General features: G+C 36.4%; 6 protein-coding genes and 1 long non-coding RNA gene across 11 annotated transcripts; 5 read left to right on the top strand and 2 right to left on the bottom strand.

Moving 5' to 3' along the window:
- Positions 1-19575: 19575 nt before the first annotated feature.
- On the top strand, positions 19576-67226 carry LOC113982569 (gamma-aminobutyric acid receptor subunit pi-like). The gene is made up of 10 exons (XM_027710948.2): positions 19576-19649; positions 28289-28377; positions 34292-34395; positions 43877-43944; positions 45181-45398; positions 46043-46125; positions 50557-50694; positions 59861-60013; positions 60888-61081; positions 66581-67226. Exons 2-10 carry the CDS (start codon positions 28322-28324, stop codon positions 66890-66892), a joined length of 1326 nt encoding a protein of 441 aa, XP_027566749.1. The 5' UTR covers positions 19576-19649; positions 28289-28321; the 3' UTR covers positions 66893-67226.
- A 58986-nt stretch (positions 67227-126212) lies between these two features.
- LOC113982579 (adhesion G protein-coupled receptor A3-like) lies at positions 126213-388049 on the top strand. The gene is made up of 19 exons (XM_027710970.2): positions 126213-126433; positions 167062-167133; positions 222546-222617; positions 226239-226310; positions 234640-234711; positions 235494-235657; positions 248311-248524; positions 261592-261756; positions 265109-265307; positions 266612-266761; positions 269577-269738; positions 274477-274692; positions 336663-336870; positions 337807-338015; positions 346877-347004; positions 347899-348022; positions 356441-356586; positions 380808-380903; positions 384029-388049. The coding sequence occupies exons 1-19, from the start codon at positions 126213-126215 to the stop codon at positions 385248-385250; spliced, it is 3912 nt and encodes a 1303-aa protein (XP_027566771.2). The 3' UTR covers positions 385251-388049.
- Positions 388050-438032: 49983 nt separating this feature from the next.
- KNDC1 (kinase non-catalytic C-lobe domain containing 1) lies at positions 438033-499086 on the top strand. Of its 4 annotated transcripts, none has more exons than XM_027710920.2 (30): positions 438033-438230; positions 442813-443011; positions 446365-446423; positions 462376-462522; positions 464545-464662; positions 465021-466042; positions 473502-473616; positions 476658-476723; positions 476832-476893; positions 479014-479172; positions 479526-479603; positions 480240-480336; positions 480509-480671; positions 480767-481608; positions 481716-481860; positions 483434-483525; positions 485529-485932; positions 488391-488484; positions 488596-488693; positions 488986-489197; positions 490475-490588; positions 491001-491148; positions 491372-491551; positions 492663-492854; positions 493173-493255; positions 494530-494680; positions 495105-495227; positions 495330-495389; positions 496019-496176; positions 496413-499086. In XM_027710920.2, the coding sequence occupies exons 1-30, from the start codon at positions 438129-438131 to the stop codon at positions 496642-496644; spliced, it is 5715 nt and encodes a 1904-aa protein (XP_027566721.1). In that variant the 5' UTR covers positions 438033-438128; the 3' UTR covers positions 496645-499086. The 4 variants fall into 4 exon arrangements, with proteins under 4 accessions (XP_027566721.1, XP_027566720.1, XP_039235124.1 ...); XM_027710919.2 differs by having other exon boundaries at positions 476658-476729; XM_027710921.2 differs by lacking the exon at positions 438033-438230 and adding an exon at positions 445644-445831 and having other exon boundaries at positions 442927-443011; positions 476658-476729.
- A 3154-nt stretch (positions 499087-502240) lies between these two features.
- On the top strand, positions 502241-512337 carry LOC113982561 (homeobox protein HMX2-like). Its single transcript, XM_027710924.2, is given in 5 exon segments — positions 502241-505311; positions 505805-511375; positions 511377-511413; positions 511415-511642; positions 511783-512337. Coding segments are annotated over 4 exon segments (927 nt in total). The 5' UTR covers positions 502241-505311; positions 505805-511025; the 3' UTR covers positions 512095-512337.
- Positions 512338-520650: 8313 nt separating this feature from the next.
- On the top strand, positions 520651-522151 carry LOC113982532 (homeobox protein vent1-like). Its single transcript, XM_027710837.2, has 3 exons — positions 520651-520888; positions 521053-521273; positions 521792-522151. Exons 1-3 carry the CDS (start codon positions 520651-520653, stop codon positions 522149-522151), a joined length of 819 nt encoding a protein of 272 aa, XP_027566638.2.
- A 2688-nt stretch (positions 522152-524839) lies between these two features.
- Positions 524840-526248, bottom strand: LOC113982533 (homeobox protein vex1-like). Its single transcript, XM_027710838.2, has 2 exons — positions 525847-526248; positions 524840-525205 (listed from the first exon to the last, which is right to left on the bottom strand). Exons 1-2 carry the CDS (start codon positions 526246-526248, stop codon positions 524840-524842), a joined length of 768 nt encoding a protein of 255 aa, XP_027566639.2.
- Positions 526249-535960: 9712 nt separating this feature from the next.
- On the bottom strand, positions 535961-536850 carry LOC113982586. Of its 2 annotated transcripts, XR_003538813.2 has the most exons (3): positions 536701-536850; positions 536363-536407; positions 535961-536165 (listed from the first exon to the last, which is right to left on the bottom strand). It is a non-coding gene; the product is annotated as an uncharacterized LOC113982586 (long non-coding RNA). The 2 variants fall into 2 exon arrangements; XR_005562779.1 differs by having other exon boundaries at positions 536363-536850.
- Between the last annotated feature and the right edge of the window lie 5507 nt (positions 536851-542357).

The raw sequence follows: 542357 nt of genomic DNA, 5'->3' as shown, positions 1-542357 counted from the left end.
AATGCCAAGGTTGTGTTCTTGATCCTTGCATGGGCCATTCACTTTATAGTTGGACTTGATGATTCTCGTGGTGCCCCTTCCAACTCAGAATATTCTGGGTGATTCCTTTTCTTCCACCTTTTTTTACAGTAATAAATCTCTACCTTCTTTTAGTCATCAATAAACATCAGGATTTCTAAGGAAATTGATTTAAAGTGCAACAGAGAAAGCCATCTAGCTCATCTGTAATTCAGCTACTACTCTGTCATTATTTCTGTTAGCAGTTTTCTTCTCCATTTATGTTAAGATTTCATAGCATTACCCACCTCTGTTTATTATTTTTGTGATATAGGGATCATAGTGCTCTGATGACATCTGCAGAGAATCCTGTTAATTACTTATTTCCTGGGTTTGTATGATCTCTACAAAACTGAATAGCACAGAGGTAATGATGTTCATTGAAACTGGCAGAAGAAGTTCCTGTATGTGTTTGCAGAGGTGAATCAATTTTCTAGTTAATTTGTTGGGTTTGTTTTTCTAAACACTCCCAGCTATTGAAGAAAAATTGTATTTTTACTCAATAAGTGAAACAAGTTAACGCCCTTGTTAAAAATCCACAAAACTTCAGCAAAACATGCAAACAAATTCCCACTCTCAGCCTCAGAATAACAGAAGCAACATGAATGATGGGCATTGACAGTCATTCAAAAGAAGTGGTACTAAAGACCCATTCTCAACCTTAAACTGCCCACCTAATTTACACATTCATTAGAAAATGATCTATTAGGTGTAACTCTATAACATGCTTGCAGTGCCTTATTCCATAGGTTCAACGTACTTTTGATACTAGTGTCTCATAATATCATTAAAGATTCTATCACTAACTTTATTTAACTTTGCAAAGACACATTAACACACTAATAGTAAAAACAATTAGTCTTTATAAGCTCTACAATTTAGTGTAAAAAAAGTATATGCTGAAAAGAAACATGTCATATTGCTCATTCCCCAAGTGCCTGTTAACAAAACACCAGTTGCTCTTTCTGCTGGGGTTATTTCATGCACTGGATACTTTACCCATGTCAGCTGTAAATATGCTGAACCAAATTATACAGAATCTTTAATTTTCTTTGCAATTCTAACAAAAACATCACAGTCCTAATCATAAGCAGAACCCTGCCCTAAAAATCTGCTTCTCAGATGATTAGTCATCGTATTTATACAGCACATCAGTACTTCCCTGCTGGCAACAAAGCTCTTGTTTTTCCTTCCAAGCAACTGCAAACAGAGCTAGGCATAACTATTATTATTGGTTTTTAGAAAATACATGAGTGTAAGTGGTATTTCCAAATCTTTTGGTCTTTTAGTCTTATGGTTTGCATCTTTTAGTATCTTACTATTGTTTTGTCTGACGGGAGAGGCAGACAATTCCTAATAATGGCTCACTAAACCAAAAATTTCCAACTTTCCAATGCTCCCAGAGCAGAAAGCCCTCAGGACCAGCTAACAACCACCTTAACCTCACTTTCAATATTGTGGGGCCATCAATATCTAGAAGAGAAAGGAGCTATATAAAAAGAAATAGGTGAAGTCTATTAAGAGGTATTCCAGTAGGATAAAGAAATAGTGAGGAAAAACAGAGAAAAATATTCTCAAAACTCCAAGAGGATATAACAAGGAAAAAAAAAAGTACCAGAACAATAACTACATCATGAATTAATAAGGGAAGATAGTGAGTACTAGTTGTCCCATCTAACAATGAGAATACCACCCAAACTTAGTAAATGAAAGAAAAAAAATAAGAAAAAGTAAATTAGCAGCATGCACATAGGCCTTGAATAATTGCTACCTTAAGACTGAAGAAAGGAGACCATTTTATTACCAGCCCATCTCTATAGTTTTATGACCAAAGTTAATTTTTGTCTTGCTAAATCTGAATTTATCACGCAACACATTAGTAGCTAAGAAAAAAATAAATATACAAATCACCTCAAAGCATATATTTTAAAAAAAAGAACTGTACATATTTATACCAGATTAAGTCACTCAATTTCGATATTTCTTCGAAAGGATAAAAGTAGACAGAATGTGGAAAACATGCATAAAATGAAAAAGAATAATTTTAAAATAAATGTTTTTTAAATGTCTGAATTCAGCCCGACTACCCACTCACCCTCTGTTAAGTGATTTGGTCTTTAATAAGTGAGCATCTTCAGAGAAAAACCACTGGCAGCACGTTGATGCAATGCCTGTCAGACATCACTCAGTGAATAGCAGAAGAGAATTTGACTGTGTCCATCCAAAGGGACTATTTGAAGACAGCGGTAAAAAGGGAGAAGTCTTAAAACCCCCCAACATCTCCAATTTGCACATGTTTGTTAACCATAGTCATAAATAAACCCATGATAATTCACCCACCTGTTTTCCTGTGTTCTAGAAGCATAAAATATTTCCACTTCTAAGAAAGCCTCAAATGTGAACTTTGCTTTGAGCAATAATTAAACAGCAGTTTGTGTCTGATTATTGACTATCCTTTATCAAAATCTTCACAGTTGTAAAAACGTGCTGCCCTCTCTACATCCCACCTCACTTCACTACGTGCCTGCAATGAGTTTATGCATGTCTATGAGCACCACGAAGAAGCATCATAGGGATGTGAGTCTTGGATATTTTCAGATTTGCTTTTGGATTCTCACTAGGAGATTTTTCTCCCAATGAATTTATGTACATTTTACAAGACTTCAGTTACATGCATTTCAGCGTGGTCATCTTTATCTAGTCGTTGAGAGGTTTCCTGTTCTTTAATTTTGCACTTCAATAGACTGACATAAATGCAGAGGAAAAAGGAGACTTCAAAGAAGTCTTGAATTAGAAAATAATATATTTTAACTTTACTGGTGATTGACATTTATTACTTCCACAGGTTCTAGTACGTTTGCTTTATATAAAGTCTTCTTCATACCATTTCAATTCTCTTTGAATTAGCTGAAAAAAATAAACACCTGTATGTTTAAACCAAGCATTTTTTAAAGTTTTTAGTACTTACATTGATTAATGAGTTTGGGGAAAAAGGGTAAGTTCGATTTGTTCCAGTTATGACAAGCTTCATGCTCAATTCTAAGTTGAGAGACTAACTTAGTTTATGAAATACAGAATTTGTGCATACATTTATAAAGGGGGATTGGTTTGAGCTCCATAGATTGATATATAATGACTAAATGATATAAATGGCTTTCCAATCCTTCTAAATCCCTTAGTGTACTTCTCTTTTTCCACCACTGACTACAAGTTATTAACTTCAACACTGAATTCTACACACAGATCTGCCTCCTTACTAAATATACCTAGATCATTTCAAAGCACGTTTTCTCCGTGAGCTGTTCTATAAACCAAATATATGCTTTAATCATTCAGCATGCAGGAAGCATTCCTTCATCCACTTTTCCCATGAACATGACAGTTAAAACTGGATGCCAAGTTGGAGACATTTTTATTGTCAGTATTTTCCCCATATAATCTCAACAGTGTCTTCACCTACTTAAATGTGTAAGTATATTCTTGTCCAACAGTCTTGGTTCTAGAAATAGCCTTTCTACATCTCTCAGCATCATCAGATGGCTGAGTCTTTTCAAGTTGAAAGAATTTCTTTCTTAAGTTAAATATCTCTGTTTCTCTCATTCTGTTGCTAAATCATTAACTCTTCAAAGCTTCAACCTGACAACACCAATAAAATAAATTCTGTTAACTCAGTTCTCCATTTAATAAGGTATTTTCTACAATTGTTATTTCAGTATTTTTCAGCATTATTTTAGTATGTATGAAATAGTTATGCCAGTATTTCCCCCAAGCATCTTTTGGGAAAAAAGAAGTTAGAAAGGGAACCAAATACTGTGAATAGGCATGCAGAAGGAAAGATTTAGGTGTGAAAAAATATTCCCGACCAAAAAGATTCATGAAGGACCAGACGAATATGCTTGACTGTCTTTTTAAGAAATTCCTTCGCGGAAGTTTCTTTTCCAAGGAAACTGTCACATATCCAAAGATTTTGCGCAACACACTTCCTGGCACAGTGGTTTGGGTTTTTTTTGCCTCACAAATGAGTTACCTTAACTATCTCAGTTAAAAATTAGCAGCCTCTGAAATAAGCTCTCAGTTGTAGACAAACCCCTATTATTTGCATGGGGGTACCCTTCACCCAGGTGTGCTCACCACACTTGGAATAAGAATTAAACCACCCATTCAGATCCTGCTGGTGATATTTCCAGAAGAGATTTCATTCTACAGTAGCAATTGCATTAACGAAGCAAAAAGCAATACACAGCCTTGGGTGACCCTCAGTCAGGAGGGGTGGCAGGGCTGGAGCAGGACCAGACTGGATCAGGAAGGGATTCTGCACCAGAGCTGCCCCGCTCAGCCCTTGCCAGCTCCAGCTCCACTGCACCCAGCAAGGCCCTGCAAGGAATGGATAGCAACTCCCACTTGAAGGCAGTAATTTGTGAGCAGATATTCATTTAAATACTCTGCAGGATGGCTGTCAGACTTTTAGGACAGCAGCTCTGTTGTTTGGTTCATAGGCTTTCAACAGGCCTTCAAGTTACCCAGCCCTTATACACCTAAAATTAAAACACAGTATGCAAAAAAAAAAAAAAAAAAAAAAAAAATTTTTAGCCCTCTGAAATCATCTGAACTAAGAGGCACATCAGTTCCATTCACATTTTTCGTTTTTCAGTCTACTTCTTAAAAGACTTTGGAGCAAGAAAATAGTGTAAAAAAGTAAATCCAGTGAATAATTCCAGTTTCAAACCCATTAGAACATCAAATTTCAATCTTAATTCGGATTTCAAATGTCTTAAGGGTTTACGTGGAGTTTCTTTCTCTAAATTGGTAGCTGGGTCATTAAGCAATATTTTTGGACCAATGCAAAAACCTGCAGAAAGAACAACTGCCTGTAGAAACTACTGATTTCACTTCTACTGTTCTCTCTCATGTTGAACAGACTTCCTGAAACACAGCTGTATCTAGTGGAACAACATTACATCACAGAAAATCTAATAGGCTAAAAATATATCCTGTAGGTATAACCTTAATTATGCTTAGGTTAAAAAGATTTAGTAACCTTGGAGATAGAAAACAGTGCTAGAAATGATTATTTTTAGCATCAAGGAACTTCTCCAAGCAACAATACCACACAGTGTAAAAATATACCAGGTCAGTACACTTTGGAGATTTCAGATGTTTTATCCTCTTATGGTCTAAAATACAATACTTTTAAACTACATTACTCTGGAACAACTTTTTTTTTAAACTCACAAAGCTATACTCCGCATGACCAAAGAAATTACACAGACATGCAAAGAACAGGAACTTTAAGCATATCATCCTTACAAAATGGTGTTTTTTCACTTGCTTTCAAGACAATGTTCACTGCTTAAAATAATTTGTAATATTGAGAGCAGAAGTTCCAAGTGGTAGCCTAAACATGAATTGAAGACAACAGTAATTTCTCTGGGTTTCATGTTTTTTGGTACATTCTTCATAACTTAAAGTCCTCAGGGTGTAGTCACAGGCAGAAGTGCTGTGCAAGAGTGCTATGGCAACAACAATCCACATTCATTATCTGGTCCTGTTAAAATATGTTTGTGTAGTGACAGTTCCCTGATGGTCCTCTCCTGGTTCCTTCTCTTATGAACATGCAAAATGAGTCTGCTGGAGCAAACACAGTAGCATGCCAACCCTCTCCCTCTCCTCACTGGGAAACGAGTGCGAGTGAGTGAGTGACTGTAGGAGGAAATAATTGAAAGTACCATGTGAATAACTATCTGTTAATAGCAGCTTGCTTATATTAATAGCATCATCATTTCTGCTAAATAAAGGAGAAATTCTTCTAATATTGATAGAGAGATGCTCCCTAACTTGACGACCTACCAGGGAAATGCACTGCATAGTGATACTTGCCTGACTTTTGTTAGCTATGTAAAGAATCCACACAAAAATTTCCTAGCTCAAAACAAACGAAAATTTGAGTTTCAACACAGTGATAAAACCTATAGAAAAATGTATATGCTGAAGATTCATTAATAAGATTTACCAGAAGGACATATATGTGTATCAGTCATTAATACTCAACATTTACCAAAATCCTCAGATTTCTAATGGGCTTCTTTCCCTCATGTAACACCAACTCTTACATCATGAACAGGTGGTAAGATTTCCCAGCCATAAAAGGAAGGGTCACACCCTCCTCCACCAAAAATCAATTTAGGCAGGCTGAGAAAAATCAAACAGCCTTGGAAAGTGCAGAGGTCAGCTCCTCCCTGGAGCTGCTGAACACTGCCACAGTAACTGGCACATGCTTCCCCATCGTAAGAAAACAGACTTTAAGACAGCTTGGTTTAAATGCAGGCAAAATTAAATACTTAACATGGGAACAATAGGGTTCTTTGTGGCGGGGAAAGATGTTTTTTCCTCTGAGTGCTGGCAGATTAGCCCCGGTCTATTCTGCTTCTCTTTTGCTCCGAGTGCTTTTCATTACTAATTTTTTTATACGCTGTTTCAAAGAACAGTCTGGAATTCAGGGAAAAGCATTACCTACCGCTGTGACACAGGCCTGCCTAGCAGTATGAAATAGGAAAATGCATTTTCCCAGAGTAACCTTTCACTTGAACTTATCAAGCTCCTAGAATATCGGGAGGGGGTAGGGGGCTGGGTGGGCTACATGAGTATGTACAAACACAAACACTGCCAACCTCAAGCTGTTAGTCTTTTCTTGCATAGTTTCCATTCCCATCCTTCAGCTCTTGCCTCAGCAATATTTTTTTTTTCATTTTTTTAGTGTTTCACTTTCCTTTGCTCCCTTCCCCCATCTGTTGGTTGCTCTTTCTCTTTTAAGTGCTCCCTTCTCTCATTTTCTAGTAGTCGTTTCCTGCTAAAAATATTGCCTTTCATATTTTTACATCAGGCTTTTTTTCACCTGAGGTTTTAATCTGCTTCTTTTCTCTGGAGAGGATTTTGGGCATCTTCCATTTCTTACCATCGGTGTGCTTTTATGCCTAAGAAACTCTGAATGAAATGCTGCTAAACTAGGTTGAAAGTATGAAGACTTGTTTTACTTTAGAAAAACAGTAGTAACATTACTTTAAATTGTTTCCAGATGTTAAAGTTAAATATGACAGTATATACAGTGTACCAGTGTTGCATAATTTATGTAGTAGCCTGTCATCACTGCTGTAAATGACTGTCAATAATTGAGACCTGGCAAACATCCTGCAGGTATTTAATATACTTATTTTTTTAAACATAATGATAACAGCAATGGACAGCTATGCCAAGCTGAAGATCTACTACATGATGCACCCATTTATGAAAAGTGTTGTTTGCCTGGATTTCTTATATAGCAAGACTTATAACAAAAATAATTTAATAGCTGCTTTGATAAAATGATTTATTTGTCACCTGCAGAAAGATGGCATGTACAATCTTTAGTTTTTAGAGTATTTGCTAAGATTCTAATAACTGTAGTCATTTAAGCTACAGAATACTGTTCATATTCTCACTCGTAATTAATTCTTTATTTGCAGGAGACAACTGCAGCTTTTGACTTCTTCCCCCCTTTTTTTTCTCATCCTTTTTTCTCACCCCAAAGTATGAATCCAAAAGTTCTCCAGATTGACCCTATTTTCATCTTACTGCAGTACAGGAATAACAAAATGCAGGAATGCAGTACTTACATTAAAATTATATATTTAGACTCACATCTGTACAAGTTTCCCAATAAGTGATAACTCTACTAGGATTTTTCCAGGTAATTTTCATCTTCTAGTGGAAGTCGGATAATTATGGTCCATCCCTTTAGTCTGATTTAATAAAGACAACTTAACCCTACCATTCATATATAGCCGGGAGGACAAGTCTCCTCACCAGTAATTAGTATCACCTCTCCAGACTCACCCAGTTCTGCTCACTGTTCCTTTTTTTACCTTCTTGATCTCATTTCATCACCCTTTTCCATGTAGTCTTCTGTACCTTTAGCATCTTCATGAATCTATCAGCCAAGCTACTCTCGAATAAACCATCTTCCTTGAGTCCTTTCCTCAATTACCCTTTTAATAAGAAAATCTATAACCCTACACTGTTACATGACTACAAAGAAATAAAGGCAAGGATAAGACAAGCGACGAAAAGTCCTGCAACACCAAATCCTAATGCCAACCAGCTGAACGCCATCCCTCAGGAACTGCTGCCCAAGTCCTGATCTTACACCCTCAACTGCAATTCAAAAAAACTGAGTTCAAGAGGAATTCAGGACTTCAGCCAAAATTCAGCACAAGAGTAAAGTAATACTGGTCATTCAGGGTGCAGTTGGAAACTCAAAACAAATGGCAGCCACTCCGTGAGTGCCACAGCATTAGGATACTGACCACACAAACTGTGCTGCTGCCTGGGCACTGGGGGCTAGGCAGCTGCCCCTGGATTACTGTTGAAACAAGCATCTAAAAACTGTGAGATTCATTATGAGTTCATTTATGTGGAAAAAAAAATAAAATTCCTGCTGTAATATTAAAGATTCTTAAATATAGTAAAAAAAAAATATAAAAATAAGACTCAAACCCAAACAAACTAGGATTAATGGTTTTGTAATTGCCTGTTTCTTTAGTTTACTAGTTCAGGGTATATATAGGTCTTTTAGTTTTTCTGCAGAAAAGATAAATAAATACAAAAAAAGCATTGCTGAAGTGCAGCTGAATGTTGTGAGTTCTTGTGACAAGACCACATGCATCTATTGGGCCTAAAGCCTTTTACAAACTGAGTAGGTGGGATGGTACTTGAGAAGCATCTCCAAAGCATAGTGCTCTTCAGGATTGCCTGCGTCTCCTTCAGTTTTCCACAGATTTTTAAATCCTCACCGTAACAAAAATATTCTTTGTTTTTATCGGAGTAGCATTTTTGCCGTTTCTTGGAAAGAAACAAGTGTCTCATTGGAATTTAAATCACCTAGCAGAGAAACTCAGAGACAGGGGCTTGCAGGGGCTGTACAAATATATATTCTAAAGAGCTGCAATTATGCAATATACTGATATGAGCTGTATTGGTGGGGACAGCAAGGGTTGTATGGCTCATCCACTGCAAGCACTGTGTCCGTCGCTAACAGGCTACTCCAGTCAGACTTCACCTTTGGACAGTGAGCATGGGTGGGTTAATAGACAGATGTAGTTCCCCGTTTTACTGCAGTGTAGGTATAGTCAGTCCCAAACTTGGCATCCCAGAAGCGATCTGGTCCCTGTCCTTGGGCATCTTCATACTGCAAAACTCTCCTAGGCTGAAGGCTGCCCTGCAGGCTGCCCACCACTGGCCAGGCAAGCAGTGCAAATGATCAGAAATGCATGGAGAGATCTATCCAGACATTGTCTGTCTTAGTTTGTGCCATTGCCTGCTTCTGAAAGAACTGTCCCGTATAAATAGCTTCTAGATATTTTGATGTGTAAATACTTTCTGATGGGCTTTTACTTTAAGTCTCGTGGCAAAGCAGCAAGAGTTTCCTCCATGCTGGTCAACACAGCCAGCACCAGCACAGCAGCATCAGTGAGGACATGACACTCTTGCCCCTTAGTATGCATTTCCTGAGTTAAATTTGGGTCTGTAGGAGCTCTGGAAACACTCAGGGTGTGCTGCTGCTTCAGTTTAGTTCACTCCAATAACCTGCACTGAAATACATCACTTAAAGTTATGTAGATTAAAACTGGCCAACCAGACGTGTGATATTGGGCTTAGTGTTTTCAAGTGTGGAAATTACGCAGCAGCACAAAAGAGAATCAAAACACAAACTTGCTTGAACTGCTCAGGTGTACTTGCGGAAAGCAACTTGCATGGATTACACGTGCACTGTTCTGATCACCTTTCAGAGCTGCATTTGATAGTTCCTAAAAGGCCTATTGCTTTTATGTAACAGACTGAGAATTACTTATTTATCCTGTTATCCTCAAGTAGCTCATAAAAATAAAATTGCTTCTTAAGCTCGCTGTCTGACTTGAAAGGAATCCAAGTGATAGATGCTTCCCCACCCTGCTTCTCACAGCAAAGTAAAAAAAGGTAGAGTTGCAGATGCAAGCAAATTAGAAATATTTCAAGAATTTTACTGTTAATATAATCCTATTTTCTTCAAGATGACAGCAAAAGTAAACAAAAAAGCTCTTGCAGATAGATAGGTCAGGAAGCAGTTTCAAACTGAAATATCTGAGATGACTTAAGGCTCCGAGAAGTGGTTAAGCAGAAACTTTTCCAAATAAAGCATTTCTAACTATAGTGAAAGCCAATATTTTGAGATATTTGAAAAACATGGTGGTAGTTGAATGCTGACTTAGCAGTCTGTGTGCTGCAATGTTTAACTCATAATATTCTAAACTTCTTTGATGTGTGCTATGCCAAAATATTAATTCTCTGTGAAAAGAGGAGCTAAAATGAATTATGTGCACTTATATCACCCAGCAGAAACAGGAACATAAGCATTCATAGTTCTCCTTTTTCCATTCTGGAAACTAAAATATGAATATTGCGGGTTGAATACGACAGCATATCTCACAAAGTATGTGAACATCTCTGGATGTTCACATAAGATTGTCAAAACTGAGGCAATGATTTAGAGTGCCATAGTGATACTGGGCATGTCAGATAAAAATAATAACTACTCCACATAAGCTAATTTTTCAGCCATAATTTTTTGTCTTAAAAAATTAAATTATTTCACCAGTGTATTAATTTGAACCATGTAAGGTTTTATCAAAATGTTTGCTCTAGCAAGTAATTTTATAATTACTTGATGTGCTAGGAACCCTCCCACCTCCAGCAGAGAGCTCTCCTAGTATGGTAGCACTGGGCACAACTCTGCCAGTACCGTGATAAGAAGGCTTTGTGATCTTTAGGCTTTTAAGTGCATGTGGTATACTAATAATTCCAGTGTTTAAACACAAACTGGTCAGCATAAACAGGATTGGTGCTTGCAACACTTTGCTTATGTAGTGCACAAATGTAGAAATATTGCTAAAGACTTGGTTTAAAGCTAATGTTATAAACAAATACTAATTATATGCAATTTTTTTTAACCCTAATGTTATTCCCAGCCTGTTCCCTTGGGCTTGTGAAAGTTTTCACTACACAACTTAGAGGGCTTTTTTTTAATGCCAGTATGCCATGCTTACCTTGACCTATAGCAGCAAAGTACTGCATTGGGTTTGACTTCAATTAATATTTGGAATTTTTTTTAATCACAGTAACAAATTTATTCCAGTTTGGGAAAGGTCTTAAAATAAACCATCTATGCAACACAAAGCAAGTATATATCTTAAGTTTAACACTAGTTGTTTAAAAGTCAATATTTGCCAGTATTTGAGCAAATAAATAGCTCCCCTAACTTTCATGTGTAAGTTTCTTTACAGGGGTTAAAGTTCTTGGAGTGTTTCCAGTTCTGTTTCTTTGAAATTTCACTTACACTAAATCACTGAAGATAGTGACCTATACAAATCCCTGAAAACTAAGTGTGTCATATTTTCCCTGTTCATGTTAATTATACTAACTTCCTTATTTCCAATATTAATAATTGTCTCAAATTCTTTTCAAAATAAAACAGCGCCAGTGCACTGTTTCATTCCATATGAACTCTCTTAAGCATATATTAGAAAAGAACCTAATTTTATTACATCACTGATATCATGGAAAGAAATTATTCTCAAATAAAATTAGTTTTGTGTTGGAGCTTCTGTGTTTAGCAGTTTCATTTCACATGACACTCATTAAAATCTAAATGATGGAATTAGTTTTCCTCGTAGCTTAGGCAGTCTTTTCTTAATACAGACAGAAAGAATGAAAAGAAATGAAATTAATCTAAGTCAAAGAAAGTTTTAACAACATGTTAGCTGCTTGCACTGCATAAGTAAGCCAGAGTTTCCTATAGAGTTTACAAAGATAGAAATCCCACTCTGAACTACCCGAACACTCATCAACATTCAAACAAGCAGGATTATTTATGCAATACAGAGGTCTAATTAGATAAGTGGTATCTAAACACATCTACAAGGAAATACTTATAGTCACATAAAGCTCCTCCCTGAAACAAATCACTACACCTGTAACATTGGCTATGGACTGAACTACATTCAATACAGTAGGGGAAGATTCAAATTTTACATTGCTCTGCATATTTTCAACATCAGTCCATAGTTATTAAAACAACTTTGCGCCAGTAGCTTGTCATCTGTCCCACTCCTGCAGGTGAATCAACCATTTTAAACTAAGGCGTGGTGGTGTTTCATATGAGCTGTGCCCATTACCTGAGCTGGTTACATGTGCCAGCACGCTGACCTCCAGCTCCTCATGCCTACCAAGTCAGCAAAACCCTTATACCCACCAGCTCCACAGGAAAGGAATTTTCTTTAAAAACTAACATGGTTAATCTTTTTCTGGGCTTGGAATGACCATCCCTGGCAATGATAATGCTCACACTACCTGCCTTGGCCAATCTTTCATTAAAAACTCATTTTTAATGGTTATTTACAGATATTGCTGTATGCACCTCACCTGGATCAGGCCTTCTTATATGATCTTTCTAAGGACTGTGAGCCCCGATCCCGGACTAGGAGAGCGCAGGATGACGCACGTTTGCCCTCCGAAGTCTGGAGGCTGCTGAAGCAGCAGAGGGTTTCCCGGAGTTTGAGGACGGTACCACACTGCCACCCTCTGCAGGAACGAAGTACCGTCCTTAACAAAAACCTTCTCCTCCTTCCAAAAGGATGAAATGAACTTGAATTACATTTCAGTGAGTAATAAACCCACCTGCCATCCACTCTGTGTGTCACTGCCATGAGCAGGACTTTTTCTTAGGGAATGAAAACATAAAGTACCTGCACCAGTAAAGTTTGCTGTGCTCTGCTCAGGCTCCTCTTGAATGTGGGAAGACAGTAGGTAGTAAGGAACCGATGAGCAACTACAGCAGTAAGTAATCTAAATTACTAAAAACCAGCTTTGATATGTCTTATTCATAGACATACAGTGATTGAAAATAAGCCAGAACTGATTGATTCTTCTTTTCCCATTGTATAATCATATGGAAACACATACATCCAGAAAAACTGCTGATATCTATTAGCTCCCACCTAATTTCTCCGAGGTATTCATTAATTTGCCTCAGATTTGATAATTACTCTCAAATATATTGAATTAGCCAAATTTTCATGCAAATAAACATGGAAATAGAGCATATATTTTAGTGTAGAACAGATGAGCTACCTTTGCCCCAGAAGGAAGGCAAAATCCTGAACCTTCTTTGGCCCTAAAGTATCCAGCTGATAGCTGATGATACCTCCGTCACAGGAAAAAGCATCAGCCCAAGTATCTTTGGGCCAAATACAGGAACTGTGTTCTCACAATCTGGGTCCTAATAACTTAGGCAGTTATTATTACAGGCAGTTCTTATCTTCCAGCTGTTGATTGTCAGCCCAGATCCAAGGGTTGAGCATTTTGCCCACCTACATTGGTTTTCCAGGCTTCTCCTTCAGTAGTACTCCTGTGGTCGGAGAATTAGACTGTAAAATTAACTTAAGTTGTATAAACTTTATTATTCTGTTTGATCACAGAATAACATAAGTCAGGCCAGAAGATTAATAATTACATAACTTCAAGTATTAAAGGATGATTTCCAATCTAAATTGTAGTACTTCAGTATAATACACTTAAAGAACAGAAGAGAAGAACACAGGGCAGCGTCAGTACTATAAGAATAACAAAAAATCACAAAATAAGAAAAGTTAGCATTTGGAATACCCTAAACATACACACACACACTTTAAAAAAGCAGTGGGTTTATGAGGCCCCGAGCCTCAGAACTTAACATCCCAAGGACTGTTCCTTTAGTAGGCCTGTACCAAATTCTTTGCTGACTACATTAAAAGAGACATTGAAGATAATTCATTCCCATCTCATCAATAACTGTATGATTTTGAATCAATGTGGCATTTAAGACCACTGTAGATGTTGACTTGCATTAACTTTTGCTAGGAGATTTTCATGTCATGTATATCTAAAACTCCTTGGACTGCCTTTGGCATTTCTGTTCTCAGAATTATTTTTTCTTCTAGTTTAATAGATCAGAAAGATATTATCTCTTTTGAATTACAGCAAGTCCCCCCGCACTCCTGAGGAAAACAAAAAATGATTTGAGCATTACCACACACTTCTCATATGGTCTTTCTGCAATTTAAAACTCTTTAGCCCCCAGAATAATGTAGATAACAGTTTTTCTGTGAAAAAAAGGGTCTGTTTAGACCTTTAGATTAGAATTTTACTCCTGATTTACATAGGAACATGAGAAAATCCTTTTTCATGACCCAAATTGCAGACATGTTAAGGTATGACAGCTATCTCTCAGCCTCTTGTGAAGTTTTTAGAACATGGATATTTAGGCTTAAGCCTGGAAACCTAGTTCAATAGTCTATTTATTTCATTTTCTTGCAAATTAGCTCTATAATCTGCAATTCCAAAGTCAAAATCACAGGTACTGAGACACATGTTCTCCACCCATTGCACAAGATTCAGCATGAGGAAGGTCAGAGCATGAGGTTATCCATTTCTTTACAGGGACCTGAGATTTTGCCACTGTTGTGTTCCTCTAACCTTGTCTGGACTCCTGCTTAGTGCAAACTGTGGGAGGCATTTAATGCTGAGTGGATTGTTTGTGTCCTCGAAAGGACTGCTGAGGCAGCTGGTGGAAAATGCCCAGATGCTTCCAATTTTCCCCTTGTAATACTCCTAGAAAAGGCCACATAGCTTATATCGAGTGCACAGTTTCTCAAAGTAAAAATTCCTTTTTTTTCCTGTGAATTTTTGCTCCAAATATGACAGTCTTATGAAGAGGTATTCTCAATCAAAAATTAATGTTGTCATCACTTACTTAAAATGAGCTTGTAGAAATTTTAGTTTCACCAGCTAGTGGTTTAAATACTTATGGGTTCATATTTCTACATAATGAGGTTCATACCCAGTATATTCATAAAACCGACAGAAGTGGATATTACATTTTAATTTGATAAATTTAAGAGATCATAATTCAAATGACATAAAAAAGACTATTATGCCTTGCTATTATTCTCCTTGCATAATTTTACAGTAAGTGAAAGCCTGACAAGTGCCTGTTAGAAATACTCTTTCCATGTTAGTACCTAAATTTAAAAGAAATATCGGTGAATCCTTTTTGTGTTTATAAGTAGCTACTAAACCTTAATAAATTGCACATTGAAGCCTACATTTAATATAAGTAGGAGTTAGATTACGGGGTAGTGCAAAGCCAACTACAGAAACAGACTTTGTGTTAATTTCCTCAGCAAACTTTAAAAGCTGCTAAGAGTACATTAACAGCAGAAAACTCTTTTGTGTAAAAAATGTAGCATGTAAAATTAAAGGAAGAATCAAAATAAGTTATTTCTTTAACAAATAAAATAATCGTTTTTGTTTGTTTGTTTTACAAGTTCTTCCCAAGCTTTAGCTCTGTAATATGATGTAGTATACTGGTATATAGTATAGTGGAAGAAATTAAACCATAAATAGATGAAGCCATGCAGTTTATGTTCACAGCACTGTGCAATCCCATTTGGGCTGGAAAGAAACATATTTTCTGTCAAAGCAGATTTTTGGTATTATGTCATCAATTCTTTTAGTCTTGCTCAGATCACACAGCAGGTAGGGCTTAAGAAAAAAACTGTGATATGTTAGTTCTTACCATTTCAGTATATCTGTGAGTTGATGATGAGATCATTACATTCATGAACACTGGTGGCATCTTCACGCAAACTGAACATGGACAGGAAAAAGTGGCACTTTTCCAAGAATCATTTCTTTCATGAGGAAATGTAGGAAAGGTCTAGTCACCCCACTGGCTTCTCTTTGAGGAAGACAAGTCAACCTTTTCCCAGCATTTCAGCTTGATCTCTAGGACTACACAACAGCAACTCAAGTTTGTTGGGATGAACAGTTAAAGTGAGCTTGGTGCCTCACAGCTTTTCCTGGTCCTGCTTAAAACTGGGACATGCTAACCATCGCCAGTGTATTTTTCTTACCCCATGTAATACCCACCTGTGATGTGATCACAGCACATACCATTAATGTCTGTACAGTTCCCTGTGGCAATGGGGATTGTGAAAACTGCTTTTTGATGTCTCAGTAGCACACTTGTTGAAAGCTTTTTTTAATTGATAGCTGAAGAGGTACATGTTGAAAAGTAAGCATTTTAGGCCAGTAAAAAACCAAAACCAAATCCTATCAAACCAAGTCTTCTAAAACAACAGGAGACATCCCAGCTGTAGGCTCACACATTTCCACTGTGCTACTGAAAATAAACTGGAAAATTTTATATGATGCAGGACTAGCACAAGCCTGCCTGTTCTTGACAGACTCAGTTAATCCACCTGGCCTTTCAGACACTGACAGCATCATGCAAAGAAAATCAATTACCCAAGATAATCAAATCCACTGTCTTCATCTCAGCTTTGTCATTCATTTAATCTAGTTCTTGAGTATTGACATTATTCCAGGCATAATGGAAACAAAAGTGCTTCATTAAAGGCAACACTTGGACCTATTCAATAGTGTAGCAAGAGCTAACAAAGCTATGACAAGGGCAGCCATGCTGTTATGAGTCAACTGACAAGTGATACAATCAAAAATATGTGCTTCTCAAAACAACCTTTAAAGAAATAGTGGTTTCAGATGAAGATGCCTTGCTCCCAGGGAGGTTTCATCCTGAAGTGCTTTGTCATTACATGGGAAGAGTAAAGGCTAGCACAGTGCCCAAAAGTATGGTCTGAGCTGAAGATGTTTAGGTGCAAGGTGCAACCTGCAGCTCTCAAGGTAACAGAGCCACAGTGCTCCAAACTGAGAGGTGGTGTAGGAGGCCTCAATTTCATTAAGAATATGCTTTGATTTTGGCATGAGTAATCCTACAAAAGGTCAGATGAACATTAAAATAATTCACTGAGCTTCAGTTACTTCAGTGAAAAAAGCAGCAAGTAGTGATATAAGAAGTTCACTTGGCAAGTAAAGGCTTATCGAGAGGAGAAAAAATTCAACAAAGACATCAAATAATTAATCAAAATGATTATATTTTAAGTGTGACTCTTGCTACAGTTAATTTTCAAAGAATTTGTTGTGTGACTAGGCAACAAGATGCAAAAAGGAAAGATATGAACCTTAAATTTGAGCCATTTTATATGCTTATTATCTTCCACTCAAATAATCTGCAAGGGCTGCTGAGTATGTAGCCCCCAGGTCACTGACTATTATTATAATAATTTAAAATGCAACTATTCACTATTTTTATATACATATATACATGTAGATTTTCATGGACAAACATTCATATTTGAAAGTAGACCGTACCATGTATTAGAATGCTAATTGAGTCACCCTCTGCTTCCCACATAATTTATAGTAATCAGAAAACTTTATTTCCTAAAGGATTCTAGAGATGGAGCATATTTTATTGTGTTATTTTCTTTCTTTTCTTTACATTCAACTGGACCACTGAAAAATGAAATCGAATTGTCTGTAGTAATTTCAAATCAATACTCCCCTATCAGCAGATTTTGAAAGGCCTCAACATTAGTATTACCTGTTACTACATTAAAATTAGAAGATTTAAATCAAAACAATAGATCAGTAGGTATTTTCTCATTCTTTCTTTGCCTTTTGCTTAGATACAAACTGTATTAATTGGTCTAATTTTCAGGTCCTCACTCAATACTACATTTATTCAGTACTCATTTGGTCAGTATTCCAAGCATTTTTGATTACCTTAATATGTCCAAAATACTATCCATTAAGTGTCAATGTAATCAAATTAAAAATGGGGGCATTTTGATTTATGATGTACCCTATTTTAATATAATATGTAAGTGATTACATATTAATATAATATGTAATTAATTATATTAATATGTAATCACTTACATATTAATATAATATATAAGTGATAATGCTAATGTTGGTTGATTTATAAAGGTTATGTGTTATTGGGCAAACAGTTCAAGCACCAAATAATCTCACAGGCAGACTGCTGATCAGAATTTAACATATCTCCAGGTATCTCTGGTTTTTACATTCCTTTAAATTCTCTCACAGATGTAGTAACAAATAAGAGCTTTAAAAATAATTATAGCGGAAAGGCAAACAGCAGTAGCAAAACCTGCTCTGCTTTTTGCCATGGAGAGATGTGTTCTTCCTCTCCTATTTTGGGTCTCAGACCTCATGTTCTGTAGCCTAGGGCCGAGCTTCCAGTGCAGTCACAGCAGGTACATGATGTCAAAATAGCCCCTTAGGACAACATGTCAGTAACTAGTTTTAAAATAAAGTTAAGGAAAAGGACAAACTACAAGGAGGTAGATTCAGACTAGATAAGGAAGAAATTTCTTACAACCAGTGGTGGTGAAACACTGGCACAAGTTTCCCAGAGAGGTGGTGGATGCCCCATCCCTGGAAGTGCTGAAGGCCAGGAAGGATAGGGCTCTGAGTAAGCTGATATGCAGAAGATATCCTTGCCCATGGCAGAGGGGTTGGACTAGATGACTTCTAAAGATCCCTTCCAACCAAAATAGTTTTGTAACTGTGAAGAAGCAAACAACACATGCTTACTCCTGACATAAACTGCAACTAGCATGTTCTAGGAAGTAAAATAGGAGGGTTTTCATTAGAAGATACAGGATTGGTACCTCTCAGACTTTGCCTTCCTCAACAGTTATCAAATCCTTAATCCCCAAAACAGCACCAGGAGTTAAAACTGAAATAGTGGAAATCATCTTTCTTCTCCTTCACACCTTTGACCAGTTATACCATATTTTACTACTGGCAACAGTGTCAGGAAGAGTTTGGTGTGTTCCTGGGTGTCTGTGTGTTGTCCCCCTGCCCCAATACTTTAGTTACAGGCAATGATTTCTGACAGCAGATCATAAATTCTGTCAGAAGTTGCTTTTCCTAACACTGGTAATCACAATCCCCTAAGCGATCTCCTATATCTTGTGTTGTGTGGAATGCTGTTTCCTTAGAGAAACCGGTACTTTCATCTCCCTGCAAACTGCCAACAGCTCCTGAAGTGAGAGGTCAGAAAGGAAGCAACATTTGCAAAACTAACACTTTTCTTCCAGTCACTCCTAAAAAGACTCGAAATATCTTACCTAAAGATGTCCAGAACATTTCCACAACACATAGAGATCAAGGATGGAAGTTTCTACCCTGAGTAGCTGGGATGTGCCAATTGCAAGAAGAAAACCAAGGCAATAAGCAGGAAGTTTCATGCAAGCTCTGCTACAGAGGCATGGCAAACAAAGAAGCCGTGGGAGAGACTTTTATCTGTCAGGGATCCCTCACCACTTCTCTGCCCAGCATCCTTTCCCCCAAACACACCGCAAACTGAAAACGGATGGAAGCGAGATTAAGCAAAGGAGGAGGGGCAGGGAAGGGGCAATGCTGCTTAGAGGCACCTATGGGGGCTTGAGCTACAATGACAGGGGGGCCTTCTCCCTCTGCCGCCCACTCCCGGCCGTGGGCGGGCTCGAACCCGCGTCGCGGCGGCCCCGCAGTGCTCGGCCGGCTGCCAGGCTGCGCGGAGCTCCCGCCGCGGGGCCGCGGCCCCGGCTCAGGTAAGGCGCGCTGGGCTCGGGAACGCGGCACTTCCCGCCGGGAGCCTGTCCCCTGCACCGCTCCTCTCCCGGGGGCACTCCTGCCTTCCCTTCTGATCCCTCCCCCTCCGCTCAGTTGTGTCTGTTTTGGGTTTGTTGTTAGTTTTTTTTTTTTTTTTTAATTTAGTTTTTCCTCTCTGAGGTATGGTTATTTTGCTGGATTAAAATAACTCAGAATAACTCAAATGTCTATTAATGAAATAGGTCAAATCTAAGAAGAGAGTGTCTCCCCAAAAGCCTTCAAAATCTCTTTTTTAAGAACAGTGAATGGCACTTGGAGAAACTTCTCCCAGAAAGATAATGTAAGAGCCAGCTCCCATTTCCCCCCTTCTCCACTTCCCTAGCAAATCTGCACATCTCACCTCAAATGAATATGTGGATGAACAATGTGCTAGTACTTAAAAAGATGTATAATATTTAAATGAAAGTAGATCATGTTGATTAAGCCTGTTGTTGGGCACCAAGTAATGAAGAAAGGGAATACTTGAATTGAACGAGAGCATTTTATTTCTCTAGCAGGCTTTTTTTTTTCTAATTATATAAAAAATCAACTGCCTATATACACAATGTCTATTGAAACTTTATAAATAGGGTTCTTAAAGGTTGTTCTTCATCATGACAACTCCAAGTAATTCTAATGGCCTGTCATAGAATGAAGCTAAAGAAGTTTGTACTTAAAGGAAAGGAAGATCCTGCAACAGTCACACACTTACCACATGGGAAGATTAGTTAAATCTGTATCAGTGGAAAAAATATCAAATACATATTTTATTGGAAAATGCTACTTGCTTTCAAAGCTGCTTGTGTGATTTCCTCTTAGACTGAATTCCTGATGACTTTGAGCTCAGTTCCACATTTCAGTCAGAATAACTCCTCTGACTTCAACTTTAGCGGTACAAAAGTGTGCAGCTGAGCCCAGGATATTTAACTTTGACAACATTCACATTTTTGTGTGGTTGTACAATTAAAAGCATTTTTTTCCTGTGATTATAATTTGCTAAAATATGTGATTCTTCTGAGTAGTTTTAATTATATTCATTTGTAATTTCAAATACAAGAGCTTCCTTGATTGTAAAAACCCTAAACTGCTTTGAAAATGGATTTTCTCCTTTCTAGTCTTTCATCCTGTTGCACTGCTGAGAATGGTTAGTTTGTAAATCTGGTTACAGGACATTTACCAACTCAGTGATGAATTAGACCTTGGACTCAAACTGAGAAGCATTCATTTCAGGACTCAGAAAAATAAAACTTTTTCTAGAAGGTTTCAGACATGCATAACAATAGGAAAACCAGAAAAATCTATGGTTCAAATTCACAACTTGCATGGAAAAAAAAAGGCATCACTGGGGTAGATTCCCTCCTTTCTTCCCCTTTCCCCCCCAAACTAACAAGTCTTTGCAACTGCAAACAAAATTAATTGCAGACCAAGGGACTGATTTTCTGTCGTACATCTCAAAGGCACATTGCAAAATATTCAGTGAGGAGAGAAGATGGATATGATTGAGCCTAATCTGCTACTGCAGGGCTATTATTTTTCCCTCACGGCCTTGAGCATGTGTTCAGTGACATAAATTGACATGACCCTCATTCTCCCATGCCAGAGGCTGCATTGAGGGAAGCTGCAGGCACAATAGTTGGGTCCTGGATAGTTTCTGCAATTTGAGACTGTGAGCTTTGCTTAGGCATTCATCAGGGTCTACGTGGGGAGACTCTCCTCCAGGTTAAGGGTTAGAATATTCTAGATCTGTTAACTTTCATAAGGAACAATAATTTAAGCTGACATCAGAAAGACAGGATTTCATCTGTCTTTTCAAATCAAATTGTTATTTTCTTAATCCCAACCAGCATATTCTGTCCAATCTTCTGGATTTTCAACTATTTATATTAATCATGTCTGTTTTGATAGTGCCCAAACAGAACTGTCTCCATATTTGCTACAGGCTATAAAACCACATTACCCTGGTCTGTGTCAGTAGTGAAGTATGGTGTCAGTGCTGCAGTAGCTCTATTATCTGCTCTCAGCCCACACTTGTGGGGAAGCTTTAGAAACCTAGTGACATTAAGTGCTCACCTAGACAGCTGTGAGGTCTCAGATGGTTGATGGAAGACCACCCAAGCCATCAGTGTGAGCCACAGTGTTTGCACCTCCCTGCACAGTCAAAACCTTTGTAAAGGTGCCTTTGAGGTTTCATTCATCATTTGCAGCCTCTGAAGGTTACCTACCTCTGACTCAACCCAAACCCACTCATCCATTAAACTGCATGAAAACAGCCTCTCTGCTCTATTGAAGCCACATGGGTGGGCTGTGACTTCTGACTGTCAGACTAGTGTGGCAGAAGATAATCCCTGTCTACAGGATTGGGTCTGGGGGTATCTGAAAGTATTGGGATACACCTTAAAAAGGCAGTGAAAGTCTCAGATTTTAGAGACCTGTAGTTTGGTACAAGAAGACCCAAACATTTGCAGAGTTATGTAGAGGTCCAGCTGCCCAGACAACAGAACTGCGATGTACAGAGCAAAAGATTTAAGTAAAAAAGTCTACATACACGTCTAAACAACCATTAAGAACCCCATACACTTATGATTTGTTTGGATAATTACAAACGGCAGTAAACATAAGCCATGACTCAAACACCACTAATCTGCTAAACTTCTGATTGTCAGCTCTCTAATACCATGTTTAGGAACAAAGTGGAGATAGTTCACTGCCTTTTTTAACTGGAAAATAGCCTGTATAACACATTTGCTATAGATTTGTTAATAGATAAAAGCAGAGTTCATAATGAACACTAGCTTTAAGCAGTTATATGAACACATTCGTTTCTTAAAATCTATTCTGTGAATGCTTATTACCACATCTATTTCTGTACATTGTTGAAACCTTTCAGTTCAGTGTTATGCTGGTTGGAAATAGGACATCTGGCACTTGCCTCATGAAGGTAACTCCTAGAATTGTATTGTCATCCTAAACACCCAGTTGTTATGCATCTGAAATTCATTTTCCAGAAAAACCGTGTAACACTAACAGCATCTTTGCCAGTTATTTCCCAGCTAAACCACAATATGTAATCTATTCAAAATGCACAGAGTGAAAACAACAGATAAACATATAAAATAATCCTATTATAGGGTATGCAAGTTACTCTAAGGCTTTGATGTTCATGAAATTGATAGTGCAGGGAACTTGGCAAGAAATACAGAGCTCAATCTAGAGCACCAAATGTCTCTAACAATTAGACAGTACTCATATACTTAATTATGTAAATATTAATGGCTAGTCCTTACTCCTTTTATGGTTAGATGTGCTGATACTAAAAAAAAATTAAAAATGGCTGCAACAAAAGATTTGACTTTGATTCTGACCTTCCAGAAGGTGTATTTTGAGGACAGTGATTTTACATGTTAACTTGTACATTATTTGTGACATTGAAATAAGTGAGTTGTTGCTGATACAGCCTGAAATCTTGCTGTACTATTTTTTTTTAATAAACAAACATATTTGTGATACAGATTTATTTGGGAAAGTTTTAGACTCTCATGAAATGCCTTATACATATATAAATGATTTTTAATTATGGAGTTTCACTTACATCAGAGAAACAGTTTTCATTTCTGGTAAATCTTAAATTCATTCTACTTATTTTAACAGTATGACCTTCTGTTGTTGAACAATATCTTTGACAAAACATCGCAGAGCATAGAACTTGAGAACATGCTTTCAGATTGGAGTAACTTCCCAAGTGTTTCCTTGAGAAAGTGACACTTTCTATTACCTGGCACGTGTGCCAATTGTATTGATCAGAACATTATAGCATAAATAGAATCCAGTATTTCACTTTGAACTATTGCCAGATACAGCACCAGTAGAGACCTAACATCCATCCAATTGCTAACATAACACTGTCATAACAGATGGCTCCTGTACTGCTTGTCTGTAAAGAAAACATGACAAGACAGCTACTTTCCAATCCTACTTTGATTACTTGCCCAAGGAGACCTACATGGTTTATGCCTATGCTAGGCAAGGTCAGATGTGCCTAAGGTTTAGAAACAAGCTAGCTGGTATGCCAAAAGCCAGTTTGTCAGCCAAATAAGAGGGTGCCCCTTGTAATAGGATGCAGACACATGCATTTGTCCACTTTCATCAGTCAATTCTCCAGTTAGACCTGGAGTTTTGCTGCTGCTGTGTTTTATTCCTTCTTTCTAATTTGCCCCATTAAAAAACCTCTCTTGTTACTTTTCACTCAAGCTGCAGACTCTGCAGTATTAATCCTAAAAAGAAAAATTACTTTCATGTGTGAAAATTTTGCGTTTCCTTCTCTTTCATGATCTGTGTATTTCAGGGACACTTAGGAAGTATCACGAAACTACAGCTATTATAAACAGGCATCCAGATTAACAAAGACAGATAGCACAGCACTTTATTCCAGAGAGTGCTTTCTGTTAGTGGCTACTGTCAGTCTGTTGTACGCAGTTGACTTTTCCAAGCCGTGGTGGTTTTGGCTGGGGTAGATTTACTTTTCTTCACAATAGCTGGTATGGGGCTGTGTTTTGAATTTGTGCTGAAAACAGTCCTGATATTACAGGGAAGTTTTAGTTATTGCTGAGCAGAGCTTGCACAGAGCCTTTTGTGCTTTTCACATCACCCCACCAGTGAGGAGGCTGGAGGTGCACAAGAAGTTGGGAGGGAAAACAACTGGGACAGCTGACCCCCAACTGACCCAAGGGATATTCCATGCCATATGGTGTCATGCTCAGAATATAATGTTGGGGGAATAAGGGGTGGGAGATGGGTGGCACTCAGAGTGATGGCATTTGTCTTCTCTAGTCACCATCACACACGATGGAGCCCTGTTTTCCTGGGGATGGCTGAACACCTGCCTGCACCCATGGCTTTTGCTTTACCTGTTAGATTCTCTTTATCTCAACCAATGAGTTTTCTCACTTTTATTCTTCCAGTTCTCTCCCCACAAGGCAGTAGTGAGTGAGAAACTGTGTGGGGCTTAGTTGCCAGCTGAAGGGAAATAAATTATTTTCTGTGTAACTTGGAAATTAAAATAGTAAGGAAGACCGATCAGAACAAGAGAAGCCAATGAAAATGGCAATACAGTGCCAGGTGCCAATTTAATAAAAGCAAGGGTAGGAGTGAAGAATGAGTGAAGAATCTGCAAGTGACAGTGGCATTTTGGGGCCATATCCTGTAGGTGTTTTTCCTTTTTTTTTTGTCTGCCTCTCTACTTTTAATCTTATCTTGTAGCTGCCTTCCATTTCCCCACTACCCTTCTCCCACTGAGTCCTTAGTATTTCCAGCTTTCCATCATTTCCCCTCCAGTTGGTTCGTATTGATCTAACAAACAGAGGATGAAGTAAAGAATATAAAATCTCACTGGTTACATTGCAGTTCTAGTAGGCAGTGCAAGTAGGAGAATCCAGAGCAGGGGAGGTAGTTGTACTTCCCTGGCATTGTGGGTGAATTGCTTCTGACTTTCTAGCTGCTTTTCAGTCAAGCATTTAAAGGCACTATCATTCAACAGTTTGGATCAGGAAGTAAAATGCAACTGCAATGCTAATTCAGCTGATATTCTAAAACCCACCATCTGCTTTTTATTTTAAGATAATTCTACACACGGTTTTAGATGCCTGCAGTAACAGCCATGGGAATTCAGGCATATGGCTACTACCATATGACAAAGTGCATTATCTAATAATTTTTAGTCTTTCCCATGCATCCACTTGCACATAAGATATTTTGGTATAACAGGCATCTCATCCTTTGATTCATTCACACAAAATTCACTTCCAGTGAAATTTTAGGATACTACTACTACCTCTGCCAGCTGTCTGCCTCATCCCATTTCAATCTCAAAGGTTTGTGAAACTTGCATAATTCACTTTTCCTGTCATGCTGAAGATAATAAATACTGAATTCCCAAGAGAAATGCCAAAACATTAGATAGCATTTACAATCCTAATCTGATGTGATTAAAAGTAGAAAAGTGTTGTTGTCTAATCGTATGAGAAACTGGGGCAGATTTTTTACCTTCACCTCAGTTACTTAATGATATGTTTAGAACATGAAGATGTGTCAATATATGCATAATAGCCTGGACATCATGAAGTCTGTCTAGTTAAACCAAATGGCTCAATATTCTTTGCGGAAAACAAGTCGTGTCTTTTTCTAGGCTCTGTGAGAGAGGAAAATATTATGGGTTTTGCTGAACTAGTTTTAAATACCAGTAGTTACATAGGTACACATAAGCAAGAAGTAATCCTGCTGTGAATGTATAGTATTTGACAAAGAAATGCATGACAGGAAAGGTCCAGATGTGCAAACATGCCAAGAGGCAGGCTTTTCAACAGAACAAACCAGCTCAGTAAGCCCCATGAAAAAGGGCAGCAGAGAAAATGTGTGCGCGCATGCAAGCGTGTACACACATGCAGCAGAGATTTATATATCCAGCTTAAGTATTAGCTGTGAAACCTCTTAAGACTTCAATAGCTGCCCAGTTCTCTTCCGTGACTGGCATGAAGTGTCTCTTTGCAGTGATGGGATGCCAGTTGACATGGCAATTAGATCTCTTGATTAGTATTTCTTGTATAGAAATTACAGATGCTGTCCTTCCTGTTATTTCCACGCTCTCTCTTCCTGAGCATACAAAAGTAATCCATGCATTGTAGTATGGATTTGACCTTCCATATGTTAAAGACCAAAATCCTCCACCCCATCCTCCCATAAAATTGCTGTATTAGATGTTGGTAAAGATCTAAAGGTAAACCAGCTGCTTTAGAAAGAAATCAGTAATCAGCCCACTCCTTTTGATCTTCAGTACTGTAAAAGCTAAAATCAAATAAGTACGGAAATATCCATAGGTTCCCTTAATCTGTTTATAAAGGATCTTCAGACATATTAGGAGCTCATAGTAGCAATTCAAAAGCTAAACGTAAAAGCAGCTTTATGAAGTACTTATAAAGTCGGTAAGAGGCTTTTTATTTTTAGCGTATTTTCCTGTGAGATAAACATAATGAATGTAGAAAGCATCCAAGCCCAAAATGAGACACACAAAAGAGATCCCACGATCTGCACCAGGAGTGTTACAGAATCAGCATGTAGAGAGCAATGTTCTGACAACACCATCTGCCCATTTGTGCTGTTTTTTCCTATTACCAGCTCTCTTAACGTCTCATGCGTGATTTTCTGTGGAAGTCAGGAGGAGTATATGATTTATTTTGACATTAATATTTATCAGGCTGGTGTATGCCTAAAGTATCAAAGATGCTGAGAATGTTTACTCGTTTTAAAAGCCATTTAAATGGCTTTCCTTTTTCTTTGGAGACATTAACAACTCATTTTGTCACTTCACTGTTACGTAAAAGTCATGTACCATTCACATGGCATTAATTTAAGTAAATACCACTAGTATTACTCTTACTGGAACTACAGACTGAATGGAAAATTACTTTGGGGTTAAAAAAGTTTGCTAACATTTTGCATTGGTTACTAAAGGATGGTAAAACAAAGCTTCAAGTTGCGAAGCTTCAAATTCTTTACTAGTAGCAATTTATTGGGAAATTAAACTGCAAGATACTCCTGCAAAACTCATTCTGGACGCTGGAAACATTATGTTTGATTGTCCCTTCCTAAAACCTGCAACAGATATTTCATTTTTATTTATTACCATTTAAATATTATTTTGCAGATTCTCGGTAGGTAACATTCCTGTCATGTGGGGTTTTTTAGAGTTTTGAAGCAAGTCTGAAAAATAACATTTCTCTGCTCCGATGAAATATAGCAAAAGTGTGCACAGTCTGTGAATTTCAGATCTGTTGCATGACTGCATTAAACTATGGATTGATACTCTTTTCAAGCAGAAGTGGATTACAGAGCTGACAGATTACTTAAAATAACCATTCTGGATGTGAATCACACTGACAAAAGCAAAGAAATCCCATTCAGAGGAAAACATCTTGCCTCAGCCAAACATTCTCAGAATGTGGATGCTTATATATGATTATTTATACAGGGTCAAAGGATTTTTTTTTTTTAATAGCTAGAGGTAGAAGCATGTAATTTCATTTTTTCTTGTAAACAAAAGGATTAGCAAAGTTACATATCATAGGTATGGATACTACCCATGAACCTGAGATGTTGCTCTTAAACAGCTCTGTGTTCTATGGTGGGGTTATGTGTTTCCATTACAAGGAGTGCACTGATGTGCCAGAGATGCACTCATTTACAAGCATGAATAGGAAAGAAAAAATTCAGTGTTTGCAATTCTCCTGCACATGATTACATTATTTTTTATATATTTATGTATAATATAGATATTTATATTTTTAGCAATTTTCTTAATATTTAAAGGGCAGAGGCAAAAACGAAAGAGCTATAGGTTACTGGAATGCATCTTCTATTGGTAAGTTAAATAAATCCTGATGCCATCTCTTTTTTTGAAGTTTTGAGAGTTTTCTAATTGATGTGGATATTTACCAATACATTTATAGTAGAAGCCATTCAAGATACAAGTGTTGAAAACCTTGGGAAATTAGTGTATTTGAAAAGCAAATATGTTGTAAAACATTACCTCTGCACCTTTTGTTTTTAGGAGCCACAAGAACTTCTGAAACAACTTGTGACAATGTATAGTCTTAAGTGCTGCAGTCTGAGAGCCCTTTTTCTATTGATCCTCTATAGGTAAGAATTATTTGCTAAAAAATATTATTTCTTCAATTTATAATATTATCTGTTATTTCTAATTATAAGTAAATTTATTATAAAAGATATCTGACCAGGTAACAAAGTTAAATCCTCTTGACAGTTGAATGTTGTCTCTTACAAATATTAAAGAACCGGGGTATTAATAACAGAAATACAGGACTGAACTTCATGAATCTCAGCTGCCTAGATTGAGTTACAGATTTTTTTAATTGGAAACATGGATAGGGAAAAAAAGAATGAAATTTAACTTAAACAAATGGTCCTTGAATGGAGGATGACTGGGTAGAGAGTGTGAATAGCATTTCAGATGCTTAACAAATTTAGACGAGCACAAGGTCCTTGCCTGTAGCATAGTACCTTGCCCAAGGACAGAAGCACACCGTCCACCTGGATTTACTACAAGCTTGAGATAGTAAAATCATCATTGTGCACTAAAAGGAGAGTATCTTAGAAAGAATTACCTCTTTAAAATACTGTTTTCTTATTCTCTCTTGATGAAATCATGAAGTCTTGAGGAAATCTGAGTTGTGTTAAGCTGGAAAGTGAAAATGATCCCTTCTGTGTACAAGCAACCCTTCTAAAAGTGTAGTTGCCATGACAAAAAAACTTAAGATAGAAATGGAGCACTTAAAATATATTGCTGATATAAAAATGGGGAAAAATATTCTTTATAAGTAATTCTAATAAGAAAATGTAAGCATGGATGATTAAACATTGTCACCATCAGCTTCAACTGAAGTATTTAAAGCCTGTGAGCCAATTTTCTATCTAGAATTGCCTAACCTACTTCATGTCTCACTAAATTCCTCAATATAAGATTCAGCCTGAGCTTTAGCTCAAGTGGGTGTGCAAACAGACTTTCACTCAGTTGTAGGGGCAGGTGGAACAGTCTGCTGAAAGGGAGTTTAAAGCATCTACTTCCCCCACCTTTTTCAGTACTATAAAGAGGTCTTCGTCCAGAACACACTTGCTCTAATTCCACCTTCCTTCCTCATCAGCTGAGACTCGCCACATTCTGTAATAACTAGATGACTTATGGCTTAGCAATAATAAAACATTGCTAGGAGATTAACAAAATTTCAGAAGCATCTAAGTAATAAGGAGGCAAAATTCCCCCAGAAGCTCAGCCTGTGGTATATAGTTGCCTTCATTATTATCAGACAGACTTTATGAATTTTCTTACAGCTTCATATGGCTCTAAGTATCCAGAAGCACAGAGTTCATTCCTGTGTGGTATCCATGGGAGTCACGTGAATGCACAACACCTTAGCTTAGATACACATGCACTGCACTGAGCTGCTGTCGTCCTGTTGCACCCAAATCCAAACATAGGCCGAGAAGCAGCTCTGTCCCTTGGTTATCTCACAGACAAGATGATGCTTAGGTATACAAATGCATTTTTCCAGTGCAGAGGTGTTTGTGAAAGTGCTGTTTAAAACAAAAATGATCCTGCTTGGCACTAAAACACAGAAATATTTCTGAGCAATATCCAAGGGCTGAGGTGCACCCAAAGCAAGGAACATGATTTCTCCCCAAGCGGTCCCTTAGATAACCCACCTGTATAAGCTCTGGTTAATGTGTGAAGAGAGTTTCCTCTAGTGAGTACTTTATAATCAGTAATGGTGTGGGGTTGTTTTTTTTTCCCTTTCTGTCTCTCCCTTCCCGAATGAGACTTCTTAACTTCACTTTCAGCACTTGACATTAAATTACATTACAATCACATCAAGGGCCTATTTTTAGTATTAAAATCTATATCTGGGGAGTAGCCCAGAAGTATTTTTAATTTTTTTAAAGTAGAAATGAAAAAAATGAGGCAAATTTATCTGAGTAGTCAATAGAACACGCAGTCCAAATCATTATCAGGAATCAGCTTAAGTAAATGTATGCTATGTAGTCCTAAGAAGGGCCCTCATTTGTTTCAGAAAGAGTGTTTTCAAATTAAAGAATATTAGCCTGGGTTTATGGAGCCAGAGAGAGAAAATTCTGTTGCATGTTTACTTCTTTTTTTTTTTTTTGACTGAGTTTAAGAGTACATATGTCACTTCAGTGTTTGTTCCTGTATCTGGTAGTTTGGTAGCATAATACTACAGTTTCAACCTCACCATTTAACAAAAAAATGGTGACAGTACTGTCTGTTTTGCAGAGAATTAATCAGTGATGTAGTAGATTTTGCTACAGTTTATCTATAAAGACCATAAAAAAACCTTATCGTTGAGCACAAGTATGAAACCAGAAGTAACACCTTTATTTACATCTGTAAACCCTTTTCCTGACAGTGAATTGCCTGAAATAAAGCTTTTTTTATTCTTGTTTTCCTGAGGGGAGTGCTTCAAAAGCTTGCTCAGACTGTATCTGGCATTTTGTTTATCTTCCCTCAGTTCTAAGGTGTTTCTGTCTCTTTCATGATACATAACTTCTGACAAAAAATAGCCAGGAAAAATATTCTCCTACACGTGTCTAGACTGTACTTTTGCTTAAAGTGGTGATATATACTATGGTTTACAGCAAATGTTCCCTCTTTCCCCTCCAGTTACCCCATTCTGTTAAGACACTAACTTGAAAGTGTCTTAAATAACAAGCAGTTGTTGTACCTTCCAAGTTGAGCCAAGCCCATAAAAATACTAAGTTTTTGAGCCATAAGAATAACTAGGGAAAATAAATAATTGCAATACAGATTTTATGAAAGCAAGCATAGGTCATTGAAGCTGATGAGTTAAAGCATTTAAAGCACTGACAGCCCAGAACAGATAGATATTCCCAGCTGACAAATATACTCAGTTTGGTTCTGTAAAAGCATGTTCTCTCCTCAGTGGCTGGAACAGCTGTTTCAAGGCAATTCCATACTTAAATGCATGCCAATGTATTTCACATACATTAAGGAAATGAAGGAACTAAAACATCATCTGCATTTAACTATAAAACATATAGTTAAATATAACAACAGAAATACTGGGTAAAAGAGAAGCTTAGATGAATTGATGAGAAGATGCACATGCATAAGTGGAATGAATCTCAGCTTTTACTTTTATCCTTTGTGAATGTTTGGAGCTGTGAGCTCACTCTTGCTTAGCAATGAAGAGAGGATGTGAATCAAAGAGCACTTTAAAGGAAACAGAGCATCACCCCTTAAAACACAGAAAAGCCAAACCCCTTAAGGCACATAACTTCTGTAGATTCCTTGTCTTTCAACACTGACAATCTGCTTCTGAGTATCCCCAAAGTTACCAGGATGGTAACACCAAACACTCACATTTAGGAGGCATCAGGTTCCTCTCACATATTGGCTTATAGGTCTTCTCAAAGGTTGTATGGCCAGATAGCACACAAGGGACAGTGCCTTGTTAATTCAGAGCCTCAATTACTGCACAACAGCTTTCCCGGGCCAACAAGTTCTTACTTAACCTTAACATTCAAAAGACCAGTGATACAAAGGTACACATCATGTTTTAATGAGGAGAATCATGAATTATCTCAAATGATTTAAGGGAAGGACTTTCATAAAAAGTTTTAAAGCTATATTTCAGAAAATAGCTGTTAACGGTAATGAATCAGAGCTCTGTACAATTGCATACTGATCAGCAGAATAATATTATACCCTTGCAGTGGAAAAGAAACAAGTTTTCCTTTATGTTTCACAGTATGTAAGACTTATTCAAGAACAGTCCAGTTCTGCTGTGAAATTAAACTCATGCAGGTCACTAAACACTTTGCTAAAATTTATATGTAAATTACAAAAGCCTAGATATCAATTAGAAGTACAGTATTTAAGAAGTCAATTACATTCAAGTACATTTCCAATTTTAACACCTTTGTGCAACATAAAACAGGTCTTTAGATTCATATTTCAACTCAATTTGAAATTGTTTCTTTAGGACAAAACTTACAGGAGAAACTTCCCTTATTTCAATGCTGGCATTACTCAAGACCACTCTTAAGGCTGAGTAAAGTAATAACATAGTTCTCTAGCAATAAAGAAATAAAAAAAACAGGGACAAAATAAGGAAGAATATAGGACTTCAAATATCTAAACTATATGTATTACAAGGCAGCTAATGAAAAACAGCTACTTCTGTGGGAATAGGGTCTGGTGAGCAGAAAATTACACAGCAATAGCAGCACTTCAGGCCAGTGGACACCACATCTAAAACCACAGTGTGATTTGGCCACGCGCATTCAGTGAGATCATCTTAGCATTTAAGCTTTGCCAGTTTAAGATACCGGATTATTCCTAGTGGATGAAAACCACAGTTTCCTGACAGAACAACTCAAACTTTCTCAGAAACAGAGCAAAATTAAAAACAAAAGATCAAACTTTGGCAAGCTACAGAAGACTGAGAAATATAATGCAGAAGAGCAAGCAGAGTTTTCAGGAGTAGCTCTAAGAAAAGCTGGGAATAAGAAATTCAGTGAGGATTTAGCAGTATTAAGAAAGACCACAAAACACTGGTATCCCCTTACCTATTAGTCTCTTCTCCCCAGAGCCAAACCACCACAGCTACAGCTCTTGATACCTACTGTAGGAGAGCTAAGGGGCAGAGCTAGTCACTTTTAGTGACCACTCAGTTCTCATGCAAGGAAGTAAAAAACAGAGATCCCCTCTCCTGATGAATATATAGGTGGCTGCTCTCCATCAGCACAGACAATGCCTCTGCTTGCTGCCAGCTGAGCCTCAGTGAGTCAAAAGTCTGCTTCTCACCTTCATAATTCATACCCCACTTTTCTCAAATCATTGGCAACAAGTGGTCAGTACCATTTGTGTTTTAATTAATGAAGAGCACAGCCTGAATCTGTGATGGGTGAGCACACCCTGCTCACAGTCTTGGGGTGCTCACCTTAGGGGTTAGGTAGAAATTAAGAGCAAGGTTATAATATTTTTTGCTATGGGACTGCTTCATCATCGGCATCATGTCTAGGCTTTGCGAACGAAGATTTGGGAAGGGCTTTACCCACATTTGCTACAAGTGCGCTGGTGGCTAAAGAGGCCAGTGCGAGATAGACAAGTCTGGTTGCAAAAGGCTGTGGGACTGCTACCTACAGTGTAACAGCCCTTGACGGCCACAACTGTCCCCCCACAGCTGCTAACCATTAAGGCCTATAAAAGGTGAAGAGGGATATATAAAAATGAATCCTGAGGGAGTCTGAGTAAAGAGTTGCAATTTTGGTATATATCCTTCTTAGACTCTTAATTCATCCAATGACTGTCATGTCCTGAACCCCCCATGGGACCATTGCAGGGACCCCAGGGTAAAAATGGGGTTTGTAATTCTTTATATTTACTTCTATGGATTGTATTTTTAGCTTTTTCTGAACAAACAAGGTATTTGAATTCTTACTATGCTTCACTGACTTTGCCCAAAAGGATTATTTCTATAACCTATTTAAAAATTGTGTTGTGAAAACAGAATTTTAAGAGTGTTTTTATGCACTAGTCTCTGACGTTGGTTTCTCTCTCTCTCTGAGAGCTAAATGTAATGTATTTCATTACGTAAAAAGAAGCTTAATTTTAAATACTGAAATAAACAGTCATTATCTCTTCCACATTCCTAGATTATAACAATAATACTCTGTTTACAGATAAAGTATTAAAGAAGATTGTTTCTCAGGTGAAGAGTTAAGAAATAATAAAATTTAAAGAAGCTATAGACTTTAAGCTATGAAAGTGATATTTTTTTCCTATAAGAGACTAATGTAGATTATGAAATCTGATATTTTCTGGAATTTTTTTTTTACAGTGCTGCAAAATGCTAACATGCATCTATTTCATAATATGTTTTCTGATGGACAGTAGTCAACAGTACCCTTGAAACTAATACAGCATTTTCTTGGAATGTCATCTCTGCTATAATTGATAATGTCTTTTTAAAACATCCTCATTTTCAATTGCTTTTAGGTCAATGCAAGTTCCTGAAGCTGAAGGAAAAAGTGAAATTCTACCTCCAACTATACAAAAAATAATAAAAGGATACAACAAATATCTACGTCCATTTTTTGATAGTAAGTAGAAAAGCTCTTTCAATAAGACTGAGCCATAACATAATGTGGTGTCTAAAACTCAGCAGTGAGAGCAAATTTTTTTTTTTCTGTACTTTTTTCTTTCTCTGTGTTTTACAGTGACTGATCTGATTATACATGTTCTATGATACAAGTGTAATAGAAGTGTAATAGCTTTTGTGACTTAAGGTGAAACTTATATATTCCAGGCATTCACAAGCTAAACTTCCAGACCCTGTTAGAAACCTGTCTATCATTCTATGTTTCTTTATGAAATAGCTGTAACATCTTGCCTATTTAAGAGCATAATTTCCTCTGAATTCCTAAACAATAACTATAAAAATCTTTGATTAAAGATTAGAAAGCTTTATATATCAATCTGTTCACAAGAGCAAAGGCAAATCTTGTTGCTATATGAAGTATTACATGCGTCAACTATAAGATTGCAAGAGAATTATTTAATAAATGATTCTTGCCTCAGGTCGTAAAGGTCACTGGACAGATATACTGCAAAACTATGGGGGAAAATGAATCGAAAATGTCAGTTCCCTGCATCAGAAGGCGATGGTCACCAAATTGGAAGACCCACATTGTCCACTGCACCAAGGCTGTTTTTACTGCCCTGCAGTGCAGTCAGCTGGACACCTGAAATCTCAGTGACAAACATCTTCCTTGCTTGAGTCAGGCTGTTGCATACACCAGAAATATTGAAGAGTTGTGAGGTGGCATGAAGATCTCTTTCTGGAGAAACTGCAGAACTCTGAAGAAGAAAATATTCTGAATGTCGAAAAGACGCTCAACAGCATGTGTCTGTCAGAAAATAAACTTGCAGGCTGAATGCTAGGCAATAGTTTTTAAGCTAGATATTCAGAAGTGTTCGAGGTTTCAAATGAAGATTTTTACATCCCTCTATATATTGCTTAAAACAATTGACTAAAGAGTTTCTCAAACCATACTGTTACCTCTTGCTATCTAAATACCTGGTTCCATAAAGGTACTCTACATCATGTGCAATTTCTGAATTTGTTTCATAAAAATATTAAGATACATCTATATTTTAGGATAAATGAAAACTATTTCATCTGTTTGTTTTTATGGTAATTGTCTCAGCTGGGGATACAACTGCTATAAAATATTTAATGCTCTAAGGAGACTTTCAGAAATATAAAAGTAACTCTAATAAATAAACTAACCCTTTCTCACTGGAGATAATTCATAATGTAAAATAACTGTGTTTGGTGGCCATTAATATATTTTATTCATTACTTCATGTTAGTACTAGAAATTCATTGGCACTGCCGTGATTCATGTGCTTCGGTAGACAGCAGAGTTTCATTGAGAAATCCTAGGATAGCAATTAAGACCAACAGCAAAGCACTTTTGAGTTACAAATCTCCCTTTTCTTTCCTCAGGTTTTTTTTTTCCCCTCAGCTGTTTTATTGCAGCAAGGCTGTAGTTCCTTTTTTCTGGCTGGGTGCTTTGTTCAGAGAGATGCTAAGGACACTCTGTTTGCCTGGAAATCCCAGAGGGGCTCAAGCAATGATCAAGTCTTTGTCACACACAGAGCCAGTCTAGCACCTCCAGACAGTGCCAGCATTGCTGCATATGCTCACTGCAGCTCAGGCATGCAAACACTGCCTCAGAAATCTTTGATGGATCTTTATTAGCCCTAGTGCTGAAGGAGTGAGATGACACTGAAAAAATACATTTTATTGATGCCATTTCTAAATGCACGGTTGTTGGTTTTGTGAGAAATAAGTTTGTAGGAATAATTTAGGTTAGGATAAGTCAGGAAATGCTCATCCTAGTTTTTGAACCTGTAGCTTTTTGCAAGATCATTTGGGGTCACTTTCCACGTGATAGAGGCATGTGCTTGGGCTGGGAAGTGTATCTATCCAGCCCTAGCCCCTCTCTATTACTGGCAATGTGGGCTGCACCTCTCATGAGGTTTAGGTCCAGAAGCAGAGCTAGTGAACTACCCAAATCCTCAGTTTAACAAGCCTGCAGATCGTACTTATCTGTGTGACTACAGCTAGGTTCCATGTAATATTTTCCTTCTTTATATGGATATGGTTATTTGCCTGCAGCTGGTGTACCTTGTATCTGTTCTTTGTTAGAAAGATTTCAATAGAACTGTCTTTACTCAGAATTATATCAATGGCTACAGCACAGCTGTCAAAGAGTTGTTGAAGCCAGAATATCAATTTAGTCATTGATATCTCTTCTGTAACTTCCCCCTGTCCTATTCTCCCCAAATCCTTAATTTCTTTGGTATGATATTTGCATGTTAATAGTAAGAGAGTGACCAATTAGAGATGGATCTTAAGATCAAACTGCTGGTTAGACTTGAGTAGGCTAGTGAACAAATACATGGTAAAAACATAGAGTGGGGTATTCTGGTGGAGATCATCAGCTACTGTAGAAGCCTGCACAGTCCTGATATACTCTTAGAAGCAAACTTGTGTTTCTAGAAATATGAACAGAAAAGGATTGATATGCATATTAATCTGGAGATGTGTGTTTGCTGTCTGCAATGCATGAAAGGATTTGTATATATGGGAAACTAATATGTGTATGTTGATATGCAGAAATACCCAAAAACAATATGCTAAAATCAGCCTTCTTAAGACACTTGATTTCCTTTTTTAAAATTTATTTTAGGCCAAGATCCCTTTGCTTTCAAAAATATGCATATTTCTGTTTATTTGTGCGTTAGATACGTGCTCATAAATATGCATGAAGAAATCTGTCATTAAACTAGATGATATTATTTGTTGGCATCTACAGTGCTTTGAGCTTACCATTAGCTAATCACAGTGGAACTATGAAATGTGATTTTTATCAAGTGTGAGAGGGCCAGGGGTTAGCTTGAATTTTAGAATAACATAATTCAAAGTAATTTCAAAGTTATTTGTCCTTGAAAATTTTCTTCAGTCAGGAATTGGGAATTTTAGAATCGATGCTTGCTGCCAAGATACAATCATACTCTTACAAAATCAGTGACACTTAACTCCTTAATATTTAGCAAAATGGGGGTTTAGTCCTGAAAAGAAAGCTTTAGGTATAAACAAATGATCATAAAATGAAAGTTCCTTTCTCCTAAAGCCAGAACAAACATAAATATTTACTAGTCAAGGCAATTTTATGACAGCTCATAAATTCTTAGTTTAATAAACCCTCCGTTTGCCTATTAGTTTGTGTTTGGTCCTTTTGTGCTGAGATTGGCAGATGACTGGAAATTACCCAAGCACATCCAACTCAGCTAGTGTCATTAACAAGGGGACCATGAAGATATGTTTCATTTGAATCCAGTGACTGTGCAAAACAACATAAAAACTGTCTTCTTCTCTCCTTGCATGAATTGAAACTAATGCTTTTCTAGATTTTAAGTCTGGATTAATCTCACCTTATTTTAGTCATCTCCTTCCTTGGCAGTCACCCTTCAGGCTGTTGCTACCCAAGTGTTCCAATTTTTGCATAACACAGACTGTCATTTCCATCTCCAAGCACCTAAATTATGTGCCCAAAGTTGGATTAGTCGAAGCCAGTCTTAGTATGACAGAGGTTTGCAAGTAAAGTTGGCTGAGAGCTTTATGTTTGTCCATGGTGGGTGGCACACACCAGTTGCCAAATCACTGTTTAGTACAGAGGAATCTCAGCTGAACTGGTTATTTAGCTCTGCCATCATCTGAATGTTACTATTAAAAATGTTCTCTTTCCTTATCTATAGCATTTAGTGTCATTCTTAGAGCTGGTTCATCAAGCAAGTCTTCATAAACTGAACACATAGTTCTAATAGTGAAATTTTAAAAAATTACCTATCTAGAATGATTTTAGCCATTCTTTTGACTGGAATGTGAAATACACCTATACTAGATATTGCTCCTCAATATAATATCCATCCTATCCTTTTAGACATATATGTAATGCTTCTATAGAAAAGTTGGTGTAAGGGATTTAAGAATGTGCAGTTATTTCCCTTAAATATGCTACATAACCCTAACATTTTATCTCAGCCATACAAGTTGATTTCAACCTCAGGTTTTCTGCTGAAACCGTGTAGACCAATTTTATAACTTCAGCTGCTGTGCCAAGCCTCTCTGAATTAATGAGTTATTCCTGCTGACTTCAGTGAGCCTTGGATGAGGTTCATAGAGTTGTTAAAGGATGCATAAAATGTTGTAAATAATTTTATACAAATAGATTTTGTTCTGTGATTGAACGTGATAATTTAAGTGTTCTAATTAAAAAGAGAGACTAGGAAAAGGTCACAGCTAAGTACATTTGAATATAGAAGCTGCTTTCAAGTGGTGTAGAAAGGTGTCATGCTTAAATCAGTTATTCTAAATCACATTTAAAAGATTATTTTCCTTAGCTTTGTAATGAGTAATACATTTCATGGTCTTAAGTTTTAAATGAAAGCAAATCAAATCTACGAGTCCAATCTTCTGTGTAAGGTCAGTCATCATGGGGTTTTTTCCTCAGATGCTGTTTATATTAAGTTCTATGAATTTATTTAGATGAAGTCTTCAGAAGTGTACAGTTTACCCCCAAAGAGACCCAGAGATATCACAATGTTAGCTGTGTCTAACACCCTTTGATTTATTGAGGCAAACTGACAGGGTATGTGAGAAAGAAATACCAAAAAAATCATCATTTAAAGATGATTTAAATGATTTAAAGAGCATTTTATGTCCCACTTAGCCAATGTCTAATCCTTCAGAGAAAGGCAAAAAGCCCAGAATATGTAAACTTCAGCATAGATTTTCCTTCCTTTTCCATGGAACTAAGAGACACTATGAGACTCACTGCCACCAAACCCAGCTTCCTGCATACAGAACAGTTTGGATTTTGGTTTGGGATTTTTCCACCCCCCAGCCCCTAAATGCAAAGTTCTAGAGACTCTAACTTTCCAACAGTGATTAAGTTCAGTTAGAAAAAGAATCAATTTATTTGAAGTTTCATGTTGTGTCTAGCTTCCATCAACTGTCATCTTGCTTTGCTTTGCCAAAGAATGTGCACAACTTACTACTAGATCCATTTTGTGACATTGGACAAATCACTTCTCTGGCTTCTCTTTGAGGAGCTGAGTAAATGATGTTCCTTGATTTTTATGTTATATGCTCTGATATTAAGCTTCCAAATTTTTTGTCTTCTGGAATATTTCTTTCTATCACATAAGCTCTGTCTGCTGTTTGCATATTTTTTTTCAAATGTGGAAAACGAATTGTGTCACTGTCATCCCATAACAGTCTTGCCAATACAGAGTAGATTGCAAGATAGCTTAATTTCGTGCGTTACTCCCCATTGCCAAAGCACAAGATGGAAAGAGCATGTTGAAATGATTATCTGTGACAACCTCTAAATCCTTTTCAAAGGCACTGCTTGCCAAGATAGTTTCTTATCCAGTATGTACTGCCTGCATTATTTGTCTCCACATTAATTGCTTGCATTTGGCTATATTGAAATGTGTTTTTTGACGAGTGATTTAACAAGTCTCCACCAATTTTTGTCTTGTCCACAAACTGTACCAGTGAAGCAACATCACTGTCTAAAGATTATTGATGTGAACAAATAGGATTGAAGCTGATTCCTGCTAGAAATGGGTCTGTCTTTTGATGTCTTTATATCAAGAATTACAGTTGAGATCTGTCAGAAGGCCTCTCTTAATCTGTCCAGTTTCTTAATGTAAATATTTGTCAAGAAAAATATCTTGTGGTGGGAATTTTAATGCACTGGAAAAGGTCTAAGCATAATGTATCTCTTTATGTAAGAGTTCCATAATACTCTAAACCAAAGCAAAGCTGGCGATCAGAGAGAAAAAAATCAATTTTTTAGGAACCTATAATGAATTATTCTAGTGATAATTTTCCTTCTAATTCTCTGCTAGAGTTGCAGTATTTTATCCAGTGTTGCTGAAAAGATGAGATGTTCTTACAAAAAGCCACCTCTCTTGAGGTGTTTCTGAATGTCAGAATTGCTTTATGTTTTCTTAAACTGAATGAAAAAGAGCTCACACGAACAGCTCAGCACTGCAAGTTATTGATAGTGCCCATCCATTTCAGTAGTAGGCACACGCATGACACAGTGATGGTTACTTTGTTACTACCAAGTGTAACAGGCTGGGATCTTTGCAGTGCTCCAAACTTAATTTTTAGGTATGCTGTCTGCCACTCTTCTGTCTGCTTTCCCGTATGAGATCACTACGAATATCTATAAAGTGCATAAAGGAACAGTCCCTGTACATAAATTACAGGGAAATTTAAAGTTAAAATGTATGTTGCTTAGATTGCACAGCCATTGCTTAACAAGGCACTCCCTTTGGCAAGCCTTTGCCATGCATTGAAGATTTCCTTCGCTAATGCGGGACAGACTGACTTTAGTTGTTTTCTGAAGGTCAGTAGATTTCTTCTGAAGTTGTCATTGTACGTACAGCTTCTGCCAAACATATGGAAATGTAGGAACTGGCTGCCTCATCTGGTCTCCTGCCCAGTTTTTGACACTGTCAACAGGAGACCATTCAGAGGAAGTTCAGGGAAAACCCTGGTGAATAATTATGGGCAGACTCATTCTGTTATTAATACTTTACAATTTATAGTGCCTTTCTAAAAAAGCATTTAGCCTCACACGCAAAAAAAGAAATCAGCATTTTACTATTAATGTCGTTCTGATTTGACTAACCGTTGTAGCGAATCAGTTCTCAGCAGCTTGTATGCTATTAATAAAGATCCTTTTCATAGTTATTTTCCTGCAGAACTCCTCCCATACAGCATGTTGCTGTATCTTAGGTGATATAATTTTCTGCTGAGTTTTCAGGAGTGCTGGGCTTGACAGACTAGAGCACTCGGCCTGTGCCAGCTGTCAGCTGGGGCTAGTGGAACAGGATGGTTTTGCCCTGACTGCACTACCACTCCTTAGCACTTGAACCTCAAGGCAAGTCTGTGCTAGCACAGTGTTTGAGCTTGAAGTACCTCTTAACCTGAGCTAGAGGTCTTGTGGTGTTTGGGAGTCACCCAACACTCTTTACAACTACCTGAAAGGAGCTTGTAGCCAGGTGGATATTGGTCTCTTCTCCCAGGCAACTAGCAGTAGGACAAGAGGATACAGTCTTAAACTGCACCAGAGGAGGTTTAGGTTGGACATTAGGAAGAAGTTCTTCACAGAAAGAGTGAAGAAGAAGAGCATTGGAATGAGCTGCCCAGGGAGGTGGTGGAGTCACCATCTCTGGAGGTGTTTAAGAAAAGACTGGATGTGGCTCTTAGTGCCATGGTGTAGTTGACAAAGTGGTGTTAGGTCATAGGTTGGACTCCATGATCTCAGAGGTCTTTTCCAACTTAGTTGATTCTGTGATTCTCTAACACTACAATACTGTTGTGTTACTCAGGACTATTTTGAAAAATACTTCAACAGGAAAGAAAGAAGGAAGAGATCTACACGTTCCTGTTTGTGTGATTCCAGAAAAATTAAACCCTACTTAATTTCAGTAATCTGGGAAAATTAGCTTTTCCTCTCATATGTGTAACAATAGCACTGATGATACTGTAATGCTGTTAGTGAACATTTCCCCATATCTGTATTACCTTACTAGGCAAGGATCAGGTGTTGTTCCAGCCAATAAAATAGGATATAATAAAAAGAGTCTGATTATTCCCAGCCATGATTCCCACATAACCATCTGAACAGTGCATTGTCCTCTCATTAGGATGGTTGATCATTAGGCATATGTCTTGCAGGATGAGGTTCCCCCCAAATAATTGTGTGACAGTTGGCAACACTATGCTCTGCTACAGTCATACATGAGAATCTGTAGGAAGACTTGAAAAAAATCAGAAAATGGATTATTTTAAAATTTAATGAATTTTGAGGGTCTGACATATGTTCTGGGGCTGGCAACATGGTACCTGTAATAATGATATAGTACAATGGTAAGCATAAGTATTAATTGTCTCTGTTGCTGTTGCACCCCAGGAAGTTGGGCTGAGTTTCCTGGAGGCTTGAGCTTTTAATCCTAGAGGGAGAAAACATAAATGTATTATTGGAGTATCAAAACCTGAAAAGAATGGAAAGAAACAGAAGAACAAGCTGTCAGTGATCTGAGAGATTTTCAGTTGCTTTCATTCCAGAGTCATCTTCTAATAGATAAACAATTTCTTCTAAATCCTATATAAAATTTTATAGTATATAATAAACACACGGGTTACCATCTGGGCATGCTGCAAACCTACAGTCCTGCTTTAAGCTGGAGCTTTATATTTAAACTTTCAACTGAGTCCAAAACAAAGGATTTATATATTTTTTCAGGAGTGATAGGTGCTTAATGACTTTAACATATGCATTGCAAATAGAAACTATTTTGGAAAAAATAAAAATACTAGTACAGTTATGTGACTTAGAATGATATATTTTTTTCTTAATGTTACTCAGGGCGGGTAGAGTTCAACTCCATCTTCCTCTGAGTGTCATTTGGGGCCATATAGGAGCTTTGCATATAATGCATTGCAAGGAACCATGAGGGGCTTTCAGCAGTGTGTCTGTAATATATGGGCACTATCAGTTTTGTAGACCTTACCTAAAATATTTCTCTGTTTCTCAGTACTATATCCTTTGCTTCTCAATTGCTTGGAAAGATGCATTTATTTAATATTAATTTCCTTGTACAAGTGCTCTGTTAATTATTCTGCACATACGCAACGAGGAATAATGTTTCTGTGAAAGCTCTGCACAAATTCTGCATTTTAAAATGCACAGCTGGTGATCTTCCTTCCAATACTGTGAAATGCATGTTCAGAAGGAAACGAGAATCTGAGCATACTAACATTACAATAACAGCTACTTAGGTAAGGTATTAATCACGCTGAATGAGCCTTCAGTTCATATTAATATTAAAAGGAAAATTAAATTACTAGTTTTCCTTTAGAAATGCAAATATCCCAAGATTACTGCTAGTGGTTGAAAGCAAAATGTTAAAATGCAATGGCACAATATATACAATAATTTCCTAAATGGGCAGTTAATAAAGTCACTCAGCTGTGCCATCTGGATATTAACCATGTGACATGGCCAGGTGAAACTTCTTAGTCTGCTAACATCTGATGGACCAGATGTTGCAACTGGAAGAATTCTTTCCACTGCTCTGCACCTCAGAGTCGAAGAGTGTGATGTATCATGGGGATTTTGCCTTCCACACCTTATTGTGTAACACGTTCCCCAGCACATTTTTTCTGGGGAAAAATCATATAAACTGGGAAGTATTTAAGAAATAAAGCCTGTTTATTAAAACTAAGACACTGTTAGCCTAAAAGTATTACATTTTCATTACAAATATTAGAATTCTTGCATAATTTAAATTTGAGAAATATTTCCTTTCTTAAGAAAGCTTCTAAACATTTAGAAAAAAACCTGGAAGATTTTGTAGCCAGTTCTCCTGAAAACTGAGTATGAAAGAACTATGAGCTACATTCTGACTTCCTCTTTTTTTTTTCAGATGGTCCTGTGTCAGTTGGAATGAGTATGGATATTGCAAGCATTGATACAATATCAGAAATAAATATGGTATTGTAGCTTTTGCAGTCTTTTTTTGTTCTGCTTGATAAGCTAATGTCTTGTGCTTACAGCTGCTGGCAATGTGACTTTGGGCTTGTCTCCTTGTGAAGTCAAAGTGGGTTAGGAGGTGGAATTTTATTTTTTACTACAGATATAGTTTATAGCACTATAATAAATATAAAAATGCAGCTGCAAATTACACCTCTCACAGATACAAACAGAACTTTGCTACTGAGTATTAATCTTAATGAAAGGTATGTGGATCAGTATTTATTTTCCAGATTAAATGTCTAAATCTTTATGCATTTTAGAAAAATGAAAATGTATTCATGAGCCTTTGAAGTCACTGTCTTTCCTTATGATTAGACACAGCTGAACTTAGACTGTTTTTCTCTTCTATTTTTACTGTCACACATTAATTTATTCCAGCTGTGTTTCATGAAATTTGTATCATTTGTTTTTGAACAAACTACGAAATGGAATATATTTTCTAATTAAAGATCTTCCATTTGTACATAAAATAAAAGCCAAAATTCATTAATCACCTATTAAATATTAGTGTATTAGTAATTATTAGTTACTATTTAGAAAGGGGGAAGTAAGGTTAGAACTTCAGATGAATTTATAATATTGATAAAAACACTCCATAAAATCAAAAGTTGATTTAAAACATGTTAGGAAATAGTGTTATTTTAACGTAGGACTGCAAGGCATATCTCAATTGAAGGGGAATTGGCTGAACGTTATATTCAAGGTCTTGATAAATTTGGTACCACTGTTTCCTTTGTGATGCAGAAAGGATAAATTGTGCTAAAAGATGATGATTCTTGTTTCACTAACCTCTTTTGTCTATCGGAATTTATTCAATTTTTTCCAAAGTGTTCTTAAAAAAAAAATCATTATTTATTTAGTAGTTTATGCAAACAAAATTATGTTTGGAACCACTTACATAAATAATTCTAAAATTTAAAGATTTACAGAGCCAGATTATCTGCTTACAAAGTTCCAATGACTTCAGCTGATTTATAGCCCCAGACTCAGGCCATCAGCTTTTACTGTAAGAACAAAATCTACCACCTCACATTGAGTGCTAGTAAATTTGTCAGTATGAGAGTCAGTACAGCTGCTGTTGGACATGGAGAGTCACAGCTTATTTGTGCACAACAGCTGTTTCCTTATATTTCTGTAAAACGGAATACAACACAGGCTTCCTTTTTATGATAATTTTGGTTTTTTCTCTTTCAGGACTACACAGCTACCATATTTCTAAGGCAGCGATGGACTGATGAGAGACTTTGTTTCGATGGTAATAAGAGTTTAAGCTTAGATGGTCGGCTTGTGGAAATGCTTTGGGTACCAGATACATTCATAGTGGATTCAAAAAGGTCTTTTCTTCATGATGTCACTGTTGAGAATCGTCTTATAAGAATATACCCTAATGGAACAGTCTTGTATGCTATACGGTGTGTATATCCATGTGTCAGCCTTTATAATTGGCATCTACTTACATTTTAAACTTTCCAGGTTAGCGTATTTTTTGCTTAAGAAAATGGTTCTATTTGTAAAAGTAGAATATGCATGGCCTTGTAGTTCTATGAATAATAATATTATTGGCCAATATGAATAAATTATTAAATGTAATAATAGATCTTCTCTTCTTCCCTAATTAGACCCTTTTGCTTTCATGTAGACCAAATACAGGAATTGGATGTTGCAATTCCAGTTGTTTGCAATGAAGGGGAAGGCAAGCTGTGATGATTGACTTGCATTATTTATTGTGGATTATTCTTTATAATAGGTTTTGATAAATATAACCAAATCTTAAAATATATTACAAAATAACAAAGGAAAATGTGCACTGTAAGTGAGAAGGCAGCAAACAGTGCCCTTTTTAGACTGCTGCTAAACCCAGATCATCTGGAGTGTTTTCCTGTTTGGGATGCTATTATTCTTGCACATTAGATACCAGTAAATAATAGGGTGTTTTCCCTCACAGTAGGTATTTGCCTGCAAATATTATTTCAAGGAGGATGCATAGCATTTTTTTTGTTTTTACTGGTGAACAACTTTATGCTGTTAATAATTAGCAAACTGGTTTTTTTTCAAGGATCACCACAACCGTATCATGCAGCATGGATCTGACTAAATATCCAATGGATAAACAGACATGTACTTTGCAACTGGAAAGCTGTAAGACCCTTAATCCTTATTCTTTTTATACAACTAGAAAAATATTTGTGTTTTTTTAATGCTAGATAATATCAGGGTGGCTGGAATTTTCGAAGAAGACAATGGACATAATGTGACCAGTGCCTGTTGAATTACAATAGAATCTGTGTGCAAGGATATCTACATGAGACATCACTGAAAATAGCATGGCACTACTGAAATGCTGCAATGCCATTAATGATTAAGCAAAACATCGGGAGATTCTCACAGGCTTGGTTTTGCAGTGCATCCTGCAGTTACTCTGTTGGTCTTCAGAGGGAGTTCTGTGAGCAGGCATTTTCTAGCACAGACGAGGAAATTTTTTTTCTCTTTCAGAGAGCGTGTAATTTTTTCCCCCGAGATACAATTCCTTTAGGAGAGAAAAAAATTAGAATAAGGCTTATTTGTAAGACATATAGTTCATCTTAATAATTTACTGTTTTCATACTGAAAAAATGTAATTGCATGGACAGGTCTGAGATTGATGGAAACAGGTTTATTATGACTTATTTAGTTGCCACTGTACCAGTGCCCTGGGAGACAATGTATCAATTGATGGACCAAGACTAAATATTCTTTCTCATTTTATCAACCGATGTCCTCATATTTTCTTTAAAATATGCTCTCTAATACTTTGTAGACATGGTTACTTTGCAAACACCCAAACACGCATTTTTATAGCTAACTGTTAGCTATTATTCATATGACAAGACTCTACAAAATAATTTTTGCATGGAATAACATAAAATGATAACCAATTCTGTAAGATGAAATATATATATTTAAATATGTACCAATACATACTCAAAATCTTTTGGAAGGCTTTTCAGTACTTGTCAGGTTTTATTCTGTATCTCTTCAGGAGTGTGTGTGTGTGTTCTTTATCTCTTCTTGATAATGACCAATTAGAAAATTGCTGTAAAATTTCATTTTAGACAGAAACACAAGGGAAATGAACCCAAAAACCTTCTTCACACAGGAGTCCCTCTAGATAAGCAGTTTTATAAGATCAGTTTAACAAATAATGATTTGAATTAGAGTTGGAATTTGTCTCTAATTTATTTCCTTTGAAGAGCATATTGGTAAATCAGTGTATATGGATTTAAATCAACAGCAATGCCTAATGAGTCATTTAGTATTTTCTCTAGTTCCATAATGAAATATATGTCCCACAGGAACTTACAATTTATTTGACAGAATTAAAAAAAAAAAAAAAGAGAATTCCCCCTGTAATTAAAACCAAGCATTTTTCAGATTGATTCCATCTGCTTTTTCAACAACACACAAGTGTCTCCTGTCCAAAGGGAAAACACAGTCACGTCCTAACAAATGCTCCGATTGCAATGGAGTTTAGTTTTGAGGAAAATAGCTAGAAGCAATAAATACAAAAAGGAAAGAGTGTGCCTTTGGCTGTGGCCCTTTTTTGTCAGTGCACTACAGTCCTTTCTTTTGGGTAGGCTGGAAATGGGGGCTGTTTCCTCATGAGATAAGCTACGGTAATTTATAGATGAATAATGACGCCATCCTAGAATACTGCTTGCAAAGACCATTACCTGGATTTTAAGAATTGTGAGTGCAAACATACATGCACATCCGTACACATACTGATGTTTATAAAGAAAATAAATAAAATGTAAAATATATTGCAAAAATTTGAGCTGAAACAAAGTGTTAGGCCCTTTATTAAGTGATTATCAGGATATTATGAAGTAATGGCTTTACACAGTAAAGCATCCCTACTGACCTCTACAACATACTATTATGCTATTACTAGTTAATAATTTTAATTGACTTATACTTTCTACATAGCAAAACACATTTTGGCCAAAATGCCTATTTTTTTTTTCCCCTGTTACTGCAACTCTTTAGAAGGTAGTACTGGCGTATGTTAGGAAACAGAAAATTGTCACTCTGAGACTCTGTTGATATGGCTGCTGTGACATTTGGGAAACTGGAGGGCTCCTGTCTTGCTTGGTGCTACCAGAGAGGTTCATGCTCTCTGCCATGTGGCAGGGAAACCCACTATTCATTCATTCTGGGCTGAAGGTTTTTTCTCCATTCCCCCTCACCCCGCCCAGGCCTCCAGTCTGAATACATATTCATGTCTTGGACCCATCTCTGGTATTTTATTTCCTTTTTGAACTTGTCTTTTACCATTTATTCAGTGAAGAGGCATGTGAAGGCACTTAACTTGTGCTTGACAATCAGGGAAAATTAAAATTAGCAACAGAAAGGTAAAGAAACTAATTTGTATTAGGCATTATGAATGTTTAATTCCAAATTTACTATTCCTGTAATTAACCCTGTTGACATTAGCAGCTCATACTGTATCAATGATGTACAGGAAAGAGAATTTTGGGCTTGAGGAACTAGTTAGAATAAAACTCAGGGTCATGCAAAGAGAATAAAGATTACTTGTAAAAGCCAAATAACATGGCTTAAGGATTTTGTCTCTATAAACTTCTAAAACATTTTATAATTAGTAAAATATTAATCCTCTGAATAAAAACCAACTTTGCACAGAGGGAGCACTGTGCTATTTAACTTTACTGTCTATTGGGAAGGCTCTCTTCATGAAAATTTGGAATTATTATTCTCAAAGAATTTTCATTGGAAGCATCACCAAAACCTACTAATTGTTCAGCTAATGAAAATATTTTGGAACAAAAGCAAGACAATCTCCATTTCGAGATATGCTTGTTATTGTCCGTGTGGGCACCAAAAACTTCTCCCATCTCACACAACTTGGAAGACTGAATGTCTTGAAAAACAAAAAGGAATCTACTGTGGTTATCTCTAGTTCTTTGGACTCTATTTAAATGTCTGAAGTTCATTTATACTGAAGGGAAGTAAAATGAATCCATGTCTGGAGTCATGCATAAAAACTTCTTTTATGAACCTCTTAGTTTTGACTAAGGACAATGCAAGCATTTGTTTATAGGTTACTTTTATTTTACATCTCCCAAATCTGGGAATTTTCCCAGCATGTGGTTTTAGGGAATTGAGAACTTAGTTTGGATACACATGCTTTTGACTTAGTCTTTTGGCACAATGCTATTTTGGCTTTAATTGCTACAAATATGATAATGTGAGCAGAGATTCCAGGTCATGATCCCTTTTCATATAAGTGCCAGTGTTAGTAAAACAAAATTTACTTTTAAAGAAGGAGTAGAGAAAGAATTTCCAGGTAAAATTGTCATTTTAATTGGTAACCAGTCCACTGTTTCCTTACAATGAAATTTCTGAACTTGTTTTTTTCCTACATCAAAGGGCTGTAAGAAATCGTTTTTGGTTTGTCACTGCAAGAAATAAAGCCAATAACTTAAAAATATTAGAAGGCGCTTTTTAAAAAAAATTTTAAAACATCATTTTTTTCTGTGATTCTAGAGCTTTGTTCTTTTTGCAGCATATAACCTTGTGTAATGTATTGCCTTATTGTCTCACTGTAATTTACTTACAGTTGACTGATGTCTAAAAATAATCATCTGCTCATGTTTCTGTTCCCTAAGCTTAGCTATTAACTTGCACAATATAAGTCTGTCAAATACAAGAATGATTGATCTAAGTAAGCTGAAGAAAAAGATGTTCAAATGCTCCCTGTTAACATGTAAATTACATTAACATAATCTTGAATTAATCATATACACTAGTCTGTAAAGTGTCTGCCTTTCATATAATGGGGAAAAGCTACAGAGGTATTTTAGCTATGACTGTGCTGCATATTGACAAGTGTGTGCAAAATACAGTTGCCTTCTGATAGATGATTCATCCAGCTCCTAATTACTATTTGAAGGTTAAGAGGAAACCTCCTGGGGCCCCTGAAGCATGCCACGCTGTTGAGCCTGCAGAAACATCAGCTTCTAAGCTGGTGTCCTTGGGAAGTATTCAAGCTCCTAAGCCAAAACATCATCTCAAGTGACGATTCAAGCCCAGGTCAGAGCACAGCACCAGCAATCAGCAGCTCTGCTGCTCTCCTCACCCCTTAATTTCTATGGGAATGAGGACCAAATGCACTGCACCACGAAATAACATCTTGGGATGCAAGAGAAGGCACGTTTCATGTGTAGTGCAAATGCTGGCAGTGCTGTAATTCATAAAAGCTCCATTTCTTTAAAGCTTTTGCCTTTAGAATACCATGTGGTACTAATCTGTTTTATTAGTTTGTCATCTATCCTGAAATAAAAGATACAAAAAGACCACCTCCAAAAATGTCAGCTTTCAGCTTATAAGACTTTGCATGTTATTGGGAGTTTTGTTGTGAACAGGAGTTACAGTCTGCCAAAACTTGTCGTTGTTTATGTCTAACTGTACTTTCAGGCAGACAAATAAGAAACAGCTGAACCATAAGTGTGCTCAACACAAATTAATTATTGCATAAAATAAACACTCTTGTTGGCTTGTGTATCACTACAGGGGGTTATAACATCAATGATGTCATGTTTTACTGGACCAGAGGAAATGATTCAGTTCGAGGTTTGGACACACTCCGGCTGGCACAATACACAGTAGAAGACCACTTTACCTCCGTGTCTGAGGCTGTATATGAGACAGGTAAAAACAACCTTATAGCACTTTCTAGGTACAGTTTGTGATATGGCTCTGGAAACAGGGCAGCATTAAGGAACAGAGCACACTGCTTTCTGTTAGGATGACAGTTTTCGTATTCTAATAATTACATTTTTGAAGCCATACTTTTCCAGATATTACAAGCAGAGATCCAGCTAATGTAAAGACTGAGAGTTTTTGAGCATTTTCTTGGAGGCTACACATTATCTAAAGGATTATAAACAAGTAGTCTACTACTTCTTCCATTTAATGTCAGGGAGAGCTCATGTGAAAGAAGAGTTGTCTGTAAATTGAGCATCTAAATTAGAGACAGACCAGGGACCCTGGGGTACCCAGCTCAGAACAGCCACTCTGGCTTTATTAGGAAAGTCAAAAGTCTCTTCATCTATGGAAGTTCCAAGAATATGCTGGGTGCTTTAACAACTGCAGGAAGCTGAATTTCATGTCTACTGCTTGTAGGAGTTGTTCTTTATCTGTGGCAGCCTCTGCCCAGCCTGGTGGCAGCAGAGTGCAGATTGCTCACCCTGAGGTTCCTCTGCCCAGAGAAGGGCATTTCCACAGATCTGCTCTTCTGCCAGTCTTAGGAAACTGCTCTAGAAAGTTTCCTCTAACTGCAGGACTTAACCTCAGGAAAAAGTGTGTTCTTATTTATTTTCCAGAGATTTTGAAAGGGCTTTTGGAGATTTCAAGACCTGCCAAACCTGCCTTATGTTCTTTGAGTTACTCTTAAGTCCTTCATTGCTGCTCTTCACTGTGTACTCAGTTTCTCTCAAGTCAGCACACACACCAAAAGGGTAATATTTAACTCAAGACACACACATCCTTCAAAACTGCAGTTTCACCAGAAGATATGTTACTAATTCTGAGTCACAGAAATATAGTTTCTCTGTTCTATTATTGGGTATTTCTGCTTTAATAACACAACATGAAGAAACTTGTGGTCTAAATTCAGGCTAATAATCAAAGTTCTCTAAGTGGATAGAAAAGTAGAAATTAAATACCTACTAACAGACTCTAGGATTACAGAGTTTCTTAATACTTACATAAATGACATCTACCTGCCTTCCTCCTTCTTACAGCTTGTGGGTAAGCAGCATCAGGTTCAATCAAAGAAGAATAATCCTTACTGCTGTTCTGCCCAGAAGGTTATTAGAACCTGTTCACCATACAGGAAAGTGGAAGAGAAAACCTGCTTAATTCCTGCCACCTTCTATCACAGAATCAAGACTCTAAAAAAAAATAAATAATTTGGTTTGGTTTGGTTTTGGTTGGTTGTTTTTTTGTTTTCGTTTGTTGTTGGGTTTTTTTGATTGAATAGACTAAGGCCAGTTTCCAATTAGAGTTGACCAGGTGTGATCAGACGAGCTGTACTCTTGTTCCAGTAAATGATGCTGTCTTTCTCTCTTTGTGTTGGCAGGAATCATATGTATCAAGTCAAAAGCCACTTGTTTTAATTATACGTTTTAACACATGCAACTTAATTCGATTTAAATTTCTCACACCTCCTTGTTTCAGTTCTCCTGTTCAAGAAAGCCATGCTATCAAGTGCTAAGTACTACATACTGCATAAATTTAAATCTCCTAATCCTCTTAATTTTCTATTGAGTCATTCTGAATTAGGTGTTGTTTTGTACAGAATTTTTTGGAAAGTGGTGCCTACCGTAGCCCATATTAAAAGAAAAAAGTAACCAAATTATGGAGCTATGTAGTCAATTTTGAAGTGAAAAATTATGCTTTGCATTTCCTTAATGCCATTAATAGATGAGAGTATTTAATAAATAACAATTACATTTTAAATAACAGTTATTTATAACTGCTAAAATTCAAAAGGCTTAAGCTAGTTATGGGAGAAGAGCTGTGTGCAGTATTTCCTAACACAGCAAAAAAAGCAATCAGGATTTGATACTCTGTGAACTTGAACAGACAGTACAGCTGCTGTGCAAGTGAAATATTGTGCAACAGTGCAAAGCCCAAGTTCACATACAGCCACTGACAGAGCCAAATTTAAAATGCAGTCAGCAAAATTCCTGCATAAGTAACTTCAATAAATTTAAGAAAAGGACACTGTGAATTAATCTTGTTGGCAGAACAGCACGTACCACATAATAGTAATCACATTATTGTAATGGCATAATAGTAAGTCACTTTAAATAATGTTAGGTAGATTGCTGGCTAGGTTTTGGTGTTGACTTTGTTTTGATACAGAACAATTTCCTTTTAGACATGGGTAAAGTAATTGTTAGAAACACTTTCTACATGTCTTAACTATAGTCCTCATTCTGCATACACTGATACACTCTTACACTGTGTATCTTCATCAGGGGGTGCTGGGTTTTTGTTTTAGGTGTCCTGCCAACACCACCTGCACTCTCAGAGTAATAAATACTGATATAAAAAGCTTGCTTTTCTTATTGGAAAAACATAAAAGCAATGAAGGACTGTTACAGCCTAGCTTTTTGTCTAAACAATCATAGAAATAAGGCTGGAATACACTTTGAGAATTCATTGAGTCTATTCTCATGTCGCGGGGCAAGGTCATCTATATCTACAGCCTACTTCCTGACAGATGTTTCTAGGAGTAAGTCAGACAAACCTCCAAAGTGCCTGCTTCACAGCCTCCCTAGATGATCTTTTTTTCCTGGTGTTTATTACACGCATATTTTCCTCATGTCTAATCTTGATCTCCCTTGCTGCATTTCAAACCCATTATGTGGATATTGTAGACAAATGCCTTGCTGTTTTTCAGCGGCGCCTTCACTGTTTCAACACAGATACATATTTTTTCAGACCAACAACTCTCCTCTTTTTTAATTTATATAACCAATTTTCTAGATATCCTCTTTTTGCTATTGTTCTCCCATCAGATTTCTCATATCTTTGCTGATACGCAGCAACCAAAACTGGGTATCCTGTTCCCATCAGATGGATGGAGGGGTTTACTTAATGTGTTCCATGAACTCTGTTCCTCTTTATCCATTCTAGGTTGGTATTTGTTTTTGTAAAAAATAATCATGCATTTTTGACCTTGTTCAGCTTGTGATTCCTTCTACTTCTCTGTCTTTCTTATTGCCCTGAGACCACCTATTTCCTGATCTCTGGGAATGAGTAATGCCCATCTGAGTGCAGGACTTTGTACTTGCTTTTTTTGAATTGCATCTTGTTTTACTTGGTTTTTGATAGTTCAGGTATTTTTGAGCTCTAATCCTGTTCTCCAGTGTGTTAACATAACACTCCACTCTCAACAGACACTTGGTATGTCATTCTGTTTGCTAGTGAGCAGTACTGGGCACAGGACAGACCCCATGTGTTCCCACTCAATAAATGCTTCTATTTTCACAGCAAGTGATAGCTAATTAATCTCAATTACCATTTTTAGTTGGAGAAAGAAGCAAAAACATAATTTAAAACTTCAGGCTAATTGGCTGTTGATAGCTTTTTCCCAGCATCTTTCCTTAAGTCTTACTCTCGCTACTGCAACCCTCCTGCTAATTCCTCAGTGGCAGCAGGAATGAAGAGGCTCAGCTTGCTCAGGTCTAGTCTAAAGCTAAGTCTTCAGCCCAGAAGGCAGAGAGAGACGTGTCAGGCAATCAGGGCTCTCATTGCACTTCCTCACTTCAAAAATGTCAAGTCAACAGATTGCCGTATTTAAAAGGTATTATTTTGGCAGAACAGAGGGAAAGAAGAGGCAGAAGCATAAAGTGAGTCTCTGCTCCTTGATGCACATAGACAAGATATTTGCTCTATTAAAAAGAGAGCACAAAGGCAGCTGGCTGCTGTTCTTGTCCACAGTCACTTCCAGGGTTTTGATGTCTATCACAAATCCTGTTTTAGCCTTCTCAGGCTAGAAGCCCATCAGTTCTCATTTGGCTATGCAGTGCAGAAGCTCTGTGGTCCCCTGGCCACCACATTATGAGCTTCTCAGGGGGGAGGTCACAATTAAGCCAGTAACAAGTTGCTGTCACTTATAATTAGTGATCTGAAATCAAAATGGATACAAACTATATATAGACTGCAAAAGTTGTATGAGAGTGTATAAATATAACAGACTCTACAAAGAGTGTATGTTCATCAGTCAGTCTCTTCCTCTCCAAACACAGGCACTACCTTGCTTTGTCCTACAGGCTCATCTTCAGTTTTCTATCCTGAGTTGTTTTTGAGATAATTCTGCAATGTAAAACAATTTAGAAAAAAAAATTGGTAAATGCATTGAAAAAGTTGCAGTAACATAAAAACATATTGAAATGCAATGAATGAAACAGAAGGATATTAGGAGGCATTTTTTGTTAACTTCTGCAAAGTTCCTTGTAGTATATATATACATAGAGATGGACACTTGGAAAACTTCCCGTGGCATAGTTTTTCTGTTTTTTTTACAGGTAAGCTAAATGGATAAATATACCTGCCGACAAACACTACATGAAAGGGTTTGCTTCATTCTTAGGAAATTTGAATTTCAAACTTACTTTTTGTAAAGCATTTTCATGAACATGAAACACATGTTGAGAAGCCTGGCCTGAGCTTTGATTTCTTCTAGTTCACTTCTGAAAAGCAAGTAAGAAAAGAGATAGTTTATAAGATCTAAACTATGAAGAACAAAAAAATGATTTTTGTCTGAGGGGGGACAAAGGAGCTGTAATAGCATATTAACAATATGTATCAACACATTTAGCATCCTGCAGCAGTCAGATAATTGTATTTCAGTTGTACAACTTATTTGTTGTGTAAGAGTGGGGACATAATAATTCCTTAATGCATATGTTCGTTGTAAACAAGCAATAAAAAAATTATATACTGAAAACTACATTTTTAGTGTATAGTTAAGCCAGTAAAATCTATTTAAAGCTTTCCTGTAGCATGCCCTTAAAAGACGCAAGAAGAGAAGAAAACGATGCATTGGTAGAATTCTACTGACGTGCTTGTGCAAGATGTACATCACACATTTTAGCAGACACCCAAGGGGTTAGCATAAATAATTCATGATAGAGAAAAGTATGCTCTTTGTGCCTGACTGCATGCCCCTGTGCAGGATACCAAAGTGCTTCTTACATAAAGAATGATGTGGAGCAGTCTTTTACTGGAGTAGAGTTCAGCAAAAAGTCCACAGAAGTAGCTGTGGGGAAGATGCTCCCATCCCATAACACTTAGAGTGGAAGTTAGGAATTGCTGACAGGATTTATAGAGGATCAGTTCTTCCTTCAGGTGTCTCTGTTGGGACCACCTGCTGGTGAGAGATGCTGCAGAAAAGAGCAGAGATACAGCATTCTGCCATCAGCTGGAAACAGATGCCAAAGAAAAATGGCATTATCAGAAAATGAATGACCTAGCATGACAAGGAAGCCTATTTAGGTTTATATCTATTTTTCAAGCAGTGCAGCAGTAGTCATTGCTGATAGAATCATCAGTGGAGATTCTATACAAAGTGTTAGATAATCAGCACTATATATTAGAATATAATTTTAAAAGACAAAAGCCAATCTTCAAAGCCAAGTTATAAAACAGAATAAACTAGTTTTTACTGCCTTCATAAAAATCTGTCTTAGACCTGGATCTAGACCTGCTCAGCTACTGAGAAAGAGGCTATTTGGGTATAATTTTTATGATGCTGCAACAAAAGTGATCAGCTGGATCAAATGGTACTTTTTTTTGCCACCTTTTTTGTCACCTGTCACCTTTTTGTACTTTTTAGGGTACTTAGCAGAATTTACTTCTGCCCTCTAGTAAATTCTATAAAGCCCCAAAATAACTCAGTTTAATCTTCTTTTGCTGTGAGGTGACCTAAGTAGAATACCCCACCTTCTGGTGTGTTTAGCATATGTATATTGACAGTCATTTAAGTTCAGAGTCATCTGAGAAAGTGTTAAACACAGTAATTCAACACTTTGGTAAGTGCTAATGCTACATCTTTGCTGCAGTTAACTATCTGCATAGAGATTAATTCCATCACATCACATTTAAATCAGAGGAGTCTCACACTGACGTGACACTCATAATGGGTGAGAAACTTGAATGAAAAAAAAATCTTTTCATTTTATTGCAAGTATTTTGTTGTCAATAAGACTCAAGCAAGGGGCAAATTTGCAGTTTTGAGGAGTTAATTTGAGCTGTACTTGAGTTAACTCTAGTAAAGCCAGGACTAGGATTGTATAAATCTGTTTCAATTTTGATTTGGCTGATGGCACTATAGTCTCAGCTGTGCAAGTCAAAGGCAATGAGATACAGCATTACTCTCATATGCAGCTCACACAACTGGAGTAGCAAATCTGTTCTTTTTAGAGATGATAACTTCTGGTACGTGTGTGGTGTAGATGAAAAAAGGACTGTAATATTTCTCTATCTTCATTTTATCCCATTGCTCATTTCTTTAGCATGATAAGTATGCACTGAATACTTTTTCTCAACTACTCCTTCCTTCAGTTTATTACAGGAGGAGCTCTGATGAATTCTATATATAGGTTACTTCAAAATTTCCATTATAAAAGCTCTTCTGAACTCTTTAGAGAAATGCTGACACTATTATTATCATGTCCATGATGTGTCTTTGGATTCTGGCAAGCAGAAAACCTTAAGATTAGAATGCCTCTTCTTTGTTCCCCAAAAAGCCACTCAGCTATAAGCCATTACATCTCTATTCCTCTTGTTCACATTACTTCAGAAATTTCTGGCATCGGGAGAAATAATAACATCGTAATACCCAAAAGGCTTGTCTACACTTGGAAATTGCAGCAAAGTAGCAAACTGTGACTTTCAAATTTGATATTTTGAACTAACTTCCCATGTACACACTTGCCTTTTATACTAAGGTAAATGGAGATACAGTTGTAGGGCACTACCAAGGAGATGGTATTGTTGTATGGTTACATTGGCTGTTTCAGAGTTTTCCTTCTTAAAGACAAGTTCTTCTAAGGCTGAACCACAGGAACTCCCATGTGCCTGTGATACTCTGCAGGAAGTATAGTCCAGTCTCTTCACTCCCCTTTGCTGAGCTTGTGGCAAGACATTCTTCTCTATGGTCAGCACAGAAGCACAAAACAAGTTACTTTTGTGGAGTATCCAGTCCTCTTTCCCACAATATGCTCTATGCTATAGCCTTTTGTTGTCCAGAATCAGTGTTTTTCCATAGCACTAGTGCTCAGTTTAGTGAAAGGATGAGTGCAGACAGAAGCAGTAATGCTGCACAGTAAGTTTTTCCCCTCCTAACTTTTGAGTGCTTGACTTTGGTCTGCTTACACTTAAAATCAGTTTTGGTGAGCAAAATGGCATTTATTGAAACAACTGCAGTGGTAAAAATCACAGCCTTGATAGAGGTACATTGGTTAATGTTCCCTGTTTCACATAAAAATGATAATAATGGCGTAAAACATCTTTGTATTTCTTGCCTCATGGAGATAGTTTAAGTCTAATGTTCATCTTTGTATCCTTTCTTCTATCAGTGAGACACTTGAGGATCTTAATATACTGAACTTACAAAAAAGAACCCTAAATACAGTGCATTTTTACTTTTGAAAGGAGAAAGAACTGACTACTAGAGGACTCTTTAGTTCACTAGAGAAAAGGCAGTCAGCATGGCAGAAAACTGAAATTAGATTAATATTAGAAATTAGACATTAATTTTTAACAGAATTATTTGCTGAGAGAAATGGTGGGTACTGTGTGTCTAGATATCCTTAAACTAAGTCTACATGTCTGTGTGAAAGATGGGCTCTATTCCAACCAAAATGACTGAGTTCAAAGCAGGGGATAATTGGGGAAATTTAATAGCTTGTGATTAGGGTCAGACTACATAATCTAGCAATTCTTTCTGGTTTTAAGAATTCTGTGAATCCTTATTGTTTTCTTGATGCAATATATACAATTCTTTCAAAAATGAAGATTTAACCATTCATTTTTTAGTCTGGGAGCAATAATACATTCCTTGGCATCCATTACTTGCACTTCAAGCTTTTCAGTGTTCTTTGACTTTGCGTCTCACAGTGCACCTGAGGGATGCAAAAATAGCCTGTCTGTGTGTATATTGTTGTTGCTAAAGTGAATTCACTGTTCTGTACTTCTGTCCTGACTTGCAGCACACAGCACTGGAAGCAAACATAGGTCCCAGAGAGCATAATGTTTTGTATTAAAATAGCTGAAACCAAAGCTATCTGACTACAGAGCATTACACTCTCACTGGTATTCTGATTTTCTGTTGTTAAAATAATGTTGTAAAAATTTATTAACAATTTTGAACTTGGAACTTCAGAATAAGAAGTCCTTTGTGCTCTTTTAAATTAGTAAAAAGAAAGATTTTGCCTTCCTGAGATTCATTGAACTGGTAACAATTTCAGATCCTGTGCTTCAACACAGGCAAAATTTTGCTTGGTTATTGAGCTGGATAAAAAATTTGGGCTTTGCTTACAAGTGTACTGTCCCCTCATGAAAACCAATTCTGTATTTGACTCTGTGATCCCAAAAGTTCATCTTCTAGAAATCACTCACATAGAAGCAAACCATTTGTGCCACAATAGTGACACTGCTCAGAGTAACACAAACACTGTAATGCATTAATATAAAGAAAAAATAAGTAGTGAAGATACAAAGATACTGCTTGGGTTTAAGTGGAATATAAGAGGTAGGTAAGCAGTATCAGTAAGTGGAATATAAGAGGTAGGTAAGCAGTACCCTTAATCCAGATCTTGAACAGTAGTAAGTGAAAAGAAAAGCAAAATAAATGAGATATGTGAGATAGGTAAAAGTAAGAACCCATTCTAACTTTGTGAAATTACAATTTTTACCATGTTACTTCATATCATAGCTCATTTATTGTTATGAATAGTGACAGCTAAATACATATGTGACTTAAAATTTCCTTGTGTTATATAATGAAACATCCTTTCCATGCATTGTTGGTTTTATTTTTTCCGTTCCTAATCTCCATTTAATTTCCAGTTCAAGGGACCTTTAATAAAACTCTGAATATGGTGACTGGGTGTTACGTATTTTGATTGTTAATTTTAGAGTATTCATCTTGAATTTTTCAGCGCTGTGTTTAATTTTTTTCAAGCTTGTTTGTTAAGTTTTTACTGCACTGTAGTGCACCAAAATAATACAGATTGTTATTTCAAAGAACTTTTTATGAATTACACCTTCACAATATTTTTCCCTGCTCTTTCCACAGGACGTTACCCAAAACTAGTGTTTCACTTTGAACTCAAGAGAAACATCTTGTACTTCATATTAGAGACATATGTACCATCAATCCTACTGGTTGTGCTCTCCTGGGTATCATTTTGGATAAGCCAGTCATCAGTTCCAGCAAGAATCTGCATAGGTGAGAAGCCAATAAACCAAACCAAACCAAGAGCTGGATCATTAAGATGCTTTTTTTATTACAAGTACATGGCATCCATTTCCCAAACACTTCTGAGTTTTATGGAATAACTTTTTTGGTTTGCCCTACCTAGTATATGTGTGGATCCCCTTGAAGCCTTGCTATTCTTTAGCGAAGAAAAATGTCTTTGGGAGCTACAGGAGACTTAGAGGCAGGGGAGGCTGCTGAAAGCAAAGGAAAAAACTGTCATTTTGGAAATAATTTAAACATATTAAAACACATGGCATGCACAGACAGAATTGCGAGGCTTTTGTGAGGTCTAATGATACATACTAATTAACACATGAATAATAAGAGAATTATAAGAGATTAAATATAATTAATTTCAAATAAAGGATATTCTGAAAGGGAAAGAATGCAAATCAGTTTTGATCAGGCTGCAGGTGGGGTGGGAAAAACACTCCTGCAGAATAGGGTAGAAAGATTTCACATCAAATGAGGCCATTGGGCAACTACACTGAGCAAAATGATATCTGAATATTTAAAAGGAGCTTTTGCATAGATTTGCAATAATAATGTGTTAATCATAAATATACATTCCATGACACCAAAATCTCTCTCATTTTAATTTCTAGTCTTCTCAGCTTTACTAACAGTTTTCATTAGTATTTTTAAACATTTAACTTCAGAATTATAAGTTCATAAAAATTATAAGTTCATTGGAAAGCCTTCTTTCTAAAACATGACCCATTAAATGCTGTGGCATATTTGGAGTTTCAGAGCCGGGAAAAACTCTCTTGTAGTAGGGCCCTTGCAGTGGAGGCCTTCATTTCTATGCATGTTATATTAGAACATATATTTTTGCGTTCCACAGGTGTTACCACAGTCCTTACAATGACAACACTGATGATGGGAGCCAGGACTTCACTCCCAAATGCTAATTGCTTTATTAAGGCAATTGATGTGTACCTCGGTATCTGCTTCAGCTTCATCTTTGGAGCACTGTTAGAGTATGCTGTGACTCATTTCTGCACTCTGCATCAACTCAGTTCAAAGGAACTTCCAATGGTATTTTAATTCTTTGGTTATTGTTCTATAAACTAGAATTAAATTATACCTGGTAAAGAGAATTAATTCCCTTAGCACTAACAGTAAATGTATTTAAGGAACTTTTTTTTTTAGAATTAGGACAGGAAAATAAAATAATCTTGAGAAAAAGAAAAATATTTGTATACCTGGATCTTATTTGGAGGAGACCAACTAAACTGAGGCACCCTTCCATAATGATTCTCTCTTTAGGCATGGACTTTATGGCCATTTATCAAACCATATGCTAGACATACCACAAAAATCATAGACATTTGTTGTCTTCCAGGCAAAAGCATATAGTTACTTACGGTTCAAAAACTCGACTGAGCTTGATGACTTGACCTGATTGCAAAATGGAAAAAAAGAAAAGAGTTTATCACATTGCGTTTATGAAACCTTCATGTGCATGGAACACGAGTCAGTCTCCTAGCAGACAGCTTCACATCCTGGGTCTATCAGATCCCTATTGCCTTCTGTTCACATCTTCTCTTTCAACAGCTGCAGCTGAAGCTCAGACTGGGATTCACTTTCTCTTCTGCATCGTTATTATAACAGCGCTTTTTGCTGCTCTAATGAGTTTCTCACAACTCTGAAATACTGTGAAATATACTTAAAATAGAAATGGATGAAATCAGCATAGGCATTTTTCACTCTGGTGGTTGTTGTCATGCTGAAATAATCAGGACAGGTTCATGAGGTTTTGTCACATCTTCCATCTCCAGTGTATAGCACTGCTTTCATAAGCAATGAAAAAGAAATCACAAGGAAGCTGGAAGATGATTGTCTTGCAGCTTTTAATTATGGAACCGAATCTAATATGCATGAGAGAAAAGAAAATTTTAAGCAGCTTACGAAATTTCTGGATTAACTGAAAAATGTAAAACATGAAAAATGAGAATAACGGGAAAAAAATGCAGAAGGAGGTTTGGTTGAGTGCTGTAGGGTTAAAGGGCCAGAAGAAGAAAGTTTGTCAACTGTTTAAGCCAAACTAGAACAGAGCATCACAAATGCCTAAGCAAAGCCCCTCAATAGACTCAAGGAACAGGATATTGAGTTGAAGAGGAGGAGCTTCAAAGCAGTGAAGATCAGCCAATATGTGGAGTTTTTTATGTCCAGATAGTTCATCAATTAATATGTGATTTTGGGTGTTTGGATGAGAGATAAGTCCTGTAAATATACAGGAATATGTTCAAAGCTGTCATTAGGTCTAGGTATGTGGAGGAACACTGCAAAATGGACACAAAGCTGAACCACCCAGTGGGTTTTATGAGATAACATCTATCAGGGGATTGTCTGCAAATGGGCAAACGCTCATTTTGAATGAGGATTTGAGTGGAAAGCCTGAAAGTAATTTTTCTTGGCAAGGTAACATCAGTGACAATTCCCTCAGAGCATATCCATCTTGTGAAGTAAGTGGCTGTCATTTTGCGCATAGAGCAGGGGAAAAAAGAGAAAGCTTATTGGAGGTTTGGGTAAGAAAGTAAAGTGTTTCAGTGCTTGGATGATTAAGCATCTTTGGATCTATGAAGGGCACTCATGACTGCCCTTGCCTTCACCTGCCCGTGTCAGATTTGCTTTCATCTGGAGCACATACTAGTGCTTGCAAATGGTGTGGACATGGACACTCATAGACTTCAAAGATGTGCATGGAAGTGGAGGTACAGCCTTAAAATGAAGAAGGAAGAAAGACTTATGGTAAAGTTTTGTGATGGACTTAATGACCAAAGGGAATAGTCTTTCACTTTAGGAGTGTTTCCTGCTTCACATCAGAAGTTTTTTTCCAGTTTTTCTGCTGTGCATCAGAAGTGAACAAGCCATCCAAAATCACTTCTTGCCCACACAAAGATAAAAATATAAGGGAAAGGGCAGTTTTTTGATCCTAGATCAAGACTCTGTAGAATAGGGAAAATACCTGTCATGTCCTTTTCCTAATGTAGCCAAGGACAAGCACTGAGCAGGGTGTCATGGAGAGCACACCTGACTTGTATTTCTCATTGTAAAAAACAGAACATCACAAGGACAGAAGTACCAGTTAAAATTTCGTGTCACTGTCTAGGAGGTACTTAGCAATTTATGTGTGAGTATCGTCACTGTAAATGTGTTGTCCTCATTATCGTTAGGTTAATTGGAAATCTCACTTCCTATTTTGTTATTCCCATATGTGAGCTGATAGAAAATTTGCATTCAGAATTATGTAAATAAATGTAGGAGGAGAAGTGAAAATGTCACCCTCTCTCTTGTATAGGAATTAGTTGTACTCGCTTGCTTTCCACTTTGCTCTTTAAAGCAGGTGGGCACTGGCGTATCAAATCCTTCTGAAGCCCTTGGGATCTTCAATTTGGAATATAAACTGGTGAAAGAGCTCATCATATCCATGCTCTTGCAGTGTCTCACACCATGTGAACCAGGACCCACAGAGACAGCTTCAGAGCTAATGGCAAAAGCAGAGGAACCACCTGCTGCAAGGAAGGTCAGGCAGAATGTGCCATTCACATCAGCTCCATAACAACAGGCTGCTTAAATGGAGAGTTTGCCCCTCCCAAGTTTCTTCTGTTTTGTACAAAATTGTGATTTGTGCCCTCTATAAAGAAGAGGATTCCTTCTTGGACTTCCTCTGTCTTTCACTTAAATCTCTACGTTTTAGGCAGAATGGAGAACAGTTTGAAAACTGAAAATAAGGGTACAAGGGTGCTGTTCAGCCTACCTGGCATTTCTGTGCAAGCATCGTCCAGTCTTTATGAGCACTGCATAAACTCCAGGTGTGCAACAGTCTAGGTTGAAATATTTTTAATCTTGAGCAGCTTTTTCATCCACTGGAAGTGACAACTTTCCTCAATTCTGTTGGCTGTTGGATGTCAGCAAACACTTCAGTTAGTATGAACAGGAGCCACAGTAGCAGGTGCCATATACAGTGCTTTTCTGGTGGTAAATAGAGCCTTTCTTAGTGCCAACTGCTATTTCCTCATAGCAGGAATCCAGAAAAAATCCAAGTATTTAAAATTAGAGCCACATTTGGACACTCACAACACTTTTTTTTATGTATACTGTAAACCAGCCTAATCTTTCATGATGCTCAGTTCTCCATAACAATTTGGAAAAGTCCCTCAACAGTCCCACTTTATAAGACTGCAGCTTTTTATGAACTAGCAGGTTTTATGGTTCTCCTCTAGAATAGCTTTCTCCTTTCCAAGCAATGTAATACAGCACTTTTCTGTAAACTCTTCTGTTTTGCGAGAGCCCTGCCTTGTTACACTGCAAATAGAATCCAGTACATGTGCCCTGCATGCAGTATTTTCTGCTTAAGTAAGAACTGCCTCTTGGGGAGTAGAAAGGAACCAAGAACAGCCTAATAATGTATCAGACTCCTGCCAGTTGCTAACATGCGGTTGTGTGAAAGGAAAAATGGCACGTGCGCAATGTCCCATTAATGCTCTGAAGTAAAACTAATTCTGAACAACTTATTGCCAGCCCTACCTAGGAGAAAAATAGACTCTTCCACTGAGCAATGCCCCAAATCCTGCCAGTTTTGAAGTACAGATGTTGTTTTGCTCCCCCCCCCCCCCCTAAAATATGAGAACAGGGGAAAAAAGTCAGGACTCTTCTGTCAGGTTCCTTTATTTTATTAACTTTTGATGTGCTGAGTGCATTCATTAGGCCGTTGCTCTGGTGCCTTGTTTCAAGTGCCAGGCACTGCTGACAAAGGCTCCTCTGCCATCCCCAGCACTCCCCTCAGCTGCCTGAACTTTTTGAAGCAGAAGAGAGGTATTTATAGCAGAGTCAGGCCCCAAGTAAAACTCAAGGTTTGAGTTTTAGTACTACCCTGGGGATTGTTTAAGGTTCAGACTGGAATTTTATGGATTGATCCTCTTAATGCTTTATAGGCAGATTTTTATCCTGGCCTTTGGTTTCAAAATTCACACAAAGGTGCAGAAGGCTGGATGGGGGATGAGCAAGATTTTTTGATCAGCGTATTTTTAGGATGATGTATTGAGCTACATTTATTTCTCACAAATAAAATATACCAGATTTTTTTTTTTGATTGAAAGTGAAAAGCAGTAATAATCCCTTTTTTTGTTCTACTTCACCGATTCCCAGCAGTTTGAGGACAGACTCCACATTAATTTTCAAGGGTGTCACTAATTTTAGATGAAGAAAGACTCAAGGACTGTGCCATCTACATGTACCCTGGGCAGAAGAGCAATTCTGCTTTGGCATGGAGATCACTTATGTGGCTTAATGAGCTTTCTTTGACTTTAATAGCTCGGATATTTCTAAATGAGCTTTTTGTCTGGCTGCACATAAGGCTGTACATTTTAACCTTTACAAAGTTTGTCCTTGTGGAGTCTGTTTCTTCTCATGTTCCAAATGGAGAAAAGCAAATTGGTCAGACTAAAGAGATTCTGCATTCTACATTTCACAAATAAATTTTTTAGACTTTTCTTGCTTTTTTGCCACTCACTGATTTGGAAGACCATACAATTATCAGGAGAAAATTAAAATTATGTGTATGCCTACCTGAATTAAAATGACCCCTTCTCCAAGTATACATAATAAGGTTCAGTTTAGATTCAAAATTGGAGCCCATCTTTGTAGCTTGGATCTGCTGATGTCTCTGCAACGTCCCATACCAAACTAAATACCCCAGGACTTTCAAGGAAGTTTTAGAGCTGAAGCTGCAGCTGATATCTAATCCCATGTCCTCTGAGTCAGTAACAGAAAATTCACTGACATCAAAGGGTGAAGATTTCATACATGAACTTTATGGCTCTTAGCCATTTCTAATCAAAGAAACAAAACCCACCAGAAGGCTTATACAACATTCTCCAAAGACCTGTCTTGATGCAGTGAAGCACAGAAAAATATGTTTAACCCTAGCATAATTTTGAACTTAAAGCATGAGTTTCAGGACTTGAAAGAAAGTAGCACTAACTATTTAGTTTTAAATTAGCTATGGAGCTTGTCCCTCTTTATTTTATTTCATTTTTTAAAAAATAACTTTTATCACAAAGCACTGGAATTGAGTAGCGAATAGCACAGAAGGAGAGTGTCTTTTATCCTGGGGTGCTTGATTTGGGGGGCAACTAGCTTGACTAGCTAGTCTGGAAGCTCCCCAACCTTCTCCATCTCCACACTGGGGCTTTGCTTTATCCACTTTCTAGGCACTAACTTTTGCCAGTATTTGCCCTGAGCAGAAGACAACTTGCTGTCATGCCTTTCATGAGTTTGCTGCTGTCTTAAGTAAAGTTAGTGGGCCATATTTGAATCCAGCTTTTCTTGATGATGTTTAAGTCAGTGTTTTTTCCACAAATGGAGGCTTTGAAAGCTGAAGGGAGCTGTCTGGTGCACGTAGGTGCTCACCCTTGAAGTCAAGGAGTGAGATAGAGGAGGAGCTGAAAGAAAAATGCCATTTGCTGCAGCTCTAAAGTCAATAGGTGATGAAACATGCACTTAAGTACCTACTGTTTGGTTTCCTTTCAGGATGATGATGAAGATGATGAAGAAGGCAAGAACAGAGCCCTGGCAGCAATCACAAACAATTGCAGTACCCCTGACAATACGAATAAGATCAATTCAAACAAGAGCAACCAAACCAGCATCGATAGAAAAAGTGAGAGAAGTAAACACAGTGTGTGTAGTTCACCAATGTCAGTAATGAAAAGACTTTTCTGTATCTTTGATTGCTTCCATGTTAAAAATCCTTACCACATAGACAACTATGCCCGATTTTCTTTCCCATTATCATTCATCATAATTAATGTACTTTACTGGGTATACTATTTGTATTTTTAAATATTCTACGGTGTAAAATTGATTTAAAGTTTAGGAAGTGGATATGGGAGGGGAAGTTGCAAAGAACAGAGAAGTTGTATTTGGATAAAGGGATATGAAAGGACTTCTTTCATGACATCTTTTTAAGGGTGTCTACAAAATTTCTTGTTAACTCACTTTTCTGCTGTTAGATGTCTGTCATCCAAAACTGACTTTCCTATTAGCATGCATGTCACATATTAAACTACTTATCAAAGACCAGTAAGTCCTTTTTTAATATTTAATGGTCAAATCTGTGGGATAAGAGTTATACTTGTTTCTGAACTGCATTGAATAAACGTAAAAATAGAACCAATGAAGTTTTCCTGCTACGCTTTCCATATTCAATTCCTTGTAGATTTGTCAATAATGCATAAATTTTCCATATTACATAAGGAAATTTATAATTGCAAATCAAAGTGGTTTTTCTACACAGCAAGAAACAGTTTTGAAGGCATGGGCTACCAACACAAACCAAACAATCTATTCATCTTTGTAAGGTCACAAAGATGTCTTGAGACTCTTCTACATCTTTAGATGGAATTCCCATGGGCATCAATGGCTTTTCTGAGTAGGTGCAGGGCAGACTACAAAAATGGACTGGGGCCAAAAGGTTTACATCCAGAGAGTTGTATTCCCCTGAGTGAGGACATACGTAGGTGTTCACCAAGCCATCATGGACTATAGCCCTTCATCCTGACACCTGTACTATGCTCAGTCACAACTGCCTGGGTAGCTGTTATGCAGAGGAACAATTTGATGTGCTTAATTTTCAGCTTAGCAAATTCCTCTTGACTCACTTGCCATTAAAAATTTTCACATAAAGGTGAAAAAACTTCTTGAATAGAAAACTCTGGATATACAATAGCTCTTGATGAAATAGGAAAAGTTTTACACAGATGAAATTATGACTCACATGAGAGGATGGCTAGACTTGATGAAAAACCATAACAGTCTTTACAAGTGGTTACTTCACTGATAGATATTACAAAAGTTATTGGTATGGCAGCCTGTTTCTTATACTGCAGTATGTAAGTTTAAAAGCACTTATTTTTATATCTTTCTCCTGACCATACTATATGTGTCAGTTGCATATATATGTATAAACCTGTACATGTGCTTTTATACTCTGTGTATCTTGGCATTTGTGATGATGCACAGAAATGCATTAGAAAGCTCCCCTAACAGTCTTTGATACACCTTTTCACCAGCGTGCTGCCTGTGCAGAACATCATTACATAAGAAGCGAGAAAGTGCAAAATAGCAGTGCAGCTTGGATTTGCCCTTGCTCACATCTAAGTCCATAAAAATGATTGCACACTGGCAGACAATTATTAGGTCACTAAAATTCCCTCAGTGGTTTTATTTTCTAAATGGGTTGACTACTGAAAATTTGTTTCTCTGCTGTTATGAGTAATGCCTTTTGTAAGGCTTATTGATGCAATGCGACTTCAAGAACGGTCTAGTGGCTCTTGGTACCTTGTGGGTCTTCTGACTTTCATATAAAACCAAATACATTCAAGAAATCAAACCAAGACTGCCTGTGTTAATGAGCAGCCAAAAAAGCAATCTATTCTTTTTTTTATTTAACGTTCTGCTGTTACATGTTTATGCTTAAACCCTTTATTCAGGAACAGATTGTATGACATTTTTTCTTGGAAATGAGACGTGAAACTGGACCCTCAGATCTCTTTCCAGTTTTTTCTCCCATAAAATTCACAGAAGGCAAATGGTAAAGCTCTGTACTTAGTTTCTTAAATTAGAAGTTTGCATTATTCCTGAATCTTTTCAAATAGTTATGCACATCTTGCAAGTTACCTGTCGTGTTAACACTAAATTTGAGATTTACATTTACTACAAGCGTAAAGTAAGCATTTAGAGTTTTGTAGCTTCCAATTAATTTGGAGACAATTCACCTTATATATTATTTTAGAAAGCTGTTGAAGCTCTGGGCAGCTTTATTTACAGTGCATTAACTGATAACAGGGCCTGTTTTCCCACCAATGTGCTAATTGTAAGAAGATTTAGATGCTGAAGTCCCCCATGTTTTCATGAATGGACTGCACAGACAGATTATTTATTACTCTGCTTTGCACAATTCTGCATTAATTACTAATTTCAAAAACAAAACTTGTTTTGACATGAATTTGTTGTAAAAGATGTCCCCAACAGATTTTCAATGTGGTGTATGAAGAATGAAGAATAACATTTAAATTATCCTATTCAAACATAGTTTCTGTCCCTAGAAACTAACAAATTCCTTGGAATTAGCTGGAAAGGTTCCTCTAAGTGGAATTCATGAACAATGCACTGAAGGTTACAACTCAGAGGTAAATTAGAGATGAAGTCTCTTTCACTGCTGAGAGCCAGGGCCAAAGTTGAGGCTGAGGCAATGACAATGGCTTTGGCTTCATACCTGATGAAAAGGGGAAAGACTGGACTTTCTGCAACCATTTTTTGGTTGATAGTTGTGTTTCCTACTTTGATTTTAATGTTTTCTAATCAGAGACCTTCTCAGATTAATAATTCAGAAATGTTCTCTCATTTTTTGAGATTACTTGAGGCAGATGTACAATGAATGAGGGACCTGAAGCAGGTGAAGGGGGTTAGCAACAGGAGCTGATGATGCATCTTCATGTAGTTTACTTTGCTGTTAGCAGGAGGTGCCCTGCTTTTGACGTATCTGAAGGCAGCAGCCAGCCCAAGCAATACATTTCCTTCCTCTGTGGAATGCCTGCAAGCCTGGTCTTTTTTTTTTTATTCAACACCTATCTCACAGGTGTTTAAGCATTGTGCAGACTAGAAACACGTCTCTGACCTTAATAAGTTCTTTGATATTATTTTCTTTCTTAATGGAAAAGTGTTATTAAAATAAAACCCTACGCTGAGATATTAATAAAATATAACATTAATTTTTTTGAGATTTTAGACATATGAAGGTATTAATCCTTGTTGTATTTCAATTTCATCAATTATCTGGTGTTTTTCTGGTTCAGTTATGTCATAGGTAAGTATCTCATGCAACCTACTTACTGTTACGCTAGTTGGGATATTTTGAGAGTGTTTGAAATACTCCACCTAAATCAAGAGGATAACACTAAGGAAGATGATATTTTAGAACAGGCATTCATTAACCCTCTCAGAAACTAAGAAGGTATTTTAAATCAGCATTAGATAATTTCCTTTAAAATGTAAACAACTAAATATCCCATCTGAATACGGTAGTCAGCACATATGGCAAGCATAAGATAAGGGCATCCATCTGTTGATCTGAGTACCCATTTTCAGCACAGTGGCCTTGTTTATAACAGTGCTGCAGTAACTTAAACAGCTCCCTTTCCTGCTTTGTCTCTTCGCTTTTTGTGCTAATTATTTTAAGGGGACTGTTATGCCTTTTGGCATGGGAAAACATATTAAAAAAAAAAAAATGTCCCACATTGTCACCCTGCAATTCAAAATGAAATTACCAAAAAGATTAAGATTAAAGAAAACCTACATAACAGTAAAGCTGATGAAGCTGATGACAGAAGAACAGAAGAAGAAGCAGAAAGAGGTGAATCTTCTGCTTTCAACTCTTGCCAGTGCTGTGGTGCAGCAGAGTGCTTGGAACGTCTCTACCAGTGCAACCTGAGGAGGTTCAGGGGAACTGGCTCTGCTGGTACAATTCACTTCATGCAGCGGTAGATGGAGCTCATTAACTGCTCTTCATCATTGCATGAGCAAATGTAAATGGCAAATGCTAGTTAAGGAGGACTCTAGGGAACAGCTATTACAAGCTGACATTCATACTATGGTAACTAGGTCATGTTTGTAGTGACAGATTCATTAAGATCAGGCAAAACCAGCATTGTCAGGTGGACTACTTTTTACACTAAAGTTCAGGCTTCTCAGACCCTGACTGTTGTTTCCAGCATTTTAGCCACTGAAATCATTAACATATTTGGCCAGTTCACAAAGTAACTTCATTACTACAATACCTTGTGTTTTAAGCATAAATTTTCTATCCTTGTGTCAAGGTTTTCTCCTGCAGATTATAATATTTCAAATAAAAGTATTACAGTATCTCAGTATTTCAAGGCAGGCAGAATAGTGGCTGTACCAACAGTTTTCCTATAAATCTTTATGAATCCTAAATAAGTGTTCCCAGCTAATTCACTGGCACACTGCTAACAGTTGTCACAAGGATTAAATTAATTTTAAAAATCAGTTTAAATCATTTGGAAAAGTTTCCCTTGAAAGAGGGTTTGTTGAAATGGTGAGAAACTGAGCTGTGAGAGTTTTCTGGGCTGGTTAGTGCAAGAACAAGCTATCTCAACCCCAGAGCTGAAAACTGGAGTGAATACTGCTCACTGCAGAGAAGTGGGTGCTTGACAGAGCTTAAGCAGATAAGCTCAACATAATTTTGAACTCTGTAATGGATTTGCCATCACTCATTATACAACTTTATAATTAAAACCAGGGGTCCACTTTAATAATATTGCCAAGTTCAGCTTTTCATCACTTTCCATCTGGAGTCGTCTTTCTTACCCAGTCCCATCTGACTGTCAAACTTTCAGTCCTCAGAAAGAGAAGGATAAGGGGGCATTTGGGGGCATTTCAATCTCTTGATGTGAGTTTACTCATATAATTTGAGTTCTGGGTTTCTTTCCAAACTGGAATGGACCCTGTTTTCCAGATAAAACACAGCCAAAACTTCAGAAGACAAAAAACCCAGTAAGATTTTAGCGTCATCGCATGTGCACACGAACCATAACCCTGATTCATTTTGAAACTCTGCTCTGAATTTAAGTTTAACCAAGATTTAATCACTGGATAATTTGGGTAACACTGGACAATCTGTATTAACACACAAGCAGCTGCACCACTGTTGTTTCCCTTGCTATAGCAGGTAACTTTGGAACCTAGACAGTAAAAATATTTGATGACAGGATTATTTGATTTCTCATAAAGTAATTTAATCTTTCTTTAAAGTCAGGTCAGGACTATTCATCCAGAATAGCAGCTCTGGCTCTAGTCGGGGCTTGGTCACTTTAGAAGCAGAACAAGCCGACAAAATTAGAAAAAAATTAACCTGAGGGTATAAAATGTAGTTCAAACCTGAATTACATATTGACATTCTCAGATTGTATGCCCTTGGTCCTCATACTGATGTTAATCATGTTTCTATAAACAACATTCGTTCTATCTCAGAAACAGTAACAAACTTGAGAGATTTGCCACCATGGGCAAAGCTTGCATTGCATACACTCATATATTCCTGGAAGATACAGGAGAAGGGATTGTCTCCTCCTTTTCTATGTCCCAGTTTCGTTAGAAGCCAGTTCATTTTGGTCCGCTTCCAATTTTGGTTTATTGAGCACCTGCTTTGGATGAGTGCCATTACAAGGTGAACAAAAATCACGTAACACTGCATTAACTCTTCTAAATGAACCATCTGTTCAATTATATGCAGTTAAATGCTATTCCATTAGACTCATATGCTGAACTATGTTATGCATGTCACTAATTCAGCCCTAATCAAAGTGCTTTCTATTCACAGCAATACATTTTAGATGATATTCAATATTCTATTGAATAAAACTGTCCTTTTTGGTGGTATTTTCCATCCTTGTAAAGGAAAGAAGGCCTATAGGAAAAGCTTCTACCCTACATTATCAGTGCATGAGTTGACCATAGGGATCTAGTCCAGTCATTGCTGTGGTTTTACAAAGCTTACCTGGATAACCCTTTGGTGCATTTCTGAGAACAGAAGAACTGGCAGTGTTGACCTCAAAATAACAATATAGCAGATTAAGTCTGAAGAAATTTTGTAACTAGATAAATATAAATCAAACCTTGTTCTCCACCTCTTTACCAGAAAGAAAAGAGATTGAGCATCATTCTTTATTATCTCTGTATAAGTGTTGAGCTGAAGAATCATTCTAAATACTTTTTGAGATTCTTTCATAATGAAAGATTCTGAGAGCCTTGTCATTTTTTTTTGTTTTGTTAAAAGCAAAAAACTAAAGTATGATGTGCAAATAACCAAAAACTTTGAAGTCTGAGGCTTCCTATGCCCCAGGATAATTTTAATTCTACTGAACAACCTTTTTATCTAGTGCTGGCCCACATTTTGTGAATACTGATAATAAGAAGTCATAACTCTAGAGATTTTCGTAATTTCCTTAGAAGATCCCTATGCGGCTGACCCTGCACCATTTCAAGCCACACATGCTCACATATGCTAGGGTCTTATTTTGGGTGTAACAAATGACCAGACTCAAAAATGCAAACTCCTCATTCTGTTACTATCCTTTCCAGCACATTCTAGCTGCTGGGTAATGGCAAAGATTTTTTGTGGTTGGTCATTCCTGCTATGGAGCTCCAACCGAGTATTCTATCATTTTTCACGTCGCCTTCATAGAAGCCATTCTGTGATTCTATATGCACCCAGAAGGAAAAAGAGACAATTCTGTTATTTCTACTCTAATAACCTAAAATACCAATTTCTAAATTACCACTTCTGGGCCAATAACTCAGTTGCATTTGCCTTGGGCTGCCACACATTACCTTTTAAGGAGACTTGGACAGTGACTGAACCTTTCTTTCTAAAGTGCAGCTGTAGGTTACCATTTCTGTAAGCAAGTGCACATAATGGCCTGAGCTGCATTTCATTCCTGTTCCACACCTTAAATTATGATAAAGCTCTTTACCAGCAGAATCAAAAGCTGTTCCTGTATGTTTTGCATCTCTGCATATGCTTGTCTTCTGACTCTAGCACCTCCCTTCCCAGAAGGCTCTACACTGTTCTGTGATAATGTCTGGTCTCCAGATGCACTGCCCTGCTGTACTAAAGATGACAGACAGACAAGCCAAAATCATCAATTTTAATGATATTTCAGCATCATCCTGGTCCTGTGTCATTCCTGTGTACACTTCAGCCATCAATCTGTGTTTGTCTAAAATGGTTCATGCCAGAATTTTAAATGTAGAGAAAGCTGAAAAGGCTAATTTATTATATTTTGACAAGGACAAGCCTCATCTGGCAACCCAGTGTGGCTGAGTGCATCTGGTGAATAGTGCATCCACCTTCTTAGATCCAAATTGCTCTGTTAGTTTTCATGACCCTCTTATCACTGTGCTGTCTCTATCCACCCTGCTTTCCTTATCACATAATAGGATTGTGCCTGTATCTTCCAATTTCATTTCTATTGGTTTTCAATGTGTGTGATGCTGAGAGTGCATGCTGGTACATAAGCGTCTCTTGCTGAGAGATGGGATCACTCACCCTGAAATGTCCTGTCTCATCTGCACTGCGGGAGACTTCTGGCCATGGCTGCTGAATCCCTTTGTCTCTCTGGGCTTCATTTCCGATTTGAATCCCTACCTACACCAAGGGGAAACCTCTCCCACACCTCTGCCTATCATGGGCTCTCTAGCAAAAACCTTCAGAGACTTAATTAGATGGAGCGAAGCGTGCATTATATTAGATGTATCAGTATATATCCACCTTTAGTCCATGCTATCTAGTTTTTTGAACCCATTGTTGTATTTTTATGAAATATGATAGAGGAATAGAATTCTCAGAGACAGGACGTTCCTACAAGCTTTATGAAAATAGATGTCCAGGTCAGAGAGATATCTGACTTCTACCCACTGAGAAAAGCTCTACAGTGTGAGCTTGAGTGTTTTTAAGCCCCAGAGAACACATACTGAAGAGAGCACATCTAAGTACCTCAAATGCAGAACAAGGTTCGGTCACAATTTACGTCTTCCAGACATGAGAGTCAATCAACACCGAAACACAAATCAGGAGAAAATCAGGCTTCATTAACTCTAATATTCATGAGTTACTTCTCTTCTCTGGTTCTCGGAGACTGAAAGTGAAGTACAAGGTCAGAGTCACTGCTCTCTTTCCTTTTTTCCTGAATTACAGTGGGAGTCAGAATTTATGTCTTCAGCTTGGTCTGTTTGAGAACACTGTACAAATGATGCTGCTATAGCTATAGAAAAATATTTATGTTCCTAATCTTCCTCTTGTTCTTATTCTCCTGCCATCCTCTGCTCCTTTTTTCATCTTTGTAAATACACTATTTTAGTATTAGACTAGCTTTTTTTTTTCAACTGAATTTAAATGTCCTTCAATGATGTGAACTAAATAAAAAATCAGCCTGTTCCCTGCACCTCTGGCCCAGCGTGGCCTCATGGAAATCAAATTGAAGCATACAAGGGGTTACTGGAAGAAGTGGTTTCATCTTTGAAAAAAAAAAGGAGAACAACTAAAGTAAAAATATTAGTTTGTATCTGAAACAAATTTATTTAATTCATTACTTAGGCAGATTATGTATTTCTGATCCAGATTAAAGAGCAGGTCACTGGAATTTTACTACATACGCAGAAGATATTTTATCTGGAACTTGAAAAGCAAAATAATGATCAGAAGAGGGTGCTATCAGCTCATGTCCTTTTGGTTTTGTTTCGAACATTTTGGTGGAATTCTTAAGAGTTTTCTTCTCTCTTTGTTAGGATTAATAAAAGGTCTTTTTGTAAAATATTTTCTGAGAATTTTTACTAAATAGATTGCTCTTCATACTGCAACATGTAAAATATAGGCTGAAGTTTTTGATTCTAGACTTGTCTATATGCTTCAGAAAGCTTTCTGACAGAAGTCACTTCTCAATGAACTTTCTGCCTGGGCTTACCTTGCTTTTTATGTTATGTTTATATTCTCATGCAGTCACACTGGTGAAATTAATATTTCCAGGAATTGAATTCCTAGCACCCCTGACTGAGTGCTATGGAAAAATTTAAAATTTGAAAGAGCAGCAATGCATTCCAATACCACTTACATTTTTAACCAGGAATGAAAAAGTAGCAGTAACATACAGCTTCAGTGGTCAATTTACAATTATCGAAATATCCCACATACCTAAGTATTCACCAAAAAAAAAAATTGATTAATTAATCTTCAGAGAAGATTTTATTAAAAATTAGTGATGCCAATGAGTTTTTTAGCAATGCATTTGAGCATAGAGTTCACTTCAGGCAGTATGGTACACCAGAAAATACCTCACATTGATAAGTTTTATTAAAGCAGTGTTGATGTCGTGGATAAAAATAAGCCTTTTAAAAGTTAGTTGATATATGTGTGCAGTTTCTCCATTTTTTGGAGGATCAGTCTTTTAAGGTGATGAAATTCTGCTGTGCACACAGCACTAGAACACAGGAATAAGTGATGGCTATAATCCTGGATGTTTGCAGACTCACTTTCCTTGTCTGAAGTGGTGAAGCAGAGGGCAAATTCAGGCAGAAGGAAGGCACCCTCTTTTAGTTGGTGCAATGCAGCATTGAGCTCTGGTCCAGCCTGCTCATCAAAGAAATCTTTCTGACTGATTCCCATTATTTCACTTTTTGTAGCAATACTTACACTTAAATAAAGTACCATGTAGCCATCTTCTATAGGCACATACAAAAACTGCCTGAAGGGGGAGGGTCATGCTTCTTGTATTGAACAGCAGTGATTGGAATGGATTATAAAAGGATTCTCACTCTTTGTGCTTATGTGTATATTTTTATATATGTCTAATGTGCCTGCCATATATCTACGTATGTCTATATATCCGTACAAATGATTCTTGAAAAAGAATGATTTTATCAGTTGATTCCTTCTGCACTTTTAGACACTGCTTTTCAATTATGTGCATCAATGGTCAGGTCAGGTCAAAAATCAAACCAAGTAATAAACAGGGCTCCTGCAGGTCCATGTGCAGAGAAGGCTCCTCGTCAGATTGGCCTTTTGGAAAAGATTTAAGAAAGGAAGCAAAGGAAAATATAACATCCCTACTATATTACAAGTCATTTACATTTGTGGAAAAATGGCTGATGTTTGCCAGGACCCTGATTAAGGAAAAACTGTCTTCCACCATTTTAGATGTAGGTTTACACTTTCATTTTTTTTTACAGAAGAAAGGACAGAAATGAAAGTGAGAAAACACAAAAAACCCCATCGGCTTTCTTATGAAAAGTTTATAGAAAAGCACCATACTACAAGGAGATAACCTGTCACTGCTATTCTAACAACTTCTGAGTTCCTGCTGTTCCTACGCCCCTCAACACAACAGGTAAAAAATGAAGGAACCATGTATCTGGGCAGTACCATCTCAGCTGTCAGGAGAGAAGCTCATTTCTGGTCTCACATGGATTACTGTAAAGTGGGAACTGAAGGCATATGAGAATAAAACGTGAATTATTTGATATCCACTACGTAGTGAAGAAGTGAAGTCAGAGACCATAGGTCATCCTTGTAGATATTTAGGCTGGGAGAGTGTCTGGCTGGTCAGCAATGAGTGTGCACTAAGGAGGTACAGGAAAAAGCAAGATCAGAGCCATTCGGTCAGCAACAAGCTAGCACAGATAGAAAGGCCATACATACCCTCAGTCACACTGGTTGTGAAAGAGACACTAACATGTGGAAAGAAACTGCAGAGGGATGTTCACAAATGGCTGACCTCTCTAGACTTGGACAGGGAGCACAGATATAAATGATCTGCACTGCAGCTAAAACACTGCATTGCAGACAGGAGAACTGAGTTTTGTCCTTAAGATCTAGCAAGTATTACAAATACAAACATGGGTATAGCATGACCTGAGAGCTTGTAACACCCTGCTTCCATTGCTGCCTGGCAAATTCAGTCAGATTTGGCTGAGGGATTATAATGATGCTAGCAACAATCAATCAGTTTCTAAATGCCTGGAAGAAAACTAGCAGAAGTGTAATGAGAGACCCATAGAATGACAGTTTGGAACTTATCAATCTATTTCACCTATTTCTAAGAGAACTTCCTATGCAAAATGGGGCTACTGTAGTAAGGAAGGGGATAGAGAATCCCATCCCAGAACACCACAGTTTCCCTGTCTGATTGCCTTTGCATTTGATGAGGCGTAGGCTGAACAAAAGAAGAATCCGAAGGTTTGATTTTCAATAGATTTTACTTCCGACTGACAAACTAGTATAAGGAACACTGTGGCGTCACAGAGCACTGGCTTGAGATTTTCTGAGACTTTAGTGCTAGTCCCAGCTCTGTTGATGTCCTTTACAGCTGGAACCTCCCCAGTTACTAACATTTTCCATAAAAGTCCTTGGTTTAATAAAGCAAACTGCTATCAGCTGCTATATGCTACTCTTAAAGTAAGAGAACACATTTTTGAGTAGGATTTTGGGCATCCTACTCTTCTGGACTAGAGAAAAGGTAGGAGCGGTGGACTTCAGGGTATCTTTCAGTCTTTCTTTGACTCTGTGAAGACCTTTATTGTCAGGGCAAGTGCAGGCACAAAGACATGTGAAAAATCATATGGTGAAGATAACTGTTTGGACTGAAATATTTCTTAATAGAAAACTGTTAATGAAGAGCAGACTCAGTTTATCCCTATGAGCTCTGAATCACACAGCTCTGTGGATGTGTAAGGCTAACAAACATTAGTATATGCTATGTAAAACAACTTAACTGCAAACAATTTTGCAATAAAAAACTATCTTGTTTTTAAGGCAAATTTAAATACAATGTCCCAAATAACTCTAGTTTCTCTAGTTCTGTAGAAAGAGATAATTGCTTTTCACAAGAAGTCATAGCATTTTCTGGGTCTGACGCCTCAGCCTACAAAGAGTGATCTGAAATATTCCACTACTGAAAATATCAAAGAGCGATGGGTTGGTTTTTATAGGTCACAACAAAGAATTTATATTCAGTATTTCTTCCTTGGTTTGTCTTTAACTCCACCAGCACTTTCAGAGCTAGCAAATGAACTGTGAATAGCAGCTCTTCTGGCCCTAGTATCTGAGGGAGCAGCAAGCTGTAAATTGCCATGGCTGTGCATATTCTTGAATGTTACTTGTATTTTTCTTTTGGGTGTCCCTGAAAACCTGACCTGATTACAAGTACAAGTGTAGATCTTTATTTATTGTGTATTGCTATTCAGCTAATGGTTTTATCTCACATAATTTTTTTGTAGCCTTTATTGTTTACTACTAAATATTTTACCATTCATAAAGATCCCATGTTCTGAAAGCTGGTGCTAAACCAACTTACCTGCATTGATTGGCAATGATTTTACATTTTAATTTAATTTTTTGATCAATTCTTAATCACCCACATTTGATTGACTACCACTTTACTGCAGGGGGGTGGTATCAGCACTGGAGCTAGAATAGCCATCAGAAGGACTTACCAGGGGGATTTTGGACCTCTGAGGAAATACAAGCAAGACAAATATAGAAACCCTTGAATAGACTTCAAAATATAATATATATTAAAAAAAATAATAAAACTGAAGCAAAGGATATCTGATTATACACCCTTTGCACTTCATTGGTAAAGTCTGTGGGAATCCATCTCAGATTTTCTGAATGAGAGAAAATGAAACTTTAAAAACAGAAGCAGTTGGGTTTTTATTTAAAACAGGCATTTATAAAAGTTGACTTTCTTTTCTCCAACAACAACAAAATATACAATGAGTATTTTAAAGTTCATTTAGGTATAGAGAACCACAAAATTATTTCCTCATTGCAATGACTATAATTGTATTGCTTCAGATAACCCACAGACATTTCTATAGGACAGAGAACTATTCAGTACCATATGAATTCAATCCCTTTTAGAATTATCACAGCTGGTGAATAGGGAATAAATGACTGAATGAAGGTTTGCAAAATCCTGCCCTACATCGACACAGTGATTTCAGCTATTCATGTGATTGTTTTGGAAATCTCTTCATCGAGTAAGATATTTTGTCTGTAAAGACTTTTCAACAGTCTTGTGTTTAATAATACATATGTCCCTCTTTTTTCACTTTTGAGATCTGTTTAAGGTCTATTTAAGACTTTCCAAAGACTTAAAAACCTCTGTATGATGCACTCTGGGGAATTTTGTCTAAGTGGAGAATTGAAGGTTGATTCCTGTCCTTAGATGTTTTGTTTGAAGATGAACAGTAACGTGAGTTTAAAATGTACTTGCTGTCCACGTGCAAATATTTCTCCTGAAATCTTGCCAGTGAGAGAACAGAATCTGAGTCTATTGCCAGGTGAAAGAAGTAAAATGCTGCCTTGCTGGTTTAGTTTACTAGTAAAACCAGTACTTAATACTGATAATGCCTCTGGAAGTACAGAGTTAAAATTTTAAGGGTTTAAAAAGAAGCCATTCAGCTGTTATCACTGTTCAAGACAAACAAAATTAAGATGATTGAACCATACTTAATGTTTGCACAAATGGCAAAAAGGTTTTTCCTTACATCCATGGATTGGCTAGCAGTCTTCAGTTCCTTCCTCTCCCTTTCTTCTACCCTGATATATGGGTTGCATGTGAGTTGGAAGCTTCTGAAAATGAACCATTAGAATGAAGGATGATGTTTCTTTAAAATTTTATTTTTATCAAGGGAAATACTCACTGTAATCAGGTGTGAGGCAGGACTTGAAACCTCACAGCTAACATCTGAGAAAAGGCCTGTGGAAAGGTATTGAAGGGATACCTGTGGTCTGTGACTGAACTCTGCACTCCCCTTCTCAAAACTTCACCTAGCTGGATAAAGCAAAGAAGCTTTATCCCCCCAAAGGGGGATAACAAAGAATGAAGAGATTAAGAAATATTGAGCCCATATATACATATACATATATATATATACATATATATATATAATACTTTAAGAATAATACTTTAGAAAGGGGAAAACATATTTGAACTTTTAGATGGAATAATTGTGTTTTATTTATCTGTGTTGCAAACAGTTTATGCTACTTCTCTGGCAGACATCCCGCAACTGTAAGTCTTGGGGAAAGGCTGACAGAAAGATGATGCTGTGGGGATTTCAGTCTTACTGATTTATAATTTTGGTTATGCTGCTTGGTTAGTGGATTATGTGTTATTTTTTCCAAATGACAAGCTGCAGAAGCAGGTCATATTTTTCTCTGAATTTCAGCATTGACTTGGAATTCATGATGGTTTAATATTTTATTGTTGTTAATGATTTAATTGACAGTATTAAAACATTAAAAACCCCCTACCAACAGCAAACAACTAGGGATTGTATGCAATTTATCCCATTTAGTAGGTTCCAGTTTGGAGACGGATGCATGCTAACTAATTAGTCAGGAAAAATACTGCACTAGTCAACTAGCCCAGTCAGCTAGGACAGATATTTCCCAAGAATATTACCTCTGGCCCTTTCTGTGCTGGTGTCCAGATTGCAAACAGTCCTGACCAGGACAAACAGTGGTGGATGGGAATTTATTTTGAGGGTTTCTTACGCTTGAAAGCATAAAGTATATTTTCCTTTTCTCAGGAAATAAAGTAGTGTTGTTTTGCAATTACACCCATGTACTACTTTATCTTCCTTTTCTGGGTATTCTGTTTCTGAAGATGGCATTATAGGCTCAGCTGTCCCTTGCACCTGAGGTCAGATTGGTGCTGCAGAGTGGGTAAGAATTGTTTGGATTGGTGCAGCTGTTTGGTGCCCTTCTCTCAATGAGGGACCTGTGCAGTAGAGATTTGTTGCACTAAATCTCAGATATACATTGGTCTTCCCTCCAGCTCTCCTGTGCCATATGTGGCTCAGGACATGGTTCCAGCAACACTTCATGAATGAAGTTTCCAAATACCAATGTGCTATTAAACATTAGAATTTAATTCTTTTTGTTGTGTTACTGGGTGCAGGAATCATCTGTTTTTTTGGGTGGGGGGCAATGGTAAGGCACCTGGCAGGTTATACAAGGAGTTGAGTAGGAGAAGGGGTGGATTTGCAGCCAAGTCTGCCTAAGGAAGGGTTTAGGCCACTCGTCTATGACACTGTCCTTATTCAGTTGTGTGTATGTATTTGGTGTATCCTGAGATAAGCACTTAAATCTTTGCAACCCCTTGTTGTTAATAAGACCATTTCTATAGGGCGTTCGCTATACTCTACTTAAATAATCTTCTAATGTATGCAATTCAATGTATTTACTGAGCTGGTATAGGTCACACTCTTAATTGAAAACCACTGAGCTCAATAACATTCCAGAAAAATGTCAATAGTATTGCTTATTACATCACAACCTTTTCAAATATTGTTTCTTATAAAGTAATTTTCAAGTTAGTCACAGGACGTGGTAAATAGCAATTTAAAGAAAAATATGACTGATTATGTCTAGATCCATGTTATTTGCAGATCAAGTGCTTGATTGAATTTCAAATGGAGGTAGTGGAAAATCTTTGTTTGCCTTCAATTAAAGTTTTGTCAGACTTTCAAGCCTCCAAGCAAATTAACTGATGTGGAAGGAGTGTGTTAATGTGAATGAGCAAGCTCTTGCTTAAACTTAAGATCTGAAGCATGTCTGCATCAAACTGATGTTACTAAATATTTCTGATGGACTGAATTGGTCAGAATTTACTTATTTCCCAGATAGCTAATAATGATTTGAGAAGATAAGTTTGAACGACCTGCAGTATAAAGGAAGATTTTTTTTCCCACTATTTGTGGTTTGCTTATTGATGGCAACTATTGTTGGAGTGAGAGTAACAGAACATTTTCTTTCTGTATTAAAAAACATTTTCATAGTAACTGAGTTTGTAGAACTAGACTAGATGTGTGAGGAATACTTACTAATAGCATCTAAAACAAGTGAGGAAGATGGGCTTAGCACCCTTTTTGCCCCTGTGCAGAGACTGACATGAGAAGAGCCATACTGTAAAGCATTCTGCATGCCCCGAAGACCTCCATGCATGGCTTGCTCTGAATTTGTTCCCCAAATGCATCACTGAATGTGCAATGTTCTCAACAGAAAGCTTCATAGACCTTGGTTTATCACTTTTTAATTACTGTGCACACAAATGCATTGACATTGAGAGTTAGTGCTACACATTCCCTCGATTCTGAAACTCTTCTCTATCTTTTATGCAATTTTATTAGTAATGGTTGAAATACTACTTACCATTCTTACTGGTGCTCAGGTTCTCTGTCATTCTTTGCCTCTGTGCTAGAATGAATAGCTATTTTTTACCCAAATAGTATGTTCCACTGCTAAATGTCCCTGTTAGTCCTCAAATGATAACTCACTAGTGAACTCACTGAGGAAATAAAACCTGCAAGGCATTTTTTCAATGTTGACAGACTTTGAAAAGTAGCATTTGGGCAACCATGCATGCCTAACTGAATATAAAGCAAAAGCCTTATAATTGACCATCTAGAGGAGATGCATATGCCTGCCTACTTCAGCTTGAAACATATGAAATAATTCCATTTCTTGGATCTGCTCAGGATGGCAGAAATATCATTAAGGCAACATTAATTCCTTGGATTTAGGCTTTGGAACTTCCAAAGGATGAGCAATAATGCAGTGATATTTGCTGATGGACTGGTGCAGGTAGCCTGCACCAAGAGGTGATGGGATATGAGTTAAAGGCATTCCTCCCAGGGGCTGCACATCCATAGGTTTAACACACTTTCTCTTCTGCGATTATGTGTGAGTATCTAATTACAGCATGTTTCATAGATGCATGATCCTCATGAAATAATTCAGAGACTCACAAATTTTGTCTAATTTCTTGTTTTCCTAAATGACCAGTATCTTGATAGTTTTAGGTTGTTTGGATATTAATAATTTTTGTGATGTCATTTAATTTAATAGGAAGTTATCCCATTAGTCTGTGGGTTTTTTCATTCATTATCATTCAACTTTCCTGAGAAGGAGTCTACAATGGGTGCTCTGTGAATAATACAAGATCACTGTTAGGTTACAAAGTGCTTGAAGGAACCTAGCTCAAAGATCAGTCTTCAAACAATTAATTGTTTGTGCATGTAAGAAGGACTTGAGGTGCTATGTCACTTCTTTTCTTCTTTAGCTGGACTACTTCAGACAGAAACAAGCTGCAGACCAAAAATGCTACTGACAGTCTGCTTAAATATCAGCTTACCAGGCATGTGTGATGTTTAAGAGCAGGTACATTTGGTTCACACTGAAAAGTGAGACTTCAACTTGTAATGTTCATGATGAATTTATTACAGAATAATTGCAGACGTTCTTTTCTTTTTGCATTATTAAATCCCTAGCATGTTTGATCAGAAACTTAATTGAGAAATACCAGAATCTTCTATAGGTTTTCCCGTTTTCAAGAAAGGCTATGATATGCTATCACAGGATGTCCTTGGGCTTCAGTGAGTAAGTTCAGAATTCTGAAAATGATTACTTTTATCTCTACTTTAAAAGGCAGAGTAAAAATAAGCTATGAAATTCTTTTTTCTATTTAGGTAAACAGTAGATTATCAGACATAGGAGTACTCATGCCAGTACAGCCTAATGAATTTACAAAACCACTTTGTTTATTTTCAAGTATAGCACTGATACATTTTAAAGATCAGGTTAATATCAAGGACTTGTATAAATTTGTTTTAATGCTGAGATATGACTTGAAATCCATAAGATCTGAAACAAACTTACTCAGCACTTGGTAACCATAATTTTCCACAGATTATCTTACACAGGAGTACAGTTAATGTAGATGGAAAGAAGACCTCTCAGAGTTTCTCTCCTTAAAAAGTTTCACACTATCTCAAATCACCTTGTATTTGTTACTGTGTAAGGTCCTATATCTTGGTAGTCACAGCAGAGCTGCAGAAGTTTATCTGTGCCCTGAAGCCCACAGAAAATGCACGATAAAGTTAAGAATAAAACAAAATTTCTCCATGTTCACCCTCCTATGTTGTTTTTCTTCCTCAATTCCATTCCCCTAACAAAAAAGACAAAGTAGTGATATTTATATGTGATAAATCCATCAAAAATCACTGCCCAAACACAAAACTACCTACAGACAACCCACCCTCCCTGCCCTGTCTGTTAATTCTGTTTGAGGACTGGTTGTCCATATACCTAAAGTTCCAGCTACAGGTGCTTAGTAGAGAAAACAGAACAAATTTTTTACACAGTGAACTTCTTGTACAGCATTAAAGCTTCATGCAATTTCTATTGGCAGGATTAGTTCTGTGGAGCTGTTGTTTCCTCGGTATTGTATTTTCGCATTCTCACTAACTACTCAGATTTATTGTGCTATCCCTCTTTCAAATATAAAACCATAAGTTGCCCTCCATCAGTGGTTTAAAAAAACCCCAATATTAAAACAAGTTAGAGTGGTCAAATACAGGTGTATGTGCTTCAGTATCCTAAGCTGTGGTTTAGGTTACAGAGTGAATTGGCTGGTTTTGGGTAAACTCCATTCCATGATATCTGTATACTCTAGAAATGGAAACAACAGTATCCAAGTCAGTCCCTTATGGTTGGAAATTTCTTAATTGAGAAATTGTGTAGGCTGTGTTTCTGTATATAAAAACTTAACCTTCAATATGGACTTCATAGCCAGTATCAGTTAATATAATTGTACATATATCAGACACATGTCATTCTAATAAAATGGCAATTTTCTTAATTAAAGGAAAATATTTATTATATTTGTGTTTAATTACAACATCCATACAAAAATTTGTAGGAATGGTGTATAAAACATAAGTGGCATAAATATTTTGTCTTGGAACAGCATCATGTCACTTAATACCATTAGTTGTTTGAAATATGTATGCTATTCGGAGGTAGCAAACACATTCAGCCAAGTCCCTGCTCCAAAAATCTTGCAGACCAAAGTCAGAGCCCCTGCACTCCTCCATGGAACAGGACTGCCTGTTATGGCCTGGCATGACCTGTCTGCTCCTCTCTCCCTGCTGTCTGAGCCATGAGCAGCCACAATCATAGCATCAGGGAGATACTCCCTCCTATTTCTATTCTATTTGAATTGAGTTTAGAAGCTGAAAACCAAAAAGCCAGCCCCAGGTGACCAAAACATTTTCAAGAACCTCCAGGAAGGAGCTCTTGGGCCACTGGTAATTCACTGCCATAGCTGAGAATATCTGAGGAAAGGTACTCAGTCATCATTCTGCTTCATTGGTTTGTGTTGCTTGATGGTAGTGTTTTGTCTTGTTATTTTCTTAACTCATGGTATATTTAGTAAAACTTTGTCTTGTAACAGTTCTGAGCCCAAGTATTCTTGCTCTTAGCATCCCCATGCTCAGTGTACATCCCAGAAACAGTCCCTGTTGAGAAATGACTCATGCTCTTTAGTTTAGCCTCAGCAGACTTTACTCTCCTCATTCAGATACAAGCACTTTTTCCCTCTGAATTACTATTATTATTCACACTTTTATAGGCCAAATGCAGACTAGGTGCCTTGCATTATGGGCTGAGGGGTAAGTAGTAAAATTCCATAGCCTAAAACTATCTTTACAGTTAATTAAACTAGGATTTTCACACAAATTCCTATCCGCAAAGAACATAAATACTAATTCTGGTCAGAGTGCAGCAACATGGAAAGTTAATGCAGCTCAAAACTCAAAACAATCAGAGTGGTCTAATTAAGGTATTAATTGTTCATGTGCTCATGTCAGCTATAAAAAATCTTGAAAAACAAGTCTGTTTTGTGCATTTTACTGACAAGGAATGAGACCATCGGGGACGGGAATAAAAGGGTATGTTCTGCATAGATGGAAGGTTTGGGGGGGGAGGAAAAGTCTCTTGCTGGGTTAAGTTTCCAATGGCTAATATTTTTATATCCGGAGCCAGATTATCAAGTGAAATCTCAGTGGGAGAGTTTCTACCCACAAAGCCCACCCACTCACATGAATTACTTAATATGTATAAGTCAGCTGAAATCTCTAACTTGCTGGTATACAAACCAACCTGTAGGTCTTCCTGTCATCTGCGATTTTAATCTTTAATATAACAACAACCATTCAGCTAAATTCGTGCACTTGGAATATCGCTTTGTCTGACACTGCTGTGCTACAGCATGAACAGAAGTTAAAAACGCCTACAGGTTATTTCACTACTTTCTCAATCTAGAAACAACAAATAACTATTTTTTTTTAAGTACAGAAACAGTACCCAGGACTTCTCTTCATATTTACAACAAAATTAGAAATACTTTTCTGGAAAGAACTAGAAAAGAGTTTAATTTTAAGAGATTATAGGACAGCTCTGTTCTTCTTCAAAAGAAGGCAGAATAATAAACAGACATAACTCCTCTTTCACAAACACACTTGCTGACTATCATTTCTAAGCTCTGTTACTGGAGCAATTCCTATTCTATTTCCAGCATCCCAAAGAGCAATGACACACTGCACTCACAACAGTGCTCCTCACATCAGGAATAACAGGAACAAGAGCAAAATAAAAGTTAACATGGACGGTTTTTTCATTACTCCCATTTTGTAAAGTAAATAATTTTTCTCTCTTATGATCTGCCCCTGCACGTAGCTAGTAAATGAATGCTTCCCCTTACTTTAGCTGAACCATCTGTGCTAGTAAGTCTTGCAAGAGAGAGCTCTATTCAGCAACTAAGAACAACTGCTGGCTAAAAAATAGAAGTGGCTTTCACAAACTGTTTTTTCTCAGATTCTCTATGTTCATTATATTCTGGAGCATCACATATTTTACTCCCTAAATTGTAAAAAGTATTTTGACTCTTATCAGCTCTAAAAATTATTGAAGGTAAATAGTCAGGCACCTAGCTTTGAACAAGGAGCTAGACTGTGAACATTTTTGAATTTCCTATACTCTGCAGGGCTTCTGGAAGAATTAGGTAATTTTATGTTAAAATACTAAATATTCTGGTTTGGCCTAGGCACACTATTTTACACTACATGATTTCACTGTATCCAGACTATTTGTTATTCTGTAATGTGTGGGTTTTTTTTGGAATTTAAAACTCCAACGGTAAGCTGATAATTAGATTGTTCCTTTCAGTCACCAAACAGATCTTTGTCTGGCATGCTTTACAGTGAGTCCACTATGTATGATATTGTCTCAGTACAAAACTCGCCCTGTCTTGTCTTCCTGATTAATTAGAAACAGATTGTAGCCAGAGCTTTGACTGGTGGAAAGTGATTGTTACACAGCCAGGGACAAATGATTTTCCCACAGAGCCACTCCAGTATTCTAAAGCCAAGTTTAAAAATATCACAGCATTTTAATATTTACATTCATCATTCAAAAAAATAATGAACACATGGAAGAATCTGGAAGATACATTATTACAACAGTCACTGTTCATTTTATGGCATGGTACAGAAGCTGATCTAATTCTTCAGTTGTTACAGCTGGCAAAAAAACTGGTTTTGGGACCAAATTCTTGAACCATCTGTGTATAACCATTCAGTACAGAATTGGCAGTGAAACGCAGTTTACAGGCAGGAAACTGTTTATCCTCTGTTATTTTCTGTATGGTTTCCTATATCATGTTAGGATCAACTTAAGAAGCTCCTTTCTGAGCCACAATGAGGGGTCGGGAAAAAAATCCAGCATCTCCTCTTCTGTCTTATGTTGTTTGTACGCTCAGTGCTTCCCCAGGGGAAGAAAAGTTTGTAGGGTATTTCATTTTGGTTTTACTTCCTCTTGTTGTTGTTTTCTCTGTTTATGTTTATTTATACTGCAGAAGCAGATGCAAAATGTTCCAACCTACCTCTGCTCTAGAAGCAATCCTTCCTTCTTGGGAGCAGTTATCCAGCAGCCCAGAGGAGTTCCTCTTCTGGCTTTTCTTCCTTGGAGAAGACTAAAGCCTGAACTTCAACGTATTGAGTTGCATGGAGACAGAGGAGTAAATCTTTCCATCACTCCTTTTTTCCTAGATAATACCTAGATATTTCCTTTCAATACTGAAAGGAAGTTTATAAGAAAGATGGGAACAGAGTTTTTAGTAGGGCCTGTAGCAATAGGACAAGACATAACAGTTCTAAAATAAAAGAGGGTAGATTCAGACTGGATATAAGGAAGAAACTTTTTTATGAGAAAAGTAGTGAAACACTGGCACAGGTTGACCAGAGAGCTGGTGGATGCCACATCCCTGGAGACATTTAAGGTCAGACTGGACTGGGCTCTGAAAAACTTGATGTAGTTGCAGGGGGCTTGAACTAGATGACCTTTAAAGGTCTGGGTATAGATCATGAAGGACCAAACTTTATGAAACTTGCCATGCTGACTGTGTAAGCATTATCCTGTTTCCAACCCATGAAACAGATGCGCTCATGTGTCTTTCTGGCTTTGTCCTGCTTGTTAGCAGGGACATACAGCTGCACCTGGACTGCCTTCCTTGCCTGTGCAGGGAAAGCAGGGCATGCAGAGAGCGAAGCACATACTGGGAGTATCATAACACAAAAGCAAGAGACGAACCAACATCCAGAGGCAGAAAGGATCTCTCTCTGGGATCATACAGGTTACACACACCTATAGAGGCCCTTGTTTATTTTTTCTTCACATGTAAAAGGACAGACAGATTTTCCAGTATCTTCCTCAAACTAAACTCAAATAGACGTCCAGGCTCCTGGACACTAACAGGAATAAGCCTATAATATAGAGGTTCAGGGAGAATGTCTCCCTGGTTGCTTAGACCAGAACAACTGTCCTCTATAGCTCAAGTTAGGTACCCTAGTTGCTAATGTATGTTTTATTTAAAATTTAGTTTATATGCTTATTGTGAATAAAATTCAGGATGTAAATCATCTGAGAATTGGCACCATTTTTTACTGCAGCTTCTTACATTGAGTGTTTTTTGAACATCACTTCAGTTGCTACATTTTCAGGACAAAAGCCTGTCACCAGGATTCTGCATTTTATAAGAAATTATGGAACTCCTCAGAGTTCTATAAAAAGATAATTTATTAAATGAATCTATAGTTGTCTCCTTTTTTAACCCATTGATTTTTAACCTATTGTTCAACATGAATTTAGCAGAAAGTTGATGTTACTTTTTAAGGGCTTCTAAAGGTGCCGACACTTTCTCATTTTGTTGTTCAGTAGCACCCAATGCCCCAACATCCATGGATATTAGTGTTTCTAAAAACTATGTAATATTTATATCATCTGTAGATCAGTCACAAACTCGAGAGCATAACACAAACAGAACAGTAATATTTTGGACAGCATAATATGAAAAAGATTTGTACTCTTGAATTTTCTTCTACATGTCTAAAATATCTAGTGAAGTATTTCTGGAGCAGCAGTTTTCTTTTGGTGTTTATTTAGAGTAATGTTTTCCAGTGCAACTGAGAAATTTCTTCCTACATATAAAAATAATTCAAAATATGTGTATTGGGCACTTAAAAGAGGTATGTTTTGTTCTGCGTGTGTTTTAAAACTGCTTTGTTTAAATATGTTACAGTAGTCTGGACTGGATTCTTTTCAGCTAAATTGAAGTTATTTTGTAGCTGGCACTTGTGTGCTGCAGGCAAGCAGCTACAAAGAATACTATATTTGCATCGCAATTGCTTAGAGTATTTGGAGAAGGCTGTACCTTCCTCCATCAGGTAACAAACGTCAAGTGAACGTGGAAAAAGAAAGTCATGAAAGGAAGCTTATAAGGATATATTTCTATGGCTAGCACTTTCATCAGGTTTTGGACCAAATCCTTCAACTGCTCTCGTTGTGAACAGTCGCATCCTGTTATGTGATTTCCAAATCTCGAGTGCAGATGTGCCATTCCTTAGAAACATCACAAGTTATTTGCTCAAAGAGAGAATCAAATCTGTGTGAATTCATTAAGTCAAACACAGGACTGTAAGTATGTATGATGAACCATATGTTTGTCTAAGGAAGTGCTGAATCAAATGAATGAATGTTTACACAAATAAATAGATGTATACACAAGTGACATATCACAGATACCATTAGCAGATATTACACTTCCCTTCTTGAATCCAATCCTTTTTTCTACCCATAAGCTGGGGAACAAACTTAATTAAATCATAATAAGCTACTTTCCTCTGTGAAAATTATTTTCGGATACTTCCTTCTGCTACAGCCACAGGTTTCCACAAAATGAGCACTGAACTGTCACATAACCCTTTGGTCAGGAAAAGTAAATACACATACACACTGAAGCTAAAACAGACTTAGGTTTTTATAAGCTTTTATAGTCTCATGTGAAATACAGAAGCAACAGCTGGAAATTTTAACATACATCCCACTCACAGCACAAGTCTTCCACCCATCTGTAGAACAGCTATAATCATGTTCATTAGCATTTGTGAGATTAAATTCATATTTATGTAACTCTTTGATATACCTAGTTATAAATTTAGAGTAAGGTAACAGGTTTGAATTGCTTCATCCTCTCTCATGGGTATCTTTCCACTTTATTAAGACATTTTTCCTCTATTCTAATGAGGATTTGAAATCTAAAAAGATCATGGGTTCCAGCACCTGCCTGTCAGATACACTCTCCACTTTCAGCTATTACAGATCTATCACAGATCTATCTTTCAGCTCATTAAGCAGAAAATACGCCCAATTTTACTTTAAAGAGCAGATGTTTAAGGCTCAGGACCTTCCAAGCCCCATCTGGCATTAGTACAACAGTAAATACTTTTTCTGCAACTGTGAAAGTATCATGTTCCTGGAAGAAGTTAGAGAACAATGGAAGTCTGTGGAAGGAAGCCTGGGACGGAAAGATGCAAAAATCTGTAAGTAAATCATATATATTTGCAAACTCAAAGTAACTATAACTACTACTTAGAGTCCCACAAAAACACACCTTAGGTTATACTCGCTAGTAGAAGTTGCAGTCATGTTTTATACAACTGTATGTGTTTTAGAGACTAGTTGTGTTAATCTTCAGGTTATCACTAAACACAGGAATATAAGAGCAGTTGCATTAGGTCAGATCAAAGTTCCATAGCTGTCTCACGCTCATGCAGATGAGCATCATCAAGCAGATGTCCAGAAAATAGCGTCAGACAGGATAAGCATATAGGATATTTCCCTCTGAGAGCCTCTGGCCACTTGCAGTTCAGGACCTTTCTGAACTAGATATCATTTCTATCTGTTTAGTAATCCTCGATGGACTTAACAGTTTTTTTCCCTGCATTTTCCTTTTCATTAACTTTTGCTGTGCCTTTCAACCCATATAAAATATTTCCTTCTACATCAGAGGTTGGAAAAAGCAAACTACTGTCCCACTCTATCAAGTGGGACTCTATTAATGTGGTAGTAGAGAGAAGCTTTAAATTACTCAAAGAGAGCAATTATGTCTGTTTCTATATCAAAGGCCATAAAATAATTACTTCTTTGCATAATTTACTGATGTTAAGAGGAAATGTGCAAATAAATTTACAGTGGGTTTTCATCCTTAGACTAGATATGTTATTTTGATTAGTAAGCTTCTGTCATCTGTGTGATGTACTGTATGCGTGGAAGTATTACTATAATAGCAATGGATTGTGCCAGTGATGTATACATATTATACGAAGTAACAAAATTGGCATGTCTCTAAACTTTGTACATCAGTTATGCACCATCCCTGGGGACTGAAATTCCATACCAATGTAGAAAAAGTATAACAGTACTATATGACCCAGCTGGGAACGTTGACCAGGCAGCTAGAATGACAAGGCAGCATACCTGCTGGAGATGTGGGAAAGATGGCAAGGATTAATGAATGCAGGCATCTCATGTGGACGAAAAATGAGTGTGAAAACAAAAGAGCTAAATTAATCTTTTTGCAGTGGTTGGTGCTTATGAAAAAAAGGAGCTTGAGGAAGTTCTGAATACGGGAGTATGTGTGTGAGGAGCTAACAGATTGCAGTGTCCATAGGAATGGCTTGAGAAGAAAGTAACAAGAGGAGTATTGAGAAATCCTGACATTCATGGAGGCCTAATAAAATTGCCCAGCAGCAGACCCAAAATGGACAAAGGGAACACTGTTTCTTATAACATGTAATTTAACTTTGGAACTCATTGTAACCCCACTTACTAAATGGAAAATTATTATTAGGTTCATAAGGTAATTAATACAGTGATGAAAGAAGACTCGCCAAAGCTATTAAGCAGAATTATACTGACACTATCTCAAACTCAAAAAATCTCCAAACCATAGGTAGGTGAAAGTTGGGAGTATGTACTGCAAGAATAATCCCGCTAAAGTGGCACAATTTCTGCAGCATCTGTAGTGACCACTACTAAATACAAGACTGAGTGTTAGGTGGTTCTGTAGTTTGACCCATCTCAGCTGCTCTTGTGTTCCAGGTACTCCAGTAAGTGGAAGCTAGTACCATCATTTTTGCAAATCTGGGCATAAGTACTTTGTTACAAAGCAAGAAAGCTTTTTATACTTTTAACTGCAAGAAAAATCATTGCAAGTAAGAATCTTCACATAGTTTATAATAGAAGATATGCATTTTCACTCTGGTGGGCTTTCATAATGTCATCACCCCTTTTAAGAATAAGGAATGTACTGTATGTATAGAAAGAAAAAGACAATTAAGAAGGAGATTATTTCTGTTTGTACAGTAGTTAAAAATTGCTATACAAATATTATTTGTGATCTTCACTCATACTGTGCTGGGAATATACAGCTGTTTCAACAAAGCAGATAAGTATGTAGTGAAATAAAAAACAGACTTGCTGGGAAAAAAGGTAAAAATATATAGTATGTAAATTGTATGCTGTGAGAAGACAAGCTTCTTTCTTCATTCTCTACCCTGTTTCATTTTATGTATTTTTTTCAGTATCTGCAGGCAAAAGATGACTGTTTTGTCATGCAATTAGTATGTGTTCCATATGCAAGATGCACAAATATTGGGCTGTTGTATATGAATATAACAGACATGAATTCTGTGTTAAATGTGCAGAATATTGAAATTTTCTACTGAGACTTTGAAGTCAGAATTCAACTGATGACAGGGTTTTTTCGCCTATAGTCTATGAAAGAAAACACTGATTTAATTTTAACTCCTAAAAAGCAAAGATAGTTTGATTAAATTTTAAATTGACTTTTTGCTCAGCAGCAATGAACAAGTTATAGGGCAGCAAATCTGTAGTTTCCTGGATTCTCCTTCTTGCTCTTCATGAATGTGAGTGGCATCTCTTTTCACCCAGTCATGAGGGATCTCCCTGACTGCCACAAGCTGTCAAAGATGACAGAAAATCACTCTGTGACAATGGCAGCCAGCTCCCCCAGCACCTTGGATGTGTCCTACCCAGTCTTACAGACTTGTGTGCTGTTCAGTTGGCTTAAGGGATCTACAATTCAATTTTTATTTTCTGTGGGTAGGAACTTATCCTGTGGACTCTGCTACAAACCAGTTAGAGCTGGAAGCTCTAAGAGAAAACCTTGTCAGTAAAGACCAAGACAAAGAAGGTACTGAGCAGTTTGGCTGTTTCTATGTCTTTTGTCACTAGGAAAAAGCAGCCTCATTTTCCTTAGCCTTTCTGTTGCTCCAATGACTCTTCAGGAGTCTTCCTTGCTACCCTTCATGTTCCTCAGCAGTTTCGACCCCAGCAGATATTTGGCATGTCTGTTTCTGGCCCTGCATGGCCAGGATATATTTTTTCTGTACTCCTCCTGGGTATCCTGTCCCCGTGCTTGCTCCCTGTATGCTCCCTTTGTGCTGGAGCCCATTCAGGAGTTCCTCGTCTCTCTTACCAGACATCTTCAGCTTCCTGCCCATCAGGATACTCTGTTATGCTCTAAAGAGGTTGTCCTTAAAGATCAATCAGATCTTCTGGGCCCTTTGCCCTTCAGAGCAGCCTTCTGAGAGATCTTGTCTGCCAGTTCTCTGACTGAATTCTAATCTAACCTCACCTTTGATTGTATCTATAAGGCCTGTGTCATTACAGTACCATATGCCTCTGCTTCCAGAAACATTGAGCTATGCATCTGTACACAGATATCTAACTCCTGTTTGTTTCCCACACAGTGGGCATGTGTGTACTGGCACTTGAAAATAGTCCTCACTCATGATACTCTCTCAGGAGACGTACAACAGCCTTCTCCAACGGGTGATCCCTCTGGACACCCTCTCTTTGCCCCTGTTTCTTCATTTCTCTTCAGACTTAGATTTCACAACATACTCACACCCACACACCCCTTCAAAAATAAACAAACCCCCAAAGTTCAAAGCCATGTTCAATTAGCTTAGTAAGCCCATTGGAAAAAATAGTCTTGCCCCACTTTGTCAGATGGGTCCCACCTAACATATTTTCTAGCTTCAAGGTCAATAAATTAAAGAAAAAAACATCACTTTTCTTACACGTTTAATCTTGACCTACAACTTCTCCCTATCAACCTCAACCTGTCCATTTTTTCTTCATCTTTGCAGCTAGGCTTTATTAAAAAAGAAAAACAATAAGAAAATTACATCAGTATATGAATCTGTTCTATGCGTTTGCCCTCTCTTTTTCGGCAACTGCAGTATATTGGCCAAACGGCCAAAAGTATATATTTGTTTTATCTTTTAGATTTGCTTTCCTAGCTATGTAGTTTACACTTCCCATAGCCTGACTCCACCTGTTTAATTATTCCCACATCTTTTTTCCTTTTCAAATACAATCTGGATCCAAATAAATGGTTATTTCATCTTACATTTTGAACAATGGTAACATTTATCTCATTACTGAAGATGATCCTTTCATTTTCTGCTGGGGGGAAATATATCTATGTAGTATAAACACCATACTAGTGCAGTGTTTTTTATTTAAAAATTACTTTCCAGTTGTTTGTGATGTAATTTATTTTCATGATACTTTGTGTATTTAAATATGGGTGAGGAAAAAGTTCCCTCTCAAAATAACCGTAACATTTTTATTTATTGTCAGAATCTGCCATTTACCATGAGGTTATCACTTTTTCCATCCTCCTGGGCATGCATCACGGTGCAAGTAAATTGCTGGAGCACATTGATTCTAAACCGCTAAATTACTGGTGTCTATCACAGTATTCAAACGGGTTAGAAGAAAAACATCTTTTCCATTGCTGAGCACTCTAAAGTAAAAGTAGATTAATAATTTATGTCTCAGACTTGCTTCCAGCACACTCAGCGGCAAAGCTCTCATTGCTTACAGACAGCGGTGTCCTGCTTCCTACACAGAGTTTGGGGAGACTGTGTGGACACAGCTGAATGAATTAAAAGTTCCCATCAATATACCAATCCATGTGTGACAGCATTGTGAAGAAAGCATTCCTTTATTCACTGAGTGACAGTAACCAGACTTGTTCAGTTGAGAACATTTAACAAGAATGCAATTGGACAGATCTTCCGTCATTCTGACCAAGGCTAAATTTAAGCAGAAGCACCAGAAAATATAGGTCACTGATTAATTCACTGAGATTCTGCATTCTTGCTCTGCAATAATCACTTAATGACAAGTTACAGCAAATGCTTCAATGTGATAATTAATTCTGGTTACACACTATTAAGGTCAGAGGAGCTAACAGATTCACTAATGATTTCTATTTTAGAACATGGGACATTTCAATCAAGCGTATATAAAATAGTAAATGTAAAGGAATTTAACAATATTTACTGGCTTAGTACATGATTAAACATTGACTACTGCTCAGCATGTAGAGGTATTCAATGTTGTCATTCTATCAGAGGAGAGATCCAATACTTTTGCTAAAACAAGCACTTTCAAAAATTTTTACTACATTTTGTTATAATTTAACAAAAAATCCTGAACATAGTTAATATAATAACACATAGAAAAATAGTTCTGATCTCTCCTACATGGGAATAATCTACATGTAGATACTATGTAGAGAGAAAAAAATCTTTTATCTCTTGACGTGAGAAACAAAGCAGGGACACCCGAAGGTTCCCAGTTCACTCACTTAGAAAAGCCCTCTTCTCAACTCCTCATGTCCTCCCTGTTTGGCATTGAGGTGGATGGGACTATATTGCTAAGGTTATCTGAGGTACCTATTATCCAAGAAGGCTCCAGAGAAACCTGTATTCAGAGATTCAAACCACTGGGGAACTAACAGGTCTTTATACATTATTGAACAACTTTTTTCCTCCCTCGAATTTACAGCAAACGTATCTGCTTCTTTCTGGCAGAAAAGAAGTTTCCTCTTCAAACTTGCAGACATCACAGAAAAGGGTTTTCATAGATTCAGGAGAAACAAGAACATGCTCTACTTCTTGAATATCCCTTTCCTACAGATTTATGCACTCTTAGTAAGCAGAAGGTAAACCTACATCTCATGCTCCTTTATTCAGTTCTTCCTTTACACTGCTATTGAAGTAAGTTTTTGTACGCCAAAAGCTTAGGAGACAATCCTGAAAAATGACCATTTACTACGAATGTGTTAGCACTACTACATCAATAGGTTGTCTACCCAATTAATCATAACATCGACTGAAAACTAGCATCAGCCCCATCTACATCTGTCATACTCAGTTCTAAATGACAATATGAAATGTTTATTAATCTCACTGAACTGCTTATTCATCTCACTGACAACACTTCCAAATCATGTATACTTGTGTGAATATACTTCTTAATCTCATCCCCATTCATTGTCTGAATTTCTGGGTTGCGTTCTGGTGTTTGCAGGTTAGAGAGGCGAAACAACCTTTAGTCCTACTGGCTAAGATCCAAAAGTGCTTAAATCACTTAGGCAATATAATTCAGACAACTAAGGGTATAGACGATTTAATTTATAGGGCATTAAAAAAAAGGCAAACATTTTTTTGTTACTGACTGGCAGAAAAAATGTTTATTAAAACTGTGCATACCTAAAGTTTGTCTTTGGATTTCAAAATTTTATATTAGCCAGAAGTTTTTGAAACCTATAGTCTTAATCTCTTCTGCATTTGCAGGCTGGGTGGGTTTGCACTAATAAAACGTTAAACAAATTGCTTGGTGTAAAGTCTGTTCTGATGCTTAATCAGAAGATAAGCTCAGACTCGTATGTTATCAGTCAACTTTAAAAGGCAATTTAGAAAAATATTACTTAAGGAGATATTCGGAATTTTCAGACTTTGCAGGTGTTTTGGAAAGATCTGTCTTTATTGCTGAATCTCACATAAAGCGAAGCTGCAGAAGGAGACTAAACCTCACATTTTGCCACTTTTCTCCCGTCTGACATCTGGTAACAAGATTTCATATATGATGTCTTATACACTCACAAAACATGTTAACGTGACTCCTTTTTGGGGGCCCATTTTTAAAGGCACTGGATCTGCTACAGAATCTTCTGTATTACCACTTTGCATGCAAAAATCTCCTTTTTGCATCTGTAGCAGTTTCACCATTTACATTGCCCCCTTTGTCATTGTTCTCATTTAAATTACCCAGCTGGCTTTCTCACAGAGATGACCATTAAGGGATTATCACAAGAAGAAAATTAAATAATTGCTTCTAACTCCAAAATAACTAAAATCAAATAAGACATGCAGCAGACCCTCAATGGGAAACAATGGACATAGATTTCAGCTTGTTTGTTTGTTTGCTTTGATTTTAGTTCATGAATAAGATTGACAGAATAAAAAAAAATTGTTGTATGATTTAAAATGGTCTTATTATGTAGACATATAAATTCTATAGCAATTTTGACTGCATTAGACTTTTAAAAGTTTTTATTTGTAAACCCATATAAAAGGTATGGTAGCCTTTAACTAGATGTTTTTTAAATAGATCTGACCATAAAATTCAGTTTGATTTTACTTATATTGCATCCATAATGTGTGCTGGTCTCAGCAGGAATGGTTAACCTAAATAATAAAGATTATTTCCAAATGGGTATTTAAAAACCTGTTAATGGAAACTCGGATATACTACTTTTTGAAAGGGATTCTGTGGTCTTACTTCACAATGACCAGTCAAGTGAGCATTTAGAAATTAAATGTTCATGCAATAAACCTTAATAGTGCCTTAAAGAGTGCCCAGAGTAAGCTGTAGGAGGCTGAAAGCTTTCCTCCTTAGCTCTGCTCTGACTCTGCAAATCAATATGGATGTAAAACAAAGCCATGATTTTGACTTGGTCCAGTTACTCTTATGTCTGCTGACACCTCTAATGTACTTGTGCTAAAGGACTACTTATCTCCATGCAGGTACTCAGGAAGGACACACAGACTAAGGCTAGGCTGGTATTTCTGCTGACAAGAAATGGACAGAAGGTTATTGGAATTCTTTTTCCTTCAGCTTGTTGCAACTCAGTATAGCTGTAAATATTTACTATCAAAGGCAATTGCTGTCTCAGTTAATAAACCTCAATCTCTGCCGTTCTCCTTTAATGATGCGTAAAATACTGTAATTTCCTATGAGTGCATTATGCTACCCTTTCCTGCTAAAACACTGATTGCAAAAGAAAAGAATCTGAGAAAAGGAGACATCAACTAAAGTCTCATTAGGGAAATGATGGCATCTTGGACATCCAGGCAGAAAGCTGCATTTCTGTCCTAGCAACCAAATGAGCCTTGTAACTTATTGTTAAGTGAAAAAAGGAACTGCAAAGTTCCCCAGTGAGGGATAAGTACTAGAGACAGCATCTTGCCTGACAATTTACTTTTTCTCAATTCTTCCTATTTCTGAGGACATGGCATTTTTGCATTACCACATCTGTGCCATAGTTCCCATAAAAATGAAAAGGAGAATGCTTAAAATGTAGAAGCAAGTTTCTTACATTAGCATGCAAGCCCTCCAGAACAAGCAGGGTTGGTATCCAATGAGATTTATTATATTTTATCTTGTTAACAGAAATCTAATCTATGTTGATTAGTGGTAAAAATTATTTTTTTATGTTTTATTTATATTTTTCAGCAGTTTTGAAGACCATAATAGGCAAAAGGCCATTTCTTATAGCTCAGTATCAGTTATTATGTTCTTGATTCACTCCATTTTTTAAGACCTAGAGTAATCAGAACTAATCAAACTCCTGATTATGAGTTAATAAAAAAATTACAAAAGTAGTCCAAGACTGATATTTTAACATGTGTTTCACCATTTCATTTTATGATCTCAGTATCTAACTCCATTTTATTCCAGGACTCTTAAGAGTCCACAATTTCAAACATCACTGTTCAGACCAGGAAAAGGCACTACTGTTAAAGTAAGAGCTGAGACACTCATGTATTCACAGGACACCAGAGACCAAGCTCTCAAACAAAATTTCATACAATTGCACAACAGTTAAACCACAGCTTGCAACTGTTGCAATAAAATTCTTTGTTGTATGGCTATTTTGGCATGTTCCTATATGAGATCCACTCTTTAGATTTATTTTCATGTACAGAAGGGCATCCACAGTCTCTGCCATTCGGAAACATTTCCTCAGTGAACGCAAAATTACTTTTGCCCTTTGTGACACAAGGCCTTTTATGACAGCATTTTATGTGGGATTGTAAGAGCCTTGATACTTTGCAAGTCAGTGATGATGGTATCACTCAGTTGCCATTTACGTACAATTAATTTTACCCATTTCTTTATTTAATTGCATTTATGGGGATTAATTTTTCTCTTAAAAAATGGCAGTTTCCAAACATATGACCCTGAGATTAGTCCGGTTGTTTAGACCATGGTGCTAATAAAAACAAGGTTATGGGTTTAATCCCCATATGGACCATTCACTTAAGAACTGGACTTGATGATCCTTGTGAGTCCCTTCCAACTCAGAATATTCTGTGATTCTGTGATAAAGGGTATTCAGGATATGTGTATACAGGGGAAGCTTGGCTGTATCTAATGGGATCCTCGAGGTACCAGGGCTGTGCTGTGTTCAAGGCTTTCATGCTGTGTGTTGTCCTTTGGCTTCCTGACAGCAAGTAACACTTCATTTTCCCACTGTCACTTCCATGGCAACATAAAAAAGATCGTGGATAAATTATAAGACTAATCAGTAAATTCTCCACTCTGTCAAGTGCTCTTGCTATTTCTTTCCTGAGAACCCATATTTTTTTTGCTCAGAAGACTGGTGTTAGTGCTCAAAATTCCTTATCTCTCTTATTACATGTTTCAGGTAGACATTACTACAAAGACTGTTGGAAATGGCTCCAGAAGCTGGTTGTAGGCTGTTTATCAGAGATCAGGAGACACAAATGGCCTCTGGAAGCCTGTTTGCTTCCAACCTCTCACTTGCTAATAGTGAGAATCTTAAAATGGAAGCTTCTCATTGACTTTTAAAAAAAATCGACAGCAAAGCACAGCATTAAACTAATAAAGTGTACAAGTCAGAGAGCAGTAAAAACACTGTTACCTAGCCCTTATGCCAATTTCCTTGAGAATTTGGTTATAATTTCAGAAATCTCTCAAGAGTGATTCTTCATACATTATTTAACTCTTACTTGTTTCTTTTTCTTTCTCTGCATTACATTGAACTATGTTTAATAGCATTACAAGCAGCTGGAGAGCTGGTACAAAGATTCTCTTTCTGACTGATATAATAAGCACATCAATCAAGTAATAGGTTTTGGACAAAAAGATACATAAGCAAAGTACAGAAGAAAAGTTGTCATTCTCTAAAAAAAACCCACGCTGAAGTAACACAAATTTAAAGCCATGTTTTTGGGTTTTGTTCTTTTCTTTATTATTATTTTTACTTTTTTGAGTCATTGCACTTAGTCAATAATTCCATAAATCACATGATGTACCTTTTATATCCAAAACTCAAAGGGAGAAAGTGTTCATTTTGTGTTCAGATTGTTACTCAGGCTAAGCCATGATCTTTCTCAAATGAACTTCCTCTTCTGAATTTCAATCTGAAAAGTAAACATCCAAATAAAAAAGTGACTAACAATCTACGCAGAAATAAAACATCTCTGTTAACAGAGAGCACCTGCAGAGAGGGTTCCCTGAGACATATTATTCAAAGTTTAATTTAAAGGTCATCTCCTGGATTTAATAATTATCTTAATCATAATCCATATCAGAATTGACCCCAAACCCCTCCAAAATATGTAATAAGCAGAAGTTAAGAAAGGGAAAACAGTACTAAGCAAAAATTTATATATTTTGTGGGCATCCCAGAAACCTAAATTACTTTTTTAAAAAAGTTTGAATCAGTCTGGTAGAGAAACACACTGAGAAATTTAAGTCATGATTCAAAAGTAAAATAAGGAAGAATTAGTAATCATAAAAGACAGCTTGGTTTACCAACTCAAAAATCCACTCACAGAGGCCTTGTAACTCATGAGACAAGGGGATAAGCTGTCAACTCTGATGCCATTTGGGTCATTTTCATTAAGTGGAGTTGAGAGTTCAGCATCAAAACATGCCTTTGAACAACACAGTGTCATAAATGTCAAATTAATGAAACCATTTAAGTCAGTGAGTGATGCAGGAAGCCAACTCCCATTGCAGAAATTAACATTAACCAGTGAACACCATCAACGAATCACCGGTGTTTTCTTCAAAGGATCTCCTTTGACTCCATGTATTCTTTTTATCATATTATTTTTTATCTTAATTTTTTTCCTCTGTAGCCACTTTCTTTTTCTCCTACAGCCATAAGGAAAACTCCTAGTTGCTTCAATACAAATGAACAAGGGTTCTTGGTAAGGGAAAAATCTGGAGCAAGAAATTTACTGCCTCTATCTGAGCATTAACAGGACATAGACTTAAGCCAAAACAAAATAAAAGAACAAAATACAACAGCCTCCTGGACACAAATGAGTAATTTTGATCTGAATAATCTCTTATGTCTAAAAAATTATAATAGTTTTTTTCTCAGTCATTCATAGTCTGATGGAATAATCATGAAAACCTTATTTGAAATGATTAGAAGGTACAGGATTACTTCTGTACTGTTGGAAATGTGAAGAAATATCTACTACATTGTTATCTGCAGCTTTGTTTATTAGATGCCTACTATTATTCATACAATCAGAACAAAAGGAAAAAAAAGCAATTTTTTTCTTTCTTTTTTCTAGGATTTTTTTAAATAAACTTTTCACTTTAAAGGTATGCAGTGTGTTTCCTGAAAAGCCATTCTTTATAGGCTCCTAGAAAGTTAAGAGAAAGTGTAAAAGTTGAGGTGTAAAGATTACATGGCAGAGAAAACACACAAATAAATGGATTATATGATAAACTTTGCTACTTGGAGGGCAAGGGTAAACATTTGTTCTTAAATTATTAAACCATTACCTCAAGCTGAAAAGTTATCCCTTACTGCCTCATAATTTTTTAAGGTGGCTATAAAACTATTAGCAGTAATGAAGTACAAGTTAAATGATTGATTTTGCCAATCACTGGGAATGTACCAGACCTTGTGTTGTGTAACATGGCTTGCAGGTCATCTGTAAGCTTCATTAATCATATACAACCCATTCTTTCATGAGGAAAAATGATGAATTACTGTCTGTGGAAGCATAACATTAACCTCACTAATTCCATGGAAGTGCAGGATATATTATAAGCTTTTTTTTCCCCTATAAACATGCTGGAGACTGTAATCTGTAATCCTGAATGACACTTTAATCCATGTAAGCAGATATTTACTTCCCATGGAGCCACTCTGATTTTAGTGGCTGATGCCTGTTTGTGTCTAATTACAATATAGTTTTCTCACTGTTCCTATGATGATAAAACTCTGTACATATAAAGAAAAGAGCAGGTAATTAATTTCACCCAATTTCAGCCAACTAAAATTTGGGCCAATAAACGAACTACAAAAAGTGAAGGAAGGTACTTTGTATTATTATATATAGGCAACTAAACTGCTATAGAAGTCATGTTATATAAAATGGATTGAGCATAATCTTAAAAAGAATTAGTTCAGGCTCCAACTAACCTTCTTTTGGGAAGCAATTTCAGAATTTTTCTTCACTCAGACCTAGAGACTGCACATCAATACGGAAGCTATTCATATCTATACCAACAGTGTCTAGTATTGTAAAACTCTCCCCTCTCTTCTAGCATTTACCCATGATATATTTATAACACCAATATTACCCCCCACAATTTATTAGGCAAAACAAACAGAGGTCTAAATCTTTTAATCTGTTCTCATGAAATGGGATCTTTTCTCCTTGATTACTCTCAGGATAATCTTAATCATTGATGTCAAAGAACTTTCACAAGTTCCAGTAGAGGTCTCACAAGATGCAAACACATCTCCGTTTCTACCATAAAGTACTGTAGGTGACAAGTCATTTGCTGCTTGTCTCTTGTCTTAAAAAAAGTAGGTACTTGAAAATAATTATGCTGCTGGTGTCCTGAAACAACCACCTTGGGGTGCTGAGTTGTCTGTCATCCTTGTACTTTATGTCTTTCTGCTTCACTGACTTTAAATTTTTACTTGATGCTTTTCTTCTACTTAAGATTGTTGTGCTTTTGTTAAAGCTTTTTGTGTGTGTTTGGTACAATGATTAGCATAAAATGGTTATGCCTACTCAGCCCTATGGTGATAGTTATGGTAATAATAACAGCAATCTGAACATATGCATGCTCATCTTCTCAAGATAAACCATAATAGTGTCAACTTTTTTTCTCTTCATCTAATGGCACTGTGGAGTTATCACTAGCAATAGCTGTGAGTCATTACAATTATATGCTCTCTGTGGTACTTAATACACACTTAAAAGGATATTTCATTCTCCATAGTCCCTAGATAACTAATCTCCTCCAACCTGTGTCTGCAATCAGAACATGCTGCAAAAAATATCTGCATTCTGAAAGACAAGTAGTTCCTTTTTTACTGAATTAAAAATAAACACAATTTCACTGGCACGTGTGGTCATTTCTTAATGTGAATAAAGCCAGTCTTACTGCAAGGACTGGAAAAGAGATTCCTCGCTTTTCTGAAATTTACACACATGCTGAGACCATTTGTTTCCCCATGCAAATAAAAGGGAGCACTGTATCCAGACCTACACGTGTAAGTATTAGCTTTATCTTATCACCATAACCATTTTTAGACTGATGGTGAAAGGCATTGCCTCCAGTGATTGCTCATGCAGTAGAATGCACGTTATATTGCCAACTGACATTTAACAGCATCTAATATGCATTCAGCAACTACTGGAAAATTTTTATGTAACACTTTCTAGATTTTGCTTTAATGTACAGATTTCAGAAGAGATATGCAGTGTACTGAACAGTAATCTCCATGGCAGTTACATTCACTTTGGAGAGAAAACGCTGACATTTGCTTACATTTCTTGAGCAGGAGAAATGATCATAGCTAAGATAACAGCTGAACATACGATGCTGTCTTTTAACCTTATCTTTAGCTTGAATTGTAGAGAACTAAACGAAATGGATGATATTGAAACTAGAAGTAATTTTTAATAACCATTGTCAGGAATCACAGTTGCCATTTAAACTTATTTTAAGTTTAGTGTTCTAGAAACTTTTGATTATCTGAATCACATAGAGACCCAGGACCAAAATTAAAATGAAGGAGAATCCCAGGGAAAAAAGCCTAAGAAGGTATTTGTTTGTAATAAACCGAATGCCCTTTTTAAAAGCAAATGGACCAATGTAATTAATAGATTCACCTGAGATTCAGCATGCTTGGATTTTGAGCTGAGACTATTCAAAGCACTCTGGGGGATTTAGATGCATATGGGTTATTGAAATTAAATCCCCTAGATTACTTTGAAAATTCTCTGCTTTGAATTCCTTCAGCCCACATGGGAGGCTGACTGGTTTCAATTACAAGAAGGCTCATGCACAAAGTGATGCAGGTGAAAGGAAGACTGCAGGCACCAAAGAATTATTAACGATATTAATGAGTTAAGATGTACTGGGCCCACGGACCGTACAACAAAATTGGGCAATTAGAAAGTGAAGACATAGATGGATAGGTGATGATACTCCTTTCAGTGAAAAATCTATCACAGTATTTCTTAGTTATCTTGCATTGCCTCCTTAAAGATTTGAGAAAAATTGCTTAAAGAACAATTGGAAAGAAATTCAGAAGTTTTATCTGCTTAAGTATAATATCTTATTAGCTTTTACAATATATTATATAGAATGTTTTGTGTTTATGTTAGCTTATTTTCTGGATTTATTGATCTAGTTAGAAGCATTTAATCATCAAAACACATCAGCAGCTTCAATTTTGTTTTCTCTTAAGTTAACTAAAATCTAGTATTACAATCAATTAAAGATGCATTTAATCTGTAATTTTACAATTAAATATGTTAGAAATCATATGATAGAAAGTAGAAACATTTTAAAGTTATGCAGACATTGCACCCTTGTAATAAAAATAGGATTTAATAATTATTTCCGCATACTCTAAGGGAAGCCTAATGCTTCTCTGCTGTTAACAATAATATCTTTAACTTAATTCCTGCATATTTGCATAAGAATACTACACTGTGTGCCACAGAAAGGATCTGTAAGGTATTTCTTATTTTAGGAGATTAATCTCAGGTGCATTAGGCTGAAGTTTGATTTAGGGACTGGGAAGAGAGCTTTTATTAGAAGAGAACCAGATAGAACGAAGGTCTTGAGTTATTGATAGTGTGCTGAGTAATGGCAACAGAGAATTACACAACTCAGACCGAGAGTTTGTTTCCAGTTTTTTGACCTTTAGTCTGTTTCATCATATATTTTAATTTTTTTGGGGTTAACAGTTTTGACTGATTGTAATATTCCAAATTCTGCACAACCTGTATAGCAGCTCTGGACACAAAGACAGAAGGATTGTCTGTTCTATTATTTGATAATCCTTATATAAATTCTATTAGTACACAAAAATTAATGATTAAAACCTCCCATTTTTACAGATTCCTTTATGAGGGAACAGTAAAATAACCTTTTTGAATAATCTTTAAGGAAAACAGCAGGACAGCATACAGGAAATAGTAGCAAACCAAAATATTTTCTTGAGTAAAACACTTCCTCTGTTGCCTCAATATCATTTAGTTTCCTACTGTTTTATCTTGATGTTACTAACATCTTATTATCTTATATTAAAATGTTTATTCTAAATATGATAAGAAATATATAGAGGTAGAAAAGTACTCTTCTTTTTGTACCTACAGCCTGAGAATATAAGCTCTGAGATCTGTATGCCTGATGTTTGATTCACTTTTTTAATTTTCATAGGATGTAAGTTACATGTAGGTTTGAGTATCATAATGGTAAGTTAAACACTGAATTTGATTCTTTAGTGGTGGGAAGAAGTTGGACAAAAATTCCAGAAAGAAAAAAAAAAGTCTATTAAACACTTTATAACAATCCATGAAGACTTAAATAAAGCAACCCCTTCTGCTCTTTGAGGGTTTTTTGAGTTTTTTTTTGTTTCCTTTTTACAAAATTAGGAAAATTTTGGCTCATCTAGAAACCTTTTTCTGAAATATTTGTTTTAGAGATTTGAGGGAAGGGAGATGCAAAAGTATTTTGAAATTTAAAAAGTTATGAATTCGAAATTTAACATTATGAATGCGGTGATGCTCCCATAGACCTGTTCCAAATTCAAATCTTGAATTTTTTCCCCTCAAAAGGGAACAAGACCAGCAAAAAATAAACAATATTTCCCCCCTCCATTAACTGTGGCATTTCTGAAACATAAGAATACTAATAAAATGCTGTCACTATCATAAAGGCTTATGAAGAAGGGTCCACAAACAATGATGAGGAAGTGTGTGATACAGAAAGCTTAGATGCAGAGTGGTTACTTAGGACCAGCCTTTTCTCAGAGTTACTATTTCAGGGACAAAAAGGTGTGGCTTTCCTCCCTCCAAGGGACTTTCTGTTAAGCCAGTGAAGGAATCTAATGTTATTATCTCCATTGCTAAAATAAGAGTCTAGTTCATATAACTAGCGCTAATCAGATCAATGACCATTCTTTAACCAGATCAAAGGATTGGCTTCTTGAAGAACTTCTTGGCCAGCTGACTAGCAAGGAGAAGTATGTCCATGAAAGAGCTGACTCCCAATAAGCAGCAGCAGCATTCCCCACCTCAGAGCTTTCCTCCTTTAGGGACACAGTCCCGTTCTGCCCCCTCACTTTACCAAAGATACTTTCACCTTTTCCTCCTAAAAGCAGTTTAACCACACCTTCCCATTACAGCATGTCCCACTCTGTCCCATTTTCATTCTCACAATGAAGTGTGCAGTAACTCCCAGCACAGTGTGATGTGTCTTACTCTCGTATGAAGCTCAGAACCAGCTGAACCAACAGAGATGTTGAATAAACAGCAGCAATTTAATCTCTGTAGTCTTTGAAAAAATTGACAGGCAGAAAATATTTTCAAACCTGTTAAGGCCTTTGGCACGAAAGAAAATACATTTTCTCCTGATAATTCTAATTCCTTCTTTTGTCATCCAAGTAAATAACCTGACAGTCCTGGCAGCAATACGTGCTTCTAATTTGTCTATTTCCTGCCTCCATTTCTTTGTCTGTGCTGCTTTTGCAGATCTTTCTAGATCTTTTGGGCTTCTCTGACACTGCTGCAGACTAGTTGGGGTCTTGCCACTGAGATTCTTTCAGGAATAGACAAAAACCCCAATTTAGACTCTGAGAAGCAGTGGTAAAAAGCAAGAAGTAATTTTATGAACAAGTTACCTGAAGAATTAATAAAGAATAAATTTCTAGACTAAATACTTCTCAGATTAAAGAGCTAATGACACTCTTCTCTTCCTCACTACTTTCTTCCCTCACTCTTTCCTGAGGCAAAGGTAGGTAATATTAACTATAGCTCTATCAGTCACACACTTTTCTGACACACTTATTGTTAATCTAACACCAAATGCAAAAATCCCTGAAATAGTTTTATGTTGTCAGTAGCTCAAACCTTTGGTCTCCATCTTCAAACTGACTGGTTTATTTCATAATCTTTTATGATTCTCATTGCCTTTGGGAGTCTATACTTGCTTAGCCTTTGGTTAAATGAGTTCATCTATCCATATCTCCTGAGATATTACTTCATTCTGAAAGAATAAATATTAACCATTTTTTTGACCTGTAGATGGCCTGCAGCTTACCTGAATTTACTTCTTGTCTTTAATAGCTCATAAAAGATGTTATAGTGATGAAGTTAAAATAAAACCTTCAAAATAAAAGATTAAATGGCTATTCACCGCTTATTTTTCTGAACCTGAGGTACTATGAACAAAAATAGTCTTGCACACTAAAACTGCTTGAGTGCACATCAGCTGCTTCTCAGTTTAGTCTTGTTTTCAATACTAAAGCTGATTTCCTTCCTCTCCCCCACCCACCCATTCACATTCCTTTCTACTTCAGTTCTGGAATGTGTGGTCTGTGGCCAGCTGACAAGTCTCTTTTTTTTAAATAAATTTGAGGATATTTAAACAAGGCATTTTAAAGATCTATGGGTCATGAGCAGGGAGAGCTGCTGGAATGAGCAGAGAGTAGCCTGAATGTTTGAATGATTTCTCTTTCCCATTCTGCATTTTCCACCCATGTCTTTGTTATCAAACTGACTATTACTGACATTTCCAAGGACTTTAACAACTTCTGTAGTGCTACCTGTGAATGCCTGGAGATACATGCACATCTTAGGAGTCAAACAGTGCCAATAATCTATTTAATTCTAGTCTATACTAATTTTTCAAATATTTTACATCTGTATCTTTTAAGTATTGTTCTTCTACTGCTTAACCAATGCAAAATGAAACTAACTTATAGATTTCTTGGAAAGTTGCAGTTTTTGTCACTGATAAGCAAAGTGGGCCAACTGTACTATACCACAGAAAGAAAGTGGTGGATCCAGGCAGACATTCTTGATAAGTGAGCTAGAATTTTCATCGGACTATAATGCAAACACTGGATCAAAATTAAGTAATGTACTGCCATTTTTGCAGTATAGGACAAGTTGTAGTTTATACAAATCTTGCAACCAATTACTAAATAATAGAATAAAGCATGAGAAAGTGAAACAGATAAAATAAAGTATTACTACCTACTTCTGAAATCACTTGATACACTTGAAATTTAGGTTAGCTGGCAGATAACATATAAAATAATGGGTTTTGGAATGCTAAAGGAGAGTAGTTTAAGTAGTTGCTACCCCTATAAGTGGTTGACACTGAATTGGCAGAAGTAAAACTCTGTGAATCTTCTGGAGCTGGAGAGCAATGTGTTTAAAAAAAATCAAACAAAACAAATCACACCCCTCCCCCCACTCACTAGCCTCAATCATACAACTCGTATAGAAAGACCCATTGACAAATATCAACTGGTCTATCTCAGCTCTGCTGGAAACTTTTACCTGGGTGTCCGAAAAATCCTTAGGTTCCCAAAATTGTTACCAGAAGCCTTGATCCTGCTTCTGTTGAGATCCATGAGAACTTTGACATGCAAACTGGAAGAAGGATTAGCATTAAAGTCACAAAGTATGTAACAGAATTAACGATTTTATATATTTTTGCTAGTAAATTGCAAAGCACTTAGTAGGAATATGATGTGTAAGAGAATTGAATAATAGATACAGAAGGCTCTGTGGCAAGGTTTCCTACTAAGCCAGGGATAGATTGCAGCTCTTTCAAATCTTGTGGTGTTTTAATACATTCAACTGTAAAACATCTGAATGTGTGTCCCTCAAAGTAATTTCTGCAAAGAATTAACAAAGCAAAGCAATGCTATCCCTCTTCCTACATTTCTTTAACAAGTCCCTTAACTTATTACAGGAAGGCTTTGGTGTGGAACTTCACACACCTAAATTGACTAATTATTTCTTGGAGAAGTATTTTCATCATAATGTCCTAAAGCAGAATATCTCTTCTCTGAAGCTGGTGTATTTACCGAGCGTTATAATTTCTGGATTTATGATATTTTATGTGTTAGTGTTAATAGTCTGACCTGGAAAATGGACATTGGTCTGATACAATGGCATATACATCCTCTGGTTTATATGGAAAGTAGGGGACAAGTTGGAGAAGACAGCTTAGTCTGACCACTTTTGGTTTCCTAGTGATTCTGCAACTGCATGAACTCCAGCTGATCAGCAGCCCTATATTTCTTCTGAAATAATTTTTTTTTCTTACAGTAACAGTTAGGTACTTCTAGCTGGTACCACAAAGCTTTCTCTTTTTATATCCTGCACAAACTCAAGGAAGCCTAGTGCTAGTAGGTATAATAGGGAAGGGTAATGTGAGCTGAAATTCCGATGGCTAGAATTTGGTCTTGCTGATGTTTTGGAATAATCTTGATTTGCATTTCTTTAAAAGGTTACTCTGTTAAAAAAAAAGAAAGGTGAAGAATTGGATCCTCCAAAATAACTCTTTTTAATGTAATCTCTTCTAGAATTGTGATCTTTGTGTATTTAGTGGACTTATGAAGCTACTTACCAGTAGAGTAAAACAATGGTAAGTTGTCTAATATTGTTTGTATTAGTAAGTAAATGAGAGAGGGACAGCACAAATCTCCCTTATCCTACCTGGCACAGTACTGATGAAGTCTCTGGATATTAGCGTGGGAGACCATGTGTGTTGCAATTACAGTGCATTTGTGATTTATAAGTTTAAATATTCAGTAATCCCATTTTATTATAAACACCCCATGTATTATAAATATTTTCTTTTTTCAGACCAATTTAGATACTCAGAAATCATTCATTTTGTTGAGAAGGAGCAAATAGTAAAAAGATAGGCAAAGAACAAGCTTTTCTTGCTGATTTACTTCCAGACTTTAAGTCCTTGTTGTAAATGGAATGACAAGGAGCATTTGTTTTAATTCCCATTGAGGGCCCTGTGAGCACTCACTTCCATTTGCTTCTCTGGCTTTCACAGTGTAGACTTTTTTCTTCTGTTCTCTAAAAGAAATTTCTGGTAACCACAGAACACCAGGCTGCCTTGGGACATTAGACAGATACAAACTTAACATAGTTGCTGCCTGAATCTTAAATATGCTAGGGCTGTCTGGGTCTCTCTGAGTTAGTTCCTGGATAATCCTGTGAAGAAATTCTTATGAACAGGAATATCCAACTTGCATAACCAGCCTGCAGAATTTTGATACTTGACAGCAAATCCTCTGCTATACTGATGAGTGTTGTGAGTGTGTGTTGGGTATACACCTGTTGTACACAAGGCCACTCTTTTAAAATAACGTAAAACCAACTTTTATTCAAACCACGTGAGGTAAGGTAAAAACTGATTTTTCATGTTATGTAGAATAAAAGGAAAAAGACTTTATTTGATCACAGAATGAACACAGAAAACATAAAAGGGAGAAGTCATGCTTCACCATTCTTGATGATTTTAGTCTTACTACTGTAACTACTTCAGGAACATAGAGGGAACTTATGCAAGTTTTAAAATGTATTTGTCCAGTTTTATTTCACTTACTTTTAAATTGAGTGCTGTATTAATTTTAAACTTTACTCTTTAATCCATTCCTAGGTGGTATGGGGAAATACAGTACGACCTGCAGAAGTATATTAAATTCTGAATTAAATTCTCATGGTAGACTTAAACAAAATTCTCAGATCTGCTGAATGTTTTGATTCATGTTGGGAAATAGGCTGAAAAAGCCCAGGAGGACAACCTGGTGCTGTTTTATGCTCTGCATTTCAGCTCGACTCTGCCGAAGCACAGGGTGTCCAGCTGGGGCCATCCTGCCTTTGCCAGAGCAGACCCTGCCTTTCAACCTCACTCTCTTTGCAGACATTTCTCTGCTCTGGAGTTTATTCCATGTCAAGCTATTGGTATATCAGCAAAATCACCACTGTCTTGATTTCCAGTATTTCTGTGAGAATGCCCACTGTACAAGAGGAGAAATAATACATTGTAGTTGTACCCTTTAAAAGTGGTAGACTTTTTTTACTATGAAAATAAAAAGAAGAAAATTGGCTTCAAAACACATTCCTAATGCTTAAACCATTCTCTTAAATATAGAAGTACTTAGACTGAGGGGGGAAATGGGTATTAGATGAAGAGATTATTAAAAAATGTATGATTTTTAAAGATCTACTGTTAACATACCAGAACTTAGCCATACAACCATCTAAAAGTTTTATCACCTGTGACAATATTTGAACTTATTCATGATCAGTATTCAGCACCAACCATTACTTTACTTAGGTATCCAATAATGATAAATATCAAACAAAACTGTTCTCTATCTATGATGGCCTGATAAGGAAGTGCTGTTTACTTACTCTATTCAAAGAAGTTTGGATCACTTGGCTCGTTTTAGAACATACTTTCCTGCACCACACTGAAAGCCTGGACAGGACAATTAATCCTTTGCATTAAATTTGGTCCAAATATTGACAGCAGCATTACGCCTTTGAAGACCTGTTTGAAATGTGAAAAGTTGGACGTCTACAGAGAACAAACTGAAGACTGCAGCAAAGCTGTAAAATTGCGACTCCATCTCAGTCCAGCAGTTCCAATTGAGATGAGCTTATGTACCCTTGTAGTACAGTGTTTCTGAAATTGAAAATACAAGAAAGCTGCTCTCTGACTGACACGCTTCTGTATAATGACTGCTTCAAACTTTCTATGAAACTTCCAGATCAGGCCTCAGCTAAGCAATGTTTTTTTAATTTATTTTTTGCTGATACTTGACATCCTGCAAATCATACTACTGGTTTTTTTTTTTTTGGTGGGGGTGAGGTGGGTTTTTTTTTGTTGTGTTGTGTGTTGTGGTATTTTACTTGTGGCTTGTTGTTGTTTTTTGGGGGGAGGGGGGCTTTGTGTTTATTTCTATTTGTTTTGTTTAAGAAAACTTCAGGTTTAATACAACTATCATCATACTTGTCTTCCTATTGCGTATGGATGGAGTTCACCTACATCCAGGAGCCCTTTGTAGTACCTTTTGGAATGATATAATGAAATGGTTTCTGAAAACCCTGTGATACCATTTGCATGGCCTATGATGAAAAAGAGGCAAGTGGGTGACCCTCCTAATAAGCCGTAATATAGCTGTGCATCTTCAGAAAAAGATAGGAGGTTCTTTTCCTGTAGTAGAAGAAACACATTGAATACTACTTTTATTTTGTTTTACTTAAAGTGGAGTGAAGGATTAGATCAATTTGGCAGCCATGCTAAGGATTTTCTGTGTGTTGTGGTAACAACATAAAAATTCAGGCTGTAAAATATCATTAAAATTGGGATTAATCAGGATTAACACACATTGGGGGGTGGGGAATGCATTATTAAGTCTCCTTGTCACTTTCACAGATTTCAGGGCTGTGTTTCACAGGAAAATAAATACCTCAGGGCTCCTGTAAATTTCGATAAATACATTGTTATCGATCCAATATAGACATTCTTTTTACAAGAACAACATTGAAAATTCATTTGTATTTACCAAAGCAGTACATCCTTCGGTTATTTTGGGTTTGTTTTTAATTTGCTTGTCCCCTGACCCTCTCGCTTATTTCCTCTGGCAATAGCTATTCCTAGCCTATAAATGTGCTCTGAACACAGAGGAACTCTGCTGTTAACTATGATTTCAGAAGTGTAAATCTATGATAATAAATAGCCTGAAGTCAAGAAAGACTAGATGTTAAGCTTTTTTTTCTCATGGCCAGTAGTAATAGCAGTTTGATATAATATATACAAACTAGAAGAATTTTTTTTGGTAAATATTCTTTTTTGCTTTTCCTGTTTCCTAGTGACACAGTTGGAAGCAGGAAACTCTTTCTGAGTTTTGAGCTGCAGTACTCCAAAGGATATCCTTGTCTCTCTCCACCTCTATAAATAAAGTAGGAGAACTTTTACCCTGTCTCTAAAAATCAGCATGTGTAATTTCTAGGTTGTTTACAAGAAGAGTCAGAGCCATTTGTAACTATTTGATTTATTTCCAACTAATGAGAATTGAAGTATTATACATCTAGTGTTACTTTCTGTGGCTTCTGACAAATATTAGATCCCTCCCCAGCCACACACAGAGTCTGGGCACCTAATTATTTACTTCAGTTTTATAACTCTAATTGCAAGGGAAGTATCACAGGAATATCAGATTTTGGTTTAAAAGAAAAATCTTATTTTATAGTTGAACAGTTTTTGAGCCATTTTCTTTCCTCTTCCACTTGGTAGATTTTCCAGAGTATATCATATTTAATGTAACTAAATATTTGTTTTGATAGTATGAGCTGAAATAGCATTTGCCTACCTTGTTCAGTAAAGCAAAATGAAGTATCTATACATTAGTCTAATTTTGGTTTAAGATTTCAGGGGCTTTTCTGGTGTGTTTTTTTTGGGTTTGGTTTTGTTTTCCCCAAGGTTTATTTCTATAACATCTGCTTAATCTCTCAAGCCGGTTTGCTACAAGCCTGCACCAAAGTTATCAGAAATGCTTGGTTTCAAGGAGGAGCAGTATCAGCTTGTTGTAGCTGCCTGAATATCAAGTTCCTGATTCCTACAGAAAAAATGTCAGAATGGTCAGACAGGAATCACAAAAATGAGAAGAGGATGTAAAACTTAGTTACAAAATCTCAAGAAGTTCAATCTATTTACTTCATCATCTTTAAGCTAAAGATACTTTTTCAATCTATAACAAATATTTCTGCAGTCACAAGCTAAGGAAATTCTCATAGAGACAAGGTGCAGATTATACAGAAATGGCAGTAATTAAGCTGATTTTAGTAAAGACTACAGTAGTTTTCCATTACCAAAAATCCATATCAAAGTTTGATATCTATTTTTATGAATGATTATCTATATTTTATTTCTATGTAGGAAATAATTCAGGAAACTCTTAGAGTTTCTCTTATGCAGAAGACCAGGCAGTCAGGCCATCAGTGAAGTCCCTGATTACTAATAAGTGTTCTGCTATTTTGGCAAGATTTGGTGGGCAAAAGCCTGGCTCTGCAAATTCAGTGGAAATACTGTCACTACTTTAAACTATACCATAACTTCAAAATATTTTATTTGCCTAGATGATTTAAATACCTAGTAGTAATTCTGGATTACGAATTGGGATTATAAATTATTATTTTTGAAATGATGGTATAGTCAGGAGATGAAAGCAGAGTTTTGCTCATCTGTAAACAGGGAATCAGAAGGCTGCATTGATCTGCAGTCGTTCACCAGCTGTACATGATCCAGAACAACCATTCAGTGCATTTGAGACAGGAAGTGTGAGCAGCAGCAACAGCAGATGGAGGTGCCTGATTTTTGCAGGTTCTCTGGAAATTCAGAGCTTTTCTGTTACCTCAACATAGCAACAGTTCCAAAGCACAATGACACTCAGGCTACCATAGGCTGGAAATTTCTGAAGTCAAATTTTCAATCATTCTTCCTGTTGAGGCACGATTGTACCTTTTCAGTCAGCAAAGACAAGCCTGGTTCCATCAACACAGCACAAGTGTTGTCCTTGGAGGGAATAAGGCTCACTCACTCTGGTACTTTGGCCATGCAGCAGGTGTTACAATGCCACCTGTTGAGATAGGATGGAGGAACACACCTCTGAATCATGGACTAATTTAGGCTACAGACTTTGACTTTCCTACCTGCAGGGAAGGTTGATTTCACTTCTATCATCAAGATCTAGCTGAAGACAGTTAGAGGAGAGATCAAAAATTCCACTCACAGCCTCTTGTATGAAGGGACCTAACGCAGAGGAAAAGGAACAAGGAAATAAATTAATATATTCACAAGGATTTTGCATTCATAGACCAGTAATCATCCAAAGAAAACAAAAACTGGGCAAGGAAAAAACATTTAATCACTCTGTCTTTAACTGTTCACTCCCTGTTTTGTACCTGCTCCCCAGACATGTCAGGAAGAAAGCAAAAACTTCTATCCACCACTTCTTTGAACACCCCCACAGCCCTGAACAGACACATACATCCATTATTTTTTTTTACTAAGGGCTGAGAATATTTTCATAACTTTTTTGTCTGGGATGAATGAGAGTAATCTTTCCAGAGAAGATGCATTTTAGTAGCCTCTTTTCATCAGGACTGTACTGCTTCACTATCTGACAGGTTGTCCTTAAATATCCCACTTGTATATCTGTTTTTCCTTCACTTGGTACTTTTACTGGGGAGAGTTTAGCTCACCATGACAATGAAAGGCAAGAGAAGGAAGAGCTGGGAACCCTCATAGGGATGGAGGATGAGGGTCACCTACATTCTTTGTCCCTTTCCCCTCCCCCCCCAAAGATGAAGGAGTTGTTTGGGGTCTTTTGATTTTTTCTTCAGAGCATGTTATATCATGTGATGCTGCTCCTATAGTTTGGCAAAAACTGCACCTGCTGAAGGTGCAAACGCTGTTTGGGGTCCTTGTGCCAGGCAACGTGCAATGACTTACCAAGAATGGCTTTGCCTAAGGAGATTTAATTAAAAAAAAAAAAAGGCAAATAGAAAAAAAGGAAAACTGTGACACATAGTATGACCTATCCCTTTTCAAAAAAGGAAACTGATTCAGCCAAATCAGTTCTCAAATCAGCTTCTCTAAAACCTTGGGCAGTGTTATTGACTGAGAAATAAAGTAGAAGTCTACTTCAGAAAAGGAGATGTATCAGGTATCAAAAAAGTACTTCTGGTTGATACACCAAGAATTGTAGATACTATTGAAGGGCAGTTAAAAGCACCTTTAATTAATGTATTTCTATCCTTTTCCCCAGCACACTGTCTAAGAGATTCAGGCTCTGCAATGCTATTAGTCATGAACTTCATGCAGTAAAATCCATGGGGCCAAGGTTTCCCAGTGCCCTGAACATGGCTTTGTATCCCAGAATCAGGTTCACAGAAAAGACTGATCTGTGCAATGGAGCACAAAAGCCAGCTGATCAGAAAGACTGAAAAAAGTTGTTGTTTAGCTTTTCCCTGACATCTTGTATTCCTCTGCCATAGATCTATAATCAAATTCTCAAACCCGAGCAAAAAAAACTCAAAACAAAACAAAACAAAACACAAGCAGGAAAAAGCAAACAAACAAACCCAAAAAGTTTAAAGTTGTTAAAGCAATTGATTTTGGATGCAGAAGGCTTTATACGCCTGTGGAAACAAAACCCCACCTTGCTCCGAACAGTCCGGCTATGCGTTTGTATGGGCCTCTCATACTGAGACTGTGTTTCTGGGAAGAAAGAGCTAACTTTGGCTGGGCTAAAGGCAAAAGAGCAACTGAGTACTCATTCCTGTACCCTCAGCTGAAGGTAGGGCCTGGGAATGGGGAGATTTATCTTAAAGAGAGCTGGGAGGTCACGTTTGCTTTGTTTCCAGACTGTTGAATATAAAACTATTCTGATAACATGTATACAACTTCCTTCTAGTCCGCTTTCTTCTTGCAGCAGAAGTAGCTATATCCCAAGCAAAAACAATGTTTCATCCTGTCAAACTTGGATGAAAAGGGGAGGGGAGGATAAAACATGAAAACAATTAAAAAATGTTTATTTTTAATAGTGTCTGGCAGTAGTCAGAGGTTTTAAAACTATAAATAAACAAAGGTCATAGTCAACGATGAGAAACATATGCCATACACATGTTTTTGAAAATGTAGATAAAGAAAACAGATAACAAATAGTATTATGTAGATGGCTCTTCACCGGAGTCTCGTCAAAACTGCCATTACAATAAAGAATCAGAAAAATGTAAAATTGAGGTGACTGTGTCCTGTTCCTTGAGTTACCTCTGTTCAAGCCGTCTTCCCCTTTTTTTCAGTTTGGGGAAAGGACTTACTGTGCCTGGAGAAAACGTGTACACCATGGTGGGCCCAGGTCTTTGCACCAGCCTGTAGCTGTTTCTGTAACAAGTGCAGGATCTAAAACCCCACTCGCATGTGAAGAGGGGTAAAGTTGATCAGTGACTAAAAAATGCAGAAGCTCTAGCAAAGAAGATGAACCTAAATTTCTGGTATTTGGTAGAAGATGAGGGCAACTTAAGGAACTACCCAGAACAGGTGACTAATCGAACCACGGTGCATGGTCAGCAGCCCTGCTCTGTTGCAAGGATGGGTGCAGGAATACAGATCCACTTATCAGAGCTATTTATGTGCACTTGCTTTTGGCAGTCCTGCTTTGGAATGCTGTTTGTAAAAGGTTTCATACTTTTCTGTTAAGCTTCTTAAAGGGCCATTATGCATTCACAAAAATCCATATCCATCTGGTAAGGAATGTCTCCTGACTCAATTAACACCGCATACATACCAATTGCTGCCATTCTGGAGTGTGATTCAGTATTCTGATTGTGCTTACATATTAAGAGAGAAAGTTAGGAAATAGAGTGGGAAAACACTACATATTGTAAGAAAAGAATAAAAAATAATAGCTCTAGAAGGATTTTTAAAAAAATGTTTTCACAGCAGGCTTTTTGGGTATTAGCATTTCTGAGTTTTAAGGAAACAGCTACATTCTCAGCATCTAGTCCTGATACCATAAGATTCAGAAGTAGGTGGGACTCTTTAAAAGTGATAAGGTATTTGTGAATCATTTCTACTACACTTAGCAGCAATTAAGATTTGCAAATACATATTTTTATTTTCTGTTTCTGTAATTCCACTTCTTCTAAGTGTTTTCTTTTTTGACATTTGCTGCTGTTGCTGTATATAGTACTGTAGTTACATAGCACTTTGTTTTAACACTGAAAGCTTTTCCTGCTAAGAGTACCAAGATGAATGACATAAAAGGACACGATGCCTCTTAAAAAACAGGATGACAACTAAGAATGCATGGAAAGTGTAGAAGCAAACTCCAGAATTACTGATAAATCTAAAAGACATTGGAAACAGAGGGAAGAAGGCATCTACCTCATAGAAGAGAAGATCAGTTTCTAAAATACCTTTAAGTTAGAGGAAGACATGAACTCTCCAAAGGAATTTGAAAGAAATAATAGGTAATAGTGACTAACACAATTTGAAGAGGCTTGAAGTGGGAAATGAAATGAAAATGGGAATATGAAGACAGAAAATAATAGATGTGACCTTCTGCTTGTAAGGCAACAGGGAGAGAAATATGAGTTGACAGAAGGAATTTAGGAAAAAGATGGAAGTGTGTCATAATTTAGTTGGACTGAAGGATTATTGATATTAGCAGAATTGTTGCATAGCTGTTAGAGGTAGTTGGATTTGTTGGCTCTTCATGTTAGGACTGCTACCAATGGATGTTCTACCTTGGCCACAAAATGTGACTTCATTTGAATCCTCTACGAAATTGGTTCAAGTCATAGTATAGTTTATTTTTTAAATCTCTATTCATGTATATATAAAAGTTCTCATTTAGTCTTTGTAATTTGTTTTTTCTGTGTTTTCAATTGGACATTTAAATACAATATTGTAAGTAATTAGAATCACTAGCTATTCATGGAATCTTCTCTATCTGACTACTGTTGGCATTCTGATAGGATTTCATATAAGTGAGTGATAGGGACAAAATTTAACAGGCAATGCGATATTCTTCTACCTTAAGTATCTTTTGTATAATGAGATTCTTATTTTAATCATTGTCTTTCAGTGTATAAATTTTTCCTTTCTTTTTTTTTTTCTTTTTTTTTTTTTTTGCTACAAGGGAATAAACTTGCAAGCAATGAAATACACATTAGGTTAATAAGTCATTTTAATTCACTGCATGAATGATAACAGGTAATCCATTGGCTTGCTGAATATCCTTGCCATTAAGCTGAGTAAAAAGGGAAATAATAGAGCAATAATTACTTCTATTTTGCACCATTCAGATGTTGTCACAAGATGGTACAGTCATACAGAAATATACATTGAAAAACTGGTTTAACCTCGTTGGAGCATCAGTAAGATTTCTGGGGGGCTGGAGCACCTGACATATAAAGGAGGGAGCAGGTTTTTTTCTGCCTGGAGAAGAGGAGGCAAAGGAAGGATCTTAATGCTGTCTTCAATTATCTCATGGGTAGTTGAAGAGCAGATGGCAGCTAGACTTTTTTTTTCAGAGGTACTCAGCAAAAGAAGAGGGGATAGATATGCAGCAAGGGAAATTATTCTAAGAGCAAAGGAAAAAAAAGTACTTTGCAGCAAGGATGGCCAAAAACTAAAGGGAAATCCACTTCTGCGTAGTGATTTAAAATGTCACTGGACAAGCCCTGAGCAACCAAACATACTTTTGAAGCTGTTTTAATTTGAAACTTGGACCAAGTCATGTCTAGAGCTTCTGTTGGACAGAAATCATCCTGGCATTATCTGACCATGCTACAACCCCAAACTCCATTAATGACTACTATAGAGTGTGTTTAAAGTCCTTCAATGAAATTACAGAACCACAGAATCATAGAATGGTTGGGTGTGAAGAGACCTTAAAGATCACCTAGTTCCAAACCCTCTGCCATAGGCACAAATATGTGTTGCTTTTGCTGTTTATATCTGACCCTTGTTATCTTCCTGACCTTAGAGTTTCCACTTACCATTTTGTCTCTTCTGCAATGAAGAGAGTGATTAACCTGCCACCTTTAGAAGCACAAAGGAGGGTATTAAGAAATCTTCATAATTCATGAAGGTGTGGAAAAGACTCATTTGACCTTAGTAGTGCAGGGAGATGAAAGAGAGAAAAGTTATTTTTCTATGACAGGAAAATAAAATTTGAAATATCTCTCTACCTGAAAAATACTCTGTTTTCAGGGTGATAGGTTTTCCTGTGTTTTTCTCTCCTTTTTTTCCCTGATGTACAGCATTCTGGTAAATCAGTCAAAATTCTTGTGTGTCTTAGGAATGAAAAACACTGAGAAACACTGGCATGTGTACATCAACATCCAAAAATATATCCTCCCAGTGTATCTCAGAACCACGTGTGTGAGAAAGAGGATTGGCTCTCCTGCAGGAATAGATGCCTGGGTCTGTGGGACAGAAGGCAGATGCCATCCCCTCTGTATTTTCTGCTCTGACTTCTGCAGGACATTATTTCAATTTTCAGTGCAGTTTTGCAGTCTGAACCTTACCCCTTGTGAGACCTCAGAAGGCACAGAGTTAAGAAAAAGCTGCTTTTCCTTTGGCTGACCATGCAAAAGTGTTGTTATTCTGCTACTGCGGAAGTAAATAAAACAGCATGAAGAGATGAAGGCTAGAACGTTAAAATATAAGTTCCATTAATAGTATTCCTAAGCAATTTCAATCTGTTCTCTGAGGCAGCTGAGGGACTTGGCAACAGTTGTATTCGGTGGTCATCAGAAATTTACACTGACCTATACTCCCATGTACATAGGAGTTTTTTGGGGGGGAGGAGACTTTGTATTATTTGGCAATAACTCTGAAATATTCATTGGAGGAAAACCTGGCTCAGCATTGAGAAATAGCAAACACTAGAATTTTTTCCTTCAAACATTATTTATTTCCCTGTTGATAGTTTTGTGATGATTATTTCACTCCACACTGATAGCTTGCATGTCATTTCAGAGCAGTATTCTCAGATGCTAACAGAATTTTATTGTTGTCTCTGCTACAAAGCAAATAAAGCCACTTTTTTTTTTTTTTTTTTTAAGAGGCCTCTAACTTCAAGAACCTCCTTATTTCAGTGAAAAGTTCAATGCTACTTTTTGGAAACCTGTTGCCCTGCAAGGACTGAAGTGTTCAAATCCTTGATTTGAACAAGATTTAAAAATCTTGATTACAGACACGATACATAAATGTGAATACAATGCAAAAACGTAAGGAGAAGGAAAGCAATGCAATGATATTTGAAGGTTTCTTACATTATAATTTTCTAACATAAAAACAATACAGAGGTGTTTCTGATTGTGCTGATGCAGAATAGCAGAAATGGAAATCCTGTTTTTTCAGTTCTTTCTAACGTGGCATTGTTCCCGTGGTACATGATTCCCTGCTCTGATTACTCTAGTCCTGAATGACTCAGGTTCCGCATTTCCTTAAAAGATTACTCAGTCTGTTAAATAACTTCAGGATCATTTTGCTGAGAGTCTGTTTCTGCACTCAGTTTTATCCAATTATTCTAGTGATTGGTAGGAATTAATAACTTTGCTTTTGCTGTTTTATTGTCTGTGTTTTGATATCACCAGTGTCATATATGAGCTCTTTATGGACCAGGACTATCCCACCTCTAATACTGAGGTATTAGTTCACTATGTGTGAACTAATTCGTGGGTCCTTCCTACACGAATGTTGTCCTGCATATTTTTATATATTCTGCTTGTTTTCCTCTATCACCTTTCAAATAACATCTTTTTATAGAATTCCAAGTGTCCCAATGGAAAGCTGCTCTGGATTGTTTTTCTCCCAGTTACTTTACCTATCCTTTTTCTAGGCCAAATAATTTCTAGGCTTGTTTTTTTAATCATTGCATTGCAAAGGCTTACAGACATAACATGGTGCTATGCTGATCTGATGAGTAGCATGAGGTACGGGCACGATGGGATGAAAGTGTTGGGAGACTGAGGTGCTGGAGGAAATGGGCTAAATGATTCATTGTTTTACTACCGTCAATAAAGAGTCAATGTTCAAGGAATTAAAAGGCTGATAGAGTGCCAACTTCCAGATAAGAAATAAAACAAAAGCCATGACCAAAAACAGTTTGTGGTTATTAAAGTTTCCATGGCTCTGTTCCAATACTAACATCCAATTTTGAAATCCTGACAAAATTCAAATTCACTTATTTACATTTTGCCTCCCCATATTTCCTATTATTGTATAATACATTCTTGTACTTAATTGCTGTGCAACGTCCTGTGATGCTAAGCAGGTGCTGCTGCTGTTTTGTGCTTGGGAACACGATTTAAATTAAATATTCAATGAATCACCTGTATCTCTAATCTGTGATTCCTTTTTACATTGTTCATTCAGGCTAATACCCTTTTAGGATTATATTCCTAAATTAACTTACATTCCTTTTTAACACTTACACATTCAGCCACAGGATAAAATTTCCCTCTGAAGTACTGCTATGAGGTCATGGTGTGTGCATACATGGATAGACCTACTAAAAAATCTTTAAGACTTCTGATGATTGGGAATAAAAATATAAAGAAAATAGTCACATCTAGTAATTTTCTTACTTCCTTGATCTAAGAAAATTTATCCCTCAGTTCCATGATTAATAACTAAAGCAAGAATTTAACTGTAAATAAATATTAAAATTAGAAAATATTTCATGTTTCAAGTGAATCTCTGATCTGGCTTCTGTAGGCCAGGGAGTGACTTGGCATTCTAGGACTTTTTAAGAGTTTCTTAAGATCTGTTTGGCTTTATGTGAAAAAGCAGATCAGTACACATCACATTCTGGTTGCTGACCAAACCAAGAGAAAAGTCTGTAAGGAGAGATGTCCTAAAGTGTGTCCCTTTTAATGTACATATGCAATATCCATGGTCTAGATTTAGAAAGATTTAAGAGAAATTGAAGGGTCCAAGGTCAACTATGAACTAAAAACGCTCACTCAGTTCTATTTAACAGCACAGACACTTAAATTCTCCAAGTATCTTTGACTTCAACATAGACAATAAACTCGTCATTGTCTTTGCACACACCAAAACCCGGCTAAGGAGCTCATGACCTCTCATATGCTAATCTGTTGTGTAAAGTGTCCAAAGGTACCCAAGCTATAAGCACACGGTTTGTCTAAAACTGGCAGTTTTGGAAACCAAACACAGTGCAAGGTTGGCTGCTTTTCAATTCAAAATGCCACAACATTTTTTCTTCCCATCATACAAGGGAGCCTGGGATTATACTGCCTTTCCGATACATGGGAAATTTAGTTGTTTTTATATCATGAGTGGATTGAAGTTGCATCTTCCAGAGTATGGGAAAATGACTAGTTATTGCCAGGATCAAATGTTCTGCTGTGTTGGGCTGGTGACAGCTGAAGCAGCATTGAGCTCCGTAGGTGTTCAGATCCTTTTTTCAATTGGGCCTGTTTAGAATGTGAGATCTTGGGGCAGGAACAATCATCTGTGCTTTTAAATTATCATAAAAATATGACTTTCTTCATATTTGTAGGTAACAGTGAAGAAAAAGGAAGATAGCTGAGCTTTTTGTTTCTTTATTTGTAATAAGGCAAGAAAAAAAGGTATATTGGGAAGTGGAGGGGAGTTTACTCTTATTTTTCTTCTCTAATGTTTTGAATAACTCCTTTTCTACCTTTACTGTAGAATTTCATAGATGGCTTAAATGTGTCTGTAAACCTTCTTTTTCCTTAATAAAACAATATTTTTAGAAAACTTGCAGTACCGGTGAGTTAGGAAAAAATGTTAAAATTCTGCTAGCATATATTTAAGGGTCGAGTTTGATTGAAAAATTCCATTCCTCCTCAGCAAGGTTAACACTGAATGAAATCTCTGCTACATCTCAATGATAAAGACCATCACGCAACCTTAGCAATGCTGAGTGGTCTCATGAAATACAGTCCATTTTGCTGCCTGCCAGTAAGCATTACAAAGTTTTGCTTTTAAAAATAAAAGAGCAGAGGTTGTAATACTTATGATTCTTTAAATCAACAACTGTACAGAATAAGATTGTTCCTGAAAAAGTTCCTATTAGCCTTGAATTTCACAAGGGCACTACCCCTTCTATCACTTATTAATAACATAGTGCCTAAAGGCTGCAATTAGGTATTAGAACACAGTGATAACAGGCGTTGTAAATGTGCAAGACAAATCTTCCTTAGGGGACTATAATACAATATTGTTTTATAAAACCCAAGTAATTTCCTAAAATAGCTTTATAGCTATGGCAGACTATTACTAACTTTGGCCTAGATCCTGCAATGAAAACATGCGTTGTGAGTCTCCATTGCGTAAGAGAAGGCAAGGAACCTGCCCTTTCAGTAAAAGGCCATTGAAAATGGAAGTTGCTGTTACATATTGGATTTTTTTTGTCCACTTTCAGAAAAAAAAATAGGATAGCTTGCAGTTGATGTTGAAAATCTACCCTAGGAGTTCCCAGTCATATCACAAAATACTACTGAGAATGGTCCAAAGCCAAAGAGTGCCACAAGTGACAGACAAATACAAGTAGAAATGTGCTCGCTGACCTGAATGATGAAGTCAATCTTTGACTACTGATCAAACCTTTGATTTAGGTCACCACAGCACTATCTGAGGTGTTTGATGTCAGCTAACTGCATGGACCCTCACCGGTGGCAGTGGCTGGCCTGTCCAGTTTCTTGGTCTACACTGACCTTTGCCCATGCCCTGAAGCTTCTTTCCCACCACCATAGGTGCAAACAGCACTTTGCACAGAGGTTTCTGAAGCGCGGTAGCTAAGGTGGCTATTTTCAAAACTAGATTCCCGACCCTTAACATTTTTCCAGCTCCCGATTTTCTGCCCTGTGCCCGGGCTGGCCGCGCCGCTTTAGGCTGCAGCGCGTCCTTGGCGCATCTGTCCGGTTTTGCCCCCAGTTCCCAGACCCCCACGGCGGGCTGACAGCACCGCGGGCAGCGCAGGTAGCGGCGGGCAGGGCGCTCCCGGGGGCTGCGGCTGCCGGACCCCCGGGGGAGGCGCGCCCGGTGAGCGCCGACGGGAGGGGGGGCCCCGCTGAGCGCCGCGGGGTCCGCCCAGCGCCGCCGCTGCCCGGGCTGCGGCAGGAAAAGAGTGGCGGCTCCTCGGAGAAAGGAGGAGGAGGAAGAGGGGGGGTCCCTCGGAGCGGAGCGGCCGCAGCGAGAGAGGCGGGGCGGGGTGGGCGCAGGAGGCGTGGAGGGGCCCGCGGCGCCCGCGGAGCGGCGCGGAGGGGCGCGTGCCATGCGCGGCGCGGCAGCCGGCGGGTCGCTCGCTGGCTCAGCATGCGCGGGCTGTGCCCCCGCCTGTGCCTGCTGGCCGCCGCGCTGGGGCTGTGCGGGGGCAGCAGGAACTGCCCCGACCTCATCGTGGACCGCTGCCTTTGCGCCGCCGAGCGCGCCAAGGGGCCCGGCCGCCCGGCCCTCCGCATCAAAGTGGTCTGCAGCGGCGGCGACTTGGTGGAAACTTTGCAGCCCGCGGTGCTGCCCAACCGCACCGTGTCCCTGTGAGTACGGCCCGCGGGGCCGCGCGCACCTGGCGCGGGGCGGGGGGTGCCCCGGCGGAGAGGGGCGCGGGGGAGACGCGGGGCTCGAGGGGACTCCGCGGCGCGGCCGTGCCCACCGCTCCGGAGCGGGCAGAACCGCTCCGTGCACATCACAGATTACAGCCTTGACCCGGCTTTTAAAAAGTCTGTGAGAGTTTGGGGTTGTTTTTTTTTTTTTTTTTTTTTTTTTCTTTTTTTTTTTCTTTTTTTTTTCCTTTTTTTTTTTTTTTTTTTTTTTTTTTTTTTTTTGTTCTCAGTTTGGAAACTCCTGCTGGCGTCCGGGTCGAGCCTGGGGAAGCTGGGCTTTCCCTGGTGTAGATTGCATGCTGCTGCGTGCGGTGGTTTGGGAAATGTCAGTGGTTGCAGAACTGATGGAGCACTCTGGTGCACCTTTCCACAAGCAGCGGGACGGGCTCAAACGGTCCGGGCAATAAATAAATTATATCAGTAATGCTGAACTGCTTTCTGGAGTGCTGTGTCATTAACTGCTTTTCCCTTCTCTCCTGTCTCCTCTAAATAAAGTTTGGAATTTCATGTCTCCCTTTTTAACATGAGTTTCTGTACAACCATTTGAAGCTGTCAAATGTCCAATATCATTTTGAGTTGTCAGGTAATTTAAAATGACTCATCGTTTGGTGTTCTCCTTTTTTTTCCTTTTTTTTTTTTTTTTTTTTCCAACTAGGAAATAGCTTATGATGTTTTGTTGCCTGTTGCACATAGCTGAACTTGAATAAATGGTATATATTGTAAGTAAGGTAGTAGAACTTTCTGTAACTGTATCATCAAGTACAGCTGAAAGTAATGTCCCTGTAATGCACCCAAGCAGTAATAGCTCTGTGACATTTACCCTTTAGATCATACACATATCAACAGACCTTTTACTGTTGAATTTAGTTTTGTTGACAATTCCTGCTGTGAACATCTCCACTGTTCACTGCATTTTCTTTAAGTCAACACTTTTAGGAGTCCACTGGTAAAGATAGTAATTTATAACATCTGGGGAGCCTGTGCTTGTAAATGTACAGATGTACTGTATATGCTCCAGTTTTAGCTATAACTGTTGAGTGACTTGATGCTGATTAGGTGTATGCTGAATATTCATTTGGGAAACTTTTGCTTATATACAAGATACAATAATTAGACTTCCTGCTAAATTTTAATAGACTCGTTTAAAGTAAAATTATTAAATTACTTATCACTGTAAGTTTTGACCTAGGTGATAAATTTACTGCTACTTCTGTAGTTTATATAAATGGCAATGTAGTTAGATCTTGTACTCGCCAAAATTATGAAATCTTGTGCAGGCAGGAATTATTTTTTCCTATTGGTTAAAGATCTGTAGAAACTCACACTTGGCATGTCTGCAAAGGTTTTTCCTCTTAAATATTGATTTACAGAGTCTTATGTAGGTTTTAAGAAACTTTTACTGAGGTAAACACCAGTCAATGAATCCAGCCGACCATAAGATCAACAGAAGTATGTATTCACTGTAGTGAAAAGAAGTTGAATTGGAAACAGAAGTGAGAAAAGATGAACAGGGGAGGTGGTGTATTTGAAGTGGTAGGTGGGAGGATTTGCTCACTTATACATATGATTTAAGGCACCAGTAGCAAACTTTATACTATAACCTTAAACACATGCATTTCAGGCAACATTTGCTCAAAACTCATTAGAAAGGTACTGTGTTATTTTTTTTAAACTTAATCACAAATAGGCACTGACCTGAGAGCTGATTAGCTGGCCTGAGTTGATATAAAACATACAAACAATTTTTATTTTTTTTTATATTTCACATGGACAAGTATGGTACCATATATCACGTAAACTTATCCCTTTCCGCTTACAGTCTCTCTTCTCATTTTGTTGGTTTTTGGTTTTTTTGTTTGTTTGTTTTCAATATCTAAATTTAAGGCTAAATATTGAAGGAAAAAAAAAGGTTAAAATCTATGTTAGGAACATAATAGTTTTCATCAGCTGGAACATACAGGTGAAAATTTGATTGAATGTGTCAACGATTTTCCAGGAGAAACTAGTTTGATGAATTTACACCTGGAGATTTGGCCAGCTGCAGAAAATAATGATAAAGAGCTCAAATATTAGCACTCTTGGATTTGTAGCTGCATGGGAGTTGTGGGCAAAAGAGAATATTGTAGTAGACACTTCCTGCTTCCATTCAGTTTTATGGGCCCACAGAGAGAAAGAGAGCTATAACTTATGGAACATAACCTTTTGGATTGCTTTAACAACTAAAGAATATAGAGGTGAATAAAAGAATATGTAGTCAGATGCTGTAACACTGAAACGAAACAATGTAATAAACAGTTTGGGCTGTTTGAGGCAGATTACTTAATCTTTCATATGTATATTTATTATATAGGGATGCTAGTTCCCTAGTGCTATGTTCTTTTGGAAAGCAAGATTGAAGCCAAACTCTGTTAACTGTTCTGCAAAGATGAAAGAGGAATTACTTCTGCTCTATCTCATAAGCCATTAAGAGATGAAGCTGTGGATATGTAACATTTCATTTACATGCTCAGTAATGTTACTTACCAGCAGGTCTAGAAGTTATGATTTGTTAGTTTAATGTTATTTTCACCTAAGTGACCATGGACCTTGGCTGAGTTTGACAATTTAGGCTCTTTATGGTATATATGTACTGAAACTGTTGCTACTAAAAATACTTCCGATGCAGTCACATGCAGTGCCTAAAAACTAGTGTGAAGTCACTGAAAAAATGCTTATTCTTGACAGGTTCGGACCAATTATTTCCAGCTTATGAGGTGGGAAAGTCTGCAGAATTTCTTTGAAATCGTATGAACACTAGAGCTATTCAGTATTGTCTGAACGCTCCCAATGATAAACAATCACACTAGAAATAAAAGCAAAATATAAGCTGACAAAGCAACTATTACCTCCTCTTTATTTTATATTAAAACCTGAAACAAACAAAAAAACCCACCTTGTTCTGGACTCTGTTTCACTGTATTTAGTCTTTTACTGCTTTGGAAACAGGAGTCATGTGCTTGATGTGGATCAAAAGGAAAAACTTAGCTGTTGCTTCACAAAGTATTTGCATGTATCTTGTTAAAAGGGATTCTAGTCTTTATGGATTTGCAACATGTATTTCTGTGCTTTGTATGTTGGGATGGGGTGGAGAAAGGGCATTACTCTCTTTTTTATTTCCGTGAAGAATACAGCTGTTGAATCACTAATTTATGGGATCCACTCTCACCACTTCACTCTCGGTTGGTGTGGAAGTGTGGAACCAGCAAGGAGGAGTCATATTGCTTCAGGATAATGTAGTTTTCTCATTTTAGATTTTATGGCTGAATACTTAGGAATTATTCTACTGAATCAGTATTTTACTTTTTTTTTTTCAACAGTGTAGTTGGGTTGTTAAAGTATAGCTGTAGAGAATAAGATTATTTGCAATCTTCTTTCTATTCTATGCTAACAGAAATTTTAGTTGCTAAGCTTCTGACTGAATTGCAGAAATTTGGGTTATGTGGCAAAATTTTGTTGCTGCTTTTTTCAGTGTGAAAGTTCTACAGTTTGAAATCTCAGGAATCAGCAGATTAGATTCTCTACTAAGTTATTCCATGTGATCTGGACAGTATATTGGTATGTTGCTTTATATTCTTATTTTTTTCTTGTGAAGTGGTGTTAAAAACGTTATACTTTTAGTCCTGGAAGTTCTCAGTTCTATACGTGTTTTCATATCACTGGGCAGAATATATTTTGAAGTTATAAATGCCATCAGTTTCTGAGAGTAGCAACACTGTTTTATCCTCCCTCCATTCAAAAGAAAGAGCAACATTTACACTGAAGGTTGATATTTTTACAAATTTTATCCACAGATACACCTATGAAAATCTATTTTAACTGTCATCATAGAAATGAAGAAAACTTATGCTAGTGTATGGGTTATAGCAATTCTGTATCATATAGGATTCTTAACACTTTTTATATCTATGCCTTTCTTCTGACTTGGAATTGGAGGTTGTCTCAAATTCCTCAGATTCTCAATTTCAGAGTGAGGCTACATGACTCCAGTGGTAATCCATAGCCATAATACGTACGAAGTGGTATTCATCTTCAAAGCACTTCACAAACATTAAGTAGTCTTCTTAAACCAGCATTGCCCCACTTTTCTCTGTCACAAAATTACTTTTATGTCACATTCATTTATATCATGTCTACTGGAATTTATTCAAAGTTATTATATTACCGTATTTGTTTCATGTCTAGTCTTGTCTTTTACACTCTGATATTCAGTTTAGGGTATATCAATATGGTTTATTTGATATAAGCGCCTTGTTGTAAAAATAGATCACAAAAATGTTCTTTATGTTCCAAAGAGCTTGGTGTTCAGGCTAGCCAAAGCAAACAAAGCAAGACTTGAAGAAAGACTGAACAAAAAATATTATTCAGAAGTTTTATTTCCACATCTTAAAACTCACATATTTTTCTTCATTGATATGAGACCTAACATAGCATTGCTAATTTGTAAACAACAGTGTTATTAAAGAAGGTAGGCTGATTCTTGTTATAAAGGTTTTCACAAACATTTTCACCTTGGTTAGCTTACTGTGTTCACTCAAAGAATAAGAAACAGGTTTCCTGCTCCATTATTTATGTGAGTATACATATTTATACATGCTTTTTCTGAAACTCAAAAAAAAGAAGAAAAAAGAACTAAAAACAGTTTGTGAAAGAAATTCCTAATACAAAGGGAACCTACATAAAATATCCCAAAGACCTGTAAGATCTGGGAAAGACAGTTGAGGAGAGCAAAATAAAGAGAAGAGAAAGCTGCTAGAGATGAAAAGTCTTCAAATATTAGTCTAATCTTCCTTGATATTTCATGTTATATATTCATCTAGAATGGCCATAATATACCATAACTGAAAATATTTTTCTTCATTATTTTTAACAAGGAAATACCTGGACCTGAATTCTCTTCACTGCTTGTGAATAGCAGGAACTATTAGTATTATGACAACTTCCAAATGATTACTTTTTTGGATGAAACTGATGCATTGGCATTATTGGAAATTGTAACCCAAGAGGAGTGTGAAAAAATTCTGCTAAAGAAAACAGAACTCTCATAGCAAATAATGTGTCCAAAATAGAATAAATGCTACAAGTCATGCTGACATTTCTTTTTCTCTTTATTATTATTATTAAACTGTAAGTGCCATAAATTTACAACAGTACCATATGTCCTCCTTATGCTTTTATGTCCTCAGTGTAATTTTTTTGGGGGAAAGCAGTTTTTGTAAGAGAATGGGATGAGAATATCTGAAAACAGATAAAATTATTTCACAGTATCGAAGAGTTCATTAATTTGGTAATTTAATGTAGAAATCAAGTCCTTTTTTGTCACGTACTAGGAAATTTGCAGCAGTGTGATCTTACGCTTAGTTTCAGTCCAGAGGTATAAATAAACTGGTGAGGATAGCCAGGAGGAGAATAATGCATGTGGGAAGGGAGATTTGTCGTATAAGTCCATATAATCTGATACCTATTGAGAAGTCCTACATGAAGCTGGGGTTTTATGGTATGGTATAATTTGTCAGTTGACTAACTACTGACCTTGTTTACCCTAAACAGGAAGAGATTTAGTACATGTTGTTGGCTTTCTTTTTTTTTTTTTTTTTTTTGGTAGGTTGGCCTAATATTCATAAAGTCCATTTAATTTTACCTGTCAAAAGATATGTGCAACAGAAATTTATTTATGAAGCATATGTTTCATCTCTTGCAGTGCGGTGCTTTATATGAAGCTGCATGAGTTGATGTCCCTTGGGACCAAAGCACTGTCAGTCCTTAAAATGTATTGTTATTTAAAGATTTGAAAATGTCGCCCTTTTTTTTTTTGAAGGAATTCTGGAGCATTTTCTCAAGGCACATTTTTCTTTCCTTGTCCCCTTCTAAATATCCTGACAGTATAATAAGATATTAGATGAGGCGAAGAGTTGGGAGTGGTGGAGTGGTGGAGAGAGAGGTGGTGGAGAGGAAAAGATCTGAGAATGTTATTAAAATGAAGCTCCAAAGATTTAGTATTTTATATACATTCTCCTTTTTCTGCATCTTCAGAGGTTTAAAATCAAAACCATTATTTAAATGTTTGATGCTTTACAACAATAGGGTCGTATTAACCCCTGTGACTCTGGAACTCTGTAATACAGAGCTGGCATAAATCTGAAAGTTAAAGGGCACAGTATCTACCAAGGCAGAGCTTCTGCTCCGAAAGCCAGTAGGAAACATACATTCCTATATCTGCAGCTTACACTTTGTTCGTGCACGTCTGAGAGTCAGAGCTTGGTGCCAGCTTGGTTTTCACTACTCAATAATATTGATGTATGTTTTCAGGAATTTCTATTTATGCCATTTGACTTAGATTTTTGAGGAAAAATTAGCTATTGATTCTAAACTTCTCCCTTTTGCATGTTTCTGATAGAATAGCCAAACCATCACAACAATAAAAGTGTACAAAACATGAAAAGGTTGGGTATGTGCTTCTCCAATCAACTGTGATTAACTTAGATCAATCACAAGTTTGCTCTCTAATTCTAGACTTCTCAAATACAGTTTGGCTAAAAATTCTGTATATTTATAATATTAACTTTTTTTCCCCATCTACTTTGGCAATTATGTAATACAGGGAACACAGTTTAGGCTTTGTTCTTATTTTTGTGGGAACATGCCATTCTTCAGCCTTCTCTTAAAATCAGTTCCAACTGTGTTTTCATGCCTGGGACTGATTTGGGAGTATTCTGAAGGTATGGCTAGTCATGAAAGCTCTGCTTTTGCAATTTCTATTATAGTCTTGCAGAGTTGTTGACAGTTTCTTTTCTATACTTAGTTGGATATCATCTTATCTGAACAGCAGTTTGTTCTGCCAGTAACACAAGCACATAGCAGTTTATGGGTATTCTGCTCATAAATCTTTGCAGAGACCTATAAATCTCTGCAAAACTTGAGAGTTATTCCTAGGTCATATAGAATCTGGATTTGCTGATAGCTATGCATAAGTAAGCAAATTCTTTCGTACTTTTATTTTAAGCTTTTCTTTGGTGAGTGGCTGTTTTCTGAAATGGCTGTTCATCAAAACTCATTAAAAGTGTAAAGGCCTGTGTTTTTAGCATATATACTGTAGGCTTCATATAAACCACAATGAAGTTTAATGGATTTTCTGTGTTGTTAAGATATCATTATGATTTTCAAGTAACCTGGTAAGTCGAGGCCTCCAAATTATGAACATTTATGATTCTCCTTGTTTATTGAAGAATTACTGTGATTTCTTCATTCTAATAGCAATATGGATGGTGTCTTTTCATAAAACCTTTCTCTTTATGTTGTGGGATAGCCAGTCCCAGAGAGCACGTTTTATAGACAAAAGTATTAATTGAGATGGTAACGATTTTATGTGTGCTGTGACTTGAAAAAAGAACAAATTGCATCACAGAATGGAAAATAAGGTTAAAACTGGTAAGTACCAAATCAAGCCTGGAAAATTTGAAGAAAAACATAACGGAAGAATTGAACACAATATTATGGTATATTATTAGTCCATGAATGTGCATGGTATCAATTTCTTTGAGAGCAGAGGAGTGGAAGAAGATCATAATCTGCTTGTGAGCAGCTTTATTAACAGACTAGGTTTTGTAGAATTTTGACAGAAAGTATACTGAAATGTTAGGAAAGGTTCCTCTAATTGAACGTGCTAACAATCTGGCAAAACAGGAAACCTACAGAGAGAGGGAGAAGAAGAACAGAAGTTGCTACAAATTTTGAGAATCAAATTTACCAGCACTCCTAAGTAACTGAATTTTTATACATTAACATGTGTCCTATCAGGGAAACTTTGCACTACTAAGAACAATGCTTAGTTCTTTGTCTTCCATGGAGCATCCTTTGAGCTTTATTATGCCCATCTGCCGTTATTCTGAGAAACTTTCAATTCTGCAATTTCCTTTTTATTATTATTATTACTGTTGTTTTTATTATTATTATATTGATACTTCTGCCTATTTTTTCTTCTCATCTGCATCTTATTTTTGTTCACTGCTTACATGTATTGCACGCTGCTAATACATTTCTAAAAAAATAAAAAAACCTGCCTCCCTCCTCCTCAGCTCTGCTTTTGGTTCTCTGGTACGCTCTACTTCTCTGCCAGCCTCTGCACTTTCACTGCTGTGTGCTGCAGACTCTGCTTTCAGCTCACGGCCTCCACCACTTCTTTAGTCTTGCATGACTTTCCAGTTCCTTCTATTTTCTAAAATCCTCCATTACATCTTCCCTCATCACCTTTGATCCTTGACTCATTTTATCCTTCTTGTCTGAACTTGCTGAGTGGAACTGAAGTAAGTGAGGGCATGGGTCCTTAGAGAGATCTGAATTAAGTCCTGGAGTTCAGCGGTGCCTGGAATTGGGGCCAGGCAGATGGAGTTGATCCTATTACGCAACTTAGAAATAAGAAAAATCTTTTGAATCTCTAGCTCTGCCTCCTTAGAGTTTATCATTAAAACTGCAGCCAGTGGAGTAGAGAGGTCTGAATGTGATTGTGTCAAGCAGTAATTTTACATTGACCCACCAGATATGTTGCGGATGATCAGAGGGAACAGACACAATGATCAGAGTTGTTTTCCATCCCTACTGTTTAGAAGGAAAGAGGAAAAGTTTAATTTCCAGTTTTCTCTACACCTTTGTGGCCACATTCAAACAACATTACAACTGTTCTTCCAACACTGTGAAACACAAATAATTATAGTGATAAAGAGGAAGTTTATCATATAGCTCTATTTTAAATAAGTTCAGATTAGTGAACTGTTCTCAGCTATGGCTGTAGCAGTTGACAAATCTCTGCTAATTTTGTAAAAGACACAATTTTCCATCCATACTACATGTGCAATGCAGGAAAGGAAACACAGTCAAAATGCATAAATGGAAACCTTCTCTCCATTGGAAGAAAATGATGTGTTAGTCCCTCTTTAATGAATGTCATCATTATTAGGCTTTTGTATTGGGTGTGTATTTGTGGATTGTATTGTACCAATGTTTTCATCATTAGACTTTTGTTTTACTGTAGTCCCTGAGAGTCATACATCATCTCACCTATAGCAGGTAATTATCTGTAGAGGCAGAATAGCAAAATTTGATCTCATTATACTTCGGTAACTCTTCAAAGTGTGCTACCATGATTTTTAAAGGAATTTGAATTACATGGTGCTCAGAAATTGGAGTCAAGCTGTAGGAGTTACGACACCAGGTATTCAAGTAGCTGTTAAACTGCTGGTGCATGTGAGAATAATATCTGTAGTTTGTTTCTTTACAGGGAGTTTTTCCTCCATGTTTCGTAAACAATAGCTAAACAAAGTTAATCTCATCTTTCCCTTGGTTATATCCTGTAAGAGCCTTGCAGAGGGAAGTTCCATACTTTTTTCCTAGAATGCTGGGAGGCTCGTAAGAATATTAAGTACATCCAGTGTGAGCAGTATGCCAGCTTTAAGGTTGTGGGATTTTTTTTTTTAAATGTGAATCATGCTTTCCTTTGCTTTCCTTTCCTTTCTTTAGCAACAGTGCTGATAAGGTTACGTTAAATTCTTAGGATTTGAGAACTCATTTTTTGTGGACCCCAAGTAGACCTGAAAAAGAGCAGAAGAGGACAACATTTGAGATATGAACATCAGAAAGTGGCTTGATGCCAGTCATAGATGTTTGGTATTTATCTATTTGTATGATTTAACATGTATTAAATGAATGCCATCTGCTGTTCATGTTAAATTAAGAGTTACCTGGCATATACTTGCTAGTCCTCATGGAGCTGTAGCAGGTATTCTAGTTCCGATGTCTTTGTTTCTTCTTCTGTTTAAACTAATGAGATTTTCAGAAGAGAAAGTAAATTTTCTAGCACTTTTACCTTTCCTTCTATTTACTTAATTAATACTAATATTTACTATAATAAAAGGATAAATAAGGAAATTTCTGAGACTTAAAATGTGGAGAAAAAACATATTAATGGTAATTTATTGTTGTACTATTCATAATTTTCTCTACTTTCTGCACAATTACATGTTATGAATAGCAATGTAAAGAGTCAGCAATATAGATTGATGAAGCAAAAATAACCATAAGAGCTAAATAAATGTAATAAATTATAATCTTCTGCATTTAGAGCAAATGAAGTTACTGCTGTAAAGTACTTCATGCTTATTGATTAGCATTATAAACCTGTTTCTAATAAACTATTACTTTTGAAAATATTCTCATTATTTTATGCCTGTATTTAATAACTAGTCCATTAGCAAATTGGTCCATAAAATGATCTTCATAACAATTTTACACACTTCAACAGTAACTTGCTGACTAGCACACCTCTTTTTTTAATAAATAATACATCAGTATTGCTAATTGAACAAAATTACTTCAAATGAAAATATCCTCCATATTTTTTCAAATATTGTTAATAAAATTGAAGGAGTTGGTTGGCTGAATGTCCCTGTACTAAAATCCTGTTGACTTTTGTTTTCTATAGATACCTTTGAAGAAATCAGGTCAACTGTTTGGTATTGTATTATGACTACTTTACAAATGGAATACTTGGTTACCAAGCTATTTGGTAATGAAGAGGGATTAGATGCCAAGCCTGAGTTTGGAAAAGATTAGAGCAAATAATTTTTTAATGCTAGCTTTCCAGAGTACTTCTTTAGCTGAAGCAGAGTGATTGTTTTAAACAAATAAAATCCCTCAAGTAATCATTTATTAAACAGCACTGAAGTCAAGTTGGTTTGTTTTTTTTTCTGTGAAAGTTTCTGTCAAAATGGTGGTATTGAATTATATGTTGAGCCACTCATTCCATGTGATTAGTTAGTCTATAAGCCTTTTCGGTTGGCTGGTGTTTCCTTTTTAAAATTGGAATAACTATTAAAGCTTTGGAAGAAGCTTTATTCTGAAGTACTGGGGCAGCTGTTTTTACTTGCTGCTTTGCTGCTTTGTATGAATTTTCAGATACTAATATTGTTTTGGAATAAGTAAAGATATGATAAATGGACTTTATAAATGTTCTCATTTTCTGCAGTCAGGACTGTCAATAAAAGTACACGTGGCTGTCCTGGACCAGGCCAAACAGCCATGATGTATCCCAGTATCATGTCTCCAGATTAAAAGTTATTAGAGCAGGTGCCTAGGGTAGAGTGCCAGTGTGATATTTCCCACAAGGATCTTCTAGTCTCCATTGCAGCTCAGTTGTAGTTCCTGTGCATTCAATTTACCAAAATGGTATGATTTTCCACAGCCTGATCCAGCCCCCCTTCAGATCCCATACCAGTTCCCTGCATTTGGGGCATCCCATGGCAAGAAGTACCACAGCTCAACTGTGTGCTGGCAAGGAACCATCCCCCTTTTGTTTATTTCTGAGATCCAGTCAGTCAGAGCTGACATGGTTTTTGAACTTGGGAGAATGGACCGGGTTCTGTCTTCAGTGGGGGAACTCATTCTCTGCTTTTCTCTTATCATTAGTCACTGTCAGTGAACTGAAAGGTAAGGGAGCGATATCAAAAGTAAAATTAATTTATACTATTAATAGTGTTCTTTTCTCTGTTTTCAACATTGTGTTTAATTTTGTGAAAAGAGAACAGTGATAAAGCTTTTTTTTAAATAACAAAAATCATTACATTTAGCTCAATCCATGGGAAAATGCTTTGGTCCTCTAGGAAAAATAAAAGAAGTTCTACTCCTGCTTTTAACATTTTAGATTAATGAAAAATGAATAAAAGTTTGAAGTCAGCTTTCTCATTGGTTGGCCTAGTTTTCTTGTGGCAGATTGATAGATTTTCCTGCTTCCCTCTGTATTCCTGAACAATAAGAGTATCTTCAATTTTCCCTGTGTGTTGAGGCCAATATTTTGTGCTTCATTTTGTTGTTGGCACTGTGGATAGTAGAGAGGGAGAGGGTCTGACCAAGAAAAAAATGTGTTAAATTGCAGTAACAGCATATCAGTGAAAAAAGGTTTTGGAGGAGGTAAATGGCTTTAAAAGATACAGAGTGCTGATCACTGGTCCTTTTAAATTTTTTTTCCAGCTGTTAACAATAGTTTTGATTGGTTTTTGAGGCTGGCAGTTTATTTGTTCAGGAAGACTGCAGCATGGCTCTGCTGATTGGTACCACTTTGTTCAGGTTAAGCTTCACTTTTGTCTTTCATTGTATTCTATAGTTACAACATGCTCATGGAACCTGAGTAGATTCTGATATTTACTGGATATGGGTCACCACTCTTCATCTGAGATAGGAAGGAAATTAGTAAAAGAAACTAGAAGTGGAAAAATTCGCATTTTGAGCCTTAATTTTTTGCTTGGGGGGAAAACAAAGGTAAAAAACATTGTCAACATTATTTTTAACTGGTTTGCACTTTTTATCCAATCTGGAAGTCTCTCTGTAATGCTCCCTCCTTCATATAGTCTCTCCCCATTATATTCTGTGGGATCAGCATAAGGCTGATCCTCTCTGAATATGTGGCCATAAAAACTGATTCATCCCTGTCTCTGGGCTTAGGGCAGGCTGCTATGCTTTCACCTTTTATTTGTTACTTTGTTCTGCACCATTTTCCTGATTTTTGAGCCCTACTGCCATACTGTTTTTTTTCAATGTGCTTTTTTGGAGAAAAGGTGTTTGGATTTTTTTTTTTTTTTTTTAATCTGTAAATTATGGGAGCCACCTTTCAGGAACTGGGCAGTGGGAGAGTCCTCTTCTTGAGCCTTTAGTAGGAAGGCCTTTGCCAATTTTGACCATTCAGGGTGCATAACGTCTACTAGATTATCCCTGACAGAGACAGACTCAGACCCTATCAAGTGCATCAGTGCTTTTTACAGTAGGGCAAAATGCTTAAAATTCAGATAGTTTCCTCCCTGTGTGCATGGTTTGAGGATTTACAGACCACACAGAGGAGAGCCTGCCCAGTCATCAGACACAGATCTGTTCTGCCAGGTACTTTATACGAGTCTGGAGAAATGTGTCTGTTGCTGACAGTAAGTCAGAGTCAAAGGCTATCCTGCAGCAGTGGAGGATACTATGGGATCCTGATGGGTTCCCCAGCCCTGAGTGAGGATGTGGTTATAGGGAAGTGTCAGCTTACTTTGAGCTTGCAAGTGTTATGTTAAAATAGTATTTTTTTTTGTCTGTTTTTGCACAGTATTGTAATAGAAGTTATTCTGAAGAGACATATAGATCACTGAACAAGTAATATTTTATTAAGGTTAATTTGCCCGTGTTTAAAAGAATAATGAATAGGGGTGGGGGTGAAAATATGAGTTGATGTCTTTTCCTCCTCTGCTTTTCTGTGATTTTCTGTAAGTTTAACTGATTAAGAAGAAGATTCATATAAAATCAGGATTGAATTCAGCATCAATAAATACTAAGTGAAAAAGGATGTGTGGAACATCTTAACTTACGCTTTCATTGACTCTGAACGAGGCACTCTGGAGGTATGATACACCCTGTGAAAAGGAAAACTCAGCAGTAGCCAATATGTGTAACAGAATGAAACATCTTATTCTGACTGTGTAAACCCACAGTGGTGCACCTGCATCTTGGATGCTGATTCTGACACAGTTCTGATTTTTCCTTGTCAAAAAGGGACAAGGAAAGGTATAGAAATCTACTGAGTTGTGAGAAAGCTTGTGTATGAGGAATCATGAATAGCTGAGGGGCTTTTATCCTGAAAACCTCTAAAGTGTGTTAAAAGTAAATGGGGAATTTTATTCACTATTTTCCATATTATAGCACTAAGGAGGCAAGAAATTATTGGATTGGAATTTCATAAGAAATAAAAAGTAGGCTAGCGGCAGAGCTTCTTACTGTAGTTTTTGTATTAATGTGTCTTCTCTTGACCACTATCAAAGACAAGCGAGCTGAAGGGATTCCAATCTGACCTGCTCCTGATGACTTCTTGCTATTCAGTGTATTTATTCGTGATCCAGATGGAAAACACAAAGTTCTCAGAAGACAGGGGGGTGAAATGATTACAGCCTGGGGCAGCTCTGTAGAGTAACACGGATCACTTGGTGAGCTGGACTCGATAGATCAGCATTCATTTTAACATGGCCAAGAATGTTGTCATATATCCAGAATAAAGAGAGTAGTTTGCACTTGCATGTTCCAGAAAACAGTTCCAAAATTGTGTCACTGAAAAGCAGTTAATTATAATGGTGCATAATCAGTTAAACATCTGTTCCTGGTGTGATATTACTAAAAGTGCAGTGATAATATCGTCTTGGATCCAAAAGCAGGGAATAAAAAGCAGAATTAAGGAATGTTACTTGTTTGCTACTAATGAGAAATAAAATTACTAGAAAAAAGATAACTATATTTTATAGTTTCAAGCATGATTTAAGAACTACAGAATCTGTGCTGTATTCTTGAATTTGTTCTCATAGATCTCTTTTAGTTGTTTGAGGTTAAGAGGTTATTTGATCATGTCCCAGAGATAGGTACACAGAAGAAAGAGATCTACTGTCAAAGATATTTTAATTTGGGAAAATAATGAGATACAGTAATTGAGAGCTCAAATCAAATGCATTCAGAATAAGAATGTCAGTGAAAATCTAAGTGGGAGTGATTAACCTTTGGAAGACATAGGAACTGTAATGGATACTTCCTACTTTCTTAAATCAAAACTGAACACTGTAAACATTCAACAGGTTAGTGGCTTGACGTGGTTGTTACTCAGAGGGTTTCTTAGCTTGATGCAGTGTGGTCACATTGGTCTCTTCTAGGCATTAAAATAAATGAACTGGTGAAAAGCTACTACTAGTATGTATTCACATGTACTTATATGAATACTACCAAAACCATGGTTTAAGTGGTTTTGGGTATGGACATAGAATATTAAGAGAATCTATGCAATGTTTCTTTCTCTACAGGAGAAGCTGCCAATCTGGTATAACACTTGTAAACATGTGACTCATTGTTTTTAATACAGAAGTAGAATCCTGCTAGTATCAAAATAGTGTTGTTGACTGTACAGTAGTACACTGTGTATTTGGAAATACTCAACACTGGATAGTTTCCAAGTGTCTTTTGGCTTGACAGTGGCTAACATGTTCACCAGGTGTACTTCATCTGTGAATAGTTGTGCTTTGAATTCTGCCAAATACTCTGACTCTAATTTAACTCTTGAGATGTCAAACCCAGTGATTTTAATGCTGTTTGTCTATTATTTGATGGTACCCAACTAATTCAGTTTCTCCATCAAATTTAATCCTTGCCACTTTACCTAAAAACTATGGACAATCCTTGCCAATTTACCTAAAACCAAAAAAGTATTAGCATAAGAAATCACTGTTTAAAAATAATTGAACTATGTCTACCTTCTTCTGTAATGAACTGTATTTCTATTTTCCCTGTCTGTTGCTGCCAGTAGAATTTTTATTGGGTGGTGGGTGTTGGTAAGGGGGATGCTACTAAAACCCAGTATAGCTCTTAAGTCAGTGTATAGCAGCTTTATTGCAGAGATGAAAGTCATGAAGAGCTTTGTGATTTGAATGTTACCATCCTTTGATCTTTAAGTTATTCATTAAGTTTAATGTTTTAGTACCTACTGTTTTTAAGGTCTTCTTCTGTACCCTGTATTTTAAATTAAAAAAAAAAAGGTTATTTCTGTAATTTGGCACTGTTTCTTTCCTCTACTAGGAAATGTGACCTTTTAGCCATTTTAAAAAGATTTCCTCTTGGACTTTCTTAGTACTATTAAAAATAATTTATGCAACAATGAAAGTAGTTTGTTATAATTTATAAACACAGGCTGAACCAGTTAGATGTCTGCTCTTTTCACATCACTTTCAGTCAGGTTTACAACTAATTGGAGAACCTACAGCTACATCTTGTGTGTGTGAAATTAGCGTTTTTTACTTACTGAGATGACAACTGTTAGAAAGACCATATTAATCACACTGGGGATTCACTGGTAAATTCTTAAGTAATCTAGGATTACTTTTGTATTATGGATGGATGATCTCTTGTATAACAGGTATGAGTATATACATTATATTATACCAAAAGTCTAATGCCACAGGAGTAATCCAAGGTATTAGAGGAAAGGAGAAGTCTTCATGCTGACAGTTCTTTAATCATGAATGTTTTCTAGACAATTAAATTACTGTTGCTTCAATTTGGAAAGTAAAGATGTAGGGGGGGTTCCACAGTGCAGCTAGCTTTCAACTTTCTGCTGTGTGAAACCACTACTAATAATTTGTAATTAAATTGAGATACAATGCGTATGCTGGGAGAGAAGTTATGTTTAAAACTTAAAAATAAAAAGCCCACAAAACACTTAAAACGCTTGAAACCAGCAAGCTTTTTCCTCCTCGGTAACTTAAAACTGGCTTTCCTAGACAATGTGCAAACCATTATAAAAGTATTCAAGAGCAAAGTCCTTTGCCAGAATTCAGTAGCAGGATCTTGAAATGTTTTTATGGCATCCATGCTGCAGGCATTAAAGAAAACTGCTCTTCCCTTCCTCTGTTCAGAGCTCTTCACTTCATCTGTAGTGTCTCCAGATGCTATCCTGATATTCTGGTTTTGGTAAAAATTATTGCTGCCCATTTCTGCAAACAGGTACCATTTTCACGGAAAAAGCCTTTCTAAGTCACATCAGTTTAATGGCACCATTAATGAGGTCTGTATGGAAAGGGTTTATGGTACAGCATGTATGATCAAAGATCCCAAGACTTACTTAATACAATGTGTATTTACACAGCATTTTGATGGAGTATGTATCAAAATGTTATTGTCAATAAATCTTGACAACAGCCAAGCTGAGAAAATACAAACTGACAATAGTAGCTGGCAGAGTAGCAAAAGTTATACTCTGGGGATTTCTAAAAAAATAAAAGGATATTGAATGACTTAAAACAAGCTTTTTCTGAATTTAATTCTTCCCGGGACACATAAATTGTATATTTAGGCACTTATATTATGAGCCTTGTGAGAGTGATAGCTGCAGTTTTTGGAACTTTTGTCAAGAACAGAGAGTGCACAACATGTTCTGTGATCTTTCGAGGTGACTAAGTTCTTATTTTACTTTAATGAATATAGAAAGGGGAAACTTGCTCATACCAGTCTGACAGAAATACATCAATAGATCCTTTAGTGGAGGATAATAGCATAGTACTTGATTCATTTTAATCATGTTTGTGAGAGAGGTAAATTCCCATTTTCTATAGTGAGAAATCAGCTCCATGTAAGTGGTTCAGCATTCAAAGTCAAGACCCATTTTTTAAAAGAATGTTCATTACTTTGCTATTTTTAAAAATACTCAAAATACAAATTTTAAGTTAACCGTAAGAAATGTTTTGTGTAGTCTGTGACAAAAATGTGATACTACAGTATTTACTTTCTGGTATGAGTACCCTAGACAATGTGCATGTTGACCTAATTTTAGCATTTACCAGACTCTGTAGTCTTGTTTAAAGCTAAATTTATACTTCTGTCTGTAATATTTGTTGTTCTGAGAGTGTAGTTGAAAACAAGTTCAAGTTTTGTTTTTTAATGATACAAATGATTTGTGGAATCAAAGTTCATGTTGTATTTTGATAGCTAACTCTATCATTTTTGTGCTGGTAAGATCTATGTTGATGTTCATAAATGACAGTTAAAAACCCCCACAAAGCAAAGCACCTTACTGAGTCAGACTGTAGGTCCTCTAGACAAATATTATATCTCTGAATTCTGTCATTTGAAAAATATGAATTTTGGTTTCAGGATTATTATTTTTGAGATGATAAAAAAAAATGAGAGGGAGCAGTGGTGACGCATAGCTTGTAGGAAAGCAGTAAACTGCTCAATATCAGATTCAGGTGACCATTGTCAATACAGTGAAACACCATCCTTCAAATAAGCAATGGATACCTCTTTGTTTGCAGAGGTAAGGCTCAATGATTCATGTGCACTTCCTTTCAGTGCTACTGCATTTTTACATCTACCTACTGTATTATTGCCCTTTTCTCCCATTGCAGTAATACAAAGAAGAATAATTGTACTGTATTTCTTGCACGTGCTGTATGGGAAATGACCAAAGAATTTATTCTTTTTTATGCATAAGAAGTCACAGATAATGTGATAAAATGGCAATAGCTCCTCATGATAAACAAAAGCATCACTGCATTGCTTTTCCAGGCCTTGCAAATGACTTGTTTGTAGGGCTTGTGGCAGAGATGTGAGAGGGAGGGTTTTGGGGGAGGTCTGTTGCCATAGGTTTTCAGTGTTTCCAACAAGTTACAGAAGCTCAGTAATCTGTAAGTAAATTAATTGAGCATCTCCGGTGCTTTTTGGCTGTACTTTCATCTGACATCCCCTGGAATGGGGATGATGGTGACCAGAAGGAATATTTCCCTCATCATGATGTAAAATATGTAAGCTGCTGTGATGGCACTTGAGGACAAGAATGTACAGTGCCTTAATTTGCCCGGAAATTTTGTCTGAGGTAAAGCTGTCTGTTCAGCTGGGATTTCCAGGTATCTGTCAACCAGCAGGAGGGCAGATGGTGAGCAGGTACCTGGCAGCCCAGGGCATTTGTGCAGGGCTCCAACACAGGCAGGGCTGTGGATCCATGGGGCAAAGGAGCTGATGATAAGGACCGAGTGTCCATTCTATAGAGGCTTCGTTTGTAACTCTGGAGTATTAAATGCTGCTGTAGAACTCCATTTTACGTACTCTGGGGATGAGAGGGAATTTGTGCTTGTATTTAATTTCACACTAACTCTAGTCTGGTCTTGCCGACTGAATGCTCCTCTCCTTCTGCAAGGCATTAGATGCATTCCTGGAGCAGTACTTGAACTTGATTTCACCCACAAGAAATCCCATCAGCATGCTCGGAGGCAGTGTTGTGCCACAAACCAAAGCACAGAAGTGGGAACGAGCAGGATTCCGCTCAAAGCACGCTCACGTCCTGAATTCAGTAAGACACCAGCACGGGGACACCATGGTGATTGTCGAAAGACCAAAAGTGGTGGTGGAAATTTTGATAGAAATCAAACGTAATGAATTTTCAAAAAACAATTCTCAGACAAACAGAAAAAAGTACCCCCACCAAATTCCCCCACTAACTGTATGGAAGTGATGACGTGGGGAGGTCTGGGTTAAACCACTTATTTCTCATACGTCTTCTATAGTAAAAAGACCTTTGAGTTCTCTTTGGGAGCAAAGGGAGTAGGCAGATCTTCAAAGCTTTGACCAACTTGCAGCCCTGTTACACTTACTTCAAAATTACTTGACATGGTTTTGTATATTAGTTCAGAAATTCAGCAGGATTCTATGTTACCTACATTCTTCAGTGTTGTTGTGTATTGGGTCTGGCTGAGATGGAGTTCATTTTCCCACAGCAGCCCTTGCAGTGCTGTGCTTTGCATTGGTAGCTACAAGGTATTGATAACACACTAGTGTTTTGGCTACTGCTGGACAGCCCTGGCACAGCCTCAACATTGTCTCTCCACATTCCCTGAGGGTGAATTATGAATTAAAAATAACAGGTGTAGTCCCCAATGTCACTTAAGGATAAGAATGTGATGGATATGAACAAATATGCTCTACTGATTCAACTGGTTTTGCATGAGAACTTGTCATTATTGTTTATTTATGAAGTACCATGAAGATGTGCTGGGTTTCATAAATAATCTGAGAAGTAGAAGGGGCGGCCAAAGATGCTGAAACTATAAAGGATTTTTAAGTACTGCTTCAGTTCTGCAGTTCTTACTGAAGAATTAAAATCACAGCTTTTTTATGTGGATTTATATGTGATAGCTGCTGGATTACTATATTGGATCAGCATGGTTGTGTGTTTACCTCTGTCATTTTATTCCATGAATAAGTTGATTGGTACAATGTATTCAGTAGACTTTGAAAGCAATGCAATAATATCAAGTCTTCAAATCCATGTTAATTACAGCAATAATATTTTGAAAGTCTGGAGACCAGAAAAAATTATTCCCAGGAGGAAGCCAACAGTTCCAATGAGTTAACCTTCAAAGAAACATTTCAAATATAAAGAAGTAAGAAACCTCTTCAATGATGATAAATCAAAATTATGTGGAATTTTATTTTTATATAGTTGTAAGAACATGGATTTTAACTGTCTATGTTAGGAGAGAAGATAATTAAATGAAGAATGTATTTTAATATTTTAATGGCACAGTGGTTTTTTTACACACAAGTCATTATCATATATCATTATTTTTGATACTTTTATTAGATACGTATGCATTGAACCAAGAAAAAGTAAAATTTTTGTTTTATTTCTCAGGAGAGAAGAGGTAGGACCAAATATTATCCTTGGCAGGCATAAGGATTGGCAGAATTTAGTCCACACTTGGTATTTTCAAACTGTCACGTTTTGCACTTTAACTGAGTGCTGATGAAATATCACTATTTGCCTATTAGGCACTCTTGGATTAAACCCCATGATTTTTACTTTAACTTCTTTTAACATACAAATTTTGTAATATAACAATATTTCTCTTTTTAAAAAATAACAACTAGTCTCAATTTAAATAATTTTGCTGAATCAGTTATTTTGGAAAGACCAAGCTTCCATTTTTCCTTTTCTGTGGTGCAATAAAATTTTCAAGTTTGAACAAAAAAACCTAATCTAATAAATTTTTACACTTGGACTATATAAAGACTACTTATAGCCCTTCATACCTCTTTTTGACACAAATGAACATCGAAAAGCTTAATAGTCTGAACTTCGGTGAGTGACTAGAGACATCATCCCCAGTAAGCAAAGAGGGAATAACATGGATACATTGGCATAAAGATCAAACAAATACATTGACAGGATATAATGAGCAGTAAACTTAAGAGGGAGCTTTTAGTGAAATTGGAAAGGAGGTGAAGGAAGTAAAATTAAAGTATGGCATAAGTGTTACTTATGAAAAATACTATTTTCAAAAATGTTTACCACTGCAGTATAAAAAATAAAACCAAGTTAAATACTCTGAGACAAAGTTCTTTGATTGAAATAGAAGTACCTAAATGAAGCAGTGAATTTAGTTGATGTGAAAGACAAATTGCTATACTTATATAAACTATTTCTGAATGCTGGGACTGACGCTGTCAGAGCACATAATATAAAACTTTAAAAGGAAATTTGGAAAAAGAAATGTACAATGAGAAAATATGTTTACCCTGGAGCAGATCAAAAGTACTGCAGGCATACATTAATTGATGCTTTGGAGTAATAAGCTTACTGGGGATGGACTTGAAATAATGTGGGACTTTTTTCTTTTCTTTAAAGTGTGCAGTACTTTACATGGTCAGAAACAGATTTGTCAATGTACAATAGAATATATCAATCAACAAGATAATTCCTATATTTTACTACCAAACCCAATCAGAAATGTATTTTAAATGTAAGGGAAACGCAAGTAAACCCTCATGAATGCTGATGGAAGTGTAGTTAGCTTATGCTGCTGGTTTTGTTTTGTTAATTTGCTAAGTGTTGACATATTAAACAAAGTTCATACCCTTTTTATTTATTGGTGCATGTCAGCTGCTGTCTATAATGCAACATGTGCTCAGGACAATATATTCAGGGAAATATTTATTTTGATTTTTTTGGCAAGTTCAAGTCAGCTGCACATTTTGTTATTTTACTTTTTTCTTCCCTCCACTTCCCTTAAGTCAGGAACCATAGCTTCCTGTAATGTGGCTTTTGGATATTCTCTAAGGAAATTGAATTTCTGGGTTCCAAAGCTGCCCATCTCGAGTTCAAGAGCTCTTCTTTCTTCATGAAAACATATTTATGAAACTATATAGCTTAGGAAAATTTTAATCAGCTTTATGAAAGTTCTTTGTCTTTAAACCTAGTAGTAAAGGTGAAGAAATTTAAAGATAAAGGCACATCGTGAAGTTTAGAAAACTGTCTTGAATGTTCATAATAACACTGTAGGATTTAGGAATTTGTATTCCTTTTATTATAGAATCAAACCCACCCCTGAATATAGAAAATACTTTGCCTAGTTTACAGACTTAACATTCCAAAGCAGTATGGCCAAGAGCTCCACCTTTATTTTGAGCTTATGGAACTGTTAGGAGCTCGATAGCCTTCTTTGGGAACAGAGTGAATGTTGAAAAGAATTGTTTCCAGTTGGAATGCAAACTTATTGTATTTTTTTAAGTTATGCTGCATGTTAGAAAGTAAGATATTGGAATTTTCACTTCTTTAGGCTGTAATTCATTGGGGAGTGAATGAGGGTAGTGGTGGTTTGCAGTTGATTTTTGCTGCTCATTCTTTCTGAACTATGCAACTGCAAAATTATGCAATATAAACTATGCAGCTAGAAATTTTACACGTCTTATGAATATTATATGCCTCGGGCTAATACAGTTTATAAAATCTGGTGGCAAGCTTAAAGAAATATAAATGAAATAGTATCAAGTGTACTGCATAAGCTTGTTGATACAGACAATGTCATTTAACTTATATTCCAGCTAAATAAGAACTCTCTTAATCTTATTCTTGCATGCCTCTTAAAGCCCACAATAATTTTGTATATATTTTTTAAAACATTTAGGTAATAAATTGCTACCTAAAATGTGTAACTGCTGACTAGTCAGTGGTTAGCTGATGATTTACAGATGGGAGTGAGATGATCCAATTTGCAGGCCAAGGAGCTTTTTATAGTTCTGGTGTATCATTTGGATAAAATTGCAACCATGGATGCTTTAGAAGAAGGATGATCAAGTAGTTAAGTGAGGTACCTCTTGTTAGGTTACTAAATTTGTTCTTTATTTGACTGTGGTGAATATGCTGAAACTTTCTGGGACATTCATTAAAACATCTATCTCTTGGACATTTCTGGAGAGAATACTGAAATCTAAAAAGTGTGAGAAAGTGATAAAAAGTCTATTCACTTTTATAATTTAAATCTAATTCTGTTATTTGTCTCAGTGCCTCTGTCCTGGGTCTTCTTCCCTTGGCCTCTTCTGGCTGTTGCCTGTCTAGGACCTCACTTCCACATTTCACTGCAGATGCTGAGCTAAGCTTGTTGTGATGAAGGGTTCTGAAGCATATACATTGATATTCTGCATTGGTAAAATGGGTACTCTCTGAGAATATTTTAGCTCTGAGCAAGGAGTTTAATGTGGTGGGCAATTGCCTAGAAACATGAAAAAAGATTTCTGAACTGATCTAGATTTCAGTGAGACTAAGTATTAAACCAGTATAATTTAACATGATTTTGAAAGTGTCAGGCTCAGATGTGAAGACAGTCTTGTTGTAATTTTTAAACCTCTTTTAAAATTATTCTTTTCATTTTGTAAATGTAAAAAAGCAGAAATAATACCTAAGATAAAAGAGATGTCTTAAACAAAAAGACAGCGAAGTACAATGTACAGAGCAGCCCTCTGATTGTTGCTCTGTAGTCACATGCAAGAGAATGTTGTAACTTGTATTATTTGCTTTTTAATAATGTCACAAGCTTTAAAAATATATAAAATAGAGATAAATTGAAGAAAAAACTCAATCTGAAAAGCACTAGTCTGTTATAGACAGAATCAATGTTTGTGGTGAAATCTATAAAATCTTGAAGATACTTGTGTTGCTGGGTCAGATGGTGTTAACTGCATCATCAATGGTTTTATATTCTTTTGGCATTCTCCAAATGAGGTTGATAGTTGACTCTTTTTTCCAGTTCAACTCTAAGGTATTTCGGGAAGTTATTAAGCATTAATTTTGCTATTTTATTAATATTATTCTCTTTCTCCCTTCTTTCTTGATAGTTGAACAGATGTTATAGCTGTGCAAGTATCTGATTGCAGGCTCTAGTGCTAGCAGTAGGTCCTTCGAATTCTGAAATCAACTTTAGAAATAGTCTTTAAAAGGTTTACAAGAGTAACTGTCTTATTTTGGAGTACAGACCATAATTGGAAATGTGATTTCATCTACTTTAAGATAAATTTGCGGTCACACAAACTGTAGTAATGGTGATTTATCACACTGTAAAAGATTGGTGCAAGTTCAAAGACTTACTCAACAGTGAGTGTTTTCATGAGACTTACTGTCAAGGCAGGTATAGGCGAGGTTTTGTTTTTAATACCACAGATGATTTAGTTGATCAGAGTGAGAGTAGACTGGCAATTTATAATTGACAGACTAAGTCTTTCTGTCAGGCAGTATTAGGTGTGGAGGAAAGGTCAGTGAATGCCGCCGCAGTTTTTCATTGCTTTTGGTAGCCAAGTACCTACATAAAAGTCAATGTTAAAATTTCACCAAGTGACAACTGACTTAACCCTTCCTGCACCAATTCCCAATGCAGCCACTGCCGTGAGCTGTTACACCCATAAATGAAAGTACTCATCATTAACTGAGTTAAATTGTCATCCTAATCTACAAGAATGGCTGTAAATTTTAAAAACTTGTGCCCTTCAAATATGTATAGAGATTATATGTAAAGAAATTTTGACAGTCAAAATCTTCCTTTCAAACCCAGGAACTTAAAGCACTCTGTAAAGGTGTCACGGAGTCCAGCAATCTTTTTGATTTATTCTCTACGCTGAAGAGAAAGCTGAGAATACAGCAGCATCTGACACCTTGATGGAGTTCTGAGATGTGTTCTGAGGCAGGATTTGTTTGCTGACACCTTTAAGTTTACGGTGAACTCTGTGGATCAGCAGCCAGATTTCTTGTGCTGGATTTTAAGTCTTACGGTACATAGCATCTGCTAAGTGGAAGTGATTTCAGGCTTTACAGTGTGAATTTGCAAAGTCAATACTCTGTGTAGCATATTCCCATCCTTTTAACCTTGTCTGATCAGACCGTGTCATGCTATTGCTGCGTTTCTGTCAGATGAAGATGAGATGGTAGGGTTTCACTGAAATGTAACTGTTTTAATGGAATCTGTAAAATGAATATATGTATGCGTGTTGGCTTTCATACATAGTTATTTAATAAGAAGCTTGGGGTGAAATTAGCTTTGCCTAAACAATGCTAGAGTTGTCTTTAGCTTTCCTGAATTGACTGATGCATCTCAGCTAATTCTTGCTCATAGTTTTTGTTCTCATGGTAATTCTCAGCTCTGCAATTCTCATTCATCCTAATGCTCAGGTTGAAATCAGTGAAGTGGGAGGGAGAGTCGCTTTGCTCAGGGTTGTAGCCTGAAACTCCGGAAATTTGATTTTTTTGCCAACTCACCCAGAAGTCCAAAACCGCATGAATAATTCTCTTTCTGGTACTTTGGTTGACTTTCTGTGGAATAATAATACTTAGAGAAATGGGTGTAATTTTAAGGGTAAAGAATACTTAGATGTGCTTTATAAAAAAAAGAACAATAGAGCTTCCAGTGGTAGGGACCTAATCAAGCTCATCTCATTTTTTGCTTCTACTGGATCACTCTGGATTTTGTCTTTGATCTTAAAGCCTGTGTGAAAGTTAAATATTTTTGTTTCCATTATTCCTTTGCATCTGATCTAACTGTTCGCGATACCTATTTTATTTTGCACTGGAAGCTAAGGGAGCTTGAAATCCTGTGTTTATTCATGTTCTATCCTCTTATCCAGAAATATTATTGCAAAATAAATATAGTTTTAATTCCATTCTGCTACAACCAGTGAGAGAAAGCTTTGCAATGAAAAATAACCCTTGACACTTGGCATAATTCATGAGGCAGTTTGCCATTTTAAATGTCTGAAAATCTGCTCCCTTAAAGAAGGTTAAGAAAATTCTGTTGGCCAAGGAAAAGTACCTTCAGAGTAAGAAATGATATATTTTTGTATTGTTTAGTATGCATCTTACAGTAATAAAAAAGGGCACAACAGGTACTACCTTTTACTTTTCTATGGTTCCCTTTTGGTCCTGGCTATACGAAGCTGGTTTAGTGTAGTACTTTAAGGTTTAAAAAAATTTTCAGTACACACAGCACGATAATGGTCTTCAGATGCACATGTATCACAATAGGTGGCTGTTGTGTCATTCATTACTGTAGATGTAAGAAACATCAAAAGCAATTTAAAGTTACAGTTATCTTGGCTTTGCTGAATCCCAAGATAATGTCTAAGTGTCTACACAGTAGTGTCTGAAAGGTATCACATCCCCTTTGTAGGAGTGATTAGTCTGATAAAGGAAACACTTCTGAGTGGTACCTCTCCAACATCTATAACTCTGAAGTGATGGGAATTTACAAATAGAGTCTTTGTAGACAGAAATGTGAAAATAACATCTAGGAAGCATACGTTTCTATTTCTTTGTTAGAGAAATTTAAAGTCATGCTTTTATCTAGTATTGGATTATTCAGCAGCAGTTGTATAGCTTTTAGTTAAGAAGTGCTTCAGAGCTAACAGTCTGAATATTTTGCTGTGAGAAGAGCCCTCGGGGAGCCATAGACACTCAAAATGAAGCTGCTTGATGAGATTCCCAAATTCTTATTCTCCTTCTGACTTATTGCTACCTGAAGAAAGCTCTGGGTGAGTGTGAATGCCCTGTGGATGTGGGCTCAGTCATCAGCAGCTCCTGGCGTTTTCCCAGTCCTAGATACATGGAGGCTGTGTCGAGTTCTGCCATGCTGCTCGTGTGCTTGGTGAATCCTGACTTCTTTCCCTTCTCAAAAGTAGTTGACAATCCCAAAGGTTTGTTGTGAGCTCCAGAGGAAACAAATGGAGTGTACTGCAGGGGTGACTGCTGTGCCCTCCCGTGGTAGGGGAGTACGGGGCTCCTGCGATGTCAGGCAAATTCTTATGTTTTGGGATTCCGAGGTCTGTTACAGTAGAGTACTTAGAGTTTCAGAGTTTGAGGGGGAGGAAGGAAGCATTGCAGAAGCCATGACTCAGGGTATTTTGGGGGGGAAAAAAAAGAGCTGTTTTTGTAAGAATTCCTCTGGTGTGCCTAGATGGCACACTTGGGCCACAGAGGGTTTTTTTTGTCTTTTTTTTTTTATCCATGTTATCTGTGAACTTCTTGTTTTTTAAAAAATTGACAACCAGACTTCTCAGAGACGGAGGTTTTAAAAAGTGCCAAATCCCTCAAATAGTTGTCATCTTGAAATAAGATGCATTTTATAGGTATAGAAACATTTTTGAAATTAATGGAAAAGCAAATCAGAGCATGACACAGTAGGTAATATTGCTGTAGGTAGACAACTGATGTGGATGTGTTAAACTTGGCTTCAGGTATATTGTTCTTATGGGAGTGTGTGCTTATCTTGCATTTCATGAAATGCTTTAAGGTAATGTTCTATTATACTAGATAAATATTCAAATTGGTTAGACCAGAATCATACATAATTAAGACATTGAGCTATTCTTATTAGTCTATACTGAATATAATTGGTTTTACTCAGGAGCAATTAGTTTATGATTGCTTGTCTTATGGGAAGGATTTGGAATGAGAATGTTTCTTTTTAGTCTAAAAGTGCCTAATTTAAAGATTACAATGAAAAGATACATTTGAAGTATAGGTTGGTGCTTGTGTTAATATCTTGAAAGACTTTATTTTTGGAAATTAAATTCGTGCTTCTACCTAATGTTTAATACACAAAGCTTTCAGAAAGCTTGGAAAAAGAGGACTTCTGATATCTTTTAACTATGCTGTGGCACTTATTGAGGCTAATTTGTGGCATCAGTGTTTATATTTCTGTAAATGCCTTTCTGATGTTCTATAAGAACTTGGAGTCTGATGGAAGGTCAGTAAACAAATTTTAGAGAAAGGGGCCTAACAAGCAAGGAATACCAAAATTAGCTAAATTCAATAGAGGAAACACAGGAGAAATAGATATTTAAATGAAACTTGAAGGAAAATTATCATATTTACTCTCTCTTTGGTCATTGTAATAACATAGAGGGGAAAACTGATCAAAACAGCACTGAAATATTCAGGTTTAATGTTACAAACCTTATTTGATAATCCAGAGAGTGCATGTTACAGACCTTTTTTTGTTATCATCTGGCTGGCACTTGGCAGCCTTTAGGATATGTTACATGGTTTCAATCTAAATTCAGTAATGGGACCAATTATTTGTACTAGCTACTTGCTGTCTTAAATGCTATACATTAGTTATGTCTTGTGCTAACAGAGTAAGCACGAAATGAGGATCTGATAAGCGTCACTTGTGCATATAAACAGTAAAGAAATAACAACTATGTGTGTTGCCTGTAGTACAGTTATGAACGAGAAAATAGCATTTTAATGGAAAAGAAACAGATGACTACCCCTGCTGATTTTGGCTGTTACCAGAATTGTCTGTTGTGCTCTGTACTTTCTTGTACTTTCTTGTCTTTTGTGGGTAATGTATCATCCATACTGGTACACACCACTGTCCATTACTCTAACAACGGCTTACCCAAAGAGTGAATGTCTAAGCTATTTATTTTAGGCATTATTTAAGGACATGATCTTTTTTTGTCGTTCTAGTTCAAACAGGCCCTGCTGCTTTCCTAAAGAACGAAAGTTGTGTATCACTTGTGGACCAGTTTAGTAAATAGCTCATTAATTTTATGCGCATCAGAAAAAACAATCTTTAGCTTACTTTAGTACTCATAGCTATATTCTCTGACCCTGCTTTTGTTTCTTTTGTGAATTTTATTTCTTCTGTTCTTTCTGAAGACTGTCTCTGTTTTTAAAAAATAGATAAGTGCAGCTGGTCTAACTTATCCTTTCATGTAATTTCAGGCATCCCTGAAAGGTGTTATGACTCTTATTATTTATTCAAGGATCTGAAGACACTTCTGAAAAAACAATAAATTATTCTGTCATCGTTATTTTAGGAGAACTTTTAAAACCAGTAAAAGAAATGAATTTGGAAACCACTAGGAATAACTGAGTTTCATTTAGTGTAGCTGTGATTGCTTCAGGACATGATTCCCTGTAAAGGCTTTGGAATTCCTTGTGAATATTGCTGCCAGAGTTTATTATTTTAAAAGCAATGCATTCATCTACAGTTATTGTACAGCTAAATGTTTGCGGAGCCGTTTGGCAGAAATGCACACCGTGAGGTAAAGCTGAATATTTGCAATCAAGTATCAAACAAAAGGTGGTTGAATGAGCTGAACATTGACTAATGTGAAAGAAACAGACACAAAGCCAGGTAGGAAAAAGTTATTTGTGTAATGGAAAAGGAATCAAATGTTAGATGTCTTTGTATTATTTATACCAGTGTTTTGAACAGTTGTGCTGAAAGCTTTATTTCAAAGATTGTGGCTATAGCTAAAATGGAAAGAACATCAAATATTGAACAACACAGCCTTGGTAAGACAATTTTAAGTACCTGAGCTGATAGATAGCATGTGAGACTGAGATTAAAAAAAGACAAATCACAAGTGAGACTGTCTTTGACCACTTTAGCTTGGAAGCTGAGAGGTAGATGGACTGAGATGATTGCTGTGTTACATTCATTACACGGGGTGAAAACTGCCTTCGCAAACGTCTTAGGAGAATCTTGTCTTTTAGCCCATTTTCTTAAGGTAACCACATTCCCCTTCAGGAGTGCAAAATCTCTTTGAGACATGAAACACGAGGACATTGCTTAGGCTTAAAATTAGTACCTTTAGCTAAGTACATAGAGTTTTCTATGTCTAATAGTTAATTCTGTGTACTGATGTGGCACACCTTATTATAATTTCAAATTGGAAATAAAAAGATGGCTGAAAGTTTAGTTATTTCTAGAAGAAATCAGTAAATGTTTTTTCTGTATATATATTCAGTAAAATTATATTAACATAGAGAATTTTTGGAGTAAACACTTTAATAATATTAATTAGTGCTGGAAACAATGGATATTCTATAAAGTTTATCTACAATAAATGTTATTTCCCAATAGTTTTCCAATTTGACTTAGGTGGGCAGTATAGAACTGGGATTTGCTATGACAGAGGTTGTTTTTATGGTCTCACTTGTGACATACGGATCCTGAAAGAAACTATTTTAAAGGAAGGCATTGTCACAGATGTAAAACACATTCAGCCTGTAGGCTACAAATTTGAGACTTTGATGTATAACCCCTAGTACAAATATTCTTGGTCCAGTTAGGTACCCATGTTGGGTAAAGCAGGAGATTCAGGAAAAGCTCAAGGTCTGCATCCTCATGTTTAGGGTTCCTCAGTCAATTGTGACAATTCTTTTGCCATAAATGTCTGATCTCTGCAGTAGGTATAGAGTAGAGTACTTATGTGCTGTCTGAATTAAAATCTTTAAGGGATTGTTCCATCTGTTGAAGTCCACTTTAGAAATAGTGCTCAAGGCCAAAGTAATCCACAATGGCTAATGTCTCAGTTACAAAAAGAGTGTCATCATTTTACCACTCTGAGCAGTTCTGTCATCAAACTGTGTCTGCTTTGGGCAGGAGGTGGGACCAGATGACCTCTGGAGATCCTTCCCAATCTAGGTGATTTGTAGATATAAATTATCTGTGATCCTGCATTTTCTACCTCAACTGCACACTAACCCAAATCTGTTTTTTAAACCATTTTTCAGCCTTAAAGCACCAGCAAAAAGAACTGTAAACTGGTATAATGGACTGTATGCATCATGTGGGGTTCACTTTCCTACCAACTGTTTAAAATTTTGGGCTCTCACTCTGCCAGAGTATGTATCAGTAGTTGTCTGAAGTACTTTAGAAAAATTTCTTTGTCACTCCCTATTAGCAGCTAAAACTCTGTTCTCTCAGTCTTTGAAACCAAATGGAAAACTAAGAGGAGCCTTCTGACATGCAGTCCTACTGGTTGAGGCAAAATAGAACAAACAATTTAGATTTCATAATCTAGCTCTTTAAAATATATCCTTATGAGAAAAGACTTTATTTTCAAATTCAGCTAGGAATTACTTAATGTTATCAGACCAGTCTTTTTTTTCAGGATTTCAGTTTTCATATATATTACCCAAAGGATCCAGAATGAGTTCTGTATTTTATTGAATTACCAGAAGATACACATCATCATTTTAAAAAAATACAACTGCAGATAGCTCTTTCACAAAACACAATTACAGTCCCAGCAGAACCTATGAGTTAAGCTATAACCATTATAAAACCAAATCAGTTTGGGGGAAAATAAAAATAATTATTCCAATGGAAACATCTCAGTATTTTTCTGGATTTATATTCAGCAATTGTTACTTAGCTGTTGTAGTAACTGAGATACATGAGCATTTTGAAGACAATTCTGAGCATAGTTTTCAGAAATAATATGGAAACTTTATAGTGCTGTTTTAGAAATATGTGCATGATTAGCAAAACTGGGGAAAGCAAAATGGGTGTTTCAGGGTTTAAAAGAAGAGCAGTTGGCTGAATAAGAGTAGTGCTGAAAAGATCTTATGAAGGAAATAAAAGGTAATATAAGAACTGTAATAAACAAGGAATGGTGACTCAGGAAATATTACTCCTTTTCCAAAATGACTTAGAAGTAAGTTATATTAAAATCCAAATTAGGAAAGGTGAGTTATTTCTTATAAAAATTTTAATTAAGTTTTAATAATTTATTTGGCAATCTTGTTAAAATTCCTAAACATAAGAATTCAAAATTCTTAAACATAAGAATTCAAAACTTTTTGTAGAATAAAGCCTCCTGACTGTATTGTAAGTAATGCAAATAATGGGTTTGACCCACCTGCGAGAACTGCAGGGCACTTAGGAATGCTGGTGATTATTTGGCTGAGCAGTAGAGTATAAACCCAGGATAGAGGAAGGGTTATGCTGACCTTGCCATGAATCACATTGGCAAATCACTGCAGTAACCATTTTGAAATGGGGAAGCTAAATAAACTTCTTAATCCCAGTGAAGTGAGTGCAAAAATTCATGTCCTATAGGATAAAAATGTTTCTCAGCTCTTGTCTGTCTAATTGGTGCCGAGCATGCTGAAATGCTCAGATTGTTCTCTCAGCTGCTCTGCTCTTCCTGGTGTTTGCACCATTGCTGTTTGTGAATTGTATAGAAGTGTGAACGAGAAACCAACAAACTTAAGAATGTAATCTCCACACAATATCAACTGAGTTGAATGAAAAGCGCATCTAAAGCTAATGCTCCCATAAGCAATCACTTCATTAAATCAATTTGCATATTACACAGTCTTACTCAGTGGGAAAGAACTTTGTATTTTTTTCATATTCTGTATCAGTCTCATTTTTCCCACTAAAAATGGATTTTAAATATATATTCATTGAATGATGTGCAGTGAGTCAAAGGCAAAACCAAGGCATGCAGACCCATGCTGTCACCAGTTGCCTACATATGCTTTTAGAAATGGTGTTTTATTGCAAATTCAGACATAAGGATTTCCTTTTCATTGTAGAGGGAGCTTTGAACAATTCCTCTCTTTCTCCAAAGAAAATGCTGACAATAGAATCTTTGATCTTCAAAAACTAATGCACATGATGAATTTAATTCATGTAAATAGTTTTGCTAGACTCAGTAGGATGCATTACAGAAAATTAAACACACATAACTGTCTCTACCATGCACATGGTAGGTATAGTGACGTAGTCCAAAAGTTAAATTAGATAAAATTATCTCTTCAAAAGAAAATGCTGTCTTATCAAAAGATCATGTGTTTGTGTTTTTTAAAATTACATTTGAAAAAGTTGTCTGCACTCAAGTTCAAAACTTATAAAAGTAGGATTTATGCAGACAGTTTAATGATGTTCTGAGTACGTGTACATGTTGTAATAAAATACTAATGATTCATCACATTTTTATATACTCACATTCTGTGTTCAGTTCAATATTATGTGATTTTAGGAAATAGCACTGCATAATTCTGGTCTACGTACTATTTATATTGTCAAGCCTTTTTCTGCAATCATCCACTAATGACATAAGTTTTCCAGCTACTGACTTTATTGAATACAATTGATTAAACCTGAGCATAGAATCCTGTATGGCACTGGCTGTTCACTGATCTATAGAAATAACCTTTAGACCTTAAAGTTCTTGTATAAAAAGTTTTAATAGGATCATCTAGTTCAGAAATTTGCTGGTGCTTGACAAGAGTCATAAAATAGACAAGTACATTTCTTTTCTGAAGTACTTACAGTCCTATTAGTAATGCTTTGATTCCTATTGCTTCTTGCCCTGTTCAGTTAATTAATATCATCCTGTAGTGAAGTGGGCTTGTTTCAAAAGCTGGAAACTCTTTAACTCCCCCACTGTTAAGAAATCATATTGAAATTTCTATTTGAAAGTGACCTTGCTGCTTCCTTTTGTTAATACATTAATACCACTAAACCAGTATTAGGGAGAGAATGAGTTGTGTGTCCTGCTAGTGATGATAATATTTTGTTTTACTGTTTGAATTGTGATGTTGCTTACACAAAAAGGCTCTTGAATATGATTTTACTTAATTAAATCAGTTGGTGAGATAATTAATGCAAGAACTTTCTGGCTTTGGTATTTTGAATGTGACCTAGCAGTCTCTCTTATCACCCAAGAGGACTATTGATGAAAAGCCACCAGTATGAACAACAAAGCCACAAAAATAAGAATTTTACCTTATACTTTGAATTACTGAACGTGGGGCTGTTGAACAGTGATTTTCCACAAAAGCAGTATTGTGTTTCCATAATATGAGTGGTCAGCTACAGTTACTCCTACAGTCCATTAAATGTATGACAGGCTATTAGCATTTTTTGCACTTTTGGAAGTGCATTTAAATAAATAATTACCTAAATGGAAATTTCTTGATGCTTATGCTTTCATTGCTTCTTTTGCTATCATCACATAGTTTTGAGATCTGGAAATAGCAGTTCTGCTGGTACTGTGCTAGTTAGGAGGATAATTAGTGTGCTGTTATTGCCTTTTTGGCTATAGCTGTTTGTAGTTTTTTCCCACATGAACTTGCTAACTACCACAGAAGGCAATTTTTGAATATTTTTGTTTTCACTAATGCTTAGGATTGGTTATGCTGCAAGTGAATGGGTTTAACAAAAGCTGGTATATATTAAAGATGATAATAAAACCAGCTGAACTTGGAGGTGATGAGAGACTAGGTTTTATTGCTTCCTATGGGATTTTTGTCTGATTCCTTTTAAGAATGCTGACCATTCACTTTGTTTAGTTTGAAAAGACAATGGGCCACAATCCCCTTCAGGAAGAGAGGTGTCCCTTTAAAGCATTTTATGCATCTTTAGTATTCTGATAACTGATCTTTATGCTTTTTAAAATTTTGATATTTGCAAAGTCAGACAGAGAAGCAGGCACTCTGAATTACTGTACAAAAATACTGATATATAATGAATTGATAAATACTTCTCGTATCTTTACAAGTTTTTCCTCCTTTCTGTTTGGGTATCAAGCTATGTAGATGTCCATCACACTCCATTCATCTCGTGAGCTGTCAGTACTGTTTTCAGTCCTTTTTCTCTTTTCACTTGTTCAATCAGTTTTGTTATTGTTCTATGACTTCTCTCTCAGTTTATCTGTATAGTTCTAATATTAATCTGTTGAAGTCCTAGGGTGTAGCTCAGCTGTGGTTTTCAGTTTGGAGTGGGAAAAGTGCTGGTACTACCTGTATTTTATGATAGCTCCATGTTTCTACATGTGTGGCACAAAAAGAAGGAATGCTTTTTTTCTTTTCTACTCCTGCTATGTTTGTGATTCAAGCTACTTCTTAATTTGTTCCTGTGGTGCAGCTCTCAATGTATTATGGATGTCATGGGAATAAATAATGTTCTGGTTTACTGAGAAGGGTTTTGAAACCTTTAAGGAAAGGTTTAAAAAAAGTTTCAGTTTTAATAAAACTTAGTTTTTCATTTTACACTGTAGCAATACAATATAAATGATTCTGGTCTTATTCTGATAGCATAAAGAAATGAAATACATTTTTCCTTGCCGTTGTGTCCAAGGATTTCACAGGATGTCTACTCACACTCCCTATGTATCTAACCATATGTAAAGAGAACAAATGGCTTAAACTGCAGTATGTCAGTTATTGTCAGGCTTCCATGAGAAATTATTAGCTACTATTCATACTTAAATTGGTATTTTAAAATAAAAGATATTCCGATTTGCCTGCTCTTAAGTTAGTATGTAAGAGAAACTGCAGAACTTGAAACACAATTTCTGAACACAGGCCCAACACAGTGGTCCCAGATATACAGTCTTAGTGGACCAAGCTTTCTATCTTTTGTCAAATTATCTTGGTTCTATCTAACACACCTTTTTACTTGAGAAGTGGAAAACCAAATAGGAATTAAGAGGAAATGCACAGCAGGGGCAGGTGTGGTTTGTTTTCTGGTTGGTGTTTCCTGTAGCACTTCAGTGTCCCTTTAGCTGGGTTCAGTGAGTAGGGCTTAAAGGAGGGATTTTGGAGGGATTAATTTTCTAGGCATGGTCTATTAGCTAGACACAGGACTGGGTCATGTCTGATCTGTACCAGCTCCTGGGCTTCTCAGCAGAAAATCAAGTGAAAGTTGACATTTTACTGTTTTTTTCATGACGTTTGGCTGGAGGTTTTTTTCTTGTGGTTTTTGTGTATTTTCCCCTGTGAGTTTTATCAGAGGAAATACATATTTTCAGTAATGGATCACACTTCCTTCTATTTTCACTATGCATTTGGGAATCTAAATGCCTTGGATTTGGTTATCTGAGCTGTGCTTTCTCTGTGGATGCACTGCTGTGTGAGCTCACAGGCTTTAGGCTTTACTGGTGGATGCAGCACCATCCTACTGAAGAAGCTTCAGCTGTGAAATTTGTTTACTCTAATATCAAGTGAACCCAAGTCCATTGACTTTGGAGGCATGATAAAAAGATTCCTTCTGTCTGCTTGAGGGGTTGTAGGAAGTTGAAGTGTGTTTGCGTTATGATTGAGAACTTTTTATTTGAAACTTTTAAAATCCTACAGTAAATTCTCTTATGCTGGGCATGTTTTATGCTTGAATGACACTTTGTTGCACCAGGACTACATAATTTTGTACTCTGAATGGTATCACCCAAAAATCATAGCATCAGTTTAAGCAAACTCTGATTGTGGCTTGTTTAATTCAAATGGAAGAAAGAAAATTAGAGATATTACTTTTATCCTTTTAGAACAATTTATTCTTTTAAGTATGTCTGTGCTGCTACAGAAAGAGGTCCAGGAGAGTGTGGAAGCAATGGCTCATTTAGTGCCCACGCTTCTCCACTGGCATGATTTTGGTCCTTGTGTTTATGTGAGGTTTGTTGGTTTGTTCCCAGTGCAGGATGAATGAAATAGTGTGCAGCCTGTGTTGCAGCACATCAGAGTTGTGCATTTGTGTCACGAAACCACACACATGGATTACTTGCTTTAGGATGTCAGTGCATGTCAGGAGAGGGTGTTTGAATGATATCCCTTCAGAGCATGCAGGAATAGTGCTGGAAGGCTCCACAGGGCCAGGAAAGGACAAACCTACTGTAGAGTTAATATCTTCTGAATAGGCTCCCTGGGGTAAAATGTCCCCCTAAGTGTTTTGGGAGAAGGAGCAGCAGAGACATAAGATTTAAAGGGTCAACTGAAGTGAGCAAATGGTTCATAATATGTCTGATCAGCAGAGTGATCCTGACTCGTGAATTGCTCCCCAGCACTGTTTTAGTTGTATCCCATGAGAGCTGAAAGGACCTTGATTTGAATTTTCAGTTACTTGGGGTTGATATATTAATATATTGTGCAATGACAGTTTGCAAACTGAACTTTAAAATAAATACTTATTAGAAAGCTTCTCTGGGAAACTTTTTTCTTAACAAAAACAAACAAACAAACAAACAAAACAAAAAAACCCACAACCAAAACAAAGCTCCCAAACAAACAGAAAAAAAACCCACAAAAAATCCAACCCCAAAACAACCCCAAAAAAACCTTTATGTGGATTTTGGGTTTGGAAGGTAGCTTCGCTGAAATAAAGGGTGCTCATTTTCTTAGAATTTCTTCTGCCAGAATAAAATATCAAAAATGTGAGATTCTTAGCACATGGGTAGAAACTGATAATTGTTTAAACCAGCTGCCTAGTTGCAATGTGTAGTGAGATTCATTACTGTGATTCACTAGCACATCAGAAGACAAACAAACAAACAAAAAACAACCAAGTGAAAATGCTATAGATAAATAAAATGTGAGAACTGCTTAATCATAGTGGGTGCATAGCAGTAGTTAATTTTTAAAATCCAGCCTATATTTAAACTTTTTTTAAAATAAGTGAGTCATTTTCTATTACATCTGAAAGTTATAATTTTGTCATAAGCTATCCAAAATCAAATATGTGAATAGCACCTTTTTTATGTGTTTATTCACCAAACCTTTGGATCAGAAAATAAAAGGGTGCTCTTCACTGCAAAATTTAGAAACATCTTTCTAAGCAGGTGACTGTATTCAAGGGAAAAGAGATGTCCATTCTGTTACTTGTCTGAAGAAATAATGTACAAAATTATTCATTGTAGTTTCAACATCTGTAAGAGCCACAATTTGTCCTGGCATTGATTACTTGAAAAGATTTTTCATCATCTCTAGTTAAATCTCATTTCTGAGTTAGTATACTGAACATTGTTACCAAAACTTTCCTGTCTTCTATCCTCATTCCCACAGCAAATGTCGTCAGAAGAGAAGAATGTCATGAGTTGCATCAAAAATTTACTAAGCGATGCATTACTCTATGACAAATAATGTGATTTATGTTTGTCAGAGAGGTTATTCGTTGTATTCACGGAATTGACCTTCAGTGCAAACCAAATCCTTCTTGATAACAGCCTGTTGCAAGTTCTTGCACATCTCTAAAGCTAATTAAAAGCAGGTGAATTCTTCCCATGTAGCAGTACCAACCAGCTGAATAAAATGTACATAATTTGTATTGTTACAGAGGATGTTTTCCCTACGGACCTTATTGGAATGCTAGGATTCTCTAAAGCTGTGATTGTGAACAGAAAAAGAATTGTATTTTAACTATGATACCCATATTACTTTGTTTATAAAACCTGAATTTTAGTTGGCACTGTAGAGAATAGGAGACCCTGAAGGAAACTTAATTTTTGAAACCCAATCTCTGTGAAAGTCTCTATGAAGGTCTGGTGTAAATATTTGAAAGTTTTCATTTAGAAACTCAAATCTACATAGCTAACTTTTGTTTTATTTTTTTTGTTGGCTTTTTTGTTTGTTTGGTTGGTTGGTTTTTGTTTTGTTTTGTTTTAATTTTGTGGTGTCATATTTTTCAAGACTCAGTTTATCTTTCATAAAAATAAATGAGATAGCAGTATTGAAGAACATGAACTGTGTTTACTAATTTGTGAGCTGTGTTCCATTTATGAACTAAATGTTCTGCTTAATTTTGTGATTTATTACTAGTTTGATAGTTTTCTTGAATTTCTAGGAGTTTGTTTCCTGTGGGTTAATGATACTGATTTCAGTCTACACATGTAGGGCTACATGGAGGGAGACACAGAGTAGGAGACCAGCTGACTTGTGCTGCATTTTGATGGAGTTGCCAGCAAAGTTCAGACTGCCATCTTTTTCTGAGCAGAATGAATAGAGGGCTGGAAAAACAAATTGGCACCATGAAAATTTTTCAAAGACAGAACTAGTTGTATCTAAGCCAGAGGAGAGTTCTGAAGTGCATGTATCTTTTCAAATCAGTCTGTGCAGAGTGATCCAAATATAATATTTGTATCTAATGTCATTGTAACAGAGACCAAAGATAGTCTCTCTGTAACACAGCACATTAAGAAAAATGACTCAGTATGAAGTGGAATTTATGATGATAGTCTTTCCAAGCCTAGCGAATTTTAATTTTGAGTCTTCATTTTTTCTTGACTGACTCAAGTTCTGTGCAGCCTCAAAAGAGATGATAAATTGAAAAACCAGAATAAAGTAATAGAATATTGAGAATAAAACAATGGAACATTTCATGTATTTACGTTTTCTCGTTTAGGTGTTTTAAATTTTAAACCAGTCATGTCACTCCTGAAATGTATTCCTGTGATGGTAAAAAAGAGTTGGTAGCTGAGAAAAATATTTATTGTCATACCTATGATTTTTAATCTGAGAAGTAGAAGGAGGATCTTGTGAGATATGGAGTTTCTTAGTTGATGGAAATAGACTGTGTGTATACTGGAGCATATTTAATTTTTGTTGTTAACATAGGCTTCTGTGTGTTTTCAGATGCATGGCTGTGTTGATCATGATTGATCCTGAACTGCTACTTGTGGGTTATACTGTCCAGTTCTGGGTGAGGAGAAATGTTGCTGCACAAATTAGCAACATAGTGTGATAACACACAGGTCAGGCCTGAGCTCCTCTGTTCTCCATGTGGATGGCCCACAAGGTCACATCAAAACACACATTTATATATGAATTTTAGAAATAACTTGCAAAAAATCTCTAATCTTACTAACATTGCAGTATTTTAACTTTCCTACATCAATAATTATTTTCTCTTTCCCTGTGAGTCAATGTTGCATGTTGTTATGTTTGCACCTAGACTTGAGATTTTATGTATTAGATATAAGCTGGGGTAAAAGCACTTACTGTTCATATACAATGGGAAATGCTAACAGTGAGACAAGTTAAGATAATCTTGTTTAACAGATTGTTTTAAAACTTTACAAAAAATAGAAGATTGATTGCAGAGGTCTCAACTTTGCTAGTTAAGAACATAAAATTTCTTTTGAAATTTTTTTTGTCTACTTTCTATCTTACTGCAAGATGTGTATCTTATTTTGAAATGTAATTTTGTGCACTAGAGAAGTATAATATATTGTAAATGTTACATTAAAATACTCATTTCTCAAGCAGTTGGAATTAGATTTTTTCGGAGACAAATGTTTCTTCTGCACATTGCATTATCATTAGGTCTGTTTAAAGAACATTTTCTCAAGCTTCTAAAATGAATTGCATTTCTTTTGGATATTGAAAGATTTTTAAATAACATCTTCAGAACCAATGCATGTTTGCATTGTATTGCTTCTGAAATAGCTGGGAATATATAGTGGTGGAAAATTACTAAACTAGGAAGAACCACTTGTGAAATCAACAGTAGTTTAACATAAGGGGAGGAATAGACAACTTTTCAGTGGCCTGGATGCAGGGCCAGTTTGCATGTGATGATGGGGGTGCTTGATGGGCCAGGCATAGCTTAATTACTGAATTTTTACTATGCAGAGGTTGCAACAGGAAAACACTTTTGGACTTGTCTGTTTTTGTTTGTCTCTCCTATAGAAAATCAAATGCTTCTCTGTGTATGTCAGCCACTGATGGTATGATTTCTTGTACCTCCCTGCTACCTCACTGCAAAGTGACTTTATTGTCCACTAATCTTGAACAATTTTTAACATGTCTTTTGCTTTATCAGCCTTTTTGCAGACTGGGAAGCCCAAGTACCTTTGTGGTAATTTATAATCTACTAGTGAATTGTGGGCATTTAGCAGTGTTAGAATTTTCAAGATGAAAGTCAAAATTAATTTGTTGACATATTTCTTGACTGTACTTTTATTTAATGAAGAAGAAATTTTGCACTTTGGGAAATGGTGATCCTTATTTACTACTGTGATGGGAAAATGCAAATGAAACAGTGAATTTTGTGAGTAGTATTTTACAGAGCAGTCACTTACTATAATTACATGTTTTAAATCAGTGGAATTATCATGTTCTATTAACCAGATTATGTCCTGACTTCTCTTAGGATTCTGAGTAACAACAAGATCCTGTGGTTGAAGAATGGCTCTTTCTTTGGGCTGAGATCCTTGGAGAGACTGTGAGTAACTGATCAGCCTCATTCCACCTTCAATTAAAAAGTCTTTGTACTTTAAATATAGAAACAACATCAGATAATGATGTTGAGATGTTCTGAACTGTATTGCACAGTAGAGTTTCTAGGCAGTCATCAGGTTAAGAAACAGCCTAAGAATGAGTGCATGGGGATGGACGTGGAAAATACAGGAAAGCACTGCCATCAATTTGGAACTAAAATAAACATCCAGTCAAGGGCTTGTACTACACTATGTACACTATCACAGTGAAGACTGGTATATGTAATGGTAACACTAATATACCTGACATGTAGTTTGAGTTATTTAACTCATTGGTCTCCAGTCTTCCATTTTAATTCATACTAATTTTATTTTTTTTTCTGTATTTTAATTATAATCTCAACAAATTAGACAGTTCTTATCACTGAAGCAGATGATGATACTGATAAATCTCCATGACTGTGTATTTCTAGCCAGTATTTGAAGGGGGGAAGAGGAGCTCAGGAGCAGGTAATGAGTTAGGAAGAAAACATTTGGAAACTTAAATGGAAATTAATAAGCAGTAACACCTATACTATAATAACACTACTTTTGGTATATATAGGTCACTCATTTGAGAATAATCATGTGAGCAAGCCTAAAAGGCTACTTTTTATATCTATAGGCAGCTTGTGTTGCCAGTGCATCTAAAATGAGTAATTATGTCATGCCTATCTTACAGTATCTCCTGCAGCTTAAGCTAAATAATTTTTACACTGCTTTGTAGGAATACATTCATTATGTTCAGCTGTTGATATAAAGTAGTTGCTGCATTCATGAATGCATGGATATATTCTGTGCTGTATGAGTATTTCCATATGCAAAGAAATTACATATCAACTAATTGATTAGTTGATTGATTACATTGATTACATATCAACTAATACTGATTACATATCAACTAATATTTTTACTGTAGATGTGTGTGATGTGCACATTGTTTATAGTTGTGTAATAAGGTGGGTAAGTATACAATACTGAGATGTTTGGATATTCTAACTGTAATATCAAAATAAACAACTTATTTCAAGGTCTGGAGCAATCCCTTAAGCACCTTGAAGGGTTTGGATAAAGTCAGCCATCTGAACATTTGTGTGAAGGAATGCTGCATTTTGTCTGCCTGTGGTTAAAAGTCAAATATTAAGATATTAAATGGAAGAGAATATTAAATTGTATGGAATGAAGAGTGGTGTAATATTTACTAACTGGTTTAATCTTAGGTGTAATAGTGATATGAGGTTTGTAAAGAATTTGCAAGTATTTTAGACAAAATTATTTAGAACGTAGGATAGGATTACAAATTTATTGCAAGAAGGGAAATTAGTAAATTAAGTTCTAATGTAATGTAAGTAAATCATTAGTGTTTAGAACTACAGGAAAACATTTCCTCTGGGGTTTCTTTTTAAGGTTTAATTTACATTGGGCAATGATACTCAGCATGCATTTTTAAGAACTTCAGTAGTTAACTAGTGAGAGAAATACTTCAACCTGAAAAGGCATTTCAAACAGTACTGAGAACGGGGAAAAAACAGAAAAACTGTCTTAGGTGTATTGCCTCAAGTACCATCATGATCTAAACCTTTTTCATTTTCTTGTGCTGATTTTTCACAACATTACAGAAGTAAGTATCATCTCCTCTGTATATAATTCTGTTTGGCTGTGGTGTTACTACAAAATCCATAAGTGGTCCATGAATTGAAGACTAGAGTTCCAGTGGTGACATTCTCATCAAGTTCAGCCGCTGTTTCTGTTTCATAGAGGGTCACTCTGGCCCCATATGTTTTTTATCAATATCTGTGAAGTCTCTGTTTCAGCTGGAGGGTTGAGAACAGCTGGAATAGTCTACTAGGAGGTGAGTGTGAATGAACTACAGCTGAACGAGTGCTCTTAGCCCTTGGACAAAGGTTTCCCCAGCTTTGCCTTTTCCACAGAAGCTTATTCAGAGCAGTGCTTCAGGTGCTTAAAATAGAGAACTATGACAGCAGCTGCTGTCGACATTCATGGCTCCTCAAAATGGACCAGGAACTTACATTCCCTGCCTGAAAGGGGAGGCAGAGAATCTTATGAAGTACAGTAGCAGGAAAATGCAACTTCCTTTAAAATAATGTTAAGTTTACAAGATAAGGTGTTTAGGAACACTGGTGTGCTGGAGTTAAGAATTACTCATTTAATTTGGCTTTACAGTCCTTGTGTTCCTGTTCAGAACAAAAAATGATGTGAATGCAATAGAGGCAAGAATCAAAGAATCATGTAAGTCAGTAATTCTGTTATGGATACCATGAGATCATGAGCTAGAATAGTGTTAGCTTAAGTGGAAAATGAAATCATTGAATGTTAAACTTGAAAACTTCAGAGAACTGAAATTTCAGGTGGAACTGAATAACTTGTATATTCTGGCTCTTCCCTGTTCTGGAGTGCTTAAACCCTCTTTTAGACTAGAGTGAAAACTTTCCCCTTATTATTTTGTTCTTCAATGCATGTGACAACAGGAATTGAGTTACAGAAGTGTCAGTCTTCCCAGGTTCTGGTGACTTCTCAACAGCATGTTGCACAAGCGAGAGACCTCACTGAGAAGTTGTCTCAAACTGGGACTCCTCATTTTATGCAACTTTAATCAAGCAAATTAAGAAACATAAGTTATTTGCCCCTTGACTGTCCATTCTAAGAGTAAGGCAGAATTGATTTTTCTCACTCTAAGATTATTGTAGAATCCTGATATTATACATGAAATTATTTTTTTAAAATATGATTGCACCTGATTTGTATTTGTTTCTGCAGACTTTTCAGAAAATTGCAATTTTTTTTAACCATAGCATGAGAATTACAAGGTTTCCATTTCAGATTGTCTTACAACTGTATTGCTGCTGTAAACAAAAATCTGATAGTTTTTCAGGGGATACAACCAGCCAGCCAGGGAAAAGCATGTTTGGGGTACAGCTACTTCCCTTTTAATAATAGATCACAGTATCAAAGAATATTCTGAGTTGGAAGGGACACACAAGGATCATTGGGTTCAGCTCTTAAGTGAATGACCTGTACAGGGATCGAACCCATGACATTGGCATTATTAGCACCATGCTTTAACCAACTGAGCTAATGGATAATACTATATTTAATAATAGTTTATTAATATCAAAAATGAATTCTGTAATGGTGTCTGTGATGAAAACTATACAATAATATTCAAAATATATGTATGAAACATTGGTATTTTTACTGGGTAGTTTGTGAAACTGCTTTGAAAAACACTGTCCCACAAAAGGTGCATTTTCTGTTTTTTGTATGTATATGAACAGTGACTCATGAGTGATCTGTAGAGATGGCAGTCTCTTTCCATGGTTCAAGTTTTCTGAAACTAGAAATTGCTGCCTTGTGCTGATTTGGAAAGATTGGCTCACAAATGTGTTATGGCATCTGGAACATGATGTCCCTCTGTGCCTCTGAGCTTACACTGCAGTACTAACAAGAGACATTAAGAAGAGAATATTGTTACTTAAGTACCATGTGAGAATAAAAACTTTCTGTAAACTTAAGTATTATATGGTGTCCAGTTATGTAGCCCTTGATCTGGAATAAAATCAGAAATGTAGGTAAGAATATAAATGAGCTTTTTAGCAGCAAGTGTGGTAAAGGAAGTGTTTATTAAAATATGAAGAGCTTTGTGGAATTTAACCAGAAGAGATCCACAGACCACAAATTCCATAAATAAGAATGCGAACCTCGAACTCATTTCTGGGATACACTCTGTGGATGTGGCTATCTTCACATTCAGGAGGCTGAGAATTCAGTTTGGATCTGAAGCTTGGGGCAAAGACTTGACAGCTCGTAATAGTTTCAGTTTCAGTGCCTTCCCTGTCTGCAGTCAGTGTGCTGTCTTCCCAGGAGGTGCATTGATCTGAGCAGGACAGCATCACACACATTTAGTAAGTTTTTCATATGCTCTAGGTACCATAAAAGAAAGGCAAATTGGGCTTTCAAAGCTCTGAAATAGTGAGGTAACCCTTTCAAGTAAGTCTGAGCAATCCAAAAGCTCTCATTTAGTTAAAATATTTGGAAGGGTATGAACAACTGAAAAATTGTCTATGTAATTTGATGGTATAGTTACTCCATAGATTGGAACAATGTATTAAATAGAAAAATCTGTGAATTAGTTTACTTTTTTAAAAAATTATTTTTATGTATTTGGTTTTTGTTTTAACTTATGGTCAGTGGAGTTAACCATTGCTATTACCCAAGGAATCATAAACTAGTGCAGATTACCAGGTTACTAGCAGATGCCTTATCATGGCAGTATATGGTATGGATGCTGCTCCAAAGACATCGCTGTCTCCCAACAGTGTGCAGCAAAGCAATAGTATTAGAAACAACTGGGGCAAGTCTTTTTATGCTTGAGAATATTTGTCCAGCCGTAGTCCACGTGATGCTTCTGGGGACAGAGACTGAGGTGGTTGGGCCAGGTGCTCCAGCTGTGCTGGACCCAAAGTCAAGATCCAGACTACGAAATTAAATCTGTCACCCTCATCCTGATGTTAGCTGGCACAAAACACTATGTATCTCAGCTATTATCTACACTACTAATTTTCTTACTTTGCAGACGGCACTGCATCGCAACTGCCTGGACAACCTGAGCTACCTGGGCTACCTCCCCATGTTACCTGTAGCTGGGGCAGCCTGTCGTGGCTTCTCCGCTTCCTGAGCTTCCTGGCGCTTAATAGGATTGATTGTGTACTTGGTATTTTCTGAAGTGGATGTATGAAGTCTCTGTCTCTGTTTTATAACCAAATATACTTTTCCATTAAGTTTGTAGGAGTATAATTATCTCTGAGACTATTGCTCCTTTGTCCCAGTGACTGAAACTCTTTGATGGGTTCAGAAGCTATTGGGAGGGAACCAGCAAACAAAAATAAAGAAACGTACACAAACAGACCATGATTGCATAAGCAGTGTTTTCTTGGGAAATCAGGCTGAAAGATCACTAAGCAAGATTACACGTGTTTTTCACAGTTGACCCAGAAGAAAAGCATGCCATGTTATTAGTACTGCAGCAGTGACTGTTTTACAGAAACTTGCTTTGTTACATTTTCGCAATATTCCTAGAAATGTTTCTAGACAAAGAAAAATAATACTGAAATATCTGTAAGAATTTAGAATTGCACTTATTTTTTGTTTTTATTTTTTTAACTGTATAGATCAGCCTTACTCAACCATGTCTCACTTAGACTGTATGTTCTTTTATTAAGTACTGCTGTAATGTAAAGTTACCAACCATGTGTCAGTGCTATGCAGCCGCATGTTGTCCTCAGTTGCTATTAGACAAGTTTGCCTAAAAGCTACTTTCAGTAGATTTCAGTGTGACATTCTGCAACGGTATGTTGTGGTATGTGACTGAAGTAATAACACATTAACTTGAGGGATGAAAAGGGCTGGAAAGATAAGCACAGAAAATTAGACCATAGAAAAAACATGTCATTATGCAGTTGGTATAAAAATAGGATATTTAGAAGTTCTTTTAGCAAAACTCAGGTAGTGAAAGTGTAAAGTACATTTTTAAGCATGCAATTTACGTTCTCTAAATTGCTGGCCTCTTCATTTCTTTCCCTGCCCATACATTTGAAATGTGTGTGCACACACACGAAGAAACAGATGTTCTTCCTAGGTACTGTGAAAGATTGGAAATATGCTGAAAGAAATTGTTAAACAATTTTACTTTCAACACGTGTATGACGTCTTTGAAGTTAGAAACTTCATAAATTAGATTTAGAATTATGTGTTCTTTTTTGGATTCTTGTAAAAACAGAGAAATAGTGGTTATTATGAACTAATAATATTTCAAAATGACAGCCAGTATCCAGCTGTACAACTATCCTTTTTTTCCCCCTGAAGAGCTTGCAGCTAAGGAGTGTGCCCCTAACTTCATGCAAGCACTTTTAACAGAAAATAGATTAATAATCTTGTGGACCTCAAATGCCATTTAGCTGTGTTTAGAGAAATGCTGTGATGTTACTCAGGGAAAGGCAATTGACAAATCTGTTTCTTAGAGTTGCTTGTTGTGTAAGTAGTTGTGGTATGAATAAAACTGTTTGGTTTAATCTAGTTTTTGTATTTGGAGAAATATGAAGAAAGGAAAATAAATGGAAATTAATTTCAAACATCTGAGGTTTTTCTCATCACTTCTTGTATTTCAAATCCTGCTTGGATTTAGTAAATTCTCTAGATCTGGTTGATGATGATAACAAACAGGTTCTTTGTTTAAATTCACCTTAAATATTCTCAAAGAATGAAAGTACAGGTGCTGCAACCATTGTTTTTCCTTGTCTAGTAATATGTCTAGGAGTCCTGGGGAAATATAAGCAGTTTTCCATGTAAAATTTCTTATTGTCTTGGTCTGTTGTAATAGTTCACAAAAGACCTCATTACTATTTGAAGTGGTTGATCATCTTCTGGTAGGTGAGGAAGGATGGGAATAGTCGTGGGGAATGATTTTTCTCCTGGAGCAAGGCTGTGCTTTGTGCACTTGCTCTGAACTAGACTGAAAACAATTCATGATCCTCTTGGCAGTCATTGAACTTCGAGTTACCCTTTTGGTTTCAGTGTTAGATGAAGAGACTATCTTTTTAATTATGATGAAATAGTGTTTACATGAGGCAGGTTTGTTCCCTTTGTCACTGCTTGATGCAGATAATGTAGATAGCAGTTTTTTAATCAATAGGTGTGTTTGCCTGCAATATAATTATATTATTGCCTGCAAAGGCAATTATAATAATTGAGCTTAAAAAGCAAAGTTCTGAAAATTAATGAATTACTGAAGTTAAGGTACCTGTTCATTCAGAGACGTGTCTGTTGCACATAATTGATTTGAAGGGTTGGAGATACTCGGGAAATAAAGTGCTTTACAACTACTGGAAGGGAAAAAACCCAAACAATGAACATAGGCAGTGTACAGATCAGAAAGAGGTAAGAAAATACTTGTGCATATAATAATAATTTATCACCTAAAATTAGAATAGCTTTTTGTGAAATTAATAGTTTTTGAGGCTCATTCTGGAGCATGAAAGAATCAATTTCTACCAAGAAAATGAGTGTTAAGCTAGTAAATTGGGCTGTATTTTTCAGAGCTTAATACCCACATCTGCTTAGCCATTTCTTTTTTTCATTGCTAATAAATGCCATGGTCGGTTGCTGCAAGATATTTTTTCTGGGGCTTGTACCATATCCCTGAGTTAGAACCAGATTCCTTACTTATCCTGGAGCTCCTTCTGCATCTTCTGAGGCCAGTCTTTCTTTGTGGTGGCTGCAACCCAGGGATTTTGCCTCTCTTTGCTGCTTGGTCCACTGTAATTGTGATAATTTTGGTCATGTTACTCAATAATGCCAACATCACATTTGTTCTGGTACAGACAGAAGATAGAGATGTTCACTTAAATGAATGTGTTCTTTAAATATCTAACTTCACGTATCTGTCGATGAAGTCGGTAACATTTATTTGAATTACTGAAAACGAATTAAATTCATGTTTAAAAAAAGTATTTTCCGATAAAATTAATTTAGTTCTATAAAACATAATTTTTATAAAGTCATTTTAATATTTTAAAATTTTAATGGCATGGATTGGTGAGGCTGGTATGAGTCTGATACCAGACTGAAAGGAGGTATGAAAATGACCCTCATAGCACCTTCGTAGCATCTTCAGTTCCTCATTGTGAAGGCTTTTTTTTAGTATGAAATTCTCATTAACATTTACAAAATTTGAATTTTATCTTGTAAATCATGCAAAAATTACAAATGTATTTATTTGCTGCAAATAAAATTTAATGTTACAATGAGAAGTTTCCCCTATCACTTACTTAGCTAGAATTATCTTATTATTTCTAACTTACTGTTGAACAAATTTGTTGCTTGACAGTATTTATTGATAGATTTCTTTTGTCATCATCTGATTCTGGAAAATGTTACATTTTAGGCATTGTAGTCAATTAAAATATAGCTCTTTAGTTTCTACATCTTTTACTTGAAAATAATGAATCCTTCTTAATCATAAAGGCATTTGTGTAAATAGGGAATTTTATGCATGCTGTAGCGTAACAGTCACATAATATAATATTTACATGTTGATGTTAAACAAGAGAGTCTTTTGAAAGAACAAAATCTATGAAAGAAGAGGGTTTTATTTGAGACAAATGATTATTTTAAATTTTGTCATCAATTTTCTTTCAATTTTTGTCACATCACTTGATCTTTCTCTACCTCTCTGTTTTTCATCTGTATTTTTTATCTAATATCTCCAAATCTAGTAATACTGAGAGATCTCAGCATATCTAGAGAGAGAAAACATAAGAAAAAGTGCATTGGTGTTTGTGTAATACCAATTATTTTGCATTTCTACCATATGCAGAGTCATTTATATGCACTCCTAGCCTGACTGCGAAGCAGTCTTATTGGACACAAATACATAAGTGCAGATAGAGGATACTGATGCTCTGTTGATGTATTTTGTGCAGCTCCCCACATCATCAAAAACTCAGTTGTTCACTAAGTTTAGTAGTAAGTGTAAACCTCAATTTTTGCAAACAGGTTCTACAGCAGAAAATTATCCTCTATCAGAAAACATTTTAGCTTTGACTGCAGCTATGGAAGTGGCTCTCACTAAGTCTCACACCAATCCAAGCATAGGGTAGGCTGAATAGCACAGAATGTGTATGACTTTTAGACAGGGAGGGAGATGACTCTCAACCTGTCATCTTAGGTGACAAGGCTGTTTTAGTGACAGGACTGAGGCAGTTCTGGCACATCTTTGTGCCTGAGGCAATGCAGGGGATGTGGTTGTCATCCTGTTGTTATCTTCTTTACAGGCTCCGTTTTAATCCAGACATAAATTTTGTCTATTCTTCCAGTAATATAACCTGGTGTAATCAGATGTCACAGGGAAAAGTACAAAGAAGATGGATCCATATATAAAACACTTGTATTAACGTAATGTCATTAAAAATTGATAGAATGCTGCTAGCAAATAGGTCTACCTGTATAAATTTGTATTTTACTTTTTTTTTTAATGGATGGAAGTCAGCTGTGGCTGTTCTGTTGGATGCTGGGGTTTTTTTTCTGTGAAAAATATTAAATTAAAAATATGCCAAGCAAAAGTTAATGTAATTAACCAAATCCTGACCCTGCACTAGGCCTTTGAGTTTGCAAAACTGATACTCCCCTGTCTATCATCACAACTGGTACACACAAGTATATTTTCTGGGTTCAGTGTTTTACATATAGAATGAGAGAGATCCATGGATGCCCTGACTAGTGTAGCTTGATGAAAATATCCATCTGGTTACATAAGTATCAAGAAGCAACAGCAGACCTAAGGAACCTTCAAAAATACCATAGAACAAAAAATTGGACTTGGAAAAACCACTATTGGTCCTCACTGTTGGCAAAGGAATGTGGGGTGAAATGCTTTTCAAAGTAAATATCGTTCAGCTGCAGGCAGTGTTTTAATGAATTCCGCAGAAGGATATCTAATTTGCAGTCATTGCATGGAAATTTTGCAGAGAAACCAGAGAAGGAGAAACAGAGGCAGATCAACGTCACAAGTCAAAATAGGCAAACTGAATTAAAAATAATTTTTTAATTTTAATTTTGGGGTCCTTTATGGATCTCTTTATTCCGTTCTATGACTAACAATAAGTTACTTATTTAGTAATGCAAAAGGTAGGTATGTCCATTCTTTGACACATCCCTTCCACAACCAAGTTGAAAAAAAACCCTCCTCAAACTCTTCTAACCCATCCAAACTCCAGAACCCATCATGTCCTAGTGTGCATTATCAAAAAGAGATTTAGCATTCTATCAGGAATTATTAAACTCTTGCTATTGTTAATATGCCTGTCAGATACAGAGGAGTTAGAAATTAAAAGGAAAATTACATTACCCTCTTTCCAATAGGCATATGTGCTGTGAGTCCTACAACAATGAAGTAGCTATCAAAGCACAAAGTGTGTTTCCCATGGGTTTTTTTCTACCTTAAGCCTGTTTTTTGTTTGCCTCCTAAACTGCTACATTCATTTCTCTGCTTCTGTGGTGTTTTTTTTTCCCTCTGATAGAAACAACATTGGCTACCAGGCCATGCCTTAGCTCTTAACTCCGTACTTTATAATGAGATCTAAGACTTGGTCAGCGCTGCATTCCCTCGCAGGAGCAGCTCATTGGCATGACGGGCGTTTATGTCATTCTGAATGTACGGCTGAGATTACATTCCTCCAGTTCTGACATGAAACTATGGTTTCATCTTGGCCACGAAATTGCCAACTGCTGGCATGTATGTGGTACTTAAGATGTCAGAGGTTTGCCAGGCTGCATTGCTAGACTTTTGAGTGTAACTATTTGCATTTTTTTTCCCTGACAAAACCAATTTCTGTTGGAAATGCTAGCATAGCAAAGTAAAAATGGTCTGTGGAGGACACAGCAGTTTCAGGAGCATCTTTGTCATAGATACCAGTATTTAATTTTGACTGCTTTATAGTCACAAAATACAGAATCTTTTTGGATTGATAAAGCTGAACTATACAACTTAGGACTGATGCAACCTACATACCTTTTCTAAGGCAGAGTGGTTGGAGAAGTAGGAAAAACAGAAATAGGGTTTAAGAGCAGTTTATATGAAGTCAGAGAGAAGCATGCTGGGAAGCCAAGCTGATAAAAATTAGTGTTAGTTTGTCAGCAACTGTGCTAATCTTGTGAAGTGAACTGTGGTGTAAGTTGATAGCTGAATCCTTCTGTTCGGTATGTGGTTTTGATCCCTCAGGCTCAAAACATTGGTGGAATAATGTTTTTAAACTCCAGAAAATGCTATAATGTTACTTGTATTCAGGTGCCGTGTGGTCTTTACCATGTTTACTGTCAAAAAACCCAAAAACTTATGTGCCTCATCTGGTAGTATCCATACATAAGATTTGAGAGACCTCAAGTTCTGACTAGGAGCATCTCAACATTATGGTCTTGTTTGGTAAAAGTCAGTATTAGAAGAAAAGCTCCAAACTCCATCCTTCCCTCCCAGAGAGTTTTCTGGGCCCTCCCGATAACTTTCTTTTTTTTATGTCTCCATCTCTGACTTGATATTAATCGATATATATTTCTCATTTGCTTACTTATACAAAAAAACCTCACCCCTATGTATGTAAGTTAATGTCTGCCAGAAGTGCATGTCTCTAGACTAGCCTGTGAGACCTCTGATAAAAACATGCTATTACTGATTCATATCATGCTAGTCTATAAATGCTCCAAGGGTACCCAATAACCCTGGGAGTGTGCTGCCCTCAGAATTTCTGGGGTTGTCTGCAGAAAGCATGGCTTGTTCTCTGACACTTGCACTTCGCCAGTAATCTCTGAGAAGACAAAATAAAAAGATAGAATTGAATTGAAAGGAAATAGAAAGAAGTGCTATGTTTTATGCCAATTTAGTTTAAAGGAAAAAAAAAATCCCCAAAATGAGTTGTCTGAAGTAGTTAGGAAAGCTGATGTAATATAACAGCTGTGGTCAGTTTTTCTCCCCACTTCTTAATATAGACAGAATTGATTAGTTGGGTGTAGTATAGTGCTGCGTGTGTCAAGTAGGTACAAAATGGTTGTTCTCACGAGAAAATTGCATGCAGACTTAGCACATGATAAGCTGTCTTGTGTTAACACAAATTGCCTCGTTCTTGAAATGGAAAGTGACTGGGAGAGCTATAGAGGATGTTTGTATAGTCTGAGCTATGCATATATTCTGTGAAAAAAAGAATTACAAAATTCCTCTATGTGCTACTTTAGAAAGTGTTTTGCTGAGGAGAATACAGAGAGAAAAACTGTGCTGGAACAAAATGTGTATTTTTATTTGCTTGTGAACTTGAAAGACTGGAATACATTTTTTTATGCAATGACAGTGAGCTTCATTTGGTAAAAATAAGCAGTTTAAGTTAAAAATAAGCCACTTGAGTTAGCATAATACAAGAAACTTGTTGAAGCATAAGTAAAATGTTTTTATCATGCATTTATAACCCAGAAAACTGCCGAAGGGGCAACTTGAATCTCTTAAAGTCAATTAATCTCTTTCTATGAAAGAATATGAAAGATTCTTAACCAGGAAAAAGTATTTTAGCTGTAGGTGCCTGAAAAAGCCAAATTTATTAAAAAGCACACCCCCTTGGCCATAACTGTAACACTTTTGTTATGATGTTATAATTAATGGCCAATGAAAGGAAGTTTTACAGCTAATGGATGTACCCCAGACATATGGTGCATTTGTTACTTTCACCAAGTGGGTTTTTTCATTTTTTTATTTTCAATATTCACATTTGTTTGTTAATGCAAAGTAAGTTAATACTTTTTAGAAGACCTTAAAGACATGCTTTTCAGCTGAAAGGGTAGTTAAAAGTACATTGTGTTCAGAACAAAACAGTGTTTTCTGTACTGTGTCAGCAGCTAAGTTGAGAATTTGATGCTTTTTTCCGCTTTGTACCGTTAATTACTTTTAGGTATTTCTGAGAAGTGCAAGTGCCTCACAAGGGACAATTCTCCCATTTGAGTGAGGTTTAAATACTGTATTAAGCTTTCATACTGTACAGAGTTATGTGAACTTACAAAAACATTTCAGTATGTAAGACCAGAATGGGTAGCAGCCAGACAGAATTTTCAGGAATAAAATAAAATTTGTTCAACTCTCCCTCTCAGCATAAACACCATAAACGAACCACTCCACTAATTGCTTTCCAGCACTCCATTAAGAACACTGAAACTTCAGAATAATGTCCCTAAAAATTATAATGTGTCCAAGGAGAAGAAATTGTAATGTGCCACAGGTTGGTTTTTTTTAATTTTTCTTTTTATGCTTCTTTGCCACCTTAACCAGTAAGTCCTTATCAGTCCAAATCTGAGTTTCTTTAACCATGACTGTGCTAGGAAGGTATACTAGTACTTTTGCAGTACTGGCCCTGATCAGGTTACCAGCATAAAATATCCAATATGCCCTCTCTGAGCCTTTTTTAGCAAAAGGGGAGGAGCAGGGGAAGCTCCTGAAGCCATGTTCTGCATCAAGCAAGAAATAAATAAATGTTGATGGTCCTTGCAGATGCCCGGGAAAGATTCATCTCTGGATATGCAAAAATTCACGTCATAAGCTGCAAATTCTAATTCTAGTAAGCCCTGTCCATGCATAAACAGTATCAAACTGAACAGATATTTTGAAGGCTACTTCAAATCTTTATTTCTGCTTTTTATTGTCTGTGATCTAAATGTATTTTTATCAGTATGATTTTATAGTACTGTTGTTCTTTGACTTAAACTAATCCTTTTCTCTTTGTAGAGTTCACCATTTATAAACAGTAAAGTAATACTCACTCTCCTTGTCTAAGCAAGCCAAAACTATGATAATCTCTTAGTGACATCATGAAAATAACCATGAAATGTATATATCCTAAAAAAAATTGTGGGCACAAAACCTGAAATGTATCTTAAACTAAGATTATTATCTGCAAAGATTTATTTTGTATATAATGACAATGTACTCTCTTTATACTCTGAAAAATGAATTTTAATCCAGTTAGTTGATACTCAGACAAGTACAATTTCAGCTTAGTTTAACATTCAGAAGTCATGTTTATGTTGTAAACTGTTATACAGCTGAATATAGAAAAGACTCCTCTGGACCATCTAAATACAGTAAATAAATATCCTTGGGAAATTCACGGTGACTTTAGGAAGTCTGTACAAAGCTGCCTTCTCTGGTCTTGTGTAACAAGCCAGTGATGACCAAATGGTCACTTAAAGAAGCTCAGGGAAAATTTAAAGCTTCCTGCTGGTGACATTGAATTAATTCTTTTCATTCTATTTTTATTTCTCTTGTCCCTTTTTTTCAGGTTGAGTGCTGAGATTGCTGGGTGGGTAGGGGCAGTTCTTTTCTTTTTTCCCTCTTTAGAACTTTTTTTTAAAATTCAGCAGTCTGCACAGAGGGTAAGATACAGACCTTTTGTTACAGGTCTTCTCTCCTGATTTCCTTGCATTCAGGTGTTTGAGTAGTGATCTGTGGTGATTGCTTTGTAGTTTATGTGTGTAAATCAAATTAAATGCCTTTCCTTCAGAACCAAATGAGACATTTCACTTATTTTTCCTGATTGACTATGTTATTGCACAACAGCTGCTCCATGGTTTCATCTGCTCTTATAAGATTCTGTCTTATTGTAAGATGAGAAAATTCATCTTGGCTAATAGCTCTGACATAATTTCTCCATTCATTCATTTACTGCTTTTCTACTTGCCTTGTTCTAATTTATGTTAAGCAGTGACAATGAATGAAAACCATTTAACAAAAGTAGGAAAATTATATAAAACAGAAAGTATTAGCAGAGAGGTGAAGGACATATATGGAACATGGGAAGGCACCAAGTGTTTGTAAGGGGTCACCAGTAGCACATGTTGGACATGGTCTTTGTGCAGAACTTCTTTTGTTCATGCTGACATAAGGAAATATCTGGTCTTCCCATCTCTATGTTAAGTTGTATGTTCTAAAGTCTTGTTTTCTCATTTCAGATATCTCTTTGAAAAATCCCCAAAGTTCTCTGCTTTTAGGTGGAATACTCGTTTCCTTGGCAAGTGGTTCCTGTAGTATCATAAAAAAAAATATATTTCTGTCCCTTTTCAATGTATTTGTGTTCTTACATCATTCTGTCTGTTTATTCTTGTGTTGAAATATTATACCAAGACACAGGTACTTTATTTTTATATCTATTATTCTATACCTGTATAATTATTTTAAAAATTCCATAGGTGTGCATGAAGTCCTTTATTTTTACTTATTTTTGGCCCGTATCCCCCATAAGTCCAGAAAAACATTTTCATGTGACAATTCCTTGATAAAAGAATTAGGGTTTAATGCTCACAAAAGGAGCCAAACCAGGTTTCATTCTTTCAGCCTAGCACCTAATGCCTCTCAGTAGCACTTGTGGCTTTTCCACACCTCCGTGTTATAGAGATGCTGCTCCCTAATGCTCAACTCTTTTTCGTGTGAACAGCCAATGTTTCATGAAGAAATATAGTTGGCATGCCACTGAGCAGCTGTTCCACTAGCAAGCTTTTTAGGAAAAAAGGTAGGTGCAGGCTGGGAAGCACAACTCTAGTTGATACCTACAAAGAATGTAGAACTATAATTTATGAAAGGTGTGTAATGGACACATAAAGTTGAGTATGTGCCAGAAACAGGCATGAACTCTTCAGCACTCTGGGCTCATGCCAGTGTACGCAAAAGCTGGTATAGGTGTATCATTGTTGCTGTTGTTGCTTCAACTCACGTAATGTGCTAACTCGTGGTGTGCCACACTTTCTTTTGCTAAATGAACCTTGCAAATTCATTTCTTTAAATACTTGATGTTGAAGTTCAGTTGACTAAAACTCTAGCATTTTTAATGAACTGTAAAGCATTAGATGTGGGATTTTTATTTAGTTATTTAAATGCTTGCATGTTTCAGAGGTTGCATGTATGTTGCTGTAGTGTGCTATTTAAGTCACTGGTGGTATGCTATGAAGAAGTCCCATTGATTGCCCTGTTTTCTTGGTATGTTAGTTGCATCTGAGAACAGAGGTAGTTATTGTTTTCATTAACTGGGTTTACATAAAACTTACAACTTGTAAAATCCCTGGGAAGAGTAAACAGCATTTACACTATATTGTGACCCACAATCAGATTTCCATGAAATTAATATTTTCTGAAACCAGAGCTTTTCTGATGACCTTTTTAAATCATTGTGTAGTTCAACAACATTTAAAAGTTGATATATGAATAACAAACCCTAATGAAGTGTGGTGAGCCAGCAAAAAGCAGACGCGATCAAACACGGTATTATTGATCTTGCCGAATGACTGAAAGAACCTTTTATACTAGATAGAGATTTTACTGTCAAACTTTGTAATGGGCTAATGTAAAAAGACTAAACTGTGAGAGCAGGTGCTGCTGACTTTTGTACATCAAGCAGGCTGAACTAAAACTAGAAATGGTACTTCTCTTTTTTTCAGTATTGAGATAGTAGTAGATATGGGTAACTTATGTTGGGCTTGACTTTGAGAAAATCCTTTTATATGCAATGCTATTTAGGTATTATTACCTCTAGCTCATAAGTCAATGTTCTGGCACTAAGACTACCATGAATCATCGTATATTTCTAACTTAGCTACACACGAGTGCACTGTTTATATCAGTTGCTAGGATAAATTCAGGTTAGATAAGTATGAACTGATAGATCAGAACAATACTGGCAGTTTGGCAATATTTGTTCCAAGTGCAATTACCTTTTATTTCCCATTTAAGTTTCAAGCTCCTGTGTGAGACAGAAGGAGCATGGATTCAAAGAAACGAAAAAAGAGAATGCATGTATAATATCAGTGCCAATTTGCCAGCAGTGAGCTTGCAGGAAGGCAGCCTGCCTGCTCCACCACTCACCCAGAAAGCTGGCAGAACAGTCAATCAGCCTAGCAAGCTATCTACATCCCCCAACGCTAAAAGGCAAGGCAATTTGGTTTTGTTCTTTACTGACATTTTGCCTTTTGCATGTCAACTATTTTGTGCATTTTTTGTGTGTTAAATTTGGAATTGTATAAGCTTTATTTTCTGGCTTATTCAGTTATATTTTCCTGATAATATATTTATTTCATTTTATTGTATTGCTGAAAACAAGGAGTTTCTAGGTGTTGTTACTGTTATATTTAAGTGTACCTGTTTGGTTTTATCCTACCTAACTTTATAGAAGACTTTGTAGAATTAAACTGAACGTGACACTCTTGCTTCTTATTTTTTTCATCCTAACCACATCACAGAAAAGACTTAGGGCAACAGTGCAAGGGACTGATAGAACAGAATATGAGGCACTGCTGCAGGTCTGTATCCTCTGGTCCCTCTTGCTCTCTCCTCCTCTTCTCTCACAGATGGAGGCAGTGGAAGTGATTAAAGCTTACCATGCTTTGTGCAGGAAGGTTACAGTTCTGGTAAGGAAAATATCCCTATACATGCATACACCACCCCTTGATGATTTGGGCTGCCAGTTTCCAGGTTCTTTTGCTTGTTATTTGCAGGTAGACTTTATCAGAATGTTTTTTTAAAAAGCTAGTTCGTGTTTGTCATCACAAAATTGATTGACTATTACCAGAGCCAAAGGAGTATCATTTATTTTACCAACAAACCTGTCTGAAGTGACTAAGTCTATTCTTCATATAACACAATTTTCATCAGCAATAGTACATCAGGAATAATTTGATCTGCACGATTTTTGCTTAGAATAATGCTCAACAGTTCAGTTTCTACACATCTTCCATACTTCTGGATTGCTTTGTCAGGTTTTTTTAGATAATTTGAACCATTATAAATTTGAGTACAAATTCTTGGTTTGCTTGGTTGAAACATGAATACCGTTTGTAAATTACTTTTTTGAGAAAAAAGATCTAATTTACTGCACCATGGAATTCTTTCAAAATATGTTTTATACACTATTGTTATGGCTGTTTGATAGAATTGTTTATTGTGTTTTCCTGCAATGGAATAGATATTGTCATTAAGATAGTGTTGCCATCCTTCAGATGAATGTAACATAGATTATTTGTAAAAAACTTTCCTTCAAAATTCTTCTAAAATGTGGACTTATTTCTCCAATGAAACACTTAGAAGGTTAAAACTTTAATTCTGAGATCTTTTTTTTCTTTCCATAAACAAAAGTCTTCTCTGAAAGCTTAGTACAGATTTGTTCTAATTCCGTGTTTTTAATCTCTAGTGTTAATAATTTCATCAGATCTTTTGGTTGTTGTTTGGTTCATTTTAGGTTAAGCCAGGGGTTAACTTCTTACAGAGATTCATTAAAAAGCAGCTGGACTCGTTCTGAGGACAAATGGAAAAGTGCTTTGGTCAAGATTTAAAGAAATTGAGATTCTTATCCAATTGCAAAATTGAGATTCTTATCCACTCCCCTCTCCTCCCTCAACACTTATGTTAAGATTTGAAATGTTCAGACTTGAAATCTGGCAGAAATTTGTCCCTGTGTTTCATATGTGGTCTTGTACAGTTCAGTAATCTGTTGCCATTTGGCTGTAATGCAAGGTTTTAAGCAATACACATCACATTTGTGCAAAGATTATATTAAACAGTGCAATCAATGATCTAGTAACGTTTACTTGGTACATTATATGTGTGTGTATTGTATATAAACAGTGTGAAAATTCCCAGTGAAAGTCATTCTTACAGTAACTTGCTACTGCATAAAGAAAATAAGAGAAAGGAGTTCAAAGATATGTACAGGGTTTGGGACTATAATTAGCATAGTCTGAACGAAGTGCACGGATGGAAAATTTGTAACCTCGTTAACTGGGGACTGGATTTTGCGAATTCTAATTACCAAGTCATTGTATATGATGAGGGAGTTACAATATCAGTGGCTTAGTGTGCCTATAAATGAATGTCTGAAAGTTATACAATGAACTAAATATATAACACTTAATGTAAAAAAATTCTCACCTGAAATGCTAAAATCATAGTGTCACTTAAAGAATGACTTTTGCAAATGTAGTAAAAATTCAAACTAACCAATCAGGCCAAAAATAATTATTTTAAAAATTTATAGAAATGAGGAAAAAACTCTAAAGAAAGAAAAATTAAAAAATGGGATGTGTCAGATTTTGGTCTTGTGGAATGACAAAAGCTTTGATTTCAGAGTTCTGAATGACCTATTAGACCTTAGGAATACAACCATTAATTGCTAAAATAATTATTTTGCTACAAGCAAGTCAGATTAGGTTATCTTAGCAGAATGAATTAAAAACTACTAATCATAAGATAACAGAAAAAAAATGACAATTGGACTGTAGAATTATATGCTTTTTCTTGTTGATTTTACTTGTTAAAAGATTGTTAAGAAGTAATGTTTTAAGGGTCACCATGGCTGTGGGCCATAGAATACCATCTTTAGGAGTCAAGACATTTTCCTTATGGGGATGTATCAAATACCTGATGCAGAAAAGTATCAAATATTCTTTTTTCTTTTTCTCGGAAATCCAGATGTCAGAATGAGAATTGCTCTTACTGTTTACAGTATCCTTCAGTATAGTTGTTGACTTGATTATCTTTGCCCATGTTAAATGTGGGCATAAGCATATGAGTAAATTTTGTTCAATCCTATGGAATACTTAATAATAGAATAGAATATGTAGTAAAGTAAGCTTGTACCAAGTCAAAGTTTGAGGTGTTTATTGAACAAACTTAAGTTGATGAAATTTACATTTTGCCTGTCTTCCCTGTTGCTGCTATGAGCTAAGTTGCATACTTTTAAGACTGACTTTGTTGCATATGGTCCAATCTGTCAATCTTAATGTCGCTGTAAGATACTGTGAGCATGAAAATTTGTAGGCAGATTAGTAGTACCCATTAGTAATCTCTAACTAAGCCTGACATGTACAGATTTGGTCATTTGCTAAAAAAAAATCCTGTCTTCCTGAGGCCAATAGTGAGATAATTATCTGGGGATATAGAGAATTTTCTTGCCAAATAATTCTAGGGAATGAAAGTCAAACAGAGAACATTAAGTATTGTACTAATCTAGGGACACTAGCATTGGATTTATTATAACAAGAAGCTTGACACAATTAGAAATTAGTGTATAGGAAGGCTGCCTATTTTATCAGGGGTTTAGACGTCATCGACAGAGTGCAGAGCAATACCTTTTGAGCTTCTCAGCTGCACCACAGTGTTACAGCGCTGAGCCAAACAGCACATTAACCAATATGAGGGAACCATGTGTGCTCAACCGAATTGGAGATGAAGGTGATCTTTGTAGATGGTGATATTAACACTTAAAGCACTCTGACTTAGGTCTCTGCTTTTAAAAAAGATTAGTGGAAAGAATAAAAAATAAGCTAAAAATAGGATCAGGAGAAATGGAGTATGGGATTAAATAAAATCCAAGATGGAGAAAGCAGGGTTGGAGAATATATGTTGGTACCGCAGTGGACGTGGCTTGGGAAGATGCTGTGGACAGCTGTGACTGAGTGCTGGGATGCTGATGCTGTGAATGGAGAGAACCAATGAGCTGCTGAAAAAGGACAAAAATTGTTTGTTCTGAATCTGCTCAAACCACAGGCATTACTTGAGCAGGGCTGGCTGGGCCTGGCCTGGGACACTGATAGAGACCTGCACTTAGATATATGATTTGTGTTCCTCAGCACTAGAATGAGGAGGATACTGCAGAGGGAGTCACACACTCATCACAGAGGAGTAATTAACATTGCTTAAAAATTATATGCCTCAGATTTGCATTGCAGGACACTGTAGGGAGAAACTGGCAATGAGTGAATCGTCTGTGTTATATTGGAAAAAATAATTTAGGAGTATCTTGGGGGCAAAAAATCAAGCTAAAAACTGTAATCTCTCTGCAGAGCAATCGTTACACAATTTGCTGCTTCATTTCAAAACATTTCTTTTGCACAACTATGCCAGAGGTCTAATACATGTAATTCAGTCCTCCCTCAGTCTGATACAAGCTTGTGTAGTTTTGCTGAGGGTTTGCTGATGCCTACTTGTCTTCTATCTAAAGTCTGTGCTTTATGCCAGGCAAAGAGAAAAATAAAAGAACCCGTGGAAAGCCAAATGGGTCTTTTTGACCATGGAAGAAAATGACAAGAAACAGAGCAGCAGAAAGCCCTTCACCTTTCCAGTGAAAATAAAGTAATAGGATGGGAGACGCCAACATTACCTAGCTTCTGAGACATATCCCCATTATGTCTGCTCTTCAAGAGATGTCTCCACCTTTAAAATACAACAGCCTGTAGCAGATCAGGAGTATAACCTGCACCAGAAAAACTGATCATAAAGAACATAATCAGTGCATTCTTAAACAGTGAGTAGATCCTGCTGAAGTTGTAATTGTCCTGGACTGACCTACAGAAATCCAGAGTTGAGTCTTCTGTGTTCAAGCCTTAAACTTAATGGAGGGCTCTTCTTTTCCCTTCCTAATACTTTTCTAAATTTTTTTGCCTTATTATCCCTTACAGTTAAGAAGCCATTCATGGTGCTCCTTACCAACAGCTTCCTGACTGTGAAAAAAGTTTATGGCTAGGGGACATGATTTCATCCTTTGTTGGGGCAAGAAAATGTAGAAATTCAGAAGTAGGAAAAGGGCAGTGGTTGTGAATATGAATTACAACAGAAATATACTGATTTGATTTTCATCTGCTCAGACCTTTCTTAGAATGGCAGGCTTTTGCAGCGACTCTGCTTTGGTGTTCAAGAAAAGGTTTCTATCTCCCTTGAAAAGGAAGTCAGTTAAAAAAAATAAAGTATCCTCTCTTTTTTTTTTTTTTTTTTTTTGTTTCCTTTTTAAGAGTTCTGGCTATTGAACTGTAACACTGGCCACATGTGCATTAAAACTATAAAGTTCTTATGAATCTTTAATGAGGAAATGTTCATGTGCGTACAAAGTAGATGGTTTTAACAGAGGCACCTCAGTCACTTAACTTTGTTCTCTCACCATCCCCCAAATACCTCAAGGGCTCCGTTCTGCATTCCTTACACATTTTGCTTTCTCCGGAAAGACTCACATTCACATTAATTGAAAGACATCACCCCCTTCCTCCCCCCAAAAAGCCCACATAACAAAACCAAAACTCCATTTAAAACTAATTTAGAGCTCAGAAAAGCATATAAGGATGGGTTTTTTCTTTATTATTCTCTGAGGTTTTTAATATGGATTGAGGAACAGGATTATTGTAACTGCAGAGAGAGAGACCTTTTAGAAGTGCTTAGGCACTATGTTGTGGTGGAGCTAGTTAGTAATGTTATAATGTTTCATTATAGTTACGGGGGGGTAAAGTGTGGCCAATCGCAGAGCAGGCAAAAGCAACTCGTCTGGTTGCATCCTTGGAAGGCAGACGAGGATCCTACCTGTTGACTCTGTGGGACCTCACGTAGCAGCCACCTTGTTTTGATGCAGTATTGGAAATAATAAAGGTCGATGTCATTAAAAATAGCATATAAGTAAAAAGCTTATCTTGTAGGAGACTATCAAAACCTACTAAATGAGGCCTAGTTGTGAGTTTAGTATAATATTGATGAAGGAGTTATCCTTCTTGAGTTTGGAATTATGTGGTGACTGTCATCAACAACTGTAGAACTGTACAAAGTCCCAATTTGCTTTCTCAGAAGGGTTGTCCTTGCTTCCTTGTCTACATTTTGAAAAATTATTCACCTTAAAATATGATTCTGTTTTTAAGAAAAAGAAGCAGAATAGAGAAATTAATGTTTTGAAATGGAACAAGAAACCTGTTTTAGTTTGTGGGGTTTTTTTGTCCTTAATAAGGCTTCCCAGTAATAGACATACTAGTGTTTGTGAAGATGGATATATAATACAATGAAATATAAAAAAAACCCAAACAACAAAGTTTCTTTTAATGCCAGAGAGGGCAAGAAATAGTTGTTTCACAAATGAGTTGTTTATCAGAGTACCACTGTGTAATATTCCCAGTGTCTCAAAATGAACCTTGACAATGGAATTGCTTTTCTATCACTATTCTTAAAATCAGATTCTGAAAGCTGTTTGGAGCCAGCTGTATACAGTTTCAAACTTAGTGCTTTCGAGGTAAATACAGTATTAGGAGCAATACAGCTCATGAATGCACCGAGTTTACAGTTCTCCCATTTCTGGCACAGCAGATATATATTAAAAGATAATGGGGAGAAACAGACTAGTTTTGTTATTGTGACTGTTGTGATGAGATCTTCTGCCTGACCCATCTGCAGGTACCCCCTCAGCAGTCAGGACAGCAGGGGTGGATTGCTTGTGCCTGTGGACAGTAAGTTGGGTGCCTTTGCTTTACAGGGGGTGGGCATTAGCAAAGTAACAACGTTTGTTACTTTATGTATATGCTTGCCTCTGATCAAATTACATTCTTTTTGATATCCTGCAAAGACATCATTGACTAACACTGAGAATCCAGGACACAGGGAGGCTCGAGGTGGGACAGGATTGTACGTCTTTGCAGAATTAAGATTAGATGCCATCCAAAAATTGCTTGCAGGAGGTTACCCTGAGCTTTTACTGATCTTCCAGGGACTATTTCACTTCTTGCAGCAATCTGAAAGCCAGGAAAAACGAAGATGTGAAACTTTATGTGCCCCCAGTTTGCCATTTAGCTGTGTCTAAGTCTTTTCATGTACGGTACCACAGTGTGGAGAGATGAGAGAATTTAATTTGTTTATAAGTTTATTTTGATTAAATTTATGTAAAACTAGAACTGATAAGACTTGGATTGGCTATAACTTAAAGAAATCAGTACTTTACATGAAGTTCCAGAATTTAAGCTTTATCTGTAGGAAGAGGATAAACATGGAGCTCAGCATGTCACAACACTGACCATGGATAAACAGCATGACACCACAAAGTAATGATTCATGCCAGCTGGAACTGCTGGCAGATAACTTAATTCAGTCATCAAATTGTAACTGAGGCTAATTGTGGCAAAAGCACCAGGCCATGCAGCTGCTGCTGTCTGTGGAAATTTGTCATATGTCTGTAGGTTGCCTTTTAAATATTTTGAAATGCCAGAGATTTTGATGTGTCACAAACCTTCTCAGCTGTGTGTTGTGCTAGTTTGTATGCAGTGCTTTAGAAGATATTGAAATATAACCCAGATTTCAGGAAAGACAGTATTCCAACACAAAGGTCTGAGAAAGTTTCTTTTTTTACAAAACTTCATTTTTCTTTTTCCTAGTGCATATTTGGCCACCCAGAAGATAACGTCCATACTATATAAGTAATAAAAGTAGCCTCATTTACAGGTTTAAGGGGTTTTGAGGGAAATATTTATTTTTGTTGCTATGCTAGACAGAGGGTTTTTGCACAGACAGTGTTCTGTTTTTCTCACACCATCAAATGTTTGATGTGCAGGCTGTCTGCAATAAGAATATAAAGCTTGTGAAACCCTTCATTATAGCGTGCTAAGGTTGTAATGATAAATATTTTCAGCTTAGTGGGTGGCTTTATATCCAATTTGGGCTTTTTGTTAGTTATGAGACACACAGCTATGTTGGTATTAATTGCCATGGTATTTAACACTTTTGTCATTGCCTTTGCAAAAAGGAATTTTAACAGTTAAATAACCTAAATAATTTATCTCTGTATATGCTCATATTACAATGCAGTTTTATAAGGTGGAAATTTAAAATAACACCCTGTCTTAAAAACAGATTAGCTTTGGATTTTTTTTTTAAGTGTAGAGGTGGTGCTCTGAATTCAAGGCGACAAAATCAGGAATTTGTGAACAAAAATGCACCACTGTAACAGGAAGTTATGTGTTTTCCCATTCAAGCAGATGTTTAACTGTTCAAAACATTGCGAGCAAATATGTTTTTAAAAGTTCATTGTATAAGTTTTGATTATACGAACACTAAGAACACCTGGCTACAGCTTTCAGTTATGCATCTGTTAAAGTAATACATATAATACTATTTATAGAATGCCTTATATAAGTGATAGATAATGTAATATGTAAAACCCGATATGTTAATATTATCTAACAATGCCTGTAAATACCTATGAGACTGTGATTTTATAGATACATTCACCTACCATTTCCTTTTTGCCTACCATTTCCCTTTCCCTGGTTTCCCGACAGAAGCAAGATTTCCATTGACAAAGACTGCTGTTCATTATTAAACTTGAAAATACAATTCCCAGAAATACATACACTAAAAATGTTATGATTGCTGAACTAATTTTCCTTTTTTTTCTGTTAAGCGTTTTCTCTCAAGGAAATTCACCAATCACAGTGCAATAAAACTCCCTCTATTTGCACTCATAGGTTAATTTATAGCAGACATCAGGGGAAATGTGCAGTTAAAAGCAAAACCAACCTCCTGCAAAATATTCTGAATGACTGAAGCAGCTGTGTACCACTTAGGCAAGAATGCATTGTTCAAGTGAGGAATTTTAAATTAGTCCTAGCTAGCTATATATACAGACTCACAAAAGAATGTAGTTGGGGAAGCACATGGGAACAGAGGGTGTGGAAAAGTGTGTGAGTACCACCTTTGTGCACCCAACCACCCTCTTTTTTCCCTCCTTTCACTCACCTTCTTATTGAAATCTCAGGGGAGGAAAAGTCAAAGGTTTTGTAGTTTGAAAATGAGGAAAATCTGCTGGTATTACTTCACATATTTTTGAAGTTACCACTTTGGATAGATTTTACACTGCATGATCTTTTGCCCAGTATTCTGTTGTTTTACTGGTCAAATTTAATTTGGAAGTAATGGAAAAGAATCCATCCTAAATTAGGAAAGGGAAAGAAGAGAAAGTCTCTGGACAGAACCACAGACCTGAACAAGTGTGTGCCTGTTTTCCTATAGGCGTTAACAGAGTGATGAATGTGATGCAGATTTAATTTTAGTTAAAGTTGCTGAAAGATTGTTCTGCTCCAGCCATACTCAGACCACAGGAAAGCATTATTTACTGAAGCACTGTATTTCATCTGTTCTTTTGCTGATTATGTTTTGGTTGTAGCCAATTTTCCTAGCATGATGTATTCCAAATCATATGTATAGTTGCCATGTTAACAATTAAAAATTTTCTTTACTTTTCTTCTACTAAATCTTTAAAGAAAACTGAACTTCAAGCATTAGTAAGGGCTGCTGTAATGCTAGATTTATTCTAGGGATTTTCTTTTTTATTGCTGCTAAATATAGGTACTCCTTAATAATTCCCTTGGGGAGTGTACTTCTGTTGATGCGCTAAAGAACATTGTGGTATTCACATTAATTTTCATTGGTATTAATGATGTCAATCTCAAAGAATACTTCCCACATATAATTGAAAAGTTTATTGAGATGGTCTTGGTTATGTAAGCTAATACATCATTAATAGTATTTTCTGTGTGAAAAAAGATTGAATTTTATGCTCATTTCCTCAATTTATGAAACCTGTCATGTTACCTTGCAACTGGAGGGGGGAACCCCCACCTTCTATTCCCTAAAGAAATAACTCTTTTTCTGTGTCAATTGAAATATTGTATGTATTCCATCCCTTGAGAAAGCTGTCTCTAAAAAAAAAAAAAAAGTCATTTTAGGGAGAATGATTAGTGTTTTTCAAAAACCTACCTAGAAAAAGAAAGGCATCAAGCGTTGCTTTAAGGTAGATTCCCCTCTACTGTAATGAAACAGTGTAACAATCACCCTGTTCACTGGACTGGCCTCTTATGTATAATGGAAATTGTTGCTTTTAACATAAAAGATATTCTGTTTCCTGGATTTCCAGAGAGTACTACTTCATACTATGAATGTTTAAGTACATGGAAAATGGTTGTTCCTGTCTTTCAGCCTTTCCTATTTTAACTATTTTCATGAGATTTTTGTCAGCTGAACTCCTTTTTACTTCTTTGGGACTCCTGTAAAATATTTTGTTGATCCTTGAAAATGCTCCACCTTTAAATATGGACAACTTTTGTTTATCCATGAGTAGGCAATCTGAGTTGCAGATCCTTTCTGCAGTACATAGTAGTTTGATCAGAGCAGTGTATGTATGCATGACTTTGGCAGCTGTGAGTTCAGAAGGAGCATCACAGTTTTGTGTGGCACAAAGCTGGAGTTTAAAACATGTGCTGGACCCATGCTTGACTTGGGAGCACTCAGAAATGTGATTCAGAGATAATAAATTTTTAGTTGAGTGGCAAGAAAGTAAATACACATGAGTACAGTACTGCACGTAGGCTTCTCTGAAAAACAGTGTCCTGGAAAGGACATTGCAGGGATAATCCAATCCAAGTTGATGGAATTGGATTTCTTTGTATGAACTATGCATTATCTCACTTATTAACCAAAATTTCCTATCACGTAGACTCTGCTGTTCCCTTTGCCCTGGATTACAGACTATTGAATTCAATGAGCTGTGGGGGTCAGAGGGATATTTACAGGAAAGAGGAAAGGATGTGGGAACCTATTCAAGCCCATCCTTTCTTAGAGATGATTTTGCTTCATAGCAAGTCCTTTTGCGCTAACGAAATCTCCCAGTGAGATTTACTTTTAAAATATTCCACATTTTTGCCTCTATTTCATATGGAATTTCATATGGAATGGAATTTCTGATGTTTTCCAAAAATTTATGTAAAATTTTGCAGATTTTGCAGCCTGTGAGCTGACACACAGGAGTGGAAGTGTGAAAAATACAGGAATATCCTGTATTAAAAGTATTTCAGCTGATGTAGGCAAGGTCATACTTAGTTAGTCTTGAATACTTATGATGGTTTCATTATTTTTTTCTCAGTTGACCCAAATGGAAGAAAAGCAAGTAGGTTACTAGTTAAGGTATGTAGTTGTTTTCTCTTTATGTGCATGCACACTGTAGTAAAGCAGTGGAGATGCACATTTAAGTACTCCCTTAAAAAGCTTGTGTTGTAACATCCTCTTGAGAACGGTTAACAAGAAATTATTTGTGGCTTTTTTCCTCAATGTGTAAAATTCAGGTTAGTATTTTATTTTGTGCAGGTTGATATATAGTATAGTTTTACTGCATTTAGTACAGTTTTATCCATTGTACATCAAATACCATTGCCACAGATGTCATAACTGGGGCTTGGACAGCTGTATGGGAAACTTTAGAAGTGAGCAAAACCTCACTGAGCATTATGGGAAAGATGCACTATTAAAGAAACATTGTATGGCTCTGTATTTTTTTTTCTGGTAAACCTCAGGCAAAAATATGGATCCTTGAACTTGATGGGCATGTGCTCTGTTTTGGGTCTGTGTATGTGCAGTAAATCCAATGGGTCAGGTTTCAGGACATAGACTGACCTCTGTGCATGCCAAACACTGCTGGGTTCAGAGTTTCCCTGAAGTGTCAGCTCTGAGTGAGGAGCACTCTTAGGTATCGGAAAATCTGGGACAAATTAATGTTCTTGATAATGACACTGTCAGGCTGAAATGCTTTGTGTGTTTCTTTTTTGCCCTCTGTTCTTCTCTTCTCTCATCTTTATGAAATTTTAATGACTATTTTTATTTCCTGAATAGCCAGGAAGAAAAAAGTAAATTGTAGAAGTAGACCTTACATATTGCTACACCTTAGTGTAGCAACACACCTCATCTGTGTGCATTGAGGGCAGCTATCATTGACCCTAAAACAAAGTTATAAATTTATTCTGGACCTAAACTCTATTTACAACAGCTCTAAGAGATTGAAATGTTTTATTTTTTTTTGCCATTCACTAACACTAATCTTATTGAGGTGTTGTAGATGCCAGGTTTTCCATTGTGTCAGGAAATTGTGTATACAGGAGTTGTTAAAGTAAAGAAGAAAAACTGTGTGGGAAATAATTCTTGATAGTATGTAATATGGAAAATATTACAAAAGTGCTATTAGACTGATTTGTGCTTCCTGACCTTTATGCAACTTTGTATCCCATTTCCTGGTAGTGACAGATATAAATTCATTCTGCTCTATGGTAATATAGAATATTTCAGGCTTTTGAATTTTCATCTTTTGACTGTGGTTCAGATTTCTTGCATCTTACTGATTTAACTCATTTAAAGTAGACAACCTGATGCTACCTGGCTAATGCTTATTTGTCTTCTCCTCCTAAACCATTTTCTGCTTAGAAAACTCTTCCTTCACTTCCAGCTCACTCCTCTTCTGGGAAGTCTGGATTTAACTCCTTTCAATTTTCATAATGATTTTATGTCTGCACGTTTTCCAACAAACTGAATGGCAGCTGCTATTTTCCCTATAGGGACTCAGCCTTCCGAATGAGATTGTTATGTTTGCTGCATCTTGGCTTTAAAAGCCTTCAGCACTTTGGTTTTCAGATAATATGAAGAACTACACAGTCCAGCAGTTCATGTTTCTTTCTTTTTAAAAACTTGACTAAATATTAGTTTTTCTACCACCATAGAGTTTCATCTGTACCACGTATTTTAGACATGATTTAAAATTTGCCTTTGGTTTTTCTAAACCAAAAAATCAGTTGTATTTGAAATTTCTTCCTTATGTAAATACAGTAGTGATATAAAAGGTCAAGATGAGGGGCAGTGAGGCTTTCTGCACTGACTGCCACAGTTGTCTTGGCTTTGTGTAAATCATGTTCAGCCATAGCTGAACAGCAGTTAATGGAGAATCCTTTTATTATTTGATTAATAGTTGTAGTGCAATTCTAGATGTCTCAGTTAATGCTGTGCATGGTGGCTTTTCAGAGAGCTAATGAAATGTTAACTTTCTACTGTCTAAAATGAGAAAGGCTTTTTAATCAGAAAATGGCATACAAAAATCATTTCACTATGTAAATGTACAGTAATATAGAAAATTCTTAAATCCATATACAAACTGAGCAACACCATGGAGTTAGAAAATAGCAGTAACACTTGTAAATATCTGTGAATAGATTTGTGTCGCACTATCTGTGACAACAGTAGACATTGCATTAGATGTGCCATCTCTCCACTTTTCATTGCCTATTGAGTTTTGTACTGGTCTAAATGTATTTATAAAAATTATTCCGCATAAGTGCTTTATATATTATTACTTATTTATAAATTATATTAATGAACTAATATTTTTATACATGTGATTGGATCATGTTAAAAAAAAAGAAAGAAAACCCGAGTAAACTGTATTGCCTGTGACTAAAAGTAATGCCTAAAGGTAGCAATTAATTTGGAACACTGCTAATGTGATTAAGGCATGAAAATACTTTCTCTCAAATTATCTTTTCTGCTAAGTAATAGGCATGGCCTGATTAAATAGGAAGAAGTAAGAACATCTGTACAAATTTCAGAGGTCTGCGGGGTGTAACCCTCTCTATTATGTGAGCCTACAAAAATGCCTGGAACCACAATACTTTGAATACTTTCAGTACTTTTTAATAGTTTTGCTGTGAAAACACCGGCTAACTATTCAATAGATGTATGTCAAGCTTGCTGTGTAAATTTTCAGTTTAACATTGTAGATTAGCCTGGTTGGTTCTTTCATATTAAGTAAAATTGAGAAGACGTGCATAAATAAAACTGTTCTATTCATTTCATAGCGTAGACTTTTGTTTTAGACAGTTGGTTCTTGAAAATTATGTGCAGCACTCAGATGTACTGCACTATTGTGGAGCTTTCTAGAAAAGAAGACCAAGCCTTAAATTTTGCTTCCCTAGGCAGAGGTAATAAAGGGACCAGCTGGGTAAATCACTTTCTGGTCCTGCTATGATTTTAATCTGCAGCTTGCTAAGGTTTTGGAGACAGCAGAATTGCTGTTTATAGGTGCATAACTTTAGATTGCTGAGCTCATAGAGATGAGATGTTGTCAATGAAAACATTTCAATTTAAGAGTTTCTTGTCAATCAGTATTCAACCTTTAGTCTCTCCTAACTAGCTGAAGTTCAAAATCTGTTTTGATGTTACTGGTATGTTTGACCAGAACAATTCTACTACTTTCACTATATACATAAAACTTAGGGGTGTATAAGTGTATATCTGGTTAATGCTCATGGTGGTGAGGTCTAAGTGGATGGTGCACTGAAAAGGCATACAGCTCTGTGTGATAAAACAGAAGTACTGGCTTTCTTTTGGTCTCCTGTTGAGTAAAACTGAAGGTTGATTCTTTAGATTCGATAAGGAACATAGAGGATGCCACATAAAGAGATTATTGATTAAAGTAGAAATATGTTGAGCCCTCTTTCCCTTTCTCTCATGACTGGCTGGAAAGAAACAATGAACATTGCCTTTTGTGCTGATAGGTTTATTTTAATAGGATCAATTTTATCAATGTGAAATTGAATTCAGTTAATGATGATGGTCTCTCAGTTGAAAGCCCATAATTGGCTGTGAAAGACAGCAATAGAAAATTTAGATAATTTCTACTGCTCTTCTATTATGATAAAGTATGTATAATTGTATGTATAATTGATCATATTCTCTATATATTTGTATATAATTATGTTATTATTCAGTCTTTTAAAAATAATTATAAATACTTGGAAAAGAAAAGGCTGTGTTGTCCCTTTGTAACTGTTTAATTAGTTGACCTCTAGCAGTTTATTCTCTAGACATTGCTGCTGCATGACTGAGGCACTGAAGCTACTCCTTCCAATAAAACATCTGAATTAAACAAAGATCATTTGCTGCCCTTAAATGACTGTGATGAACCTATCTGCTTTGGTTTCTAGGTCACAGTGATAACTGTTATAGGGCTGGTGTTTAGATACTTCATATTACAGATTTTTAAAATATATGAGCAGGTCTCTGTACAAAAATAATGAGTATGGGTTTAGGAAGAAAGAGAAAAGTACTGTGCAAGAGAAATCATGAAGGCAGAGTTGCTGTGCTGGGGACTCTGGTTGCTTTTGTTTCCTCATCGTGTGTTGCATTAGGTAAGGGTGTGTTCTCCCAAACCATATGCAAGTTTTATATGTACAAGCATCAAAACCAAGACATTAATTCAAAGAATTTTCTATCCTACTGCTGTATCTGTCTATTGGAAGTGAGATGCAAGAACTTTTTAATTTTGTGAGATTTGTTTGAACAGGTGAATTTAAACAGATTCTTGTGGGGAGGAAGGGAAAAAACCAATTGAAACACTTGTTAAGAATGTGTGTGGCAGACTAACGTCAGCCATATCATGTATTTACATCTCCTGTGTCTAAAAACTTGTATTTTCACCTATGTCTTATATAAATGTGCAGCTTAGTTGAGAATATCCATTAAATGTTTGCAATAGTGTCTTAACAGATGGGTAAGGGGAATTACCTCCTTCCTGAGATGTTAGGCTAGTTAACCATTTCTCATTAGAAAGTATTTGCAAGTCTAAACCATTTTAATTTATTTTTCATTTTAATAGTTACATTTAGATTCAATAGCAGCTCAAATTATATATATATATTATATATATACACACACACACACACATATATATTGATGGTACTTCCATGTTCATGTTGCATATGGCTTGGAGATATCTAGCAACTTTTTGCTTGTATTTTCAATTTTGTAAATGTTGTATTAACCAGCAGAATAGAACTAGTTTTAATGCTAGTTTCAACTTTCTACACTGAAATCTTTTCAGATTATGAAAAAAAAAAATTACATATTCTAACAACTTCCTTTAAAGACTTAAAACGAAAGCCTGGAAAAGAGAAGGCTCTGGAGGGTTCTTAGAGCGTCTTCCAGTACCTAAAGGGGCCTGCAAGAAAGTTGGAGAGGGACTTTTTACAAAGGCACGTAGTGATAGGACAAGGGAGGAAGGCTTTAAACTAAAAGAAGGTATATCATATATAAGGAGGAAACTCCTCATTATGCAGGCGGTAAGGGACTGAAACAGGTTGCCCAGAGAAGCTGTGGATGCCCCATCCCTGGAGTGTTCAAGGATGGTTTTACTGGTTTTTGAGGAACCTGGTTGAGTGATGGATGTCCCTGTCCATGGCAGAGGCATTGCAACTAGATGATCTTTAACGTCTTTTCCAACCCAAACCATTCTATCCTCCTATGATTTTATGAAATATGGGTCTGTTCTAATGAAACACAGAGTTGTTCAGCCAAATGGTGGAGAATCTGCTGTGAGGTAAACAGGCTTGTCACATACTTTGCAAAAAAAAAAAAAGAAGAAGAAAAAAAAAGGGCAGTTAAACATTAAACGGTTATTTCTGAGCTTTTTTTCTGTTTCTTGAGATACTCTTTTGCACAACAGAGGCCATTTATAACCTTAAGACTTCAGTTTGCGCTTGTGTGCAAGTCAGGAAATGCTGTTGAATACATCACAAATATAGGTATGACTAATTTATTTTTTAACTTGATGAAGAGTTGCTTAATTCTGGAGTGGAAAACTTCAATGTCAGGGATTAAGGAACTCTATGAGGAGGATACTAAATACCTGGCTGAGGAGGATATTTGGAAGACTGATGACAAACAAGTTCTTACATATTGGAAATAGGTGTGGGTTTCCTAAACTAGAGTGAAAGAGTATCGCTGTCACTGTCTTTCCTTTGGGAAAAGCTGTGCATTAAAGGCCACAAATGGAGAAGTACCTTTCCCATATGAAGGGAGGCTGACATAATAATGAGTGGTAGTATTTATAAATATGTATATTTATATATATATATTTATAAATAAAGTGTTTCTACTCTGTGCGAGCAGAATTTTGAAGTATCTTGCACAGATTGTGAGTGCCAGCCAATTCTAATATTTCCTCACCTTTCACTGTGATTGAAATCCAGAAGTCATTGTCACCCAAATATCTATCATCACAACACCCGGTGTTTGATTTCTAGTCTCAAAATACTGGGTCAATTTTATGTCACTGTTTTTGGTAGCCCATGCCAGTAGGTCGCAAAAAAATACCTTCTTCAAAAATAGTCCAACCTCTCTTACCTGGTACCTGAGAGCTGGAGAAGCTCCTTCTGCAGCTTATGGGAGGTCTGAAATGCTGGTGACCATTTAGGTGGAATAATGCTTTACTTGCTGTCGTAGTTCTGACCTCCCAGTAAACCTGAGAGAAGTCATAACAACCTCCCATTGCATGGCCCAGCTCAGTTTCATTGTGTCAGCATGCTGGCTGTGTAATACCTGTATCAGGCCATGCTGCTGTCTCCTCTCAATGATGAGATGATGATGAAGTACATGTGGCACGTCCAACTCAGACTGGGAGAGTACACGAGGGAGATGTCACTCTGTTCCTCATAAGCATTTATTATGAGTTACCACTGCTGGCCACAGGACTCTTGGTTGTATGGACCTGTAGTCTTGTCCTGTCTAGTAGTTCTTGTGCTTCTAATGTGTAGGAAGCCAAAATGCTCACTCAAGACTCTGACTGCAGCCAGGCATTTAAAGCCTCAGCACTTGCCTTCGTCATTCAAACTCTGTCTTGAAAAAGCAGCAGGATGCTCGCTGGCAAATCTAATAATATCTTTCAGAAAACTGTGTCCAACATGCCAGATGCTATATATATGCTGTAAATATGAGGTTCCAACTCCTCTATCCTTTTCTTTTGGTTTTTCAAATGTCACTGTTGTTCATGAAGAGAATGAAAATGAATGAAAACACAATGAAGCAAATTGCAGTTCTAGAGGAACACACTCATCTGGGACCAGCAGGCTTGAATTTTCAAAATAGAAATACAAGCAAATGATCTCTAATGAAAAATTACGTAAAAACAGTAAAGTCACTTTAGACTGTTTCTGTTTTCTATGGGGGTTGGATTTTTTTTTTCAAATTTATTTTTTATTCTTTTAATTTTTTTTATGTTGAAATGAGCAGTTTTCAGGTTTGGTTCAGTGTTTTAAATGCAGTTGACAGTTTATGCCTGGCCCAGTTCATAGAAAACTCATGCATCAATAGTATGGAATTTTCATGCACTTGGAAGAATGCATTCTATGCTCTTCCAACAGAAAGCAGCCTCTTTAGTATGTACAATATGTTCATTAAATACCTTTCCTTGTTTATACAAGTACTCATGTCTCCATTATTCATTCAAGCAAAAACTAATACAAAATGTGGTACATCTGCTGTAGCACATAAAAGTAACTAAAGAAAAGACTCTTTTACATAGGAGGAGGTAATTCTGGTCACTTAAGAGGGATTCTGCTGCATGTTTTTTTCCATAGTTGGAATGTCATCTAATTTCTGATGGATATCAGGTGACATTAGTGTCCTACAGTTGTTTTAGAAACAGTGGGAGGGGTATTTTCTCTAATTCAAAGCTGAAAATTTTTGTATTAATGCACTGGGGATACTTCCAGTGGGAGGGGTGGCTGGAACTTCAGGGGCTTGCTAGGGCCCACTGCTGTACAAAAGGTAAGGTATTTGGCAATGTTTCTGTTGAACCGGTCCAATGCAGGTAGCACTTATTTTATACTTGCAAAAACGAACAATTTTGAGAATTAAAACTGACCAAGGCATTTGCCTAGGAACAGGAAAGTGCTGGATTCAAATGTTTGCTCCATGTTGGGCAATGCTGGCCCTTCCCGTTAACGAGACATCTGCTTGCTGGGCTCTGAGCTGTTCTCATTTCCCCTATTTCCTTCAGGAACACTAAGAAACTGATTTCTTTTACTAGTGTTGAATGAGAAAATAATATCAAGCTTCCAGTTTTCATGAAATAAAAATATGTTCTGGCCCTCTCTGTTATTACCATATTGGTTATCAGTACTGAGAAAACTTTCCCTAATAGTGTCCACTCAGATATGCTTTTTATTAAAGTAGTGACAGCTGGTTTCATGCTCACAGAAACACTGGAATATATTTTTGCAGATATTCTTTTAAGGTTTAAGAATGAGGATTTTGATCTTTCTGCACAGTTGTAGAAAGATGGGTGCATTTTAGAGGAATATTTCTTCATCCTGGTTTTAACAATGTAGTATCTTGGCCTCTGTGTGCACACCGTGTGCTGGAAAGATCTGAAAATATCTGAGTGATTTGGAAATGGGAGCTGACTTCTTAATACTGGGGAAAGCGTTGTCATTCCGAGGGAGTTAATCTGTGAGGGCATTGGACACCAAAGAATGCAGAGAACATGTGCAATTAAGTACATGTCCAACCTCTCACCAAAAGACTCCTGTGCTTGTTAAAGACTATTTGCTGCAGGTATAGGAGCCCTCCTGATGGAACAGACAGTTCCTTGTGTTAAGCCATGCTGCAGCAATTGCTACGGGCATTTAGGGAAACCATTAAAGTCTTGCAGTATCTTTAAGCCATGGTTTATTTTTTTCTTTTTAGGGGATATAATCAGGTAAATTGAGAAACTCGTTGTGTAAATGCAGCTTTAAAATAACACTTCACTTTGCCATTCCTTTATGTATATCTGCTGTCAACAGTTTATTTTTTTTAATGGGAGTTTCTGAAAAGTTTGGAAGTTTTCTAAATCCTGATACTTTAATGGAGACTGTAGATGAAATATAATCCTCATCTATTCATAACCAGTCAAAAATAAACAATTTTTTCAAGCCATTAGAGCATGCAGAGGAAAAGTTCATGAACCAATCATTTGGAACTTTTGGCAGACCATACGGAACTTTTCTAACAGCTATTTATAAGGTCCTAATGTGTTTATTTTCACAATAAATCTGACTTATTGCTGAATGTGTTGGTTTCATAGTAAAATAAACACTGAAGATTACAAACATATCCTTTTGTGAAGTCTTCTGAAAGTCCAAGTCTTAATTTAATAAATGTGATATTCTCTATATTGGCTGGGAAATGCATGCCGACTCTGAGAAAAAAAAGAAAGAAAAAAAAAGAACAACAACCTGAACCTTTGCTTTAAATTACAAAATCAATTGTCATCAAGTTTACATTATAGCTGAGCCATATGACCTGTAAAAAGTATTAATAATTGATAAATTGACAGATACAAGAACTAAGAAGGGATAAAAGAGGGAAGAGTTGTACCTCAGTGCTGAAGGGCTGTGTGGAAAAATACTGATAAATACACAAGCTTAACTTCGTTTACAGATTGTTTAAATTTGCTTAGCTTAATTCTATAAATTAGTAACAAAGTTAGATGTAGTTAGGCTGCTTTAAAGTGTTCTGAAAGCATTTGCATTATGGTTCTTACTCATTTAATTAGAAGAATTTAAATCATCATGCTGTCAGTCAGAGAATTTGTGCAATTTTTCCAGTATTTTGCCCCTTTCCAGTGCCAGAGGTGAGCGTCCAACTCTACTGAAGTTAGTGAATTAAAGAAAAATCAATCATAAAAGAAACTTTTTTTATAATATATCCTCAGAAATCATATCTGATATGTGAATATCTTCATTAGGCATATGATTCCCAGTTCTTCTAGTGAATCCTACTAAGCTCTTGAGCTCAGTGATGTTTCAGTAATGAGACTCTAGGTTAGTTACATATTGTGTTAGAGTATTCCCTTCTGTCAGCTTTAAATGTATTGCTTTTGTACTTCATTAGATATTTGCATGTTCTTATAATATTAAAATGTACCACTGCTAAACTATCAAATAGTCATTTGTGTTGGTTTCATTATTTTATTTGTTCATAGCTAAACAAACTTTATCTTTTCTTCCTCATGGTAAAAAAGATGAAGTCCCTTCAGACTTCAACCAAATGCTTTAGGTTCCACATAATGTTGCTTTATCTAAGTTTTATTGTGCTTCTAGTATGTCCAGTTGCAAGGGTGGAAAATGAACTTGGTGTAGTGCTGAGCATCCAGTGTCAGATAGACGGCTTTATATAACATAGCATTGTTTCAATATATCATTTATTTTCAAAAGAACTTGAATCGTGGCCATAGAATGTGCTTTATGTGCACGCTTTGTTCTCAGATAGAAGCCTGCAGGATCTCAAACAATTAAAAAGAAGTTGTCATTCCAGTTGCTGAAACGCTAGTGCTTTGGGGATAATTTGGGAACAGCTCCAAGGGACATGCCTGGGAGGGTGGACCTGGATAGCAGATTGTTTTTAAGAAAACATCCTTCTGAGTGATTTTATGTAAAAGAAGAAAGAGACCATTGAAATCCATTAAAAATGCTTTGTATTTTTTAAAATGATTTTTAAAGGTTGGAAAAAAAAATGGACCAGCTGGACTAAGGATCTTAATACACTGTACAGTAGTTATCTGTTTTCTGGGTGACACTGAAGACATTTATAAATGCCAGAAATGTTGGTCTATGCCAGGTTTTGGGCTGTTGAGTTTTTGTTTTGGTGGGGTTTTTTCAGCAATGGGACAGGCTTTTTCTGCTACTGGGAAAGCTGCAAATTTCTGATACTTCCATCAGTAATTACTGTCTTGTAGAGCTGTTATGAATATTTTGTCTTCCCAGTGAATTACTTAAGCTGTGTTTGATTAGTTCAAAAGAAAAAAACTTATAACAATAAACATGGTCATCACATTCCCCATTTTTCTGAAAGTAATAAAGACTTTACTGGCAAAAGTTCACGCTGTGGTAGCCTATAAATCTTGTGCAGATCCTTAACACTGGTGTCATGAATACATTAGCTGAGTCAGAACAAACAGATTAGTTGGGAAGGAGCTTTTTAGAAGAATCAGTATCGTGAAGAGTCTGTGCCCAGACAAATCCTTACTGTTTATAGAATTAGCTGAAAATGAACTCCAACATTAGAACAATCTGGGCCACTTTCATTTATTTAAAGCATGTTTTGTTTAAGTTTTGTTTCAGCTTCTACTTTGTATTTCTATTGTGTTTAAAATAGTCGTAAGACAAGAATTTCTTCTACTTCATTCTGGTCTCTCAGAGGTCAGTGACAAAACTCCAGTGAATTTTATTCTGATCTCATTAGGACAGGGAACGTAACATCTGTGGCTGATCCTGCCAATGACTGTATATGGCTGAGCTTATGACCTGTCATTCTATATATATCCAGAATGGGAAAAAATGTGTTTGCACAGCACAAAAGAGCTTCAGCATTGACTGGGACCTTCTGGAGGCTTCTTTTTTGTTGTTGTTGTTCCTGAAAACAAGTCATTGAGACAAAAATATACAAAAATACAAGAATACTTCTACTTCAGATCTTATTGATGCAGCTCTGGAAATCAGCCTCTGTATTTTATTTAATATGTAAATGGCCAGATTATCAGCTTAGTGGAATGTAGCAGTACTTAGTTGTGGCTAGCTCTGTGATTTAAATAGTTACAATTACAAGACTACTACTACCACCCCAACCTGTTAGTAGATCAAGAATAACAATCCAAATGTTGACAAAATTTCTAGATGAATTGCAATATTACTACTTCTGAAAAAGTCCAACATTGAAGATACAATCAAATTACAAAAGTGGCAAATTAATCACAGATAGAAATGTGTTAATTCTAATATCTCACAGTGAAACAATTCAAGTCCTGTACTAAAATGTGTTCACAGTTCAGTCAATACTCTCTCAGAATCTACTGGTATATGGAAGTTGCTTTTTTGAATTATGTAATTCTCTGTTGTTCCCTGCAATTGTAGGTATCAGGGAATAATTTTAATTTATGCCGCCTGTATAATGTTGCTTTGGATCAGTCACCCGTACATTGCATAGATTCAAAGTTAGAGTGACTTTCTATATTTATCTCTACATGAGAGGAGTCTTCATTCAAAACAAAACAAAAAAAGAACTACCTTACTGTCAACTGTCAACATTTTCAACACTCACATTTTTTAATAGCAGCACTCACCAACCAAGCACTTAAGAGCAATAAAATGAATAGTTAAATACATGATAAATTTTCTATTTCATACATAATGAACAAGTATGTTGTCATCATTAATTATGGAGAAATACACACATGATTGCAACTAAAACTGCTAAATTTGGCGGATGATGATGGGTTTTGCTGGATTTTGACTTGCAGATTTTGAACTTATCTGCAAAATGTTTTTGAAGCCTGCATTAAAAAAAATTCCATTAGCACTTTCATTGTTGACAGTACATGTTTTGATGAATAATTTACATTTTAATTTCTTGAAAACAATATAGTGTATTGTAAGTTATCAGAAATAGTACCAGATACTATCAATATAATGTTAAAATAATGTGGAGCTTGCATTTGAGGTCATTGTTATTAACACACTTTATAAGTATACTTTTTTTTTGATTTTCAGAATATGTGGGGAATTTTTTTTGAGGCTTCCAGTTAGAGAAAGAGATAAGTTTCTAATTTTGTGGTCCTGTTTGTTCAATAAAAGATACCTGCATATGCTTTTTTTTTTTGTATGCCGACAATTTTAGAATCAAGGAATTTTTAACATATTTTTCTGGAACTGAAAAACTTATTTTCAAAGTAAGTGAACAGTCTTAACTTCTCTTTTCTATTTTTGTTATTATACGAGATTAATTTCTCTTGAATTTAGAATGGTTGAAATAATGTGTAATGTTTATCTTATTTCATACACTATTAGGCAGGAATGTGTTGGTCTAGTTACTTTCACGAAGTCAAGATCAGCCTCTTACTTTCCCTCCCTCATGCACATACGTACTCAAAACAGAGACGGGTCTGTGACACAATGCAGGACTATATGCTTGCCTGCATATGGCTCTATTCAAATCAAGAGACGGCTGGACAAATTTTACAGCAACGTTGTTCTCTTTTTAGGACAGTCTTCTTAATGAGTCTATGTCCAAACAATGGCAACATTTCTTTTTTTTTGTGTTTTTAATTAGATTGCATAGGTAGAAGCATAATTACTTAAGCATTGTATTTGATTTTCGCACAATTCTTTGTAACTGACATTTGAAAAAGAAATTATCTTTATTTTCTTGATGTGAAAAATATTATATATTGATGAATGAGCATGTAATCTGTGTGAAAAATGTTTTGTTAAATCATTAACACTAGGTTGTTTGTCTCTTTAATCAACGACCTTTTGATGGCAACAGAGATTTCACTGTAATAGTTTTTAATATTCTTCTTTTCCCATTAAGACAAGGAGCACCAGTTTTAAAGCAGCCTCTCTTTCACTTTGATATGAATAGATAAATTGTCAAAGCTGCCCAAAAGAATGCTCCATACTACAGGGTATGTTGTAAGCAACACTGCATACAGTGTTCTTGCTGGTAAACACAAACTGTGCACAGTGAGTGGTGCAGCTTCATTCTCATCCTTCAGCTGAATTTAATGAACTGAACAGTGATGAGGTTTTTGAGAATTGGGTTAGTGTGTGCTGAGTGGGAGACAGATATGGGATGACATTTTTTCTGAGTTGCCCTTTCCCACCACTTATCAGCAGAGCGGAAGGGATAAGAGTGGAATATGTGCACAGTGTATATTGTTCTACAGGAAAATGCTGTTCTTCAGAATTAACCCTCTATATGGAAAACGAAATGCAAAACGATATTTAGCCTCATATTCCGTATCTTTTTGAAATTAAAAAGAATGATTGGCTTTCCAGGTATTGCCTGCAGTGTTTCTTATGGCTGTTGCACTATTCTGTTACTCAGAAATTTGAGTTGCAATCCCAAACGTGTACTTTAGTTCTCTGTGTTGGAAGGGAGCAAGTGTCACATTAATTATGCTCTCTGCTCTGCTTTGCCACTACTGTCTTGTTTGGGCTTTGCTTGCTGGATTGAAGAGAAAGTTGATTCTTGCCTTGGCCTATTTTAAAGACATCCGAAAACAGCTAAAAACAAACTAAACCCCAGCCAAATGGGTAGTAAATAATACATACAGCCCTTAAACAGAAAATTTAGCAGCTTGCTAGCTGAGGAAGTCACTAAGGCTCCCATCAGCAAGCAGATATAGTGGACTTAGTAAGTCTCAGCACTCTCATGCTTAGAACAGATATTTAGCTTTCAAAATGTAATTCTCATCTATTCTTTGGAGGCCTAAGCTCTTTATACAGTGAACGAGGAGATTTAGGTCTGTAAGAAGAGGATCCAAACCAGCCATCATGGCTGAGGGACTAAACAGGCATCAAGTGCCTGGCAGAAATGCTGAAGCCTGACATGTTTTTTTTCCTGGAACTGGGATTTACAGCCTAATAGTTCTGAAGCCATTCCTCTTTATTGGCATAACTGACTCCATATTTCATTTGAAATGCAGTCATAAAAGAAAGTACTTGTCCTTTTTGTCTTTCTGTACTGGCCTGCTGGCTGGAGTATCTAATTGGGAAGAGAAGGACTCAGGTTCAGCCTCTTCAGCCTGAACACATCACACATTCGCTGCCTCTGTGGGAAAGGCCTTAATCAGGACATCTTGCTGAAGTGGAGCTGTGCCAATCTGTAGTCAAGTGTGCAAGATTTATGGGGCCAGAAAGATAAAGAACAGAAGTGGTCAGGAGTCAAGGGTATTTCTTCAACAAGGAGAAAAAGGGGTTTGCTATAAACAATCATTTGATAAAATGTTAAAATACTGTTTTAGGGGGCGGAGACCGCTGCCAGTTTCTTCAGCTCCTCTGTGTTTCAGTTGTAGGTATCCATCGCTTCTGGGCAAGGATGGTACGGAAACAGGATCTTTCATTTCTCCAACTCTAGTCAGTTCTCATAGGAAAAATGGATGGCAACACTTTGCCATTCTCTTGGGTGCTATGCTGTGCTTTGCTTTTGTGGCTTTGCTGACTACATCCTCTTAGCCTGCCTGGCCCTGCAGAAAGCTGTGGTGTCGGCAGGTCTTGGCTGCAAATCCTGAAAAGGCTTTTATGTGTCACCAAGTTCTGAGGTGTTGGGCATGCCCAGCACCCTTTCTGCTCTTTGGGAACTTGAAAAGTGAAGACTAAAGTAGCTGCAGCCATTTGGACATATAGGAGGTGAAGAGGGGGCTGTGAATTGCACTCTGGGACTTAGTACCAATGTTCCACTGAAGTTCTACTTCAGTTGGCTTAAGTGCTTTTTTGGACTTGGGCCAACACTTTTCCTGTCAGGCTTTGGGTGGCCAGTGTATATTGCTAAGGCTCTGCTAGACATTAAGTCTGGGTTAGATATGCTTTGAGAATTATTTCTGCCATTCAGGTCAATTGATTAGAAGAAGAGATTATCCAGTCTTGCCTTTGTTTCGGAAGTGTGCGAGTCTATGAATGCTTTACATGATTTGACTAGCTGTGTCCCAGCATTCTTTACTGATTCTTCTTATCTAAATATAACAGATTTTTTCATGTCTCAATATTGGCTAAATGAAAATAATCTACAAAAGGAAAAATCTCCAAACAACATGAGCATTATTTGTTGAGCTCTGTGCCAACTGTTGAGATGAGTTATTGTCACAGTTCTCAGGAAATGGATGAATTCAAAATTTCAAATTAGAAATTCAATTAAAAATAGAAAAGTTAGCTCAATGAACCAGTTTCACATCAGGCTATCTGTTAGAGAGATTTGCAGTCGTATTTTAGTAAAAAGGTCAGATTCTGCTGGTGAACAAATAGTTATAATGAACTTTAATTCACAATTACCTAGAATTGAAATCAGCATAAATCACAGAGTTGTTGTTGGGTTTCAGCTGTGAAGGTTTGAGATCCCTGGAAAAAAATTACAACTTAGAAGGAAAATGCTACTTTGAAACAGCACATAAATAAATCTCTCCTAAAGGAAGAAATATTTTAGTGGTTTTGAATAAGAAGGAGACATGGCAGGGTCCAGGGTCAAGTTTCAGTTTCTTGACAAGTGAAAGAAGAAGAGAGATACTTTTGCAGAAGACCATCTGAGAGGCTTATGTACCACATCGCAAACTGCATACTAAGTGTAAATATTGTCTCAAGGAAAAGAACAGAATTTTGTAATTAAATCAGCAGACAGTAATAAATACTACAGCGCTTTCTAAATTTTCAATTGATGGATGTTGTTCTGTTGGTCATCTTACCTGAGACTTTGAAAAAATAAGAAAAGTGTCATCCTATTGTTGTACACTAGTATAAAGCTTGGTTTATGGAAGACTAGTAAAGCCTCATCTCTGAAAGTTTCATAAAGAGATGCAGGAGACATTTGGAATCAAAGATCTAATTTGACTTGATCATTACTTATTTTATTGTTTATTTGTTGTTTACTATTATATCCAGTTATTATAATTGTGTGTATTATGTAATTGAAATACTTTGAAGAGTTCTCTATGCCATTGCATTTTACTGGTACAATGTTCATTATCTTTGTGCTCCTTATGTCTGCCATATAGTCAAGATATATTTGCCTTTATATACATGAAATACATTATGATTTAAATAATAATATACCTCACATTAATTATCCTAGTATCTAAAAAGTTCATAAGAAGACTATACAAAAATTAGGATAATTAAATTTTTTTATTAAGAATGATGTTTGCAAGTGATTGGTCATAAATCATAATTCAATAATTCACTTTACTGGACAAAAATATTAAGAAGCTGTTTTTATATTTGTCTAAAAAGCATTTAGATCCCAGTCTAGTGCTGATGTGTTTTATGAGTAGGTACTGGATCCATCACCTTTTAAAAGAGCAAAATATAGTATGTATCTTTTCAGGTGTAAAAAAGTACAATGTTTCAAAGTGGGGGGAATGAATAGAAGAGGTATTTTTTTGTTAAATATAAACCCAGTGAAATTGTTTAATGGAAAAACTTCTTCAAAATCATTGCAGTTGTTGCATGAATAGAAAATGTGCAGAACATGACAAAAGCCAGGAATTCTGCTTGAAATTGAGAGCATAGCAATTTAAGCAAAGGGAATGAAATACAGGGAAAATGACAAGTGGTTAAAAGTGAGGTAATTGATTAGAAACAGAATGGAAGAAAATTGTATTAGAGAACTGCAGGCGGGAATGAAAGGTCATAATTTTCAGATCACTTTTGCTGTCAATTCAGAATTCAAAGCATCTTTCTTGTTGTTAGTGCAAAGCACTTGTACAATTAAATACAATACCAATTCCTCAGGGTCAACTGTGGCTACATTCCTGACCTAGAGTAGTCTAATAGTCTACCACATTTATTAGATGTAAGAGTTGTTATTATAAGGAATTATTTTTATAAACCTCTTAAAATGCAGGTGTGTGAGAACACTTTGCAGTGTTTCTTAAGAGTTTTGCCTGAACACTTGTTGTTAATGCATCATTTTCCTGCAGTATAAAGTTTTAGTTGTATAGTCAAAGCTGTTGATTAGACACTAAGATTGTTCTTGCCTTAGTACAATCATCAATAGTTTTATCAGGGCATTGAACATTAGAAAAATTATAAAAGATGTTCTCTATAAAAAGTAAATATTAATAATTGTAAATGACAGGAATATAAAATAAACTCACTTGTAAAGTTGGTTTATAGAGCTGTTTAAGTCATGAACGGTATTTTTCTTTTTAGTTGTTGGGGTTTGTTTGTTTGGTTTGGTTTTTAAATGTATGTAACATGAAGTTTAGCTGCATTTCAGGATGTCACCTTATTGAATTTACGAGCATCTAGGCTCTTGTTTCCTGTTAGGACCACAAATAGTTCTGTTAGTCTGATGTGCAGTCAGCCAAGGTCAACCCACCACAATGATATATTCATCTGATGTTTTATATAGTGATGTCATTAAGATAACACATGATTTGTGTCAGATGCTGTCATCCTTTAAGAAGATGTAGCAAGTGCAGGTTTATAAATACGTGTTAAACTAGCCATTGCAAAGCCTCTTTGCTACCACCAACCTTTCTTCCTTAATAATCCAGCTCTTCCAGAGCTCTAACAGCACTGGAAGGTATTAACAGGGCTGTTAATACCTAACCGCTTGGCTTTTCTGTCCCCTTCATGCCTGTATGAGGTTTTGAGGAATAAACTGAATTATTTGTGACAGAGAATAGCTGGGTCCCTAGACTTACTTAGGAAACAAAGCACTCTTTCTGAGGTCCCCTGAGGGAGAGGCAATGTGATGGAAGTAGGATAAGAGGTTCCATGAAGTAAGGTATGAGTAAATAAGCTGGGAAAAGAAGTTTTATTACTTTATGTGGTGAGAAGGATAGATAAGGAAATGATACCTAACTGAACAAAACATGCTAACAGCATCCAGCAGTAATGGTCTCCAACAATAACATACTTCTTCTTTCCCTGCATCCTTTTTTTGTGTTTCCTTTCCTGTTTCCTCCATTTTTTGGTCTACTTTCAGGGCTTGAAGACCTGTGGGTGTTCCTGTGGCCTCAACTATTATTGTGCGTTATTATGTCTGTGTTGATTTTTGTTGGTTTTTTTCAATAATCTTTGAATATTCTAAGGCTAGATAGTTGATACTTTTATATAAACAAAAAATTTATTTTAAAAACTGTAATTTTGTCTGAAACACTAGTGAACAAAGCATGGAAATAGTTGAATAAGAACATTCAAATGCGACCAACAGGGACAACTCATAAAGTATGTGCCAGCTTCTTATTATTTATAGTAGAATAGATTTTGTCTTGAAATTAACATTGGCAGTTCTGAGATAGAAGAAAAAAAAATTTAGTTTCTTTAAAATAATTTTTACTTGAAAGTCTCAACATATGCATTGTATAGCATCTAAAGTGTATGGCAATGAGACTAAAGAATGGGTAGAAATTGTGCATTCACATAGAACCTTTGGTCTTCTTCTTTTTCAGCCTTGTAGTTTTCTCTATGAATCATCTGTATTTTATATGAAATTTTAGCAAAAAGTATTTTAAAATTTCTGACAAGTACCTGCAGAAAAGTGCAAATGTAAAAACTGCACTGAAAATACTCAAGGAAATTCTGCAGAGAACTGAAGAGATCACATATTAACCCTCATTTCTGCAGAAGACAATTCTGCATGCCTTCTTATTAGCACACTTGGTTGGTTTTTAAAAAACTTAAATTTGTCTAAGTTATTACCAAAGACCCAGTTTATATAAAACAGAGGCTTCTGGGCAAGGATTCTCAGACCAGTCTTCCAGCAAGATTTAATTCCTTTGAGCTAAACTGCTTATAGGCAATTCTTCCCTGTCATCCTTAAACTACTACTTATTGGCAATTTAAAGTGACAGGATATCTATGCAATTAATGTTCCCTTTAACACTGGCTGAATTAAATGTTAAAATGGTTTTCATTTTTTATTTTTTTTCTCCCTCCTTTCCTGGAAAGGCTTCCTGCTCTATGTGGTGCTGGAAAGTATCAGCATTGCCATATTCCCAGGGAAATAGGAAAAAACACCTTTGAATGTGCTCGTTCCTGGAGATGGATGAAACTTTACTGCAGTGTTGCCCTGTCCATCTCCCATCATGAGTTAAATAATCACTGCAGGTCCCTCACAGTTCAGTATATAATCAGTGACTATGTTCTTTGTGATATCATCAATGAAGACCCTTACTCTTTTAATGAGACTATGTAGAAATAGTAAGCAGGCAGAAAGATTAAGTCGCTCCTTGACATTTTTAATTGAGTCACCTTGGGTTTAGAAGTGTTCTGCTTCTGTATTATGAAAACAGTGCAATGAAATAAATGTTATAGGAAAGATGATTCATATTTTCTTCATCTACACTGAATAATTATCTTAGTTTTGACTCATAAATTAATCTGCATGCCATCTGCAGGTACTTATATTTCCTTTAGAGCTCAGAATTCTTTCCTCTTTTTAAGTCATGGAAGAAAATATTTTCCTGAAGTTCAAATTGAAATTCAGTAAAGAATCACTTGTAGTTTTTCAAGTTAATATTGATATAGTAACAGAAAAAAATCAAACATTTCCTTTAAAAAACCCCACCCAAAAATCCATGATATGATGGTTTGTATATTTTAAGATTCTCATAGCTAACAAAACACATTTTCGTTACCCTGGTACCTCTTATAAATTGGTATAAAAATGCAAATCTCTGTATTTTATTCTGAAAAATTAATTCAGATGCCCTCCTGAAAATTCTGGATAAATTTTCAGTATTTCATTTTTAAAACTGTTTTACAGTGATTCCAGAATTTGAAATTTGACCTAAGAATGTTGAGTCCACATTGCTGGAAATCTGTAACAGGCAAATAAGTACAGTCTTAGAATATGAACTAACAACTTGACACTGGAGTTCAAACTGTTCTCAGTAGAAAGTATGTTTTATCCACTTCCTAAGTGTCTGGTTCACATTTTGTTTGATCTGTGTGTTTCATTTAAAAATTAAACAAAATGCAGTTGAGGATAATTTTTTCCCTATTTTTTCACTTTTTTTACAGGTTTCTCACAGGCTGTAATTAAGCTCTGAACTGATTTTTTTTTCTTTTTTATTTCCTTCCCCCAACATTTAACCTTTTTTCAAGAGAAGTGGAGTACATGTCAAGAAGCCTAACCCATGCTGAACTGCCTTCTAGGCATAAATACAGAGAAGTCCCAATAGGTGTAGAAATTAAGGAATCCTCTGGCTCTTTTCAGCCACCAAAGGTTTCTGTGCTCCTCATGTCTTTACATAGTTATGGATAGACACAAGCTCTGCTATTGTAATCCATGTAATACCAAATCTGTCACTGTACACCAAGGCATGATTGCCAACACATAAGGAGGTATTTTCTGCTGGCACTGCAGAGCTGCCTGCAAAGCTGTGAACACTGAAATCCACTTTATCTGCTTCTCTCAGTATTTATTTCTTCTGACCTTTCAGTCTTGTTTTAGGCCCATGCAGCTGATCCAAGGGACTCCTCCTGCTGGGTGACACAGCCACTCCATCTTCACTCCCCAGGTTACAACTGCCGAGCATTTTTCACCTACATAGCCGAGACCTAACGTGATCCTACCATATATCTCTGGGTCTGTGGCATTTTCCAGGAAAAGAAAACATATAGGAACAGCTGTGTGTGTTTGGAATTGGAATATTTTGCTGAATTTTTGTTTCTTAAAAATGTGCCAAAGAATCTGGAAAGTGTAGATGATTTTTCTTTATTAGAAAATGCATTTAATTTTGAGCTATGAATAACAAAATGCTGAAGTAGAGGCAGGTACCAAACATCTTTGCGTCCTCATTCCATATTTAGGATGACACTTGAGTTTATACTGCATACATTAATCCTTTAAAATATTACTTTCTATTATATACATGCATAAAAATGTATCAACAAAAAATTTGCAATGCAAGTCTATCCTGCTTTACTAAGCTTTTTATTCACTTTTTCTTATTTGACATACTGCTCCTTCCATTCAAATACCCTGAGCCTTACATTCTTGCTCTGTGACTATTACCATTAAAATGAATTAACTTATAACATTCTATGCATTCTATGGGATACTTTGAGCAAGCAAACTGCAATAAAGCCTGTCTCTGTTTTGTTTCAGCCGCCGTTATTGGCACTTTGTTTAACATTTTTAGTCATGTTCCTAAATAATAAATAACTGCCAAATTGCCACAGCATGTTTGATGTGAATGAATCATCATCCTTAAATTAAAAACCAAAAATGTGATGACCTTTCAGTTGTTCGTATGTCATTATTTCCATCAACTGACTGATTTGAAACTTCCGATCATTCATTAGTACCTTGAATGGACAGCACTTACTTTTTTGTTTAGTCCTTAGGGTCTTTTGTTTTAGGTAATCCAATCAGTAATGGCTTGGATTAAAAAAGGGAAATCAAAGGAAAATGCATCATCAACATTCTAAACAAACAAAAGACCTGTAGCCTCTGTGTCTGCAAAGGCAGACCATTATTGGACAATTATTGTCCATGTTTGTATGCATGTTTAGTATGTTTATTATCTGCAAAGACTTTTATCTTTATCTCTTGAAGCTTAACTGTGATGCAACCGTAACTTTCCTGATTCTGGAAAGTAGGTTAAATATCCACTCTCATCATTAAAAAAACCCCAACAAGACAACAAATGAGCTCTGGAGTTCCATGGGAGCGCTTTAGTTACTGATGATGATGCCAGGTAGTCGTTATTACTTAACTTGCCTGCTTCATGATCCATGGTGTTTGACCAGCAGTGCATTCACTAATAATGGAGATGAAAATGAGTCTTGATAATATCCATGCTACCAAAGTACAATGAGTTACTGGCTCCTGTATAGATGGGTACATTAGAAATATCTTCAAAACACATTTTACCAATATTACCTTAATTCTTGGTTCCTGTATCCAGGAGTGTCAGGGTTGGCATTAACTATTGTCTTTCACCACTGGTTATGCCTCCTTCCTACTGCAGTGTTTATAGTCTTCTTCAAATGTCTCGAATCTGCATTCATTTCTTGGGCAAAGATGACATTTAGTTGTTTAGCTGTCATATTTCATGTGAGAAAGAAGTGAAAGACATGACCTTATTTTTCTTTTTCTTTTTTTTTTTTTTTTTTTTTTTTTTTTTTTTTTTTTTTTTTTTTTTTTTTTTTTTGGCTGTTGTTGTTTCATAGTAGTATGCAAAATGTGGAAAGTCAGTCATATTTCATTGGGATTTGGCATCTGCTCAACAACTGATTGCTCTTCTCAGAGCTTTTTTGGAAAGTTTGCAGCACCATAATGACAGCTTTCTAAACACAGATGTCCTCTTGGTACAACCTATAATTTTTTATGAAAGATGTATCGATGTCAGGAATTTGAACGGAGTACTGGAATTAGTTGAACATTCTTGTTATGAATATGTGTTCAAAATATCTGCAGTACGTATATTGTAAATTGGAGGGAGAATATGCAGTGTCTGAAGGCAAAGGTGTTAGTACAAAACATCAGAATGTAGTTTAAGATAAATTGATTCTGTTGTTAATGGACTGTCTATATTTTAGTGATTTTTTTCCCTCCCGCTATGTTTTACACTGTGTAAGTGCATATTGTGAACTTGAAGCATCAAGAATCTCAAGAACACATTTAGATAATCAGGGATTTGACCACAGAAGATTTCTAGTAGCTGAGAGGCTTGGAGTAGTTATTAAATGTTCTTGTAATGTCCCATTAGTAGCCTCTTCCTCTTGTTTCATTTACCTCTCAGCTAAGCCATCAGGAAGTGAATACTTCATACACAGATTTCCCCTCCTTAAGGCAGCTATTTTTAAGGTTTCTCTTAAATTATTGTGATACTTAAATTCCTCGAGTGTTTTTACCTATGGGCCTATTATTTGCATATACATACAAATTGTCTACATACATGTAAGAAGACAGTGCTTAATGGCTATTATATGTAATTTATGTAAGTTTAGACTTGCAGGTGAAAAGGAAAGTCTCCTTTCTTAACTGACTGTAACTATTTGATATTGCTTTTTAATAATAATGTGGGCCATTCTACGTTGTTCTTCTACCTATTTAGGTCAAGATCAGAGTATCATGCAGCGAGTTTATGTAGCGACTGTAATGAAATTAGGGAAAATATATTTCAATAAATATTGTCCCATTTTATTTTTTTGCAGCTGTGCAGCCTGGATATAAGTGCTGCAGTTGCTATGAACATAGCTAACTTTATGTAGCTTCCATCTATCTGTACTTGTACATGGCACTTGGTTTTGATTTATTTTCAGGTCACGCCACTAGATATATACACCCACACCACTAATGACACGTCATTCAGATTCAGAATAGATGCTTTAAAGTTAGAATGCTGCATCAGAAATGATGCAAAACCATAACTGTTAGTTAGAAAATGCTTTCTTTTTGGACTTCAGCTGGGTTACGCTGTGGTCATTCAATATTATGGTAGTGGGGTTCTTTTTCTCTCTTACTTCTGGTTGGTGATAAAATCACTTGTATGGTATATGTGCATGTGTGTGGCCCAGGCTGGGCTGCTGTTTGGCATCCCTTGGATCATGACCTTTTGCCAAACCTCAGGAGTAGCTCTTGGGGAAAAAATGTAAACATACAACCAAATTTACTCTGGTTTCTTTATTTAACTCAGTACAAGTTAATGCTCATTGCTAAAAGGCTTCAATATGACAAACTCTTTCCTAAGTCAGAAAACGGGAGAAGCTAATTTAATATCTTAATTATAGTAATTTTGTAAAAAAATACAAATGGGAGGGAAGCAAGTGGATTCTCCTAATGTAGAGGTAAGAATTTCAGCTGTTTAACAATTGTGATAATTTTATTTATTCATTTTAATCACATTAAATGATGTCTTCAAGGATGACAAGGAAGAAAATACCTGTTTTGTTAGGCCAGAATTATGTGGAAATATTATGGAATAATACTAATTACTAAGAAAGTGCCAGAATTGTGGATAGTGTAATCATCTACAATTTTCTGAGAGTATCTGTACTAAAATGACCTATCTAATTTAAGTGTAATTTCCAAAATAAGGAGACCAGATGTCTTGTTTGTGGAAGTGTAAGTGATGGACACTTTTCCTTGTAATGGAAATGTCTGTCTTCTACTAACATTTAACTGGCCTTTTTTCTTCCTGTAGATGTAAGTTTAGGATTACGCTGGTTTTTCCTGTGTGGTTGCGAGTTATGGGGAAATAGAGCAGAGTTTCCATAAACTAGAACATAGAGGATTTCAGTAAATAGAAGGCCTTTTGTCTACTTGGTAATTTTGAGTGGCATTAAAACTCACCTGTCAACAGTTTGCCACTCATACTGACTATTCTATATTTTTTCTGAGCTGTTACCACTGTTGGCTGTAAGAGCTGACCACTTTGCTTGATTTTAACTTGCAGAGAATTTAGATGAGTTGTCAGTTAACACAGAATGTGTGTAATTGATATAAAGATTAATTATTAAAACTGTCAGTTTCCCCTGCAGAAAATATGGATATTTGCATATGAACTATGCCTCTGAAGTGGCTTTTCAAATGTGTCCCAGTGTAAAGCTTAAGATAAATCAGCATAGATCCAAAGGATTTATAGAATTAGTTTGGGATTTATGCTTTGTTTGTTTGTCTTTTAAGAATACAGCTAGCTGTTGCCATGACTAGAACAGTATCCTTCCAGTCTTTTTCATGTGAACTCACTTCTGAAAGTTAAAGAACTTCCTTCAACCTGAGTAGTTACATATTTAACATACTGTACAAGCAAAAGGAGTAGACCGAAATGTTTAGTATTGAATATTCGAATGTTAAAAAAACCCCAAAGTTTTGACTCACCTACAGAGTAGAAATCCTAAATCATCAAAGGAAAAAATACTCATGTAGATCAACTTTTGCCAAACAAAGACTTGTCCTTGTGAGTTGATGTGACTCTGGATAAAAGGATGCATAAGTTTTGTATTAGGCAGTTTTGTTTATGATAAGGTGTGTAAAATTCACAATTAAAGGAATTGTCACATCTTCTTGAGCAGATGAAGGCAGAAGAGAGATGAATCTAGTAGCTGCTGCTGGTACTGGGGAACTAAGATGAAAATTTTTGACCACAAAATAAAAAAACGCTAAAGCTTCTTCCAATTCTTAGAGTGCTTTCATAATAACAAACAACAAACATTAAATCATACTGTCACTTTCATCCAAATTCAGTAGAAGGGAAGGGGCCAAGGCAAGGAAGAAAACTGCTTTGCCTGCATTAGAGAATAGGGAGAAGGGCAGAATGCCTTCAGAAAGATGGCCGGAGGCCCTAATTCCTCTCTCTGTGAAGTGGCTTTGTGCTTTGCCAGGTAAGAATCAGTGCAAGCACCAACCTTGATGTCTGTGTTTCTGCCTCTGTTTTGCTTAGACATATGCCTAAAATTAGTCATGGACTGTGCAGCTTTCTTATGAATGCTCAAATCACCATCAAGTTCCTTGTCCAAGCTCTGTCCCTTTCTGGCACTTTTAACTGTCTCCTGAACTTTGCTTTTTTCCTTCCCTCCTGCGTTCCACCTTTCCTCCCCTTGCCTCTGTCTCATATAATAGGTTTCTTGAGACTATGGGGAGTTTCATGGGCTCTGACTTGCACCCTCTCCCAGGCAGTACAGGCATATTTATCCCTGTACTGCACAGTAGCAGGGAAAAGGAAGCACTTCTGGGGTCTCTTTTTTACTAGCTTAGCAACACGTGAGGAATGGACGTTGTGGCTCCAGGAGATAGGAATGATCTCTGCCATGTAACGAATATGCTTTAAGTGCTGATATATGCATACAGTCATGCATGACTGTTTAAAAGTTACATCAGTACTGGGCAACTGTAATAGTTGGTGCATTTGTAATGTGTACTTGTAGTAGCTATTGTATTTATGTTGGACTGAGATTAGCATATTTTATTGAGTTCATTTGCATAATGAACAGATATTGTTTATTAGTGAAAAAGGCAACTAAAAAAAGGAACTTTGAAATATGTAGAACAAGCTAAGCTAAGAACAGTAAGAAACGAAACCACTGATTTTGAGGCATGCATGGCTAAAAAATTTTCTACTATGTTTCATAGCTTTATGAATGCTAATAACTTATATTTAAGTTACTTATCAGAGGGACTCTTAATAAATAAACCTACATGCTTTGCAATACTTACATTTTATAAAGCCTCCAAACTTAGCCTATTGTTTGATTTTAATTTTTCTACCTTTATCCCAGTCCTTTGTTTTTTTCAATAACATCACAAGATCAGTTGCAACAAGCAGTCACAATGACAGCACTACCTAGAGCAAGTGGAAACATAGAAATGATAATCTAAAATTATTGAACAAATGATGTTGCCATTTACCATACCTGTATATCATACCTTGCTGATTATGCAGCATAAAGTTTGAACTGAGTAAATGTTAACTGATTACCTTGAATCTAGTTTGAAGTTAGGATTTTACAGCTTAGGCAACTAAATATATTTTGTAAACTGAGCAGATATTCCATTTTTTTCCCTATCAAAATTTCAGTCTTGATCTCTTATGTATTTTATAGGTCTGTATTTATTATATATAGATAATTATTTTATTATTATATTTATTATTAAGACAGAAGGTCTTCTACATAAATAATCAGAATGAATTATCACCTTCTTAAAGACTCTTAATGTTGCATATTGCAAGCTGAAAGCTGAACTTGACCGTTAAAAAGTCTGACTCATATTAGGGACAAATCGCTCATGATCATCACTGAAATGAAGTGGATGTGAGACACAACTTTTTGGAACTGTATTCAACAGATCTGCAAAAATGACTAGAAAAGTACAGAAGTATTTATTTATGATTTTGCCTTTGAAATTAGAATATATCCCACTGTGAACTAAACATTTGGGATGAAATCTTGCCCTATTCGGGGCAATCACAGCTAGCGGAACCAGGTTTTCACCTTTTCATTTTATCTGCAGTGAAATAAAAAGTCATAAATAAGCTGACTCCTGTGGCTGTTCATACAATCCATATTCTGGCAGAGTTGAGCAGTATATGTGCTGTAATTCCTGGAAGTGGCCAGTCTGAGAGACAACACATATTAATGTGCATCAGTTGTTCGCTATGAATTGCAAATTCTCAGAAGATGAACACTGACTCTACAAGAATTTACAGCATTTGTCTCCTAAGCCTGCTTAATCCAGTTGCACTGAAGGCATTTCCTCGGGGTTCACATCACACAAGTCTTGAGACAATTCAGTAGTAAATCTCTGTGGGGACTGAGCTGAGAGCATGTCATGGCCCCAAGCTCTGTGTCAAGAGCACATGAGATTACTAATGCCAGTGAAATATTCTTTATCTGTGAATCAGCAAGTGCAAAATGAAGCTCCTATCTGCCAAATAAAAGAAACTGCTTGTATTTCAGAACAGAAATCTGACCTGTTTGTCTCCTATGACAACTGCTTTGCCTACATTAGGTGGAAATGAGAAATTTATTAAGTGCAAAGTTCACAGCAGAGTGAATAAGCAAACTAAAAGGCTCTTACTTTGCTGACTGACTATTTCATTCACTCATTGATTAAAACATTTCTCATTTGGCGAGAATGGCTGGTAAGCTTATTTTGTAAAATATAAATAGGAGAAGAAGAATTAAAACAATCAGAGTTTTTTTAAACATCTAATCTTAACCATCTTACTTGGAAAAATATGTTTTTATAAACTGCAAGTGATTTAGTGTTTTTGATGCTACTATTCAAAAGAAGTTAATTCCTAGTTTTAGCTAAGACAAATAAAGGTTAGAATCGCATTGCATTTCATACTCATCAGGTATAACAGTGGTAAAATAGGTGAAGTGATAATTAACTGCATCTCCTATTACGTTTCTCTAGAGATCTGAAGAATAATTTGATCAGCACAATTGAGCCAGGGGCCTTCTATGGACTTTCAGAACTGAAGCGCCTGTAAGTATTAATTCCATTTGAATTATTCTGAAAATTGTGTTTGTATCGACATTTCTATCCTTGGGCAACTCAAATATGCCACCAAGCAATAATCACATAAAGACACTGGCTGTAAAATAGAAAATCACACAGTCTGCTTTTTGCATTTACCATACCTTTTTCTTCTTCTTTCCCTTCTTTTTTCCATTTTCTCTTCTTTTTTACCTTTTCCCATTTAAAGTCATCAGTTTGTTCTCCAATAAATGTCCTGGCAAGTACATCTATGGAGGTAAAAAACACACCTAATTATCGATTTAGCAGACAATATATCACTATAGACATTAATCAGAAATAACACTAAGCAGTTTAGATGTGTGTAAACAATGGTTTGTGCTACACTAAATTTTTTCAATATGTAAGGTCTACTTTACTTTTATCATAGACCAGGTCTACAAAATAAATTACTAGAGGGGCAACTTTGTCATACTTTAGAAGTTGTCTACCATTTTCCATACCTCTCACCTTGGCTTTGCTTGATATTTTTTATTTTTATCACGATTTTCTAGGAAAACAAGAACTTATGTAGTATATTCCCTGTCCATCATTTTTGTGTTTCTCTCTCATAGTACTTTTGGAAGCACTGGCTAATTTTTAAGCTACAGCTAGGCTTTTTTTTTTTTTTTTTAACAAGGACTACAGACCCTCCTTAGTTCTACTTGGCCTAGGGAAAAGTGAGATGAACCCTTTTTTAATTGTAATTTTCCAAGTGACAAAATCCAAATATCTGTGCACTGGCTAACTAGGCATCAGCACATGCCAGACATTTTCCTAGCCGTCATGTCTGCTGTTTGAATGTCTGATGAGAAAACCTATGAGAAAACAGGGATTATTTTAGTGGGATGGGAAGATTTAGATGAGAAGGAGAAGGAATGCAAATCCACAGAAAAAATAAATTTACAAATCCTTCTGATTTTTCAATGTGCAGGTAAATTCCCTAACCGCTGTGTGCTGGGAGCACTGCACATCCCAAGTAAAAGTTTCCACCTCTAATGATAACAGTAGCAGTGTTTTGAAATTACACCAGCCTCTCAGCTTTAGTGTGTTCAGGTAGAAAACCAGTTGCATAATAATGATGAAGTCGGAGTAGCATATACATTTTTAATACAAAGGAAAACCTTTGGACTGAATCTTTCTTGCTCACTCTGTGTGCAAGGATAACCATGAAATGGAATGATCAAAATGAGTGCTAATTGTTGCTTTGGCCGCACATTCTAATAACACAACCCTGACCTCTTGTGGGAAAACCAGGAAACCTGTGCAAGCGGTGGGCTGCACATCCACAGACTGCACAGGGGGCAGCTTTAGGTCATCCAGGAGAGATGAGTCAAGGGAGATGAAGTCATCAGGCATTGGGAAAGAGAGAAGAATAGACTCTTCAGCACAGTAGGAATGGCGACGTTGAGTTTTGTCATGTTAGATCTCAGTGTGGAACTGTTGGGTAGGAGGCAGTTGAGCAAAAGGAATAATTAGTGTAAACTCCTGTTGAATGTGAATGCAGTAATTACTTTAAGACTGTACTTTACATTCACATCTTCTTATTTCCCATGTAAAAAGTAAATGATGTTGAAAGCAGAAGCTGACGTAACATGGGCAACTGCAACAGATAGGGCTATGGCAAGTCATAGAAGGCTGTCAAAATATTCTGTGTATGGAGAACTGTTACAATTTGTATTTGAATGACAAACTGAATTTTATCCAGGGTTTGTTCAAAAAGGTACACAGAAAATTGATGAAAACTGAAAATTTATGAAGCACTAAAATTACAGCACTTGGTTATTCAACATAGGACAGTTCTCTAACATCAACCTTACAAGTCAGCATTAGTAAGTTAAATGTCTTACTCCTGAAAATGTAGACCAGCTTTGTACATTATGAATTGAATTATGTCTAATGTAACATGTATTAATCTGGAGGAATGTGTAGTAAGCTACCTTTTCGTTTTGCTAATGTGTTTTTTAGAAAACATGTTTTACAATACAGAGATACCAGCTGCTGCCATGTTCTGAAAAATAACAGTCATTGAAGTAAACTTTGAGAAAAGGGTATTTTTCCTTTCACTTTGTTAAAAATACCACTTTGTGCCACACTTAGAGAAATATGCACCTGTATTCATTAGTTCAGATAAAATCTACTTTTGCTACCCAAATTATGCCCCACATTGTGATGCAATTCTTCCACACATGTTCAGACTTTGCTTAGGCAGAAGAAAACCATTACCCAATTAAGAATTCTGGGTAGGTTCTTTTCTACGTCTTCTAATAGAAAGATGTATATATATATACCTCTATATAGGTATGTATGTTTGTCTTAAACTTGCATTTTTAGATTTCCTATGTAGCTTTTATTAGGAGAACTTAAAGAATAATGCTAATATGCAATTATTGCACTATATTGTATCCTCACTATTTTTTCAGCTGTTCCCTACTTAATATCCTTGGCAGGCATTTAAGAAATATTTTCATTCTAATGTGATGTTTCATCATATAATTGTACAACAATGTGTTCTTTGTCTGATAGAAGAAGAATTTGTAGTGAACGCTAAAGAGATTGCCTTCACATTCCAGCTAATTGGATATGTCTCCATGAAGGCAGTAACTGGATTTGTCAAACTGCCACCTTTATTCTCCCATTTGATTACTTTAGTGTTTTCATGTATCAGTAGAAAAATATGAAATCCACACAATGTAATAAAGGAGTTGGAAGACTACTACTGATTCTAAAAGAAAAAATATATTCAGCCCAATTTTAAAACTTTTTTGGCTATATGATCACTTAAAATCCTTACATTACTGCAACTATTTAAAAAGACCTCTACACTTCCTAAGGATGAAAATTTTGGTCAAGGTTGAAAACCAAATACGTAAAAATCAAAAACTAGTTCAGAATGCACCAAGGGGCATTATTCATGTTGCTACCACAATATAATTGTTCATACCTGTCTTTGTCTCCTTCCTATAAGCGTCCTGTATACTATGTTGTATGTATGGCTTATACAGAAAACATTCCTTCACTTTCTGCAGATGAAAGTTATGGAATGTAATGCCTTTTACTGTTTGTGGTCCCAGAAAGCCAGAATATTGTTCTTAGAAGAGCTTCCCAAGTGCTTATCAAAACTGACCTTCTCCGTAGTTCAAATATTAACTGCCTTCTGGTTTCTGTGATTTCTTCAGCAAGAGAGGATGCTGTAAATGAGATGAAACATTAGTAAACAGTAAAAATACATCAATTTTGGCTGAATATCACATGTAACAAGATGCATAGTATTTTTCCTAAGTAAAAAAACAGGTGCTAATAACTTTGAGAAAGAAAATTCAGTGTTTTTGTAATAGTTTTTTGCATTTATTTGCTACGTATATAAAATCCCATTTTTATTAGATGTTGCAGTATGTGGAATATTGTTCAATAATGTTAATATAAAAGTTGTTAAATCTATTTAATTATGTTACATTATGGGAAAAGGTTTTATTTCTCATTCGTCTCTAAATCCTTAAATATTAAAAATAAAGATGCTGTAAGTGATTATGTAGGTGTGTATATGAATAAGACAGACTTAATATTTCATGGTCTTTTTGTTTGTTTCAGGGATCTTTCAAATAACAGAATTGGTTGCCTAACACCAGAAATGTTTGTTGGACTTAACAATCTTCACAAACTGTGAGTATAATACCACTTCTGTTTTAAACAGAAGAAATCTAAACTGTCACATGACTGACCTGAGTTTAGTTGGCAATAAAATTTCATTACAAGGAAGTTATAGGTTTTGTACTAAAAAGCGACTCTCCTGAGCCTTTGATTGTGATGAATTGATATTTTAAAGATATTTTCTCTATTTCAATTGTAAAATCTATCAGAACTCCAAAGAATTAAGTTTCATTTTCACATTGAAAAGAGACTGAACATGATATGTCTGTTTGCATGTATTTCTGTTTGTATGTCTTGGAAACACAAGTAGACAAATGAGACTTGTACTAGTTAAAAAGGATATACTGCTTGTTCTATCCATTACAGATAATTGACATTTAAAAACTTTTTTCCCCTGAAGTGTATTACATCAAAAAATAAACATTTACTCAGAAAAAAAAAATGAAGTACCAAATAAACTTGGAATATCAGGGTAGTTCAAACTGCTTTTGAAATATCCATCTTAGACTGGCTGCTTAAGGTGTTGTGTTGTAAATTTCATTTTTTAAAGTACTTTTTGAGTCATTAATCTGTCAAGTGATGCAAGGGAGAAAACCCAAAGACGTTTTGGGATTATAGTGCATAATGCCATGAGAAGATCTGCTCAGTAGCATTTACAAAAATAAAAAAAAAGAGTATTATTAAAGGAAGAGAGAGCAAATTGGAAAACATCTGTCATACTACCAGAAAAAAAGTAAGGACCTGCATTGTTAATACCATGGGCAGTTCCAGTGTGCTCATCTTAAAAAGATGACCAAAACTAGAAAGGGTTCAGAGAAGGTCAAAAGGAATGGCCAAAGGTCCAGTACAGCATAGGCAAGTACTATAAATAAGTAAGTTGACTGCAGATTTATTGGAAGGAAGGATCCTGTTTTAAATGGACATTTGGCCTGGCCCAGAAGGGCTCTCTGTCTTCATTCAGATCTATCTTCATTCCTGAATGAGAAATAAATTCCTATATGCATCATAGTGTGTGACAAATCTCATACTTTATTTTCTTCTTCTCCAGCCAGTTCTGGCTTTTCCTTGGACAAACAGGGAAATCTTTCTAGAAAGATATGCCATGAGGTCAAGATGACACCAGGTAAAAGGCTGAAATCTGGCATGCTTACTGATCACATTAATGAGAGTAACTATGCCAAGTCTCCTCTGAGGAAAACAAATGAGAACAGATGATGGGAAGAGCCTTGATAGCATGTGATGAACAGGTCCAGACTGGCCCTTTTTTACTCATCTGTTGAGGGTTTCTGGTGCCTCCTTTTGTTGTGCACAGTGAACATGACTGTGACTATATAGCTAGATTACCTTAAAAGGTATGTTTAATTCAAAATGGTGAGGTCACATGACCCCACCAAATGAAAGGTGTTTCTAGGTGGTAGGAACAAACTGAATGGAAACTGTTGAAATTCATGCTCTCTTAGAAAGGTCTGAAATTCCATTTGTAAATCTTTCAGACTCTGTCTTAGAAGTGAATTAGAAGTTCAGTACAGAACATCAGTCTTTTGATAGCAAAGAACAGAAATGCATTCCCAGCGAGTGCACAACATTTGTTCTGTGACAGTGTTTGGCTGTACTATCCCTTTTCTCTGAGGACCGGGAAAGAATGTGGCAGTATCCACACCCTTCACTGATGCCAGAGATGCTGGAAAAAGGCACAATATGCAGGCTGACTGCCCATAGTTACTGGGCTGATCAAACCACACCATTACAGTTTCTTTTTGTACAGATTTGCCATATCTCTGCTCATTCTAGTAGCTTGTAACCTTTCCTGGCATTAGCAGATTTTTTTCTGAGCTGTGAGAACCAAAGACTCACCATTTCCCTCTACACATTAACACTGTATTTTCTTGCATCTAGTCTTTTTGTGTTATCCTAAATATATTTATTTTTTCCTCAGGATGGGTCTAACTTTCATTTCCAAATGGGTGTAGATCCAGAGCTTCCTGTATTGTTTTTCTTCTGAGGCTCCAGTTTAAAGCAGAAATCTGAATCAGACCTTTCTTAAGTATAGTTCCCAAGTGACAATCTTGTTACATTTTTCAGTTTGAATAATGTTTTTTAATGAAATTACTAGTCACCTCGTTTTGAGAAGGTTCATCTCTTCTTATTCTCCTAGCATTGGCAAAACCTTGTTTTTGTTATTACCGGATTTCATGTTCACATTCTCTTAATTTTCTGAGGCAGAGTCTCTGGTGAAAGCACTAAATAGAATCACTCAGAAAACCATTTCTGCAGAGCACCAGTAATGTCTCACTCCCATCCCTTCTATCTTGTCCATTATCTTACCGTGTCTTGCAGTAAATGCACTTAACGCCAGGTTCTTCACGCTTTTCTGGGTATTATGTCCATGCATCAGTGGAAAAAATGATGATTCTGGTATTTGGAGATGTGTTATTCTGGCCTCTTTGTATTTTGTGTGGTAACTGAGTGAGTTTTGACAGAAAGAAAAATGGGAAAAAAATTTGGCAAATCAGAAATTGGTAAAAAATTCATATGCATCTATTGACAGTGTATCATGTAACTGTATAAAAAGATCACTAATTTTCTAGACAAGTTAAATTATGTCTTGGTTTTCATATAGATCTAGCATGATGCTGCATAATCAGGAGAAAATCATTAACAGTTATGCTGGTGTTCTCGTATCAGTGGAATTAACCTCGAAGGCCCCTAGTTTTCCCAGGTGTTTTTTGATTTTAGTTCTGAAGATCAGTAGTCATACTATAGGTGGTCTTGGGAAATACATTTTCCACAATTTAGTGTATGTTTCTCCCATAAATCGTATAATCCAAATGACCAACCTTACTGAAAAGAATACAGAATGGTAGTAATGTGATATATTTAGACTGTATATCCTATCTACTCTTTATTAATCTCTTAGTTATAATATTGTAGTATTATTGAAATATCTTTTGCACCCTGTCTTAGCATACTTTCCAAATTCCAACTTAAATGCTTCCCATCATTTTGCTAAGCTTTTCCTGTTATCATCTTTCTAGTTCTTTGTTCTATTAAAAATTTGAATTATTTTTTTCAAGATTTAGAATTGGTTATTGATCCATTTAGTCTATCTTTCATTTTTCTTATTTGGGTTTTAAATTGCCTTTCTAACACTGATCTAATAAATGGGACCATCCTTCATTCCAGTCTATGTGGTCTAGTGCTTCAGTAGTTTCTATTATTATTATTATTATTATTATTATTATTATTATTATTATTATTGTTATTGTTATTTCAAAAGTCTGTCCTTTGGAAATCAGAGGTTTAGCAGTAGATTAGTCTACATTCTCCTTTTACCTGAAGTAAATCAGTTCACAATTGCTATGTCAAAAGTTACAACTTTTTTTTTTGACAGAGTAGAGACTGTCCTTACTGAACCAAAGTCAAGAGCAGCACTACTTTTTTTGGATCAGTGATTGTTTTGTGAAGAAACACACCCACAGTCCTGATCAAGTGGAATTGTTCCCTGCCATTCATAGTAACTCTTATTCTTTGATCTCAGAAATCTCATATAATGTCATAATGCTGATAGTAATTATTTGAGCTGGGATCTCAGTTTGCCTCTGGTGTAAGAACTGGTCCTTGTTTGTGGACTGCAAGCTGATGCCACCGGTACTTCTCTAACTTTTTTGTAGCTTTGTTCCCCTTGGAAGGTCATGGACTTCCCAGAATCATACTTTTTAAACATGTTTAAGATATGATAGGTCAACTTTCTGTTGCTGGTGATGCCTCTGACTTGTGTTTACTTGCCACTTCAGGGGTATGAGAAAGCTGTTCTCTGGAAAGGTTATGGAGAAGCGTTTACTTAGTGCAACATCAGTTTATAATTGTACTGAGGAAAAGATGACAAGTTGTTAAACATGGAACTGGTTTCATAGACATCCAGTGTGGTTTAGATTACTGAAGGAGCAATTTAAAGATATATACTTATGCACTGATTAATGTAGTTGTTGATCATGGTAATTGGAGCTCTCCTGTGTTATGTTAGCAGAGATGAAGTACAGAAGCATCTTTGCAGGCTGTTGTCAAAACCAGTAGGGAGAGCCATGAGTCCACTGGAAGGAGCAAAGGACATAAATCTTTTCATGCACCTTCTGTGAGGTAGAAATAGGGGATTTTCTTACACTGTTTGCAACCACGAATACTAGGTGAAACAAAATAACACTGTGTGTTTCACTCAATCTTGTAAATCCAATTCAGTTTGAAAAAAAACGGAGTTAGAGCTGAAAAATCAGCTCTAGGCCCAAACTGACATAGTGTGGTTTATCTCAGTGATGTGATGCATAAATCTAAACTGAGTAGGGTAAAGGTATGTTTAAATACTTCACTAAAATAAAGAATGAGAACTGCCTGGTCTTACTCTGGAAAATGATTTCAAAATGCTTTCACGTCATATGACAGATGCAGCTGACAGTGCTTCACACAGTATGAGTAGATTTATTACATGTTTTAAGATACTATCTTAACTCTTTTGGCTTATATATTACCTTTTGGCTGTGTTTATGCTTTGATGAGGTGCACATATTCAAACTAAGAGTGACATAATTGAATGCAACAAATCTTCCAAATCTCCTTTGAACCCCATGGTTCAGTGCTTTGTCCCAGAATTATGTATGCAAATGTATTTCTGCTAGGTAATGGAGCTACCATTTACATTAATTTTGTTTATATTTAATCTAAATATTGAGAGCTGTGGAAAACTGGGATGATGCCACTGTACAGATATACCAGACTTCATTTATTTAGTCCCTTATCTCTTAGGTTTTGAAATGTTGCAGCCTTAAATCTGTTTCAAGAAGTAGCTACTGCTTGATCTTCCCTTTGGAAGTTTGAAACCAAACTTCCTCGTTACTTCCAATTGTTTGATTAAACTATATCTGATGTATTCTTCATCCTGCCTCTGAATCATCATCAGCAGTTAACTTTGTGATAATATTATACCATAAATTCTTATATGACTTTCTTGATGTCATTGAAGCAACTAGTCACTTTGTATGGTGCCAGAAATAAAGTACAAACCACTAACACAGTGAATGAAACAGACCCCATTTCATCAACATTTCATCTAATTAGAAAATATGCACTGTTACCTGCCCTCTCTGTGTTTCTCTTGTCATTTTTTACATCTCCTGAACCAGTTTGTGGGGATCTTCTTTTTGCAAAGAAGATCAGTCTGTCACCCTTGCATTCAACTTCTCCTTTTTAATACTGCTCATAAAAGGGAAGCATTCTTCATATTCATATACTCCTTCTTCTACCCATATTTTGCCTTAAAATGATACTTTGAGACACATAACTCTTTTTGACTGTTTCATGGCATTTATCGTTTATATTAAAGCTTTTGGCAAAAGTGTTTTATTAATTTCTGTAAAAACACAAGTATTTGGTATATTAAAAAATAAGTGTAGGATTGTATATATAAGACTAAAATGTTTTACCTCTGATAAAACACAAAGCACATCTTTCTGTTAATGGAGTAAGTTAATGGCATAGTAAGTGCTATCATCTTTGGAGTGCATTAATTTGTTATGTTTGAAATGTTTGCAAACTAAGTATTACAGATGTTTTTAGAACAAATGTCCTTTTAAATCAAGACAGAGTGGCTTTTTAGGGCATCTGAAATGGAGGAATTTCACAACACTTTATTTTTGGTGATATTTTAATTTATAGCAGGAATTTTGTGAACTACAGAACCAGGCATTTTGCAAAGTACTGCATCAGCTCAGAAATACATGATTTATTAGGGTGATTTGAGAAGATTTCTGAAAGTTTTGTTAAAGAACAATCTATTTCCAATGTTGGATATCCAGATATTGAAACTAGTGTTTCTTAGCCATAGAAGTATATTGCTTTATGACTTACACAGCCCTGTGAACATGATCCTAGTTTGCTAATTATTAGTAGTAATATCGAAACTTCAAACCAGGTCATTGCCAGAAGAATATGAAAAGTTGACTTACTGGCTTTCTGCTGATTTTTGAGCTGTCAGGAACTCAATTATTCCAACACTTGACAAAAAGAAATTCTGTAGGAATTCTGTAATCTTTGTCACAATAAAAAGAAATGAACAATCTGTATATGGAACACGAATCAGGAATTTTTAGGTTAACATATAGATATCTTGGTGAATTTGGTGCAACCTATGGAAAGTTCATGGATTCAGTAGACACTGAATGGGCACCTCTTGCAGATGCATGGGTACCATACACTGCTGAACCCTTCTATGTACACTTTGCAAATGACTTACAGTTTGTCCCCATTTCCTAAACTATTGACCAGACTTAATGCTTTCCTTTTGTCCAAATGGAATTCCCAAACTTCAGTCTTGGTGTTCTGTTTCTTTTGCTGTACGAAGCCTGGCAAGCTGTTTGAGGGAGAAGCTGGGATTTGCATCAGGTTGGAAATATTTCTGTACTGCACCAGAGTAAGGCAAAGGAAGCCCCTGTGTTTCTGTCTTCTGGCAGCCATCCATGCAAGGCCAGGCAGATTGCTTTCCCTGTCCTTCAGTTCAGCATGATTGTCCTCTGTCAGTAAGTTTATACTGCTGTAACTGCTTTCATATTGGTGGAACCACTCCTGATTTACTTCAGTGTAAATGTCAGGGTTATCAGTTTCTGATTTAGTCTGTTTAACATCTCAGTTCACTGAGCTGTTTCAGCATATGCATTGTCAGGCCAAAAAAACATGTGGGTAGGTCCATCTAATTTTAAGCAAAGAGGTTAACTGAGTCTTTGTGAAATGCTCAATATTTTTAGTTCCTGTTGACAAATCCAAAATACTAGAGGTAGAGAAATAGGTATCTACAAGCAAACGTTCATTTAGACATACCCACAGTTGAAGAGGTACTTGAAAGTTCTTCTAAGAGCTTTGCACCACAACTGTATTAAAGATGCACTGTAAAATAAAATCTTAAAAATCAGTTCAATTATATCAACACATCTCATTGTCACTCAATAATTTCACTTAATATTGCTGAGCCAGTTTATTTTTCTCTTATTAGCAGAATTTTACTTTAAACTACCAAGAGAATTTGAAATGTTCAATTGTATGCAAAAATGAGATTGGTTATTGCTTCAAAAGTGCTCCATAGCTTTCTTAAAGTAATTTATAAATTAACAACAATTTCTTCTCTTTCTTGAGTTCATTGATCCATATCTGGACAGGTATGATATGCTTTTCTGTAGAAAGCAGGGTTCTTGAGTTTTGATCTTCCTTACTTTGTGAATCTAGTTCAGACCTTTTGCAGCTTGGTAGGTTTCTCATTGCTAGCACATTGCTCTGATCTGAATATGAATCTTCAGTTTAGCATGCATTCTCTACATTGTAGACAAAAGAGAAGTCAAATCAATAGTTATAACAACATCGTATTGAATGAAAAAGTAAAGAAACCATTTTCTTTGCCAGTCTACTTTTTTTCTTATATGTACAACATCTCTCCAGTGAAGAGCTCTGAAATTTCCCTGATAACTGAAATTTTGTAACCAACCTTGAATTCAAACACGTAGTCTTCAGGCACTGAACAAAAAGGAACATATACCAGTATTTCAAAAGTAGGTGATTATTATGCTCTGGAATGTTAATCTTGGATATGCACTAATTTTTCAGCTTATGGGTATAGAAAAAGACTGTATTACTTAAAAATTAAACATTTAACTTTTGTACTATTAGGGAACTGGCAGAGCAGTACTGTTAAACTAGGCAAAATTGAATTGCATCTCTTTGCAAGTATTCAGCTTAAACCATTCAGCCATCAAGACAAGAAATAGTAGAACAGTAATTAAACTGGAAATGTCCTTAATTTTAGAGTGGGGAAAACTGGTTTGTTTAACGTTCTTTGTAATAAAACTATTTGTGTGGTTACTTTGAAAACTCACTACTGTTTTAAGGAATTGCTTGAATTCTTCTAAACATTACTAAAATAAGACAGTTTTTATTTCTTCACCTCGAAGTGACATTCTACATATACAATAAAAATGAACACAGGCCTCACTGAGTAATTATTTTATTAATATTTTCACTCAAATTCTAGAATAATTTCTTCTAGAATGCTATTCTATTAAATATGTAGAAATATTCCTGTTTATGAGACCAAGTGAATTGTATGTATATCTGCTGTGAAAATAAAAGAGTGTGTGATTTGATTTGAATATTACTATCACCAAAAAAAAAGCAATGTACAAATTTAAACATGTTTTTACTGTTGTCGAGCAAGCAAAACTTCTTAATTAGCATTGTAAAAATTATAGTCATTTTCTTTTCCTCTTGTATTTGTACAACTAACTGTAAATTGCCTTTTTTTTCCTAGGAATTTGTCAGGGAATATTTTTTCAAGTCTCATGAACGGACTTTTTTCTGAGCTGCTAGCTCTGAAAGCACTGTGAGTATCATCCCTTGTGTTCATAAATCTGAAATACTTGAGAAAGACACTAGAATAAATATAGTTTGAATGTGAATTCAAACTGGATTGCTTCTAGAAGTGCATTCCAAGTGTAAAATCTGCATTATTTTGTTATCAATGTCTGTATCACTGTTGATGAGCTGTCTTCTACCTGTTGCAGGGAAATGAATAGCACTGACCATTCAACCCCATTTCTGACTAGCCCAGTCTAGCCCTCCTAAGTAGCATCCTTTTTTTTTTTTTTGATACTCTATTATCTTAAACCTTTCCATGTTTTTATGCGTTGCATCATATAATCACTGTAATTACACAAACCCGGTAATTTAAAATATTTTCCCTGCAATTAGAATAACAGTTCCCAGTTATTGGTAGTAATTGTACCTTCCTGAGATTTAAAAGTGTATCCTGAATGCTTCCATGGTCGAGTTTCTACTTAAAGGGGGTTTTATTAAGGGAAAGTGTGTTATAGTATGATTTTCTGCAGTAACACATACTCAGGTTTTTTTCAGTAGTGTCAGTGATGTTGTTCTGTAAACAACCCAGAATTTTTGCATAATGTCGTGGAAGTAATTAACAGTGGGGCAGTGTATATTGGTTGTCTCAGAATATCTTTGTATTTATACAGCTATAGTTACACATCCATAGTGACGCATCTATCTAGATTAGTTCTCTTTGGAGTTAAATAATTCAAATCTAACAGAAGGAAGTATATTTATAAAAACTGCATGTGTACCAACTGTGATAATTCTTTGCCTTTCTAGACATTTCAACACTGATTCTCTCATCTGTGACTGTAATCTAAAATGGATCTTGCAATGGGCCAGAAATGCTTCGGTTCGAATAGCGGAGGAAACGGTTTGTGCTTACCCCAGTGCTTTACATGGACTGTCACTTTATAACCTGAAGGAAAACCAGCTGATATGTGGTGAGTTGTACTCTCATTTGATGTTACAAACTGAAGTGAAACCCAGGGAAAATACTAAAAACCAGATATGATAAAAAAAAAGAAAATCTGACTTGATTATAGGCACAAGAAATTCAGGTATGTGACACAGAGGATATACAACTAAGATTGAAAGAGAATGGAAAACCCCCCATAGTTCTTATTTCATATCTCAAGAACACTGCCAATATATTCGTAATATATAATTATGACTTAAAATATTAACTTGTGATGCCAGCTCTACGGTGTATACTGTGTGAAACTGAGGATTCCTACAGGAATTTATAGAATGTTTATTTCAAGTTGTATATCTGACAGTGTGAAATAAATGCCAGATTTCATTCTTCTATTTTTCTTTTATATAAACCTATAACTATACTTTTTAGCACCACATTCTGGGGATGAATAGAATTTTTATGGTGAGCTTCAGTTAGGTGAATTCTGTATTTGAAGATCTAGATGTGAAGCACTTTCTGGACATTTTCCACATAAGAAACATGATATGGTGTGAGGAAGAAAGCAAAAAATATGAATGAGTAAGGAAGACTCATTTCCAAGTGAATACTGTCTAGCAATGAGCAAACTAAACCAGAGATTCTAAAAGTATCACATACTGTGGAGAAAAGATCATTGCCTAAGGTGATGCTGGTGGGTTTCATAATCAGAAGTCTAATTCACATGTACTTGATTAATCACAGAATCTTTGAATCTTTGACGTTCTTGAATGGCAGAAAATTGCTTAGATGGTGACTTTACTATTGCCTTTGCAAACAAAAGGAGAATCACACATTTCTCCAAATAACCGCAAGAATGATGTGTGTTGCTAACAAATACATTCATAGCAGAAGGGAGATCAGAAGTTGACTGGAGCGATATATAAAACAACAAATACAGATGCTTACAAGTTGGGAGAGATGTGAAAGGATGTGAGTACTAGCTACAGATGGTCCATCAGCTGAATTGTTGAGGAAACACAGATACATGTCTGGAGGCAAATAAGGAATGATCTCCTGTGGGTGAAAGGCAGAGAAGTTTCGAGTAGCTTGGGTTACCGAACATTTGAAATTCTGCAATAATTCTGAAATATCAAACTCCCTTTTTATAGAGAGCCAGCATGGGCATCTTCATAGAGATCCATTTCCCAGCAGGAAAAGTACTTCTTCTGAAAATGCTGGAAGGATCAGAAGAGTGATTAAGGACTGTTAATTGGTATTTCCAGGTTACAAATAAATATAAACCTGTGAATTTTACAGAGAAAATGAAAGCAATTTGTCAGAATTTTGTACTTTAGTTCCCAATAGGACTCCTTATCACACCTGATACAGAATTTATAAAGCCCATCTAGTTCTCACTGCTATTTATATTGTCCACAGAACACTTGACAAGGTGATAATGACTGACAGTAGCTTGACACTGCTTCCAATATCCACAGAGAGTTTTACAGTGGTTATATTTGCTGAGCCTTCCACCAGCTCTGTAATGTCTGCCAGGTACTTCACAGTGCTCATAGTATCTGCTGAGCAACTCTCAGTGCCCAGAACATTTAGCAATTTTATTTTCCGTACCTTAATTTGAACATAAGCATAACAGAAGGCTATCTGGCACCAAAATAATATTGAGAATATTTAAAAATATGTATTGGAATATGCATAGAGCTGATCAAATTAAACATATCTTAAAGAAAATATAGAATGATTTAAAAACTAAAACCTCCTGCATGTGAACATCTTCCATGCTGTCAGACATTTGTATTTATAGTCACTGTTCTTCCTTCTACACGCTAAAAGACTTCATGAGGTATTGCACTCACAAGATGAGCAAAGAAAAGAACGAAAGGGGAAAAATAAAAATAGAAGGGAAATGGGCAAAGATATTTGCAGGTGAGTTAGGGAATGAACTAAAAAGTCAAAGTATGTGGATTCTGAATAGCTACAGGGAGCAGTTTGCCATCAGTTTTTTAGGTTTATTTTATATTTTGATGGGATTAAAAAATCACCTTTTGAATTTCTTTCTAGCAAATCTTTCTCATGCATCTGATAACTCACGATAGCCAAAGTAGTGAGTTGCCTGTTGAAAACAGTTAAAAACCTCCTTTAGGGATTTTTATGAGTTAAGTAACTGCACAGTTACAGAATTCCCAGGGTTCTGCTTGCATATTTCTCTAACAGCTTTTAAGAATTATTTAGATCTTCTTTAACCAAATTATCCAACTGTCAGAAGTGTTTAGCTATAAAACAATTTTTCACAATGTTTTCACTTTGTCTTCTGCCTTAATGATGAGGGACTGTGATGAATTCATGATGGTATGGACAGAGTATGTTTCCAAAAAATGATTGTGAAATTGGCTTCATACAGTGCCTGGTTACTCTTTCTCCATGCGTCCAAATAAGACTCAATTTACAGTAGGAAAATTACACTTTCCTGAATACCAGTGATATAAATTCCACCTGAGGTCTGATAGGAGTCCATGATTTTCCCTGGCGCACATCAGCAGAGATGGATTCTCTAGGCCAAATTCTTCACTCAGAAAAGACCTGTATGAGTTTTTGTCTTAAGGGCATTATGAAAGACTGCTTTTAAAGCTGGGATCTGATTATTTTTACTGATAAATGAGATATTAGAATTTAGTTTCTTGGCCTCAAAGCTGTATTGATGTTACTGTACTAACATCACTAAGAAGTAAAAGTTCAATTGTTCTTCAAATTACAATTGACATAACTCTGATGGAGCATTTTTCTGTTAAGAAATGTTGACTCATCAAAACAGATGTTTGGAAAAGTGCAGACCTTCTTCTTTTCCCCAGTCAGATTTTATTTAAAATTTAGAAAGTAGTTGACATAGTATTAGATAAATTATTTGGCTAAAAATGATATAGATATTTACTAAATAATACAAAAAATGTTGTAAAGGTCAAATTATAAAAATCATTGGATGATGCTTTAAGACATGCTTATTTATTTATTTACTTATTTATTTATTTATTTTCTTTGACATAGATTCTTAAAACACAGTGTGGCTTGAAGTGCTTTCTCAACAATGATGGAATAGTGTTGTTTTAGATATAGTATTTCTTGAAATGTCCTTATAATTTTACCTGATATAGTTGCACATTGTTTTCCCTTCACTTGTAGCAGAGTAAGTCAGTGTACACTGTCCAACAGTAAGAACTTTGAAAGAAATATGTACTTTTAAAATGCTAAGAAAAAAAATAGATAGGTATTGGGAAATTTTGTCTTTGAAAGGAGACTTTTTCAACATTTAAATTTAAGCTGAAATCAGCTGAATGCATTCACTCTCTTACTGTGTCAGTTTTTAAAAATACTGTCAATTATTCTGTGTTAGGCATGTTGGCTGAGAAATGAGATTTGAATTTTTCGTGCCAAAAATTAAATACCTACATTGCTGTTTGAGTCTTAAAATGACAAATGTATGTAGACTGTTTTTAAAAGTTTCCTTTCATATATAAAATATATTGCAATAACAAATACTGGCTCAAAGTTAAAAAGGAACATTTCTTCTTCATTTATTTCTCTGTATACTAAACATTGTTTTGTTTGGATCTCATTTGTTACTGACTTAAATTTAGGGATGACCTTGAGATTATGGTTTCAACTGTTTCTTTCTTAATTTACAAGTCATTCTTGCTACATTAACACAATGTAAATATTGAACTGTGGGGGGTTTCCAGTATGTAGTAACTGACTAAACTCAAAATCTCAAGTACGAGGAATGATGGATTAATTGTCCAGATTTAGATTCCAGTCCTGCAGTTTCTTGGCAGTTCACAGGTAGCTTGCTGCATTCATGCAGAGCATCATTGTCTTCAAGAATATGCAGGATCAAGACTTCAGCTCCAATTCTGCAGGAAGTGCCTAATCATATGAATAGGTCTAATTATGTTGAAATAGGAATAGTCACATTAGTAACCTTTCACAGGATTAGGTTTTGCAGGATATGAATAGTGATACAATTAGCAGTATTTGAATCCTCTTCCAATTATTTCTGGTTTACAATGTTGGCAGTTCATTATTTTCTTTAATAACAAAATTTATATAATAACAGAATTTAACAGAATGCCTATAAATTGAGTAATGTAACTATATTTTGGACCTTTCAAAGATAGATGGGGTAGATTCATTTTCTGCCAGAGCCAAGTGGCCATTTTGTATATCAAAGTTGGTTTCCATCCTGTCATTTGGTAGTATAAAACAAACAGTGCTTTAACCTTTTGGTTGCAAATTCTATATTTCTCATTCTAGCATGATCAGTCTCAAATTGGGGGGGAGAGGGGAGAATATGTTGCCCTACATTTAATATTCAATATTATTATCTAATTTCTTTAGTGGCAATTTAGAACACTGCTGCAGAGTTGGAGGCACAAAGGTAATAATAGTTAAATCTTGTGAAATAGTAGAAGTATTAAAATGGTCAGTTGAGGATAAATTTTACTACTACGCATTTTCTTGCATCTGTGCTCACACATGAAAATCCAGTTCAACAGAACATTTCACCCCTGAAATCTTGCTGATTTAGATGTTGGAAATGTACCCAAGTTGTTTTTCTTACCATAACTTACTCTTACACTACATTAGAGGTTTTTAATGTACAGTTGTATGTTATTTTCTACATCATCTTTGACTACTTGTTCCAAAAAGTATGCAAATTAACTGAAGGAAAGATTTGCTAAGATGTAGTGAGAATAGCAGTGAAATGAAGCGTCTGACTGACCATTCCCAAAAGCTAGTTGCTCATGAGCAAAGCAGTGGTAAGACAGACAACCTTGACTGCAACCCTTGAAGTATCCCCTAAGATATATTCTTTATTCTTACTATCATAATATGTACTTTAAAAGACTAGGGTTAAATTTTATACTGGTGATTTCTAGATAAAATTATGGAAGCTTCTTTACCAACCCTGTGTTAATGTTGTCCAGTTAAAAACATTTATTAGAGTTTGCTGTAATTAATCTGAATTGTTCTCATGGGAAAATTCTCTATAAAGCTTCCATCCCAACAACCTCTCTTTTAATTAAGTGGAGTATACCATAGTGATATTTCACATTTTTATAGCACCTTTCATCATACGGCACTTTCTTTAATGCTTGTATAAAAATGGCTGTTGAAAGCTGCAGTTTCTGACACTGTCAACTGGGCTGAGAGGAGTTTGGAATGGAAGAATTTAATACTTCAGCAGAACTGTCACTTGTTAAGCATCTTTTATGATTTTCATATTTCTTTTTTGTTTGGCATTCTGGCAACACAGATGAGTACTCATGCAGCCTGATGGACCCTGGGCAGTTAGGTGCAATCACTTCCACTCTTGGAACCTTCCATGATCCGAGTGTGCAGTAATGATATGAAAATAAAAAGAAGGTATCTAGGTATATTTAGGGTTTGGAAAGATGAGTGCCACCACTCCACTTCTCAGTTAGGTAACACTAAATGATATATTTGTTGATACCTGTTGGACCTCTTGGACTGAGTCCAGAGGAGAGCCATGAAGATAATTAGGGAGATGGAACATCTTTCCTATGAGGAAAGGCTGAAGGAGTTCAGGTTGTTCAGCTGCAGATGAGACCTTAGTGCATCCTTTCAGTACCTAAAGAGGGTTTATAAGAAAACTGGGGACAGGCTTTTTAAGTAGGGCCCACAGCAATAGAACGAGGGGTAATGGTTTTATATTAAAAGAGGGTCTATTTAGATTAGATATAAGGAAGAAGTTTTTACAGTGTGAGTGGTGAGACACTGGCAACAGGCTACCTAGAGAGATATGGATTCCCTGTTCCTGAAAACATTCAAGGTCAGGTTGGATGGGGCTCTGAGTAGCCTGATCTAGTTGAATATGTCCGTGCTCATTGCAGTGGGTGGTTGGACAAGATGACCTTTAAAGGTCCCTTCCAGCCCAAATCGTTCTATGTTCCTATGATTTTGTAGAGCTAGGTGCTTTACCTTGCTACTGCTCAGCCATTATTATTAACTGCAAGCTCTAATGAGCATGCAAAGCCATGAGCCTGCCAGCTTGCTTGCCATAAGGATAATTTGAGAATCAGAATTAGCTTTCTAACAATGGCTTCTGACTGTTGCCAGTGAGGGAATTTGTGTTGATGAATCTTTCAATACCATAGCTGCCAATATGTCATGGTCTTCATGTTTCAGCATGTGGCAAATAATCGAATGCTCCTAAAATAGACTTCTGGGACAATTTGAGAATAAGAAGTTGAAAGGTTGCAGCAGTTTATTTGATAAGAAAGAAATAGGTGATGAAAAAACTATTTGACCATTCTTTTAAATTCCTTGCCAATGCAAGACAATGAAATCTTTTATTTGTTTAACTAGACCGAAACCTTGAATTCCATATTGTGGAAATCTTTCAAGTAACTGTTACCATTTTACAAATTAAAATATCATGATAGCTGACATTTGTATTAGATGCTATTAAGTGAAACCTACTGTCTCTGTATTTCACTGCTTATACTTTCTTATCAAGTAAATCACTGCTATCAACAGTAAATAAGAAAGGGTTTTGCCACTGCTTCCTCACTTAAAATGGTTGTAATTGACACAACATGCATCAGTCCCTGGAACCAGTGCAAAAATGATAATTTATTTTCACAGGGCCTTATAAATCTGGGGGAAACTCCCGTAGACAAAGACAGGTTGAATAACTTTGTCATCTACCTGCTGAGTGCTGAATGAAACCTGTATTACTTGAATTTGCTAAAAGTGATGAGATTTGAACTGTACTTTTCCCAGCTCAGACTTTCTTAGTTTCATTGTAGGTATGTATTGTTTTAATTAAATAAATCAGATAAGTTATAGGATCCAAATGAGTCTCAGTGACTCGTCCAAAGCTATAATTGTAGCTCATCTCAGCATATATGCACTGAATTTAATCTTCTGTTTTGTAGATATTGAGTATCTTTATGAGGTTAGCTAACCCAGGTAACTGAAGCACCAGTAGCAGTGGACTGTGACAGCCTGGGCTCATTGTGCTTCTAACTTATGAGAAATCCTACATTTACTACTGCTTATCTCCTTTGATGGCTTTATAGAAGTTTGCGGGAGTAAAATGCAGTACAGAATTTCAACTTTGAATAAAACAGGATACGTGTCAGAAGTCTCGCTCTTTGATTAGTGGCTACGATTTCAGTGTAGCATTTAGCATTACAAAAGAAACATAACCCCATAGTTTCATTAGGAGATGCTGCAAAGAAAACCCAAAAAACCAAACCCACTTGATGTTCCTGTCTAAAAGGCATGTATGAAAGTGAAAGGGACTGATAAAATGGTGTGGAATATGCCTTGCCCTGTCAGCATTGTGAAGCTTGTGGAAATAAGAAGCTGTTATAGAAACAGAAGCTCCACTTTTTCTGCAGTGACTAGAAAATGAATATGATACAAAGCTTTCTTGTCCAATGCCCAAAAGACTTATCTCATTTTGCTGTGTTTAATACGTGTTGGCATCTGTATTTTCTTGATATTATGTTGAAATTGGAGCCAGGCATAGCTTTTATTAAAACTGAAGCTTGGCCCCAATTCTGTATTCATTCTTGACTTCCTTGGCATATGGTGCTGTCTGTGACCTTCTACACCAAACCTTTTGTTACTGCCAGCAAATTTTGCAATACAGGAATTGGCATTGGTGTACTGGCACCTCCCCTTCTTGGCAGAGCTGGCCTTCAGATCAATCCAGATCACTCTCGTTTCTTCAGTTCCATTCAGTAAATATCAACAGATATAATTTGCAGTGTCAGCAATTCAGATTTTTAACTAATGTTTTTCAATTTGTTTTTCCTCATTTTCATTTGTCCTTTTTCTTGGACTGGTTCCTTTGCTTTGTCCTCACTTCCAGCTTTCCCCCACTGTGCTTTCCATGCACATTTCTTTCCTACTGAGACTGTATACAAATATTAGAGCTCTAACTCACACTTTTATCAGCAGGATGTGCCGCACTCTGTGGGCACGCTCAGTTCAAATAAAAAGCCCATTGGCAATACAATAAATCAAGTGATTAAAAAGAAGCAAAATGCCAACACTCTCGCTGTAGCAAACAGAATTTTCTAACAGAAGTCAATGGTGTATCCTAAGACATGAGCAGTGTAATACTGAACTGATGTGTGGGCAGCCTGGAGAAACCCGTGGATTTTCCTATTTCTGTTTGTGTGAAAACTTTTGATATCAAACAAAGCCAGTTAATGAGGACCAGAGAATGTATAGCAGAAAACCATGTTTATGGTAAACGGAACAGCAGAATGTGCTAATGTAGTAACCAGGTTTATGCACTCAGAGCTATAGAGTTGTGCTGCTCAGGTTATAGGTTGTGCAGCAGGAAATGCAGCAAAGGTTGCTGGAGGCAGGACATTGTTTCTCCAGTTCCTTGTGCTGGTCATGGTGGCCAACGACCAGCCAACTTTCTGTGGTGTTTAGAGAATCTATCGCGTGGGCCAGCTTTTGTGCTTACAGATTTGCTTTTGATCATTCACTCTGAAGACAGTAGTGTCATTATAAGTGCCAACAGTCTAAATAGTATTGTACTTAAAAATGTAACTAAAATATGGGTAGAAATGCATTTTATATTATGATTTTTTACCAGCATTTTTGTTCCGTGTGTATCAAGTAACAGCAACATTTCCTGCATATTCTTCTCCTTTCCAACTTTTAAAACAAAAAAGAAGGACAAAATTGGGTGCAAAATTAAAATACTTTTAAAATCTCAATAACTGAATTGTAAAGAAAAGACATGAAATATTTAATGTGTGTACATGCATGTGAGACAAATTGTTTTGTAAATATGTTAAAGACATGTGCGTTGGAACATTTCCTTAGAGCTTCAGCGCACCTTGATGTTTTTTATTTTAACTAATAATTGTTAAAATAATTTCTATTTTCTTTTTCAACATCTTGGGGCTCTACATGAATTAAAATATGCAGGGATATACTTTCTGTATAGGAAAGGACTCTGAAGTGATATTCTAATTCAGTGGTATTTGTGTAACCTGATTCCTCCTCTGTATATCCTCAGTATTCTAGTCTGGAGCTAATCTGAAATACAGGACTAGATTGCATAAAGGGTCTGGCCTTCAGTCAACAAAACCCTTTTCTGCTGAGAAGTGAAAGATAATGAAAAAGATGTAATTACTGTAATGATGGGTTAGACCTTTAGATTCATGCTGCAATCAGTGATTCCTGTGATGCTCTGCTGCAATCATGGTTTAGCGCTGACTGGAAAGACAAGACAGGTAAAGACTGTTAAACACTCCATCAGCTCTTGATCTAAATGTCTATAGGAGAGTCAAACCTCTCATTTGCAGATGGTGGTGCTGGCTCAAAACTTGAGGGCAGCAGATTGGGTTGTCTTGGAAGGAGCATCTTGGAATATTTTTCAAGTGTGTAAAAAAATAAAGAAAATCCCTATAAATTACTCCCTCTCATCTCAACATACAATAGTAAACTTTTTAATCTTATGAGGCTGTTTTGTCTGCCATACACACAAGAACAAATATGAGCATCAGACCTTATATATATTTAGTAATCAAATTTTAGTAATCCCAATTTAGTCATTAGTAATCACATAATCAAAGAAAAAATTTCTGTTGTGTAGAGGTAGGCTTGCCAGAGCCATTAAATTTGAACTGCTGTCAAATCAATGCCAAAATCATTCCAAATACTTACAGGATTTCTTACTCCTTACTTTAGTCTTGAAGTTAAGCTTGAAAATACGTGTACAGCATTAATAAATACTTTTATTTTTATTCTGAGTTTGAAAGATTGTTGGATTATGGACTTAAAATAAGTATTTCCAGCTGATGCTGATGGAACTATACAATCATTTCATAGCCATTCAGGATAAAGGGTGTTGGCCCTAATCCTGAACCTCTTATTGATGTAATTAATCTTCATATCTGTGAAGTGTGTCACAGAAGTTAGCTGAAACTTCTGCATGAGTAATAGTTGCAGAACCAGCCTTGGTCATTTAAATCATGATTATCCTTGGAAAACAACTGAAGATTAGCTCTGGTATTAATTTTTTGTGTGGACATCACAGAGATTAAAAGCAGATGTTTTCCAGAGTTCTTAAGTGTATCTTCCATGTCTACAAATGTCATAATCTATAGAAACTTGACTAGTTTTAATTTGAAAATGAGTTTTCAGCATTATCTGTCAGTTTGATCAACCCAACCATGTACACTCTCAGCGCTGGTCAGGAGGATATCCTAGCATAATGGTAATCCAGAAGTATGTTTAATTAATTTTGTAATCTTTATTTGTACTTAGAAGGATTTGTAAAGAGAAAGGGAGTACACTGTTGATGTGACTGATCTCAGTCAATGGATCATTTTTTTACATGCTGCAGTAAAAAAAGGTTTTCATTTACTTCTGATCATTAATTGACAAAATCTATACAGAACACTTCACTCCCACTTCATTTCTGGGTTTGGTGATCCTCAAGGCTAGCAACGGAAGGGATAATGGTAGAGCCTTAGAGACCCACGCTGAAGGCAGAGATAAATTCAGAGTGATGGTGTTACACTACATCCGTGTGCCAGGCAAGTTATTTAGCTTGACTTACAGATATTGATACTCTAGTTCACACTTTACAACTTCATAGCCTCACAACACAATGTGTCACTTACTGCATGACCAAAACCATTTGACTAGGTACAACATCCCCAGTTAAAAATTACTGTATTCATGAAAAATATTTTGTTTCTGTGTGTAGTGTATATTGCTGTTGTACTTGTGACAGTGTACTTAATTTTTCTGTTTTAGTAATCATGCCATTAATTTATGGCTAAATTTGCACTCCATTTCTTTTCCTTAATTTCATAATTGACTCTGTAATGCAACACAAAAATTGCAACTTTTTGGAGAGAGAGATTCTCTCCATCTTCTAGTTAAAAGCCTTTAATATAAATGACCAAGACCAAGGCTGCAGCTGTTATGGCTTGCAATCTGGATAGGCATGGTATTTGTTATGGGCAATGGAAGATATTGAGGAGAAAGTTTAAGGAAGATAAAATGCTGTGCAGTGAAGTGGAAAAAAAAAAAGTACTTGTCAGAAAAATAGATGTTTTGGATAGTTACTAGTGGTGCAAATGTGGAAGGGTGACCTTTCATCTGACAACCCTGTAGGATGGATTGATATTAATGATGAGAGGCCTTTAAATGAAAACAGAAGAGAAATAAGGAAGAAGAGCTGGCTTTAAAATTATCTTTCCTCATCAAGATAGAATGACAACCAAGGTGTAAGACTGCAGGCATTTTGTCTAAGATGAGATTGCAGTAGTGAAGTTAAAAAGTGACCCAGGCTCAGTTAATTGTTTTGGTGTTGAAGGCTGCGGTTAAAAGGTTGTGTTGTAGGAACTGTTGTGCAGAATGTTCATGGTAATGTGTTCATCAGTCATGTTTGTAAGTCTTTAGTATTTTCATTACCCTTAGAATTTTGTGCAGTGATAACAAAGTAGCAGTGGTACCAATTTTTTTCTCCTGCCTAAGAAGACTATATCAGAAAAAGGAAAATAAGGTTTTCCTTTATTCCTTATTATCCCAAAGAAGATTATCATCTTTCTCTAGATGCAGAGCCTCTATTTTTGTTATTCTTTTCCTAAAATGCCCTTTTTCAATTTTTTGTTACAAATTTAAAGAAGTAGCAGGAACCTCATCATAGATAGAAAATATTTTACAGAAGTTGTCTTAAGGTAGCTTTGGGATCTAGAAATAAAAATGGAAGAAAACATATGCTACCTAGAGAATCAATCTCTAGAGAGACTGTAGGATTGAAGAAATTAACTTGCAATCCCTGTCAGATCTCTGAAATTAGCAGACTTCCATCGGGGCCAAAAATGCATATACCTTCCAAATTTACAACGCTATTTATTTTTCAGTTGTGTTTAGGCATTTGGGCTTGTGATTATGGCAGCTGTTTTTTTGCAATAGTCTGCTTAGAACATGCAATATTCTCATTATTGGGGCATTTCTTAGGGAAAGAGGAGAGATAAAATTAATTTTAAAAAAGATGGTAAAATGCATTCCATTTTTAAAAGGTAAAAAGAGCTATTTAGATAAATATTTAATGTTAAGGAAGTGTATAGAGAGTAAAGAGGACTTGTGGAATAGGCAGAAGGAACAGGGAAATGAAAAATCATAGGGACAGTTTAACTTTAGGGGAAAGTTTAACTTTTATTAGTCTTATTATTATCCAGATCTCAGGCATTGGGATTTATTTAGCCTCTCTAGACAGTAAGTTTCATTTTGGAGCAGAGTAGGCATTTCATCTACTGACATTAAAGGGGTCTTATAAATATTAACTGTACCCATATTAATAGCTGTAATTTTTCTTTAATTGGAAGACTGATTTTTTTTTTTATTCTGTGTACTTGTATAGTAAAGCATCCTGCCTTGAGAAGGAGGCTGGGTTTCACACTAGCGAAAGAAATGTGATTTCTAGAACTGACAGCACAATGGGTAGTGGGTAGTTTGTGGTCTTGTGGTCATATCTTTTATATTAGCATTTTAATGTGAATATCTAAGAAGCTACAACTGTATACAGTTATTTCACTTTACAGTATTCGTAAGAATTCATGGTGACTTTTTTTTTCCTATTTTTGATTATTTTTTTGTTTGTTTTCCCTGCAGCTGGGCCTCTGGAACTTCCTCTTTTTGAGCTGATCCCATCACAAAGACAAGTGGTTTTTCATGGAGACCGCCTGCCATTTCAGTGTACTGCAACATACGTTGACAATACCACCCAGGTACATTGGTACCATGCTGGTCGCCTGGTCGAAACAGATGAAGAGAGTGGCATATTTGTGGAGGACAGCATCATTCATGACTGCTGCCTAATTACACGGTAACATATTCCCCTTGCAATAGTCAGACTTGTAGGCAAGGTGAGCAGATTCAACGCTTGCAATAAGCCTCATAAAAACGTGCATCAGGAGTTGTTCTGTTTGAAGCAATTCAATTGCACACTTGAGCGTACAGAGGTAGAGGTTTTTTGTGGCTATGGTTGGCTATAGTTCCAAATTGTACATTTTGTGTCTAAGTATTCAGATTTGTTCAAAATGGGTTTGAAACAGATAAAAACAGTTTCTTACACAGTAAACTATGAGAAGAAACCGAACTTAGAATAGTAGCTTTTGAGAGTGACACACAGCCCAACTGCTTCTTCCTGACACCATCTAGAAGTTTGAATTGTGATCTATCTGTGAAGAACTATCAATTTAAAAGGCTTGGATTAGTTTTTGTAGCTTCCAATATACTAGATCCTATAGTCTTTAGTTAGGTAATCTCATATTTGTTTCTTATTAAATATTTTTGAGTTTTCTGTGGCTTTTACCATCTGTGTGCCTTGGTGTGCTTGAGAGACACAGAGATCTACAGACACATTTGCTGATGTGAAAAGTGCAAGAGGAATGAAGTAGAATAGGCTTCTATAAAAGAAGTAAAAACTAATATTTGGCAATGACCGTATCGTTCCAGTTTTGCTTCAGTTTTGCCTTTTAAATCTTATTTAATAAATTATTATAAATTTCAGTGTTTATTTTTGGTTTTCATCATAGAGTATTGGCTTATCACTAAAAGCTGCTAAGTTGTTGCACACATCCTTTTGTCCTCTGCCAATTTCCATCAGTGATCAAAAAAGAGAGTCTGATTCTGTGTCTATGTTCTGCCTTTTTCTTTGTAGAAGATGGAGTGAAAATAGCTATGCTAATTAGCTCTGGATAATCATTAACATCTTTTCACTCAACCAGTTTCTATTAATATAATTGACCTGAAATGCTTCTTGAACTATCAAATAAAAGTTATGGAGTCAAATGAATTCCTCTCCACTGGGGTCTTTTGGCTATATTAATTTTGTCTACTCACTGATTATTTGACCCCTTTTGGAGTCCTATAGATCTAGAGGCACAGATCTGACCTATTCTCACAGCTACTGGCTTTCTTCTAATACCAATGTGTATGGCTTTAGCCATAATGAAAAGGACTATTAGACCAATTAGTATAGTAATGCCAAGTGCATGAGCTACTGTATAATTGCCAAATCACTTAAATTAAACATGTTCTTCCTATTGCCATTATATCAAAATTAAAAGACGTGCTGTTAATCACCTCATTATATTTTTCAACTGAATTATATTTTGCAGTATATAAGCAATTTGTAGAGCATAGTAATGAACTGAAATAAATTGTCCAGAATTGTTTTCAAAATAATTTTTCCTTTTTAAAAAGCTGGTTTGGAAGTAGCTTGACTGAATTTTACCTTACATTACTAATTTTTTTACCAGACTGTAAAATAAAAATCATTGTCTACCATAGCAATATTTTAATAAGAATGCTTGATCTCCTACCTACCCTGTTTACTGTGCCATTTAGTAGGTGACCTTGATGCTTATGGTGCAGTATGCACTTGGAATGTGAAATATGCACATTTAGAAAGAATGTTTTCTAAATATATCATCACATGTTATAGACTGGAAAAATACTTCTACTTGTCCAAGTCAAATATTTTTTGAATTAAAATCAAAATCTTCAAACAGCTATTTAAAAGCGTGCAACATTTTAATTTCTCATTTATTTGCGCTGTACGTTTCACTTCAAAAGATAAAAGGGCATCAACGCTGCATTTATTGTAGAGCATAGTCCTTATCCAGTCAAAAATGCTAATATCCAAGCAGTTGTGCCTCTGCCTTGATAAAGGCACTGATCAGAATTAACTGATTAAAGGCATGAGAGACACATACTTTTGAAACTACTCTTAAAAACCATACTATTTTAAAATAAATTATTTTTTTTTAATATAAAGACATGTATTGTCTCTGCATGTTAAAAATGAGAAAACATTGGCCAAGTTGTAACTGTAAAAACTCTCTTCATAATTTCTTCATTTTAGTCCCATCTTTGTGACCTAATTTATATAATTATAATAATAATTAAAATAATGTGTAATAGAATGCTTATTACATGTAACAATAGTATGTATTAGTATGCTTGTTACATGCTATTACACACTAATTTGTGACAGTTCTTAAGGCTAAATTGTAGTTGTCTAAGGCACTGTGAAAAATCAGACAGACTGTGCCTCCTTTAGGTTATCAAATGTTAAATATAGGATTTGGACTAAAAAAAAAGATAACTTAAAATCAATTCTTACAGTGTCATATTTTGCCTTTGTTTACCTAGTCTTTACAGCAAATGTCCACTGTGGCTTTCTGTAATTGCACTAAAGGACAGGCTTTGGCCTCTGCTACTTAGCAATTTAAAGATTTCTGAAGCTGGTTTTGAACAAAGAGGTGTAGTCATGTTCCAAAAGCTGCTTATTCAAACATTTTTAGGTGGTTATTTTATTGGGGAGTTCCAGATATTTCTGGACATGGATTTACAACACAAATATCATACTAAACCCTTTTGTTTTATTAACTGGCACAGGAGAAGGATAAAATATCCAAATGTGTATTTTTTGTCTCCTATGATAAAGCAGAATAAGCTAAAATAAATGTTTTTGTTACAATAATTAAACTAAAGTTTTGAACTGTATTCCATTCTGTGACATTTTTCTTGGCAAAGAGTATTCCCTTATAGGAGATGTTGAAAAGGTGTTTTTAATTCTGCTGCTAGCTTGAATTTACCATTTCTTGCCAATGATAATAATATTTGATTTTGCTGGTGTTTAATTTTCTGTCATTATGCCTGTGTATAAATGTCATAGTCATACATGAAAATATACATATGATGTGGGACTAATTTCCTATAATTTGTGAATGGATCTAGCTGAAATTGTTACTAGTGCTTCCATGAAGGCAGCCTAATTTCTTCAGCCTCGAATACTAGATTATCAGTTTGATCACAACAAGCAGCAATTCCAACTTAGCATATTCTGTGATTCTGTGATATCACTGGAGCCACAAAGAAGGAAGGTCATGTAGGATTCCCGGCAGCACAGCATCTTTCCCAGCTTCCACACTGTTTCCTTTCAGTGTTTGGAGAAGCTAGCAGGACAGTTATAGAATATTAAACAAAAACAGGAAAATATTTTAGTTTTATGAACCAAGCAACTCTGCAGTGGTAGAGAGACTAATTTTCAGGAAGTTTCTTATTTACCACATACACTATAATGACAGTTTTGAAGTCTTTTTAGTTCTATTCTGTAAATACTTGTGTAGAGTGTTTAACAGTGCTTATGCCCCTGCCAGCTGTAATAGCTGCTCTGGGACCATTACACTTCACAAGTGCTCCTTCTGAACGCATTAAACTATGCAGAAAGTTAAGAACCCATAAAAAGGAGTGTTACAACTGGGGAAACCAACATGCTCTCAACTAAACTTAGAATGGCAGGTGCTAGTATGAAAAGTTGTTTTCAGATGTTATTTTGTTATGTATATAGATTTGCCACTGGAAATACAGACTATTAGGAGTGAATCTTGATCCCCCCAAAATCGTGTTTTTCTATTAGTCTGTCCTATTTCAGTCTTCTGAAGGAGGTGTATGATTATGTGAAAATCCCAAAAATGTGCAAAAGAAAGGAAGAATTTCAAATCATCATCCACTTGTAATAGAGAAGAAATTAGGAAAAAAAGTAAAAAAGAAATTAACTGTTGTTGGTTAAAAATTTTAATCATAATTTGCATTATCTAAAGGGGAAGTTGAGTCCAATTAATAATTTTTAACTGTTTGAAATTATCACTGTAGCTATTAGTAAAGAATTTGGAATTTGGTTGAGACAGTTTCACTAAAAGAATAAGGATTGTTTAAGATATGATTAGAGAAAGGCAATTGATTCCAGCAGTAGACAGGTGGTATTGTGGCAAGTTTTAGATCCAGGCATACATTCCTTATAAGAAAGAACAAAAGGCTTCCAGAACTTATGGGAGAAAGGAAGAAATTCTAGGCATATTTTTTTGGAAAGCATCCAAATGATTCCTGAACTTTCTTAACAGCTTGTGGCAGGGATACATCTGGAAAAGACATGAAGCAAGCAGTAGTGATTTGGACTGGCATTAGGTTAAGAACAGACTGAAAATCACCACTAAGTATGTTGGTAGGTTGGATACATAACTGGAAGTTCAGATATGTGTTGCTAGGTTGGATACACAATTATCAGTTCAGGTGTGTACCAGATCATGGCAGAATACTGGAAATTCACTTTGCACGAGATTAACAAAAATAAATGTTAAAACAGATCCAAATAACCGATCAAATAATTGATTCAGAAATGCAGATATTTTATAATCACTTTGTATTCTGCTGTCGTGAGTATTTGGAGGTGAGCAGCTTAGGGTCATGCTGAGAAGCCCAGGGAAATAAGCAGAAACTGGTTAGTGCTGGTATTTTTGGTTCATCTAATTGGCTCTGTTTGACCCTTAGTTGTCGAGCAGTTAGGAAATAAATGAAGCAAAATAATGATTTAAATTGTAAATCAATATTTCTGTATTATTTTGACACCACTTTAAACCCTGTAGTCAACGGTCTACAGCTTACTTCAGGCACTGGAGGCAGATAAAGACTAGTGACAAATGTATCTTCACCAGCAATGTTCTCATATATCAGACAGGAAGATAATATTTTAAATTATTGCAGAATATTATGAAATGCTCAGGCTAGCAGCTTCATTATGTGAGATTAAGAGTACCTTCGTGTGAATTAATTTGGAAGAATAATTAAATTTAGGCCTTTTCTCTAAAAATATTTCAATTACTTGAATAAAACTCAATGACAGTTTTACTACTAATCAGTTCGGGGAATAATTTAAAATATAACCTGTGGAAAAGTGTCCTAATGTGATGAAAAGCAAAAGCAGCAGCCACGATACCCTCTATCATTAAAGTAATAGACCACTATTTAAGAATTGTGCTGTGTCAGGAAAACTGTAGGCCTAATTTGGGTAGCTGCTTATTGAAACTTGATTGAAAAATAGATATTTTCATAGGAAATCAGTATTTTTGGCTGATAGAATTAAAATACCCTAGAAAAGTAGTAAGTCAGAACTGTAAAAACATTTTGATGGAGTCCTTGAAGTACTTTAAAAGAATATCCTCTCTTTGGTGTTGAGACCAGATTAAGAAAATGCCTTGCATTACATTTTAACCTCTCAATTCCATCTCTGCATATATCCTGCAGCTCTGTATGGGTCCATCCAGTCACACCACCGAAATGTTCAGTAGTAAGAACAAAAATTTGCATTTTATACCCTACAAGGGAGAATCAGAGGCTTTTGCTTTCATTTTTTAGGGCCGGAATGATTTTAATGTGGCCTTTCAAACAGCTGCAGCTATACAGCTGAGGAGATGTTGCACTGCAGCAGCAGTTTGGAGTGCCTATCTCGGGACTGGCTTTTTTTAAACTACTTTTTCTGTCAACATCAATGTTAGTAATATTTATATATATTCTCTCAGTCCAGATAGTAATTTGTGAACCTGTGCATCAGCTGTTATTATCAGAGCATTTATTAGTTATGTCCAGCATCTGATGCACTCCTTCTACTAGGTAAATCACCCTAAATATTGCTAAAACAAACCATTTCTTGAAAGCAAAACATGTTAGAAATATTACAACAGTAACTGAATTACTTTTATTTTTCACATATTTCAATCTGTTCAAGATGGAGAACATATTGTAGACCATATTCCTTAGGAAGCTTTTTTCCTTCATTATTCATGCTGGAATTCCATGAAAATAGGTCTCAACCCCTTCCCTTTTTTGTCCCTGCAGGATAACAAAAGCTCCTGTATTTAATTGTTTATAGTATTGTGATTGAATGGCTCCTGGCCATCACAAAATATAATTTACACTGTTGGAGATACACTATAGATTGAGAAAGAATAGAGATTGTTCCAGAAGTTCTTATGTAGGAAACTGCTATGTCTTACCTTCTTTTTAGATCTTTCCAAATTACTTGCAAGTCACCAAATAAAACAGGTTGGTATTCTAACCCTAATATACCAACCAGCCCATAAAGTATTCATTAGATATTTAATTTCTCCATTTGTAGTATCCTCACTGAGTAGAGAGAGTGGGAAATTCTGTCAAAGTAGTATGCATTTGATAAATAATTTCAAATTGTAAAATTAATGTAGTAGGTTTTTGGTTTGTTTTCTTTTGTGTGTTGTTTGGGGGTTTTGTGAGGATTGTTTTGGGTTTTTTGCTGGTCCCAGTGGCATGTAATCAAATAATCAAGAATTGTCATAAGCAGATTAACACTTCTGAATCTTCTGGGAAATATTTTACTTTAAAAGCTTTTTATGCAATTTTGGCTATTGGTCTGATTGTCATAGTGTTATTTTTGTCTAAGAATCTCTGATAGATAGTGTACAGATCACAGGAGTTATGCTAATGAAATAAAGCTTCCTCTGGATATAACATTGCAGCATACAGACTACTTAAGGGCAGATGAAAGGCATACAGCAGGGGTAGCACCATTTCCCCAGAAGGCTGCAGTTGTACACGTCCTGAACCCAAGCAGTTTGCCTGTAGAACAAAATTAATAACAATAAACACATCTGAGCATCCCTAAACTTTTCACCAACTGACAGAGAAGCTCAGTGATACACAAAGTATTTAAATAAGCCATGGCCCAGGTGTACTCTCTTCAAATAGCTTTATATCACTCTGCTACCACAGACCTGCCAGCTGTCTGAAGATTTCTCCAGCGAGAGAAAGATTTGAGTGCTCTAGAGCCGTTGATACCTTTTTTTTTCTCTCCCCACCTTATGTTCTCAGTTAGCTAGACTGGCATGAATTGACTCTAGGACTGTGGGAGTATGAAGATAAATGCAAACATCTTTATGCACACCCTTCAATGCAGCACAGTAGCTGGTAGTCTCTCTCTACCTGGCAAGCTCAGTGAGTGAGATCATACAACAAACCAAACCTGTTGTGGTATGCTGTAGAGCTGTCTAGTTTTCTGATGTAGTTTCTGAGTATGATTTAGTAGAGTCACTCTAATATTATTAGTATTTTTTTCTCCATTTTATGAAACAAATTAATGGCTTATATGTAGGTCACAGGTTCTTTGATATCCACCTATAGAAAACACATTTCAGTGTTGACTGTTGGGCAGCAAATGAGTATTAGCCTGTGACAGTATTTTTAAACATTTGCATTTCCCTGTCAATATCTTGTTCCTAAAGGTAGGTCCATTCCAACTCATCATGGTTCTAGCATGTGAACAAATTAAATGATAGATAAATTATAGGAAAAGTATGTTATAGCACATTGTATACTGTGCTATACAACACTGTAGGTTTCTAGGGTACCTACAGATGGTAGTGAATAGTAAGTTATGCCTTGCTTTTATATTCAATCAGAAGAAACAAAATCATGTGCATTGAATTGCCAATGTGTATGAAAAATTGATTTCACTTGAAAATATTTTCTAGGCATCTAGCATAAAACAAGTACCACCTTTCATCTTCCTTTTCTCTTGCCGTTGCCTGGACACAAGTTTACTTTAAAGGCCATCAGCCTTCCAAAGCTCGCTCTTTCATGAGTAAATAACTAATTTTGTCAGAGAGATCAGACTAGCAGTTTGAGTTCAGACAAGTGCCTTGATTTACAGATTCTCCCTTCATTTTCCGTGTTTTAACCTTATATCCCCTGTGAAAGGCTGTGTTCCAAGCAGCAGTGTACTCTGGAGACCAACACTGATTTTTTAAATTGTGTGTTAGTATTAATAATTTAAGGTGGTATGGGTTTGATGCATGGTTTGCAAACCTTCTGCCTGAACTGTAGAAGCACATTAGCTATTTATCTTTTTTTGAAGAAGAAGAATATAAGGAAACCTAAATTTTATCTCTATTTAAGTAATTAATTTTCATTTTCTTGCAAGTCTTCCCAAGTCTTAGAGAAACTTAAGTCAGACTTTGAAATGTTTCTTGTGGAAAGCCAATCAAAATATGGTGCTAAAGTCTCCTCTTTAGTCATTACGCTGTTTCCTGGCATGCAAATGACTGCTGGGGCATGCAGTAAATGTCGCTGTGGTATTACTTCAGGACATGGTTGAGGAACTCTGCATAATGAGACCTACTTCTGATTGTCTAATTAGTTATGCATAGCTGTAGCAATGCAAAACTATGCCTCAAATAGAAATCTATTGTCATAGGTTACTTGATTACATGAGTTTGGCTTCTGCTTTTATTATGGTTCCTCTCTTTGTAATGATAAATGCCACGGGCTTCTATTGAATATTATAGCCATTTTTTCATGAAAGTGCATCAGCTGTACATTTTAATTAATTTTTCAATATGTCAGTCATCACATTTAAAAAAGGAATCCTACCATGCATGAAATTTCCCAGTACAAAAGAGAATCATGTATATTTTCTTTCTTCCTTTCAATATTTTTACTGAGAAGGTTGCTATAATTTCAAAGGAGAACTTGAGAAAAGCCTGTTAGTCATCCTTTTCTCATCAGGCAGCAATCTTAATATTCAGTTTGCCTTTACACCATCTTATGAATGTCTGACTTCATTTTATCATCATAGAGGATCATAGAATTGTTAAAGTTTGAAAAAACCTCTAGGATCATTGAGTCCAAGTGTTAACCTTGCACCACAGTGTTCATCACTAAACCAAATCCCCAAGTACCCCATGCACATGCCATTTGAACATTTCCTGGAATGGTGGTTCCACCACTTTCCTGGACAGCCAGTTCCAATGCCTGACCACCCTTTGTGAAGAAATTTTGCCTATTATCTAATTGAAACCTCCCCTCTGTTGCAACTTGAGGCCATTTCCTCTCATTCTTAATTCTTCATGAAGAATTTGACCTCTGAAGGTCAAAAATTTCCACAGAAAGTAGCAACTATCACACCATGGCGGAGTGGGATGCGATTGCTGATGTAGAGGGGGTAGGAACTCTTGTTCACTTATACTCCATCCTTAGGAAAGCTGCATAGTAGAGGCAAGATTGTTTCATTTGTGGCTTAATGTTTATTATCTTCTGTGACATAGGATAAACAAGAAAAGATTACAGGAAAGAGCTGTCCTCTCTTAATTCTGTTGTTATCTTGTCAGGCTCCTAAACCAGAAAGTCCTGCCATGTTCTCAGCGTACGGGAGAGTTCTTGCCTTTTACCAAGACTTGTTGCCATTGCCAAAAGAGATCTTTGCCAGTGCTAAGACTTAAAATATCTGACTGACCTACTAGAACACTTTATGAAGAGTTTTAAAATTCTATACCCAAGAAAGGGTACCCTTTTCTCCTGCTCTGCCAGGACTGTGAAATCAAAGTCTTCAAGGATTGTAAGTGGAGAATATGTCAAAGGATCGAGTTGACTGCTCTTTTTAAGTATTAAAACACTTTTTTTTTTTTAATTCAGTTCCCCAAAATCTCCAGAGGTATAAGATCAATTTATCATTTGTCATATCCAGATGGTAAGTAAATGAAGAGTTTCACCACTGGGCTCGCTACCCAAAATATTCCAAGAGGAATATAAATGAATGCATCATTTACAGTGGCCAGATGGTAATTCAGAAGACAGTTTCATGATCTATTCATTGTACAGCTTCTTCTATATTGCATAAACCTATTCTGGCTTATTTTTTATAACCATCTAAAGAAAGGGCAATAGAAGATTAAGTGTTGAATGTGAGGAGTTAGTCATCATTTTAGATAGTTTGAACCAGTGTTCAAGTATTGCATTTTTATCAGAAGCAACACTGATGTATCACTAAATATTTGTCTGTGAAACTGGGATACTTCATCTAATGACAGGAGATCTGTTAGGCAGTAGATAAGTTCACATCAGAACACATTTCAGTAATTTAAATAAATGGAAAACGTACCCTTTGTATTTATATATCTTTGTATTGATTACTTGTAACATTTATAATATGCTCAAGTGTTGTATTTACCTAATAATCACTATGGTTCCCAATTTTATCAAATTCGTGTTGTTAACAATGATTATAGATATTTTATAGAAAATATATAAAAATATCAACACACGTATCATACATTCACTTGGGAAGTCTCCGAGTTTTGATTCTACAAGTGAATATTTGTATTGTTTCAGTGAAAAAATGTTATGTATAATTGTCTTTGTAAGCTTTAGGAATTTAATCTTTCTTAACTGTCTGTAAAGATGATGTGAGGTTGTGACATGTGAAATGTAAGATTTAATTAAAACATTGTTATAAACTGCCTAATTTCACTTAAGTATTTCAACCTGAATGTGAAAAGATATATTAAGAATTAACAAAGAGGCTGCTGTTACTGGGCTATTCACCTGAGGCTCCTTAAGAGAAAAGTTACTTCTTTTGACATTAAAATATTGAGCTACTCTGTCAGAGAATAGTAATGATTTTTATGTATTTTTAGCAATAAAAGCGTGTTAGAATTCATTGTAAAAATAAAATAGGGGATTTCAAAGTACTTGGAGCTCAAAGCCATCATATAGGAACAATGTGAGATTTTTAAAGTTACCATTTAACAATAAATTTCACTGAACATCTGGAGAACTATGCAAAAATTCTGAAGCAATTTAACTTAAGTCAGAGACTATTTACCATAGTTTACTTGTTTTCTGGGGACACAGATAATGATCCTGTAGTTAGTACTTGAGAAAGTAACCTTTCCTTGTATATATTTTTCAAAGCGAAAATTGCATATGCAGCTGTCTAATCACTGCCTACCTTGAGTGTTGCCTACTTTTATGTGTGTCAGAAGTGGTCTATACACTTGGAGATTAGGTTCAATCCTTTCTTCTAGCCAAGTTAATAAAAGTTCATGTAAAATGTAATAAAAGGTCTACAGTGAGAAATGATAACAATTTCAGAGAAGTTTAAAAGAGCAAAAAGTTAGAAAAAAAATATTATGTGTATATCTTTCAAAATGTCAGGCTCTATACAAAGTGCCAAAGGTCACAAGTAGAATTTTTAAGATTTTATTTTAAATACAGATTTGAAATAAATTTATTAACTTTTAATTCTGTCCTTCAGTTTTTATAATGTACCTTCTCCCTCTTTCTGACTCTACTGCATTTCTTCCCACATAATTTCTAATTATCTAAAACACAAGGCATATTCAAAGATGAGCCATTTCTGTAAAGCAAAGTAAATATTTCAGATAATTGCTACCTTTTTCCTCTCCCAACTACTTTCAAAAGCTGTACTTTCTTTAAAACTGTAGTAAAATTTATTTCTACCCAATGACAGATTTAAGATATAATGTGTTGCCTTCTTAAGATGTAGTAGTTAATATTATTTTTTGTCTATGCTATCTATAGAGTTAGAGTAATTGGATAAAATTGTAGTCCCGATGAAGTCAATTGAAAAACTAAACTTTGTTGATTTCGTTAAGGCCTGTAATATCTAATGGATATTAGATGATGGAAAACTTCTTGGCAGATTAAAAACACATAGAAAATACTTACCAGAACAGTTCTAGACAATTTTAAAAGAGAAATTATTTCCTTCTTCTCTTATTATACATAGAATGTTTAGCTTAGGCTTTTAAATATTGGTATGGTGCAGTGATGCACAATATTTGTATTGACCAAGTCCAAGGTCCTGCATGCAGGTTGCAGCAACCCCAAGCACGAATACAGGCTGGGTGGAAAATGGATTGACTGCGATCCTGCAGAGAAGGACTTGGGGGTGTTGGTTGATGCGAAGCACAACGTGACCTGGCAATGTGCACTTGCAGCCCAGAAAGCCAGCTGTGTCCCGGGCTGCATCCAAAGGAGTATGGGCAGCAGGTTGAGGGAGGTGATTCTTCCCCTCTGTTCTCTTGAGACCCCTCCTGGACTGCTGCTTTCAGTTCTGTGGCCCCCAACATAAGGATACAGACTGTTGGAGTGAGTTCAGAGCAGGGCCATGAAGATACTCAGAGGATTGGAGTTCCTCTCCTATGGAGACAGGTTAGAAGAGTAGGGTTTGTTCAGCCTTGAGAAGAAAAGACTCCAGGGAGACTTCAGAACACCTTCCAGTATCTAAAGGGGACCTGAAAGAAATCTGGAGAGGGACTGTTTACAGGGGTATGTAGTGACAGGGCAAGGGGAAATGGCTTTAAACTGAAAAAAGGCTAGGTTTAGTTTGCATATTAGGAAAAAATTCTTCACTGTAAGGGTGGTGAGACACTGGAACAGGTTGCCTGGAGAAGCTGTGGATACCCCATCCCTGGAAGTGTTCAATGCCAGGTTGGATGGGGCTCTGAGCAACCTGGTCTAATGGAAGGTGTCCCTGACCATGGCAGGGGGTTTGGAACTAGATGGTATTTAAGGTCCCTTTCAACTCAAACCATTCTATGATTGCAAGAGTAACCAGAAAGGATATAACTTGTCTAACATTTATTATAAAGAATTAATGAAACCTTGATTTATTGATATTAATAACTACATGTCATATTTGGTGGGGCAACAGTGTGAAAGAAGTTCATGAGTAGTGGAAGTACTGAAAGAAGTATCAGCATTTGCCTCATCTCATTTTGCATTCAGCAATAAAATTATATACAACTTTCAAAGTTGATGGCTATTCTCAAAAACTTTCCCAAGCTACCACAAGAGTAGCAGTGTCTGCTATTGAAATGCCACAGGAGCTGCAGTCACAGCTGAAGGGAAGCATTCTCCGTGGACTGGTTGTGTGACCAACTTCAAATGCATTTCTGACTTCCAAGTGCTTGATTAGGCAACAAACCCAACATTTTATAATATGTGGGGAGAGGAGAATGGGCATTGATAAGTGACGGATATTCTTTTGTAATGGTTTGTGTTACAGCCTGTTCCAATCTGAGTAGTCAATACAAATTGGTGCTGCTAAGAGCTCAATACCAATCGCTTACATACTGTCTGTCCCTCTAATAACAGAGCAAAACCCATTTTTATATTTTCATAGAAAATCTCTGAAAAATTAATTTCAGAAAACCAATGACTTGATACCTGTGTAATTAAATATATACAACAATGGCTCTTTTATTTTTATAGTGAACTTATCCTATCCAGTATTGATGTTGATGCAACTGGAAATTGGGAGTGTCTAGTCAACAATTCCTATGGAAATAGCACTAAACAAGTAGAAATTGTGGTACTTGAAACAGCTGCACCGTACTGCCCTGCAGAAAGAGTTATTAACAACAAGGGAGATTTCAGGTATGACTTTCTGGTTTGGGAGTATGTTTCATATATTAATGTAAGTACGCACCATATTCATGGTTACATGATACTTCAGTGTCAGTTATGAAGATGTCACTTATTTTAGTTGTCATTTTTATGTAATATTATAGAAAGTAGGAGCACTATATGATTTTTATGGGAAATGGGAGCTGGTGCTTCAGGTGGTTTGTGAAAGTCAGAGAATCTTCTAATTCCTCAGTATGCAATTATGGAAAATTTCAAGAAAATGAGGTAAATTGTTCTTGATCTTTGTAGAATATGATAACACTGCATTAAAGTAATAGAAGATTAAACCTTCAGTACTTTTTACTTACTTCAGTACTCTGTTCCAGTTCTGATAGTTTTGTTCAGCTGAGATTAGAGGTAATAAATGACATGAAACTTAGTAAAATATTTCACTGAAGGGACTCAAAACAGCAAGTAAAAATACTTGGTAAAGCAAATAGATTGTCTGAGGTGAGCCTAAGGACACACACAGTTCCACTGGTATATCATATGCTTACAAAGTACATCCATCCTGCTATCTGAATCTTAGAGTCTACAAAATTTTGTGAACTGAATTTAGTGTTTGCCTTATCTTTACTTTTATCTACATATGCTAGTGGAGCTTTTTAAAATTTTAATCCTTCTAATCTGAAGAAAAAGTTAAGGTTTCTGTAGAATTTGGTATTGTTTTCAGTTAGCTCTAAATACTCCAATGATATGCAGAAAGCTCTTAAACAAAATATAATTAACTGCTTGACAATAAGACTGATGTATGATGGCATTCCCATTGAGAAATCAAGACAGTAATTTGTTACCAAGTGAATTATAATAAGAATTCATCTTGAATACTTAATGAAAGGAAAAGCAGATGAGAAAGGAAGCTTCTCTTAAACACCAGAATGTTCTGCAAATACTTCTGACCTGAAAGCCTCTCTTTATTTTTAGGTTACCTTTAAAACTTTCCCGAAGGCTTTTTATTACTGTTTCTTGTGTTTGAATAGAAATAAAGGATTGCATTAAAATGAGTTTAAAAAAACCTACTTGCATAATCTGTTTTCTCTTTATCACAAAACTATTTTATTATGTGTTAACCTCAGTTCCATCGAGTTTGCCTCTTTTGCTGAAGCAAAATGGCTGAGCAATACATATATATGAATTAAAATGCATTAGAGATCTTTGACAATCTTCGCTATAGATTTTTTTTGTCATCACAAAACCTGCCGTTGTATTTTCTCATAGTGGATGTGCTTAAATATATTTTAATTAGATCTTTTAAAATATATGTACTTCCTATCAGATAACACATACTGAGTCTTTTAGGTGACAACTTATAAAGTTCATGTTCTTGCCATAAAATGACATCCTTTTCTCCATAATTAAATTTATATAAATTCTACAGGCTGCACAAACTAACACCAGGGGCATTTTTGTCATTTTATATAAATGGAAAGAACAGGAGTGGACATTTCTCTACCTATTGATCATCTTTCTAGAAATCCATATAAAGTTATTTTTTAAATGTGCATCAAAAGGAGGCTGAGTCCGTAGGTTCTCTTGGCATTTGAGGGAATGAATTTAAAATTTTAGAGAGTTTGTCAGGCTTAAACTCAGCATTAGCACTTGAAATTGTTCTAAAGGTTTATCCTCAGAAATGGAGCTATCACACCAGCAATTTTTCTTACAAAGGTCTTTGAAGTTTTGGTAGCATAACAAGTATGTTAGTAGAAAGAGCTGAACCACAAAAGCAAAGCTAAAAAGAACAGTTCTTTTATTGCGCAAAAAAAAAGGGAAAAAGAATCAACTGTTAGGGAAGTGTGGCTATTTCAGTTGTCCAACCTAGGTGGTATTTATAATTGCATAACTGCAGTAAGAATTAAACACTGTGAGTCGGAATGAAGTGGCCTTTTTTACTAAGAGGTTTTCTCTGTGATGGTGATATTTTACTCTTAGTGGTTTGTTTGTTTTCTAGCCCACTGTAACCTTATTCTGAAATGCAAATGGTAATGTCGTTGTATGCTATCATTCCTATTCATAAAGGAATATACGAGATAATGCTAGTTTCAGGATTATCTCTTTAGTTTTACTTTTTAGGTAAGCTGCCACTCAGTGTGGCCCAGTTGCATTAATGCAAATGTTTTACTAAAAATAATATTTCAGCCTGGAGGCAAAAAGGCCTCTATATTACTATGCTCTGTACTACTTTACATATTTTTAGTTTTTGGGAAAGCTCCTTTCATATTTCATTTGGTATCAACTGTTTTGACATCAAAAATTGAATTATTTCAGTCACAATTGTGACAAATAAAAATATTTTTTTTCCTTAGCTTTTCTTTGAAATGAGGAAAACTTATATAGCCCAAAACCTATCAGTATATTAGGTAACAATATACAAATGAACCTACATTGTATAACTAAGAAGAGCTAATACATATGTTTGAGCAAAAATTGATTGTCAGGTTGTGGCTTCATTGACAGGCAGAATATTTTTGTGATTGATTGGGTCCAGTCATTACATCAGTGCAATTAAAGAACCATATCCTTTCCAGACTTGCTGACTCGCTGATGATACACTTATGGTTTTCTTTGATTTCTCCCAATTACCTGATCCTGTTCTGTCCATACTAGGTTGTAAATGACAATAGATTTGGTACCAATACAAACAGATCCAGTTGTGCCATTCTAGAGAATGCAGCTGATATATAGAGAGAGTGTATTGTATAATAGATCCATCAGCTAAATAGAACAACTCCGGCTACTCTTGATTTAGTTTGTTTTCAAAACTGTTTTGGAATCGCAGTATGTAAACCACTGTATCTAAATAGCTGATTTTTGAGGGCTAGTTCCTTCCTCCTCTGTAGCCATGATCCACGCTGAAATTTTGTGTCTTGTTTTCTGAGACATTCAGGGATTTTTAATTTTTTTGAGGCTTTGAGGCAGAGAGGGCTTTGTAGTGATGGGTCAAAATGCAAAGCCAAGATTGTCAAGTACATTTTGAGCAATCACCTTTAACAGCATGTGGTAATAGGGTTTGAGGAGGGTTTTTTTTGCTTCATGGACTTACTGCTCTGCTTTTTGCAGTCTGCGAAGATTAATGTCGTGAAAACGCCATCCCTATCTCTTCCCTTAACACCAAACACCTTCCTAGAATTAATGCAGAATTAATGTGTGACCAGCCAGACTTGAACCTGTGTAATTTTGACATTTTCCAAGGAAACAAATTAATTCATTATAAAATGTAATCAGAGAAAGTTGAAATAGCCTTTTTTCTCATATATTCTGTAGACTGTTGCTATATTGTAAGTTGCCTTTTGCATTGTAATTTTTATTATCATGCTCTTTATAGGTGGCCCAAAACTTTGGCCGGGATAACAGCTTACCATCCCTGTCTCCAGTATTCTTTTAACTCCATTGCATTTCACAGTGGTGCAGAAGTGCCTAAAGCATGGCGTAAATGTAATCGAACTGGACGCTGGGATGAGGAAAACTATTCTGAATGTCCTTATTCACAAGAAATAACTCAAGTTCTTCATGCTTTTAGTCAGGTAACGTTATGAAATCTAGAGCTTCCCTTCTCTAGTACTGATTTTGTTCAACACCTTGCAAGAAATGTCTGTTTAGCCACAAGTTTGGGATAGATGAACTTTTGACAAAATGCTTTATTTGAAAGACAACAATGTGTTTCTTTGGTAATTGGAAATTGTAGTAGGAACAAGAGCACAGCATTTATTGCCTTTATTTTAATTTTTTTCCTTTGAGTGCTCGAAGTCTAGATGATCATTAGTAATGTTGCCAGAGTGATCAGTGCTTCACTTCCATTCCTTCTTTGTCTTCTCCTCGTGCATTTTTCCAGAAAAAAATATTAATTTCTCATGAAGTCCCATATCAGAGTTTTGTCAGCTGAAGTGCCTTTCTTTATGAAGTGAAATGAAGCTTACTTTAGAATGCCTTTTTGATGTCTTCAAGAAAAGCAGTACTTAAAATTGTTTCTTATGGATAAGTAAAAGAGAGAATAAGATGAAAAAGAAGATGGATGGAAATTAATGACAAAAAAAGAGCATAAGAGGAAACAGCATGAGGGATGGCCCAGATGTGTAACTGTCATACTAAATTTTAGAACTTTCAGTTTCCTTGATCATTTCTTCCCTAGTGGTATCAGTAGTGCCAGATAATACCACAGAAAGTTTTTTTTCGGATGGGTTCATACTTAAATGAGAATTATTACAATATTAAGAGAGGCAGTGCAATTATAGGGTAATAATTACGAAGGTGTCTAGAATCAAGTCCGTGCTCCTTAAGCAATGAGGTTAGGCCCAGTTTCTCAGTGCTTTAGCCACTCAGGTCTTTACAACCTCTGAGGATGGAGGCTGCACAACTTCTGGGGGTAACCTGTTCAAATGCCTGACTATCCTCATGACAGGAAAGATTTTCTTCATAACCAGACTGAACTTTTGTTTCAACTCACTACCATTGTCCCTTATTCTCCCACCATGCACCACTGTATATAGGAACCCTTGCTGTTGTTTTCATGATGATCTAGAGACAAGGCAAGGTTAGTAGCTTGGTGTATTTTATGAGGTCAGATAGTTACAGTCTAGAAGAAGTAGATAAAAATCTTCAAAGTTTGTTGGCCTGTTGTGGTGGTTTCTTCAGATAACAGCAATGAAATCTAAGACCTAAGGCTGAAGATATATTCATATGCCTCTGAAATTTATATCCATGGTATATTGATGCACATAAATCCGTGTGAAATTATAGGAAGCATTATACAGATGGATGTGATCTCCAGTTTTTAAAGAGAATGAAGCTAGCTGATTTATTACACCTAACAATTCTGATGTATTTTCAGATGCACATCAATTTGACAACCGTGCTTGAATTTTCCCGCCAGCTGACAGCCTACACAAGAGGTGCTTCCCTCTTTGCAGATAAAATGGATGTAATATATTTGGCTTATATAATGGAAAAATTAATTGTCTTCGTGGATGAAGTTCAAGATGTAAGATATTTTCTCTATGCTGAAAAAAAGTATCATTTAGGAGTGAAGTCTTCACATATGGCCCTGTCTTAATGTATGCAGGCACACACTGAAGAGTAGCTTCTGAAACTGATTGCTCATTGCAAGTGTTCTGCCTATACTGTGATATGTCTCTTTATGCCAAAAAAACAACTAAACCTTCTCCTCTGACTGACAAGGGTATTGCTGCTTAGGAATAAAAACGGGTTTTTAATAAGCCACTTCTTTAATTCTTTTTTAAATTTTAATTTCTAGCATGTCTGACATGGACTCAAGGTGCCTCTCCATCTGGTCACTGGAGTTACACATGCTTCTTTTGTTTTCTCCATTTCATCAGGAGATTTTCACTGAGTTTTGAAAGGAAGTATCACTTTATGTAAAGAGAAGATAATATGTCTTTATGTGTAACTTCGTACAGAAACTTTTAGCATTATGTATGCCATTTTTACAGGCAGTTATGCAAACCCTCTGGGAAAAATAGGTTTTTACAGAGAACAGGAATGTTCATCCTAGCTTTGTTACTGTTAATTTTCAGAGTAACTTCTAGCATAAAGATTTCATAAACTGTAATTTTTGTACACAGGATAGCTATAGTTAAAACATTTGTTTTCTTTTGGTTTGGCAATGTTCATTTCATTCTGGCTCTGGGAATTGTAACAGTTAACATTTTAGTGCCAATTCAAGCCTCCAACTTCAATTTCACTATTATACACTAAATCTAAAGTGTATTATTAAGTGCTCTCCAAGAATCACGTTTCAAAGCTGTAACTTTATTTCACCTCAAAATCCTGATAAGATCTTACTGCTTTCTGACAAAACAAAAATTTAAAATTCAAAATAAGCATTTGGATTTGCCATGAAGTCGCTTTATATTTCTAGCAGTTGCTGCATTATCTTTAAAATTAAAGTTGAGCACCACCTCTACTCTTCTGATTTCTTCCACCTTTCAAATAGGTTTCAGTTTCTGATCTTTGGTATCAAAACATCTCCATCACTTATCTTTACGTATCTTATTTAGTAATCCCTTATTATTTTCTTAATTCAAAGCATTTCTCCTAATTTCTCTCTGTTTCCTTCTTCTATTTTGAAATTTACACTCGTTTTCTCCCTCTCAAGTTCACTGAGTAGGGTCCTCATTCATTGAGCTCTCTACTAACACCCATTTCTGAACTCTCACTCACAAGGTGCAAAATTACATGTGAAGTTTAAGTGTCAATAGTTTCGTGCCTGAGGCTGCACTTGTAATTATAAATCAGACTGAACTTCATTTAATACAAGACAGCTGAAAATACAGGAATATAAAACCATTAGAAATAATTTCCAAAAAAATTTTAGGTAAACTAGTATAATTTCTGTACATCCGCTCTGGGGAATGCCTCCCATTCAGCATGAGATTGTTCATTTTTATACAAGCTGATGGTACTTTGTCCCATCTGGTGGTTAACCTCTCAAACACGAGCTTCAGCAGCTGCGCTGGGGACATACTTGCAACACACTACAACTTTTTGTCAGGACAATACACACATATTAGCCCAAATTTTTGTATTTTTTCATTGTATGCCTTTACTCTATTGCATTTAATTATAATATGAATTGCTTCCTTTTCTTATTTTTCTCCTTTTTTGTATTTATAGACTATTGTTCTGTCCTCAGTAAGTTTCTTCTTAGCTGATTGGTGTATGCTTCAATAGTTTTTCATAAATCACTCCAGTCTCTTAATGTGATTCATTATTATTCATTGTATCAGTAACTCTGTCACATTGTCAAAAGCCATCTAGAATTATCTAGTAATTATGTTCTCAAAAATAGATTAAATATTCCAGGAACAGTCACATAAAATTTCACATACAGTCTCATTATTTTGGTGTCCTTTGCAATACATGCAAAATTTATTTATTTTTTTATGGAAAACACAGAACTAACTTCATAATCCCAGCCATTTCTTAAACTTTTTTCACCATTTGTAAACTTCTTTTTTCATTTTTTCTCTTCTATATACCATTTTATTCAGGTTCATTTATTACAACACTGTATATCTTTGCCATATCTTTGCCTTCAAAAATAGTGGTAATGTGGTCATGTTAATTTTTGAAATTTTACACAAATTAAGTGTTTGAATTTTAAAAAGTTTATTTAAGTTTGAAATAATTACCAAAAAATATTCTCAGTGACGTTTATCCTTTCTACTAATACAATTTCAAACATATACCAGAATCTGCAACATGTCTTCTGGCAAAACAAAGATCTATCCTTCTGGTTTAGCACAGGCATGAATTAAAACTGCCAAACCTATGGTTAAGGAGATGGTCTAAGTTTGCATCAGCACCTAAGCTGTGTCTCAAATTTACTACACTATGTCTGTAACAAAGATGTCTTTCAAATATACTTTCCTTCTTTTTTTTCTCTCCCTTACTTCCCCCTCAACATTTTTTGATTAAACATGAAGCAGTTCTGTAGAAGTGCATGGCCACTTTTAATTAGTTTAAGAAAGAGGGTGATAATTCTGGCATTCTGTTTATTGCCTGATGAGAGACTCAATTTGTCTGGTGTATCTAGAAAACAGGCTTTAAAGTTGTGAATCAATAAGCTTTTCCTTGATGTGAGTTGTACTTTCTTTTCTTGGTTTTTCTATTTCAGTCCATTTAATTTTCTTTATAAAATCAAAACTGCCTTTGAATGATGGTTACCAAGAGAAATAAGGTGTCTGCTTTCATTTGTACTCTCATCTACTCTTTTCTTATTTTGGAAGTTTTACAGACAATACCATTTTTGGGTTTGGGGTTTTTTTCTCTTCCAGGTTGGAGATGCTCTTATTGAAATTGCCAGCAATATAATGTTGGTTGATGACCATGTGTTGTGGATGGCTCAAAAGGAAGACAAAGCCTGCACCAGGATTGTACGATGTGTGGAACACATTGCAAGTCAAATATTGACCAGTAATATTCAAGTTATATCTAAGGTATTTCATAAAATTACAAAACTTTGCATAAGATTTTTTTTCTCTTGAATTCTATTTGGAAGACCGAAGTATTTTTTAAAGTATCACAGATAGTATTAAAAAATGGTTTTCTTGATTTGATCAATTTTATTTATTGTTACAGTAGAGTGTTCACATAACTTTCTGGTGTCCTTACTATTCACTCAGTTTCTATTTTTATTGCCACTACAGTATATTGGTTTATTTTGAAAGGTCCAAGTTGAGTGAGTGAGGAGTGAAATTTTTAAGTAAAGACAACAGGATCCCTTGTTGCCTGAAGATTTTAATATGCCTTTACGAGAGGATTCTAGCCAATTCTTGCTTAAAGCATTTAGAAGATTATCAAAATAGGTCTATCATGTGATGAACATTACTGATTTGGGGTTAGTTTTAGTTTTTTAGAAGCAAACTGTAGCTGTTTGAAATATTTTTTTTTAATTCCTTGGCCTCCATCTACACAAATCTACCACTTGGATACTGAGGGATTGACATTTGTACACTGAGACACCGTCTTTTTGCCAGTTTCAACATCTAATTAGTAGAAATACATCTAAATCAAAAGCTTGAAACTTACCCTTTTAGAATTTTAGATAAATACTTTAAAGCCTTATCTCTCCTTGGGTTAGTTTGCTTGCTTGATTTTGCTTGCTTGATTTTAAACAACCTTTATTCTTTTCTCAGTTGTCCACTGCATTTACACGAAAATACTATTAAAAAGTGAGTTCAGGTATCATTTCAATTACAGCAATAATGTATAAAAGTAAAAGGAAAAAAAGGAATTATAAGCTGAGCTGAATTACTGAGTGAGCCAAGTAACATAATAGCCTTAGTTCCTTCACTGTATGTTTTCAGAAAAGCAGTCTTTCAAACAAAGACAAAAATATATTGGACTGTTTTCTGTAGGAAGGTTTTTATTTAATTTACACTTATATAAAAGAATCAAATTTGCTAAAAGTATATTAAATACACAGAGACATTAATGTCCCTTCTAGAAGTATTTTTCACTGTGATAGCTAGGAGGGCTCTGTTGTTTTCTGCTTAAATTTCTTTTAAATGTCAAGTGAGAAAGGCCACCTTTTTTTTTTTTTTTGTCACTGCTTCAGGAAGCTGTTGACATTACTGAAAACAGTAATTCTGTGTACTCAAACTTAGACCTGTGTCACTAACTGTTTGGCCATGCTTTGTTTTTTTGCTTCTTATGGTTTTCTGTAGGAGAATTAGTTTACTGTTGAGTGCAGTTTGTAAATAAACAAAGCTGTGGAGTATTTTTGGTGTCATCTCATTCAATACCAAACATTGGGAGGCCAGCCAGCAAGCTGTCTCACAGAAATTGCATCTACTTTCTTTATTTTAGGAAACAGCAAATAAAACCCCCAAGCTTAGGTAGGCAGTGGCTTATAGTACAATTTCCAAAAAAAAGAGTAACTCTATAAGCTGTGTCAGCCGTTGTCGCATAGAATCGTTTAGGTTGGAAAAGACTTTTAAGATCATTGAATCCAACCATTAACTCAGTACTGCCAGGCCCACCACTAAACCATGTCCCTAAGTGCCATGTCTCACGTGCATGACTGTGTTCCAGCATTGAAAAGCTACTTGGGAGCCATGACTGTTACTCCTACATCAATTTTGGGACAACAAAAATGTTTTTCCAGTTCCAGGAGGTTGGGGAATGACTGATTTCAAGGTCAGAAATATACCAGGATGGATAACTTTGTTTAGATCTTCTTAGGTTTCCCTTGCTGTCTCATGGCATACAAAACACTCTGCAGGAAGAGTGACCACTAGCAGCTTTGCAGTACTAGACAATTTCACATAAATATATAAAAATATGATATATTTAATGTTTCATGTAATAATCATACAGCGATAAAACAAAGAAGACGTTGTTTTGCTGCCCGAGGAGCTCCAGCCCAGGAGTGCTCAGGTCCTCAGCTGTGGTGAGGCCAGGTGGGGACACCAGGCTGCAGGTCAGCGTAAGGAACAGCCCCAGTGATGGTGACCAGACCCAGCTGCATCCTGGTGGTCACCAGGCCAGGTGGTGGTGATGAGGATGGCCCCAGGTCAGTGGAGGACAACAGGGCTGGAGTCAGCCCTCATGGAGCTCAGCTGAGGCTTTGGAGTAGCTTCAGCTTGGCACTGGACCAGAAAGAAGCAAATGGAAGCCCCCTCCAGAGCAGAGCCCCTGGGTGCAGCCAGAGAAGCCAGGGGTGCCTTGGGCAGCCAAGTGCTCTTGGGTTGGGTCTGTATGGCTAGCACACCCAAATGAATTTCTCTTCGGTGTTGTTCTGAGGCACTTTTTTGCTCCTGCTTTTGTTTTATTTCTGTGTATACATGTTAGATGTGCAGTTTGAAAAGGAAGATTTCCTTTTGATAACAACAAACGATGGTAAAACTTACCTCAATGCTTCTGTCAGACACGTGCAATAGTTTTAAAACCCAGCCCCTGAAGAGCTTTCATTTCACTCTCCAACCAGTGAGACTGTCAGAGTATTTTAGACAACATGGCTCTTTGTTTGTATTTTCAGCATTTGCAGCCTTCAGCACTGCTCTCAGCATACCCAGGTAACAGTCCCCTTTGGTCCTTCTGCTGAGTGGTGCCTTTATCAGAGGTTTAAGAAATGGACAACAAATTATCTATCATTTTCTGCATCTGTACTGCTTAGAGACAGGATTAACTGTGGCTTGTTTCCATGGATAATTTTGCTCTGGGTTCATCTGTATCCCTTTTGTAGCTCATTTTGCAATCCTACATAATGAACACTGGTTTACCTTGCATTTTGCCCATCTGTTTCTAGGTGCTGACAGTGGCATGTTCACACTGTTTAGACATTATAAGGCCTTTACAAGTAAATTTTGGGAGTGGAAAACCCCAAATGATTAAAGAATTTAATATTGAAAATTTAAAAAATAGAGTTCGCTGTTGTGAAATCACTTGTATCCTCATACAGCATTATCTAGCAATCGTTCTGTTCACCACTACCCCACCAATGTAGTGTTATGCCCATTGTATAACAGAAAACATGAAGCTATGAATAATTAAATGGGTTTTCCCAAGATTAAAGAAAACCTGTTAACCACGGGAGCTTTAACTGAGTCATGGAGCTTGATTCCTGTGATATGGATTATGGTATTCTGCAAGGAGTACAATTTGTAACTCCGTGAAAGGCTATCTACAGATGATACAAAAACTTACAGAGGGAAACCTAGTTTCAGATTTTTTCGGACTTTTCAACAAACAGAGACTGGATTTTTAATGCAAAAGGTGTTTGATTCTTACTATCTTTGACATTTTTATTCAAGTATAAAAAATAAATCACCATCAGGCAAGGACAGAAGAGGTGGAAATTTCATATAAAAAACAGAGTTTTTAGGAATTTAGAAACAACTGAAAAGAATCTTTAGGGTACTTCTACTTCATAAGTAGAAGTATATTACTTACATATATAAAAAAGTATTAAAATATATTGTAAGCTTCTAGATTTTGTGTAATTTTGACAAAAAGTAAAATGCTTAATGAGACTTCATGACTTTCATTTTGGAACTATGCAGAATCACCAGTGACTGAAGAAGGTACATTCAAAAACCATTTGATAAGTTCAAAAGAATACTGGCAAGTCATGCACTGTATCTAACGCTAAAATTTAATTTGTTCTGGTACTGTGGTTTTTACACAGTTAGGTTACCCTTTATCCTGCTCTGATTTTTTCATACAAAACATTTTCTTTAGATTCATTTATTAACATGAATTAATGCCATTTTCTTCAGTGAAGTCATTTCTTGTCAGCAAAATGCCCCGAATTCTGAAGGATTCACACCTGTTTTTACTAAGTAGATTTACAGTACTTCTGTACTGCTAGCTTGCATAACAGAAGCAAGTACAGTAAAGGGATTCTGCTCCATTGGTACACTTTCCCTGCTGCTAAAGTTGCTCATTTGTGGCTTAACTCAGGTATCTTTACATTGCAGTCAGTATGTAAAATGCATACACTCACAGATCACTAAACAATCTATGCCTGGAAGCAGAAACCATGTAGTCCTATTGGTGTGGTACCAGTCTAAGCTAGTTAACCTGATCGTAATACAAGCTGTTTATCTCATGCACAGGCCTGTGATGAAATGAAAATACTAGTTTAAGGATAGAGATGCATATCTGCACTCTGCTACAACCTCCATGTAGACACTTCACCTTGCCAAAGGGTAGGCCACAAACCTACCTGTACATGGTGTTGCCTTGAACCACGTAGTCGTGTTCAATATCATAATGGAATATGATCTATTAAAAAAAAATATTCAACTGCTAAATAGCTAAGAAGGTTTCTGTTTAATTTCTGGGGTAGAAAGCACATCCTTGTTCATTTTTTAAATAATTCTTATACCCGCTGTTGCTAGTTCTTTTTATAACTGTATTACTTTAATTCCAGATTCCATTGAAGCTAATAATGACACAATTGCAAAACTGATATAGTAGTAACTAATATAACTGATATAAACTGATACAGTCCTATGGAAGGAAGATTTGAGCAAACCCACTATGCTGTTGTACAATTCTATATCCTATTTTTAAATAAATTCTGTTTTCTTTTTCACCCTGTGAATTTATATAGAAGTCTATACGTGCACAATCCGTTATAAAGTATATGCAGTAGATACACAATGAATGTAGAATAATGCAATTATGGTTAATGACTTTGTGACATAACTGTTCTCAATGTTTTCACAGGTATCTCGTAATATTGCTCTGGAAGCCTTTATGATCAAACCATCTAGTTTCACGGGAATGACTTGCACTGCCTTCCAAAAAATATCTACAAATTCTGACAAGTCAGAGATGCCTGAGATGGGAAGATGGGAAGCAAATCACCATCCTGATCTATATTTGAATTTCAAGTGCAACACTGGCAATCTGAATGGTTCTTTGGTGAATTCTTCTACCAGGGTAAGTCGGTACGATTGTGAGTATAAGTTATCTACTTTAGCTTGTTTTCATTAGTACCTTTAGGCAGCACACTGATTTGTAAAATGCATATTTGTAAAATGCAACTTTTATGTGTTAACATTGTAAAGTGGTTAATAATTTCAACATGTAAGTGGGCTTAAACTGGTGTATTGGGTGTAGTATATTTTGTTGTGCTAATGTGAATAGAAATGAGTACTTGCCTTGTTTCTATCTCTGGTCTAGTTCTGCAAACTTTTTTATGTGCTATGTGTAAGCAACCTCTTTAAATGAATGTGGAAATATTTGTTTTAGTGAGGCACTCTCAGGGGATTTTATATTGCAAAGATGTATTTTTTAGGGAAATAACCTTTACTTTCACTAAATAATATTACACTATCATCTGGACTTTATACTGAATGGGTGTTATGTTTGACTTTTTGAGTGGTAGCTGAAGAAAATAATAAATAAGCCTCTTAATAGAATGTGCTGTTTTTATCAAATAATGAAGTGGAACAATTAAATTTTGATCTTGCAGGAAATGGAATTTTGTATTTGGCCGAGCATGTTATTAAATTTAAGTATTACAGTGTTGAATTTTTGTTATCCTTAAGCTGAATCTCATTTTAATAGGCTTATTTCTTGAAATATTTACTATGAAAAAATAATGCTTTTTCCATACTAGTTTATGGAATTTGAAAGTATTTTGATTGAAGTTATTTTCTCTTTGGTACATTTTCATTTGTCTGGGCTATGCAGTCGGTGATATGGTAGTTTGCATTCTCAGGGACTTCTGCTATAAAGGGTCATCTTAATAATGGAAGAATAGGTTAAATTTGTTTCCTTCAATGGAGTTCATTTTTTTCTGTGGACACTGCTAACATATCTATCTATATGAAAGAGCAATTCTGAAAAGAGATTGTCTCTGAAAAGAAGCGAGTTTGCCATCCATAAGATGAAACCCAAATGTCAGGGATCTACAAGTTAAAATATTTCTGCAAGAAGCAACACTGGAACACTGCAGCATATGTGGTGGTATTATTGACATAGAAATATACATGGGACTACCTGAACTGGAAAGCTTTCTTTATGGGCTCTACCAGTATATCTTGTACTCCAGAAACTGAGTTCCAACATTTTTAGTAAGTTAGTCTCTTTATACTTGGATGGTCTAGCGCTGGTGAATCTCTATTGTTATAAAGAATCCTACCATAAGTACAAATTTCTCACCTCTTCTATGAGTATACATGTGTCAAATATGCAGAGTGAGTTCGAACATTTATTTGAAGCCTTTCTAAAATGTTATCAGAATGTCACAATTTAATGATCTCAGTAAAATCTTTCCTTGTGTGCTTTGAACCTACCTGACTTTAAACCATGTACAAAAGGGAAATGCTACTGATCATATAAAGAAAGAAGCTAGGAGAAAGTAAGCTTGTTACCATGCAAAGCAATTTTTGAAGTATGTGATATATATTCTGACAGAAGTGACTTTATTAGGTGGATCACTAGTTATCACCTGTATATGAATTTGTAACTGTTGTAACAGCACAGTACAGGAGATTATAGATTCAGCTAAATGTTAGTTACATGGATTTATATTTTAACACTAAGGTACACTCAGGTTTTAAATGTGGTATGTGAATAAACAGACTGAATATATTCCTTTAACTTAATCCTGTAAAGCAAATTTTCATTCATTGTTGTTCTCTGAAACTTTTAGGCTAAACACTCCTTTAATTCATTCTGAAATTAGTTACATTTCTTCACTCTTTAATGCCGTGATATATAGAATTGCAACTGATAACAGAAAATGGGATTCTTTATCATCATCATCCACTAGTAAAATTATTTCTATATTTGCTCAGTGGAGACAAACAGTAAACCTTCTTGACTGTGCTATGCAAAGTTTAGGAAAATAGAGAATTTGTGATGGAGGTCAGAATTGCTTCTTTTATTGTATGTGATCTTTGGAACTTCATCTTAGATGCTGAGCTTATTCTTAGAATCTTCCTCTATTTAATATACGATTAATGATGAAGAAGGGAAAAAAAACCTAATTAAAATCACTAAGTACAAATGGTAATCACAAATTTAGTTTACTTCTAATAAAAATGTGAAAAATTGCTTAAGAAGCTTATTAAAAGGGAATGCTTATATATTTTTGTGCTAAATAGTGTAGTCCTCTTTAAACATTACATCTGCACACTAAACATAAACAATAGGTCATGTTGCCTGTTGTTAACAAATTGCACTAATCAGCTAAAAAAGCGAATACTCATGGAGCAAACTGTGGTCAGTTGATGGGAGAAAGCTGAAATAGATGAGCATAAACTATCTTGTTAGTACAATCAAAGCTTTGGTAGTTTACTCATAGTGATATTTCCTGACAATGGTAGGAAATTGATACTAATTTAGTCAGTGGTTTCCGGTACATAACTTAGCCTTATCTGGTTACTATGGGATAAAAGCCTCAAAAAGGTTAAGAAATATCAAAATTTAAATCAATGAAAATTAAATAATTTAAAAAGTGCTGAAAGAGGTCCACCATTAAGGGATGTTCAGGAGACAACTGTTAAAATATATTTATATTTCCTTGTGGTTCAAATATGTAGTAGATCTTTTATAGACTAATTTGCAGTGTTTTCAGATACCCTAAAGCAAATTATTATTGCAGTTTGATACATGAATTTTTATCTTTATATCTAGTTCTGACTCTGTAACTAATTGCAAGTCTGAAGAGAATCGTTTATGACTATTGCAGACCGAAGTTGCGTCTGGTAGGATTTAGACCCAAATGCTTTCTCTTAGATCCCATTTATGCTGTTAGTAGGAGGCTTTTGCTGCCTGACTGTACTCTACTGGATGGGGGGAAAAAGGCTTAGATACATATTCTGAGTTTTTGATACAGTAGCATATATTTTGACAAAGTGGTTGTTTTCTTCTCTGGTAAAGTAGGCTTAAGGGGGGATCTTCCCAGTGTGGGACTCCAGACTGAGATCCCATCACAGGGATCTGTGCTCCTGAGGCACAGTTCTGTCCCATGAACTGTCTGTGGTCTAAGGATATTGCAATAAGGTTATGACAATAACACCCCAACAAGGCTGTTGTAACATTTGAACTAGGCCAATGTGAGAATAGCTTATGAAATTTTAGTGCCATTCAGTATGAATCCAGTGCCCAGTTCCCATTTGATACCAGACCTGAAGCATACTTTGAACCTAATCTCTGTTCCAGCCTGATCCTGCAGAATATCTCCAGTGTTCAAAGGTAATCACCTGTAACCCTTCTTCTGACTCAGTAAAATTGCTTCAACACAGAATGAACCTTTAAACTTCGTGTACTGTGGTAATGAAATATGTGGTTTATAGGGAACTGTAGATTCAGTATTTGCGCTTCGACTTTAAAGAAAGTATTTTATTAGCATAATTTACAGTTTCAGCTTCATTGAGAATGCTTGTCAAATGAAAAGTCTATTCCTCTCTTTATTCTCCTGACACACATATTAATTGGAAGTGAAGATTTGAAATTTCAGTAATATATATTTCTTATGTAATCCCTGACTTCTGAAATTTGAATTCCTCACAATAGTCTCCATGCATTCCATTTAACTTTTCAATTCTATTTATTTCTTCTGTGCCCTGAGCCAGACTGACCTTTTGATTTGTCAGGTTGTATTACAGGTGATGTCCAAGTGATAAAATGTTAAAAGTTAAATTGGTACCAGAGATGCTAACCACAAAAACAAATTCTAAAGTGCTTTGACAAAATCCTGTGATTACTTGCTTATACCACATTTTAGAAATGTTCTTGTCTCAGATACATACTGGAAAATACACAATCAATGCAAGAAAAAGGTTTTGTCTTGCATAAAATAAATTTGAATTGTCAGAATGTAGATATAAGGTATACATAATGGTAAATGCATAGGTAAAATTACCAGGAGTGCTGAAAACAACCTCATGCAAAGATTTCCACCAAGTGAGAAGAGGGTAGGGTAAAGCACAGAATTAAAAACCCAAAGAGGAATTGTGAAGGGAAAAATTATTGTTACTAATTTAATTCAGTTGCTTATCCATTTTAAGATACATTTTTCCGTGTTCAGGATGCATGTGTACAGAATTTTTTCAATACGTAAAGATCAGCTATGGAAATTTAGAATTCAAATAATGTACAGAATTTGTGGACAATGTAATACAAATTAATATATTTCCTGCAACTTGCACTGAAGATGACTCATTTTGATTTTTCTGGTTCAGTCTATCATACTAAATGTTCCCCACTCCAGATCTTCTTTCATTCCATTCTACACTAAAAAATTGCACAAATGTTTTTCAGTCTCCTATTGAGAAGATTCACATTGAAATATTCCATAACCACATACATCATATTAAGAAAATACCATCCAACATACTCAACAAATACTGTTATGCTACAGTGTGTCACAGTATATCGTTAGGGTAATTTTGGGGGGTTTTTCCTACTGTGTAATAACTAGTAGGTTGATAGGCATCATAAATGTAGCATGAATTTTGTTGGCATCATCATTTTCATCATGACTGCCTCTAATTTCCCAGCACACATTGGTTCTTAGAGAGTATTGCAGCACTTTCCTCATCAAATATGATGAACTTCCAGTATGTCTGTATCATACAGAATAGTACAAGATTATAATTTTTGTTCTGATTGTGTAATTTTTACAACTGCAGAAAGTATACAAAAAAGAAAACACTACCAAGCAAACAAAAAATTAGTTTCTCAGTTTCATATGTATGGCATATTACAGCAAGACACTAGGCTCAATGCTGAAATACATAATATCAAAGCCTATTTTGTTTCAAAATATCTTTGTTTAATCTTGACATATTTGTAAAATATTTTGCAAACACGTCAAGATTAAAAATTCAGGTCAAGACATTTCATGTTACACATCAGAATTTGCCCTGTTGCCTTTCCTTTGGGAAAAATGTTTTGCCCATTTTTCTCTGTTCTCTATTCTTTTTTTTATGTGTCTTAGTGGCCAAAGCATTTTGCTCTTCTTCTCTTGGATGATGATATTAATTTGAAAATTTTCTCTGGGAACATACAGGAAAGTTTGCTTGGGTGTAAATTTGATGAATTGATTTTACAGTAACTAATCTAGGACTGTTTCTCCTTTGTCCATGAGTAGGTTGTGGGTACTGTCACAAAGGTATATCTTATGTGATGTAGGCATTTTAAAGTTTATTGTATTTTACCTTCTTCATACTTTTACATTTATTCTACTTTTAAAAAAATCTTTTAAATGTAGTCTTAACTTAGTCCTCTGCTGGTTTTTATTGTGATTTAGAATCTGTCAAGACATACAGTATCTATTTATTCAATATTCTAAATAATTACATTCATTATAATTTTTGCATTTAAAATTATTTTTTTTAGATTCTTCCTTATTCTTAGATGTAATATCTAAGAGGTATCAAAAAAAAGTAGGTGTTGGTATCTCTCTTATTGCAGCCAAGGAACCCTTGTTTTAACATATAATTTAAAATAAGTAAAAACATCTAGCAGTGTGATACATAAACTGGTATTTTCTGTGCAGGCATTAATTTGCTTGCAGGTGGATTTAGATTGTACACTGAATATTACCTATGGAAAAAGCTGAAATGTCTGTCGTTCAGTTAATTAGAGAGTTTAATTTCAAATTCAAAACCAGACAAGACAAACTGCCCCTCTCTTTCCAGAATGCTCAAATCACACATTTTTATATTGATACCTCTTACTACTACTTCTCAAACATGACTTTATGTTTTTGTGCCTACTACGACACCTTCAAAATTTGCAGTTTGGTATTCTATGTTCAATATACCTTCTGTTTATTTTTCTCTGCACGTGCTTCCATGGTCTTTTATAATGTGGATGGCAATCCTGCACTTACAGATCTTTCTAAACATTGAGAAAATGAAACAGTGCCAAAATACTATTAATGCATGTGTGACAAATGTCAATTATATTAGGTATACAGAAGGTTTTCTACAATTCTTGTATTTGTTTATCATATGCTTTAACACATAAAAATTAATGTATGTTATGTTTTTTGAAGGTAAGAAAAATTTATCACTTTTTTCTGTTTCACAGGTGCTTAGAATGAACTTTAAAATGTGTAATTACAAGCTACTGTCCTTTTGGGTTTTTTATCATGTCCTTTTCCACTTCTCTTTTTTCATATATATAGCTTATTCTGCAAATAACATCAGTCATATGGAAGTGTTTTCTGAATTTCATTGATGTTCCAGAAACATGTATTATGTTTAAAACTTAAAGTTGTTTAGCCATTTAGTCATACTCCTTTAATGTTAGGTGTAGTTAGAACTCCAGACTTGTATGTCTGAAGGAGTGAAAAGAATTCTGAATAGCTTGAAGAGAATAAATATAAGGACAAAAAGACTGTGAGAGTTAGCAACTTGTATTTGATATAAATTGTTATTTGGACTCACATTTGCTTTCTTGTGAAACAAGCTTCTGTTCCTGAACACATGAAGCATATTGATTTTACATATGCTGTCAATATATATCTGAGAGATGTGCTGTCACTCTGTAATCCACAATGGTTGGGTAAAAGCCTGATTTTCAGCACCATTGCTCTTGTTACAGGAAGGTTCTCTTTGGGATTTCCCGAAGGGCATTATAAGATTAGTTTCCTTCTTATAAACTATCAGACTCCTTCATGTGCATTCTGCTGTTAAATAATAGTTTGTACACTAATTAAGATAAATCACGTAACAAAAACGCATTGACACTGTAACAATTATTAACACAGTACGTTAGTTGTGGGAATATATTTTAAGTTAATTTAATGGTACAAAGGTATTAATGAACAAGTACAATACTGAGTACAAGAGCAAGTCCCAGTTCTGCTTTGACTTCTGAGGACTTCAACCCCAATTTTCTCACTATATAAAATAAAATACTCATCATTTTCTTGCTGCATAAATGATAAATTTTTCACATTTTTATAGAGCTCTGCGTAAGTTAAATATTTTTAACTACTCTTTTCTAAACTCTTCTTTCTGATGTTTATTTTATTTCCTCAGAGGATGATTGATACCATGTAACAGAACATGTATCAACATCCAATAAATAATTACATTTTGTTTCTCAAAATCTATTCACCACATAGTTGCTTAGATAATTGATTGATACCTATTTTTGTTGTTACAGAAGGCATATCCAATTTCTAAATTGATACTTTTAGTAACTGTAGAAGTGTGTTTAGAAGTATTTACTCTTTCTTTTTTTTTCTTTTCAGTGTTGGTTTCTTGGCTTTTGTTGGACCACTGATGATGACAAAGGGTTCACTAAACAGATTGCTTTGATTATTAGGAGATTATATGGCTGGATTTTTTTTCTGAATGTGGGTTCTTCACCTAGAAACTCTAATTGTTTCCTGACTTTCCAGCTGTATGTGATAATCAGAGGAAATGGCCAACAGCACAGAGATGAGGAGGTTCCTTTGGAGGATTCAAACCCTGCAAACAGCATAAAGGTGTTCACTGAAATGTGGAGTCTTTTTCCTTATGAAAGTGACCATGTTGGCTGGAACTCCTCTTAAGGAAAATGCAGCAGTGTATTGGGTCACATATCAAAGATTTGTGAGTGGTTTTTGGTTTTGTGGGTGTAGAGGAATTAATCTGTGGGATTTTCTGTGTGGTAGTTAGGATACTGTAATTGTTATATTGTAGGAGTTTTCCAGAGACTATATATAGACAGATAGAGATAGTCATTACTGAATATGTAGTGGAAGTCAGCAATGGAATACAAGTTTTCAGTCTGGGAACTGGGTATGTTACTTCTATGTTAAAGGCACAGGGTGGACCTAGGGATGCAGTTATGTGGAATGCCCTCTTTTAAAGGGACTTATGAAGAGATGACTATACCAGTGAGTTGATTTATGAAAAGAGTAGTATGGCTCAGAACTGCCTCAGGAAGTGACACAGGAAGTGAAATTTGAGTTAAAATATTACTGCCAATATTGCCTTGTTGTTTGCTGTTTATGAAGAAATTATTTCATTGGGCAGAGTGCTGTTTCTGTGGTTTTGGTGGGCTTAGCTGGGAGAAGGAATGCAACCTTGGTTTCTTTGTTACTTCCAAAAAAGTAGATACTAGTAGAAATCTCTAACATTTCTTTTTTGAGTTGAAGGATTTAGTGATTTGTCTTTATGCTGGGGAACTCTTTCTGCATTATTGATTAATGTATGGTTGGCATAATATATATCTAGGAAAGCTTGTAAATTAGTTGAATTGTAATTGAACATAATACATTCAGACCTGGAGAGTGCATATGGGATCATACCATAAGTTCCTGACTGTGAGTTATAAAAATCCCATTTTCAAAATTCCATAGTGCTACATAAGAATTAATTCATTATTATAAATTATTGTTATTGTGCTCCCAAATTGTCAGTGAAGGAACTTACTGGTGTTAATTGAGTTTGCAAATCATCAGTGGTTTTAATGCCAGATTAGTTTTTAATGAAGCACTTAAGCTCTGCTTTACAGAGAAAGGAATTTTATGTAGATATTAATTGTTTGACTTCATACAGAGACAGCCATTCTAAGTGAAGTTAATTTGCTTCACAATCTCTTTTTAGTGAATGAAACTCATAGACAACTTTCCTTTGTTTCTGAGAGAACTTTGGGATGAAACACAGACATTTCCTTAATGAACTTGAGAAAACCAGAAGGGTTTAAATAACTGTTCATCCAGGCCTTGTACCACTTTCTTCTATTAGTATCAATGAATGACTGAAAAGTAATTTAAAAAAATACTAATCAGAAATTGCAATTGTACTTAAAATGGCTAGAAATATTCAGTACTTCAGGAAGAAACTTGAGTCTAATGTTGTTTCAAATGCTAGTAAAAAGTGTTGAATTTAGGAATACAAGAAAAGCTGCAAGGGTCAGTCTAAAACTCAGTTTAGACTTGTTTCTTACCTCTGGTAGGAGTCTAATAGGCTAGAAGCTTTGGGAGACCAATATGTAGAGAAACGCAAGTGTGGTTGTACATTTCTCTTGCATGCACCTTTGTGTGCCTTATGGATTTCCTCAGCAACAGACAGTATCCAGGCAATACATGAAGATTGTCAATACATGAAATTGGTTCCTTTTTTTGGAAAAAAATATCTGAACTTTTAAGGCTTAATGTTTTAGGTCTTAGAATACCACACTTGGGTTTATTTATTCACTAAATTTTATTATATTTGTTCTTGTATATAGAAATCGCTCTTTTTCTTAATGTAACAAGAATGGAAATGTACAAACCTGAGGAGTTATGATGATCATTGAAAAGTCTGTTAACATCCTCTCTGTATGCATGGAAATACATATTCGTTAAGTATCAAACTGCGGTCCTGGAGGTTTTCTGCCATTAATCCTTGTGCTAGAATTTTTTTCATACATCCTGCTAAGAAGAAAAAAAGAGGGAGAAAAAAAAGTTGGCCAATTGTTTTAGATCAAAACAGGCTGGAGACTATGAATTATGGATAGACAAGATAACACTGATTTGTATTCTTTTCCTAAATTTAGGTTAAAGCCCCTCAGACCAAAACTCTGATGAACCAGAATTGAAAAACACAATGACTAATTTGGTATGGACAGGTCATACAGTAGATGTAACAGCTGTGTAGCGTATGCTTCACTGACCAGCATATGCTGCTACTCTTAAAAGAAAAAGAGTAAGCTTAGGACTTGACACTTAAAGAAAAAGATCACTTTTCTGTGACATTATATTACAGAAAATCTCCTGTATTTCATAAGCTCTCTTTGATCAGTACTGTGTAAAGTGTCTTAACAGATTCAAAAGTCTTACTAAATATAGTCTAGCAAAGTTGCATATAATTATCAAAGTCATTGAACTGAAGAGTTATTTACAGCTATGTTGTGTTTCTTCAGCCTTTATTGCTGCACTTCTGATGATAGCAGTCACCTACAGAAATGCCACAGAATATCAAATATACTATTTAAGTGGTACTGATCGTTTAAATGTGTACATTCTTAATTGCCACATAAAATAGGATTAAATGTGTATTCCTGTTTTAATAGCTCCTGTTCACCAGAACTATGGTTTTTCAGTCTCTGTGGACTTTCAGTGTACTTGATTGATTTGGCATCTATATTTTAATCCTTTCTTTTCAGAAATTTCATGTCTGATTTAAGTGAAGTCTAACAGGAGTATATGTCAGAATGTATGTAGTGTATTCAAATATATCTTACCCTTAGAGTTTGTTTTAATGATGTCAAATAAATCAAATAGCGTAGTCAAGCTTCAACATTGTTTTCTTCCACAGTGCAATTTGGTAGAGTTTCTGTAAGGAACTTGCAAAGAGGATCAGACTCACTGGACACCTTTTGGTACAGTGCTTCTCAGTGTTTTGTTTTTTGGGAATTCAGTTAAGTGTAGAACATCACTCTAGACATAGTTGAAAACTGGCAGTGAATGTTAAAATCTACTGATAAGTGACTATCTGCAGTAAATACTCAGAAAACCTACAGCTATACTATTTGGGCCTAATTACCATTGTATAATCCCAGTGAAATCACTTCACTGAAATCTGCGTTTATTTTAACTAACAATCTGTGTATTCCTGGAAGTACCCAGTTTGTTAGCACTTACCTAAAAAGAAAAAGGTTAACATAAAGTGACTAGGACACTACTTTGTATCTTCATTTGAAAAGCACTAAAAGGTTATCTTTTTCATTTAGCATTAGGCTCAGGGATACTTTAATATAGGCCAGACTTAAATCATCAGTGAAAGTAAGATAATTCAGTACATATTGAGACACTGTAAGCATGAACTGGTAACCGGTTGTTTCTAGTTGTCTGCTCATTCTTGATATGTGGTGATGTATTTGTTCAGCTTTATGCCAGTACCAGTTGCTTAAGTAGTAGATGTGCCCTGGCAATCCTGCTTCTTCTAAAACACTATTACCACTAGTAAGAATAAGGTATCAAGATGATGCATGATTTTCTTTCCAATATGCCTTCAGTTTTCAGGAATTTTTATACAGTCAATAAGAACTACCATGTATTTGCTGATTTCTCAATATCCTTGAAAGTGGTACAACAGTAAAATTGGTTTACCTTGTATTTCATTCCAAATAATGGAAGTAATAATTATTAGGATCTGAGAATAAACTTTCTTTAAAATTAAATGGGTCTTCTGCAACTGGAAAATGGTGGGAGAATCAAAAAAATGAAATATACCTTCTGTAGGCAAAATGTGCAGATGTGTCATGTGAAGTTGTTATATAACCTGAAAAGTCAGGGAGGAGATGTTTGTTCAGCTCAGTGAACAAGTACTGGAGTAAGGTTCAAAACTTTAGGACACTAAATTAAACATCATGAGTGCAAGAAAGGAACAAGCTACAGATTTCACATACAGCTATGGTGATGTCTTCATGTAACTGTGAAGAAGAAAAAAGTGTAGGAAAACTCTTCTAGGACTAGAACTCCTCTTGTGTCATTAGCTTTGCTAGTATGTTCTTTTGTGCTGGTGTGAAAGCATACCATGCTGATTTGCAAAGAAGAAATAGTGGTACCAATTCCATTTTACTTAATATTTCAAAGGGTTTGAAAGAGCACAAGCCTATCTCCTCAATGGATTTCAATATATATAGATTTCATATGTATATAGATTTCAATATGTATATATTGAAATAATGCATCAAATTTGAAATAATGCCTAAAAACGTGTTAAAAAGTAGTAAGTTCTGAGCTGCTGAAGATGCTGTTTTAGAACTAATAGTTTCTAGTGGCACTCCATGCATCATTTCTTCAGTTCTCTTTGTAAAAAGTTTAAGGGTTTTGTCTTCATGGAGACACTGAGGAAAATTAATCTGAATGAATTTTGAAAGTGAATTTAAGTGAAACTCAAATTAGGTACCTTATCCAGCATCAAAGTAGTTTTGACTCAGTTCAGCTGAATTGAATTAATTTATAAATTAATTCAGCTAAATTGAATTAAGGCCACTTAGTTATGAAGAAAGATATCAACAGAAATGTCTAAGTACAGTTTATTAATTTACTTTAAATTAAGACTTTTAATAACTTTTCTTGATCATCACTTGCATATATTCTTAATACATGTGCACTCTCCAGATTTTCCCAAAAATTTTCCTGTGGAGTGTCAGAGGCTCATTCTATACTTTTGCCATGTAGAAAAACTTTGTCTTTCTTGCTTAATCAGTCTTGAAAACATATTTTTCCTCTCCCTATTTCTCCATTTCACCTTTTTATTGCATTCTGGTCAAGTGTTTTTTTTCTGTTAAGCCATGCAGGAGGACTGGTGACCTCTCATTATCCCAATAAGAAGTAAGGTAGGTAATTTTCACTGTTGAACTACATACTGAAAAGTGTTGTATACTTTTTATCTCATGGCATCCCTATAACTCTAAAAGCTACGTAACACCTGAAATGGACATTTGCAAAACACAGTGGTCAGAAATCACTGGAAAGGCTTCAGAGCATAAACACGTGCTCAGAGTGATTTGCTTGACCATAAGATCTTTCAGATGTCATTAACAGTTTCATACTGTTACATAATGGTAGCTGTCTTAGCAATTAATTTACAATACCTTGCTCCCTTTAATAAAAATAAATTTAAAATAAAAAAGTACAGTGAAAGGATAGAAGAAATTATTCTGAGGTTGGTTTTTTTATGAGCTGTAAATGGCAACAAAATGAAAATGCAGTAAATATAAATTTACCGGAGTTATGTCACATAACAGGGTCATGCAGCCAACCCAGGGAAAGCACAGCCTAAAATTTAGTAAAAATGCATTTTAATTCCTCTGATTTTATCTCCATGAGTAAACAAGTGTGTAAGTCTTGAATGAAGCTGAAAGAAGGAAAACTTCTCAGTAAGGAGCCTCGAGAACATAAAATTTTCATAAATCTGCTGACAGAGCATGTCAAGACAGCCAGCTGCTTTTGTCATCTTATATCTGGTTATATTTTCCTATGGTATTGGCTCATAAGTACTTATTTTGTAGTACAAGCACATTATAACCCTTAAGCAACAAGAAAAATGCTTAGAGCTGATTCAGTTAGACTGTTTGTTGGAATAAATCCTGCTACTTCCTGCCTAATCACAGAAAGTTTTGCTGGCTATGTGACTGTGTTTTGTGAAGACACGTAAATCTCATATTGTTTGAAAGAAATGTCTCCATTTTCAGGTTCATCATATCTAACTCTGTTCAGACAAACTTGTTGAAATTTTTTGTATTCCAGCATGCTGTGAGACTTGTAGAATAGAAAGAGAGTTAAAGTAGTGAATCTATCAGAGCTGTACCTGTTATCCAGTCCATGGCTAAGTACAGGAACATTACAGTAGAAAATCCTGCTTCAGTGGTTATTGCCATAGGATGGACAGGCCATTTTTTTCTAGTTGCCTTCCCAGAGCATTAGATACACAGGAATCCATAATAAGAGAAGAATCCTCTATGAATGAGCTAAAATTTGTTTCAAGATCAGCTACTCTGTGAAATTCATGTGCTCTGACATTGTCACAATGCCATCCTCTTGCTTTATTAAACACTACTTCTTACAGTGTTTTGAAGAATTAGTCTTTAAAAAAAAAGTTAATCTATGTCTGGGATTTTTTTTATCCTTGCGTAAGAATTCCTTAGAACTTAAGTCAGACCTTTTAAAGACTTGACCATGAGGAATTGCTTATTCATTGAGCAAATCTTGAAGAATCAGTACAAATTAAGATAATCAGATCTGTTTTCACCTACTTCTCTTTCAGTAATTTGTCATTTTCTTCAATGACGTTTTATTTCTCTTTCCTTTACTGTGAAGTTCTGTATGTCCCTTTTTTTAGGATTTATTTTTCCATTGATTCTGTGTTCTCTAGAGGAAGGCAATACATTAGAAACTAATCAGGTAATTTTTTTCTTTTTCCAATCATGTGCTAATGCACTGCTTATCACTTCAGCTGATATTTAGCACTTTGGGGCTGTTTTTTCCTTTTTCTTCTCTTGGCAAAAAAAGCTGTCAGGCACATCCTGCCCTGTGGGGCTGCTTGTGATGCTTCTGCTTAGGCTCTGCAGAAAAGGTGATTGCCATTCTGTAACAAACTGAAAAACTCACTATAGAGAGGTGGTCTGAGTAAAGGCTGAATGCACAGTTACACTTCTGCAGTGCAGGAATTTTCAAGAAATCGGTGGTTTATTATCAAATTAAGGCTCCCTTACGTGGAGAAGGGTCTGAATGGTCTATGTTATAAGGGCTTTTCCTAGTATTTTTGGTAATACAAACTGAAGTTTGGTAGAAGATTTATATTTTCAGCAACTATAAAAGTTATAGTTATAGTTATGATTGCCTGAAGTTAAAATTATTTTGAATGTGACATTTTTCAATTAAAATCTAAAAAAAACCTAGTGGGAATTTCAGACATGATAAATAATAAAACTTTTACTGAATTGTTTCAGTAAATTTTAATTTTTTGAATAGTCTTCCCCTGATGGTCTTAGCAAAATATAAATATAATACTATACAAATTAGTAGGCAGACTGTATATCATGGTTGGCTTTGGTAAATTTAAAAAGATGTCTGCTGGAGAAAAAGAAGGCAGTTTGGCTTTTTTCTTGTATTGGATGTTTACTTAGCCCACAGTCAAAATAAAAAATATGTCATTACTAGAAAAACATTTAGGAATATGAAGATTCAACTGAGTAAAAACTCTTACTCAGGGATAGGAGCAACACCAACAAGGTAATACACAGTTGCCTCTGTGTAAATCTCTGCAGAGGACTCTGTCTCACCTCACCAATTCCTTGAGCTCCGCAACTAAAGCAGCTGAGAACAGGTAGGTCCCTCCAAAACGCAAAGTAAGGCACCTGTCATAACTCCAAATGTCACACCTAACCTCACATTTACTGAAGCTCAAAGTTTTGATACTTAGACACAGTGGTTTCCTATAATCACTGCTCTTTACAACTACTCTCCAATACAGTGTCACTCAGAAAAACTTATATCTATCAGTTATCACCGTTAACTGAATATTCTCTATGAATCTTCATCCTGCCGTAACTAAAATTTTAAACCTTTATGAACATTGATGGTGATGCTTTTATTCCTCACTTTAGATAAGATTTCTTACAAGTATTCCAAATTACATTTGTCGCAGCAATGATAATGGCAGCTTATGCACCTACACGATGAAGCTATCAACAAACAAGTTTGGCCAAGTCTTTTTGAAAAATTTATTGGTTAAACATTTCAATGTTTTTCTTTGACTTCGAAGAAGCCAGCAAAGGTTTCTCAGGTGACAGAATATGTTGCACTGTCTCTGATCTCAGTTTACAAAGGACAGGAATTAGGGAAACATCGTACTTAGTATTAATACTATTCTTCTTTTTTTTTTCTTAAATACAATGAAAAACTAATTCACATGGTTAGTGACAAATTCATGTCAGGAGTTCCATTACACAGGTAGCCCGCTCTAAGACATTGATAAAGGTCAGTATAACATTGAAAATGTTGCTAAAATGTTGAAGGTGTACAGGGTCAGGTATTACAAAAAATGACCTGTAACTTTGAAAAATAATCAGATTATCTCTGAACACAGCAATATCTTTATTATCATTCTACTCAGAAACACGTGCATGCTTTCAGAATTGTACAGGCACTGCAATAATACATGTAAAATAGAGAAAGGTGATTTTGTCAACTGAATTGAAAACAGATTGATACAGAGATAAAAATTGCTAGAACACAAGGGACATATCTTGCCTCAAGAGGATGGGTCCATTTTTACCCCTGATAAATCTATGGTAAGCTTGGAGTAATGGAGATGCAACTTAGTTTTTTTGACAAGTAACACACATCATTATGAAAAAGGGAGGAGGTTTTTATTAGCTGTCTAATTTACCAGATAATGGTCTGTCAAAAAAGTTAACCATTGTTTAACAAGGTTTTTTAAAAATACAGTTTCAGTATAAAAGCTGGCTTCTAATGAAAAGCAAGAATTCTCACGATTTTTAGGAAAATAGGATGCCATTCTGATTTACTAAGTCTTTGAAAAGCATAGTACAATCTTCTAACAAAATAGTTAAGAGTGTAACCTACTGATACTGCTCCAGAAATTTTATGTAAAGAATGACTTGTGGCCTCAGTGTTATGAGAAGTCATAATTCATAATATGCATGTGTAGCATAATGGGAAAAAGTGGTTGTGGCTGTACACCAGTAATACACCTTCCCAGGATTTCATGGGAAGGACTTCAACAGATAGAAAGTATTATTTCCAGATGTTTTGGGAGAATTTGAGAGGTAGAAGCCATATGCATAGTATATTTCCCTGATAAAGAAAATAAAAAATTAAATACAATTTATAACATTAAATTATGTTAACATTGTCAGAGATCAAAATATCGTAAATTTTACCCTTTACATATTTCCTCAGTTCCCTTTTGGGGAGCTTTATTCTTTTACTTTTTTCCGTGATCTTAGAACCATTCAGCCAGAAAAGCAATGTGGAGGTAAGACTTTTAGACTTCACAGATATAGTAAATTCTTCAGTTTGCATTGAAATCTTTGCTGCAAAATTGGAAAAGCAGTCAAAATATTGCACCTGTGTTATGTACACCATTAACCAAACAGCCTTCAATTCATCTATTTAGTATTCACCTGTTTGCTTTTGCATCATTGATGTTTTTGTTGTGAAAGCACTAATTATTTTCCTTCAAATTAAAGAAATTCAATGAATGATCATTAGACAGACTCCTTGGAGACCATCTCTATAACAGCTAGATAGATAATTAGAAAACAACTAGATTAGATAATTGGAAAAAAGTGATACACAGTACACATTGAGCCAGAAGTTCTTTATATTGTAGATTTGCCATAGAATCTTTTTATTCTGCAAAGTTTTTCTGTTATTTAAACATGTGCAATACGAACCCTGTCAAAATAGCTCAGCAATTGCTCCATTAACTTCTATAAATACCTAAATTAAAATAACTGCTACCACTGATGTAAGTTAAGAGAAGCTGGATAAAACCTTACTCATTATATTTCAGTTTTTAATAATAACATGTTTCAGTCCTAAATATACAAATTAATCAAACTAAATGTGCTATTGTAATAAAATAGAAAATAGAAATAAAAGAAAATGAAAGATGTGCACATTCACAGTGCAGTCACTGTGCACAGTTTGGTAGAAAATAATCATTAGGGCTCTCCAGTCACTAATAAGAACTGAACAACAGAACACAAAGATTCACATATTATACAGCTATTGAAAAATACCTGGTCAGTCATTCCTCTGGGCCTGTCTCCCACAGTCATATTTAAACAATAGAATAGTGCTTTTTTATTATTAGTTTACAATTTAATAATCCTTCTGTAGGGTCTCTGATCTCTGATTATTTGCAACATTTCAGTCTAGTTATGGTAAACTATATTAATCAGCACTTGCATATTTTTCCACTTTCACAAAGGTTAGTTCATATCAGGCTTGTAACTTCCATTTGTTAGATAGCCATGAAAGTCAGCCAAAGAGAGACATTAAAACTTTTATTTTCCTGATTACTGGCAATGTGGTAATATGTGGGGGGAAATGACTCTCATTACCAGCATTATAAACCCCAAGTCTTTTTTTTTTTTTTAAAGGACTGATTAAGGGAGGTGTGCCCGTCTTTGCATTGTTGATGTTAGCATGAAGAGCAAGCAGTTAATGTAGGGGCTTTCTGCTTTTCTTACTTCTATAGGTTGTAGAAAATAGAGGTCTGCTGTGTCATTATTCTTGTTAGAAGTATTCAGAGCTTTTCTTCTTTTTCTGAAATGTTCACTAGACCAAATTTAGATGAGAAGGCCGAAATAAATAATTATTTACTTGGTGTGGCTGATGTATTCTGTGCGGACCTGATCAGAATCAAAGAGATTTAGTATGACTAAGGCCAAGTGATGGATAAAATCATATTATAAAGTAAAATATAACCTCTCTTAAAGCCTCAATATCACTAACTCTTATGAGGGAAATAAACCAGCTCTTTAGATACCTACAGTTATATAAGAAGTGAGATATGTGTCACTGCTGTTTGTCTCTAGAAATATCTGCCTTTCCATACGAAGAATCAGTGGACTGAGGTATGAGCAGGTCTGTTACTGTGAAATCATATACATCTGTACATGGCTTAGGGCTGCATGATGTCAGATGGCTGTTTTCAAGCCTACTTATAGAAAATTAGTCTAAAATAACAGAAAATAGGAGTTGAAACTTTAAAATATGCTTGCAGTAGTTAGCCGATAAATGATGCGTCAGAAGTGTTAGTTTTGAAAAGGGTGAGTAGTTGATATGCAAATAAAATTGAAGTCTGTTCACAGTAAAAAGCATTAGTATTTATCATAAGTTTTATATAAATAATTTCTTTACTGTCATAGTGGGCATAGGTTTGATGTGAAATATTTACATAATACAAATAAAAGTATGCCCTACCTACTTTCACGTGGTGCGCAGGTAGCAACTTACAGAGCAGGATGTTTTGCTGCTGCTCTTTCTTCCCCATATATAGGTTAGTTCCATGGCTTTTCAAAGGCTTGAAATAAACTTAATGCTTCAGCATTTGCCATAACGTATAAAAATTTTTTGAGAAAGATACTGGGATAAGAGAAGAAGGAACCTACAATTACTTATCTGTCTGAATATGTAAAAAAATTTCAACTTTGGTCTTAAAACTCATTGAGGGAAGAAAAAATTAGACCCTTTTATCAAAACCTACTTCGTGAGAAGATCTGCAAGCACCATGAGCGATTTATAAATTTTGGGGACCATTTTTTCTACAATACTTCAAGTTTTTTTTCTCAGCATCTCAGGGCAGCATATATTTACTTGTCAGGCAGGGGCAGGGAGAAGAAAAATCAGTGTCATTTAGTTTCCTTGTAAGAGAGAAAGACTTGTAGATATTACGGGAGACAATGAGGGATGTAAGGCATGAAAACTGAATGAAGTGTCTAAATAGTCTTATGAAACAGGGGAAAGCAGTAAAAAAAATATCATTTGTGGAATAATTTGAACTTTTGTTATAGGATATATATATGTATGTATCTACGAGTGTATGTGAGAAGGAAGTACTTGGTGAAAAGTCTATTACTACAAATTTAAGTCTTTATGTCTGTTCTTAGGAAATAACTCATTTCAGTTATCTGAATTTGGGCATAGAGATACCCAATATGAACCTTTTGGAAAGTAAGTGTTGAAAAATCTCTTGGAAAAACAGTCTTCATGAACACTCTGTTTTTTTAGTTTTTCTCTAGAAAAAATATCTTCTGAAGTTTTTTGTCAGAAATCAGACCCTTCAAAACACTTCAGAATATCTTTAGTTTCTGACTGTTGACTGTTGTTTCCCAATTTATCTGTCTATAGTGAATTCCCTGAAGGCTGAGACCATCTGGTCCTTCAGTTTATTTAACTATTTCTCAGTTTTTGTGAGCTTTGAATTAAAACTGTCAGGCTCAAGGTTTATAACCATAATGATTTCTCAGACATCATTAATTTTAATGTTTCCAGGATCTGTTCCATTTTTTGCTCTTACACTTATCTCCCACAGGAGTAAGAGCTTCCTTTCTTGTAAAATGTGCTTTAAAAGTGGATTAAAATTAAATGATGTAAGTAGGGGGAATCACAGACTTGCAATCCAAATCTTTATTGCAGTTATTTCAAGTTTTCATACATGAAATAGATGTTTATGCATTTGCTTGCTTTCATATAACCTTCCATTACATATAGAAATAGTTCTATTTTGCCAGTGGGCAAATCTCCTCTAATGTGGGTGGTAATTATATATAGTAAGTGAATGTGTAATAGAGCATTAATTATTAACACATTCTATAAGTGTTAACCAGATAGTCTCAAAATACCTCTGTGAGGCTAATAAGTATTATTTATCCTTGGTTTTTTTTAATTGACAAGATGTACAGACACTGCTTTATAAATGCTGATGTTATCTTTCACCTCTCTTCTACAGGAATTGAATATTTACTATACATTCATTTAAATGCACATATCTCTTGCTCTGCTGAGAGAAATAGTTAACATTTAGTATCCCAGTGAATGAGTGAAATCTTACATGTTTTTATGGATCTTTTATGATACATGTCAGTCTTCTTATTGATTTTTAAGAAATATCTTAATAGTTCACTAGAAGTAATACTTTGGGTATCATGATCACTGCATAAAACCAGAAGCTTAATATTTATATAGACAAGAAAGATGAAAATATATATGTATTGACTCTGACTTTTTTGTGGTTATTTTGAATGCCCAGAGCACGAACTTATGTAGTATAATAGGTAAATCACAGAAATGTCTAGGAATTGCTGGTGTGCTTTCATTCTTGTTTTAAATTACAGGAACCTTAAATATTATCCTCTTAAAAAGAGGTATTGTAGCACAAGATAAATTAATTTAGAAAAAGGCTACCACATAATATAAATCTTGAGTCACATCACCTACTCTTCAAGTCCATATTTTCCCATTGCTACCACCACAGTTCCTTTGCTTTCCATTGCTGTGACCTGTATTACATGTTTATAGAATGAACAAGATTCCAAGTGAATAAGGGTTTACCAGACCTTAATAAGGGATCCTTCTGTAAGGATCTTTATACTTTTTACATGATAGACTTGCAGTTCTTCTTTGTGGTGTCTCTCCCATCTTTTAAGAATTGTGTAATGCTTTTGTTAAAACTTAGAAGTTCATCTATAGTAGGACAAGAATATTTGATTTCTTCAAAGGTTATCTGCTGAAATATCAATTCAATGGATTTCACACTTCAGTATTAATGGTTTTAGAAGTTTTTTGCCTGGAGAAGGGCAGCAGACTCACAATTGTAAATACATTATTTTGTATATATAAAGGAGGAGAGGGGGTTTTTTACTTGTTTTAGGACAATATTTTTTTCTTTCACTCAGAAGTTGAGATACTATTATAATTTTAGCAACCCATATTATGTACCAGTTATTATGTACCAGTTGATGCTATCATATTAACTAATCTCACTGCTTAGGAAATCAAGGATGCGCTCTAATTCTTTGGTTAAGATAAAGTTGCCCTGCTCATTCACAGACTAGAGAGAACTGATAAAGTAGAGCCACGAAACACGTCATCTTGACTAATCCAAGGACAATTCATCTTTTATTTCAAAGGTGTAGTTGGTTGTTCAGAATCATGCTCCACTGCTAGATACCATCACAGAGATTAGTTTTGTGAGTTGGTGTCACCAGGATAATCATGACCCATGTATGGCTCTTAATGGAAATTCCATCTGTAAAGACTAAAACTTCCATCTCTGTGTTTACACTGAAAATTAAATTGAGGTTTATTCTGAGTTTGTTTCCTAATTCAAACTGTTTCCATTTCAATTTCAAAAAGCTTTAACCGTAACGTACAATAAAGTGTAGTCCAACTTTAAAACTCTGGGCAGGTGTATAAGTCAGAGATTAGTGTTGTGGTCCAGCTCACCTCTATTATGTATTTCAAGCAGAGCTGAGACTGCATGTAATTACCTGAGTAAGTTGGCTTAGCTCATTCCTGTGCTTTGAAACAAAGAATGAGTACAGGAATTTTCCTAATCCTCCCCTGAAAGGAAGAAAAAGTGTTCTTGGCTTTTCCAAATTGCAGAGTCTGTATCCTTTTGGATGGTGTAACCAAAAACCAGGAGGATGGAGGAGGACTGCATGACAATGTGCATGGGAGAAGTTATGACCAGCCACCCTCCAATGGGGTAATTGTTCGGGTGTCCCTTTAGTTAGGAATTTTCCTTGTTTTTCTAATTTGGATGTTTACCCTTGGACAAAACCTGTGTCTCAGGTTTACTGGTATTCTTCTGCCACTTCACACATTGTCAAATGATTGATTGTTCAGGTACTAAAATAAAAATCTCAGTAGGGTTTTAAATTAAGGATTAGAACAGAGCTGTAAATTAACAGGAATGTGATTATCTACAGCTATGCAAAGATAGTGAAAATTAACACTGATTGCTAAGAATGACTGGATAGATACTTCTCTGTTTACAGTTATTAACCAGATGCTGCTTGAAGGATATTTCTCTGGTTTTCTATTTGCAGGTGATAAATTATGTCTAGAATGTAAAATCAGCTTTACCTTTTCCAGTATTAGGATATATTTAGGTCAATGCCACTGAAGGATATTTTACCACAAGAGGAGCAAATTCACCTATGTCTATCAGAAAAAGGCACTCAAATGCAAATCTACAAATCTTAGACTGCTGGACTGTTTATATAACAAAATGCATTATAGCAAAGAAGATTGACAGAGTTAACTTGATTCTTCTATGTTGAGCCTTATTAAACACTCTGTCTCAATATTACAGACTTAATTAGCTGGAATCATAGTGACATCACCTTCAGTGGGGGGAAATAATTGATGTGAGCTGAAGCAAGTCTAATAGGCTTGACCTTCAGTCAGATATTGGAATGGTTAAGAACTTAAATGCATACTATGTTTACCTGAAGGTTCAGGCTGATCAAGTCTTCAGAAGAAAGAGCTGCAAAAGTCAATGCTGATAAAGTCAAATGCAGGCATACACACACTAGAAAGGTAGCTAGAAGTTGAACTTCCTCCTGGACTTTGAACACCTGTGTAAAAATCCTGCTGACTGGACCGTGTGTTCCTGTCTCTGGGGAAGGAAATTGTAATCAAAGCAGTAACAGGTTGTCAGTAAAAACAAGCAAAAAAGTGAAAGAGAGAGATTCATGTTTAATGTCATAGTCTAAATATACCAGCATTAATTATCTTCACAAAATTAAATCTACCTGCTAGTTCCTTTGCAATTTTTGCCTTTGGTTTTTATATCCACATTTCTCTGCGGAATTACTTAACAGATACCATGTTTATATCTACATCATTCCACAAATACAGTCCAGAGAACTGTAAGGATGCCTGTCAACTAACATGCCTGAGTGTCCCAGCCATGGTCTGGACATTTTTTTCTTCACTGGACAGTGCAGACAGTGAAAACAGAAGAACTCCTTCACAACAGAATATCCTCCTCCTGTTGCCCTGAATGTCTTGAGAACCACAACCTGTGCCTATGCTGTGGGGGGAGATAAGTCTTCTAAGTGTCTGTTCTCATTTCTTCATGTAGGTTATAGCCCAAGAATTTCCAAGGCCTCTGTAAAGATACAGTGTTTAGACTGCATAAATATCATCCTTTATGAAGTGATGCTGAACCAAGGACACATCAGTAAAGAATTAAGTACATACAGACTAAAGACTAATCAATTTGTTATGCAGTCTTTGGCAGTGGCTAAAAGCAATGACTTGGAAGGGGAGTCTGAACAGGGCTAGCCTGGAGAGGAAGTGTCCCAGAACATTCCTCCAGCCTCCACCAGTTTGCAGCTCTGGGTTTTCTTGTGCAGTCTTGGCTACCGAAATAGCTTATAATGAGTTGTTAATTAGGGGCTTTCTTCTTAGAGAAAAAGGCAGAATTGTAACTTACAATAAACAAAATTTTTAAACCTAAGGTGAAGCATGAATTTGATCTGTGACTGTCAGGAATACCATTGTACTTTTTTGTACTAATAACAACTCAACTAGAAAATACAGTAGAAGACTGGACTTCTATGAAAGTCAGATGATAAATGACTTTTAGTATATGACAGCTGAGAATCTTTCTCTGAATAGAAAATTAGGAGATTTCTGAAAGTCTTACTGTTACTAATGAAAATTACAGCACTTTCAGTATTGCATAATCCATATTCTGCCAAAATAATGTACTTAAGATCTGATATTCAGCATCTTTTGTGATCTGATGCACTTGACTGAAAGGCCTGATATGCACTGTGCTGCCTGTAAATGACAGAACTATGTCAAAGGAGCTGCCTCTCATAGGTACTTGGCTTTCCTTATTTTAGGAATTAAAGAAAGCTTATAGTGATCCTGTGAGAGAAATGAATTTAATACTTCATATCAGTAAAAGATTAATTATTAAGTTATAAATAATTGTGTAATTCTTGTAGGCTCCTAGAAATGACTACATAACATGAGCAGCTAAAATAATCTTTCAAATTCTATAAAATTGCTGCACTGGCTCTGAAGTCACTATGCTTACTCTCTAATACCATGTAAAGTAAAGATTCAGTGATACAGTGTTTTCTGAGTTCTGAAGAAATTATTTTGCTTTTGCATAACTCTCCCTGAGAATTTTGACTGAAGACCTTTTAAAATGTGTGTATGTGTGTATATATATATACACACATATATAATACATATAAAACAGATATATACACACTTAAGTATCTGTATCTGTAACTATGATCTCAACAAAAGTATAAAAATTTATGCTTAGTCTTGACTGTTGCTGAATATCTTTCTGAATAGCTTCATGGTTTAAGGAATCTGTTTCAAGTCAGAATTATTGCTTACTCCGCTGATATCTTGTTATGATTTGTTGGCAGCTGAGGTCTTACTCTTTTGGACATTATGACTGTGATTTTAGTTGGGTAACATGTTAGAGATACTTTAAGAAGCGCACTACAGCTCTCCTTCAGTAGATCAGGAAATGGAAAACATAGGCTAACTTATTTATATTACTAGTAGTTATTTTCAGAAATTAATGCTATGTAGAAGCAAGTATACAATCCTGAGTGATCCTTCAGGTTCAAGTAACAGTGATTTTTTCAGCCATTCTGGTTCCTGGCGTATTAGTACAGTTTCACTGTCGATGTAGACCAACTTAGAAACTTTACTTCCATTGGTAGTTGTACAGTATCTATGAATTAGTTTTTCTTAGTACTTTTTTAATAGATTTCTTAAAATTAGTCCACAGATTCTCAGGGATCTACAGTCCATATGCTGAAATCTGTTGACTAAATAGTGTTGACATAATTCATCAATTAGCCAGGTGATGAAACTTAGGTTATTGGCTTTTTGCCTGTGAAGAAGGCTCAGAGGGAAGAGGCAAAATTAACTCTCTTCATATTTTATTTCGCTTGGACTAGCAGCACTGACACATCTGTTTGTTGGTTTTTCTTTATTACCATATCATCTTTTATAAGCTTTTTAAAAGGTGCTTTTATAAAAGTGCTTTTAGTTCTCTAGCTTGCCTTTTATAAAACTGACATGTTTTGTATCAAATAGCTGGTTGCTTCAACATTTTGTAAAACACAATTGCTTTTCTATAAAAATGGACTAAGTTCTTCTTTGTACCCTTTGACAAATTCATTTTACAAGCAACTACAAAATACTACACTTCACTCTAATAGGCCATAAGTTGTGTATGTGGAGTTAGAATCCCCTGACAGTGGTCTTTTGTATCCAGGAAGAGTAAGTGTCCCAGTAAACAATGTATAAACTTCTTACCCAGAGATTGTTACTAGAAATTATGCTTCATGTAGCAGTAGATCCTTAATCTTCTCTGATGGTCAACTTCTGAATCTTCTAAATTGTACTTAAAAGGGGAAAAAAACCCACAATTGCTTCATTCTATATCATTAATTATTTAATGAAAAGTACTTAAGCTATTTGAGTAAAATGTGGATTTTGATACTGAAAGGCTGTAATTATTCACAGTGTTGTCTTCCACTCTGTAATAATGAAAAATCCTAAACCTCAAGTGTCCCATATAGAGAAGACTGCTAACAAAAGACATCCATTTGTTGTAAATAAAAATTCCCCTGATAATGTTGGTGTTTGTCTCATTTGCTTGAGAAGATAGCAGAATAATTTCTCAGTCAAAGGGAAAAATAAAAGTATTGACATCTGTGTTGATTTTCTGTGCAGACAGGTATTTCCTTTGTTTTCTTTTGCTGTGACAGGTAAATTTTAATTTCCATCTATTTCATTCTAAAGAGAAATGCCAAGAATTAATGACTTTAAATTATTCTGAAGTCTTAATGTTATATTTTATTTTCATATAATTTATTTAAAATTTCTTCTTTTATGAACGAATGCAAAACAGGCTTCAATATTGCTGTAGAATAAATACAGATTACCTTAAAGCCTTATGCAGTAAATAGAAATACTGTATTTAGAAATACTTAATAGTATTTCAGGCAAACTTCCCATGTTTTCTCATAGCATGAACCAACAAGCAACATTTTAATGAGCAAATTGGGGATGTGAACTGTTTCTATCTTCTCTCACTTAGTGTGAAATCATTCCCTTCCATCTGAGGCCACTGAACTAGTCAGAATACTTTTTATCTGCATGGCATGGGAAAGAGGGAACATTTATACAGAACAAAGAGAAATGCTTCTGGATGCTATACAAAAAGAGAGCAATCTGCTTTTTTTTCTCTGCCTGAATGCACCCTTCTTCAGTAAGTTTTGTTGGAAAGGTTGAAAAGTTCAGATTCCCCTAACATAATATTAGTATTTATGCAACATCTTCGTTCCATTCAGTCTTTCCCACAGAATGAAATACTGCTTATTGGTTTTTTCTTGTGTTGCTAAATCCACTTCTTCTTATCTGTTCCAAGAACTGTCATTTGGAGAGACTTTCATTTAGTATATTGCATCTTCATTTTGCTGCCCTGCAAGGGAAAATGTTCTTCATGTAAGCCTCAGAATATTTGCATGGTCTTTAGGGCAAGTGCAGGGAGAGGAGAGAAGGCTGATGAACTCTGAGAAATTTTGGCATGTTTATATATAGACTAAAGTTAATACATATAATCTTTTCTAACTCTGTTGCTTTGGAAGCTTTTTGACATCTGTTGGCACTGCTGGTGAATTTCCAGCTATGAGATCCATATGGTATGATGGGAACATCGTTTGAGTTGAAGATTTGCTAAAGTGTACCCCAACTGCCAAATTCTGTTGATGTTGCCAGAGTGTCTTCTCAAATTATCATTTGCTTACTTGTTATCTCAAGTTAAGAAACTTATTTCTGTATTCTGTTGCCTTTTTTGGTAATATGTGAATTTTAATCTGTCCAATGGAAGTGTTCTTAATCACACAGACTTGTTTGTTAACTGACACAGAGGCGCTATGTTTTAACAGGGTCTGGGTCATTTTTCACAGAGATCTGTACCTTCAGGAGAATTTTGTGCTGCTCCTCTGTACAAATTATTAAATATAGATATACAAGCACGGTTTTCATTTAAATCCATAAATAAAAGTTGAATAAAATTAGCACCAAAACTAAATATCATGTCACAAGGACCCAGAGAAAAAATATGGGGGTTTTCAGATGAAAAGACATTTGTTCTGTAATCCCAAACCAGTAAGGCAAGGAGATGCCTTCAGAGAACTCATGACTCCTGTCTGAAATGTGATCAAATCCACCTTTCTAATCAAACAGATGAGCAACACTTTGTACAGGTTAAGAACTAAAAATGTAGCCAGTGCACAGCTAATACTATGAAGATATTTTCAAGAATCAACAAAGATGCTTTTTAAAAGTGTCACATGTTAAAAAGTGCTGCTTCCTTGAATTAAAAAAAAAAAATCCTCAATGAGAGGAGAGTATGATGCTCCTAGCTCGGAGTCTTTATGGCATTAGCACTACTACATTCTTGTTTTAAGAAGCCCTCAGTTTCCAAAAGCTAGTTCCTTCTCCCTCTGTGACTGTCGAGCTGTCTGTCAACCATGACACTTGTTGGCTTTGAAAGTGGAAAGCTCTTCTAGAAAAGGTATTTCATTTTTTTTGCTGAAGCAGAATCTTAAAAAAATTGGACAACATCAAACAACTACAGAGAAAGAAAAAGAAAGCAGTATGTGACTTCAGAGCTATCGTTTCTACAGAATTCCCTTTTTAGCAACTTCAGGTATACACAGACTATTCTGAAAAATTTATTTATTTTCATAAGAGCTGTTGATAATCACAGCCTCCCATAACTAATGATTAACTTATTTCTTCTGATAGTTGAAAAGGTTTTCCTTATATCAGAACTGTACCTTCTTTGTTGCAAATAAGTCAGCTTTCCCTTCGTATCATGAAAGTGATTGATCACATGCAATGTGAAACTTTATTATCGTATTACTTTTCAGCCTTCTGTTTTTTGAGATTTAACAAATCAAATCACATCAAGTGGCATTTTATCTGATCATTTGTCTTCTTGAAGTGGGATACCCACAATGAACTCTAGCCGAGGCCTCAAAAACTACAAACAAAATGAAATAACAACATTTTGCATCTTCATACAGCATTTCGTTTACTTGATATCACCTATTTCAGAACAGTAAGTGCATTTTTTGACAAAGTTAGATGACTTACAGTTTTCTGTTTCTCTTGAGTTAACCAGGTATCTCATCTTTGTGTTTATGGATATTTTCTTTTAAAAAATCTAATGCTGTGTCTAATTTCCTTTCATGAAATTTCTCGCTTGCTGTTCCAGAATGTATCAAGATAATTTTACATATTTTTAGAATAATCTATTCTTAAATTATTTAGAAAATTGATGTCTTTTATGCAATATCTTAATAATTCATAACAATGTATAGTGATGACTGACCCAAAGAGGCCTTCTGGAATCCAAGCAGAAATGTTCTCTGCTGTAATCATGTGTCAAAAACCTTTTTGTACATTTCTTATTTTGAGCCCATGTGAGCTCATCTTTAGCACTTTCACCAAAACTCTATTTCCTTTATGTGCTTAGGTTAAGGTACATTGCAAATATTTCCTCATTCTTATCCACTAGTCAAATTACTCTGACCCAAAAAGAATTAAATTAGGTTTGTTTAATATGATTTGTTCTTGACAAATCTGTGTTGCCTGTTTATTATCATCTTATCCCCAGGTGCTTGGAAATTGATTTTTAAATAATTTGTTTTAGTAAATTTTCAGATATCCCAGTTCAGAGAGATATAAAAAGGAGGGAGAAAATTCTAAATACTGGTTTTGCTGCCTTAATTGTGAGACCTCCCCCTCTTCCACATGTTTTCAGGTCCAACAGCTAAAATCTTATTTCAATTGATGACAGCTGTCTTAGATTGCTAAGTCCTGCTGAAAGGGAAATATAAATATGTTTTTACTCTTTCCTTTTCCCTTTTTTCTTGTCTGCTCTGATCTCAATTTTATTAAAATTATTCAAAGTTCTTAGTCACAATTAGTTGCTTTAGAAAGACAAAAGAAAAAATGCCCAAACTGTTTCAGACTTCTCTGTTAAAGTGATTTCACCTTTTTGTCTTAATGAAGGACCCTTTCGTGCTTTGTCTGCTTGCAGTTTTTAATATTTTCTTAGTTGGCTTAATGCACCTTACCAGTCATTGCTCAGCCACATTACCCACCCTAAGAATTGGATGCTATTCCTGTATAGGTGATATTGTTTACACGCTTGGTAATATTCTTTTTTAAATGTCAGTCATTCAAGAGATCTCAATTTAGACTCTTAAGTCTCTTTGTGTACTTCCTTTTTATCTTCCTGTTTAGAATAAGTTGTTTTTCTGCTTCCAGAACTGGGTTTTGGTTTGTTTGGGGTTTTTTTTAAGGAACAAAACAAAACTTTGAATGTTTGCCCAAGAGATCCTATCTTTTATTTCCTCAGTTTGTTAAAGTCTGGGTTTGGAATGTCATTGTTCCTAATGTGCTGTGGCAATTCCTTCCTTTCATAGTATTTGAGAACTCTGATTGTCTTAAGGCGACTTTCACTCAGACTCTTGACTCCCTTATACTCTTAACCAAATTCTCTATATAATTAGCTATTGAAACAACAGTCTTGACAAGTACTTACCTACTTGTCTGAGGCTATTTCCAGAAAATACCAAGAACTTGGTAGACAATTCATATCTTCCATTACTTACATAACAGCATTAGGGTAGTCAGTTTGCCATCATCCCCACTTCCTGTCCTTTGATTACTTCTGTTAATTGCTCTGAAAAGAGTCATTCAGCTTCTGACTATATTTGATATATCACTGAACCCTATCATGAGACTGGTACAGTCTTTCCTTTTATTTTTATCCAAGAGTAAAGATGTCTATTAGGTCTTAATCTCACCTGTTCTTGAAAAGCAGAGAAAATATATTCATTGCAGCTGTATGATGCATCTCTGCCTCCATTTTGTACTTGTATCTCCTTTCTTAAGTAGTGTTTTATAGCTTGAGGAGATGCTGTATCACAGTAATATACATAATGGTAGAATGATATTATATTTTGTTTAAAATAATAAAATCTGAGCTCATAAACTAAATCTAGTGACTTCAGTGGACTGTGCTATATGACTGGAAGTATGTCATGATCAATATATTAAGTGCAGCAATGATGACAGGAGGAAGAAAAAGAAGAGAAGCCTGAATGAGAGAAGAACATTATTCTTCTAAGGGCATGTCCAATACTGAAAAAAGGGTGGCAACTGGAAAAATGCCAAGATACTGCTTAGAAATTATAAGATCAGCTAGAAAAAGTCTAACAGGTCTGAATATAGGGTATGAAACTATTGGAAACTATTATAATGAATAATTGAAAAATAGAATTGAAATCTGAAAGAAAATTGCTTTGTTGACAGAAATTTTAAATAGGATTGGGTATGAAATGCATGTGCAGATTAGCAATAAGTATTAGCTAATTATTCCATTTATTGAGCACATTGGAAAATGCCATTGATTAGCATACTAGGAATTCTGCATTTCTTGTTCACAAGAAATTTCTCTTCTAAGTGTTCCCTCCCCCTGTCCTGTAACAGTTAGGAGAAGGAGTTAATGAGTTCAAGGTGAGGGAAGATGACCATTAAGTCTGTGATGACATGAATCTACTGAGCAAGGTGCCTGTTTAGGGTAATGTATAACAGCTGTGGCTGCTTCTGCATATGGACTGCAGTAATGACTGCAGAATAGCTGCTCTGGTGCTGGGAACCCTCGGGGAGGAATTTGCTCTCTCCTTTTACTATGCAGTATGTAGAGCTAATTTACTTGCTTTGCAAGGATACCTAGAGTTTTCTTCTAAATATGTACTTGAAAATGAAATTTCTCAACAGAAAATTGACTCAAAACTTGTATGTGGTCATGTACATATACCTTTGTTGTAGCCATCCAAAATTTTTTTTTTGGGGTATATCAGTGGTTGTTTCTTTTCCAAAAATATTCTTTGGAGTGTAAACATCTGTTTTATAAGGTCATAAAGGGACTTTCTTGTAGTTTATATATGGTTTTATTTAATCTGTCTGAAACCGATATGTAAGGTTTTACTATGGTGAAGAGACTGACTTTTTATTACCTTTATTACTTTTTTTTTTTTAAGTGCTTCCTAAGAATTACAGGTCTCTCTAAGAATGAGAGTTTGGGGGCTTGTTACATGATAACATGTATGGTACTTCATATTGTTAGTCTGTGAAAATCTCACAGTGCTAAATGTATTATTCAAGAATAATAATATATATGCTGCACCATGTCATAAATATCTAGTGCATATCATCAGATGAGAAACTGTCTAGATTTTCAGGTTACTGTACTTTATTTGGATAGTAAATATAAAGCAGGCACTTCAGTTTTATGGGGTACTTGAATATCCTTAGTGCTACCATTCTTCACTTCCTTGGGTTTTTATCTACAGGGATTTATTAAAAATTATTTTCAATCCTGGGAAATCTTATATTGTTTTGTTTGCATTAGAGGCCATCCTGCATTTTCATTACAAATCCATACTGGCAAGGGACTTCAGTAGGAGTCTTCATACTTATTTTTTTATATTTAAGAAGGTAATTGTTCGATCAAAAGATAGGCTTCCACACCAGGGTTTCAGGTAAGTTTTGCCTTTGTTTGGACATTTTAAAACCTTTGGGGGAAAAATGTCACATGATATAAATAATTATGAAAATGTACGTCAGAATTCACCAAATATCTGTGCATTAAAAATATCTAATAACTATCCAAATATTTCATCTCATATATTATGCCTTTTTTAAATTGTACAGCTGTCATCTTATAACATTTTAACATTCTTGTTTAAGCAGCACTTTAATAAATAACACTGAATAGTGGGCAGACGTTAGTGAACAGCAAAGAGCTATGAGGGGATATGTTCTCAAACTTCTGGAACTGAGTGAAAGCCTGTGTACAGTATATTCATAATCGTCTGTTTCTCTTCAGATCTGAGTGCATATTTGATAGTTATGGCAGATTCATTCCAAGCTTCCAGAGTGTGGGGACTGAAGGTGGTCTTTCATCTACATTCATTTAAAGCATCAATGATGGACATACCTCTAAATCCTGTGATTCTGCTACAACAACTTAACCAAGAGAGTAGGAGTTTACTGTTTTGTCTACAACCTTTCACATAGAAACAGCCTTTAGGCCCATTCCAACACTTTTCTGTGAAAAAACTAAACTTCTGTGTGAAGTTTAGTGCTTGAATACTAGTGCTATTTTGTAACAGTTGCATTTATCTTGTCTTTTAAATTTTCCATTGTCTAGTCAGCCATCTCCCTAAGGAGGCTTGTAGAAGAATTCTTAGTGTGCTCAACACTCTAACATGACTAGGGCCATTAGACAGTATGAGGGATCATGAATGTCCCAGCTTGATACTGCAGTCTGTCTGCCTCCTGTGAGCTTCTCAGCACTGGTGAGACCACAGCTGGAGTGGTGTTCCCAGGTCTAGCTCTCCAGTACAAGAACAACATGGACATGAGGAGCCAGCAAAGGGCCACAAAGGCAAATAAGGGACCGGATATGGTAAAGATAGAGAGCAATAGTAGAGCAGTAGTAAGGATACCTATTAGAGAGCTTTATGGCTGGGTAGTTTTGGGTACCTCAACTGTTTAGTTTAAGACAAGGCACAAGATAAATACAAATGTGATCTTTTCATAAGGCTTCAGACTAGGACACAGGTGAGCTGGGTTGTATTTTTACCTGTACACCACTATCTGCATGATGATGCTTAAATCACTTGAATTCTTTGAGATTCAGTTCTACAACCTGAGTTAAGGGATAATTACAGTCTTGTATGTTTGTGTAAAATGTTAATGAAGCACTTTCAAATGTTTGAATAGAATATGGGGTTTAAAAGTGTTCTTTTATTAACACTATATTTTTGTTTTACTGGAGTTCACTACAATGGTCAGTTCTTGTTGCATTTGATTATGCAAATTCTTTAAGAACCTGAGCAAATGCATGAATTCATGACAGTTAAATATTTCTGTAAAGCAATTTACATGGTAATGCTTGCTAATGTAAATATGTAAATAATTTAACTTCAGAATATGTAATTCAAACTTTCTTATCTTTGCTGTAAAAACAACTGCAGTTATTCAAATAATTACATAAAATTATGCTCTCTAACAAGTGCAAGATTTCAAGGGAAACCATTATATTAGGCAGATAGAAGTTTTGTAACAGAAATGTTACATTACTATTTGATCACTTTTTTGTCAGGTGAGGAAATGTTTTCTGTCTATATTTGTGCTACTATTTCCAGAGTATATGAACAGCATTAAATTAAGTTTGTCCTGGGATAAAATTGGCTGATTTTTTTTTTTTATTTTTGCATATATACTGTTGCTAGTGTTTATCTTTAGATAACAATATATAGGGGTGTGAATTACTTTAATTCTAGTTGAATATGGAACTTCAAGTTTTGAATTCTTTCCAGTCAAAAGAAGTGTGAATTGAAAGAGTATACACCTCACTCAGCAGAATGCTATTATTAATATTATTTTGTAGTCCCTCTAGAATTTCCTCTACACATTCATGGGTTAGAGTGTATACATCCTGCACAGTCTGAATTCCACACAGAGCTTGTGGTCTTCCTTGACCTTTAGGATTATTTTTTGCTTTTTTCTAAACCTGTGGGTTTGTGTCTTGAATATCAAGACATATTTTGGGGATATTTCTGCTTAAAGTGTCAATAGATTTCTGATATTAAGTGCAGATTTCTTTATCCTGTGTTTTGTAAAAGAAATGTTATTCTGTTTGCTTTGACTGGGAATGCCAGAATCACTATCTGTGACATCAGTCTCGTAATGTCAGCAAAAAGACAGTTGGAATATTGTGAGGCAGGTGGGCACATTGCCTGGCCAAGTGCCCAGGAGCTTGGCTGGGTCTCCCTATAATGCTTGCCTCAAAAATGCTCTAATGAGTAAATGGTGTAGACAAATTGTGAATCCATTCTGAAATCCAAACTCATGACTACTTATGCACAGCATTGTAGATCTGGCATCTCAAAATCACATTTAAATTACACTTACCCTGTTATCTTGTAAATGGATCTTAAATTGCTTTAAGGTCCTCTGGAAATCAAATGCATAAACACGCCTTCTCATATTAAAATATATACACTACTAGTTCCCATGAAAGCACTATATTTTGTCCTTGGAACCAAATTTGTGTTATTTTCATTATTTATGTATAGAAGTTAAGGGTTTTCTAATTACCACAGTTATTCTAGTCTTCTACATTAATTCAATTTCTTTTGTCAGCGTTCTGGTTTCATGATAGTGAGTTCTACCTTTGAGCAATAGAAGTGAGGGGTTTTTAAGTGTTGTTAGGAGATTAATAATTCTTCCTGCCCCCAGGAAACGTTGGACACTTTGTTCCCTTGTAGCTGTGAGAGTAACATGATGTAAAACTGTGTACATTCAGAAGTTTGTCTTCTGTCTTCTTCGTCTGTGCTTTCAGAATTGTTTGGGAGATTTTGTCATGAAGTGCTTCATGTATTTCTTTAACAGCTACTCCATGAGAGCGCTAAAGATAAGGAGTAGGACTAAAACTCCTATTATGAAGATCCATTTGTAGATTGACTTTCTGGCTCTTCACAAATATATCACTTCTTGTGACTCCATATTTGAACTGTACATTTGTCCTCACATGAGTGACCATTTCATCAGTGCTTTTTCTTCATTTTGGCCTTAATCTTTATTATCTTCGTACAATTTGTAGCTGCTTGGGCCACTGTTTAGTCTTGGTGATCCTTAGTGAAGGAAGAAAATATGACTCTTCTGACAGGGAATTTTTGACATGCCAAAATATCCAGTAAGTAAAACTTCCAAACTTTAACTGGCTGTGTTTCCTGCTAGTGAAGAGAGCTTGAAGTTGATGCTTTGATCTGTGACTTCCCTTTGTCAATAGACAAAGGTCAGCGTTGCTGGCTAAGCAAATCACTTAGTCTCACCTGTCATTTCTGTTCTCTATTAACATTTTTAAAGACCATAATTCTGCAATTATGACAATATTTGTAGTATATGAATACAGCTGCTTCCAATAAGATTAATTACTACAGATGTTTTTGTTGCTTCTGTGGGAGTAATTAGGTGCAGCAACCTAACCATGCAAAAATTCAGCATAATATACAAACAAATTGCCAAAACCATATTCTTTGCCATGAAGCACATAAGCTTAGAATATCTGACTTGGCATATTCCCAGAGTGTGCTGTTGTCCTCCCATTTTGAGGACTCATGTGCAAAAAAATAGTTTGTGTTTTTATGAAACAGAAAGGAATTCCTGTATTCATGTATCTATGCTTGTGGCTATGTCTTTTCAACTGTTACTGAGTTTCAGTGGGTTATTGGGTTTCACTGCATCGCTGAGAAAGGTATGTTACAATCAACATTAAACTGAAGTAATTTTCTTTCACACAGATCATGTATTTTCCAAAACTATATCATATATGAGTCTAAGCTAGTTCAAAGCATTGTTTAAGTCTGATATATATATCAAAGGAAAAAACATATCTACTGTGCTCCTGCTATGTCTTTCATTTATTCCTAGTGTTATATCATGGTAGTCTAAATTGATTATATGTTTGATTTGTATTTTTTTATTGGTAGCATGCTTCTTTTCTTCAATCATAGCCCTTTTCTTAAAGTGTTTGGATATGTTTATATATTCCATACCATGTGATCCCAATCATAAAAGCTGTTATTTGCCATCATGCCCAACAAATTAACACTTTGACCAAACAAAAACGAATGGAATACTTCTTATCTTATGCATGAAGTCTGAAAAAAAAAAAAAACACCCCAAGGCTTATTTTCCTTTTATTTAGTACTTGCATTTATTAGTATTATTACTTCTACTCTAGATACTTTAATTATAAAGGTAATAAAAATACGTTATTGTGAATATCATAATGATCCAGATAGCAGATGAAAAATATCTACAGTTTGCATAAATTACAACTCATCACTTGACTAAAATGGTGTGTGAAATGCTACTGAAGTATATTGAAAGCCATAGTAATTTCTATACCATGCATTTTCACAAAATCATGCTACATGAAGAGAAAGATATATCAGTATGTTTTTATCTGCCAGTCACATATCAAATAAAAAGGTTTTAACACTAATGCCTCTGGATGCAGCTGGCTGTTACTAGTAGCTAAAACGCCAAGATCAGAAATTTCAATTATTGGTACTGTGTAGAGTTGACAATTATTTTTCAAAACATCTATGTTTACTGAATTTGTTTCTCACGGCTAACCTTTGATGAATGATGGCTGAATATTGGTAATTATGTTTGTGATGACACATTTGCTTATAAATTTATTATATAAACTTCAAGTATTTATTCCTCAAAATGATATTTGAAGTGCGAACAGAGAAGTAACAATTACACCCATAGTTTAAATAATGCCATAAGCAAATAAAATAATCTCTTACTTGATGGAAGTATGCTAGTGATGCTTTGAGGCGCTTGTAACACATATTTATTCAGCAAACACCACCAATATTATCAGGTCTATGCACTTAAGTCCGTTTCAAATTGGCTTCTCAAGAACGAACATAATTAGCTTTTATATGCTTCAAGACAGGTTTGGGTACTGCTGATTTAATCATCTACAAAATCCAGTTCATTTTGAATTCCTCCTGATCAATAACTTGCATACAGTGGATGTTGGAGTAGCTGGCCTTTGCTTAACAAATGCTAACTGAAGTCAGTCACATTTTTGGCAAAAATAAGCTAGAATAATTTTAATTAGATGAATTATTAGTCTTTTAAGGATATACATATGTGACGTGAATTTTTTTCAAAAGTATGAAAGCTCCCATCTTTGCTTAAGCTTGGAAAAGTTTGAGATTGCTACTTATCCTGCACAACTTTTAAGGCCTTTAGCTTGCTTTCACCTGCAAAAGTGCTAACAGTGTTGAATGCCAGAGCAATCTGCCCTGCCTAATTGAAGTATAATGTAGGTGCTATAACTGTTATCTCTTAGACAGTTGAGGAGTACTTTAGTTATAATGCTTCATGAAAAAGACAAAGTGAGCATAGATGGATTATACATGCAAGTACTAGTTCCAGTAGATAACATACATGGAAACTATAACAAAAATAAAAAAAACCAGCATGTAAATAACAGCAAAAGTAATAGAAACAAAAATGTTTGATGGCATCCAGTTTTCATATTATAATTTCCAAAAAAGCAGCTTATGAAAAGAGTATCACATACAGTAAGAACTAATGAGACACATGGCTGATTCGTTCTGACACAAATGAAGTAAATTTAGTGCCCTAGAAAGTACTATTTTCCAGCACAACTTACTGGTTATTAATTACAGCCTATTGGATAAACTCAAATCATAGTATAAATATAGGTCTAAATCTGCATCTGTAAAGCTTTGAATCCAGTCTGTCCCCATTAATTTGGCACAATGTAAAATGTGATAGGCAAAGTGATGCAAAGTCAAACTATGTCTCATACGGGCCTTAAATAGAATGTGGTTTAGTAGAGTTTTGTATTTTTAAGCACGAGAAAACCGTGTGGGTCTCAGTGTAGAAGTTCTCATAAACAAGGTATACAACTGCAGCTTAGAGTTCTGGGTTTGTCCAAAAATTTCCAGTTGAAATACAAGCAATTGAAGTTTTCCAAATGCCCATTCTAACTATGTTTCAGTATAATTAAGAACTCTTGGGTATCAGGCACTCATCAGATGTGTAATAGAAAATATTTCTGTTCGTGATGGTTTGTGTCACCATTATGATTTTTCTTAAGAAGTGCCATATTTATTTCATGGGCCTAATTACTAGGTTTGATGGAAAATTTTAATATGATCTTTCACACTGTTGCAGTTTTCCTGATCTTGAATGCTGTGTATTTCATAAAATGCTTTTTAATTCCTCATAACTTCCTGGAAAGGAAACAGTTAAAACTGTTATTTGAAAAGAAAATTTTTGATTGTACAAGGACAGTAATTTTCCCTAGTGCACAGTCTACTTTTTTGTAACTGCTAAAAAATGCTGGTGTTTCTTAAACCTTGAGAAACAGGAGAAAAATGCATCAAATACTAGTCTTAGTGAAGTCATGATAAAATTCGTGTGCACTTAAGTGTAGTCAGGATTTCTTCTTCTGTTTAGATTCTTTTAGTGAAATCTATCATTATATAAATTTGTTAGACCTTAAATGCACCACACAAATACAAGAGAAGTAGTTGTAATGTTCAGTAACCAAAGTACCACTATCCCAAAGCTGCAGATCTGTAAAAATGTTTGATGTAGCTAAATAGAAAGTGAATAATGTAATTAACATTTAAACTAAAATTTAGTCATGCTAAATTTTGGATTTGAGATGTAAGATAACTGCACACTATAATCACCATCTTTGCTGGCAGCTATAAAAACAGTATGCAGTATATCAGTTATAGAACCCATCGCTGAGTGCAGCAGACAGATAGAAGAGATATGAGGACAAGACCAAAATTAATACAGCAAAAGAATGTAATTGAATATACTTTGTCTATTCCCAGCTCTCATTTTCTCTATGAATTTGCCTAGTCCAGCTTCTGTCTGCTGGGTGTCCTTTCTCCAGTTCTGTTGTTTTAACTCATCCCAATATTAAGATGTGTTATCTATTCCTTATAAAAATAACGACCAGTTAATGTGACCTTTCGCAACACTTTGAATCTGTACCAGTGAAAACTATTTTCTCCTGAAGTAAGCCATTACCAGTTATGATGTCCTTTAAAGTATGTTTCTATATTTAAATCAAAGTCTTTTTTTTTTTTTCAACAGTACAGATTAGGCCACTACCGACACTGCTGTCTTAAATGGCTTTCTTGCAGTTTCAGCTGATTGGACAGTAACTGATTGGACACTACTGTACAAGCCTGGTGATGCACAAGGAAAAGCAGAAGCTGTTTGCTCTGTCTTTTGCTGTGTTATATCTGGGCTGAAGAAAATTCAAAATCAGAAATAATGGTACCAAACTAAGAAACTGAATCATGAATAAACATGATTAAGATTCAAGGTACCGAATAAAACAATGCCATTTCAACATAGTGCGTTTTGGGTTTTTGTTGTTTTTTTTTTTAGTTAAATTTAATTTCAAATACTCATAATTTAAAGCCGAAATTTAGTCAACCAGTTACTAAGACTGTACTAAATTTGTAAAATTAATCTGTCGAAAATTACGCTATAGCAGTTTACTTCTAATTCTTGAAACACATAGTATAGTGAAAGGAACTTCAAGGACTTTATGCACTTTAAGGCCAAAGAACAGTTAAAGGTTTAATCACTGCTGTGGTGATTATGGCTGGTAAAATCTCTCAGGCAATATGTGTGAACCATTTTATAGTTCCATTTTGGTTATGTAGGCACTAGTTCAAATAATTACATTACCGGGCTGCCTTGTAACATTTGGGTAGCTCATTTCTGCACTATCCATTACCGATGAAGTAGACCACACTGTTTCCATAGAGATGATCTCTCTCTTTTATCTCTTCTCATATAATTCTCCATGCAACACATTAAATACTCTAACAGAAGAGAGGGGAAAATTCTTCTCTGACATCTACCCCATTATTTTGAACTTCAGTATTGTTTATTCATATGAGAACAGAAAACCAGAATATTGTGAGACAACGTGTAAGTGTAGAAGCAGTTTTCCCTTTTAACTGGCCCATTGTTACGAACTGGTAAACTGTAATTTGTTGTCAGGATCATAGGTATTAAGAAAGGACTTTAAAACTGCAGGTTTGAACTTTCCTCTTAAATTCATAGTGTGGGGTTTTCCTGATGAGTTTCAGTTGTTTGACGTGTGGGAGCTAAAGGATGGCAGGATTAGAAGCTTACGAAAGGGGTCGAACCTCTGTATCATTGGTCATATGTTGGTGCAATCTGCAATAAATTGATAGTAGAGAGGTTTGCAGAGCCAGTATGTGTATCAAATACGACAGAAGGTAACTACATGAAAATGACAACCTTTTTAGATCTGTGGAAAAAACAATTTCAAAGGCAAGTTTATTTAATGTTAGAGACATTTTTTACCCTACTGCAGTATTGAAAAGAAGCCTGCACTCCTGATTTGTTTCAACTTATGGCGTAACTCTGACACCTGGTTACTGTGAGGTGAACACAAATAGCTGCACAAAACTGAGGCTTTTTGGATGTCTGCCTTACCCTGCCATGTATCTGAGGTTATTTACTGTTGAATAGAGACAAGAAAATCAATTGGCCATTTACCATGTGAACAAAAGGGTGCACACTGGAGGTTACTCTGGATTGAAACAAATATAATAAATCTATTCTCTAGCCTGTCATAGTCTATGTAGACATGCTCTCTATCACTGTTTTGTCAAAGTAAAGAAATTTGGTTTTCAACAATTAATTATTCTATCCTACACAAACTTTGGCCTACATTCAGTGCTTCTGCCTCTTTCAATACCAGTGTAAGTTTTTCATTGATTAATTAGGAAAGACCTTCAATGTGTAGGATAAGCGATCCTGCTTGTTGCTGAAAATTACAACAAGTGAAAACACAGAGTCTAGATTTGAAATCATGCAATATTCTTACAAACTCCTATATGTTCACTGAGAAGCAGAAAAGAGACTGCAGTGAACCCTGAACTGCTGTAAATTAGCATAGTAGTGTAGATTTGAGTGGATGATGATCTGTTGCATTCTTTCTTGAACTGCTAATATTATTTAGGTGGCATTTATCAATATTTCCTGCATGCAGAGTACATGTTTTATCTTTCCTTAAAACAATAGGCAGATATTAACATGCACACATTCTGTTTGTTTTGTTAGATGGTTTTGTTTCTACAAGGTATGTACAAGTGATAATTAAAGTCCATGGTTTGAAATTGCTAACTCTCCTTCACAACCAAGAAAAAGGTTGTGTCCTATATAGCAAACTACAAAATTGAAGTGTTTTTTGAATTGGACTATACCAGAGCAAATCCAGCTGTATTATTTGACTAAAGCTTATGATGCATTTTCAGCAAGATATCAAGATACTGCAAACTGTGTATAGCACATGCCTTATATATACAGGATCTTTCTCTGTTGCCTTTTTTATTAATTGAGTATATATTCAGCTATTCTAAGAAATTATTTTACAATTAAAAGTTTCGTTCTAGTTTTTCCTATTATTTAACTTTCAACGTTATACTTCATATGCTGTTTTGTACAAATGTTTGCCTATATGCATTTTAAAGAGCTAGAGTTAGGGCTTTACATGTAACAATTTTTAAGTTTAGCTTAATAGCCAATTATTTTATTCATTGAATTGTTCCCAGGGAACAATACTGTCTGAAAAGAAAGCATATGGTTTATAACAGTTGGAATTACAAGTATTAGTTTAAATTGTAGCCTATAAACTTGTCAAATATGATTATGGAGATCAACGTAAGTAGAAATATAATCATATTTTTCATGTATATACCTAACAGTGTGAAAATATGAATCTTTTTCAAGAAATTTAACTAAATAACTCAGAATAATATAGCAATCACATTAATGAGAAGGACACTTATTTGTAACTTTTGTAGGCCTGAGCACCGTGATTCAGTCTTACAAGTCTAAAATATTAGTTTGTTGCCTGGTAGATAGATGTTTGATTTGTGAAGGGTCATTGCAGAGGTACAATGGTAGGTGCTTGCCTTATTGGAGAGTCAAATCATAGATTTCATAAAATATTTTTCCCTGGTTTGAGACTTTCTTTCATTCATTCATTAAAAGTTAAAGGTCTTAGATATTAATGCTTTTTAGTGCTTCAGAATAAAACCTGAGTACATAGCTGTGATATTGCAGATACATCTGACATTATTTCAGAGAAGAAAAAGAGAAATATACATACATACACATATATATATATATATACACACACATGAGGAAATTGAGTAAGGGATGGAATCCCTCATTCATCCTCATTTGTTGCAGCACCTTTATTTGGGGCTAGTCACTGCAAGATAGCAAGGTATGGAGCAAGTGTCTCTGGGGGATTTTTTGTTGACCGTAATCAACAAAAATAGTAGCAGAAGAGCACCATGTACTGTACTAGATTGTAAATACTGGCTAAGCTTTTTAAAAAGGGACAAATTGTGATATCTTTTCTTAAAATCATGAATTTAAAAAGGATATAGAAGCCTAAGTAGGGGAAAAAAGACAGACACTTTTTAAAACCCTTTGTAGCCTTATAATAAGGCTGTTCTAAACCATCTGTGAAGTCCTCAAATATAATAAATGCAAAAGTTTTGCTTTAGATATTCAAATTGGTACATACAACAATTCTTGCCTGCAGACTCAATTTTACTGTCCACTTCTCTCCTCTTTAGATAATTATGGACTTCTCTCAGGAACACTCAGTTCATTATGTACTCACCTATCTAAAACACAGTCTTTGAATTGGCTTAATTGCTTCAGTCAGCCAAGTCTTAAAAATATCCTATTTGATTATCTCCATAACAGCAAATCTTATTTTCACTGTATGAGTGGAAATGCCAATCGAAATTGTATCAATCACCTTATGTATCTGAAAAGAGGTTAACTGCTCAGAAGAAAATAATAATTTTTATTTTATTCAGTTCATTGATTCAATCCACTGACTAGTCAGACATCACAATGTCTTCCAAAATGTTCATTTTTAAATTATTGCCTTTCCCTTGCTTCAGATGAAAATATATTTCAGGATTAGATTAAAATGTGACCAAATAAATACATACTTTAAATCATTGAACAGGTTAGTGTTTCTAAGGAATATAGGACTGATAGTAAAATTGAGTCATTCTGTCTACATTCAGCAGTTAATCAGCATGGGAATAGAAGTATATTTTTGTTAAAATATTTGTATTCAAAGAGGAAATGCCAGCTTCTCTAGATAAAAGAGTCTATCCAAATCTGTGCTTGCTAGAACTGCTATAAAAGTAGTAGTGGAAATAAGAGTGAAGACAAAAACTTAAGCCATCCCAAGTCTCTTCAGTTTTTGGGTCAAAAAGAGTGGCTGGAATGTGTTTGGGTCTCAGAAACAAATCTAGAACTTTCTTACAAAGTGAAAAAATACTGACATGCCAAGCATTAATTTTCCTGTCCTTATCAACCAAATAAACCAGTGATACCTCCTTTTTGTTGAGCTATGTATTCTGGGGGAGGGGGGGACCTTTTTCTTGCTTTTTCCAGGCCTCAGTCAGGAGTTAGAGAGTGAGGCTGCTTTTTGTTTTGCTCCAGCTTTTAACCTGGCCTTTTCAAATGCTATCCTGAATATATCTGAAAGCCAGACCATGATGTTACCTCTGGAGAGTGGTGAGCTTGCTTTCCCTTCCTCTGTCTGAGTTCTTCTACCTGTAGCTAAACGCAGAAGTTACAGCACATTTGCTTAACTTCAGGACTCCACAAAAGCAGGCTGAATTTGTTCTGAAATGAGAGCTTAAACAAGGGTTTGGTAAGGCAGTTTTCTTAAACAAGCTAGTATTGCATTAGTCACCTGAATATGTAAGGTGCAAGATTTTGTGTCAGTATGCATTATTCTAATAAAATCATTTGCATAGTCAGATCAGATCAACCATCCCTATACCTTTTGAGAGGCTACAGGTTGCTTGTTTCCTGTTTCTCCCTGTTTCTTTCTCCTACTGTCTTTTTCAAAAGTTTTAATTGCCTGATTGAGATCTGTTTCAGGAGATTTACCACCAGGCATTAATGTCTAGAGATGAAGCTTTCCATCTCAGTTTAGACTTGTTGTCTCCCTTTGATTTGAAAAAACCATTCAATTCCAGTTCAGCTAGTTGTCCTTTAATGACACAGCAGGTGAGGTTACCTGTTATAATCTACAATGATGGGACTATAGTCTAGTTGTTGTATGTGGAGGTTGAAATGATTGCGGCTACTGCAGAGCTAACCACAGATTTAGAAAGAGGGAGAAAAAGAAGAGGATTGTAGTGTAGGGAAGAGGAAGAGTTCCATTTTAGTTGGTTTTGAGGCTTAGGAGTAGACAGATAATAATTACTCTTAAGAGGAAGAGAACCAGGAGAGACCTGAATCACAGAGTGGAAGAATAATAAGCAGTGCAATGCAACAGGTACAGATCTGTGGAGCATAACAAGTGGTGCTGAGAATCCAACAGCAACATCGTGTATTGAGGAATGTGATAGGATGAAAATAATATCTGAATATCAGACCAGTGTTCCGAATGTAAAGTAAAATGTTAGTAGAGACACACTTGTAAGTTTACTGTGTTGAAGAAGCATGTATTATCAAAAAATTTTGGTGAGACCTATTTTAGAGGAATGCAGTGGTGAGACTGAATAATTTCTCCTGGTTTTCAAATTGCTATCTGAAAGGCCTTTTCCCTGACTGTATAATCATAGAATCATATTTTTTTTAACTTTACTGTAAGTACTTTTTTGAAATGTAGCAAGAAAATATCCATTAATGTTAGCAATGCTGCTTTAACCCTATTAAGACATCTTTGACACAAGGGTGTAGACTCAAGTTCAGGGCAAAATGATTCACATCTGCTTATATTGTCATCTTGATTTACTTTTAAATTGTGTTTTATTTTATGATATTACATTGCAGCTCAATCTAGGAGTTAATGGATTGTTACAGTTCTGTTAAATTCCAGTAACAATCCTATTTGTTTTCCCATTGTCATTTACCTTTGCCTGTGCAGCCTTTTTGTTGGCAAAAAAAAAAAAAAATGTTCCTGGCTGAGTTTGTGGATTTGGAGCCCCAGGTTATATTTTATTCCTTTTTTTGCTTTCTACCTTTTGTCTCCCTTGAATTCTTCTGTTTTAACATTTAAACGTTATACACTCCCATTGTTGAAGATCGAAGTGCTATATAGAAATCCATTTCTTTTTCTTTGTTGCATGTAGTGTTCCTGTCAGTTCAGTTTAGTGTAACCTTAAAGAAGGGTTTGATTTTAGTATGTGCTTGATTTCACATTGCCTGTCACTGATAACAAATGTATCCACAGTGATCCAGGGCTGAGATGCATTTCTGTGCTACTTCCTTTCTCAATCTTTTAGATATTATTCTATACTTATTTTTCTTTCTTTGTCCTCTGACCAACATTCTCCCATAAGTGAAGTTATTTAAAATTGAAAGAATTATATTAAAACTAAAACTTTTTATTATGTATTTCCCTCAGGTTTAGAATTCAACCCCCCTCAATCACAGATTAAAACTACTTTTAATAAGATCAGATTCCTTATAGCCTCTGAATGTTTTAATTTTGAATACATTACACTTGACCGGTTTTATTTTCTAATGTGTTTTTAGGGTCTGTGATGCAACAAGTGCTATACCATATACCAAACAGGAAATCTGCTGTAGTGTTTAGTTGTGGCACTTCCTTCCAGAGAAATGAGTGATTGCAGCATGTATCATTAATGTGTACATAGTTCAGTATGCAATATTTGCAGTATCTTTAGTAAATACAGGCTCTATTTAAGTTTTCTGGTTCTGACTTTTTTTTTGTAGTTGCTTATGTAAAAAGTAGCATTACTAATTTATTATCTTTTGTTTGACTATACATTATATTTTTAATAGCTTAGACATCTTTTTTTTTCAGCATTTACATTCCTCTCTCTCCCCACTCTCATTGTACAAATGCACAATTGATATGTGTGTTTTATGCTGTTGTGGACATTCTTGTTTTCCCTCAGAACAATACATCCTACTACTCTGCAAGCGGATCTGTTCATCATTGCCATTATGTGTTTATGCAATGGCAATCATAGAAATACAGAATAATTTATGTTGGAAAAGACCTCAAAAATCCTTGAGTCTAGCCATTAACCTAGCACTGCCAATTCCACCAATTCTCCATGTCTCCAATTGCCACATCTACATGTCTTTTAAGTACCTCCAAGGATGTTGACTCAACCCCTTCCCTGGGCAACCTGTTCCAACGCCCGACAGCATTTTCAGTAAAGACGTTTTTACTGATATCCCGTATAAACCTCCCCTATTGCAGCTTCAAGCCATTTTGTCTCATCCTGTCATTTGTTACTTGGGAGAAGAGACTGACCCCCACCCGCGTACAGTCTCCTTTCTCCAGGCTAAACAACTACGGTCAAATCTGACTATTTACTGAAAGAGTGCTTGGTGATCAAAAGGATCTGAAGTAGCCAGGTGGCAACTTCATACTGATGGCCAGTCATGCAATTGTGTGATGTTTCACGAGACATTGTAAATATGATATACTACTGTTACCTCATATTGTTTAGCTGTTTCAAAAGCAACTGAGACTTCTCTTTCTCTGTAAATTGAAATATTAAAAAAAAAGCAAAACCAACTAACCAAAACAAGAACAAAACCACCAAAAAACCCCTGCACAAAACCCAAACCTTGTAGTTTACTAGAATTAAAGGAATTTGTTTTATAATTCCCCAGCCCAGAAATTATATTCCAAGTTTCAGATTATTTTCCTGATGGAGAATTGCTGGCTGATACTTTTGGATGAACATGGATTAAGCTTTGTTTTCTAGGAAGAATCTGTATAGTGAGCATACACTGATGATGTTAGTGGTACTACCCAAGATAATCAACAGCATCATTCAAATGTAAATTTTAGAAAATGGTTTGATAAATATTCAAATGCAGTTTCCCCACAAGCTCCTCTATGAGTGTTACACTATCTCTTCTCTGTATGCTTTCTACATGTTCATTGGTTTAGGAATTTCAGTGGTCCTCACTGTATATTGACCAGAAGATTACCATTCACCTTTAATATCTAAAAAAGTCATTGCATCTTTCTGAAGGTCTCCCAAGTCATATTTGGAATCAATGTATTGAGCTAAGTAATATTATGAAACTGAAAATATTTATTTGTTCATAAACCAGATTTTTACCTCAGGGTAATGCTGAATTTGTTGACTTAAATCATTGTTAGAAATGGTCTGCACAAATTCAAACTGATGCTGTATGTGGGAGACAGCTGGTTGTCATGGTAACTGTAGTGCAGCTTTTAATTCCACTTGGTGAGTAATGCTAACACAATGTTGCTGAATAGACCATGGCTTAGCAAGTACAAGTGTCTTGAATTCTCCATGTCGGTGTTACAAAGTAAGAAAAGGCTTTGTTCAGAAATACGTTCGGCATCCTTTTTAGCTTATTGCTTTTGAGCAGAGATATTAAAAAATATATGTATTCTAAAAAGCTAGAGGATATCAAAACTATACAGAGAATATGTTTGTGGTGTGGCCCTCAAAGAGCCTCAATAAGGCAATAAAATTAAGAGACAGACCTTAAGATATCTATAACTAGTGAATATGATTTTATTTTCTTATGACTGTTGCTGCATTTTTAATGTACATCTACTGAAGAAATGTAGGAATATAAAAATTTAAGTTGGCAGAAGAGCACAAAGTGGCCACTCAATTTTTATTTTTGTGTTTCTGTGCGGAAGAAAATAGGATATTAAGTTATTTAATTGTTAAAGTTGAGACATTGACTTAATGCTGTTCTTAAGAGAAGACCTTTGTTTTTCAGATAATGTGTCCTGTGTGAAAGAAACAAAAAGCAGCTGTGGGTGTAGTTGGGAAAGTGGGATCAAAATCCATTGATTAGTTTGCTAATGAGTACTTTTTAGGCCCTCGTACTTACTATAAAAATACTTCTTCTTTGTGTTAGATAATAGAGAAGAATGAGAATACAGATTTTAGTAGTCTGTGCCCTTGGCAGCAGTGTTTCCATATAATTGTGGATATATAGAGCTTCCAGGACTCAGAATTCCTGATGATAAAAAACCCTAAGTCTTTCTCATTGCTGAGGCAGACAATTTGGGACTCTGCCAGTTTTTCACAAATACACTGTCTTTCAGCTAATAATGTTAGTTATTAATTTAGGATATCATGTTAGTCCTTCACTTGGCATGAGAGGCTCAGTTTTTTTCTGTATTGATTTTTTCCCCTTTTTCTACTTGAGAACATTTCTTTCAGATCCTCAATCCTAAATAATTAATTCATACTCTCAGGTACTCATGTCATCATCTGATAGTAGCAGTAGTAAAAGTCTAGAAATGCATGTGTAGGATTCAGCAAAGTACTCCCATCCTATTTAATGCAGCAAGTAAAACTGGAAAGTCCAAGAGAAAAAGATAGTGAAATGGTGAACATATTAAGTTTTTATGTGAGAAATTGAACATTGCTACTGTCTAAAATAAAGGCATATCAGTTTAATAGGAGACTGGAAGTGATTCAACAAGAGTGATAGCACACTTAAAAAAAAAATCCATCAAATATGGCAGTGGAAGTCTTTGAGAATGTCTGAATTATACACACTGTTGTTGTGCCTGACTGATAAAATGAAGCCCTTTAAAATAAAGGCCTTTGATAAAAATTTTTGAAGACATTAAATATACTGATGCCAGAAGAATTGACCTTTATGGAAAAAGATTAGAAAATCAGTAGAGCAAGAGGGGAAGATCAAAAATATTCAAACCATTGTGAATGCCTGCATAGAACAATGTATAACAATTCATTTTTCTGCTGATTAAATTGCAGATTTGCTGCTTATATAACTAATTTACAAGATTTTAAAAGTGAACACTTCATGGCATATAGATCGCTATTTCTAATGAACATGTTGCTGTTACTTTTTCGAAATGCAGACCCTGCAGCACTAATACTTGAAAACTTCTATTAATGCAGAAGCCATGAGCAAGACAAAAAGACTATGCTTTCCCTTTTGCTCCTGTAGTAGATTGCAAACTGAAAGCAGCTTTATATTTAGAAGAATTAAGATAATTATTCCCTTTTGTTTGATCTAAAAAATGGGAAGAGGAGACTGAAGTTTAGTTCTCAGTCTTCATTTATTGCTCTAAGAGTTTCATCCCATATAACTTTAGCTAGTTTAGCACCTATCTGAGTATTTAAAGGAATCTATTATATCAGAAATCTATCACATTATATTAGGAATCCTCATTCTCAGCAATCACTGAATGGGAATGAGGGGATGCTTCTCCTGAGCTTAGTTCAGACCTCAGCTGCATTCATTCACTATGTAAGAAATCTTGGTGTCTCAACTCAAAGGCATTCACTGGAGTGAGACCGATAGAGTGCATACTGCCCCAAGTATATTATACCATCCTCACCCAATACAAACTATGAGTTTTCAAGTTAGAGATCATTGATGACAAGTACTGATAATATGTGTAGTATTTTAAAATCCTAATTGGAATCATCATTAGTCAGCTTTTAGAAATGAAATTACTTAAAATATGTCAAGTGACTATTTTTGTGGTAACAAAGAAAAAAATTGTACACGTGCCTAGGTGGTTTCTTAACATCTGTAAAACATTAAAAAATAAGAGTTAGGTTTCTTCCAACCTTCTTCAACTCACAGGAATATAAAGTGATCAGTAGATTGGTGGAGACATGTTCTGATGGCAGGTTCACTCAGACCTCACTTCCATTATGATTTTTATTGGATTTTACTGTGGATGCTGTGGGTAATGCTAGCAAATATTTTCACATAACTCTGTGACAAAACTGTTAGAAAAACTTAGTAGAATGAATCAAGATGCATAGTCCCTAAGCTCTTATTAGAACAGAAGTTTGTCCAGATAAATTAGTAATCTGTGATGAGAACAATGAAAGTACATGTGATTCAGCTGGGGGTAAAAGACTTCTCTTTGGCTCTGAATGCTTTCTGGCTGAACTAAAAGACAAACACCACAGATTTTCACATGAACTAAACATACAATGTACCTGTGTACATATCCCACAGTTTTATTTTCAGAGCTTCCTTGTTACTCTAGATTTTTGGTGAAAACATGTGTGCAAATATATTATTTGCAAGAAAAACAACTTGTATTCTTTCTTTAGAAAGGGAATTGGAGAATATACTATTCCTCAGCAATACTCATTTTCTATATATAACCAAAAAATAGAATGGCTTGGAAAAGGGTGCTATTCTTAATGAACTGACAACTTACTTTCCAGGTGGACTCATTTTCTCTCTTCTTTTTCAGTCCAATTCTCAAGAAATTAAGACAGAAACAAAGGCTCGCATCACCACTGTGGCACAAATTGAGACCCACTAGTGCTGATAATTATCTCATGTAAATGTAGCCTTGGATAAATTCATTTAATATTTATGGTCTCTTTCTTGATACACAAATATATGTACCAAATCCACAGTTTTAGTCTAACTAGGTGTTCAGCACAGCATTTGGCCAGAACTGAACTTTAAAGGTGAAATTTTGACTAACATTTCATATTCATACTGAGCTCAGTATCTTGCCTTTGCGTCTACGCTGGGTGTGTCAGAATCCTGAAGATGTGTGTGAGACTTACGGAGCAGGGATATGATTTTGCATGGGAGCTTTGGGGAGTAGCAGCTACTCAGAACTTCAGGCACTGACAGTAGTAGAGTGTGTCTTTTTCATACTCAACATCTCAATTATAAGAATTCTCTTAAAATGTCACTTGCCATCATTGATCCACTTTACCACCAAGCAGCTGGAGGGACTTGAGTACTTTCATCCAGATGTGAATACATGTCTGTGACTCAGAACCTGTCTCTTGCTGATGTAACTATTGTTACTTCATTCACTTTTTTTACGTTTCTTTTCACGACACATACTTTCTGACTTTACTGTAGAAGCTAATAAATTTATTGAGTGGCTGAAATTCAGGAAGCAAATTATTCTTTTGACAAGTTGGAGACTAAAATATATCATTTCTCAAAATGGAAAAAAGAGTTTTGGAACAGAAGAAGAAATTGTATTTGCTTCTCTTGAGGACATGTACTTTCTTGACTGTTGTGAGAATAGTGAACTTGTATCCTGTAATAGAGTGAAGGAAGGTGTGACTATGCATACATGAACTAAAGAAAAGGCAATCTTACTGCTTTTGTTTTTCAAATACTTAACTGTCTCTATATAACAAAGCAAAGGAATGTAGTGATCTTGCATCTGCTTCTAGAAATGTGTGCCTTGCCCAAGTTGTGTCTTGCAAGAGTAATGCTGGATCTGAATTGTTTAATGACTATAGGCAAGAGGGATCGTTCTTGAGGATAATATCCAAATGATTCAAAATCTGCAGAATACTGAGTGATTTCATGTTGTGGAAAGTTTAAATTCACTTCCTAAAAGACCCAAAATGCTAAAACTCTTTTCAGCAGTTTCAGCTTTCCTTCAATATCAGAGAGGGGCAATGTTTCAATAGTTGTCGAGTAGCAATGTCAGCATTTCTTTGCAGTAATCTTTATGAAAAGGCAGCACCAGAAAAACACTTAATACTTGGACTTACGTACATTATATGCAATTTAGAAGCTCACTTTGCCTCAGGAAAATTATATCAAAATATTATTAAAAATTTCTGAATTAATCTTTTTCACTACATTCCCACTTATGTTATTAAATGAACTTTATATTTGTCTAACTTAACTAAGTGTGAATACCATGTCAGTCAAATTAGAAATCCTATCACCTACTATAATTAAATAGTTGTAATATTCAATCACTTTGAATTACTGTATTACCTAATGGTTATATCACTCTGTACTCATAAATGGATACACACAAATTACCTAAGGCTTTAGGAAAATCATAAAAATCTGTAATTGTATGTACTGCACTCTATTAAAATGCATATGAATTTTGTTTAGTACAGAGTGAATTTTCTTATGCACATAAGCCACCTATTAGCCCCTCTTTTTTTAATTAAATTGTGCTTCTCCGACTTTAGAAATATCTTTGTTAACACTTTATGTCTGATTGCTGGGAAATATTCTCTTTGTTCTCATTCGTAATATTTTCCTATATATTATAATTATGAAGCTATGCAGGAAGACTGTTATGAGGCCTACATTAACTACATTAACACAATTCATGTAGTTCAAAAAAAAAATTAAAAATTGTCATAGCAAAAAACTCATGTGTGCCAGTTTACCCAAGTCAGAATTCACTACTGCATTTTCTGAACTGCTAATATTTATGTATATTTGAATTTGGTGGTCAATCAGCTGTAGAAGGCATTTGGTTAGTTAGGTATTCTGTATAATTATGATGCCACTCCTAAGATCCATGATGATAGCTTTGTAATTATGTAGCTGAATGTTCCACATAGCTCATGCGATCATTTCTTGTGTCTTTATATTTTAAAATTCTAACAGTTTAGCAGAAGTCCATCCCATCCTCTGAGTGCATCTGCAACTACTAAGACAACAGTCTCATCAATGTAATAAAATTGAATATGTTTATCATCTTTCCAGAAAAATTTTGCATATTTAATGCCTGAAGATGAATTGAGCTTCTAAATAAAAAGGAAAAATACTCCTTCATTGCAGGCTGCTCAGAGGAAAATGCAGTATTTCTAGGAGCTAATGCATCCCTGAAGGGCCCAGTGAACCAAACTCCTAATAGGGTGAGTCTTCCTGTAGAGCGCACTGCCAGAAGCCATCCTTTTTAAAAATGAAGCTGCAGTGAGTCTCTGGGGGTCCACAGAAAAACAACGGAAAGTTACAGTGTGAATTTTGGAGTGTGTCCAAAATCCTTTAAGACTTCAAGGATCTTCCCCAAAAACTCAGTAAATTCCAGTTGAAAACTCAAAAGCCACCCTTAAGAACTCTTAGGGGTTCCTAGGAGGATGAATTTTATGCATTTTCTGGCATAACTCTTTGCATTATGGCAAGTCCATTGCAAACTCTGCTTGACTTGCAATAAGGAGCCCTAAATTGAAGCAGTCATGTAGTGCTGTCTGAAAAACCTAATAATTAACATTATAATAAATCATATTGTGTTTTATATCCGATTGATATAATGTTGTTCCCTCATTATTGCTTTCTGTTGTGCTTTACAGTGGGGTTTTTTATGTAGACAACATTTAGGCAAAAGGTACATTGCCATAAAATGGTAAAACTTGGAAATTTTAAACTGGGATTGCTCATGTGGAGTTTTGAAATACACAAAAATATACTAACAAATTGTCAGTGGTAAGTCATTTACAAGTGTGGTTCCTCATGCTTTTTCTTACATTATATCTACTGAGGCAATAATGTTTGAGGTTGTCTGCAGATTCACCGTGTTTTCTGAAGCTTTCGCAGAATCACCTGTTTAAACTGATACTCAAGTTGCTACAAAGTCTTTCTTTGAAGTCACCACATCATCACAGTTAAATATTATGCCCCTATAGGTGCAGCCTGATTGTATAGGAGATTGCTAGCTGACCCAACAGTGTAATGAAACGACTTTTATTATTACCTTTTATTCAGAGCCATGAGGTTACCCAGTAGTGCTACTATTGATCCTACTACAAATTAAAGATATCTTAATTTTATATTCTATTTCAGGTATAGTAGATCTGGTAGGCTTGTTTAGGAGTGGTAGGGTAGTGATTAGGGTGATTCTGTTTTTATTGATTCTATTTTAGGAGCGTTCGTCTGGATGTCAGTAGTTACCTGTGACCAATATTGCTGTCATGACCATCACACAGTATAGGAGACAGCTTTTGTAAGTTTAGTGCTGAAGATCTCTTCAATTTTAAGAACAAATAGTAAGAAGCAATAGAAATATGTCTGTCTTCATTTTTTTATTTTTCTCTCTGAGATCTGTGTTTATTTGTTTTATTTTTAGACATTAATTCTAAACTTTCTAAAACAGGTGTCTACATTAAATAAGTGGCCCAGTTTTCAAGTTTGTTGCCTGCAGCTCTTACATGTGTCCAGCATGTTTCCAAAAAATTTATTTCTCAAACAGATAATACAATGTCCATGCTCAATTTTATCATTGCTTTTGAATCTACCGTGACACTATAGGTTTTTTAACTTTTTCTTCTTAGTGAGAGTTAACTCACTATATTTATATATAATAGTTATATTAACTATATACTGGTGATGTAAGTAGAAGTAGAAAGTTCAAAAATTCCTTTAATCAGGAAATTCTTGAGTTCTTAAAAGGAATTTTAGACACTTCTTTTAAAATGGAGAAATAAAACTTTTTTTACTGCATTATGTAATTCTATTAGAAAGCTTTTGAATACCCTCTCAAGAGTAGGTAAATATTTGTGTGTCCGTAGTGCCTAAAAACTATCCTGTCCTCTCTTTTATAAACTCTAGGAAACATTTGCATACTTTTAAGTCTGCATTTTTGCTGTTGACTAATGCCCTATTTGTCCTTGTACTCATGCTGGCTATTTGCTTATATTACTCTAGATGTCTCTGCTTTTTTTAAAGACAACAGGCACAGCATCTTCTTTCATTTTGTCAGGCTAACAAAGCTAAACTCTTTTACTCTGCACTTGTGAAACAAATAATTCGTTCTAATGATGCTATTAACTGTCTCTTACACCCATTCTGTTCTGGACTGATTTTTCCTCAGCCTAGTTGATCAAAGTCATGTAATATCTTTCTAATTAGACCTTTAAAATCAGAATATTTCCATGGAAATGAGTCATCTTGTATGTTCTGGACTGTATTTGTCTTCTTCTTTAATTGTTAAATCATAGTGGCTCTGAGTCATCCTGTGATCAACCAGTGCTTTCACGTCCTTTTCCTTGTCTGTTGCTTTCCAGTGCTCTGTTTCACCAGCTTATAATAGACAATCTTATTATAAAGATGTAAAACATGATTTTGAACGTTGTCTTAGATGAAATTCCTCTTTGTTTCAAGGTCAGAAAATAAAAATTGGGAGTCTTTAAGCTGATTTTCATAGAAACTTCGCATATATTCACTCCAGCTTGTCTTCCCCTTTCAAAGTAAATAATTGTATTATCAGTCGTAGCTTGTTCCTTTTTCACCTGGAACTAGTTGTTACTAATCCGTGATGTCTCAGAAGAAATTAGGGGTGAATTGTATTGTCTTGTCTAGAAAAATAGTTACAGAGGAGAACTATCGTTTGGGTCTGGCATTATTTACCATTGGTAAACCTACACTGTCTCCCTTTGTGTTCTTTTTCTTCAATCTCTTTTTTTTTTTATCTGTTTTTCTCTTACAGTTGCAGATTAACAGGTCAGTTGTTGCATGTAGATTTGTGCATATTTTCATTTTCTTAGAACAAAATTATTACATTTTCTTACCACATTTTCATGAATGCATGAATTATGAAGTCCTAAATGCTGACCTATGGTTTGGAGGACTAACAAATGAATGCAGAAGCAACTCTGGCTGGTTCATATAAAAGTGCCAGGACACCATATTTTTCATGCCATTTACTGGTCAACTCTTTCAAACTCTTTAAAAGCAGCCTGTCTTTAGACATGGGAGGAGACCAATATGGCAGCAGCAGCTGTGAGTGATGTTGAAAACTGTGCAATAAAGTTGTCCATTTGTGCATAAGTCTATACTATTATCTACATGCCAAACTTGTTCACTCATTCATCCTTACTGCAGGTCATTTTACAGAGCAGTCATCTTTGCTTTATGACCAACTTTGTAGACATCTGTCCCCCTAAAAAAAAAAAGAAATTGCAGTTTTCCTTTGATTTTATGTGTCAGATCTGTCAAAGATTTGTATGACAATATTCAGCTCTTACTGAATTTGCTTTAACATTTATGGTAATGTTTATATTCTTCTCAATATTGATTGTAACACTGTCTCCATGTAAACATCAACACTTTCATTGAGGTTAAATAAAAAATGTATTACCTGATTCTTTCTACAGGGCAGCTCTACTTCTTTCCTTGTGTTTTTAATGTAGATCTGAAATACTTAAATGCTATTGAAACTTAAAATACTATTTTGTTTCACTGATCAGTGGGGGTTTCTCCCTTTTTGTAGTCCTCCTGATTTTACTCATTGTCCTTTTTGATCTGCTTATCCGTTCTTGATCTTGTACGTCCCATTAACTTTTATCAGTTAATTTCCTGAGTTTTCCAGATTTTCAAATATGAAATATAAAATCCTAATGTGGAGGTTACTTTCATTTTTTACTTTTATTAGAAAAGAGTTACTGATGATCAGGTTTTCCAGATAATTTTATATTACATCTTTTCTAAAATTTCCGTGCTGTTTGCTAAATCTAACATTCCTATAGCATGACTCTAGAAAACTTATTATTAATTAGTGAGAACTTTAGACATTGTTTTTAAACTTTTTATATGATTTACCTATATTTGGTTTTGATTCCATATTTTCACTGTGCATTAAACCAGCTTTTATGCCTGGCTGGAACAAAGATATCTTGGACTCTGTACTTAGTTTTCCAGATATTGAGATGGATGTGGACTGCAGCATTACTGCATAATGACTTTATCACATAATAATCACAACATGCTTAGCAATTTCATCTCAATAGCCAGGTGATTTTATGTTGCATTTTTGGAGGTATTGCTTCATTTCTCCCTGGGAATCTATATAAATTCTGCTTTCTCACTTCCTAGTCATCCCTGAGCCTTTCCAGACTTGTGTTTTAACAGCATTCTAAAAAGGATAGTTAAACCATGACAAATTAGGAGCAAGATTAAGCAGATAAGTTAACATGGCTGGGGAACTACTACTTTCCTTGCTTGGCGTCATCCCATTAAAAAAACCCCAAAAACAATCTGATCTCTTTTAGAACCCGGCAAATTGTTTATCTTGTTAAAGGCATATTCCAACTAGCATTGTTTCCATTCTTTTTACAGAACCTTTATTTGGTATTTTCCTAGATGGTATAAATTTTTTAGCCTTTTTTGTTGATACTTTTCATACCAGAAAAACAGATCAGAACTCATGTACAGACTAGCTAAAGCCTCATAGTGCTGGGCCAAGTGCCTGTCCTTGTCTCATGTATCTTGTGCTAAGATAATTCCAAAGAAGTGTTGGTCAAATACCTACCAGCAAAGACAGCTGAAAAAGCAATTTTGCCCTTTTTTTATTATGTTAACCACTAAACCCCAAACTGAAATCTTCAGTTGCTTCTAAGCATCTGCTGTCTTATTTGAGGGACTAAATAAAATCTATTGTATATGCATAAATAATTTATTTGCTTGGTTTTATTATGATGACCACACTGTTAACTCAGTCAGACCATATTTAATAATATAGGCTATTACCCATAGAGCTTAGTTTTTACTTTTTTTTACTGCTACAGTAACTTTATATAGCTTATGCCTATTTTGGCAACACCTTTGTATCTTTAATAATCTAATATATGGTGTCTTGCATCTGAATCCATACACCACCTTGTCAGATTCTTTAAAATCTGGAAACAGTTGAGGTGCTTTTCCAGTTCTCTGCCAGGTGTTCAGGTGAATTCATTTACTTCTTTTTTTTTCCCCTCTGACTTGTTGTTTAGATGCTGGTTTTTAAGTTAAGGAAATTGCTGACTGGAAAAATATACCTTATGACTGCTCTGAGGACTCAAAATTGGATAGTTTCCTATGAAATGTATTTTATATCAAACAGAAATACTGTGCCTGAACTCAATATCAATCTAGTATCAAAGCATACACAAGGAAGAGCTACTGAATATAATTTGATTTATGTCATTCCACAGTGGTTACAAAGTATGTTTCTTGATAATAATTTTTTTATGAGTATGGTCTCTGAATATCATGCTAAATTTCAGACAAGTAGAATATAGTAATGGGAAAGCAATGCTGCAAATGGGAGCAGGTCTTTTAAAGGAATTATGATGTAGAAAGGCCAACATATCACAAAGGCACCTAAGGCAAGAGGCTGTCTTTCCTAAACACTTAAAAACTCCTTGTAAATGCTAGCATTAATTATAAGGAATGGACTGCTACCAGAATAAAATTGCCTGTGGAAAAACTTCACTTTAAATCTTTCGGTTTTCCCTTAAAACATTTTTAGTAAGGGCCATGCATGCATGAGTTGCAAGAATACCAAGAGTCTGTAGCTCTCAATATCCTGAGGACCATTTCCTCTTTAGGATGAGATTTTCCATTCAAATTTAGAACTTTTAGAATCCAGTTGAATTTGTTTGTGCTGTTTTGGTGCCTCAGATATTTTGAAAAATTCCACACACAGACAAAAACAGCTCTGAAATGGACACAAAAAATGAAACTTCAGAAGTACTTATAAAACTGTACTATTCAAATTATGATTCAGAGTTTAAAGCAACCTTTCATTTGGCTTTTTGGAAAGTTGATCAGCTTCCAAGAAGTCTTAGAAGCAAGGAGTCCTAGGAGCCCTCCCAGAAAATCCTCAGAGCTGGTTTAGAGCTGATAAGCCCTCTTTCCATGGCTGCAGGTCATACAGCAGATTTTCAAATATCTGGGCAGATGACATGGAAGATATCTGAGAGGGTTTGAAATTTGCAGCATTGCTATCATATTTATGTGCAAATGGGTGGATGTCTGTGGATAGCTTTCATTTTAAAACACTGGCATTTTTCAGCAGGAAAATACTCCTTAGAAGAATCTGCACTATGTTCAGGATTTCTAATCAATGCCAGTACAATCCAGTTAATAGGACTAAAAGTGAAATGGAGTCATGACAGGATTATTGACATTCTGTTTGGAAAACACTCACAGAATGTCTAAATCCTGACTAGTGAATTGCTGACACAAACTCTAAGCTTTTACAGGGAAAATATGAGATGCCAGTGCTGGCCTATGTCATTGTAAAGCTACATCTCCTATGATGATTCTGTCTCTATTGCTCTTTCTCTCCTCTCAAAGGTGCAGCAGCTTTCTGAGATGCTGCCATTAGCATGCTCAGAAATGTTAGTTCTTATGTGATATGGCAATATGTTGCCCAAATAAAAAAATTTAAAATGAGATGAGTTATGTGGATTTTGAAGCACCTGAAACAGAGTCATTGACTCAAAATTTGATGTTGCTGTCATTGGTTTTAATAATACCTGTTCCCAAATTGTGTTTCATCTCTGAACTCCTGGAGCATCTTGCAGAGCAAAATAAATACCATCATTTTTATTTCACCAAGTGAGAGGGAAACTGAGGCAAGAGTGGAGAACTGGCATATTCGTCACTACACATAAGATTAACAGAATCCAAAACTGAACCTCCAGTCAGGCTACATCCATCCACAATAACAGGGATTGCCTAAATGTTCACGTTATCTCTCTCCTGTGAATAATGAGTAATACTATTGAAAATTCTCACACATCTTAGATAAAAAACATGTTCACAAATATTTATTCATATTTTTAAACAGCATTGTGAATATGTGGGCCCTCTCACTGTGTATTAATATCTGAGCACATGATCTTGTTGGCAGGCATGTTGCTGTAGCAGACAGTTGGATGTTTAATTTTGTGAAATTTCTGCATGAAGTATATATTTGACGTGCAATGAGTAGTTTGACTTTATAAGTACATTTTTCCAGTCAAAGAATAGCCCCGTCCCTTTGCCCTTCACCCCACCAGACTGCCTGCACTCAAAAGAAATTGAAATAACAGGTATACACAGGGCAGTATTCACAATAAAATTGCATTCCAGGAAGTGACTGTAGGCACTATTTGGCAAAGTTTATTAAATAGTTTATGTTATGAGTATTCATATTCTTGGTACATTTTAAAGAGATAACTAGGGAAAAACATTCTCCTGAAGTCTAATCAGGAAAGCGTTTTCTATAAATGTGTCCTTTTGTCGAGTAAATAATTTGATGTTGCTGCATATTTGAGATTTGCTCAGTCAGCCCGAGCAGTGCAACCAGTCCACACTAACTCCATTTGTAGGCTGTGTGCAGCTTTTCTTCGCTGCATTCGACTTTGCCCCTGTGGTGCAAAGCTGTAACCTGTGGGTAACATTTGGGGCACCATGATCAGGTTCCTTCCTTTCATGCTGTGTAGTGAAGGATCTCTTTGTGGGCACAGGGCAGTGGTGAGGAGGTGAGGGGTGGATACCACCTTGGTCTTTCCCCAGCTGTGTGACCTGCCGTCAGACCTGCACATCAGGTACCTGTGCTTCAGGTGTGTGCAGCCTCTTCTCTGCACCTCCTCGGTCCCACAGACGAGCTCTGTCTACACCATTACTTTTTCCTACTAGTATCAGTAAGTCCCAATGGAGAAGAAATTAGAGAATCACAATAAATTAGATGATTCCCCCTCTTAGCAAAAGTGCTATAAACCTGTAGTTTTCTCTGGTTTGTTTAGGACTGCTTTTGTCAAGTCATAGCATATTGTTGCTTAACCCAGTGCCTTTAGCTGTTGGTTTCATTATCATAAGCTTATTCATATGCTTCTATCTTTCTCTTTCTATGTATAATGACTTATTAGTGTAATTTAATATATCATTGTTATTGCTTTTTCCAATACAGAATAATAATAAAAATCCAGTATAAATATAAAGTTAATCACACTGTAACTTCTCTTACACTTCTGTACCTCTCCAGGTAAGTTCTCAACAGTGGCCTGGGGTTTGAAAAATGACACTTCTAAAAAATGCTGTGCATAGTTATTGATAATACTTTTGTGGCCAAATGGTTTCATCAGAGGTTCAGCATGTGCAGATACTTTAGGATATCATAGAGTAAAATATGTCTTTTTCAGAAGCATGAGATAAAGCCTATTATAACAGCTTTAGTGAATTAGACAGTGGAAACAATCTAAGGATGAGTGCTTGATGTTTAGCTCAGTTGATTCCGATGAAAGCCTTCACAGTAATTTAAAAAATCTAAAGTAGAAATGTTTTGTTGCTGTTTGCTTTTTTTTTCCTGAGTGTTTTTAGTAGGCAGCATCACCTAGATTAAATACTTATGTAGAAAATTATTTTTTGGCATTTTTATTGTTAAAAGTGGAAAATCTTCCCAAAAGATACATGTATATGTACATATACAAGAAAATTGTACAGAAGTCTTTATCTCTTTATTTAAGCATCTGAATGACATCACAGACTGCTCATGCTTTTCTCCCATATTTATCGTGTGGTCAGTAGATGCTTCTCATATTCATTTTAGTTTGCCGATCTGTGTTGTACCTTTTATCTCTCACATATATATTTCTCCCAGCGCATGGATGTATATTAGTGTCATGTTTGTTTATATGATTGTGAAGATTATTGTTTTACTTTGGAAAGAGGTAGTGCACATGTGCTATGAGTAAACTGTGATAATCTATGTAAATTATGTGCACAGAGCCATACTCTGCCCTTGGGGGAAATGCAAATTAGAACATTTTGTAGTTTGTTTGTTTTTAAATACATACACTTTTCACTTCAAGGCTTAGGACAGACTCCCTGTTTATTTTCCCATTGCTCATTATTTCTTATTCCTTGTAAATATCTTAGTCTGTAATGATTAGTTTGCTACTTTGTCAGGAAAAAAATTCTTGATGAGTGAGGTCCTCAGAACACAATGTTTAGTGGATTTTATAGCTCTGCTGTAAGGGAATTATCTGCTTGTAAAAGGATGTATAACACGCTCACGACTCAAAGCCATTATAGTGATCTGACAGTCTTCATTCATTTTCTCCCAGTGCTGTCTCGTTTTCTTTTTTTATATTAGCGTTTGTAATATTTTTTAATCCTGCATTACTAAAACATAGTTAACTGATTTTCCTTATAGGAAACAAGAAAAACATATTCATAAAATGTGGTGTTTACTGGACTTGCAGTTCTCTGCAGATGTAATATTTTTAATAATAAAATTATTTTTATACTTTTTAAGTACCCTTTCAGAGAAATGTTTTAATGTAAGTTGTCCGATTCTATTTTAAGTGAAGGAGAAAACCTGGTAGAGGTTGTCTCTTTAAATCAGATCTGCAGCGTTGATGGACCCTCTAGCAGGCACGGTAAGAACCATTCTCACCTCTGCAGCAGGGAGCTTGACCATATAGACTCTCACATTCAATCAAAACCTTTTCCGTTTTAATATGCACTGTACCAATCCTATTCCCATGGTTACAGCTCGTGCTTCTTTGGTTGCTTCCAGTCTGTTGGAAAAGAAAGGCAGCATACATTTCTTGTACAGGAGTTTAAAACATCATGAAAGCAACCCTGTTGTGATTTGCATTTTAAATGTTTCTTTTTTTTTCTCATTGTACAGAATGCTGTAGCAGTAGCTTCAGTTCATTTGCCACAGTCTGTCTTCTCTCCGTCTTCAGCCTGGCAATCTGTTGATAACTCCACTTGCAAGCTGCAGTTTATTGTCTTTCGGAATGGAAAACTCTTTCCTAGCACAGGAAACTCATCAAATCTTGCAGACGATGGGAAACGTAGGACGGTTGCCACACCAGCTGTTTTTGCTAAAATAGGTGAGAAGCTGTTATGCATTATTTTCTTTAATCTAAAAGCTGCGGTGTACTTGATTATGTAGAGAACAGAGGGGTAGAGTATACAGTGGGCTGCGAGGCTGCAAACAGTCTCTGTCTTTAGTACGATGTTTGCAGTTGTTCCTATCTGCACGATTTCATTCAGATTGTCCTGCAAATAAAGGAATGCACTTGCGCTATGATTAAAATGCAATTTCTGGACTGCTGTTTGTTGACAGTGTTGTTCGAGATGCTTGCTGCTTAAAGCAGGATGCTATCGGAAGGAGCCTTATTTTACTCTTTACAATGAAAATTGCAGTGTTAGTATCCCAGGCACTTATAGCAATAAGGCTTTTGGAGTGGGAGTAGTGCCCTGTTGCATTTATCAATACTCAGCAGTATACTTTCTGATACGATGGATGTAAAACAGGTGTTGTTAAAGACTTTTGTCTAAATAAGATATATTGTATGTGCTACTGAGTAATTATTTTGATTAATTATTCACCCAGGCAATTTCTCTGATTTTATTTGATCCTGAGTAGTGCTCTCATTTCTATTAACATTTTAACTGTTTAAATGTGACTTTGAAAGTGCAGAATTGTCTCAGCTGTTAATCATACCATGAAACTGAGCTGTTTCTGTAGCTACATGGGCAATAGTGTAACACTGGTCATAACTGAAGAATCTGAAACGATAAGAAAGATCTGCTTTGTGATGGATGATTAGATCATTTGGACACATTATGGAACTGAAATGTTCAGATTTATTTATACTATTTCAAACTTTTCTGATATGAGCACTACCTTTGATTTTGACCATGAAGATTATATGTCTATGGCTTTTTTCCCTATAGTTTAGTGTATCTGGTCTCTTTACACAGCATTCATCACTAAAGGGTTTTCCAGTCCATCTCTCTGATTCAGTTTGTTGCTTTTACAGATGGGTGCAGTTTTGGAAACCTCACCAGCCCTCTCACTATAGGATTGAGGCACTTTGCACGGGGTATAGACCCCATTGCAGCCTTCTGGGATTTTGACCTTCTAGATGGACATGGAGGCTGGTGGGGAGAAGGGTGCCACATAATTAGCTCTGCAGGCAATATTACCACCATTCAGAGTACGCACTTCAGTAACTTTGCAGTGCTAATGGTAAGTATATGACTTAGCAAATATACCTATATTTTTCTCTCTCTCTATTTTGCTGTACATATATGTTCTTTTTATGTTCCGTTCTTACTTGTCAGTAGCTAACCTTCTGGGGTTTCATAATGGTTAGTATAAGACAGTCTAAAACAAAGTAAGTTATTTAACTGCTAGTAAGGGAATACCTCGGTGGTCAGTTTTAATATCCTGAGACAGGCCTAATCAGAAATGACATTAGATTCAGTCTTAAAAATAAAAGTTCCATCAAGGAATGATTAGTATGTAATGGTTATGAATTATAGGACAGGGTTTAAAAATGTATACTCCTGTGTGCTTTTACATCAGCACATCTCAGAGGCTGGTCTGCTTTTGTTCCTGCCCTGCACTGTGTTGATCATACTAATTAGTTGCAGGCATACCGCAATGTTGAATCATTTAATAAATGGAGAGGAATAACATCTGCTCTTTTAAGTAAGGACAGTGCTGTCCTTGATTCTGTAGGAGTTTTAGTTTGTACACCAATTCTGATAGCCTACTTATGAAATTGCTGTTTGTGAGGAAAAATATTCCTGTGCACTGCTAACACATCAGCCTTCTTTTCTCTGTTCTCAGTCACACTTACAGTTCCCATTGCAGTTATTTAACTAACCTGCTTAGCAGAAAGTTACCTTCATGAAAGCAAAAATATTATGCATGCACTAATAACCTGTTATTCAGGAAATAAGGGAAAGCAAACAAAAAATTGAAAGGTTTCTAACAACATATAGATGAGAAAATGTTTGCACTAAAAATATTTATTATGAACCAGTTGTAAAAAGATTAGACAGATGTGTACTATTTATACTAGATTGATTCTGAATGCTGATGCATGATTGCACTGTAGATGCTGCTTGTGTACATTACAGAAATGTTTATAGTTGAGTAAATAATGTATTGTGTGTATGTGTAAGGGACAGCAAACACAGGCGACAGGAATTGTGAGGACGTGTGCAGAGAATACCAATCTGCTGCTGTCAGATGGAGCCCAGATGGCAGCCAATCATAGCACAAAGCTGTGGCACCCACGAGTTAAATGCAGATATTATCGTCCACTTTGTAAGAACTGATTTCCCTGAGACTTACTTGGACGTTTTTTCACACACTCCAGAATTGTTCAGAATTTAAGAGCTGTTCCTCCAATTTGACGACATCAAATATACCTCATTTTCTACAGCTTCTATGAGTTCCCTTTTTTCCCCCATCCACTTGTTTCCCAGAATGTGAAACATAATTGTGCTTTGAGGATGCTTTTCTAAATTCATTAAAGAAAGCACCTGTTGACTTTGCAGGTGCCACACCCAAAATGGCTTCCTCCTCCTTCAAGTGCTTGAGTTCAGCTTGTTCTTAAACTTTGAGTAGTTACTAAATGTGAAACTACTGTTTGCAAGCATCCAATTCTGTGGTGTCTTTTGGTTTGAAAAATTGAATACTGACACAAGGGCTACAAGTAATTTTTAGTTTGTAAAGCTCATTTATCTCTGAGAAGATGTAGGAGATGGGTTTTTCTACAACCGTAAAGGCAACTGGGGCACTTTTTACTGCAGCTTTTGTATCTTGTATGTAATTCAGGTTTAGGTCTTGTGTTTATTTTGGTATAATAATTCAACTTTGCTTTTTTTTCATGTACGCATCTTCCATTTTTACTTGTGCAAGACAAGAAAGTAGAATCTTAGACTCGCCCTTGCTTTGCAATTGCTATGGCAGCAAACAGTGTGATATGTTTCTTAGCTCATGTTTCACAGTCACTTTTAAGAAAAAAGATGACTTAGGTAATTTTAAAATATATATATATAAAAATACATGCACACGCAAATACATTTTCCAGGAGTTGTCTTTCTGAACAGTTATTGGAAAACTTTTGTAGCTGCATTATGTGCAACCATTTTCATTTGAGTGTTATTTCTTAATCACTGTTTTGTGGCATAAAGTCAAGGATTGTTTTATTTGAGAGATACTAGGCTTTTCTGGGCAGTTCAATTCTCATACCAGAAATGAAAAATATTTCATTGTTGTGCATAACTGTTAACTTATAATATGAACAGTATAAAGTGCCTATGTGTATCTTCTTAATTCCTACCTAAGTGCCTAATATATTTTTAAAATACTAACAAAACATTAGCCAATTCAAAATAGCTGGTATCTGGTATGTATCCAATGAAATTAGCTACAATATCATGATAAATGTATCTATTAAATAATAAAAATTCATAATTGATTATTATGGTTTGGGGTAATAGCAGAAAACTGAAGTAGTGTCTGTTAACTGAAAAGCAGCAATAAGGCTTTACATTACCATCAGAATATCCTGCAGTGGAGTAAGATGAAACAGAAGCCTCAGTTAATCCAACTGTCCATTTTATAGCTAGTACAGCACATTTTCTGATTTGTCATTTTTTAAATAGTAAGACAAAGTTTCTTAAACTGCTTTTATAAAAGTCGTTTATGCCTATGTGCCACACAGGGGTTAAAATTAAGGTTTTATAGAGTCCTTTTTTAGAAAGGCATCAATCAAGGACTTATCAACTACGATTGATAATTAATAAGCATGAGCATACTTCAACTGAGAGGATTCACATAGAGCCATTTGATTTCTCTCTGTGACATTTGTTCAAGTGATGTCAGTGAGAGAAAGAGTATAGTTTGGAGGTTGGGTTGGAAAGTTGGGTTGGGTTGGGTTGGGTTGGGTTGGTACAAGCTCCTTCCATCATGTGGCCTCACACTTTCACTTTGCTCCGGGTTGGGCTAGCAAATAGAAGTAAAATAATAGTCAGACATAATACAGCATTATCTTTTTCTGAGCAGCTTTTGGGTAGTATGTCCTAGGGGTGAGAGCAAACTACTGTGAACTAACTCTCCAATTATATTCCTGCCTTTCTCTTCATATACAGCGTGTTTAGACTAGTCCCCTATTTTTTTTCTTCTGTTATCTATAGGAGGAAGAGACACAGTTACACTATAGTTTCTTTCAGAGATGACCAAAGCCCTCCAGGGTCCTGAACTCTGCAGTATGATTTTCTATTTTAGAGTAAAATTATGAACTTATATACTTTGAAACTTTGGTATATCTAATACAAATATTTGTTTTATAAATACTATATATTTTTGCTCTTGTGTGAACAGAGCTGTATATCGATATTTTAATTTTTCAGGACAACGTGTTTATGTTATGACTGATCTAGAGACCTGCATATCTGAGTAAAAACTCTTCAGGAGATAATAAAAATATCCAACAGCAACACTGAATTTCAAAATTTGCTAAATATGTTTTGGTTTATATTGTCCTCTGTTCTTCCTTTCATTTTTCTTAGAACAGAATAGAAATTCAATAGGGATGGATATTAGTGTAATTATATACAGCATTTCCTTTTCCCTCTTAGACTGCTTTGTCAATAGTAACTTCCTCAAATCTGCCAAATAAACACAAGTAAAATTCTGAAATCTAAGTATGATACTTTCCAATTAACATAAAATGGATTAATAAATATTTTTAGCACTTTTAATTGTAATCCTAAAAATAGGTTAAATTAACATAAAATCGTAAACAACTCCTTTCCTGTTTTGTCACAATATGTCTCATTATTCCAGCCAACATAGGGGTGGGTTTTGTTGGAGTTTTGGTGTTGGTTTGTGAGTGTAAGGAATAATTATTTGCAAAAGTAGAATACATTCAGTGGATGCTTATGTGAGATAATTCAGCCTGAGAAGACTGGGCTGACAGAGTATATTTGAAACTGTTCTGGAGGCAAAACTTGGGAAACTGTGTGAATGAAAAATTGAAGAGAGGCAAAATACTAGAATGGATCACAGTAAGAGTTACAGGATTTTTCTCCTGTTGTTTTGCAAGCATTCCCTGAATCTTTTAAGCCTTGGTAGTACCACAAAAAAACTACTTTTTCAATATTTTCAGTGTGACTAGAGACAACTGCAGTATTTCTTAAGCCTATTCACAAAGTTCAGTTTTGAAAACAGTCTTCTAAAGTTCCATGTTTCAGATCTTCTTTAAATTAATCAACCTGTCTAAGTCTTTTGAGAAATTAATTCATGAGTCTGGGAAGTATTACAGAGATGTCATTTAGAAGGTTGACATAATTACAATATTTGACATTTTCCCCATAGAGAACACAGGGTTTTCTCGTAACAGGCTGTGGAAACATGGTTCTGTACTTTGAAAAATCAGCCTGCTTATAATAAGAGGTATAAGAATGAACCTTTCAATTTTTTTTTGTTTATTTAAACACCTACAGAATAGACCTTAGCAGAATTTAAGCACCAAAGACTATGAAAATGATCCAGAAAGTTTATCCGGTACATGCAAAATTAACATTTGGAGTAGTGGGAACTGGCAGATTTATTGGAATTAGATTCCTCTACAGTGAAGAGGTAGATTTCTAAGCTCTGCTGTCATTCAGTGGCCTAGCAATAAGGCACATACTCCTCACCTGAGTCCTCAGCAGACACGTACTGCTCATGTAATGCTCATTCTCATAAGAGAATGCATAGTCCATATGGACAGTATTGATTCCAGCTTCCCAGAAAAGGTTGCTTTTTTAAAGAATATTCCTGAATGTGTCAAACTTTTGCACAAATCCTTGGAATTACTCTTATGAGCAATATCTGACTTTTATTCCTTTCTCCTTGGGTTACATCTACATTTTATTAAATTGCACTTAATAATATGTATTATTTGCTCCGTAAAATGCATAAATCAGTTTGGTACTGGGGTCAAAAATCCAGGCCTGTGTCCTTCAAAATGCGATGATTTTATCACAGATCAAGCCTTTGGCTCCAGCTCTTTCTTTCTGTTTGTTTTTTCCTTTCTATTGGCCTAATGGATCTTGTATTCCTCATGGTGCAGCTTCAACCAGAGGGTAAAGGGATTCAGACTATAAAGCTCAGTAAAATGTGCCAACTCTTGGGAGATGTAAATTAAAGAGCTGGAATCTCGGTCTTGAGACGTCTTGTCTGGGTGGCTTCTACTGAGCTCCTTCCAATTCATCAATGTCTTTCTTGTGCTGAAGTGCCCAAAACTGGACACAACAGTTGAGATTTGGGCTCACAAGTGGTGAACAGAAGCGAATAATCACTTCCCTCAGTCTGCTGCATGCACTCTTGATAATATGGCCCAATATGGAGTTCATATCATGTCCACAGGTGCTCACCTCTGCCTTGGTTTGTTTGGGGGGTTTTTTTGAGTGGTCAGAATCTAAATACAAATAGAAATTTAAATCTGACCAGAACTGATTGTTCAAATCAGTTGTGTTTCTAAGTCTCTGTGGTGCTTGGATATTACTCCTAGAGTTTTAGGTGTCCTGCTTCAAACACAGAAACCAGTTAGACTATACTTTCTAATATCATACTATTACAAGCAATATATTAAAAATAAATGTTTAATTTGCCAATATAAATAGATGGATTACAACAATTTATATCACAAACTGGATTCCTTTTAGCAGCTGTGATTTGCTTGAAAGTACCAAATACATAGTATTGGTTTGCTGTATCTTTCTCTCAACTTTCTCAATATCTGCCATGAGATGTCTCAAGGCTGCCTTTAGTATGTAATCTGTCTATACCTCTTTGTACATGTTGAATTTTAACTGAACAGAATAGATGTCTCTGTTTCAGCCGATCTTTGGAATGAAGCATCAATTTAAAGTGAAACAGTTCCATTTGCACTCTGATATTTTTATAATTGTGATTGTTGGATGAAGTAGCTGATAAGAATTCTTTTGTGTCACTAATTTCCTTTACTGATTTCTCTTGTGCTTTATATACTGTGATGGCATTTACAGCTGAAAGAAGCCAGTTTCACACCTTCTTATAAGGGTGAATGAATTCTCATTAGACAATATTTGTAGTTGTAGACACCAGTTCATAATGGTCAAAGTCTTGTATGTATTCATTTTTCTCTAGCTAATTCCTGCCATTTTTCAATATCATCATCATTTGAATCCCCTCTAGGAAATAAAATCAAACCCAACTTTTTAAAATGCAACATACAACTATGCTGCTTTGTGTATTGCATTAAAAAAATGCTTGTTTTCTGCATGTTGTCTTCCCCAGAAGATTACTTGAGGGAGGTTGACAGATCAATAAGGTTTAATTATCATCAAAGAGCAGACAAGATAAATTTATTATATATCTATAATGAAATCAGTTTTCAATGTACAAAACTCTTAAAAAGGATATTCCACATTGGCGCTAATGCATTATCATATTCAAAAGTTTTACCACTTATTTACTGTAAAAGACTAGACTAGAGATAATTTTTTAAATCAAATTTTAAAATGGAATTAGCTTTAAGATGCTGATTGTTCTTCATTCTTCTGCAGGCAAAATGGTTGTATTCCTGTAGGACAGATAGCATTTGCTTTTATACTGATGTTCAAACATAGTGATAGGTTGAACCTTGCATTTAAACTATTAAAAACTGGTTCTTTAGTATGCTGAAGGGTGCTATTCAAGTAAAATTGCTTTCATTTGTTGCTACATAAATGTGTAGCTTCACTGGGCTTCCTTTTTCACAACTTTACTTTTCAGTGTGTTTTTTTCAGAAATATCTAATATATTTAGTTCTTTAAATAGCTGCACTGTTACTACCGTATAGTTACAGTAACAGATTTCTGAATGCACAGAAATGAAGTAAATGTGTACCTAAAATTATGACAAAGTGTACTATTGGTATACTGAAATACAATTGTAAGAATATGAGCTAGAAGTAGATGTTTTATTATTTTTAGCAGAGTATTTCTGCATTATCACTCCAGGAATTTGAGCCAAAATTGTATTGAACATTTCTGGTAAATACTAGTCTATCTCAAGAAACTCATTCTATAAAAGAATTAATGAGGAGATGATGCAAATAAAAACATAGGAGAAAAGATGATCAAAAAAGGTTCTTGAGTGGACATTCAGTGACCATTCTGAACCAGTAGACTTTTAAAGAATTATTTGAAATCTGTAAATTCAGTATATCCTGAAAAAAAATAAAATCAAGAGGAAGCCTTAAGAGCGTAGATCTGTCACATTAAAAAGCTAATACATCAAAAGACATAGTTCTTTTCCTCTTCTATTCCATTTGTGGTTGAGGGAAGAGTAACAACACGGACATCTCTAGATGAGACAGCATAAGCTGAGTATCTCTGTGAGAAGGGACTCCACTTTTCACTTTGGGTCTTGGTGAACTGGGCAGGGCTGAGAGAGGACCTGTCTCAGCACCTCTCTTACATGAGAGACAGGTAATGACAGAGTAGATTCAACTGAAGCTGAAGAAGTACCTGGAGAGAAATGGGACATAGTAACATATAGATGTCATCCTGTTAATAAATTATTTGTTCATTTTGATGATCCTTTATATGTTGTAAGCTACTCTGTTTAGAACTGACATTCATATGCATCTGGAGAAACTGGTACAATCAATCTTAGGAACTTTAAAGCTAGTAATGAAGAAAAATAATAACTACTAAGGCATCTGTTACTTGTAAGGATCATTTTGGAAGGTAAATGGAATGATTCCTTTCCCCAGATTTAATAACTGCATACACTCATGAACATTAGTTGCTTGTGCATGGACAAGTTCATATACATAAATAATGGTGCTAGAAATCAACTCTCTGCATGCAAATGCAATTAAGAAGAGGTATTAGTATTACAGTCCTAGTCTCCTGAGGAGAGGTTTCACCTCTGGAAAATAACGTATTGAATCTTCTTCTAGGGGAACCTAAAATTGACAAATAAGAAAAGAGTCTTTTAAATGTATGCCAGTATTTTCAGTGTTAGAGTTTTCTGGATTGTCATAGTCAGATTTTAGCTTTTTCTGGTGCTGGGATGTATATTTATTTTTGTGTGCAGAGTTAGTGCCACTGCACATGGGGACTGGCGTGTATATGACACTTTGTTTGCACTCAGGTGATAGTTTTTGTGTATAATTTTTAGTATTTGTTTGTAGGAATGTAGTGCCACAAACAGGTGTGGCTTGATGTATTACAGTGAGCCCCTGATGTTTGCTTTAATTCAGGTAATATTAAGACATCCTGTTTTATGTAATGTGTTCCCTTTGCTTTCAATCCATCACACTTCCAGACTTAGCTCTTCTGTTATTTCTTATTTGTGTGATCTAGTAATTTAGAATGGGAATTTGATAACGTTAATTTTACAAAGATATTGATAGTTTTTTGTTGTGTTTTATCATTATTTGTATCAGTAGGCACTAACATGTCCAAAAGGAATGCATGGATCTTTATTCTGCTGTTAATATGGCTGTACCAACTGTTTTTGAATTGCTATAGGGAGTAGAGTATTTGCAACTAAGTGTGAAGGTCACTGGGTCAGAGGAGGTGTATCAGCTGGGAATTTATTTGAATACAGGAACAAGTCAGTTTATATTTTGAGCGTATTCTCAGGGCTTTTTTTTCTTTGAATGCTTCTTCTGCAGCCACGTATATGCCATTTAGAGACCTCTATGGTAATTTGATATTTTGTACTTAATATCCTAGTAAAATACACACATAAAGTTCATGTTATCGGAAGGAACACACATTGCTAATGCCAGGAAAATGTAATATTCTGTGTGTTTTTTCAGACCTTTTTTTTAAATGAGGATATGTCTGCTTGTACAAAAAGGTTAATTTCTGTCTGGCAAAGTGTATGCAGATGAGGAAAGAGCAGACTGATGTTATTGTAAATTCATGAACTGTATCTACGTTAAAAGTTCATCTTTTTTTTTCCTGCCCTTGAAAGGGAACAGCTAGAAATGACAGGACATATTGAAATGAAGTCTCAGTTTCACACATGCCTGACAATGTTAAATCATTTTACTTTCTCCATAGGATTTTAAGACAGTGCTGTCTTTCCCCCAGTACCCAGGGGAGTTTCTGCACCCTGTGGTTTATGCGTGTACTGCAGTTATGTTGTTGTGCCTGTTTGCTTCCATTATCACCTACATTGTCCATCACAGGTAAGAATTCCGTTTTAAGCACTTGTGTTAAATGGTCAGCAATATTCTGAGTACTTCGATTTTTTAACCCCTACTGTAAATATAAATTAAAATGTTCTGAATTACTGTTGGATAGTAATGGCAGCAATGTGGTTTACACCAGAGAAATCAAAACAAAGGTTATGTCAACCTTTCCTAAGCTTTTCCCAAGCTGTATCCTTCTGCACACTTTTCCGAAGATTTCTAACTTGACATTTCAATATAAAACCATGAGCACTATGAAGTTGCTTTCTGGCAACTTCCAGTTGAGCAGACTTTGGCCAGCTACACTGGCTTCAAAGACCAGGTTTGGTTGGAAAACTAGTAACTCTCATTGGATAAAAGAAATTCTCTTTGTCTTTTAAATTTTAGTTTTAGAAAGCTTGTGTTTTCCTTTCTGTGAAAAATTTATATAAATGCCATTTTAACTACATACCTCTTGTTAAAGACCATTAGCAATTTAAAAGAGTAGGAATGTATTGTACTGTAGAAGCTGCTAAATATTAATTAAGTGAACTTAATGCAATATCTTCTGATCTTCAGCTTCCATTTAATACTTTAGAGAGGTCTTGTTAAAGTTCTGCATATCTGAAGCTATGCAATGAGCCTTTTGCTTTTAGTACTCTACTTTAAATGCTTGATTTGGTGGAGGAAACTTTAAATCAGTAGACTTTTACAGTTTTTACCATTAACCTTACCTTTTTACCATTTATTTCAAGGCTGTATAAGTCAGGCTCTGTCCTGTAGGTAGATTGCTATGTAGATATTCAAGAATCAGAGAATTTAATTCTATCAAATTAAATATTTTTTCGAAATAGTAATTTTCATGATAGATATGTTGGTTTTTTAATTTTAAAATGTGATTTTTTTCAACAGCACAATCCGAATAAGTAGAAAAGGATGGCATATGCTTCTCAACTTTTGCTTCCATACTGCTCTTACATTTGCTGTTTTTGCTGGTGGAATCAATCGCATTAAATATCCAATTATATGTCAAGCTGTAAGTATCTGTCTTAGTAATTCTTACTTAGAGAATTGAAACTTGCAACTGAATTTTCACCATAATATTGATAGTTCTCCTTCTTTTTGTATATTGTTCCTGGATCTTAAGCTTTTCAAAATAAATCATTGTAAGTATATCATTTAAAGGCCAGCACTGGGAGTGTTCAGTGTTTGGTTGTCACCTGAGTTTCTGTAAGAGGGTGATCAATGCATTAATGTCTCTGAAGCTCAGAATTACTTGGTGGTGGGTTTTTTTTAAAAAAAAAGCCATGAAAGTTTTATTATTTCTCTGCTGTGTAGAATAGCTGAAAAATATGAATTCAAAATATGTCTTCTTGTGTTTTGGATTGGATGTGTGGGACTAAGGTTAATGCTTCACTATAATACACATACAATTTCCCCAAGGGAGGCCCTGTCTTCACTGGGGGATCTCTAAATATACACTTGGGCAGCTTAATGTTTATAGTATGGATATGTCTTTTAATTACAACTTGAGCTAAGGAAACAAAGCAGACCAGTATATTTGTGATATATGGGCCCCTGTTTGCACTGCTGGACTGTTTCACATCTCCTGCTTCAGCCATTTTGGGGCAATAGTGTTGTGAGATGCACAGAGAGGGCTGGTTTTAGCTGCCCTGAATGTAGAGGTTGAGTCTGTACAATGTGTAAAGAAAGTAATTTTAGTTATCTTCCGTAATGCCTGATGAGGGATCGTTACAATTTGTTTGTCTTAAATATTTCTTCTCTTGGATTTTATAGAAGTGCTCCAAATCTCATGAATGTTGTTGGTATTTGCTGTAATAAAGCATTTCTTTTAGCCAACATTCTCCCAGATATTTTGCCTGTCACTAATCTGGTTCTTTGGAATGGGTGTAAATAGCCAGTGTCACCAGATAACAGCAGAATCACTGCAAAATTTGCATAATTATGGTAAGAGTTATCAGTCTAGTTTTCAGTGCAATGCTTTGCAAGCCTTTTGTGTATACTTGTGTATGACCATCAGTAAACATCACATGTAGATCTGTAAGCACTGTAACATTTATAAGTGTGAAGTCTACCTATGTGTATTACATGCTATTCATTTAAAAACAGTTATCCACTAGATTATTTTAAGATAAATATCTCACAATATCTAATGTGTTGTGTCATAATTAATCTGTAAGTTCTAGTAAATTGAAATATCACTTACCATTGTCTTTATCTGCAGTTTGCAAGTGAGGGTAGCAGATTAGTTTGTAGGGCAGCCATGGCCATGTAATTACATGATCACAAATGACCACCTGTTGCTGCCGTTGTCTGATTATTTACTTTGCTGATTGCATAGTAACAATCTGGTATTAACAGCTATAATGAAAAATTGATTGAGATAAATGTGTTATTAATAGTCTGTTACAAGTAATACATAAACTACAGGGGTATCTTCATAAAATGCATTATCAGTGACATCTGTCTCTTGCTATGGTATAGCGCCAGATCCTGAGCTGCTGAGAACCATGCACACTTACAGAAGCTGAATTGATTCATTCCTATATGTCTTCTAACCAGTTTTGTAAAGTTAATTATTTACCTGACAACATGCTACATTAACAGACAATATCATCAGTAGTTAAAAGACAAAAAATACACAGGTCACACAAGATACAGGCTGTCCTCTGTTTCCTGGTAGAAGTTGTCTGTCTGATGTAATTAGATAGGGCTAATGGATGAAATAGTTCAGTCACAAAATCACATAACATGCTGGGTTGGAAGGGACCCACAAAGATCATCTAAGAGAAGACTCCTCTAGCTGGTAACAGAGGTTGAACAAATATTCACTCCCAGAACATTGTACCCCACCACAGATCCTTTCTTGCTTTCTGACAGCAAGTTTTTCAAAATTCTGTGAGTCCCAGTGTGTCGCTGCTGAAGTTGGAACGGCCAAAGCGACACAGATATCAGACGTAGTCCAGGTGTAAGGTGATGAGGAAGCTGTTTATTGCTCTCAAGTGTTTCTTTTATACTCTTTGTACACTATCGTGCCACAACACAATTGGTCAAAAGTCTCAAGCATAAAACGCAGTACGTATTTCCATTGGAGACACAGAAGACACTGTGCTTACTGTCATTGGTGACCTGAGGACACTGTGCACACTGTCATTGGTGATATTATGCACATTTTGATTGGTGACCTTTGGTCTGGGCTGCACTACGTTTGTTCCATCCGGCATTACAGTAAATATTTCCTTGGAGTTGCTTACATTCCTCTTCACTAAATGCCAGGCTGCTGACAGGTTCTCTGTCAACCCCGACACCAGTGCCTGTGTCCTTCTGTGATAACCCTGAGACAATTGCTCCATGAATTAATGTTCAGGGTGCCAAAGCTAGGAGTAAGGGAGTCAGGAGTCAGGGAGAGACACTAATAGTTTCCTGAGAAGCTTATGTATTTGAACATTCCCCACAGCTTGTGTGTTTATGGGGTGGACAGCACTCCTTCTCTCCTATGTATGGAATACAGCAATTCTTTAAATCATTCAGCCAATGAAATGTATATTATGTATCTGGCTTGGGCTTCTGTGTCCCTTAAGTCTAAGATTTGTCTCTTTCTCCCTTTTATTTTTTTTTTCCTCAGTTCTGGAAAATAACCTGATATTGGGGTTTAAAATATATTTGTGAAAATGTTACTGCTTCAAGCAGCGCTAAAATATTAGTTATACTGCAGGTGTAACACTTTCAGTGTTGCCATACTACTACACCTTTCAATTTGCTAAAATTCAAAACACAGCTTTACCCTGCAGCAATGCAATTTCCACCTTTTGTTTCCTGAGTGCATACGGAAAGATTCCAAGTGCGAGTATTTTTTGTCCGAATCACTGAAATGTTGTATCAAAGCCAGTGAACCACCACCTTTCTTATTGTAATTATCCCTAAAACTTTCACACAAATTTCACTGCTGCATCCTTACCCAAGTGAAATAATAGACTGAGTTAACTTTTATCCTTCAAAATTAACCAAAAAGGATGGTTCTAAAATAGCTTCATTTGGATTGCCTTCTGCCTCTAAATGAATAGTTCCAGGCTAGTTTTAAGCATCAGAAATTAATGCTATGGAAATGGACCCATTTTCTCTGATAGCTGAAAGAACCTTCAAATCCCCTTGAAGGTGAAATAATCAAACAAAAAAAAATGTCTTTTCAGAGGTCAGATATTTATTTTTATATGGAATCTAAAAATCTAAAATTCCCTTTTAAACCTACATATATATTTCATGAGATTTTGTATAGATGTTTCACTTGCATATGTGCTATGCAGTCTATGATTTATAAGGAAAACTGATGCTAGAGTGCTGGTCTAGAAGAGTTCATTGCATCCTCATACCTCTCCTGTGTGAATGAATCTACAAACTGTTTAAATTACCCATGAATCTGATTCTGGGTGTCACTGAATGTCGACTGGTGTTGTAGAATCCAGTGTCTTGAATTTATGGCAAAGTCTTTCATGCAAATCAAAAGTTGTCTTAGGAGCAGCTAAATGGGATTAATCAGAGCCAGTACACTACCAGAAAGGTGTTTGAGTCAGCTAGTGGATGACATAGTCATCCCTTTCCATCTTCCACAGTTAGGATCTCATATTGCTTTCTTTCAAATGGCAGAAGGAAGATTACTCCTTTTATGTAAGGAATGGGAGAGAAAGGAGAATGTAGCTGGATCGCTCCCTGTGTATGGGAGGCATCAGTTCTGTTCTCTCAGACAAAGATTTCAATTTCATGCATGGCCCCTACTTTCCAGGAAAGCATGAAAACCATGAGGTTATGGATGCTAGGGAATGAAATCATCAGTTCAGCATGTTGTGGCATGAAGAATAGGCTTAAGGGCACAAGATTCAGGAGGCAGAAAAGTTAGGGAGCAAGACAGGATCTTAATTTTTTATCCTAGTAGCCAGTCAGTGAGTGGCATGATCACTTCAATCGCATCTTGAAGAACCTCCTATATGTTTTTTAAAATAAAAGTTTCCATGTAAACTTTGGCACAGCTCAGATCTCCCTTCTCCCTGATAAATGCCAAATGTGAAGCTGCTTGTGAATTCCTTTCTGTAAGGCAGTAAATCTTCAACAAGAAAGGCAAAGCCCATTCCATACTAGCAAGTAGCCTACAAGTTCAACTCAGAAAGTTCAACTTCTTGCGTTAAATTTTCTACCTGTGAAGAGAGCATGGGGTTTTTTCTAATGCTAAATGTTAAAGATCATGAAAAATTCACATCCAGTGGTGTTACAGACTGCAGAGAAATTCCTGAATCCCTTCATCTCACTGAAAAGAATCACTTTCATTGCAGGATTAATAGTTTAATCAGAATGTCAGTGCACATCCATATCTTTCTTTAAATAGAACTGGCTAAAGAAGTACAGTCTTATCTGAAATATGACTACAATTGGAAAAAAAAAGAAAAGAAACTGACTTAAAAACTTGGGGAAAACAAAGAAATTTGTGTGCAAGTTCAAGTTGATCAAGGGAGCTTTTTGTGCCCAAATGCTTTGCATAAATGTGTATTCTGGTCTTTACCATGGTAACGGCATCATGTGGAACTTAAGTTACCTCTAAGGTACTGAAATTTCTTGAAGTAGCACAAATAGACAGCATCTTCTTACTGCAGAAAAGCATAATCTTCTATTCAAAAGGCTGGTGCTTATTCCCAAAGATAAGTGTTCTAAGAACACAGGATGTGAAAAACTTAATCCAAGCAAACAAGAAAATTTTCACCTTGTAACTGTGGTCATTAAAGAGCTTTAGGTGCAATGCTGTCTTTCAATGCATATGTCCTGGCAGTTTTTTCCTTACCATTTGGACTGTCAGTGGAAAACCTTCTTATAAATAAGGGTCATCACTTCAACAGTCATAATCCTTTGTTCTGTGTGGAAAACTCAACCTTTTTCACACAATTTTATAATTGTAATAATATAATTATAATTTGAAATACAAAAGTTCTACTAATAGCAGGAATAGTTTTAAGTTGCCACTTGGGTGTGGCAATTTGTATGTATTTGTGTATATTTTCTTTCCTCTTAAATTTATATATATTATTTGCCTCAAACTTTACAGAGGCACAAATCCAGTCACAAGATACACAAGATAAATTTTTACCCTGGGCCTTTCATGCAGGTTTACATTTGCTAACAGAGTTAAGTAAGAGTTTATTGAACAAAACCACATTTGTTCTGTTCCCCTTTCTGTTGAGCCTTGTCCTTCCCTTCCATGACGTGTCTTTCTAGCATAGAGTTCAGATGTCTTCCTAGTTTAAGAAAGGTAGAAAGAGGTGGTCCCACTGAATGGGACAAAAGAGCTTGCAGTCACAGTCCCTAAGCGCAACAGTGAGGAAAATACATCTCTGTAACATTACTGATGTCAGTGTGGAGACATGGGGCAGAGAGCAAAGCCTACTACTTTGAAACACTGAGTTTTCAATATGAGGTGTGACAAGCATTTCTTTACTGATTATTGTTAGTGGATGAATAAGAGCAAAAATTCTAGTCCAAAAGCATATTTTGTGATGGTAATTGAGAAACCAAATTATCACCACTGTCATGTGAAAGGAGGGGAGGGGTTTACCCAACCCTTAGTGTGGGAGAGATTTTCTTGACCCTTAGTAATTTACTTGTCTGTCAGTGCCTCAGGGGTCTGTCAGCGTCTGTAATCGGGACTGTTCATTGAACAGATTCATAAGGTTGGAATGTGATTCGACTGCCCTTCTCAGGGGTACTAAGCCAACAGCATGGAGACCCCTCAATGGATCTTCCCATTCTGCTGCCAGAAACTACTAGCACCTATGAAGGACTCACTCTAACGGTTTATAGAATTACACGCTTTATTAATACAAATTGTGACAGGTTAATAAGGTTCATGGGTCGTTGGTGATTGTGTCTGACTGCAAAAATGTGTTTAAAGCAATCTACTAATACTATAAAGCAAGCACAATCTCTGATCCTAATAACAGCATTTAGCATGCATAGAATATGTTTCTTACTCAATAGGCATCCCTATGGGGGGGAAGACAGCCCTTTGACTAATCCCAGCAGCTTTGGTGGAGTCTTCCTCAATTTTCCCCCTATTCGTAACTTACTTTTATACTATCTCGTTAGGTTTAGGTGGAGCTCGAGTGACTTTAGTCATAAGTACTTTTATTTCTGATTGATGTAAAATTCTCTTACTTTGGTTCACATACTTAATGTGTTGTATCTTGGCATCTGTCTCCCTTGGTTGACAGGTACTTTATAGTCTTTGAACTACAAGGTACTACCATGTTCCCTTCCCTGCAGGGAATTCCATGGAGGGAGGCCACGGTGTCTCCACTCTCCTCCACCCTCCATTCCATTCGCCGTAGCAGGTACTTATTGTTGTATAGGGAGCCTTTGTGGGTCGCATTGACCATGTTCCATCCAGGGAGCAGCAGCTGCATTTTACCCTGTAATTCTTAGTCACCTCTAATTTTAAACCCTATCCATCCTCCCACCCTTTCCTTTAGAATTTAGTGTAACAGCTCAGTGCATCCTTCCAAATGACACACTGTGGTTGTGTCATCTTGCATCTGTCAGTCATAAGGAGGTCCTGCATCATCAGGATATATCCTCTTTTCCTTCAAGCAAGAAATGCAAATGATTAGGGTTTTTTTGAGACAGAAGGATGCATATTATTAAAGAGTTGATAACATCATCAGAGGATGATAACATTTCTGTCTCCTGTCTATATTTGTTCAATTTGTCCATATATCAGAAGAAAGTCAGCTACTGAAATGTGAGCACACTGTGAAGAACAATAATGAGACTAAGGTGTGGCATTGCAATGATGTGTTAGGTCAGTTGAGTTACCTCCTTGAAAGTTCAGTAAAATGATTTTATTGTAGTATTTTCAGGTCTCTCGTTCATTTAAGTGGCTTATTATTGCTGTCTATATGGCCATATATGTTGTTCAACATTTCACATGTAGGTGCCTTTTCACATGGAATTCATTCTGCTGTTCATATTCTTACATCTTACTTGTGTGGAATATAGAATATATAGCAGGCGTGCTATGCCGAAATGAGAAAGAGATTAGGAATCAAATCTCTAGAATTTTTCTGGTTTTACCTCATGATTTATACCTCCTTTTTCTTCCCCCTTTTTCCTTCTCCTCTCTCCCTCCTGCCTTACTCCTTCATCCCCTCCTCGCTCATGGCCCGATTCACTGTGTCCCTACAGAAATGCTGCAAGCTGCATATGAACTAAGTCCAGACAGCACTAGTCCCTGAGCTGGCAGTGTCTGCCAGCTGATGATATAAAGTTGTCTCATTCTCTTATTTCTGCTTCTTTTACCTCAAGCGACAATAGCAATGAAGGCTTTATACTCCCTTGTCTAATGTGACAGACAAGTCCCAGAGAAAATTACAAAGGGTTTCCGGTTGAAGATATTTGCTGCTATCTTCAAGTTTTGAAATATATTACTAAATATAAACAAAATGCATCGAATTTTTTTCTTTACTCATCAATTATTTTGTTTTAAGTGGAGCAAAAAATGAACACTGGTTCAAATAAGTCATTAGATTTGTGTTAGCTTTATTCAGCAATTCTCTGTATTCCTTAAACATTTATGTTCTTTCCAATTATAGCAATATTTTACTTGTCACTGCAAAATGTCAGGTTATTGCTTCAAAGGTAACCTCATTTTATATAATCAGATGGAGACTTAGCTGATGTAATAAAGCAGTGGAGATTGGATAAAAGTCCAATTACTGCTTCCATAGTAATGAATAACAATTATTAACATAACAAAGATGTTAGTATTTTAAAGGTGTTTGTACTTTATTTTACTTTCAATGATAAACACACCAGTTTCTTGGTGATAGTAACACTATTAGAGATTGTATGTCTTTTTAAGGGAGGCTGCCAAGACCTGTCATTTAATTTTAAAAATTATATGGCTAAGTTTAAAAGTTTCTAAAAATATGTCTGAAAATAATCTAGTTTTGGGCAAATAGCACTGATTCCATTGACAGAAGTAAATCTTGGCTGTATGTAGCAGAGAGGGAACTACAGCAGGACATTCTTGAAAAATTAAAGGAAATAGTAGCAAGAAAATAGCAAGAAAAATACAGGTCTCTCATTAATTTTTAAATCTCATTGTCATGGTAAGCTAACAAAGCTTGCAACACAAACAGGTGTAAAATGTTGTCATTAATCAGGTTCTTAGAAAACTAATGTCTTTACAGTCTTGGTTTCCTAACGTGCCATCTAGCATTACAGATATTACCTATAATAGATTAAATAAATATTTGTAAGTGCAACTGCTAGATGCACTTACAAATTCATTTTAAGAAATCTATTTGTTTGTACACTTATGCAGTAAGATTCTTCTAAAACTCTTGTTTTACTGATCCACTTACTGAGTTGTTTAACTGTCCATTGTTTTTTCTAGGTTGGCATAGTACTGCATTATTCTACGCTCTCTACTATGCTATGGATTGGAGTAACTGCCAGGAATATTTATAAGCAAGTCACAAAAAAACCTCAGCCATGCCAAAACAGTGACCAACCTTCTTATCCAAAGCAACCACTACTCAGGTATGGAATATTAGTTATACTTTATTTTTTAATGTCTTCCTAAAACATATCAATTATAAACACTTTCTTTTATTTCTGTATTCTTTGCCTTTTAAAGACTATAAATAGGATCCATAAAGAATTGAACCACTTAGGTGTGTGTAAATATCTGAATATTTATTGTATGCTTATGGTTTACTCAGGAGATAGAAATATGCAGAACTGGTATTGGCTGGGTTCAGATAACCTTTATCTGAATGGTAAGCATTGAAATGTTTCTGTTGGTTTCTTATGGAGGGAAAAAAACCCACACACAATCAAAAACTGGCTTCCTTCCAAGCATTATTTAATCGTCAGAAACTATGCTATAATAACTCTTCCTTTACCCTTATCTCTTCTGCTTTAATTCTTACCCACACTTGTATTGGTAGCCTAATAATCTGATAGCAACTTTCCTCATTCCACATCAGAGATCTAAGGCTGTTAGAGGAGCAACTGGAAACCTGCCCTCCCTATCAGCTTTTTAGATGAAGTAGGCTAACAAACATGTCTCTGACAGCATCACAGGTGTAATACAGTAAGAATTCTTACCAGAAGCCTGTAAGATGCACAAACTCCAAGCCAGAATAGTCAGTATGCACAGAAAGGGGAAAAAAAACCCTAACAAAACTTTACCATAAATTAGGTTTTCCAGCTAAAGGCATTAGAAGATTAATTAATCTCTTTTGAGCTTAGCTGTCAAGAAATTAAGTATTACCCAAAGTTATGTATTGTGCCTGTATAGATTTTGGAAGGAGACTAAGACAGAGAAGAACTTCCAGAGAACAATTCCTCCCATCTGTCTTGGATGTTTAATGAGGACAGGATGAATTATCTTATGGAGGTGCCTCTCTTTCCCCAAAGATCATGGGAAAACCTGAATGGTCAATTTAGCCTGAAGACCTCCATTTTATAGTGAAGGACAGGAAATAAGAATTCTACTTTTTATGGCTCTTCTGTGAAAAATCCATATGAGTGTATTCTTTTGGATAGACTAAAATAAGACTAAATAGACTAAAATAAGTTATTATTTTAGTTTAAACACAAAATTTTTAACAAGTAACAGTTATAGATGACTGTGTTATGTCACAACTTGTTAAAAGTCTGTAGGAAGATGAATTGTGTTTTTCTGTCTGATTCTGCTGAGTGAAATTTTTACTAACATCATTAGATTTCTTTTTGATAAAACATTTTATTTTTAGTGATGAAATTGATTATAGTTAACATAAAATTTGTATTGTGAAGAGAAGAATTGCCATACTGATCCTGAGCTTTGTTAGGTGTAAGCAAGGGGATATACTTTCACTAGGAGTGCCTGACTTTACAGATACATGATTTACTATGCTATTCTTCATAAACGAGAATTTCAGTCCTTCAGTTACCAGCTCATGGCAAAATGAATAATTGCCAGTTTTCAAATGCTGCACTGTGACTATTAAAGTAGAAAATTGTTACAAGTTACATAGACCCAGCATAGTGTATGTACTTCAAATTCAAATCTTGTTTGAGTTGGAAAACAATAGACAATCAGGTTACAGAAAATATTACTCTAATTAGAATCTTTGTTGTACCGGTCACGTTGAGGTTCTCAGACAGTGAAAATAAATAGTAGCTATTTTAAGTTTAGCAATAGAAATGATAAACCTCCTTTTAGCTGTAAGAGAACATGAGTATAATTGTTTAATAGCTAAGTAAAATTATTCTAAGTTATTTTTCTCATGCAGGGCACCATATATCCTAGAGACACAGGCACTGAAATGTCTAATATGATTTCATAATGTTTAGTACTAGATTCGAAATAGTAAGGATCACTTCGTGTAGGAAACAGGCATAGTATATGTAAAATTAAAAATCCCATTAAGCAAGAAAATACTAAATGCATAATTAGGAATTGTTGTTCTTTTAGAATTATAATGATAATTTTTGAGGGCATTTTAACTTTCCTGGGTTTAATAAAATTAATATGAAAGTTATTCTGTATCATAATATTTCCATAAAATCCATTTAAGATGCTTATATTTCAGTGCAGTCATTTATAAGGAATGTTTTAACTAGTCAGTGTTCTTGTGTCTGTAAGCCAATGCTGGCCTTTATACATATTATTTCTCAGGTACATCTGGGTTTGGGTAAGGGAGTGTTAATTTGTCTAAATGGTATAAAGTTGATTCAAACGGAGATTGAATTAAGCTTTTTTATATGTCAGGACTGCCAGTGATGGGAAAAATATAAAACAGTCTACAAGACACTTTTAAACAAGAGGTAGTTTGTCAGTTATCCCTGTCTATAGACCTAGTTTGCCTTGTGTTCAGGTTTTGTTGAATACAAATATATGAATGTGTTTGGCAAAAACATTACACTTTGGCGTTGTCCTTCAGTCTTTTCTGGTAATGGGGATGTGTGATAGACTGTGTTTCCAGTTCACATAGAAGTGGTTTTGTATTCCATATATATACACTTGCTATATGAATGAGACATAAGGATATCTTTTGTGAGTCAGTAAGTGGAGTCTACTGCCAAAAATCAATACGTAAATCTGACATAAAAATTGTTCCACCACATTTTTTTCAAGGAGCTTGATCCACTGTAAAAAGTAGCTGAAATAGTGAAAATAAATACCAAAATACCTAAAAGGAGACCTTCCTTACTAGTAGAAAAGGACGTGTGCTTGTAACAGTTACTTCAGTTTCTCTGCCTGCTGTTTGCATATTCAGTTGCAGAAGCAAGACAAATGAGGTGCACTTGATCTTTTTCTCCTAGTTTTCCCTGGGCTGTAGCAATAAGTGTCCTATTATGTAAAATTGTGGTTCTTTATTGGTTTTCTCTGTTATAGATAGAGTGATGAAATTTGAAACATTTTTGCCATCTAATTTTACTGAAACTTGTTCTACATGGCAATATGATTTTAAATATTGCCTCTTCTTATACATTAATCATGTATTATATGATACATTATATATGCTATGCATTATACACAGTATATATTTTATTACATATATTATTCATGAAATATATATTATCTATTAATTACAGAGTTAAATCTCTCAGGGCCTATTGCTTTGATGACTGGAACCAACTGTAACAATTTTGGCATTTTTCTCTAAATGTGCCTGGATGCTAATGAGGTGGATCAAATTAATGCATCATTGACTTTTGTGTATTGAAATGCTGAATCTTAGCTCTTCAACAGATAATGAAATTACTTCCTGTAAAATATACTCTCCGGTATTCTTAATAGAAATAAATAATTCTATCTGTTCATCCTCTGTGGACATTTGTTAAACCTGGCAGAGTTTAGCTTCTGACTCATCTGAAGTCAGCTTTTGCCAGCAAAGGCAAAGGAGCATGCAAGATTCAGCAGTTACTTCAATGTACAATACTTCTCATCAGCCCAAGCTGAGGCGCAGGTAGTATTAGGTTTTTGTACCTGGTATGTGCATGCATTTTTCATGTGATGCTCTGCACGCATGCAAATTAGACAGAAGTACAGACTAAGCAGCAAAATATTTCTGAAAGATATTCTGTTAAAACCATTCCTTTCTAGAAAGACAGAAAAAAATTAGATTACTTTCATTTTTAATAAGATAACTACTGAGCACAATTGCATTATAAATATTTGAAATAAAAAATAAATAAGCTGCCGGCTGGGCCAGAGATTGGTGCTAAGGAGGCAGATAATTAAGTTTTATCTCAGGGTTAGGTACAAATATATCTCCTAATTTTCTCCCACCTCTTTTATTCAATGAATGTCTTACAAGATAACTAATATGGCACACTTCAGATTACAGAGTCCAATATCCTATATCTGTCATGCAAAAACATCAATGTGCATAAATAGGGTTGCAGAATCAAATGCAAAATGGATAACAGGTGATTTCACTGTCTCTGCTGAAATTCATCTTATTTATCATGTAATGTATCTTGATAAGCTTTTTAAAATGTTCTTAGTAAAATTGTGGGACTTCTAGGAAAAGTACCCCTGGAGTGCTTTAGAAAAATTGTGTATCTAGCTTTAGTAGCAATTTAGAAATGGATTTTGTGGCCTTGTATTCAAAGTATTAGCCTTAGTACTATGGCTAATAAATATGAACATAGAGAATTTTGTGAAGATCACAACTGAGGCAAGTTAAAGCGTTTTCAACAGCACACACAGAGTACCTACAGTCAATACCACTGGCTTCAATTCCATTCTCTAACTGTTTTCAACCTTAAATAGAATAATTTTTAGAATTATAAAGCTGTTTGCATATTTCATGTATCTTGAAATGTCTTAAGTGTTTTATAGAAACTGTCCTTTGACCTGTACACAGAGCAGACCTAGAAATAGTAGGTGAGAACTGGAGCAGTTCAGTCAAACTAATATCTGCTAATGGATGTGTACATGCAGATATGTGTGTGTGTGTGTCTGCTATTCTCTATGAGCAGGTTTCTGGACATCATATATACACTTCCAGAATACTGAGTGATGTCTTGGAAGCAGCAACAACAGGGGTCTTCCTAGTGAGCTATGTTTGTGGTGTAGTGGTGACTAACAACATACGCCCTGATCACATGGATGTGCAAGATGCAGCAGTGCTCCACTTGCATCCTCCCCCTCTCCTGTCAATGTGGCAGCAGCTCTTCACATTCATTCCCAAGCTCATTATTTCTCTCAGCTACCTAAACATTAATCAGTATCCAGCTAAACAGTAGCTAAGTATCTTTGTGGCATTAAATTATGCTAAATATTTTCACTGCAAAAAGAAGAAACCACACTAAACTTTCAAATCCAAGAAAACCCTCTTCTTCTGTTATTGCCAGCCAGTCATGTTCTGAGGCTCTTGCTCTAAAGTGAGGAGATTTTACAGACTTACATGATGCCACAGAGGTCATGGCATCTGCTTAGTGCTTTGCTCACAGTGTTAACCCTGCTTGTCTCAGGATGAACATCTAGATGCTTGATCTGAATTCTGACAAGCTGGAAACCAGCACATGGGCACAAATGGACCTACTGTTGTGTGCTGCTGCATTTGCCTAACTGCTGGTCCTGAGAGAGCCCGGAGGGAAATGTGACTTCCATCACAAATTGATGACATGGTAATTTTCACCGAATAAGTTACTCATAAAGCAGGCTGTTCCTGAATTTGAGTTGCACACAGCAGTATTTATGATGTCATTGAAAATTGTCACATGATATTTCTCAACCATAATGGAGGTACTAAAAACATTCCAGTTATAAAGACTAGAGACTTCTTATATTTAGTTTTTAAAGAATGCTTATGTCCCTATGTCCGGATAAAAACCCCAGAGTAAAAAGAGCTAATTGTTTCTAATATTCCCAAGATTGAAAGGGTTTTCAGAAAATGACCTTTGTTAATCTCAGGGTCTAGAAAAATGTCCCCAGTCATTTATAACAAGATGGCTACAATTTATTGCAGCATAACAGAAGCGTAATGGGGGAATCAAAATTTGACTTTGATAAAAAAATCTTTATTAAACATCAGGTTTGGCAAATATGCCATATTTTGGCTATGCCCTTTTCTGAATCTTCAGACTGAATCATATGAAGCGACTTAATTTACATTCTGACAGACACAGACATTACTCAGCCCCTTGACACCAGCAGCTCTGAAATGCAGTTAAGTTCTAGTGCATTTTTCATTAGCGCTGGCTCTCATAAATTCATGTCTTCAAGTATCAAACAATGAGAGGGAGAAAGAGGTCAGATGAAAAGCATCAATTACAGTCTATTGTTTTCTTTAGGATATGTCCTTAAATATTAATTCTCATAGAATCTTGAAGCTCATTTTTCCTTCCTACAGTTAACATACTCCTCTATAAAGTGTAAATTTAAGCCTGGATATCCCAAGGGATTATCTGTCTTTTCCTTAAAAATTCTCTACAGTTTGTATATGTTGAATTAAATGGGAAATGCCACAAGGCAGAATTCTCACAAGCCCTGAGGAGATCTCTGCAGTTCACTCTTTACTATTAGAATAGACACAGTTGTGTCATTGGAGAGTAAGTGAAAATGACGTCTCTCTGTAAGGTTTTCACCAGCTGGATGAACCATGGTGTGATAAGCCAACAGTGTCACTGCAAATATGCTGTATCATGCTCAAGGAAGTTGGCTATAATTTAAATACTTGATTATATCCTTTGCTTAGAGGACAGAATATTTTGATGTGAGCAGGGTCAGTCATCAGCAAGTTTAACTCATGTCTCTGATATAATCAACGCATCTTATTTTACATATTGGAAATTAAGACTAGAAATGTATATTATTAGATCAATTTGAATTGTTCTGTAATTAGTTATCGCAATCGTCATATATTCTCAAGACTGCTTATTTGCCTTCATACTGTAAGTTTCTAAAAAAAGCAAAGTGTGTAACAGCTGTTTTCACTGAATGGCTTGGGTTGGAAGGGACCTTGAAGATCATCTAGTGATATTTTTTAAATGTTATCTGCAAAACACTGTTCCCATGTTTCTTGTTCCAATATTTCTCACATTTCCCAGGAAGGAGAAAGGCCACATTGCTGAAATATCTTTTTTTAATTTTTTGCATTTGATAAAAGTTGACTGTAAGAGAAGCCATGTTTTTCTTATAGCTATTGTGTTAGTTTTATTCATCAAAATAAGGCTTATATTCAACATCAAAATAATTTACTATATTTTTATATTGGATATTAAAATAATTTAAACATAACAGCCTTTTCAAAGTTTTAGTTTGATTTAATTCTAGAGCTAATCTTTGAACAATGGTGTATTCTGAAGACAATTTTAATAACTCTGACATTCGAAGATGACACAACACAACGATACCGCAGTACTACAGAAATGCTGATCATTTTGGTAAGATTGTACTGTGTCTTATCAGCCCACCAATTTAGGCAAGTTCTCAAAACAAACAAACAAACAAACAAATTTTTTTTTTTAAAAAAAAGGGGGCAAAAAACCCCACCCAAACAAAAAGAATTTTAATGCTGGAACCTTAGCTGGAAAAACCAGAAAGATTCTGCCCCCCTGAGGTATAAAAACTATAAAAGCTAGAGATAGGGAAAAGGAACAAAACAGAAAGTTTAAGTCTGTACATCATGAATGAGATGGAGAGGGAGGGTTGCAGAACCTAAAGGTGCTTGGAATTTGGTTTGATACTTCAAGGACATACTGGTATTACATGCTATTTAACATGATCGCTCTTAAAAGGCTGATATATGGTCAGATGGAGTCAAGGATTATAGCCAAAGCCATTTTATTGCTAGCTAGAAATGTAACTGAAAGGTCTGCAGTGGAAAAGGGTATAAAATGGTGATAAGGAAACATTTTCATGAATTCTTTCTATTGAATTTCAACATGAAGCTAATTGTATTTCCGTCAAATGGGATGAAATTATCTTAGATCAAAGAAAATGCTTAATTCGGGTTTGAATTAGTTGTTCCACACAAGAAAATTTCCAGTAAAAAGAAAATATTAAAATATTAAAGAGACCCAGAGTAGCAATAGATTGTCAGTGGTACCCGGAGAAAGTTGTTGCGCTTTGCGTAGGCCACGAAAGTATTCACTGCTGACAGCACTGGGTTGCCAGTGTATGGTATCAGTGTGGAGGTATTTTCCTGCCTACTCTAAATCAAACAGAACAAGTGACTACAACTTTACTTCTCGACCTTCAAGGTGAGTGACTGAATTGTTGAGCTGCTAAGAGCAAGATGGTAACAGAGACACCTGTTTTGCTTTTAATTTCATTTCATCTGTCTTGTGAATCAAAACCCCAGCTGAAAGTATATCAAAAGTTTGTTCTCATGTCCTAGATGGCAATACTGTTCTTCAAAACTGACCTGAATGCACTATCAAATACTTTCAGTGAATGATCCCTGGAACAGAGGTTCCTCCTTGATTTGACCTTATTTCAAGTGCGTGTCACAATCAAAGCAGAAAAAGAATTTTGTTTGCTAAGGTACAGGCGAGATACACATGATGTTGACACTTTCCAAAGTAGAAATACGATAGTTTTCTACTAAGAGATGTTGAGGTAGAAGGTGGAGTTTTATCTTCTTTGTTTAAAGAACAGTGTCTGAGCTACTTAGTATAGATGAAAAGAAGTGAGTTACGGTTATTGTGAAAGAAATGTGTGTCAACTTACTACTTGTAAACAAGCTATTAAACAGCATAGCAAGTCACATATATAGATCCATTCAAGTTAAACTCTCTTGAATACTAAAGTTATTGGCAAATGTAGCCAAAAAAGAAAATAATCACACCTGAGTGATACCTGGTCATTTTATGAGAGAATGATGGTCTTGGGACTTAGGAACTTTTACTCCATGAGTTATGGCATTTGCAAGCTTGCAAAATTGTGAGCTTCATGAAGACTTATAATGATTCCTAAGATATTTTCAGGTTTGAAAGGCTGGAACTGCAATATGCTGATCTGCAGAACTGTATTAGATTAAATTTTCAGCTACTTTTATTATGAGTTCACATTTAGGTATTTCCTAGAAATTCAGAATATTTGTCACACCATTTCTTGCCTTAATACCCTCTACAATTTGAGCTAGTTATATACATAATTGTAGAGGGTAAGTTAGAGGGTGAGTAAGCTTGATAAAATGCTCCATGCTTTGATAAGCTGCTTCAGGCAAAATGTAAAACACTGATTGAATACTTTACAAGTTCAAGGATTTTTAGAAGATAGTATATTCAGACTCCAATGGGGGCTTTGTAGAAAACTGTATCAGATTTGAAAGAGCTAAATATGTTCTCAGATAATTCTCTGGTGCTATATAGATTAAACTTCATTATGCAAAACTGCTGTAAAGAGAAATGCCCAAGATCTTCTCAAATGTGCTTATTGTCATTGTATGGACAAAAAACTAAGCATTCCCATCTTCATGAAATAATATTCACCACAGTTACAGAAAAGACTATCTGACTTATAATTGTGAATGATTGTACTCATATACTTAAGAAAAAAAGAAAAACAAAGCATTTGATTTATTTAAGTAAAACCAGAGTAACATTAGATAGAAATTCTTTCTTTGAAAATTATTCTGTGAGAAAGATGGAAGTTAAAGTTTGTTGCAGGACACCTGTCTCTTAAGTAGGCATCTGTATGCATCCAGCTTAATTGTAATGAAAACAGTGATGTTGCAAGAAAACATAAGTCATGAAGATTTATGAAGTGTGTTGTGCAGACTGATAAACTGCAATGTCACAGAAACTAGAATGCTGAAGGAAACCAACTAGTGTAATACAGGATTGTGGAATAGTCTGTAATAACTGCAGTACAGTACAATCATATGCATTTAAATTATAGCATGCATAGGACTTATTAGTTATTGCATTTGCCAATGCATTGCCACTATTCCAAGTAATAGAAGATATTATTAGATTCCAAGAGTAAATGCTGAACAATAAAAAATACATGGATTATCTTAAAATAAACTAACAATAAAAACTAAATATATCTTTTGATGCATATATGTATATATATTAGCAATTATAGCTTTAAAGACATAATTTTAATGTTTCAGAATAATTTTCTTTATTAATGAATGGAAAAATTCAAGGAAATGAAAGTATTTTCCTTGTACAAACATAACTGATGAAATCCACAGATATGCATATTACATTAAATATATTGGAGCATATATAACTGTAACTGTTGCAAATTCAGCTTCAGACCTGGTTTATTCTATGCATACTTCCTGTCAAATATGTGTGATAATCTCTGTTTCATGCCTGCTTTGAAGGAGGGCTTAAAAGTCTTGGGAGGAAGAGCTGCATTAAATTTATTCTCTTGATTTTGAATTGAGAGACCATGGAAAAATACCCATAAACTTCCACTGATCACCTTGATGTTGTACATCCTAGATAATTGAAAACCATTACTGGAGGTGTGGATGGTTCTTTTTCTTTTCAACTTAGTATTCATTAAAAACTCAAAAGATAAGACATTAAAACGAAAAACACACAATAAATAAGCTTAAATTGCAGTAAGGGGTAAATAGGTTCATATTAGAAAAATATTTTAAACTATGGGAATAGTTGACAATTAAAATGGGCTACCTGGGAGGCTGTGGAAGCTCTGTCACAAGCAATTTGTTAACATGGATTAGATAAAGGCAAACCAGTCTTGATAGATGTTTGATGTGACCCTGACTCAGAGCTTTTGAGTGGACTAGATGACCTCCTGATGTTCATCCCTGACCTACAATTCGTTATTAGTAAACCAAGAATTTTTCCTAACAGTATTTTCATTTTTCAACCTTTATTTACTGCTGAATTCCTACAGCCTCATTGGTGTCATAAGAAACTCTTGTGTTTTATTATGTAAGCAAATTCTGACAGAAGAGACTTTGAAACTAATGTGTTCCAAATATGCCTTCGGTGTTTGGAAATGTTATGAGTCTTGTAGAAACTGGCTGCTGATCCCCCAGGTATTTTTATTCAGGTACCACATTACTATATAAAACATAACCAAAAATTAGACCAGCTTCTGCTCTGAAACATATGCACCCACAATGGGTTTTCAGTGAGAGTTACACATATTTAATCATAAGAAGATTTTGGTTTATAGATGGAAAATACTATTTATTGCTACTTAAAAATAAGTTTGGTAAATATTCTGGAATTTTAATGATACAGATTAAAATAATTTAAATATAAAATATTTAATATACCTTAGCAAAACAGAATGTCCAGATTAAACTTTATGCCTCTTTTGAGTACTCACTCAGGCAAAGGGGTAATATCATTAATATTGGATTACACTTAGAGAATCATTCAAGATTCTAACAATTTATCTGAAAGTGAACATTGGCCACGTTTCCTGTGAAAGAAAACCTCAGCCCATGAGATACCTGACTTATTTATTTTTTGATTATGAGAGATAACTGGGTAATGTTTTATCTATTGATTAGGAGGTAAGATCTATGATTACTGAAGACCATTTGTGTTTACTTTTCAATATTTATGAGCAATATCAAGAAATTGGAGATTTCAGAGATTTACCTTCAAATATTCTATATTATTTTTATGGAAAATATATCAAATGTAGTAAGTAGCTCCCTGTTCCAACATACCTTGACTGCTAGCGAGGCTTATTACAAGCAGTCACATCAGTGGTTATAGGTAATTCACCAAGAACATTATCTACGAATTAATGCCTATAAATCTCTGAGCAGATAATTTGCTTAGATATATTTATTGCTTTAGTTTATTGCCTAGTCTTTTACTTTCGAAGTCATTGCTTTTGTAGGTTGATTATGGAGGATCCCTAAATTTATGGTATTTGCAAAGTCATGAGTGATCAGTCACACAGTCTTGCCACTTCTTCATATTAGATGAGTTTATAGGCATCCCCAGAAAAAAATACCTTTACAGGCAGAACTCATTTCCAAGAAATATTTATGCATACCACTTTGTAATTGGATTTCTGGAATTACTGATGTATCTAAAACTCTTTCTCATGAATCAAAAAGATAAGGAATGACTACCTCTATTATTTTCAGAATAGTTACCCCACACTGGCTATAATTCGTAGGTAAGGCATTTTGGACTATTTAAAGTGGATTATCATACTTGTGTTATTGTCTCATATGAAAATGACATTAAACTTGTAAACTCTTAGTCTTCCGTTAGTGATAATGAAGAAGCAACCAGTTAGCTATATTCCCTTTTCATGCTTTTAAGAGAGTGTTTTCCAGCTAGAGAGAACTCTTCTTTCTGAGGTTCTGGCATTGCTAAATTCGATAACAATTATTGTACCTAGCAAAGCTAGGAAGCTTTTGAGCTGGAAAGCTGAGCAATGAGATGCTCTTATAGTTTTGTGAAGATGGAAATGACAGCTGTTCATTTCTTTTCAGATCTCTAACACAGTAAAGTTCTGGAAATGACATGTCATTTCTAGCTTTTAATTAACATTTTTTGATTAATGCTTATAAAATAACTCCATCTTTGCTTATCATTTTCTTTCAAATTTTCATGATCACTTCTGGTTGAGTGCTCCAAGAAACCCTATGTTTTTTAGAAACTTACCTTTTGACCTTTTTATATATGGTGGAAAAACCTTCCTTTTGCTTCTGGTTAAAATCTCAGATAGGGATCACCAAAAATAGATTTTTGTGCATGTCAACTTTTAAACAATAGGAAGAAAACAAATGTTCATGCCATCATCAAATATAAAATATTTTCCATAGCTCAGCTTAGTGAGACTAAGACCGACAACAGCAAAAAACCTCAACATTAAAGTTGAAAATTGGGGTTGACATTCATGAACTCATGCAATTGTACCTTTGTTTCTTACTTTTCAGTAGGGTGAACTAAGGAGAAAATGTCAACCTGAATTTTTACCAATAAATCTCAATCTCCATGGTTTTGTGGACTCAAGTCATTAATTGAATAGAATTTGTCTACAAGAATATCAGGGTAATCCATAACAACTTTTTTTACATAGCATTAAAAAAGGATGCTTTTTTTCTCTCTCTAGATTAGCAGGTTGAATTACATCTTATGGACTATGAAGGAGAATATGTTCCAGAAAGAAGCCAAAAGTCTAAAACCATCTAAAAAATAACCAAGTTTTTTTCAGCATTTTAATACTTCCCTGCTGCGTGTTAGATTTAATAACACTTACTTGCTAACACTTACTTGGCTACCTGTATATCTGTCTGTCATGGTTTGAGAATCTCAAACCATGACACTGTCAAGATGAAAAATTGGAAGTTGAAGAAGTGGATAACATGACATGAATCCTAATATAATATTTTCTCCACAAAAAAAAAAAAAACAAAAAAAAAACCAAAAAAAAAAACCAAAAACAAACAAACAAAAACAAAAGAGTAAGCTTTTTCCTTTTTTCAGACTCTAAGGATGAAACTTCCCTAAGGTTCCTTATAGGGTAGATTGGTTTCTGAAAATGCTGTTGTGTAGTATAAAATCATGCAAGTCAGCATCTCACTCATATGGACTTTGATCAAAGCCAGTGGGAACATTTAGATAAGTAATGGATGCACAACTTATCAGATACAATAATAGGGTTTATACATAGCATAAATTTCCCTTTTGTTTCAACCGTTCTCGGCTGGCTGCAGTCACAGCTGTAGGCATTGTTGATGGATGTGAAGTGGGGTCTCTTTCTGAGCTCCATCGTGTCCTATCTTGGTTACATTTTGATAATGCATTGTACTTTTCAAAAAAACTGTTTTTTTCATTACTACACAGGTATAAAATTACTTGGTCTAGCTAATAGCTAAGCTATGAAAAAAAAGGGAATGCACCCTTCTTTCAAATGGCAAAACTGAGGAATATGTTACAGGTTGAAATACATGAAAACAAAGCTGTCATTACTAAGGAATCCTGAGTGAAAAACAACAGGAAGTAATAAAATATGCTTTAAAATATGTTGGAATACCACCAAATTACCAAATCAAGGAGAGTAGTTATTCACAATCAAATTAATGGGTTTTGGATTTCCGCTGTTTTACTTCTGTATGAGTTCATTGAGTTGTAAATAGGGGTTACTCGTTCCAAATGTTGCCAGCTGTAAAACTGAATTATCATTCATGGGACACAACTTTTTTGATATGTCTTCTTATTCTGAAAAGAAAAATAAACTCAGGATTTAGAAGTGATGATGTAATATATATTCAGAAAAAATTCTGGTTGAAAAAAAATGAAATGTTTCATCTTCATGGTTTGGATTTTTTACCTCACCTATATTTTGCAGCTTTACATTTTAGATTTCTGGTGTATGAATTTTCAGTCACTCTAGTCTTTGTGGAGTGCAATTCTTGAGGCAAGAATTCTGACCTGCTGCCCTTTATAAAGACTGAGATGCTTTTTTCTCAGTAAGTATTTGTCAAGGAAGACAATATTAAGGTAGATTAAAAAAAAAAAAAAAAAGAAAAATGCATTTATACAGGCACCTTATACATAATACTTTATTTTCAATTTTTCATTGTGCAATCTTGGTAAATAAAGCAAAAATGTAGTGCCCTTAGGATCGATACACTAAGGCACTGAGGTTGTATCTTAGGATCTTGACATCTGTGCCTTGCACTGGCTTTCCCTGACAGTGTTTCCAGATGGTTTCCTGTATGATTGAAAGCAGTATTTAGTGTGATATCATGTCTGATATTTGAGGGAACTGCTTTTTCTTAACTTTAAGGGATGCGAGCTCCTTAACTCATGACCTGTGGCAAACCCTGAAAATACTAGAGCTATTAAAAAAATTAAAATATTTTAAAATGAGAACCAAACTAAAACACAGTTTCCCTTCCTTTACCATGGAGTATGGTCTTTAGAGGAATTCAAAGCCTGCTTGTCTGCTTTTCACATCAGAAAAAATTTCTTTTGGGAAACTGTTTTCTCTCTTCTCTAAAAATGAGTGTTTGATTTGTTAATGACAAAAGCTTGGTAACTGAAAAGATTCAGCAGAAAGGGTTTTGTGGTTTTCACGGATCTTCTGCATAAATGCTTTTCAATTTTAAATGTTCCTCTGGGTTTGTGACTGAATACTTCTCATAGACCAAGAAGATTTAATGATCAAAATTATATTATTTTTATTTAGTGTGTGGTTTCTTCATGTCTTAAACCAGACTGTTTGTCCTCTCACTTTGCCTGAGGATACATCTTGCTATAGCTGTGTGATTAGATTTTAGATACATGCAGTTGAAAATAAACCCAATTACCTAAATAGATGGAAGGCAGAAGTAAATTGTGATTAGCACATAATTGTAAACCCAGAGATGCAGGAGCCTGAAACATTAAATGTTTAATTTTGGGGAAGTAGCACCTAACCCTTAACAGTATTTTGAAGACGAGGTGTTTATTACCTTATTAGTCAAATTCTCAGAAACCCTAAGAATGCTTTAATACTTCGAAGTTTTAACATTTAAAAGGTGATAGAGATACCTCCATATTATCTATACACAGACAGTCTAAGTATGTTTTGATATGGTGCATGGGTGCCATTTAGAATATGCATAGGATATGCTGAACAAATCTAGATAGAGAGATAAAATTTACTGTTGTTTTGTAAACTGTGTAAGAAAGTGCTTTATAAAGACATACAAACCTATCAAATATTATTCTATTAAATATTAAAATATGTGTGTTACATGGTGGCCATAGCCTGTGTAATGTTACAGTTTTTCTAGAGTACTCTAACAGTAACAACCCAGTCATTGCAGAAGCCAGCTGATGCATTCAGCAGCTTTACATACAATTATGTCTGAAGCTGTAGTTTTCATTTTCTTTGAAGAAGGGCAATTTTTTTTTTCAGAAATCGCACATTTCATGGGACAACATTAAATTTCCTAAACAGATTACTTTAATGGCCTGTGTCAATGAAACTGGCTGTATAAGACACTTGGTATGTTTCAGAGCCAACTGAAAAGATAAAAATGCTTTTTAGCTTGTTGGAACTGTGCTTTCTCACAACTATTTTCTCTCTGTAAGTAGTAACACTAACATTCATCATTCAGGAATCAGTAAACTAAAGTGAAAATTGTGGTATTAGTGTAGAAAAGCAGGACATTTTTGAAAACAGGAATTTAATATTCCTGTTTGCTAGTTTTTAAACCATTAAAATTCAGTTTTTCACATTTTGCCTATAATTATCTGTAATGGAAAAATGTAAATTTATTCTTATTTATATTTTTATCTCCTCAAAGAAATAGTCAACTGTTGTTGAGTCTTTTCCTATCTAATAACTTTGCTAGTCAGTCTGAGATGGATAGAGATCGTTGAACTTCTGTAATTTGCACATGACTAGATGGGCAGGTGAATAACAAAGATAAACACCTGAACATAAGGGAAGGCTGATGTTACAGAGAGATGGCATAACTGTGGGAAAAGTCTCAAAGGGACCTTGTAACTTCTTAGGCACCAAAGATGATCATAAGACAAAAACGGTGGGAAATCAGATTTCAGTTTTTCTTGTGCCCACATAAAAGTTCATTATAGAAAGCTAAGATTCTTTAGCATCTGCCCTCTGGACCAGGGACTTAATTTTGCATCAAAAGATATGAGACTTGCAAAAAATGTGCAAATTAACAATGTCATTTTTGTAGAAATGCACATCTTTGAACTGTTTCTTTTATTTTTCTCTTTCTTCTAAACGCTTTCAACTCCCTGTGGCACTGTGGGCAAAGAGCTTGCCCTTCATATAAGATCATTGATTTCTATAAGAGGAAAAGGAAAAGAATACATGAATTTAGAAGATAGAGTTAGCGTGATCTCTCTAGAGATATCCACCAGTAGATCTCCTATCTTCATTAATTGATTGCTTGGTCATTAATATCATCTGAATCATTTTCTGTGTGTACAGTGAAAGAGCTTAACAAAAAATAAAACTAAGAGTATTACTCTTATATTACCTGTGAATCTTATGCAATTAAAATTATTTAGCTCTAACTTGGCAACGTAGCTCATAATAAAAATTAAGGCTTCATAATCTTTTTTTAATACAACAAATATACTTTATACCTAAACCCAAAAATATACCAAATAGTGAATTAATAACCTCTGAATCAACTCTCCACAGGTTCTTCTGTGAAAGCTGAAAATAGTGTATTTTTAGGTAATGTAAAAATTAGAAAACAAGGACTTGAATGGTCTCTTTAAAATTTTTTAAAAATTACTGCAGAAGAAAAAACATTCTTCTTGACAAAAAAATGCTGCCTATAAAGTAAGTAAGTGTCAAAGTCAACAAAACACAGGGGGTTTCAGGGAGTTGTGTTGGTGACTGCCGTAATAAAATGTGGGATTGACATAAATGCCTTTTTAAAAATATGATTTCAAAATTTAGTCATAGCAGAACAAAGACCAGAACCCCCTGTCAGTGACTTTCACAGTCAAACCAAATTAAAATATATGTCCTCCTGCTAGTCATTTCGTTTGCTTCCTTTGGCAGTCTTAATGAAGTATTACCTCGAGTAAAACCAAAGAAATCCATATTTTCTATTTAAAATTCAGGGTGGTTCTACTGACAGTCATAAAACTGTATATATATATATATATATATATATATATATGTATATATATATATATAAAACATATACTAATATAAAGTGAACTGGGTGTTAAATATGTGACAATATAAGAGTACAGCACTTATTATCACTATCTTTGCATGCTTTACTTTTCATTTCACTTTCATGTTATATAAAATGCCACTGTCATATATAGGCTCTTATCAGAATTCCTTGTCTTGATGAGGGTTGATAGTTAATGGTTCTTTTCTCCCCTTTGAAAGGAAGAAGGACATTCTCATGGTAATTGACTTTCTAAAGGTGTACTGCAATGCTCGGTGAAGCAGTTGTGTTTGATTCAGTAGGCTGGAACTGCAAAATAATTTCAGCTCACAGCCAGAAGAGTCAAATGCCTGGAAAAATGAGGTAGCAGTGAATACCTCCAAACAAGAGTGTCAGCCATTTTACTACCAGAAATTAACTGTGGAAACAGAATTGAAAGGCCTGTTGTGTTCCTTAAGGATAAAATGATTGTGCAAACAGAAAATACTCAAAGCATGAGTATTATTTCTCCTTCTATTACTTCTCTCCAAGCATTAACATAAACAATTTTCTCTCTATGATCTTCTTGCTGTTCTTAATCCTTTTCAAATACAGATTTTTTAAGAAATACTCATATTTTCTTTCTCGTGAACATGGTGCTTAACATATATTTACTTCTTTCCACCAGAAGTGCATTCAACATGGATACCTTCTTACTCTAATTTAAGTTATTAATTCATTAAAATAACCAGGAATAGAGGTCAATAGAGCTAAACTGCAACATGGAATACTCTGTAAGAATCATCTCTGTCTTTGATTTCCAGCAGTGATGAAGGCATTCTCCAATAAAATAGAAAAAAAAAAAGACCTCAAAGTGTCTCTTGCTTCTTAGATACAATAGCTCTTCAAGTTAGTCTAGCTCAGGAGAGACAATACAGTTATTTCTGTGTAAATGAATCTCCTTTCTTTTCCTTCTAAATTTTCTCTAAACATTTTTTGAGTTCTTGAATTCCTTTTTTATCTTTTTTTTTTTATATTCATTTTTGTTTTTCTGTCCTCTCTGCTGGCTCAGAGTGTCTTGCGGGGTCATGGTAAAGCAAACAGCAAAAGTACTATCAGCCTGTAAATTCCTTTTCATCTGCAAAATACCAGAGAAGATATAATGGCTACACTAGCCGTGAAGGGTGTTAGCCGAGGAAGTTGAACAGCAATAGCTTCAGCACAGCTTCTTGTCTTCCTCCGTTAGCAGGGCCTAAACTCTCCCACTGCCTAACTGGCAGTACCTGAGACATCGTCTGTGATGGATGGAAAGGCAGAGAAACTCAGTGTGGATATGGAGTGCAGTGGGCTCACATGAGAGAAGCAAGTGTTTTTGAAGCCATTTGGTAGGTGAGGTTTCACATCTTCTGACACTGACTAATATTCTCTCACTTTTTCTCCCAGGCTCCCATGTTATGAGTCTTTAAGGGCAGATGAAGAGTATTTAATCTCCTTTCTTGTGGCCAATTTTAGTAAAAAATCAGACTTTTGTAAAACAGAGCCCTCGACATCAAAAGTTGAGCAAACAAATCTGCAGAGACTTTTCTGAATCATTTTTTTTTTCATTTTTTCTGTGGCTTAGTGTCTGCCTCTGAATGGAAAAAGATTATACATATTCTCACAAGGACATTATGAAGATTAATTAATTACTGTTTGCAAAACTCTTAAGTTGCAATAAGATCTAGAAAGAAGGGATATATATAAAACATTTAATAACTACCTGTCCAGTGACTGTTGTTTCTTCTGTACTGAATGAGTGAAATGTCTTATGGAAAAAAAGAAGTAGACTGTGAACAGGCAGTTAAAGAGTATAACAATATTGCCACATAAAAGGTGCTAAAGAGGGTTTTCACACAACCCTTAATTCTGCTTTTATTTACCTTTCAAAATTTGATTTGCAAAATTGAAGTTTATTTTAACATTATTAGTAGATTTTTAAATTTTTTTACTGTATTCTCCATGTTTTTATCCTATTTTGCAGACAGGAAAAAAGCACTGGAGAAATATAGACTATTTCTCTTGAGTAATACCATTAAACAAAACTAACATGGTATTTGTAAATATATTCAAGACTATCTGGGAACAGGATTCAAAGCGACATGTTTTTTTTTTCTTAAAGGAAAATTATATTTTCAAAATCCCATCAATTCTACAAAGGCATATTTTTATTTTATCAAAATTCCCAGGAAAAAGGATCATGAAATGATGTGATGCATGAAAAATTCAGGAAGAATAGTTTGAAAATCAGGCTCATAAATTCAGCTTTCTACCGAGCAGCTCCTTATCTAGCTGCCTGCCTCCTGGGTACTTGAACTGTGGCATCTGGATAGCTCAGAAGTTAATGACCATTTTCTATATGGATTATTTTCACAAAGATGTTAAAATCAAATCCCAGTTTAAGGAAATATGAAGGGGAAAGTCATCTTGCTGTGATTCCTCTTTTATTTTCGTATTTATTTTGCAAGTGGCTACTAGCTTGACATCTCTTCCTATATGAACTGTGCCCTAGACATAAGCACAGCTAAACTGATAAATCTTTTTTTTTCGTACTAGGGGGCAGAAAACAAATTAATGCTTCACCAGTGTCTTCATATATATATATATCACATGCACTTTTCTAGATTTGTGCATGCAGAGAGGAATACAGTTATATATACATACATATTAATCAAGTAATATCTGCAGTAAAGACTATTTGAAGCTTTTAAATGCATTACACCCAGAAAGTCAAGGTAGTCCCTTTTTTGGAAAAATTCAGTCAAGGTTCTTAATATGGAAACAATTTGGGGCTAGAGAATAGCCAGACACTCAAGCAAGAAATTCATCACTGGGTAGAACTGTCCTTTTACATGCTGACTTACTGAGTAACATTTATGGAAATAAACTTAGCAGAATATAGTGTATGTTAAGTTATCAGAATGGATGCTGCCTGCAGGCTATTGCAGTCGTTCTTGCTGACATTATCCTGTTTCTATCAGATTGGCTATGTAGCTCCCAGTACTTTGTGGTAGAGTTTGCCTTACAAGGAGTTCTTGCCGAAAGGAAGCTGGAAAATAGTAAGGCATGATGTCAACAGAGGGACATCACCTCAAGCAGTGTCTGCTGCTCTGTTGGGGGGGGGGGGTTGTGCTTATGTCAGTGCATGTAATAAATAATGTTGTACTTACTGGTCCCAGGCAGCTGTGGCACAAACTTAGGGGCTCCCTGTAATGTTCAGTGAGTATGATTCCTCCCCCACAAATTACTGCCCGTCATTTGCACATGCCTGCAGAGCCTGGTTTTCAGACTGTAGGTGTTGCCTACACTGCAGCTGAGAGGTGCGAGTGCAGCATGCTGAGGCCTACCAGTCTAACTTTAATCTAATTAGCTTGGATAACAATATTAGTGAAGATGTGATAGAATGAGCTTCAGTAAATAAATGTATGCTGATGTGAAAGCCTGCTGGGAATCATCAGGACATCCCTGGTTGGCCAGCAACAACAATGTACAAATTTTAAAACCTCTTTCTAAGGGCTATTGAAGCAACGGCTTGGGAGTTGCTTCAAAGCCCCAGATCATCCCACAGAGAGTTTATATTTTCCCTTTAAAACAATTTTAAAATATTATATAAATTAACTGCTTGTCAAGATAAAATTTTAGCTGGAAATAAAATTTTAATTTTCTCTGTGGGGCTTTCCAGTCTTTACAGATTTGCATGCATGGCTATCATGACTACAACCAATCCCTCTGTGTTAGCGGCTTCATCGTGACAGTCACATCTGTCAGAGCAAGGTTCTTCTGTCTTCTTATTGCTGCCTACGGGGTTCCATTACTGGAAGCCTAAGTATCATCGTTTGCATTCTTGAATGGGCTAGAAAATCTACTCTGTGTACACACCCAGGCAGTGCTATACAAAATACCAGTGAATGTTAGAGTTAGGGCTGCACAGGGAATAGCAGACAAGCTTTTTAGGGATAACAGACTGGCAAGGTTAGTGAATATTGGGAGGGCACCACCCTAATCAGGGTATCCTTCAGATAAGATTACATTCTTCCTCCTCCTGCTTGTGAACTCACAGACAATTGTGTTTCTTGGGCTTGGAGACAAAATCCTATATGACACGATTTGCCCAGTCCCTTCATTTACAGTAATAGAGAGGTGCTTTGTGTTTAAATATAGGATGAGAGTTAAGGATTCTCATTCTGAAACAGATTTTCTGTGTGGCCTTGGACACTTAATCTCTCTGTGTTTTCTCATCTGTGCGACAGGAATAATAATGTTTATCGAACACAAGGGGCTGTAAGGCTAAATTAATTAATGTTATAAAGCCTTTTGATTCTCTTAGATAAAAGGTTTTCTAGAGGTATGAAGCATACCTATTTATTATCTGCATTTTTGTCACTTTTTATTCATGCCCTATCAATTCTACTGTAGCTTTTTTCTTCAGAATTATTTGTCCTAATCTTCTCATCTGTGTGAAAAAGAAGAAATTGATAACAACTAATGATTGCATAGAAAATAGTGTTTAGAAAGACTGGTCTAAATTTATTACTTTTGAGTGTACTTCCTAACATGTATATGGAACTTCTTGATCAATGTTTCTTTTCTTTGGTGACTTTCTAGTCTGGTTTTTATATACTGTTTAGGGTATCCACACGTTCACACAAATGGACTAGAGTATGCACTTCTGTTCTTACAATTTAACTTCTGTATCTTTGATTGTATTTTCTATTTGGTCTGTTTTAATCCCTTTCCTCTCTTACTGACTTTTCTTCCATTTGACAGCTTTTTTTTTTCCCTTCACTCTTCAAGAATCCTGAATACACCACTGAATTTGTATACACTGTCATTTTTATTTCCTATTTTACTTGTTGTTTTCCCCCCAATGAGATAGGGCAGGCAGTGTGCTGTGGTGGATATCAGTACAGTGCACCTCAGGTACACTGAAACGATTTGACTTCAACTTTTGTCATTTCTAGAATGTATTTTCTTGTCCTTAGCATTGAGCCATGACAGGAATTTGGCTAGATTTTGCCACATTTCTGAAGCACTGTGTAGCTAAGTGTTTCCAGAACATCTGATGCTACTGTTGTACTGTTCAGCAGCCTGCTGAAAGTCTGAGATATGAAGTAGATTATCTAAGACCCAAATACTGGCTTGTCTGAAAGTTTAGATAAGGATTGATTTAAATGTATATGCACTGTAAAAAGTGGTGGCACTGCAGAAAATGAAATTATAGGTTGCATTGTAGGTAAATTCTATGGTGTAATCACTTCAGATGAGTTTGAAGTGCAGTTTCCTATACTTGCTTCTGTATTCCTATTTTTCTGCTCCTTACTGTTTCTTAGATAAATTTGGATGAACTTTTCTATGCCTCATTGCTTTACCCTAGTAATTTCCTGAATTTCAAAAATGCCATTGAACATGTCTGTGTTAAAAATAATAATAAGCTATTAAGCTAGCTTATTCAACATGCTCAAGTCAAAAGATATGTACAATCATTAAACTGCAGTGAATGAATGGATTTTGTAGGGAGGCAGCATGTTCATTGGAATTTGTTGAGCTCTACAGAATAAGCCAAGTTGAAGAAAAAATATATATTCAATGACTTTGAATTTATAAAATCTGAAGGGCTTCTTGATGAATGCAGAGGACAATTTTCTCTGATCTGTTTACAGCTTAGACCATTAGACAAAGATTGGCTGTAAATGTTAACATGAAAATTTCTGAGGCCTGACCCCTAATTCTGCTTCAGAAGGAGGTGGGAAAAGAGGCTAAGAAATTCTAAAACGAATTCTGTGTTTGATTTATATGCTGATCTATTTAGTCTTATTATTGCTCTGTTTCTGTAAAAATCCTTCCTTGCAATGACTGTGAAATTTCCCAATATTTATACTGCATTATGGAAAACTTGTGGCCAGATTCTGATCAGAACGTGTCCCACACGTTACCAAGTTCCTATTAGTCCTGATGGACAGCCTAACAGCTGTGACTGGCAAGTGTCTGTTCCCCTGCATACTGTCTTCCAAACCAAAGAAGTGGCTTGAAAAGAAATTAATTTTGTCTGCCGACATAGGACTATTGATCAAACCAGGAAATGACTCAGGATCTTCAGAGAAACAGCTGAGCTTCTAGGTGCAATGGAACATTTTTCCTTTTGCCTCTGAGCAGCATTCCTTCCAGCTGTAGGAATGGGGACTGATGCTCTCCACCTCAGAGACCACACTGATGGAAGTGCTGTGCTCCATGCATAATTTTGTGTTTTGCTTATATAAATGGAAAATGTGATGATGATTTATTTTTCTGAATTTGGATACAGGCATGCAGGATGCCAACTTTGGTGACACATCCCCTGGCTACATACTGTAGCCTGATAATCATACGTTGTAATGACCACTGCTTCCAAGTGCTCAGTGGCATTTAACCAGTTAAAGGAGTGTGAAACTATGTGTCTTACAATGCAAGTCTTTATGGAAAGATTAACACTTTTCTTGGATATTTATGAGATCTTGCTGAAGTCTTAGTAGCTTTCACATTTTAATGCATTTGCAAGGCTGAGTGTTGACAGAGTAATTGGGGTATATGCAAAGGGATATTTAATCCTCCTGATTTCTTCAGATTGTTCCCTGTGCAGAAAAAAATAAAACATTTTGCCAAGTGAACTGCCCCTTTTCTCTTTGACTAACTGATCTTCCTTTCTTTTGTTATCTGGAAGTTAGGAAAACGTTTCTGTGATTTCACTGAATTTCCCTGGGAACATTTTCATGTTAAAGTGAATACAGCAGCTTTGCCTGAATATTTTTAATTTATGATGCTTGCATATTTAATAAATATTAAATATAAATATCTAGGTGAGTGGAATAACTTTATTTGGAATGTAGGTTCTGTCACTAGACATTTTGATTTTCACATGACTGTAACAGTAACTACCTTTACTAAAGTTGCAAATAAAGAGTTTGTTAAAAGTGGGTCTATATAAATATTAAATATTAAGCTTTCTGCTCTTTGCTTCATAAAGTACAGTGTTTATTGTGACAATATTTTATTCTTTGCTTTTCTGGTTTTAGGGACATGTTTAATGTTTCAGCAATATTTTATTCTCAAAATTCTTCAAGAAGGTACAGTTATTTAAAAAGCAGTATTTGACTACAAGTCAGGCAAATTAAAATATTGGTTATTATCTCTCAACAGATTTTACCTGATTAGTGGTGGAGTTCCTTTCATTATATGTGGGATTACAGCAGCAACCAATATCAATAATTATGGGATTGAAGGCAATGCACCATAGTAAGTATAAATTATTATCATAAAACTTTTAAGGAAAACATTTTCTTATGCCAATAAATGTAACTGACTTCATAAAGGGTAGGGAATTTGGGATGATATTTGTTATGAAATTTTAATAAATATTAGCTGTGAGAGAGCAATGTCTTAATCTGGGGCTTGCTACTTCACCTCTACTGACTTGACTCCATTACTGGCAATACAATCACTTTCATTTACAAAATTACTCTTCATTTACATCTGAATGAGTGAAAGGATATTAAAAATACCTAATGGATACCATATTTAATGGAGCTATTAGTTAATTAAATATTTTCATTTCATTATCTACCTTGAATTGATATCCTTTGGGTATCAGTTTATGCAAAATTATATCAATTATGTGAAAAAAAGGACAAGTACAAATCTCTAACCCACCTTCTCCATCCCCATTCTGCCATTAAAAACCAAATATTTTGGATTTTCACCACCTGGAAACATTTCAGTCACAAAGTCTTGCAATCCTGACATAGTCCTCTCGTGTCTAGTTAGTGTTCAGTAGACCTCCACAAGCTCTCCAGGCATCACATTGTTATTAATTCTTGGCATGAAACATGAGATATCAGTAAACTACAATAAGTCTTTCCATGCAAATGTAGCAGAAAGTTAATTAGACTGCAAAGTTAAATACTGTGTGTAACAGATCAGCATGGCAAGGACTGGCACACTAATGGATATTTTGGTACTCTGGCAGCACTAGTACTCTGGAGGACATCACTCTTAGTTACTGCTTTGAGCATCTATTGAAACACACTTGAAACTGGTTATGTTCTGGGCATGAAAAGTGGCAACCAAGGAGAATGGTTCGTGAGGGAGCATCTGCCTCCTTAAAGCCATTTTTATAGGTAATTGAAATTTAGATTCTGGTAAGAAATCAGTGCATACCATGGCTAACGGGTTGCTCTGCCTAGGGCCCAACTCACATTCATATAGTTCTTCAAATTTATCCAATTAAACAGTCCCTTATAATCAACAGTATATTTTAAGACTGTTATTTATGTTCGTAAATGTGAGATGTTTTTCATTTTGGTGCAGTGACAGAGGTTTTGCTTCTTTAATCATGTTAATATAGCAAATCAATACCTGGTACCCCCGTCTGTCCAGAAAACAAGGGACAGATGAAGGATGGTTGTAAGACTGAGTGAAAAAACAGCTTCTAATTCGATGGCAGCATATCGAGTTACGTGCCTTACTCATTTTTTATAGTATTAGTACAGTAAATGTAGATGCACAAACTTGAACTTTTTTACACAACTGATTTTTTAAATGATCCACAATGAGATTCCACTTGAAATAAGAGCATCCCAAGATACTGTTCCGCTGGGGAGCATTCCGTTCTCCACTTGGCATCAAATATGCAGCATTCAAATGTACTTCAAATATGCACGTAGCTTTGTGTTCTCTGCTTCCCCAATTAAATATAGGTGGTAACTTTTCACAGATATCTTTCAGGGAATCTTTTCATTTGCCTGTCTGACAGCAAATTATATACTGTTCAGAGTGTTTCTAAGTTCCTTAATACGTGTATGTATGCTTTTGTTTAAGTTTCAGATTTCAAAAATTCAAAGTCATTATTCTGAAGTTTCTTGTGATAATACCCAGTGGCACTGTCTCTATTTAGCTGAGAAGTTCTCAGCCTGGGAGAAAAAGTCATTGTGCTCTTTTTATAGTAACTTGTAGATAATTCCTGGCTTGACAAGAATGTGATACCAGAAGCTTCCTCACTGGAATTGAAGGGACTGCAACTAATCACGCATGCCTAAATGAGTATGAAGTGTCACACAGTGTCACTTTTAGAGCTGGAATGGATAATGACATATCACCTGGTCTGTCTTTCTGACCCAGTGGGAAATTAGCTATATCCAAACCACTCCTGACAGTTATTTATCTGAGGTGCTTTAAATGCTCCCATAATGGATAGACCACACTTCATTTCAACAGCTTATTATCCTAATTGTCCTAACAGCTAGGAAACTTTTCAAAAAATCTAATCTAAACTTTTCTTGCTGCAGTTTAAGCCCATTACTTCCTGTCCTAGTCCAAGAGATAAGGAAAGTAACTTATTCCTCTTTCCAGAAATCCATGCAATACTTAAAGTATAAGAACCTAATAACAGCTGTACTAGACTATACTGCCAGCTCAGTTCCCTATCTGTAACCATGGCTAAAAGCAGATCATAGAGAAGAGCCAAAACTAGGCAAATATACCTTCTCCCTTTGACCCATGTTCTCCCAGTTTCCATCTAGGATTTCATCAGCCAGAAGCATTTTTTCCCCCATGTGTGTTTGTCTTCATCCTCAAGACAGTCCTGTTAGACTCATACTGGCCTGTGAACTACTTTAAGCTGCTCTAGAACAGTTATGGTTATATTATTTAAAGCCTAAAAGACCATTGTGGTCACGCTACAATGATATTATGCTACCAACGTATCACAGAGAGACTATCAGGTTCCTTAATTTTTCTGAGGACATTCAGATTGATGTAAATTAACTCCTAGGAACTTTGGAAACAGTGCAGAATTCAGAAATGGCATATATCTTTTGGGCCCGCTCACTGCAGAAAGGGGTGACTGTCCAACTGGAAGTCTTTTTGCAGCCTCTCTTGGTACTCAGGATGTTCTCTGGCAAGAAGAAAATTCTGTAAGAACAATCTTCAGGCTTAAGAATTCATATCAATGTTTGTTGATACAAACCATTGAAATCTGTTCATTTCTATTGCTCACACACTCTATAAACTATGCCTCATTTGCTTTTTAATCAAAGTATTAGTGCTGACATTTTTAATACTAAAAAAAATGGTCTTATACTTCACTGCAATTTCAGAGTCTAAACTGACCTACATTTCTTGGAAAATTTTAGTTTTAATAATCTGTAATTTATACTAGACATTTTATTCTATTAAAAAATAAGAAAGTGATGCCTCAGCTTAATTGATGTTAGACACACTCTCTTTTCTCCACAACAAGCATATCTGAACTTCTGAGATACTGTTGTGTCATACTAGTCAGACATCAGTCAGTTGTCCATCACATCTGATGGATGTTCTTGACTCTAAAATGTTCTTGACTCTCCTTTTTTTGTTGTTTTTAGTTGCTGGATGGCATGGGAGCCCAGTCTCGGTGCTTTCTATGGGCCAGTAGCATTCATTGTGCTCGTCACCTGTGTTTACTTCCTCTGCACATACGTGCAACTGAAGCGCCATCCTGAACGCAAGTATGAGTTAAAGGAAAAGACGGAAGATCCACAGAGAATACCAAGTACTGATGTGGGCCATGGTCATATTACAGACTCTGTGTCCGTTCCCCAGGCAACCTGCCCCATGATTTCTTCTTCCTTATTGGAAAATGAGCATTCATTCAAGGCTCAGCTTCGAGCCGCAGCATTCACTTTGTTCCTGTTTACTGCCACTTGGACCTTTGGAGCACTTGCAGTATCTCAAGGTCATTTCTTGGATATGATATTTAGCTGTCTTTATGGAGCCTTCTGTGTGACCTTGGGGCTTTTCATCCTGATCCATCACTGTGCAAAGCGAGATGATGTATGGCATTGCTGGTGGTCCTGTTGCCCATCCAAAAGAAACACCTATTCCGTCCAAGTTAACGTGCGCCCAAAGGTTAATGTCAATGGTGACACTCAAGTTCATGCACCTTGTCTTCAGGAATCACCATGTCCCAACAAATCAGCTGTGTTTAATCATCCGGCGGCCAGCCACTGCAAACTCACTAACCTACAAGCGGTTCAAAACCACGTTAACTGCCTTTCCCCTGTGACACCCTGTTGTGCAAAGATGCACTGTGATCAGCTACTTGATGACGAAGCTCACATTCATGTCCACAATGAGGGAACCTTCAGACCCAATATGCACATTCACAGATGTCTGAAAAGCAGAACTAAGCCACGTTACTTCAGTCGGCATAGGTCTGCAGGTGAAAGAGAGTACGCCTATCACATCCCTTCGAGTATTGATGGCAGCATCCACAGTTCACATACAGACAGTCCCCACAGTACACACGATAGCCAGTCAGGTCACAGACGGGCCTGCTGCTCAAAAAGTGATCCATATCCTACTGTCAACCAGCCCGAAAGTAGCGACGCAAGTACTGTAATATATAGTTGTGCTAAAATGCCAGACAGTGACACTGTGCACCATCCAGCTCATTTTGAAATGCACCCACGGACACAGTCATTGCCATTTAATACGACGAATCACAATGGAATTCTCAAGGGAAACGTGCATGAAGCCATGATATACAGCTCAGATAGTACAGGAAATATCAAAACTGGGCCTTGGAAAAATGAAACTACTGTGTAGTTCATGGGCCATCATGATGTGTTTTTTGCCCTAAACCATCATTAGCTTTGTTTTTATTCCAAAATGAATAATATTATGTATTTGTGTAGCTCATCAGTAAATTGTACAGCTTTTCATCTTTATTTTCTTTTTCTTAATAAGAGTCTAAAAAAGAGGGATAGTGACAGTTTTAAAGTGAAGTTATTTTTAAAAGAAAGTTATAAAATTATTCTGAAAGATAGCAAGAAAATGAAGTCTAGACAATTGAATATGAGAGGCAATATCCTTTTGTTATACAGAACAACATTTCTTTAGAAACACATCATTTTCATTCATTGTTTTCACTTTTGTTTTGTAGTATCTTCAGACACTTTTTATAAACATATCAGCATCTTAAACTTTTACTTATTTATTTTTGTAGCAAAATATTATTACTGTGCCATGGATTTTAATCAGAAGTGGCTATGGTAGAAGTGATAAACAGGATTTTATAAAATTGCAGCTTTTTAGATCTACAAAAGTGATACTGCCTCTAAAGATCTTCTGTAGCATATGGCCTGTAAAGTCATGTAATGTACAGTCTCTGTTCTGTCCTTTTTCTTGTTGGAGAGAAGTGCTAGGTAATGTCTCTATTACATCTTTGGTGCTGTATTGGTTGTATTTTGCATGACATATGTCAGGATATACCATTTGCTGTTTTCTAGTGTTACATGTGTTAAAAAAGAACAAAAAAAGTGTTGTACAAGGCTGTGAAAAACCCTATTGATATTAATCTAGAGCATTATGAATCTACAGGAAAAAAAATCACTCTGCACTAGTTTAAGTGGCACAATCCTTTGTATAAGGTTATATGATAGCTTTGATAAGGGTCCACTCTAATGTCTTTACAGAGCATGCACTACTCATTGTATGTGACACTGTGCGGTGTAATAGCAACTGTCTCAGCAAGTTTTACACTTGTTTGTAAAGTATGCCTTTTGAGCAAATCTGTAAGCTGTTCCATGATAACCTTTCCACATCTGTTAAGGTAGAGCAGTTTTACCATTAACTCTTTGAGGACTACAGTTATTTTCTTAAAGTATCTTATTCTAGTTCAGAGACACTGTATATATGATATTGTCTATTTAGTTACATGATCAACGTAGTCCAGAGTTGTCAGGAAAGAGAAAGTTCAGTAATTTTAAAAAAAACCACCTTCTTAGAGTCCATCTATTAATTTCACCACTTGCTTTCTGAAAACCCATTTCCTTCCCTAGCAAATTTCGGATTGTCTTCATCCTTTAATGCAAATTTGACCTTCAGAGAAGTTCTTTATGCTCATGATTTCTGCTGAATTGTAGGGCATTCCATTCTCTAATTAACAAGGCTCTTGGCAAGAAATTTTTTCATGTTTCCATGAACATCTGGACACAAAGCATCAACTCACAGTACAGAACTGCATCATAATTATCCCTATATGAAATAAAACCACTTCTTACAAATGGGAAGGGTGCAGAATAATAATAGATTGCAGAAAGTGAATGGGAGCATAGAGCTGTGAGAAAAATGTCTACAGTGGAAAGTGAACAGTGCATCCAGAAATGAGAGAAAAAGCACAATTCTGTATGGCCACATGAGAAAGTTTGCTGTGGTGTCTTAACACAGACTTATGTAATTGCTGCAGAGAGGAAATGGAAGATTCTTTTGAGAGATCATCAGTCTGTGATTCTCTGTGTATATGTGGCAGAAATCTTAACATACTTCAGCCCATTGTTTTTCTGTTATTAGCAGTTTATTAGACTCTACCTTTTTGTTTTTAATATGTAGGAATACATTTCTTAATAGTGTACATAAAGATGACAATTATAATTGTTAGAATGTTATAAACACATGTAAGTCAGATGAATGTGTTCTGCAGTGTTGCAGGTGGGAATTAGTGCTCAAAGGGTTAATGCTCAGTATCTGAGTGCAAGAAATCTTGTTTTTCTGTATTTTTGTAAATTTGAAATATATATTGTAAACTCCAGCAGTGCAATGTATCCATCTCAGATTGTGTATTTTTAAAAGGTGAGCAAGAAGAATGCACTAGGTGGTTGTCAAGTTTTAAGCCAATATTCAACAGTTTCATGACTGCTTCTTTAGTTAATACAACAAAAACCCCCAACACCTGAGCTTTATGTATATGCTGTATATGCTTGAACTGTCTCTAATCTAAAATACAGTATTTTTCTTTGTTTGCATAATGAAATATTTTCTGTTTCAGAATTATTTTCTTTTACTATTACTTTTACTCATTCCACATAGACAGTGAGCCCTGAACAAGCATAGACATAATGTGAAATACCATTCTCAGTGTCTCAGCACTATGTATATGTATACTATGTAATAGCAAAATCCTAGGAGGTCTGTAGACCATTATGCAAAATATTACACACACACATGCACACACACACATGCACGCACACACAGAGCAAAGTTAAATACTCTGCAAGAATCCACTCAGTAAGCTTCTTTATTTAGCTTGTGTTTTAATCACCTCTGTTATTTTGTCTGAGAGGCCAATTCAAGCTTCATAATGGCTTACAAAGAAGTAAATAGGTGCTGCTTTCCACAGAATATCTTATGTGATAAAACTCTCTGGAATTTAAACGTAAAATATTAAAACAATTTTCTTATTGTGTTAAAAAGTAATTTAGTGAATATTTCAGGGCTAATTGGAAGAGATGTGTTATGCAATAATCTGTTTGCATATTATTTTTTCAGAAAATAAACAGTATATCTACAGAGTAGGAGACATGATATTAAATAAATATAAAAAATGTTTTGTAACATCAAATTTGACCAAACTGCTCTTTGTGCTTTTGACTTTTTTTTTTTTCCCTTAAGATAAATGAGATAATTTCAATGCTTTGGAAGTCTCGTTTTGATTTATTGTGGGATTTTGGTCAGTTACAGTCAGTGAGCCATTACTACTTTACCTGATTTTCTTCCCTATAAAAATAAAGAAGTCAATGAAATAACCAGAGTATAAGAGATATATTGTCCTAGTAAATTCCTCATGGACATACACACGTGACATGTTTCAAAGTCAGCTTTAGTTTTGGTGATTAATGGATGACATAGAAATGACTGGACAGATTTTATTGTTCACTTTCTGTCTGAGACTTAGCAAGAGAAATTTCATTTAAAAAATAATTTTCAGGGAATGATACAATTAACAGAAATCTGAAGAGTTGTTATTACACTATTACCAGGATATGCTTTTGCTGTAGTGTTGTTCTCTGCATGTAGAAATTCCAGGTTTTGTGACCAAATTTGAAGTCACATAGACTGATTACAAGAAAAATTCCTACCCAGCCTCATATAAAGAATTTCAGTGTAAATATAAAGCATACATTTTTGCACATTATGTTTGATCCCATGTGTTGTTCTCAAGAAGTCTGTTGGTTATATCTGCGCTAATATGACTGAGCAGTCACTGTCAGTGGCCATAAACAGCTGTTCTTCACCACACAGCTGCCTGCCAGCTACCCTATGGGCACTGTATCCAGATGTTAACCCACCAAGGGAGCCTTCAGTGCAGCTATAAAGCATTCTTCCTGTCTAAACCAAAAGCAGGTCTGTGCTTAAAGCAAAGTCAAGGCCACCTTTGATAGACAACACAGGCAATTGGGCAGCCTCCACTTGAATACTAAAGGCTGAAGGCAGATAAACGTAATAGAATTGGCTTTAAGCAGTTTAAGTCCTCCTGCCTCTATCTCTCTGTCAAAAGTACCTGCCTAGTAGGTCTGCTGCCTGCAGACATCTGCCAAATCCAAACAAATCCAGGCAAAATGAGTCAGTACCTAAAATTCCTGGTTAGCTGAAATGAGTGAAACAGCACAACCTAGTTAGTGATCAGAAAAGCCCAAGTTGGAGCAAACCTCTTTGGATGTTCTTCACAAAGCTGTCAGGGTCATCACATATGGGGACATTGGTCAAAGCATCCTGGATACCTGAAGATCTGAAATTGCTCTTGTGCAGACGCTATTAAGGCTTACAAAGCTGATTTCAATTCCACAAATTTGGAGGTAACTTCTGCTGCAAATTAGTTTGCCTTTGTACAATGAAGAGATTATCTGACATTTCATGATTTGGGAAAAAGAAAGCTGTCATCAGTATGGTACTCTTTTTATCATAAGATCTTCATTGCATGGAAACAACAAAAAGGAGACCACCTGTATTGCCACTGAGTTTTTGTAGCCTATGAAAAGAAATGTCAGGCTGATAAAGACATTGGCAGCTCAGCAGTTTCCTTACCAGAACATAAATTCAAGTTCCCCTACCAGCATCCTCCAATTCAGAAAGAAGCTGTAGAATGCATCTGGATTAATCAGAACTCATTGGCTGAGTTTAAAGGCTGGCTGGCTGACTTCAGTTATGCAATTTCAGTGGTTACTTGGTGCTCTAAGCAGCTTTTACTTGTGTAGTTAACTCTGCAAGTAAGGGACCTTTGGTTTGATTTTTTGGGGGGTTTTTGCTGTGCACAGTTGATTTGCTAATTAGCAATTGAATTGCTAAGGAGAAAATTTACTTTACAAATTACCTTGACTACATAAACCATGGCTTTTTGTTCCTTGCTACTAGGCCTGTGAAGGTGCAAGTGAATCCCCATTCCTTTACCTGACCTATCTATTACCTGAGATTTTTCAGGAGCCAAACAAGCGTCAGTGAATTCTGCATTATAGAGCTCACTTCTCTTCAAGGAGGGTTGAAATTTGGTTTGCAAGCTCTAGAGTAATTCAACCTCAAATAAATATCCTGCCTTGAAGTTGTGCAGCTGGCCATGCCTCAGAGGTAAGGGGTTCTTTGTAAACATGGTGTCTGTATACCCCATAGGTACTGCTGTCTCTTTGCATTTTGATCTGTTTGTACTCTCTAGTGCCTTGCAGTCTGAACAACAAAATGACTGACTGTTCCCATCAGCCCATCACTCTGCTCCAGCTGTTCGCCTTAACCTGCATCACACTGTCAGGCAAGATTCTCCAGCATAGTTAGTGTTTTCATTCATTCGTTTGTTTCCCAGGTACTCAGTAACACCTGAGGAAGGCAGCAGGAGGAACTTATTTGGGAAGTAGGGGGAATTTCTGGGAGAAGAGAAAGTAATAAAACACATTATTCATATTCTTCTCACACTAGTTTCTTTTGTTAGCTCATTTGTTACTGAGCTGTAAGCAGTTACAGTCACTTATTCCCTGATTCTTTTCATTGCAAGACCTTGTTCTCTACTAATTAGAACATAGCTGAAAGTTAACCATTTAGCTTGATTTATGCCCTCAGCAATTGCTGCCCTCAGATGGATGATTTTACAGAGTTCAGCCAAAAAGGCTGCAGTGTTTTCCGCAAAGAGGCTTGACGAAAGTATGTCTGTCCACAATGACACCTGTCAGTTATTTTATACTAGTTCTGTCTTCGAGGCCCATTATTTGAAACGTTTAGGAAATATGGCTATTATAAGAAAATTCTCCTGTCTTCTTAGGGTGTGTATGTGCTAACTGGGACCACACTCACTGGTCACGTGCAAGCCCTAGGGGCTCTGAAGGACCAGCCCTATAAATTATTTACTTCAGCAGCCTTCAGTTAGGATTGGAATGGAAAGCGGGGAAGCTTTATTCTCATGTTCTCTGACAAATTCTCCAGATTGCCTACCCCTTATAGAGACCATGATGGAATGGAGAAGGGAACTGACTGATTTGTATGAGGAGAGGCAAATGCTGAGCTAGAGGAAACCAAAAAGGGACTGACTGAGCTTCTAGCATTGGATTGAGTTGAATGGAGCAAGCTGACGAGAAGGAGACAGTTTGGTGTGAGTTGGGAGCTGCAACAACATAGCTTGGGGACTGATTTGAAACTGGGAAGGAAAGGAGGATCATAAAACTGAAAAAGGACTTGGAGGCTGAAAACAAACTGGGACCAAATTGGTCATTGGGGAGAGGAGGAGTAGGGTGAAAAAATTATGTCTATGAGTCTTTTCAGGTTGAGTATGAAAACCAAGCTTTGTGCTTCCTCTGTAGTCAGTAAATATCTGAAAACTTAGTAGCAAAATGCTATTTACTTATAATGTTGGTCATCATACAAAATGACAGTGTATTAGTGCTGTCAGCTATTCCATGAATGTGTCAGAAAGCTGTGTATTGGATCACAGATGCTCAAAGCTGTTGATTAACCAGATATTTCATGTCCCATGTAATAGAATTTCTGTATTTTTAAAAATATTTTTTAAAAAATTCTTTCAAAATCCCAGAACTATCACAAAAAAAGACAACTGATTTCAAACAGTGTGAGTGAAGCTGAAAGTCAAACACACCAAATTGAGGAACTGTTAGAATTAAGGCTGCCTTTAGAACTTTCATTCACAGCTTCAGTCTGTCTTTTGATGTTGTTTTTCACTATTTGAGTTCATGCTGCTTTCTAACACTTTAGCTTTGATGCTACACATTTACTGCTCTTTAAATGTGTGGGTTTGTGTACAACTAGAGCTAAGCCAGTCATTTCACTTTCTATCTTTTTTCCATGTGTTTTTTCTGGAACTTTTAAGAAAGGGTTTCTTTGAAGAATGAAGTCCTGCTTTTCAACCCTTCCCTGTCCTGGGTACTAGAATGGAAGAACTGGATTGAAAGAGCAGGCTTCTCCCTGCCCTGGTAGTCTGCAGGAAGCATGTGCCTTAACACTGATGATTCATGTTGACATATGGGCTGCCTGTAAATCCCATCTTCCCTGCAATGGAACTTATTCTGGAAAGCCTCCTATATTGTAGATAACTGTGGCTGCTGAGAAGGGCATCACATGCCCTGTCCTTCCAAACTGCAGGATGTGCCAGCTTTGGCCAATGGGAGATGGACATGCTTTTGTCTCTGGCACTGTGTCTCCTCCAGCCAACAGCTGGCTAACCTTGCACACCAGGAGAGGCTCAATGCAAATGTGAGGTTTAGCCCCTGTATACAAAGGTCATTCTGCTGTGAGCTCCAGGAAGGTCCCTTCCCTTCAAAAAGCCACACTTCATTGCTAACCCAGAGCCCATTGCCCTGGCCAGAAGCTGGAAAGCCCCAGTCCCCTTGACAAGATGATATAGGAGTGCGCTCCTCTCTATCTAGAATAAAACATATTGAAACTTTCTCTGTATTCATATATATGAGGGGAAAAAAGCATGGAGAGAGTTAAATGACCAGATAATCTCTTCTAGGATAATAAAGGGAATAGTTTAAGTGCTGCAACAAACAAAAAACAAACCCCCAGCCATTCTGAGTCAGTATGGAAGCCTTAATTCTAGCATTATAACAATGTTGTATTCCACCTGACAGCACAGCACAAGCAATGTGACACACAGTCAAGGGCTAAAGTACATTGAAAGTAACTACACTTCACCCACAATGCTTTTCCCCTGAGTAAAAAGGAGTTGTATGCAGTTGTATTTTGGAAATATTTTCTGCATCTTTTGATACATTGGTGGACTGTTTCAGATTAAGGACCCATTTAGTGTGGACATGCACTTAAAATGTTTTTGTAATACTGAAGTGAAAAGAGGGAAAGTTACTTTTTTTTGATTACACAAAAAGTCAATCATCAGTGTTACACTGAGATGTTATTTTCCTTCAGTATGTAGCTAACACAAAGCCAGGGAGCTGCACCAAGAGTGAAAAGTAACCACGGAAAGCAGAAAAAAATCCTCTTACTATCAACAGGTCTGAACTTTACCTGTAAGGGAATGGTTTCAGATCATGCAATCTGCTTCATTAGCCCATTCATCTTCTCAGTGTGTTATTGAGGTTCAGCTTGCTTAACAAAACCAAGGAGATAAGAATATGCCAATCAAATTTGGAATAACTTGAACAGTCTGTGGTGTAAGTGGCTTACCTATTTCATTGTAGGTTGATGTGGGGAAACTGCTGATAGAGACAAAACAGGTTATGATTTCAAAGGCCCTGGAGCTGTAGGATGAAAAATCTTTAGCAAAAGTCCTTTTACTCAGACAAAGTAAGAATAAAATATCTTATGTAGGAAATTGGGAGGTTTGAATTTAAATCAGTGAAATGATGAAAGAGACCGACAAAGAGGCATTTTGAACAGATCAGCACGGGCTTTCCTTCCTTGGGTAACCTCTGCTGGATGTAAGGAAATGTTTAATTTATGCAGTCCTTAGTCAAACTTTTTTCAGTTTAGAGCAATAAGATGTAGAGTTGAAATTACAGGCATGGACTTAGATTTAAATGCACAGTGAATAGAAAAGGCCCAGCGTATAGTTTAGAATCTAATCTGAAAACTGACAAACTGCAGGCCTCATTAAATGGAGGCTTTCTGTCGTAGCATGGGGTCATCCACAAAGGGAGGAAAAGTGAGCTGAAATGCAGAACAAATGGAGTATAAAGGGGAGGAGGGTGTTGTGATGGATAATTGAATGAGCACAAGTGCCTGCTGAAATGGTGTGAGCACAAGAGTAACCAAAAGTCCTGGATGAATAAAGGAGCTTATTGAGCAGGACTGCACCAGTGAGCCTATTTCTGTTGTGATGGTCATTCAGAGGGGATGCGAAAAGATTAGATGATATTTGGGCAGTAGCCTCAAAGACAAGCTGAAAACTGGAAATAGGCTTCAAGGCATGTAATGTGTTCAGGTTGTGGAGAGAAGGAAAAGAGAAAAAACAAATTGAGCAATTCGATCACTCTCCACAGGTACCTGTATGGGCAGAAACTACTTTGCAGTAGGTTCTTTAATCTAACAGCAAAGGTATGAAAAGATCCAGTGATTAGGAGGTAAAAGTAGCACTTCCCATTTAACCCGCAAAAGTAATTAACTTCATAACAATTCCTTAGTGATATGGTATGTTGAAAATTTTTACTCAAGAGAGCATATCTTTCAGCAATGTATTTTTCCCTTCAAACACAAATTTTTGACCTTGGTGCTATAAGAACTACAGGGTAAAATTTTCCAGACAGTTTACATTATATTTGATGTTCAGTAGACTTAGCCTCAAAAAAAGTCCTCCTTTCAGACAGGTATTGTAGAGGTGAGGTAGAATAGAAAGGACAATGTTTCAACCTGCCTATGGAGAACCTGGTAAATTGGGTTGCACTCCAACACCCTTGGCTTTGGCCGTTGTGGCACTGTTCAGTTTAATTGCTATTTTAATGTTTATGATTCAAAGTTCTTTGTAAACTATATAATTGAATGGAAAATCTTTATATTGTGCAACATAATAAAGCTTAGTTACTGTTTATAATTAAAAACTCCCTTAACTTCTGACTAAAACCACAATGGTACTTGTTTAACTAGATTTTATCAATATGTCCTGTAACAGTCTGCATTAAATCAAACTCTTCCTTATCTACTCTCTAGCCCATTATGACCAAACTTGGAGCTGTATTAAGAGTTTGATGTTTCTAATTGAATTCCTTCCTTGCAAACTTCCCAGGGTGTTGGTGATAGTAGAATATATTCTTTATAATCTCCTGGTTTTCTGTCTTTCCAGTAAAACTGGTAAAATAATTCCAGATTTCACATTTCCAGTAGTAGAGAAATTAAGGATCTCAGACGTTTCCCAAAACCTTATTCCAGTTTCTAGGTCCCAAATTTCGTCTTCCTTATTCTGTATATTTACTTGATCTCAGTGTAAAATGATTGAGAACAAAGTCTGTTTGTCTGTTGGGAACAAAGTTAAAGCAATCATGTGCTAAGATCCTAATGTACTGCACGGAGAGCAGCATCTTCGGCATAGAGATAGCCCTGATTTTGCAGTCTCAGAATTTGTACCTGTGCACATTTGTACTCCTCAAACTATGATGAACAGGATTTATGTTCCCAGACTGTGTTAAGAGATGGTCCTTTTTTTCCTCTTTCCAGCCTCATGCACAATAGTTTTTCTCATATCCTCCTGGTTTTTGTTATCCGACTTTGGCTTATGCACTGAGTGGTCATGTTGCTGTTATTCTACTCACTTTTTCATATCTTTCTGGAAAGGCAGCTCAGGCTCAGTGCTGACCTCGGCTTACCTGACAGCCCCAGGTCTTGTGCTGACAGGGTAGGTCATGGCTGTGATCTGAAATTCTCTTTGCTGTCTTTTTCTCTCTGCTCCTAGATGTGGATTTGTGCAGGGAGATAATTAATCTGCAGTCCTCACACCGTCTCCATTTCTCCCACCTGCTGCAGCATGCTGGGTCCTATGACAGGATCACTTGTGTCCTTTCTCAGGTATGTTGTGTAACTTCAGTGCCAGGCATCCACAGTGCCCTCTTCTTTACTCTTCCTTTCTGAAAATGTTTTTGCTGTGCAGCACGTAGCTCTGCTTGATTTTCTATATTATTTGTGGCAAAACTTCCACATATTGGAAGGATTGTTCTGATTATTGACCTGTGGCAAAGTGGATTGGAATGATTTCTGCTCTTTCTTTCAATAATTATTTTATTTGCCTAGTAAACTACTGTTTATGAGTACTGAAGCATAAGTACCACAGCCAGTTTGGGAACGTCCTCTGCTGACATTGCCCAAAAGCACCAGTGTCTTGCTAATCTACCAGGAAGCATCATTTCTCTGCTAAGGCACCTGAATTCTTCATTTTCCACTCCTGTGGTGCCCCTTACACTTCTTGCTATATTTTGGTTTTCATTCTCCCTCTCACCCTTTGATCTGTGTGGTTCAGACAGCATCCAGATGGTCTCCTCCTGAAGTGAGCCTGTTCTGGAAAAAGCCTCAGTGTTGTCACTCACCAGAGAATGAAGCTGACCTGAAAAGACTGTGCAAAGCACAAAGGTTATTTTTCTTTTACCAGCACTTAGGAGTTATATAGCTCTACACTATACATATGTGTGTATATGTGTGTGCATGTGTATACAGTTTGTATGTGTGTATAGAAATGAACTGTGGAGAATATTAGAGAGGTATCAACTGAGTGCTTGTTACTGCCTCCCTCTGTTTTGAACAAGCAGATCATGTCTTCAGACTGTCTTGTAATCTTAAATATTATGAGTATTTGTAGTATTTCCTACTGGTTTTAAATGGAACATTAAATTTACTAAGTGTCACAGGTAATCCACCTCTACATAAAAGGATTGAACCATTGAAAACCTCAGAAAGTTTTTCAGTGGCTGTAATTGCTCTTTCACTTGCAAGTATCTCCGCAGAGGTACAGAGAATTGCCACTTGTAAAATTAGTTATATTTTAAACATAAGCTAGACAAAAGTGACCTTTTATGTATTTCTGATATGTATTAGCAAAACTTTAAATTCCTTTAAACAAATTTCTCTTCAATGGAAATGTCTTGATTTATAAGCAAAGAATACTACTGTGCAATATTTCTAGAGAGTTGAAGCCACGTGGTTTTAATTCAAATTGCTTCAGAAGCATGTAGTTTACAAATGGAAATTCCCCCATAAACCATTTGATATTGGTGAGTTTCTCCAGTTAAGAGTTAAATGAGTCAGACCACAGTCTATCTAGTCATAACAATTAGAGGAAGAAATCATTAATAATTTAATTTAATTATAATCACTCTTTTGGCTGGGGCTGGTGTAGAAGATTGCAAATAGGAAACGCTTGCATAATTATTATTCTGAAGATCATTCAGGACAAATAAAAGTCTGAAAAAGATGTTAAATCTCTTAAAGGACTTATTTTAATTATTTTAAAGTCATACATTAATTAAGGTGTTTACTTATTAATCCTTGGAAATTGAATTCTGTACTCAGAATAAGTGCTGTAATTTTCTTGATAACTAAGTGCTGTGTTTCTCATACATAAAAGAGGTTGAATTGCTCAACCTTAACTTTAGAATTTTCTATAATAACTTGAGGGATGCTGACAATTAACTCACTCAGCAACTTCTCTATGCCTCTAGCAAGTTTTGTGGCTCTAACATCTCTCTGTTTAGAAATCATGTTGGCCTAATTTTTTGGGGTCATTTACCAGTCATTGTCCGCTGCTTCATTTCTTGCTGGCCTAATTTATCCATCTGGAATTGAAGCAGAATGTAGGCAGAATTGATTCTATGGCTGCAGTTTCATGTCAGCTATCATAACAATATGAAGTTGAAGCACTTTGACATTTGTGGCCACTCTGGAGAATCCCCTTCTCACAGACCTAAAGGGACAGGGGTGTTGACTATTCTTACTGCTTTCTTTTTCTCATGCTGGCCCTTTGAATGTAGGAAGTAGACTTCACAGACCTTCTTACACATCCATAGTTCTCCTTGGAATATCTTTATGGGTCAGAGTTTTAGTTATCCTCCTGGTTTTATGCTCATGAAAAACATTTTAAAAGCCTGAAACTCAGGCTACAAGTTCATGATGCTGTTCTTTACGTCTTGTGTGCACTACAGTCCTCTTCTCACTCCTCTCTTGGGTCACCCATATAAAACCCACACTAAGCACTGCATCCTCAAGCAGAGAATCAGCATTATTTAAAAATAGGTGATTTTGGTCCAAATATTTTTTTATAGAAAAAAAATGTTTTGAGGTACATGGAACATTGTAAGCAGATTAAAAATGAGGCATGAAAGAAATTAGGTTGTTTAGATTAAGACAATGAATATTGCAATATATTCACAAGCTTTTTCAGGCTTTTCGATCCTTACAGGTCCCTTATAGCCAAAAGAAGTACACATTGTCTTCTGTGTTGCAGCACCCAGGGAAAAACAACAATTCTGCTTCTTCAGCAGAAATGCAGCGATCTCACTGCAGATGACAAAATACAAAGCCACAGTTCTGCAACAGCAAGCTGTGGAGCAGCCTGGAAGGGCACTGTCTCTGGAAAGTGAGAGGCACCTTCCAGGCTCAGCTGTAAATCTGCCTTGCTTTGCTTTGCCTTGCTTTGCTTTACTTTTCTTTGCTCCCTCCCACCCCCCAACTGGCCATGCAGTTTGTGAGAACTATCACTGCACCAGCTGGAGCAGATTTAATTTTCACATGGGAAGTAAAATATTGGGTATCATTTTACCATTTTGCTGTAGCATAGCAATTATTATTCACTATATCACGTTTCTCCATCTTACAGACAAAACCCTGCATTGTGTTTGTAACCACGAAGTGCTGAGTGTTGATAGCTGAAGCCATTTCTCTCTCACCCAGCTGGTATCTTCTCCCACACTGTGTTTTGTGTGGGTTATTTGAAGTTTCTTCTCAGAGAACTTTAACAGTTCAGTGGGGTGACTCTGGCCTTGGTGGGTTGCCCATTTTTAGCAGGTAGATGTTGTCTTCTCAGCTACAAACACAACAGTCAACTGACCAGTGGTTGTTCCTTGGCTGCTGCAGAAACTGGTGGATGGCACTCAGTTTGTTGTGGCCTTTCAATTCTAGTGACATGTAAGGTCTTGGGCAGATGTTGCTGTAAAAACAATTTACCTGTATTTGATTAAGTCTGCTGTTTATTCATCAAAACCTTCTAGAGAAGTCTGGATAAGTGTTTAAGTTCTGAAGTCTGTTAAAGCCCTTCTAAATTTCCTAAACATACATTTGTCATTGATTTAAAGTTAACAGATCTGCTGTCTGCAGCACCTTCTCAAACTGTCTCTATCCTAAGGAGCAATCATGTGTTTGTGAAATTCAGTTGCTAAATAAAAGATTAAAGCTTCAGGGTTGATTGCAGCTGTTAGCACCCTTTCAAAGGCAGTAAGTAAGTAATTGGCCTAAGGTAATTTACCTTTTCATACTGTTGGACATAGAATACATAGAATTTCTCTGAATGCCCATCTGAAATAGGTCTTCTTAGCTAGAGTCATTTATTGCACCTGTGATTATTGGAGTTATTGAGAAGGTCTATTTTTCCCACATTAGACCAAAAATGAAACATTTATTTTGACACATTGGGCTACAGCCATCTGTGCCCTAGCATCAAAACACTTTTTTAATGTTCTATTTCAGCTGTTCCAGTTGGCCTCAAATGAGCTTAAAATCTGGCAAAAATAGCACCAATGTTTAACTGTGCACAGAAGGTATTATTTATATGTCAGTAGCACATTGTTCACTTTCTAGGTCTTTAACAACTGTACATAATAACATGATCCTGATAACATGCTAGTTTTCATGGAATGTCACATGGCTTAAGTACTGAGGGTCAGCAAATCACTTTATATTTTTCACATGTATACAAGGACAATACACATGCACTGCATGGAATTTCAGCCTAAGACAGATGCTATATTCTTTCATCAAAAATAGTAATGCACTTTCCTGGCATTTGTAGGAAAACTGATTTCTGTTAATCTGAGTCTTTTCTTCAAATATTGGGTGAACAGTTCCATTTAAATCTCTTTGTGTAGAGATATATGGTATGTAATATCCCCATGGGCAAGAATTAGGACTTGGCTCTCAGATGACCTAATTTTGAGAGAGACAATAAGACTACTCAATTGAGGTGCAGCTCATATCAGTGCCCAAGGCCACCCCTAAGCTTCATCGCACTCTATGTGATGGAAGGTCACCTTACTTCAGTGTCTGTAAACTGTAAAACAAACAAAAATATCAGCAGTGCAAAAGGCCTCTCAGAAACCTGTGTTTTAGATAGAGGCCATTTCTTTTTTTCAAACTCCTTTAGAATACTGTAATTGTAATTTTTAGTTTAATATAAAAGAGTACTGGAGACAATTTATTTTTCTAAACTCTAAAAGTAATTGTGACAGTCAGCAAATAAAACCATAACAATCATTTGGCTGAATATTAAAAGAATATGAGATAAATCATCTAAGAAGTAATAACAAAATTAATGTGACAGCCCAAATATTTAACTTTTTTGTGGGTCTCAAATACTGCTAAAATCTTCCAATTCATAAACTAAATTTCAGATGCTACCTGATACGACTTTTTTTCCATAAAACTAAGGATACACATCAGCCTGTAGACACATTGCTTGGGAGCTACAGGGAAAAAAAATATCTTCAGGCAGATTTTTAGGTGAAAGGTACAAATCGCTCTCCTAGACAAATTGTGAGAGTTTATTCCCAGTTGTTGGTGCTGAAATGAAATCATTAGAGAAATAAGCATCTTTCAATTCAAACTTCCCTCACACTGTTGGGACAGTAGCCTGTGGGGGAAAAAGATTTGTTCCTGTTCTGGAGTTGCTCAGCTACTCTGTCCTGCCATAAGCTACTGCCCTGTAAAAGCCAGCAAGTGTCCAGTGTCCCATTCTCCTACTGGCCAATGCTCAAGTACTGCATTTCAGTAAAAACGGGGTTTTTTTCAAGGAAAAGAGTAGACTTTATTAAAAAAGTTTAAGAAAAAAGAAAATATTCTCCCACTTTTAATGGATGTGAAGCAGTCTAAATGAGAAATTAATATTACAAAATTGAATTAATATGATTGGATAAGTGGTGAGTTGGGGGTCAAAATAGCAGCAGTGAGAACCAAAGGATGCTTTGTTCAACTGCAAGCTGAAAGCCATAACTGTCTCTGTCCTTAAAAAAATAGACATGTAAGCTCCCATTTTTGACTGCAGTGTTTAGTTAACCTTGTTCCCTTTCCTGTTGTAATGTCTCATCATACTTACAGAGCACATATGTACATCCCTACATAGCACATATTATGACATTGTTTTTTTTCCACATCTCAGTATTATTCAGGAATCTTGGGGTTAGCAGAAGTGAGCAAAGAAGTCTATTTTTCAGACTGTCTAGGACTTCACTTTGATTATTCATAGATGAATCAGCATGTCGTCATCTCCTTAGGTCTAGATGTAAGAAAGGTATAATACCCAACCCCATGCAAGTCACAACTGCAGTGAAAGCCCTTTATCTAAGCAGTATGAAAGCATAGTCACTCTGGAATCAGATGCAGGCTCAGAGGCAGTCAAGCAAGAGCAGTTCAGCTAAAGCACTGGGGAAGAAAAGAAAATGCTGGCCTGAAATATTGTGTAATATAAATAACAAGACCAGTTGGGGTTGCATAAGCATATGCTGAATGACACGTGAAAAAAATATCCTATAAAACACAGAAGTCTCTCTTTCCCCCAGAGGTAAAGCCAATCATGGCAGTTTAGGACCTTTCTTGTTCTTTGTGACTCCACTATACCTGCAAACACCATCTGCACTGACAAATTTTCATCACATCAGTGTCATCAGGAGAAAGGTGCATGGGCATCCAGCTATATTTATTTAGTCAGAAGCTTCAATATTTTCCTTTCTCAGTAAAACTCATCTGACAAATGTAAGAGCTAAAGGCTCACTAGGGATTGTAGAGAAATGCAAATTTTATAGGAGATCAGATGTTATCTAAAACTTGTTAACAATTCTTTCAAGTCCTTCAGGGCAATTGGTGCACTTTAATAGAAGTTTCCACAGAAATCTGCAGACTTTGCAAGCTCATCCCTCAGTATTTTTCAGTGGAAAACCTCAGTATAGCCACCGCATAGATAATGGGATTCCCTGCAGTGTTGCCTAACTTACAGTCTTGGGTCAGATTAATCTCTCAGGGGCAGAATTTTCTTCAGTGAAAACAATAGTATTTCAATGATGTGGGTGAAATGCAAGATACTGGGATGATACGTGGAGGAAAAGCTTATATTATTTAAAAATGAAATAAATTTTTGTAAGTAAGAGACTAAATTATTGCTTCTACCAAGAAAAAATAGCTATATGGTACATGTTACAAGAGGTGAAGGCACACAGATAAAGTTAATGGGGATCAGGGGAAGACTGTAAGTGTTAATAGGCTATAAAGAGCAAGTCTAACCATCTGATTTGCTCACCAAACACCTATATTACAGAATGACCTCACTGGTTTCTTACTCTGTGCAAAGTTCTCAAATGCCTTGTCTGAGGTCTCTTTCTTATCCAAGTAGATTTAATATATCAATCTGTATGTGCAAGTTATGAAAAGTGTTCTGGATTTAAAGTAAAAATTCATTGCATCTTGTCTACTATTATAGTGAGATAAAACAGTTGGTAGCCTCATACCACAATGTTGGCACATCCAACATGTCTATCCAAATAAAATCAATGTAGTAATATCTGTCCAATCTGAGCCACATCAGGATAGAATATAAACAGAAATATATAAACAGAGAGAGGTATTAGTGAGTAAATGGTAGTCAGTGTGGATATTTTTTAAATTTTCATGAAAACAGAGAGAGATGAGAGAATATCTGGAGAGGGACCAATTACAAATAACCCTGCATGCGCATGCATAATTAACAGGATTCAAGAAGCAGTAATGATCATTCTTTTAACACAGCATAAGTCTGCCTAGAGAGGTGAACACATCAAAAAAACTCAGCATGAAATTTTTAAAAAATCTTTGACTAGTTGGGCTTTGGGGAGCTTGTCAGCTTATTAACATTACTTTAACCTAATTTTAATTTTGTTTAATGTGATTTCTTTTTCCATGAAGCTCTTTGAAAAAAATGTTGTTTATGCAAATAAACTACATGGAAAATTGGTTTTGTAACTAAATGACAGCTGACAGACTAGACTGTAATAGTCAACTGGGAACTTCTAAAGCATGATTTGTTTACTCAGTAGTAAATTGCATAGCTGTGATTATTAGGGACAGTAAATATCTTAATAGTGGCTATTTTAATTAACAGAGTCCTACGGCTGGATCTCAGTCCCCACTAAGACTGTTTTGTGCTGCTCCAGTGGCAGCAAAAATAGCTTTAATCCTTATTTCAGTACTTGCCCTATTTAATATTTCAGAGGAGCTGGCATAATGAAGGTCAGATTTGTCCCATTCATTTCCTACCAAAACACTATTTCTTGCTTGACTGTTTGCACAAAGAATATTTCCTACCATTTTTATCCTCACTGTCGGCTCTGACTTCTCTATTTGCCTTCATCTGACTCCATAGTTTTTTTTCTGCCAGGGATGCAAGTCCTTAAAGAACTCCCTCTTCTCCAGAATCTTATATTCTATTCCAGTGCCAGATCTTTGCAATTTTTAGAATTTATTTCTTCATTTGAATGTCGAGGTATTTTTGTCACAGAGTTCTACAGAATTTAAAAAAACCAACTGCAGCAGCAACAACAACAAAAAGCGAACACCCAACTCTATAGCTGATGCAAGATCTGTAAGTAATATAACAACTTTCTCACATTTCCTGCCAGAACAAGATTTTGCCGACTGACAACAATTTAAAATAGCACATTACAATGGAATTATGCAGCATCATAGGCATCAGTTTGATTTCCGAGAGCCTGGTATTCCCAGAGATGCCTTTATTAACTGATCAATATTTGATCATCGTGTTAAGGAAATTTGTGCAAATATCTGAGTCTCTGTTCTTCCTAACATCAAAGCCACTGCTTATTCAAACCTACATCATCCTAAAAACGCAGCTTCTGTACAGAGGGGGATGAAGGGAGACCAATTACAGAGACCATGGAAACCCTCAGAAGGTGAATTACCAGGGGATGGGAAGGAGGCCACCAGCTCTCTCCTCACATGAGTTATCTTATGAGTGAGTGATTCAAAGTGACTGACTTTGAATTTCAATATATTTTCTTCTTGTCCTCCTTTCTTTTTATCGTTTCACACCTACGGACCTCTCCTATTGGAAGGAACTGGGTATTTGCTTTATAATCTTTTTTACTCCACCCCTGGCTGCTCAGAATGCCCCAGACAGTGGCACAAGTCAGTGAAGAAATGCAAGGAAAGAGTCATTTGAGGAATTTGAAGGAAAAAAAGCTGGTGACAGCAATAATCAGGTGAGCAATACCTTAAATGAAATATCCCTAATCTAGCTAGACTACTGAGAAGCAGTAGGAATATTAGTACAGGAATTAAAATCATCTGGACAACAAAAGAGAGGAAACTGAATTATGGTGCAAGGTGTCAAGCCAGATATAATTAGGGTAACCCAGCTGAGGTAGAATAATAATAATAGGGTGCAACATAAACAGAAAGAGTACACATTGTTCAGGCAAGCTAGAAATAAAAGGCAGGGTAGTAGAAGAGTATTATATATGTATAATATGTTAAGCTTAAAAAAAAACCCAAGATAATGTGATAAAGTGGGTAAGTTTGAGTAAAAAAAAATCTAAGAAGGATCAGAAAAAGGTTTGGATAATGTTGGATATCTGCTTTAGCCCTCTAGAGTTTAATTTGCGCTGGATAAAAATCTCCGGAATGTTATTAGAAAGAGAAATATTAGCATTAGGGGAGATTTAGTGTCTTTATGGAAAATTTTGACCTTCCAGAAACAGGCTTTAGAGCAAATATTAGTAATAACGGCAGAATGTAGGAATATCATAGTAAGTAAAAGATTTTTTCATTGAACAAAGGAGGTATAATAAAGCCATGCATTTAGGAAGGAAAGTAATTGTGATGCATTTGGGGTTCAACATTTGAATAGTCACAGCATATCTGTGAGTCATTAATGTAATAGGGAAGAGAAAAAGTGAAAACTGTGCTCAGACACATCAGGCAAGCTAAAAAAAAAACAAACAAAAAACCAGACACCAGTTAAAATTTATCTACAACATAACAAAGAGTTCTCGTTACCTGTATCAAAAAAATAAATAAAGTCATTCTGATTAGCATTTTGATGTTAGACCTCTTTTATTTTTTGAGCTAAAGAGTACAGAAAGACAACATGTAACAACATTTGAAGGCAGAATAAAGTTTGATAAAAGATGATCTTGGCTTGTTTAGAGAAAATAAATCAATGCTGGAGGGGACAGTAACACAAGGGAAAGAAAAGAATTATTGAAGCATAAATGATACCATTGGCTTAAAACCAACTGGACCTATGCTAGTTCAAGTAAAGAATAAAAGATCCTTAATCACTGGAAGAATTGATTTCTCAAACACACCAAGGCAAAGACAAAGAACACAGTGAAGATATAAAAGATTTAATAATGGAAATGGTCACTTCAGGTGATCCTGGCATCCTGGAGACATGAGGTGATTTTCACTCTTGGCAGGGATGAATAATTGAGATGTTTTGTCTTGAGATTTAGCATACTTTACAGAAAGAATGATTTCCAATTTGGTTGTGAGGTGGTTGCATTTCATTATTCCCAGATCTTATATACCTTGGCAGTAATTTAGGTTGTACCAAAATACATGCTCTTACAATAACTAAGTCATGACACAAGTTTTTATATATTTTTGAAGGTATTTAGAAGAAAAATGTAAAATGAGAAAAATTATTATGATATATATTATAATTCTATTATGAAAATAGAATTTCACAAACTAAATAGTTTTATTTATATGTTATGCTGAGAGAAGAAAAGGCATTTGGTTAGATAGATGCATACTCAGATATTCATATAATAAAAGGGAGTTAAAATGAATACACATTGCTGTAATGTTTCTGAGGAAATAATTGTAAAAGAAAGATATAACTTAATTGCTGTTATTTCAGCACAGTATCACAGGGAGGTGATTCAGGACAGCCAAAACAGCTTCATCAAAGGTAAGTCCTGCCTGACCAACCCAGTAGCCCTCTATGATTGAGTGACTATAGCAGGGGATAAGGGAAGGGCTACAGATGTATCCTGGGCTGCATCAAAAGCACTGTGGCCAACAGGTTGAGGGAGGTGATTCTGCTCCTCTCTCAATTCTATTGGGACTCCAACTGGAGTGCTGCATCCAGCTCTGGGTCCTCGGCGCAGGAAGGACATCAACTTGTTGGAGTAATTCCAGAGGAGGCCACCAAGAGGATTATAGGGATGGAGTACCTCTTCTATGAGGAATGGATGAGAGAACTGGGATTGTCCAGCCTGGAAAAGAGAAGGCTTCAGGGTGACTTCCAGTACCTGAAGGGAGCCTACAAGAAAGATAGAGATTATTCACAAGTGACAGGACGAGGGGGAATGGCTTCAAACTGTTATACAAAATAGTATGCTTAAATTCAGTATTGGTAAGAAATTCTTTACTGGGAGTGTGGTGAGGCCCTGGTACAGGTTGCCCAGAGAAGTTGTGGATGCCCTGTCCCTGGAAGTGTTCAAGGCCAGGTTGGATGGGGCTTGGAGCAACCTCGTCTAGTGAAAGGTGCCCCTGCCCATGGCACAGGGGTTGGAAATGGATGATCCTTAAGGTCCTTTCCAACCCAAGCTATTCTATGACTTCCTTTTGAAGTTCAATAAATGTGTTTCTTGCTGGATTTAGTGCTTTTATGTGCAGATTTGAGTGGACATCTCTGAATTACTTGCTTTTTTAGCAATGGTAACTAAAGGTAGCTTTTCCTCTAGAAGTAAAAGTCAGTATTTTTCCATGAAAACTAAGCTACAATGGCACAATTATCTGGAAAACTGCAAGAAACAGAGATCAAGTGACCAAATACATGACTCTACGCATGGTATTTCAAATATCAAGTGCAAGAGCCTTGAAGTTTCATGAAGCATCCTGGGACTTTTCCCATAAATAATACCATACAAAAAATAACTTCCACTATAATATATTACAAAGTTTTTAAAGATATTGCCTTTTTACATCACAGTAAACCTTAATGACCTATCTGTTGGAGACCTGCTTGCAAAACTTTTTATCTTGTAGATATATAATGAAGTGGAGTGGAGTATCTCTGCTATTCAAGACTCTCAAGCTAATGCCAGAGATGGGGAAAACAGCCTGGCTATGCTTTATCTAAATGTAAGTTCACTGTTTCAATCTCATGTTATTAGTGCCAGGTGTTCCCATGCAGTGATCAGGACTGATGAACTTTCATCATGCTGTGGCCCATCACCCCAGACGCTCCTCAATACTTTTATTCTAGCCATCACCTTACTGCTGAAACTCAGGGCTAAATGCATCAGCTATAGCTGTCAGGGGACTCTCAGCATCATCTTGCAAAAGTGAAGCATTCAGGCACATTAGGAAGCCTACAAAAATAAGTTAGTGAGTTGGTGGCTAGAGAGAAGCTATAACCCATGGAGAGCCACCTGCAGACTGTCAATTAAAGTTGCCATCCCACAGCTGAACCTATTTTGCTCCATACTATGGGACTGCTTTCTATTAATGCATTAAGTGGAGTCAGGACACGTGACCTAACTTGGTACCCTGATAGTTTATGAGAACCTGGCTAAGTGTTGCTTTGGCTTGCCATACATTAGAAGTAGTAATTTTGTGACTTTGGGAACTAAAGTCCTTACTCTGTCATTCACTAAGAACTAATTTGCCAAAAAAAAAAAAAAATCAGTCTAGGCTGTTCTTGTAGCAGCACAAAGATATGTCTGAGTTAAGTTGCCCCAGATGAATTTTAAAATATAACTTAATATGCACATGCATCCATTTCATGGAAACTAAAGGGAAGAGAAAAATTATGTGAGTATTTTAAAGGTCTTTTATTAATGATGAGCTCAATTGTGTTTTGACAATGCTAACTTGAAGTTACAAAGAGGAAGGCACAATAATGGATTGAACTTCTTTTTCTCTTTCTGCCCTTCCTATTCCACTTCCTTTCTTACTTTATGTGTATTTTAATAGGCTACTATTATGAAAGAGATTCTTTTTTATGTGTTGCCCCTGACATACAGATTTGTTTGTATTTATTAGTCTCCTGAATCTAAATTTAGAACTGCAGAAGCAGTTCTGGCAGAATATCTCCTTATGGTTGGTTTAAACTACTTAGACTGTTGTAATAATGCTGTGGTTTATAGAAATGATGCAAAGAGACAATTGACCTTTATTTTTTGCCCTCACATACCTGACCTGTTCTAGGACTATAAAAGCTCATGGTCCTGTTACAGGACAGAGGTCAGAATTTACTGAGATGAGTATTAATTACTACAGAGAGCAAAGCACTAAGGTAAGCAATGTGATTAGTAGAGTATGGAAAAATATCATATATATCTGTTTTGTGATAGTGAAGGGTAAATATTGGCTTGTTTTGTGCCTTGCATTATCCAGACAAGATTTTTCCAGTCTGTCACTAACACAGCGTCTTGTCAACTGTGCTGTCTGTCTTGCAAGTGCAGAAATGTCATTTTTGCTTTCATCCCTTTTTTCCTGGCAACACAGTGGGGGCGAAAAAAAAAGTTGTTAATATTAAAGAGAATAGTGCTGCATAACTCAACAAGGGCAAAACTAGGCATCTTAGGATCATAGAATGGTTTGGGTTGGAAGTGACATTTAAAGGACATCTAGTCCAACCCCTGACAGTGAGCAGGGACAACTTCAACCAGATCAGGTTGCTCAGAGCCCTGTCCAACCTAACCTTGAATGTTTCCAGAGATGGGACATCCACCACATCTCTGGGCAACCTGTTCCAGTGGATCACCACTGTCATTGTGGAAAAATAATTTCTTCCTTATATCTTGCCTGAATCTACCCTCTTTTAATGTAAAACAGAATATTCTGAGTTGGAAGGAACCCACAAGGATCGAGTCCAACTCTAAAGTGAATGGCCCATTTGGGGATTGAACCCATGACCTTGGTGTTATTGCAACAGACAATAAAAAGTCTACAAGAGGTTGCTAAAAAGTCTGTCCCTATCTTTCTTGTACATTCCCTTTAAGTACTGAAAGGCAGCAATAAGGTCTCCTTGGAGCCTTCTCTTCTCCGGGCTGAACAAACTCACCTCTCTCAGCCTTTCCTGATAGGAGAGGTGTTCCAGCCCTCTGATCATCTTTGTGGCCTCCTCTGGACTCAGTCTAACAGGTCCATGTTTTCCTGTGCCAAAGACCCCAGAACTGAATGCAGTACTCTAGATGGGGCCTCATGAGGGTGGAGTAGAGGGGCAGAATCACCTCCCTTTACCTGGTGGTCATGCTGCTGTTGATGCAGCCCAAGAAACAATTGGCTTTAGGGGCCACGAGCGCACATTGCTGGGTCATGTCCAGCTTTTCATCCACCAGTACCCCCAAGTCCTTCTTGGCAGGGCTGCTCTCAAGGGTTTCTTCTCCTAGACTGTACTCATGTTTGGAATTGTCCCAACCCAGGTGCAGCACCTTGCACTTGGCCTTGTTGAACCTCATGAGGCCCAGATCCCTCAGGATGGCATCCCGTCCTTCAGGTGTGTCAACCACACCATTCAGCTTGGTGTCATCTGCAGATTTGCTGAGGGTGCACTCGATCCCACTATCCATGTCATTGATGACGATATTAAACAGTATTCATCCCAGTAGGGACCCCTGAGGGACACAACTTGTCACTGATGTCCATCAGGACTCTGAGCCATTGACCCTCTGAATGAGATCATCCAACCAATTCTCATCCACTGAACAGTCTGCCCATCGAATCCATCTCATTCCAATTTAGAGAGAAGGCTGTTGTGGGGGACCATGTCAAAGGCTTAACAGGTGTCCAGATAGATGACATTCATAGCCTTTCTCTTGTTCACTGATGAAGTCACTCCATGATAGAAGGTCAGGCAGGACTTGCCCTTGGTGAAGCCATGCTGGCTCTCCCAAATCACCTCCCTGTCCTTCAGGTGCCTTAGCAGAGCTTCTAGGAGGATCTGTTCCATGGCACACAGATGAGTAGCCAGTAGTTCCTGAGGTCCTCCTTTCTACCCTTTTTAATATTCAGTGCATTTTTTTTCCTTTTTCTTGTCTGTATAGAGTAATGTAGCTGCCCACTAATGTACAGGCATAGTTAAAAATACAGATTTTGGAATATTAGTCCACTAAAGGCCAGTTAGTCTCTTGTGAGATACTGAAAGGTCACATTTATGGCAATACAAAAGAAGCATAAAATTTGAACATGAGGTTCCAGCACACTGGCTTTTTGGAGATTCCTGGCAGGGACAGGTATAGAAACCAGGAGGTTGGGTCATTCAAAAGTTACTTGAATTTCATAAACTTCACTGCACTGCAAGATACTCCGCTGTACAGAGGGAAAATCTCATTCCTAAATGCTATCAGTTTGTGGGGTTTTTTTTACACTTAATCTTGATAGATGCCAGCATGAGGGCAGACTGCAAAATTTGATTTGAATGATTTGAGTGAATTGAGTTACAGGCAATTACTGTAACTGTGAAAATTGGGGTTCCCACCTGTTGGGTTTTGTTTCTGGATTATGAAATTTTCCAACAATAATAGCAAAGAGCTCTTTGGTATATCCTTTCCCTTCTCTTTCCCCAACACACATTAATAATGCTGACAATTGTCAGCATACCTGTCGTCATCAGTGCTGGCAGGCAAGAGGAAGAACAGAGAAATGTGTTTATTTCACCGAAATAAAAGCTTGTGATGATCATAACTTTAATGCCTCTGAACCGTAAGTCATTCTCCCTGAAATGTCAAACAATATAAGCTGAACAACGAGGCAAACAACTTGGTCACAAAGAAAGGCTATCTCCTTCACAATAAAAGACAACTAAAATACCACTAACACACATACACACAAAAGAAACTGAGCTACAGGCATTGCTATTACAGCTAGAGCTTCCCAACTGATTCCTTTTCTCACAACATTCCTTTTTCACAATAAGAAATTTTGAACAAAATAGACAAATACTGGGGGCAAATGAAATCTGGAAAACATTCAATTTCTCTTTTTGTAAGTGAGTGAGAAAAGTCACCTTATATTGACAAGCAGATTTTCATTGTCAGTTTTTCAATGACAAAAACATTTTCTTACAGCTATGTGTTGAAAACCATGACAATAAAATTAGCTTTTGGGAACATGAAGGTTTTCTTGCACTAAGAAGTTAATGCATAATTAAGCTCCATCAGGTATACTGATGACTTTATAGTTTCAAAGATTGCAGGAAAACCCTATATTTGGCATATCATAGCTATGTGTAAATTTTGCAGTTGTATATTAAAACCAATTCTGATGAGAAACATTGTGTGAAATATCACTGAAATTCCAGTTCTCTTGGATACCTTTTATTATGTGAAGCTCTAATTACATTTTATGGACAAAGTGAGTACAACTTTTCCTATTTTATCCATGAGTTATAATTTCCACATTGTTTTGATAGACCAGAAAAAGTATTAATATAAATTAAGGTTAGAATTTATCTGCACAAATTTGCCAAAGAGTTAATGTAGCCATCTCTCCTCCTTTCTGCTTGTGGCATTTCAAATCTCTGATCACTCTTAGCAAAGAGAGAAATATTGGTGTTGCTACATTATGCATTACCTAGACCAGCCCCTTATATATGTTTTCATGGGTTTGAAGGCCAAAAGTGACCACCTACACTGATCTACATGTCCGAGCCCAGTGATCATTTTTGACAAAAGAATATTCTCCAGAAAGCAAATTACCACTTTTCAGCATTATTTACTTCAGTAGTTAATGTTAAAACCTGTGCTGTGTGTACAGTGTAAACTTTGTCTTCCATTTCCAGCAACTATTTTTGATCCCTACTAAGACTGTTCTATGTTCGTTAGAGGTAAACATATTACAAAGCAAACTTTTGGATAAGCTAAGCAAATTTATTTTGCTAAGTTGTTCTTTGGTATTTCCTCCGTTTCTACCATTGTTACTGTGATTCTGGTTCTGCAGTTTCTTAGCATTTTTTTTTTTATGCTGGGCACCAGGGCTGTACAGTAGTGTGTATCTCTTTCATATTGCAGTTACTGGATCAAAAATCCCACATGCTCCTGTAAACTAAATAACTTGTATTTATAGGGTCAGTTCCAGCCAATCTTCAAGACAATTTTAAGGAGAGCAGCACAGGCACTTGTTTTGTTCCTACCCTTGTGAAAGCTATTTAAGTTAAGCAACAGTTCTGAAATGAGAAACTACATGGTCACGCGTATGTCCACCCTGCAGATACCCACAGAGTGAACTGCACAGTCTATTACCCCAGGCAAAGCAAATTGACAGCTTGTCTAGCGAGATTTCATTTGCCTCCCGCTGGCTTGGCAGAGCCACCTAATGTCTGCCGGTGAGTGAGCGTGTAGATGTGTGTTGAACATGTCCTGGGACTCCTGCAGGCTCCAATCACTTGTCTGTGATACCAGTAGAGGTATGAGTAGCCAGAAGTTCAGAAGAGCACTGTACGGATCATGTCCAGAGTGAAATATGAGACTGTGTCTGTTTGACAAACGCAAGTATTAGAACATACCTTACACAAGTTACACAAGTAAACCTTTCAAGTCAATAGATACAAATCTCACCAGTCATATGCTGGTAAGCTTGGTTTTGTAGGTGCAAATAGGAATGTGGGCCAGAGCCTGTATTGTGTTAAAATCTGCATAGATTACAGGCTGTTAATTGTTGTTTTCAAATTTAAATATGGCCTGGATGGTATTTAGTGGGGTTATCTCTTAAATCACTACTATTATAATATTCAGATATACAAAAAAAATCATTTTTTCCAAGATTTAATTTGGAATTTAACTTGATCTTTGTTGTATTTTGTGTTTATAATCCCTTTATAATACTTTTTTCTCTCAGAAGAAATCAGGCATGGATGCATTATAATCTATTTTTAAAGTTCTTCTCAAGAAAATGCTGCAATCTATAATTTGATCTTGTATCTGAGATATTGTATTTTGAGTTCAGGAACTTTTATATAAAAAAATGCAGTGTTTCAGTCCATTAGTTGCTTACTTTAGTTTGACCCATCTTTTACTGGATTGAACATTTTGCTAATGAGATAGATTGGAAATGGCCTTCAATAGAATGAATGATTTGATGATCTCTACTAATTTGCTATAGGACAATGACCACATTAAGGAGATGCCTTTTTTCTGGCCTAGAAAAGGCTTCAGGCTATGTACTAATGGGGGGGGGAGGGGGTGAAAAGGAACTGGCTTCTGTGCTTATTTGATATCCCTTGTCCAAATATGTTTCCAACACACACAAAGAGAGTTCTTTACAACTACAAAGAGTACTTAAAGGGCTGATTTACATTACATATATGTCTCTCAACTTTCTTTCACTTGTCCAACCTGTTGCTCTCATTATAGCAGAATCTGCAGCTTAGGTTTCATTTCAAACTACTGTTTGTAGAATCGAGTTTCAAATCTTCCCTCTAATCATCTGAAGAGTCTTATCTCTCTGGCTCTGTAATATTCAACAAGAAGAATTCTTCCTTGCTAGAAGGATGGATCAAATACGTCTTTTTTTCCCTTTTCACCAGCAGTTAGATTAGAATGAAATGGCACTGATTAAAATGCTAGTAGTAATGAAGTTGCACCACCAACAAAAATAGCTAGCAATAGGAGAAAAAACTAGCATGGACAATGTTCATCTATAACAAGAGAATTCCCAGCAGGTTTCTAAGCTTCCCAAAGCAGGCATCCATCAGTGCATTCCTGTGCAGTGAAGGCTTTCAGCAAGCTCCTTCTCCAGGGAGATTTCAACAGCAACATAAGCACCAAGGTCCCTCAAAGAGACTACTTCTTTGGAGGTAAGGAAGGAGGGATAAGAAAGGGTGAGGCATAGTTGTCCTGAATTTATATCCAGTGTATTTAAAGATGTCACTTGAAAGAGTGCTGAAAAATTATCCTATGTGTTAAAACATACATCATTTCTAATGGGAGTTGTTCACAGCCCAGGACATTATATTCAATAAAACCTGTCATGGGGTTGGAAGGAGAAGAAGATGCTGTGAAGAGGGTATTTCAAAATCTCTATTGTTAACTAGTCTGTATTTGAACATCAATTTGATCATTTTAAATTACATTTTCTGTGTGTGAATCATGAAGTGGCTTTTAGGTCAAGCTAATCAGAACAGTTAAAACCATCTTCTTGCTGTCCTACAGGGTCTCATTAACCCACACAGAAGAGGAAACCTGCCACTTCTCACAGTGTTTCATTTAATTTCTGCTCAAATAACCAGCCTATTTCCACTTGTCTAAGTTGTCACAAAAAAAACCCTGAGCCTGAAACATTAGATTTATACATTTTGATGTGACATACCTTTTTTTTTTAATATATATATATGTATATACATGAGGTTGTGTCACAAGGAAGTCCCATCTTATCTCCAGAACTGACCAATACAGGAGGAATCAGAATACCACCATTTACCACCAGTTTGGACCTCAACATCCCCTTGTGCCTAAGCTGGGTCTCACAATGGACAGGCAGTGTGGAATGCTGACCTTTTGTTCATCATCAGCTGAAATCTGTACCATGTACTTTCACTGACAAACCTGGCTTTTAGAAGAGAGATTTTGTATTTCATTAAGCAGTTAGAGTATTTAAAGTACTAATCTTTACTAATTACAACTATTTAAATGTTAGTTATCTGAATCAAGCTTATCACCCACAGAGAGACAACAGCTGACCTTACAGGCTGACCTTACAGACTTTAGATCAAAAGGCAGGACTAATCACCTTCTCTGAGCGCCTTGTACCCTGCACTCTCTATAAACACAATGTAGCAAATGGTTCATATCATCTGCTTTATTTCCAGAAGGCTAAAACAGACGAGAGAAATCCCACCTTAACTAAGGTAGTGTCTACCCAGGCCCCCCTCCTGCTTTATCAGATACTCTGAGTTGCTTATTCAAAAGGCATTTCACGGACTCTTGACTCTTTTACTGGCAACTCACAGTTTCAGTGTCATAACTGGACCCATCAAAAATTGGAATCTGTGACCCCATTTTAGCTTATTGTCTCCTCTCATTTCGATATTAAATAAATAAGCAAGTTGCTCTTTTTTTCAGCCTGTGTTCACAGACTCCAGAAGTTCGTCTGCAAGTTTGACTGGAGCTGAATAGTTATTCAAAACATGCATGTTAACTGCTTGGAAGGGAATTGTTTTGGTTCCATTCATCAGAACAATACTGAGATGAGTATTCAAATGTGCTCGCTAGGGGTGCTTGTAATGCCTTTATCCATATGCATCGTTATAGTCATGCATTGTCACATCGACCCTTTATGTCAAGTCTGAATCATCTTGCACCCACTAGTTAAGTTATTGTAGGAACACTTTCTCTTTTGGTAACTTTTTTCTGTTATCAACTTAAATATTTAAAGGCAAACCATCTTCTGCCATCTTCTTGTAAACGCATAGTAATATATAAACAACAGCATATTTGAAGTCTGTAAACTTTCATAGTTGAGTATTTTTGTGAAAATACATGAATCTACTGATCATTTGGAACCAAATGAGCTCTCTCTGGTGACTAAGTTCAGTTTACTGTTTCTCACCAGTTTTACTCAGGTTGGATTGCCATTTTTAAGTCTTGCTAATTTTTTTAAATAACTTATTAGATAATAGGAATAGAAAACATTTCTGGAGCTAAAGCAAACAAATTACTTTTTTTTAATAATGTCACACATTAAAATTCACTTTCTTATTGCTCCTGTATGTTCCTCCAGTTGCAATACAAGACAGGATGACAGATATACAGGAACAAGTGATTCTTCTCCATGGTCTCATGGAAATTCCTCTATGAATGGTTCAAAATTATCACAAGAAGGTAAATGGTGCAAGGCAGAGCAAGGCGGGATAGTCTGGAGAGGTCTCCAAAATCTCCCCTCTTCATGTGTAAGACATGGCTGTGCTGTTGGTCTTTCTGAGGTATGAGTGGGTTCCTGGAGTGGGTACACCCCAGTTCCAAAGGTAGTTGTGCTGCCACAGACGTTTTCATGCCACCTTCTCTTCTGAAAGGCATGAGAAATTTAGGCGTAGCCAGGAGCACAGACTATTTCTCTACACTGAGGGCAAATGCCTGCACTCTCAGCATCTTCTTTAGCAAAAGGATACTGTAGACTAGTGTGCATGCTTGGATCCAGGCCTAGTCTCAGCCGGCAGTTTAACCTTGATCAAGAAGCAGCAGTTAGACTCGTATGGTCATCTGGCCCCTCCCTCCTGCTGATGTACAGCTGTTCTCCATGTGGTGCCATCAGACACACATTCAATGTCTGGCTGAATAGCAAACCCTGGGGAATCCTTACACAGATTTTGAGTGTTGATTTTTGTCCAGGGGAGTCTCTTTTAAAGTAGGTGAAAATTAATGAAGATTAAAATGTCATACTGGAGTGGGAACACTTCCTGATTCTGTCACAGTTGTAGAGTGAGGCTGCTGAACAGGCTCGTCCATTCTTGTGTGTTTGAGAAGATGGGTAATGGTCTAAGAGGCAAGAGTAACCTTATAATGAGACCAGAAAAAGGTATTTAATATTCCTGCAGTCTCTCAAACAAAATATCTTGAGTCCTGACACTGTTCTAAAGTAAACTGAAAATAATGTGCTTAATAAAAAGAATTTTATTTTCATGGAATATATTTCTGCTATGAATAGGACCCTTTTTATTGGTTTGTTCATGTGGGTTTTTTCTAGTAAAAAATCTAGCTGGGTGGAGGTTGCTTCTCTGCCTCATCCTGGCTGCTGCTGCTTTCCGGTTTTAGGAATGGTAGAGCCTGGGTTGAGACACTGTGACCCTTAGAATGATAGAATCTTAAGGTTGGAAAAGACCTTTAAGATTACCAAGTCTAACTGTTAACTGAGCATCACCATGTTACCACAAAATCCTGTCCCCAGCTGCCATACCTACATATTCTATGAACATCATCTATGAACATGTTCTATGAACACCACTTCCAGCGATGGTGAATCCACCACTTCCCTGGGCAGCCTGTCCAATGCTTAAATACCCTTTCAGTGAAGAAATATTTCCTAATATCTAATCTAAAGCTCCTCTAGTGAACTTGAGGCCATTTCTTCTTGTCCTGTCACTTGTTACCTTCAAGAAGGGATTGACCCCACCTTGCTACAACCTCCTTTCAGGTAGCTGTAGAGAGTGATAAGGTCTCAAATGCACCAGACTCTCAATTTGCACCAAATTTTCACAGAATGCACTGTGGGACTGGCAGAGATTTCCAGGTTATGCTTGGATAATTTTAAACATTATTAAAAAACTCAAGAATGATTTTTATATGCATATTTCACATGTATGTGTGATGGAAAAATATTTAGGCCTCTGGAAAGAGAGTAAATTGAAAGAAACAAGTAGGTATCTTCATGTGCCAAATCTTCATCCTCCTTATAATTGAAAACAGGTTTAATGTGTGAGAGTTAAAGAAACTGAGTTTACCCTTCTGCAAAGGCTAGCTTAAGGTTCATGCATTATTTAAGTCATACTTACACTCTATTTTAAGGTTTTAGGTGAGACTTAAATAACTTATCAGCTTTAAGCTGATTTTTCCCCTTAGAGAAGCAATCTATATGCAAAGAGTAAATCAGAGATACATTAATTTCTTCAGTACACAACTTCAGTAAGAAACAGGGGGTTTTATGTTTTATGACTTGAACCACCTAGAAAGCAAAGAAAAAGCCCAGTGCATCATTGAGATGCCATCTCTGCTCCTAAGGATGAAGATAATGCTCTGTGACACTAATGTATCCTTGCACCATCTGCTTTTTCAGTCAATAACACTCAAAGCTGTTCCTTTCAGAATTCATTCACTTTAAATGTTTAAATTTTCAGTGGAATGTATATAGATCACAGAATTCTTTTTATATGTGTTTTCATTTATATTGCTTCTATATATTTTAAAATCAGAAAGGACAAAACTGGATATTAACAAGAGAGAACTTAGTTCTGCAAAGTTCTTAAAATAAGCTTTTCTGTTTTATAAGTTATTGCTGATATAGAAAGATAAAAATCCTTTAGGAGGAATGTATATTATTCAGTAAGATTTACTGTACATTTAAAAGATTTGAAAGAGGGAAATGAAGTGCTTGATGTTTCTTTTTCAATAAATCTCATAACGAAGTAAAAACTCAGGATGGGCTGACAAACATAATCAAGAGTTTCCTGATTTTTAGGACAGGGAAGTTGACATGTAAACTGTAACCTAGCACTGAATAGAACTCTTCAAACACAACTGTGGGTGTCAGCTCAAATCACATCCAGAGTCATCTGGGAAAAGAGGAGGAGCACTAAAGAGTTATTCAGGGATATGTTAACTTCTCCGTTGCAAAACTTGAATGTCCTCATATTGAGTCTTACCTGCAATTCTCCTTTGAGACTAAGAGATCCACCAACTCTATGTATGTAGCAATATAGCCTGTAGTACTAGGGGCCATATGCAGTAATATTTTATTTGTCTGCCCCTGCCTGAGGACAGGTATGGTCTTTTCTCACAAATCTGAACCTATTTCCTTAGCAAAGCCTTTGCTACCATCAGTTTATGGAAGTTCCTCCACTTGCCAATACAAACACTGAAACCAGTGAAGCCACAGAAGAATTTGGTAGACCTCCTCAAGGGAAATCTTATTCTAGCAGTCTATTAATACATAGATGGTGAAAATTATGTTTTGTCGATACTTACAATATTTTGACCAGGCATTTATTAATCTGTGTTTTTTAATATTAATTATTTATTAATAAAGGTAAGTGTGCCAAAGCAACAGTGAGCCTAAGGAAGTCTTCTGTGCAAAAATTTTAATGTATGACAGGGAATGCATTTGCATGGAAAAAATTGAAAGAGACACCAGAGGAGTTACTGTGTAATGTGAACAGACAGAGCAAAAGGGCTACATGACAATCCAGAGAGATAAAGAGAACTGTCAGATGAAATATAAAGGTGGAGAAATCACAGCTCTTGGGATTGTGTTTAACTCCATTGGTGCCATGCCAGGGTGAGTTCCAGGATTTATTATATAGTTTGCATTCATCTTCCTCTATGTACCAAATTACTACAACCTAGATAATTGTTATTAGAGACAGACCTCCTCTCCAGACTTTTCTAACATATGAAATATAGTCACACACAAGCAAAGGATTAGAGCAGAGAAAGGACAGGAAAACTTGAGAATATGTATTTTGCCAGTTTCTTCAGAAGACAGATTAAGAATTCGTGGGAAAGGAGTATTAGAAACTGTACTCCATTTCTGCACTGGCCAGTACTCATAAGCTATATTCAAAGGTCTTGCTGAGATACACCCGTGCAGAAAGCAAGTTAATAAAAAATAGATCTTGGGTTTCTTGTTCTCATGTGTAGCTGATGTCCTGGAAGATCTTTCTCAAACTATGATGTGAACTGGCAAGTGGGCTGCTGAGAGTGAGATGGAAGAGTATGACAGAGACTCCACAGTATGCTAATAGTATTCCAATACCAGCAACACTTACACTGTTATTTTATTTATTATCTGTTACATACCTGGGATATGCTTGACACATTGAAAGACAAAAAGAAATATACTTCTGTTGTGCCTTAATGCATTTTGCAATGAAACACACAGTTGTGTCTCTTGTAAAAGTAGGGAGGCAACCTTCCATATTTCTGAGACATGAGCCTTTCAAAAGCAGGAATTCTAGTAATTCAAGAAATTCTACCTGCAACTTCTGTGAGAATTAATGAATAAAATATTTCAATGAGATTGTTTTTTATACAAAGCTAGGATTTTATCTTTTTATTTTCCCCAGAAAGACCACTTTTGATTTTTCATGCAAAGACTTAATGAGTGCTCCATCAACATCCCCCTCAAAGTGGTAGAAATTTGTACCCCATGTCTTGCTCACTACAGAGATGTAATTGATGTCTCAGATGCATTTTATAACTTTTTTCTCTCTGATATGTGTTAACCATAATTAAACCTGTGAAATCCTTGTTTTCAGATCTTACCCAGGCCTTCCTTGAAGGAAATTGGGAGTTTATTGAGTAGCATTCTTAGTAATTAACAAAGATAGGCCAGATGGATAAGATTCTAAAATAAGGTCATTTTATGACTCTAATTCTGCTAATGGTACTTAGAAAGGGAACACTTCATGTCTTCACAGAGCTGTGTGCCTTGAATTACAGCATTTGATAGTCCTCTATTTTATTGTCCCTCAAAAGCTGCAATTTTCCTGTGTATTCCTTTGAACTAATGCAGAAACAGGCCTGTGGTCAATCATACCTTTCCCAAGTGATTATCTGACTGGACTTGTCCCCAAGGGCTGAAATAGCCCCATGGATGGTACATGTTCTCTGTCAATAGACAAATCAAGTTCAGACTTCTTACAGAATTGTAGCTGAGGGACAGCACGTATAACCTAGTCCGTTTAAATTACCAATAGATGTATTTATAACTCCATGTATGATTATTAATAAATTGTTTATATCTTTTTATTCCCAGAAATTGTATAGATGAACAACTGCTACATGCATAATATAAATTTGCTGAAGTCAAGGTCAAACACGATAAGCAATATATACTGATGGAATCATTTTGTTCTTTTTAACCACTGGGATTTTTTTTTTTCAGCTTTCAGGATAGAAAAAGCCTCTTCCTTAAGCTTCTCCAGACAGACTGGGAAGATTGTTGTATTTATCATGAATAGTGAAGATTTCTGTAAGACAACATGGATGTTAAGGCAATGAAGACAATTTGCTGTCATGCTAACCAAAGCCTTAGGTAAGTGCTACCCAGGTCAGAACTGCGAGGATTTCATAGGGTGTAACTTAATCATTATCCTGTTCCAGGAAACATGACTTTTTGACTTTCTTAATAAATAAACATGACAGCACAAATGTATAATTTGATGTTTCCTGATCAAATTTATATGAAGACTCCATATAAAGACTAACTGGTTCAAAAGTGGGTCACGAGGAAAATTTGTTCAAAAGCTCTTAATTTCTAGTTTTCCAGAACTTTTATGCTGATTATATATTTTAAAGACAGTTATAAATTCATTCCTCAGTGTCTTACTTGGAGGCAGGAGGGTCAATATTACATATTTATATTAAAACCTCAACTGAGAATATAGTTGCATTTCCCAATCCTGTTCTAACATGCTAATAGTTGGGATCTTTCAAAGAAACTTAATTAAATAGTTCCCTAGATGCACCAAGTTAAGCATTAAAACAACCAGTGCAACATAAATCATTTAACAACCTTTATAAATGCATTTTCCCCCTACATTTTCACGTGTCTGTGTCTTGCTTGTACTCAGAATCATCCAATTAAGTTCCAGGAAATTCAGAGCACAGCCATGCATTTTGGGTTCAGAACATACAGATGGCTGAACTTAGAGATTTGATGAGGATTAAGTGGCAGTTTGCTTATTATCTCAGGTTTCAGCTGTGGTGGGCAGGTAAATACTAGCAGGAAAAGCAGAATGGGAGTTTCAAGGTGCTTGTGCACAACAAAAGTCAGGTGAAAAAATACATTTGCACACTTTTAACACACAGATTCTATTTGATCCTTTTATTATTGAAGTGGTTGATATTAATTATGTCTTGATAATATTTCATCCTTGGCATGCATGGCACTTCATCCACAAAATAATGCAACCCCTCTTCTGTATTTGGGGAACAGATAGGGCTTGATGGAAGTGGAGCTGTTTCTCTCCGTGGCCAGGGAGGTGATGATGTGTGAAATAGTGTCCTCTACTGCACGAGTCGAGATAATGCACTGACACTGGGCTGCCCTGGCAGAAAGGCGGCCTGGGGTGGGAAAACTCCTTCCCTTTAAGTGAATGTATCAAGCTGCAGCCTTTCTGCTCGGGTTTGGTTGCTGGATGTTATCCAGGACTTCTACTTCATCAGGACTGAAATGTTAAATTCTTTCCTTTTGGAAGGGATATATTGTGAAAGGTTTTTCTTGCAAATTCTCTTCTATTGTCCTTCAATTCCTCTCTTGTGATGTTTTCAATAACAGCAAAACCTGGTCTAAAGGTAATATTTTACCTAAGAAGTAAAAAGGTTGAAAAAACCTGGTGCCTTGAGGGTCAGCAAGGTCTGTTGCAGAGTTCTGTGATAGTTATTGATATGGTTGCTCCATAAAGATGAAGGAAACACTTCAAATGCAGCATCCACTGTTCTTTGAAGGAAATATTTCTGTATTCAATTCACTCTTTAAAACACCTGAACAATATCAAGAAGCTTCAACTCTAAGTAACCCACTGGGTGCCTAAGGAGGCTGGTAGCCTTGATTTTCTGACTAATAACTCAACTTAGTTTCACTGACCACAGTATGGTTACATAACTCGTGACACTAGAGTATAGAACCCATTGAAATTAATTTAGTTAGATGTTAATGAAAGCTATGTTTCAATACTGTTGGCCATCTGCCATAGTATGGAGAAATTTAATATATAATGCTGCACTTTTTGACATAACTCAACCAAAGGCCACTTCTCCTGTCCCATAATGTTCACTTTCCTTCCCAGATACACAGACCTGTGCAGGTGAACAGTCACATGCACAATAAAACTCAAGTTACTTTTTGAACATTAATCAAAATGAAATGTAATATTTATCTGGCTTTTGTAACTCTCAGAGTGCTGTAGGAATAATGAGTAGGCAATTTTAATCCCTTTCCACAAACTGGAAGAAAGATAGTTGTTGGCATAAGCATGAGTTAGAAAAGTGTCTCTGTCAAATTCTCACCAATTTGCCTAGGTCTGTTCCTACTCTGGGTAAATTCATAGCTTTTGGAACAGAGTTTTAGTTTGTGAAATAAATTTAAGAAATTAATCTAAGATTGCGTTTGCTGTTTTTTCTTTTGTTTTGTTTTGGTTTTTTTTAATGAAGGGAATGGTATTGATAGTCCACTATTAGTACAGACATTGGCATGAAACTGTTCTGAGATTTTACAGCAATAATATTTCATGCTCTTCTAGATTTTCACCAGTTATGCTGATGTTGCATTATAGCATTCTTCTGCCATATTTTTTTTTACTTTCAGGCTTTTAGAGTCCCAGTAATAAAATAATTTGCCTGATCTAACCGAATTTCTTTTCTGAGTTTGGTTACTTGTGGTCTGGATCACCTTCCTGACAACCATAAGAATAGAATATCCTTCTCCTTAACTTGCCTGCTACTATGTCCCTTGCACAAAACAAATTATAATTAAATTATACTTAGAGGAATGGATTTGCAGGTAGAATTCCCTAGTTCATAATAGATAACAGAAGACATATGAGTCCATTGAGCTGAGAAAGAATATTCAGGGAAGTATATGTTATAACTATGCAATACAATGTCTCGATGATTTACTGTGGATGGAGGCAGGTCATGTGCCACAAATGCTTGTGATCTCAGCCATGTTATTTAGTAGGTTTCATGCTGCTCTTAAAAGACTGAGGCAAAGAGCAAATTTCATCTCCGATTCTTCTCAGATTTTGATGCAACAAAACTGAGTGGAATGCATTCCCTCTGACACTGCACTCAAAAAGTAAACTATTACTTTGGAAAATAGCTTTTTTAGAAAAACATATTTTGGAAAAGAACTGTTCTGGTCAGCTTTTCTGTACAGGCAAACGCATCTGATGAGGCTATTGCCACATAGTCACACTCTGGCTTTGATAGGAAGCAATTTCCTTGCTGCCGATCGAACAACATTTTACAAAAAAGCTTGCATATACCTTTCTATGGGAGGTGATGTTGAAGGGGAACCTTTCTAAAAAAATTTTTACTGTTAATTCTTACATTTGCTGAGCAAAAGTGAATGCAGTGGATATAAGTTTTGATCTAAAGAACAAGAGAGACATACTAGTCTACACACTCACTAAGGGCTGTGTGACAATTTATTACTAGGTTAATTGTAGTTTTGTAGTGAACAAAATATATTTTTCATAATCTGAAAGAAGCTTGGAAGTTTTTAGAGGAAAATTTATCACCATATAAAATAGCAGACAAAACAAAAGAGGAGAGCCTATCAAATGAAGCAAGACAGAACTCCATTATGTCAGGCATCTAAAATCTCTGCTATATCTGACATAGGGAAGAAAATCATTCGACTTTCTGATTGACCTTTTTCTCACTGAAGTTGTAAGAATCTTTTAAGTATAAAAAGAAAATTTAATGACATTCATGGAAAGCAGCCAACCTATTATTTAATATTCCACATGAGTGGATAATGTTATTGATGGATAATATGCAATTTGTTGAAATACAGCAGGGAAACTGATGCATTTGTTTCCACTTACATATGCAATTCACTTAGTAAATGAGTTTATTATTTTTCTTTTAGGTGGAAGAACAAATAGAAATTAAGAGATACAGTATGAGGTATAGTCTTTTTCTGTTATAGAGTTATATTTCTCTTTTCTAGATTTTGAAAATTGGTCACTGAAGGAATTCTGTAAAACTGTTCAAAATTTATGTTGGGAAACTACTGTGAAACAAGGGGGCATACTGATGGATTCAGAATAGCATCTTCAAAATAGAAATATGATAAATAATGCTTCTTAAACAAACCCGTGGAATACCTTAGAGGTTTCTGAAATCAAATTGCAAATAAAGAAAAACTCATAAATCTTATCAATTTTGTAAGAAAGAATTTATAGCATCCTCCCCCTAGATACTATAATGAATTTTGGACATAAAAAGTATGAGGAAAGCCTTTGTGTTTCAAATGAATACAAAACTAGTTTCCTCGTCTATGTTTTGCGACTGCTAATTTTTGTTGAACATTTGTTTGAAAGGTGCTTATTCTATTGGTCTCTGCTCATTAGCTCTTCTAATATTTTTATTAAAATATAAACAAAAAAAGTTACTTTAATATGACCACATAATTCTAATCTATGTTATTTCTACTCTGTGCAAATTTCCCTGGATCTAAGTTAACAACCTCATTTGTTTATTTGGTTGTCAAGATGTGAGAGTATTTCTAAGGCACTTTTCATGATACATTTTTCCCTTATTGGCAGTAGCAGATTTTATGGCTACCATCTCACAAGCTATGCTGCAGTGACACACAGCTTTTTAAGGGCATGGAGTCCCTACCAACTTGCAAAGTCTAATGAATATTTTCATACTGACTTGGTAAATGAGTAACAACCTTTGTGAATTGCCTGAGGGCACAAAGCAATTCAAGGGAAGAGTCATTTAGAGAACTCATCTTTCCAGACTCCTGTGCTCTGTTGACTAGTTAACAAGGGTCTTTTTATAATCACAGTAAAATATTGATTTCTAAAAGTGAGGAAATACATGCTGTGTTCATATAGGCTTACTTAAACGTAAGCTACTGACCAGTGGCAGAGACAGAATAACTAACTGAACTAACTGGATGTCTGATTTGACATAGTTCATCAATTTTTATATTTAGGCAGGAGACCTTATATCCCTCCTCAGGTAACTGGAGGTAAAATATTATTTCAGTAATATGATTAATATGCATTCATCAGATATATGGAGGATCTGAACTTAACCCAGTTCTGAGGAGACCTGGCAAGACTTGTTGAGCTGTATGAACTACCACCTCAGACATCCCTAAGAAAGGTCTTTGTTAAAAGTAGGGTAGGAGAGTAAGGGAGTGTGGGGGAGGAGCTCAGTATTACTTTTGAAAGTTCCAAGAGCAAGCTACAAGAGCTCTCTCAGTTTCAGTCCTGCATCTCTTCTGTCATCCTCTGTAGTTACACAAATGTAATTTAGATTAGACTGGAAATGTGGAAACAATTTGGCCAGTGATGCATAAGGAACAGAAAACAGTTCTCCCTTCTCTGATCCTCTTCTGTCAAGCTTTATTCTAAAGAGCAAATGATCGCTACTTCCCCTATTAAAACATGGTTCCTAATATTCAAAGGAAGTAATCCATAGAATAAGAAGGCACTGTTAAGACATAGGTAATTTAGAAGGTGGCAAAATGTCTTATGTAAGGCTAACGGAAATGCAACTTGACAAAGGTTTTCACAGAATCACAGAATATGCTGAGTTGGAAGGGACCCACAAGAATCATCAAGTCCATCCCCAAGAGTCACATCATGCGCCCGAGAGTATTGTCCAAACACTTCTTGAACTCTGTCAGGCTTGATGCTATGACCACTTACCTGAGGAGCCTGTTCCAGTGTCCAACCACCCTCTGGGTGAAGAACCTTTCTCTATATCCAACCTAAACCTCCCCTGACACAACTTCTGGCCATTCCCTTGGATCCTGTCACTGGTCACTGGTCACCACAGAAAAGAGATCAGTGCCTGCCCCTCTGCTTCCCCTCATGAGGAAGTTGTAATGCAAAGAAGTCTCCCCTCAATCTCCTCTTCTGCAGGCTGAACAGACCAAGTGCCCTCAGCCGCTCCTTATATGGCTTCCCATCAAGGCCCTTCCCCCTTTGTTGCCCTCCTTTGGACACTCTATAAGAGCTTAATACCTTTCTTACATTGTGGTGCCCAAAACTGCACACAATATTCAAGGTGAGGCCACACCAGTGCAGAGCAGAGAAGGACAATCACCTCCCTCAACTGGCTGGTGATGCTTTGCCTGATGCACCCCAGGGAAGTTTTAATGCAGTTGTTCTTTTCACACAGTGCCTGTTGCAATTGTGTATTACAATAACATAAAATTGCTGTCATTAATAGTATAGACCTATTTTGCCTGCAGAATTAGGCTCAGCAGGATGGATCATTATTAAATCGCAGAAAACATTAAAATAAACTCTGAGTATTTAGGTAGCTAATCTGGATAGAGCTTTAAAACCGTGACGCAATGTTGAATATAATGTAACATTGGAAAGCAGAGTACCGAGAGTAGACTTGGCAGAAGAAATTGAAGTCTGTTCTTTAGTTATCAAACAAACAAAAACCCCAGCCAGTCAGTGAGACTGTTATAAAAATACTGTCAAAACCATTAAAGCTTCTTTTTCCCTCATTTTTTTCATGCCGAGGCCCAGAAAAAAGACTCGTGATACCCCAGCCAGTTTCACTTTGACTTGCTGTATCTTGCAGAAAAGTAGGTGAGTGAACATCCCATTTTTAATATATTTGATTATAAATCTTTAGGTTTGGAAGGTATATATTAGCAATGCTATCAGACTGATACTATTGTACATACCCCAGTACGTGCTTACTGCCACCGTTGCCAGTGGACCCAGAATTCTGACCTATTGACCATCTGCCCTTACCCTGATGCAATGTATAGGAGAAAAAAGATGCCTTGGGTTCTTTCTCCGAGCTCCCAACAACATCTATTCTCAGACAGCCAGGATTCACGCACAGCTCGACCTCGCACAGCCCACGGCAATAGTAAGGTGTTTTGAGTCCATGTCGTGAGAACACCCTGGTTGCTCCTTAGCACGTGACTGCTTTCATTCAAAGAAGTCATTGCCACAGGAGTCATGATGATGGTTTCTCACCAGACTTAGTAAATTTTATTGTGTAGGCAAAGACATTATACTGATATCACCACCTGAGTAAACAAATATGGAATTCCACTGAACTGAGAAATAGGTTCTGTATTTTTATTGGGATAAAGGATAATGGATGATCAAAGCAGAGGCATCTAAGAAGCTGATATATGACAATGCAGAAGACACTAAAACAAGAGAATAGCAAACTGTGCTCAAGTCCATGGTAATTCACTCATTGTGAAAGACACATACTATTATTCTCAGGGTTAGAACGTACTTTCCCAAACTGAACATATAGGGAATTTCTCTCCTTTGATGCCACTGTCCATTTTTATTTCATGATTACCCAAAAAACATGATTAGACCCTAGAAAGTAAGAGGGTAGGGAGCAAAGAGAGGAACTGAAAACTGGTCAGATTAGGAAACATGTGGAGTAAGTTTGTTGAGTGAGTATTTGTTTCACTCCAGTCTTGCTGATGTTGACCAGGAACAGCAGCACTGCTTCTCTGCCAGGGCAGTAAGGGCATGCTCCCATAGCTGCAGCTAGAGGGTTGGCTCCAAAGGAGCTTTGCTAGCAGGATGGCACCAAGGGCAAGTATTACAAACTCTGCCAGATTACAAATATTGCTTTCTCAGATAATGAGGAAAAAAATGGTGAGAGATCTTCACAGATATTTCTTAACCTATATCCTCATCTTCTCCCCTTCTTCAACTACAGAAGCAAGGTTCATTTTTCCATAATGCATTGTATAGTGGAGTTTGAAATCTGCAGGTGGAAGGCATAGTGCTGTTATTGTTACTTACTGTTATGAAAGATAACACAGGGATTGCCATCAGTGAATCTGTCTGTCAGAGTTAGGTCTGAAATTTGCAGTCCTCAGCTACCTGGGTAGGTTTAAGGAATAATTTCTGTTATTTGTAATATACGAAGCAATAAAAGGCTACTAAGAATGATTAATAGCCAAAGTGAAGCTCAGACATTTCATCGATCTGAAAAGCCATTTATTGCAAGTATATGAAAGCAAAAGAGATTATTACTATTACACAACGAACTATAAAATTGGAAAGGAAAAAAATGCATCTTTTTCTTCTTGAAGATGCTGAGAAATTATTCTGCATTTTCCCTCTCTGCTGGATTTTCCATTGGAAACACATGCTGGAGGCACAAGTGGGATCAATAACATCACAGACACAGCTTTAAATACTTATTAAATGATCAAGGACAGATACTGTTTGAGAATAAGCTGAAAAATTGTTCACAGAAGCGGCTGGTGCAGAGCAGAAGCGACCAGACTGGACAATGAGGGTTTTGTGTGCGGATACATTTGAATTTTTCTGCCTGAAATTCTGTGCTTGTTATATAACCTCTTTTGATTAATTGAGCCTCCATGCCAGGTTGTCGGCTGCAGCTGAGGTGTGTCTGGCACAGCCAAGGGGAACTGGCACACTAGACTGCTGCTAAGTTTTCTTTTGTTCTGCTCCAAGCCTAGGACAGAATAAGCCATAGGAATACCTGGATGTTTCTGTGTTGGTTCTGTAGCACTTGAAGGCTCTCCTTCATACCAAGCTAAGTGTCCAGTAGTTTGGTCAGAGCAGTCCCACAGAGGCTCTGACTTCAAGAGGACATTCCTGGAGGCCAAGTCCTCTGGTCATATCCAGCCTTTTGCACAAGATAGGAAAAAAGCAATTCCACTGGTCATGTGCCAACCTGACAACTACTTATGTCTGGGGACTGAGAAGACATTAGGTGCATTAGGACAAGTGGAATTTGTTATCTTGAATATGCACGTGAATCTGGTTTTCTATTTTTAGGTCCCACGTGGAAGAGGTCTTGAAAGGGTATTCGAGAAGAAGTCATGATGTGTTTTCCCCTTATTCCATGAAGTAGTAAGGAGTGACTAGAATTAAGGAGGTCTAACCAGGGAAGCCTGCATCCAGATGAGCTTTTTTTGTTTGTTTTAACCATTTTTCTTGGCTATGCTTCTACAAATAAGAGGGGTTTATTTCAAGAAGTTGAAGCAAAATAATTTACCTGTCCTTGTGAGGCAGATGAAAATTGGGATGTATTGTCTCTGAGAAACAAGTAGCTGGCTCTTTGCTGCCTCTTGAAAGGTGTGTTCATGCAGACACCAATGCAAAGACCAAAACTTAACCAAACATGAAATCAGTGAAATCCTATGCAATACTGGATGGAGCATTGGCAATACCTTGTACTCCTGCTTCTCCCTGTGTGATATAAGAGTTTCTTTATGGGTTATTCTACCTAACTGTTTACTATACACAATCTTTTCTTGTTTTTTCTTAATATAAATAAACTATCTTTATTAATACTGAAAATTTACTAAAATGTTATAGATTCAGATGAATCAATAGCTCTAACGGTTTGGAAGAGAGTTTTGCCCAGTTGATTCATTTGGATTATCAAATTTAGGAGATATATACTACAGTTCATGGATTTTATAAGGCCCAAGATGGCTTTGTCTTCATCCAGGAGGTAACCGATGATGCCTAATTAATGCCAAATGTTTCAAATACATACTTGCTGTATCTACTGTAGACTTGGAGCTGAACTCGGAAATTTATCTTTCTTCCTGGCTCATTAAACACTATTTTGAGCCTCACTAACATACAACTAATGATCATGTCTTTAAGAGTATTTGCAAATAAGTCACCTCTGCCCTGGAATTAGTTCTTAAAAAGTCTAAAAAGCTAGAGTTCTGTAAAACAGACTGCATCTTAATTCCTCAGGGCCTATATCATCCTCTTAACAAGAGGAGCTCTTTTGGTAAAAGTTTCTCTCCTTCTGTTAATCTGTTCGTGCAATATACAAAATTCAGTCTCAACTATGTTTTCTGATTGTATCTGTAAGTTTTATGGCTAGACTCTGGGTATTTATTGCTTCTCCTCAGAGGAGCATTTCCCAGTATAAAGGAGTCCCCAGTGGCACAATACATAGATATTACTAATGCATCCATCAGCAAATTATCTAGGCAGCAATTACAAAACTGAGACTCAGGTAGTGCAAATAATTGAGTTTTTTTCACTACAGTAGCTGAATTGAGAAGTTAGAAAAGAGTCTTAATTTAGGATGACTGGAAACAGGAGTGTTGGGTTTTTTTCTCAGAATGCAAAAAGTACACTCACCTCTGTGTGGCATCAGAGTTCAAACTCAAAGCCTCCCTGCACAAAGGAATACTTCTTCCATCTGCCAGGATTGCACCCTACTCATAGCATTTGCAAGCTGTCTTAGCAGAGGTCACCCTTAGCAAATGCCCTTCTGCTTTACAGTTGTGGCTATCGAGAAAAATAAAATCTCTCTGGAACTATTTTAGAAATTAAATCTGCATTTTTAATAGCTTCAGTCTGGCTCCTGCTGTGTTTTTCAACGAACATTTTCTGATACCCTGGATGAGATTTGCCTCAGTTTGTACATGAAAAACCTCTGCTCTTCTGAGGTCAAGTGACTTTATTGGATGATCTGTACCTTTGAAAGTTCCTCTGACTATCTTTGTTACCAATTGAAGAGCTTGGCAGAAAGATCGAGTTCAGCATTGTGATCTGAAATTGATTGGGATCAGACTCATTCTAATCAGCTCTGGCACAAAGTAACATAACACAGGGCTCTCTGCCAAGAACAGTCTGATCTCAGCTCCTGAGTGCTTCACAGTGAAGTACTGCAGCCCTTGGGCTTCCATGGAGAGTAGTTGTTTTCCTAGGGTAAGAATGGAGAACAGGTTGCTGGATTAGCAATGCTTTTATTTTGGAGGGCCTGTAAGGAATATGGAGAACAGCACCTGGTACGCTCCCAGGAGATTTGTGTTGTTTTGTCTTGCACAGGTGGAATTTCTGAATGCCTTTCCACTTCAGTGTCAGAAAGAAAGGACTGCAGTGACCCAAGTGTGAAACACAGTAGCTAAATCCTCACTGGAGCCAAGTAGTCATAGTAAATCAAAAAGATTAAATTGTAAATATTGTATATTGCCTCTGTCACTACTAGAATGTGCTATGTATGGGCTAGTTTGTCGTTATGTTTTATTGAGAAAGATTCCCAGGACAGCCATGGGGAAAGGAACAGAACGATGAAGACACTTGCGGATTTTGTATCAGCTGTTGGGGACAACAAGTTTTGGAGACTTTAGGTCTTCAGGATGGGCTTTTCCTGCTGGCTCATTAACTTCAAGAAGAATTTCAACAATTCAGTTTGATTCGCTGCCCCATGGATGGGAGAATAGTTTGTCCTGTCAGTGTTTTCCTTTCCATTATGAGCAGTTCATAATGATCTCATAAATCTCTAGAGGAAAGCTTAAGGAAATAGCCAAATGTCAGAAATATAAGCAATCTCAGGGTTAGAATTCTGCATGCACATAGTTAATTTTTATGTTTCTTTAATATGAATATAAATTTTAGTTAGTTGTTATGAGATGTTTCTCTGAAGGATGGTTAGTACTACCCCACAGCTTTTTTTCCAGTGTTTAAGTGCCACAGGCATCATATTGGAATTTATTATGCACAATATCTTTTAAAATTATCTTCTGTGCAACTTTTTCTTGTGTTTTCAAATGAACACCACTAAAATGAATTAAAAGAGCAAGGGGACCAATAGGTGTTATAAAGACAATATTGTGTTATGAAGGCAGTGCTATAATGTCAAAACTAAAGCAGTTCAGAATCAAATGCAGGATGTTCTGCAATTATTGCATAAATTTGACTTTCCAGGTTTATGGCTTAAATTTCCAGTTGATATGAGACTCCTGAGTAATGTTGGAAGGGATTAATTTTCATGATGCCTCACTTCACCATGTGAAACAAGCAGAGTGGTCTCTACTTGCAATACAAGCTTATTGTGAGATAGTGAGATAAGGAAGTCACATAATACTTCAGAGTAATAACAATAACAATAATCCCATATGTGTGAATACACATACAGGTATTTCTGGATAGATACTGCCTATGGCAAACCTAATAAACTAATTGAATTAATAAGACAATGACTCAGAAATTCATAAATACCAGACTTAGCACTGGATTCACTCTGGACTCATACCTCTTCTAATTTTCCAGTAGTGAAAAGAAAGATGTGTGTTTGCATATTGGATTATTACTAGGTTATTTTTTCCATTTGCATACAAATAAAAACAATTCTGGTTTTTGATCTTGCATGTCAATGAGTTCTCGTCAAATGAAATTATGCCATGACAATCTTGCTATTGACTTCAATTGGGGCCAGATCTTTACTTCTGCTGTCTATCTCTGCATTTCAGCTGGTAGAGGAAGGTTATATACAACTGCAACAGCATAAGATATTTAAAGAATGACAAAGAAAGTGGAGATGCCTAAATGAAAAGGACATTATCCTAAAGGAGCTCCTGATGGGAGCTATCTATGCCTGGAGTGCCATCTAGTAGAGTTCATGTAGAAAGAATACAGGAACTAGAGATGCAGCTGCAGTTGAGAGGGAAATTTATTAGATGGCTGAAAGATGTCCTGAGGAGAAGAATGGGGAAGAATCCTTTTATAGTCTTTCCTATGAAAACTAATGAAACTACTATTCAAAGATGCAATTAAATCAGTCTTTAGACAGTGGACATGTGAGAAATTATGAAGATTAAAAAAAAAGGCAAATGCCTAAAGAAACACCTCAAGAGGATAGATAGAAGAAAACTATTAATAAGGTCAGCTCTCCTAAGCATCTGAGGAAATTACAAAATTAAAGTTTATCTGTATTATAAATACAATAGAGGTATAGTGTAATAGAAAAGCAATCATGAATAGAACAGAGATTTAAGAAAATGCAGTGTTAGGAAAAGATGAAAACAAAGGCAACAGAACAGATTTATACATAAAATGGTAATCAGTAAATAAATAGAACTGAGATTAAAAGATAAAAGACAATGTTGGGGCAAAAGTGAATGAGTGTAAGTAAAGGCTGGAATTTAGAAAGTTCCTAACATGTAGGACCAAGTGGAGTTTGATTATTTCTATGAAAAGAATGATGACACAAGTGCCTATAATGAGTGAAGACTGTGCTTGATGATTCTGAAGTTTACACTTCTACCATTCAACCCCATGAAAAGGTAATGCCTCTATATGGGGTTCCCCATATAGTAAGCAGTAAATGCATGTACTTTTCTGATAATGCATCCCTATTGCCTTTGTAAGATTCTTAAGTACCTGCAGTACAAAGTAATCTACCACTTCAGTCAAGCAGATTTGTGCTTCTATATGAGTGGTAGCAGCAATGGGGCTGGTTTAAAAATTGCAGTATTTTAATTCTTTCAGGTTTTTCAGTAGCAGCAACACAATCAGCTTTTTATTACAATGGTTTCTCACCGCTGCCACAAAGGCAGCAGCAGTTGGCAACTAGCAGAAAGCTTGTCTCTGTCTTTAAATACATATAACTGCTAAAGGAAGAACAGTAGTTTCATAGACCATAAAAGTATTAAAGCCCATGGCATTAAAGAGATCTCTGATTAACAGAACCCAAACAACTGAAAAATATATGTCATACACACACAAAATCCAATTCTTTATACAGCAATCTTTCAGTTCCCTCAGTTTCACCCAAACTAAATTAAAATGAGAGCCTTCAGGCAAATTGCCATTAAATGAAAACTCTTAAAAGAAGAATGTACAATCTAATTATACTGTTACAAATGTGTACCTTTCATCTACAAGGCTGGTACTCCAAATTATAACAGTCAATTATGATTATATAATCTATTAAAAAGAATAAGCAAAGTGCTATAATGAAAAGGATAAACCTACAAAAGAACATGAAAGACATCTCTAGTGGCACAAAGTGGCGTAACTGTAGTACCGTATACAATTTCCTTTCTCCTGTAGGTTGTATTTAGATTATGTTGCAGAGAGAGGGTGCTTGGCAGTCACTTCCTGAATTCTCATTAATCTATTCTCTGTGGCAAGTGCCCACTGAATTATTATTTACAATATCCCGTGAATACACCTATCTGGAAATAAAAGGCATGAGGCTCATAACTAAAGTAGTAAACCATGGTTAAGAGAAGTACTTCCTTTAATTTTGCAGGTCATTAATGTATTATTTTCAAAAATTCCCTCCTTCCTCCCTTCCTTCTTTCTTCCTTCTTCCTTCCTTCCTCCCTCTCTTCCTTCCTTCCTCCCTCCCTCCTTTTCTTCCTTCCTTCCTTCCTTCCTTCCTCTTTTTTAACAGTTTTTAATTACATAATGACACAATTAGAAAATATACTGAGAAATGCTAAAGCATGATCGAAGTTATGGAATAGTTTCTTTTCTGTGAATGAACAACTAGAACAGGGCCTTTCAACCTAAAACGATGAAACTAGGGGAGATATGAGAACTCTATAGTATCATAAATGATGGAAAGATGACAAATAAGGAACCTATCCATCACCTTTGCAAATACAAGTAGTTAGGGGCCTCAAATGAAACAAAGAATTTACTTTATGCAATGTGCGGGTCAGCCGAGGAATTTTGTAATAGGATATGGTGGACAGTAAACTCATTCAGACTCACAAAAAGTGAATGAGCAAATTCATTAAAGAAAAATACTTCAGTGTCTCTTGAACCAGTAGACATCACCACTGCCTTAGGGAAAATCTGAACTGACTCTTCGGAGGCTGTGAGAACATAGCATGTTACTACCTTGTTCCTACACTCTTCTCTAGACATCTGCTATCAGCTGCTGTCAGAGACAGAAATCAAGTCAGCTATTTTGCCGCAAACACGCCTCATGTGAAAATTACAAACTGCCCTAACTCTAATGCATTTCCTATGAATTAGATCCAGCTCAAGGGGAGCATGCTCAAACTGTAAGAGGACTGAAATCAAATGTATTTGATCCATATCTCTCCATTGTCTGTGATCATACAGTCTAAAACACAAAACTCCACATTGATTTAATGACATTTTGGTCAAGAGTTTTCTCATGTATAATATCTACACTATACCTGGAGTTTACCTTTGCCCAGTAGCTTTTCTTCTCTAATCTACAATTAAGAAGTCAAAATCTAATAATTGTGACTCCTGGTGTAACTGTTGCTAAAGAGATCTCAGTTCATATTCAAAACCTGATCACTGTTAAAGGAAACCTCTCTCTGGTACTTCCACAGTTTCAAAGTTGTATTTCCAACCTATTTCAAATATCCTTTACTAAAATAACATTCCTTTAATCTAAGTTAACATTTCTTATTTCTTTTCAGGCTATAGAATACATTTAATGCAAAATAACATTTTTATTTCTGCCTTTTGACAACCCCCATCTTTAAGAACCTGATTTCTCTTCTATATATTTCTGTGTTTAATATGATATTCACCTGCAAATTCACCAGCCTCAGACTCAGAAGTTAATCTCCACAGACACTCGCATATCCATCAAAACACGTTTCAAAAAATGCCTACCAATACTCCATAAAGACCTCCTAAGAACTTACACTTCCTTAAGCAACATTGCGGAAAGAATGGAAAATATGACTGCAGAAAAACTGACAGCTTCATCTACATGTGGTGTTTTTTCTAATGCTGAACCGTGCAGTGTTGCATGTCCTCCAACAGTTCCCGTGGGCCACGACTAATTGCAGATGTTAATAAGAATGAATATTCTAGCGTAAGAATTGCTACATGAATGTATCAAACAAGTTGCAATGCCTTTTCTGACAGCTGCCTCAGCTGTGAGACCAATGAGGAAGTCGAAACAACACAATTACTGATGTGACCATAGGCTTAGAATAGCAATTTTTCTGGAAAAAATCTTCCAAACCATATCAGTTCCATTGACTGTTTTTTCCTGTCCGTCAAGGCATTTGTGATAAGGCTGTCTACTACAAGTTTTTGTTTACAGAGCAATGTTGTATTTCATTTGTTTTCCATTTTGTACAATTTCCACTTCGTCTAAATAGTTCTTCAGTAGAACAAGTAAGTTAACCACAGCTACAGAGAGATAGATCTCAAATCACTTGTCAGTTAGTCTCTTACTCTGACAAAATCTACCCAAGCCTAGATTCAAGGCCCAAATAATACAGGGTATGTGTATGAACCTGAGCCTGCTAACCTCACAGGGAAATGCCCTATCACTCATTTACTGGTAAGGGAATTTCTCTCAGTCAACAAAAAATATTGATCCTTTCAAAACTAGCATGTGAATTTCTGTGCAGCTTCCATAGGTTTAACTTAAACTTTTTTTCAGAAATATTTGTGAATGCTCAAGTGGTGATTGCAATGGAGAGCTGTCTAAGATGTATGTATGTATGTATGTATGTAAGGATGAGTGTAGATATTAGGCCTGATTTAGGCACCAGAAAAATTTTTCTCTTTTCTTCTTCTTTACAATGTAGTTATGGGTCAATACACAAGAGTTCAGAATTCAAGATTCTTCTTGGGTAGATTGTGCTACCTGAAGAAAACATTTTGCCAAATACGCTGGTAAAATACAGTTTAAGAAACATTTTATAATAATACTGTTATTGGAGTTATTGGGCTTTTTTTTTTTTTTTTCAGAAGCACCAGGCACTCACTGTTTCCCGTGCTTTAGTATTTGGTCACAACTAAAAGCCCTAGTTACCAAATTATAAGTGTGTATATATATATATAGTTCATATCCATTAAAAAATGTTAGTAATAAGACAGCATATATATGAAAGACTCCAATCTGCCCAGGTTTGGTTTTTTATTCAGTAGCATGCCGTAACTGTGGAATGTATCCAAATAATGTTTGATTGGGAGAAATCTTACAACTGCAGGATGACTTTTATGGGGCAGTTAATCAAAGTATCTTTGTTTGCTTCACAGTGTTTGTTAATATATATTTTAATAGAGTATTAATCTTTTCCACAGAGTACTACATACAAGAAGAAAATATAAAGCTCTTGCTTTGCTTGATGTACTGTGTAGAGATTAATTAATTAGCATACTTCATTTTGACAAAGAATTATAGGAATACAGGAAAGCAGAATAATGAAATTGGCACCATTATTTTCCAAGTATCTGTAGTTCTAAAATTTAATTACAGGACAAAAGAGTATATTCTCACCATCCACCATTGTTTACAATGGAGATGTAAGATTCTGATGTGGCTTAAAGTTAAATCAGGAGACACCTGCTCAGGGGTTATCTGTCCATTACCGAATGCCAATTCCTATTCCCAGGCCTGTTTACTCAAAACCACCTGAACTCTCCAATGAGGTTTACTTGAAATAAAAACTGGCTTATGCAGGTGGTGGTTTTGAAGGAATTCTTGATCTTGAACTTTTGATTTCAAGGGGAGTCTTAACGAAGTTACTTGAGGCACCCTAAGCCCTGTCGAGTGCAAAAATGGGCCACGACTGACGAACAGAAAGCTGGTGATACCGGCTTGGTTTTGTTTGCGGTTGTTATAGTTCGAACTGCGTCAGGAGTTATGCCATGATCATGCAAATACTTGTTCGCCTAATTCTAACCACCGGTTTGTCCAGTAAACCCAGCGGTTTGCAGAGCCGGCGGCGGTAACGCGGGCCCGGGGGGCTCGGGCAGGCGGGGCGGGGATCGCTCAGCGCCGGGCAGCGCCTCGGGGCCAGGCACCGCTGCCGCCTCGGCCTCTCCCCGACACCAACCCTCCCTCCCGCCGCCGCCGTTCGCCCGCAGAGCGCGGCCGAACCAGGCACCGGCCCCGGCGGCCGCAGCCGGCACTGCGGCGGTCACGCTCCTCAGGGCGCACCGCCACGCCGCCCCCTTCCCACCGTCAGCGGCTCCCCGCCAGCGGAGTCGCCCAGGCCGGGGGACACGCCGCGCTCCTCGGCCATCCCCCTGTGGCTGCCGGGGCCGCCCGGGGCGCGGCGCGGGCGGGCGGCGCCGCAGGAGGGCGGGCGGCGCCGCAGTGAGGCCGCGCGGGCGAGGCGGCGGCGGCCGTTGCCATGGCAGCGCTGCCGCGGCGTGAGCGGCGGCGCGGGAGGGGCGGGGGCGCCCCGCGGTCGGGCCCGGCCCGGGAAGGGGTTAAAGCGGGCGGGCGGCACCGCGGGGGTCGCGGCCGGGGGCAGCCCGCGGGCGGGTGAGGGGAATGAGCCGCGGCGGGGGCCGAGGGCAGTGCTCCGGGCGCATAGGGAGGCTGCGGAGGTGAAGCCTCTGCTCCCTCGCCCGGCGGGATGGAGGCTCTTAATGCCGCAGAGGACGTGTTTTATGAGGAGGAGGAGGAGGAGGTGAACTGCTACGATTTCGAGCCTCTGCCGACTCTGCTGGAGGATGAGGTGAGTAAGGCAGGTGCGGGGACTGAGCCGCCACCCTTGCGCTCACCTGTGGTGAAGCGGCCTGAAGGTGCGGCCGGACCGGGCCGGGGGAGCGGCCGGGCCGCGGCGGCAGCGCCGTGAGCTCCCCGTGCGCGCCCCGCCGGCTCCTCGCCTCCCCTGCCCGCCGGTCCCAGCGAGTAAGTTGGGCTTGGCCCATCCCCGTGCACCTTCCCCATACAACAGCAAAGTCACGGTCCTCGAGTGCGGGGTGTCTCGTCGCTGCTGTCATAGCCCTGGGCTAATGCTGCAGTTGGCGAGTACGTGTCCTTGTCGCACTCGGTGAAGGGAAATTTACATGGGCTCAGCCGTTTCCAGAAGCTGCCAACCAGTGTTTTGTACAGCCGTATATTGCTGCCCTGTGCAAAAAGGCCTTTGACACTGAGCAATAAAAGAAAAAAAGCCCAAACCCGCCAAACTGTAAAATCTGTTTGTTCAGTTGTTGTACCCAATAACCTGTAGCTTAACCCAGTGCTTGTCATCACATTTGTCTGGATTTATTATTGGGTTTGCACTTGCTTTTTATTGCTCTTGCTCATCTTTGTATCTTTCCACGTGATGTGTGTTTTTTACTCCCTTGGGAATATTTGGGCAAAATGTTTGTAGTTTTCTTCCTTTTTTTTTTTTTTTAAGTAAAGGTTTGGTGAGCCATATGTGAGCCGCTCATTTCCCACACCAGATCTTGCAAACTTTCTTTTTTGCTATGTCAAGAATCTAAGCTGAATCAGGATTTAAAAGTGAGGTTGAAAATGAAAAGTCCTTTTCAGTTTTCCTAAGTCACCGAATGGCTCAGCAGTTTGGCTCTTCTGCCATCTGTAGTGTTCAGTGCAGTAGGCCCTCTCAGACTGGCTCATGCAAGACATAGAAGGAAGGTGGTAGTGGCCTCATTTTTACACATTAGCTTAAGTATTTAGAGTATTTCTTCAGCATGGGAGAGAAAGCTCAGGGTCAGCTCTTATGTATGAGAAAGACCTGGGCCCATTTTCCATTACTGGTCAATATATACTTTCATTGTGGACTTCCACCAGTCCCATCTATTTAGTTATTCTGGAAACGTAAATAGTTTCAGTATTTTTGTTGAGAGAATGACAACCTGGTGATTACAGAAGTTAATAAAAAAGTGCTGCTTTGAAGACTACACAGAGAGCTTACTGAGGCAACCCAGTGTTTTTCTTCAAATGCGATAAATGTAAAGAATGGTGTTTGCCACATTTTCTGAGATTCTGGAAGATGGATTTGAAGTCTGTGTGAATTATCATGGCAAAAAGACTTAGGTGCCAGAAAGCTGTCAATGCTGTTGTACTGAACTCCCAGCTGCTTAGTCATTTAGTGCATTTCTCATCATTGTACCTAGTATAAGGAATGAGATTGGTGTCTGATGCATATGTTTTTTTTATCAATATGTGAAGCAGAATCTGCCTGAGTTGAACAGTAGGAGTTGCTGAGGATGAAGATATGTTTCAAATTCCTTTCTCTACTAGAACTTTTCTTTGTTTCACACTCCTTAATATTTAATTTAATTTTTTTTGAGAAGTTGTCTGTGGCCAATTAATTTGTTTTCTCTACCTGCTCTCTCTTAATATCTCTGCTTAGTTATATGCTACTGAACTGTTTTATATTTGGTGAAGAAACTATAAGGGAAAAATGAGAACTAAAGTGAATAATTAAGCAATAAGCTTGTCTGACCTGTTCACTTTTCGTAGTTTTTAAACAGTAGTAAAACTAGACACTTTTATACAAGTGTCTTTTGCTGAAAGAGGCAAAAGAGGCATCAGCATCTCTGATATGTACCACATTCGAGTGAACCAACTTTCAGTGGTCCAAAGTATTGAAGTAGTAGCTTGCCAGAAGATTCAGATTACCAGAACCTCCTGTGTTACAGTCTTAAAAGGATGTTTTTGTCCCACAGCAAAACTTTGGTTTTGTGTTGCTTTGGGGATGCGAACTAGTCAACTGCATGTCTCATGTTTTCAGTGCTTTGTTCTCTACAAAGGCCTTGCTTTGCTGCAATAGCAGCTTGAATAACTAAGGTCAAGATAGTGTGATCGTTTGGGAAATACAAACTTTCTGTGAAGTAAATAACTTATTGTCCTGGAGCATTGAAAATAGAAAGGCTTGCTAATGGTAGTCTTTTGTTTTATCTTTTTTGATTGTTTTGTCTTCATCTAGCCATCCATTGCTGATGGGAGCCACTGAACATTCATAGGCCTTTTATTCTTTTTTCTTCTTTTTTTCCTTTTTCTGTACTGCATAACTTTCTCATCTCTTGTAATGAAGATAAGCTTCTTCTGACATGAGATTTACATGACCTTTCATTTACTTCCCAAATAACCACAAGACAAATGTGTTTTTGGAGGTTTATACTGTAGGTATATACTGCTGATAGTTATCTGCACTGAAGTTCAGCCTTGAAGTTTGACTCAAAAGAAATTCTATTAAGTCCTTACTGTAACTGGAATTTGATATTGAGTCTGTCTTAAAAGATTGCAGTTTTTATTTTTTTCACACAAACTGTAAATTGAGCCTCTTTGGTCCATATGCACAGATGAAACTCATAGTTTTGCATCTTGATTAGTGAAACATCCCTTTATGTTGCTGTTGTGGCAAATGCCATTATGTCACTTAGCTAGATGATTCTAGGAAAAGTAAAAATAGTTACTGGCTCATTGCTTTGATGAACTTTTTTTTTTACTTTTTTTTTTTTTTTTGTTGGCCATTGAAGAAGCAATTTGTCTTTTCTTTGCGAGCCTCTCCTCACTCTACCTGTCAGCTTGGTCAGTTCCCAAGCCCAACAGTTTGTAGTGCAGCTCCTCGCAAATGGTTGTTTGCGGATAGAGGAACCTCTGTGCTGCTCGTCATGCCTGGAAGAGGTTCCTTATGGGGATGTGCAAAACCTCCTTATTCACCCTCACAGCACAGAGAAAATGAGATCTTGTGTCTGAGATCTTTTGCTGTTCAGTATTTTGTAGGACTGAATTTAATGAGACTAGGATCCATGGTTAGTGCTAGAAACCACTGTAGCAATGCTGCCATTAGTAAATCAGTGCATCTCCTGGCTGATGAAAAATAAGAGTATTGAAAAGAGAAGTTAAGTTTCCCAAACAACAGTGAGCATGCTTTATTTCCTACCTCATATTTATTTATTAAGCGTTATACTTTAGACTAAAAAGCACAATACATATTTGGACTAAGATTTGGTCCTTTTTTGAAGTATATTGTGAGAGTAGTGCTTAGTTCTCTAAAAGACATGTTAAAAACTGTTAACCCTTCTGTATACAGTAATCCAAATATCATTAATGTTCTCCAGTACTGAAGTACATAAAGAAAGTTATAACTGTATTTTCCAAAGGATTAAAAGTTTAAAGCTCAGTTTTCTGAGCTGTAAGATACCTCATATTCTCTTTTGCTGATGATGACATACTTTCTTTTTTCTATTTTCTAAGTAATGTGCAGCTACATCTTCCATTCAATATACATTTAATGTCATTGAGAAGTATAGTCTTTAGTTTAAATTACTTACATATAAATGAGAAAACACTTTGTAAGTAATAGTGGTTATAGCTCTGATGCAGAGTAACTTCTGTAGATTACCTTCCATTTTTGTTACCTTATTTTTTCCGTAGAGATGGAATTGATGTTTTGTTCGTTTGGGTCTTTTTTTTTTTTTGTCATTCCTTTAAGTTCATGAAAACTTTACTTCTGTAGCTATGAGTGATGTATTAGCTTTGTATTCTAAAAAATGTCCATGGAAAGGCTAGCTGCTTTGAGACAAGCATTGTTTCTGAACATCTTGACCGGTAAAGCCACATTAGAGACACATTTTTTTGGAACTAGACTCTTGGTAGCCTTACTGTGATAACAGGGTCAATGCAAGTTGACTTACAGTTTAGGACAGTAACTTAAAAATGAAATCCATAACCTCTTTTGATCGCTAAGAGCTCTGAGTGTAATGGGGAGGCCTAGGACAACCGAAGTGATTCTAAGTCAAAGTATAAGAACAGTTTTCCTATGGCATGTTTGGCTTTTGAATGTTTATTAAATGGTCTACACCACTAAGCTTCATAACGGCATCATTCTTAAGACAGACTAATGAGAGGGTACTTTTTCCTAGATCACAGGTGATAGGGAGAAGTGCTGTGAAGAGAAGTTTTAAGTAGTTTATGTGAAGGCACCTGGGAGAGCTTGAGAGAGGCATAGATGAAACAAAATGTTTTAACACAGTCTCTCCACTTTCACCTCCAAATGGTCTGTTTCACTAACTGTGATGCAACGTTTATGTAACTTTCAGATCTCCCATAGTAAATAACTTAAATAACTTCATATTAGCATACTGTGATATCTTTGTTCCAGTTAACTGTGCTTCTTAAAACACTCTGTGTTATGAGCAAAGATGCACTTGGTATTTCTTGGGGTGTTAATCAGTGTCCTAGAAAGTCTGAGAACTTGCTGGAAACATTACTTGTAGCCAATTGTGTCAAATGTAATCTATGATATACAAAGCAGTGTCATGAAATCCAGGGTAATTTATTAATTCGTGTCTTGGCAGGAGAATGTGTCCCTTGCTGATATTTTGTCACTGCGGGATAGCTGTCTTACTGAGCAAGATATTTGGGCAATTTGCCTGGAGTGTTGCCATTCTCTGAAGAGCATTGCCCATTCTGCAATCTTCCAGACACTCTGCATCACTCCTGACACTTTGGCTTTTAACACCAATGGCAATGTATGCTTCATGGAACAGCTCAGTGGTAAGTATTTGTGTTTCCAGGCTATTTGTTTTAGAACTATGGAAAGTTATAGTGAGAAACTGCAGTAACATATTGCATTCTATTTTGAAGACAATTAAGATAAAGATAAAAACTTATTTGGAGTGGGTGTGTAGGTCCATATGAAACTACATGTTCAGTTTTGATGAACAAGGGCTGTTCTGAGTTTGCTTAGAAAATTCTTCTTAGTTATTTTAAGACTTATCTAGCTGATATCTTATTTATGTCCATTTCAAACACTGTAGATTATGTATTTGTGTATCTGTGCTCAAGTCTTTACCTGTGTAAAACACATCCTTACTCTCTTCCAGATCTTCTAATTTTATAGATATGTTCTATTTCTATAGAAAGCTGATATTCAGTGTATCTTGGTGATTGTGAGCGTAAAGAATGGGGCAATTCTAGTGCACATTTGCTGTTAAAAAGGAGAGCTCTCTCTTCAGTAAGGGCCTTTTATTTTTTTTATTATTTTTTAGAGCTTTCCCTTGAATAAAGAATGGTTATTTTTTTTAAATCATGATTTTTAGTCTCAGCAAATGTGGGAACTGACTGAGAAATTAATTTTAATATTAGAAAGAAGGATGGAGTAGCTGTAAGATCTTCAGGTATTGTAGCAGTGAACAGGGGGATACTTTAAAAAACTTTCGGTTTTAGCATAGACAAAAAAGCATGTTATTGTTGCTGTTCCTTTCTCACATGATCCATTTCAAGATGATGGATCTTGAGCCTATTAATGATTTTACAAAACAACAGAAAAAACCCAAACAGCTCTTATTTGATGGTACTTCTGAAATTGTCAACTCATAACTAGGAGAACCATTTTAGTCTATATACACACTATTCAAGTTTTTATTGTGTTTTCTTTAACCCAATTTATTTTTAAATCCATGTCAGAATAAGTGTTTATTATTTTAGTCAAAATCTACATTACAGTATTTTAAAAAATATTAGATAAAAATGAGGTAAGGTGGCATGGCAACAAATGAAGATTTGTTGCCTTCTTTAGAATTAAAGATGGTATTTCAAATAAACATATAACTTAATAAAGTGTAATTATTAAAGATGAAAATGTGTCTTCATAATTGCTGTGATGTTTCTTTTTTGTTAAATTTTTCAAATATATGAGAGTCAACTTTTAGTTTCATATTAATAGGGTAATGTGGAATCAATTTTCTTTATTTTAAGGAGCTTGTTGTACTTCGAAATTAAAAAAAGAAAAAGAAGCTGGCTTTGTACAAACCAAGGGTATATGAAAGACTTGTTGAAGAGAATAAATCTAGTGAATGAAAAATTCTCTTCATTTGCAATGAAGAGAATAAATCTAGTGAATGAAAAATGCAGCTGGGAAAGAAAAAAATCAATTTCTTTTTAAATGTTTTAGTCTAGTTGAATAGCTGGCAAACAATTGATCCAGGAATTTGCTGTATTCAAGTGCTTAAAATATGGGATAACAAATTCCTATGCAAAGCAAATGTACAAAGATTTAGTTCCCTGAAGTCGTGTTCATCTCTAAGGAAGAGACTTTTTATTAGTTCTCTTTAAAAACGTTGTATTTTCCCTAGGAATGCAAAAAGTTATGTTAATATTCTGTTTCTCTCTCACACATTCCACTGTGTCTTTGGCTCTTTCTATTTCCCTCAGATCTTGTTACTATTTGGTTAAAATATAGTTTGTTAGATAGGCACTTGGGGAGGTTGTCCTTTTTACTTCCTTGTAGTTGTTGCCTATGGATTTATTCTTCCAGAAGGAAATTATAACCTCTGGATTTGCTTGCCAGTAAGGGAAAGTGAACAGCCTGTCATCTCTGCTTTAGTAGCAAGCTTTGCTTCCTGCAGGTTCTGTGGAGCTAAAGTGACAAACATTCAATAGGATGTTCTGCCAAGAGGTCTGATATTTTCTTGTCTCTTGAGATCAAACAAATTTCCATTGTAAACATTATATTAGAAGAATACAGTGAGCTGTACCAGCGATAACAGTTGTATGCTTGTACAGCCTTTAAAGTGTTCTATGGAAAGAAAGGGAGAAGGTAGCATGGAGATGAAAAGGGGCAGAAGTCTGCAGGTGGGGAAGAGGAGGAGACAAAACATCTGTCCGTTAGTTCCCTTCCCCTTTTGCCCACCCCCTCCTCCTGAAATATCAGGAAAAAATGTGGGGGGTGGGTAAGGAATACAAAATTAGTTAGACACCCCTCCTTTTCAGTGGGAAAATAGGATTGGGAACATCATAAGGAGCTGTAAATCAGTCAGTAGCATCTGGATAGTCAGCTGTGCCATGTAGCTGCAATATATGAATATGTAAAAAAAAAAGTCCTCTCTAATAGTCTTTTCCATATAACTGAGTTTAGTGTCTTCACAGTAAGAGCTTTGCATTTCACTTCTAAAATACAGGCACAAAAGTTCTATTAAACCTAAAGCTATGATGAGTATGCTATGCCTCTGAGCATACTATTTTTTTCTCCTTACTGAGAAGGGAAACATAATTTTTGCTTGCAAATGATGTCAGTCATCCACTGAGCTTCTCAAAAGGATGGATTAGGTGAGTCAAATAAGTATGTGAAGAGTAGGTTTTTAGTCGTGCACTTGTTTAATTCCGTGGTGTTCTTTACTGGGTTCAGCGGTACATGCTGGTGACATCAGTACAGTGTGATACTACATACCTGCTTGGATGCAGCAGCAACATCAGTCTCTCTTAAGAGGTAGAAGGAAGAAAAGAACATCTTCACTCAGAGTTGTCTGCTGCAGTAGCTCAGTTCTCTGCTAAGCTACATGTGCATATGGAATTTGCTGCCTCAACTTTTTTATCGTAAGTAAAACAAACTAAACAGAAAGGTCAGAGTTCTAAGCTGGCCTGTAGATGAAGGGGCAATTAGCTGTTCAGATTGGTTTTGCTGCTTGAACCCTTATCACCCAGGTCTGCAGTGGAAAATAGTGAATGGAAGTGTTCCATTAATCAAAGCGGACTTCTGAGCCGCACCAGCTAAGGTGATAACTTGGTCCAGACATAAATGTCTGAAGGCAAGAAGTGGCTAGACATGTTAAGTGTATTTCTTTGTGGGTGTTTAATCTGTTTTGTTTCTTAGTAGGAAAATTATGGTATCTTCTTGCAGAATGTTTGAAAAGAGCAATTTATTTTACTTGCAGTAGTAGAAACATAGATAACAAGTTCTTTGTATATCAAATATGAGTGAACCAAAATACTGCTATACACTGTTTCTTTTGTATCCGATGTGAGTGTATAATTAAATTTGTATCATCAAATTGGTTTCTGTTTGGTTTTTTTTTAAACAAGTAAGACTACTAGTTTCTAATCTGACATGTTTTCTTTTGCTTCCAAAGATGATCCAGAGGGTGCCTTTGTTCCACCAGAATTTGATATCACCGGTAACACTTTTGAGGCAAGTTTATAAATTTATCTGTAAAATAGAGAGGGAGTTAATAATTTTAGTACTTCTGGCAGTACCAAATGCTTAGCATTCTTAACATATAATTTTAAGACTTTTAAAGTTGGTGAATAGTAAATAGTGCTGTTTAGATATGTTTTGTGGAAATAAAAATTAAACTTAAAATGCTGTATTTTCTGTATAAACATTTGCTCACTAACTGCTAAAATGTGAGACTCTGTTTTGACTGAATAATGTGTTGCCCTAAACCACAGCTGGTCTATATTATGTTCACTGGTATCCTTCACTGGTTACATTTGCTTGTTTGGGGACTAGTCATGAACTTTTATGACTAAATATAAAATTTGTTTGCCATCCTCTTCAATAAAATAGTTCAGGGAAGGGTAATCAGCAATTTTATCTTTGATTTAATGAAGAAACAAATTACTATCTGTTGCTTTGCAATGCACAAATGCTCTACATTGTTAAATTAAATTAGATTTAAATTGTTTATACTAATTCATTAGCCTCCCAAGTCAACCATCTCATTGCATGCTGCAGGAGCACTTGCTTGCTTAATATCCTTTTTCTTAATAAGCTGTTTTTTCTGGCATGTATTCTTAGATAATTCAAATGCTTTAATTAGCATCACATTCAATTCAAGGTATGTAAAAAAATCTGGTTCTTTATAGTTCAATACAAATACCTTTTGCTTTTCATAGTTATATCCTTCATAGTCACATTTATAGTTCTCTGTATTTTCTTGGGAGTGGACAGAGGGGAGGAGGAGGAGAAGTGGACCTTGGAAGTGTGAAGTACTGCATATAAAATGAGAATGATAAGGCAGGAAGGGTAGTATAATAGAATATGAAGTACTGCAGTCTTTGAAGGCTAGAGATGCAACATTTCTCCGTTGCTATGCTTTATTACTGTGTCTATATAGGTCAGCAGAGCTCCAGTGATTTGTGCTTAGTCTCCCTGTCACCCTCATGCTGGTTTGTGGGGAATCTGTTTTTGGGGACAGGGAGCCAGTATAAGTTGGGGATCTTTTGGAAGTGGCCTGCATTGCATGTAAACTTGATAACTGTAGTAACCTTTATATTCAGATGCAGTTAAGGAAAACAAGACCCAAAGATAACTATTTTTTGGGGTTTTTTTTCTTTTTGTTGTGCTTCTGAAGCTGGACTTAAGATTCTACATAAATATGTTCTCCATCCCTTATCAAGCTTCCAAGACTTGACACAGAAACACTTAAAAGATTTGTGGAACTATTTGCTCCTTTGGCAAACTTTTATTTCCCCCAATCCTTTTTCCTCCCTTAGGAGTTGCTGAACTGGTATGCATATAGCAAATAGATACACTGAAAGAGGTTCACAGACCAAGGAGATGGCACAAGTAGAAATAGGAATTTGGGAAGGCTGTGGGAAAACTAAGTGACCTGAAGTTTTAGTTCTGTATGATATGCAAGGCCATTGTATCCCTCTTGGATAAAATTTATCTGTGCACAGATTTATTATTTAACTCTTTCAGTAGTACTTACCAGCCTGTTAAGCGCCAGTGAATCCCAGTACCAAGCACAGCACAAACGATTAGACAGTCAGTGAAAGCTGTTTGAGTCAGGAGTGGCTCTGAACATTGACCCTTTTACTCTTTTTGCAAAGGTCAATGAAGATACATAAAAGTCCCACATTTGTGTAGAAGGAAGGCAACATGCTCTGCCTTGTGTGTTGTGAAGTGGGGTAAGGTACTCTGATTCTATACATTGCTACTGTTTCTTGATCTAGTGAGGTGGGAAGCCTTGCAATGCAGAGAGAGCAGTGCTGTGAGTGTCCTGTTGCCTCAGCTGCTTTTCACTGACCATCTTAAGGCAATGTACAAGACTGAAAAGTGAGGGCTTTCCCCTGCACTGAGGCAGAGATGTGTTGGTTTGCTCTGGGATTTGTGTGCATTTTGTCAGACAGCAGTGGGATTCAGAGTATTTGTGGAACTTTTTGTTTTACCTCTTACCATTTGTAGAGTTTAGTTGCATTTTTAACTTCTTTAGTACCAAACCAAATTCTGCCAAAGATTCCACGCTGATCTCTGCTTGTTTTTGCTTTTGCAGTTTCCAAGACCTACAGTGGTTTAATCCTTATATACTTGTTACAAGGGTTTTATAATACTGTAATCTTTCCAAGCTGCCTGTTTCCTTCTTGGTGTTAATACTTCAAGTTCTCTTTTCCAAAGGTATTGATAGCTTTTGTCTATACCCTCACCTCATTGTAACCTCCTACTGTGCAATAGCAGAATAGCATTGCTTTCTATACATCTCCCTGAGGAAACCCTGGACCCTTGTGCTTTCTCAGTATTACAAGATTCTTTGTACTATTCCAGTAAGCTGCCCTTTTTACGGGGGCATCAAGTCTTATGTGTTACTGCTTGCTCCTTCCTTGGTAGTGACGTGACTCGGTTGTTCTTTGTCGAAGGAGTGTTTTTGCAGCTGCTTATTGTGCTTTGTTTAGAACAATGGAAAGTAGTGTTTGTATTGAAACTGTCCAATGTCAATATAAAGAGAAGAACTTAGTTTTGGAATTACTAATTATGTTCAGGATGATCTTTGATAGCTGTTATTCCAATGTCAAAGTTCAGCTGGTTTAAAATAGTTGTGTCAGCCAGAGGTTTCGCTCAATTTGAGTGTGACCTATTTTGTAGCTTCTAATGTGGAAGCATAATGAGGTTTGTATGGCTACTGGATGACTTCTTCCTCTTTAAACTCTTTTTTTAAAAAAAATCTGTCAATTAAAGCTACAGTTATTTCAACAAGAGATGTTTTGTTTCCTGCTTGGTGAATTACTGATCCAGACCTCTAATGGAATTGTGACTCCAGCCTAATTAGTTACTAAACTTAGCTGGCACTCACAAGCACACAAGGGTAACAGACACAGGAAACAAATTGAAATGCATTGCTATCCTGGTGTCTGAAACAACACTATTAAAAATTTCAGTTTCTAGTTGCAATTTCTAATAGCAAGAGGTCTAAAGCTTTGTCCAAATGACAATGCAGAGAACTGAAAAGTAATTGATTTCATGGGGTTTGTTTTAGACTTGCGCCTTGCTCTCCATTTGTAAAGTGGAAATAATAACAGCAACTTCAGTTACTGTTGAGAGCAGAAAGGTGAAAACTAGCCCTTCAGGGAGCTGTCAGCTTCAGTGTCAGATGTAGAATAGACTTTTTAGAGAGAAACATGGTTAAGAAGGAATTAGCTGTGAAAGGGGCTTTCGGTGCCAACAGTGAAGTGTGGCTGACTTTCCAGCTAGTGACTTTAGTGCTGCTGCAGTTCCAGCCTGTGGGGTTGGAGGAAGGACTGTAGTTTCTGAGAGTCTCAAGGGGCCTTGAAATCACTGTGTTGCTGAGTGGTTGGAGTGGCATCGAATAGGGCAGTTCTGTTATGTCCTCCTCTTCCAGGTTGAAGCATTGTCACAGTGTGAGTGCGGAAAGGCAGTCAAGCAGATACTGTTGGTCTCTAGGACAGCATTGAAATGAAACAGAGAGTCTCCTGGGTATCTGTTCATGTTAATTTTTTTCTTCCAACTTTGCCGTCTCCTTACAGGCTTCTCCTTAGAGACAAGGACGCTACTTGTGTCCTAGTAACTGCACTATTAAGAATTGGTGCTTCAAATAGAGGGAACAGGATGTAAACTTTAGAGTTGTAAACCATACTGTAACTCCAAAGAAAGGGTGAATTTCTGTACAGTACACTTATTATCATTTGCACATTTATTCTTCGTGCAGATGCAGGTATGTGATGTGACTGGGCTCAGTAAAAGTTTTCAGATCACTGAAGCTGTCACTTGCCTGCACTGATGGAAAGATTTCACTTTCTGCTTTTCCTCTAAATTGGAAGTTGTGTCTGAATTTGCTATAGCAAGTATTGACCATGCTTTTGTTCTCAGTGAATCTTGAGCTAGAAGTCAGTTACAAACAGATGGAGTATAAAGACTAGCCTGTAATTTTGTAATGTTTTACTCATATACTACTGTAGAGAGCAGCAAAGAATGTGAATTTTTCTGTTGTAGAAAAACACTGAGACTGAGATGCAGAAATATGTTTGAGGCTCCTTTTAAAATTTGCCCTGATCGTTTCCTCTAGATAGGAAGAGCTTTAGCGTTTTTCCTGATGAAAATGGTTCGTATTTAATTTTGTTGCCCTGGGCAATACAGTGCTAGACTTGTGAAATTTGACCAACAGGAGGCTCAACAGGAATAGTTAAATATTGGTGAGTTCATTAATAGCCTTACTTCTATCACTACAATACAAGATTGCCTCAGGTTAAAAACATTGGCTATCTCAAACTAGTTTCAAATAGCTATTTGTCTGCATCACAAAACTGCCATTGAGTCTGACACAGAGGTTCATTGATGTGGAACCCCACATTTCTAAGATATGAGCTTTCAGTGAGATGAAGGACCAGTGTCTGCTGTGTGTGAAGTTGCATTTATAATCTTTTAATAATGTGGCTATTCAGTTTGGCTTTTTCTAGTGAACCTCTGTAACAGAAATCAGTGAATTTTCAGTCTTGTCTGCCTAGTGTTGGTTGGGTTTTTGCTTTTTTTTTTTTTTTAATCTGAAGAAGACTGGCTAATGCTTCTGTTAATGACTTATTATTTAGAGGTGATAAAATACAGTAGTTGAGAAGCCTCAGTGCAGCAGCATTAAAAGCTTTCAAAAATTAAAGAACTGAAACAGTTAGAGTTAAATACTACCTTGAAGAGAAGGAGGAAATAGTGCATAGAGAAGGGAAGAATGTTTTCTCATCTAGAATTTGTTCTTACTCTTACCTATCAGGGCAGGAATAGGGTATGCTAATCTCTCACCTGGGAGAGAATCAGACTCAGAAAAGGCTGAATGCTACCTGTCTTATTTCAAATGTCGTGGCTGTCAACTTGCAGTTCTCAGTGGGTTGTAGTTGATTTATATTATATAAAAAATGTCCAAGTGTTTCAGCAACCTTAAAAAGAAACAAATCTACACAAAGTGGTATAACTAACACAAATAGAAAAGGCAAGCTAAAATGTGGTACATTGCTTTTAGAAACTAAAAAATTAAGATTCATATTGCTTATTCCTAGGAAACGTGACAAGGCAGTTTGATTGATATATACCATATACATACAAATGCATATAAATGCTTGGGTTGAAGTGCCAAATGAAACATACTCTTCTCCAGATAGGTATATATAGATATGTATGTATGTCGATCCTACTGAAGAAAACCGAGCTGACAGTTTGATGCTGCAGTATTTCTCAATAGCTGATCATTACTAATCTAGTGCTCATGTCTCAGCTGTTGGTCCTTCACTAAATGCAAAAGCCTTCATCTTTCTCTCAAATCAAAACAGCAGAAGGTATAAAGGAGGTTTTCTCTTTGTGACTTTCCTAGTCTTTTAAAGTAGTAGCTTTGAATGCTGTGAAATTATTTCTATTGTTCTGTTCTTTCTTTAGCTCTCGGTGCAGGATGAAAAAAGAAAATTTTTTGTATGTTCTCCTAGAGGGGTTTTTGGGTTTGTGTTTATCTCATGAGGGAAGCAAGTCTTTTGAAACACCTAGTGCCTTTTTTCTTGAGTTCTGTTTCCCTTAGTTTAATGTAGCCTCCCCTTGATACTAATTCTATCTAACAGCAGCAAGGCTTGTCATCAGCAAATGGTAACTTATCTCTTCCTATAGTCTAAACCATTCTATCTTCTGGGTGTTATTTAAAGCTGTCTTTTTCTCTCAGTGACAAAAATAAATTACTTTCATTTGGTTACCTCTGCCTCTACTGTGCTATAGAAGAGGAATGGAATCCTCCTGCTCTTGCTTTTATATCATTGTCCCAGTTGAGATTTCTTTCGGGAATTTAGTACTGGGCAAGTAATAGCCTTTAGTTGCTTTATACAAAGTTAACAAATGGAAGAATGGGGCCAAAGGGTGTTTTCTTTTCAGCAGTCTTTTTTGTTTGTTTGTTTTCTTTTAATGCCTAGAATATCTTAAAGTTTATGATTTGGTTGCCTCAAAAACTTAGAGCTGGTTGCTTAGTTCTGAAGTTGTAGTATCGTTCTTTTCTAGGAGGCTTTTTTGAGCATATTGCCAGTATTTTTACAATTTTTCTCTAAATCTGAAACAGCTTTTCAGACTGGCTTATATTTTTGTTGGAAATAGTCTGTCCTCTAGGCACAAAAATGTCCTCAAAAGAGAAATGATTGTACAAGTAATCTGGTCAATGAAAATATAGAGAATTTTAGGTTTCTTCCTTACTCAGCCGTAAGATTCCTGTAAAAAGGCATTATTAAAGCTAAGATACATATTCTCCCCAAGATTAATGAAGATTATCCCCTGATGTACAAAAGCATCTTATTTTAAGAATTTTGGTTTTGTGAGGAAAAGGTTGGGAGTGAAAAGAGGACTTTGTGTTCTGTCTTAAAACAGTTGATTCTTGTAGTAGTTGAAGTTCACTCTTTTAGAAGCCTGAGGGGCTGTGTTTGATAAATTTGCAGATGGTCTCCATCATGAGAAAAAAACTGTGGAAAAGAGAACAGATGGTTTTCTCCTGTTAGACTTGTGTGGTGTCATAAAATTCTAGGCTTCTTAATGCTAAAGATGCACAAATGTTTTGGATCAGTTTGTCTCCAGCTTCTTTCACATAAACTCTTCTGATTAGTACTGATACCTCCTCAGCTGTGGATGAAGTTGTCTTCTTCAGTATGGTAGAATGGATGACTTCCTAATCTCCAGATAAAATCTCAAGACTAGTTCAGTTTTCACTGTGAATTGGATGGTCGTAGAGTTATCATCTTAGGCTGTGGAGATTTAGTCAACAGAGCCTTCAGGATTGTGACAAAATGGTTGTCACTCACATATCACTTTCCTTAGTTACAGCATTTCCAAAAACCTTAGAGGAATAATAGAGAACATGCTTTTGAAGCTGAGAATAATATCTTCTAGGACATTCATTGATTGTGACTTAAGTATTCTTATATAACCTTGTTACAGATTTTGTATAAATTTCTCAGTGTGTATATATATACTACAGGATTCTTGAACATTGGAGCCCTTTCACCAAGTTTAAAAAAACAAAAAACCCCAAAAAGAACCCCAAACACAAAACAACCAAAAACCCAACCAAAACTCTCCTCCTTTCTCTTAGCTGGAATATGACTTCTGTGCTTGAGTAGAGAAGGAGTAAGGTTTACCCCTGCAGAAAACACTTCCCTATGAAACAATCAAACTGAACAGAAACCCACCAAACTGAAACCAGCCCACAACCTCTACTCCCTCAAAAAAAAAAAAAAAAATCCTTTTGTTTACATTCTTGATATATACAATGAGAGCCACATGTTCATTGGCTGTTTCTGTCACCTACAGCTGTTCTGTGAAAAGTAGTGTTTTGAATGTTATCTTTAGAAGATATTATCAAGTGGGGTAAGTTCAGAGTAGTTTGGCCAGCTTTTTACATTTGCATTTCATCTTATATGTTCCTTATGGGGGGGGGGAAAGAAACAAAATCTACATAGATTAATACTTCAAAGAAGAGTCTGGATGTCATTGATTCATGTCATGGTAAAAGAACTGGGATGCTATTCTGGTGTATTGGCCCATAGTGTTCTTAAGTGAAAGTGTAGCAATTCAGTTTTTTAGCTCCAAAATGTGTAATGAGTATTCCTCAATACAGAAGGGTGTGAATGCATTACTCAGAGTGACAGACGTTACCAGTAGGCACCGTCTCTTAGGTTTAAGATTAAAAGAATATAGTTTTTTTAAATAAAAAACTTCAGTAACTATGAATAACATCATATTTGCCATAAAATGAAAAACATCTTACACAGTTGAGAGAAGACAGCACCAGTCTGCTCAGCATGCATCCAACTGTTTCTCAGGCTTCCTAGTTTCTATGCCTACAGGGAATAAATTGTGTTAGCTTAATTAAGTGATAAATGAATTACCTATGGCAGGTAACTTAAAAGTAAGGAGGTTAATGGCTGATAAATCATAATGAGAGCTGTGACACATGAAACTCCATTTCAAAGGGAGTTTAAAAAAAATAGCATTGTTCAGGAAGCTTTAAAGACGAATGTGAGTAACTTCTATCTAACCTCTGAGGTCTTCAGCAGTTTTATTGCAATGTTCTTCCTTACCTGTCATAATTATACTTCTGCAATCATGCAGGAGAGGAGTCAATTAATGTGCTATTCATCTGTGTAGGGGTGCTGATCTTAGTGCTTAAGGGGATGGAAGTGAAAGTGGGATGGAAGTGTAAGAAACCTGTTCTTAATTTGTGTCTTCACCCTTCAAACACATGAGTAATTTCATAAAAATAGCATGGTTTAAATTTGGTCAAGCTTCTGTGTGTATTCATCTTCACATGACTTCCACTGTCAGTGGCTTAAGATATATTTCAGTCTTCACTACAGTAGTTAAGGTAACAGCTTCTTGAAACTATATTGAGGTCCAGTTAAAAAAATTGTATTCTTTTTTTTTTTTTTGTCTTTGCTGGGTGTAGCTCTGAATTGACAGTATTGCTTTTTAAACTGATTACAATTATTGATGCTGTTAAATGAGTCTATGGACAGCAGTCAACATAGTCATATGAAAAGCCAAAATCTATTGTTGTTACAATAGTGTTTGCAGGTAGCACAGAGACTACTGTAAATGTATTGTAAGATTTTTTTTTTTAAACAACATCTCTTGTCAAAAAAGACCTAAAAAAACCCAAAAAACCAAACCGAGAAGAGGTTTATCAAAAAGTATGCAAAAAAGCTTACAAAAGACTGAAAAACTGATTTTTTTCAAATCTATCAAACCACATAATTGCTGCCCAAAGTCTGCAATGTTTGCAAATGAACAAGATACAGAAGAGTTTTTCAAGAAAGCCATAACTGAAAAACTGTTTAATTTTTTTGAACACATTTTAATCTTGTAGGATCTTCAATAGGTTCATACATTGCAAATCTTTATGGGGAATTATCAAAAATTTGGCTCAAGTAAGAGTGTCAGAACAGACTAGTGACCAACCTGACAAAATCAGCAGTAAAATAAATTTCCAGGACCAGATGGTGAAATTGCTTCTTTTATGAAAGCTTTTAATTCAAGTAATACTCTTTAGCCTGGAAGAGAATGCCCTGAGGGAGAATCTCTGCTAGAAATCTGTGGAGTGTACTGTGACAGCAGCCATGGAGTGATTATTTGTCAGCTCTCATAAATGAAGTAAGTGGCAACAATAAGATGTACATGGGTGGACTTAAAAAAGACGAAATACTACTTTTTTTTATGCAGTAAGCTGTGGAAATCCTTGCTGCAAAGCATAGATGCAAAAAGGTTGAGTGTGGATAAAGCTTAGACAAATTCATGGAGATAAAACAGTTGTCATGAATCATTAGAGACAAGAAGTCCACAACTATAAAACTGGGATTAGGTTGATGTACTACGTAGTCTTCCTCAGTTCAAACTGAATGATATAAACAGAGGTCACATAGAAGAAACCATAACGTAGTAAAATGCAGGGACTAGATAACATTCAGCTATATTGTGTCTGATACATGCTCTTTCCAAGTGTGTTTAGATTTTCACAGAATCACAGAATATGCTAAGTTGGAAGGGACCCACAAGAATCATCAAGTCCAATTCCTGGCCCTGCACAGGACCATCCCCAAGAGTCACATCACGTGCCTGAGAGTATTGTCCAAACCCTTCTTGAACTCTGTCAGGCTTGGTGCTATGACCACTTGTCTGGGGAGCCTGTTCTAGCACCCAGCCACCCTCTGGGTGAAGAAGAAACTTTTCCTAATATCCAACCTAAACCTCCCCTGACACAACTTCAGGCCATTCCCGTGGATCCTGTCACTGGTCACCACAGAGAAGGGATCAGTGCCTGCCCCTCTACTTCCCCTCATGAGGAAGTTGTAACTGCGATGAGGTCTCCCCTCAGTCTCCTCTTCTCCAGGCTGAACAGACCAAGTGCCCTCAGCTGCTCCTCATATGACTGCTCCTCATATGACTACTCCTCAAAGCCCTTCCCCCTTTGTTGCCTTCCTTTGGATACTGTCTTTCTTACATTGTGGTACCCAAAACTGCACACAATATTCAAGGTGAGGCTGCACCAGTGCAGAGTAGAGCAGGACAATCCCCCTCCCTCAACCAGCTGCCTGATGCCCCCCTACTTATGTTGTTGTATTGCTTTTTAGATGGTTGTGTGTGTGAAGCCTTGCTTGTGTTTTGTGATATAAACTGATGACCTGATGTTTGTCTAAAAACATATTAAAACTTGAAAGCTTTCACTTACTTATTAGGTAAATTAAAAGGCAATTTAAGAGTTGAAATACCTGCAAACATTGGCTGTGAGAAAATCTGACCTGTAGCTACCTTTGGTCGCAATTTTTTTTTAGAAGTTTTTTGGGGAAGAGTTTTTTCAGATGAAGTGAACTGTAGGTATAAGGGACAAATGGCACTTACAGCTTTGGTGGAAAATGTTCTTCCAGCATTTGCTACCAATTCAAGCTAGAGTATGTGTTTTGTGAATAGTTTGCACTGGTTTAGCACTTTTAGCACATTCTGCAGACTAATTATTTACGCATCCAGTGTGCCAAATGAATATAAAGCTAATATTTAATACAGCACCGTCCAGTAATTACAGTTATGCAGAAAGGCATTAAGTCCCTTTGTATTGAAGGAAAGTATTAAAAGTAATAGGCCTATTTCCCTTTCATTTTTCTGCTGAAGAATATTACTGTCTTTTGCGTAAAAATAGTACATTTTAGAGTGACTACATAGAAAAATGACATGGGTAAATATTAAATGTTTTCTCCCAGTAGTAATTTTCGCAAGCATTACCTTGGATTTCTTTATAAAACTTTACATTTTATAACCAGACTGAAGCTTTCATTTGCGGAACCTTTAAATGCTTTGAATTGTGAAAAGGTGAAAGCATCTATATCTGTGCAATCTCAATTAAAAAAAAAATAAAAAAATCTGCAAGGTAAAGTAAAGGTCAGATATGAATGTCAAAACTAAGAGTTGTTGTACACAATTCCTGTAGGTTGTCATTTAGTCAGAAATACTTTTCAGAAAATACTAGTTGTATTATGGTCTTTCTTTTTCAGTTCTTCAGAAGACCTACATTTCTGAACTCAAAGAAATCTCAATACAAAATATAAATGGTCATTATCTGTAATTGCAATATGCTAAATGCTTATGCAGTCACTATTCAAAAGCTCTTTTGTCAACTTTTTTCTGCAGTGTTTGTCTGCAAGTATGAGTTCCTAGAGAAGTTTAGTTCTTTAGCCCTGTCAAGCAGTAAAACAACAATGCCTCTGTCATGGTCTGTGTATAGACTTGGAGCTTTTACTTCCTCTCCCGATCTTTTGATTTGTAGATTTTAAAACTAGAGTGGATCGTTACTGTTCTCTGATTTCACTTGCTTTGGTCATAAAATGGCATGCAGCAAAGCAAGTAACTTTTGATTAGATCTGATAGAAGCTTTTTTGAATGTATTTCAATCATGATGTAAAATTTAAAATTTCTGATGGCACATGCTGCCCTCTCCTTTGGTGAGTGCTTCCAGTACAGCCCAATCATTTTAAAAAAATGTAATATCTTCACTTTTTGAATTTTTATCTTTTGTGTGTGTGTGTGTGTGTGTCTTGTGTCTTTTTGTGAATTGAAAATCAATCTAGTATTAAAAATTATTTTGATTTGAAGCTACTTGTATGATTATGACCTTCAAATTTTTCTCTGAAATACATGACCTCCCTTAGCATGTTGCTGAAAGAAAGACTTTAAAGATCTCAAATCGACTTGTGACTCTTTTCAAATTTCTTTTTTTTGTCTTGCCACTGTGATTTTTAAAGAGCACTTTATTTCCGTGATGGCCTACAATACTGATTTACCTACAATTCTTGTTATATTTGCTAACTTTGGGCTAAGAGTATATGTATTCTCTAAGACCAAATCTGAAGAGCTGGTTTTCTAATGTGACTTCTTTTCCCCCTGTCCTTTTTGAAGCTGATACTGCAGGGCAACCTTGCTGACATGGTTTATGTATTTTAGTAACAAGTGACATTTAATCTTTAACTTAAAAGCCTTTTTAGGAATTGTGAAGATTGCCTTGGAGTTATTTGTTTTTTTTCTTTTGGATATTTCTGGAAATGCATCCTATTTATCAGCTATTAATATTATTATCCTGTAATGCAAAATACCTATAATTCAAAAGCTGTTCTCCTTATCTAGATTTAATATAGATTTAAACTGAGGCATGTGGTGGTGATGGGGGTTGGTTTGTTTTTTGTTTGTATGGTGGGTTTTGTTGGTTTGTTTTGCTGAGTTTTTTTTTGGGGTTGTTTTCAGAAATTAGGGGAAAAAAGCTCTCTTAATTCTTTAATAACATTCAGTACCAGTTCTGGCTGGTCTTCCAAAAAAAAAGAAAGGTAGTTTGCTGTCCTTTCCTAATTGTTACCCTCCGTAGAGCATACTGAAAAATCCTTAACTTGCTTGTGAGATTGTTTTCATTGAGAGCAGTCACTTCTAGTGAGCATTATGTATTTTATATTTAAGAATTTGCCTTATTTATCGCATATATCCAGCTTCCTCTCCTTTTCCAGAAAGTGAAATTTTCTTCCTGAGCCTAAACAGTGTGATAAGTAGGAGATTTGATGCATTAACTTGGGGAATGCCCCACCTAGTGGATGATCACAAACTCATTTTCTCATTCCTCCAGTTCTGACAGACTTCAGGTAACATTAACCGTGAATACTGCCAGCTCAGGAAACTGATTAAAGAGCTGCATTTGAAGTTCCCAATAAATGTTTTAACATAGAAATTAATTACAAACTATACTTAAAATGACCACCTTCAAAACTAGCTTTTCTGCATGTCAAAGGAAAGGAGGTATCTCAACAAAACAACTTTCTGTGTGGGGAGGTAAAAGTCTTTCTTTATTCAATGTGAGACTGGCCTTTCTCTTGTACAAGAAAAGATGCAGTGAACTTCATTAAAACAGGACAGGAAAATGGAGTTAAAGCCTGTCCACTTGCATGTCAGACACTTGTGCTTTTAAAGGCAGACTAGGGGATATGAGTTATACCCCACTGTGAACAGAAATTATTAACTGGAAAAAGTGGGATGAGGTAATATGTTGCTCTGCCCTTCTTGTTCCTATGTCCTATAATGTTTGCATCCATCCTTGTGTGGATGAAGAAAATTTGTAAAAGCCAATTCTTCTGTTGCCTTTAAGCTCCTTATTTTTCTGTCCCACTTTTGGAGAACATCATGAAATTGTATTCAATTTTTCTGTATTATAGTAAATACTTGAATTCTTAAAAAATTCTCACTGAGAGAGATTATTCTGTTCAGAAGTTTTTCACTTGAGAAGAGAGGTTATTCTGTTTAGAATTCGAAAGTGTCCCCACACTATTATGACATAATTTCATCTAACTTGTCTTGGTCTGTGTAGCAGATGTTCACAACTCGTGCAGTATGGTTTTTTCCCTCCAGTTCTTAGAGGAGTGATTGTTTTGTTTCTTTAATAGTCATTTTGTGGAACATAGGTGAAGTCATTTGTTGCAGATCATATCAAATATACGTGGAATAACTTACTAATATCAAGAACATTAAACTGCCCAGTACAATAATACATTTATACAAAAGTTTCTTTAAATAGAGGTGTATTATATTTTTAAGTTTGTCCTTGTTTCCTTATTCTTTTTTAACTATATGTTAAGTTTTCTGTTATGTTGTCCAGTGAGAAATGCAAAATGGCATAGCTTACTGAAACAGAGTATTTAATGTCAAATCAAGGAATAAGTTCTACACTGTACACTTCTTCACTGTTCAAAAGCTTATGAAATAGTCTGCAGAAAAAAACCTTAAAACAATCATAAATTCCTGTTGGGGAAGGAATTTTGGTTAAATTTCTTCCACCAAGTGAAATAAAGTATGTAAATCTAGATTTTTGTTTAATCTTTTATTTCACAGCCGGTTATCTCTTCAGGCCTTCAGTCTTGAGCAGGCTTATAGTAGTGCTAATTTTTACCTAGCTAGTTTTATATATAGCAAGTTAACTTGTGTGGATTGTAAACCATCAAGCTCTAAACATTTATTAATAGGAGTTGTACTTCATTTGTGAGTGGTTCTCTTAATCTAGGGTGGAGTTCAGTTCCTGCAGATGAAATAAGTATGGGTAAAGGTAGTGGTAACTGAAGAAATAAATTTTTCCATCACCTTTTTAGTGGGCTATTTGCTCAGGCTTCATAGTTTTGTGCCCTTTTGCTAACATAATCTGTTTTATCGTACCAGAAAAGAAAACCAACATTCTGGTCTGTCAAGGGTGTAGTTCAGTAGGGCTGCTCCCACTGAGTGGGTTATAGTAGCTTCATGTGGTAAAGGGAGAGGCACCGGGGGGAAAGTAACCCTTGCTTTTGAAATAGGTGAACAACATTCATTCTTCTGCTAAACTAAAATAAAAATCATAACAGTTCCTGTTTTAGTTTCTCTGAGATTTTCAAAAGAAAAACAAAAATCTTCATTTACCTCTTCTGCTTAATGATGAAATTGTATAATAGTGAAGAACTTGAGATTGAAATTACTGCTTTGGAAAACATTTGTTTTCTTTTTAGATCAGATGGCATATAGTTTGTTTTTCTGACCTTTGTCCTAATCTTGATGTGTCCCAAAGGTAAATCAAGGCTTCAGAGCCAGCAGTCAGCACTAGTTTATGCTTTCTTGATTTGGAGGTGGCATGGAGGAGGGCGGAGAAGTGGAATTGTCCAAGCTACAACCTCATACACATGGCACTTCCTGATGAGGTGGTGTTGCACCCTTCATGGTGGTGCCTTGCCTCCCTAGAAAGTGAATATATATGCATACCTGTGGAACAAGTCACCTCCCCTTCATACATTTTAGAGACAAAAGCACCTTAATGATAAAATTAGGGGGTGAGCGGAGGGAGGAAATTACTTTTAACCTTCAAGTCAGTCTTCTTTCTAGGATAAGAAATAGTAAAGCATATAGCAAATGCATTTATACAACCAGATTTAGTGTACAACTATAGTCATTATTTTATTTATGTATGTATCTGTAAATCTGAGAGGGCAGTGTTCAGTGCACTTGAATTCCTGGTGATACTGCGTCACCATTGAAATGTTTACACAAACTTGGACTTAAAAGCTTGCTTATAAATTTTACTGAATTGTGTTCTCCGAGGGGAACATAAAATACAGGCCATCATGGATAAATTACCATTACCACTAAAGCAAGATCTAAGGTCTTTTTTTTTTTTCATCTTTTTTGTTTTTTTCCCAAGAAGCAGAATACTTGTAAAATTAAGAGATAGGTGTGTTTTATGGCAAACCTGTTGCATTAGCACTGGATTTTAAAAAAATACTGGTTCACCGCTGTTTTTATTGAAGCTCATCACAAGGATGTGAACTTTAAGAAAAGCAGAGGTGGCAAACATGGAATATTTTTTAAAATTCTTTAGTGTCTCCAGAAACAAGTGGTATTATGCTGTAATTTTTCTGCTCGCTTTCTTTATGCTTGATAGCACTTATAAAATATTACTATATATAAAGCTTTTTGTCAAATTAATATATTGTTTCTCTGCTAAGAGGAATGTCACTTCAATCTCCCAGCATGCTTCTAGGTTAATACTTGCACAAACACAGAAGTCTGAGTTTTATGTTTAATTGTAGGCTGATGTAATACATGTAATACTGAAAAAAAAGTTCTAGCTGGACCCCACAAGATTTTTTCTTTTTGTTCGCAACAAGTTTATCCCCCAAAGCAGGACTCAAACTGGTTTTGTTCCTCCTGCTTAAATTAGACCGCCTTTTCAGCAAACTGTTACATTGTAAATTAAATTTGAAAACAGTGTAAACTGTGTCCTGTGTGATCTTGAAGCTTTGGTGGCAGAAGAGAGAGAATTGGTAGCATATTTAATGTCTTTTTTTTAAACTTCATGCAGGCACACATCTATTCTTTGGGTGCAACACTGAAAGCAGCAATAGAATATATAGTAGAACCTGAGACAGAATCAGAATTTGGCCAAGATCTGCACACTCTACTGGAACAAATGCAAGAAGAGAATCCTGAAAATAGGCCAGATATTGAGGTAAAACAGCCCTACATAATTTTCTGTTTAAAAAAAGTTAGACAAATACTTCTGTATGTGTTCTCATTAACAGAGAGATGGTCTTGATATGCTCGGGTTTTGCAAGAAAGCTGAGGTTTTTCCAGACTCAGCAGAAATTAATCTTTTTTTCCTACTCTAATGGAGACACAAACTGAAAAGATGATGTAGATGCTTGACAGTGCTTTGATTTTTTTAAGAGGGTTGGGTGAATACGCAGGTGGACTTAAATATTTCATTAACTGTTTCTTCCCATTTAATATTTAGTTTACAAGGAGAGAATCATTAGAAATAAGAGCACAGGCATTATACTGTGAAGTTTGAAGGATGATTGGATTGCATTTAAGAAGAGGATGGAGGGAGACATGCCACGGGAAACCTCTGTTCCTTAGCATGTTCAAAGCAGTGTTGTTCAAAGCATTACTACTAAGTTGTTTTTATGCAAATATGTAAAAACTTAGTAATATTTCATTATATATCTTTATTCGATTTTGTATTTTATTCCACTTAGCCTCTTAGTTTACCTTTAGTTAGAAATAATTTGAAACTGTATAGGATTCTTCAAGCTGATGTTTTCGAAGAATTTATATTCTGTTGGTTACCTAATAGAACATTATTTCACATTAATATGTGAAAGTTTTGCTTTAATGTTTTTGCAGACTTTGTGAATGTAGCCATAGAATAACAGTTGTCCAATGTGACTTTTCTTGGGCTCAATTCTTTTACTTCAGAACAGTGCTATCTACTTGTCTGTGGGGGTTTTTTTGTAGATTTTTCTTTTTCCTGAGCTGATAGTGTATATTCTAAATGGTTTGGCACTTGTAATCAATACTTTGCAGAAAGAGTGCTGCAACAGAAGAATTAATAGATTCATTTTTATAAAGCAAAAAGTATTGGCTCCCCAATTGAGGACTGCCCAGACAGGAGACTGTACCTGACATGGAGCCTGCTTGATCAGCTGCTGTATTTTTATTAGTTTACTTTGTAGCATAGTCAGAGGAGGGATTGTATAGCATTCTCTATCACCTCCCAGTCAGCTATTGCTGACTACTTGCACCAACCCAAAACCAGTGTGTGTCAGGGCTGGTCTAGGGTAATATGTAAAGATCACTTTGTGAGTAGGTTCTTTTCTGTTCCTTTTCCACTGGGCACTTTCTTGGGTGGAATGGAGTTGGGGGAGCTCTATGGAGGGAAAACACATAGGCATTCCTAGGCATTTTGCTGGACTCCAGCACAGTCCTGGCTCCCTTTTTCCTGTCCTTCCTTTCTCCAGTGTGTGAACCTACAGCACCTTCCACTCACAATATCAGAAGAGCAGTTGAGTAAGTTAATGGGGAAGAGCATCTCCTCAGAGCTGTGTGAGGAGATGGTGGGATGCATTTGGAAAGGCAGCTCTCTTCTGCTTCCTGCCCAAAGGGACAGGTTTTTAAATGTGTGAATATCTGTAGTTAATTGTGTGTGAGACCAGTGCTAATGCCATCAAATTGTGCTCAGGCTAGAGATTAGAGATATGAAATACTGTTACTTCTTGTGATCTGATGGCTTTCTCTAATGCTTTCTAGATATTTGTATTTTGCAGTTTTTAAAAGATGTGGGGTTTACTTTTAATGTAATTTCAGTAACATTCATCATCCTGCCCATGTCACTCAATTCAAGTGAATCACTGCGTGTTTAAAAAAGTACTAAATGCTAGCTTTTTACATTTTCAGTATGTTATTCATAAAGAATAGCATTCAAGATAATTTTTATCAGTTGTTCTTGGTGTTCTAACTGTAGGCTAAAACTTGAACTGTATTAAATGATTTCATAATAGCCCATGGTAAAAACGAGAAATTAATTCAACTACATAATAGAAACACACAGTATAATGAATAGTGCGAGAAAGACCTCCAGTGTAGTGTAGTATAAATTCAAATGTAGTGAGGGAGTTAACATTACTCGCTTTAGTCAAAATTCGCAAATCTATTCATTATTAAATGAGTATTTAACATTAATTTTCTCTAGAGCATTTTGTCATTATGTGAAGAAAAAATGAAGATTGCTTCATCAAGTAATATTTGTCGAAGTCTGTCTGCTGTTGGAAGAAGAGTTCTTTCAATTGAATCATTTGGTGCTTCTCAAGGTAACCTTAAAATATATATGTCAGGCAATCTGAAGTTCTAAACTAAATACAATGATTTTTAAAAGACTATGTTTGTATGCTTTCCTGTTATAGGTTCCTTTCTAGATTTCAAAAAGTCATTATTATATATCTGTAGGTTGGGGGTGGGGAGCAGGGAACACACGACTCTTAATTAACATAGTTAATATATTTAGATTGTCCCTTATGATTCAAAGTGACTTGTTGGAAATAGTTAATTTGTTTAACATACTGAAGATACATAACAGTAGTGGCAGAAAAAGCAATATAAAGATTTACTAGGAAAGATTAGAAGGTTTAAATACACATCTAATATAAACATCTGCTTTTTTTCATCTAGATGTCTGTGATAACATGTGGAAGGGAAGAATGTGTCAGAGAAGCTTGGGATCTAAATTGTATTCAAATGAGAAAAGCAACATAGCAGGTGATTCGTCTGCAGTGGAAGATGTGACGACTACCTGTCATAACAGCTCTTCTGTAGTTACCATGGTGACTGCCAGAGAAAGTGGTTTAAAGGAAACACAAATTGATCTGGATAATGACAAAACTCAACATTCTCACCTTGCAACTCAAACTAAAAAGAGCAAAGAAGAGGATAAACATGCAATGTATGCTGACGGCTTTGCTAGTGTTGCTTTGGATATAAAATCATGTGTTATTGACCTGGAGAGAGATGGCATTTTTAAGAAAGGTTCTTTGAGAAAAATTAAAACCTTTCCAAAGCTGCCACTTGAACCTGCAGATACAAATAACTTTTTTACTTCTGTAACCAACAGTGGACCACTAGCTAGGAAAAATAACTTCCTAACACAAGAGTTGCTACCTCTAGACAATAATAATGAGGTTGCTTTTTCAAAGGGAAATCTTAATTCATTTGCTATTAGTAGTCCACCAGAAACAGAACCAAAGAATCACCAGGTTGATGATCGTCATTTAGAAGCTCCGTGTGTATGCACGCAGGTGTCTGGCTTGAATCTAGAAGAACATGTGTCACTTATTAATAGTAAAAAGATAGGTTTTGCTTCATCTGATCACAAAGAAGACTGTTCTGGTGCTACCTGTCAAATGCTAAAACCGGCTGGTATGCTAAAAGGCCCAAATCAGTCAATTGCTGGAGCAAAAATGCTAGACAATTACCTGGCATTGGAAGACTCTTCTGAAACTTTTCAAGGGTCAAATGAAAATTATGTACCACAATTTAACAAGATGGATTCAGTGTTAACAACAAAACCCCGTGGGAACAGACATGGATCAAACCTAATTAGGTCGCCAGAATTAAGCAACGGTGCAATGAGTGCAAACAATAATGAAGATAATCTTTGTGGAGGCAGAGGTTCAGAAATCAAAAGTAATGAGCAGGTAGTAAAAATAAAGTCTTCATTATATAGTTGCTGTAGTCACTTATGTGGAGATGAGATGACTTAAATACTGTGTGATTTCTTCCCCCCTCGTCCCCTTTAGCGTCCTGGAAAATTGAATTTTGCTGATCTGCACACTTTAAGAGTTAATATTGGAAATATGGTGATCCTTTTTCCCTCTTTACTTAAAAAAAAAGTGCTGCAGTGAAATTAATAGTATTGCAAAATCAACTTCCATTTAAACTTTTCTATTTTTTTTTTTACAAATGGAGTATACTCACTAGCATGTTAGAGCAGCATTAGAGTTGATTACATTTGTAAGAGAACCATGACCAAAACATATGTATATTTTTAAGTCTTCATGTTACTGTCAGTGCATAAAGTTCACTGCCTTGAAGTGAGCCTCCCAGGTGCTTATGAAAATTGCAAAATTCCTGACTGTAAACCTGACCTCATTGGAATCAATGGCAGTATCCCATCTGCTTCAGGAGGTGAAAGAGTCCACTTTCTTTTAAATCTGACATGTACATTTGAGTTTTTGAAAATTGTACCTATGCTGTATTTGTTCTGTGTTCTTAAATTGCCGTCTCTATGTTTGTTATGTATATTTCGTTATAGAATTCAAATATGTGCACAATATGATGAATATGTTGTCTCATGCATTTAGTCTTTATAAATAGCCAAATGAGAGAGGGAGAATCTACCAGAATTTGTTGATAGATCTTTGTAGTATGGTCTCCTCTGTTCAAATTACATATCTCAGGGTGGACAAGTTTGGTCTCTGACTAGATGGTTTTCTCTTGTGCCACACTCAGAGTTGAAGGAATCCCCATGATAGGGGAGCTGCTGGCTGAAACTGCAGGATGATTTATGCTTCTCCAGCCTTGCTGTGGCTTGATAAAAATGAGCGGCACAAACTTCACGTTGTGTTTCCAGAAATTATGCTTAAGTGAAGATCTTGGGTTTTTTCTTTGCTTGTCTATGGGCAATTCAGCCTTGTTCTCTTTGCCCAATAGCCCATTTTCCAGCTATCCCATGCACTGGCACCCAGGGTTATATTCAATCTCTATCCATCCTTCTTTTCACCTTGCCTGAACACCTCCACTGGAGCAGTAACCTATGATTGCCAAGTGTGTAAAGAGCCTTTGGTTCATCATAGCTAAAAAAATTAGTGCAAACTGAAGATTCTGTCCTACCTTCTTTTATCCCTTTCTTGTCTCTTCTCCCCTCAATAGCATGTGCACTTATTAAATTCATAGTTCAGGAGGATAGTAGCTATGGATAAGCACCACATGGCATGGTTTTGCTCTCTGAGGGGGTTATTCATTGTATGCATATCAAATCCTTTATTTAGTTTTTAAATCCTGCAAATGCATTCTTCTTTTCAGACTCGGAGAAACGATCCCTTTATTGTAGACGCATCCTTTTTTTTTATCTTTTTCTGCCACCACTTGTGAACATAAATTAAGTGTAGTGATAGGGGTTCTTTTCCAAGGAGCAAAAAAAATGTTGAAATAAGACTGTATTCTGTCCTTACTGGATTACCAGGGCAACAGTTTAGTTCTCGGTACATGAAGATAGTATCAGGAAAATAATTTTCCCCAGAATTCTTGCATGATTTAAAAGCTGTTTGGTTTTCCTGCAGCAGCACTTGAGACTGGCACAGAGAAAATAAACCAAAATACGTCTTCAGGTTATTCTGCCGTACTTCTGAAATCCTCTTTTTCTTCAAATATTTAACCATCAATTTAAATGAAGTGTTCTTTCAGCCTGAACAGAATTTCATTCTTCCAAATGTTCTTCCAACGGTTATCCTGCTCCTGCTGAATTCATGGGACAATCACAGTGAATTAGAAAAGGTACCTCTTGTTCCAGGTACCCTAGTAACCAGTGTTGTGATATATACAATCTGAAAGGAAGACAGCAGGGTGGTGATTCTCTATGGTATCAGAGTTTTACAGCTGTCTTTTCGGTAGAAGAAGTGTTTGATAGACTCATGCTCTATATTCTCTTTTTTAGTAATTGACTCCAGCAATTTTTCAAGTTCTGGCACTTAAAAATATTATGTTCTTTACTAAAATCTTGTTGGTCTTAAAACAAAAAGCGAACAAAAAAAGCAAATGTAATAAAACCTTCTTTGACTATTTAACTGCTGTAGGGAGGAAAAAAAACCCTTTAAATATATTAATATCAGTGAGCAACACCTAGACTTCTGAAATAGCTTCCTGAAATGCTGAGTTTCTAGCCTGGTAATTTTTCTTTGTTTTGTGAAGGAAGGTAATTCATTTTTAGTAGTCATTAAACTGTATTGCAGACTCTATTACAAGTCTTCTTAGAACAGTGGAAGGGGTTAATGTTTTCAGCTTCTTTTTTCCCTTTTAGAAAACAGATTTTATTCCTCAGGCTTCTGAAACATAGCAGGTTTTCCCTCTGTGTTACCTGACAATTGCAAAAAAGAAAAACCATACTGTGCTATGCCTTATGTGATAAAAGTACAACTGATGTCTCTCTCTCAAGTTCCCTTTCATTTCTTAGTGCCAGAATTTTACCAAATACCTAAGTCTGAGAGTTTGCTCATTTACTGCAAAAGCACAAGTGTGAAGGCCCAGCTAATGTGATTTCTATCTTCTGGGGTAAATAGAAAATACCTCAGAAGCTTTGCAGTGCTGCTCTTTCACTAGTTTTCTATAACAGATTGCCATGATTGCAGCATATAGAGCTTTTAGAATAATATGTCTAGCATCTCTTTCAATATTTCATGTTCTTTAGAAAAGGTGCAATACCAGTCCCATCCGGTTGAAGATCAACCTTGTCTACTCTGGAGAACAGACAGTTTTTTTTCTTGCCTGTCAGTACTTCTCCAGTGGACAGTATTTTTCTGATACTCCAACACTGCTTCTTAATGTTGTGTGCTTTACTGCTAGTAAGCATTACTAAAAATACTTGCTTGCTTTTGTCTGGCTACTGCAATGTATCTTGTGAGGGTTTTCATAGTAACTTTTAGAGTTTTGCATGCCATAAATAAATATTTTTCACTTCAAGTTTGAGTGGGGATCTTTTATTTCTCTAACCAGTTTCATTCCAATCAGGTGTGTCTCATCTCTAATCCTTTTAAATATTTCTCTGTGATATAAATGCTATGGGCTTTACTTGGGAAGGGTTAATGGCATATGCAAGTTTGTTTCCTGTTGGTCATTCAGACCCTGTCAAACATGAGAAAAGTGAAAAGCCATGTAGCTAGAGGCTGACACTTTAACACTGGGGAAATAACACTTGAAGGAAAGAAAAGTTGTCAATTCCCAAAATAGTACTTACTAAGAAAAGAATGATGAAAATATTTTTTTGGCTGTTTAAAACACGCCAGCATTATGTTAATGAAATAGAGTATGTTTTCATAGTCTGAATGCTTTACTAAAAGTTGAGTTTTACAATTCTGGTACCAACAGTTAAGTAAAAGATCTCATAAATGATTTTTGCAGAACTGCAAAAAAAAAAGCCACTTTTCCAACAAGTGAGGTTTAAAATGCCATCTTTGGGCATAAAACAAAATGGCCCCAGTATGCAACTATAAGCAAGAATCGGTCATTTGGCTTTTTCATATTTTCTAACAAAATTTCTGTGCAGTGAAAAACTTTTTCATATTTTAAAAACTGAGATATATAATTTCTGTTACAAAAAATTCTGGTTTAGAACATGTAAAAAACCAGGAAGAGGCATTGGATTATAAATTTATTTCTTCTTTGGTGCAATTTTACTAGTGATAATATATTAATGAATGTTGAACATCAATATTAAAATAATGTTAATGGCTTAAATGAAGTGGACTTGAGGCCTTATGAATGCTTAACAGTTGTCTTGAGCTTGATTTGCTAAAATATATGAATAGATAGTTAAGAAACAACATGTGCTACAGGTGGTTTGACTAAAAAGTTTTAATCGTGTTTTCCAGCACTTCAGATTTTTTTTTCTTGGTGGTTGAGTGGGGATTTTTTTGTTTTACAAAATAGCAATAGCCATGAATCAGAGACTTGCATGTTAAAAACTGAAATGACCAAACCTGAGACATATGCCAAAATAAGGAGTTTTACAGTTAACAGATTCAGTGGAATTAAAATGTGCATTGTGTTAAATACCTAAAAGGTGAGGTATGAGGTGCATTATGTTAAATACCTTTATTTAAGGACTGAGGCTTCCATAAAAACTGCCTCCTAACTTCAGGTTGAGAAGTGTATTATTTTCCTTTGAAAACTGTTTTAACCAGACTGCACATGGTTTTCGTCACAGATGCAAAATGTGTGATGAAATATGACTTATCATGTACCTTGACTACATGGGATAACTGCTACAAGAAGTTACAAGGTCCTCAGCAGGTCTGCACCTTCAGTTTACATCTGAAGTCTTCCACAATTCTCTTTCTGATGTAGGAAGGTGAGAATTTGAAATAATCAGGACACTAGAAGAATGACCTTCTCAGATATTTCTTCCAGGAAAAAAATTAATCTTTTGATATGGTCAGGGTGGGGAGAGACTAGAATTTGAGTAAGAGACAATAGCAGTGCAGATAGTAATTAGCATCAAAGAAGAACAACCAGCATACAAATACTAGGTAGCAATATTAATATTGAAGTTTCTTATTTCTTTAGAATGCTTACCGGAGAAACAATGAGGATATACTTTTAAACAAAGTTCACCAACCTGTAACCACATCCTTTTTTTTTCTGATTCAGACTGATCTGGCTATTTTGTGGATGGCAGTGATTCTCACTTCTGCTAAGATTTGCTTTTACTATGTACTTTTTTTTCTTCTAAAACAGAATTTTTCTGGTGCCTCTTCATCCTCTTATTTTATTATCAATCATTGACACCTCTTTCTTATAAACTTCTGCTGCTGCTCTTAGAGTTTATTCCTGCTTTGCTGCTGTGCTTAAATTTCTGTCTGCCATTTCTTTCTTATTCCAAAGAGCTTGGATATCCCAGAATTGATGAGAAATACTTTTCAGCTTTCTGCTGTACAGCTAACTTTAGTCTCCAGTTTAGTGAGAGATTTTCCTTGCCCTTGCTAGCCATTCATCATCTTCTCCTGAAGTGAGAGGGATTTGTATATGCAGTAGGGGAAGTCCCATCTTTCTTCGCTGCAGCTTTTAGAGCCTCTAGAGACAAACTTCAAGAGGAGGGGTTTCTTACAGAGAAACATGTGGCACTAGTGTGTACTTATTACAAAAATATTCCCAAATCCCAAAACCTTCTTAATGTTTTAGTCAGTCTGTGAAATTTCTCTCACTCATGTCAGCTGTCCAAATTGAAGATTTGACTGCTCCTTTCTTTGTCAAGTGTCCATGAGCAAAGATATTTGAGAACCAGGGTGCTGTAGAGGGGGAAACACAGTACTGATCAAGAATAGTAATCTGTCAACAGTATGAAGCAGTATCTTGTATGTTCTCTAGACTAATTCATTCTTTTGACTGTCTGGCCTTTTCCTTCCTGCTGTGTGATTGATGCCTTTTTATCAGACAGTTCAAGAGCTTCCAGTAAAAGAACACATGGATGAAAGAATTTTGCACTCCAGGGTGCTGGTAATAGCAAAACTTGAGAATGAAACTGGGTCTTATCACCTGGCTTCAAATCTGTCTGTGCTGAAGTTACTAATTTTTGCAATGTGCCACAATGGAGGATAGAATAAAAGCACCAAGTTCATTTTATCCGTTGGAGGTAGACAGAATATAAAACTTTTTCAGTAAATCAAAAGATGTGTTTCGTGGCACATCTTGTTAAAAAATTACGGTTTGCCTGGTTCACCTTCAAAGATATTTAAACAGTACAAGCCAAAGTATTGTGTTCTTTGAGAAGGTATTCTGGTTAATATTAAATTATCAACAAAGTTTCAGCTACAGAAATTAATGTGGTTCTTTTCTCAATAGATTGCACTGAAGCTGTTGATCTTTATGAATTCAATACAGTAGTCTGTGTATCACATATTTTATGATAAAACCCAAAGAGCACCTCACTGAAGGGCGTTTTGTACACAGGATCATGAAGAATTGACTGTAGTAAATGACAGTGCAGAGGCCAATTTGTCAAACAGTGTACTGCCACTGGTGTGTGAGAGGGACCCTTAGTCTATTTAGATTTTACAAATACTGATTGGGTTATAAAGGTGTCTGCAAAAACAACAGAACTGTTCAGAGGGAGTTTTGTTTGTCTCTTGTGCTTCAGTTTTGTGTTGGGGTGTTTCTGGTTTGGTTGGAGGGTTTTTGGGGTGTTTTTTTGGTTTTGAGTGATTTTTTTGCTTGGTCGATTGGGGGTTTTTTGTTTGTTTTTTTTTGTTTGTTGGGGGGTTTTCAGAGGGTAGGGGAAGATTGTTTTTTCCTGAGTTAGTCCTGAATTGCTTCTGGTAATTCCTTTCTTAGACCAATTCAAATGGCCTAAATTTGACTAGTTCAGAACTGCATATACAGCAGAAAATGTGCTGTGCCCTTTTTAAAAATAGGTGGATTGATCTGCTCTAACTTGGACATTTCTGCCTGCAGTGAATTTTTAGTGTACCTTTGTAGGTGAATGGAGATTGTAAAGTCCAGCTGATGTCAAGGGCCGCTACTAGAGATAAGCTTTGCCATTAGCATGGTTTGCTCAGGGAGATGTCTGTGCACTGCTGTCAGTGTCAAGTTATTAGATTCACACAAACACACACCAACCACCACCACCACCCCCCAAAAAAAATCACAAAATGTAAAGCATGTCTCTGAAGAACAGTAAGTTTCCATGGAGCAGTACCTTTGTCACAATAAGGTATTATGCCAGGTATCAAAAGCTAAATTGATAACCAGAAAAAGAAATTCTGTTATGAAAAATTGAGCAACCAGTGATTAAAAAAGTACTATGTGCTTGGACTTCAATTAAATCTGTCATTAATTCTGTCAATATTGTTAAGATCTTTCACAGAAGAACAAGAGATGTTGATGAAATCTTTAAGGTAAGACATGTAATGCAACTGTCAGGGTAAATCAGAATTTGAATGTGGGACTTTTTTGTTGATAGCAATCATTTGAATTTTATGTTTTTCAGTCTAAGTGTTGTCCCTATAATTATGTAATTGTTTCATCATAAAAGATGTCTGTTACACAGTAGACATTCTAAAAGAGTCTTTCCTTAATATGTAAGAAAGACCTTCCAGACAGCTCACTTTTCCTGAAGCCCTTCTATTTTTGCTCAGATCTCACTTGAATTGCTCTTCCATTATGCAATTAAGAAACTACTGGTTCATTTATACAGCTAGCTAACTGTGCCATGCTTTTTAATAAGTAGTATTAATTCATTACTGGTAAGTGCAATAAATATATTTTCTTGTAGCTTTTTAGTTGAATGTGTTTTATATTAGGATTTACTTTTTCATTGCACCAGTAAAGGTTTTTAATTTGTGATTATTTTTAATAACTTTCTGCATCCTCACTCTTTTTTTTCAGTGGATCTCTCTAAAACTTCTGTTGTCCTCATATGGAAGACCTCTGAAAGATTATGAACTCTGGGCATTATGTCATGAGTGTTTATGTGCTCTACAGACTTGCATAGATTATCCAGGTATAATCTTGAAAATAAATATTTTGCCTTGTTATTTATGTTCACCATTTTAATGTTTTCTGTATTCTGTTTGAAAGTATCTCAACTTTCATTTTGTGTACAGAACAAAATAGACCATATTTCTGATTTCACTCTCTTAAATCATGACTTAGAAATTTTACTCAATTGAAGTTTTCTTCCGTATATATAGAATACCTTCTTTTTCTTTATTCTGAATTTGATGGCTTTTGCAGCAGAAATTAATCTTTATGACTTCAAGCAGTGAAAAAAATTTGGGGTTTAGATGTTTTGAGGATGTAGAAAATGTACTGTGAATTTTAAGAAAAGTACTTATGACTTGAAAGCAGGAGGAAATAAATTTTGTGTATGCGTATATATATATATATATCTATGTATGTAAACCTAAAATCTCCTCTTTTGCCTGAATTTCTTTCTGACAAATGATTCCTGATGTATTTTTGACAATACAGGGCTTTGTCATTTTAAAGCATCCAAGGTCTTGTTATGACATTGCTCCTTCCACATCCCCCATGTTTCATTTTACAGAAGAATTATCAGAAGTAAACTTCTAAGAGAGGAACGGGGAACTGTCCTTTGACAAAATTGGAATATGTTGCATGTAACTCAGAAGAAGACCATTCTAAATTTCCATAGACATTCTGAATGTTGGTTTAGCTTATACTGATGGAAAACCTGTAGCAGTTCTGATAAACAGAGCAGAGGTTCCCAGCCCCCCCCCCCCCTTTCTTTTCCTTGATTTTCTTGAGAGTTTGAACAGGGATGAGTTTGAAGTCTGTAACTGAATATAAACAATTGGATAGTAAGGTACAGAAAACTTAGTGCATCTCTTTGGATTTCAGCTTCAGTTATTTTATCTTTTATGATATAAGACTGTTTGAAAGGAAATTAACCATAAATGAAGATTTCTGAGCACTTTGAGAAAAGTTACCTGTAAAACTATGTATTTAATATACCTTGCAACAGAAGGATTATTTCAGCCTCATAACATGTTCCTAATGTTTGTGAAGATTTCAGATGACTGCACATAATGGCTCAGATTCTAATTTAATATGCATAGGTAGCCTCTGTTACTGCACTTACATCCACCCAGAATGCATGTCTTAAAAATACTAAAGAGTTGTCATCTGAACCTTACATAGCCTACAGAAGTAAACATAATGATACAAACCACCAAATGGAAGACACCTTACTTAAAATGCTATATTTGACAAATAAAGCTGCCTTGAAGTTCAATATTGTTTTCAGATTTAGAATGTTTCTGTGAGAGGGTTCTCTGCCTGTTCTGAGAGTAGTTGTGTGGAAGTTGTAGGAAGACTTATAGTGGTATTACTACTTTGGTGCCTACATACAAACATTAAGTTCTCTAGGCATCCTTTGGAATAAATAATTAAAGGCGAACCTGATATATATTTTGAATATATATTGTTAAAATATCCTTTGTCTTGACAATGGTAGAATAAGACTGTTAGCTGATGAGTCATAGTTAAATATATGAAAGGTGGAACAAGCTGGTTTATTTATTTATTAACTTAACCTTTTCCTCCACTTTTATGCTTTTCTTCCACTTTTCCTCCTTGATTACACTTTTTTCATTATCCTAAGCAGAAATTATCTGGCTAAGAAAACATAACCCAAAGCTAGCCTTTTCATGTGTTTTTCTAATTCAATTCTGCTACAAAAGTTGTTTGTAACCTCCATTTAGACTTTACTTATTTCCTCTCCTCTTATCAGAGGATGTTGCTTACATGTTGCTCATGGATGCTTTAGGGAGCCCAAGTGAGAATTCGTACATTGCACTGAACGCCTTGAGATCTGGTTTGTATGAACTTTGTGGCAGTTGCAGGCCCAGAGGCATTAACTGCTGAGAAGCAAGGACAGTGAGCATGAAGCTGCCTCTGCAGAAATAACTAGCAAAGGTTCCTATTCAGGAAGGCTTTGCTTTTCAAGACACATGCTTCAGGTCCAGCTTAAATATTATTGAAGGTAGTAGACAAGCCTTTATTTATGTGTTTTGTACGAGTAACTAGAAAAGCAAAAGTAGTATTTCCTTTTTTTCTTACTTTATTTTTTTTCTCTGAGACCTCTTCAATTACTTATTTAATAATAAATTAATATTTATTTTTCTCTTAGAACTATTTAATATTTTAAGTAATTAATCAATTTAATGCTTTAATCTCTTATTTAATGCAAGAATCTATTCTTCTAGTACTCTGTTTTTAATAAGAAGACAGTGTATTTGATGGTAGTCCACAAAGACAGGACTACACTGCTGACCAGTTGGCTTATTATACTGAAACATTAAATTACAGTATGCTTTGAAGTTATTAAATAGAGAGACACTGTTATCACAAGTTTTTCATCATCAGATAACGTGATCTCGTGACCTTAATATTAAGCTCCTGAAGACGTGACATCATTTAAAATAGTTTTAGAATTCCATTATTTCTTTTTTTATCCATGGAAAATTTCATGGCCTTGCACATACTGACCTCTGTAATGTTTCTTCAGTGAGAGAGTGTGTGTGATTATAACTGTGCAAAACAGTTCATATCCTGTCACACCTAGAGGAGTTTTGGATCTGGCCACGTATGTCTCAGCTTTCTCCAGATAATGACCCTCTATTTTTGTGGGGTTAGAGGAGGAAAGAAAGGAGAGACTTAAATGCTTAAGATAACGTATCAAAAAAACAGATAATTTATGAGAAGACTAGAGCACATCTACCTGTTATATTTCTTTTTTTATGTTTTGTTTCTTTCTTTACCTTTTCAGTGCTGGGTAAAAGAAAATAAACTTCCAGGTTTTGTCTTTGTTCTGCAGGAGTTGCTTTGGGTAATTACACATCTACTGTCTCTTTATTGGCCGGTATCTGTTCTAGCATAAGTGTTATTTAAAGCATCATTTATCGTAGGGTAATTGCTGACACTGCAAATTCTTTTTTAAATTATTTATTTTTATTAGTTTCAAATAGTTACAGGAACAGATACTTATTATGCCTCGCTCTTTTGTGATTTCTTTTGCAGTGGTCTTATGTTTGGACTCCGTGCTGATTGACTACCATGGAAATATCCTCTTTTCTGCTCCAAAAGGTGAAGGTAAACAAATACATTGCATGCTTGACTTTTATGTCCTTAGAGGGGGAGTGGAGAAGAAGGCAAATGTCTTACCTTTTATTTCTGATTTCTTTTCTCATTTAGAATCTTGTGATGTGTTTTATTTAGCTCCTGAAATTGAAGAAGAGGATGTAGATACTGAGAAGGTAATGTGGTAGGTTATATAGGTTGCTTTTTATTTTATCAAAAGACAGTTTTATCTCTCTGCTACTTGAGGAAGAAAGCTAAACTCTTCTAAGATTGTGTTAATATTTCTCATTTCTCCCAATATTTCTTGGTTATCTGTGGGGATTTTTTTAACATATTGATCTCCCATGAATTAGTTGCTTTTATAATTTTGCCTTTCAGAGTTCTTGGAATAAGTGCCAAAAATCTGTTATTCAATAGTTTTCCATAAGACTTAATTATTTTCAGCTTATTAGCAGTAAGACAGACTTTGAAGTCATGTTTTCACATTCTGAAGTTCACACTAAGATCAGTATTTTAGACAGTCTAGGCTAAAGCCCAGACATTAATCACATTTAGAAGATTGGATAAAAATATTGTTATCAGTATGTTTTTACTATGGGAACGTCATGAATTATGTCTCTTACCAATACAGTTTTCCTAGAGCTTCTTGCTATAGATAAAAGCCAGAAGGTGCTCTTAGACTGAAGATAATAAAAATGTCAAATAGCAGGTGAATGTGCCTCCACTGCAACTGCATCTGAATTGCAAACAGTGATCTTTGAAGTTAGGGAAACAGAATTATGTAACAAGAAAAGAGACTAGCTAATATGCACCTTGTGTCCCATGAATTCTTTGAAATTAGACATAATAATCATGATTCAGAAAAAAGGTTTTCATAAAAAATATACTCAAGACATTCAAATTTCTGTAACTAGAAGATGTTTGTATATCTTCCTTAAAGTGCTTTGATCCAACGTGCAGGTTTTTCAAAGGCTTCAGAAGCTTAAACTAACCCTGAAATACAATATAGCGGTTTCACCAGACAGTAGAAATTGATAATCCTAAATTCTGTGTGCTTTGTTCATTTTCTTTAGAACTAATCTGTTTCCTTATTTTTTTACAACATTATATATAAAATAAGCTGACCCATTTTCTTGCTTTTTTCCTGATAATGGTATAACTTTCAGGTTATGAACATTTAGTTCAAATTTGGGTAGGGGAATGAAGACTCTGTAGTGCCAGTCACGATAAAAGTAAAAAAAACTTGTTTTGAAGAATATGATGGACTGGATGGCAAGATTTTCCTAAATTAATAAATTTTGGGTAATCTTGCAATCCTGAGCCTAAGGGGAAGAATTTTTTTTGTTTAATGGAGTTCCTTTCTCCTACTTCAGATGTTTTTGTAGCTATTAGTAGCTTTTGCTCAATAGTTTAAATAGTTCACAGATTATTTCCTTTATAGTGAACTGCCTTGTTACATTTTGTTGATTGCTGTTCACTTTGCTTGAAAGAGTACTAGAACACATTGTTTTGTGGGACCACGTTATTTAATGCTGTGCTTAGGTTTCTGTCCACTGAACCTTTTTAATATCTTTCAGAGGCAACATGAAGTATTGTGCTTTAAATTTGTTAAAGTTGCATTTATAGTACGTTAACATAGGTAAACTAAGCATTAAGTGGACTAAATCTGACTCTGTCTTAAAACTGAAATTCTTCAAATGAAACAAGAAAGCTTGTGAAGAACAAGTACATTTCAAGGTCCCTTATTGAGGGAACTTCAGTTGGTTTAGCTGCAGGTAGCACAATAATTGCTAAAATAAATATGCAGTACCTCAGTCTTCTGACAGGTGTAATCTTCTCTGTGAAATACAAGTTCTACTGGCTAGCTTATAATTACTGTGTGCCACTTTTTTAAATGACCTTTTTTAAATAAATCGTGATTGGTCTGGTTTTATGGTAGAACTCTGAGGCTTGCAGCAATCTTTATACATGAGAAAGGAATTCTTCAAAGTGGTTCTAAAATACTTTTTTCCTAAATGATTTCCCTAGACAAAGACTAAGACGAAGTCTGTTATTCCAACAGTAGAAAATTATTGGCCCTGCATCAAACAGTTTTCAAAATGGGCTGGGATTTTCATCAGCACCTTGAAAAGCCATTAATGTAATCTGTAATTTGAAAGCTTTAGTAATTTATTTTTTTTTTTTTGACGGGAAATGGGGAGGAATTTTTGGATAATTTGCTGGAATTGTTTTTGAAGTGGAGGCTATTTTTTTTTGTCTGCTTATATCTTTCCTGTCTCTTACGTTATACCAATAGGTCTGCATTTATGGTGTTGCTGCAGTTCTATGGATGGCTGCAAAATACAGTGTTCCACCAAGTCATAAACTAGTATTGCCAAGAAAATTAAAAAAACTACTTCTGGATATGGCAAGAAAAAACCCTGATGAAAGACCTTCTCTAGCTGCTGCAATTAAGGTTGCTAGATTTAAGCAATTTTATGTGAAGTCTAGTTGTGTCTAAGTCTCATTTTAGTGATTTGAAAATCAAAATAATGATTTAGTATTTTTAGTAGGCTGGTATCTAATTAAATCATAACCATTCACTTTGGGATTTTATTTTTAAAGTTACCTCCTTAGGGACACAGAGGGGTGTGTTTTTAATTTATATTGAAATTGTCAGTAAGGTACTCTGAGTAGGTTCATAAGACTTTCTAAACTTAGATTACTTCTAAATGACTATTAATCTTGACTTTGTCCTTGTCCAAGAATACCTCACTTGATTGAAAACTTATTTACTGACTGAAGATTACATTTTGTCTTTTTTTTTAGACATGCAGTCATTATTTACTTGAACAAGGTATAGACAGCAAAAATATTTTGATCTTATTGAGTAAATCTGTCTTTGAGGTAAGAGTGCCACCTTTCTGTATGTTTTTTCAGTTAATTCTGTAGATGTTTTCCATTAAGATTTTGTACCCTGCAAGTGTCGTTAGATTTGGTTTTGTTGTTGTTGGGGGTTTGTTGGGTTTGAGGGTTTTTTTATTTATTTTCAGGTAGTCTATAGGTGTTGCCTTTTCCTAGGTCTTGCTTTCAGAATGATCACTCCACAGATCGTGATGCTCTGACACCACAATCTGTATGGGTAAAGAACAGTGACTTAATTTCATAATCTGTCTTTTTATTTAGCACCCCTCTTATCAGAAGACAGTAATACGTAATTGTTGTGTTCTGTTTATGTTTCAAATGTGTGTATGTAATGCGTGCAGCATTCAGTCAATCCATGGAACTGACTTTGTTCAAAACTTTGATTACCTTAAAGTTCTGATTTGAAACAGAGTGTTATCAAGATTTCTAAATAGTTCTACCAATCCTTAGAATTCTGTATGTAATTTATTTTAAAATTCCACCTTGGCATGACCAGGTTGTTGCTTTGCAACATTCTAGATCTATGTGAGGCTTGGGGTTTTTTTGAAGTAACGTGCTGAGCAGAATTTAAACAAAGAATATGCTAATAAATTCAATTTGGGCTTCAATTTTTGTTAGGCTGTTAAGGAAGAAGTCTTGTCCCAAGATCAGCTTGCTTTTGAATTTAAAAATGAAAAACATGAAATGGAAATGGACTCTTCAGAGTCAAGTCTAGGTAAGCAGTCAGGCTCTGACATGTTTACTTTGTTTTAGTATTTTCTAGATCAGTACTCCATGTAAGATTTTTCTCAGTCTGATATACAATTGTTTTTCTATCTAAATTGATTGTTATTTACCTTGCATTTATAGTTTTCATATTGTTCATCTTTTTGTGTTTTTGTTTTTAGGATTTGTACCTTTTACCAGTGAAAGTAAACTTGTAGCAGTTAAAGGACCAGTACCATGCCAGATTTCACTAAATTGTGAGAAAGCTAGATTACCTGTTGCATTCACCTCTCCTGCAACTCACTTTAAGCCTATTATTCTGCAACAAGATGCAAATATAACAAAGTTAGTATATCCTAAAGAAGAATAAGTTAAAATTTAGACTTCATTGTTAAATCTACTGGAATTGTCCTTAAAAAAATTCCTTTGTTCTTTTCCAGAGAGGTTCACGCACCAGTTTCTGAGCAATTCAAGAAAGAGAAAAGAAAAGAAAACCATATGGACCACAACAACTCAGGATATGTAGAAGACTCTAAATGCTGTGGTATTGAGTACACAGATGTTGTTGAAACTGCACCCGAAACACCTGAGTGTGATTTACAAGTTCCAGGCCACTCATTCCAGTTATCCTCAGAAGAGCAAAAATCAGTCAATATGTTGACTTCTTCAGTTACATTACCATCACCATCAGATTCCTCACATATTCTACAAGGAAAAAGCATTTTATCTGAAGATCCTTCCAGCTCCTTAGCTTGTCCTACGTCTCCTAATTTTCTTCATATAAATAACATTATTCTCAAACAAGACTCAGAGAAAAGAGTGTTGACATTTGTACCGGTACATTTAGCTGTATCAGAGCAAATACAAAATAAGCCTCTTCGTTCAAGAATTGCTTATGATTGTTATCATAGTTTGCCAGTGTTACTTTCAAGTACTATTGCAAGTTATAAAATGAGCATGCAAACAGAAGATGCTTCCCTTGGTAATGTGCAAAGTCATGAGAATTCTGACACACAGAACAAGTTTAATAAAAGAAGCCCAGTTATTCAAACCAACTGCCAAGAAACTGAGTGTGCTACCAGTGTAGACAGTATTTTCACTGAACAAGAACACACACTATGTACCTCAGTGAATAAAGACAATTATAATTTCTTTGATGATAAAGTCCTACCCCATCAGAACAGAACAAGTGATGCTTTACTTCAGAAAGTGATTCATCTTATACAAGAGGAGTTTGCATTTGATGGCTATCTAGAGAATGGAGTTGAAGTTTTTGATATGGGTATGTGCATTTTCTTCTGTATATTATTATAATTGATTTGTGAGAATATTGTTATTAATGTCTTTTTTCTCCCTCTTTTGTTTGTTTCTGTTCTTATTTTAAACAAGGTAACTTCATTTTAAACTTAAAGGAAATTAAGTTTGGTGTGTTCTCTGATAGAATTTGTGAGAAGTTTTGTGACCTATACTGGGATGAAAAATTACTGGAGAATCTCTATCAGGTAGTAAATGGAGAAAGATCTTCACACTTATGGTAGGTGTTTTTCAACTTTTTTGTTGTTGCAGTTGAATTTAATACTTTCATCCCTACTTTCTAGAAGCAGGAAAGGATACACTGCTTCTCTTCAGGTGTCCTTACTTGTTTTCTGTGAACTCTTATTTTCACATTTTATTAGATATTTCATGCCTTTCTCCATGGCAAATAGTGCTTAATGGTTCAGTCAAAAATATTTTCCACTACACTTATCTATACTTCATCTTAGGATAGCTTAATAATGGAAACCTAATTCTGATCAATGTTAGTTACAACCATTGATGGAGAGCTTCATAGTCTTGTTAAAAGGAGACTGTTTAATTAGAAGTTAAATGTATTCTTCTTACTGTTCAGTTTGCTTAGTCTGATAATAGTTGTTTATACATCCTTGTTTTCTATTCACATCCAAGAAAAAGGAAATTCATTTAGCTTCTCTAGAAATGTTTTGCTTAACTGGTGTAATTTTACTCAGCGTTCCTCCTGGCAGTCTTTTGTAAGTAGCCTGTTAAATGAGAAAACACCAGCTTAAGGAATTTCTCATTTTACCTATTTTATCTGCAGTGACATACCTATCTACCTGAAAAACAACAAAAAACATTCTTGTTTCATTGCAGCCTCCAAATGTCGAACACTTCTATAAAAGCTTCTTGCTGAAGATTGTTGTAATCACATTATGTCAAAGTTAATTTGGGGGTTTTTGGAACTACAAATTTCGAGTTTTGAGAAAGAAGCTCAGTGATACGGTTTAGAAAAATTTCAGTGTTGAAAGATAATCCTTACAGCAAGTTTCAGATATATAATAGATCATGACCTCCAAGTACCAGACCTTGGCATGCTGGCCTATTTTCCATTTGGGTTGGGATTTTTAAGAAGATATTGAAAATTGGTTGGAGGTCAGGGCGTTAGTTCCCCAGAGTTGACTGTTATGGTAGGAGAAACTTGAGCTATTGCAGCTGAATTGCTGAAATGTATGAAGAGGTCATCATCTGTATGAACTTTCGTAACAAAGTGAAGGTTTTGAAAGTGAGAGTGAAAAGGTCATCAGTTATTACCCAGTGAAAAATACAGGTCTAGCTTTTAGATCACATGCAAGACTTGTCTTAAAATATCTGAGACACTGCTTACTTAACATTACTTTGACAAAGACTATAGCAGTTTTTAATTGTTAGCTTCCTTGACTTAAAATTATGATTATTCTTACTAGGGATGACTTAGATTCAGACTGCTATCCAGAGGTTGAATGTGGAGTGAAAAGCCCACTACAGTAATTTGCAGTCTAAAGTTATGCCTGGAGTTATGCGTTCTGTGTGTGTGTGCTCTGATACGTCTGTTGGAATTCTGTCAAATGCTGTTAAAGAAAATCTCTGTATCTTACTCAGTGGGCTTTAATATCCATTTAAATTTTTTCTTGTAAAATAATAACCAAAGCTGAACATGCAAACTTTAGGAAGTAGATAAATGCTATGAAGGCCTTCACGTACATGGTAAAGTCACTTGTAAAATTTCATTGTACTGTGACGTAAATATAAAAGTATATGAAGCATTAATTTTTCTTAATCTTCTTGTTTTTCAGCATAACTGAGGCAAGTGATGCAAAATGTGGCAATATATTCCAAGATCGGAACAAATCCGAAAGCTTTTTGGCAAGCAGTGACCAGACAGAGGGTGAGAAAGGACTTCATGTTTCTAGATCTTTATGGGTGCTAGGAATCTATCAATGACACAAGCTCTGAGAGATTGACATTTTGGGTGTGTCTTCAGGAAAACACTTGCCTTAACACTTAGAGAGAGTATCACTGAATCTGAACATTATCAATGTCTTGAGGACATAAGTGTGTTTTATATGAAGCTTACATATGACCCAATGTCATTGAGTGGGATGTCATTTAGTTACTTCTGTTTACATGGATGTGTCTGTTGAAAACTCCCAAAATGATAACTGCTGTATGTGATTTTCCTGTGTTCTAGCAGATGTTCTAGTGGCATGCTTTAAAGTAGGGAGAAGAAGGGGGGGATAGTCATATTGGGTAAGCTCCACACAGCATAGCAAACTTAGCTAGGCAGAGGGAAGAGCTTTAGAAAATGCTTATGACTCATTAGAGTTTACTGAAGAAGTTGACTGAAGGATGGCTGTGCAGTAGATCTGGTCCTTCAATATTCACTTATCAGGATTAAAACAAAACTAGGGAGTATAACAAAAAACAATAAAAATAAAATGCACTAAAATTAAAAAAAGTATTGACAATATTATTTACAAATTCTGGTGAAAGGAATTGTATAGAAATCTAGAAATTGAATTGCTTTTAGATTTAAATGGGCATTTTTAATTATTTATCAAAAGGGTTTTCAGAACAGGTAAGAAAATGTTTATGTATCTCCTAGGAGTTCTTTCATTTCCCTATTCTGTACACTGAAGTGCCTTTTAAAGATAGATACCAATATCAACAGTGGGTCAAATGATTTTTTCCTCAAGGTAGTTTTGCCTTTTGATCACAAACTTGTTTACAGGACACCGTATCAGGGCAGTCATTGAGGTTATATTAGAGGATTGTTTATTTATACTTCTTCAGTGTGGGTTTTACATTTCTCCTGACACACTTCGTGAGTTGAAAGTTTATAAAATATCCATCTTTCATTACCTGAACTCAAAACTGAGCTGGGACTGGTGAATCTCAATACTATAACAAAACCCTTACTCTTTCTAGGCTTGGTGTATTGATGGACAGCTTGTATTTGGTTGCTGTTGTACCAATGTGAGGGGGTTTTTTTTGAGAAAGTTCATCTGAGTTGCAGTATTTAAATTTGGTTACTTCTCTGTTTTGAGAAAAGATAAACTATGTGTTCTTTATGGAAGGGCTTATATACTTACATTGTTAATTTTTATAGTGAAACATAAATTTGTGATTTTTGTGTTTGGTTGCCATTGTTCTATGTTACAATTTTCTATTTTGGCTCAGAATGATTGCAAATGTAGAGCCAGACTTTACCATGGAGTATGTGATTTCTTTGCACCAGTAATTTAGGTTCATTTGACTCCAAGATGAGATATCTAAGCCCTGGAGGGTGCTGAAGTGAAAAGAGAGACTTTTGGCAGGTATAAAAACTCCTGTCAGCACTGTACTGACTTTTGACTGTCACCTCAGTCCCTGAAGGTTGGTAGTAACTGTTAGAACTGCAAAGAAGTCCCGTCGTAGCTCAAGGGATTGAGTCCTGTAGGAGTAGAAAGTTTAACATCTATGTCCCCATTGGCTGTATCAAGTGTTCTTGCCCTCTGTGTATGGAATAAAAGCTTCAAGACTTACAGATGGAAAAAAACCTTAAGAGCTAAGCATTTTACAAATGTGTGCATAGGTCTGACATATTTTACCTCTGTTTTAAAGCTTCTCTGCTATGCTTTGTTTAAATGCTTGTTGCATGGAAAATATTTTGTAATTTTCAAAAATACATTGTTTAACTATTGCTTAATAGTTCTGAAATGCCTTTAGCCTTTATCATTTTACAATGTGTAGTTGAGAAAAAGAAAGTACAGAGCCAAGATAAGCATCGAACACCACTGTTATAGTGCATAGACAGTCATAAGTGTCTTGTATGGGTAGTGTTTAAGTTCAGCAAAGCATGAACCACAGCACATGACCATTATTTCTTTTTCCCCCATACACCTTCTTTAGAAAAAGAGGAAGCAAATCTTGATGTGAAGGCTGAGCCTCTGATAAATACATCATTAGTTGAAATGGATTTTGATGAGTCACCTTCAGACAATATCAAAAAAGAATTGAGACTGCAGAGTACTATCCCCATAGAGACAGAGGGACAATGTCTACAGAACAACAGCTGTTATATTGGTCCAGACTTTGCAGAAGAAAATACAAGGCCAGAGGAAGAGGCCACAATAAAGATAGCTGGAAACAGCTACCTGGCATCTCCCAGTCTACCTGACTTTAATGGCTGTAGTCCTGGTTGGAGCAGTGCCTTTTATGGAGCTGAATGTTTTGATGCAGAAGTTCATAGTTACTTGAAAAACCTTGGAAAGCAGAAATCAAGTGAGTCACAAAATATAGATGCTAAAAAAGTGGTGAGTATATTGATTTTAAATCATTAAGATACCTCTTTACTTGCTGGTTAAAAGTATGATAATATTTGTTGTGTTATAGTGAGTCAAAACACCCTTTCTTCTTTTAAATGCTGACTCTTAACTGGTTTAAAATCCTCAAGATTTGTCACATCTTAGCAATAAACCACAGTAGATGTAGTATTCCAAAATAAAGAGCACTGACACAAAAGTGTAATCACCAACCTACGACCCATCTTCTGTTCTTAAAGTTGACTGGGAAAGAACCATCTGCTGTATGCACCAACCCCATGGTGGTGATGTTATAGAAAAGGCCTAAGAATGACTATGACTGGAGCACATCTCAGGCCCACAGTAGGTCCTCGCTGTCATGGGCTCTGAACCCTTTTCCTTTGTCACAGCTTCTCACCCTTTGCCAACAGAATGATGATTATTTGCTCCCATCTTCACTTGGAGATGGCTAAACATCATAATCATGATAATTAGTGCAGCCTTTAAAGTAGCTGGGGGAGCATGGGTAGGGCAGTGAGTCGTTTTAGATTAGCAAGGTCTTTCATTTCCTTAAAGATCATATTGATCACATTTACTTAATTTTTACATTTGGCATCTACATTTGGCATCTAAATTTTGGCAAATTTGTAAAATTTTTTGTTAATATTTGAAGTTCAGAGCAGCAGTTTGTCTTCACTCTGCCTTTCCTTGTTTAAATCCTCTGTTAATGAGTTTTATTTTGGAAACCAGTTTCTTGATTAACAGAAGTCTAGTTTTCATTGTTTGTCTAGGATTAGATCAGCTGCTTTTTTGCTGCAAGTCTCTGGCAGATTTTTAAAAAGTTGGCTATAAAGTTGAGATAATTCTTCTGCGTTGAAATCCAAAGATTGGAATTTGCAATTTTTCCAAGTTAGCAAAGTCATTCTGTCATTACTTTGTTTCCTAGACTAAGGGACGTTCTATAGAAATCTGTCCTGACAAATTAAGTGCACTTCAGAGGGAACAGAACAATTGGGTGTATAGCTTCATCAAAAGTTTTTATATTCTAGACCAACCTGAATTGGAAGATGTTGTGGAATAGAAAGGAAATTTGCTTCTGACTTCATTGCTACTTACCTCAAGTTTTTTAGAATACAAACCACTTTTGTCCATCAGTTTTGATGCAGAAGTGCATCAAAACATGGCCACTCTTTCTGATTCCCTTTGTTTTCATAGTCTCTTAATCAATTTGGTTTTGCTTTAATTGACAAAGCAAAACCAGATCTTGAAGTAAAAGCAAGCAGCTTCCAATTAGAATGTGGATAATAGCTTTTCTGTGCTTTCCCTATTCTCTGTGTGACTCCTGTGCAGCAGTAGATCTTTTAAAAATCCACTGGGCTTTTGTGACTCTTGATGCTAATGAACTATGTTGTTAAACCTTTTGAGCTTTTCTGAAAAACAGTGACAGGTTTTTCTTAAACTCAAATTAATTTCTAGCAAGTCCATCCCATTAAAGCTAACCTATTTACCAGTCTGTTGTTTGATATGTTAGCCCTGAGCTGTGTGTTTTCTGATCACTCTGCTTGTGGGAGTTGCCTGCTGCATTCTGTGAACTTTCTCCATTTAAAATGCTGTTTCATGTAACTGGGTCACTGGTAGTCAGCTTAGGACCCAAGTGCAAAAGCCACTACTTTTATAAAGCACAACATACATTATGTTTATTGTTTCATAATGAATCAGAAACTGAACCCAAAATGGGTGGCCCATTTTCATCAGTTTGTAAAATAATGAAACCTTTGATATGCAAACAATTATAAATGTTTACATTAAATCGGATATATTGTGAGAAGCCCAATATACTTTCATTTCTAACCATTGTTTAAGTTATATAATTCTATAGAAATTTAATTTTTTCAATTATGGGAAATGCATAAATGTAGAATATGAGAGCTGAATTTTGAAATTGATATGTCCTTTAGTTCTAGAGCAGCTCTCCTGTCTACCTTCTGACCTGGTTGTATAATATAATTATACTTGTTTGGAAACCATGGATTTCAGTCAGATATTCAGTTCTTGCTGCAAATATAGGTCAACTGTTTAGCAGCATTTCTGGGGCCCACACTAAATTCACAACCCATAACTTTTAATTCTGGATGACTTCTGATTGTAAGTTTTAAAAATGCTCTTGAAAACAACCAGATAAGTGCAGGCATATTTATGTAAATGGATTCAGACAAACTTCCATGCAGTCTCATCATACACAAACCAGCTCCAGTTGTAAAACTGTGACATAACTAATACTCTTCTGGGGACAGGTAGTGCCTGCTAGAACTTGGCTGTAAGCACAGGTGTGAAAGGTAATTTTTCATGGTTAATACCATATTCTTGTCTGTTTGGATGTTCTTTTTTTTCATACAAAATAATTCTCTTCTAAAACTTCTGTTTCTTACTAAAACTGCCTTGCATTTACCATCCTGGTCTTTTTAAATAGGAACTAGAACAATTGCTAATGATGGAAACAAAAAATTACAGAAAGACTATAAAGTTTTACCAGAAACTATTGCAGAAAGAAAGAAGAAGCAAAGGTAAGATTATAGCAACTTGCCAGTAATAAAACTGGTATGTAGTACTTTTAAGGACTTGTTCTGTAAATCAGAATCATTGATGTTCTTATACTGTGTGTTTTAAATCTAAAGGTCCTGAAACTAAATCTATGTTGCCCAAATTGAGAGGACAGCTACAGGAAATGAAATCAAAAGTACAGTTTCTTGAACTGGTAAAGAAATATGTTCAGGCAAGTCAGATTTTTATTTCGCTTGTGCTTCATTTGTCATTTCATTACTACATCAGTATAGTTGGCAGCTCAAATCACTATATGAAATGTGAAATGTTTTGTATAACAGTGCCAAATTAAGTAGGGTCTAAAAGAATTATTAAAATAAAGGTAAGTGCTACTAGTATTGTTTAAAAAGGAAAAAAAAAATTGTGTGAAATGCAATTTGACTTTAAGTTGATTGCATTCTGTGTGGATTTTCCTCTTTATTTTCTTACATTTTATTTTATCATGGCATTGTTTCTTTGAGCAGATGATGTATGCAGAGCAGTGGGGTGTGGAATCCTGTGTGCTGCCTACGGTAATTCACAACGGGAAAACTGACGCCATGGACATGGCACCTGTGGATGAATCATCATTGCTTCTTTACTATAACACAGAGAAACACCAGTGTAATAATCAAAATGGAGTGAGAGTTCTGCAGGCTGGTACACCACTTGGTTTAATGGCTTATTTATATTCTAGGTATAGTATATTTTGCACCTGAATTGGGGGTGGGTTGAAGCATAGTTGTTAAATCAGGAAGGACTTGTCTGTGTGATAAATCCTACTTACTCAACATTGAATAAATTCTACTCTCATATCAAGTTTCTGTTATTTCTTTGAACACTTATTTACAAGAATGGGCAAGAAAATGGCAAAAGATTGGCTGGATTGAATTAAAACCCTAAGTATTGATAAAAAATAAAAAACTAATAACTTCAGACTTTATCCTTTACTTATTTGAGGTTTTGCTCTGATAGTTGCCATGGAATCAAGGCTTTATGCTACTGCCAGCAGTACAGTTCTTCAGATCATATAATTTGGTAATTATTATTAATAGGGTCTGAATGTGAAAATGTTTAGGTTCTGTTCCACAGGTGATTGTGCCAATAATCAGTCCTTGGCATCGATCAAGACGCAGGCTTATCTCAGGGCTTAAATGGGGACAAAGCTGTCTTTCAACCAGGCTAAGGGCAGTGTTGTATTAAGGTACCTGAGCTGTAATGGTATGAAGGATGGAAATTGCCAGAGGCTCCATCAAACTTGCACTGCTGTAGAGGGACCAAATTCCTCCCAGCTACTTATCCCAGCTCATCCTGACTCTGAGATCCAGTTACTTACCCTGAGTGCAGTTTTTCCTGGTATATTTCCATATATTTTGCACAAAGTGAAGAAAATACTTTGGAATCAGAGTTTTCACATTCATCAAACCCATCTTTCATGATGAGCTGTAAGCCAGCAGAGAAACAGGACAATTAACCTGTGTTAAGACCTTGAGAGTGTGTGTATTTAAAAAAAAACTCTCATTTTTAATGTTAATAAATATATTCTGTTGTTAAAGTAACTAGTCCTCTAATTAGAGCTACAGGGAATATTTTCTTGCTTAATGTATCTACTTTTTATGATGTTATTATAATAAAAAATGTTAAAGCAACATCAAGTGAGATGATAGAAAAAAGAAAATTAAATATGTTCTTTTATAATATTTAGATTGTAACTGTTGTTAATAATAGAAATGTCAAAGTGGTTATTCATAAAATTGAAAGTAGAGAAACTCTTTATAAAACAAATTATGCTTTCAATGTTGGCAATCACAGTCTTTGATGTGTAAAAATTAATAATGAAAGATCCAAGTTTTATGAAGAACTTGAAAATTTAAAATGCCTATTGATATTTTGAGTAGTTTTTGCTGTTGCTGTCCTCTAATGCAAAAAGACAATGTGTTCTGGCTTGTCTGAGGTTTTTCTTGTGCTTTACAGAAATGCATTTTTAGAAGGTTATGTACAGCAGTTTCTCTACACATTTCGCTATTTCTGCACACAAGAAGAGTTTTTGCAGTTTCTTCTTGATAGAATCAGCAGCACTTTATCCAGGTACAGTAAGTTCCCATGAAAAATATTATCAAAGCACAGATGAGTTTCCACCAATAACAAATAGCTGTTTCTCAAAAGTCCTACTTATTTAAAATGAATTTTTATGTTTGTTTTTTTAAGACTCTCTTGACAAGTGAGAGTGAAATTAGAGCAAGAGCTGCATTTGACAATATGCTTACTTCTATTTTCTTCTGAATTCCAAGTCTTACTTTTATCAGTTACTTAGTAATGGGTAGTAAGTAGAACCACAGCTTTGTTTCTATAGAGCCAGGGATTCTAGAAACATGAAATGTAGGAATTTAAGATAGTACAGTCAATACCAAATAATACTTGTGGGGTTTTTCAACACTTATTTTTAAATTGCAATTGGATATCAATTTTGGTGTACTGAGTGCTTTTTTCTTCTCACCAGTGCAAGCCTGGATCCTTCCACATCACTTACCAAAATATGTAACCGCAGTTTCTACATCCTGCAGGCTTGGATTGAAGACTGCTATAGTGTAGACTTTGCAACAAATACTGGTCTTCTGTGTACCCTAAAAGAATTTATTTCTTCCAAGGTAAGTCAGAATTTCAGTAGTTGCTTTCAGAAAAAAAAAAATTAAAATCAGTTTTGGTATATGTAAGGTTTTGATTACAACAAACTGTCCTAAGTACGATTAAAGTAAATAAAAGAAAAATAATGCTATCTTTGACAGTCATGTTCAGTGTGTCTTCAGTGTTGTGTCTTGTTTATAATTTATGGGAAATTGAGTTCAGTATTAACCTATTTGGCATTTCCAGGTTGCTTCATTAAATGGCTATGGTGAGAGATTGTTGTCATTGCTTGAAGATGCTTCTGCCAGGAAAAGTGGCAGTGCTGATCAGTGCTCCAGCATGGACAAATGTGAAGAGGAAGGTGAGGAGGGCAGAAAAACATTACATTCCCTATGTAAAAAGCTCTCAGAAGACGTTTCCAGAAAGGTATGTCTTTTCTTCAGATTGCAGTGTATGGAGCACATTTCCATATATTATGTTGTGACAAAAACAGAAGTGTCCAACTTAGAGTCCAGACCACGCATTCGCTAAAAATTATGTACGTGTGTTTTAAATTTTCTTTTGAAGATATCTAAGGCCCAAACGGTTTTGTAACTGTGAAAGTAATCTTAAGACTTAATTACTGTCAGCTATTTCACCAATAGTAAATCAGATAATCAAGATTTTGAGAGTTGAACTCTTCATTCTTGACACTAGCATGTGACATAGTTACTAGGAAACCTTTACCCCCTTGTCAAACATTAATGTTTTTTATTAGGCGTAGGTCTTTGTAAGACTATAAATGCAGGAAAACATCAGGAGCTGAGAGGTTTCCTGCTAGAAATTCAAAGCTTGTAGCAAGAACTTGTCTGAACTTCTGTCTGTATTTACTATTTTATACAGTGTGCTAGAGTCCTAGAAGCCAGAATATACTGTAGGCTTTTCCTGAAAACAGATCTCTCTATGGACTGACCAAAATAACACGTGGAAGTCAAATGTATCAACAATGTGCAAATTGAATTTAGAATCAGCCTCCTGATAAAAGTGCAGAATTCCATTGGGTATACTGTGGATTCAGCCAAAAAAGGGCAAGCAACAAGAGAAACATAGACATTTCTTATTGTCACTACATCATAATGATACTGGAAGACAGAAGAAGGGAAAAGAATGGAAAACCAAGTATTTCCTGCAAAGGAATGTTTGATTCTAAGCAAAATGGATACAAGAAATAATGAAAAGTAAAATATATAGAACTTTAGAATATAAAACATTTTATGACAACAAGCTTGAGTACACAGTGGTTTGTTTTAAATGCTGATTGTTGATTGAGATCTGGCAACCTCCTGCTCAGACTCATCAACTGTGCATAATATATTAGCTTAAAATAGTAATGTTGAGTAAACCACTTAGTGTCTGGTCTAACCTTGAAGATTAGCTGAAGAGTTCTGCATCTGCAAAGGTGCTTCACTTAACAAAACATTCCTGAAAGTTACATCAAGGGGAGGCCTAGTGTTTGTTTTAGAGAAGTTGCATCCTTGCATTTTTTTTTTTTCTACAGAACTTTTACTGGAAACTATCCAAAGGTGTGGGACCAATTGCACAATATCAGAGAGAGCGACTGCACACCAGTTCACCAGTTTCTCCAAAGCCATGCAGTTTAACAGAAGCTAAAGGGGATGCAGTGGAACCATATCTCTTAACAGAGTACAGTGCACAACAGCTTTGTTGGCAGCTGACATTACTGCAGCAGGTACAGAGGTCTAGGTTTATTTGGAAATAATACCTGTCTTCTTACTTTGCACTCAGCTTTCTATCTCTGTCTTTTCCCAACTGTGTTTCAGGCTTATTTCATACTATTTTATAAGACTTTGAATTAAAATAATCCATTTTCCCCATGAAATCTCTACAGTAAAATTTAGAGTGACTAATGCTATTCTTAGGCTGTGATCCCTCTCAGAAATTTATGAAGGTGGGGTGGGAGGGGGACACAGTCTGTCATTTTTATCCCCGAGCATTTTAAAAGGATTGTTAGACCTAACAGCAGATATATCTTGCACTTTTTCTTTAGGAAGTATTTCTTAAGTGTCATCCAGTACACTTTCTAAATTCAAGAGCACTTGGTGTTAAAGACAAATGTGTTGCTGTTCAAAAGTAAGTTGCTTAACTGCCCTTCTGTTGATGTACAATAACTTACCATGTTATGCTTTTAATACAGCCAGAAAGAGGGAAACATTTTAGATGCTTAATTTTGGGGGGTTTTTTACAGACGAGATAGCCTGTTTATATGTTTTTTTTTAATTTCAGGAGATTTTAGCCATCATGATGATGATGATATGTATGTACCTATCCACATACTTGTATGTGGAAGGTCACATTTGCAAGGTGATTTCTTTGAAATCTAAATCAGCTCAGCCCAAAATACTTCTAAAGACTTGTGTTGGAGTGTTGCTTCAAAGATTTCATTTTTTGTCAGGGAAAAAATATAATGGATTCTGAAATAGGATCCTTGATCATGCATGTGTGTATGTATATAAAATCTCAAAAGACAGTTATGGTCTCATAGAACAGCTGAGGTTGAAAGACACTTCTCAAGATCATGTATTTCAACCACCCTGCAAGGTCAGCTAGACCAAGTTGCCCAGGATTGTGTGCAGTTGGAATGTGAATGGAGACTCTGCAGCTTCTCTGTGCAGTGTTCATTATGTACTGTTACATAAATGAGTTATCAGTATTCAAAGATAAGTAAGAATTTTCCTGTAGTTACTAGAGTGATTACCAACCTATTTAAATTGCTTGCTCATCAGTAATTATTGTTTTCATCCAGCCGCATGGACTTCATTATTTTTTATTATGGTCTACTTCTTTCATACACAGTGGATTCAGCTAGCTTCTAATTAGTACTTATTAATTGCACTACCTGTAGTAGACTTTTGTGTCTAAAGATAGGGAATGAACTTCTAAAGCAACTCATCTTTTACAGATTATTCAATGCCAAGGCTCAATCAACTGGTTTATACAGATTTTGGGGTTCAGTCATGGGAAACAAAGCCTGTGATGCCACTAGGGATCAGGCTTGATTTCTTATGTGGCTGCAGTTTTTAGTGAGTTTGGATTCCTGGCTGTTACTTTGTGTCAGATTGGATGGTTTGTTTTATTCACTAAGGAGTGGTGAAGGTGTATTTATGTATAAAAATGTATACTGCATATGCTTATTTTTTTATCAGATCTAATTATCTTGTAATTATAAGGAAGAAAAAGTAACATGGCTTACTATGTACATTACAAAATATTATAAAAAGACTCCAAGCAATGCAAAATTATTTTAAATGGTTAGAAGTTGGTCTCTTCACAATCAAGATTTTCTTTAAAAATCCAATATTGGCATGAATTCTTTTTGCTTTTTTTTTTCCCCATATTCTCCATAGGGCAGTTTCTACTGAGACAGTTTCACTTAAAGTCTGTAATCTGTTTCTGTCGAAGTGCATACAAGACCAGTATCTTCTGCAATTATTAAGAAATGCAGACAGTATCAGCACCTGGGTTGCTGCTGAAATTGTAACATGTCACACAACTAAGGTTCGTCATTGTTTATTATTAACTTCTAAATGGTTATTTATTTTTTATTATATATGTGTTGTTATACAGCAAAGCTACAAGCAATACTCTGAAATACACCTGTGAGTGGGCACTTAACAATTTGTTTTGTTGTCACAAGGAAGGTCTTGGATGTTTTCTAGTAGCAGGTGTCAAAACCTAATAGAGTGTAAGAAATGGGTTTTCTTAGGAGAATACATGTCAAACTTTATCAAGGACACCTGGGTTACAGAAAAGGAAAAACTTTGTGTTGCAGGGAATTGTTACTACAGTCAACAATTTTGATAAATTGAAAAAGAAAATGCATCTCTTCTTCCTTCTCGTTTAATTTTATTATGTAGATTTACTATGTATATTTAGAATATATTTATGTATATATAGTGTACTTTAATTTTTTTTTTTTCAGCGGCAGGTGAGCTTGCTGTCAAAATTTCTTCTTATAGCAAAATGCTGCTACGAACAAAGAAATTTTGCCACTGCAATGCAAATCCTAGCAGGCTTGGAAAATCTTATTGTACGACAGTTACCAGTAAGTCTGGGACTCTGTTCTGTAACTACTTTGCTAATATAATCTTGCTCCCATATGGACATTAATATGAAAAACAAATTTTATTTTTTTTTTTATTGTAAGGCCTGGAAAATTTTACCTGCAAAAGTAGCTGAGATAATGGAGGAACTCAAAGCTGTTGAGGTATAGTATAAAGTCTTTAATGTAAAAATACTTCTTTGGGGTTGGAGAAGATGCAAGATCTGCTTAAATGGATGCCTCTGCAGAATAAATACCGCAATTATTACTTTGTATTATGAAGAAGATTTTAACTTGCTTTAAGTCTTTTTTACTCTTCATTCAAGGGTTTACATAAATTTTAATCTCAGGATTTCTGTAACCTTTGTCCTGTGGGACTAAAAATCAAAGACATTTCAAAGGAGACTAAAACATTAGATACACTAGATATGCATTAGAAGATTTCTGTAGGAGCTTTGTGGCTGTAATCTGTTCTGAAAAGTCTTAAACGTTTATTTTATCACAGGCATTCTCTTATTGACCTATAGAATTTTGAAACATGGAGTGAAGTTTTAAAATGCAGTTTTGACTGAAATTTAGAGCAATTAAAATTATGTATGAAGTATCTTTTGATTAAAGTTACTTTCTTTATTTGTGTACTTCAAAAAGTTTACCACCAGATTAATTTATGGCATTGTCTTCAATGCCAAAAGTTAATGTTCAAGACAAATAAATAGGTGTTAAATACATGGAGAACCTGTAAAGCTTTCACTGATACTTAATGTGAGATTAATCTGTGTGCATTTTGAAACTAGGTGTTTTTAAAAAGTGACAGCTTATGCTTGATGGAAGGAGACAGATTCAAAACTCTTCCAACAATTCCATCAGCCCATGTTTTGGCTATGCACGTCCAACAGCTTGAAACTGGAGGATTTACAATGACAAATGGAGCTCACAAGTGGACTAAACTTAGGTAATTATTTTAATTATGTGTAGATCACCTAACTTTTTTTATTAGAGTATTGTCTAATGGGATAATGAGAGCTAATGCAGCGTTTCACCAGTTCAGTCATTTGAACATCTAACTAAAAGTACCTATAATATAGAAGAAAATGCTCAGAGCTTTTGAAAGTTTGCTTTTTTGGTTTATGCTTTTGTTTTTATCATCACCAAAACAAACTAATCTTTTTTACCATATTCTCTTATAAGAAATATTGCAAAAGTTGTGAGCCAAGTTCATGCGTTTCAAGAGAATCCTTATACATATACACCAGATTTCAAGCTGCAGTCTTACCTCAGACAAAGAATAACTCGTTTTAAAGATGCAGACATTTCTGCCTTGGCAGCTGACAACTGTGCCAACTTCCACCAGATACCAGCAGAAAAACATTCTCGAAAAATTCAGGACACACTGCGCAGGATGAAAGCAACATTTCAGTAATTATTTATGTTTCGTCTGTTCTATTCCAAGTCTTGACTGTAAAACTGGATTAAGTTGACTTCATCTACTGGACCAATTCCCAAGAAAATACTTAAGAGAAGTGACTTAAAATACCATCTCAAGTTGAAATTATTATATTTCTTAACATGGAATTATGAAATGCTGACTAATCAGATTTGAATCACTGGCACCATGATGGCAGATCAGAAGAATAAAAATAGACATAAAAGTAAAGAGAGTATAGGTGAAAAGGAGTATTACTTTTGTCACTGTTCTTTAGCATAAATAAATAATTAGCCTGAAAACAAGTATCTAAAAAATACTGTAAAAATAAGTTAAAATTACACTTCTGTTGCAAAGTTGGACTAGGAGAGTTCAGAGTATAGTTCATTAAATGTTGAATATATTTTTATATAGACATAGTACAATTATATCCTGTCACAGCGTGCATTTAATTCATGGACACAGATCCTCTGTTATTCATTGACTGTTGGTGTGTCTTGCTTTTATGTTGAGTATTATGAAAACTACTGACTTAAATAATTGACTGTCTATTTCTTGAAGCATACTAAGGAAGGAGAAGAAGGCTATCCTTCAACCTTTTTTTCTGGTTTTTTTTTTTGCTTTAATGTCATTAGACTAACCTATTTCCAAATGAAAGTAAGATCTGAATCCAAGTAATACCAGTTTGTTGCTCTGCTTCTGCACTCATGGCATTGTGAAGACAGTAAATGTGAAATTGTTTTTTTAATCTGTATTTGGCATGAGTCACTTTGCCAATTTGTGTACGTCTGTATGTGTGCACATTTGACTATGGCTTTTGCTTCTGAGGTTGCTTTTGTAGTTGCAGCACTCCAGCAGCATTTAATAGAAGATAACTGTGTGAAATTTGGATCTGCAACTTGTAAAACTTTGGTGCTAACCTAGTCATAGAGCTTGTAAGACCTTCTAAATGGCAATGAAATGGGTTGCTATTGCTAAAAAATTTGTTGAGCTACCCAGGTTTATGCAGAGCCAAAATGTTAAGGCTATAAAGTGGTTGCAAATACAAGTGTTTCTATCAGAGGAAACAATGGTAGTGTTGAAAGAGAGGTAGGGAAGGGCAAAAAACAACAAAAAACTCCAAAATAAGCACTGTCCTGAGAGTGATTTGCATAGAACTGTGTTTAAAAACTTAAAAAGAAAATATTTTCAGAGATGGGCAGATATGAACTAAGTGTCTTGTCATGTGTTAGTGATGGAGAAGCATAACAATGTTAGAAATGGGAATGTGCACATGTCTAGTATTTTGCAAATTGTACTGTTGTATTTGACAGAAGTGCATGTGCACATGTTATATTGTAGCTTTCTCAATGTTTAAGAGGAAAGCATCTCCTTTTCTCTTGTCAATAACAGCAATATATACATCACAGGCCTCTCTCATCTTTCTGAGTAAAAACAAGGTATGTCAATGCTTTCCATTAGATACCTCAGTTACTTTGCCATACTAATACAATAATACTGACTTTTGTCTCTTATTTGTTTAAATACTGGAGATCTCAGTCTTCAACAGGGTTTTCTTGCGTTTGTTCTACTTTTAATATGATTTATTTTGTTATTTATCATATGTAGGTTTAGCATGTCATTAATAACAGTGTTCTGACTTATCCTTAAGGAAGTGAATTGTGTTGCTATTTCTCTAAAAATTGCCAAATGTGAAATCATTTAATCTTTATCTCCTATCTTTATATAATACAATTATTTAAGAATGTCAGTTATAACCTTATTTCCAGACATATTTCATATATTTTATCTATGTGCATTTATTTTAAATAATTGTTTTTATTAGTAGTTTGGTTTTCTCTCAATTAAACATTACCATTCACTTAAAGCCACGCCTTGCCTTTGAAAGACAGTGAAATTTTAAGTAGCATAAGCTTTACTAATGTAAAGAACTCCACAAAACTTGCATCACATGATCTTAATAAATGCATTTTATATAGTTACCAGTCAGATTGTTGAAGTTGCTTTTGTGGATTTTCTTACCATTCACATTTTGCACTCATGAGAATTAATTCATATATTTCTTACAGTTTTTATCAGGATATAAAGCAACTACTATATCTACAAAATATTATGTTTATTCCATGACAATAACTGGTGCTATACAAGAATTTGAAAATCATCTCATATCTTCGTATAACGTTTTGGTGTATCAGACCTTATATTGCTATTATTGCATAGTATTGAGTTATGGTACTACTTTGGGGTATTCCCATCCATCAGACATTTTAGATTTTGTATTTAGGCACCACCCCACAACAACAACAGCAACAAATATAAATAGCTATTGGAAAAAAAAATCACTCCTTTACAAGGAAACTTGTTTATTTTTGTCCGTGAACACTGGTGTATGCACATCTTGTATGACACAGATTTCAGAATAAAGTTACGTCTAGCATATAACTGTACTGCTTATTTATGACTAACAAATAGTAAGGGTTGGACTAAAGTTTTCTCTCTTTGTGGGTAATGTCCTTTTAAAAGAAAAAACACGACAAAACATGTCAAAGAATAAGTTCAGTTCTACCTAATTGGCAAAATATTATTGGCATCAAGTAATTGTATTGCATAAATTGTATGCAGTCTGGCCCCATGCTTCCATTCCAATACCAAACTAGAATTTTGGGGGGAAAAAATGGAATTTTTTCTTTAAGCCAGAATCGCCACCAGCTATCTTAGCTCTTCTTCGTTTTTTCCACATTTCCCTGATCTTGTTCTTGTGCTTATTTTTCGAACAGTGACTCATGGAGTTCTGAAATGCAGTCTGCTCCTTGGGAATCTTCCCAGTTGTTCTGTGTATTGGTGCTCTTTGTGTGTCCCTTTCCAGGTGTCTGTCCCCAGGATCCCTTGGGTTTTAAGGCCTCCTGCCAGAGAGCTGGGAAGTGTTTACTAGTTATACCAGCTCCATTTGAAATCAGGTTTCCAGCTCTAACACCTCCAGAAGCCTGCCAGGAAACAGGGATGAATTAATTTGGATCCTATTAATTATTCTGTTGAATCCCAAACAAAGAAGCTGGGAAATCAACTCGGATTCATGATTCTGACAAATTTCTTTCTGTGGAAAACTTCCAACCACTTCTAGACTTTGCGTTATGTATTGGATTGGTTTCATAAGCATTGCTGAGACTCATCACTTCTGTGAGTACTGTATGTGATTTGCAAAGATTTAATACTTGAGGAAATCTGTTTGTATATTAAAAAAATAAATAAGCTACAGTTGGAAAGCAGGAGAAGCCAACAATTTTTCAGTGTTAAACGTATGGTTGACTGTTTCAATCCTTGATATTCTGATAAAGGAAAGAGTGCAGATAGACTGGTTTTCTCCCTCATAAATACAATCCAAAGCATAACCTTGTTTAAATTCCACGTTGTGTTCTGTTTAGAGCTAACTTTTCCTTTTTTTTTCCTGAAAGTCTTTTTTTCTCAGAACATGCTTTATAAATAATTATTTTTAAATGATGTTGAGCTTTGAAGGACCCTCAAAGCATTGGAAATTCAGACTTGAACAATATTTGAAAACTAAAGTCCTGTAAATCAAGCTTAATTGAGTGGTCCTCTTTGGGATTTGCCTTATTAACAGATATTCTTCACCTATAAATGTTTTTGCCTTCATTAAGTTTACTATAAATGCAAGAAATTTTCAGACAGTCATTTTAACACTGCCTCCCACTACAATTTGCATTATAAAAGTGGTTTGGGTTTTTTTTTCCCCCAAGAGGTCTTGTAATAATTTTAAGTACCAATAAATTACTAATTTGTGGTGGAATATTCCATTGGGGGAGTTTATGTGATTTCGTACTCTGATAACCCTCTAAAGTACATGTGAGAATGAACAATTTCACCTTTCAAGTTTCTACTTAAAAATTCCTGCAGCAAAAAGTTTGAAGAACATGTTAATGTGACTGGTTTTAATCTATCAATGAGTGACAACAACCCCTGTAAGATTAGAAACTTTAATTTGCAGAATTGTCTCCTCTCCCTTTGCAGAGAGAGAAGCTCTTTAGTTCCTTCTATGTTTGAAGAAGGCTTTTAGCTATTATGTGAAGGTTCTTTGTAAACGATCTGAAAGTATTGCAGGACAGCTTCAGCCTGGCATTATTTTAGTGTGCAGCTTAAAATAATAGTGATAGTTCAGTGTCTCACATGCAAGTGGAATTGGCAGTTGCCACATTACATCAGGCCATTGCAGTAATCTAGTCTAGGATCTGGTCTTTGCATCATTCTATTTATTCTTTTTTAGTCTGATGTAAATGATGCTTTTGTAACTTGCCTAAAAGGCAGGAGTTTAATTATTGTCTTGTAAACCTGTCCTGTGTCTTAGCTGTAAGATTATTTAATTTAATTCTTATTCTTATGCTAAGGTTGGTCTCATTCTGATGTTGACATTATGTAGATTTCATACACAGTGGATTTAGACACTAAAATAGATACTATGTTTTAAACTGGTAGAATTCAGTTCAGAGTACTGGACAATTTCAGTTGCTGTTACCAGAGAGACATAATTTGGAAAGCTTGACTGGGCATGGGTGAGCCTAAGCATCACAGTCATAATTAAAATCTCTGCAAATAGATGTTTATTTGTTGTCATATCTGATAAAACTCATAAACAGTAACAGGAGTAAATTATTCACCTAAGTAACAGATACTCAATACTTTTTTTTTTTTTTGCAAACAGGGTAGTAGAACAGGTCTAGGAAAAAAAAAGAAGGTGCTTAAATGACAGATCCACCTTTTTTTGGATAACAACAGAATGGCTGACAGTGGCTTGTTACAAAAATGCAAGGTTGTGTGGACCTCTGCAGGCAAGCTTAAGAATGTGATTAAATTTTCAAATTATCTTGACAACTTGGAATAATGACACACAATAAAATAAGGCATGTTACACAGATATATGCAAAATTCTGGGATAATCAGCTGCACAAACATAGACTAGGATTATTCAGGTTTTTTGTGGAAAAGGGAGGGTAAAGAATAAAGTCACTTATACTGGGGAAGCAGTGTCTTGATATCCCCTTGAGGTATCTCCTAATTCTCTGTTTCCTGATGCAAGGAAGGGAAAGGGCAAAGGACTTGAAAATAAAAGGCTGAAAAAGGACAGATGACTCCTGAGATGAGTATATAGATCCACAGACATTAGCAAATAACTTTTCTCCACAAAGGTAAACTGCAAGTCAGAGGTTGAATGATTCTGTTAAAGAACATCGTTGGGATACAAAATCCCCTGAATTAGTTTATTTAAATAAAAGATAATTGACCAAAAGACTGAAACCTAGAGAAGGATGTGGGGAACTCAATAGATTGCCAAACACATAAGGTGACATAGCTGATGAAATACTGAATATCTTAGGCTGCATTTAAAATTGCAAGGATGATGTATTTTGAAGTGTCCCTGATTCTTTTTTTCTCCAGACCAATGGACATACTGAATACTCTGTGCTCACACCCCTACCCCTACCACCTGCTTATCCCTCTGATGACAGCCAGGATGTGATTTGCTCTGAGCCTGGTGTGAGCACAGTTTAGATATAACTGGAACCATGCTGGAACCATGGGGAATAGTCTTACTATTTAAGATTTTACAGTGTTTAATAGTTAAACTAGTTGAAAATCTGAATGTGGAAAGCAATCAAGATGAAAGTTACCATGAGACAACAGAGTTCATGATTCAAAGGGAAAGAAAGGGATGAAAGAAGCAGAATAATAACACTGGGCTTCAAAAGAGCAAACTTCAACAAACTCAAGGAATTGGTACATGAGGTCCTGGGGGAGGAATTGAATGGCAAAGAAAAATTAAAGAGAGATGAGAGTTTCTAAAAAGATGTCTCTAAAACAGGCCATAATTTAAGTATAACAACTGTCTATCCTCATGCAAAGGAGAGAAAACTGTGGCTGCATTAGGGACTCATCAATGACAAAAAAATATACTGAAAAAGGAGGAACAAGAAGGCTGCATTGTCAAGAATAGATATAAAAGAAGAGCACAGCAGGTTAGGAAGAAAACTGGACAGACAATGCTTTTGTCAGCAAGGGAAAAGCAAAACAATTAAAATGAATTTTTAAATATTTTCTATTATTCAATAAGAACTCTGCTTACTGGGAGAGGTGAATAAGTATCAGATAGTGCAAAAGGCTGAAGTGCCTGCTGTTTCACTGCCCTACCCTCTGAACAATGCCTATCAAGATCAAAGTTAACCAGGACTGCAGGTCAGAATGGGAGATTATCAAGCTAATTAGATGTATTAGAACATTAACTTCTGGTTAAATCTATTATATAATACTAAGGAGGAAAATTGAAATAATATTGAAATTATTGTGGTTTTGATTGAGGAAGAATGAGTGAGTGCCAGGGAACCAGAAAATAATACTGTTTTTTAAAAGTGGGCAAGAGCACAAGAATGAGTGGAAAGGCAAGATAATGACAGAGAATCAACCAAACTTTGATACTCGAAGAGTTACTGAAAAAGCTGTCTAAAAATCTGCAAGCATAGAGACTAATTTAAAAGGCTGACATGCATTTGCCCACAAAGTAATTTTTAAATAACCTAATGGTCCCCTTTGTCAGGGTAACTGTCCCAATAGATAAAACCAGTATATTGTATGTTGAAATCAATAAATGCCTTGACAACAGATCCTTCTGAGCTGATTATGTATTAGGTTGCTAAGATTCAGGTGATGGGATTCTAAGGTGAATACACAAACTAGTTAATACATCATTTCAAGGGGTAATTACCAGTGTTTGTTAAATTGTGAAAGTAAATTGAGGGGGGGTAGGACTACCCATATGTTACAAGTGAAAAGCAGGTACAGATCCCTCAGGGACAAGGCACAATACTAATAAGTGAAAGCTTTGGCTTTATCAAAAGTGTAGCATTCCCACAGTGGGAATCCTGGGGCCCCAGCACTAATCAAGTGGGGGCCCAATGCGTTGCAGTCCTGCTAAGGAGTGAAGCTCGAGGGAAAGCCCTGCAGAAGTGAGTAATGAAACCCGCACTGATTGACATTTCGTACAGATGCGATGTCCTGTTTTGCTCATTAGCTAACTGGTGTAATGCAGGTGCTGCTGTCTGAATTCCAAGATCCACAGATGTTCTACAGCTTGGCAGCCATGCAGATGTGGGGGAAGTAAACTGTCCTGGCTCACTGTAACGAGGTAAAACGTACTTGGTTCTCAACACACTCAGAAACAAGTTATCATAGGTTACAGTAACAACAGGATAAAACCTGCTTGGGACTATACGTACTCTGATGAGGGAGGCAACCTGTCTGAGGTTACTGTAAAGTTTTCTCACGCTTTACTCTGCATTATTATGCGTAGGACCTGGATCAGTTGTGTCTGTGAATTTTACTGTTGAAACACAAGGTGGGATGGAAAGCGCACTTACACAATATACAAGATTAGACCTCACAATAATCATGATAATGGTTTCAATTTAAGCTTTGTCTTACATTTTTGAACAATAAATATTAAATGAAAACTAACTACAGAGCTTCAGAAAAAATCTCTGGGAACCATAATAGTTCACAAGCTGAATATGAACCCCTGTGTACAGTTTTCAAAAAGGAAAAAAAGAGGAAGGATGGGGGGGAGCAGTAGAAGACCTGAGGTGTACTACACAAGAGCTATAGTGAGCTATATGACAGAAAATTTTGCTCTGTTTGGCGCTAGTGAAGCATCAGCAGGAATACTTTACCATTTACACACTGCACCTAAGATACATACAGGCAAAATGAAAGAAAAGAGGACCACAAAAAAATATATGTTTAGAAACATGAAATGAGAAAGACTGAAAGAACTGGACTTATACAGACAAGATTAGATTGAGCAGAACTGTGAATATGAAATGTTGCTGTAAAAAGCTGTAGTAGTTGCAGAGTGAGGGTTTTTTTCATGTTCTGTGAAGTTTAAGTCAAGCACTATTAGATTTGAAGCAAAGGTGATTCTGTGTCAGGTTTTACATTGGAAAGCTTCACGTGAAGCACTGGAATAGGTTACCCTTCTGTAACGCACCTGTAGGATCCCTTTTCCTGTAAGTTTGTAAGAACAGATGAGATAAAACTGTCGTAAGTGCACAGGCCCACTTGTTCCTGTCCCTGTGAAGGGAGAGGGACTCAGTAGAGATCTTCAGTCCTGTGTGTCTCAGTAAAGTAAATTGGTACACATTCAAATACTTAGCTGCAATCAGGGAATGCTATTAATTTGCTTATTAATTTAATTGTATTCCAGTCACTTTAATCTTCAAGGTTTTACTTGCATAAATGATTCATGCTAAAAGCAGCAGAGGGGTTAGAGTTCAAGCCTGCTGTGCACATCCATGTGTTGAGGGAGTCAGCTGCTGAGAACAGAGTCACCATCCCTGGAGTGTTCATGTGTATATGTGGCACTTAGGGACGTGGTTTAGTGGTGGACTTGGCAGTGCTGGGTTAATGGCTGAACTCGATGATCTTAAAGGTTTTTTCCAACCTAAATGGTTCTAGGATTCTGTCACTGCCTCAGCTAAATTTCTACAACTTTTCCCTTCCTTTATGTAGTAATTTCCTGGATGTGAAGTCTCAATATAACCAGGAGGTGGCACAAGAGACCCTTTGCAGACTTTTAGATGTACGTGTCGCGCACTGTGAGCAAAGGTAACGTGAAAAACGGTCTTCCGGACGTCTGCCCATTAGAAACATCCAAACACAAAAAGGCAGGGTTTTTTGTTTGGTTTTTTTTTTTTTTTTTAAATGTGTTTTAAAACGAACATGTATTTGCATTCGGCATTCAACTGCTCCCTTTAATCTTTTAGAGAACACGCAAACACAGCTTCATAATTTTATATCTCAGTTACCCTCTATCCATGTGTAATGCACTCATTCCTGTAAAACCTGGCAAAAGATGTACGCTGCATTGCTTGGAGTAAACTTGGACGTCAAATCGCGGGTTACAGGGGCAGTGTTAAGCATCTTACCTAATTACATTCCTGTCCTCACCTGCTAAGCCCAGGTTTTCCCTTATCAGTAAACTGAGAGGGGATGTCAGGACATGTCTGTGCATGTTTGGTATACAGTGAAGGCAGACTTACTGTCATTTATGCTCTGATGCTACAGTTATGTATCCTGCCAAAGTTATTCTCTTCTTCAGCCAATAGCAACATTTGCAGGATGCTTGATGAAAGTGACTGGAATAAAGAAAATAGGAAGAAATGGTGTATAGTGAGGAATACAGAAGGGGGAAAATAGCTAGAAATGAGAAATGGAGAAGAGCCTTGAAGTCAGGAAAAAAAAAAGGTAACATTTATTTCCGTTTAATTTGAACAGACTGGTTTTGGAGCAGTACAAAGACCTGATTTATATTAGGTGTAAGTTAAAGGAAGGGAGAGTCAGTGAAACATTTTCACTGCTGGGACCAATGCATTTCAAAGCTGCATTGTATGGCATAAACCAGGATGGGCACAAAGGGTGATAGATGACCCAAGGCTGCCCGCTGTGATAGCTCATTCTCCTGCTGACTGACTCATCATGCTCAAATGCTAATTCTAAAATCAAGGGGGAAAATGATTCATTCTTTAATAGCTGGAAGTGAAAAATTACTTTCAAGAATGATAAATGCTTTGGTCAGTGTTGCTAAATTTCTTTAGAAAGTATTTGTGGGAAACATGAATGTAATGAAAAATTTCTGATTTAATGCATTCTTACTTTTCTATGTTGTTCAATGTAACTTTAGAAGTAACCATCATGAAAAAAAATATCCTTCAGCAGACTGACAAAGAAAAAGACCTTGATGTAAAATGTGAAATTAGCCTGTTAGGTTTTGAAAAGATTTCAAGTGTGACATTTTGTGCTCTTAATCAGATTGTTAGTTTGAATGTTCTGAACAGTTACTCAAACCAGTGGGATTTATGTGAATTTGCATATGCACATTATTCCTTCTAAATGCATCTCAAATCTCTAGATAATTCATATTTTTAAAACAACCCAGATCCTAAAGCATATTTATGCATCTAACAATTAATACCTATCTACTTTGGAAAATAAAACCATTTCTAAAGCCCCTTTTCATGCTGCTTCCTTTCAAATAATAGTTTTTAAAGTCTAATTACTACTCTAGACAGAATTAAACCAACTACAGACTTCTGAGTAGTTTTGTTTGAGCAGTGTCCATAGAGATCTCTCTCGATGGCAATATGATAGCGATGAGTGCTGAAGAAGGATTTACATTCCTGAAACTATAATAGTTTGTCTAATAATAAATGAATAATAAATAAATAAATACATCTGGTGCTGAAGCTTGCTTCTCTACCAACAGCCGTACATGTTTTAAATGTAGTCCTGATTTATATTGAATTTTAATTTTTTGATAAGTTTAAATATGGGTAAGGAACCGTTAAAAGCCTCATATGCTTATTAATATTTGCAGCATCTCTACAGAATGTATATCTTTTTAAAACATTTCACTGATTCTGCTTAGCTGCTGGTGGCAGCCTTGTGTTAAGGAGCCATGGGAGCTCTTGGCATTTTGGGTGCTGTGTTGATTTAGATCAATTCTGAACATGATGAAACATTTAATTTTCATCTATGCATTGTCACTATGTTTATTTCAGGCCCTCGTGGTATTTCTGTGCATATGGTCTTTAAATTCCTCATGGAAAAATAGTTCTTATTCTTGTCAAAGAGGAAAGATTATAATAATTGATAATACAAATGGCTTCTAACCATTGTTTTTAGTGCTTTTAAGTCCTAAATAATGATTACTCAGCAATGGAATGGTTGGATAAACACATCAAGGCAAAGACTCTATTGTACAGTAGATGCCAGCAGCCCTTGCTTCCCCGGCAGGCCTTCCCAGGAAATCTGCATGTCCACTGGTGAACACACATCTTCCTGTGTGACATAAACTGCCTTTTTTTTAATCTTTGAGTTGCTTCACTATCTAGCTACTCCAGAGGACCACAGATTCACTCTAATCTGGTCTCCCAGGACCCTCCACTGTTACGGTAAAGGGTCATCTGCTGGTACAAAATGACAGTCCCTTCCTTTGATCTTGTGTACCCCCACTGCAGCAAAGCCAAGTGGTAGCAGTTTTCTCCAGTATCTGTGGGGAACTTAAGGTACTTGGCAACCCTTGACTACTCTCTCTTCAGTTCCCTCATAGCTTCAGTAGAGAAGGAATATCTCAGCACAATCCTGCCCCTCTGCAGGGCTCTGAACTGGCTTACTAGGGCAGAGCCGAGCTTTGGGCTGGAAGATGTGGAGCAGCAATTAATTCTCAAAGGCCAAGCTGTTATCCCAAAATATTTCTATTATCAACTACCTAGTCGGCATCCAAGCAGTACTAGGTAGTTCTGCAGAACCTCCTCAGCACAAAACAAGCGTTGTGTGTACACATTTCTTCAAAGCTGAACAGGAAGGTGCTGACTCCACAAAGAGGGCATCTGTGTATTCTGCAAACATCTGCATAAAGTATTGCCATTATCTACTACGGTAAATGGATCTTCAGACTCCTGCTAGTGGCAATCATGTTGGTATGTCTGAGCTCTTTGTCTCTGCCTCCCTATAGTTGCAGAGTAAAAGCCACTATCTGTTCCTGATCTCTACTCTGACGAATTTCATTAGTGTGAGCAGGTTTTCATCTCATTGGTAATATCACTTGATTTTAAACATGGTATTTCTGAATCACAGTTTAGCAGAAGGTTTTCAAACAAGCATCTAATGAATAATAGAAACAGAAAGAAGGCAGCTTAAGAATTTCAGATAAAATTAAACTAGCATCTGTTAAATGTTGTAGCAGTCATTTCATTCAGAAGTCATCTGCCATCTATCCAGGATATTTGTACATTTTATGTGTAATGGAAATGAGATTTGGTTTAACCTTGTCACAGTGTGATCAGTTTGTGGCTCTGGGAGCTCAGCATATGACACCATCTTTCTGCAGTGCCATTTGCTTTAATACAATGCAATTAATAAACCAGCAGTGTATAAAGACGTAATTTGCAGCTCAGATGATAAAAATGTTTTAAAATATGTAAAGGCAGATGTATCAGTGGATGCTAAAACTCAAGATTTTCTCTTTTTTAGAGCTCCATCATAGGTCATGTATTCTTTTTGTCCTATACAACAGCTTTCCAAGTGTCCTTCTTTGTTGACATAATGGAGATAGACTCTTTCATACTTTAAAAAAATATTTGTTTAGTTATATATAACATACATAAGAATGTAAGTAGCATGTAAGTATATTATTTATAGTTATGTATAATATTCTGTAGATACTAAGAATGGAAATAATTCCAGGCACATGGGAGGTATTGATCTCATTAGGACAGGATTTTACCCCATCTGTGATGCAGAATGCTGTTAAAGTAATCAGAAAGATTTATATTGAGCAGGAAGCTTGCAGAAAAGTTACACTTCCTTTTTCTGACATTCATGAGAGTTTAGTCCTTGGTAATGGCATTTTGCCTGACTGCTGGGAAGGCTTGCCAGGATTCTGCAAGCAGGCAGTGGCACTGGTATTCCCAATACTGACTGGAGAGGTTGCTGCCAGGCCACGTGTTAAGTACAGCTGACTCAAGGGACTTGTCATTTAGTAATTGAGTGAACAGAGCAGATTCCTCTATGTCTCCTCTCCATCGCACGCCTGCTTGGTCTGCTCTATGAAATATGTTGCCAACAGAATTGTCTAATGCTCAGAAGTTCTGGTATTTTAAAACATTTGCTCAGGTTTGTGGTGGGGGTAGTCTTCACATTTACCTAATGAAAATAATAGTTAAGAAATAACCCGTGCTTGGAATATTTGAGGTGGGGAGGGGGAAGACAGGTGTGGGGGGAGGTGTTATAAAATAGAGGAAATTTAAAAGCAATCTTGAACAATTTGCTCAAGTAAACATTCTAAACTTTTCATTGTTAATATAAAAAATGCTTGGGAAGGATATATGGATGAGATTTCAAGTCATTAGATATCTAACACCTTCATATGGTGAAAAAAACCACAAATATATATACATATATATATATATCCTGCAGGGCTTTGTCCATGCTAGAGATGTTTGTGGACTTCTTTAAGTAGATAACATGTATGGGAGATATTAAGGCTTGAATGTTTATTTAGACATGTTTATACCAGTTGCCTCAGTTTCCTGCAGGAAGCTTGTTTAGTGGGCTCAGGCTGCTGCTGCAGTGCATGGTGCAATGTCGATCCCTACCTACACAGGCCAGAAACAAAGGGCTCTGGGAGGGCTCTGGGAGGGCTCTGGTCATGCATGGTTGTGGTTCTAAATCGGTTATTAGACACCTTTAAATAAAGGTGACAATCATGTTTCTATTTTTATTTGGTTAGAGACAAACTCCTGAACAGTGTCATCACTGGTAGAGCAGAGCAGGACTCAGAGTATGCCATGAGGATGAACAGCCAAGGAAAGACAGAGCTTAAAACGTGTTCAGAAGTCAAACTTGAATATGATTCAATGAAACAATTTTCTGGTAAACAAAAACCTGTAGGATTTCACGATGAATGGATGTAGCTACTACATCTGGAGTGGACAAGAGGTTGAAATGTTTGTTTTAGGAAAAGATAGACAAAGAGGTTTGAATAAAACTTTTTACTGGATTAATATAAGGAAAAATATATCTCTTATAAGATTAAAACTGAATAAATTGGAAGATTTAGACATATATCAGGTATGATGGTTTCAGTCTCCAAACCTCTGTCTGTCAGTCTAAGAAATATCTAGAAGCATGGTTACAGTAACTGTTACCGATGAGAAATGCAGCAGGAGTGGCAGAATAACAGGGCCAGTCCCAGGGTAAAGGGACAATAGAGCGCTGGGTTTGTGTGCAGGTGGTAGAGGCAAGAACAAGGACAGACAAATCAGTCATGGTTTCTGGAGGCAGAGTGATATCAAGCAGGGGCATGATAGGAATTATCAATGGTGTGGAAGTTCCACACCAGTTCTTGTATGGGAGGGGAGGGTGAAAAGGAGAGAGAATTCGTGGTTACCCTGCAGTAAAAAACTGCCCCAAAAGTTCCCCAGCGCCGTTTGAGGCCGCTCAGCTCCATAAATGCCATTTGCATGGGGATAGGATGTAACAAGAGCTGTAAATCACTGATGGCGGAGTGAACTCCTCAGGGGCAGACACGGCGGAGCCGAGCCTCCACGAGCTGAGGCAATGTGTGAACGATATCTTTTGTTGGGGGAGAGGACTGATCGCAATTAGATGATACTTATCTGGCCCTTTGATGTGTATTTACACAAACAACGTTTTCCTCCGGGAGTTGAGGTATAAAGTAGGGGCGCGCGCTCTCCGACACCCTCCTTCCCGGCATCTCTGAAACAAGGCAGGATGACCAAGGCCCCTTTCTCCGTCGAATGGTTGTCCCAGAGCAGCCAGGCTCTCAAGAGCCCCACCGAGGGCTCTCCGCATCGAGCATCCTCCGCGGGCCACCGGCCCGGCTCTGGTTCCAGCCCTGGCTCTGGCTCCAGCCCCGGCTCGAGCGAGCGGAGCCGGGAGCAGTCTGCCGGGCCGCGGGCCGGGAGAAGCGGCAGGAGCAGGGAGCGCGTGGAGGCCACTCCCGCTGCAGGTAACCGCGTGTCCGCGGCCGTCGGGGCGTCCTGGAGCTCCCGCGCCGGGGGAGGAGGGCGGGCGGGCCTGGACCCCCCCGGGGCCCCGGGAAGGCACCACTTCGCTGTGGCAAAGGAGTCGGGCGATTCCCTACGCGGTTCCCGGGCGTGGCTGACCCTTTCCTCCTTCTCCCCTGTTCTCAGGAGCAGACGGGCGGCCGTCGGGAGCGGGGCAGCCCGTGCCTGAGGACGGTCCCGAGTGCTCGGGCCCCGAGGAGCCCGGCGGCCGCGGCGGGCGGCGGCTGCGCACGGCGTTCAGCGCCGAGCAGATCAGCACCCTGGAGAGCTCCTTCCAGCGGCAGCAGTACCTGGGAGCCGCCGAGCGCCGGCAGCTGGCGGGCAGGATGCGCCTCTCCGAGGTGCAGGTGAGCGCGGGGGGTACTGGCTGTGCCGTGGTCTTAGTGAATAACGACAGCGTAGTTCTGAAAAATAACAAGATAAAGAACAAGCTGCGTGCCGTTGTAACCTCACCTTTTTTCCTCCCCCCCCTTTGCTTTTCCCCCAGATCAAGACTTGGTTTCAGAACCGCCGGATGAAGCTCAAGCGGCAGCTGCAGGAGTTGAGGACGGAGCCATTCTGCAGCCCCCCTCTCCCTTACGGACCTCAGGGCGGTGTGGTGCCCTTGCCTCTCGCATACGTGGCCCGACCACCACCTCTGCCCCGGCAAGGGGCCGCCTCTGAGGGCTTCACCTTGGCGGCTCTGCCGGCACCCGCCCTGGACCTCAGCAGGGCCTGCAGAACACAGCCAGTAGGCTTTTGGGCGGCACCCTGCTTTGTGGGGTACAGGGATCCCAGAGCTTTCTTGCTGGGTGTCTGACCCTCTGATATGGACTATGACTAAAGAGGATTTGCACTACTGATAGATATTTGGGTTGCCCTTGTCTGTAACTGCCTGGCGGAGTTATGATGCAGCACTGAACAAAACATTTAACAAAGACATGCTGGACAAACTGGACTATGGACTTCAGGCCTCTGCATTTATAGGCAACTATAAAATAGAAACAGAGTGGGACAAACACTAATATAAATGGAATCCTTTAATAAACCTATTTTTTTTCCAGCTTTCATGTGAATTCCTTCCACAGGGATTGTAGAGCTGTTCATTCTGCTCCAAAAGAAAGCTCCTCTTCATTAAAGGAAGCATAGACTCCTCATTATCTAGATTTGTTCTGACCCTCTGCAATTTACTGAGCATGAGTGCAAAAAAGTGTGAATTTCCCCCTGCCTTCTAAAACAGGTATCCAACCCCTTCAGCTACTTCCTAGATGGGATTTTCTGTCATGGGACTGTGCCTTTAACCAAATATGTGGATACACCTGTTACTTAATATTGGGCTTGCTATAGCAGTGGAACAGATGTTTTTGTTGGAGATCCTTAAAAAACATATTTGTAGTATCTTGAGATGTAAAAAGTTGCTTTCTAAATAAGTATGATGATATATCTTCATGCTTTCACGTGCAGCCTCAGTAGGTTAGTAAGAACATCTTGCCTAAACAGATCATGGAAAGGATCTTGAAATTTCTAATCTACAAAATAGTATCTCATCATCTCACATGCAGGTAATGGGGTATGAGAGTGATGATCAAAAGAAATTTAGCATTCCAGTGCTCTTTTCTGTAAGTGGCAGTAAAATTCCTTCCCACTGTGCTGTGCACTTTTAAAATTTGAATAATGTTCTAGTAAACTTATGGTCAAAATGGCCTGATTTCAGGCCAGAGAAAGGGCTCTGAGAAGTAAGTGATCCTTGACTCATGCAAGTTGACATAAATCTTTCAAAGTCAATTGTCAACTAACATGAAAAGAGCAAAAAATATTTCCACTTTAGAGGTGATTTCAGGGATTATTGAAAGATTTCCAGTACATTTGTAATCTGGGTTTCTGTAATGAATGGTCTCTGAAGGTTCTCTGTCAGTATCCTTGAAAACGCCTCTTTTCTTTTGTGTACAGGGTCCAATCTGCCACTTGAGTACATTTGTCTAGTAAAAAGCAACCCGCTGCGGGCAGCGGGTTTTGCAGACACATTTAGAAGTCTCATTAATTATTTTGTAATCCGTGCTGTATTTTTCTAGCCTTTTGAGATACTACTATTTGTTTGCAATTGATTAAAATTCCCATTCAATGGAGGCTTATTTCTCGAAGTCAGGTATTACTAAACTCTTATTTATTCGAAGAAATCTCTCAGACTCCTTCAAATGTCATTAGGAAACTGGAATGTCTCCAGAAAGGTCTAAAATGGTGAATATTTTCCTCTTGCTCTAAAGCAATGACTTTTAAAATACCAATATAGTCAAGGCCAATAAATATATAATTTACTTTTAAAAAAGTGTTAAGCGTGAGAGTCGATGTGGCTATTCCGTTTTCAAGAGCATAATTGAAGGGTTAGGTGTTCCCTTTATAATCTTGTATGGCCACAGTGGAGAACCCCGTCTCTACTCCAAATGCTCCGCTCACCCCGTACGAAAGGAACAGTAATAGTTCCTCGTGCTCTCAGAGGCGAGAGCGGCGGTCTGGGGGGCGAAGGGAGGGAGCTCTGAAGGGACCGACGGGGACCGGGACTACCTGCAGCGTTGCGGGAGCACCCCAACCCCGGACCAAATGGGGAGAGGGTGAAAGGAAAGTGGGAACGGGCAGCACCGCAGCTGGGCCTGGGGAAAGTGAGAGACAGATGAAAGGACTCAGGAGGAGAGGGGGAGAACAAAGTGCTCCCACCTGCGGAGTGGAACTGTTTCCGTGGGGACAGGGATCGTGCGGGGGAGGAGGGGTGTCGCCGTCTCCCCAACCTAAGGGTAATGAGGGAGAGGCAGGAGCACACTTTATCGAGTCCCCAAGTGTTCCCAGTAAGACGTCTTCTGGGGCAGCTCTGTCTGGGCCCTCATCCCCCGGATCTGCCCTCCCGGCCCCCGGCACCGCTGCAGTCCCGGGTCAGTCTGGCCCGTCCGAAGGGGCAGAGGTGCGGAGCCGGCCCCGGGCTGCACCCGCTCGCCCCCGAGCTCGGCTCGACCGAGCGGGGGAACAGTTTCCCCTCCGTGCGAAAGTTAAGAGCAAGACAAGAGACAATGGGAGCTGCTCGGAGCAACACTTAGTGCTGCGATCCTTGCCATGATTTAAGCCCACGGGGATGGTGGGGTCCACGCCGGGACAGGCGGGGCTGTGCGGCCAAGCTGCACCGACCACGGGGCAGTCTCGGAGGTGGTGGTTCTGCGTGCGGGGTGGGTGTATGCGGCTCCCCGTGTCCCGGCTGAGGCTGGTGCGTTTCGTGCCAGGGGCGAGGGCTGCTTAGTGGCACTAACGGGGTGACCTATCTCTGGGCGTACGAGCTGCAGAACGGCTGGAGAGACAGAAGCCGGTCTCTGAAAGAGTGCTAATGGTCACTTAACATAATGACTCCTTGGCCACATGTATACTTAGCAAGCACTTGAAATGCCTCACCAGTGTTTTGGCAGCGCTAGCTTGCAAATATTGCTCCGTTTCCCGGCAATTGCTCAAATGAATTCAAGAGGTGATGCTCACTTGGCTGAGTGCCTAGTACTAGCGGATTCCTCCGAATAACCGCATAATTCCTCTTCCACCTGCAAAAGTCAGCTTTCTCTAGAAGGTAACTACTACATTCCAGTGGTCTAGAAAACTATACGTGAAATTATTTATTTTTTTGCTAAAGTGGTCCAATTCTCGCACTAAAACATGAATGCAAGATTTTCCTTTTATCTTGGAGAAAGAAAGTCAAACTTCGTGCTTTATTCCTGCTTGTTTGAATTTCTCATCCACTGTGTTTTATTCCTGGCAGCAATAAAGGGGCGCTGGTGTCAGCGCAGGCCCTCTGCCCTCTCGCAGCCCCTCGCAAGAGATCGGAATAGTCTGGCTCCTCCCGCACCGCACCCGCCGAACACCCCCGCAGCAACCTCCGAGCCGCCCCACCAGCACAGTGGGGAGCAGCCCCCCAGTTTGTGTCACATCACAATAAACCCCAGCATCGGAATGCTCTCTGACAGGACCAAGCGGTGTGGGCAAGCCAGCTACAAATGGGGAGGGGGGTGGAACTCACAACAAAAACCAAAAAGGCTGAGTGGATTAGCTGGGGAGGAGCAGTTTAAGGAGCAGCTTAATGCTTCTGGGGGTGAAACTGCCGGAACTCCCGGCCCGACGGTTCTCGAGGAAGAGGCTGTATAACCTGGAAACTGGGCTCCCCCGGGAGGAAAAGAGAATGGGAGGGGGGGAAATCGCCAGCACGCTAACTTCAAAGCCTTTGTCCCCTGCAGTGCGTGAGCGGAGGGGGAGCAACATGATTGAATTAGCACCGCGGGGTGGGGGAGCCGCCGGCAGCCGCGCACGGTACCGCCCGTCCCAATTTGGCTAGAGCAGCCATCAGGGGACTGGGAATAGGATCGGGGTATATCACCCCCCCGCAGCTCCCAGACACGGTGGAGCCGCTCCAGGGACCTCTTCAAAAACCAGGTGAAGTTATTCGGTGTTGTGTGCTAATCGAGAGAGATCTCACACTGTCAGGCCATTACATCTAATTGCTGCCCATTATCTTTTTCTTTGATAAGTAATTAGATGACAATTAACTTGATAAATCCCACCGAAGCGGAGGGAGAAATAAAGAGGAGAGACCTCTTGGTCTCGACGTGTTCCTTGTGTAGACTTTGCTACTTTTCCTTTATAGCTGTCTCTTAAACTCCTAGGCTTCGACCTGGTGTTACCCTGTAACAGTACTTAGTAGGGAGCTAATCCTACCGTCTCTTTGGTATTCAGGCAGGTTAAGTGCTTTAGTTCTTATTTCAGCTCTTAGTTATTCTACCTGTACAATTCTGAACAACTGTGGAGGTGTCACAAGTCCTCAGGCAAGGTAGCAATGGCGTGCATAGAAATTCAAGTACTAGTTTGTTTCGAGCTAACTTAACTTATCTGGGCTCTTTGTCTACTAGTTCTGCAAAGAACACAGAAATATTTCCCCGATAATGTTTTTTTTTTTTAATGCAAAGTGAGTGTTTGCTCCCACAGTCGCTGAATGGGAGTATCTGGGCTTGCAGCGTGTGAGCCGGGAGGGAAGAGGCTGCCGGGTGAGTCAGTAGCATTTGTCATTTATTGTGTGTTAGCCCGCATTGTTCCCGTGGGCAAAGGAGCGGCGGGGTGATGGCACTGTTAGCGTTCACAGGTACTTCAAACAGAAAAGCATCTATTCCGAAACAATCGATCTCGTTGATGCCTAATTGACTATCTAATAGCACCTATCAGGACATCAAAGGAGAAGCTGAATAACCGAGTTAGCATTTCCAAAGGAGAACAGCGGAGGGTACAAACAGCCATCAGCTATCCCACCGTTCGGGAGCCCAGCCTGGGCCCTGCGGCTGGCTATGGGCGTAGGTTTCCTATGGTCCCGTCTGGAGCAGGGCAAAATATTTTGTCTGCACTTTTAGCCATGTTAAAACCTCGCTCCCTACAGTAATTAAGCTTACTTACTTCTGAAGGGCTGCCACACTTCCCCAAGCTCTCTCCTCCTGCCCATTCGCGCAGCTAAACGTATTTTGGGGGGAGGATTGAGTTTGTTTGGTTGGGAGCTTTTTCTCCCCTGGGTGGGGCGTGTGCCATTGCAGTTCTTACTGCATCGTCTATCACCCCCACTTCTCCAGTTTTGTCAAGAAGATATGGGTAAAATCTAGGCTTTTCAGAAAGATAAATGAGATTTGCCTACGATGGAGCCAGTAAGTTTGCAGCCCAGGAGGTCCCAGGTCTGGTGGCCTAGTACATCAGCTCCTAGTCTATTATAAATGCTATGGTAGAAGGAAAGTTTGAAACATGAAGATTCACCCTATTATGCTAGCAATTATTTTTCTTGAGAAGGACTACTCTTCTGTTTGCCAAAATGTGGGCACTTTTTTCTTAAGTTTTCATGCAATATCACTGTGATGGTTTGTTGAAGGCCTGGGCACTCCAGAGGCATTCCTGGGCAATACAAGTACTTCAGCCTCTAGCAAAGGGTGAACTTCTAGTACCTGGTGCAGGAGACACTGCAGCCTGGACAACAGACTAGACCTTCCCTGCCATAATACCTTTGTGCTGTAGAGCTGCTGCAGCTCTGTCTGTTCTCATGGGTTTATATTCCGTGTGTGCACAGAGCCTCAAATGAAATATTCCCATGCTTACCAGTGAGATAAATCTACCATTTGTCCTTACAAGACTTGTAGAGCTCACATGAAAAGAGCACTCTGTCCTGATGACCTCAGCTGTAATTATCAGAACATGGCATTAGTCACTGCACCTAAATTTCAGGGTATTATACTGAGTTACAAGAGTGCAGAAGATATCAGTCAATTTCTTGAAGCAGCAAACATGTTTCTTATGGTTGTAAGGCTTACGTACAAATGCAGACCAATAAATATTTTGAAATGTGATTTGGTGAAATGTGTGCACTATGTCCTAGATATAAAACAAGTAAGAAAAATATGTATATTTTGCAATATAATACAGTATTCCAAAGTTCTGAGTATACAGAATTCCATGTGAAAAGATATAATTTCCCATAAAACTTAGACTTATTTTTGATCATGGTTATATATCACACCAATTGAATGCGGTAAAAACTTCAAGTAATACAAAATAATTGAGGTAAATTTGTGTCTCCTATGAGCACCAAACTTCTGCAAGGTAAGGGGAAGATTTAACTGCAGCTGCAGGGCCTCTATCCACCCAGGGTCCAGGGTCATTAAAGTTTTCAAGTTTCTCAAGCTGCCACCTCTTGCTGATGGGAGTTACAATAGCCACATAACACCTTCCATACTCTTTCCATCTGTTCCAGGGTTTTGTGGTCCACAGATGCCGCTGCTTTCATCTGGAGTGGGGGGGATTCTAGAGTTGGGTATAAATGTCTTGCTAAATAAGCAGTTCTATAAAAATGAAAAATCAGTTTTCATTGACTTTCAGCAAAAGGTGGGACGGGTCAGCTGCTTTCCTGCGTTTTTAGCCAAGTGAGAAGAGGAAATGGCAGCAGGTCTGCAGGGTTAAAAATAGTTTCCTTCTATAAGATGCATAATATATAATATATGAATGCCAACATTGGTCTCTTTGGGCACAGAACTGAATGGTCATCTCGTGTCTGGTTTAATTTTGGCAGCTGATGAAGTGTCTCTCCCTAGATGGTAGTCACTGGATGTCTCTGTGTGCCCAGGTGAGGGGACTGCAGTGCATAGGTGACTCGACTGCTTGGCTTGGCATAGCTTTCTTCTGCTGGAGAAACGGTGGGGAAGACTGCCCTGGTGGAAGCACTGGGGGCCATGCTGCTTGCTGGTAGCTGTGTGCTCAGTTTAGAAGCTCCTGAGTCTCAGTGGTTTTTAGGTATTACTTCTAAGCTTGCTTCTGATGAGGCAGTCAGGCTCTGCAGATAATGCACAATGCTTTACAAAGGAGAACTTGCTGTGAATGTGTTTATATGTGGCAGTTTTGCTGCTTGGAATTGTCCACACATGGGGTTATTTAGAAATGGCTGGCCTGAAATAAGATGGAAAGTAAGTATAATAGAGCATTTGCTTCAGAAAAAGAGGGACCATACACAGGTGGAATAGTTCAAGAACAGTTATTCGATCCTGAAGTTATTAAAATTAATGTGCAGGCACTTAGTTCTTTTAGGGAACAGTGAGTGACTATCCCTGCTTGACTGAAATGTGTCTAGGGTTTATATGTTCCCCTGTTATGGTGGTTTTGTTTGGGTCAGTGGCACTCACAGGTACGTGGTTCTGACCCAGTGTAGGAGTTTGGTCTCCGGCTATATTCAACTACTTGGACGTTTGCACTGGCTTGCGCGTATCAGCCAAAACGACAGTCTTGTGCTAGCATTAAGTGAACCTCCTTTAGTGGCTATGCCCAACACCCCTTAAGGAGCCAGTCAAACTCTTTGTTGGGGCTGTGCCGGGCAAGAACAGCCTCCCCCATCCCTGCTCTTAGGGGCTGATGTTGCAAGGAAAGCTCCAGGAGGAATCCAGCTCCTGGGCTGTGGGCTTGGTTAGGTGTTTGCGTTGCTCTGGTGCTTGTGTTTTATCCCTCCCCCGAGGCCAGTGTGGGGATAAGCCACCTTTGTGAGGTTGGGAGGGGTCGATAACTGCATTGTCCATTCCTGCGGCCATGGACTTACTGCAACACTTGAGACAATGAAAATGTGTGGCACGAATATGACTTTTTTTCCCAAATGATTTTTCATAATAAACTAGGGAGTTGGTTTGGTTGGGGTTTGATGTGGGAACTTAGATTATTGCTATGTTTTAGAAAGAAACAAGCTCCTGCCCTGTTAGACCCAGGTTTATGGTGCCCACTCCTTTTGGTTGTGCATCCCAGCAGGATCTCTGAGGATTTTGGAATCCCCATTGAAACTGGGGTTCTGTCAGTGCATTTACCCAGTTACAGGCATGGTGATCGCTTCCACTTGTCTTCAGGAAGCATCGGGGTTAGAGTATGTGTTATTCAAGTATCACTATGGCCAGTGCGGTCATGGTCGGTGCAGTTTTTTCACCAGCGTAGCTAAAAACCCTGTGAAAACTGAACATAAGAAGAACTCGAAGACGATCTAAGTTGTCGTTATGCCTCTTTCCCCAGCCAAGCTTTGCTGGCGGTGGCCTGGTGTCCTCCCTGCATTACAAGGGCGTCGTCCTTCTCGGGAAGCGACATGTGGATTGGGATAGTATGAAGTTGATGAGGTGCGAGCTCCGCTGCTCACTTAGTCCTTTGATCTCTAAACGATTGGGGAGATGGGTTGCTCTGGCTAGACAGATGGCGCCAAGTTCAAGCTGAGAAGGCCCGCAGCCCTGCTAAGCCCTAGCCTGGCTCCAGTCCCCGGGAGTGAGGGCTTAGCCTCGGGGATAGGGACTTCTTGATATCGCCCCCCAATGGCTTTTCCCATGGAGGCCGGTCTCTGCAGCTCCCTTAATGAGCAGTGCCCGATGGCGGGGCTGCCAGGCTCTGCCTGAGTTTCGTTATCCCTCATCCCGGCCCCGATGGTGTTGGACCGGGCCGTCTCGGGGCTGGTTTCGGGCATCTGTGAAATGTGAGACCCAGTAATCGAAAAAGGAATGGTAAAACCGCGCCGTTACCGACACCGATGATGTCTTTAAATGCCTGTTTGCGGGGCTGAGCCCGCCCGTGCCCTGCCCTCCAGGGGAGAGGGACAGGTTTGCACTTCAAGGGGGTCTCCCCGGCCCCGCAGACACGCTGGAGCCAGGGGCTGTAGACATTTGCCAGACGTGTGAACTTTCCTTCTCGCTGGTAGCTGTTATCTGTGCTCGATTCCCACTTTGATGTGTGTTCACACTTAGAACTACCCCGCCCGGGACCGGAGGGCCCATATAAGAGCGAGCCGAGTCTTACGGTCCTCCAACCCATCTCAGCCATGAACCAGGCCCAAATTCCTTCGGCAGAGACCAAGCCCCACGGGGTCAGGCCCCACATCTGCTGTGTGCCCCCTCCCTGCGCCCCCACCTCGCTGAGCAGCACGCCCCTCCTGGTCAGAGCCAAGCCCCGACGAGGCGACCCGCAGCCGAGCCAGCCCGCGGAGAGCGAGCCCTGCCCCGCGGAGCGGATCCCAGACGATCCTGGAGAGACCACCGACTCGGACCCGTCGGACTCGGGTGCGTAAGGAGGGAACAGAAATGGGGGGGGGGGGCGTGCCGGGGACACACACGGGACCTCGACCCCCGTCGGTGCAACGGCCTGTCAGGGCCGAGAGGAGGCGGAGGCACTTCCCAGGCCGGGAAAGAGGCCTCACTACTGCCCCTTCCCTCGTCCTGTGCAGCCCCCGACAGCGGCTGGTTGAGCGCCGACGAGTCCTCCGGATACGAGAGCGCGGAGCGCTCCGCGGCGGCGGGCGGGACCCGCGGGCGGCAGCGGCGGGCGCGGACCGCCTTCACCTCTGAGCAGGTCTGCCGGCTGGAGAAGACCTTCCAGCGTCAGAAGTACCTGGGGGCCACGGAGCGGAGGAAGCTGGCGGCTGCCTTGCAGCTCTCGGAGATCCAGGTGAGTCCCGCAGGAAGAGGATCCTTCCCGGCCCCGTCGGGCAGGAGCAGGCCGGGTCGGCCGTTTCGCTTCGGTGCTCTCTGCGATGAAGAGACGATGAAGAGCGGTCTTCAGCTGAATTTAGCAGGGGCTGTGGGATTCCTCGGGGATTAACAAGTTACACTCCAGGAAATTTGAGGCACTTTCTACCGGGAAGGCATTAAGGTTTCTTAATTTCTTAGTAAGGTAAACTGTCTAAGCGATCCACCTAACCTTGCAGAGCTCATATATGGTCTTTAAGACTCTAAGTGATTAATCTAATATCGCTGAACACAGACACGCTTCCCCTGTACATCCCGTAGGTCCTCAGCCGTCGGTTAAGTAGGGCAAGAGAATCAGTCCAATTCTTGTCAATTCCAACTGAAGCAAAATGGCAAAAGCAGCTGAGATACAGTTGTTCATAATTTGCATGTTATTTATTAAGCAAAGACCCTCATTTGTTTTCTCCATCCCCTCACCTCGTTCTTTTTGTTTCTCAGATCAAGACCTGGTTTCAGAACCGGAGGATGAAACTGAAGAGGCAGATACAGGACCACCAGCACAGCCCCGTGTCTCCTGTTCCACTCTACAGCTACCCCACGGGGGCCTCACCAGCTCTGTTTCAGGATGGTCTCCACTACCCCTTTGCTCTCCAGCACCAGAGACTCCTGCCTTTTACCCCGGTGCCTGCTGTGCAGTTCAGCTTCTCCTTTCCCAGATATGATGCATCGCAAAGCACCTACCCCTTCATAGGAAATGAGCTGCCGTACTATCATCAACACTTTCTTCCTCATCCCTCTTTCCATCCAGTTATTCAGAACAAAATGGACAGTCAGTGCCACCTTGTATATGCATTATAGTGAAAAAGAAAAGGGGCGGGCAGCAGAGGGGAAAAGCGTTATATGCTGTAACGTATTTTGTGCTCAGAATCCCTAGTCTGATTTGGAAGAATATGTCTTTATTATTTTAAGTTAAATGTGAAAATGAATAATTTTATATTTTATAATTAATGTTAAAATTTATTTGATGTATTGCCACTTCTACTTCTTTGTTTCATAGTTTATTAATTTTTAAAAACCTGGCAGTCTACCCTCCAGTCAATAAACAGTATACTGAAAGGAACCTGCTGAAATGAAACTGGAGAGAGAAATGCAGTAGTAGAAACTTGCTTTTTGCTGAATTTCCCGTGGTGTAGAGCAAAGTTATTAAGTTTAGTCTGAAGTGTGTTAAGTAACTGGTTTTCATTGCACATCCCCAGTTTTCCATAAATATATATTTATAAATAAAATTGAATAGTTACATGTCAACTACATAAAGGTTTCACTTGGGCGATGTAAACAGCAATGGTCACTTGTCCTCCTGTTTTTGGGAATGGATTTAGATGTTTTAATACATCTTATGTGACTTTCCTACACTCCCACTGAGATACAGTCTGTTATTAAGCATGTTTGGTAGCCTGGACAGAGGCAACTGTACCCAGTTGCATTACGCTGTGCTTTTGGCTAAGTGCATCCTCCAGGAGGAAGGATAAGCTTTTGGTGAGTTTCTCTTTGAATATAAATCAATTATTGCTTTACAATTCCAATTCCATCTTCCATGTGAAGCCAGCAGCTGTGTTAATCACCAATATTAAGTCAATGTGTCTTTAAACAGGAATTAAACAGATCAGTTCTTCCCTATGGAATTTAAAGTTTTACAATTGCCAAAACAAATACTTGGCAAAAAATACTAAGAGTGTAATTGTGTTCAGTTCAAAGCCTTATCATCTGAACGGGATTTTAACCTGCAAATTTGGCCTTTTGTCTCACCACTAAATATCAATTCTAATTGCATATTTTAAACATTTTTTAGTAAATTGAGCTACTCCCTTTAGATGTGTAAAGGGTTCAAATTTTTATTTTGGCAATCTTGAAATTGGTTCTTCCTGGGATCAGTTTTCACTACTCTCCTGAAAGTGCTCAGTTAATATTCCTTATTTCTTGATCTTCTAGATTTTATATGAAGTTTCACTAATTCACCTGAAAGATCTTTTAAATACATTAGTTGATTGCTGCATTGTAGTCTAAATTTCCCCCCCCCTCTGCCTGTAATGCACTGAGTAATCAAAAGCTTTGATTTAATAGCCCAGGGACTCCTCAGTTGTGAAAAAGTTACTTGGAAGGGGTAAAGGGAATCGTTCACAGTGACTGAGTTCACGGTGACTGCCTAGCTGCGTCTGGGATCAGTGACGCACTGAGAAGGGGTGTGGTGGGGGAAATTCCTTCAAGTGTCTCCCAGCCTCCTCCGTATTATCTACCAAAGACTGATTTGAACTTTGCACTCCTTAAGCCCCACAGCACAACGCGGCCGGGGTTGGGGGTGGGACGGGTATGAGAGCGGAGGAAGGAAGAGAGGAGAAAAGGTAATGCATAGTACAGGGCTGTTGCAGGCTTTTTTTTCCCAATGAGCAAAGGAAGGGAGCATTTGGTGGGGTTTAGGGTTTACTTGTTTGTTTTGTTGGGTTTTTTTTGGCAGGCGAAGGAGTGTATTACTTTTTCTCTCTTTACAATTACAGAGTGGTCTGACCATCACCTAGTGAGCAAGGTATAATGGTCTGGATCAGGGAAGGAGATGTAGTCACACCTGCTGCACTTGATTTGTGCTGATGCGGAGTCTCTTGTTCCTCATTATTCTCTAAAGGCTTGGCTTTGCCATTTTTCATAAAGATTGCTTTGGGACTTTTAGGAACGCCCCTGACTGTTCCTAATAGCAAGCCTAAATGAATCCTGCAGTTTAAAATTAGAGAGGCTGTCAAGGTAAGGCTGAAACTTTAGAAGTTAAAACCGAAATATTTTCTTTTTGAGTGTCCCAGGAAATCTGAACTTGTGAACAATTCTAATGTTCTCATAAGCAGCTTTTAATTACAAGTATGCTTGACATTGGTATCAACATACATACTTGCCAATGAATTCCTTAGCCTCACCTGTTTTTAAATGCATAAATAGAATATGTCCATCAAAACCCAGGTGAAACCCCTTTAGGAATGGTGCAGAATATACATGTAAAAGACAATACCAGGCAATTTGTTCAGTTTTGTTCACAGAGTTGCCACATTTGGTACCATTTTAATTTAAATGCATTTTCTGTTTCTTCCGTTAAACACCCACACTCAAGTTGAATGGACAAAGTTTTTAAGACCGTTGTCCATCGCATGATATAGTTACTATGTAAATTTCAGTGTGAACAGTACTCCACTCTTTCAGTGGAGATCCCTACATGATTATAGGTTGTTTTCTGAAAACTTTTGGATAGGAAAATTTATATAGAAATTGCCATACAGCATAGCAAAAACTGTAGGAATAAAAGAAAATTTCATGTCCTCCACTTCCACTTTCAGTATTACTTCTCTAATAGAGATAAATTATATTCTCCTCCAATCAAACTTTGGGTTTTATATTAAAGAAAACAATAGAACCATCAATCTATTTAATATAACAAAATAAGTTAAATAGTTACTCTTAGAGATATTTGGCAGTTCTTTTTTAAATCACACATGATGTTTGACATTTTTAACAGGAAGGAAAATATGACTGGGAAGTCAGTCTTTTATGTTCAGTGGTTAGAGTCACTGCTGGAATTACAGAAGAGTAACACGGTAATCCTGGGCTTGGAGGCAACTGTAAAGATGGATTTGGCAAAAATGGCTGATGAGACTGAGCCAAAACAGAAGGTAACAAAACAGGATTTAGCACAGTTGGATGAAGTGTAACAGCAGAGGTAGAGACGTTGACACACATCCCGTGAGAATAGCTGGATGTAGCCATATCTGAGTAATAATGATGGGGCAAAAATAAGCCAGAGAAAAGAGCTTCGATCCTGGCATCTTGGGTCTGACGTTTAAACTTCATGCGACGATTCTGAAACCAGGTTTTTATCTGAGGACAAGAAAAAAGAGTCAATCCACTTTCCCCTTTTCCATATAGCAATACATCCCGAATGCAGATTTAGTATTGGAGTAGCAGAATACATTAACAGCTAAGGGCTAATAACAGTGGTCTATATTCAGTGCAGAGTAATTGTCTTGACATGAGGAGAAACCAAGCTGTGAACACTCCATGATGCATGGCAAGCCAACCACCTAGGTTTGGACTGGGGCTGTAACTCAAGACTAGTGCAGTGGGACTAGAAGGGCTGGGCAGGGGTAGTTCTGTTCGAAAATCCTGCAATGTATCTATCAAGTAGATACACGACTCTGAGTGAGAAAGAATTAGCCTGCAAATTGAAATTCTGGAGATTGTGCAAGTATTTTTACCCCCCTCCCCCCACGAAAGTTTCACGGTTTTCCATTTGCACCTTGTCTCTGGCGGACACAGCAGTGCCAGCCTAGACAGGGGTGTCAGCCCCGTTTTCTGCCAGCGGGGCGAGACTGACGGAAGGCCCGTCCTGCCGCACCTGCAGGAGTTGTCACTGTCACTGCCCCCGTCCCCGCGGTGACCGTGAGATGCCAACAAACTCTACCCGTTTCCCCCCGTCGGGCGGAGGGCGAGGCGGTCCCGGGGGCCCTGGCCGCGCTCACCTGGCTCTGGGAGAGGTTCAGCGCGGCCGCCAGACGCCGTTTCTCGCCGGCGCCGATGTAGCGCTGCTCGCGGAAACTGCGCTCCAGCTCCTGCAGCTGCGCGGCCGAGAACTTGGTGCGGGCCCGCCCGGGCACGGCCCCGCCGGCCGCCTCCGCTTCGTGCCCGGGGCTGCTGCGCTCCGCGGCCTCCCGGTCCCAGGGCGCCTCTTCGGGGACAGATCGGGAGGTCTGGGGGGGCGACCCTTCCTTCCGCGGGGCCCGGGCCCCGCGGGCGGTGCCACGACCCGACGGCCCCGGTGACCGAGGGGCACAGCGGGACCCATCGAGCACCGCGGGGCTCTCCCCGGCGCAGCTGCGGCTGCTCTGAGCCAACCAGTCCACCGAGAAGGGCCCCTTCTTCATGTCCCCCCAGTGCTGCCAGCCCTCACTGGAGCCGCCTCGACTATCAGGGCAAACATTTAAACCCCCGGCGCGGTTTGAAAAGTCCCAAAGCATCAAATGAGTCCGAGGACAAAGGACCTCATTGAGAGGCTCTTTAATCTTCCCTTTCAGGTGATTGTTACATCCGCCTAATCTCCGAGCGCAGTAGTCAGCAGAACCCAAGGCTGCCTGACCTGGCGCCAAGTTCACCGCGGAGTTGTCTCCTCACCACGTAGGTGCTGGGAATTGCATCACGGCTTGTGCTCGTCATGCTGCCCAAGCTGCCCTCGGCCCTCGAACCGCCCCGTGATTTTTAATCTTCATCTGCTAGTAAGAAGGACAGGGATGCAGAAGGGACTGATAACGAAGAACGGGGAAAAGCCTTCTTTATGAGCCTTACACCCAAATTTTGAACCCCTCTTGCTTGTTTGATGCATGGTTTGAAAGAATCCCCTTGCTTTTCTATCAACAAAAGGAGGTAGGGGCTCGAGGTAGGAACAAGTAAGTACTCCTCGACAGGTAGAAATCATGGAGAAACACTGATACTAGTGTCTTGCCAATATGCTTGTGAGGAACACACTGCTCTTTATTAAGTCGGGGTGGGTAGATGATGTTTGAGCTCAGAGTTAGTTGTAAATGTAGGGTTAAATATTTTGCAGCTGCCCATGAGGCAGAGTGCTGCAGTTAGGACTCTCATCTTCCTCTGAAGTGTGAGGTACGCTTGTTTTCAGTTGACTTTAGTATCACACTTTTAAGAAGTTTTCAGGAAGAGAAAGGTTGAAACTAGAGCACAGCGGCATGGCAATTTGTTAGGCCATTTGCAGAAAGTAAGGTAGAGTTTTGAATAATTTGAGTTCATTCTTATGAATTTATTTAAGAATAAGATTGAGCAATGAGCAGTTACGTGTCAGGATATTGGACAGGACAAGAAACACTGAGAAAATGACTCGTTCTCTTGAATTTATCTGTTCATGTCTTTAAACGTGATCTCCTTTCCCTGCACCAAGAAAGAAATGTGTGCATTTCAAAGTAAACAGTTCTGATGTTCTTATGAAGTAGATCAAAGAAGAGGAGTGTAAACTCTGTTCCGAGGCAGTCTGTTCAAGGATGATTCAGATAAGGGTGAGAAAAGAACCACTTTTACAGTCTGAAGTGGGCCTGGAATGGCACAGTCCTTATCCTCTGCAAACATGGGCTAACACATTTACAGGTTGTTTCAGTAAACAGTCACTACTGCTTGAGTTTATACAGTGAGAGATAATGAACCAGCTTCCATGCAGAGCGGAACATGCTTGAGACAACATGCTAATTCTTAAACTTCAAAGAGATTCGTGTCATCTTTTATGAAGAGTGACATATTTGAATTGAGATGGCAGAAGTAAGATAATGCTACACTTCCAGATCTCTTTCTTCTTAGGTTTTCTATATTTTCTCAGGTAGGAATATTATTTTCTCCCATAAAATGCAACGGAATTTACGTGCTCTTTTGTTAACTGTCCTGAAGCATGACATGTAAGAATTTTCTAGACTGATTTTGAAAATTCTTAATACATACATCTGGTGTTGCAAAGACTTTTGTTCTCCTTGTAACAAAGAAGAAAAAAATTCTCTTGAATATCCACCTGAGCAGTCTGATTTTTTTTGTTTGGGTTTTTTTGTTTGCTTGGGGTTTTTGGTTTGCTTGGGATTTTTTGTTTTGTTTTGCTTTTAATAAGCATGACACTTCTGGTAAGTCATTACATATACTTTGAGGTAAAGTAATGACCTCGCAGAGATGACGCTTATGTTTTACAGAAAACCTTTTCTGACTAAGCTAAGAGGGACGGCAGTTGCGTTGCCGTCTTGCGCTTCTGATTCAACCCACAGCAATTTGCAGCTCTTAAAGATAATTAAAATGCAAGCTAGAAGTTACAACCTTTCGTTTTAATAGAAACCAAACCAAGCCCAGTATCCCTTAAAAAAACCCCAAAAAAACAAAAACAAAACTACAGAGGAATCTGCAGAATAAATAAATGCAACAAAACAAAGCAAAACACAAAAAGTCCAGGAAGGAGACTGTTTCTAAATGGTCTGTTTTGACGTTAATCAAGGAATATGGTGTCGAACCCCTAGTTCCCATAACGTTATGGTAAAAATTACTGGGAAATAATTCAGTGTTCAGGATAATTTGTCTGAAATGGACCGTTACAAAAACCAGACCATTATTTTTTAGTTAGCTTGTTTCCTAATCCTAAAAACCTGCAAGTTGATTCTGGAGAAAGTAAAGCTTGGTCTGGAAAAATGATAAAATCATAGATAATTTCTGAAGTGAATCATGGTAATTTATCTGATGTTACAAGTAACATCTAATCCGAAGGATTAGCAAGAAATCATTACTTTGTTATATTAATGTTTCTAGTTGTTAATTAGTATTGTGCTTGTTTTAATAGAGGAACAAATATCTTTAAACAACAAAATTATTGCCACTATGGCATTTCTAAAATTTGTATTTTAGTGATAATGAAACCAGTGGGTTTGTGGGTATTTTGGTTTTTTCTTTTAGTTCTGTGATCATTGATCACATTATTATCTGACTAGATTGCAATAATCGATTTACCAAGTTTCAAGAGAAAAGCCTTAATTTCAAAAGACACAGGATGCTAACACAATTTTTTTTTTTTAAAGCAGTCTTTCAGACTCATGGAACTGAATCACCTGATTTGATTAAAGAGAAATTTTCTAGAATTTCAGAATTTCTCTTTACATCCTCTGAAGTAGCTTGGTTTTGTAATTGTACTTAAGAGACCAAGAGTAAGGATTTCCACATTGCTCAGCTCTTTTTGAAAATCAAGTGGGTTTTTTGAAGGGGGTGGTGTTGGTAAATCTCCTTGGCTTTACGTGCTGGTGATGAAAACTTTCATAGATTTGTGTCAGAATTGCGTTGAGAATTCTTGTGCTGAGGATGTTTTTACATTTAATACAATCACTTTGAAAACAAAGCTAGTAGCTTTAATTTATAATAGTAAACAACACAGACATACCATTAAGAACTTCTGCTGCTTCTTGGGTGAAATAAAATGTATTGGAAATGACATTTTTGTCTTGGCATAACTGTTAGCAGAAAACCACATGCAGACAAATGGACGTGACTGGTGGACGCTTATGTTTTAGACACTCGACTTTTTATTGTAAACAGGAGTAGATGACATAGTGACTAAACTTTCCTGTGTTGGCATGTGACTACACTAAAAAGGTGTATGCTGTTCTCCTACATAAGAAACTCAATATGTGTTTTATTTGTATTAAAGGATTTTGGTATTATTTAATGTAATTTTTTTTCCTGCAAGATCTTTCTGTTATGTTCCCTTCTGTTGATACTTAAACTTTAGTGACTTAGGTTTTTGTGGTGTATGATTTATTTATTTATTTAATGTATTTTGGGGAAGCATCGTCCTAATTAATAACAAACTTTATTTTTGTTAAACCATTCGACAGATTTTATCCATTTGTCGAACCATTTTGTGAAACCTGCAAAGTTAGAGCAAAACTTAACAGGGAGCTCAACAAAAATAGAAGAAGGAATATCAGTGGCTATGAAGGTGATAAACACTAGAAAAAGTATACTTGAAGTGAATTATTTTTAAAATGCTAATGTTCATGCCCTTAAGTGTTATTACGATGACTAAACACACAGCACATGGCCTGAGGCAAAGCTCCCATTCAAAAGACTTTGATCGAGTGATTGTAACATCATAAGCGACCATCACATGAGAGCAATTACAGTTTAAAAGGTAATTGCCCAGTGTTTCTAGTTAGCAATTAACATTCGGGCGCGTCCTGTGATGAAACATTTATCCCATTTTCCATTGATTATTGTCTGTTTTTATGAACACATGGACTACAAACCTCATAATGACCAAAATTTTGAATGTCAATGGTAAGCTAGATAAGTGTAGTGGAGGTGTAACTGACTCACATTTTACTGCTGCTATTTAATGACAGCCTTTCTTTACAGAGCCCTCAGTGAAAATGTTTGGTATCACTTATAGTTGTGCTTTGTTGTCTCTTTAGTACCACCTAAGAAGTCTTTCTGCTGTGCCTTTTGCAATCGGACATGTCTGTCTCGTATTGGCCTCATTAGCCACCGGCGTGCTTGTAACAAATGTGGATAGAGCCTTTCCCATATCTTCGTTTGCGAAGCCCAGCCATGAAGAAAAAAAAGACTCGTGTTGAAATAACTCTATGAAGCGTCTCATAGTTGTTAATATTTTTAGTCATTCCATCAGTTGTGAAGATAATTTCCTGCAAAGCAGCAGTTATTCTTCTGGTGTTGGTTTGATTATGGAAGATATTAATGTGTGGAAACTGTACTAGTATTTGTCAGTATGCTAGCAATCAAAAAACGCTAGAGACAGGTTAATTCAGTAATTTTAACAAATAATAAGGACATTCATCAGATAAAAACGTTATGTACTACACTAATTTCTACTCATACAAAGGAGACACATTTAGATATAAATGAAACATGTTGAGTAGAGCTATCAGCTCAGCTGGTGGAAGGAAGTGATTCACTCCTCTTCCCTCCCTCTTTCTGGGCAATGCTTTTCCCTTGTTCACAGTTTATGTAACCCCCTGATCTATCAGGAAGTCCATTTATGTTTCCAAGCTAGCAGGAAACAGGGGGAAAAAAAAGAAAAAGAAAAGAAAAGCAAATGGCTTTTTTAACAACTAAGAGATAAACCCACTCACTGAAAAGTTAGATAGATGAGCTCCCTAACTTACACAGGGCAATGTTTGAAGCATGGAAGTTAAGAGGAAGAAACAGGATGATTCCTTTTAGTAGTATAAAGGAATCCTTTAGATTAATTTATATAAGTGTCTTTATGGTCAGTGTAATTGCTCACTCTTTCCTGATAGAGAGACTAAGGTATCACAGAATATGCCGAGTTGGAAGGGACCCTCAAGGATCATGGAGTCCAACTCCTAGCCCTGCACAGGACCATCCTTGAGAGTCACAACATGTGCCCAAGAGCATTGTCCAAACATGTCTCGAACCCTGCCAGGCTTGGTGCTGTGACCATTTCCCGGAGGAGCCTGTTCTAATGGCCAATCACCCTCTGGGTAAAGCTTCTTTCTCTAATATCCAACCTAAATCTCCCCTGACACAACTTCAGGCCATTCCCTTGGGTCCTGTTACTGGTCACAACAGAGAAGAACAAGGTAAGAACTGGATTGATGTACAGATGCATACGTAACACACCAGCAAATAAATAATGATTTTTGAGCATGGTTTTTACTTTCAGGACTTCCTTTTTGCCCTCTTCTTCGGGTGTCTGCCCCTGCCCTCTGCCCCTGCATTTGTATTCCCTCACGTCGCTCTTTCTGTGCCGGTGACTCCACCTGGTGGCGCGGGACTGTACCGGGGGAGGCTCGGTTTGAATTAAAATTCAAATGCTACTTAATTTAGTTTAGTTTAGTTTAGTTTAGTTTAACCCTCTTGACACATTATAAGACACAATTTAAAAACAAGGCAAAGATATTTTGTTTTAAAAATTTGACCCATCTCGTGGGAAATCTGTCCCTTACAGAAGAAATAATTTTAACTTTTCTTGATTGTAATAGTTCTTCTTTTCTCTTTCTGCTTTCCCTTTTTCACTTGATCTACAGCTTCTTGTGTCTATAGCTGTGAGGCTTTGATCTTGTAGAAGGGAGAAGGACCATGAGGGAAAAAGAAGCAGTAATTTATTGGGCTGAGAAGATTGAATTCAGACCACATTGTAATGCATGTTTTATGAATTAGATTTTATGAATAATGCCAGCATTTTACTTTTAAGCTCCTAATAGCTTGCCTAATAGTTACAAAGATAACTTTTCAAAATAAATAAACCCACAGTGCGGATGTGTATAAAAGCTGACTATCAAAAATGGTAAAAGATGCATTTTGCTGACAGAAATAAGCATTGTAACCCCAAGTTCTGAAGGGTGTTGCATTGTTGAAACAGACAGCTTGCAGAAACAGAGGAGCACAGAAATAAGACCCTAAAGGCTCGGAATTCTTCCATCATAGCAATAGCTCTTGTCTGCCCATATGCTCCATAAACATCCAGTCCTTTCTTTCCTTCATCTCTGCTTTCGTAAACCCAGCCTGCTTGCATTTGCCACGCCGTATCTGCTGTCTGTCTCTCTGTCTCTCGTCCCTGTGCCGGGCCGTGTCAGCAGGGGGAGCGCCGAGGGCTCGGGAGCGGCCCCGGGAGAGGCGCTGCCCAGCCCGGCTGAAGCGAGCGCAGCTGAGGGCAAAGCTTCGGAGAATGCTGGATCCCAAAGGGTCCTCTCTGGGCGCTGTGTGAAATCTAATGGGGTTCAGTTGGCTTGTTGAGGGGCAGAGGGGCAGTAAATCTAGGACTTGTTAAAGGTTGGAACAATTTTCATGAGGAAAAGAACAGATATACACCTTCTATGCTGCGTGTCTAGCCTAAGTATTGAAAGATTGAACAATTAGAGTTCTTTAATTACCTTACTTTATCATTTGTTTGCTATAGTAAAAAACCCCCATGTTAATCCCAGGCTGAGCTATTTGAGATCAGGTATTGAGTCAGGCTTTTCTTTATATTTTCCTTCCCTCCTCTATGCACACGTCCATGGTGTGTAAATTATCATTAAACTGCAGTTCTGCAGTGAAAAAGACCCCCACAAAGTTATCAAAGAGAAATATATGAAGTTTTTGATGTGTTGGTTTATTTTTTTCCTGTTGGTTGTAGCTTGTTTGGTTTTTTCTAACCCAAACCCAAGAATTTTCCTGTTTCTGGATGTCTTTGGTGAGAATGAGCTGAGGGTCAGAAAATTAGCCTGAATTGGTCCAAGGTAATCAAAAGGAGAAAGGTATGAAGGACTGTTCCTTTTCAGCGTCAGTGAGCTGTTTAATCTGCTCAGTTTTTCATATAGAACTGCACCTCTCCTGTTCACAGAGAATAATGAAACCTATCTATTGGCATCTTAAAAAAAAAAAGTGTAAAGTAGATGCTGGAATAGTATTTGAAGATTTAGCATTAGTTTCAGTAATGAATGTAAATGTTTATAGTATAGTATGTTGCTGCTGTGTGGTTTTTGTAGCAAAAAAACTGTGTTTGGATGTACAGATCATGATTCCTTATTTTTTTTCCACTGTCACTTATGCCAGTGCTGACAGGTGGTGTTTAGAAATGAAATAAATTTACAAGTGTCTGCGAGTCTTTGAAATAGGTGGAGATGACGATTTTTCTCTAGGTCGAATGTGTCATGGGTATTTTGTATGTTAGAAAAAGTGAGTATAGAGGAAGTGTAAAAACTCTTTCCTCAAACTGCAGTTTCAAAGATGTACGTAATTGTCCTTCCAGCTTAAGCAACTTCTGCGTCTCTTTTTTCATTATACTGATGCAGCTGGTTTTGCAGGTACAAAGGAATCAGATCAGAGAAACAGTTCCACTGGGAGGGGGGAAGCAGAACTTTGCATCTGATACTTTTTTTTTCCTGGGCATGTTGATTCTCTGATCTTGTTTAGAGCTCAAACACAGTGAAGCAAAAGTAGGAATAGGGAGTCATGGGAACTGCAGGATACTGTTCACGTAGTGCACAAAATGTTACCAAATATGAAGGCATGATTTCTGAAAAAAGACATTATACCCTGTGTCTTGTAAGACTTGCAGTGATAATGAAAATATTTGCAATGACGTTAATTTAGTCTGACTTCTGAAAGGGCTTTTGCTGCATTGTTTTTTATATATTAAAATGCTTCATATCTAGTTGAAACTTGTAGTGTTTATCTGTATCTCACAATATGTAAACTACAGAAGAAACAATTAAGAAAATATTTTTTTCTAAATGGCAAACTATACTAACAGCTGAATGCTAGCTTTTCTCTGGCAGCTCAAAACTTGACAGGATTAGTTGGGAGTTCTAACTCTGAGATCCCAGAGACTTGTTTTGAGGTGGTGTTATCAGCACTACCAAATTTTTCTTGCAGCAATTCTTCTTCAAAAAACATAGTTTCTCCCTCTCATTGATTTGTCTGAACTATTTGTGCTCGTTAGAGAAATATTCCTCAGCTATAAGTGAGTTTACATAATAGCTTACAGTGCTGATACCCTTAACCTTTTCAGCTTCTGGGTGTGCACTCACATTCCTTCACTTTAGCTAGGACTGACACTTTTTGGATTCCTTTAGCAGGGGAGGTCTTGCCTGTAACCAACCATCATAACAGAAAATTGTGGGTTTGTTTTATATATATGTATCTATTTTTAACTGCTGCATTACTAAGTTAAAGGCATTTACGGAAGGGTTTGAAAACTGCCACTGGCAGTGCAAATTCAGGAAGAGACTATCAGGGCAGGAAGAGCTGCTTTTAAGTTGTAAGTGATAACACAGTGTAACACCATAACAAAAAGGAAATTTTAGTTGACCAGAAATTTTTAAAAGTGTAGGCCTTATAATTTAGATTAACATAATTACTTTCCTGCTTCTTCTGGTGATGTGCCTTTTGTTGGGAGACAGTGGATTAGTTTCATAATATTCACTGCATTAGTATGCAATACATTTTTTTTTTTCAGTATAGGTTTCTTTAAGCATATGTATTCATTCTTGGAATGCTTTAGAGCATTACAAAAACCAATCAAAATCCCACCAGAAATATTAAGGAATTATTTTTTCATGTGTGTTTAAGAGTTGTTCCTAGAGATAACATGCTACATTTAATAACTGCAGGAACTGCAACATTATATTATATAAATAGTACAGATTTAGTACTGATGAAATAGTATTCTGTTTGGGGAATATTTTAAGGCTGTTCTGCATCATGAAATATGGATTTTTCAATTTGCAAAATTATTCTAAGAAGCTTGGAATGAAAAAATTATTCTGGATTCTTGCTTTGATACTGCTGTGTTTGATATGATTGATCTTTGGCCTGATATTTTTATTGATACCACTACAAGCTCAAAACAGCTTTTTTTTTTTTTTTTGCCTCTTTTTGGTAATAACCAATATGACATTATTATTCCCATTAGCTTTTAATTTAAATTGTGTACTTTGTGTCTTAAGGAAAAAAAAAGCATCAGTTGTAGTGCTGTTGCATTGGGATCTGGGATTTGTGTTAGGCTAAGTTACACAAGGGATGTATTTGAGGTAAACCACACATTTTTTTGATACAATTGCTTTTTTTTAGTTTTACATTAATGTAAGATGTCTGTGAAACATGAGAAACTGTAAGTTATATGGGGGTGTTGTCTCTTGTTTGTTTATATTTTTGTTTGTTTTGTATGTGTTTTTTTCCACCTTTATGTGCAATAATTCTGGAGGTTCTTGATTTTAATGACTGTTATTAGATTTAATATTTTTTTATATATATCCAAAAAAAAATCCCTTCTCTCAGAAGCTTCCCTTTACCACAAGCTTTGATATGACATCAGTGAGTAAAGATATGGTTGTGGATGTCATTTTAATTGCCTTTTAATTTAAGGAAAAGGTGACATGTAAATAAGATAGTCCTCTAGCACTAGTATGTTAGAGATAAATGAAAAGTAACTTTAAAAATGTTTATTTAATATTGAATAATGTAGCATAATGATAACCACTGGGTAAAGTGATTTTTAATGCACCTTGTTTTGCTTTTTTCTATGCCCACAGCTTTATAAGACTTGTTAGAAACTGTGATGTAGTGTAACACAAACTTTTGACCTGTGACTGAAACATAAGATTTTTATTTGACATATGTTATGTACTGTTACATTGTTTCATAGTAGCAGTATTCCCCTCCAATTGACATGATACATTGTTATTTAGAGTAAATAAAAGTAATTGGACAGAAACATAAAAATTGTGTTTAATGACTGTTTTTCTACTGAATGAAAAAAGCCAAGAGAGCTTCTATACTTCCACTTCCAAGGTACCTGTGGGTGAAAGAAAAAAAATAGGATGTTTATTATTTAATTTACTATTAACTGTCTATGTTTTAGAAGAACTTGTAATTTCAAACGTGCATGTAAAAGGTACTTATGATCTTAGAGGTTCAAGTCCTAAGAACAAAGGGTACATTGCAGACAGCCCCCTTAGGTAGGTAGTGTTTGCATGACTGGGCTTTACATACCTGAGTCAGCACTAACTGGATTCAGTGAAGAATGATTCCCAGCACCTGTGAGACAGGGAGACAGAGCTGCATTTTTTGCAGTTTGTGAGACTGCATTTCCATTATTTTCAGATGGAGGTTTATGGGAATAAGGACTACAGGAGTAACTTCTTAGCAATGCATATGTTTTAGACAGAACATTAAACCAAGCGAGATTATGTATATATAATGTAGTTGGATAAATGCTTAAATATTACTCTTGTAATAAATCAGGTTTTAAGATGAAACCAACAGAGTAAATAATACCAGTATCTTTTTATGCAGGTTTTGATGGTTAATTGGGAGTTTAACAAATTTACCTGTAATTTCTTCATATTTCTGTTTTCGCTATACATTTCTACAGCTGTTTGAAATGAGTGGTGAAGTACCTCAATTGCCCCATTTTCCCATGCCCTATACCTCTTCAGAAGCAATTCTCAAAGAAGTATATGCATAGGAAAAAGGAACAACGAGCCAGATCAAGATGAACTCCACTTGTGGCAAGAGTAAACCTGGAATATAAATGTAGATATTAGGGAAAATAAAAATTAGTTATATTCTTTACACAGTACAATTCCTTTTGAACTGTAAGGCTGTTAAAAACCTGTGCAGGTTAGAACAGAGGTTAAAGTATGAGATAGCCAACATTATTGCCTAGGATTCAGCAGAGACGTAACAATACTTAATATGTTAAAAATTCATCAGTGCATATTTTGAAATACATACAAGAAAGTGTAGAGTTCTTAGAAAAAATGAAGAGCAGCTCTGTAGAATTGACCTGAAAATTATTATAAGTTAGTAACAATATCCTCTTTTCAGTATATTGCACTATTGCGCAGTATTTGAGGCTTTTATATTTAAGACCTGAGAAAATAATTATTTGAATTACTGAACAAATGCATGAGAGAGAGAAAAAAAGTTTATAAATTACAAAATGTGGTAAAATCATCTCTACAAGCAGTAACAAGACTTACCTGGTTCGCTGTCTTGATGCTTGAAGTGCAATAACTTCGTTTTCAAGAGAATTTATGCTCACTCAAGACCTTGAAGAAATATGAACTATACAGTGTTACTGTTTTCTTAAGTGATAATCAGTTTGCCCCTTGCCAAGGTATTTCGTGCACCTGCAGATTGGGTACACAAAAAGTGCTGCTGAAAACATAGAAAGTATCATTCATATGTTGGGGGAGGTAGAAATGGGAGTGCAATAGACAGCGGAACTGATAGGAATAATTAAAGTGGTGTCTTGAAATGTGCTCTGAGAACGAGAATTTATCGTCTGTGTTTTCTTTCACATGCGTCAATGGAGTTTGGAAAATGTAAATCTGTGAGAGGACTTTTTGTTCTCAAAGCATGTGCTGTGTTTTCAGTCTAACCCACCCCCCCTTTTTCCCTAGCACACTATTTTGAGAATCTCTATCAATGTCCTTCACTTGCAAATATGACTTTACTAGGGAGATAGCAAGGTCTGTGTACAAGGCTTTCCACTGCTTATCCAGGCCCCAGTGAGGCTCCCTGCTGGATGCCAAGGCTGGGAAACATCTTTCAGCATATTTAATCCTATTTGCTAACAAATTCTTTAACCATTTGCTTTCAATTTGCTGTCTTTTTTTAGGACCTGTACTACACTATTAAAATGCATTTCCTATGTAAAGATGTCCTGTTTTATATATTAGAAGTCTGAAGTGATCAGCCAAAATTGTTTGGAGTTGGTTCAGATTAATTCAGAGAACTACAGTGTCACAAGCAGTCACAGTACCAATTGTTACATGCTGTTGTCTGTTTATTCATAAGTTTGGACGCTCCTGAAATTCGTTGTGTGCTCTTTCAGTGCCAGAAGATTTGTCTGTTTCCTTAATTCCCTAATTTTTTGTAACCTCAGGTTCATTTTGTTCCTTTCTGTCATAAGAAACTGTCATTGCCTTCTGATTTGTACACACTACCTTGAATACAAAAAATATTTTTGTTTTTCAGTTTAGTATGAATCTTTCCTTAGATTTTTACAAGATATACAATTGATTCTCTCAGTTTATCTTCAGAGAGGTTCTGTGCTTCTGGCCTGAAGCCATCCTAGTTGTGGCCTGAAGCAAGTACCTTATGTTTTGTGATTTATAATATGCAATACTTACTTCAACTCTACCAGGCTTTCTGCCTTCCGTCAGACAGTTATATCACCTGGAAAGAAGAAAACTATACCACACAAACCCAGAAAGTGTTCAGAGCTCTGAGCACTTCCTGTGAACACTTTTCAACAGCTTTTCATACAACAGGTGTGCTGGGGGAATTGTCAGTTTTGGTTTTGCTATGTGGTGTTCTGAGAGAGAGAGAGAGAGAGAGAAAAGTTTGGGTTTTGTTTTGTTTTTTTTTTTGTTTGGAAATTGAACACTAAACTGCTGGATTAGCAGCTGGAACACAGATACCGTTAAAGCTCTAATCCTGAGTTCTAGATAGGCCATCTAATGCCATCAGATGGTGTGTGAAGCTTTGGTTAAGGCCTATATCCACAAAAGACCTTAATGAAATCTGGTGTGGGGTCTGAGGCTTCTGATAAGGGTTCTCACTGAGACTAATAAGACTGCTTATTTGTGTGTGAAGTAGCAGTCCCTCGATTTTTGTTGTTTATATTTGGTATTACGTATTTGTGGATGGGGAAAATACCTGGTACACCTGATTTGTAATGTATCAGTCTCTCTTAAGAACACAGCTAAAGCTGGTTTTGATTTGGATTGCAGAATTAAAACTTTATAAACTCTGTTTTATTCAGAAGTATAAATAGAACAGGCAACTTTGAAATTAAAAAAAAATTCTAAATGAACACACTTGTCAGTCTTTTGCCTTTGATGTTGAATACAAAGTGGTGATCTAAACCCTTTTAACCTCCAGGTATGTTTTCTGAAATGTACTCTATTCAGGCATTCCTCTGAAAGCCACATAAATTTGGTAGCTAGTGTAAAAGAAATAGCCTAAAATTTTAATGCATACAAAGATTGATGTCTCCAGTATTTTATGTGCTATATGTGTAATTTGGTATAACAAATATTTAACAACCACTTCCTATATAAAGATCCATGCAAACTTCATTTCATGCATATATATAGACCTGTGGATTGTGGCTGTTAACTACTGCTAAAAAAAAAAAAAAGAAAAAAAAAAGAAACAGTCGAATGAATTACGGAGCACTGATGTATCTTAGAGCTTATTTACTGTTTCAACACCCTCTGAGCAGTTAGAGTCAGTGGGACTAGAAATCCCAATTATCTTGTAATGCATTTTCAAAAGGACAGATTATAGTGCTTGTGAAGCTCTGGAACATGTTTTTCATCAGATTACACCAGATCTCTCTCTTAGCTTGTGTGTTAAACCGAGTGAAAGTCTTAAGCAGTTTTATTTATGGGCAGCTCTGTGTGTGTGTGTATGTGTGTTTTTGCAAGGGTTTATTTATGGGCCTTGAGCTGGTTTTCACTTTGTGATTTTTTATTTTTTTATTACGACTCCAACGGCCTTGTGTAGATTTTTCATTTCTCAGTATTTCTGGCTTTGTGAGAAATTTAAAATAGAATAGAATATTATATTATATTTCAGGTGGATGGGATCTAAAGTGATCATCTAGTCCAATTGCCTGGTCAATTCATGTGTGACCAAGTTAAACCATGTAACCTGTGACAGTGGTTGAAGTGTATTGGAAAAAGTCTCACTTAAAACACCACATGAATGTTTCCCACAAGAATAAAGTAAGTCCAGATTTGGGGAGGGGGGTTTGGCTACAAACTTTAATTGCATACTGATGGATTTATTTCTTTTTCAATCAAAAGTTTTTTGTTGATCATGACTGATTTTAAGCTTTAAGTTGCTGCTTAGAGCTGCCTAAAATAAGGAAGCACTGTATTATTATGACGGATCATCACTTCTAATGTGAATATTTGGAGGTATGTTCTTTGTTAAAGCTGAGGGCTGGCACTAATTGCCACATAAACTATCAGTGAAACGTGCAAGTGAGGGCTGAAGAAAATGATGTAATTGTCCTTCATGCTGATTTTTTAGTAAAATGGTAGGATACATGCTTTTTCACTGAGCAACTAATAGGATAGGAAGAGTTCTATATTCCAGGACAGTGGAATACAGATTCCTGGTTCATGCGTTCTATGTATGTGATTTCTGTCTTGTCAATATTCGGCTCCCCTACAAAGCTCAAATATTTTAACAGTGACCAGGAAGGATTAAACAAAGTTTCTTAAAAAAAAGAGAATATCAACACAGACTCCCAACCCTCCCCCTATCCTAGTGGTTTTGGTATTATTAATTTACTGATCATTGACTTTTGAAGAGAGAGAGTTTGGCATTTTTAAATTGATATTTAAAATCTAATGGCCTAAGTAAAAAACACACTTAATTGTAAGTACCTGCCAATCTTTGAGCACTTTGTTTAAACAGTCCTTTTCTAATGTTAAAAGCTATTCTAAATTGAGTGTATGGTTGGTGCATGTATGTTTTCATGTTTATATGTGCGAGTTCAGTAGGTTTTTGTCTTTTTATTATACTTTATAGTGCTTAGCGCAGTTAAGTGTACATTCTGAAGACAGCTTTAAAATAATTCTGAAGAACTGATGTTGCTATATTCTAAAAGTGGTTTCTTTGGTTGCAGTGGCCTGAGTTGGGCTTTTTCTTAGGATTAAGGCATAAGCACTTTGTAATGTAGATATGTTTTTTTGCTTTCCACGCCTTCCGTATACAATCAGTACCTGTATCAGTCTCCTTTCATTCACTATTGAGAAGTTGATTTGTGCCTCTGATTAATCAAGGGTGACAATATTCATTGTTACTTTTCCAAACAAGAATCTTTGTCTTTCCACTCTACAACATGGATTTGCTCATACATCTGCAAAGATTTTGATTTGCTTTCTAGAAATCTTTTGTTAAAATTCACCTTTTGCCGCAGTACCTACAAGAACTATCTTGATAGATAAGTTGCTGTGGGACTGATCATATTGCTCATCATGCTGAGTAAGTTGTCATCACTAATTAATGAGGTTAATTTTCTCATTGTTTTAAGCTACTCTGTCTTCTGTTTTGTACTTCACTGCATTGAGCAAGAATTAATTTTTTTTTTTGTTCTGTGATGTGCTTAATAGAATCCATTCAGGGTCTCTCTCTTTAATGATGAATTCCTCTTAATGAAACTACAGCCCTGCATTGCCCTGTGTGATTCACCAAACAAAAATCAACACACAGCCTCTTAACAGATGCCTGGGAGAGCTGCCAAGGGCTTTGCAGACAAAACTGCTGAATTTATATCAGTCAGGTTTTAAGTTTTTAATTTATTCTGTAACATGGCATAATTACCTGGACAAACATATAATCAAATTACTATTATATGTAGCATTTGTGGTAAACATGCATAATTAAAAAATAGTGAAGATGGCCATAATATTTATATGTAATGCTTTGAAGTTTTATATAGTAGTGTTCTGGCCAGGTTCAGTTTGTTTTGTGGATGTAAATTACTTCACTGTGTGGTGCCTAAGGTCTTTAGAGGCTTAGCTTAAAAGGAGGACCAGTGCAAGTTCGTTTCAGGAAAAGGTAGTGAATGCATAAAAGCATTAGTGAGTGACCCTTGTAAAAAATGTCCATTTGCATAAAATTAATTTATATAAGCATTATGTAAGCAAAGAGAATGAGCATTCTTGTTTGCCAATGACAAGTTCTTATTTTGTAACAAGATGCATCATTGTATTTTCTGTTGGTTTTGTTTGGTTTTGTGTTTTTTTAATTAAATTGCCTTAAAGTGGAGATCCATGAAATATGACCAGATAACTGAAACATAAATATAAAAAATATGCTAATATAAAAAATATGCTACTGACAAGAGCGGTGATGGTCAAAGCTCTTGGAAAGAAAGCTTGCATATTTTGTGTCTGAAAAAACGAAGCTGGCAAGCATCTTGACTGCTAAAGGAATGCAAGATGCAGTTGTTGGCCTT

Source organism: Pipra filicauda, unplaced genomic scaffold (genome assembly GCF_003945595.2).
Source record: "Pipra filicauda isolate LSUMZ 115617 unplaced genomic scaffold, ASM394559v2 scaffold15_size4787011_pilon, whole genome shotgun sequence".
NCBI lineage: Eukaryota > Metazoa > Chordata > Aves > Passeriformes > Pipridae > Pipra > Pipra filicauda.
This window is presented reverse-complemented; position numbering and strand designations above follow the sequence as displayed.

Bases quoted from the DNA above. Each gene is read 5' to 3' on its own strand.
- LOC113982569 (XM_027710948.2), top strand. From the start codon at position 28,322: ATGTATAGTCTTAAGTGCTGCAGTCTGAGAGCCCTTTTTCTATTGATC. The intron at 28,378-34,291 runs GTAAGAATTATT...AATTGCTTTTAG, and splicing joins TTTCTATTGATCCTCTATAG to GTCAATGCAAGTTCCTGAAG. The intron at 46,126-50,556 runs GTAAGACCCTTA...GTATCACTACAG, and splicing joins TACTTTGCAACTGGAAAGCT to GGGGTTATAACATCAATGAT.
- KNDC1 (XM_027710919.2), top strand. From the start codon at position 438,129: ATGGAGGCTCTTAATGCCGCAGAGGACGTGTTTTATGAGGAGGAGGAG. The intron at 489,198-490,474 runs GTATAGTATATT...TGTGCTTTACAG, and splicing joins ATGGCTTATTTATATTCTAG to AAATGCATTTTTAGAAGGTT. The intron at 492,855-493,172 runs GTACAGAGGTCT...CTTTTTCTTTAG, and splicing joins AGCTGACATTACTGCAGCAG to GAAGTATTTCTTAAGTGTCA.
- LOC113982532 (XM_027710837.2), top strand. From the start codon at position 520,651: ATGAACCAGGCCCAAATTCCTTCGGCAGAGACCAAGCCCCACGGGGTC. The intron at 520,889-521,052 runs GTGCGTAAGGAG...CGTCCTGTGCAG, and splicing joins CTCGGACCCGTCGGACTCGG to CCCCCGACAGCGGCTGGTTG. The intron at 521,274-521,791 runs GTGAGTCCCGCA...TTTGTTTCTCAG, and splicing joins TGCAGCTCTCGGAGATCCAG to ATCAAGACCTGGTTTCAGAA.
- LOC113982579 (XM_027710970.2), top strand. From the start codon at position 126,213: ATGCGCGGGCTGTGCCCCCGCCTGTGCCTGCTGGCCGCCGCGCTGGGG. The intron at 126,434-167,061 runs GTGAGTACGGCC...GACTTCTCTTAG, and splicing joins CCCAACCGCACCGTGTCCCT to GATTCTGAGTAACAACAAGA. The intron at 265,308-266,611 runs GTAACGTTATGA...ATGTATTTTCAG, and splicing joins TTCTTCATGCTTTTAGTCAG to ATGCACATCAATTTGACAAC.
- LOC113982533 (XM_027710838.2), bottom strand. From the start codon at position 526,248: ATGAAGAAGGGGCCCTTCTCGGTGGACTGGTTGGCTCAGAGCAGCCGC. The intron at 525,206-525,846 runs GTGAGCGCGGCC...TCTTGTCCTCAG, and splicing joins TGAACCTCTCCCAGAGCCAG to ATAAAAACCTGGTTTCAGAA.